Raw genomic sequence first — 561,423 nt, 5'->3', positions numbered from 1 at the left:
TAAAGGCCTATAATTTCTACAGTTCTGCTTCGATTGAAAATTTGACACAACATTCTTGCAATTTTTGAAAGTGCTCGACCATACTCCCCCCTTCAAAACGTTAGTTGTTGTAGGCCGGAAACAACTTCACCATTTAGAAGTGCACGTGTGTTCTGCTTTTGTTCATTATTTTCAGTGTTTGACAGCTCCGTGTTCCACAGGGTATCTCTAATAGCCTCTAATGAAGTTTGCACTACTTTATAAGGAAATAAGTAAGATTTAAGGGGGGCCCACTTTACCAACTCTGTCCACTTTACCCACAAGATTGGGGGTGAGAGCTAGGTTCAAGGGAGTTGGGAATAAAGGCTGCCCTTATACACATCATAAGCTTTTCGTGACATTTTGCGATTCAAAATTTAAAAAGCTTAATTTGAGCTCTTGTAGCCAAATTTTGCAAATAATGTGCACAAATTTGGGCAATATCTGGACGTTCATTCGTGGAAAACCTAGGACGCATCGGACTTTTCCCCAAATTTTGCAATATGCAGCCTTAAACCAGGCAATCTGGAATGCTTATTCTAAGTACTTGCACCTCTGTCTCAAAGGTTCTCATTTTCTTTTTGTGTGGCCATGTATATCAAAAAGTAGGTTCAAGCCTTGTTGAGTAAAAAATTTCAATTATAAATAGAAACTAAACCACTGCGTGTGATCATCATTGATTTAGGTTCTTACACAATTGCTCCTATAACCTTATGAAAAGAAAGAAGATTCACCGACGTTGTTTTGATTAGTCCAATCCGTTACTTAATGCTCGATGCAATCATGTTATGGGCTTGACGATTGACACATTAGCCCAATAAAGAGTTACATCAACTGATGCGTCTCTATCGTATTGTATTATCATGCGAATGGTGGAAAAGATGCCAATCAGCTAGTAAGCCATAGAAAGTGAAGATAACCAGATTAGTAGTGGCTTAATCAGTTCGACTAACTCGTTGCTTACAGCATCGAATATGTGTTACCTATATTATATTGCAATAATCTCTATAGAGAGCCGATTCTCCGATCATCATCAGCCATTGTCCGAAGAGATGCAAAAATATGTTGACATGCAAATAAAACGTCGAAAGCTTGTTTTTCTCTTTCGGGATTACCAAACCGATCGACTTCTGTCTGTCGGTCTGGCTGCTTGTTTGACTTTCTTAAAACCACCCGGTCTGGGACAAGATCATAAAACGGCACCCAGACAATGCAACAAGTATCTATCTTGCTAAGATTCTCCCGAGGCTTGCAGCAGGAGAGCTGTTTGTTATTGACTGCGAAATATTCGCCTACCAATGTTCGCTTGACTTACATTTTAAGTGACTTCAGTCAGTAGGTATATTGAAGCTGCCTTGCGATTTGGCCCACTTGCCTGGGACCTGATAGGCATATTAGTTTTACTTTTTTTCTTCTTTCGCCAACCCACGATGCCTGGCAGCTGTCAGCCTATGTTTTATGTTTCTTTCTGATTTTGTAGCAATCTCTCTTTGTGGGTCTGTTTCTCGATGGATGAGTGGAAAATGTGTGTGACTGTTGCTGTTGTTTTTGTTTGATTGTAACAAGCCAAAACATTGAAAGCTCATGTGGTTTCGAAATTCTGTTTGTATACCTAGCAGAAGTAGAAGCAGAAAAAACCGACAGGTGAATTGGTCGGAAAATTGTTATGGATTCCGATCTATCTGGGAGGCTGCTGCTGGGTGAAATCGAGATGCCAACATCATTGATTCTTGGTGCGGGTGGAATTGAGCCGGCTTAAGCTCAAAGAATGCCTCATAGCTGGTGGCTCTGAAAACTGGTTCGATGAAGAAATTGAAGCAATTTACTCGTTTCTATACTCCTACCGAGATGGCTGAGAACATTAATAGCCGTTGATGCTCTTAAGATGGAGATCGCGGAATGTTCTCTATCTACTTCATATGTTTGTTTCACACACGCGGTGTTTCTCATAAAAAAAACTCTTTGTGATTTAATTGGGCTTTTGGATTCTTTAAACAGCAATATAACATCTTGTAGATAATTGTTCAACATGGCTGTTCGACAAGCTGAGAGAATGAACATAAGTTCACGTAGAACCTTGTAAAAACTGCAAGCTTCATATGATGTTGAAATCGATCAATTACTTATAAATAAAATTATGTTAACTTTATGAAAACTGTCAAACCATAAAAAAACACTTGTTCACTCAATCAATAGATCTTATATTCAAAAACGAATATTCTAATCGGTTCGAATGATCAACACGATTGAAAAAAAAACATAAAACGAGCTTTTTGTTTATTGTTTTTGATGAACAGATAGAAACAATATATGTACTATATATTTATTTTTTTGTTATTCATAAAAGAAATGCTTCAGATCAGCATTCAAATGTTAAAAAAATCCTCAAATGCACAAGATAGCTAGGGAAAGAAGCTTTTTATTATCATATAATTATTTATTCAACAAGTTGCAAAAAGAAAATTCAGCACGAGCAGAAATTTATAATAATTTACGTCAAGAACTGAAAAAAAATAACATTTTCCTACGAGTTGCATACGCAATTTTTGCAATACCGCAAAATATCCTTTAGAAGCAAATCAGTACACTATTAAACCATTCTTCATATTTCTAACTATATTTGGTAATTTTTCAGATATAAAAAATTTAAATTTACATACTTTTACGTTTGAAAATGAAATCAAAATTTAAGATATATATATTCATGCGATTTACTTTTGGCGAGCTACGGGTTCTGTTGGCTATCGTTATTTGTGACTCGGAAGAGTTGTTCGAAGTGCTCAGTCCATCGTTTGTGCTGATCTGTTCGATCGGTCAATAACTGACCTGCTCGGTCTTTCAGCGGCATTCAAGCATTAGTCCTTGCACCACTGAGGTGGCAAGAAATGTCATAAAGTAATCGGATATCTCCATTGGCGGCGGCTCTTTCTCCCTCTTTGGCTAGGGAGTTTGTCCAGGCTCTCTTGTCTCGTCTACAAGCCCGTTTAACTGCCTTTTCCAGCTCCGCATAACGTAAGCGGGCGGCTGCTTTGACTGACCCGGTACATGCCTGCTCAATTCCGACTTTCGCCTTTCTCCGATCATCGACCATCCTCCAAGTTTCATCTGACATCCATTCACTTCTTCTTCCACAAACTTTAACGAGAGTACCATGGCTCTTCGTAATAAAGGCATTCTTGATTCCACACCACTGTTTTTCGACTGTTCCGTCTGTAGGCAACTCCGAGGCTCGGGATTCTAGCTGTTCAACGTATGCCCTTTTCACCTCTGGATTCTCCAACCGGCGGACGTCGTATCGACACCCAACTTTCTCCTCGCGCCGTTGAACACGCGCAACTCTCAGTCATATCTCACCAAGGACGAGGTGATGGTCAGATGCAATGTCTGCGCTTCGTTTGTTGCGGACATCAAGGAGGCTCCTTCTCCATTTTCGGCTGATGCAGATGTGATCAATTTGATTTTCTGTTCGGCCATCTTGGGATACCCAAGTGACCTTATGTCACAGAGTGTGCTTTTGTGCAAGTCGATTGGGGAAGAGCAATCCCGCGATCTCTATGTTGTTGTTGCCACAAAATTCTACAAACAGCTCTCCGTTTTCGCTCATCTGTCCTAGGCCATGGCGCCCCATGATGCGCTCAAGGTCCTGATTGTCGGAGCCAATCTTTGCGTTGAAGTCGCACAAATGGATTTGAATGTCACCCTTCGAAATTTTCTCTACCACGCTGTTCAGTTGACTGTAAAACTGCTCTTTCTCCTGCAAATCGGCAACGTCAGTTGGTGCATAACACTGGAGCATTGTAAGGTTTCTAACTCGTGTTCTAAATCTGGGTACGATTATTCTTTCGTTTATCGATTCCCACCTTATGAGGGCCGAAACCAACTCCTCGTTCCCGAGTAGCGTGTACTCCTCGTATGCCAGAGTAAAGCAGGACTATCCCGGACTGTGTCTTTCGTTCTCCAGTGTTAGGCCAACCGAATTCGCTCAGTCCCAGAACTTCAAGCTTCAGGCGGCTAGCTTCTCTAGCAAGTTCAGCCAGCTTGGCTTGTTGGGCAAGGGTTAAAACCAAGTCCCAATTCGTTTCCGTGTTTTCATGCTAAAAGTCGTTGCCAAAGTTCCAATTCAGGCATTTCTTCTCTCAGTTTCTATATCAATTCAATAGATCGGGAGCAGTAGGTTGTTAGCCTAAGGTCCCTATCCCGCGATAGGGCTGCCATCTTGGACTTAGCTGGCGGGAGCCGCATTTCATAAATTCAGCCGCTCGCTGCGAGACAAACGCTGTTTGAGCCGTCCCTGACCTGGAGAACAAACACTCGGTTGTTGTTGCACGCCGCCTTTGACCTGGGGAACAGACGCGTCCGGCTACCTTCTCAGTCTGTATGCGACCAAAGCATTCACCGGGGTTGGGTACCCGATCGACGCTCAGGTTACTCGCATCCCAGTCGGCACCACGAAGAGGTTGAGATAGGAGTTCACGCTCATTTTTATTTAACCATTTATGGTTTTTGCTCCAGAACTATCAATACGATTATTTTTTAAGAATTTATCTATGAAAAAAATCAAGTAGTTCTGGCGTATTAAAACGATTGGAAAATATGACATTTTTTCTTCGCCATTTTGAAAGCTACCGTGAAGCAAACCGAACGCGTTTCATACAATTTTATTTTTTCGCACCGATATAGAATAATTTTCAAAGTAAATTTGATCCGTGATTCGGTGCGCGTGAAAAGATTCTGAAAGGTAAGGTTAAACATAAATTTCTTCCAATAATAACCCAATCTAACAATAAACACAAAATTAAAAATGCAGTGCTTCAGTTGGGTGACTCCTTAACAGTCCTGATTCGGATCCGGTGAAACAAAGGAACGACTAGCCCGGGAATACTTACTCTCGGAACGAGAGAACCTATTGTAAAAAAACTATCTATACCAATCATTCTCCGTAGCATCCGGATGGATGGAGCTGGGGCGGATCGGATTGGTTGAAAAGCTTCACCCATCGGCCGTAGTGATATTGCGGTCAAAATACATTCTGTGCTGCAGCTGTCTTAACAGAAACTTCCCAGGTGCTTTAAGCGCTAAGAAGCAGAAAAAACGATAATTTTTTGCAAACATTTTCTTGTACTTTATTTTATGAAATATTTCAGCCTGTCGAAATGCCCATGTTGAAAATAATTCCTGGTCCGCGAGCAGACGGTATAGTGGAACAGAAACTGGCCATCCCTCTGAGGTTATAGCCTATAGGGCTCTACAAAATGTTACAAAGCCCATTAGGTGCATGGGTCCATCGCTTCCGGTGCTGACCTGTGGATAGATTCGTTTTCTTATTTGAATTCGGTGGCTATCGTGGGAGAATTTCACTTCTGTATTTATTACTGCTAGCAGGTGGTGCTTGCCCTCAGCTCGTCTATTCACAATAAACAAAACGTGCGAATTCAATTTTGGCCTCATCCGCCAGTGAAAAGCTCCTGTCAGAGTCGGAACGAAGTTTTGCAAACAGTTAACTTTTATTGTCGATTACCGGAAACCGAGCGGAACCAGATGTACATCAAACGGAACTTCGTGAAGACGGGAGTGTCGTTGATAAACGAGAAAGTGGAACAACTTTCTTTCGCAATAATTTCTTGCGGTTAAAAAGTAACCATATTTTCACTTCTCAAGAGAAGTCAAAAAATGACTTCTGTGGAAGAAACCAAAAAATCACTTAACGCGGAAAGGTGTGAAAATGGTTACTTTTTAACGATAAATGGGTAATGAATTTCGAGCGTGTTGTGAATAAGAGGTGATATGACTACCATGAGGCCACATTATCCATCAATTACCAGCCATCCCGACCACAGGAAAAAGATTAAGTGTGTACCTCGGGAGTACCGGTGACGAAAAACATGAATACTACGCGCAACTGGAACGTGAATACGACCGCTGCCCAAAACATGACATCAAGATCGTCATCAGGGAATTTTTACGCTCAGGTCGACCAGGAGGAAGAATTCAAACCGACAATTGTAAGGTTCAGTGCACACCAGCTGACCAACCAAAACGGCCTAAGATCATCACAGATCGACAACGTTTTGATAGACAGCCGGCACTTCTCGGACATCGTTGACGTCAGATCTTGTCAAGACGCCAACATCGAGTCAGACACTAGCTGGTGAAGAAGCGCCTTAAATTCTCTGTAGTGAACAACAACGAAACCGACGCCCACTTCGGTTAAATATCGCACGCGCACGACTGAAGCAACCTGAGGTGTCGCGACAGACTGCGCGCAACCGCTTGAAGCAGCGCTGACCTTCGGCCGAATCGCTTTCGGTGGAACCACACTAATATTTCTTATATTTATGTTGGGGCATCGAACAGTTTTAGTTTGTTGAAAAGATAACACCAACGGCATATCGCCGCACCCTGTTACGTATGACGAATGAATGCTTCGATTTTATTTCTCGCAAAAGACTTATATACTATGTTAACGTTACCTGCAGTCAGGCGTAGTGCAGTATCTGTTTGTATACTGTTTGTATAATAAACCATTCTGGCGACGACCGGTCTGCTGGCAAAGCACAGCAGACCTTTGCGAGGGTCGCTCAAAAGAAAGCAACCAATATTTATCTCTGCGTGCCGGTAAAGGTCGCGCATGAAGCAAAACACAATGCATGTTTATGGCTGGGCATTCCGTTAGGCGGATTGCCGGTTTTAGCTAATTAGTGATAACAGACAAATTTGGGATTTTTGGGAAAATCCCTTGGGAGGTAGCACAGATGCCACACCACTCCCATCGATGAGCAAAGTTAAGGAATCCATTTACCAGCTGAATAGCAACAAGTCGGCTGGGAAGGACAGCATCGCAGCTGAACTCATCAAAATGGGCTCGGACAAGTTGGCCGATTGCTTACACTGGTTGATGTAGGCAAACAGCTACCGGAGGAGTAGAAGGAGGCGATAATATGAACCAGCCAAGCAATCACTGTTCTAAATGCTTGCAAAGTGTTGTCTCATATCCTACTCCGCCGCTTAACGCTACTAGCAAACAAATTCATGGGAAGTCATCAGGCCGGCTTCATAAAGGGACGGTCTACGACGGACCAGATCTTCAGATTACGGCAAATCCTCCAAAAATGACGTGAACACCAGGTCCCTACGCACCATCTTTTCATCTAATTCAAAGCCGCATACAACACGACTGACTGTGGCGAGCTATGGAAAATCATGGACAAGAACGACTTTTCCGGGAAACTGATCAGACTGATCAAGGCGACGATGGATCGCAGTTCTGTCTGTGGATTTCGGGTGAATTGTCGAGTTCTTTCGAATCGCGCAGGGGGCTTCGACAAGGTGATGGTCTATCCTGCAAGATGTTCAACATGGCGCTAGAAGGTGTTATTCTACGAGTGGTGGGCGAAATGTGGGGCGCGATTTTCAACAGATCCAGCCAACTTATTTGCTTTGCCGATGACATTGAAATTGAGTCGGCAGATCATCTGTGGCGGTGGAGGAGATCTACCGCAAACAGAAACGCGAAGCAGGAAGCGGGTTAATGATTAATACGTCCAAGACGAAGTATATGCCGGCCTGCAGATCCGAGACGGACCGAACGGCTAGTCCAGCAATAACAAGGTAACAGTCGACGACTACGAGCTGGAGATAGTCGAAGACTTTGTCTATATTGGCTCACTGGTGACCGCAGATAATGACACCAGCCGTGAGATCCGGCGGCGAGTTATCAGCGGAAGTCGTGTCTACACCCATAGAAGAGGTTGCAAAAATCCAATGCCTATTTAGCAAATCTCTGTGCCGATAATGCGCTGAAATGTGCACTGTGCCGAAGATGATATGTTTGAAAAACCGTAACTGGCATAAGGACTCGGCTCCCAACTAAAATTATGCATGACCACTACATTGAAGCGGAACAAGAAAAACATTTTATGGGATTTCCTTCCTATTGGAAAATTCATCCCAGAAACAAGAAAATAAAAATATAAAATACAGCGCCCGTAGGGAGAGACGAACTCAAATCACCAACTAGATCGTCTTGCCAGTCCGTCATCCTTACCAGTGTACTATTTGAGCTTCATACAGGATGAAGGATATTTGTCATAGGCTTTCTGCCGCCGAACAATCACAAAAAAAACGCACGACGGTGGCTTCCCGGCGTTTGGCCGCCTTTCAAGGTAGTCCTTTGTCTTGCGATGGTAACGGGAAAGGGAACGGGAGTGAAGGCAAAGGGAAACCCATTGAATGAGAACTGTGCTTTGCTTACTGCCTGCTATTACATACACACGCTACATATAGGGGAAAGGTTTCCTAAATGGGCCTATCGGGTTAAATGACCCTACGGCTGTTTGATGAAATGGCTGACTAGACAGCTTATCTGACTAATGCATTTTGAGGGTAATACGCTTAGAACATAAGGCAAGAAAGAATTTTATGAATTTATAAACTCAAAAAAATTTAAAAAATCATACAAGGTTTTGATACATTTTGATGTAATATTTCGACTTTTAAAAATTATACGTAAAGGAGCTTAAAACAAAAACTAAGATGGTTTTTTTTTCTTACTCAAATGAACTTAAGAAATTAAACATATTTCAGCTTTTGTGGAGGTTTAATAATGATTATATAGTGGAATAATAGAGTGTTTTTGTATGCCCCCATCATGTTTGTAAAATGCCTCCATCCTAAAATAACAGGTTAAATAGAATAAATAAATGATGTTTATCATTGAAACTTCAAATCTAAGCTCTGAATAACAACTTAAGAGAGAATTGACGATCTAAAAACAGATTTGATAAAGATTTTCTCATGGATGAACTGCCTCCATAGTATGGGAACCCTAACTTTTGTTTCATTCCATAAAATTATAATATACATAGATTTTTATGAAACTTCAGCTTTGTCGTAAGGAAATTATTACTTTCTAGCAGTTTCAATGAAATTATACGGAAATATTGCCCAAAAAACAGAAATTTTGTTCAAAACATAAATAGGCGCATTTAGCCCGCACAGTTTGAGGTTCGGCATTTTAGACAACATTCATAATAAAATCATTTTCTTGAAAACAGAAGGAAAATTTAAACATAAAAATTACTCCATTGTATAGAAAACAGATGCCTGCACACGTGTATATAGTTTTTGTACACATATTCGATGTGATATTTTATTAAATCAGTGTTCTGCTTAATAGGCGCATATAGCCCGCTCCTCCCCTACACAGCTGCTAAAGCCGGGCAGCTTGGCCGATGGTTGTTTGCCGGTGAATTGCAGGAATGTTTTTGTTGTTGCTTTTGCTACATACAAACGCACAGCTTAGCCGTGGTTGTTTGCCGGTTGATTGAATTGAAGCAATGTTTTTTTTGTTGCTTTTACTGCATACACACGCACAGCTTGGCCGTAATTGTTTGCCGGTGGATTGAAGGGATTGAATTAGAAGGATGTTTTTGTTGTTGCTTTTGCTACATTCACACGCACAGTGCTCGGTTCGCTGGCTGCCTGGTGTTGGCCGGTATTTGTTTCCATCCTTCTTCGTCTTATGATGCGATAGGGAGGGACGTAAAATCGTTTTTATTTTGTTTCTTTCAGACATACGCAATTCGGTTGACTTGGGAGGTTAATGCCGGTGGGAGCAAATCGAATCAGCACCGGTCGCGTTATCTTCTTGTACCAATGATGCTATGTAATTGACTACACGCCATTGGCACAGAGGCTGAATTTTGGGTGTACTATGGACTGCACAAGCAACTGCGGTCGAGGAGACTTAGCCCTCGCACGAAGTTTAACCTGTATATGACGCTCATTAGATCGGTTGTCCTCTACGGGCACGAGACATGGATATTGCTCGAGGAGGACCTGCGTACACTCGGAGTATTCGAGCGACGAGTGTTAAGAACCATCTTTGGCGGCGTACAGGAGAACGGAGTGTGGAGGCGAAGGATGAACCACGAGCTCGCGCGACTCTACGGCGAACCCAGTATCCAGAAGGTGGTGAAGGCTGGCCGGATACGCTGGGCGGGACATGTTGCAAGAATGCCGGACGACTGTCCTGCAAAACAGGTGTTCGCTACGAATCCGGTAGGAACAAGACGAGCGGGGGCGCAACAAGGGAGGTGGTTAGACCAAGTGGAGCGTGATCTGGAGAATATGGGATGTCCGAGAAATTGGAAAACGGTTGCCATGAACCAAGTGATTTTAGGAATTATGGTCATCAAGTTATGTCGTGAGACGGAATACTATGTTAATAAATAATGCATTCAGGGTATCATTCTTTATCCTCTCTATAAATTTATATTTTAACGTTGTTTTTATATCACAGAAAGTAAAGAATATATTTTGTGTGAATATTGTCTGCATGAAGGAATAAAAATGATTTCAATAATCCTGCTGTTGAACCTAAACCTTTTTCGAAATAAGAATGCTCTAACATTTTTATTTCAAACAAGTGGGAATTGCATCAACTCATTAAAAATAAATTAAGTATTTTTAATTTTACCCTGAAATTATTTGCTAACGAAACTTTTATACGGTTTCACTTATTGACTGTTTTAGGTGAGTCACCATGATCTCATCGAAAAATGTCAATATGTAAATGCAGTTTAATAAGTATCGGTGATAAACTTTTATTCAAACTAAACTTGTATCAAACTTTTAAATTTAAAGATCTTCATTCAAGCTTTTCCATAAAGTTTTTAAGCAGTTCAGCTGATATTGTTAAATGGTGCAGTAAGTATGTAGTAAGAATCAATCCAAATACAAACGTATTCCGGAATGGACACCCTTTATAGTTCTGGTATCGATCTCATAGAAATATTCCGTAAAATTTCTATCTTCTCAACATTTCTTGGCATCTTTCAGTCAGGTCTAAATGGTTTTATTACCATGTAGTGGTACCTACCGGTATGTAGATAAGTATGTAGATAGAAGTTTATTGCAGTGCCTGAGCACGGCTTCCAACAGCTGAACTGAGTTAAGCTGAATTGATGTAATCAACCACTTCTTCGGTGCTTGTTCCGCGGATTTCCCCTTCGTTTGCAAGATCTTACTTACCAGCTAACTAACTTGCCCACGAGCCGAGGGAAGGCTCATAAATAAAAAAAACAAAAACAAAAATTGCAATGAGTAGCTCCGATCGTTAACTATTCGACTCTCGGGCCAGTGACTGCTGGAGGATTGAACCTCCTCTTCTTGGCTTCGATATGGTGGAGGTAGTGGTTTGTGAGGGGCCGAGAAACGTAATGTTAATGTGGGTCAGTCCAATAGAAACATGTTACACTTCTTTTTTTTCTAGCTAAGACTTGCCCACACTTCGCTTCAGTTTCCCATGATTTGTAGGCTCGGTAACGTGCAGACAACGAGAAAGACTGGCGTGGTGCTAGGGCAGGTGTTGATGAGAGGAAGTTGGAGCACGCGCGATGTTTCAATTATTTCCGCAAATTGCTTCAGCCAGCTGTAGGGTGGCTACAGAAGAAAATATTCCGTGTGGAAAATCTAAAATCAGTGATTTTTTTTCTCAATTCTTTAATAAGTCCTATCTATAAAAAAAATCTTATATAAACTTAAAAGTCATTTAGCTCATGGACCGACAAAAAGAAGCATAGCATAGAATTGATTTTACTGCTTTCAAATAGTTTATTCGTGCTTAAACAAAAGTTAAGTATGTGATTGAAATGCTTCTTAAAAATCGCTTCTCGCTCATTCTCAATAGCTGTTCTTTTCTTATTTTTCTAAATTTGTTATAAAAACTACAAAAACTGTTCCAAAGTGGCCCATTTTTCCGTTATTTTAATTGACTACAATAAGGCTGGAACAAATTTCAAATCCTTCTTTTGTCACTTGGAGTTGGAACATCTCGAGGGGATAGGATGACAAAAATAATGCGAAAAACTAATAAATTGGAATAAATTGTACGAACGCTTGTATGCAACAAAATTGTATACTATATCGATGCATAAATTTTAATTTAATTAAGATTACAAAATGCGATAAATACTCATCTTCCACAATTTGTTTTTAGCTCTTGTAATCTTTCAGATACCGACAAGCATCATGCAACAGCGGGGTTAGATGCAACATTTGTATACCACAACACTCATTCAATTTTTATTTCAACATACTGTAATAAAGTTATCATTGAATGATAACAAATTGATGATGACATAGTTTTTAACATCGTAAGAGAGTTTTTTTTTTTAAATTTTGATTCTCATAAAAAATTAAAAAAATCGAGCAATAAATATTAAAATTTCTACATTTTTCGATGCCGCAAAAAACTTTACCTCGTTTGACGGATAGGCCTAATGATATCACCTACAAACTTTATATTGATTTCATTATCCAAAACCAACACTGATGGTGTAGAAATATTTTTCGGACAATCACCAAATTTCTCTAAATAAATATTTTTATAATTTAATTAGCTGATTGGGGCAAAATGCAACCAAATGCAAATCAGAACAAAATATTATAAATCACGTTTTCATATGCTGGGAAATGATTGTTTTGCATTATGCGTTTGTAAACATTAAAATTTCACCCATCCGAAGATTTATTTACATGATTTAAGACAAAAGAAAGTTTTGTAGTATTTTTTTACCCCTAAATGTATGCAGCACAGTAACACTTTTTTCTTAAAAACTTTTTTGACAGAAAAAATGTAAAATTTATTTCGAACAAAACCAAAAATTACTACAATTGGTGCTTTATGGATTATGACATCACAAATGTACCAAATACTTTGAATTTTCAAACGTTTCCATTTGATTTTTCATGAATTAGGGAATTCTTTTTCTAAGTATGGTGAAAATCACGTGTTTTTGTAAATTTACAAATAACCGGTCAAACCAATAATTTTTCTGACTACGTCAGTTTGGTGTCCCATCAACCTTAAAACTTTTGATGTGCAAGAGGTATGATTATCTGTAAGCATTAAGATTTTAGAAGCCATTTAAGTTGAAAAGTGTTGCATGTTGCTCCAGTTGACGGTAATAAAATTAAATTTTTATGATTACAAAATGGTGATGACATAATTTGTAGCATCTTAAGCTAAAATTTGAAAAATCGAGCAATAAATGAACAAATTTTGTATGACGGATATGACGGATTGGCTTAAAAATTACCTACAAACTTTTGACTGATTTCCTCATGCTATACTAAGGTTGCCAGAAAAAAACCTGGCAAAAACAGGGCATTTTATTTCTCAATCGAGACCGAAAATGCAGGCAATATCCGGGCAAATTTTGTCAAAACCCAGAAATAACTCAACAAAAATCAAGATAGAAGAATTGAAAAAAAAAATAACTTTTTCATAAAAATTCAAAAACAAATATGAAATCGTATTTTAGTCTTCGAAAAATTTCTTCATGATTATTTTTGCAAAATCTGCTCAAAAAGTTTTGTTTTGGTGGCTAACTAAAAAAAATTTGCAACACAATTTTTTTTTTGTTTTAATTGCCAAATAAAACATTTCCGGCCATTTCTCAATGATATCCGGGCATCCGGGCCGGGCCGGACTGTTCTAAAATTGTGTATCAAATATCCGGGCAAACACGGATAAAACCGGGCAATCTGGCAACCTTATGCTATACCAACACTGTTGGTTTAAAAATATTTTTCGAACAATCACCCAATTTTTTTTAATAAATATTTTTATAATTCAGTTAGGTGTCTGGGGTAAAATGCAACAAAAATACAAATCAAAGAAACACCTTGTAAATCTCGTTTCCATGTGCTGGAATATGAATGTTTTGAATCACGCGTTTGAAAATATTAAAATTTCACCCATCCAAACATTTATTTTTATGATTTCAGCTTGTAGAATTTTTCGTAGTAATATTCAGAGCTTAAAACTGTCGACAGCCTTGCGTGAATGTGAAATTTCTCTCCATTCAGAGTCTTCCGTTTTCGTTTCCTTCATTGCCTTCTCTCACTCAAAAAGCTCTCTCTGACTGACAGCGTTTACAATTTTCTTTCGCTTATCTTCCCATTCGTTTAGGCAGGTTTTGGCCTACGGTCACAGTCACTTCGAGGACATGACTGTGAGCTTCAATGCAAATTAAGTCATTTCGATTTTGAATGAATGGAATCCGTTTGAGAAAAGTTGAACTTACGCGTTATTCCCGGCGCAAAACTATCAAATTTATAGCGGCTAAACGGTAAACGATAGAACCTTGATGTCTTTGAGAGAAATTATTAACGCAACTAGATCTTTCATATTCTATTTAAAAATAAATGATTGATTCACATAGAAGGGAGATCAAAAATATTAAAAAAAAACACTTCGTGTATGCACCTGATTCATTTAATAGATCTGTGGATCGTGCAATTAAAAAAAAAATGTCGAGGACATCACTGAAATCGAATGAAAAAAACAGAAATAGGGTTAGTTGCCCTACTTTGGACCCTTTAAGCGGTGGTTTTTAAATAATCATTATTTTCTCATAAATGGACGGGAAATTTATATTTCTTAGAAATTTCATTTATAAGTTCTGATCTTATCTGCAAGTTTCAATGAAAATTTTCAACATAGGTTTCGCCGTTATTGAGAGATTTGTAAGGATATGGATGATCGAAATTTCCAACATTGAACCTACTGTTCCTGTTTTGGTACTGAACCTGTTCCTTTCATTGGACCTAGAACTAAAATCCTATGAAAAGTATGATTTTTCGAAAATAAATAAGCAAATTTATTGAAAATATAATTTTCGATCAACTATCATCATAAAAAAGTATTACAGTTTTTTAACATTAAAAAAACTTAAATTTCTGTTATGAAAATCACAAACACTTTCGTTCCCCGTCAGCTCCATCAGCAGAAAAATAGCTGAAACTTGTTTGTGTTTACTAACTTGTAGTTTATTTGCATTAAGCTAGCAAAAAATGTTAGAAATATTGAATATTGATTCTGAGTTAAGTCCCAGTTAAAAATTCGCACATATGTTGATTTCTTGGTATTGATACAAAGTTTTGGTGATGTCAGGTCTAAACATGGAACATCCAAGTCGAAAGTTTCCTATATTTGGACCCATTGCAAATTTTCCGAGTTTTCCATTGGTTTTCATAAATTTTAAGAAAAATAGGTAGTATGGTTCATATTATTCACAGTGAAAGTAATTTTCCTTTAAACTTTAACTTGTACTGTAATAATCGTGATTTCTCCTTAAACACTCTAATTTCTTAAAACGCGCCCCACTAATTGAGCTGTCTGATTTACCACTGATGAGGAGGTACATTTTTAAAAACGTTAAAAATTTTATCAGAAAGACTTTGAATGGCAAAAAACTATATGGTAGGATTCAGGAAGAATAAGAGTTCATTGTGTGCATGGGAATATCCTAATTCCATGTCAGCAAAATGAATTGTTTACAATTTTTTGCATTTTAGGACTAAAGTAGGCTCTAGGTCCAAAGTAGGAGCACTCACCCTAGTTATAAGCAATTTAAAAAATAAAATGAGAATTTTTCAGTTTTTGTTAATCCTCTAGAACCCTTTTTTTTCGCTGAAAAATTCACAAAAGCCTAGTTTTATGATTACAAACAAGGTTTATTCTACGAAAAACTTTTAAGATGAGACAGAAATTTTGACAATTGCATAGGAGCTAAAGAAATTCACTTTCAGTACTTTTTCGATTGTAGTTTCTATACATTCAACCAATTTCTCCTTAATTTTGAAATATATTAATCCTGACCAATATTAACAAGACGAGCGGGGGCGCAACGAGCGAGGTGGTTAGACCAAGTGGAGCGTGATCTGGCGAACGTGGGGTGCCCGAGAAATTGGAGAACGGTTGCTATGAACCGAGTGAATTTTAGGAATTATGTTCGTCAAGTTATGTCGTGAGACGGAATACTATGTAAATAAAATAAATAATCCTGACCAATAGTTATATTTTAAAGTAATTTTTGTTGAAATTTTTCCACAAATAACTGAGATACTTCAACTTATACTAAAAGTAAATATTGTACATATTTTTCGAATTGTTGTCATACTTTTCCAACCCCACCTTTAAGCAGGGTTCCCAAGTAACCATAAGCACTAAAACTTAGCCCTTAACCAACACTATATTCCCATATATAACTCTGAATTAATGCTTGTTTTGCACTATATGCGTATATAATGCAGATTTAATGCTAAAAAGGCGAAATAGCGGGCTGTTTAAATGCTATCACAACATAGCCTTTAATAAGCATTGAAATTACTGAATTAGAGCACCATCCAAACGTCATTTTTCGCCAGCCGTATAAAAGCATTAACAATGCATACTTAGAACACCTTTTAATTGATTGATCATGATTGATGTGAAACGGAAATTCAAAATAGGAAATTATTTTTTGATTTATTAAAATGAACAAAAATTAAAAAATAAAATCATTATCTACAACATCAATCAACCTGCCGAATGAAGGATTATGCTCGCTTAATGAAGTGTTCTATGAAATGAGAAGTGATTATAATTGATTTATGAATTAACTTTGAAGAGTCTCGAACCGAGGATCCCTCAGCAGCCTTTATCTTTCCTTGAGCCTTTACCATTTCGACCACTCTTGATGCTGATAAGGTAGGTGAAAATACCCGTACTTCAAATACTGTTCGGGTCACACAACTTCATAGACAATGTATGCATGAGAAGGTTTGGAAATGTATTGTAAAACTTTGGGAGAAGACAACTGCAACTGCCCACTCTGATTGTTTTCGTTTGCTGTCTTGCTTACTCACACGCAACAAATGAAAAAATCATTCTTGTTGACATTCGCGGGTTTGACGTTTCTGCGCTTTATAAAAGCTTTATATAAGCATTAACAGGAAGTTCTAGTGCTACAGTCTTAATGCTTGTTAGCTTTATATAGTTGCTCTATATGTGCATATAGTGCTATCATTAGTGCTAATTTTTGTTATTGCTTCTATGCATTAATAATGCTTATATAAAGCTAAAAGGCATTATGAATGTTGATATAATTCTAACTTGCATTAGAAATGTTGATTTAATGCTAATTAAGGGTTATGGCTTATTGCTTATGGTTACTTGGGTTTATCTCTCCTACCTAACTGTTTCATCTCTACTACCTAACTTAGGAATTTGTCTTCTAAAAAAATCAATCCAGAATGGCGGTAACTTTTTAACCTTACTGTCAATATTTTTTTAAATCGTAAAACTCATTGATCAGGAATTTCTGAGGCTACCAAATTGATAATTTTTCGAAAAATAGGTCAATTTTTGGTTTTCTCATATTTTTTAACTTTTCTTAGCTGTTGCTTTTGGCAACTGCTTGTCAAACCATTTGCATTAGTATGGTTTGCTTACCATATTTAGCAAGATTCTGCGAAAAAAGTTAATAAAAATTACTGTAGTAAAAAAAAAATTATGGTGATTTTAGTAGACCCCGTTTTAAAGCGGATTTGGCACTAGAGGGTTAAATTTTTTTTTTTGAATAAGTTTCAGAAAATCAGTGAATTTATCAATACACATCAATGTTCAAATTGCTAAAACACCCAACTATGTTGAACATTATAGAGACCAGAAGAATTTATACCAATTCAATGCCCCCAATTATTACTTCAAGAGTATTTTTTTTTATTATTTGATTCAATTATTCAAGTTATAAGCTTTTCAATTATGTAAAAACGAAACATTAGATTGCATTAGTTTATTTGTACACATTCAATCACTATTGAGTTATTTCTGTTGATGTGATTTATCATTCATTTATTGACTTTTTCTAGGTGAAAACGCCTCAGTTTGCAATTCATCTAATGAAAATTAATGTTTCGTGCGCTTACATCGTCTGAAAGCTGATAACTTTGAAAAATGAATCCATTAATAAAAATGTAACCTTTAAATGTATGCAGCATCCTTATTTCCAGAAAAAATGTGAAAATTAGTTTTTACACACTAAAAACTTACTGCAATTGGTGTTTTCATGCTTCATGGTCTTTAAGGCATTGCAAATATACTAAACTATAAATTTTAATACGTTTTCATAAGATTTTTCATTAAAAACAAAGTTTGGTGCAAGATACCCCGTTTTGTAAGGAGGGGGAAAATTGCATGTTTTTAGAAAATTAAGAATAACTTAACAAACCAATAATTTCTCTAAGTACGCAGATTTGATGTCTCATCATCCTTAAAACTTTTGATGTAGAAGGGGTAGGATTAACTGTGAACATAAGTTTTTTAGAAGCCATTGGAGTTGAAATTTTTGCATGTTCCCCAGTTGACGGTATTTGGTATTTTTTTCGAAATTTCTATAAAATACTTCAAACATTATTTATTCCCCTCTTCGTGTTATTTTTTGGAAATTTTGAAGGGGGGGGGGGGTGACAAATGAAGAAATTGATATCAATACTGATGTTATGAAATCGCTTGGTACATCTTTGTACCTGAAAATGATCACATTTTCATATGTGATGAAAGAAATTAGAGAAACATGAACTATCAAAGAACGAAAGAACATAAGCCGTAAATATCATGAAAATTTCGAAAAAGATACAACGGCTCACCGACAGGACTTGAACCTGCAATCTCCGCTTCGGTACAACGGCGCGTTAGCCAATTCCACCACGGTGAACGTGATGGAACCGGCGAACACGAGCAACACGATTTCAACAGAGCAACACCTCCCTGTGTAACTGGTCTGCTCGGAACCTTGAGCGGCACTGATTGCTTCTTCATCTGACCGTAAGTTGCGGCAAACCCGAAGCAATCGACCATGTGCTCGCTCGGCTAAAATCCCGAGTCGATGGGTGGGGTTAGAGAAACAAGAGAGATCAATAGAGGGAAAGATCACATGCGGGATATACATGGTGTTTCGATAGAAGGTCCAGCAGTTGATCGGCAGAGCTCGATTGCTCGTGTTCGCCGGTTCCATCACGTTCACCGTGGTGGAATTGGCTAACGCGCCGTTGTACCGAAGCGGAGATTGCAGGTTCAAGTCCTGTCGGTGAGCCGTTGTATCTTTTTCGAAATTTTCATGATATTTACGGCTTATGTTCTTTCGTTCTTTGATAGTTCATGTTTCTCTAATTTCTTTCATCACATATGAAAAAAAAAGAAATTGATATTTGTTCCGGCCTAATCATTAACATTTATTGGATGTTTTGAATTAGGTGCAGATTATTAGTTGCAAGTTCAACACTATTACAATGAAGACAAATGAATTTTTTTTTAACGTTATAGATAGGCGTCTTTTCTTCTTTTTTCAACATCGGGCTTTTAATTGTGTTAGTCGAATAAATATCATGCAAATTTTTGATCGTCGAACGTACAACTTAATATCCCTTTAAAACTATTTCAAGATTATATTTTTATCAGATTACCAGTATCCAAGGCAAAATTAAGGGGGGGGAGCAATAGAGGCAATCTCTTTGCCCCCCCCCCCCGGCTCCAGGTGGGGGGCGAGCGAAAACAAGTTTTAAAATTACTATAATCATACTATTTTAATTTCTACAAATCTATGAAAAGAAATCAAAACTAGAAAATCGGAATGAAAACTTGAAATATAACAACTTAAGGGGCTCCCGTGAAATAAGATCTATAAAAGTTTTTCTTCTACATTAGTTAAGGAGGCCCCTAGAGTAAGCAGTGAAGGAGTTCTCCCGCATTTTTCGAGCTGAGAATATCAAAATATTGGTAGTGAATTTAAAAATTTTCAACCCAAAATCTGGACTAAAATAATCAAAACCGAATTTGAAAAAAATTAAGATGAATTTGAGGAAAAAATCTCAAATTTTAATTTTTTTTTTATCGATACATGTCAGCCAGGATATTCTGCATAGAACAGGAAAAATAAAGAAAAACAACTCCTCATGTTTCATTACATACAAACGTCTTGCACAATAATAATGTTTATTATTACGTTAACTTTTCAAGTAATGGTTACTGCACTAAGATAGCAGCTAATTTCACCAAAACTAGCTCACAGTGCTAAGAGAGAACAGAAAAGCTTTATAATAAACATTTCACAATTTCACCCGGGCAGTATCCGGGTAAATACCGGGTATTATTATAACTTTTCTTTTTTCAATCATTATTATTTAAATATCAATTAGGCGTTAGTTTATAAATTTTAAACCCTTTTCCCTCTCAATTTTCATAAATTGGACCAATCGACAGTATTGAATTCCTTTATTGTATTTCCATCCTAATTGCTGTCTTAGATTTGAAATTCCAATTGAAAAATTTTCAATTAATTAAACCAAAATTTTATCACTAAAGTAAATTTGCTGAATTCAGCTTTTTATTTTCAAATTGATTATTCTCAAATTATCATTAAAACGAACTCATAGCTGAGTTGCTAATACCATTGAGTGAATCTCTTAACATTAATTTATCTATGTTTTTAATCTTATCTTGACAATTGAGTTTTTCAAGTCTTGCATTGTTTCTTCAGTTACTGAAGTTCAGTTTCATGTTTTTATTCTGAATTTTGAGAACACAGAATCTTTGTTAAAGGTACAAAACTCATTTGGATTCCTTATTTGACCTTTTCAATGATAAATGATTCTGTGTTTTGAACATTTAATCTCTATTCTGATTTTTTTCTTATACCCCTATATATTTTTTGAACTTATACCCCTTTGACTTTGAGGGCATCGAATGACAATTTTGTCACATTTTAATAATCAATTTGATAAAAAGAAATTTATCTTATGAGGATCATATTATAAATAACATGAAAAAGATTTTTTGTGTTTCAAAGATATAAAATTGAAATTCACATTCGGTGCAATCTCTGATTTTGCTCTGATTTAAACTTTTTTTTAAATTTAGTTCTTAATTTGTTTCTCAAAACTAGATTTGAAGTTATGATTAAGATTTGAGACACTGAATTGTGGTTCTGAATATTACCTGATTTTAAGTTTTGAATTCCTAAACTCTTATATCTGTATATCTGAGAAACTTGAATTTAATTATTTTGTTCATTTTTTTTTGCATTTTGAATTCTATGTTTCAAATCTTCATGGTACTTTTTAATTGTCATTAGGTAAATATATCTCAATGAAGTACAAACCAGACGATCAATGATGAAATGAAAATCATTTTAAATATCTATCCGGGAATTTTCTTAAATCAGCGAATTTTAGCTGGTGATTAGGGTATCAAAAAAAATGAGAATCAAGTTTTGCACTTTGCAGCTCAAATCAGAGCTTTCATTTCGGAAACATTTCTAAGCTCTTCGGCAATGCTTGCACGTGATTAATTGACAGTTTTTAATTTGATGATACCAGAAACTAATTTGAAGATACCAGATACTACGCAGACAAAATGGCAATTTGAAGACAGTATACTGATCTCATTTCCAGTCCTTTTACACGTTGAAAATGTTTTGTATTCTCTGTGATAGCTTTTGAAAAAAAAAAATCGAATCTTAAGGGCCCCCAAGAAAAATTGCCCCGATGGCTAAGTTCGGCCCTGCCAGAATCTAATTAAGAACGAAAAAAGTCCCGAAAACGAGCTCTTTTTAAAATGCTTATAATTTCTGATAGTTTTAATATATTACGTTGATTTCATAGCACTTTTTATTAACAAGAATAAATCTGTCCATAGGTGTATAAATATTTGGGAGTCCAAAGGAAGATTTGGCCACTATTTCGGAACCCAATTTTTGGGTCATATTGACCCGAATAGCCTAATTCCAGCATGGCCCATGGTTACATGAGATTGCCTGTATTTTATGATTCCCTTCCCTTCCCCCCTCCCTTATTGATTCGTATAGTTTGTATCATTTTTTTTTTTTTGAAAAATATCACATATCAATTTATCTAAATTTCCAATATTATATTGAACATTTTGATGTTTTGGAATTCAATTGTTAAGCTATAAATATAATCTTGTTCTATCACTAAACATTAAAATTTCCCATAATTTTCCAAAATTAGAACGAATGAATTGAAAAAGGAACGTCTTGTTTTATCTACAAACAATTCAATTATAATTTCAGTTGCTTACTTTTCCCAAGTTTCACAAACTTCAATAGAAATTATTTCACACGAGCTCTTAATTTACAAACTGTAGGTATTGTTCAGTAAACTTGGTAGAACGCGTTGTGCGTTTCAGCTTGATTTTGTTTTTTACTGTTTTGTTCTAGACTTTCATCCGTTAATGTTTTTGATTTGACACATTTTTTTAGTATCCGCAAATTTTTAACAATTTACACTAGGAAAAAGAATGTTATTGCCAATTAAATTAAATTGATTTCTATGAAACTCAATGGTCTGCATTCAAATCTGAGGTAAGATTATATCTTTGACCTCTAGTTTTGTTTATGTAGCGCTTCAAAGAATGAAATTCGTCAGTTCTCAATTTTTATGAACGAAAAGTGAAACATTAAAAATTAAAAATAAAACAGATTTTTATGTTAAACTCAAAGAAACAGACCTTCAAAAATATATTTGCATAAATATTTCCAGTGATACCGGTCCAGAATCAATGTTTGTTAGTTTATCATTCATCAGAAGAACATACAGGTTTATTTTGTGAAAATTGTAATATCTGTTCAGGATTTTTTTAAATTTTATTGGTAAGCCAGTTGACATGACATTTTAATAATACTTATTTGAATCAATCACAAAATTAACACTTACTTGATTTCGAAACCTTTACTTTCCGCATCTATGCCTGTGAGTTGAAAACTAAATTACTGGAACAGTGCAATAAAAAAAAAACTCATCAAACTTTTGTGACAAAAATGCTACGATTATGTTGATTATACTGATTTCTGATGTTGTTGGTTCTTTTGAAAAAGAGTAACGTCTAACGGTAATATTAAATTATTCATACTTGGCAAAATAGAGCTATCCGTTCACGAGCTCGGGGCACACAAATCGTTTTTTGTATTTGTGTTGTTTTTAATTATCAACATTTATCTCCAAAAAACAAGAGTACTAAAATTATTTCAAATTACTTAAAATTAATTCATTTTCAACAAGTAACGCAAAATCTTTGTTCTACATTACTTAATTTGTGAATCATAAGCAACACAATTCATCTAGTTTTCGGCATCTCTTCATGAAATGTATTGTGAATAATGTATAAAATGTTCTGTTGGATTTTATTCTTAACTGTAAAATAATTCCTCATCCAAACAATAAAAAAAAAACTGTGAAATTTAAACTCTTTTCCAGTCAGTATGGATAGCGTTACCAAAAGCTTCCAACAAAAGCCCCTGGATGTATGCTTCAAATTTCGGATACCCATACCTACTGCCAACCGGACGCATTCATCTGTTTCGAACATCGAAAGCTTTCGAAATAAAATCAAACGACTTCAACGCTGCTCGAATTTTCAAGCGGTGAACCTGAAACTTATTATTGCTGTGCAGATAGGCATCAGTCAAATTGTCCGCAATAGGATGAGAAAAACGAAATGGAATTCAGGGCCTGAACAATGTATTGCAAATATCTTCAAATTTTAATTCGTTCTATCTATAAAGTAGTTTCAATGTTTGGTGTTCCGAGAATAAATTCTAATGAGTTTTCGGAATGCATGCTGAACTCCATAATTCGATGAACAAAAAACTAGCTTCATTTTGGTATAAAAAATATAATAATTACGTTGAAGTTATTATGTTTTTGTTTCCTTGCAATTTGAGAAGAGGAATATCCTTTTAAAAAATCATTTGCTTCATAGGAATGAGATGAGTTTGAACAGGAAGCTCAAGAAATAAACAGCATTCCGGGATCATCGATAAGCGAACTAAATATTTAGTCTGCTGGATACGCAAAGGTGTGCGCGATTGTCATCACCCTTGAACTTTGTCAATGCAATTGCTTTGTTGGGATTGTGCGATTATGTTTATGATTGCAGGATATTGAAAGTGAGAAGTGGATTGAACTCATTAATGCAGGCTCAATGAGGCTCATTAATGCAAAGGAATTTACGACTACAAACAGGTTACCGTGCAAACAAAATTGAGAATTTCAATTTTTTACGAAATTGAACTTCAACGAGGAATAACATTGCTTGGTGAGAATGATCATTTTTGCTTCAGCAGCTTTTTCAAGTATTCCAATCTTACACTGGTGAGAGTTTTGTTATTCCGAAGAAAACACGCGTCCTTCTCCCCCTCCGGAGATTTTCCATGTAAAATTTGAAGATCAAGAAATTAATTTTAATTTTAGTAACCTGAAATTTATTGATCCCAAAAGATGTGCAAAATTAAGTGTAAACAATCGTGCCAGAAAATTGGCTCACCGGATTTTAGTCCTGAATCACTCTAGGCCAAAGACATTTCATTGTACGACACTATATGACCTTCACGAGTTAAATCTTATTTTTTTAATTGGTAGCTTAGAATTGCAGTTTATTAAGTCATTTGTATTGAAACTGAAATCTTGACACACAAAAACCGTATCTAAAGAATGGGGTTTCATTAAGAAATGTAAATGTATAATTTCAAATTTTCAAACGAACCTTTTTTACTTAGAACTTATTATGAATAATTTGGAAGCCCTGAATACAATTAAGTAATTTGTTTCAATTTCCTATCAGCTGATATTTTTAAAATAATGTTTGAAATAAGATTAAAAATCATTTGAGAAACGTCTGCTTTTTTGAAAACATCCAAATAATTTCAAAATACAGTTTTTTAACCAGTTATGAACTTTTCTTGAGATCGCAGGTTTTTTCAACTTCTGCGAAAAAAGATTTCCATTATTTATTTTTATTTTTGTTATTTAAGAATCTTATCCGGGTAAACGCCTATTCATTTTTCGATCATCATTTTTTAAATTTGCGTTAGTTTATAAATTCTTAAACGTTTTCTTTCCCTTTTTCATATAAAAAAATCCAAAATTAAAAAAGCTGTAGTTGTTTAAATTGGAATAATCGGCAATGCTGAGTGTGCTTTTTTTTCAATTTCCATTCCAATTTCTGGCTTAGATATAATATATGAATGGTAATATAAAGTACTTATGTTTTACAGTTATTCTCTTCTGAAATAAATATCCTGAATTCGGCTTATCATTTTCCCATTCATGATTAATTTTTTTCATCATAAAATCGATCTCATAGTTGAATTTCTAATTTAATTAAGTGATGCTCTTATCATGAATATTTCAATGATTTCAATCTTGTCTGTATCCAGATTTATTTAACTGAGTTCTTCAAGTCTTGTGTTGTTTCTACGGCAACAGAAATTCAGTTTCTTTGAGTTCATTTTTTGAGAACTCGAGATCTTTTTTAAGGACAAAAGGATTAAAGATCATAAAAGCTAATTTTGAGAAAATGCGCAATTTTTCCATTTTCCATACAATTTAAAAAAAAATTCTTCAAGAGTAAAATGTATCTCTTGTAGTTTAAAAAAAAACAATTTTACCAAATTATTTGTTTTTGAACTGATTACAATTATTGAAATTGAAAAAAAAATTTGAACTATGATTTATAAGTTTTGAAAATTCCTGCTTCTGATTGTAACTTTGTTTATCAATTTTGTACAAGAATTTGATATTTCATCTGTTTTTAGTTCATCGAAACTTGATTGGAAATTATGATTTAAATTTGAGTCATCGAATCGTTGTTCTGAATAAAATTTTATTTTAGGTTCTGAATTCTTCAACTCTCACATTTAACTGTACCTCCATTGTATTTGACTTTATTTATTTTGTTTTATTTTCTTATTTTGTTTTCTAAGGCTGAAATCGTTATGTAACTTATACATTGTTAAAATGAGAAATTTTATTTCTGCTCTCGATGAAGCACACACCTGTTGATCTATGATGAAAGTAAAAACTTTTTTAAAATCTATCTTTGAATGTTTCTAAACCAGATATTTGCAGTTTATAATAGATGTTTTTTGTTTTGTCTAGGATTTTAACGCTCTCGCTTTATTTATAAAAGTAAAATAATTTAATATTGCATTAAACAGCTCTAATTAGAGCTTTTATTTGTGATAAGTTTTTTGACTATTCAGCATTGTTTGCATGTGATGGATAATGTTTATTCGAAGATACCAGAAACAACCTTCTATGCAGTTGGCGCATAAAAGAAAAAATCGAATCATACGGGCCCCAAGAAATATTGCCCCCCAAAACAATTAATCATGCCCTGAAAATTTCTGATTTTCAATCATGTAGGTATTTTTGTGTATTAAGTGCTTAAAATTTAAAACTACTACCGGCGATCGATAATTAATTTTTTTTAATTATTTCCATTATTTAAAAGAAATTTCTTCAATTGATCATAATTTTTTTTAAATTATTGAATGAAATTTTCGAAGAAAATATTTTGCGCAATGTTTACTAAATAGTATTTGATTCACTGCACTGTACTGCACTGCATGCTTTGTATGGAAATTAGAAATTCTTAAATGTTGAAAAAAAAGTTACTAGGAACAGCAATAAAAATTTTGGATGCGATCCATTCAGTCCTGAATTAGCACAACGAGTTTAAATTTTGTATGTAAATTTGTATGGGAAAACAAAGTATTTCATTCAAAAATCGCCAGAGAAGTACTGAAAGTTTTAAAAAATATTACTTTGGATAAAAAATATTCCTTGATTCTTGCAGTACAATTCATGTGAACAAAGCACAAATCTAACTTGAGCTTAAGAGAAGATATTCGATATTATACAAAATTGTTTTTAAATTTTTTTTTTATTTTTGCGTATTTGACTGCTCATTTCAAAGCTGATTAACCGTAGGATGAGGATAAAAAATTTCAAAAAAAATCTCAAAGATATCTTATTCATTTATATAACCTTTGCAAAAACATTTCATGAAACCCTAAAAAATTCTAGCAAGCAAAGTCCGCCATTTTTAAATACTTTTCAATGAATTCACATTTTTTATTTTGAATTGGTTAGACCTTTTTTCATGAAACGCTTAGCTGCTTGTCATGTTAGCAAAGAATAAATCTTTAGAATAGTCAAACCCAAAAATCAAAGACCAACTTCATTTCAGACATTTTTTTAAATTCCTGGATGATTGAATGTGTAAAAATTTCTTCTTCCATACAAATCAACTCAGGAATCAACCAAATCATCTCAAATTTTACAATGAGGCTTAAAGACCCAAAAGACATCGAACAAACATATGAGAGTAAACATTCATTTTCGGCAGCGGTCCAATGCTTTATGATTTCCATATTTACTATGAAACTGGGAATTCCTTATTTTAATTTCTATCAGTTTCTAATTGATCATTCAAGAAATACATTGTCTACATTTCAAATTTGAATTGAACATATTGCTTTATAAACATTTTAATTTAATTTAATTTCCTTCAAAACTAAAATAATTTGGTCAATGAAAAGTTAAAGTGCTGTGATCGAATTCTTTTGTGACATGAATTCACGCTAGAATTGACCATTTTTGACTTCAGTACTTACCACTTTGATGTTCTGTTCTCTCTGTGGAAATAGAATATCGGTATCTTCGAATGACTTGTAGAAAAAACAATTACCCACAATTTGATGCACGTAGCTTTTCGATTGAACAACAACGAACGAAGTTATGCTTATTTGAAGTTGTGACATGAATTCACTCAGTTAAAACAGAACAGGGTAGTGTAGGGGAGAGTAGGGATACTTGATCCCCTTTTCTCATTTTCACCAAGGCCGTGCGAACGGGGGGGGGGGGGGGGGTTTAGGGGTTTAACCTCCCTCCCCATGAAGATTTTTCTGAAGTAAAATTTTCACTGAAGTAACGAAAAATAACATGATGTTAAAATGTATTTGAAAATAAGTGTTAACAAGCAAGTCAGAATTTTTTCTCGCCTCCGGCGGAATTTAGTCTCAAAACACCCTTGATTTGAGACATTTCGATCTACGATACTATTCGACGTTTACGAATTGAAACCAACTTTGGTTCTAAATTGCAATTCAATTAATCTTTTGTATAGGAACTCAAAACATGACATACAAAACCCCTATCTCGTCTTCAGAATTATATTTATTAAGAAGTGTAACTAACTAACAACAGAGTTTGAAACGAACAGTTTTTTTTATTTGAGAAAAAAATTTTTATTTCATTACAAATGTTTAGCTAATATGAAATATTCTTCAAGAAATTATTTATTGCGTGTTTGTTGTTTTTCTAATTGCTCAACACAACACATAATTTACACAAGGCCACAAAATTTAAATTTTTTTGAGGTGCAATGAATTAAAAAGGAAATTTCGACTTATTTGGGTACCCTGAATCTGAGTATGTAATATTTCTATAAATTTTGTTATTAAATTGACTTTTGAAAATAATCAAAAAGTATTTGAGAAATTTCTGCATTGTTTATACAAATGAAATCAAGTTTTTTTTACACTTTCTACAGTTATGTCAAAAGCACTTGGAAAGTGATATCTTTCCTTTTTTTAATTGTTGAATTCTACATTTTTTGGATCGTGCATCATTTTCATCATAATAATATCCCTTAATTGGATGAAGATGGATGGATAAACAGAATCAGATTTTTTTGTGTATGTAGGTTTGTTAGTTATCAATATTTGATAATACTTAAAACTGTTGCATTTTAAAACTCCTTATCACTAAAACTCAAAGTGTTCGATCAAATTTGATAAAAAAAATCGAGTTCAGAACGCCAATATCTACCAAATCAATTATTAAAAAAAATTAGCACCAAAATGCTGTTGACTTGAGTCATCAATTAAATTATGTAAATTCTTATGGTGAAACGTGTTTATAAAAAAACTTCCTGAAATGTTTTTAAAAACTCATTTTCATTTTCATATTTTGTTTAAATTTTTCAAATAATTTTACTGAATTTTAAAGTACATTTTTTCCAATTCTTTTATTAAATCGTCGAATTCTTTAGTCGAATATTTATATTTTAGAAATAATTTTAACAAATTTGTTTTTTTGACTTCTGAATTTTTGTGTACTTTACACATTAGTCCTTAAATCTTATTTTTAATAAGAAAAACAACCTTCTGTTCTTTCCAGAACCCAATATTTCAATCGAAAGTGACAAAATATTTAGAGCTTGTAATTTAAAACTATAAAATATGTGATTGAAAATTAAATAAACTTTTCATTAATTTTCTTTAGATAAAATCGTCTTTTATGAATCAATCATGATTTTTAAATAAGCAACTTTAAACTTAATTTTAATGCGAAATGTTAACTAATTTTATATTTGCTTTGTCCTACCAATATTTGTTGTAACATGGAACTCCTTATTTTTCAATATTTAACAGTTTTCATTGATTATTCACGAAATTAACCATTTCCCAACATTTCCTTGTATGTATAATTGAACATGAACTTATTATTTTGAACTTAAAAAATGCCGCTTATTTTTCTATAAATAGGTTTTTTCTCTGGTTTCTTTCATTGGCACTTTTCAAATATTAATAAATTTAGTTTTTTTTATCTGTTTGGATATTTATTTTAGAATCCAGATTTCTTTTAAGCTCTGTGTTTTTGGAACGTTTATTTTAAATGAGCATTGAAAATCTTTTGAAACAAATTTCTAGTTCAGAACAAAGAACATCATTTTAAAAAAATTATCAATAATTTACCGAAATTTTTAAATTTTCATTGTGATATGATTTGAAAGTTTTTTTTTTTTATCAGTTCAATTTATTTTTAGTTTGTGTCGTAATCATGAGTGAAATACGGTTTTAGAAATTCCTTTGCTTCTTTTGTTGTTTATTTTTGGTATTGCTATTATTTTAGCTAAATTTAAACCCCCCCCCCCCCATGGACAGGTTCTTCGCACGGGCCTGATTTTCACCATATCTTTTTGAAAAAAAATTAGCAACTCGCACCCTTATATATTTTCTGACAGCGTGTAACTTCAAGTTTCCATGCTCCAAAAAATAGAACGGTACTTGAACCCGTAGTTGAACTAGAGGCATTTTCGTGAGAGTAGAGAAATTGCGACATTTTTGAAGTTAAGGCAGACTTGATCTTCTTTTGAAGAAGATTGGATTCTTTATTCAGAAAGGTTTTATTCTTGGAAAAAAAAATCAAACGAAACTCCAAGATAGATGGTCAATTGACTATTCTGGTCATGTTTGTTCTCATTTCTCAATTTATAACTGACAGAAGAAGAAAATTCTATAACTTTATCTTTAAAGACATTGCATACTCAAAGGCGCTATTTTCTATAATTTAGGAAAAATAAATTATTTCAACCCTTTTCTTCGGACAGTGTTGGATAAATAATAGTTATTGGATATATATTAGTAATCTCGTAATCAGCAATGATCACGATCCATTCAGAAGGAGAATATACTGTTTTGAACTCTAGGGATCAAATGTACTCATAATCAGCATTTTAGAAAACTTTTTCTGAAAAAAATGAGAGTTTTCCATTGCTTTGAAAATATTACATAATGAAGTTCATATTGTATTCTAATGATTGAGAAATTGGAATAAATATTTTTGTTATAACTTTTTCATGTAAGGAACATTTGAAAGTGATGAAAAATGATCTTCAAGTCACATTTTCTGAAATTTTTCAAACAAAGTACAATAACTCAAACCATTATTTTGTCAAAAAAATATGAGCTTTTAGCATTGTTGTTTTGCTCCGTTTAGTACATTTTTCTAAACATTAGATTGTTGTAAGACATTCCAGTTACGAGATACAGCTCAGGAACCAAGTATCCCCAGGGATCAAGAATCCTCTTTTTCCCTTACTGAATTCACGTCACGAAATTTCAAGTTATTCTGAAAAATTCTTTAGAGCCTTCAAATTTTAGGAACACTTTTAAAGTGATATTTTGTTATTCCAACTTGAAGATTCATAAATTTTCAGTATTTTTTCCTAACTTTTTCCTTATTTTGACTGGCACTTGAATAGCAACATATTGAGGAATCATATGTTAAAATTACAGTTTCTCACAGTATGTATTAGAAAATAAACAAAAATTTTTTTTCAGATTTGTTATTTGAAAATGACGAGCAAATTAAAAAAATCAATCAAATTTTGTTCAAATTGTAAAAATCCGACCATCTGGAGGGTCAAAGCAGCTTTCAGAGCATATTTCTCTTATAAAATTTTACAAAAAATTATATTTAGTAATGTGAATTCACACATTCGCGCTGTTGTCATTCAGCTGGATCAGACCCGTGCGAAGAACCCGTCCATGGGGGGTGGGGGGGGGGGGGGTTTCGAAACTCAAATTAAGTCAAAAATACACAATAAATAAAGAAATTGATTTCTAAATCATGTTCGTACATTTGATTATCACAAAAACTCAAAAAATAATAAATTTTCCTGATAAAATAAATCAAAATTTTCAAAACCACTCGGAACGAATGTTTCAAATCAATGCTTTTTCCGGTAAATCATGATTCTGAACTAGAAATTAGCTTGAAGATAAATTTGAAGCAGTCAAGAATACATAAAATACAACATTAAATTTAAAAAAAAAATGAATTCTCAAATAAATGTCAAATCAGGTTAGAAATAAACCATGATGCAAAATTGTTAGAAAAATTTTAATAAGTGTTATAATTTATCCTCTTATTTAACATTTCTTTCCTTTTTTCATTAGAAGAATTCATTAAAAAAAATGTAATATCTTGAATAAGTAAAAAATCACTATTTAAAAAGTGAATTCTCGATTGGAGAAAAAACCATTTTGAATTATATTTCAAGAGTGCCAGTAATCAAAGTCACAGTTAAAACCCATTTCCATATTAAAATTCTTCCAGTTATCAAAATGAAAGGATATAAAAGTGAATGGAAATCATGATCGATTAAAATACATGATTATATGAAATGAAAGTTAATTGAACGTTTGTAAATTTTCAATCGAAGGTTTTAATGTTTAAAATTTCAAGCTCTGAATATTGGTCGCTTTCAATTATGGTTTTAGAAAGAACATAAGGTAGGAACTATGTTTTTCGCATGAAAAAATTAGCTTCAGAAAATCATGTTTTCAAAACACAAAAATTCTGAATTAAAAAAAACAAACTTACAAAAATAGTTCATAAAATTTAAATTGTTTTTGAAAAGTTTGACTTTAAAATTTGATCAATTAAACAAAATATGAAGATGAAGAAGTTTGGTTTTTTAACATTTTAGAAGGATTTTTTTCAATAATATAACCATTTTAAAAACTTATTAATAGAATTTAATTGTTAACTCAAAGAACCTGCCTTTTGGTGACTAAGATTAAATTATTGATTTGCTAGATTTAAGCGTCCTGAACTTGAATCTATTATTAAATTTTGTCCATCACCTTGCCCATAGAATTTCAAAGCTTTAAAATGTAGATATCAGTTAAATCTACGTTTAAGAAAAAATCTGATTCTGAATTTCTTTATTATACATACCTTTAATTCAATTAAGGAATCATATTTTAGAGATGATACTGCATGATTTGAAGAAGTTAACAGTTTTTTTTTAATTTAAAATCGATATCACTACAAGTATTTCTGACATAACTAAATGAAGTTAAAAAATGAATTCATTTAACAAAATTTGTTCAAACCTGCCAAACTATCCTATTTGTGCTTTTAAAAATATCAAAAACTTCATTTGGTTCAAAACACCATTAAAACTGGGGAAAAGTAAACGAAAAGAAAACATTTATATTATTTTTCACAGAACTCAAAATTGCATGAAGCTCAAAATTTTTTGTTTTAATTTTAAAGTTTTTTTTAAAAAAAGGCAAAAATTTCTTAAATGATTTCAAAAGTTATTTTTAAATTTGATACATAGATCCAGGGCCCTCAAATGAGTCAAAACAGTTTGGAATGTGATGTTGAGCATTTAGTAGAACAAGAAACACATTATAAAATTGGGACTGACATTGATTTATTGATGAATATTTCATATCAGTACGATTTTTTTGTAAATCACAATTTTTAGTAATAAAGCAAAGAATACTAGGTTTAAGATTTTGTTTTTCTTATTCTTATGACCACCATGAGTTATGATGCATGGCTTTCATCATATTGATGTAAAAAATCAGAATTCGATGAAGTAATTTTGAAGTCAAAATGGTCTCTTTAATATTCTGGATCTGTTTGATTAAACTTCTTAAAAATAATCATTCCAAAGACGAAGGAGGGTATTTGTATGTAAAATTCGAGTTTCAAAACAAAAGGTTGATTGAACTGCAAATCGAAATTTACAGCAGTTAAAGATTTGTATCAATTTGTGAACGTCATATTTGCAATGTTATAAAATGAAATATCTCAAGCCTAAAGTGATTCAAGACTTATTACCGTCGGAGGCAAGAAAAAATGATGACTTTTTCTGAACAGTTATTTAACACCATTTAAAATCAAGTAATTTCCCTTCACTACGTTGAAAATTTTACTTGGAAAAAGCACGTTCGCACAGCCTCGAGCTGGATTCTAACAGTTTTCTATAAAATTTAGTGTTTCAAAATCCTTTCATCATTTTCAAAGAAGATCTTATTTTTATTGTTTTACAATGTTAAAGTTTACACGTAAAATTAAAAAGTTTCCTTTTTGTGACGAGAATTTAATTCATTTACAACTGTTTTTGTTCGATTTTAAAAACAAACTCATAGGTTATTATAAAAATCTTTTTTCTACACAATGATGCAGTATTTGTTGGCTTCAAAGCGTTTTTGAAAAATTATAGAAAAAACTATCCAGAGATGGCATACCATATACCATGGCCGTAGGAACGGGGGGGGGGGGGGGGGGGTTAAACTCCCCCCATGAAGGGCCAAAAATACCAAGTGAATTTTTTTTTACTGAACATAAAATTTGAAATTTCTAATCAAATTTTGATGAATAACTAAAATCAATCAAAAGTAGCAATAGTGCAACAACCTCGACTCCAAAACCTCGAAATCTCATTCCAAGACCACAATTTACAACATTTTTTTTGAAAAAAATTCTCTTTTGTTGATAGTAATTGAGTCCGAAATATTGAATCGCAAGAAAGTTAGACTAAGCTTACCAAATTGTCCGGATTTGGACCAGATTTTCTCACTCTATTTGCAAAATCAAACGAAAATTTCAGTTAAGTTATTAGAATTGTGTATTTTGCGTCCAAATAGTTTCTAAAACAATTTTGTCAAATTAAATATAACCGAATTTTTGACAACCTTAAATCTGGTTCTGAATAAGTTGATATATTTTGATTAAATAATAACCATTTTCCACGTGTTTTTATTTGTCGGATTTTGGGGAAATTTGTCCTAGGGAAAATTTGTACTAAGGCAATTCTGTCCTAAGGTTTTAGGAAAAATTTGCCAGAATTTACTCAACCCTAATACTTTCGGAAAAATATCTATTAGGAAGTATCCAGTTTATTGTTCTTGATTTTCGGTTTGGATCATCATTGGTATAGAATCATCAAAAATCATAATGAAATCCATAAATTCAGAATCAAGTAAAAGATTTCTGGTTAGGGTTCTGATACAAATTTCGCTTTTTGGTTTCAAATTTAAAAAATTAAGTATCTGGAATATAGATCAAGGTTTTGAATATGAGTTCAAAATGCAGAGTTAAGATTTGGAACTTAAATCCAAACTTTGTATTCGGTTTAAGGTAAAATCTAAGTTTTATATTCAATTTTAAAATATCAATATTTAAATTAAATTAAGGATTCAAATTGAACGAGATCGCAGTTTCATAACATTGATTCTTGATTCAAAATAAAAACTTTAAAATCAATCAAAGTCATTTCAGAAATACAAACCTGGTGAAAATCACATTTAAAAAATAAGATCTGGATTCAATTCAAAGAATTTGTTTTTTGAATAATCTAGATTAAAATTTTGAAAACGTTCATCACAGCCTGTGATTTACAGGATTACAATTATGAAGTATGAAATAATAATTGATAACTTTTTAAATTGATTTTTATCTTCAAGTGAAACTTAAGCTGGAATTTTTATTTAACATTTTTTTTACATATATTGCAGATTCTTCAAAATCAAAGGTTCTATCTAAAACCCTAAACTTCATTCGGTTTACAAGAGTATAGAATAAACCTTATTTGAACAGTAAACCTTATTTTTTACATTTATTTCTGAATATTTGATACATTTTCACACATGCTTAAAATAGTTACGCTTCTGGTTCAAAAGAAATAGCTTCTTAATGTGAGTGCAAAAGATTTTTTTCTAAATAAAGCGTTCGAAATCCTTTTTTTTGGTTTCGATTAAAGTCGTTTCCACATCATTGTTCACCTCGCGACTTTTCTTAATGATGCAGTTTGCACACCAATAATTGGAAAAGTATCTGGAACAACTGCGTTCGATGTTTACTCTTGGGCTCAAACTTACGGACATTCACCTCAGAAGGCAACTGACTTACCAACTGAACTATATAACAAATCCCCATATTTTTTAAAGCTTCATAAAAAAGTTGCCATCTCCTAGGACTTATTTATAAAATAAATAACTTTTAATGCAAAACAACTTTGACTTGAATACTTTGTACCTTGTACATGTAAATTTTTTTCACTTCTGTGTACATTGTTCAAGTAAAAATGTTATGGGAAAAAAATTGTCATCAAAACCCCCCCATGAACCGGTTCTTCCTACGGCCCTGCCATATACTATAGCTCATCAACTTTTGACTATTCAAGATATTATTACACGGGCACCTTATATTAAACGTTTTAAATTCGATTTCCTTGCTCAGTTTTCCTTTAAAAGGTTTCTTTTTCTTAAAGGAGTGTGATTATAATAATGCAAAACTTTTTTTTTTCTTTCGGGGGCTCCATGAGCTGGGGGCGCACAGTGGTCCAATTCCCAAAAAAGCTGGCAAAAAGTCTGTTTTCAACCATTTTTGCTCTGAAACCTTTCGAAATTGTTCAATAATCACAATTTCACAAAAAATAACATATTATTTTCATATTTTCTTTTAAATTTCTTTTTTTATTGTATGAACTCGAAGAATTTAATTTATTTTAATATCTCAGTAAGTAAATTCTTGTATTAAAATTTTCCAACAGATTGCTGCAAAATCTATCACTTCCTAGAAAGGCTAATTGAATCTGAAATTATCTCAAAATTACAATACATATGAAATTAAATCAATACAGATTGACCTGACAACGCTCAAGTACCGACCACTTTTTTTAATTTTTCATTAATTAACGAGTTAATATAGAAATTTTATTATAGATGAGAATTGTTCAACAATTTCACCACTACTGATCAAAATTTTTAAATTAAGGTTTGTAGGCTTTTTAAGTGATCATTTATGATATCAATGGTTGTTTTAACACAAAACACCTAATTTATATTTAACACTAAACATACCGACACTTTGTATATACCTATTCATACCGCGAGCGGTCAAATGACGGCAAACACCGTTTTCGCTAAAACTCCCTTGTTTCTCAACCGATTTCTACCAAATTTATAGTTTTGAAAAGCTTATAATTCGACTCAAATATGTTTCTCAGACAATTTTCAGCTACAATCAATAACTTTAAAGTTATTTACAGTACAAAAAAAATTTTATGAAAAAACATGCTTCAGGACAAAGGTTGTAAATCAGTTATTAAGTGCTCGAAAAAAATTTCACTTAGTGCCTGAGAAAGCTGAAGTTAGAAGCTATATGTTGCACATATGGAATTTTTTTTTAAAAATTTTCTAAGATTATGGCCACAAAAAATGTAAAAAAGTTGTGTAAAACTCGTACTTTTCAATCAATCAACTGCCAAAGCTGTTCCTGTTACAGTAGAAAATTTTGAAAAAGTGATTTGGAAAGTAGACGTAATTTGTCACATTTTGGCATCTTTAGATTTTTAAAATACTAAATACATAATTTTTGACGGCTTTTCAAAGGTAGTTGTTTTGCGAACTTTTTATGAATCTGGATTTTCTGAGACAATCCCTACACCCAAATTCAGCTTTGCACTGGATTTTGAGTACGTTAACGTAAGGTTTAGGCAATAAAACTATATGCAAAAGAAAGCAAATTTCATGCCGGTTCTAGTGATGTAACTGCATTGGCGGTGCAATGCTTTACAAAAATATAATAAATTTATTTCTGAAAGTAAAACTAGAAAATTTGAGCTAATGCTTGTTTGTTTTTTCGTTTCTTTTCATCCGTCTTCGTGTGCAAAATAGCTTTGAAATATTACCACCCACTGCGCCCGTCTGCCAAGCAAGAATTTGTGCTGACTTCTCAAAATTCAGAAACTAGTTCACTGTTTTATTTATCATATTTTTGCCAAGCATTGCACCGCCAATGCAGTTACACCACTAGAACCGGTATGAAATAAGCTTTCTTTTGCATATAGTTTTATTGCTTAAACCTTACGTTAACGTACTCAAAATCCAGTGCAAAGCTGAGCTTAGGTGTAGGAATTGTCTTAGAAAATCCAAATTGATAAAAAGTTCGAAAAACAGCTACCTTTGAAAAGTCGTCATAAACTATGTACTTCGTATTCCAAAAAATCTAAAGATGCCAAAATGTGACAAATTACGTCTACTTTTCAATTCACTTTTTCAAAATTTTCTACTGTTACGAGAACAGCTTTGGTGGTTGATTGATTGAAAAGTACGGGTTTTACACAACTTTTTCACATTTTTTGTGGCCATGATCTTAGAAAATTTTCAAAAATTTTTTCCATATGTGCAACATATAGCTTCTAACTTCAGCTTTCTCAGGCACTAAGTGAAATTTTTTTCGAGCACTTAATAACTGATTTACAACCTTTTCCCTGAAGCATGTTTTTTCATAAAATTTTTCTTGTATTGTAAATAACTTTAAAGTTATTGATTGTAGCTGAAAATTGTCTGAGAAACATATTTGAGTCGAATTATAAGCTTTTCAAAACTATAAATTTGGTAGAAATCGGTTGAGAAACAAGGGAGTTTTAGCGAAAACGGTGTTTGCCGTCATTTGACCGCTCGCGGTATGAATAGGTATACCACATACGTTATTCGAAAACCGTAACACTTAAAAAAAATTTAAAAACGCAAAAATACTTGCATTTCAAAAACAAAAATAGTCCTGTCGTTACATTTGCGAAAAAACAATTATATAAAGCGTAATCATCGTTTAAAGTTCAAAAACCGTCATTTGACCGCCTCCGGTACGTTTAGTGTTAAATCGAGAAATACAAACTTTTTGCTTCATATTTTCTAAATTTTTTAATTTAACTTTTAAAATTTGATTTTTAAATTTATTTCATATTTCATATTTTTAAAATAATACCATAAAAGTTTCTAACAATTTTAAAAGTTTCAATTGGTTCTCATGAATATTGAACAGCAAAAAAGGTTCTATGATTTGAACAATAATCTGAAAAATATTTGAGAAACCATAATTTAATTATGTTTTGGGAGTTTTCCTAATAGTAAAAATAACACAGAAATTCATACTGATAGTGCTTCAAAATATGAAAAGGATATTTTATGAATGGATTTTTTAGAAAAATCAACCTAGAGATCCAATTAAATATCAATTTAGTTCGTGATCCAGGAGGTTATTGGCTTAGAACTCAAATTTGATTAAAAAAGTGGTTCAACTTTTTGACGTCATTCTCGAAAAATGGCAAAAAAGGCAGCCCAATTTGCCATATTTTGTAGCCCAGAAATGTGGGAATCTATCCTACTTAAAATTAGAGTGGAGTTATGTGGAGTTTTTTTTAAATCTCTAATTGAAGTTATAAACTTTAAAATATTTATCGTTTTTAGCCACTAAATTCCATATAAAATATTTCAACTTTATTCCAAGTCACAAATTTTTATTAGATAAAGTGTAAAATATGCCTAACAAAAATATAAAAATAAATGCAAAGCAATATATATTCGCGATTTGAATATCTATTCGTTTTTTCAATGTAAGAAAATCTTTGCGAATTTTTCAAAAATTATTCAATCTTTTCTTAGCATTAATTTGAGAACTCCGAAACGGGTAAACTTAAGACTATCATTTTCATGGTTTCATTTAGCTTGAAAATGCCGGAACTCGATGAAATATTTGGATAGGTAATTATGAGCGCTTCAAAAATCGACTTTCTGCCAGCTTTTCTGGGTTTTGGACCATTGCGGGGCGGGGCAGTAACCCCCATGAATCCGGTCTTGTATACAACTTTATCTTTGCTGCAAACGAAACAAAACCACATGAATTAAATTATAAAAGTACGCTTCAAACATAGATATATTTCGTAAGTAAATTCTTAATATTAAACCACGCACTCCATATGGTAGAGTTTTTGGATAAGCCGAAGGAATGTGTCCAAATTAGTGTCACTAGAAGAAAGTGCGCCGGCAATCGACCTAGTTGTTGCATAATGTTGTAGGTAGGTGGAGGGTAACTAAATGTATGTTGTGTCTAGCGTAAAGTTAGATCTCTTAGGCTCGATCCCAGCAGATTGACATGCTGTAATGCGTGATAGGGCGCGTAAAGCTCACGACGAACGTAAACTTCAAACTGGCCAGAAAAGCCAGACATTATTGAGACTGTAGAGGAGAGCCAGCTTGTTTTTTGCTTCGTCTACTTTGCTTATAATTTGGTCTGCGTTTTTTTAGTGGAGAAGTCTTCAGAGCACCCTTAATGGTTTTTGTAGTGGTAGATTGTGGCAATTGGGCTTTGGGAACGCGTCGATTTGGAGTTGTGGGTTTAACTCCGATAGGGACTAAGATTTATTGGTACTTTGCACGAATGCGATAGGCTGTGTGTTCCAGATCGGCTGAACAGGTTGGGACCTTCTGCCACTGTAGATGTTGTACTGCGATGAGCTCCCTGTTGATAGAAAGCGAAGAACGATCGTTAATTAATTGATTTCGACCATTGATTGAAGGTGTTACCTGGCGCTGTAGTTTTTATCACCGTTCGAAATCCGCTGTTCCCTTCAACTTCGTAATGGACAGTTCGGACAAATCCTCCCGGGTCCAGCACTCCGTACCCACCATGGACGTGATCTCCCCTTCGATTCTCCCAGTGGTCCATCGAAACGCCACTTTGAGGATTGTCTATGTAATACCGGAAGGAGTAATCTATCTGAAAATAAGGAAAAAACAACAGACATTGAAACGGTCAAATTCATCATTCATTAAAGTGCAACGTGGAACCAAAAACCCAGACATATCGGATTAGAGATCTATCCAAACCCAGCGGGAGCAAACGAGTAATTTCAGATAGCAGCAGCCCGGAGATGAAACACAAAGACTGCACCTGGACTTGGATTGCATCAAATGCGCTCGCGCTTTCTGTCTGCCTAGCTCAAAGTTCAATTCCGCACAACTGCAAAAGGTGGATTAAAATTTGAATTGACATTCAATATCAATCCAGACGATTAAAGTTTGTCCCCCGGGGCGATGCACTTGCTGCTGCTGTCTGAAAAGGTGATGGCAATACGTATGTTTGCTAGCATGAATGGATATCAGTGCTCTGTTCAGGTCGCAAGGAATGCTATCCATTTGCAAAGATCAAGGTCGGTTTTTGTTGGCAATCACACTTGGGAATCAAAGTTTTTAATACTATCAGCTGTCAGATTGACAATCTTTGAAAAATGTGTCTGTCTGATGAATAAAAGCTCAATATTCGAATTCAACTACTTATAATTTCTGAAAAATCAAATCATCCTTACTAGTTACAGCTCTCTTAGTAATCCAACAGTGAAAACGAAATGTTCTTCACCAAAAATGTGCAATAAACTATTTTAATACATTGCGTACTTAATTCAAGATATTTCGTATTTCGCTTTCCACTTGATGCTTGCACTTAGAAGAATAATTCGAAATTCGTAAGTTTTTTTCAAAAGCAATAATCGACAAATCTACTGCAATGGGTTGTATAAAGCATAGTTCATCTTATTATACCATAGCGCTCCTAGTGGTCCGATCTAAAATTTTATGTCAGTGTTATGTTTTGGAATGTTTTCTTTATTATTTACTAAAGAGTGATGGAGGAGGGAAAGATGCTGTCACTTTTCCTCCAATTTGATCTCTAGTACTAAATTTGAGGTACTTAATCATAAAGGAGAGTGAGGAATCATGGGCCACTTTTTTCCGTTGTTCCATAATTTCTTTATCATAAAGATAACATGAAAATAAAAAATGGTATGGTTTTCAACATTTTCAAGGTATCATAAGGTGTTTTTTTTTTAATTTTAATAAGTTATTTTCCCCCAATTTTGACTGTTTGAAAAAAAGTTTTATTTTTTGGATTTTGAAAAATGGTGGGGAATCGTGGGCCACCAAATCCAAATTGACCTAATATCATGCAAAGTTTATGAGTTGACCCAAAACTGTGATTTCCTAATTCATTTCGTTATTTTAAAGCAATTTCAGATGATGAATTAAGGAAAGAGAGCTGTGTATGATCGCATAGATTCCAAAACCTGACTCGCGAACGTTTTGGCAAAATTTCTTATATAGGATGGACAAAATATTTTTCATAACTCTTCATTTGGCATAAGAAAACTTTAAAGATAGGTAAAACGTATTTATAGTTCTGAATTTGTATCAAAACATAAAAATATAGGTGATTCAAGATGTGTGGCACAAGCTACGATTTTCAAATTGGTTACGTTTGTGTGACTTATTGATGTTGCATCAAAAATTCCTTTTCCACGTGAAAGATCATGACAAAACTAGGATCATAAGCGTATGAGCATATTTTTGTTTGGCACTTTAGGTTCCCCATCGATGAAATTAGCAAGTGTTTTTTTAATTATGTAAGTAAATTTTTCTAACTTTTTTTTAGCTTGATAAATAACAGAAGCATATGATGCGTATTTAAGTCAACAACATATAGGAATATATGCTCACGAAAAACGACGACGATGACAGTTGGTTTGAGATTTTTATCTCAACACACATCTGAGATATTCAAATTCGCCCACGTTTCCCCATGGCCCACGATACCCCACACTCTCTTACATATATTAATAACTTTAAAATAAGAGAATTAATTTAAACTATCTTAACCAATTTTCTGATGAAGCTTTTTTCGATTTTGTTGGATATAATTTCAATCTGCAAATCCATAAATTTCCAATAAAAGCGCCCAGGCATTAAAAATTTACATCGGATGTTCTAAGCAACATTGCTCAGTTTAACATGGATCATATTTTGGTATAAAAATGTTTGCCAAGGGGTCCACCGATAGCGAGATAAAAATGCTAACTTTTATGTTATTCAAATAAGGGTTTCAATGTCTTAGACTATGTTGTTTATCTGATCAAAATACATTAATTTGTTGAATATATCAAAGTTATTTTACATCACCCTCAGTAGTTACAGTCAAAGTAAATAAAAAACCATGAAAAAAAACAGTTATTTGAAACTGCACGTTGAAGATAAGATAAAAAGGTTCGCTGTCTTCAAAACAACCTTGAAGCAAGCTAAGTTCTACAATTGTCTGATACATGATGATGGTTTTAGAAGTTGCTAAAGCTCTATAGTATTTATGTTGGTTTATTATTTCATTCAGCTGCAATCAGTAAAAAATAACTTTATTTTAAAATTATGCGAGCCATAGCACCAAATCGAAAGGTGATTGAAAAAATCTGATGGAATATTCTAACTCATGACGCCAAAATATTTCAAAACAGTTATTAAAACATTTAGACCAAAACAGGTCTTTTGAAAGAAGGTGATATAATTCTTTAATGTAGAGTCACAATAAATTTCAACTGTTTTTATCAAATTTGAAACTGAGCTATAATTTTTAACTTCAATTATCAATGTGTAAATAATCTGGTAACAATATCGACGATATTATTGGTGTGGATCTTGACACTCTGACACAGCTGAATTCGGAAACAAAATTAAAAAATTTGTTTTTTTTTTCAAAGTTATGATCAGTGGTATTATGATATTTAAAATCAAAATGATCACACGCATATAATTTTCATGATATGATTCATTTTCTAATTTCAGAAATATTTGTTCAACAGTGGCTGATAATGATTTCAAAATCTGAGTTATTAATCTAAAATTACAATTTGTGTATTCAATGGTTTAGCAACGAGGTTTCTAGTTTGGAAATGAGATACCGTTTTTTTTATTTCTGTTCGTCAAGTCCTGACAAGCAAACTTAGACCTATAGCGATCACAATCTTGTCGTTTATCCTAAATAATTCTAAACTCTGAATCCTTCCTTAAATACTATCATATTCTGTGCTAACCACCCAGAATACACTGCCAACACTGCAGGGTAACTCATAATCACAAGCTGTGTTTAGCGTGCATGATGACAACATTTGTATTATGGTTATCATCATTGATTATCATCACCTGTGAACCGCTATTCTTCTCAATAATACGAAAGAGAATGAAACCAAAACAATCGGTTTTGTTCAAATGTTCAATTCAATTCAACAAAATTTTATTCTTTTTTTTAAATTCATTTATTTAATTGTATTCTGAAATCAAGAATTTGTTACAATATTTGGATTTGGGGTTTGGATTCATGATTTACCTTCGACTATGAAAATAATTAAAACTACAGAAAACCTTCCATGCAATTTTCAAAAAAAAAGCAACTACATGTTATATATGTCGATTTCAAATTTGTTACTTCATAATAAAACTAGCTGACCCGGTAAACTTCGTTTTACCCATTACTTAATAAATCGTTGGAAAATGTTTAAAGTTTTTTAACTTCTTCGTGCTCGTGAATCAGTTTTCATGGAAATCGTCTTCAAGTTGTTCGAGTTTTGTCCCGTTTCTAGTTGATTTTGTATAGAGCCCCCCTTCCATAAAAAGTAATAATCTCGAAACTATTATACAAACCATCTCTGACCCGAAAAACCCTCGGATACCAAATTTCTCATTATTTCGACCGACCATTCATACGTGATGGTGTTACAAAGAAAACGCCTCCATTTTTATATATAAGATAATTAAAAATTGAATTTCATTAGCCCTCTAAACACGCTTAGACGGTGTTTACTACAATCGGCTTTTAGAATAAAGCAAATGTCATTTACTAACAGTATGAAAAGGAGAGGTTATAAATGAGGCCGCTAAGGTACATCAGAGATCACAACTACAGATTTAGATAATTCGTTTGGCTAAAGTCGGTATGAATAGCCTCAACATGAAAGCCTTTGCTCAATTGATAACGTATGTAACGAATTCGAGAAGATTTGATGCTGTAGAGCGTCCTTTGAAGAAACCATGTTGTTTAATCGTTATAATATTTTTTACTTGTTGATAATTTTTTTCATTTAAAATTATTGATTCAAAGAGTTTGGGATGCAATCAAAAATAGCTATTCCTCTATAATTTCGCACATCTTGACTTGAAATTGGGATTCAAAAAGATTTTTTCCAAAATTTGGGTACTTTTCTATAATTACGACATAATAGAAAGAATCAGAAGAGGTTCGGTTAATTCGGCCGCCAAGTTTATAAGGAAACATGGGGGAAGCCCATCAGGCCCTGCTCCTTTAGAAGCATCAAGTTTTCTAAGCACTTCGAAAACATTATTGTAATCAATTTCATTGACTTGAATGCTACACGCTAAATCTGGAATGACTGAAAAGTGTTTTCTATCTCGGTCAATCTCAGTAAAAGAAGTGTATACTTCTTGAAAAAAAAAATTAGTTAGAAATGTCCAGTGGATTATTTTCAATACTTCCGTCAAGTGCCAACTGAGTAGGAAAGTTTGAATTGTTCATCTACGTTTTAGTATAGCCAAAGAACGCTTTTGGGTTTTGTTTTATTTTTTTTTCAATTTTTCGATTGTGTTTTTCAAAAGAACTTTTTATACGTGAATTGAGCTGGTTACAGAAATTTATATAATTTTGATGTTTTGTAACACTTCTATCGATTCTGTAAACTTTATGAGTTTTTTTGCTTCCTATTTTGTAAGTTTTTCAAATCTTTGTTATTCCAGACGGGGTGTTTAGAGCTGTAGGACCGTCTTTTAAATTTTGCAGGCACATAACTGTTTATGAGATGTATCATTATGTTATAAAAGGTTTCTACTATTGTATTAACATTTCCTTCATTCTTCTGTACACTTGACCACTCTATATTAATGAGTTCTAGTTTCAATAGTCCGAAGTTTGAATTCTGATAGTCTGGCATTTCCTTGACATTGAAATTTTCTTTACTAGTTGCAACTATGATCAGTAATCCAACAGTGAAAATGTAATGTTCTTCGATAAAAATGCGCAATAAACTTTTGAAGCTCATTGCGAATTTAATACAAGTTTTTTCGTGTTCCGACTTAGAAGACTAACACGAAGTTCGTATTTTTTATTCAAAACGAATCATCGACAAAACAATTACACATATTTTCTACAGTAGTTCCAGAAATAGTTATGAGTTGAACTAAAAAAAATTGTGAAATGCGAATGGACAATTAAGTTTCCGGATGTACAATCCTTCCGAGAAATGAAAAAGTTACTATTAGGAAACGGCGATTTCTTGTTTATTGTTTATTGTTTATTGTTTATTGTTTATTGTTTATTGTTTATTGTTTATTGTTTATTGTTTATTGTTTATTGTTTATTGTTTATTGTTTATTGTTTATTGTTTATTGTTTATTGTTTATTGTTTATTGTTTATTGTTTATTGTTTATTGTTTATTGTTTATTGTTTATTGTTTATTGTTTATTGTTTATTGTTTATTGTTTATTGTTTATTGTTTATTGTTTATTGTTTATTGTTTATTGTTTATTGTTTATTGTTTATTGTTTATTGTTTATTGTTTATTGTTTATTGTTTATTGTTTATTGTTTATTGTTTATTGTTTATTGTTTATTGTTTATTGTTTATTGTTTATTGTTTATTGTTTATTGTTTATTGTTTATTGTTTATTGTTTATTGTTTATTGTTTATTGTTTATTGTTTATTGTTTATTGTTTATTGTTTATTGTTTATTGTTTATTGTTTATTGTTTATTGTTTATTGTTTATTGTTTATTGTTTATTGTTTATTGTTTATTGTTTATTGTTTATTGTTTATTGTTTATTGTTTATTGTTTATTGTTTATTGTTTATTGTTTATTGTTTATTGTTTATTGTTTATTGTTTATTGTTTATTGTTTATTGTTTATTGTTTATTGTTTATTGTTTATTGTTTATTGTTTATTGTTTATTGTTTATTGTTTATTGTTTATTGTTTATTGTTTATTGTTTATTGTTTATTGTTTATTGTTTATTGTTTATTGTTTATTGTTTATTGTTTATTGTTTATTGTTTATTGTTTATTGTTTATTGTTTATTGTTTATTGTTTATTGTTTATTGTTTATTGTTTATTGTTTATTGTTTATTGTTTATTGTTTATTGTTTATTGTTTATTGTTTATTGTTTATTGTTTATTGTTTATTGTTTATTGTTTATTGTTTATTGTTTATTGTTTATTGTTTATTGTTTATTGTTTATTGTTTATTGTTTATTGTTTATTGTTTATTGTTTATTGTTTATTGTTTATTGTTTATTGTTTATTGTTTATTGTTTATTGTTTATTGTTTATTGTTTATTGTTTATTGTTTATTGTTTATTGTTTATTGTTTATTGTTTATTGTTTATTGTTTATTGTTTACACACGCACAGCTTAGCCGGTGGTTGTTTGCCGGCGGATTGAATTGAAGCAATGTTTTTTTGTTGCTTTTACTACATACACACGCACAGCTTGGCCTTGGTTGTTTGCCGGCGGATTGAATTGAAGGAATATTTTTGTTGTTGCCTTTGCTACACACGCACAGTGCTCGGTTCGCTGGCTGCCTGGTGTTGGCCGGTATTTATTTCTATCCTTCTTCGTTTTGTGATGCGATAGGGAGGGACGTGAATTCGTTTTTATTTTGTTTCTTTCAGACATACGCAATTCGGTTAACTTGGGAGGTTAATGCCGGTGGGAGCAAACCGAATCAGCACCGGTCGCGTTATCTTCTTGTACCAATGATGCCTTGTACCGATGATGCCGCCATTGGCACAGAGGCTGAATTGTGGGTGCATTGATACAGGTCGGGGTTTTTTTTTTTTTTTTTTTGTATGAGAAGATCCACTGCGACCAACTTTTTGTGATCTATTGTGGAATAACCCAATTTATTATTTGTCTGATTACGCAATACTGTCATCATTGATAGAGATGCCAGTTGTAGTCGGAATCGAGACATTATTCCAGTTTGGGATGGTATTTCTTATGAATCCCACCACCTTACTGGCTTTCATCTTCCAAATATCATCGGGCGTCAAGATTCGCTTACCAAGAACTTTCAGTCGATGTGTCATAAGATATCCACAGTCACACATTAAGTGCTCTGCAGTCGGGGTTGATGATTTATCCGTGCATCGCATTTTAATTTGAATTTCTTGCGTTATACAACAATATTGCCAATATTTCCAAAAATATTCGGTGTTCAATTATGAGGATTTTAGTAACTTTTCATGGATGATAACATTCTCAAGCATATTCCCCACAGTCCTGTTGGTATAACAAGGATACTCTTTGTTAGAGAATGTTTCTGTATTGCAATGAAAACAGTTTTTCAACAAAATAAATCTATTCAGCTCAGAATTGAATCGGTAACAGACATTGATGCTTTGTTGAGATTTCATAAGATTATCAATTAGTTCCTACCTGTGAATTGGGTTGATAATTGGACACAAATTCGACCAGATGATTACACATCACTTCGACAGTCAGCAGAATCCCAGCCAGGAAAAGCCGTATCATATTCATCTGTAAAGCACAAAGAAAAACAAAGAAAAGGAGTTCAAATGGCTGTAAATAATCCATAATTTAAATAAATAATTCCAAGACTCCAACGCTGCAGTGATTAAGAAGTGATTAAGGCAATCAAAAAGATTCAACTGGAATCAAGTTCTTGAAGTTGAAAACCCGCACGGATGGATGGCATTTGGATAATGTTTCAGGAAGTCTTACGTGTCTGGATGAGACACAAAAGAATATCGGGAATCATTAATCGGCAATTGGGACGTCCCCTCCATCCATATACAAACCCACGTTGTGATGTGCCCCACTGAAGCTGGACTGAAAATAAAGTCCCGGGCAAACGAGTTTGCGAAAAGTCACTCAATCGACCTTGATATTCAAGCGTTTTTTTTCTTTCATTTATTTCTTACTGGAACCCTAAAACAATTTTGATTGATGATTTATATATTTCGGGTAGGGGACGCTCGTGGAAGAGGTTTTAAAGTTGTTGATGTTTTTTTCGTTAAAACAATTTCGTTGCTGCCCATCTCAGTAAGTAAGTGATCTTTATAGGAGCTGGTTCGATGAACTTTAGCGACTCGTGTGGTTGGACTTAAACAGCAGAACTGGTTGTACCCGAGCCAATGATCATGTGAATAAATTATTGGTGCGTGTTTTGTTTACTGTCTACAAATATTTCGCCTAAGATGGGATCGGAAATGAATTGCTCAGCCAATATCTGATTCACATCAAATTCTTAATGAGTTCAATCGCGTGAAGACATCGAGAGTTATTTTTTTATTTGGTTATGGCTGCTATTCAGAATATTTTACGCCGCAAAATTTAAAAAAAAAGTTTGGGTAGGACTATTCCATGAAATTTCAATTAACACCGTTGGATTCATTTCTCCACAAAAAAAAGGTTTCGCTGACTGAATGTTTGAGTCAAGACCCATCTCTGAGTCACAATTTAAAAAAAGGGTACCGTCAACTGGGGCAACATGCAACAATTTTCAACTTCAATGGCTTCTTAAATACTTATGTTCACAGTTGCGAGCATGCGATTTTCACCCTCCTAAGAAAATGGGGTAACTTGCAACAAACTTTGTTTTTAATGAAAAATCTTATGAACACGTATGAATATTTCTAGTTTTTAATATATTTGCGATGCCTTAAAGACCATTATGCATGAAAACACCAATTGCAGTAATTTTTTCGTCTGTAAAAACTAACTGTCACAATTTTTCTGAAAATAAGGATGCTGCATACATTTAGGGGTTAAAACGAAAAATTCTACAAACTGAAATCATCAAAATAAATGTTTGGATGAATGAAATTTCAATGTTTACAAACGCGTGATGCAAAACATTCATATTCCAACACATGGAAACGAGATTTTCATGGTGTTTCTTTGATTTGCATTTTGTTGCATTTTACTCCAGACACCATACTGAATTTTTAAAATATTTATTTAAAAAAATTGAGTGATTGTTTGAAAAATATATTTACACCAACAGTGGTGTTATAGCATGAGGAAACCAGTTAAAATTTTGTAGGTAATATTATTAAGCCAATCCGTCATACTGGGTAATGTTTTTTACGGCATCGAAAAATGATGAAATTTGTACATTTATTGCACGATTTTTCAAATTTTATATAAAAATAAAAACTGAAAAAAACTGGCTTAAGATGCGAGGAATTATGTCATCATCATATTATTATCATTAAAAGATAACTTAATTACAATACATAAAATTAAAAATTGATTCAGTGTGGTGTTATATAAATGTTGCATCGAACCCCGCTGTTGCACGATGCCCCGTTTGACGGTATATTTATTTTTCATGAGTTAAGCTTAATCAAGCCCGGTTTGGAGGAGGTACCAAAATCGGAGTCAATTTTTTAGTGATATTTTGTCTATATCATATTCATGAAATTTCTTTATTTACAATCATTATAAAGTGAATTTTTATTCACGTTCGGCTTAACTAAAATAGTCTATGGATCTTGTCTGTTAATAAACAACATACATTAAAATTTGGAGGAAAACCGAAAACTTTTGCCCAAAATTACCTGGCAAATCCTATCATTTTCAAAAGATATCCTAAATGATTCTTAATTTTCATTGCAAAACGCTCTGAGTATGGGCCTAATTGAAAATTGTAATTGTCTATAAATTCCTTAAAGAAGTCTGTACTTCAAGTTTGTGGTTTATTATTTATTGAAGACTATAGCTGACCTGGTGTGCGTTTCAACACCTTCCAAAAACAAATGAAATTTTAAGAAATTTGTTTCCATTTGCTGGATAAGTTCTTGAGGGATGTAAAAAATTGTATGTGTGCACCCTCCCACCTTAAAATTACACCCACAGAAAGAACAGGGGGTTTTCAAAATATCATAGAGACATTTCTCGTATTCAAATACCTTACCATGCCAAATTTAGATCCATAAGATTTATAATTTTTCCAATTATGCTAGAAAATTTAATAATGTGCTAAATTATTTATTCAAACATCGACTCAACAAACAATAGACCAATCTTATAACTAAATGATAAAAATTCGACTTTTCTACGAGAAATGCGGATGTTTTCTTTGAAAAAAGGTCTTTAAATATGTGAATTTGTATTGAAAATAAACCACCTTTATTAAATCATTTGGCAAAGAACCCACGAGAACCCACCGACATTTTTTAACATGCATTTAGATCATAATCACAATATTGCAATTTGAAAATTGTATAATTTTAACCTATTTTTTGCGATTACGACAAAAAAAATCTGCGAATAGAATAAGTTTTCCACTAGAATATCTCATTTAAGTCTATTCCAATCAAAATCTGTGGAAATTCGAGGTATTGTAAAGCTAAAAACAAAAAAAAAAAAAAAAGGTGAAAAAACTATCTTCTTCCAAGGTTCTCTTAAATTATTATTTTTGCATGGTAAGTACACAACATAGAGCTTAACAATGTTCCACAAACTTGATGTGAAAGGTACAATAAACAACTTTGTAGAAGAAACCATGCTTGTATCTTGCTTCCGTAAAAAGTTAGATTTTTGCGCCACCTTGCTCGTAGAAATAGAACTAATTCAAATCCATTAATAGAATTCACAAATATAGTCGAGTAACTTTGTCAGAGACACCGATAAGCTACAACGAAGCCTCTTGCCTGCAGTCAATTTTGACCACATAAGCGTGCCCACTGTGTGCCGCCTATTCCCAATTATCAAAAAAAAAAAAAAAAAACAAAAAGTTGCCTCCAAAAGAGACTGTATTCCCTGCAAAGCACTTCAATAGGTCCCACAAAGTTTATATTTTTTTTATTAGATCTGAATTCGTGTTATTACGCGAAAACTGTGGTGGAGTGATAAAAAGTCAAATATGTTGTTCATTAGCCGAAGCAGGACAATTCGCTAAATTTGTCATAACTTCGACCAAATTGTAAATTTTGAGTAATTTTTAAAATGAAGCCTCGGGAAATAGAAAACGTAATTGAAAATATCTTTGATTAGGGAAAAGGGTAGATCAGAGTTACGTTAAAGATGACGCATGTGGTGCAAAAACGTTAAAACCGCAAAACTTCTTCATTGGACGCTATCTCATAAACCACTTGACAGAATATCACAATAATTTAAACATATAAGCATTACATTACTAGACAGCTTCGCAGAAAATTTCATCAATTTCCATGCATGCATTCAATAGTTATTCACAATACAAAGTGTTTCATTTTTTTCGAATACTCACCTTAAGACTTTCTGTATTTAAAACTAGCTGACCCGGTGTGCATTGCTACACCTTGCAAAAATAAATGTAATTTGTAAAAACTTATTCAAATTTAGATTTTTGTAAGCATTTTTTTTTAAATCAAACCTTATCATGGGAGTTACGAATTGCAATTCAAAGATGGTATATAATATTTTCTGAAGCTTGATCTCAAAACTTGTTTTTCAAGATCTGAAATTTGTACTCTGTTTTTAAAGCTTCATAATAACTTGAATAATGTCAAAATTTATTGATATTCCACCATTTTTTTCCCAAAGTGGGAAGTTACGAACTTTCATAAAAAGATTTGTCACACCTATTTTTGAGTTATGAAAAAAAAAACGTACGCTAAAACCCCTCTTTTAAAATATGGTCCCTTCTTTGAAAAGCTGTTTATCTAATACTTACATGCGAGCTTCCCCATCTTTTCCAATTTTTTCCCTCACTGCTTGAAGAGAATATTCCTGAAATTCTGTATAATGAGTACTTCCAGCCACTGTTTAGCTTTAGATGATGTATTTTTAGAGTTTAAAACATAAGCTATCGAAATTTGAAAAAAAAAACGATGAAAAGGATTTTTAATAAACATTTTCAAACAGCTTTTCTCACCATCCTCGCCCTTCGAAACAGCTTGAATATCTATACTTTTTGCGCCAAAATTATGTTAAAAAATGTTTCGCCGTATGCCAAACTCGAGACATTATAGCTTGAATTTTTCCCAAACAGCACTTATCATGGTATGAAAATTATCGATTTTATACAGTGTAAATTTCTTTGTTTAATAAATTTACTAAAACCAAAAATATCAGTTGCAGTAAATAAATTCTCAGTGTTTTTTATTTCCTCTTTGAAAGTCAAATATTTAAAAATGTTGGCAAAAACAAATTTCTAAGTTAACATTTTTCCCGTATATTGAAGCAAGTGTAAATGCAAAGCTTATTTTCAGATGCTTCAGATTAATGGCTTCAAAATGGATTTAATACGTATATCTGTTTGTTTGTTTTATCGAGTTTCATTGATAAACCTGCAGTATTCCAACAGTATAAATTTAAGTTTGTTATTTCATTTTTAACGAATGCTGTTCAAAGCAAATGACCTTCATTTACAAAGAAATTTAGAATTTTAAATATCTGCATCAGTTTCAACTTTCGGAATACCCCGTTTGGGCTTTCTAACATATTGAATCATTTTGAAGATGAATTTCTTAAAATTTCGACGTTTGCCCTTGTCCAACCGTGTAAGTTGACAGGAAGGAATATTGTTTTGAACACTTTAAAAGTATGCTAAAAATTTCTCTTAAAAATTTTGCTCCCTGTTGAATATCAGTTCTAAAGTCTCACTTTTCAAAAAAGAAGCGGATCAAAAGTCTTTTTTATGCAGCAATGTAACACAAAAACACTTTTCATGTTAAGTACGTACTTGAATTGGTATGTAAGCAAAAAGTGCGATGATTTTTTTCAAAATTATTAAAAATAAAAAGCTCCCATTTTCATTTCTAAATTCGTTTCAATTGTGTATTGGGCCTATGTAACAATTTTTTTTTGTATTAGAGAAAAGTTGAACGTTTGAACATGCTCTAATGTTCCTTGAATGAAAATTCTCCCGGAAAATGAATTCTCTCACTTTTGGTCAATAAAAATCAGTTATTTCACTGATACATTTCACTTTTGAACACGTCAGTCCTATCTTATCTTATTTAAAGAAAAGGCTCTTGATCAGTTCATGTGTCGGATCAGATTTTTTGATCTTCTTTTTCAGTTAAGTACATTTTAACATGTTCAACTAAATGTTTTCGATCTACCTCCATATTCATATTTCTGTTATAAATATGATTCAAAAATAACCTTGAAGGCAATATGGGTTAAAAAATTGTATGTAAATTCTTTCTTCTTCAGTATTTTTTTGTAAATATCCGCAAAGTATCATACCATTATTTCATTAGCATCAGAACTAAATTTAAATTTTTTAGACAACAAATGCTATATGAACAACAAATATGGAAGTATTTTTGCAAATCTTTCAATTGCTTTTGATTTGATTGATAAAATACCAATCCGTGTCACATCTAGGCGTCATTTATTTCTACGTGCTGTGTACGATTAAGCAAGAAAAAACATATCTAGGTTGCATATCGCCCCCACGTTCATAAGAAATATCGGTAGGTACTTGGTTGAGAAACAGGCACCTGTTTATTAAATTTGTCCAACGATCAATGAACAGTATGTTTTGGTTACTATCCACTTGCGACGACGTTTGCTTGACCATAGAGACGGAAAACAAACTTTTCAATTTCAGATTTTGGAAAAAATAATATATATGTTTTATTTGATCGGCAAAATGTCAATCTGGATCATACGCGCCAAAACATTCCCACTGATCAGTATGCATTGCCATGGTTACTATCCTCTCGCGACGTATGTTCGCGAGGCCTCGACCATGGAGACGAAAAACAAACCGCCCAAAGGAAAAAAATCTCGAGAAAATGGATGTCATGACATTAATTTGTTTCGAAAAACTACAAATTTTGTATGAGAGCCTCCCCTCCCTTAAGTCGGATGGGATTGTAACTATTATAGAAACCATCTCCGGTCCCAAAAACCCTCTGATGCCAATTTTGACGATGATCGATTCAGTAGTTTCCGAGTCTAAAGAGAACAGACAGACAGACAATCATTCATTTTTATTTATATAGATTTAAAAGACGTCTTCAGATGTTTCACCCAACTGAAGAATGAAATTATTGCAAATATGTCGATAAATGAATGAATGAATGAATGAATGAATGAATGAATGAATGAATGAATGAATGAATGAATGAATGAATGAATGAATGAATGAATGAATGAATGAATGAATGAATGAATGAATGAATGAATGAATGAATGAATGAATGAATGAATGAATGAATGAATGAATGAATGAATGAATGAATGAATGAATGAATGAATGAATGAATGAATGAATGAATGAATGAATGAATGAATGAATGAATGAATGAATGAATGAATGAATGAATGAATGAATGAATGAATGAATGAATGAATGAATGAATGAATGAATGAATGAATGAATGAATGAATGAATGAATGAATGAATGAATGAATGAATGAATGAATGAATGAATGAATGAATGAATGAATGAATGAATGAATGAATGAATGAATGAATGAATGAATGAATGAATGAATGAATGAATGAATGAATGAATGAATGAATGAATGAATGAATGAATGAATGAATGAATGAATGAATGAATGAATGAATGAATGAATGAATGAATGAATGAATGAATGAATGAATGAATGAATGCATGAATGAATGCATGAATGAATGAATGAATAAATGAACTTAGTCTTGCTTTTAAAAAAGGTTTGTCTTGCCATTGAAGTTTTTTTTATAGATGGATAGAAGGTAAGATGAAATGAAAGATGGTGAAAATGAGCGGGTAGAATTTATTTAGAAGCATTATCATCGCATTAGACTGGGTCGATTTGTGATCATTTTTGAATTTCTCAAACCCTGGGGTCTAAAAAATTTCGTTTTGGTTCAAAACTCATCCATGATTTATTGCATAATTTTTAAGTATCGTCTACATGAGTAAATTTGAACTAAGAGGTTTGTATGGGAAAATTTAATATTTTGTACTGAAATATCAACATCCCTTATGTTTCTTCTGTGGAATCGAGCTTGCTTATGGTTTTTGTGCCAATTCATAAATTCTTCAAAGGGAATTTTCCGCTGAACAGCTTTGTCGAAGACCGTAGCTTCGTTTCTTATTACACAAAAAAGTTATTAGGTGTTTAATGGGAGCATGTTTTTTTTTTCAATGACGAAAAGTAAATTCAATTGACATCACTGCTGAGTGCTTAGCGAGGTATTGCATGTCTACTTTTCATGCAATGCTTAGCAAGGCACCAGCAGTGATGTCGATTGAATTTATTGTTTGTCAATGCCAAAAGACATGCTCCCATTAAACACCTAATAACTTTTTTAGATGTACCTACTAAAAAAGGACATCACTTTTCTACGATAAGGCCGATAAATTAAAGTAACAAACATAAATTACGGTGATGAATCTCTTCATAGAATACACCAACATATAATGAATGCATGGATCTCTTCAAAGATGTCTTCCTCTACTAGGACAGTTCTAGTAATTGATTTTAAATTGCTCGTAAACATGTCACATCCAATTGAATGATTCAGTGTGCATATTGGAATCTATCAAATCATTAGGGTGAAATGATAAAAATTCAACTACTGGTTGCGATATTATATCAAAACATATTTTGATATATTTAAAAAAAAAATTAACTTTCAATTGTTTTAGATTTTCAGTATTTTCAAACTTTTGGTGGTTTCAATGAGTAACTTAGATGACTTTCAATATAAGTCCATAATAAAAAGTTATATTTTTAAAGTATGTTTCTAACTTTTGGTTTAGTTTTTTGTTTTTCAATAAGCTTCAAAGTTGGAACACCATCTCCAATTAAGGTTCAACTATCGAATGGATCCTCCATAACTCCTTTGTATGAGAGCAAAACAGTAAAAACTGACAACAATCATTAGCAGATCAGTCGAGCACAAAGTACAAGATTGTCACGATTCGCAAGCCTTCTGGTGGCTTCACGAAACACCAATAGGAAGACGATCAAGTTTTGTATTAGGTTTCTAGCTGAGCGCGCCAAGTATGGTTGTTTATTTCGAGCCCCAACAAGGGCGATGAATGACGTGATTGGCAGACAGCCGGCAGTCAGTGACACTTGGCAATTTTCGGCCAGACTCATCCAATTGGCAGCAATCCAATCGAGGAAAGATGAGACAATTATGGTAGAACTAGAGACGTTCTATGTATGTACTATGTAGCTCTGGGATCAATCGGAAGAGGACGATCTTGATAATGGGATCCGATCCAATGTTTAATACCTGAATAACACAATATGGGAGAGTCTTCCTTCGTAAAGGAAAGACGACCACAAATGATTTGAAGCGCTTTGATAAATTTTAGAGTAATGAACTGTAATTGCTTCCTGGTTCATCCGGTGGGACAAGGTCTGTTGGTTGAAGATTTGTTCCGATTTGTTAGAGTTGAAGGCCGGGAAAAAAGGTTTTTCTAAGACAAATTTACAATATTAACGTTATCTATAAGTTTTCTTAACTTTGAAGATCAAACGAAGGTTTCAACATTCCAATTTATGATATAACGACTGCTACATAATTTTTGTATGAAACATGAAAAAGTCTCATCCGGCAATGGTGAATCATATGCGAGGCAACCATGAACTCAACCTTCAAGGTGCCATTTAGAATGGACTCGAGAGAATCTGCCTGTTAGTGGTTTCCTGTCTTTCGCAGATTTCGCTTAACCTTCTCCCTGATCTAGTTGAAGATTACAGCACCATTTCGTTCGTCCCGTACCGTGGATAGAACGCGGAAACTGGTTCTTCTGTGAGGCTCTCCATTCCAAAATAAAGTCTCAAAGTGAAGGCATACAGACGTATTGTATATAATCAATTGGTTCTTGGCATACAAACTCGAGCAAAAGTGCACTGGTAATCCTTGAGGATGGGTCGAATGTTGATATTGGAGCTTTGGGAAATGATGATCTCTGCTCGTTGTCCTCTGAGAAGAAACATTACAACTGCTAATTGATTGCCGTACTGTTAACAAAAACTGTGTTGACCTAGTTCTGAAATGATGATTACTGGAGAAGGTTAAAAAATCGTTATTTGAATTGATGATTCACTCTTATTTTCATGTTTTTTTTAAGCCATTCATAAATCTTCAATGCTTTAAAGAATAAGAAATCAAACCTCAACATAAGATGGAAGCCATAAAAAAATACAATTGTTTTTAGATCCCATATAGTTTGCCCTTGGCCTCGACCTGTGAAGTCAGTCTGAAAAGAAGTCCGTAGCAAACAACATCGATGGACCTTTCAGATCAGATTTTCGATTCGTTCGCCTGTTGAATGGATGGATATCATCTTCATGCAGTTCAGATCATCACTCATTCATTCGCCCATTCGCCTCGCGCACACACGAGAAGTGTTAAGGTCGCGTAGTGATGAATGCAAAATAGAGACGGGGTTGTGAACCGTTACAAAAAAATTTAATCCGGCCGATCTTGACAGATGGATTAGGGTGTGGAATTAATCGTTTCACAAATGGGATCGTAGAGCCATTATTGATAGAAAAAAATTAAATCAAATCAAATCTGGGCGTCGGCTTAAAGGTCATACAAGGAATTCAAACGGATTTTTTCAAAAATCAAATGTCAATAAGCATTTATTTTTTTCTGATCAATAAAAAATTTCCCTCTTGAAAATTTATTCAACTTAAACTAAATTTATATGAAAACAGTGAAAACCGATTTAATACATTTAACACTGGATTGTAGCCTTTCTTAATGATTTTAGCAAGAAATAATAACCATATAAAAATGCACAACAAAGAGGGAAATTGATTTCTAAACTATTTTGTCATGACCATCATACATATTCGAAAAAAAAAAATACTAAAACGATTCAAAATAAATCAGTATCAAATTTTCAAATCAATGTTGGTTCCAGTATGTGATAAAAAAAAAATTCAAAATGATGATGCTTATTCTGAACTAGAAATTCTAAGTCAATATTTTTGCTGCACCAGAGAACGAATACGAATGAAAATTTCGAATAAAATCAGAACTTTAAACTTTGGACATGAGATTCAGTGCACAGAAATGAAATACATAAAGTATATCTTGACAAGAATGCCAACGTTTGTAAAGCATCACAAATCAACTAAAAAAATAAAAATAAGTCATATCATTAGATTTGAGAGAAGTTTAATTCGAATTCAAAAATAAATTTTAGATAAGCTCTAAAATTAATGTTATTAATAAATTTTTTTAATAACTAATTTTTTTAAGCAAAATTATAAAAATTGTTGATTATTTATCATTTAAAATTAATCTTGTTTCTTTATTTTCAATTGAAGAGTTGATTTAAATTTTTTCTGTATCAATTTGGCTAGTGAAGTAGACAATGTGCAACTCGAGACCCCATACACCCAACCTTCGGGTAGTGGTCATATCACCTCTTGTCTGCAACTCCGATTCTCTACCTCCCCGTGGTACTAGCTGGGGTGCGAGCAACCTTAGCGGAGATCGGGTACCCAACCCCGGTGGATGCTTTGGTCGCATGCAGAATGAGTTAGGGGGCTTCGCACGCGTCTGTTCTCCATGTTAGGGGCGGCGTGCGGAGCGCAACAACGTCCTGGTGGTGTTCGGGACCCAAAACAGCAACATCACGACGGTCCTCCTGCGAGATAGTGGGGTTAGCTGCGGGCCTTGCGAGCCTGTGACTACAAAAAAACATAAGCAACGAACAACGAACAACAAATTTCGGATGGAAATCGGCAAAGACCCATGCGACGAAAAGGGACTAGCGATTGGAAACTTGGAACATGGAACTGCCGATCTCTAAATTTTGTGGGCAGTACCCACGTGCTCTCCAACGAATTGAAGAGCCGCAAATTCGACATCGTAGCGCTGCAGGAGGTATGCTGGAAGGGCTCCACGGCACGAACGTACCCAGATGGTCGTGCCATCTACCAGAGCTGCGGCAACACACACGAGCTTGGAACAGCTTTTATAGTGATGGGAAAGATGCAAAAGCGCGTGATCGGGTGGTGGCCGATCAACTCACGAATGTGCCGGTTGAGAATCAAGGGCCGGTTCTTCAACATCAGCATCATCAACGTGCACAGCCCTCACCTCGGAAGTACCGGTGACGACAAAGACGAATTCTACGCGCAGCTGGAGCGTGAATACGACCGTTGCCCAAAACATGATATCAAGATCGTCATCGGGGATTTCAATGCTCAGGTCGGCCAGGAGGAGGAATTCAAACCGACAATTGGAAGGTTCAGTGCACACCAGCTGACCAACGAAAACGGCCTCAGACTAATAGATTTCGCCGCCTCCAAACGAATGGCCGTACGTAGTACCTTTATTCAGCACCGCCTCCCACACAAGTACACCTGGAGATCACCGTACCAAACGCAATCACAGATCGACCACGTTTTGATCGACAGCCGGCACTTCTCGGACATCATCGACGTCAGATCTTGTCGGGGCGCCAACATCGAGTCGGACCATTATCTGGTGATGGTGAAGATGCGCCCAAAACTCTCCGTAGTGAACAACACGCGAAACCGGCGCCCGCCTCGGTTAAATATCGCGCGACTGAAGCAACCTGTGGTCGCGGCAGACTACGCGCAATCGGTCGAAGCAGCGCTGCCGGCAGAGGGCGAGCTTGACGAAGCCCCTCTCGAGGACTGTTGGGATACCATCAAAACAGCCATCAACAGTGCTGCGGAGAACGTCATCGGTTATGTGGAGCGATCTCGACGGAACGACTGGTTCGACGAGGAGTGTAGGAGGGTGATGGACGAAGAGAATGCCGCGCGGGCGGCAGTAGTGCAGAGAGGCACCCGTCGAAATGTGGAAAATCACCGACAGCGGAAGAGGCAGCGAGTCCGACTTTTCCAGGAGAAAAAGCGCCGCCTGGAGGAGGAGGAGCTCGAGGAGCTGGAGCAGCTGCATCGTTCCCAAGAAACACGAAAGTTCTATCAGAAACTCAACGCATCCCGCAAAGGCTTCGTGCCGCAAGCCGAAATGTGCCGGGATAAGGACGGGGGTATCCTGACGGACAATCGTGAGGTGATCAAAAGGTGGAAGCAGCACTTCGATGAACACCTGAACGGCGCACATGCAGGAGATCAAGACGGTGGGGGAAGGTACATCGCCGGCGTAGCCAACGACGAAGACGAGCCACTCCCAACGATGAGTGAAGTTAAGGAAGCCATTCGCCAGCTGAATAGAAACAAGTCGGCTGGGAAGGATGGCATCGCAGCTGAACTCATCAAAATGGGCCCGGATAGGTTGGCCGATTGCCTACACCGGTTGATAATCCGGATCTGGGACATAGAACAGCTACCGGAGGAGTGGAAGGAGGGGGTAATATACCCCATCTACAAGAAGGGCGACAAATTGGACTGTGAGAACTACCGAGCGATCACTGTCCTCAATGCCGCCTACAAAGTGTTGTCCCGAATCTTACTTCGCCGCCTAACGCCACAAGCAAACAGATTCGTGGGAAGTCATCAGGCCGGCTTCATGGAGGGACGGTCTACGACGGACCAAATCTTCACATTACGGCAAATCCTCCAAAAATGCCGTGAACACCAAGTCCCTACGCACCATCTATTCATCGACTTCAAAGCCGCATACGACACGATCGACCGTAACGAGCTACGGAAAATCATGGACGAGAACGGCTTTTCCGGGAAGCTGATCAGACTGATCAAGGCGACGATGGATGGAACGCAGTGCTGTGTGCGGATTTCGGGTGAATTGTCGAGTTCATTCGAATCGCGCAGGGGGCTTCGACAAGGTGATGGTCTATCCTGCATGATGTTCAACGTGGCGCTAGAAGGTGTTATTCGACGAGCGGTGGGCGAAATGCGGGGCACGATTTTCAACAGATCCAGTCAACTTATCTGCTCTGCCGATGACATTGATATAGTCGGCAGATCATCTGCGGCGGTGGAGGAGATCTACCGCAAACTGAAACGCGAAGCAGGAAGGATTGGGTTGATGATTAATACGTCCAAGACGAAGTACATGCTGGCCTGCGGATCCGAGACCGACCGAACCCGCTTGTCCAGTAATAACAAGGTCACGATCGACGGCGACGAGCTGGAGATAGTCGAAGACTTTGTCTATCTCGGCTCACTGGTGACCGCAGACAATGACACCAGCCGTGAGATCCGGAGGCGAATTATCAGCGGAAGTCGTGCCTACTATGGACTCCACAAGCAACTGCGGTCGAGAAGACTTAGCCCTCGCACGAAGTGTAACCTGTATATGACGCTCATTAGACCGGTTGTTCTCTACGGGCACGAGACATGGATATTGCTCGAGGAGGACCTACGTACACTCGGAGTATTCGAGCGACGAGTGTTAAGAACCATCTTTGGCGGCGTACAGGAGAACGGAGTGTGGAGGCGAAGGATGAACCACGAGCTCGCGCGCCTCTACGGCGAATCCAGTATCCAGAAGGTGGTGAAGGCTGGCCGGATACGCTGTGCAGGACATGTTGCGAGAATGCCGGACGACTGTCCTGCAAAACAGGTGTTCGCTACGAATCCGGTAGGAACAAGACGAGCGGGGGCGCAACGAGCGAGGTGGTTAGACCAAGTGGAGCGTGATCTGGCGAACGTGGGGTGCCCGAGAAATTGGAGAACGGTTGCCATGGACCGAGTGAATTTTAGGAATTATGTTCGTCAAGTTATGTCGTAAGACGGAATACTATGTAAATAAATAAAATAAATAACTGTATCAATTTGAATTTGCAACAATCATCGATCACGATTTGAAATGTGAATTTTCGATAAGGAAAAAAAACATTTTAGACTTAAACGACTTTATTCAAAATAAAAATAGATGAAGATTGAGTTCAATAGGATAAAAAGAAAAAAAAATTTTATTTCATATCAAAAGTACCAGGGATCAAAGTGAGCGATAAAATCCTTTATAATATTCAAATTCTTCCAGTTATCAAAGTAAAATGCTTCAAAAGATCATGATTGATTGAAGTTTACAACAATAACTTTATATATTTAAAACACAACATAGTCAATTTGTAATGACTGAAAAAATACAGGTTCTTATTGGGTGATTTCTTGAATGATCAAATACGATACTTATGAAATAAAAACATGGAATTCCAAGTTTTGATGTAAATATTGAAAGCAATTAGCAAGTACTAATTTAGCTAACATTTTACATACAAATTTAGCTTAAAATGGATACTTCTAATCATTTTTTAAACTTTTTATAAATATATTAAAAAAATTTAAACGATGCAAAAAATAAAATTAAAAAAAGTAAAAAATCAAGAAACGTTTATTAATTTCCAGTATGAAATGACTAGTTCTTATAGAAATTTTAGATTTCTAGGATTCCAAGATTATGTATTCAAAACACAAAAACTCAGAATAGAAAAACAAAGACAAACTTATGGAAAGAATTTCAATTTTGTTTTATTAGTGTGACTTTAAAATTAAGAATATAAAAAAAAAAACTAAACAATAAATTTTTCCAAATTTATTTGAAAAAAGGGTTATTAAATTTATCGTCCTTAACGGTTAACGTTATGTTCTTTTAGAAGGAACATTTCAAGATTATGAAAATGAAAATTTGTTCCATGAGGACTCGCTCATTTTCAATATCTATTCAATTCTTCTTACTTTCTATTCTTTGTTTTAATACCTAACGCTGGTTTAACTTTTTTAAAAATTTCAACATAATATAAAGATAAAAACGATGAGCTTTAACATTTTAGAAATAATTTTTGTACCTCATTAAAAACTTTTTTATGGAACTTATTTTAGTACTCAAGTGACAATATTTTGATGCCTATGATAGATTTTTGCGTCCTGAACTCAATTTTTTCCTGATTTTGTCTAACATCTCTTTTTTGGTGATATGAAGAATATAAAATGAATCAGTTTTGAGTGAAATCAATCATTACTAAAAAGGTTTCGTTCAAATGAAGAATGTTATTTTGATGATGGTGATGACGCTGAATTATCTAAAAAGAGGAATTATACGGTTTTTTAAAATTTGGGGTAGTTTTTTCTGACATTATTGTCAATATTGTCAATTTGGTCAGTTTTGTCTATTTTGCCAATTAAGTCAATTATGTGTATTTTGTTAATTTTGTAAATTTTGTAAATTTTGTAAATTTTGTAAATTTTGTAAATTTTGTAAATTTTGTAAATTTTGTAAATTTTGTCAATTTTGTCTATTTTGTCAATTTTGCCAATTTTGTCAATTTTGTCAATTTTGTCAATTTTGTCAATTTTGTCAATTTTGTCAATTTTGTCACTTTTGTCAATTTTGTCAATTTTGTCAATTTTGTCAATTTTGTCAATTGTGTCAATTTTGTCAATTTTGTCAATTTTGTCAATTTTGTCAATTTTGTCAATTTTGTCAATTTTGTAAATTTTGTCAATTTTGTCAATTTTGTCAATTTCGTCAATTTCGTCAATTTTGTCAATTTTGTCAATTTTGTCAATTATGTCAATTTTGTCAATTTTGTCAATTTTGTCAATTTTGTCAATTTTGTCAAATTTGTCAATTTTGTCAATTTTGTCTTTTTTGTCTTTTTTGTCTTTTTTGTCTTTTTTGTCTTTTTTGTCTTTTTTGTCTTTTTTGTCTTTTTTGTCTTTTTTGTCTTTTTTGTCTTTTTTGTCTTTTTTGTCTTTTTTGTCTTTTTTGTCTTTTTTGTCTTTTTTGTCTTTTTTGTCTTTTTTGTCTTTTTTGTCTTTTTTGTCTTTTTTGTCTTTTTTGTCTTTTTTGTCTTTTTTGTCTTTTTTGTCTTTTTTGTCTTTTTTGTCTTTTTTGTCTTTTTTGTCTTTTTTGTCTTTTTTGTCTTTTTTGTCTTTTTTGTCTTTTTTGTCTTTTTTGTCTTTTTTGTCTTTTTTGTCTTTTTTGTCTTTTTTGTCTTTTTTGTCTTTTTTGTCTTTTTTGTCTTTTTTGTCTTTTTTGTCTTTTTTGTCTTTTTTGTCTTTTTTGTCTTTTTTGTCTTTTTTGTCTTTTTTGTCTTTTTTGTCTTTTTTGTCTTTTTTGTCTTTTTTGTCTTTTTTGTCTTTTTTGTCTTTTTTGTCTTTTTTGTCTTTTTTGTCTTTTTTGTCTTTTTTGTCTTTTTTGTCTTTTTTGTCTTTTTTGTCTTTTTTGTCTTTTTTGTCTTTTTTGTCTTTTTTGTCTTTTTTGTCTTTTTTGTCTTTTTTGTCTTTTTTGTCTTTTTTGTCTTTTTTGTCTTTTTTGTCTTTTTTGTCTTTTTTGTCTTTTTTGTCTTTTTTGTCTTTTTTGTCTTTTTTGTCTTTTTTGTCTTTTTTGTCTTTTTTGTCTTTTTTGTCTTTTTTGTCTTTTTTGTCTTTTTTGTCTTTTTTGTCTTTTTTGTCTTTTTTGTCTTTTTTGTCTTTTTTGTCTTTTTTGTCTTTTTTGTCTTTTTTGTCTTTTTTGTCTTTTTTGTCTTTTTTGTCTTTTTTGTCTTTTTTGTCTTTTTTGTCTTTTTTGTCTTTTTTGTCTTTTTTGTCTTTTTTGTCTTTTTTGTCTTTTTTGTCTTTTTTGTCTTTTTTGTCTTTTTTGTCTTTTTTGTCTTTTTTGTCTTTTTTGTCTTTTTTGTCTTTTTTGTCTTTTTTGTCTTTTTTGTCTTTTTTGTCTTTTTTGTCTTTTTTGTCTTTTTTGTCTTTTTTGTCTTTTTTGTCTTTTTTGTCTTTTTTGTCTTTTTTGTCTTTTTTGTCTTTTTTGTCTTTTTTGTCTTTTTTGTCTTTTTTGTCTTTTTTGTCTTTTTTGTCTTTTTTGTCTTTTTTGTCTTTTTTGTCTTTTTTGTCTTTTTTGTCTTTTTTGTCTTTTTTGTCTTTTTTGTCTTTTTTGTCTTTTTTGTCTTTTTTGTCTTTTTTGTCTTTTTTGTCTTTTTTGTCTTTTTTGTCTTTTTTGTCTTTTTTGTCTTTTTTGTCTTTTTTGTCTTTTTTGTCTTTTTTGTCTTTTTTGTCTTTTTTGTCTTTTTTGTCTTTTTTGTCTTTTTTGTCTTTTTTGTCTTTTTTGTCTTTTTTGTCTTTTTTGTCTTTTTTGTCTTTTTTGTCTTTTTTGTCTTTTTTGTCTTTTTTGTCTTTTTTGTCTTTTTTGTCTTTTTTGTCTTTTTTGTCTTTTTTGTCTTTTTTGTCTTTTTTGTCTTTTTTGTCTTTTTTGTCTTTTTTGTCTTTTTTGTCTTTTTTGTCTTTTTTGTCTTTTTTGTCTTTTTTGTCGTTTTTGTCTTTTTTGTCTTTTTTGTCATTTTTGTCTTCTTTGTCATTTTTGTCATTTTTGTCATTTTTGTCATTTTTGTCATTTTTGTCATTTTTGTCATTTTTGTCATTTTTGTCATTTTTGTCATTTTTGTCATTTTTGTCATTTTTGTCATTTTTGTCATTTTTGTCTTTTTTATTATTTTTATCATATTTATCATTTTTGTCATTTTTGTCATTTTTGTCATTTTTGTCATTTTTGTCATTTTTGTCATTTTTGTCATTTTTGTCATTTTTGTCATTTTTGTCATTTTTGTCATTTTTGTCATTTTTGTCATTTTTGTCATTTTTGTCATTTTTGTCATTTTTGTCATTTTTGTCATTTTTTAATTTTGACATTTTTTGTCATTTTCGTTGATTTTGATGATTTTTGTCTTTTTTTTTCAAAACTATCAAGGAACTCAAGAATATTTTTATTTATTCAAATTAGCTTATTTTGACAAACACGATCCCATCCTGTTAACTTTATTCCAAACTTCGTTCAGACGATCTAATCGGTTTTCGAGAAAAAAGAGGTAGGTATGATAGCTTCTGTAATGCACTCAATTTGCATACCAATGAAGTAGCTAATTAGGTTCGGTCGTGTGAAGATCGTTTGAATGTAGCAAATGAACCTTCCCACTCATGTCGCCTAGCTTTTCTAGCTAGGCGGAGTTAGAAAAAAAAGATCAGGCCTAACTATTCAAACGATTTCAAGGATTATGATCATCTTGTCGCTTTTGCTGCCTATTAGTTTGCGCGCTTAGATAAACACGTTTTTGACTTACTTTCAAACCTGTGAATGACACGACTTTGGTGGACTATAAAATGCAATCTTGGTGACGAGTTGAGGCGATCGTTACGGTTATTTGATGGGAAGATATTTTGTTGCAAAATCAAACGATGTTAGGCAGCTGCTGGCTGAGCCAGCAAAGTGGAAAAACTTTTGATTTTTAGTACCATTTCACGAATGATTTAACAGAGCTGTGGCTTCATGATTGTAGAAGATATCAAGCCTAGTCTTTATTGTACAATATCTATACCATGGATAAATCAGTGCTCTCAGGATCGATGCAGGACGTGAGAAAGTAAAGTTGTTCAAGGACCCATTAAAATAAATGAAGGGAATCTCTTTTCACGTGAAACCAATGAAACTTAATTTGGTTTATGATGCACTCACGAAAAAATGCTTTCAGGCGATTTAACACATTTTACTTCTCTGACAACATACAATTTAAAAAAAATAAAAAATCCCATTTCTAGTACATTTTGAGAGTATCGAAAAGTTTATCAAAGTACCTATCCTCTTTGTTTTGTAAAGAGGATCTGAAATTGCGTCGAAAAAAAAAATAATTACAGGAAGGTGAACTTAGAAAAAGTAAGGTAAGAAGCCGATGTTCAAACATTTAAATTAGCACCTAATGTTTCATCATCGATAACCCTTCGGTTCAGCGATGCTCGAAAATAACGGATAAAATAATAACCAGCAGTAACTCAGCTTAGAGAAACTCTTAAACGGATGACGGTCTGGTGGGTAATTGAAAAGTTGATTAATTAACCGTTAAATTAAAAACGAGCATAAAGAGCATCTTCAGAAAAAACTGCAACGGCGGAATGCATTTAGTTTGTGTTTGCCGGCTGTCAAGGTTTCAACTTAGTTGGGGCTCATTTGAATTCGATAAACCGTTTGATTGATGACAGCCGTCAGCTTTTAGCCGTCAGCTTTTCGGTCATTAAATTTGTGTTTTCCATCAACACCACCTCTAAAACATTCCGATAGATGGAAGATTAGTTTCAAAAGAAATCACCGGAAATTAAATAAATAATAGTGTTTCACTTTAAGCATTGAATATGTTCAAATTTTCCAAAATCACGTAAAATGCACATAAGAATTCTGAAATGGCCATTCAAAACGCTCATAAAAAAGATCAAGATCAAATCAGTTTTATGTCTAAACTTCACACCTTCTCAGACGTAGGGTGGGCATCCATTTCTTAGTTTAACATCGAAGTGTTTTATGCAAAACCATTTCGGAAACCCCTTGGGCATTTTCTTCCTCCCGTTCGTGCGATAGTTGTATATTTTGACTTAAATTTCCATTGATCCCCCGTCGAGAGATTTGTATTCAGCATTGCATTTGCCAGAAATGGGTGAGGCCGGCCGCCATCAAACGTCTTCTAATCACCTAACGCACCCAAGTTGCTTAGGATGTTGGTAGATAAAGGAAAAAAAAAGTTAAATCAAACTGCCGTTCATTCTTGCGATAGTTGTTGGAAACTGCGAAAGGTAAGTACAATATAGAACCTCACGCAGCCGTCAGTCACAATCAGACGTAGATCGCTAGTACTCACTAAAGTACAATTCTGCAGAAAAGTGCGAATAACTAATTTACGGAGACTCTTGGAAGCTACTGACTTTATGAGGGACCGAGATGTGGAGCATCGATAGAACAAATGGGTACTGCACCATCATAAAACACTTAAAGCTGCTGATGTCTCTTGGAAAGGTTTTAGGTACTAAATTACCTAAGTCGCAATTATTGTTTCGTTCATTGATTGCTCCGGCTTACAAAATGAGAAATGAACCTGTCCCAGCGAAGGGGTGGGCCAAAAGTCAACCGATGACCTTGGGATTGCTAAGCCGTCAAAATGTCTCAATGGAAAATAGTTACTTCTCTAGTTTAACAGTCCCTACCCACATTCTGTCGTATTTCTTTGTTCAGAAGAGAAAACAATGCAATTGAAATGTCATCTTTGTAATTATTTTGACTAATTGATTCGAACTATGTGGGTAATTTGGTACAGAGTCTTACAACTGTCGTCATTGACCCATATCCCTTGAAAGTTGTTATGCGATTTCTCTGAAAAAATAATGATGAAGGGTTGAAAAAAAAGCACATCAAAACCGTTTATCCAAAAACAATAAGTATATCAATCATTTATAATAAATAATAATAATATACATTCTAGTTAATTAATCAAAAACTTCATCAGTTTATGACAAAAAATCAGGCCTGTACTAGGGAAAAAGCCTAAAAATTGTAATAAAAATCGCAGAGACCTTCCATACCACTGATTTATATTTAACCTGCCGTTTTGCTTGATCTACATAGAAACCTCCGTACAAATACCTATACCGTCAACTGGGGCAACATGCAACAATTTTCAACTTCAATGGCTTCTAAAAAACTTATGTTCACAGTTAATCCTATGTCCTTATGCATCAAAAGTTGTAAGGATGATGGGACATCTAGTTGGCGTAGTTAGAAAAAATATGTTTTTCTTTTGTTATTTTTAATTTTCTAAAAACCTGCGATTCTCACCCTCCATAGAAAATGAGGTAACTTGCAACAAACTTAGTTTTTAATGAAAAATCTTATGAACACGTATGAAAATTTATAGTTTTTAATATATTTGCGATGCCTTAAAGACCATTACGTATTAAAACACCAATTGCAGTAATTTTTAGGTGTGTGGAATCTAATTTTCACATTTTTTTTCTGAAAATAAGGATGCTGCATACATTTAGGGGTTAAATAATACTACGAAAAATTCTAAAAGCTGAAATCATAAAAATAAATGCTTGGATGAATGAAAATTCTATGCATACAAACGTGTGATGCAAAACATTCATATTCTGGCACATGGAAACGAGATTTACAAGGTTTTTCTTTGATTTGCATTTTGTTGCATTTAACCCCAGACACCTAACTGAATATTAAAAATATTCATTTAAAAAAATTGGGTGATTGTTTGAAAAATATTCTTACACCAACAGTGTTGGTGTAGCATTAGGAAACCAGTAAAAATTTGTAGGTAATATTATCAAGCCAATCCGTCATACTGGGTAAAGTTTTTTTCGGCATCAAAAAATGTCAAAATTTGTAAATTTATTGCTCGATTTTTCAAACTTTAGATAAAAATAAAAAACTTAAAAAAAACTAGCTTAAGATGCGAGAAATTTTGTCATCATCATTTTGTTATCATTAAAAGATAACTTTATTACAATATATTAAATTAAAAATTGATTCAGTGTCTTGTTATATAAATGTTGTATCTCACCCCGCTGTTGCATGATGCCCCGTTTGATGGTATGCGTTTGTTAAATTATTTCGCTCTAGAAGATTTGTCAACTGCTAATCGCTAATACAGACCCCGTTGGATTCCGGCAACATTCGATTTCGGCAACATCCGATTACGTCAGCATTCGATTTTGGCACCCAGAGTAACACAGATTAAGCGGATCTGCATTAGAAAGTTTTATTATGGATTCATTGTGTCATTTTATATGCAGCTAGTTTTATACCTGTTTCATTTTGGTCTTGAAAAATGCATAGAGTCTTGATTCAACTCCCAATTTTAAACATTTTTAATAAGTCACGTGTGTTATTTTTGAGTTAAATAAAAAAATACATAATAATCTTTGAAATACTTCAAATCACCGAAAGTTATATGAATTTCTATAAAATTAAGTGAAAGGGTTCAACTTGCAGTAAAAAAATAAGTGGCTTGACGCCATCATTTATCCAAGATGGCAGCTTCCACATTTTTTGAAGACTTGAAGTGACTGACAATCTCATGAAAAATTCACAATATGGGTATTGGGTGAAAGGGCTAAACAAGTAGAAGTCAAATTTCTGCTTTCGAAAAATGGTGTAAATGGCTGATTAAACGCACTAAACCCCCGGAATATGGGTAGGGGAGATGAGGGCATAACGAGAACCCAGGGCATAATGAGCACTCCTTTTTTCTACATAAGTACGTATTTTCTTAAACAAATTTTCATAAGGACTTGTTTCGTACTACCCATAGTATTAATTTTTCACAAAAAAAAATATCCTTTTCATCTTTACAGAAATATTAAATAATAACCAGCTAGGTTCTCAAGTGACGAAAATATTATAATTTTTGAGCACCACCAAATAAGCTTTTATGACCTTTAAATCATTTTGATCTGAAATTTACGCACTGCAACATGATCTACACATTGTTTCTCAATTTTCAACATCATAAAATTTTTGATTTTTCACCTTCATCAATTTTAAAACGCTTTTTTACTTTAATTTGTTCACTAGAGGCGAACAGAGCACTATCAATGAAGGCATAATGAGCATTTTCTGCCGGGGAATCTAGCAGCGAATTCAATTCGATGAAATCAACTGAACAATAGAGCTACAAATTGTCTTGTTTCGTCTGTCGATTTGGCCTATTGGTAAGGTGTCGGAGAGGTAATCAGTAGACTCGAGTTCGATTCCTGTTCGAGGGGATTTTTTTTTGCACATACCGTTTATGATTGATTTTTTATTGTTACACTAGCAAACCCGGTAAACTTCGTATTACCATGTTCAACTTGGCGTTCATTTTCCATTTTTCCTGGTTTTGTTTAACATTTCCCTCCTTTCCCTTTACTCGAATTGTCCCGCTTAATTCTATAAAAAAAAACTTAACTCAATTCAACGGGTCTTTTAAAATCCTTTTTTTTTGTTACTTGTTCCATAAAAAACTGTATGTTGATAATATGTATGTTTCATTTGTTGTATTCCATTTAGTAGATTTATTCCGTTTTGTTCGAGTTCAAATAAAGGTTTAAACCAAAATAAAAAGTATCTTATTTATTGGAATATATTGCGTATGAATCTTTTTTTAAAATATAATTTTGAACATCCGGACAATTTTTGGAGTATTTGCCGAATATTTTGCCTAACGCAGCGCTTTCTACTCCCAATTAGCTTTGGATGGTGTATTTTTTTTTAGAGCTGAAGAAATAAAAAACATAAGAAAAGATTTTTTACTAACCATTTTCAAATAGCTTTTTTTCACCGTCCTCATCCTCCTAAGCAGTTTGAAATAAAATCCATATTTTCATCAAAATGAGGAGCGTGATCTGGCGAACGTGGGGTGCCCGAGAAATTGGAGAACGGTTGCCATGGACCGAGTGAATTTTAGGAATTATGTTCGTCAAGTTATGTCGTGAGACGGAATATTATGTAAATAAATAAATAAATTTTCATCAAAATCATGTTCAAAAAAATTTCGCCTGATACTAAACTTATAGACGTTACACATTTCAACTAAAAGTGTTCCCAAACAGCACATGTCATGGCATTAAATCTGTATATTGCAAATTCATTTTTTTTATTTATTCAAGAAAAAAATTCAAATTAATTCCTTTGAACTTTAACTCAATGAATCAACGAAACGATTGGTTTTGGAAAGAGGAAAAAATATGCTTAGATATGTACACCAATTATTTTAAAATTTCTAATTGAAGCATTGGGATGATCTGAATTCAAAATTTCCTGAACATTATTGGTGATGATCTGGGATTTTATTTAGGATTATGTCATATTTTAAAGATTTAATAACATTTAATTGAAAAGCAGATTTTTTTTAAATTTTATAGATCGAAAGGAAATAATCTGTTCAGGATTCTACGGTTTCATGAGTTCATTTTGTTTCCTGGAAATTATCATATAAACAAAACTTTAATAAATGTAAGGTGTCTGTTTTACTGTAAATCTTAATGTTCATAAATGAAACACCGGGACAAATGCAAACGAATATCACCACAGTTCAACTTTCATATTCTCTGAAAAAATTAATATTTTCAATAAAAATAGTAGTTATGTTGACAAAAATAAATATCGAAGAATACGTTGTCCCATTTATTGGGGCAAGTGAAAACACATACGTTTTTTTCAGATGCGTCAGTGAAAAGACTTTAAAATGAATTTAATACTTGTTCTTGTTTGTCTGTTTTATAAACTTTCAGTAATATACACATCCTAAGTTATTCTCCGGAATAAATTAATGTTTGGTACTTCAATTTTACTGAATGCTGTTCAACCAAAAGACCTTGATTTACAAAGACTTTTATAATAATTCTGAATATCCGCTTCAGATTCAACACTCGGGATATCCTTTCTCTCCATTTTTGGTGAATGATTAAAAAAAAAAGTTGAGTTTATTTAACCAGATTGTTTTTTTTTGGGCCCATCAATTCTTAGATGAAGAAATAATGTATACATTTTTTGTTAAAGTTGAAAGTTTGCGCTTGCTATAGTCTACTTTCTTAATTAAAAATTCTTCCGGAAAATGCATATAACCACTTTTTCTTATTAAAAAGTAGATTATTTTATTGATAATTTCAACTTCCGTTCTCAAAAAATCGAAAAGTTCATTCGGCCTTTAAAAACTTCAATCCTTTCTAATCTATTTCAAAGGACAGACTCTTGTTCAGTTAATGTGTCTAGCGTTTTAGGCGTATTGGATTATACGAAATTGAATGTAAAGCTTTCCAATTTCTATTTTTCAAACGTCCGCAAAACACGAATTAAAAATGGTATTAATATTTAAAATTATTTACACTGGATTCTTTTTTTAAACGATCTTATTTTACACGGTTTTATTTTAAACGACTTTTTTTAAACGATTTTCTCGAAATAAGACGATTATTGAACATTTTAAAAACAGGTTCTACACATTCCCGCTTTTTGTCCGAACTACTCTTGGGTGGTAAATGGATTCGGACGTTGCTTCCCGACGAAAACATTTTCCGGAATGGCCACTTAGAGACTCTGCGGAAGTTCCGGAACATCGATCGATAAAATATCAATCCGTTTCACATCTAGGCGTCATTATTACCATGTGCTGTGCACAAATAAGCAAGGAAAAAAACACATCTAGGTTGCATATCGCCCCCACGTGCATAAGAAATATAGGTACTTGGTTGAGTAACAGGCGCCAAATATTTGAATTTTTCCAGCGATCAATGAACAGTATGCTTTGGTTACTATTATCTTGCAACGACGCACAGTGGGCCAGGAACCACACTTTTGCGGTCAAAATTGACTGCAGGCCAGAGGCTTCGTTGTAGCTCATCGGTGTCTTCGACAAAGTTTATCGAATATATTTGCGCTATACATTGATGGATTTGAATTAGTTCTATTTTTTCCGCAAGGTGGCGCCAAAATCTAACTTTTTACAGGAGCAAGATACAGGCATGGTTTCTTCAACAAAGTTGTTTATTATACCTTTAACGTCAACTTTGTAGAACATTGTTAAGCTCTATGTTGTGTACTTACCTTGCAAAATTGATAATTTAAGAAAACCTTGCAAAAAATGGTTTTTATCGCCTATTTTTGTTTTTAGCTATACAATACCTCAAATTTCCACAGTATTGGATTGGAATAGACTCAAATAAGATATTCTAGTGGAGAACTTTTTCGGTTCGCAGATTTTTTCTGTTAAAATCGCAAAAAATAGGTTAAAATTATACATTTTTCAGATTGCAATAACTTGCTTGCGAGCAATTTGGCGCACCTCATTTTTCGAGAAATGACAGTTGTGATTATGATCTAAATGTATGTAAAAAATGTCAGTGGGTTCTCATGGGTTCCTTGTCAAATGATTATATAAAGTTGGTTAATTTTCAATACAAATTCACATATTAAAAGACCTTTTTCAAAGAAAATATCCGCTTTTCTCGTAGAAAAGTCGTTTTTTTTCGTTCAGTTATTGGATGAATCTATTGCTTGTTGAGTCGATGCTTGAATAAATAATTCAGCACATTTTTTGCACTTTTAGTCAAATTTGTAAAAATCAAAATTTTTGAACATAATTTTAAAAAACAGTTTTAAATTTTTTTTTATTTTTTAATAAATTTGTCCAAATGTGCTTAATCGCTTAATTAAGCATCGCAATGGACTAAAGCAATAATAAATCAACGAAAATTCGACTTTTCTACGAGAAATGCGGATGTTTTCTTTGAAAAAGGTCTGTTAATATGTGAATTTGTATTGAAAATTAACCAACTTTATAAAATCATTTGGCAAGGAACCCATGAGAACCCGCCGACATTTTTTACATACATTTAGATCATAATCACAACTGTCACTTCTCAAAAAATGAGGTGCGCCAAATTGCTCGCAAGCAAGTTATTACAATTCGAAAAATGTATAATTCTAACCTATTTTTTGCGATTTTGACAGAAAAAATCTGTGAAAGGAAAAAGTTTTCCACTAGAATATCTTGTTTGAGTCTATTCCAATCGAATACTGTGAAAATTTGTGGTATTGTATAGCTAAAAACAAAAATAGGCGAAAAAAACAATTTTTTTGCAAGGTTTTCTTAAATTATCATTTTTGCAAGGTAAGTACCCAACATAGAGCTTAACAATGTTCTACAAAGTTGATGTTAAAGGTATAATAAACAACTTTGTTGAAGAAACCATGCCTGTATCTTGCTCCTGTAAAAAGTTAGATTTTGGCGCCACCTTGCGGAGAAAAATAGAACTAATTCAAATCCATCAATGTATAGCGCAAATATATTCGATAAACTTTGTCGAAGACACCGATGAGCTACAACAAAGCCTCTGGCCTGCAGTCAATTTTGACCGCAAAAGTGTGGTTCCTGGCCCACTGTGCGACGTTTGCTCGCGACGCCTCGCTCATGGAGATGAAAAACAAACCCTTCAAAAAAAAGAAAGTCTCTAAAAATGAATGCCTGACTCAATTTCAGATTTCGGCAAAACAAAATTTATATGTTTTATTGGATCGGCAAAATGTCAATCTGAGTCACATCAAGGCGTCATTCATAACATGTGCTGTACAAATGAGCTAGGAATCAAGAAGAAAAAAAATCACATAAAGGTTCATATCCCAAGTAACAATTTTAGCTTTATTATGGTCAGCAAAATGTCGTTTGGACCATAGCATTAATCTTCATAAAAAGCTAAAGTACATTCTATAACATCACCTGGACTCTAATAAAGCCAAAATTAGGCTATTTGGCCCTATCCTAGGAACGTCATCATGACCAATCATTGTTAGTCATCAATATTGGTCACCAAAGCTTTTAAAAAGCTATTATAAAACATGTTAGAAATTTTAGTTTTTTTCGGTTCTGTCAGTTCTCGGAGTTTTTTTTTATTTTTTCCAGCAACCGTAATGGTTGATGAATGATGATTGCATTATTCAGATATGAATCTGGTAAAATTAATAGCTAAAAAAACTAATGTTTTACCCATATAATGAGCGTCTTTTCTACTGCCAGTCAAGATTTTAGGTAAAATGTATATGAAATAGTATCTTAAAATAAATGCGCCTCGTCAAATCTGATGGTCAATCATGATGGGATTGATGGAAAAAAGGCCTGAAAAAAAATTTTCCAATGCTGGCATTGTGAATCCATCAACATGGCGTCATTTTGTACCCTTCGATTTTGCAATCAACATGGCGTGAGTCAATTCATAGTTTTATTATGGTTTAATGATGACCCCAAAAAAAGCTACGATTTGACGTTTCTCTCGCAAGCAAACCAATTACACGCTAAGGTTGAGTTCCTCATTTCGAGTTGTTAATCATTAGTACAGTAAATGAGGACAGACTTTTTGAATGAAAAGGGATTGGTTTTCAATGACCCGTGGAATAAATCATGAGTTGAAGTTAAATTTCGTTGTCTGACGCCATCTTGAAATCCAAGATGGCGGCTTCCGCTGAACTTTAAAATGGTGTAAATGACTTGAAATCGCATGAAACCCCAACAAAATGGGTATCGGGTGAAAGTGCTAAACGAGTAGAAGTCTAATTTCGCTATCCGACGCCATCTTGAAATCCAAGATGGCGGCATCCGCTCAACTTTTGCTGACAAAAAGTCGCATTAAACCACCGCTATACGAGTATTGAATGAAAAGGCTAAGCTAGAAGATGTCGATTTTTTTTCTATCCGACGCCATCTTGGAATCCAAGATGGCAGCTTCCACTGAATTTAAAATGCTGTTAATCAATGAAAATCGCTTGAACACAACTTTTTTTCACGTAATACTACATTTAAACTACTATTTTAAAACAATTTAGACAATTTTAAATCACTTTTATTATTTTATCATTATGTTTCTAATGCATTTAGAACTTTTCTTGTTTTGTTTATAGTTTTTGATTTTTTTGCCATTTATGTAATTCTTTTATTCCTATCATGCTATTATGTCTAAATTGTATTGGTCTTATTCTAGCGAAAACTATAAGGTTATGTTGTTTCTGTTAACCGTCTGATTTTGGCACATGTGCCAAATTCGATGTTTCCAAAATCGAATGTTGCCAAAAACGAACGGGGTCTTTATTGTGGTGGTTTTTGTGGGATTTTCAGTCACTTACAGATTTTCAGAGAAACGCGAAAAGAGATATTTGACTTCTATCATTTAGCCTTAGCACCCAATACAATATATTTGGGAGTTTAAAGCTATTTTCATTCATTTAGAGTATTTTTAAGTTCAGCTGAAGCCACCATCCTGAATTTCAAGATAGCGTCAGAATGCAAAAATAAACTTTTTATAGCTTATCCCAATTGACAAATATCCATATTTTGGAGGTTTCATTCAATGATTTAGAGCATTTTTTAAGTTTATAGAAAGCTGCCATCTTGGATTTCAAGATGGCGTAAGATAGCAATATTCGACTTCTACTCGTAAACCCCTTCACCCACTACCAATTTGGGTTTCATGTCATTTTAAGTCATTCACTACATTTTAAAGTTTAGCGGAAGCCGCCATCTTGGATTTCAAGATGGCGTAACATAGCGTAATTCAACTTCTACCGGTTGATTTCTTTTAACTTATACCCCTATAATATAGATTTTATGCGATTTTCAGTCATTTACAGTATTTTTTAGTTGAGTGGTAGCCGCCATCTTGGATTTAAGATGGCGACGGGCAACGAAATTTGACTTCTACTCGTTTATTACTTTCACCTTATATTGTGAAGGTTTCACGATATTTTCAGTAATTTACAGCTTTGAAAATAAAAGAGGAAGCCGCCATCTTGAATTAATGATGGTGTCAAGCTTTTTTTCCTACTATTTGGGCCCTTTCACTCAATACTCATATTGTAAAGATATTCATACCACTTTCGGTGATTTCAAGTTTTCAAAGATGTATTTTTTAAATTTAAACTCAAAACCAACACGCATAACTTACCAAAAATGTGTAAAAATGGGAGTTCCAATTCAAATATGTGCTATCTAATCTGAGCGTGTCCTGTTTTGACATTTTGATCGAGAACTGTCACTAAGTTTTATGGCGGTTTAATAATCAGGCACTGAGTGCTATTATAGAACATGCAAAAGAAAGCTTGAAGCAAACGTCTAAGTTTGTGTTTTATTATAGTTTTAAAAAAGCATTCATAACTCTTTCAAAATAACTAAAACAGTATGTTTAATAAAAGTTTTATTAGCGTTTTCAAAACCATCTGCAAACATATGGTCGAAAAAAAATATAAGCATTCTGCATGACCATAATAAAGCCGTCATAAAACGAGCTGCACAAAAAAATGCCATAATTAAACCATAATAAAACTTCCTAATGCTAGTTGGCATAATCTGTGTTACTTGGGATCGCCACCACTTGCATTGAAAATATGCTTAGTTGAAAAATACGCGCCAAAATATTCTCACTGATCAGTATGCTATGCCATAGTAACTATCCTCTCACGACGTTGGCCCGCGACGCCTTGACCTTGGAGACGAAAAACAAACCGCCCAAAGGAAAAAAAATCTCGAAAAAATGGAAGCCATGACTTTAATTTGATTGAAAAAACTACAAATTGAATTAAAACGGACAATTGATACGATTTTTGGTTATTTTTATTCGATATAAACCGATTCGCATGTCTACAGAATATTCTAAAAATAATTTCATTTGAATCGTTTGTGCCATTTCGGAGGAGTAGTACTACAAACACCGTTACAAGAGAATTTTATATAATAGAAGATTATACGGCTAATAGCATCAAAGCATCATCCGTCAAACATAACACCAGAAACATAATGTATGAGCATGTGTTAATTCTTTGAATTCTACAAACAGACCTAGATTATTTTGTTATTCCTTATTTGATGAATCTACGCCTCACCGTTTAGTGCAATCATAATCATGAAAAAAAGAAATAAATGAAAAAAAATCACCTCGACCCGGATTCGAACTCGAGCCTACTGATTACCTCTCCGACATCTTACCAATAGACCAAATCGTCAGACGATAAAAGTTAAGCTGTAGCACTATTACTCAGTTGACTTCATCGAGTCGAATTCGCTGCTAGAATCCCCGGCAGAAAACGCTCATTATGCCTTCATTAATGGTGCTCATACTGCCTCGGGGGGTTTCTCATTATGCATCTATAGTGACTGGTTTTCAGCTTTCGGCAAAAATTTTTAAAATGCATTTTTAAACGTTTTGATCTACTTTTTCAAGTTTCATCCAATAAGGCATTAGACTATTTGAGTGTCTAAACACGAAACAATGATGTAATTCATCAATGATCAAAAAAAGATTTTAACATAATTTTTTTTAACGTTTTACAAAACGGAATTTATATCTTTCCAAATCGCTTCTTAGTACTCAATGATGATAACTTTTTGATAAAATAAATTGATTGTCTTAATCCGAGTTGCTCTGTACTTGTTCACTGATGATCTACCTTGTTTACTTTAGTTTGTTAAAGGAGTATAACTTGTTATGCAAAATATATTCCACTTAGTAGTATTCGTCGGAATAATCAAAATTGCATTTTTTTTTTAAATCAATTGAGAAAAAAATAGTAAGATTTCCGTCTTAAGGTTTGTAACGATCGACTAGCTCAGGCGGCTCGAACACTCAGGGTCGGCGCTGCAAAGGGATGGCTCAACAAAAGGTCACTAGGGAGAGGGACCGCGCCCCAGAAAATTCCCCCCCAGAACCCTTCCGAGGTATATCGGCTCGAAAGAAGTAAATTTTATATATTTTAGATTTTACATTATTTTATTTTTAAGTTTTTTTTTTTAAACAAACAAAAAACATAAATTGAAAAGGGATTACGGTGCGGCCGATCTGCTGCAGATGATCCCCCGGGCAAGTTGAGTTAGCCACATGATGGGCTTCATGGGTTTGAGGTTAGGTTGCTGGGTCTGGGCTTGGTCGACAGCCAAAGCCGGAGGCCACTTAATAAAAAAAGGAAGGTGTTTGTTACCTTGGTTGGTGGGTGGACCCCCCGGCTTGTCTGGACAGTGTACCCGGATGGCTTGGATAGATGGCGTCCCCGGATGGAGTGAAGCAGCGGGCCGCCTGGTTCGGCTGGACGGCGTGCTGCTCGGTTCCGCTGGAAAGGGAGCTCCCCGGTTCGGTTCGTCGGCGTTTCCGGATAGTAGGACCAAACGGCGCGCCGCCTGTTTCGGCTTGACGACGTATCGCCGGGTTCGGCTGGACGATTGGCCGCTTGGTTCGGCTGGACGAAGAGAGTCGCTCGGATTTTCGGGACCACGTGGTTGTTCGATCTGGCTGGACGGCGTGCTATCTGGTTCGGCTAGACAGCGTGCCGCTCGGTTTGACAAGGCGGCTTGCCGTATGGTTACGGACGGCGTGCCGCTCAGTTTGGCTATACGGCTGGCCGTATGGTTACGGACGGCGTGCCGCTGGGATCTGCAGGACGGTGCGCAGTTTGGATTTTGCTGGATGGCGTGGTTCGGCTTGATGGTGCTCTTCGGGTTCGGACCGCTTGACAAGGTCGTCTCTCTGGGCCACTTGACCGGAATCCGATTAATGGGGGCAATTGGCGACCCTCCCAAAAACGGTTTGTCTGATGGATTTCGGCCAACACAGTTTAATGCTCCACGCGGTCACCGAACTTGCACTACTCTTGATCTTGGACAACGACGCACCGTCCTCGATCGTAGCCAAACTTAGAATGACCAACGGATCTCATCTTCGCCGCTTTCTCTCCTTCCTTCTTCTTCTCCGGAACTTCAGCTGTCATCTCCACGTCATCTTCATTTTGAGCGCACGAGTTATGGTGCGTTACGCTTATTTATCGTGCGCTCAGTGTTGAGGGGTAGGAGTTAGAATTAGGGATGGACAACGGACATAATCAAATAACCTTCCTACCAGACAACCAACAACTGTTTAACAATGTACCTAACTTGTCAAAAAAGGAGCCTTAAAAATACAATATTTATTTAAATTAATTAAATATATACATGGGATGGGTTCTACAAATTTACAACGATTGCTACCAGTACGTGTGTACGGTAACAGGTTGAACTGAGTTCTTGGGAGTAATTGAACCTAATATTCGGTTTTCCAACGGTTATTTCACGGATATTCAATCCGCATTTGTCGGAGTCTATCTCAGAATCTTTAATTGGGAACGGTTACAAACCAGTTTCAATCATGTTGAAGCCTACACATTTTAAGCAGATTTTGGTATGTTTATCATTCTGCGAAAATGGCATGACATCAAAATAGCTGCGATTAGGTAAACTGAAAATTTTAAGGAAAAAATCGTTACGTAACGATGAGCATACCTCCCCCCCTCCCCTGTGTCACAATTAGTAACGCTCGAGCTTACTCCCTCCCCCCCCTAGGAGGGTTACGTAATTTATGGATGCCCCCTATCTGATACAATCTTGAATTTTTATCTTCTCAAACCTGAATATAACTGATAATAGCTTGTAACCTCCGTAATCAAGAGCCGAAAACAAAATTCTGCGCCTTTGATAAAAACATTCTCCAATTCTGTGATTTAAACCTCAAATTCTGCGTCGGTTTTCTATGACTCTATGTTTATGAAGTTCGTTGAGAAATCATGAGAAACGTCAACAAACTTGGAACTTTCTTTTTTCATGAATTAAAGTCATGCAGTGTCTTAAGTGAACTTTTTTTTTATTATTTTGGAATTCTGTAAAAGATGTAAAAAATGTTTGAAAATTCTAATGCGAAATTTTGTTCAAAATTCTGTAATATTACTGATTTTTCTGTGTATTCAGCAACCTTGCCCATAATTTGGGTATTGGGTGAAAGAGCAAAACAAGAAGAAGTCGAATTGGCGGCTTCTGCTTAAGTTTGAAATGCTGTAAATCGCTGAAAATCAAATAAAAGCCCTACAATATTGGTATTGACTGAAAAGGCTATACATGTAGAAATTGATGTTGGTACTCTGACGCTATCTAGAAATTCAAGATGGCGGCTTCGGCTATTCTTTTCAAACCTGCATGTTATTGATTTATAACACTAGTTTATAATTTAAAAAAAAATCGTGAACTTTTTTATCGACCAACATTTTTAATGTGAAATCGGGGGCTGAATCCGAAAACGAAATTTAAAAAAATTCTCTGTAGAGCAGTTTTTGAGTAACGCTCCAAATATGAAAATTTGAAAAAATAAAAAAAAGTACTTTTACTTAGATTAAAATATCTCGGACTGGATAGCAGTAGTTTGAAATCTTTTTTTTGCTTATTATAGGCGATTAAATTTTTTATCGATCATTTCAACTTCATTTTTGCCTATAGTCAACAGTATTGTTGATATTCTTGACTTTATGATAAAAAAAATTATGAAAAACGCTTTTTTAGAGAAAATTTTGTTTCACCGGAAGTTCTAGACTCGATGGTAACATTTTAATAATCTAATTTTCTATTGACCATAAATGTCATTTCAAAACAAAAATTTCAAGTAGTTATTTATCAAAATCGGTTGAAAATTGAAGAAGTTATGATTACTTTACCGCAATAGTAATTTTTGCGTTTTTTATAATTTTTCCTATCATAAAGTCAAGAATATCAACAATACTGTTGATTATACGCAAAAATTAAGTTGAAATGATCGATAGAAAATTCATTCACCTTTAATATGCAAAAAAGATATTTCAAATTACTGCTATCCAGTCCGAGATATTTTAATCTATGTAAAAGTACTTTTTTATTTTTTTTTCAAATTTTCGGGAAGAAGTAGGCGATGGTTTGTCGCATTTTTCGTTCCGTCGCGGTGAAAATTAAATTTTCGAAGTTTAAGTAGTGTTTTATTGCAAAATGGTGATCTTTTCTGGGATAAGTGGATAATGCATAGCGATCAATATTTGCATGTTTAATTGATTGTGCCCGACCCGATTCTTCGTTGATTTCGTCCACCTCGTGACATCGTTAAATGATTCGCTACAAGAGGAAACACACATGCTACTTCAACAATTGGTGAGTTCGTTCCATTATCCTTCTCACTCATTTGTTTTGAACTGATGCTGAAATCAAGGAGTATCTGCCTGAGAATTTTCAGGAGCCTACAATATTAAAAATTCTGAAATACCGCTTATTAATTTATAAAGAGATTGTGATCCCCAGCAATTTGCAAGGTATGCTGAAGAGTTTGTTTTTCTATTTCAACCTTCTTTTTCAATTGAGGAAGTACAATGTTGGAATCATTTTTGGGCTTCGTGTATAAAGTTGTGTTAGAATTACCATTATGATTTGATAACAAATGGCTGGTGAAAAGTGAGATACACTTAATAATTACGTCAGAAATCGTCGTAAAACTAGGGAATTCTTCGATTTTTCTGTGCCTTGGAACCCGAAAATTTATCTATGTGTTTTATAATTCATATTCCAGGTTTAAAATTTCCGTTAATTACTTAAGCTTTCACTGCTAGAGTAAATTGGCGGTAAGTTATTGAATGATATGAATTTCTTCGTTATGATTCATATCTATGGCGACACATTGAAATTGTTCAGATACACAGTCAGTCATGGATGTGTATTTTCACAATTATTCCGCAAAATCTTTTGGAAGAGTTGATTTCAAAAGATTTTGTAGTGGTACTAATTTTTTCATTGTTCTTCCAATATTCATTAATTCATATTCATCCATAATATTATGGATTTCCGTGCAGAAAAACCTCATTTCCACCCACAGAAGGACGAATCCACATGGACCACCATCAAGGAGCACAATAAATTTTAGCGAATGTGCTTCCAACATGAATATTTCGAAGATTTTATAATCATGGAAACGTATGGTACTGTTGTTCATGTTTCTTCCTCCCTGTGTTCCAGTTGTCTCTGCGTCCAATACTGCACAGTGGGCCCGGCCGTCTTAAGATGAGTAGTAAATGTACTTTTACTACTCGCCGGGATGCTGACAACATTTGGCTGTGTATGTATCCTAAGCATAAGCATAAGCATTTTTTTTTTTAATTTTCATATTTAGAGCATAACTCAAAAACTGTTCTCCTGATAATTTTTTGAGTTTAATTTTCGCATTAGGCGCCCGATTTCACATTGATACCTAATGACCTTTAGTTTACTAAGTTCAAAAAAAAGTGTAAACTAGTGTAATCTCTTGAAACCCCTCTGTTGTGTCCGGAGGATTTGTCGCTTCACTTTTTTCTGTTTTTTCTTCTTCGAAACTGGCGTCCAAATTTTCGACAAACCGTCCAATACAACTTTACTTTATCAACTGACTTTATTCGTCGTTATTGTTAGGAAAGCGAGAGCAAGTCTGCTAGCACTACACACATACGTTCATACGATTTGAATTAGTTCGCTCTTGACTCTCGCACGATGTTGGAGCGAACGAATTTCCCAAAACTAGTGTTTATGTATCCAAAGTAGTATTTTGTGTCAGAAACTCAAGAAACTTCGCGAATTCGTTCAAGGCACGTTAGTTCACAGACAACATACGACTAATGCAATAATGAATGTTCTTTTAATAGCATACAAGCTTTCAAGATACTTAAATGATCAAAAAGGCTACTTTTGTTTCACTTTGTTCTTACATAAGTTCCTATATCCCATAATATGGAAATAAGTCGAAAGGGCTAAACTAGAAGATGTCGAATTTCGCTATATTTGTCGCTATGAATTCCAATATGGCGGCTTCCACTGCACTTCAAAATGCTGTAAATCGTTAACAATCGTATGGAGCTTCCTCAACATGGGTATTGGATGAAATGGCTAAACGATTAAAGGTTGAATTTTATCTTCTCACGTAATCTTGTGAATCATTGAAAATCGAATGAAATTTTCGACCATTTACAGCATGTTAAAGATCAGCGCAATTCAACATCATGAGTGGCGTCAATTAGCGAAATTTTACTTAAATTTGTTTAGCCATTGCACCCATATTGTGTGAGTTTCATTTTTAGCCGTTTACAGCATTTTAGAGTTCATCGGGAGCCACGTGAACGTGAATGACAAATGTTTATGTCGGAAGTAGAAAATGAAAAGAATATTGTATTCTTACTCTACTGGAACAATTAAGAAACAAACAAACAAACATCTTAGATTTCATGATGGCCATTCATTCCGTTTTCATTACGCGTACAAAAAGCAAAAATTCCTCTGACATCATTCTCGGTAATGTTGAATTTCCCCAAGTTCTAGAAAGTTTAAATTTTAATGTGAGGCCCAAAAAACCTTCGTTCTCAATATTTCCTGGTCCTTCCACATGCTTCAAAATCCACCACTTGTTAGAATATTTAGAACGTTCAATCGCGTATCGTCAGCTTTTGATTTTCATTTATCCCGCAACACATTAAAACGTAAATTTCACATAGAGCTTCACATAGAGTTACGAAAACTTAGGCTTATACTTAAATGTACAAATATTTCTCGATTGTATTGTGTGAATTTCAAGTACTCGATGTATCATTTGGATTTAAATTGTAATCTGTTGATGCAAAAGATAAGGGTTTTTATGCGCATATGAGAGGGATCCAATCCAACTTATATGGGCTTTTTCCCCTCCAACAAAGAAATAAAGAAATAAAGTATTGCTCTTTCTATTGAAATAAAAAAGTTAGACTTTAAAATTTTTTTATAGTGGACTTTGACTTATTTTTAATTCTTTCAAGTTTGGAAGCATGCTCAAAGAAGAAATTGTTCTGAAGACACGGAAGCAAGGCGGGAGCAATTCATGGGAGCTTTTCATCTACATGCCCTCTAGCCTAAAATTTCAACACCTTTCAAGCTTTCTCCTATTGGCGCACTAATGCCTGTCTATCCACCTTACTTTCAAATTTCTATAAAATAAATTCTCTCTAGTTTTCATTCCGCCGCACATGCCATTAAAATTATAACCACAACCCTATATTTGCATCATCCCGGATGACGATTTTGTTTGTTTATTAAGAAAAAGTTTGCCCCTGTTCCAGTGGAGAAAACGAAAAAGCTTTTAGAGGCTGTACTTGAATAAATATAACGCTTGCTTTCATAAATAACATTTGAATGAATGAATGGCAATTCATTTTGTTTTCAGCGAAACTACTTATTAATTCATTATTATTTCCCTATCCCAATTTTGGCCATTCCTTATCTCAACCAGCAGCGTGATCGGACGTTTCCTCGGATTAATCAGTTGTTTTGAGAAAGTCTTTGTTCTTTGTTCTTAATTTCTTTGCTCGTAAAGAGTTTTCAAGGTTAACGAAAAAACCTAGAAAAAAAGTAGAGTGTGCTTTGAACGTTTAAAACCAGCCTCGTCGCTATGGCGACAGAGGGGTTTCGTAGAGGAGACGATTTCCCAGCACTGGGATCGTTAATGGCAAATCGTGGTGAAGTTTGCTACATAGTTGTGGAGTTCGATAAAGAGAAAGCGGAAAGTGATAAGAAAAATTTTTCCCTGGCCGATGTATCACCATTCCTAATTCATCGATCCATCATAAATTCAATTGGAGATGTGGAGGATTCACGTGCAGAACAAAATGGCGCGCGTATTGTTCTCAAAATAAGAGGCAGATCAAAACGTGAGAAACTACTTCAACTATCTCAACTGGCTGATGGTACTAGGATCAAAACCTTCGAGCATCCGTCGCTGAATTTCTGCAAGGTAGTAATTTTTGCCCCGGAGGTGAAGAGTGTTGATGATAAAATCATTTTGGAAGAGTTACGAGATCAACACGTGGTACAGGTGGACCGTATAAAAAAGAAGGTGGGTGAAAAGCTTGTCAACACTGATAGCATCGTGCTGACTATTAGACAGCAAACGGCTCCGGCTTTTATCAAATTCGGATTTACAAAAAAACCAACACGAACATATTATCCCCGTCCTATTCGCTGCTCAAAATGCCTTGAGTATGGTCATGTCGCACACAAATGCGAAAAAGGAAAAAAATGTAAAAACTGTGGAAAAGATTTTCATGGCGATGAATGTGCACTTCCTCCTGAATGTATTAATTGCTCTGGTCCCCATCCCGTTACATCTTCCTCTTGCCCTGTTTTCAAATCTGAAGCAGCCATCGTTAAAATAAAAATTGATAACGACATCCCCTACCCCTCAGCTCGCCGTATTTATGCTGAACGAAATGCACATAAATCATATTTAGATGCTTCAAGAAATATCTCAAATCGATTAAACGTTTCTCAAGTTATCCCACTTCCTATCCGCCAATGTGGTTGCAAATGCTCTTGTCAATCTCAATCTCTTACTTTCGCAAGTTCAACTGACACACCAATAGTTACATACAAATCTCCAATTGCTCTCTCGAAAGCTCAACCAAAAAGCTCTGAAAACACTCAACCCAAATCTCAATCTATTCCACACGCAAGTTCAACTGACTCATCAATAATTACTAACAAATCTCCAATTACTCTCTCAAAAGATATTGTCCCTCTCACTCAACCAAAAAGCTCTGAAAATACTCAAACTAAATCAAATACCAATATTGTGATAACCGAAACTAAACAAAACCCTAAAACTAGAAGAAACGATCAATACTCTCAGAACATAAATCGATCAACAAAATCACGCTCTCCTGTGAAAAACCCTCTTTCACCTAATAGTAAAGAACCACCTAGCAAACATATCCGGAAATCTAGTCCAACAATTGATTCTCGCAGTGATGCCGATATGTTCGATGATGATGTTGATGATAAGTTTATAGATAATATTTAAAATGTTTGTTTTATTTGATTTTTTTTTCTCTCATAACTTTCATTTTCAACATTTTACAATGGAATTTGAATGGTATAAACTCTCATCGAAATGAATTAAAGCATCTTATTTCTGATCATAACCCTAATATCATAGTCCTACAAGAAACTCATCATAAGAAATCCTTCGACTTAAAAAACTTTTTTGTTTACGACAAAAAAGGTGTTGACTACAACTCAACTTGGGGTGGAGTCTCTATTGCAGTTTTAGAAAATATCCCACATACTCAATTGCCCTTAGATACACAACTACAAGCTGTTGCAATCCAAATTTTGTATCCTTTTAAATTAAATATAGTATCCCTCTACCTCCGAAATGGACATTGGAACAAATCTGAAATTTCGAATTTAGTTAAATCTTTATCACCACCTTTTTTAATATTAGGAGATTTCAATGCTTGTCATCCTGATTGGGGAAGCTCTGAAGCAAACAGATCTGGAAATATTATTTCAGAAATAATTGACGAAAACGATCTGATTCTATTAAATAATGGCTCTGGAACTCACTTCTGTATAAACTCAGGAAATATTTCTAATATAGACTTGTCAATAGGCAAAGGAGAAAAAATAATTGATTTTTCATGGAAAGTTTTAGACGATCTATATGAAAGTGATCATTTTCCTATAATGATCTCGATTGATAATGAAAATATAAACAGTAAAAATAGACGTACTCATTGGATAACAAAAGCAGCAGATTGGAATACTTTCGAAAGAATAGTTGACGAAAATCTTCCAGCAGGGGGCTCAGCGACAATAGAGGAAATAAGTAGTATTATTTTTGATGCAGCCCAACAGTCTATTCCTCGAACTTCAGAAATCCCTCCTAAGAAAAGAGTTCCTTGGTGGTCAGAAACAGTTTACTCCGCTATTAAACGAAGAAGAAAAGCTCTTCGGGCTCTTAGGAATATTGGGAAAGATCATCCTGAATATGCTAGTTTTCTCGAAGAATTTAAAAAAGCTAGATTCGAGTCCCGTTCTATAGTGTGGAACGCAAAAAAAGAATCATGGGATACTTATACTTCAACTTTCAATTCTGACACATCGCCTTGCGAAATGTGGGGGCGTATTCGAGCGCTTCGGGGAATCAATAAAACATCCAAAATAACGATAATAGAAACCACTGAAGGACTAACTGATGATCCATTAAAAATAGCCAATACACTTGCTGAATGTTTTGCTGAGAACTCTAGCAGTACTTCTTATGATTCCGAATTTTTAGTTTACAAAAATAGTAAAGAGCAACCAATTTTTTGCAATTTTTCTGAAAAAGAATTATATAACAATCCGTTCTCTATTGAAGAATTAATGATAGCTCTTGACAAGGGCAAAGGTAAAAGTTGTGGACCTGACAACATAAATTACTCCATGTTGCAACATCTTCCTTTTCATGCAAAACATACACTCCTTAAAGAATACAACCGTCTTTGGACAGAAAATATTTTTCCTCAAATATGGAGAGAGTCACTCGTTGTACCTATCCCGAAACCAAACAAGACTCATACTGATCCTAAAAATATACGTCCGATTTCTTTGATTGCCTGCCCTTCCAAAGTAATGGAAAGGATGGTTTCTTCCCGACTTGCATCAGAGTTACACAAAAGAAATTTGATAGATCCACGACAAATAGCTTTCCAGAAGGGAAGATCAATGGACGAGCATGTAATAACATTGATAGGTGATATCAAAGAGTCGTTTAGGAGAAAATATATTACCGATGCTGTTTTCCTAGATATTTCGAAAGCCTATGATGTAACTTGGCGTTTTCTGATACTCAAGCAATTAAAAGATTGGAGAATTGGTGGAAATATGTTTCGATTCATTAAAAATTTCCTTCAAGAGCGTACTTTTAAAGTTGTTGTTGGTAATTGCATGTCGGATACCAAATTTTTAGAAAATGGTGTTCCTCAAGGATCGGTTTTAAGTGTTCATCTGTTTTTGATAGCAATCAATTCTGTATTTAGTTACATTCCACGTGATGTTAAGGTTCTAGTTTTTGCAGACGATATCGTTTTGTATGTATCCGGAAAAAAGGAAATTTATTGCGGAATAAATTGCAAAAAGCTCTTACAAAAATAGGAAACTGGTCTTATCGCTCAGGTTTTAGGATTTCTCCAGAAAAAACTGTTGTTATGCGTTTCACAAAGAAAAAAACTACTGTCATTCCAAAAATCTTAGAATTGAACGGATCCCTTCTGAACAATGTAGAAGAAGTTAAATGGCTCGGAGTGGTTTTAGTACCAAATTTGAGCTTTTTACCATTTATAAAACAAACTGTAATGACATGTTCTAAAAGATGCAATATACTGAAAGCAATATCAAATATAAAAACTGGAGGTCAATCTAATGTAATTCTTAACATAGGAAAAAGTATTGTTTTTAGCAGACTTTTTTTTGCCATTCCTGTATTAATTTTCTGTAACAAAAGTCTTTTAAAAAAGCTCGAAGTAATCTACAATAAAGTTGTTAGACTAGCTATAGGAGCCTTTTGCTCTAGCCCAATCAAAAGTATTATGGCTGAATCAGGCCTTCCACCTTTTGAATATGTCATGTTGTTTAACACTGCAAAATTTTTCATTAGGTCTCAAAATGTTGAAAATGAAAATGTCAGAAGGGTTATGAACTACTCTTTTTTTATAACAAAGAAACAAGAATTAGAATTTCAATTAAACTGGGTTTTACCATCTTCGGAAAACTTACAAAAATACTCATACAAATGGAGTTCAGCGCCTGCTAGAATCAATTGGAATATGTTAGCTTACCGTGATAAAAATTTACCAAATATTGTCATCCAGAAAAATTTTCAAAAAATTGTTGATCTAAATTTCCAAAATCATTTAAAGTACTTCACTGATGGTTCAAAAACAAGTAACGCTGTTTCCGCAGGATTTTTTCATCCCCAAAATTGCGTTTCCCAATCCCTTCCACTTCCTAACTTCATCAGTATTTTCTCCGCAGAGGCTTTCGGTTTAATGACAGTATTAAAAAAAATAGAAAATGCCACCTTACCACACGTCGTATTCACTGATTCCGCTAGCGTTTTGCTAGCTGTTGAATCATGTGACAGTCGACACCCCTGGGTCCAAAATATAACAAAAATTGTCCGAGAAAATGACCATATAGATTTGTTTTGGGTCCCTAGTCATAGGGGCATTTTTGGTAATGAACAGGCTGATCTTGCGGCTAGAAACGGATTGACTCTTGAACCTTCCTTAATTCCTACTCCTCAACAAGACATAATTAAAGAAATTAAAAGAAAAGTTGGCATTCTATGGGATGATGAGTGGACAAATACAGCAGACAATAAACTTAGGGAGATAAGATGCACAACACGCCATTGGGAATACAATACCACGTCAAGACGAGAAGAAGTTGCAATTCGACGTTTAAAAATAGGACATTCATGGGAAACTAACAGATCATTGATTGATAAAAGCGACATGAACTGCGAAGTTTGTGGGGTAAGAAGAACCGTAAAACACCTTCTATTGGACTGCAAAAAATACGAAAATCAAAGGCAAGAATGCGAAATTGGAACAACGATAGGCGATATTTTGGCATACACAACAGAAGCCGAACATAAACTAATAAAATTTATAAAATCAAGTGGTCTTATCAAAAAATTATAAAAATCTTAATATTGTGGTAGTTTTAAGGCTTAATGTAATTAATTTTAAGTAGTTCATAAGTTAAGACTCGAATGAACACTAAGTATTTAAAAAGTCTCAAATAAAATTAAAAAAAAAAAAAAAAAATTTTGGCCATTAAACTTCTTCGTTGGACTTGACAAACCCTAACACAATTTTGCACGTGTAAACATAAATTTATTTGCTGTGTAGTTTCAGCAAAAATTTCATCGATTTGTATCTGAAGACAAGCAGAAACTTCTTCTATTTGAATTCCAGAATAACTGTTAATATCATAAACAACGAATCCAAATAAAATTCTTATAAAAGTCAAACGAGCACCTCGAATATTGTGAATAGCCTGGCTGATGAGGCGCGTTATTTAAAAAAATGATTTATCACTGCACTTTATTGCATAAACTTCTAACAAGGCATTTCAATCACTGAGAACAGACTCCATCAGATTGATTGATCATCATCGTCACTCATTTTAGAACCATAATAACGAATGGGTATAGAGAAAACGTTGCAACCGTGACTTTATTTGCAAACTTCTGCTACAATTGACAAAGCACGACGACGGTTGAAGTTTGTGCCAACCGTATTCCGTACGGATTGATCCAGCTTCAATGAATAAAGTAGGGTTTCGATCCTGGGGGTGTAGTTTTTTCTTTTTCAATACAATGGGAAGTTCGTTCGACCTCTAGTTGAATGGTTGAAGACATACCTTGATTTTCAAGAGATGATTAATGAAGCTTGTTGGTTCTAGAACTGTGGTTTAGAAGCTGTAATTTTCCTCAAACAGCATAATCAGAACGCAATATCCAACTGCCTGCTAGGGATTTAAGTTTTCACTGGCTTGAGGTTGACACTTGAATTGCACTAGAATGAATTTGGTTTGGTTGATTAGAGATGGGTCCTCGATGCGAGTTTTCTTCCACTTAATAAGTCACTCTTTGGACACTAATTATGCTTCCCAACAGAAATAATCTTCTTCGACTGGCTATCTGCAGAATCAGAATCCACTTGGTAGAACCATTCCCGAGCACCGTTATTTGCCGACAACAAACGGTGGCATCCGCGTTCGATAGTTCGTTCCAGTGAACGAAATTACTCCGATTGATGTTGAAACCTGACTTGATGATCGAGCGGCAGAAAAATTAGGATTAGGGTGCAGCGATTACAGTGCCAGACCTAGTATAGGTAACTCGGGGCATCATCATCATCAGCAGCAGCATCACCATAATCATCAATGAGATGACGATCACTAGCACCTTCACGGGACAGACAACTGCCGCATCTTCGCCACCCTCCATTCATTCACAGTGAGAGACCCCAAAAGCTGCAGCAGAACCGAAAGGCTTGTTTATAGGGTGTACAAGTGGTTTAAAAGTTTACAAACACTTTGACTGGCTGTGGCTGTGAGGAATCGAAGGACGGATCCGGTAAGTATAGTGTCGGTTCCTTTTAGAATAGGGTTGTTCTCGATGCTGACAGAAGTTGGTTGAGGGTTGGTTCCAAAGGGAATTCCGATACAAGCAGTGGCCGTTAAATTTTAGACCAGCTTCTGAGAGAGGATGCCAGCAGAAGGCGGAAGTATTAGATTTTTCATATTGAACCCTGCTGTGCAACTGCGCCGCGAACGATCGGCCAATGATGATGATTGCTATTAGTCCTCAGTGACGCAAGGCGTACAAACATGAAATTATGAGATGCCATCGATCATGCAGGGGTGTCTTGAGATTCAAAGTTTTGAATTTTATAACAATCACTTTACAGGATTTGAACTACTTTTTTATCTTAGTTTTCATAAGTTCGCATGAGACTTATGCAGTAGATAAGTATTTAACAAAAATGGACGCATTCAGTGAACCTTTTTCTATCAACCGAGGTGCAGAACTGCTTGACCTATAAAGAGATCACATTCTGATCTAATTCTCAGAGATCAGTTCTAATCTCAAATTCATTCATTTAGATTAAAGGGCTACATGTAAGGTTACCGTATCCTGCAACGTTAAAAAAACGTAGAGCAGAATGAGGATACTTGATCCCTGGGAATACTTGATTCCTTCGCTTTATCTCGCAACCGGAATGTGTTACAAATATAAAATGTTCCAGAAGAATGTACCAAATGTAACAAAACAACAATTCTGTTGTCTCAAAAAATTGAAATTTTATTTTTAGAGCTATTGAACTTTGTTTGAAAAATTTAACAAAATGTGATATTATGATATTTTAATTACTTTAAAATGTTTTCCACATGGAAAAGTTATAACACAAATATTTCTCAATATATCAATATTAATAATGTCATATTTTCAATGCAATATTAAACTCTCATTTTTTTTGGAAAAAGTGTTCTAAAACGAATGTTTTGGTTTTAATTGATCCCTAGAGTCCAAAAAGATGTTTTTCTCTTCTGAATGGATCGTGATCATTGGTTATCACAAATGTATTATATTTGCTCAATAACTAATATTTATTAAGCAATTATCTGTTAAATAGGACTGAAAATACTGCATTTATCTAAGAACTAAAATTTGTGCCTTAAAGTCTGCAATGACTATAGCGTAGTAAATAAACTTTTAGAATCCACTTTGACTGATACTTAAAAACTAAGAAATGTGAACCAACATGGCAAAAAATAGTCAACGGACTTTTAGTATCCTGTAACTTAAAAAAATATCACTTTTTTCGACTCACCAATATGCTTCTAGTTCATCAACGGGTTTATGTATAGTTGTAGTTTTAAAAGTATAAAAACTTGAAATTACACAGTGTCAAAAAAATGCAAAAGACTGCTAATTTTATGCTTATTTTATCCAAAAAATAATATGATGAGAATAAGAAAAGGGTATCAAGTATCCCCATTCTCCCCTACTGTGTTTAAATTTTCGAACGTCATACAATAGAGTAAATGGAAATTCAAAATAATATTCATAAACGAATATACAGTACCTACTCCGTTTCCGGATTCTGCTTACAGATTTCAATTTCTGGTTCTTAAAACAGATCAATAGACGAAGGTATAGTAATACAAGTTTACAGTTAATCAGAATTCTAATACTAATAAATTAACCGATTGAAAGACAAGATTCCCTATATTTGAGATCGCGTATGAATTGAAATCGAATATTTCAATACCGTTAACTGGGGGAACATTGATAACCTTTTTAATTCATTTCCGAATATTTTGGAAGGGTTTGCTTTTTTGTAACACTAAAAAATACTTACTGAGGTAAGGGGTATAAAGCATGAGCATTGATAGCAGAATATTCAAACGACATTAGTGGCTATAACTAAATATTTTTTCACGAAACCAGATTTCATGTTTCGGGATAATTTTTATCATTTTGGTTTTAACGTATCTCAACATCATCAAAATTATGGTTTTGATGAAAATTAGCACTGAAGGTTTAAAACATCTATAACAGTATATTTTTAATTGGACTCACTTGAATTTTTGAGCGCTTTCGTTTGAAAACAAATATACTCAAAAGATGGATTATGTTATCGCATACATTTAGGGGCAGAAATCATAAACCTTTCTCAATATTTTTTTGGCCTCAAATACAAATAAAATTATACCATCATGCAATTCTCTTGGTCCTCCCACTGTTTCTCTGTTCTTTTTTTATTCACACTCAACCATTTGATAGGGTTTTTAGCCATTTGTTCTATACAGGCTTTCTCATAGAAAATGTCCGTTTTTTTAATCCAAAAATTATCACAGAATGACCATTAAAATAACTTTAAATCAATACATATCAATATAAAGCAAAAAAGTAAAACTTTCATATAAACAATCCATTTGTTTAAAATACTAACATTTTATCAGGAGATGTGTTTGTTTGTGAGTCTTTGAAAAAAAAAAACAGATATTTTAAAACTTTAAAACTACATTTTAAGTAATATAAAAAAATCTCCAACTACAAACCAAATTTAGCCTCTTATAATCAAAGGTTTGAAGAACCTCTAAGCTGAATGAAACTATGATTTCAAAGTAGTCGATGATTCCTTTGAATTCAGCTACAGTACTGTAGCTACAGTACTGTAGCTGAATTCAAAGGAATCATCGACTACTTTGAAATCAAATTTTGCCTATTTGAAACTCAGTTTAAAGGTTTTCAAACGTAGAAAACAGTTATCAGATTTTTTAACTTCAGACTAAGTTGATCAAAGTTCCCCCAGTTTACGGTACTATATTCAGATGAAACTTTTAAAGATAGCAAATGGTTCTGAAAATTCGTATTTCAAATTAAGTTTTTGTTCATCAGTCACATTTGGACAAAAAATTATTTTCCTTTTTTGAAACTTAGCAGTAATAATGAGGATTTCGACATAATAGCTCGATTAAAAATCGACAGAATCCAAGTTGTCAATATAAAAACAATTAATTTGAATATATGATTAAAAATATTTGAGACTGCTATATGATAAAAAATACAACTATTTTTAACTGATGGATAAGCAGTAAAACCTTTGATCGAAATTAAGATTCAAAATGAAGAAATTAAATGCAAAATAAACTCTCGTATCATACTCTTTCCAAAACAAGATAAAATGATCAGATTAAAAGTTAAGACCCAGAATTCAAAACTCAGAGCTCAAACACAGCATTCTTAACCATAATTCTGAATTAAACATTCAAATGAACATAAAATTTTTAAATCTTGTTTGTTTTTTAAATTTCGAATGAAATTACATCTAGCAAACCTAAGGTTGCCAGAATTTTTTCAGCACATATTCGGGCCGGACAATCCGGGCAATAAAGCTTTCATATCAAGATAATGCTTTCATATCAAAATCTTCGTTATTCTAGTTTAGAAAAAAAATATCTTTCATAAAATTCCTGCCTAATTTTACCTGCTTCGAAAACATTAATTAGAATTATTTTGATATTCAATTTTTTAATATAAAAATTAAATGTAAATTAGTACTCGTAGAATATGAAATATCTAAAATTATTACAAAAAGTTAAAGCAAGGTTAGCTAAATTATACCACTCTAGCTATATATCAAGATTATAACTCAATCTGATAGGATAAAGCCAAAAAAAAAATTGTGTCTGGCATTAAAGTTTTCATGTTTGCATTTTTTTTTATTAGTTGTTAACCCAGGTGGTAAATTCATTTTACGGATTGCATTCCAAGGCACGGCGAGCCACCGCGTCCCCCCAGTTTGTTACTCTGGGTCCATGGGTGCAATTGGACGACGCATGATACAATGCTAAGGAACACTGTACCTGCTACGCCATAAAGTCCACCTGGGACCACTGACCTTTGTTCCCATTTCGAACTGTTTGACACACTATACTTCGAGCTTGATGAAAGCACCCTAGGCGATGAACCGACTGTACGAGCGCTATTGCAGGTCACATCTGTTGAATGCAAGGACTTGGATGAGTTTACCACTGCAGAGGAGCTCGAGAAAGCACTCTCCAGCATACCTGGTATGAGTAATGAACCAGTAGCTACAAAACTGAGAAATGTGTATGGTGGAATGCAGTTTGCGACGATTCGTCTCTCGCCAACAGCGGCCTACATTCTACTGACGGCAGGGAGTGTAAAAGTTGGGTGGTCAGTGGGGCACTTTAGAACCGCACCCTATAGCGAGGTCGCACAGCTTCTGCTGGAGCAAACGGTAGGCGAAAAGAAGTGCGATGTAGCGCTTTTATCAGAACCATACCGTCTGGAAACGGTAATTGGACAGCGGACAGGTCCGGATTAGCTGCTATCTACGCCACGGGACGTTTTCCTATCCAGGAGATAGTGGTAGATTCTCGGCACGGATTTGTGATTGCTAAAATCAACGGCATCTTCTATTGCAGCTGCTACGCTCCACCAAGATGGACGATCGGGGAGTTCAACACAATGTTGGATGAACTCACTCACGAACTGACAGGAAGGGCTCCTGTGATAGCAGTGATAGCAGGAGACTTGAACGCTTGGGCGGTTAATTGGGGTAGTAGGGGCAACAAACAATCCTAGGGGCCTCAGTCTGCTAGAGTCCTTCGCGAGACTGGAGGTTGAGCTGTGCAACACTGGATCTACCAGCACCTATCGCAAGCATGGAATACCAGACAGAACGTCAGTGATAGATATCACCTTTGCGACCCCATCATTAAAAACTGACATGAATTGGAGAGTGTGTGACGATTATACCCACAGCGATCACCAGGCGATACGTTATAGCGTAGAAGACCGAAATCCGGTGGCAGTAAGGCAACTGCCAGTCCATGAGCGGAGATGGAATACCAAAGTTTTCGATAAGGAAGTGTGCACCGAAGCTGTCAACATGCAGGAAGCATCGCAGGTCCATAATGCTGAGCAGCTGACGAAAATGATGGTAGCGGTGTGCGACATGACCATGCCCAGAAGGAATACACCGAAGTAGTGGCGACGACCAGCTTACTGGTGGACCTCAGAAATAGCTGAGCTTCGTACTAGCTGTCTAAAATCCAGGCAACGAGCTCAACGAACAAGAAACGAAGCCGACAGAGAAACGAGAGGTACCGTTTACCGAGCAGCCAGGGTGGCACTTAAGCGAGCTATTAAAACAAGCAAAGAAAACTGCTACAGAGCGTTATGCCAGATCGTAGATGATAACCCGTGGGGCCAAGTCTATAGAGTTGCACTGGCGAGATTTGGGGGTCCAAGGGCGCCAATCGAAAAGTGTCCGGAAAAACTGAGAGAGATCGTTGCACTTACCCCGTATGATGCGGGTGCCCACGACATCGAGCCAGTAACGAACGAAGAACTTGTGAAATTCGCTAAGAAACTGAATAAGGCCCCTGGTCCGGACGGAATCCCAAATGCAGTGCTGAAGGTGGCGGTACAGACCATTCCGGATACTTTCAGAGTGGTGCTACAAAATTGTCTCGACGAGGGTTCGTTTCCAAATTCGTGGAAGACGGCGAAGTTGGTGCTTCTACCGAAACCAGGAAAATCTCCAGGGCATCCATCATCATACAGACCCATTTGACTGCTGGACACCCTTGGTAAGCTACTGGAGAGGATAATATTAAACAGACTTATTTTCTACACAGAAGGCGGAAGTGGACTGTCGGACAGACAGTTTGGTTTTCGGAAAGGGAGATCTACGGTGGACGCAATCCGTATGGTGACAGGGTACGTGAAGCGCGCTTATGAGAAGAAGCGGACAGGTGTTCGTCATTGCGCCATTGTGACGATCGACGTTAAGAATACCTTCAACAATGCCAGCTGGGAAGCGATTGCCAAAGCGCTTCACAGGATGCTTGTTCCCAATACTCTCTGCAGGATAATAGGAAGCTTCTTCGAAAATCGAATCCTGACGTACGAAACCGAAACTGGGTTACGATCTACTGCCCTAACAGCGGGTGTTCCACAGGGTTCCATACTCGGACCTGTGCTTTGGAATGCCATGTATAATGAGGTGTTAACGCTGAAACCACCAGCAGGCGTGCAGATAGTCGAATTTGCTGACGATATCGTGCTCATGATCACCGGCGAAACAATCGAGGAGGTAGAAGACCTTGCATCGGTGTCCGTAGAAAGGGTTGGCATCTGGATGAAGGGAGTTAAGCTTCAGATAGCTCACCATAAAACCGAAGTTCTGCTCGTGACCAATAAAAGAGTTGTGTCGCACATGGAGATTACTGTTGGAGGCCACACAACATCTTCGAAACAGCAGCTGAAATACCTTGGAGTAATGGTCGACCATCGCTTAAGTTTTGGTGCGCAAGTCAAATACTGTTATGAAAGTGCATCGAAAGTCATAGATTCATTGGCCTGGATTATGCCGAACTGCCATGGTCCAAAGAGTAGCAAGAGACGTCTCCTTGCGAGCATAGCACTGTCGAAACTACGATACGGAGGAGTGGCCTGGAGCTCTGCGATAGAGGTAGAGCGCAACAGATCCAAATTACGGAGCACACATTGGTTGATAGCCATGCGAGTTTCCTGTGCGTACAGGACCATATCAGCAAATGCAGCTTTTGTCATCGCGGGCATGATTTCCATCGACATAACTCTGGCGGAGAATATGGAATGTTACAGAGCAAGAGCTGTTAGAGGAGTGCGTAATATTCAACGAGCAGCGTCAATGCTCAAGTGGCAGGAGCAATGGGACGCATCGGACAACGCAAGATGGACGCATAGGCTAATCCCGAGACTTTCAGACTGGGTAAATCGGAAGTATGGAGAGGTCAACTTCTACCTGACGCAGTTCCTTTCGGGTCATGGGTGCTTTAAGCAATACCTTCATCGGTTTAAGCTTATCAGCTCGCCTTATTGCCTGGAATGCGTAGAGATGGATGAATCGGCAGAACATGCTATCTTTGTCTGCCCCAGGTTCAATTCAAGGCGCCAACAACTTCAAAATTTGAACGCTGAAACTATTGTGAGAGAAATGTGTCGCGACGAGCAGTCGTGGCGTGCTATAGTCGACGAAATCTCGCAAATCATGCGCGATCTGATAAGAATCAGGAAAGATGATGAACGGAGAGAGCGAGATAGTAACCAAATTTGACAAGCTAATGGAAGGTCTTGTGCCTCGTATGACACTTCAATTCAAAAGCAACGCGATCTTAGGGCGCGGTATAACCCTAATCTGGACTCTAACGTGTGGTGGGACTTAAAAGGTCTCACGTACTCAGCTACGATCTTCCCTGCAGCAAAAGGAAGCGGAGATACTATTCGGGGTGGTCGTGTCGGGATTCTAGCTTGGTAGTTTCTCAATCGGCCATGCCTTGGTGGTTAGAAATCCTGCGAAAGTGGTTGCTGTGACGGGCGCGACTTACTTTGAAAGCGTTACCTAACCGGCACACGTTTCGAGGTCCCCGGGATAGTGGATGCTGTGACGGGCGTGAGTTATTATGAAAGCGTTACCTAACCGGCACACGTTTCGGGGTCTTCCGTACCAGTCTGAAGTTGGCGATAGAGGAAAAGGAGAAGGAGAAAAAGGATAAAGCAGAATCGATGATCAAGGAAAAATTGAGGAAAAAATTAGAAAGAGGAAAAGGGTGAGATGTATAAGTGCATTAGCACAGCCTACCCCTTGATGTAGTATCATAGGGTAAAACCAAGGGGCACATCTGGCACACGAAGCCCAAGGTGGTTTTAGTAGGACGAACCCACTCACGACAGCAAACACCCGGCAGTTATGGTTTGAAGTCAAATTTCCATCTTGTAAAAAAAATACATTTGTTTTGATTGGTTTTCAGTAAGTAGCAGATATTGGGGCTCATTCTGCGAGTCGAGGGACGAGACTCCTGAAATCAAAACTTCTCTGTCCTGACTTCAGCAATAGCATCAGGGAAAAAACAAAAGCATGGATGAACTCCGAAGACCAATAGTAAGTAGCTTATGGCAGCTAAAATTTCTAGCCTGTGATGGTTATTGGACACAGCACAAAGGAGCAAAATTTCTCATGTTACGTCACGTGACTTGCAGAACAAGCCCCATTGTTTTTAATTAGAAGAGAGTGGAAATAAATTATGATGGATGCTTACCGCTTACTTTAAGACTTTTCATGAAAATACTATACAATAATAAATACACTTTGACCATAAAACCAAAATTGATAAAGAAGTACCGTTTTGTTCAAATAACGGAGGAATTAGAGTATTAATTATTTCCATTTCAAATAGCTGTTAGTTTTCTAATTGTCATGTATAATATTATCAAGTACAATACATGGTCTTATTTAAAGGTAAAATTAGTAGGTATAAAAGTAAAATTCGATTTTTGCTTCTATATTATCAAAAACGTTCTCCATTTAATTCTGGAAACGTGCTTTTCAAAAGACGAGTATTCTGTTGAGTACAACTCTGTCGAAGTAATATAGTTTTATTACCCAAGAGATGAGCAATTGAAGACCTGCGACGGAGCCCCTTGACTAGAAGGTCACATTCACCTGCCGACAAATCACTAACCTGACGCGGATAGTTACCTACTCTCAGAACTTTGTAGTAGTGTGTAATAAGTATCTACTTGAAGGAAGAGAGCGGCACATTCAACTCATCTGCAAAAAGCGTGACCGAAGCTGCAGCCGCGAATGTTAAGCGGTAAAAGTAGTCACAAGAACTCTGGTGGTAATTAGAGGCAAAAACACTCACAGCGATGATCCGAACTGGAGCGACCAGCCAGCCTCTCGTTGACTGAATCATGGTGGGAGCATCCATAATCATGATCATTCATTCGACCGTCTGTCGCCAGATGGTTGTACTTTCAATAGTTTTAGCTTTGCGCAAGGTTAGCAGAAACATTGCAGTTAGATATTACTAATTGATTCATAAAGCGATTAAACTGTCGCAAGTCAAATCTGGTTGGGATGCTCACTAGTGAATGGAAAACAACTTGATCACACGTTTCCTCAATGCTGTTAACTATCTATGAGAAGATGGAATATTCGCATTTTGAAAGTCCGATCCTTTTAAGGAAAACTAATAATTATGTCGTCTGCAGTTGACAATCTGGCATACCTTGAAACATCATTAAAGGTGAAAATGATCTCAAATTTATTTAAATCTCATTCCTGAATTATTAATCATGCTAAAATACAAAATTATGCTCCTTATGAAGACTTAAACATGGATCTGTGATATGTGTGGATTCGGACCATCGCGTTCAACAAACAACAACAGAACTCTTCAATGGTTTATTTGTAACTGTTCAACGTAAAATTATGAAGCAATGTTGCGGTGTTGGAATTCAATAAATTGGCATTCCAGCACGATTCAATCACAATTATTTTTATTTACACGATTCTCTCTATAACGGCTAATAGTTAACACTACCGCTTACATCGCCAATCGTCAGTACGTTTTTCAGTCATTGTTATCATCATCCTCAATGATTGATGATCACCAGTCAGCAGCATCTTCACAGCTCAATTGCCCTGTTCGATCATTACCAATCTATCGCAACCAGTTGATTGGCCCTAGGTCGTATCGTTTCAACGTGCTGTAGCTCTGGCCCGGGAAGAAAAAGTCGCCATTGAAGCCATTGAGACTGTTTTGTAGGCTTGGAAACTCGCTGTAGGCACCGATTGATAGACTTGTTGGGAACTCCTTGAGCACTTGACGTGATTCCGGTACTTTCAGCACTTCCGGCTTGGGATGGCCCACGATTTTGACGGTAGCCTTAAAGCCTTCCTTGTCGTCTGCCTGATACTCGACGATTCGCTGGGTGCCGTCCGGCTCGTCCAGGGTGTATGATCCTTCAAATAAGAACAGAAAAATGTAATTAAAAATTTGAAATAAATTTAGATTTTCTGTCAAAATTTAATAGACATATCAAGGTCTTTCCAATGCATGTCTGTTTGGATTGGCCTTCGAATTGACTTCTAGGGCTTCCACGGCTGATGGTTCGTCGAGAGAGAGCAACTTTAGACGGGGTTAACTTAAATCAGATATACTATCGATTATATTTGCTTAAATTGGCATAAAACAATGTTTCTCTTACAATTCAAATGTATGACAGCTTTTTGATAAGCTGTTTGGAACCTTTTTGGTAGGTACAACAGTAAAAAGGGATTAGATTAGATGTTATAACTGAAGGAGAATAACTTCACTTTAAGAGTAGGGGAGAATGAGGATACTTGATTTCTGGGGATACTTGATTCCTTAGCTATATCTCCAAACTGGAATGTCGTACAAAGATCAAATGTTCTAGAAAAATGTGCCAAATGGAACAAAACAGCAATGGTTGAAGCTCAAAACATTTTAACAAAATAAGTTTTTGGGTTATTGAACTATGTTTGAAAAATTTCACAAAATGTGACTTGAAGATCTTTTTTCATCATTTTAATATGTTCATAACATGGAAATATTATAACAAAAGTATTTATTCCAATACATCAATCTTTCGAGTGTAAAATGAACTTCAAAATACAATATTTTCAAAGCGATGGAAAACACCCAACTTTTTCCAGCAAAAGTTTTCTAAAATGTTGATTTTGGGTACAATTGATTCCGGTATATTCTTCTTCTCAATGATCGTGGTCATTGCTGGTTACGAGATTCCTAATATTTATCCAATAGCTAATATTTATCCATCAATTATCTGAAGAAAAGAGCTAAAATAATTGATTTTCTCTTGTTTATAAAAATTGCGCCCGTAAGTATGCAATGTTATAAGGGTTTAAAACATGGGTGGCCAAACCATGGCCCGGCACGGGCCACATGTGGCCCGCGACCAACTTTTTGTGGCCCGTGAAGCTCTTTTTGGAAAACCATGTTCTAAGAATTAAACGTTTTTCTTGGTCTGGATATACCATTTAGATAAATTTATCTGAATCTACACCAACTAAATTCTAATCGAAGATATTAAAATCTCTTTGAATTGGTGCAAGATGCAAGGGTAAAAGTGTATAAAAATTTATTTCGAGAAAACACGCTTTTAAATTGTTGTGTTTACAATTTTCCATACATTTTCGGACATTCGCTATTTTCTTTCAAACGTAAAATTATGTGAATATAATTTAAAAAATCTGAAAAATTAACAGAATCTAACTTGAAACATGAAGCATTGGTTCGGTACTGATAAATCGCTCAGAAGAACGACTTTTTCACTATAAAAAGGTGCAATGATTATAAACAATCAAATTCGTATGCATCCTGATAGTAGAAGGCTTTCCCAATACACTTGTCGAATCGAGTTACTGTAAAATTTGAAAAGAGTTGGATTGGGTTGAGGTCCGTACTTTGAAAAATCAATTTTGTTTAAAAAAAAATCTTTTAAATGTCAAAAGCTTGTGTACGTTACTTTTTTCAAAAATTCCATTCGGCGTTTTTTTTTTAAATTTGTTTTTAAATTTTTTTTTAAGGAGAACGGTGAACTTGAAAAATTTGGAAAATGGCGATAATTTTGTTGTATTTGGAGACCATACAATTGACTAAATCTCCATTGTAGTAACGCACATTTGACGCATTTTGACATTTCAGGGATGGAAAAACCGAGGAGGATTCCCAAGCAACCAAAAGTCGCGTTTTTACTTAACTCCGAACTCCGAAGTTCACATTTGGCTGAAAAAATGTATTACGGGAACCTCAGGTGACTCTTGTCGCGTAAAAGTTACTCAGGAACTTCCATCGCCCTTTGAAAGTTTAAACTCTCGATAACAGAACTTCTAAGCGCTTTTAATGGAACTTCTTCCAAGAAGGTCGATAACGTTCGCGTAACATTCCAAAACGCACCATTAAGATACTTGAAGGTGTTTTAAAGAACCTTTATGGGAAATCTAAGCGACATGTCAAAAATGTTTTTCAAGAAGGTCGATAACGTTCGCGTAACATTCTAAAGCGCATTATTAAGATATTTGAAGGTGTTTTTAAGAACCTATATGGGAATTCTAAACGACATGTCAAAAATGTCTGTCAATTTCTTGTCATTGTATTTGTTTTGTTTATATCTGTACTGATATCGACAAATGGAATTCAAGATTTTTTCGAATTTTTCTTATAAATCTATATATATAAAAAGCAATTTCTGTATGTTTGTTTGTTTGTTTGTTTGTTTGTTTGTTTGTTTGTTTGTTTGTATGTTTGTTTGTTTGTTTGTTTGTTTGTTTGTCCTCTATAGACTCAGCCGTCTTAAGAGCTAGAGGTCTGAAATTTGGCATGGATGCTCATTAGGACCAGGAATGATGAAAAATGTTTTCAGATTTTCGGATGACCCTTTTTGAAGGGGTTCGTCCATACAAGACAAATATTGTTTTCGCGATATTGACGTCATTTTTCGTCGAATTGTGTTGAAAATTTACACAGTGTTTTGAAAGACGAGCAATCGATTTCAGGTATTAAATTGTGTGAAAGAGGTCGGCCAAAGGGGTCGTCCATATTAACTGTTCGCTGTTTTTACGATATTGACGTTATTATACATCGGATTCAGATGAAAATTGGTACACGATAGTTTTGAGGGAAGGTCTATCGATTTCAAGTACTAAATTCAGTGTAAGGGGCCGGCAAAGGGGGTCGTCCATATTAACTTTTCAATATATTTGCGATATAGTCGTTATTATACATCGGATTGGGATGAAAATTTGCACACGGTAGTTTTCAGGGGCTGGCAATCGATTGTGTCAAATGTTTTGCCAGGGGTCGACGAAAGGGGTCGTCCATATAAATTAATTTTTCACAGTTTTTAGCAATATTTACGTTATTATGCAATGGATTGCTTTGAAAATTTGCACACGGTAGTTTTGAGGTACGGGTAATCGATTTCAAATATCTAAGATTGTATAAGAGGCCACCGAAAGGGGTTTAACTTTTTGGCAATAATAGCGTTGTTATGCAAAGATCGAGTCAAAATTTATACACGGGTTTTTTTTGGCACGGTCAATTAATTCTTGATATAAAATTTAGCAGCAGACGACAGAAAAAGTGATCGTCCAATATTTTTGCAATTATAACTTAACAATGACTTTGGAAGTGTATCTGGAAAATGCTTGACAATTGCCTTTCATGCAAACTGTTCATGAAATATTCAAAGTTGAAAGCGAAACGGAGTTCGTATGGGATCAGCTAGTGTTAAATAAGATATTCGAATAAATTTTTGATGATGCGAATTTTTGTTATGATTCATATTGTGTACTGAAAGTCCTTAACGAAATAAAATACCTTCTATTGACCAACCCACTCAATCATCTCAAATGACATTAAGTTTAAATACTAATCATTACAGTGGCAATTAGCCATTGCTGGATTGGTCGAGAGGCTGGTGAGTTTCATTGCAACCTAGAGAGCAGCGGTTCAATTCTCTAGGCGTGTAAGCAGCTTTTGTAATCAAAACAATATAATTAAAATCAATGAGATAGACCATGATAGACCGGCAACATAGCAATCTGACATGTGGTTGTCAGAGCAATCTGTCAATTGGATTTTTTTTTCGGCGCGTAGAAGTTTCTTGACATTCTCTTAGAAGCTGAATATCGTTCTCTACAGCCACCTAAACGAACTTGAAAGTAGCTTTAAGAACTTAAATTTTGGGCTGATTATCATTCTCTTCAGACACAAACGAGAGCTGATTAAGCTTATATGGAACCTTTTTAAGGGAATTCTGGTTGCTTGGGTTTACATGTCTTGAAAAAAATGACGTGCATACATAATTTGGTAGGGGTAATTCATTTTGTATTGCGCAATATTTCTACTATCTTTAAAATGGAGCAAAAATTGTAAAAACATGCAAGTGACAAAAATGATTTATTAAAATGACTATACTCGCTGTGATCTTGGCAAATGTTCTTAGAACGTTATCAAAAATCTGATATTATTTGTTTTGTTTTTGAAACCCCATTTTTTTTTTGGCCCGCCAGCCAATCTCTTTTTCTGAAATTTGGCCCTCCTGTTGAAAATGTTGGCCACCCATGGTTTAGAATAAGCTATAATTTTTTTTCTGACAATTATAGATTGTGAAATGAGAACAAACATGACCAAAATAGTCAATTAACATTCTATCTTGGGGTTTTGTTTGTTTTTTTCCATGGATTAGAGCTTCCTGAATAAAGGATCAAGTCTCCCTTAACTTCAAAAATATCGCAATTTTTTTAACTCCCACGAAAATGCTTCTAGTTCATCTACGGGTTCAAGTATCGTTCTAATTTTAGGAGCATAGAAACCTGAAGTTACACGCTGTCAGAAAATTTAAAAAAGTGCAAGTTGCTAAATTTTTCCAAAAAGATATGGTGAAAATAAGGAAAAGGGATCAAGTATCCCCACTCTCCCCTATCCTTATTGATTCGAACGAAATAGTTTTCTTGCCGATACCGAGAATCGAACCAAGTATGCCTAGCATACCAATACCAGAATCGCGCAAGGCTATCCACATTTTAAATATTGTCATTTTAATCATGTGCGTGTCATTATTGTAAATTTTATCATTTTTGTCATTTTTTAAATTTTTGTCAAGTTTGTAAATTTTGTCAATTTTGTATATTTTGTCCTTTTTTTTTGTCAATTTAGTCAATTTAGTCGATTTTGTCAATTTTTTTCATTTTTTTTAAATTGTGTCAATTTTGTAAATTTTATAAATTTTATAAATTTTGTTAATTTTGTAAATTTTGTAAATTTTGTAAATTTTGTAAATTTTGTAAGTTTTGTAAGTTTTGTAAATTTTGTAAATTTTGTAAATTTTGTAAATTTTGTAAATTTTGTAAATTTTGTAAATTTTGTAAATTTTGTAAATTTTGTAAATTTTGTAAATTTTGTAAATTTTGTAAATTTTGTAAATTTTGTAAATTTTGTAAATTTTGTAAATTTTGTAAATTTTGTAAAATTTGTAAATTTAGTAAATTTTGTAAATTTTGTAAATTTTGTAAATTTTGTAAATTTTGTAAATTTTGTAAATTTTGTAAATTTTGTAAATTTTGTAAATTTTGTAAATTTTGTAAATTTTGTAAATTTTATAAATTTTGTAAATTTTGTAAATTTTGTAAATTTTGTAAATTTTGTAAATTTTGTAAATTTTGTAAATTTTGTAAATTTTGTAAATTTTGTAAATTTTGTAAATTTTGTAAATTTTGTAAATTTTGTAAGTTTTGTAAATTTTGTAAATTTTGTAAATTTTGTAAATTTTGTAAATTTTGTAAATTTTGTAAATTTTGTAAATTTTGTAAATTTTGTTAAATTTGTAAATTTTGTAAACTTTGTAAATTTTGTAAATTTTGTAAATTTTGTAAATTTTGTAAATTTTGTAAATTTTGTAAATTTTGTAAATTTTTTATATTTTGTAAATTTTGTAAATTTTGTAAATTTTGTAAATTTTGTAAATTTTGTAAATTTTGTAAATTTTGTAAATTTTGTAAATTTTGTAAATTTTGTAAATTTTGTAAATTTTGTAAATTTTGTAAATTTTGTAAATTTTGTAAATTTTGTAAATTTTGTAAATTTTGTAAATTTTGTAAATTTTGTAAATTTTGTAAATTTTGTAAATTTTGTAAATTTTGTAAATTTTGTCGATTTTGTTAATTTTGTCAATTTTGTAAATTTTGTAATTTTGTAAATTTTGTAAATTTTGTAAATTTTGTAAATTTTGTAAATTTTGTAAATTTTGTAAATTTTGTAAATTTTGTAAATTTTGTAAATTTTGTAAATTTTGTAAATTTTGTAAATTTTGTAAATTTTGTAAATTTTGTAAATTTTGTAAATTTTGTAAATTTTGTAAATTTTGTAAATTTTGTAAATTTTGTAAATTTTGTAAATTTTGTAAATTTTGTAAGTTTTGTAAATTTTGTAAATTTTGTAAATTTTGTAAATTTTGTAAATTTTGTAAATTTTGTAAATTTTGTAAATTTTGTAAATTTTGTAAATTTTGTAAATTTTGTAAATTTTGTAAATTTTGTAAATTTTGTAAATTTTGTAAATTTTGTAAATTTTGTAAATTTTGTAAATTTTGTAAATTTTGTAAATTTTGTAAATTTTGTAAATTTTGTAAATTTTGTAAATTTTGTAAATTTTGTAAATTTTGTAAATTTTGTAAATTTTGTAAATTTTGTAAATTTTGTAAATTTTGTAAATTTTGTAAATTTTGTAAATTTTGTAAATTTTGTAAATTTTGTAAATTTTGTAAATTTTGTAAATTTTGTAAATTTTGTAAATTTTGTAAATTTTGTAAATTTTGTAAATTTTGTAAATTTTGTAAATTTTGTAAATTTTGTAAATTTTGTAAATTTTGAAAATTTTGTAAAATTTTGTAAAATTTGTAAATTTTGTAAATTTTGTAAATTTTGTAAATTTTGTAAATTTTGTAAATTTTGTAAATTTTGTAAATTTTGTAAATTTTGTAAATTTTGTAAATTTTGTAAATTTTGTAAATTTTGTAAATTTTGTAAATTTTGTAAATTTTGTAAATTTTGTAAATTTTGTAAATTTTGTAAATTTTGTAAATTTTGTAAATTTTGTAAATTTTGTAAATTTTGTAAATTTTGTAAATTTTGTAAATTTTGTAAATTTTGTAAATTTTGTAAATTTTGTAAATTTTGTAAATTTTGTAAATTTTGTAAATTTTGTAAATTTTGTAAATTTTGTAAATTTTGTAAATTTTGTAAATTTTGTAAATTTTGTAAATTTTGTAAATTTTGTAAATTTTGTAAATTTTGTAAATTTTGTAAATTTTGTAAATTTTGTAAATTTTGTAAATTTTGTAAATTTTGTAAATTTTGTAAATTTTGTAAATTTTGTAAATTTTGTAAATTTTGTAAATTTTGTAAATTTTGTAAATTTTGTAAATTTTGTAAATTTTGTAAATTTTGTAAATTTTGTAAATTTTGTAAATTTTGTAAATTTTGTAAATTTTGTAAATTTTGTAAATTTTGTAAATTTTGTAAATTTTGTAAATTTTGTAAATTTTGTAAATTTTGTAAATTTTGTAAATTTTGTAAATTTTGTAAATTTTGTAAATTTTGTAAATTTTGTAAATTTTGTAAATTTTGTAAATTTTGTAAATTTTGTAAATTATGTAAATCTTGTAAATTTAGTAAATTTTGTAAATTTTGTGAATTTTGTAAATTTTGTCAATTTTGTAAAATTTGTAAAATTTGTAAATTTTGTAAATTTTGTAAATTTTGTAAATTTTGTAAATTTTGTAAATTTTGTAAATTTTGTAAATTTTGTAAATTTTGTAAATTTTGTAAATTTTGTAAATTTTGTTAATTTTGTTAATTCTGTAAATCTTGTAAATTTTGTAAATTTTGTAAATTTTGTAAATTTTGTAAATTTTGTAAATTTTGTAAATTTTGTAAATTTTGTAAATTTTGTAAATTTTGTAAATTTTATTAAATTTTGTAAATTTTGTAAATTTTGTAAATTTTGTAAATTTTGTAAATTTTGTAAATTTTGTAAATTTTGTAAATTTTGTAAATTTTGTAAATTTTGTAAATTTTGTAAATTTTGTAAATTTTGTAAATTTTGTAAATTTTGTAAATTTTGTAAATTTTGTAAATTTTGTAAATTTTGTAAATTTTGTAAATTTTGTAAATTTTGTAAATTTTGTAAATTTTGTAAATTTTGTAAATTTTGTAAATTTTGTAAATTTTGTAAATTTTGTAAATTTTGTAAATTTTGTAAATTTTGTAAATCTTGTAAATTTTGTAAATTTTGTAAATTTTGTAAATTTTGTGATGATTGAGTCATTGTATTTTATATATATATATGTTATTTTGAATAGATTGAATTGCTCGTAACAAATATATTTTACTTGTTAAAGATTCCATTTTTTTCCATAATTAAGTGTCACGAAATTAGGGGCTTTGACCTAATTTGACTAAAAAGAATTATATTTTTCATCAAAATATCTGTTGGGCAGATATGTTTATCATACAGCTTCATCTTTGACGGAAGTGATAAAATAACAAACGCCGGAATGTGCTCATAGCAGTCTTAAGCTTAATTGGCTGTTGTTTTTTTCGAAGTTTGAAATTTTTGAAAAACATTAGGGACAAAATATATTCTTAATTAAAAAACGTCAATAATATTAGTCAAAACTTTTGACTGGTATTTCATGATAGCTGACAATCTATAGTAGGAAAATTTGAAAAAATTATTCATTTAGAGAAAAGCTTTACGGGCCGCACAAGAAGGTCTCGCGGGTCGCGCTTTGCTCATCACTGCTCTATAAGAATATGTTTTATGCGAAATTATCAAATCTTTTGCGAACCGTTAGTGAATCTTGCGAACTATTCACAAAAACTTTTTTTTTTGCTAGTTTTGAAAAATTTCTTCTGAACTCTCCCTGATGAATCTTCCTGAATCTCCCTAAACTGATTCTCATTTATAATTTTTGTAAATTTAAACTATGTGGTACACAACAGTCGCAAATGATAAAAAAAAAAATAACAAATATGACATTTTGGTTTAAGAAATTTAGAAAATAGTACTTAATTACATTTCTTTGACTTGTTTATTTTGATCAGGCGCGTTTTGTGGTTCCTACTTTAACACTTGTAACGATTTGGTCATTTTTATAAAGGAAACTCATTTAATTGATATTAAAGTTGAAGCTTGGTTTGGAATTTTATTCCTTAACAAATACCTAGTGGAGGATTGTGTATTTCTAAAGTATTAGTTTTTGTGAACAACTTTGTATTCCAGTTTGACAGAAATGTTGGGGAATATGTCTACTTTTCATTCCCAGCGTAGAAATTATAATTTCTTTGACAAAAAATGTTTGACGGAGTAAGCCTTAAACTATAAAAATTCAAATTTATTTCAACCAGTCACAAAACATAATGAAAAAATTCAAAATGGTAATCAGGAATCATTTCGTTGTTCCAGTTAATCAGTATGTATTATTTTTCCTTTTATAAGTGATTTCTCTTGAGGCAATTTCAAACCGCTCATTTTTGTGATTTTGAAACATGTTTATGTTGGCTGAGCCTGTTGAATGAAGCCTTCGCTCCATTTTTTACTAATGTTGAACTTCTGAAAAGTTGGTATAAATTTACTAGAAATATAATTTTAGACAATTGCTCAAAATTTCAACAACTTCTGATAAAGTTTCAATGTTTCTGATAAACTTTTGTTACTTTTGTATTCCAAAATTCCTGGGAGATGTGCGTTTGGCTTACCTTTTACTACATCACCATCTCGCGTTTCCCATTGGCTTTTGTGATCCCCGGTGCCACTATCCTTCACGCCATATTCATACTTGTACTTGGGATAGGCGTAATGTTCCAGATGCTCATCGTCCAACTCACTATCCACTGCCCCAAAATCATGCTTCTGAAGCTTTGCACCACTTGCTTCTAACGAATTTTGTACCAGAACCTCTTCTTTTGCACTTTCTTGATACAATCCATCAGTTTTTTCGACTGGCAACGAACCAACAACTGGCAATAAGACAGCTGGCAGCAATAAAATGAAATTGAACATTTTTTATTGGCTTTCTTAAATCTATCTAACTACTTCAGAACAGTTCGGAAACTAACAGCCACTGAGTTAGTTCCGATTGATTTTATAACTTATGAGGTATTTCGTTACTCGGATATCGGAAGTGTTCATTGATTAAGATTACGCACCTCATGTTCTTGTGAAGGTGATTTATACTCAATCAATCGTCAATTCATACACCCACCCTCATTTCGAGACGTTCCGGTTGGTTGGAAGCTCTTAAAGTGGAACTTACACACTGTGGGCTAGTTCTAAGTGGTAGCTCACGCATCGGGGTAATGACTTTTTGAGTGCAAAAGACCCACCAGCTGATGTATCGGAAACAGAGTCAGGCGGCAGACTTGACCTGTTGGTATGGTTCAGAGCTCAATTGTAAGATTATTCTTTCGCACGCACAACTAAATCAGTTTTCTAAGCCGACTTATTATGGACAGTTCTAATACTACAAATTCAATTGAAGCTATTTAATTTAATTTGGTTGACGGATTTTTAAATTCAGACATCGATACCTAAGTAGTATTGAACAGTTCTTATTATTTAAGACTTATTTAACTATTATATCTTGAATAAGACGATTCATTAAAAAACATCAATCCCCTATGAAAACATTATGTGCCTGTGAAAAATAAACAGCAAGTGTGGTGAATGTAATTGCATGAACAATGTCAAACCTGAACAACGATTACCTTTGCAAGACAGCTCGTATCATCATTAGCAACAGAAAAAGTGACGAGCCAATAATGGCTCGGCCGATTTATTTTTTTACAAAAGGTTAAATCATCTGCAAGTACCAGCAGCCCATTACAAGAGATTTGCAGGTTCATCACGTAAAGTGCAAGGTAAACATGACCTACGCCCAGCAAAATGCCGCCGCCGTATCTCGGAACGGAGTCCTCTTGAAAGATATTATTGCGATTGATGCACTGCTCATTGTATCATGTACAATAAGGGCAATTCATGTTTTTGAATGATGCTCAGTACAGTGATGACCTATTTTTATTCAAAATATAAAGATATACACTGTTTGACCAAATACCTCAGTTTGAAACGAAACTATTAGGGAAAAAAACAAATGTTCTAAACAAAAGTAAATATGTTGAGCCCTGTTGATGTTTGAAAAATTTCAATTGAAATTTTATGAATATTTCAAAATTATTTTCTTTAATAAGTCACAACTTGTAAATAAACGAATATTTTCAAAATGACAAAAATGGCAAAACAAAAATGACAAAAAAGACAAAAAAGACAAAAAATGACAAAAATGACAAAAATGACAAAAATGACAAAAATGACAAAAATGACAAAAATGACAAAAATTACAAAAATGACAAAAATTACAAAAATTACAAATACGACAAAAATAACAAAAATGACAAAAATGACAAAAATGACAAAAATGACAAAAATGACAAAAATGACAAAAATGACAAAAATGACAAAAATGACAAAAATGACAAAAATGACAAAAATGACAAAAATGACAAAAATGACAAAAATGACAAAAATGACAAAAATGACAAAAAAGACAAAAAAGACAAAAAATGACAAAAATGACAAAAATGACAAAAATGACAAAAATGACAAAAATGACAAAAATGACAAAAATGACAAAAATGACAAAAATGACAAAAATGACAAAAATGACAAAAATGACAAAAATGACAAAAATGACAAAAATGACAAAAATGACAAAAATGACAAAAATGACAAAAATGACAAAAATGACAAAAATGACAAAAATGACGAAAATGACAAAAATGACAAAAATTACAAAAATTACAAATACGACAAAAATAACAAAAATGACAAAAATGACAAAAATGACAAAAATGACAAAAATGACAAAAATGACAAAAACGACAAAAATGACAAAAATGACAAAAATGACAAAAATGACAAAAATGACAAAAATGACAAAAATGACAAAAATGACAAAAATGACAAAAATGACAAAAATGACAAAAATTACAAAAATGACAAAAATGACAAAAATGACAAAAATGACAAAAATGACAAAAATGACAAAAATGACAAAAATGACAAAAATGACAAAAATGACAAAAATGACAAAAATGACAAAAATGACAAAAATGACAAAAATGACAAAAATGACAAAAATGACAAAAATGACAAAAATGACAAAAATGACAAAAATGACAAAAATGACAAAAATGACAAAAATGAAGAAAATGACAAAAATGACAAAATTGACAAAAATGACAAAAATGACAAAAATGACAAAATTGACAAAAATGATAAAAATGACAAAAATGACAAAAATGACAAAAATGACAAAAATGACAAAAATGACAAAAATGACAAAAATGACAAAAATGTCAAAAATGACAAAAATGACAAAAATGACAAAAATGACAAAAATGACAAAAATGACAAAAATGACAAAAAAGACAAAAATGACAAAAATGACAAAAATGACAAAAATGACAAAAATGACAAAAATGACAAAAATGACAAAAATGACAAAAATGACAAAAATGACAAAAATGACAAAAATGACAAAAATGACAAAAATGACAAAAATGACAAAAATGACAAAAATGACAAAAATGACAAAAATGACAAAAATGACAAAAATGACAAAAATGACAAAAATGACAAAAATGACAAAAATGACAAAAATGACAAAAATGACAAAAATGACAAAAATGACAAAAATGACAAAAATGACAAAAATGACAAAAATGACAAAAATGACAAAAAATGACAAAAAATGACAAAAAATGACAAAATGACAAAAATGACAAAAATGTCAAAAATTACAAAAATGACAAAAATTACAAAAGTTACAAAAATGTCAAAAATGAAAATAAAAGAAAAACTACAAAAATTAAAAATGACAAAAATGACAAAAATTACAAACATTACGGAAATGACAAAAATTACAAAAATTACAATACTGAAAAAAATGACAAAAATGACAAAAAAGACAAAAATGACAAAAATGACTAGAATGACAAAAATGATAAAAATGACAAAAATGACAAAAATGACAAAAATGACAAATATACAAAAATAAATGAAATTACAAAAATGACAAAAATTACAAAAATCACGAAAACTACAAAAATTACAAAAATTTAAAATAACAAAAATTACAAAAATAACAAAAATTACTAAAATTACAAAAATTACAAAAATTACAAAAATTACAAAAATTACAAAAATAACAAAAATTACAAAAATTACAAAAATTACAAAAATTACAAAAATTACAAAAATTACAAAAATTACAAAAATTACAAAAATTACAAAAATTACAAAAATTACAAAAATTACAAAAATTAAAAAAATTACAAAAATTACAAAAATTACAAAAATTACAAAAATTTCAAAAATTTCAAAAATTACAAAAACTACAAAAATTTCAAAAATTACAAAAATTACAAAAATTACAAAAATTACAAAAATTACAAAAATTACAAAAATTACAAAAATTACAAAAATTACAAAAATTACAAAAATTACAAAAATTACAAAAATTACAAAAAATTACAAAAATTACAAAAATTACAAAAATTACAAAAATTACAAAAATTACAAAAATTACAAAAATTACAAAAATTACAAAAATTACAAAAATTACAAAAATTACAAAAATTACAAAAATTACAAAAATTACAAAAATTACAAAAATTACAAAAATTACAAAAATTACAAAAATTACAAAAATTACAAAAATTACAAAAATTACAAAAATTACAAAAATTACAAAAATTACAAAATTACAAAAATTACAAAAATTACAAAAATTACAAAAATTACAAAAATTACAAAAATTACAAAAATTACAAAAATTACAAAAATTACAAAAATTACAAAAATTACAAAAATTACAAAAATTACAAAAATTACAAAAATTACAAAAATTACAAAAATTACAAAAATTACAAAAATTACAAAAATTACAAAAATTACAAAAATTACAAAAATTACAAAAATTACAAAAATTACAAAAATTACAAAAATTACAAAAATTACAAAAATTACAAAAATTACAAAAATTACAAAAATTACAAAAATTACAAAAATTACGAAAATTACAAAAATTACAAAAATTACAAAAATTACAAAAATAACATAAATTACAAAAATAAAAAAATTACAACAATTACATAAATTACAAAAACTACAAAAATAACAAAACTATAAAAATTACAAAAATTACATAAATTACAACAATATAAAAAAATTACAGAATTGATAATAAATAAAAAAAATCGAAAACTTCAAAGATTAAATAAAATAACTTTCAAAAATCACCAAAATATCAAAAATGACAAGAATGACAAAAATGACAAAGATGACAAAAATTACAAATATGTCAAAAATAACAAAAACGACAAAAATGACAAAACTTTGAAAAAGGGCAATATAAATTTGAAAAAAATTATTTCGATGACGAAAATATAATAAAAAAATAAATGAAATTTTATGAAGTGAGACGTAAGAAGTGAGAGTGACTCGAAAACCGGTACGTGAAAAGTGAAATGAGAGAAATGAGAATAGATAAGTTAGAAGTGAGAAGTTAAAATTTAGAAGTGAGAAATTAAAAATGAGAAGTTAGAAGTGAGAAGTGAGAAGTTATAAATGAGAAGCTAGAAGTAAGAAGTTAGAAGAGAGAAGTGTGAAGTTTCAAGTGAGAAATGAAAGTGTGAAATTATAAGCCAGAAGTAAGGAGTGAGATGTGGTAAATGAGTATTGAGAATTAAGCCAAAACGACAATAAATGATTCGACGCAAGGTTCTTAAAGATGAAATGTATTTTATTTGAATAATTTGGAAAATTTCTGAGATCGCCAATGAGCGTAATGACATTATTTTTTTCTTTGAAAGTACCAATTCGTGATGTTAAGTTTCCATAAATTTGTGAGTTTGGTAAAATTTCCAAATTTATTACAACATCAATAAGTATTTTAACACTTATCGTATTGAAGTGGGACCAATGACTTATTTTGAACTTTAAATGAGCTCAAATTGATAAAATTTTCGCAAATTTTATTACAGGATTATTTTAATTTTCTATATGCCCGTATTTTTTCAAAATTATTATTTTTCTTTGGCTTTTAGATTTTGAATAACATATGTGGTATGTCTAAGGTATATACAAAGTGTTGGTATGTTTAGTGTTAAATAAAAAAAAATCTGATAATTCTAATCCTTACTCTTACCTATTTGTGTAGTACACATCTTAAAATGCGACTACCTGAATGAAAAACAACTTACAAACATTTGATAGTTTAAGTGTTGTCAATCATTATTACGAATGAACTAATTGACTACACCCAAAATTCAGCCTCTGTGCCAATGGCGTGTAGTCAATTTCATAGCATCATTGGTACAAGAAGATAACGCGACCGGCACTGATTCGATTTGCGCCCACCGGCATTAACCTCCCAGCGCAACCGAATTGCGTATGTCTGAATGAAACAAAATAAAAACGTTTTCGCGTCCCTCCCCATCGCATCACAAGCCGAAGAAGGATGGAAATAAATACCGGCCAACACCAGGCAGCCAGCGAACCGAGCACTGTGCGTGTGAATGTAGCAAAAGCAACAACAAAAACATCCTTCTAATTCAATCCACCGGCAAACACGGCTAAGCTGTGCGTGTGTATGTAGCAAAAGCAACAACAAACACATTCCTTCAATTCACCGGCAAACAACACCGGCCAAGCTGCCCGGCTTCAGCAGCTGTGTATATGTAGCGTGTGTATGTAATAGCAGGCAGTAAGCAAAGCACAGTTCTCATTCAATGGGTTTCCCGTTCCTTCACTCCCGTTCCCTTTCCCGTTTCCATCTTAAGACAAAGGAATGCATTGAAAGGAGGCCAAACGCCGGGAAGCCGCCGTTGTACGTTTTTTTTGTGATTGATCGGTAACAGAAAGCCTATGACAAATATACCTCAATCTGCATGAAGCTCGAATAGTACACTGGTTAGGATATCGGACTGGCAAGACGATACAATTGGTGATTTGAGTTCGATTCTCACCACACAGGGCTATGGTTTTAATTTTTATTTTCTTGTTTCTGGGATGAATTATCCAATAGGAAGGAAATCCCATAAAACGTTTTTCTTGTTTCGCTTGAATGTAGTGGTCATCATTTTGGTTGGAAGCCGAGTTCTTATGCCAGTTACGGTTTTTCAAACATACCGTCTTCGGCACAGTGCACATTTCAGCGCATTTTCGGCACAGAGATTTGCTAAATAGGCATAGGATTTTTGCAACGTCTTCTATGGGTGTATTAAAAACTTTTTGTAGATAAATTTTCAATTCATGGTGTTACATAAAACATTCGAGTTGTCTGACATTACCATCATCATATTCCTTCCTCGATTGCTCCAACACACTCCTTTCCTGTTACCATATTCATATAATAAACAAAAAAAACTCTCCACTACCGGATGGCGATCTTGACCTTTACCAACATCTGCGTCGAAGAGATGCGAAATAATGCCAACCAGCTTTCCTCGCATCCTTTCTCCCATCAATGATCCTCTCTTCCAGCGTTTCGATCCGATTGGAACTGATCTGCCGGCCCAGACCTGTCAGCAGGGATCTCGATAAGGGAAGATCCAGAGCAAAAAGTCGAAAGAGCAAAACAAAAACACAACAAAAACCAGTATCCAGACTTATTCAGTGTACACTTACCACCTACTCGCGAGCCAAGTGGATCACCGGAGGCTGTTTCTCGGACAAACCAGACAAGATCTTTCGACCTTTTTTTTTCATTCCACCTCGCGGAAACCTTACTCTTAAAGACACGCGCGTAAGCCGCAACGGTTTAATCACACTGGTTCCTCTCGCATTCGATGTCTTGCTGCGTTTCTGGTGCAATTTAATGCACATTTTACGGGATGACATTTAGAGATGTGCTGCAACGAGATTAAGGCTGATGCAGCTCGACGACCTTGCTAGTGTCGAGTAATGAGCAAGCATCCCTGCAAGATTTCTGCGCGCGTTCTGAGCCGGTCATTTTTTACGGTTTTGGTGTGACATTCCACGCGATGGGCAAATAAAAGTGTGTTATTTTTAGAAATTGAATACGGCTATATTACGAGCATGACATCAAACATAAATGACACCCAAAGAAGAGGTTTCAAAATTTCAATGTCGAAATTACATGAAAACCTTTGGGACGATTGGAATACAGATTCGAGCTCTCGAGAAAAATGATGCATTACCACTATACTATATTCAAAAACTGAAGCGAAACAAGAATTTTGTTTAGGATTTTACACCTATTGGAGAATATATCATATAAACAATGCCGACACTTTGCCATATGTCAGCTGGAGAGCGGCGGTTAATTGTAGTAGTGTTTCAGTCACGCCAATACAGAGATAAATCCAAATGTATTTTTGCTTATTTACCGACAAATTGGCCGGTGGTTTGAAACAAGTACAGACCCCGTTCGTTTTTGGCAACATTCGATTTTGGCAACATTCGATTTTGGCAACATCCGATTTTGGCACATGTGCCAAAATCGAACGGTTTTTAGAAACAACATTACAATTTAGTTTTCGTTATAACAGAACCAATTTAAATCAGACAAATACCACTATTACGTTTTTGTGTTCTGAAATGATGAAAAAATGCAACAATTAAAACAAAAGTTTTTTAAAAAATTTATTAAGTACTAAAAAATTACAAAAAGATGAAAAATTCAAAAAGTTAAAAAACAAATTCAAACAAAAGACTGAAAATGACTAAAAACAACTAAAAAATGCTGAAGAACGAAAAAAACAGCAAATATGACAAATGAAAACAAACATTATAAACAAAACAAGATAAGTGAAAAATGCATCAAAAACATGATAAAAAAAATCAAAAATTACAAGAAATGGTCGGAAATTGACTAAAAATAACGTTTTTGATAATAATGTTAGTTATTTTGTAGAAATAACTGATAAAAAAGTGGAGAAAAAAAACCGTTCGATTTTGGCAACATTCGATTTTGGCAACACAAAATGTACGAGCGTGTTGCCAAAATCGAACGGGGTCTGTATATGTTTTTATTTGCTCCATAGAATTTTGTAATGCTGTCTTACATACACACGCACAGGTAGCACTCGGTCAATTCATATGAGTATTGTCTTGCAGGCTGCTTGGCACTAGCAGAGCTTATTATTGCCAATTGTGAGCTAATTCTATGCCAATTACGGGCAAATTCCGCCGAGAGTTGAAAATGAAGCTGCAGGTTCAAGGAGTTCAAATCTGCCGTCCGATTTGACCGGAAACGTCTGAGTGAATTAGTGATATTTTGTGATTTGTGAATTTTCTTATCCATAAAGAAAACAATAATAGCCTCGTAAAATTGAACATGAGCAAAAAAAATTTATTTCGAGAATCAATCTAATGCAATGAAGCGGATCCTTCTAATAAAGACTGTGGCACGTTTTCAAGAATAAACTCTTGTAAAATTAATATCTTTCGCATAGATCGTTCAATAAGTTTTAAATTTTGAGTGGAGATGATCGCATTATAAAGCTTCAATATGATGTTCTTTTAATTGAAATCGATTAACATTCAAGCAAGTTATAATTTCTAGAATAACATATTTTTCATAGAGTTAAAAGTAGTCAAAACAGATCGCTTCTTCTGTAAATGGTATCTTTCAAATGGTTTGAAGTTTCCAAAAACGTTTAAGTTGGTGTTGTCTTTTCACATTGATAAATAATAAGTTCAATAGATCACTGCTTGGTGCCTAGCGAGGTATTGCATGATTAATTTTCAAGCAATGTGATGTCAATTGAATTTATTGTTTATCAATGCGAAATGACATACCCATGTTCAACAGCTAATAACGTTTTTGCCTAAAAAGATATGAAGTAGTGGTCTTGAACGAAGTTGTTAAGCGAAAAATTTCCTTTCAGAAAACATCAAATTGACACAAAAACCATCAACTGGCTCGGTTCTACGGAAGAAATATAAATGATGTTGATTTTTCAGTACAAAATATTAAATTTTCCCATACAAACCTAAAAGTTCAAATTTACTCATGAAAACGTTACTTGAAAATTCTGCAAAAAATCATGGATGAGTTTTGGACCAAAACGAAGCTTTTTAGATCCCAGCGTTTGAGAAATTCAAAAATGACCCCAAATCGACGCAGACTAATGCTTATGGCAAAATTTAACGAAAGATTTGAATTTCTGAGAAAACATCACGTAAAATAAGAATTATTTCAAGTCATTCTGGTGTCATATTTTCCCACTGGGCATTGCAAGAGGATGATGAGTACTTTGTATGCTGTGACCGAGATTTGATCTCATGACCATCGCACACTAGTACAGAACATCAATATAGCGGAACTAAATTAATAGCGCTTAGGGATGAAAAGATAGATTTTGGATGTCTTCAACAACATTGCATTATTTTACAAGGCGCATACTTTGGAATAAAATATAGAGTCGAAGGGTCCACCAATAGCAAAATAAAAAAGCTAACTTTTTTGTTTAGCATTTTAGAGCTTTGGTTTTTTCTACAAAGTTGTTCAGCTTAACAAAATACATAACTTTGCTGAACAAATCAAAGTTCTACAATTTCATGCAAGGAACCAATAAAGTGTCTAAAAAAAGTGATATTTGTGAACAAAATACTGTATTTTCAATCTTAAAATTGCTTCGAGTTCCACCGAGTTTCATGCTAGTTTTATATGGTAATGGTTCCTCTTAACACCAAAAATAAAATCCACATTGGCTGATGTTGCGAAAATTTGCGCAATTCGATAAACTTTCCTTTGAAAATCGTTAATATATTACACTAAACGCTTTCTACAGCGCTTCACCCATTTCAAAACACATCATAATGTACCAAACAATTGTAGATCTTAACTTTTTTCAACTTTGTTTCGAAGACTGAAAATTGTTTTGTCTTGCCTACAACGTTTCAGATTTAAAAAACTGTTTTTTCATGGTTTTTTTTAATTTCATTGTTACTCCTTAGAATGAAATTGTAGAACTTTGACTTGTTCAGCAAAGTTATGTATTTTGTTAAGCTAAACAACTTTGTAGAAGAAACCAAAGCTCTAAAATGCTAAACAAAAAAGTTAGCTTTTTTATCTTACTATTGGTGGACCCTTCGACTCTATATTTTATTCCAAAGTATGCGTCTTTTAAAATTATGCAATGTTGTCGAAGACATCAAAAGTCTATATTTTCATCCCTGGGCGCTATTAATTTACTTCCGCTAGATTGATGTTCTGTACCAGTGTGCATTGGCTAAGATGACTTCAATGCTATTCTCTAGGCCACGGTCGAAGGTGTAACACACACAAATATATTCATGCATACACATGCCGTTAAAAAAAGAACAAATCAAAATGAGTCCGCGTGATATTGAGTTTTCGTAAACTGTAAACAATAAAAAACATAAATAAATAAAATAATTAATATTCATATCTCAGAGGACAATTTGTGAGTTATATCTACTCAAAATATGGAATTCTTCTCAAAACAAAAACATCCATTTCAGATCTATTTTCGTTATTGAAGGTTAATTAACAGGACCTCTTGTTAATATAAGTAATTGTGTTGGTAATTTAACAATAAAAACACATCTTTTGAAACAAATTTTATCGTCGAGTTTTGGATTTAGGTAATTTAAATTTGAACTTAAATTCGGAAACCTTAAAAGTCACTTTTCAGTAAAAATATAAGAGATTTTTATAGGGTGGTCTAACAGGTTTTACCGAAACCGGTAAAACCGTCCATTTTCTCAATACCGAATTCCGGTAAATTTTTCACCATCATTTGGCATTGTAATATATTTTTTTTAATTCGTTTATTTCAATCGGCTCAAACCATTTAGTTTTACGGAGCCGGGAGACTTTTTTTTTGTTCAACAGTTGCTTAAGTTTAATAAAAAAATATTATTTCACATTGTTGTCCATTTATGCGTTTTAAGGATTCAAGTATTGAGTTCATCATTCATTATTCAAAACTAACAGACACATTGTAATAAAATTAACTCAAGCAGATTTTTTTTACCAAATAGGTATGTAAGATTAAAAAACTCAAATTTTCTTCTATCAGCTTCAAAATCGAAGCTCAATAAATTGGTGGTTGGTGATTGGTGTGATAAGCATCTGTATGGACCTGTTTTAGATAATTGACTAAATAAATCAAACCGAAAAAATTAAAAAAATCATAAACTGTCAACTTGTACAGAAAATTTACTTACAAGTTGAGAGCTTAAAATCAGCAGTAAACAGAAAAAAAATATTTTCTATATAAACTTTACATAAAAGATAGACTTATTTATAACCTTTAATTTGATGTTACTATTACACTTAATGATCGCAACAGTACGAGCAAAGACATTCAAACATTCATAAAACATTCTTTGAATCATAATGTTGTCTCCATTGAAGTTTTAACATTATGCAACCTGCAAAACGTGGCATCTAAAATGATTGTTTATTACTCGAAAAAAGCGCGCGCAAGCGGGGAGAAACAAGAAAGTGGGGAGAAAACTTGTAAAATCTTGTATCAAATCAAATTTGTTGCATAGATATTTGAATAACTTAGCTAGCACTGTTGCGAAAATTAAGAATAATTCATGAAATTAAAGGTAATAAATAAGACTATCTTCTATCTATGAAAAGTTTATATCGAAAATATATTTTTCTATTTACTGCTGATTTTAAGCTCTCAACTTGTTTGTTTGTTTATTTGTTTGTTTATTCATTCCAGTAGCGTAAGGTTTACACCTTTTAAAAATACTACATTCGGTGTTTCGATGAGTTTTTATCACTCTTTCTTCTTAATTACTATGTCCTTTACACAAATTCTAATGATTATTCCAAAAAAGTAAGCATTCCCTCTTAAAAATTGCTTCTGATCTATTTGTATCTGATAAGTAAATTTTCTATACAAGTTGGTAGTTTATGAATTTTTCAATTTTTTCAATGTCTGAAAAAAGTACAGCTACCGGAAATTTCAGATAACTTCACAATAATCTCTTTGTTTTTAATTGAAAACAACTGGAATTTGGTCAAAAGATGTAAAAATGATTTATAAAAAACAGGCAAAATTCAATCAAAATCGTTCTCTTGAAAAATGATAAAAAACTTAGAATGTTTCAATAGAGTCTTGTTTGAATGTTTGTTTGAATTTTTTTATCAATATTTTTTGACAATTGATGGAACTACGTTGTTTTTATTTCTATCGCTACTGAAACATTTTGTTTTCCAGACAAAGCAGTAACAAAGTTTTTATAAACTTGGAAAATTCTTATAGCAACAACAGAGCGAACGGGTCAGATTAAAAAAACTATATTTATTGCTGAATTTTGACAGATTTTTTAAAAGATTTTTATTCCTATTTGTTCGTTTCAATTTTGAAAGGCAAACTGAATGCGATCACGACCGGGGAACGCATCCGTATTTTTTATCGTAATATCTCAATCAAGTTTCATATAATTTTCATGAAAGACTTTACAAACTTTTACTAAATCTGTAAAATCTGTTTATATAGGTATCTGAATACTGTGTTACAGAGTATAGGACCAAAATTCGCTTAAATTTATATGAAACTTCTATAATTTCGGAAACAACACAGCAACGTTATGATAATAAAATAATGATGATAAATATAATCATTATCATGAGAATGATGATAGCTTTAAGACCAAGAGAAAATTGAAGCACATTCGCACCATTTTCAATTGAAAACTGCGTTATAATTTTTTAACATTTCATGCCATGACTATTGCCATTGGACGAAGCCTCTTCATGAATTTGATATACTTTGAAAACATACCGGTTATGCCGGTTTTATCGGCTTTGTCTATTACAAATACCGATATACCGGATTTGAAAAAAAAACCGGTAAAACAGACCACCCTAGAATTTATCACAAATTGTGATTCACAATGAACAGTGGAAAAATACACCCTTAATTAAGGGGGGAATAAGGGGGGAGGAGGTCTAACACTTTCAAAAAATCGATTTTTATTTTTTTTTATTTTCGTATTGTAAAACATTTCAAGAATGTTGTATTAAATTTTCAAGTCAATCGAAGCAAAACTGTAGAAATTATAGGCTTTTATCTCCTCTTATCTAATGCTGCAAGAATTCTAGAGCAGAAACTTCAAACGCGTTTTTCTCGAAAGAACATTTTTAAAGTCAGTTGACATCGTCATTTGAAAACTACTTCACCGCAAATTTGGATCATATTTTCTACATATAAAATACCAAACCCCAACGATTTTCTTTTTTTGTTTTTTTACTTTGAGAAGATTTTACAGATAAAAAATGGCGGATTTTTTCTTGAAAAACCGTAGTTTTTACTTCAAACAGCCACAAACATTTAAAAAAAAAAATTTTAGTTAAATAAAATCGTTGGGGTTCAGAAAAATATCTATTAAAAATATTTTGCTCTGATTTTTTGACTTCAGATGATTCTGTGCTGAGATATAGTGTCCACCGCAAATCCTCTTTTCTAAAAGCATCCTCGAAAGTGCTCCGTCGCCGGCTCATTTTTCAATATTTTTCTACAAAAAATTACTAAATGTTCTTTTCACAATGCTTTGTATAATGCAAAAAATTTTAATACATTTTTTTGAACGATAGCTCTAAAAAAATTCGTGAAAATGGTTTTTTTTTTTACCCGTTAGACCCTACTCCCCCCTTAACAAAAAACGATGCCGCAGATTAACAGACTTTCAATAACACTAGTTTTATGTCAATTTTCTCAGAAATTTAAATCAACCATCGATTTCGGTGGATACGAATAATGTAATGATTTTTTTAGATTATTAGATTCATATGAGCATTCAAGAGGCACTAATGAATATCATTAAAAAACTGTTTTATCTCCTTTTACACTTCTTAAGGAAATTTGTCTTTTTATATAACAAAAGCTTTGTTTCTCCCTTGAAGGTTGAAAGATTTACGAAAAAAACATGAAACAAAATCTCAGAAATCATTTATGTACATTAAATGAATGAAATGATTTAATGTACCGTAAACTGGGGGAACTTTGATCACTTTTTTCATTCATTTTTGATTATTTTGGAAGGGGTTGTTTTTTCGTAATACCTAAAATCTTTAGAACCCTTACTGAGGTGAGGAGTATCAAACATGATCATAGATTTTAGTAAATTCAAACGATATTTGTGGTCATAATTAAATGTTTGTTACAAAACCAGATTTCGAGTTTCGGGGTAACTTTGATCACTTTGGTTTAAACGTATCTCAACATCTCCAAATTTATTGTTTTGATGCCATTTAGCATAGAAGGCTCAAAATATCGATAAAAGTATTTTTGTTTGGATTCGTTTGAATTTTTCAACGTTTTCTTTCAAAAACAAATATACTCAAAAGATGGACAATGTTGCTGCATACATTTAGGGGCAAAAATTATAAAAATTTCTTAATATTTTTTGGCCACAAAAACAAATTAAATTTTATCTTCAGGCAATTCCCTGAGTCCTCGCACTATTCCTATTTTCTTTTTTTCTTCAAACTTAACCATTTGATAGGGGTTTTAGCCATTTTTCCTATACGAGCTTTTTCATGGAAAATGACCGATTTTTTTCAATATCCAAAAATTATCATCAAATGACCATGAAAATAACACTTAAACTACACCCAAACCAAGAAAAAAAGTGGAACTTTCACATTAAACAACCCATTTGCTCCTAAATGCTTAAATTTGATCATGAGAGATGTTTGTTTGTGAGCCTTCAAAAACCGAGATATTTTAAGATTTTAAAATGACATTTGAAGTAATATAAAAAATCTTCTAATAAAAACCAAATTTAGCTTATCTGTGGCTTAATTTAGAGGCTTTCAAACGTTATAAACAGTTTTCAGATATTTTAACTTTAAACTTAGTTAATGATGATTATCTGCAAAAATTTCATGTTGATCAAAGTTACCCCGCTGATCAAAGTTCCCCCAGTTTACGGTACATGAAATGAATTATCCAATAGGATGAAAATCCAATGCAATATTTTTCTTGTTTAGATTGAATATAGTGGAGCATAATTTTGCACGGGAGCTCGAATCTTTTTACCAGTAGTGCATATTCAATCATATAATCTTTGGCACAACAGTATTTGACATGCGCACCAAAACTTAAGCGATGGTCGACCATTACTCCAAGGTATTTCAGCTGCTGTTTCGAAGATGTCGTGTGCCCTTCAACAGTAATCTCCATGTGCGGCACAACTCTTTTATTGGTCACGAGCAGAACTTCAGTTTTATGGTGAGCTATCTGAAGCTTAACTCCCTCCATCCAGATGCCAACCCTTTCTACGGACACCGTTGCAAGGTCTTCTACCTCCTCGATTGTTTCACCGGTAATCATGAGCACGATATCGTCAGCAAATCCGACTATCTGCACGCCTGCTGGTAGTTTCAGCGTTAACACCTCATTATACATGGCATTCCAAAGCACAGGACCGAGTATGGAACCCTGTGGAACACCCGCTGTTAGGGCAGTAGATCGTATCCCAGTTTCGGTTTCGTACGTCAGGATTCGATTTTCGAAGAAGCTTCCTATTATCCTGCAGAGAGTATTGGGAACAAGCATCCTGTGAAGCGCTTTGGCAATCGCTTCCCAGCTGGCATTGTTGAAGGCATTCTTAACGTCGATCGTCACAATGGCGCAGTGACGAACACCTGTTCGCTTCTTTTTAAATGCGCGCTTCGCGTACTCTGTCACCATACGGATGGCGTCCACCGTAGATCTCCCTTTCCGAAAACCGAACTGTCTGTCCGACAGTCCACTTCCGCCTTCTGTGTAGATAATAAGTCTGTTTAATATTATCCTCTCCAGTAGCTTACCAAGGGTGTCCAGCAGACAAATGGGTCTATATGATGATGGATGCCCTGGGGGTTTCCCGGGTTTCGGTAGTAGCACCAACTTCGCCGTTTTCCATGAATTGGGAAAAGATCCCTCGTCGAGACACTTTTGTAGCACCACTCTGAAGGTATCCGGAATGGTCTGTACCGCCACCTTCAGCACTGCATTTGGGATTCCGTCCGGACCAGGGGCCTTATTCACCGCAAGTTTCTTAGCGATAGCCACGAGTTCTTCGTTCGTTACTGGCTCGATGTCGTGGGCACCCGCGTCGTACGGGGTAAGCGGCCACTGCGTCGGGCCATGCTGCGGGAAAAGATGTGCAACGATCTCTCTCAGTTTTTCCGGACACTTTTCGGTCGGCGACCTTGGGCCACCGAATCTCGCCAGTGCAACTCTATAGGCTTGGCCCCATGGGTTATCATCTACGCTCTGGCATAACGCTCTGTAGCAGTTTTCTTTGCTTGTTTTAATGGCTCGCTTAAGTGACACCCTGGCTGCTCGGTAAACGGCACCTCTCGTTTCTCTGTCGGCTTCATTTCTCGCCCGTTGAGCTCGTCGTCTCGCTTTTAGACAGCTAGTACGAAGCTCAGCTATTTCTGAAGTCCACCAGTAAGCCGGTCGTCGCCACCACTTCGGTGTATTTCTTCTGGGCATGGTCATGTCGCACACCGCTACCATCATTTTCGTCAGCTGCTCAGCATTATGGACCTGGGATGAGTCCTGCATGTATACAGCTTCGGTGCACACTTCCTTGTCGAACACTTTAGTCTTCCATCTCCGCTCGTGCACTGGCAGCTGCCTTACTGCCACCGGATTTTGGTTTCCTACGCTATAGCGTATCGCCTGGTGATCACTGTGGGTATAATCGTCACACACTCTCCAATTCATATCAGTTTTTAATGATGGACTCGCAAAGGTGATATCGATCACTGATGTTCTGTCTGGTAATCCATGCTTGCGATAGGTGCTGATGGATCCAGTGTTGCACAGCTCAACTTCCAGTCTTGCGAAGGACTCTAGTAGACTGTGGCCCCTAGGGTTGTTGCACCTACTACCCCACTTAAAAGGTCTCACGTACTCAGCTACGATCTTTCCTGCAGCAAAAGGAAGCGGAGATACCATTCGGGGTGGTCGTGTCGGGATTCTAGCTTGGTAGTTTCTCAATCGGCCATGCCTTGGTGGTTAGAAATCCTGCGGAAGTGGTTGCTGTGACGGGCGCGAGTTACTTTGAAAGCGTTACCTAACCGGCACACGTTTCGAGGTCCCCGGGATAGTGGATGCTGTGACGGGCGTGAGTTATTATGAAAGCGTTACCTAACCGGCACACGTTTCGGGGTCTTCCGTACCAGTCTGAAGTTGACGATAGAGGAAGAGGAGAAGGAGGAAGAAGGATAAAGCAGAACGATGATCAAGGAGAAATTGAGGAAAAATTGAGAAAGAGGAAAAGGGTGAGATGTATAAGTGCATGAGCACAGCCTACCCCTTGATGTAGTATCATAGGGTGAAACCAAGGGGCACATCTGGCACACGAAGCCCAAGGTGGTTTTAGTGGGACGAACCCACACACGGCAGCAAACACCCGGCTGTTATGGTTTGAAGTCAAATTTCCATCTTGTAAAAAAAAAAAAAAAAAAAAAAAAAAAAAAAAAAAAAAAAAAAAAAAAAATCTTTGGCACAGTACAGGGTCCGGCAATTGAACTGCTACATTACTTCAGCAGTAATTATTTCGTTGCACACGAAACAGTATTGAACGACCCCTCGTCGCTTTGTTTACATTATGTCTTAGCTATCATTGGATGTAAGTGTTACTTTTGTAATCAGGTGTTATCCGGAAAAATGGATCTCTAACAGAAAAGTAGCGCTGTGGTTGCCTTTTTCCTAGCTGGCAAACATAGGACATAGTTCGTGAGCTGTCCGATATATTCAAGTGTGTGCAGGATTTTTGTATACCGTACATTTGAAAGATACCTGGAGACCGGAAGTGCCAAAAAACGGTATGGTGGGGGACGCCAACCTACTCTGGGGACACCTGCCATGGCGAAGATCGTCAAGAAGCGCCTGAAGGGAAATCCTCGTCGTACTGCCACTAAATTGGCAGAGGATCTCAACATATCGTATCGAAGTCTCCATCGGATCCTGAAAGATAAACTTCAGACCAAGCCCTACAAGATCCAAAAGGTTCAAGACCTTACGGTGAAGCAGAAATAAGAACGGGTAGAAAGAGCGAAGGCGCTGCTGAAGAGAGCCGTGGAAGGAAGGTTGAAGAATATCGTGTTTACCGTCGAGAAACTCTCCACCGTACAGCAGTTCGTGAATAAGCATGTAACTAACACTGCTAGGTGGATAGGGTTTCGGAAAGGAACATACTCCGCTTTAGCGCCAAGCAAGACAGGAGGTTGTTCTTGCATGCGAAGTAGCAATGTCGTTCGATGCCCGACGAGACTCTCAAGGCGAGTTTAGATATTAGGAAACGCGATTCCTTCCAACCATAGACAGAGTGGTAAATGGCACAATAAATGAATAAAAAAAGTTTACTGATCGTTAAGACAACATCTGATCCAAAACCAAGAAGAAATGAAGAGTCCCGACCTAAATGCAAACACCGTTCGTTCTCCTCTCAACTTCCAGAAGCGAACTAATTTTATTTCAATTGCACAATATTTATTCACATAGCCTAGTTCAGGGTGCCTATTGATTAATCTTTAGGTACGGATAGTTTCCCTGTTGTGAGTTTTGGTGCCTGTCCAACAAGAGCTAACGGACAGAATACGATCGATCGTGTGTGTTATATGCGTTCATTAAATAATATGGTTTATATGTTCAGATCTGACCTTATTTGTTCAGCTTGATTCTAGCTCGGCGAGTTGCTCCCACGATGACAGCAGCAGCGATGGTGATGAGGACGGGCCGATTCCGGTGGCGGCGTGGGTGGTGGCGATGGTGGTGGTGGTGATGGTGGCGATGGTGGTGGTGGTGATGGTGGCGGTGGCGACGATTTAACTGATGCGTGCACGACTTACTCCAGCTTGCTATTCCGAACCCAAAACGATGGTCCGGCTTGCTCCGAAGTTCGATGTTGAAGATCCTGGCAATTGACGACCAGGAGGTCTTCGGCGAAGGTCGTGGTACCCTTCGCTGGCCCACGATGCGGAAGGAACTACCTCAACCCTGCAGGCGAACACTATGCTCTTACCCCAGGGCCGTAGAATAGTCCAGGCTGAGAAGCCGTAGCTATCAAACCCTGCACCGTTACTAACCCCTTCACTTGAAGGAACGTTAGTCCTGAACTTCGAGCGGGGACTGGCCACGGGGTCACAAGTTTGGCGGTGACCGACAGGAATCACTCACCAGTGATTGCTTCCTAAAAGGCTCACACGGGCCTGATGCACGTTCTCACCACGTTCTAACACTTTTTGTTAGTTTCTCGATGAAATAAGCGTATCGACGGCCAGATATATATATCACTAAGGATCTACTAATGGAGGAACTTCGAACACTTCACGTTTCGCTAACTGTTCCCACATGGAACGCACAAACTATGTACTTGCCGGTCGAATCGAGAAGAAACTCGCAATGCCGCCTTAGGTCGTTCCCCCCCAAGAAAAATTGAAAAAGTTACTCGGATACCACTACTACAGGTAAGTGCCTTTTTGATTTTTTCAATAAGTAAAATTAATAAGCAAACTGCCAGCATTTGATACGAGCGATCAGATGTGCTCTGATCCACGGTTGGAAAGAAATGAGTGGTTCCAGTTTTTTCCACTAGGGGCGCAAGGGACTTAAAAAAGGCGCTCGAATAGACACCGCTATTTCTCCATGCAAAACGGTGTCTTGGCTTACTGGGAACTTAAGCGAGAATATGATAAAGGTTGGGACGGTTTGGATTCGAGCAGTTATGCGATGATAGAAAGCTGATAAAGGCGAGGACGGTTTTGATTCGAGCAGTTATTTGGTATTGAACTTATTATTCTTGTAACTTGTTACAAGCAGAACGACAGAGTTTGGTTGCTAGACAGATCACGAAGTCATGCCGACTTGAGGACGGCCACCCGGCGACAGAAACCAGCATCGGTGATGGTTTGGGCCGGAAACACCCGTGATGACCGGACTCCGCTGGTTTTTGTCCCTGAAGGAGTGAAGATCAACCAAAATACATATCGGGAACTAGTTCTACAGAATATCGTTGAACCGTGGGCACGTCGACATTTTGGTTCCACGGATTGGCTTTTCCAACAGGACTCGGCGCCGGCTCACAAAGCGAAGAAAACCCAACTTTGGATTGCGCAACATTTTCCAGGGTTCATTTCGAGCTCCTAATGGTCGGCGAGTTCGCCACACCTGAACCTTATGGACTTTGCTGTTTGGAGTATGTTGGAGGCCGAAGTCTGCTCTAAGACACATGAAGGTGTGGAGGTCCTGAAGCGACAAGCCTGGGATAAAATACCGCAAGAACACCTGCGTTCCTCGACCGTCTGTGGCGAGTGGTTAAACTCAAGGGCGAACAAGTCGAACTTTACCAGTGAATTTTGAAAAAGTAATTTGTTTTCAAGAGAAATTCAATGAGTTTGAAATAAAAAGTTGTTGTTTTGATCAATTCATATGTTTATTTTAATGTAGCACTTCAATTGCCGGACCCTGTACACTTTTCAACGCATTCTCGGCACAGAGAGCATTGGAATTTTGCAACCTCTCCTATGGGCGTAGAATGCAGATACGATAATTTTTCTCTGGGTTGTTTGGCTAGATAATTCAAAACACAAACTTTCTGGTTAACACGGAATTCATGAGAAAAAAAAATTCTTATAGGAATATGTTTAAAAAAAAAACTGTCAACCTATGGTTTCGTTTTATTTTAAATTCAGGGTTCAAACGTCATTCTTCAGTACGATATAAGTGGGGGAGAGTGGGGTATCGTGGGCCATGGGGAAACGTGGGCCACTATTAATATCTCAGATGTGTGTTGTATCTTCAAATGTTTAAGTCACCGTTGTTGTTATCTTCTCGTTTTTTGGATTGATTTTTTTCGGTGATTCAATGATTTAACTGCCGTGTAGCTTACGTTTCGGTTTACTTATTTTATTTCAACCATCTTCAGAACTAATTTTTGTAAAAAATAAACGGAAAAAAATTTTTTTTTTAATTAAATATTATAAACTTTCTCATCTTTCTTATCTACTATCTTTCGCTTACACTAATAGCTTTTCTACACCCGCTGGGGCGGTCACATTGTTTTTCTCTAGTCACTGTTGATGCTGCTGCTGCTGCGGCTAGCTGTCGACTGAATGTGTTCCGTTTTGCGATGTAGTTCCATTTCCTCTTTTTCCCGCAGTTTTTTCCACAGTCCGTTGTACACGCTCGAGATGCCTTTTGTGTCCTGTTGGATGTTAACTGCACGATTCTCTCGCATCTTTATGTGTAGTTTTTCAGCTATCCGACGGTGTGTTGTGTTTGGGATTCGTTCGAGAATTCTCGTTTTCGGGAAATCAAACATATGACCGGGGCCATTTTCCAACGCATGCTGAGCTAGGCCTGTAGCTTTCTGTTTAAGACGCACGGTGGTTTCATGTTGTTTGATGCGTTTGGCAAGAGTTTGCGATGTTTGCCCGATGTACTTATTTCCGCAAGCGCATGTGATGGCATAAACGACATTTGTTTGTTGCATTATCGGAATTGGGTCCTTAAGTTTCGTAAAGATGTTGGACTTGATTTTGTCGCACGGCTTTGGAGCTGCAATCAAATCATGTTTGCGCAAGATCTTTGCAACTTTCTCGGTCAGACACGGTATGTATGGCAACGACATGAAACGGCTACCGTCGGGTATGTGTTGCTTATTTTCGAGGGTGTTATACAAATTGTGCACTCTTCTTTGTACAACGCTGTCTATCATGTTTTGCGGATAATTGTTTTTTCTTAATATCGACTTGACTGTAGTGATGCTGGTTTTCCTATTTTCGGCATCCGACAGTTTCAAAGCACGATCGATCAGCGCGTAAGCGGTGTTGATTTTGTGTGTGTATGGGCTTTCCGAGAAGTAATCTAGGTAGCGACCATCTGGTTGTTTGGGGTACCAAGTCTTCTCAATTTTTCCATCTCTTCTTAGCAACGTCATATCTAGGAAACGGATTGTTTGCTCATTTTCTCTCTCGATGGTAAATTTGAGACTCGTATGTGCGGAGTTGAATTCGGTGAAAATTAACTCCACGTCCTCTTCGCGGGCGACGATGAAACAATCATCCACATATCGTTTGTAGACAGAGAGGTGTATGTTTTTTTCCTTCAATCTGTCGATGCATTGTTTTTCCAGCTGCTCCATCGCGATGTTTGCTGCAATACAACTAATTGGTGAGCCCATAGGGACCCCGTGGACTTGCTCGTAGAATTTTTTGTTGTATTGGAAAAAAGATGCTCCCAGTACAACTCTCAGTGCTTTGCCGAATGACGCGAGCGGGATGGTCGTGTATTTCCTAAGTATATGCCATTTGTCTTCGACGTATTCGTATGCGCTAGCCGTCGGTACATTCGTGAAAAGAGAGATGACGTCTAAAGATAACATCACGCACCCTTCTGGAACTTGCACTTTCGAAATTTCGTCCGCAAATTCGAAACTGTTTTTCACGTGGTATTCTGTTTTCCCAACAATATTCCCGAGGATTGATGCCAGATATTGTGCCATGCGATATGTTGCAGATCCAATCGTTGAAACCACGGGTCGAAGTGGTCTGTTCTCTTTGTGTATTTTTGGTAGGCCATACATCCTTGGAGGGTAGCAGTGGAAAATTTGTAGTCTATCTTTCGTAGCTGTGTTAATGTGATCTTCTTTCCACCATTCCTCTACAATCGCATTAAGTTGTTTAAGTATTTTGTTGGTTGGGTCCGATCCTATTTCTTTGTATGTGGTAGCGTCGCATACAAGTGATGACATTTTTTGACGATATTCATCAGCTGTTATGATTACCGTCTTGTTACCCTTGTCAGCTTTCGTTATGTAGATGTCTGGGTGATTTTTCAGAAAAATACGTCTGAAAAATCACCCAGACATCTACATAACGAAAGCTGACAAGGGTAACAAGACGGTAATCATAACAGCTGATGAATATCGTCAAAAAATGTCATCACTTGTATGCGACGCTACCACATACAAAGAAATAGGATCGGACCCAACCAACAAAATACTTAAACAACTTAATGCGATTGTAGAGGAATGGTGGAAAGAAGATCACATTAACACAGCTACGAAAGATAGACTACAAATTTTCCACTGCTACCCTCCAAGGATGTATGGCCTACCAAAAATACACAAAGAGAACAGACCACTTCGACCCGTGGTTTCAACGATTGGATCTGCAACATATCGCATGGCACAATATCTGGCATCAATCCTCGGGAATATTGTTGGGAAAACAGAATACCACGTGAAAAACAGTTTCGAATTTGCGGACGAAATTTCGAAAGTGCAAGTTCCAGAAGGGTGCGTGATGTTATCTTTAGACGTCATCTCTCTTTTCACGAATGTACCGACGGCTAGCGCATACGAATACGTCGAAGACAAATGGCATATACTTAGGAAATACACGACCATCCCGCTCGCGTCATTCGGCAAAGCACTGAGAGTTGTACTGGGAGCATCTTTTTTCCAATACAACAAAAAATTCTACGAGCAAGTCCACGGGGTCCCTATGGGCTCACCAATTAGTTGTATTGCAGCAAACATCGCGATGGAGCAGCTGGAAAAACAATGCATCGACAGATTGAAGGAAAAAAACATACACCTCTCTGTCTACAAACGATATGTGGATGATTGTTTCATCGTCGCCCGCGAAGAGGACGTGGAGTTAATTTTCACCGAATTCAACTCCGCACATACGAGTCTCAAATTTACCATCGAGAGAGAAAATGAGCAAACAATCCGTTTCCTAGATATGACGTTGCTAAGAAGAGATGGAAAAATTGAGAAGACTTGGTACCCCAAACAACCAGATGGTCGCTACCTAGATTACTTCTCGGAAAGCCCATACACACACAAAATCAACACCGCTTACGCGCTGATCGATCGTGCTTTGAAACTGTCGGATGCCGAAAATAGGAAAACCAGCATCACTACAGTCAAGTCGATATTAAGAAAAAACAATTATCCGCAAAACATGATAGACAGCGTTGTACAAAGAAGAGTGCACAATTTGTATAACACCCTCGAAAATAAGCAACACATACCCGACGGTAGCCGTTTCATGTCGTTGCCATACATACCGTGTCTGACCGAGAAAGTTGCAAAGATCTTGCGCAAACATGATTTGATTGCAGCTCCAAAGCCGTGCGACAAAATCAAGTCCAACATCTTTACGAAACTTAAGGACCCAATTCCGATAATGCAACAAACAAATGTCGTTTATGCCATCACATGCGCTTGCGGAAATGAGTACATCGGGCAAACATCGCAAACTCTTGCCAAACGCATCAAACAACATGAAACCACCGTGCGTCTTAAACAGAAAGCTACAGGCCTAGCTCAGCATGCGTTGGAAAATGGCCCCGGTCATATGTTTGATTTCCCGAAAACGAGAATTCTCGAACGAATCCCAAACACAACACACCGTCGGATAGCTGAAAAACTACACATAAAGATGCGAGAGAATCGTGCAGTTAACATCCAACAGGACACAAAAGGCATCTCGAGCGTGTACAACGGACTGTGGAAAAAACTGCGGGAAAAAGAGGAAATGGAACTACATCGCAAAACGGAACACATTCAGTCGACAGCTAGCCGCAGCAGCAGCAGCATCAACAGTGACTAGAGAAAAACAATGTGACCGCCCCAGCGGGTGTAGAAAAGCTATTAGTGTAAGCGAAAGATAGTAGATAAGAAAGATGAGAAAGTTTATAATATTTAATTAAAAAAAAAATTTTTTTCCGTTTATTTTTTACAAAAATTAGTTCTGAAGATGGTTGAAATAAAATAAGTAAACCGAAACGTAAACTACACGGCAGTTAAATCATTGAATCACCGAAAAAAATCAATCCAAAAAACGAGAAGATGTGTGTTGAGATAAAAATCTCAAACCAACTGTCATCGTCGTCGCTTTGCGTGAGCATATATTCCTATATGTTGTTGACTGAAATACGCATCATATGCTTCTTTTATTTATCAAGCTAAAAGAAGTTAGAAAAATTTACTTACATAATTTAAAAAATACCCGCTAATTTCATCGATGGGGAACCTAAAGTGCACATATATGCTTATACGCTTATGATCTTAGTTTTGTCATGATCTTTCACGTGGAAAAGGAATTTTTGATGAAACATCAATTAGTCACACAAACGCAACCAATTTGCAAATCATAGCTTGTGGGGAATCGTGGGCCACACATCTTGAATCACCTATATTTTTATGTTTTTATACACATTCAGAACTTTAAATACGTTCTACCTATCTGTAAAGTTTTCTTATGCCAAATGAGGAGCTATGAAAAATATTTAGTCCATTCTATATGAGAAATTTTGCCAAAACGATCGCGAGCCTGGTTTTGGAATCTATTCGATCATACACAGCTCTATTTTTCATTTCATCATCTGAAATTGCTTTTAAATAATGAAATGAATCATGAAATCACAGTTTTGGGTCAACTCACAAACTTTGCATGTTATTTGGTCAATTTGGATTTAGTGGCTCACAATTCGTCACCATTTTTCAAAATCCAAAAAATATTGCTTTTTTTAATACAGTCAGAATTTGGGGAAAACAACTTATTGAAAATTTTAAAAAATACCTTATGATACCTTGAAAATGTAGAAAACCATTCCATTTTTTATTTTCATTTTATCTTTTATAATAAAGGAGTTATGGAACAACGAAAAAAGTGGTACATGATTCCCCACTCTCCCTTATATTTATTTTACGAATGATTTTTAGAATGACGATGAAGCAATGGCTACTAGTAAATAAGAAAATATAGCATAAATTAGAAAAATATATTTCAACCACAAGAATTTTCAACTTTGTACAACTAATAATTTAGTGGACCCTAGCATTCGTATTTTTTCACCTCAATTGTTCTTTTTTTCATTCTTTTTTGGTCCCTCGATTCTTCCAAAAAGTCGAATCGATCTATAACTTCACTAGCATCAGTCTGATCTTCCTCTGTGGTGCCTTGATTCGGAATTGTATCTTCCTCTAAGGAAGAATAATCAGTATTCTGAGAGGACTGCAGGCTTGTCAAGGAATCCCCTCGCTTATCGTTTTCCCTGTTGAAGTGATATTTTAATCAGGTTAGGAATATAATTCAAAATGTTTATTTATCTTACAAACAATCCATTAACTGACGATTTTCTTCTTTCAGTTTTTGCACTTGCTCTTTGAGAATGGTACGAGCTGTCTTGGATTTTGATATATTTCGTCTGAGATGCTGGATAACTAGCTCACTATCTTGGGGTTCACAAAGTTCCACTTCGGAATCCTGGTCGCTTTGAGTTGCGTTTTCTGCCTATTGGAGTAATGTTAAAAAAATTCTATTGATACAATATCTATTTTGTTTCTTATCATACCTGTGCGCTAGCAAATTTCTTCCGGAGGGTCTGATTTTCTGCCCTCAATTCGTCGACCTCTTCGAGCAATTTTTCTACTTGTCGACTCAAATCATTTCTGTCTTGCTGAAGTTCGACAAATCTCGTAGGTAAATCCGGTTCACCTTGATTTTTCTTCAGCAGCTCAATTTCCTTGTCTCTTTTATCGATTTCCTCACACAAACGTTTCATCTCTTGTGGAATTTGATCGACAAATGCTTCCAATTCAGCAATTCGTTGTCGATCTTTCGTACCGAGCTCGAGCTGAGATTTTGATTCATCTTTTAGCCAGGCGATTTCGGCTTCCTGCAACCGCTTTTCTTCCAAGAGGTCCTTAAGAGCCAACTCCAATAATCGGGTTTCGTTCAAATTCATTCTATCTCCACCGCACAACTGCTCGCGAACTTCCAAACCTACCAATTTAAGTGTCGAGCTAATCGAGTCCCGCATATTTTCCACCTGTTTATCGAAGGTGCGTTGTCGTTCGATCAGAGGCTTTGGCTCACTTGGCACCAAAGTTGGAGGTTTTTCGTCCTCTATTTTCGGGTCGCGCGAAACTGCCGCATTTATTTCGGACTTCCGGTTTCTCAAATATGCCGGCCGATAACCGAGGCGTCGTGTACGAGATGGTTCTTCCGGTAGGGAAGGAGCTTTGGTCGATATGACACTTCCAGTTCGGGGACGTCGACCGGGAGTTGCTGATTTTCCCGAATTTGGTTCGTTGCGATTGGGGTTGTTGATTTTACCAACGCTGCTGGCAGATGAGGTACTTCGTGCAATATTGTCTACCGAACCTTGGGATGATTTTCTCGAGAGGCTATTTGAACGATGATCCGGGATGTAGCTCACAGTTTTTGGAATTCCACTGTTTATTTTTGATGTTACTGGCTTGCGGTTCATTATCTGAGCAAGTTCCAAAACTTTCACTAGTTAAAAAGTTTAAGAGATGTTTTTGGACAGCTCAGGAGAAATCGTTAAACAACCATACAGATTCAACTCTCAAAACACCATAGAAAAACAAACTGTCAAATTGTCATTCAATTTGGTTACTTTGTTCAAATTTTGAATAGGAAATTTTATCCTCTGGAATAGGTAGGTATCCTGATTATCAAGTTCACACCACACAGTCGCGACATAAAAATGAGTTTGGGAGAGTGGGATAATGTCTATTGCTGAACCGGAAAATCTTACATATATCAATTTTTAGAAATGTGCCAAATGAAGCAGAACAAATTTTCTGTTGGCTCACAAAGTTTAACCAAATTTAATTTTTTGAGTTGTGACCAACAACTTTGGTAGTTGAATTTAACAAAACATGACTAGAAGAATTTTTCCATCACATTTTTTAGCCGACAATGGAATGGTGGATAATGTGCAACACGAGGCCCTACTAGTGGTCATCAAGGCCGAATTAAGGGGGGGGGGGGCAAAAGGGGCAATTGCCCCCGGGCCCCCGGCTTAGGGGGGCCCCCCGAGGGAAAAAAAGTTTTAACATTACTTTAATCATACCTTCTACAAATCTATGAATAGAAATCAAAAATAGAAAATCGGAATGAAAACTTGAAATAAAACATTTAACACGTTCGTCGCCACGCTCATTTTGGTAGTTTTACCAGCTGGGCCCAAAGAAATTTTCAGAGAGAGAAAGCAAAGAGGGAGATTTCCCATATTTAAAACGTGTGGTGAAACTGAGCGGTAAACTCAAGTAAGAGAGCGTCACACGCTTTTTGATGTGATGGGGCCCCCCAGGAAATACACTCGTCACCCGAATATGGGTGCCGTGGAGACGAACGTGTTAAAGGGGCCCCGTGAAATAATATCTAGAATATTTTTTCTCTTGCATAAGTTAAGGGGGCCACCTAGAATAAGCAGTGAAAAAGTACTGGACAAATATAATGTGAACCGAAATCGAAACAAAAATTAGGAAGAGTATGAGGCAAAACTCCTCAAATGTCTATTTTTTCAATTATCGAAACATGTCAGTCAGGATATTCTGTACAGAACAGGAAAAATAAAGAAAAACATCTCCTCATTTTTCCTACATACAAACGTCGCACACAGGAGTACGTAGAACAAAAAGTTGGCCAAAAGTATTTTTTAAGTTTTGAAATCAATAAAAAAGTTTATTTTGGTGCTAAATTTATTCAAGAATCAAATGAACATTGACATAAAAGTAACCAATGAAATTTAAATTTTGAGTTTTGGCCAGGTTTTTGGGTGAAATACTCCTATGTGCGTCGTGCAAAATAATAATATGTATTATTACGTTAACTTTCCAAGTAATGCTTACTGCACTAAAATAGCAACTAATTTCGCCAAAACTGGCTCACACGACTGAGATAGGACAAAGATGCTTTATGGTAAACATTTTAGAATTTTACCCGGGCAGTATCCGGGTTAATACCGGGAATTAATAGAACTTTTCATTTTTCGATCATTATTTTTTATATTTCCATTGGTTTATATATTCTAAAATCTTTTCCCTCCCTATTTATAAAATTAAATCATAAAGAAAAACTGTAGTGGCCTAAAATGTACCAATCGACAGTACAGAGTGTTTTTATTGTATTTCCATCCCAATTTCTATCTTAGACTTGAAATTCGTATTGGAACATTTTCCACTGATTTGTCCAAAATGTGATCATCTACTGAAGTTAATATTATGAAGTCAGCAAATCATTTTCCTATTGATCATTCTCAAATTATCATAAAAACGATCTTTCAGTAAAGTTTCAATTATCATTAAGCGATTCTCTAAACATGAATATTTTTATGTTTTTAATCTTATCTTTTTCCAAATTCAATTTATTAAGATTTTCTAGTCTTGTGTTGTTTCTTCAATTACTGAAGTTCAGTTTCATGTTTTTTTTTTTTTAAATTTTGAGAACTCATGATCTTTGTTTAAGGTAAATAAAACATTTGGATTCCTTATTTGACTTTTTTCAATGATAAATGATTCTGTGTTTTAAACATTTAATCTCTATTCTGATTTTTTTCAACCATCATTTTTGCACTTATACTCCTGTGGCTTTGAGGGCATCGAAAGAAACTTTTGTCACATTTATCTGATGAGAATCAAAACGTTTTTTTGTATTTCAAAGATTGAAAATTGAAATTCACATTTGAAACTCTTTTTTTTTTAAATGAAATTCATATTTTGTTTCTCAAAACTTTATTTGAAATTATTATTTAGATTTGAGACACTGAATTGTGGTTCTGAAGATAACCTGATTTTCAGTGTTGAATTCTTATCTCTATGGAATTTGAACTAAATTATCTTGGTTATTTTTTTAATTTGAAATCTTCATGGTACTTCCCAATTGTCATTAGGTAAATATTTCTCGATTAAGCACAAACCAGACGATTAATATCTATCTGGTCATTTTACTAAATCAGAAAATTTAAGTTGGTGATAAGGGTATTAAAAATGAAAATTAAATTTAGCATTTTGCAGCTCGAATCAGAGCTTCAATTTAAAAAAAAAATTCTAAACTGTTCCACAATGTTTACACTGTGCTCATATTCAGTTCTTTTACACGTTTAAAATATTGCGTATTCTCTGTGATAGCATGTGAAAAAAAATCGAATCACGGGGGCCCCCTGAGAAAAATTGCCCCGGGCCCCCCTATGGCTTAATCCGGCCCTGGTGGTCATATAACCTCTTATATTCACAACTCCTTTCTCAACCTCTCCACGGTGCCGGCTGGGACGCGAGTAACCTAAGCTGAGATCGATTACCTCGGATTACCCAACCCCAGTGGTTGCTTTGGTCGCATGCAGACTGAGAAGTTTGCCGCACGCGTCTGTTCTCCAGGTCAGGGGTGGCACAAAAAGCGTCTATTTTGCAATGAGCGGCTGAATTTATCAAATGCGGCTCCCGCCAGCTAAGTCCAAGATGGCAGCCCCATCGCGGGATAGGGACCTTAGGCTAACAGGGCTAACAACCTACTAGGGTAACGAACTTATTTTCGACCAGGGGACCTATTTTGGACCACCTTATATAGCTCTCTTATAAAACAACTAATGATGAAAAAAAAAGAACATTAAATGAGGTGCCTGGCCTTCAACAATATTTGCTAAAAAATTTCAGGATAATTTTTTTTATAAGAGAGCTACACAAGGTTGTCCAAAATTGGTCCTCTGGTCCAAAATAAGTCCGTTACCCTACTCCCGATTTATTGAATTGTTACGGAATCATACGGCATACGAGGAGAACACGCTACTCGGGAACGAGGAGTTGGATTACTGTTAAGCCCGCAGCCCTCATTAGGTGGGAACCGATAAATGGAGAGCTGTTTGTAGAATATTGCGGAAACAACAACATGGTGATCGGTGGATCGCCCTTCCCCCATCGGCCAGCCCATAAGGTCACTGGGATCCCGAGATGGCAGAACAGAAAATCAAATTGAACATATCTGCATCAGCCGAAAATGGAGAAGGAGCCTTCTTGATTCTTGATATCTCGTTCTTGGCGAGATACGGCTGAGAGTTGCGTGTGTCCAACGACGCGAGGAGAAAGTCGGGTGTCGATACGACGTCCGCCGGTTGGAGAATCCAGAGGTGAAAAGGGCATATCTTGAATAACTTGAATCCCGAGCCTCGGAACAGCCGACAGACGGAACATTCGAAGAACAATGATGTTTAATCAAGAATGCCTTTATCACGACGAGCCATGGTACTCTCGGTAAAGTTTGTGGAAGAAGGAGTGAATGGATGTCGGATGAAACTTGGAGGATTGTCGATGATCGGAGAAAGGCGAAAGTCGGAATTGAGCAGGCATGTACCGGGTCAGCCAAAGCAGCCGCCCGCTTACGATATGCGGAGCTGGAAAAGGCAGTTAAACAAGCTGCTAGACTAGCTTGGACAAATTCTTTAGCCGAAGAGGGAGAAAGAGCCGCCGCGATTGGAGAATTCTGATTACTTTATGACATTTCTCGCCGCCTTGGTGGTGCACTGACTGAAGGCCGCCGCGCTGTAGCTCGTCGGACGTCGCTTCGTGTCAGCTGTTAACGCCGTAGTTGAGTACTAAAAAGCTGACGCGACGCACCCGACGATTTTTGCATCACAATACAGCGTCATGAATCAGAGCGACCTCAAGTTTGTTTCGATTCGCTTCTTTCGTTCTGTTGTCTAATTTGTTGTCTCGAAACGATACCACACGATACAGAGTTAAATTTCCCCGGAATTTCAGAATTGCGTTGAAAAATTCCATAGGAAAGTATTGCGACGATGACTGAAGACTTGGCAGCATGGATTTACGCCGATCTAATCAAACCTGTGAATGGGAGAAGTGTAACGACAAAATTCTAATACTAATGAGAAAGGAACTTTTGTTTGTTATAGGTGAGGTATCTGTAGTAGTATAGTTCTGAGAATTTTAAACCAAATTAAGTTTAAAAAATGCAGTTTTCTTCTATTTTAAGGTTTGCTATATATCATAGAAGTTAGCCTCCAGCCGATTTGCGAATGTTTAGTGGTCGATCGCGATCAGTGCCGGGGATTGCACGGTGTTGATGTAAAACATGAGGAGGAAGACAGAAAATTTGGCATAAAGGTGAGTTGAGCTGGAGCAGTGAAGTTATAAATAAATGAATTAATTTTAATAACTGTTCCAAGAAAACCTACACATCCAAAAATGCAGGTACACCTCCAGAATTTTGTCATATGATGGTTCCATATCATTATGATTGATCCTTGATATCATCAAAAATTATGCTCAAACTGCAAACAACAAAATTTGAAATTTTTTTCAATCGAGATCATAAAAAATTGGATGACAGTTCGATTTTGGGTCGATTTTTCTTAAATGAAAACATATCATTCAAAACGTTGCTGACGCACGACAATTATGGATATTTTCAAAAACAGGGCGTCAATGCTAGATAACGCTACTGTTTAGAACAGAAGACTGAGATAAACGGAGAATCATCGTCAATGATCAAACCGAGGGATTGCAGTGGAGAGAGAATTCCTTGCATTTGGAATGGTAATGACAGGGGACTGAGATAAACGGAGAATCATCGTCAATGATCAAATAATTTTGCAGCCAATGATTGAATTTGTTATAATTTTTTACAATTTGTTAGAGAGAATTAGAAGGTTTCAGTTAAAATGAAAGAAATCGGTGCTCAGAGAGTTAAATATGCTAATTGTTGCAAATTGTTACGATTTGTTAAGCAGTTATGGAATTTTGATCATTACTTTTCCAAATGCAAAGAATTCCCTCTCCACTGCAATCCCTTGGGTAATGATCAAAATTCCACAACTGCTTAACGAAGCTTAACAAATTGCAACAATTTGCAACAATTAGCACATTTTCACTCTCTCTGAGCACCGGTTTCTCTCATTTTAACTAAAACCTTCTAATTCTCTCTAACAAATTGCCACAAATTACCACAAATTCAATCATTGGCAGCAAAATTTGTTTGATCATTGACGACGATTCTCCGTTTATTTCAGTCCCTTGGATCAAACAAATTTTGCAGACAATGATTGAATTTGTGGTTATTTGTTGCAATTTGTTAGAGAGAATTAGAAGGTTTAAGTTAAAATGAGAGAAACTGGTGCTCAGAGAGAGTGAAAATGTGCTAATTGTTGAAATTTGTTGCAATTTGTTAAGCAGTTGTGGAACTTTGATCATTACCATTCCAAATGCAAAGAATTCTCTCTTTACTGCAATCCCTTGGTTTAGAACAAGTTTTGCGATTCGGTGCAATGCCTCTTAGGAATCGACGCATCTTTGTGGTGACTCAAGCGGAAAATAATATTCCCAAAACAAAATGTCCAGGCGACGCGACGTCTGACGGCCTATTGTGCGGCGACCTTAATCCAAAAATGCCGCTGAAAGACCTAGCAGGTCAGCTGTTGACAGATCGAACAGATAAGCTCAAACGTTGGACTGAGTTTGAACCACTCTTTCAGCTCGAAGCGCCATTAATGGTGTCAACTCGGAAACGAGCTCGCTGGCATAAATTGAAGCGGCAATCAAAGCCATGAAATCCAACAAAGCACATAGGATCGATTGCATCCCTGCTGAAATGCTGAGAGCTGACCCTGCCCTATCAGCACAAATGTTGCACCGTCTTTTCGCTGCCATCGGGGATACTGCAACCTGCAACTCTCCCGGCCGACTGGATGCAGGTTCCAAAAAATGAGGCCTGACCGAGTGCGGTAACTAGCTTGGTGTAACATTGATCTGCACAAGCTGGATACCGATCAGGACGATCACGTGTGGACCACATCACAACGCTACGAATAATGCTAGAAAAAAACAACGAATTCCAGAACTCTAACATTTGAAATTTTATGGCAGGGTACTAGACCTAGTTAAGGTTTAATAAGTGACTTAGAGTCTTACAAAACAATCGGCCTAACTTGGGTCTTCTGCTGGTGTTCGTTGATTTCGAAAAAGCATTCCACCGACTCAACCATAAAATCATCTGGGCTTCTCTTAAATGATGAGGAGTCCCTGAAAAACTTCTCATCGAAGCACAGTACGAAACATTCTCTTGCAAGGTCCTGTACTGACGTACTTGTTTGTCTGATCCGGTAGCTGCTGGAGTGAGACAAGGATGTATAACTCCCAACCCCCCCCCCCCCCCCCCTAAAAGTTTATGTGTTGTGTTGGTTATCCACCATGGGTGCACGGATTCACCGCATTTTCTGCCGAAGTATGTGCTTACATGAATTCTTGGATAATTGAGTTCGACAAATCTCCAATACAGCGCGTACCCCATACCCGAACTCCATGACTTGGTATGAACTGTTGTGGAGTGAATGTATTGCGTGTGTTAATGTAGGTTTATTTCGGAAGAACAAGTCAATCAGATGGATAAGTTTACTTACAGGTATTCTGGCATCCGTGTATATACTTGGCAACTGATTGAACATTCTCATTATATAGTCAATAAGGGTGTATTCAAAAACAAAAAAATGCGACACTTTGTTTTTGAATGATTTTTGAATGCATGGAGGGACATTGTGAAAATTTTCAGTGAAACTACCTAGTAATGTAATGTGTACGTATACGTGTACGTGGCAAAAATTTGAATAAAAGTGAAGATGATTGATTCCATGAAGTCAAGGAATGTGAGAGGTTTTTTCAAGCTCAATGCGAAAATATCAATAGAGGAAATGAAAAATGAGATTATTTTTTTTAACTGGTGAGTCTAGATGACTAAGGCCGGAACAAATTTCAAATCCTTCTTTTGTCACTCGGAGTTGGGACATCGCGAGGGGGGTGGGGGTTAATAAAAAATAACGCGAAAAACAAATAAATTTGAGTAAATTGCACGGAAGCTTGTATGCAACAAAATGTCATATTATATTGTTGCATAAAACCTATAAATCAAGTAATTTTTTATCGAATAATTCAATGAAATCAAGAAAACAAAAGGTAAAATAACTCCCATCTTCTTGAATTAAATTTTTAGTCTTGTAAACTTTCAGATATTGGAATTTTTTATTGGAATTTATATAAATTACTTCAAACTTTATTTATTTCCCCCTTCGGGTTTTTGGAAATTTCGAAGGGGGGGGGGGGGGGGGTGACAAAAGAAGAAATTGATATTTGTTCCAGCCTATTAAACAGGCCTGACTTCATTTCTACATGGTAGGAAAGCTGTCCACCGGTAAAATAAACAAAATACGGTGGTCAAATCAAGCGCAAAATATTTGGACTGCTAGTGGGAGATATTTTGAAAAGGCAGGTTTCCTACTAGAAAAGTCTCGCCTGTATTTCCCGAAGATAAACAAGTAAAAAAAAATTGAAAAATTTTTATGCCTTGTACTTGAGGATACTAACGAACTGTGGAAACTGCAAATCACTCAGTGTTTCATAACGATTGACACGAAGAATGGCTAAAAATACAAAGAAGTCTGCCACCAAATGCGACCGTTTTCTCTGCAAAGAACCTCAATTGGCCCCACAAATTTATACTGTGTTTAAATATGATCTGAAAGCGTACCATTATGCAAAAACTGTGGTGGAGTGATAGAATTTCAAATATGTAGTTTTTGTGCCGAAGGAGGACAATTGGCTAAATTTGGAATACATTATAGATCGCGCACGTGTTGTCCAAATATTAAAGTCGAAAAACTTCTACATGGACGCTTTCTCAAAAACCACTTGACACATTACAAAAAATGTGCAAATATGAACATTACATTACCAACTAGCATCGCTGCAAATTTCATCAATTTACATCCATGCATTCAAAAGCTATTCACAAAACAAAGGGAATACACTCCACTAGAGGAAACAAATCTTACCTGTCGGCTTACCGGTCCACTTATGTGATTCGAACCAAAAAGTTTTCTTGTCGATACCGGGAATCAAACCCAGAACGTCTGGCATACCAAAACTGGACTCGCACCAAACAATCCTTTAGGCCAAATCGGTGCTCCATAACCCCCAAGCCCCACAAACGTGGTAAAAAAATGCGTACGGCATACAAAAAACATAGTACAAACTAAAAACACTTAACGTTTAATATCGCTATCAATACTTAAATCAATTTATGCCAAAATAAACCTGTCAATTTAACCTCAAGGTATAAGTAAAAATCTCAACGTTTTAAGAAAAAAAAAGCCAAGCGGAATATCTCGTGAAAAGAGGAAAGGTATTTACATACCTTAGGGTTGTAAATTTGAACAAAATAACCACTAAATCTTATTTCTGACGTTTGGTTCGATCTTACAGCATGCTTGTTGTAGAACACAATAATTGTGCTTACTTATTTCCAGCTTTTATATTCCCTACTTACCTCTGCATAGCGATTATTTTCAATAATTGAGAACAAATAATTTATTTTATCATTTATTTACATGTCTTCACAGCTTTTATACATTTACAATGTTGACTGTTCCACTTTCCTTCTTTGAAAAAAAAAATTCTAAAAGTATTTTTGTTAAGTTGTTTTTCACCTGTTAGCAACAGTTACGTTCTTGTTGATTTCGAAAGCCTTAAATCTCTAATGAATGGAGGTAAAGGAATCTCTTTTGGGTATGAACCGATTACGGTCGTTGAACTTTCGATAATCTATGTTGTTGTTCGTTTTGTCTTACACAACTTCAAGAAGTCTAGAGTCTGCAAAAGTTCAGTGCATTTACAAAATGGGGTTAACTTTACCAAAAGTGATCTTTCGTTCACGATTGTAAAGTGTGAGCTGGTGTGGTTCGAAATTGGATTATGATTTATGGTTCAGAAAGAAAAACTTGAAATGCACGTCTGACGGGTAACGATCATCGTGGTAAATGGTTTTTGTTTTCTTCCGCTGTCAAAATTTGCTGATCGCTGTTCCTCGACTTCTACCTCGTACATAGTTTACACGATACTAAATGCTACTGACAAAATTAAGGCGCCCCGTGATTTTTCTCGCTCGGACACATCACAGATGATTGTTCGTCGCTTTTGGCGGAAGGTTGGACCAGATGTATTGCTGCTTGGCTGCATCGTAGTACTGTGGGAAAACAAGAGAGAGAAAAAGAGAAAAGGGGATTTTTTTTTATTATCTGACGGGTTTGCGCCGGGGGTCTTCAGATTTTCCCCAAAATTGAAAATTTGGTTCATTTTTGCGACTTAAAAACACATGTATTTTTTCAGATTTCTAACATTTTTATTTTTTGAGTTAGCTTCGGTTAGATTTTTTTGTAAATAAAAAATAACCATTTTTCAAAGCTACATAACTCTGTTGTTTCTCAACGGAAATTATAAAATAGCACATCAAAATGCATTGAAATTTTATCAGCTTTCCAAATAGAATAGTTGAAAAAAATTAAATAATGACCTTCAACATGAAAAGTTGTAAATAAACTTTAAATGGCGCCTAAAAGTACCGTCTGCACCACCGAATATTTTGCAAAAAATACCATTGTATAGCTCGATTTATGATGCAACTTTCATCTGAAGACACCAAAGTGGGCCATTAACACCTGGAAGAGTTATGAAAGAAATAATGACAATAAATCTCTTTTTTTGCATCGAAAACAAACAATGGTCGAACAACTGCACTCACATATGGAGATAGCAAGCACTTCTAACAACATCGAAACAAAAGAACTTATCAAAGCTGGTAAAAAACACTATTTTTTCGTCCTCTTCAGACTGCCCCTACTCGCATAACAGTCCCATATGAATTTTCGTCATTTTAGGTCAACATAAGGCTTCAGCATAAAAGACTAAAAAAAGAGGTTTTATTCTAGAAATTTCAAAAAAAAAATATCAATTCGTGGCTGTCCTATATGAAATATACCTGAATAACAGTTCCATATGTGCAATACAACGGATTTGGTTACTTTTCAATGTTTCTTTCGGCGAAATAGTCTTTGGTTTATTGCTTTGAATCATTTATACATTTTTTTAACTCACTTGATGTCGAATGATGCACACTAGTTTTCGAAGGCAGATCTGACTTTCTTTGGAAAACTATCGGATGCAATCAAAAATCGTAAAAAGATTCAACTTATAATGTGGAATTCATGTTAATTTTTTGCAAAAGTATGTTTCTTTTTCTGACAATTGCATTTAGAATTTCAAAAATGATCAAATTTAAGTCTTAGAAAGAAGCTTGGTGAGAAAAATATATTTTGTATGGGACTGTTATGCTAGTAGATTCGAAAAAGGTTTCAAATGTGGTCGATTAACAGTCCCATAATGGTTAAAAATTGTGCTCTCGACCTTACCAATAACCCAATTTCGAATATTTCAGGCCTAACGATTTATTATGACAACCTTGAAACGATTTTCGTTTATGCTGAAAGTGGTGGTCACAATTTAAAAATATATTCCAAAACAGAAAAAGCTGATAGTCTCGCTTGCTTATTTTTGTATATGGGACTTGTAGGAAATAGGAATGGTTAGAAGAATTGTATATAAATAATACTTTAGATGATTGAGCTGAATTGAGCGTGAGTATGTCAAACGGATTAGGTCAAACGAGTAGCCCGTTAATCTTCGATAGCTGCAAGCGTGTGAGTGAACACAAATGAACTCTTGAGTGTCGTATCCTAAGCGAATAGTATTAGGAAGACGAAGCATGTTGTGTGTGTCTCTGCGTGTCATGCGAATTGATGAATTGGTGTGCGTGAAGCTGATCCTTGGAACGGTAGAGGAAAATGTTGAATAAGGCAGTTAAGAAATGACTTTTGATGACGATAGACGCGTGAGAAAAAATGAACAGATTCGAAAAAATGTGTTCTCCAGAAACCTGTCCGGTCACTACAGGACTGTTATGAAAGAAGGGGCGGTAGATTGTTAACTGACTTCATGTTATATCCAAAAATCTAATAACATATTCGTTTATACCCAGTTTTGTACCAGGTCACAACAAGTTATGCGCATTTTACTGTCATTTTTAGAAGTTTATGCGTTAAGTTTTGCATCCGTAATTCCCCAGATTTGATTTAAAATGGACGATGGAACACTGAAGATTCGTGTGTGAGCGATCGAGGTAGCAAAACACTGACGACGAATTATGTTCGTTCTAGTATGGTATATACTGGGTACTGGGTAAACTGGGCGAATGTAGAAAACGAATACGGTAAAAGTATCATATTTTCATTATTTTACAGCCTGGGCTGGCCATACTGAGCTCTTTAATTATTTCTACAACATTTGTGCCACTTTCTCATACTTTTTTGATCAATCGGAAAGGATTTTGGTGTCCAGTGCTTAGCTCCCGATATAAAAACTATGTAAAGCACGTCTATATTTCATTTTTTTAATCACGTTTTTGTGATCCCAAACACAGGGACTGAACCTTCTACTATTGGCATTGATTATGCTTAAGCAATAAACCAAAGACTATTTCGCCGAAAGAAACATTGAAAAGTAACCAAATCCGTTGTATTGCACATATGGAACTGTTATTCAGGTATATTTCATATAGGACAGCCACGAATTGATATTTTTTTTTTGAAATTTCTAGAATAAAACCTCTTTTTTTAGTCTTTTATGCTGAAGCCTTATGTTGACCTAAAATGACGAAAATTCATATGGGACTGTTATGCGAGTAGGGGCAGTCTGAAGAGGACGAAAAAATAGTGTTTTTTACCTGCTTTGGTAAGTTCTTTTGTTTCCATGTTGTAAGAAGTGCTTGCTATCTCCATATGTGAGCTCAGTTGTTCCACCATTGTTTGTTTTCGATGCAAAAAAAAGAGATTTATTGTCATTATTTCTTTCATAACTCTTCAAGGTGTTAATGGCCCACTTTGGTGTCTTCAGATGAAAGTTGCATCATAAATCGAGCTATACAATGGTATTTTTTGCAAAATATTCGGTGGTGCAGACGGTACTTTTAGGCGCCATTTAAAGTTTATTTACAACTTTTCATGTTGAAGGTCATTATTTAATTTTTTTCAACTATTCTATTTGGAAAGCTGATAAAATTTCAATGCATTTTGATGTGCTATTTTATAATTTTCGTTGAGAAACAACAGAGTTATGTAGCTTTGAAAAATGGTTATTTTTTATTTACAAAAAAATCTAACCGAAGCTAACTCAAAAAATAAAAATGTTAGAAATCTGAAAAAATACATGTGTTTTTAAGTCGCAAAAATGAACCAAATTTTCAATTTTGGGGAAAATCTGAAGACCCCCGGCGCAAATTGTCAGATAATAAAAAAAAATCCCCAAAAACCAATTAAAATCTGTCCAGGGAATGATGAAAAAATGAAGTGATTACATGGCAAGAACATTTTGACCCCTTTTTAAGGGTTCATCGCTTGTGGAGATAAAAAGGCAGTGTTTTGATTTGTATATTGCATGCACATTTGATCTCTCTTACTCAACTGAAAACAGATAGTGAAATACTATGAAACTGGGAAAAATATAGGCGATGATTCCAAAAGAACCTTTTCAAAAATCGCTCTCAACGCGGGTAAACGCTCTGTGCAGAAATACTAAATGACATCAAAGACGTGTAAAATGTCGAAAGCATTTTATTCATTTGCTATTTGGAAACAATTATAGTCATCATTTTTTATGGAGTCGCTTCATAGTTTACGATGATTTTTCTAAGCGCAACATCAATAGGTTAGGGGAGACTTGATCCCCTATTGAAGGAGGCTTGATCTTTTATTCAGGAAGTCCTAATTCTTGTATAAAAATCAAACAAAACCCCAAGATAGAATGTTAATTGACTATTTTGGTCATGTTTGTTCTCATTTCACAATTTATAGCAGAGATAAGAAGAAAATTCTATAACTTTGTCTCAACGCTAACAACATTGCATACCTCAAGGCGCTTTTTTTTTATAATTAAGAGAAAATTAATTATTTTTACTCTTTTCTTCAGACAATTGTTCGATAAATATTAGTTTTTGGATAAATATTAGTAATTTCGTAATCAGCCATCATCACGATCAATTCAGAAGAAGAATATGCCGTTTGGAAGGGGGATCAATTGTACCCAACTCTAGGGGATCAATTGTACCCATAATCAACATTTTAGAAAACTTTTTCTGAAAAAAGTTGAGAGTTTTCCATTACTTTGAAAATATGGCATTATGAAGTTCATTTTACGCTCGAGCGATTGATACATTGGAATAAATATTTTTTTCAAAATTTTCCCAAGTAAGGAACATTTTAAAATAATGAAAAAAGATCTTCAAGTTACATTTTGTGAAATTTTTCAAACAAAGTTCAATTACTCAAACAATTATTTTGTAAAAAAATTTTTAACTACAAACATTGTTATTTCACTCATTTTAGCACATTTTTCTAGAACATTTGATATTTGTAAGACATTCCAGTTTCGAGATATAGCTAAGGAATCAAGTATCCCCAGGGATCAAGTATCCTCATTCTCCCCTACATATTGGGTATATCTAAGAAGCTCCATTTTACTCTCTTTTTTTAAATTAGATTTCATTTGAAAAACTCCTTATTTTTCTCCCTAAATGTAGGCGGCATCATTATACATTTTGAAAATAAAGCGTTGGTGGGTAAATGTGAAAATAAGTTTTTTGCATGAAACAAAAAATGATTGCAACTGATATTTTCAAGCTATGATAGTTGAATTGTTCATGAATTTGATCAAAGTAGCTGTAAATAGTTAGTTGAATTATCATATTTTGTTTCTGAAAATTTTCATTACTCTTCTCTGCTATCATATGAAAAAAGAAGATGAATACTCTAGGTTCTTCACGTTGAAGAAAATGCCCTGTTCTCTTAAATAAATAAGTAGACTTAAAATAACGTTTCCATATCCTGGGAACATTGAGATAATTTCTCAATAGAGTAAGGGTTTTTATTCCAAAAACAGGTCATTATAAGTGTTCAGGATCGCCCCTGATGACATGGACTGATAGCATCAGAAATTTCTTTACCGAATAAATTAGAACACATTCATTCACAAAACATTACATCGATTTAGAGGACTGTGTGATGAACTTAGAAATATTTTACAACTTTGGACTTTTAAAAAATATCTGTTTTAGGATTTTTTTTTTTGAAATAAAAACTCATTTTTATAATTTTTTTTTTAATATGACTGTAAAAAATACCTCTACTCTAATAATTTGTAGTTGCATAGGCTAGTGGCTAACCAAAAATGATTCCTTAACGCTAGCGAGTTAAGCGAGAAAATTATGAACTGCTCCATTTAGATATTTTTTTGCAACTTAATATCAGAATTGCAAACAAGCCAACAAAGGCTTGTTATGTCTGTCGGGATGAATGATTCACATAAATAATAAAAATCCCGTGAAAAAGGAAAAAAATTGTTATGTCTGTATGAAACGCATGGGTCGGTAACTACTGAATTCTGAAAAATAAGTGGGAAGAAGTTTTTGAGGCCGGAAATTGTTCCTACGAAGGTTTGAGCTCTTCCTTCACCTAGGATTGGGGCCACCATACAAACCATGAAGTTTTCAGTGAAGCTACCTAATAATGTAATGTGTACGTGTACAAAATTGGGTGACAATCTGTCAAGTGGTTTTTGAGATAGCGTCCAATACTAAAGTTCATGGACAAAATTTTTTGGGCAGGATCGAGAAAATCCAGAAAAGTCCCATTAGAGACTCAAAAACAGCTATAAATCAACTTTTTGACCAAAGTTCGCATTGTAAATTGCTTAAAAAGTCCTAGAGGATCCAATAGTGAGCCTTAATTTGAATAAAAGTTAAGATGATTGTTTTCATGAAGTTAAGGAATGTGAGATTTATTTTTAAGCTCATTCCGAAAATATCAAAAGAGCAAGTGATAAGGGATTAATTTTTCTGACTAGTGAGTTTAACTTTCTAATAAACAGGCTTGATGTCATTTCTAAAAGGTAGAAAAGCTGCCCACCGGTAAAACAAATAAAATACGGAGGCCAAATCGTGCGCAAAATATTTAGAAGTTTTGTAATGGACAGCCTACCCATGTAACAAATAAAGTTTTATAGCAGGCTACTAAACCAAGATTTGGTTTCATAAGGGGCTTGGGGAGTCTTTTAAAAGAATCGGTGTTACTTGGGTAACGACCTCTTTAGCGGTCATCTGGAAGGTTTCCAACCAGACTCTTTTCGTTGACAAGTCATGCCTGTATTTCTTGGAGATAAACAAGAAGAAAAAATTGAGAAGTTTAATGTCTAGTACTTGAGGACGCTGACGATCTGGGGAAACTGCAAATCACTCAGTGTTTCATAACGATCGACACGATGAATGGCCAAAAATACAAAGAAAACAGCCACCATATTTTCTCAGTGCCAAACCAAAATGAATAAAAAAAGTCGTGGGAGGTTTAAAAATTGATAAATTTAAAATTTCCATACAAAGCTTGCAGCGTTCTTATGTGCATGTCCGTTGTGGAGAGAGAAAAGATTTTCGCCAATCAAGTTATTTGGTTTTATTCATTTCAGTCGCATAATTTACGCCGACCGTGGCCTAGAGGATAGCATTAAAATCTTCTAAGCCAGAAGTCATGAGATCAAGTCTCGGTCATGGCATACATAGTACTCTTTCTGTGGGCTGGTGGTGTTAGCATTAATTAGATGCTTGCCATTATATCCTTGAAGGATGTTTGTTTGTTTGTTGTTTTCATTTATCATTGCAATTTAAGATACAATCTTATAAAACACTGCAATTGGTTATAACTGGGGTTTTTAATGCACAAACTCTCGAACTAAACGAGCTACTCTCTCTTAAACATACCAATGTTGATAACCATTTTGATTTCATCAGGTAATTGGTTCCAGTAGACAATGTCTCGTACGAACAGTGTGCCATTGTAATGGGAAGTAAAGTTTCATGGAATTACAAACTTTCTTACACGATTACTTCGGAAGGGAATAAGTTTCTGGTAGAGATATCCAGGTGTCGCTGTTGTATATATCTTTTGAATCATTATGTTTGAACGGTGTTTGAAGAATTTGTAAAACGAGCTTCCTATGAAACTCCTATGATGGCGGCTCATCCTAGCGTAACGATCTAGCTTGAAAATCCATCTGATGCACTGATTGATTGCAATACGTAATCGATCCACTGCCATAGCTGACGCATTTAACAAAAACTCAGAGCCAAAGGTGAGGTGTGGTAAAATTAGAGTTTAAGCTATTTTTAATTTTAAATGCGGTGGAAGCATGCTTGCCGATAATTTCAAATGGAGTAGGATTGCATAGATTTTGCCACATTGTGCGTTGACTTGGGGTCCCACACCAGATTGCTTTGGAAAATTATTCCAAGACTGCATACTTTATCGACATACAAAACATTAGATGATCCTAGCGTAATGACCGGTAGGTTAGAAGTCATTCTGTTACGAGCGATGACCATCACGTTAGATTTCGAAGCATTGATTGGAAGCATATTCCTATCAGACCAAACTTGTATGCGCATCAAATCGTCATTCAGCTGTCGGGCCATTTCTTCAAGTGAGCTGGTACAGGAGCAGAGGTGAAGTTTGACATCATCAGCGAACATGTGTATTTGACAGTGGTTAATAATTTATGGCAAATAGTTGATAAACAGGCAAAACAGCAAAGGGCCCAAAACTGAACCCTGCGGTACACCCGAAATAACCGGAACAGGATCTGAACAAATTCCATTAATACTCACAACTTGTGTTCTGCCAGACAAATAGGACTGAATCAAATTCACAGCGATGCCAGAAAAGTTAAATTTCGAAGATAGTTTCCGCAGTAGTTTGACATGTGAAACCCGGACGAAAGCTTTGGAGAAGTCGATCATCATCAGAAATGTAGCACTTTTCTTGTCAACAGTAGCATGTATACCGTCGTGTACTTTTAGTAGTGCTGTAGTCGCTCTGCGAAGTAGTTCCACCTCCCCGTGGTGCAGAGTGGAAACGTGTCTGCAAGTCCGGCGTATTGCAGATGTACGGCCAAGAGAACTACACCAAATCCACTAGAGGCTGTCGACGGGTCTGCCAAACCCGCGCGGAAGAAGTGGTGCACCCGGGTACTTAGGTACCAGTACTTGGGTGTGTGCGTGATGGTCCAACACGCTTTCGGGGGGTCATGGCCCTGATATGCGGACGTGACCGGAGGGAGAGCGATAGCCAACTCGTTTTGCGCTTCGGTGGGTATAGACCCGATTCGCAAAATGAGTAGATGCGCAAAGTGGTGGCCAATGGTGGGCCGATCACTTAGGGACGTGTTTACACGTCAGTGTCCTAGAGGCACATTCTGCCGGAGGTGTCAGGGTTTCGGGAATTGATGCGCCCGAACCGCGAGTGTGACCTGATGAGGGCGTTCTATAGCCCGATCTGCGCTTCGGGTGGTCATGCGCCCGACTTGAAGATCGGGTAGTTGCGCTGAGTGGTGACTTAAGTCAACACTATTTGTGAGTTCGGAGGAGTCTGAGTCCTACACGTGGCCTAAGGGGCTTACCCCCCCTACCCGCGTGTTTGAACAGAGAAAGTGTCGTCGACAACTCGCTTTGTGTTTCTGGATCTTGGACTGGATTCACAAAGTTAGTAGTTACGCTGCGTGGGGACCTCATTCACACGATGAGATGTCGGGTCCTAACTCGTCAGAGGAGGGGTTGCGCATCGAGTTGTGTTAGAATGAGGTTATGCTGACAGAGGATTCGGAAACGAGTATTGCCTTGGAGCGCACTAGCGCGAAATGACCTCCCACTATTGAAGCAAAGTGTGTCAAACAGTTCGAGGTGGGAACAAAGGTCAGTGGCCCCAGGTGGACTTTATGGCGTGGGGGTACAGTGTTCCTTAGCATTGTATCATGAGTCGTCCAATTGCACCCATGGACCCAGAGTAGCAAACTGGGGGGACGCGGTGGCTCGCCGTGCCTTGGAATGCAATCCGTAAAATGGATTTACCACCTGGGTTAACAATAATAATAAAAAAGTAGTGCTGTAGTCGTACTATGACCGGATCTAAATCCAGATTGATTGCAGTTGAGTAGATTCTTTGCGTCCAAATAATTGTTGATTTGGCGTTTCAAAACTTTTTCGAACATCTTCGATAATGTACATAAAATGCTGATTGGACGAAGCTTGTTTAAATCCAAACTTTCCCTTTTTTACGAATAGGAAGTATTTTTACCTTTTTCCAGTCTCTAGGGCCTTTTTAAGTTGATATAATTAGGTTGAAGATAATAACGTGATCGGATTGATCAATGATGGTAAAATCAACTTCAAAAATCTGATAGGAATGTTGTCCGATCCAACGGCGTTCGAATTTACAGACGAGATGGCAAGGATGACGTCGTTTTCAGATATCGCTGAAAATCTGAAGCCGTATGGATTCGCAGGAGGGCAAGCAACATTGTGTTCGTCGGTCGTAAAACTCGTGGCAAAGTGGTCATTGATTTCTTTAGCAGTGTTCTAGTGCATTGTTGGAAGGTCTCACGGCTATGTCTATGTGTGTATGCTTGCTTTGTATGTATGTATGTATGTATGCTTTGTATGCTTTAGTCTTAAGTAAAATATAGATCTCTTCAAAGAATCATAAAGTTTCACTAAGATCCTATATGTGTGTGTTCGTTTTTTAAATTCATTAAAAAAACATCTAAATCACTTTCTAGGTATAATTAACATTTTTAAATGGACCAAATGGCTGATGATACCATTATCTGTAAAGGCATGCTTGAGCATGCATGAGCTTCTAAATTTGAAAAAAAATCAGGGCTCCCAAATAGGCAAAATGCATGCAGCATTAGAAACAAGTAAGTTGGAAATGACTCCACGTGGAGTTAATGCTTATATTCTTTGATGGAAATTATGTTGCATACATTCAGGGGTTAAAAAATCAAATAGTTTCATATGCACATTAGATTGTCTCAAATTTGTATGGGAAATTTAAAACCTGTGAAATTTTGAATCCTATACAAACGTCAGGCTCGTTGAGCGAGCCCTTTCCGTGGGCCGATTAGGCCCAAATTTTGCATGGAACCTTGTACTAGGCCTAGGATCAATTTTAGCCTGCAACCCATAAGAAAATTTGTTCATGTTTTGAAAACTTTAACAACGAAATGTGTATCAGGGCATTTGTTTTCGACTAATTTCTAATGAGGTTTTATTGTTAATAACCGTCTTACGACATTACTTGACGAACATAATTCCTAAAATTCACTCGGTTCATAGCAACCGTTCTCCAATTTCTCGGGCACCCCACGTTCGCCAGATCACGCTCCACTTGGTCTAACCACCTCGCTCGTTGCGCCCCCGCTCGTCTTGTTCCTACCGGATTCGTAGCGAACACCTGTTTTGCGGGACAGTCGTCCGGCATTCTCGCAACATGTCCCGCCCAGCGTATCCGGCCAGCCTTCACCACCTTCTGGATACTGGGTTCGCCGTAGAGTCGCGCGAGCTCGTGGTTCATCCTTCGCCTCCACATTCCGTTCTCCTGTACGCCGCCAAAGATGGTTCTTAACACTCGTCGCTCGAATACTCCGAGTGTACGCAGGTCCTCCCCGAGCAATATCCATGTCTCGTGCCCGTAGAGAACAATCGGTCTAATGAGCGTCATATACAGGTTACATTCGTGCGAGGGCTAAGTCTTCTCGACTGCAGTTGCTTGTAGAGTCCATAGTAGGCACGACTTCCGCTGATAATTCGCCTCCGGATCTCACGGCTGGTGTCATTGTCTGCGGTCACCAGTGAGCCGAGATAGACAAAGTCTTCGACTATCTCCAGCTCGTCGCCGTCGATCGTGACCTTGTTATTACTGGACAAGCGGGTTCGGTCGGTCTCGGATCCGCAGGCCAGCATGTACTTCGTCTTGGACGTATTAATCATCAACCCAATCTTTCCTGCTTCGCGTTTCAGTTTGCGGTAGATGTCTTCCACCGCCGCAGATGATCTGCCGACTATATCAATGTCATCGGCAAAACAGATAAGTGATCTGTTGAAAATCGTGCCCCGCATTTCGCCCACCGCTCGTCGAATAACACCTTCTAGCGCCACGTTGAACATCATGCAGGATAGACCATCACCTTGTCGAAGCCCCCTGCGCGATTCGAATGAACTCGACAATTCACCCGAAATCCGCACACAGCACTGCGTTCCATCCATCGTCGCCTTGATCAGTCTGATCAGCTTCCCGGAAAAGCCGTTCTCATCCATGATTTTCCATAGCTCGTTACGGTCGATCGTGTCGTATGCGGCTTTGAAGTCGATGAATAGATGGTGCGTAGGGACTTGGTGTTCCCGGCATTTTTGGAGAATTTCCCGTCGTTGGCTACGCCGGCGATGTACCTTCCCCCACCGTCTTGATCTCCTGCATGTACGCCGTTCAGGTGTTCATCGAAGTGCTGCTTCCACCTTTTTATCACCTCACGATTGTCCGTCAGGATGCCTCCGTCCTTATCCCGGAACATGTAATGTAATAAACAACTAGCTGAACCGGTAAACTTCGTTTTACCTGTTACTTAATGAATCGTTGGAAAAAGGTTTACATTCCTTTAACTTCTTCGTCTTCGTGAATCAGTTTTCATGAAAATCACCTTCAAGTTCTTCGAGTTTATTTTGTATGGGAGCTCCCCTTCCATAAAAAGTTATATTCTTGAACCCATTATACAAACCATCTTTGGCCCGAAAAACCCTCGGATACCAAATTTCACTCCATTCCAATCGTCCGTTTATACGTGTTGGTGTTACAGAGAAAACACCTCAATTTTTATATATAAGAAGATATTTGCATTTCAAATCAAGCCATTAATGGGTTCTTCGAAGATTTTATATCAGAATATGATGTTGTTTGCATATTGCGCTATGTTTTCTTGTTAGATTCTGGAAATTTCAAAATAAATAGGCTAATCATCGTCAAAATATACGGTTTGTAAGACCATTTATCAAACCTTTTTAAAAAATAAATGAAAATTATACACAGCTTGTATCCAACATGAAGGGACAATGGCAAACATTTGTTTTAATGTTCAGGTATAAAAATTCAATGCTTACAAATGGTTTCTGAAGAAAAGAACAAAAGACTAACAATTGTACATTATAGAGGCAAATTTTGATAACATTTTTTAAGGACATTTTTATGTGCAGTCAAGCGCAACCAACTTCTTGTTAATTTCCATGTATTTATTATGGAAATAGTACTTTAAAGTGGATTTGAGAAACCTCAGACATAAGTCTTGAAATCAAAGATGGCGACTTCCACTCAACTTGAAAATGCTGAAAACCACTGAAAATCGCATGAAATTTCAATGAGATTTCCGACCATTTACAGCATTTTAAAGATCAGTGGAAGTCAACATCATGGGTGGCATCATTTAGCAAAATTTGGCTTCTACTCGTTTAGCCCTTTTATCCAATACCCATATTGGGAGGGTTCCTTGTGATTTTTAGTCGTTTACAGCATTTAAAAGTTATTTGAAAGCCACCATTTTGGATTTTAAGAGGGCGCCAGACAAAGAAATTCGATTTCAACTCATAGTATCACTTCACTAGACATTAACAACCAATCCCTTATTTTCTTTCATTTAAAAAGTCTGTCTCAACTGCTGTTCTCAAGATTAACAAATCAGAAATAAGGAACTCTTGTTATTCGTTGGCTTGCGGGGAGACGTCAAATTTTAGCTATTTGTATGGCTCTCATAAAATCGCTATTAAATTATTTAACCATTTATCTGACCATAATATAGCTACTATGGATTAAATTCACTAACGCTATGATGGTTGCAAAATCGAAGGGCACAAAATGATGCCATGTTGATGGATTTCAAATGTCAAGTATTTAAAAATATTTATTCAGGACTATTGTCAATAAATCTCATTATGTTCGCGATGTCATTGTGTCATGTTCTACAATTATATTTATTCAAAAATGTTTTTTGTGAAATATTTATAATTTTTCTCCCATTTAAATAAATATTTCATTAAAATTTCCTTATTCTAAAGATTTGACAAGGGGCATCTTATTAAAAATACTATTTCATACATATTTCACCTAAAATAGTGACTGGCAGTAGAAAAAGGTAATAATTCTTCATGGGGGTCTAGGGAAGGTATTTTGAGCTATTCTTATATTTTATCGGATCCATCTGATAACCAAGATTCAATGACTGTTACTATAGTTTGGTTGATTCGTTTGGGTCGTACCTATAAAAAATCATTGCCATCATCTGCATCATAGCATCATTGTTAGTATTATAAAATAGCACAGAAACTTTATTGTCAATATGTATTCATCTAAAGATGTTGCACTTTGCAACTAGTGGAACTAACAATTTGCGAAGTTTTTTATCCGCTTGATCTTTACAAATTTAGTGAAAACATCATTTCGCGTACATATCCCTATCCTAAAAAATCAGAAATTTATGACAAAACCTATTGAATTGTTCCAGATTACGCTACCTGAGTAAGAAATAATAGAACTTTTCCTTAATGTCGTTACATAATTCATAGCGAGGACAAAGGAAAGTATCCAGAAACCCGATTTTCGAAAAAAAAAGTTCAACCCAAAATTAAATGTCACCAACAAGATGCGATGCACTCTTTTTCAGTGCGTTGACATTTATGAATGGCTCGCAACGTGCCCTGTGTCCACTGCATTCCGTGTCAAAAGTCATGTCAGTGGTCCCAAGTTTCCTTCCCATGATGCATGGCGCAGGCAGTGCCCAAAAAGCATAATTATCGGCGTAGTTACCGGACGAAAACGCCAACGACGATGCCCGGCCCGGCTGAGGAACGTAATTCAGCTCTGTTTTTTTTTTGTTAAATTGTTATGATAGGTAGTTGCTGCTGTTGTTTATCGATGTCGAAAGGCGATTGAATTAAACTTATGTAATTACATTTTTTTTTTATTTAGAGCTGTCGCTCGGCCCGAAACCAGCTAATTGTGAGGCTGTTTTGATGTGTATTATATGGGGTAATGGAGGTATTTAACCAATTTAATGACCCTCTCCGCTAATGGAAGGGGTAAAGGTGTAGGGCAATCGGTTTCACCGGTGGCGGATTGAAAATAGTTGAAGAAAATTGACCACTAGTGAGTATCCATATATGCATGGATATTATTGACCACGAGCTTTAAATCTGTAAGTTTTTAGTTGATTCCGTTATGAGTAATTTTCCAATGGGGTTTTTTTCTGTTCGATCCCAAGGTTTGCCACTAATGAGCCAGAAATGGTGGGCGTCGTCGTCGATTGGGGAAAATGCAAACCAGCCGGCATCGTTCTTATTTGATGTGTTTGGCCCCTTCTATGAATGAACTTGAGATTTGCTTAAGTAGCTGTCAAGTGCACTGAGAATTTCCCAACTGAGTCAATGCATGTTGGAGCGTTTTAATTGTTTTTCTGTTTTCTTTTGGGCAGATTTCAAAATGAATTTCAAACATAACCCGCGGATCGTTAACCAAAATTTGCATCCAAAGATAGACAGCGCCAGATGAAGTATAAAAATTCTTCACTCGAATCGAATTGGCATCAGTGTTTCAATAGCTCTCCCAGTAACAAGTACAGTGTCCAAAAATAATCACCATGTTCAAAGTAAGTTGTACTATTGTAGAAAAATATTTTTGGAAAATTTTAATCCCTTTTTTTCCTAAAAAATAGTTTGTAACCCTGTTTGCCTGTTTGGCTGTTATCGTGGCGGCCTACGAAGAGGAACATCACTCGCATCCCAAATACAAGTTTGAATATGGAGTGAAGGATGAGCACACTCACGATCACAAGAGCCAGTGGGAAAGCCGAGATGGAGATGACGTCAAGGGACAGTACACGATTGATGAAGCCGACGGAACGCACCGTATCGTAGATTATACTTCGGACCACAAGGGAGGATTCCAGCCCCATGTCCAGCGCAAGGGTCATGCCCAGCATCCTCATGGCGAAAGCTATGCCAACATCGAACAGCACTACTGAATCAGCTAGGCGATTGATTGGCGGTTATGCCAAAATGACTGAAACATCAAATAAAGGTTCCTTTCTTTTTTAAAGTTAGTACTCTGAGTAAATAATGATTCTTCGAAAAGGTCTGATACTTTTGATTGCTGTAAATTAGCTTTTTTTTTTGCAAATTTGCAGATATTCAAACCCTTATTATCTGAATTTAGATTGGATTTTATTTCCACCTTTTAGATAAAATTGATGGCAAAGAAGCTGATAATTTCAGCAAATAATGCTTTGATCATTTAGAAATGGGACAGTTATCTTATGAGAAATCATCAAAAAAATTTAAAAAAAAACTTCCCTTTTTTGTGAGAAATATTCGTATTTAACTTTTCATATCTTCCATTGGTCGGCGCACACTTTCATCAGATTGTTATCCATCAATTTTTATTACTTATACCTTGTCTAATTTGCATTTAAGGTGACTGCATCTTTCTTCTTCAACTTGCGCTATTTTTTGCCAATACTTCTCATTTGGCATAAACCTGGGACAATTTAGTGGATCTAGCTGTTACGATTATGAAAAGACTTGAATATTTTCGTGCCACTAAAAATCGTTTTCACTGAAATATCAGCATTCAAAACTTGACAAAAACATACTGAATCATCATAAGATTCAATTAACAGCAAAATCGCTTAGTTCAGATTGTAGGTTACGAAGTTATCAAACATGACTGCTCTTTTAAAGCCTTTATAAACATCGTTTTCGGCCCAAAAGTTTTGTTTGTTATTCACAGCAGCAGACAATTTTATCCACAGTACAATTTACACGCTCCAACGCTTTCAAATCTGTTCATGTAAGAACTTTGCTATCACCAATGGGTCCCATTTCTATATGAACTAAGCTTTGAGTATCACCTATACCATCATTGAGTTAAAAGTTGGTGGGGCAAATAAGAGTGTGAAAAGCACCTTAAAATTTTGAGCGAGCTATTACTTAAGTGAAAACTTGAGACATTAATTGCTGTATGTCAAGAGGAAGATGTGAAACATTTAAAAAATTTCACTACAAAAAAGGTCAAACTGCTACATAAAGGTTTGAGCTGTTCATATTTTTGAGAGATGATTCCCTCCTATTAAAGGTGACATAGAAAGAGGGAGAGGGGCTCCCATATAATTTAAAACATAACTCGAAAACTATTGAAGCAAAGGGGGGTGTTCGGATATGAGCAATAACTCGATGATGTTTTGAAACCCCTCTTTTTTATAAAAGGGTAAAAAGCAAGGAGAAGGGATGATATATTCCCATTTTTATGCATCACTCGGGAGCTTATCGAGCAAATAGAACAAAAATTCTCATGGGAGGGTATTTGGATACGAAAAACATTTCTCTGATGAATTGAGACCCTTCACTTCTTCCAGAGGAGGATAAAAAGGGATGAGGAGGACTCCTATATAATTTTTTACACAGTTCGAGAACTGTTCAAGCAAATCGGACCAAATTTGGCATGGAGAGGTTTTTGGACGCAAGTATCATTTTTATAATGATTTAAAGCCACTTCCTCCTTTGATAGACTCGATAGAAAGCGGAGAGGGAGGGCTTGCTTATCCCAAACGCCATGTTTGGGATTCAGGGAATTTGTGGTTATAAAAATTTAGGGAAGATTTGTTGAATACAATTATGATAGTGTAACTGAAACCTGTTCCACAGCTTCGAATCAATATGATTTTTTTACTCAAATATGCCATTGTCGAATCCGCCAGTTTCCTTTCGATCCTTAGTATTTTCCACTCTAACAACACACATCCGTGTATTCCAATAGTCTTTTTTTTTTTTTTTCCAAAAATGGTTTATTTCCTGCCTGAGCTCATGACAACTGCTTGTCGAACATATGTAAACAGTATGGATTGTTCGATTAATATATTTTGAAAAATTCGGCTCAAGAGGTGAGTTGAAAACAAGACTTTGTTTTCATCCTTTGATTTTAATGAACCCAGCCTTAAGGCAGGGTTGGATTTAAGAGGGTTTAAAATCAGATATGTAATTGAATTTCTTAATCTTAAAAAAAATACGTATCTTATGATAACAAAATACTGTTAACATTACTTCTCACACCTTAAGTTATCGATTTTCATTTTCGGTCCCAATTAAAAAAAAACTGAAAATCAAGTACGGGGAAGTGTTCCAAAATGCGCATACAGCCAACTGACGAAATGGCAGATAAATCAACATATGAGGTTCTCAGAGCCAAATGGGTATAAGAGCGATAATTGTCCATTTGAGTTAATAATACCAACCAATTTCTCACATTTCAAACTATGTATATTCGGTGTTTTTTTCCAATTTTTTTTTAAATTTATTTTCGTACATACTTTCATAATCGAAAATAAAATATGGTTGTTTTTCTGGGTTTTCAATTCTGGAATTTTAATCCCCAAATAGGAAAAAAAAAACAAATTTTCCAAAAATATATGTAAATGACATTAACATCAACTCAAAAGCGTGTGTTCACAGCATTTATGCACCCAGGCTTCATATCTTATCGGTCCAATATGAGGGAAAAAGCTTTGATCAAATTACAGTGAATCTCCAATTTTGTCGCCCTCGTGATGCATTTTGGGACAGTGACAAAATCGGGTAATTTTTTAAAAGCGTTTTGTGTGTGCTTTTAGTTGATGGTTGATAACACTAGTTACAGCATTTTTCAACTGAGTAAGCAGAAGGCCAATTTATATGTGAAATCGGGCATTGAATCCGAAAATAAAAAAAAAATCAGCTGAACGATTTTTGAGTAATGCTCAAAATATAAAATTTTGGTAAAATAAAAAAAACTTGTACTAATATTCAAATATCTCGGACTGCATAACTTTAATCTTTTTTCTTTTTTTTGTATATCGAAGGTAAATAAATTTACTATCGATCATCATTTTGCGTATGATCAACAGTTTTGTTGATATCAGTAAAATAGTGATAGAAAAAAATGCATTTTCAGGAAACATTTTATTTTAATAAAAGTTTTAGACTGGATACTGACATTTAAATTCCCTGATTTTCAATGAAATGTTAATGTCAATTTCAAACAAAGTTTCCAAGTTGTTATTTATCAAAATCGGTTGAAGTTTGAAGAAGTTATGGTTATTTTACTAAAACAGTAATATTTGCATTTTTTAATAATTTAACGAACTGCAGTGTACAATCTTGGTATAGGATCATCATTTAAATGTTTTGTTCTAACGTTAAATTTATAACCTACTAGCTGATCCCGTACGAACTTCGTTTCGCTTTAAATCATTGGTACGTCAAAATGAGTTTAGAAAATGAATTCGAAACATTCTTTCGACGATTTTGAGGAAAGAATTCAACAGTGTTTAAAGTCGCTACTATTACTATTACTTGAAATTCAAATTAAACGGTTGATTGGCTTTTTATTAAAATTTATGTGAGAGTGTTTTCTTCTCGATCGGTTGCAACATCTAGACATTATGGCAGAAACATGTACTATTTGTTTGTGTGCACGACTCTTTTGCTTGACCTTCACACTTAAATTGGTATCAATTAACTGCCTCCAACAAAATTATTGCACAAAACACTGAACTTTCAATGAAACCCTCTATTTCTGTTCCATGGCCCGAAATTCGATAATTGAAACCAATTTTACGTTCCTCAAAACTCACTTGTGCCATTTTTTCTTTTCAAATTATATGTAAAATAACGCCAGAAACTTGAAAACAGTGATCTGTGAATATAGACGCCCATTTCGCCAGCCCTTGACACGGAACATGATACCTGGAGTCTATTGCTCATAGTTTATAACCCTCATCTGAACATTTTCATCTCAATCCGATGCATGATCCGATGCATGATCCGATGCGATATCGCGAAAACAGTGAGCAACTAACATGGACGGCCTTTTTTTGACCACGATTCAAAACTTGACACCTGAAATCAATTATCTTTTCTGTTAAACTCCCATGTGCCAATTTTTTTTACAATTCTATGCTCAATCAAGAGAATATCGTAAAACAGTGAACAGATAATAACCCCTTTTGCCGACCCCTGAGTCAAGATTCGAAACACTCAAAACTCCTATGCGGAAATTTTCATCTCAATCCAATGTAGAATAACTTCAAAATCACAAAAACATTAAAGTTGTGTATGGACGACTCCTTCAGCCGACTTCTGATCCGCAATTCGAAACTTGAAATCGATTGCTCGTCTTTCAAAACACTCATGTGCAAATTTTCATGACAATCCGGTGTATAATAACGCCAATATCGCAAAAACATTAATCGGTTGGTATGGACGACCCCTTTGGCCAACCCCTGACCCTAAATTTGATAACTGTAATCGATTGCTCGTCTCTTAAAACACTCATGTGCAAATTTTCATCACAATCCGATGTATAATAACACCAATATCGCAAAAACATAAATCAGTGGATATGGACGACCCCTTTTGCCGACCTCTGACCCTAAATTTGATAACTGTAACCGTTTGCCCGTCTCTCAAACACTCATGTGCAAATTTTCATCACAATCCAATGTAAAATAAAGCCAATATCGCAAAAGCATTAATCAGTTGATATGGACGACCCCTTTTGCCGACCTCAAACCCTAAATTTGATAACTGTAATCGATTGCTTGTCTCTCAAAACACTCATGTGCAAATTTTCATCACAATCCGGTGTATAATAACGCCAATATCGCAAAAACATAAATCAGTTGATATGGACGACCCCTTTGGCCGACCCCTGACTCTAAATTTGATAACTGTAATCAATTGCTCGTCTCTCAAAACACTCATGTGCAAATTTTCATCACAATCCGGTGTATAATAACGCCAATATCGCAAAAACATTAATCAGTTGATATGGACGACCCCTTTGGCCGACCCCTGACTCTAAATCTGATAACTGTAATCGATTGCTCGTCTCTCAAAACACTCATGTGCCAATTTTCATCACAATCCGATGGAAAATAACGTCAATAACGTGAAAACAATATTTGTCTTGTATGGACGACCCCCTTCAGAAGGGGTCGTCCAAAAATCTAAAAACATTTTTCATCATTCCTGGTCCTAATGGGCATCCATGCCGAATTTCAGATCTCTAGCTCTTAAGACGGCTGAGTCTATAGAGGACAAACAAACAAACAAACAAACAAACAAACAAACATACAGAAATTGCTTTTTATATATATAGATAAAAAACGGACAATTTTCGTATCTTTCATAAGTGATCTTCACTATCACTATCGATGTTATCATGTATAGCAATGTTCCAGAATGATGTGAATAAACACAATATCAATCAATATTCAACAAAAGGAGAAGTTTTAAATCAGAGTATTTTTACATTGAATCATGTATGGTGACAAAATCGAGTCAAAAAGGTCACGAAATCGGGGGTAGACAAAATCGGCTGCAGACATAATCGGTGCGTGACAAAATCGAGGATTCACTGTATAACGGAAACAAAGTCCAAAAGAATTAAAAAAAAAAATCAGACAAGGTTTTGCAACATTTTGATGAAATATATTGAACGTGTACATAACTTGTGTACATAACAAAACTCTTTGTGTTTTATTTTTCTAATTCAGATGAATATGAGGAATCCAAGAAATTGAAACTTTAAGCGAAGTTATGAATGAAAAGATATTGCGAAACCCTAACCTCTCTCTCCGAAATGCCGCAAATAAGCTGAGTGTATCGTCTACAACCGTGCATCGAGCCAAAAAACGAGCCGGACTATCGACTTACAAGAAGGTAGTGATCCCGGAGGATGGACACGACGATGCTGACGATGTTTGACTGCATGGTAATGGACGACGAAACCTACGTCAAAGCCGACTACAAGCAGCTTCCGGGACAGGAGTTTTATACGGCAAAAGGAAGAGGAAAGGTAGCAGATATTTTCAAGCACATGAAACTGTCACAGTTCGCGAAGAAATATCTGTTTTGGCAAGCCATCTGTACCTGTGGATTGAAAAGCAGCATTTTCATAGCTTCCGGGACTGTCAACCAAGAAATTCACGTGAAAGAGTATTTGAATAAACGTATGCTGCCTTTCCTGAAGAAACACGGTTGTTCCGTACTGTTTTGGCCGGATTTGGCATCTTTCCATTACGGTAAAAAGGCCATGGAGTGGTATACCGCCAACAACGTGCAGTTGGTTCCCAAGAACAAGAACCTTCCCAACACGCCAGAGCTCCGCCCAATTGAGAAATACTGGGCTATTGTCAAGCGAAACCTAAAGAAGACCAAAAAACTGCTAGGAACGAGCAGCAGTTCAACGCAAACTGGCTTTCTGCGGCGAAGAAGGTGGACCAGGTGGCTGTACAAAATCTGATGGCAGGGGTTAAGCGTAAGGCCCGGCAATTCGGATTCGGAAAAGCGGAAGCCTAACTGATTATTTTTCCTGGGTTTTATACAAATTAAACTTGAAAAAGAAATTTAATTTAATTTTTCAAATAAACGATTTCAACGATTTACATTAGTTTTCCCATGACCAAATTTTGGCCGTATCACCCTTTAATACTGATTTGATAAAAAAAATCAAACGATTAAAATACTACCACGAAATGGCGTTTTTTTTTAGAAAAGATCGTGTGATAATCAAAATTTTGCCTTAATTACTGCTTTGACGTATGCTCGTTACCAGTTTCTACGGTTTTCATACATACGAGTAGGTATATTGCAAGTGGAACTGAAATATTGCCCAGAGCATAAAATGCGTTTTAGCCCACCTAGTTTCGTAAATCAGCTGTTTTGACTACTTTTACAACACACTCATTTTCTCAAAAACCGCGAGTTCAATGTATAGAAAAACAGATATCTGCTCATGTGCATATAGTTTTGAGACACCTATCTATTGGAATATTGGAGATGATAAGTGTTCTACACAGTATGCCATTTAGCACACCTTTCCCATAACAGAAGAAATCTAATCTCTATTATCTCGATATCAAGTTCATGGCGTTCTGTTCGATTTGACCGAACCCCGGTCATTTGAAGTGCTATTTTTGCATTTCACTGTTAAAAAATATTAAATCGAATCCATAGCCGAAAGAAGAAAATGATTAAAGGGACTATGAAAATTTGGAAATGTCAGAAGATCATAATAATTCACCAAGCCCCTTTTTCACTTTTCCATTAAATAGTTATTTCTCTAATTATGTTCTTCCTAATATTTTGTTCATCATGGCTAGAAAACTTGTTATTTGTGGTTTACCAATAAATGAACATTTCGATATAATCATGAACGGTAGAGTATGTTTTTTTTATTTTATTTTTTTGGCTATTTCTCTAACTCCACGATATTGAAATTCATGAGCAATTATTCACTATAAAAAATCTATAAAGACCATATGATTTTTTGCCTGATTTACCATGTTTGCTCTAAGATTTCTTTGGTTTTTTTGTAACACCAGTTGATTTAATTAGTAACTTCAACTTCACTCCACAAAAACAAAGCCCTGAATAGTGAACGGAATTGGTGAGAGAAAAAAAACCAATCAAGTGCGGATTGATACCAATAACAATTGCATGTTAACACGCTATGAGTGGTTTAGAAAAGGTAGAATTGAAAGCTTAATTCGGAACCACGTATGCAAAACGCTGGTTTGGTATAAAAGTTGTACCAAAACATGAGTTTGGTATCAGTTTCATTGCACACTTCGTCGCTTCAATAGTTCCAAGCTTATCTTTACAGGAAATCCAAGATGTTCAAGGTAATTAACAATTAGTAAAACGAACATTTGACTAGCTGTTAACTGATAAATCTTCAAATTATACTGTAGATCATCGTCCTGGTTGCCTGTTTGGCCGTCATTGCCTCTGCCCAATTTTACGGAGGAGACTACGGTCATCATGGAGAGGATTATCACTCCCATCCGAAATACAAGTACGAGTACGGAGTCAAGGATCATCACACCAAGGATCACAAGAGCCAGTGGGAAAGCCGAGATGGTGATCACGTTAAGGGACAGTACACTTTGGATGAAGCCGATGGAACCCACCGTGTTGTGGACTATTCTTCCGACCATAAGGGAGGATTCCAGCCCCATGTTCAGCGCAAGGGTCATGCCAAGCACCCACACCATGGAGAGAGCTACGCCAACATCCATCAACACTACTAATTGATCGCTGCTTTTTTTTCCTGTTGAGCCAAAGAATGTTTTTGTGAATAAATAAATAATTTCAACGCATTTCATGTTTTTTAATAAAGTTCCGATCCATTCAATTCATGAAATACCAATGCATGAGTAGGGTAAGTGAGCCTAATTTCGCTATATTATGTCAGAGGTTTTTAGCTTTGATGTTAGTAGGCCGAATCATTAATTCATAGATATACAATTTTTTGGTATCTAAGTTCCAATTTTTTTTCTGAACTCTATTATGGTTCAAAATAATCATTTCAAGCTTTAGTTTACGAAGAATATCATGTTTTATAAAGTATGTCGATGTTCCTAATTTGGCAATAATTGTTCCTAATGTTAACATATAGGTGTTCCTAATGTTAACATATGAGAAAAAATGTATTCGCGTACCCAATATTTGTTCCTGATTTTGCATATGGGTCTGTTTTTTAATTCTTTTAATGAAAACAATCTCAAAACTGACCTTTTTATAAATTTTACAGCGTTTTTAGAATATGAATAGATAAATAAGGACTATTTAAATTCCACACAATATTCCTTTATGCTAGTTTTCAAGAAAGTCTTATATATAAAAATGGAGGCATTTTCTTTGTAATAACATCACGTATGAATGGTCGGTCGGAATGAAGTGAAATTTGGTATCCGAGAGTTTTTTAGGTCAGAGATGGTTTGTATAATAGTTTCAAGAATCTCACTTTTTATGAAAGGGGGGTCCCCATACAAATTCAACTTTATTTGTTACGATTTCCATAAGAATCTATTCGCGAACACGATGCAGTTAAGGACGTGTAGATGAAATTAAATATTTATTACGATTTATAAGGTAAAAGGAAGTTTACCGGGTCAGCTAGTAGTTTATAAAATTCAAACTTAACTTTTTGCAATGGGTACATTAATTATATTTCAAAAAGTAGAAAATTCATTGCAATGGATACAAATAAGAAACAGTCAAACAGAGCATCATGCAACAGCATGGTTAGATGCAACATTTGTGTATCACAACACTTATTTAAATTTTATTTCAATCTAATGTAATGCAATTAACATTAATGATAACAAAACGATGATGCCATAGTTTCTCACGTCGTGAGATAGTTTTTTGAAGTTTTTGATTCTCATAGATATTTGAAAAAAATAAATTTTTTTTATATTTTTTGATGCCGTTAAACTTAACAGAGTATGGCGGTTTGGCCTACAAACTTAATATTGATTTCATTATCCTATATCAACACTGTTGGTGTATAAATAATTTTCGGACAATCATTTAATTTTTTTAAATAAATATTTTTAAAATTCCAACAGCAGTCTGGGCTAAAATGCATCGACATGCAGGTGAATGATTTACAGTTTATATCTTGTTTCCATATGCTGGAATATCGTTTTAAATTTTGTTGTAGTATTTCTTATCCCTAAATATATACAGCACCCTTATGCTTTCTTTTTTTTTTAAAATCTTTGATCGAAAAAACATTAAATTTAATTCGAATAAAAACGAAAATAACTGCAGATCGTGCGTTATGCGTAACCAAATCACAAATATATCGAAAACTATAATTTTTTACATTTTTCATTTGATTTTTTATTAAAAACAAAGGTTTTTGCTACTTATCCCTTTTTTTAGTAGGGTGAAAATCGCATGTTGTGTAAATTTAAAAATAATTGGTGAAACCAATTACTTTTCTGACTACGTTTATTTGATGTTCCATTAATCTTAAAACTTTTGATGTACAAGCGGAATAATTATCTGTGGACATTAGGTTTTTAAAAGCCATTGAAATGGTAAAGTGTTGCATGATGCCCCGGGTGGCGGTATATAACGCATTTTATTTAGATTTTTTTTTAATTTTTCCTTTTGGCTTGTTCTCGTTGAGAAGCTCTCTGTAACTTGATAATTTCCTTTGCTGTCGCGTAGGGTGCATTCTTAACAACATGGCGAAAATATTTTTTCAACATTTTTAGCTTTGAGATACACTGAAGTAAAAAAATATCATGTTTTATAAACTCAAAACAGTTTATTTTAACAGATCGTTGAAAGTTAAGTTAAAACACGATTCAACCAACCAAATTTATTTCAAATACATTCTATGACTTTGATATAGTTTGGAAAACTTTGACTATGTCCATAATTAGGAACACATTCAAAATAGTGCTTTGAGCTTTTTTTAGTTTTTACACGAAAAAAACATGGTTTTTACATACTTATCACTTAAATCATGATAGAAAACAACCCGACGAAAAATTTTAAAAAAATCGGATGACAAATTAAGCTTTGATCTTCCATTTCTAAAGATGTGTTTTTTAAGAAATTTGCTAACAATTCCATTCAATTTGGACATACTTTGAAACAATCCGGAATTTATGAAAAATCCTGTGAGTTGGAATACTAATTTGTTTGTAAAATGAAAGTTCACATGATTCGTTACATTATCATTTTTTTATGATTGTGATAAAGTGAAAAATAAGGTCAAAAACAGAAAAAATCGAACGGTATGTTAACATTAGGTACACATGCCAAATTAGGAACACTTACCCTAGTAGACTGCCTCAAATTTGTATAGGGAATTTCAAGCTTGTGAAATGTTATGCGCTGCAGGCTAAAATTTATCCTAGGCCTAGTGCAAGGTCTCATGCCAAATTTGGGCCAGATCGGATCACGGGAAGGGGTCGCTCAACGAGCCTAAAGTTTGTAAGGTATTTTGGGACATTTGGTTCCGGAGGTTTTTCATAAATAACTATGGTCCCCTTTAGTTGATTTCTTTTAAAAACGGTTTTTCTCAAAGCCTTAACTATGACAAATTATTCTTCCGAAGACTGCATTTCAATTCGACTTATGATGAAAAAGTTATTATACTTCAAAAATGGGGTAACTTTCTTCAGGGTGATATTCATCACTGTTAATGCTGCGCCAAAATGTACGAAGCAGCGCCTCTCATTAATTGTGATGAATATCACCTTTAAAAAGGATAGCTATTTTTTAAAGCTGAATAACTTTTTTTATCTAAACTCTAATCCAAATGCTGTCTTTGGATGAAATATTTTTCCTAGCTTAGACTTTAAGAAAACCCGTTCTCAATTGAAATCGGCCGAAAGGAACCAAAGTTATTCATGAAAAACTGGATTTTCAAGTTCTTCCCGAAAAAATGTATCAAAATCCTATATAAACTTTAGGCTCTTTGACCAACCCCTTCCCGAGATCGGATCTGGCCCAAATTTTGCATGAGATTTAAGCCTGCAGCGCTAACTTTTTTCAAATGTCGGATCATTCGGGGCACTCTAATGAGTAGGTATAAAGTTTCATCATTTTAAATTTTTCTGAACTAGTGTTAAACAATTTCAAAGATGACATCAGAGAGCGTATATTGGTCATAAAATCAAATGTAGCTAAAAGCTGTCCATCGAATTCAGTGATATTAAGCACTGCAGTTGACCACGTTTCACTCGAATTTGATCAGATTTCAAAAACAAAATTAGGGAAAGTCCAATCCAAACAATTGGCTGGATATTGTGAAACGAAGCTCGAATTGTCCTGGAATAATCTTCACTATATGTTTGGAACATGAAACAGGAAACCAAATTAAGGTTCTTCAGTTTGCGATCCAAATTTTAAATACCGTAAAATGGGGTAAAGCAGGATAAAAAAAGGGAATAATTAATATGTTTCGGATCCAAGTAATGTAATCAATAAAATTTGTCTTCTGTCGTAGTCTTAAATAAACATTAATTATCTTTAAATTATTTAACACACATTTATTTGAAACATTAAAAATCACCAAATTTCACCACAGTATGTGATGTTTGGACATGTCTACTATACAAACGATGGAAGAATTCTTTCAACATGGTTTTGACCTGAAAAGAAAAATCGAATAATTCAAACTGCTTTGAATGGTGCACATTTTAACAAATTTATTATTTGGTTTTCAATAAGTTAATTGGGACATATAAGTGTGTAAAATCCCTTTCGATCGTAGAAAATCATATAAAACGGAGAAAAAAAAAATCGAAAAAAACATACTTCGGAAAAAAAAAGACTTCGGCATGCTCAAAACAAAATTCACTTGGTGTCAAAGAAAGCTTAATTTATCTAGAAGCTACAGTGAGCGAAATAAGAATAGTACTACTATGTGTTTTGCTCGTTAAAATATGAATGATTGTAAATCACCAAAGTTTTCTCCTACAATTTGATTTGAATTGTTCAATGAATAAATCAAGCATAAGTTAACTTTTTTTGGACGCAGCAATTGGCGTTGAGGATCAAAACTATGAAAAAAGGGTGCGAAATAAGATTAGTACCACTTGTGTTTTTCAACAAAAACAAGATTATTTCTAAAAGTTAACTGTGTTAAAGTGAATAATAATGTTTCTACGAATTATTTAAATATATAACTGTATTTTAAGGAGTTTTCTAGAATTCCAATGGTTTTTAAAGCTAATAAAAGGAGGTTTCAAGAGATGCTCTTCTAGAACTAAGAAGTTTGATATTTGAGCAGTAATTCCTTACAAAACTACTTATTTTCTTCATTAAAAGGGTGAAATGATAGAACAAACATTCTGGGTTTATTTTGAATCAGAAAAAAGTAGGAATTAAAAACAGGCTGGAATTCAAGATTTTTCACAGTAAACACAGTAAACACAGTAAACACAGTAAACACAGTAAATATTGATTTTTCAGGTTTATTTTGGCCCATATTCATCATTTAGAGGTAGTTTTGCAACACAGTTTTGTTGGAGTTCACGCTGCAGAAAGCTTTTCCGGATTTGCAAAAAATCACCATCACAAGAATGTACAACCGTCAAATTCCTGCTGATCTCAACTTCCGATTTAAATCATACCAATAATACCGCTAGCCGTCTGGTCTATCATGCTCCGTCGTAAAGTACAACATTATTCTGAATATCGGTCCAAGAAAACTTTAAGTGTCCTTTATGAAATTCTTATAATTTGATTTTGTAATCTTAGAATTTCCAAGGCGTTCACTTATTTCTTGATCAAAACTATCCAGCACACCTGAATTAATCCCGGATATTCGTAAATGGGCATCAATTCGGATTAACTGCAAGATAGTGCTGCCATATATAAATTAAAACTAGTGAAATGGTGTTGGACTACTTTAAAACTTTATTATTTTTGAATTTGAAGCCTGTTTTTTTGGATTCAAATTCAGCAAAAAATCTATGTTTTTTTTTTCATTTTGCATTATACAAGTGAATGTTAATGAAGAAATCAAGCAGTTTGATAAAGTATTATAGCTCCAATATCAAATTCCTTAGTGCTAGAAGAGCATCTCTTAAAACCCCCTTTTTAAACCTTTGAAAACCTTTGAAATGCTAGAAAACTTCTTAAAATGCAGTTATCTATTCAAATAATTAAATTTAAGTTTTTGAAAATCTGAGAAATGCAAATACAAATACAAATTGACAAAAAGTTTGTAATAACAGCTATCTTTAACAATTCATCAAACAATTTTTGTTTCATATTTTGAAAGCCTTCAAATGCAATAATGTGCCGAAGTACGTCAAATTTTCTATCCTTTGTTCAAAATTTATCTGGCAAGACATAAACAATTCCGACGATTCATTGATTGAAAAATACGGTTTATGCACCACTTTTTTTTACATTTTTCGTCGTCAAGATCTAAAAAAAATTAAAAAAAAAACCCATTTGTGAAACATTTAGTTTCTAACTTCAGACAGAGAGAACAGACGTACAAGCTAGCCCACGAAACTTGTGGAAAAAAACCCTTTTTGAACTTTTTTTTGGCTGGGTCACCAGATGTCTCCAAACACACCAAAGAGAACTGTCTAAACAAAGCTCAGAAATAATGACTAAGTTTCAGTCAGTTTTTTATAGGTCGTATAAGCTGCTAAGCATGCTTCAAGAAAATCGCTGTTCAAGTTTCGCAATACGTTCATCATTTTGCATGAACAAAAAAAAAACATAAAAGTTATTATCTTTTTTCTTCAAATTTATTCAAAATACAAAGTTTAAAACACCTGGATGCTAAAATAATATGTGAAAGTAACCCTGTTCTTGTATTTGACTTGACATAGATGACATAAATTACTGTTCAAGAAGCACGAAAACTTATACCAAAGCTGTTAGTTGTTTTTACTGTCGTAGTAGTGCAAAAATATAGAGAGTGAAATTTCGACCAGAGTAACTCTGATTTCATTTATTTAGCAATAAATTGAAGCCGTCCATTTTAATGAGATATTGGATTGATTTTTTGTGTATGAAACACGATTACGCCTTCTCAAAAACTTGGCACTTTAAAGTTCATTTGTAACTTTTGAACGGCGCAATAGATCCCATTGTTTGTGGTTTATTCCTAACGTATTTTTTGGTGATAGCATTTGCAATTTTACACACTCTTTTGACGATTTTTTGTTCGAGTTGTAATTCTGTTCTCTGTACTTCAGCTTTCTTGGACACCAAGTGAAAAAAATATTGAGCCTTCTGGAGCTGATCTCCAGTCTTTTTTTCCGAAACATGTTTCTTCGGATTTTTTCTTAGACTTTGAATTACGGAAAACTGAAACTGTCTTACAAACATATTTGAGTTATATTACAAGGTTTCCAAAACTGTAAATAATGTATAAATCGGTTGAGAAGCAAGCGAGAAATATTGGATTTAGTCAGCAGTGTCAAATTGAAACTTCAGGGACTGAAACGAGTACGAATTTCAGGGACGGATGAGGGTTAAAAACTTACACACTTGGAGTTAAGCAGCGCACTTTTTCGAATATAAGTGTAAGTGATTAAATTTTTTTCTTTAGATTAAAAAAACACAGCACAGCTCACAACTTTGCAAACGATGGATGCTTTAGTTATCGCATTTTTGTTGTTCTACTTAGATTTTGAAACTTTACGAGTTTTTTCAACTAATCAGCCAATGTCTATATTTACCCCACTGAGGGGGAATGAACAAGCTGTTTAAAAATTAAAAGCACTGATCACACTAGCAGGATATTTAGAACAAAAATTCGATCATTTTCTGGCCCATGTTGTTTGTTAAATTTAGCAGGCGGTAGGTGGCGAACCTACCATTTTTCCGATACAAATGCCCTGTAGGAAAAATGTACCTGTTAGCCCGATTCTATCGTAGGAATTGCCTTTTTTTTTGTTTGGAAGTTGAGTGGCACTTTCTAACTGGGATAGAATTTCTTCAAATCGATCGATGCGCACTCTGGAATCGATATTGCGTACTGTTGGAAAAAGGATACACTTCTTTAGTCGATAACCCACTGAGGATGCTAGCAAATAGCTAGTGAAGTACTAGTATTTGGGTCTTTCAAATACTGTGGCTGAATTCAAAGGAATCATCGACTACTTTGAAATCATCCAACAAACGAAATCGAGTGTCCAGTCAGTATGGTCAGTGTTTAAAGTATCAAATTCTTCTACTTCTTCTTCATCCTTCATTTATCTCTACTACCTACATGGTCAGACTTCCATAAATCCTGGAAAGTCAAAAAAACGTTCTTTATTTTGTTTCCAACATAGTATATTTTGACATTGAAATAAACAATAAAATCAACTGACAGTACTGCTGGTATCTTGTGAAGTAATGCATGACTTCTTTTCAAGCAATACCTCGCTAAGCATCAGCAGTGATGTCAGTCAGTCAGTTTTCCAATGCCAAAGGCATACCCCTATTAAACACTTTTAACTTTTTGCCTTATAGCATACGAAGCAACGGTCTTCAAGAAGGATGTTCAGCAGAAAATTTTCTTAATCAGAATTTATAAATTAGTACAAAAACCATGAGCTCGGTTCAACAGAAGAAACAAAAATGATGTTGTTTTTTTTTCGAACATAATATTAAATTTTCCATACAAACCTAAAAATTCAAATCTACTCATGTTCATGTAAACGTTACTTCTTATGAGTATTTGTTTATATTCTCTATGTACAAAATATGGACTTCGTTTCAAACGATTGTAATAAAAAAATTTAATAAATTAAAGTTAACGCAGGTTCTATTTTAAACCCCAACCGAGGGTTCAATAAAAATCTTTATTTCCAGTATCATGAACAATATTCATTACGGCCAATGCCAAAGGTCATGTTTAGTATTTTTGATCGATTTTCACGTAGCTCTCTCCGTGGTGTGGGTGCTTGGCATGACCCATTCGCTGAACATGGGGCTGAAATCCTCCCTTATGGTCGGAAGTGTAATCCACGACACGGTGAGTTCCATCGGCTTCATCCAAGGTGTATTGTCCCTTGGTATGATCTCCATCTCGGCTTTCCCACTGACTCTTGTGATCCTTGGTGTGATGATCCTTGACTCCGTACTCGTACTTGTATTTCGGATGGCTGTGGTGATCTTCCTCATGATGGCTGTGATCTCCTCCGTAGAACTGGGCAGAGGCAATGACAGCCAGACAGGCAACCAGGACGATGATCTAATATCAAATTTTATAAAAATTAATTGTTATCAGTTGATATGATAACTACTTTTTAGAACCAAACAAACCTTGAACATCTTGGATCTCCTGTGGAAACGATTGATGTGTTAAGCTGCTGATGAAAACTTGGAAACTGATATCAATTTGGATAATCAGCACAACTTTTATAGCAAATCAATCCTATCAACGAAATAAACAAAAATCGGAAAAATGGATTTCTCTATTGCTAGTCGCCCATCCACCAACAAGATAAGTAAGTTGCATGTCAACATGCAATGGTTTGCCTATATGGAAAGGAAAATTGAGATTGGCTTTTCGGAACATCGCAGATCAAATAGTATAAAAGTGTTGTGTTGGATATGTTCAGAGTACAGTTTTCAAACGACTTCCACCCCAAAAGTAGCTGAATAATCGAAGCAGGAGATCCAAGATGTTCAAGGTGATAAGTTTGTTTTGGTTTTTACTTATCAGAAGATGCTTATAATGTTTTCGTTTTCAAGATCATCGTCCTGGTTGCCTGTTTGGCCGTCATTGCCTCTGCCCAGTTTTACGGAGGAGATCACGGCCATCATGAGGAAGATCACCACAGCCATCCGAAATACAAATTCGAGTACGGAGTCAAGGATCATCACACCAAGGATCACAAGAGCCAATGGGAAAGCCGAGATGGTGATCACACCAAGGGACAATACACCCTGGATGAAGCTGATGGAACCCACCGTGTTGTGGACTACACTTCCGACCACAAGGGAGGATTCCAACCCCATGTCCAGCGCAAGGGTCATGCCAAGCACCCACACCATGGAGAGAGCTATGCCAACATTGAGCAACATTATTGAAATGCGTGAAATGTGTTTTCTGTTATCTGAGCAGAAAGGACTGTAATTAAATTTAAATTTTTCTGCAGCATAATTCTTATCATCGAAAATAACTTTCTTCGAATCAACCCTTACACGTCAAGAACCGCATATAGATTAAATCTGAGGAAAATCGATGTTTGGTGTACTTCATCTCGACAAACCACTGCATTTTGAAAAAAATCGTCATTTGAATTTGTCATGTTCTATTTTGAAAAATACTACTACTACTATGCGGAAAGAGAATTACGAGGTATTTCGTATAGTATTCTCAGGGAATCTTTTTTTTATTATAAGGTAGCAAATAGTACATAAATACTAATTCAATTTGTGGAAACAGGACTGCGATTTATCTTTAAAACTAATGATCCCAAGTGTTAAATAAACTGTGACGCTCTCTTACTCATGTAAGCCGCTCAGTTTAGCAACACTTTGCAAATCTTGGAATATCCCTCTTTTCTTACTCACTCCGAGAATTTCTTTGGGTCCGGCTAGTAAAACCACCAAAATGAGCGTGGCGTGTTAACACGCTTGTCGCCACGTTCATTTTAGTAGTTTTAATAGGCGGGCCCAAAAAAATCTCAGAGCAAGATGAAGAACTCTAAGATTTGAAACGTGTGGCTAAACTGAGCGGCTAACCGGAGTATGAGAGCTTCAACCGTTTTGATGTAATGGGCCTTCCAGGAATTACACCCGCCATCTGAATGTGGGTCCCTTGACAAGGATCGTGTTATTATGGGGGCTAGTATAAGAGCCATTTTCATTCCGATATTTTTCAAAAAACCATTCCTGATTATTTGATACATCCGTAACAACGAAGGGTAGATAAGCGAAGAACGAGTACCCAAGGTAAAAAGAGCACTCCTCTTTTTAACGAAAGTACGCATTTCCAAAAACAATTTTTGTTGCGAAACACACCAAAAGTAAACTCAGTATGACCCAACCTCCAGTTGCCCTCAACCTGACTTTTTTCGGGTACACGTTTTTAAAATACAGTTTTGTACTTTACTATAGGGGAGATGAGGGAAAAATGAGTACCTTAAGAAAATGCTCATTTAACCATAGAAAACAGCTATAGCATGTAAATTACATCATTGTTTCGTGTTCGAACACTAAAATAGTCTATTTCCTAGTTGGCTGAAACTTGAAAAACTAGATAAAACGTTTAAAAATGCATTTCAAAAATTTTTGCTGAAAGCTGAAAAGCAGTCACTGTAGGGGCATAATGAGAATTCCCCTGGGGCAGTAAAAGCACCATTAATTGGGGCACAATGAGCGTTTTCTGCCGGAGAATCTGCAGCAAATTCAACTCTATGAAGTCAGGTGAGTCGATTATACGGCAGAAAATACTGTTCGCCCCGAGCCAACAAATTTCAGTATGAACGTGTTTTAAAACTGATTAAAGTGAAAAATCAAAAATTTTATGATTGTGAAAATTGAGAAACAACGTGTAAATCATGTTGCAGTGCGATCATTATAGATCAAGTTGATTTAAAGATCACAAGAGCTTATTTCGTGGTATTGGAGCGCTGATGTGGTCTAGTGGATAGGTTGGTGCGAGTCTGGTAACCCAGGCGTACTGGGTTCGATTCCCGATATCGGCAAGAAAAACTTTTGGGTTCGAATCCCATAAGTTGCCGACAGGTAAGATGTGTTTCATTGTACAAATAATCATATATTTCAGAGGGAAAGCATCTGCAGAAGACTATTGCATGAGGAGTGGATTACCAACCATTGTAGGTCTCTGAAGGTAGGATGCCTTCCCTCGACGAACCATCGGCCGTGGAAGCCTGAGAAGCAATTCGAAGGCCTAGCCACACAGACATAGGCTGGACCTTGCTACCGATGGAGGAACTTTTCATACATACATACATAAGAGCTTATTTTGTGGTACTCAAAAATTTTATTTTTTTCGTCACTTGAGAACTTAGCTCATTTTTTTAAATACCTTTTTTTTGTGAAAAATTAATATTAACAATTAAAACAAATCCTCATGACAATTTATTAAAGAAAATACGTAGTTTTGTAGAAAAGAGGAGTGCTAAGTATTCCCCGGGTGCTCGTTATGTGCTTAGCTCCTCTAATTTTTTTTAAATTTTGAAGCGGACATGACGTAAACTGTTTTAGTGTCAAAATACGATCCAGTGATGCGACGCACATATTAAAAAGTGTATTCGAAATAATGCAACACTTTGATTTGTGAATGACTTTTTATTGCACGAATCGAAATTAATCAAATCTTGAGTTAAGCTACTTATTAATTAATGTTTACATGAACACAATTTGGTGACAATCTGTCAAGAGGTTTTTTGAGATAGCATCCAATACATAAGCTCATTGAACAATTTAAAAAGTCAGGATCAAGAAAAATCTAGGGAAATCTCAGTAGGAGACCCAAACACAGCTGTTAATCAACTATCCAACCAAAACTCATGAGGTAAATTGTCCAAAAGTTCTGAAAGTATCTAACAAAGAGCTAAAATTTGAATAAACGTGAAGATGATTGAATCCTATGTGGTTTATCTATAGGTGGGGACAACCAAGAACTTTAGTATTAGTTCGTTGTATCCATTCAGTTGTTTATGAACGATTGTGACGTAACGCGACGCCATCCCGGAGTCATGAGTTAAGCGTCCAAATCTTACCATGGAAACTTATCAGGAAGAATGTTTGGGACGCAAATAAAGTTGTTTATTGTTCAAAACAAACAGCGTCGCCGTGCTGCGCGTCAGGAAGAAAAAGCGTAAATAAAAGGGTGCTTTGATTGTGATTTTCGAAATTACATGAAACATTGTATACCGTCGGTGAATGGCGATTTCAACGTCGAGACGCTCATGAACGTTTGTGACGTACCAATCAAAACATTGAAAAAACTGATTCTCACACTCGTGCAAGGGTAGTCTTGTCCCCACCTATAGAAAAACCACATAGGATTGAATCCACTTAATTTCTACAAGTCAAAAAATCTGCTCACCTGTAAAATAAACAAAATACGGTGTGTAGTATGGACAAGGAAATAACAAGAAAAAAAAATTATACATCATGTCAATAAAATTCTGTCATGAAAGATAAAATTAATTAATTTAAAAAAAAAAACGCATTTGCAAAATTTGCAACTCATAAATTTTATGGGTGTATTTTCGGTTCTTTGCTTTCGCCGAGAGCACCAGAATGCGTGTGCTAGGGGTAAAAAAAGAGATAAATACCGAGGCGGTTTCGAAAAGTAGTCATTCGTTTACAGATATTGCTAAGTGCAAGAGGTCGGAAGGCGGAGAAATCTTCCTCCTCGAAGCGAATGGAACATTCGGTGAACTCTCACAGTTTTGAAAGAGTTTGCTGTGCTGAGTCACTGAGTGTTCTGATTCGGTTTTGTAGGAAGGAAACAGTAATTAGAAATAACGGAGAAAAGCCAAACTCCTAGGCAAAAAGTGAAGCTGAAAACCCGGACATGGTCAAGGAAAACGACACGGTGGTCAAATTGTAGGCAAAATACTAGGACCGCTATCGGGGAGAGATTTTGAAAAAAGTCGTAATGGGCAGTCAAATGATTTCTTTAGCGGGCACTTCACGCTTATTCCCCTTGACTCAGATTTGAAGGAAAACAATTCAAAATACGCCAAACTTGGGAAAACTCAAATTTTGATTAGAACGGCACAACTCAGAAATGAATGGAAGGGGTTTTCGCGAATTTTGAGTTGTTTCTTATCAGGCATTTTTAAGGAACGTCTTAACGGTCTGAGCCGAAACAACTCAGAATCTTCAAAAATTTGACACGGTTTCGAAAGGGATTATATATTTTTTAAAGAAATTAATTGAAATTTCGGACCAAATTTATTTAAATTAAATGCAAGTTGGTGAGTGACAGCGAACACTTTCTGATGTTCGAAAGTGACCATTTGTTTTCTCCTGCCAACCGAATTTTCCGATTGTGTTCTCGATCCTGGAGGGCGTCTTGATGGTCTGCTGGTCAGCCGGGACTTCCATCGATCCAATAAGTGTAAACCTTTGCCGCATCCGGTGGCATTTTATCTAACAAACTGGAAGACGACCGGAGGAGTCTGCTACTCAGCTGGCACTTCCACCGATCTCAGTGATAAAATACTGCACCGCATCCATTGCAGTGGTAACCAACCTAAAAGTGAACAAAGTTGGTAAATACATAAAAACAAAACAATTTTTACAATCCCACACCGTTGACCTCCCTTTAGCATAAGGAAACTGCCATACCCGGCGGAATAGACCTGGAGAAAAGTAACAAAATTATGAATCGCTGAAAATAAACAAAACTCTTTAATTTATCAATCGTACCTGTCGCATTTTTCGCCGTAGTTGATGATCAGCAACCAGCACTAGATGCTATTCTATGAGCAGCCAAATTATTTCCCTTTGGCCAACAGATAAATTTTCCGATGAAAACATCAGACCGAGAGCGTCCGAAGCGATCTGATGTTCAAACGGACCTTTTACCGATCCCAGTGGTGAAAAGTTGCGCCGCAGCAGGTGAAAACCAACCTATGAAGGAACTAATTAGATAAATACAGAAATATCACAAATTTTAAAATTTTACCTGTCGCTGTCTAACTAACTTTTGTTTTTAAAACGATCACTAACTTTTGTATTCGAGATGCTCTGAGTTGTTTTCATTCATACTCAGTGAAATAGTGTGCGTCTTTGCTAAGTCAACAAATTTCGCTACCGCTGAAGAAAAACAACTCAAAATTTTGATGGATTCCAACTCAGTTGTTTTCATCTTCATACATGGTGCGACTCCTGAACCAAAACAAATCAGTCTCTGAATAATTTAAAATTACCGTGTAGGCAGCTTTCCATTCAGAATTTTTTCGTTGAGAAGTCTCGCCTGGGAGTTCCTGGTATAAACAAGGAAAAAAATGAAAAAAATATGTCTAGCAGTCTTGAGGTGGCTGACGATCTGTGGCCACTGTAAATCAGTCAGTGTTACAAACACAGTGACACAGTAAATTGATAAAAATACAAAGAAGAGTGCCTTCATATTCGACCGTTTTTCCTGCATAGCATTTATATAGGTCCCAAAAAGTTGACACTCTGTTTTATTGGATCACCATAACACAAATTCTGGAGTGGAATGTAAAAAAGACAAATTTTTTTTTGCCGAAGGAGGGCAGTCTGCTAAATTTGCTGTCACTTGGATCAAATTGAAATTTTTAAGTAATTTTGAAGTTATGGAAAAAGGGTGGTTCACAGTATGCATTTTAGATAGCGCACGCGAGGCCCAAAAATTGAAGTCGACGAACGTCTTCATTGGACGCTATATAAAAAATCACTTGACAGAACGTCGTTTGCACATGTTAAAATTACATGACTGGAATCTTATGATTTGAATTCGTCTTGGTACATCTTCGTACCTGAAAATGATCACATTTTCAGAGGTGATGGGAAAGGTGATTCCGCGGTTGTACTGAAACAAAAAATAGCGGGTTAAAGACCGGGTAGTTTATTAATCACTAAAAATTTATTTATTCTACTTAAATTTGCTGAGCGCAATCAAGTATTCAATGTAGGGGAACATCCTGTAATGTCAAAAATATTTTAAACTTAAAACTAAAAACTACCCTAAGATTAAACTAATTATAAAGAGAACGAATCTCTGCGATGGAAGACTGCATCGATTTGCCTCTGAAGTTGGAGATGATGTTGTTGGCCATCTCTTCGATAGTAGAAATTTATGATACTTAAAGCTTATGCTCTTTCTTTCTTTGGTATCTCATGTTTCTCTTATTCTTCCGATAACCTTTGAAAAGACATTACTGGGAAGTTTTACTAAAAACTTCATTCATTTCCATCAATGCTTTTACAAGTTATTCATTCAACAGAGTGATGCAGTTTTTTTCGAATTCACTCCTTATAAGTATTTTGTATGATATAATTAGCGTTTTCCATAAGGTGTCCATTACTCATGCGCTTAATTCCCCCATCTTAACAAAAAATTATTCAAAAACTACTTGTACTAACTTTTTTTATGAAAAAATTCTTTTAAAGTTCTTTCTGGTCTGAATCTCCTGTCAGCTTTAACATTTGACATCTATTCGACAAAATTTAATGAAAATTTAGGAGTTAATAATGGCCTTTTTATAATTTTAACAAAAATTAACATCAGTTAATATCTTATTTGATTTTGTTATTGAATGGATTTTAAATTCCCATCGAAAGGCGTGTGATGCTGAGATGGCAAATCAGTTGCCTCCTGAGCCGATGTCCGTGAGTTCAGGCCCAAGAGCCTAGAGTAAACAGGTGCACAGGATAAGTTCGTTTCATTTAATTTTCCACTGAAAACTTAAGTCCGAAATAAACCAATCTGAAACGCTCAATTTACACCCAAATAAAAGGTTGCATTATTTCAATGTGGATCGGAGCTAACTAAGTGTCGGAAATGCGCTGAAATGTGCATTGCGCCAAAGATGATATGATTTTTTTCTCATCTACTGGCATAAATACCAAAGGATTGAAATCGAGAGAGAATTCTTTGCATTTGGAATGGTAATGATAAAAATTCCACAAATGCTTCACGAATTGCAACAATTAGCACATTTTCACTCTCTCTGAGCACTGGTTTCTCTCATTTTCAATCAAACCTTCTCATTTTCTCTAGCAAATTGCCACAAATTACCACAAATTCAATCACTGGCTGGCAATCATTGCGTGATCATTGGCGTATTTTCTCCCTTTATCTTAGAACTCCGATAAATACTCGAGCTTTCGTGCAAAATAATGCAGGACCACTATTTACAAACATTCAAGCGAAACAAGAAAAACATTCTATGAGATTTTCAACCTATTGTATAATTCATACACCTTACATACACACTCACAGCAGTTTGGAGGATATTTCTATCCTTCTTTCTCCCGAGATGGGATACAGAGGGTCATGAAAACGTTTTTATTTTGTTTCCTTCAGTCATACGCAATGCAGTTGCGCTGGGACGTCAATGCCGGTGGTTTCAAATCGAATCATCACCGCTGACGTTCACTTCTTATGCCAATGACATTGAAATATTGAGAAAAATATGGAGAATGGAAAAAAGGCTGAATATTGATCGTTTCATGGCTTTAATAACGATAGCTTTTTGTCTATTTTCTTATTATTTCTCTTTTCTAACTTACCTATGTCGGATAATCATGAGGGTGTTTTTTATATAGATTTGGTAGCCCAAACCTGTGAGATAGGATATCTATCCAGCGAACATGAAATCGTATCAGAAATGATAATCTAAGTCGTCTAAGTCTGCATAGTATAAGGGTTGTATTAATGTCGCCTGACAATCGGATATGATAGAAAGTCCGCCATGTTTGTAAATTATGAAATTATTTTGCTTCCGCGAGGGCTTCAAGTAAAAAAATCACAGTCATTATTCTCTCTGCAACCAGCAGAGTAATCAGATGGCTAAAAACCAGTTGGCAGTTGACCAATGAGAGAACTGGAAAATATTGTCACAGGCAACGATTTGAAGGCTATCAGAGCAAAATCTAGCGCTCTCTTACTTTCTTCCGAATAAAGTGTCGAATAAAGCAAACTTGGTGTAGTTTTCGTCGCTTTGAAAAGAAATGAAATTAATGAGTGTATTTTGCCTCCACTTTGGTAGGTAAATGCTGTTTATTCAACTTTCATACGATCATCCTACATTGTATATGAAACGTGTAAAAATATAACTATAAAAATGTTTGCTGTGTATCTTGGCTATTTTCCAAAATAGGTCGAAAACAATGTCAACTAACAGGCCAACTCAATAGTTTCGAATATCTCCCCACATCAGAGATGCGTCTCTTTCGGACGCACAATCTCTCATCGGACAGTCATCGTTTAGTCACATCGTGGTCCAATTCCAAGTTACAAAATATGTTAATTCAACAATTCATATTAATGAAAACTGTTTGACAAATGCAACAGCTAAGGAAAGCTTACAAACAAGAGAAAACTGGGCATGGATCTATTTTTCAAAAAAAAAATTAATTTGGTATCCTCAGAAATCCTAGGTTCATGTGTTTTTCGATCTTAACAAATATTGGCAGGTAGGTTCAAGATCCTGAAATGATTTTTCGAAAAAAAATATCTTAAGTTATGTAAGAGATGACCAAATTCCCTGTCTGAAGGCGGGATTGATGAAAAAAAAACGTCATCAATTCGAAAAATCGGTTTTAACATTTACTTTACATATAAGTTTTCATATCTCTTTTATCGTGGTACAATTGTTACAAAAATTATATAAAAGTATTCATAGCTTTGAGTAAGTCTTAATATAATTTAAAATTTAGGAAAAAAAGGATGAAGTGTGTAAAACGACATCCGAAAATGTACAGAAAGTAGAGTTCCTTAGCCTTTGCCATTGTCAAAAATTTTTTCACATCATACAGTATTTCGTAGAACAAAAGTTTTTCGTAAATAACAAACTAAGTTTCTGTGAACTTTTCAGCGAAAATTAAATCAGGGTCCAAGAAGGTTATAAAAATATTGTAAAAATAACTCGAAATCTGTTTTTATCTCTATTTAAAATGCCACTTTTCATAAAATAATTTGTTTACAATAGGGTTTTCATTATTTTTGGATAACTTACAGATGTATCTAACGATTCGAAAATGTCTGCGGCCTTGGTTTAGAGGTTAGAGCGTATGTCTTCTTAGACAGAGATCATGAGATCGAACCTCGGTCATGGCATACATAGTACTTCTTCTGGAGGCTGCATTTAAAGCATGTTAGCTGCCACTTCTGGAACTTTGTATGCTTGAGTACATATGTAGATATGGATTGATCTTTCAAGGAAACATAACGTTGCACTTAGGATATCTTGTGTGAACAAAAATAACATAAGGTTGCAATTAGGACATAACATATGTGAGTGCCTTTCAAATGCTCAACCAGTGTTCATCTGGAACTTATCAGTAGGTGGCAGTGTATCTGGAAGCATCTATGTAGTAGAAGAAATAACGTGGGCTAATGCTACAAAAGATATAACAACTGGTCGGAGTGGTCTCTCCCCGGCAAAAAAAAAGGATTCGAAATAGCTAAATTTGACAAAATTCGCCATTTGATTGAAGACGCTAACTTTCCAGATAGCGATGCCAATCACTGATATTTAACAATTGACTTGTTGTGAAAATTATCTGAAACACATTTAAGATTTAAAAGCATGTAATTTTTTTTCGAAAGTATGAAAAAAAAACAATATCGAATGGTGTCTCGAGACAACAGTGTCAAACAATGAATAATTATCATTCTTCGGGTCTACTTCCACTCAATTAGCGCAGTGGTTCCGAAAACGATTTCATTTTACACGTCCAAATTCGAGCCGAACCTTAAGTTTAAAGAATTGCATGTTCACATGCAACGAGCCGCAGGAAAATGAATGAAAATTTGCATTCGTTTGCCACAGCAGAAAACAGACTTTGATTGGTATAAAAGAATTGCATTTCGATTCGGTTGGTATCAGTTAGCCTTTGATTGTACTCTTAACAACTACTCAAAAAACTCACAGGAGATCCAAGATGTTCAAGGTAAAGTTATTACTAACAAATTTTTTATATGTCTTTTCAATAACATATTTTTCTGGAACAGATCATCGTCCTGGTTGCCTGTTTGGCCGTCATTGCCTCTGCCCAGTTTTATGGAGGAGATCACGGCCATCATGAGGAAGATCACCACAGCCATCCGAAATACAAGTACGAGTACGGAGTCAAGGATCATCACACCAAGGATCACAAGAGCCAGTGGGAAAGCCGAGATGGAGATCACACCAAGGGTCAATACACCCTGGATGAAGCTGATGGAACCCACCGTGTTGTGGACTACACTTCCGACCACAAGGGAGGATTTCAGCCCCATGTCCAGCGCAAGGGTCATGCCAAGCATCCACATCATGGAGAGAGCTACGCCAACATCCATCAACACTATTGAAGACCTATTGCTCAACTAGAAACTTAAACGTTGACAGTTTGATTATGCTTGACAATAAATCAATCTCAACCAAAGATTATAATTTATTATTATGATTTCCAAGAATTCGAAAATTCACAATAGACAAATATGAACAACGCAATTGCTTTGTTCTATCAGATGACATTTGGCATAAAATCCACCCAGCTAACATGAAATTGTAGTGGGAATTGTCCTAATTGAAATTATTTTTAAAAATATTTCAGCATCGTAAAAAATTTCTATTGAGTAATTTTTTACTTATCATTTACGACACGTTTTGCTCCGAAACAAGTAGAATCGGGTGAATAATAAGCTCTTGAATATGTTTGTTGCTTAGAAAGTAGCAAATAATCACGGTCCAAATTTGGTCAAGGGAAAACGCATGTAAATCGGTGAAATCGTTTATTTAAAAAATCAAATTAAATTTCTGTTTTAAGTTTAATTAGTTTTAAATTTAAGAAAAATATTCAGTTAGGCTTCCGCTTTTCCACATCCGAATTGCCGGGCCTTACGGTTAACCCTTGCCATCAGATTTTGTTCAGCCACCTTGTCAACCTTTTTTGTCGCAGAAATCAAGTTTGCCTTGAACTGCTGTTGAGAACCACCTGCACGTTGTTGGCGGCGTACCACTCCATGGCCTTTTTACCGTAATGGCAAGATGCAAATCCGGCCAAAACAGTACGGAACAACCGTGTTTCTTCAGGAAAGGCAGCAGACGTTTATTCAAACACTCTTTCACGTGAATTTCTTGGTTGACAGTCCCGGAAGCTATGAAAATGCTGCTTTTCAAGCCACAGGTACAGATGGCTTGCCAAACCAGATATTTCTTCGCGAACTTTGACAGTTTCATGTGCTTGAAAATATATGCTACCTTTCCCTTTCCTTTTGCCGTATAAAACTCCTGTCCCGGAAGCTGCTTGTAGTCGGCTTTGACATAGGTTTCGTCGTCCATTACCACGCAGTCAAACTTCGTCAGCATCGTCATGTACAGCCTCTGGGATCGCGCTTTGGCCGTCGTATTTTGTTTATCATCGAGATTTGGAGTCACTACCTTCTTGTAAGTCGATAGTCCGGCTCGGTTTTTGGCTCGATGCACGGTTGTAGACGATACACCCAGCTTATTTGCGGCATCTCGGAGAGAGAGGTTAGGCTTTCGCTTGAAACTACCAGCAACTCTATTTGTCGTCTCAGCGGCTTCTGGTTTTCGATATCCCCTGATCCAGACTTCCTGGCTGTCAACAAACGTTCTCCAAACAATTTAATTACATACATTTGTAACGGTTTGTTCGCGATACACGAATTTGGGTGATGTGGCGCTATCTGGTTTTGAGAAATACTAGAAGTGTGAAGTTTGGACGATGAGGCTTGCTGTCATATTGGGGCGCGTTAGCAGCGATCAAAACTGCGAAAGGCAGTTTCCGCCAGGCCGTCTATAAAAGACCCTTTGGGAAGAAACGTGTGACTTTTCTGTTGCTGGCAGTCGAAGACGTCACTTATAAACAAACCAATCTACGTTCTTCTATCGTTGTTATTATTGTGATCAAATCGTTAAAGTTTATTTAATTTAAGTAATATAAGTGTAATCTAAGTTAATATTAGTGTTTCTTTCGTGAAATATATGAAGAATGAGAACTTACCTGTGAATTGATTTACACGCTGAAGAAGAAACTACACTTACCATCCTGGGAATAACCATCGAACCTGAAAAGAAAGAGATACTTACCGTTTTGGACATCATAATTACACCTGAAGGATAGCAATCAGAGGATTTTAGCCGGCAGAAACGAGGTACTTTACCATATGGTCCTTCGAACCGGATGCTCGTCGAACTCCGAGCGTTCGTAACCTTACCATTCCTGCGAGGAGTTTTTGTTTCTTACCACGTTGTCGGAAATCTTTCCTTCATCAATCCTGTTGGAGAAGTTCCTGGAAAAAAAAAAATTTAATACAAGGCACGAAATTGCCTTTAAAAGGTAATTATATTTCCTATATAGCTATACGTGTGACGTTTTGTGCTCCGCTGGGAATCCTTTTTCCAGATAACCCTGCACGATGGCCGCCGAGCGCAGAATCAAGTCGCTCAAGTTAAGATTACGCAGCATTGAAACATCCTTCAGCCTAATAAGGGTGTTCGTCGATAATTTCCGAGAAGATACCCAGTCTATTGAAGTTCCGGTTCGGCTGGAGAATCTCGGAGTCCTATGGGCGGACTTCTGCAAAACTCAGGCTGAGTTGGAGGCCGCTGAAGTTGACGATCCGGAAGTCATCGATCTTCAACTCAAGCAGCGTGCTCAATTTGAAACGGAATATTACCGTGTCAAAGGATTTTTGCTTTCCGTCAATAAAAATAACTCGGCACCATGCATCCAATCTTCTCAGTCCAGTGCGCACTTCCCTGCGTCGTCTCAAATTCGATTACCCGACGTTAAACTGCCCGTATTCAACGGAACGCTCGAGCATTGGCTTAACTTCCACGACCTGTTCATTTCTTTAGTGCATTCTTCCAGTGAATTGTCTAACATACAAAAGTTTTACTATTTGCGATCCTCCCTGGCTGGAGATGCACTAAAGCTCATTCAAACAATCGGGCTCAGCGCTAACAACTATCCTGTTGCCTGGAATCTGCTCGTGGAACACTTCCAAAATCCATCACGTCTCAAGCAAGCGTACATCGATTCCCTTTTTGAGTTTACGCCATTGAAGCGAGAATCAGCAACCGATCTTCATTCCCTAGTAGAAAAATTCGAAGCCAACGTCCGAATTCTGAAGCAACTGGGTGAACGAACTGAGTATTGGGATGTTCTTCTTATTCGCATGCTGAGTATTCGACTTGATGCTAAAACACGAAGAGATTGGGAAGAATTTGCATCAACTCATGAAGCAACCACGTTTCCGGATTTGGTCTTGTTTCTCCAAAGAAGGGTTACGGTTCTGCAGAGCGTCAGCAATGTTAATCTGGACACTCCGTCCATCCCTGCGTCGAAAAAACCAGTATATCGAGCGGCAGTTGTCAGCAATGGGGCCACTCAAGTTTCGTTTCGTCAATGCCATGCCTGTTCTGAACATCATCCTCTCTACCAATGCTCTGTGTTTTCGAAAATGACCACCGAGGACAAGGAGAAGCTCGTGCGTCGCCAGCAGCTGTGTCGTAACTGCCTACGAAAGGGTCATCAAGCCAGAACCTGTCAGTCCAAAAACACCTGCCGTAAATGTAGAGGGAAGCACCATAGCCAACTTTGCAGCCAGGACTCCGTTCAAGCTGAATCTAACCGATCGAAAACTGATCTCAACGCCCCCAAGGATCCCATTCCCACCGGTGACGAATGTTCTTCATCATTGTCCGCGGCAGTTCAACGGTCTCCCAGTGGATTTCGCTCTCACAAGGTACTTCTCGCAACGGCCGTGATTAATCTTGTTGATGATCGTGGCAATACTCATCCAGCTAGAGCACTTCTCGACTCTGGAAGCGAGTGCAGTTTTATCACCGAAGCACTCTCTCAAAAACTCAAGGTTCAACGCAACAAGGTTCATCTAGCGATCTCTGGCATTGGCCAGTCATCCGTTCAAGCTCGCTGTAAACTTCGGGCCACCGTGCATTCCCGAATTACAGAATTCTCTACTGTTGTCGAACTGTTTGTGTTACCAAAACTTACCCTGAACTTACCATCCACGACATTAAATGTTTCCAAATGGAACGTGCCAAAGGGAATTCGATTAGCGGACCCAGTTTTCTACGAAAGCCATCATATCGATGTCGTTCTGGGGGCCGATATCTTTTTCGAACTATTCAAAACTTCCGGAAGAGTACCTCTCGGAGATTCTCTTCCTACTCTAGTGAATTCCGTTCTTGGTTGGGTAGTATCCGGAAAGGTATCGAATTTCAATAATGTTAGCACCGTAGCCTCCAATGTCGCAACTGTCGCAGACGTGTACCGCTTAATGCAACGTTTTTGGGCCATCGAAGAGGACGATTCAGCTTCCTGTTTGTCGGTTGAAGAGGCTGCTTGCGAAAATCACTTCCACCGAACAGTTCGACGTAATTCCGAAGGCCGATACATAGTACGACTTCCTTTGAAAGAGGCCGATTCCAGAATTGGTGACAATCGCAGCATTGCCCTTCGTCGGTTCCACATGCTTGAGGCTCGCTTGCAACAGAGTAGTGATCTACGGTCTCAATATCAGGACTTCATGGCGGAATACCTAGCCCTTGGACACATGCGGCGTGTAGACGAAGTTTTGCACTCCAATCCACAATACTATCTGCCTCATCATGCCGTGATTCGTGCTGACAGCGCCACTACCAAGGTGCGAGTCGTGTTTGACGCGTCTTGCAAGTCCTCGACAGGAAAATCCCTCAATGACGCGCTTATGGTCGGGCCAGTTATACAGGATGATCTACGAGCCATAATATTGAGAACCCGAATCAACCCAGTGTTACTAATCGCTGACATCAAACAAATGTACCGCCAAATCCTGGTTGACGAACGAGATACTCCGCTCCAACGAATTCTCTGGCGTAATTCTCCCGACAAATCCATCGGCACATTCGAGCTAAAAACTGTCACCTATGGCACTGCTAGTGCACCTTTCCTTGCTACCAGAACACTTCAGCAACTTGCCGACGATGAAAAACTGCATTTCCCGGAAGGCTCAAAGGTTTTGAGGAAGGACGTGTACGTGGACGATTTGGTAACCAGCGGAAGCTCTCCTGATGAAGTTACTAAAATTCGAAATCAACTGGATCAACTGTGCAAACGTGGAGGTTTTGAATTCCGGAAATTCGCATCGAATGTCGAAGCAGTTCTTGACGGCATCTCTCCGGAAAGACGTGCTCTTCAATCTTCAGTCGAGTTGGCGGCTGATCAATGTATCAAAACTCTCGGGTTGCACTGGGAACCATCGACGGACAATTTACGTTTTCGAATCCAGGTACCTGATGAACCCCACAACACGGTAATGAGCAAACGAATAGCCCTTTCACAGATCGCTCAGCTATTCGATCCCTTGGGTTTGGTCGGTCCAGTCATCGTCACTGCAAAAATTTTCATGCAGACTCTGTGGAGTCTTAATTCGGATGACGGTAAACCCTGGGGATGGGACCAGCCACTGCCTCCCTCTCTCGCAAGTTATTGGGAGAACTACACTTCGCAACTATCATCCCTTAGCCAGCTACGAATTCCACGTTGTATCGTAGTATCAAATTTCGAAACTGTTCAATTGCACTTGTTCTCTGATGCTTCCGAGCAAGCTTACGGTGCGTGCGCTTATTTTCGGTCGACCGACACAGCAGGCAACATTGCAGTTGGTCTGCTAACCGCAAAATCAAAAGTGGCTCCCTTAAAAAAGCGCAGCATACCCCGACTGGAGCTCTGCGGAGCACTCGAGGCTGCCCAACTGAGCAAAAAGATCTCCTTCGCCTTCGGGAAAACTTTTCCAACCTTTTTCTGGGTCGATTCCACTACCGTTCTAGCCTGGCTAAGGTCAACTCCATCCAATTGGACCACATTCGTTGCTAACCGGGTTTCCAAGATTCAACTCGCAACTGAAGGATCGACCTGGAATCACGTAGCCGGTCAGCAGAATCCAGCTGACCACATATCTCGAGGCATTGATGCAGATACGCTTCTCGCTTGTGACTTGTGGTGGCAAGGTCCTGAATGGCTCCGATCAGACCAAAGTTTTTGGCCAACATCATCATCGAATCACACCTTCGATACCCAATTGGAGTATCGAACAGCAAAATCCACAGTTTTAACAGCCACAATCGAACCTACATTCATTGACGCTTATGTGGCACGGTTTTCCAAATTTCAAACCATGCTGCGCGTAACAGCGTTTTGCCTGCGCTTTTCTCTAACTCGTCGGAGTCCACGGAACTCCCGAACATTCCAGCCATTCCTCACTTCGGACGAAATTCGCGATGCTGAGCATGTCCTCATCCGGTTAGTACAAGCCCAGGAGTTCTCCGACTACGTCGCAGCCCTCGAAGCATCAAAACCAACTCCCGTCAAATCTCGACTGAGATGGTTCACTCCGTTTTTGGATTCCAGCCACCTCATGCGCATAGGAGGGCGCATCGACAGATCATCGTTGACCTACGACGCCAAGCATCAAATTCTACTCCCTTATCAGCATCGCTTCTCCATCTTGCTCGTCGAATGCTACCATGAGAGGCATTTGCATGCAGCACCGCAATTGCTTCTGGGAATCCTGCGCCTCCGGTACTGGATCATAGGGGCCAGGAATCTGGCCAAAACTGTCGTCCACCGCTGCGTTATTTGCGTCCGAGCTCGCCCTAAATTGGTGGAACAATTTATGGCCGAGCTACCAAGGGAGCGCATAACTGCCACCCGACCATTCACGAAAACAGGCGTCGACTACTGGGGCCCGATTCTGCTTAAGCCTCCCCAACGTCGCGCAGCCCCAACCAAAGCGTTCGTAGCAATCTTCGTGTGCTTCAGCACAAAAGCTGTCCACATCGAGCTTGTATTCGATTTGACAACAGCAAAATTTCTTCAAGCCTTGAGACGCTTCGTTTCTCGTCGGGGTCCACCCTCCGACATGTACAGTGATAACGGTAGAAATTTCCTTGGGGCAAGAAATGAGCTAAAACGGTTGCTCAAGAATCCAGAATACACCAACACGGTAGCAGCCGAATGTACTGATTTGAACATCCGCTGGCACTTCAATCCTCCGAGGGCATCCCATTTTGGAGGGCTGTGGGAATCAGCAATTAATTCAGCTCAAAAGCATTTTTTGCGCGTGGTCCGCGATCGTCCGCTAGCGTACGATGACATGGACACCTTATTGTGTCAAATAGAATGCTGTTTGAACTCTCGGCCAATCGTTCCTCTAAGCGATGATCCTACCGACTATGAACCACTTACACCGGGACACTTTTTGGTCGGCACTGCTCTTAAATCTGTTCCGGATGAAAATCATGCTGAAGTTCCGTTCAACTATCTCCGAAAGTGGCAGCAAACACAAAAATTGTTCCAAGATATTTGGCGGAGGTGGCACCTGGAATATTTAGCTACGTTAGAACCAAGGGCTAGATGGTGCAACTCACCTGTGTCGATACAACAAAATCAATTGGTGCTTCTCAAGGACGATGCAACTCCTCCGATTCGCTGGCCGACTGCTAGGGTAGCAGAAATTCATCCGGGAAAAGATGGCATCACCAGGGTGGTCACTCTCCAGACTCCTAAGGGCTACTGCACAAGACCGGTGGCTAAAATTTGTCTGTTGCCGATTGCATCAACGCCTGATGAATCAAAACCAACAGCAGGAGCCGAACAATCAACACCAGACAAAAATTTCGAAGGAATTCAACCTGATCCCGACTGCAGCAGTAAACTATAATTTCCAAGGCCTAGTTTGGCTTGGATCAGGTGAGTTCCTGTCCAATGCAACTTAAACACCAAAAAACCGCTACCGGGTCTTAATTATTCCAGGATTCACGACACAACCGACCGACTTTTCATCGCACAAGCACTTTCTACCACTTACTTGTTTTGTACGTTCCTGCTCAACTGGATTGAGCTGCCGTTCACCGTAGTTCCACCCCACTCGATTCCCGATAGCAACGGTTTCACAAAATTTCAAGGCACTTTATTACAGTGAATACGAACACCTACCTACCAACAATTCAACACGACTTCACGACTGTACGATGCAATGTAAACATTGTCTTCACGCTCAACGAGAAAGGGCCATCGTCAAGTACACGCTCCAACGGACGAACTCATATGGATGCTGTCAGAAAAAGTATTTCTGAAGGGGCCAGTATGTTCGCGATACACGAATTTGGGTGATGTGGCGCTATCTGGTTTTGAGAAATACTAGAAGTGTGAAGTTTGGACGATGAGGCTTGCTGTCATATTGGGGCGCGTTAGCAGCGATCAAAACTGCGAAAGGCAGTTTCCGCCAGGCCGTCTATAAAAGACCCTTTGGGAAGAAACGTGTGACTTTTCTGTTGCTGGCAGTCGAAGACGTCACTTATAAACAAACCAATCTACGTTCTTCTATCGTTGTTATTATTGTGATCAAATCGTTAAAGTTTATTTAATTTAAGTAATATAAGTGTAATCTAAGTTAATATTAGTGTTTCTTTCGTGAAATATATGAAGAATGAGAACTTACCTGTGAATTGATTTACACGCTGAAGAAGAAACTACACTTACCATCCTGGGAATAACCATCGAACCTGAAAAGAAAGAGATACTTACCGTTTTGGACATCATAATTACACCTGAAGGATAGCAATCAGAGGATTTTAGCCGGCAGAAACGAGGTACTTTACCACGGTTGATTTGGCAACTTTTAGCGATTTTGCCAGCTTTGCGTGCGAGTAGCTCGGATTTTCGAAATGCGCGAGCAAAATTTTAATACGCTGCTCTTCTTCCTTGGACGGCATTCTGACAACTGAAGAGTGAATTCCAAAATCAAAATATGAGCAACATTCTACTCACACACACCTTCAAAATGAGGGGTGTTCAGGTGTTTTAAATGCAAAATTGAAAGAAATACGTCAAGTTGATATTGACCAAATTTTGACCGTATCACCCTTTACAAGCCTGAAAGACAGTTTCTCGTATCATCGATTGTAGTTCACAGCAACGATGGGGAGCAATTTCTTCGCTGGAGCAGGGGTAGTGATTTAGATATATGGCTCGCCACACAATTTTCGAGCTAGCAATATAACGCAAAGATTCTGAAGAGCATATATTACCCGCAGGGATCCAACAACGCTGCAAGGAGAAAAGTAAGTTCTTTTTTTACACACTTTTCTGAGATTCTCGGCATTTGGCCACATACTAAAACTACTTCCAATCACATGTGCCACTCTGCAGATGAATCTTGTAATGTAAGGACTTGAGTTCTTTAAGCTAGTAATCAGAAATCCGCGAAGTTTGAGACAAGATAACTAGAGTTATAAGATAAATTATGCCAATATGCAAAATGACGTTTGCACCAAATACTTAAAGCGAAAAGTCGTAAATGCATGTTCACTCGAACAACTTAACGATTTTCTCAAAACACTCGAAGTGGCTCATACGACCTAATTAAAACAAACTCTAGAATTATCTTTAAAACATTAATTTCAAGACCTATGGAAGATTAATGAAAGAAAAAAACATTCAAAGACCAGAAATACTCTCTTGGCATTAAAAAAAGTTTTTTTTTATTGAAATTCTTTGGTTTTCTTTAAGATGAGCAAAACATGTTGAAAAATTTGGAATTGTTGATTGAAAATTCGAAAATAATTTACAAAAATTGAAATCAATGGACGTAAGCAGCGTATCTAATCAATCACACATTTCAATAGTGCTGATGAATGTTGGCGTAGCTCTCTCCGTGATGTGGGTGCTTGGCATGTCCGATTCGCTGCACATGAGGTTGGAATCCTCCCTTATGGTCCGAAGAATAGTCCACGACACGGTGAGTTCCATCAGCTTCATCCAGAGTGTACTGTCCCTTGGTGTGATCTCCATCTCGGCTTTCCCACTGGCTCTTGTGATCCTTGGTGTGATGATCCTTGACTCCGTACTCGTACTTGTATTTCGGATGGCTGTGATGATCCTCATGATGACCATGATCTCCACCGTAATGTTGGGCAGAGGCAATGAGAGCCAAACAGGCAACCAGGATAAGGATTTTGAACATTTTGGTAACGAAAGAATTGTTTGAGTTGAAACCTCTGATTATGAACTGATGATAGAACCAACGATTCTCACCTCTTTTATAGTACCGATTTGATATAGGATAGGTAAATAAATTAAGTTCTATTCTATGTGACCCGACTTTTTACCTCAGTCATATACCGATGCATTTTTTTTCTACGAAAATTTACCAAAAATATAAGCTAAAACACTCTTAGACACCAATCGATAAAATGCAAAATGAATGCATGTAACCTTGAAAGGTAAACAAATTTGCTTTTAATTTGTGTACCGTTTCGTTTTCTTCTCAGCCTAGCCGAGCCCATAGTTCCGTTATGTTCTGCATATCATGAAATTTTCACACTAGCTATGAACGGGCGAATTGTTAATCGATTTTCGCGGTCATTTGCCACCGTCTTAAAAAAAAACCAAGCTTGGTCGCTATTTGCGTTTGCATTGTTGGTGATTGTTATTTTTTGTCGGCTTCTTAGCCCACAATTTTAACTGATCGATGACAAAGGAAATTCTTTCAAATTTGGAAATCTTTACGTGGTTTTACTTTATCTATTCTTGACCTGTTCTACTGTTCGTAAACAAGACTAACGGTATAAATTAAGTAGTGTACAGCTCAATTTTCATCAGTTCCAAGATTGCATTCGATTAAACCACAAGCTCTTAGATTTTATCAATCCAAAATGTTCAAGGTATAAACTTATGATAACAATATCAAGAGGTTTCGTCAGATTTGTTTTTTCTTTTTTCAGATTATTGCCCTTTTTGCCTGTTTGATCGTCGTAGCCTCTGCCTACGGTGGAGATCATGGTCATCATGAGGATCATCACAGCCATCCAAAATACAAGTACGAGTACGGAGTCAAGGATCATCACACCAAGGATCACAAGAGCCAGTGGGAAAGCCGAGATGGAGATCACACCAAGGGTCAATACACTCTGGATGAAGCTGATGGAACCCACCGTGTCGTGGACTATTCTTCGGACCATAAGGGAGGATTCCAACCTCATGTTCAGCGAATCGGCCATGCCAAGCACCCACATCACGGAGAGAGCTACGCCAATATTCATCAACATTATTGAAGAGCGATGAATTACGAATGCGTCGACTGCTGACTGATTCGTTCTAAATGATTAATGTTTTTTTTTTTTCAAATTTCAATTTTACAAATTAGGCTTTTCTTGATCCAAATAAAAAGACATTGAGTTCTCGTTGGTAAAAATAAACAATGTTAAATAAATCTTTTTCATTAAAAAAAACCATCCTTTCAGACCTGGGCTTCGTCGACTTTTGATTCATTACACTCATTCAACTGTTCCTCAAAAAAGTTCCACTCTTTGTGCGGGTCACTTTTCCCCAATCAAACAGTCAAGCTGGAAAGATTTATTTTCTTTCTTTCAAGGTCCATCTTTCTATCTCAAAAAAATGTGAGTGAAAATGAGCGAAATTGTGAGAGGTTTTGAAAATAACAGCTTTGAATCCTATATTCCTCATGCCCATTCATTGGTTTTAGTCGTTCGAGTCAATGTCAATTACCTGTATTTTTCATAACATTAGGAATATCATTTTGAACCATTCTGATGAATTTTAGTGTTTATTTTTCTCTAACAACTGATGTAAAAATTTGAGCAAAATACAGTTGGTAAGCCTGGCGGACTGGCACGTGGTAAATAATGTGCAACTGAATCCCCATACACCCAACCTTTGGTTAGGGGTCATATATCCTCTTTTCTTACAACTCCGGTTCTCTACCTCCCCGTGGTGCTAGCTGGGGTGCGAGCAAGCTTAGCGAGGATCGGGTACCCAGTCCCGGTGGATGCTTTGGTCGCATGTAAACTGAGATAGAGTGCTCCGCGCACGCCTGTTCTCCATGTTAGGAACAGCGTGCTACAACGTCCTGGTGGTGTACGGGACCCAAAACAGCCATATCACGACGGTTCTCCTGTGAGATCGTGGGGATAGCTGCACGCCTAGCGCGCCTAGCGAGCCCGTCATCGAGGACTTTTGAGATAGCCATCAACAGCGTTGCGGAGAACTTCATCGGGCATGTGAAACGAACTCGACAGAACGACAGAACGTCGAGTTGTGTAGAAAGGTGATGGACGAAGAGAAAGCCGCGCGGGCGGCAGTTGTCCAAAGAAGCACTCGCCGAAATGTGGAAAATCACAGACACAGCGGAAGAGGCAGCGAGTCCGAAAAAACGCCGCCTGCAGGGGGAGGAGCTTGAGCCACTGCATCGTTCCCAAGAAACACGAAAGTACTAATAGATGCTCAACGCATCCCACAAAGACTTCGTGCCGCTAGCCGAAATGTGCCGGGATAAGGACGGAGGCATTTTGACGGATAATCGTGAGGTGATCGAAAGATGGAAGCAGCATTTCGATGAACACCTGAACGGTACACATGCAGGAGATCAAGACGGTGGGGGATGGTACATCGTCGGCGTAGCCAACGACGTAGAGGAGCCACTCCCAACGATGAGTGAAGTAAGGGAGCCATTCGCCAGCTGAATAGAAACAAGTCGGCTGGGAAAGATGGCCGATTGCCTACACCGCTTGATAGTCCGGATGTGGGACATAAAAAAGCTACCGGAGTAGTGGAAGAAGGGGGTAATACAAGAAGGGCGACAAATTGGACTGTGAGAAGTGCCTATCGATCACTATCCTCAATACCGCCTCAAAGATATGTTCCGAATCCTTCTCTACCGCCTAACGCCACAAGCAAACAGATTCGTGAGAAATCATCAGGACGGCAAATCATCAAAAAAAAAGCCGCATACGACCCGATCGACAAAGCATGCAGTGAACCAAAACAAACAATGTTTTGGTTTCACCGACGCAGCAGTAGATTTATTCTGCTGATCTGGAAGAATGTTTTTCTCTGGAGGATCCAAAAACCATGAGTTTAACAATCCTAACAGTGTCTTATGTCTCAAATAAGGTAGAATTCCCTGCAAACCTCTTTGGAAGTATGTAAGGATGTATTATTTGTTTATCGTTTTTGAGGCGCGATTGAATCCGACAATGGTGAAAAAGCAATGCTAGATATTAGTAAACTTTAAGCTCAAAACCGTTAAGAAGGTTTTGTTTATACGTAAAATTGATTTAAAATCATTTGAAACAAAAATTGCTTGAAATAAGAAGCAAAAGGCTAGAAACCTTAAGTAAGCGAAAATCTTCAAGCAGAAATAACAGTTGACTTACTCGAGAAATGGATGAACACTACTTTATCTACAACGAATATGTTTCTCAATTTTTTCTCAAAATGCTGATTTTATAGTCTGCTGTCATTATTAATCCTCCTAAGCTGTTCGGTTCAATATGACCCGAAGCGCTCATTTCAAAGAACTTTATCATCATTCCAATATACTGAAGAACTGGGAATTTTGACTGACCAAGAGTGTTCTATGAAAATAATGATCAAATTAACGAAAAAAAAAATTAAAATTTAAGTTTTGAAAATCGGTTAATTGGGAAATGAAATACAGCTAAGCAAAGTCAAAATTGTATGTCGTTTTTTTTAAGTAAGATTTTTTTCTACCGGAAGATCTGAAATAGCGGTCAATACTTTCATTGGACTCCAACATGTCTGTATATTGTAGGATAGATGGATTCTTAACGATTTCAAACATCAATAAAACACTTAAATACAGAAACGCTGTCAGAAGTTATGAGCATTTTAAAAATAAAATTGATTTATCGGACTTTACTTTCTGAACCTGTTTTTGATAACCTGGTAGTACAAACCGACTTTATTTTGAAATGTTGAGTAATAAGAATAAATTACCTACACAATGAATATAATATCATCAAAACCGGTTAACATTTACAGCCAGGAGAACGAAATCAAACTACAACTCGAGTTTCCCCGAAACGGATATTTTGCGAACGGCTTTGGAAGGTTAAAAACTTTTTTTTTTCAAATTATTGATGTTTGGAACAATAGAATGAGTCGATTTGGTGTCATTTTTGAATTTCTTTAACTTTGGGGTCTAAATAGCTTCTTGTTGGTTCAAAACTCATCCATTGTTTTTTTTGCAGAATTTTTAAGTAACGTTTACTTGAGTAAATTTTCAGGTTTGTGTGAGAAAATTAAATATTTTGTACTAAAAAATCATCATCAATTTTGTTTTTTTTTCTGTGCAACCGTGCCTGCTAATGGTTTTTGTGTCAATTTATAACACACATATTTTTATAAACCATTAATGACTGTATCTAACTGTTTTGTGCTTTTTTTTAAATCAACTTCAATAAATATTATTTTTTAACCATTATCAATTGTTGATTTTCAACCATGTCAAAAGTTGTGATCAAAACAAAGAAAATGGTTAAAATTTATTCATAAAAAATGAGAGGTTTGTTTGTTTTGATTTTCAAAACAAATTCAAAGTGTTTTCGTGTTTGGCAGCGCATTTAACTTCAGATTTTCATTGTTTCTTCAATGTTGTGTCCGGGCAAGCTTATATTCGCGAAACTGAAGAGAAGATCCTACAAGCTATCAGCTCCAGTGGAACAGATGAAAGTACCGGTTTACAATTTTACTTCCCTACGATAACATAACCTTAAATTTATAAACGTTCCGTTCTCATTAAAAACCGGACCAGAAATGTTTTCTTGCAAACAGCGTCGAAAACGGATGCTAAACATTATCAGATGTCTGCTCATTAATCAGTGCAATTTGTTGGACGAAAAAGGAATCAATGGTGCGTATGAATTCACCAGTTGGTATTTAGTATCCTTTTTGTCGCCAAATTATAACCCCGTATTTATTCCAGAAAACGCGATTCCATATGAACAAAGTTTAAATTAACATCTGCCTTGGTTGTCCCTGGACCTTCCTGGCACAATTGACGCAGAAGAGATGTTTCGAAATATTTTCGAGATGGTGGATTAAGACACTTGATTTGGCCAAAATCCTGCTCAGAAAAATATACGAATAATAAGGGTGTGCTACGTCTTTGCCTGATCCTAATGATTTAACTGGAACGGAAAGCAAACCACATCTACTAAATTTTTAATCTACTACTGTGATCAATAAGTAAAATATTTAAAGTTTTGCATTTTTCAATGATATATCTTATAGGCTTGATGACATTAAATCAAGCAAGTTCTGCTATAAAATTAAAATTTAATTCAAAAAGTTTCGATTTATTTTGAATAGAATGTCCATCGCTTACCTTTTTTGTGAAAAACGGTTGTTTTTCATCCATTATCCTGATTATCCCCCTTTTGGAATACGGTTGAAAAATAACCATAATCGAAGTTCTCCTTAAAATCTCATTTTATGAGTATTCACGGTAAAGTCATTAAATGAGTTAACCGAGGAAAACTTTGATTAAGGTTATTTTTCAAGCATTGATGGTTTAGCCTGTCTCAGCGTGTATGTCTAAAGCTGAACCGTGCCGATGTACCTGAAAGGCTGGCAGGTCGTTAAGTCACGTCAGTCCCAAACGGTTAGCTGTGGGGCACCAGGACACACCCCACAGTATCCCAGTCCTTGCTGCGCTAAGCAGGTCACTGGCGCAGTGGACCGTACAGTTACCCGCGACTCGTGGGATCATCTATGAATACAATTAATAAAAATAAAATGCAGAAGGAAGATATTGAGGCGGAGAAGGACGATTGTCCCAACCCGTTCGGCAGGGTTGGATTAAGACGCTCGCTGCTTAGGCAATCCGCAATGGCAATGGCGGGCATGCAGTACCTTGTGGATTGTGTTAGAAAGAAGTCTCACATCCACAAGGAGGTCCAGGAAGAACTAGCCAACGTGATGGCGATGTTCGCCAAGGCTAACAGAGTGATGGTGAACCTGCTCACTGCACCGGAGAACGCCTTCAACAGCGTCAGTTGGGCAGCAATTGCGTCGTCGTTTATTCGTATGAGAACTTCGGCATTTATCTGTAGGATGGTGGAGTGTTACTTCCGTAATCGCCAACTACAGTATATGACCAATGCGGGACTGGAAGCAGTGAGTGTTTCGGCAGTAGTTCCACAAGGATCGACACTTGGCCCGGTATTGTAAAACATCGTTTACGACGAGCTGCTCAGACTGCGTCTCCCCACGGGAGTGAGGCTTGTGAGATTCGCCGGTTCTCCTGGCATCGGGCCCATCAACCGGAGAGCTCTAGCTACTCGCCACAGTAGCGATTGAGAAGGTGGAAAGTTGGAGATGGTGCTGATCACCAACCTGATTTCAGTACAATCAGGGACGATTGCAGCTGCATCGTGCGCAATCGAATCCAAGCGTGCGATCAAGTACCTAGGGTTGTTGATCGACGACCGGTTGCGACTACGCCTGCAAAAGAGCGGCATTCGCGACATCATCTCTCTCACGAGCCATGCCAAACCACTCGGCGATCCACTGCAGCAGAACGAGGGTCCTGTCGAGTGTTACCTCGTCCATTTTGCGGTACGGAGCGGCGGCCTGGAAGGTAGTCTTGAGCAGGCAGTGTAATCTGCAAAAGCTCTACAGCGTGCAGCGGCTGATGAACCTGCGAGTTATCAGCGCGTACCGAATGGTGTCCTCCAGTGGGACAGCTCGGAACGCGGCCGGTGGATCCATCGCTTGATCCCTAACGTCGGATTTAGGATGGATCGAAGACATGGAGAGGTGGATTTCTGCATGCCACAGTTCTTGACTGGTCACGGATGCTTCATGCAGTACCATCATCGGTTTGGACACGTGGCATCGCCATTCTGCCAAACCTGCGGTGACACAGTTGAGACACCAGAGCGTAGTGTTCAACTGTCCGAGGTTCGGAGGGGTACGCACTTAAATGCTTGCTGCTTTCGGACAAGACACGACAGCCGACAACATCGTGCGGAGGATGTGTGAGGATGCCAATACTTGGCGCTTGGTCAGCGATGGGTTCCCCCGGATCATGACTGCCCTGCAGAGGAGTCCGCGACCGGTGTAGGGTTACTCCTTCGTCGGGGAGCATCTGAGTATTGTGCGTCCGAACCTGGCAGTGAAGTATACAAAGATAAGACTTTACCTTCTTGGTACGCCGCGCGTCTGTTTGTAGGATATCTCCACCGTTACCGTCGCGGAGTATCCCAGTTAAACGTACTCTCTGCTACGGAGGCTGCGGGGATAAGACATGACCTTCTCCACAGTTTAACTCGTACGGAGAAGAGTTTTCACGTCGTGCAATACTCTCGGGTAGAGTGGTCTCACGTCGCCGTCGGGTGAGCCACTCGAGTCGATGTAGGATGACGTCTTCGTCAAAAATCATCCGAGTAGTTTTCGTGAAGTCTTGGACATGTGTTGTGACAGGCGCGAGTCGACGGTAAGCTGCTCTCGATTTGGCACACGGACGGGCAAAGAGGAGCCAGGATCTCAAGTCGTTAGAGTAGAGGTCATTGGCAGGCTTCCGAAAAGTACTGCTTTGCTATGACAGCTTTTTTCTTGCCAAACAAACTGTCTCGGTTTTCCTTACGACTCGTTTCGCTGCTGTACCGTCGGTAACGAATCGAAACGCTTCGGCTACATCGCACACGTGCGAGAACCCAGGCTGTATCTGAACAATCGGCACAATGCATGCGTTACCGAAAATGTTGTGCTTTAAGCTGTAGCGAACCCAACCGACAGTTCGGTTTTCATCCCTTCATGCCTCCTGTTTCGAAAATAATTTCATCCTAACTGTCGGCTGCAGGGCGTAACAGTTTTGGGCAGGACTGTCACGGGTGACTGTCTTGCCCATACCGTACCCATGCCCGATCGTATGCGCTGCTGCTCGGTTTCGAATAGATCGAACGATCCATCTATTCGCACCGAGCAACAGCATACGATCGGCGCGTAACGCGATGTGTGGTGCCGGTGCAGGTTAGGCGAAAAGGGAAGGGGAGGGTGATTGGGGTGATCACCACCCGCAGTAGCTTCAAGCAAAAGGAAAATTCATACGTTCGTTCGAAATTAACTCGGCCCGAGCGAATCTCGGCTACAGTCGGACGGAGTAAGTAGTCCTGGCATGCGAAATTCAACGCATTGAAAACTGTCACGAAGATATTCCCAAAACTGTCACGAAGCTTAAAAAATTTTCAAATCCACGAACAAACTCTCGCATGAGGTAAAACAAGGCATCTCTGTACATCGCACGACCGCTCCTTTTAAAAACTGTCGGGGAAGAAATATTCGGGAAGCTTTCATCGAGGTGCATGTGCGACGTTCGCAAGAATACTGTCGTTCGCCAGTACTTTTCGGAAACCTGGTCATTGGTCTCTTGCAGTGGTCTCGCACGATAGTCGTGCAAACCAAGCGAGCCTCGAGATACGAGTAAAGGTCGGACCACGAGTCATCAGAGTAGAGGTCCTTAGTCTTGCATTGTAACAATAGACTGAGTCGATTTGGGGTCATTTTTGAATTTCTCAAACCCTGGGGTCTAAAAAGCTTCGTCTTGGTCCAAAACTCATCCATGATTTTTTGCAGAATTTTTAAGTAACGTTTACATGTGTAAATTTGAACTTTTAGGTTTGTATGGGAAAATTGAATATTTTGTACTGAAAAATCAACTAAATGTTTTGTTTGTTTTCTGTGAAACCGAACCAGCTGACAGTTTTTGTGCCAATTTTTAAAATTTCGAAAGGAAATTTTCCGCTGAACAACTTTGTAGAAGACCGTAACTTCGTATCTTATTAGGCAAAAAGTTATTAGCTGTTTAGCAGAGGTATGTCTTTTCGCATTGATAAACAATAAATATAATTGACATCACTGCTGGGTGCCTGGCGAGGTATTGCATGGCTACTTTTCATGCTACACTTCGCGAGACTTCAGGAGTGATGTCAATTGAATTTATTGTTTATCAATGCAAAAGACATACCTCTGCTAAACAGCTTATAAATTTTTTGCCTAATAAGATACGAAGTTATGACAGTCGACAAAGTTGTTCAGCGGAAAACTTCCCTACGGAATTTCAAAAATTGGCACAACAACTCTCAGCTGGCTCGGTTTCACAGAAAAAACAAAAATGATGTTGATTTTTCAGTACAAAATATTCAATTTTCCCATACAAACCTAAAAGTTCAAATTTACTCATGTAAACGTTACTTAAAAATTCTGCAAAAAATCATGGATGAGTTTTGGATCAAGACGAAGCATTTTAGACCCCAGGGTTTGAGAAATTCAAAAATGACCCCAAATCGACTCAGTCTATTGTAACAAGAGACAGGGTATATATGCTGGAGTTACTAAAATTTTCAGCTGACATTTTTTTTATAACAATGAACGAACTATGATGAATTCTTCACTAGACATATTAAAACTTGTAAATTAAAAATCAAACTATTTTTTTTTATATTTCCGTGAAAAGAATCATTTAATCGCCAAACAAAATAACGAACAACAGAGAGTGTTTAAAAAGTTAAAAGGATCTATTAGTAATGTTGATGGATATTGGCGTAGCTCTCTCCGTGATGTGGGTGCTTGGCATGCCCAATTCGCTGAACATGGGGCTGGAATCCTCTCTTGTGGTCCGAAGAATAGTCCACGACACGATGGGTTCCATCAGCTTCATCCAGAGTGTACTGTCCCTTGGTGTGATCTCCGTCTCGGCTTTCCCACTGGCTCTTGTGATCCTTGGTGTGATGATCCTTGACTCCGTACTCGTATTTGTACTTTGGATGCGAGTGATGATCCTCATGATGACCATAATATCCACCGTAATATTGTGCAGAGGCAACGATGGCCAAACAGGCAAACAAGACGATGATCTATTTAAATATACACAGAGGGTTAAAGCGATTTTTTAAAAATGTTTATTGTTGTCAAATTACTTTGAACATGATGGATTTCTTGTTGGGTTGAACTTTAATAAAACAACAGAAGGCAGAATGCAACTGATACCTGGGGATTTTTTTTTTATTATCTGACGGGTTTGCGCCGGGGGTCTTCAGATTTTCCCCAAAATTGAAAATTTGGTTCATTTTTGCGACTTAAAAACACATGTATTTTTTCAGATTTCTAACATTTTTATTTCTTGAGTTAGCTTCGGTTAGATTTTTTTGTCAATAAAAAATAACCATTTTTCAAAGCTACATAACTCTGTTATTTTTCAACGGAAATTATAAAATAGCACATCAAAATGCATTGAAATTTTATCAGCTTTCCAAATAAAATAGCTGGAAAAAAATAAATAAAGACCTTCAACATGAAAAGTTGTAAATAAACTTTAAATGGCGTCTAAAAGTACCGGCTGCACCACCGAATATTTTGCAAAAAATACCATTGAATAGCTCAATTTATGATGCAACTTTCATCCGAAGACACCAAAGTGGGCCATCAACTCCTTGAAGAGTTATGAAAGAAATAATGGCAACAAATCTCTTTTTTTGCGACGAAAACAAACAATGGTCGAACAATTGCACTAACATATGGAGTGAGCGCGTACTTCTAACAACATGGAAACAAAAGAACTTTCCAAAGCAGGTAAAAAACACTATTTTTTTGTGCTTTGTAGACTGCCTCTACTCGCATAACAGTCCCATATGAATTTTCGTCATTTTAGGTCAACATAGGGATTCAAAATAAAACACTAAAAAAAGAGGTTTTGTTCTACAAATTTAGAAAAAAATATCAATTTGTGGCTGTCCTATATGAAATATACCCGAATAACAGTTCTATGAAATACCACGGATTTGGTTACTTTTCAATGCTTCTTTCCGCGAAATAGTCTTTGATTTATTGCGTTGAATCATTTAAAACAAATTTAACTCACTTAATACCGAATGATGCACACGAGTTTTCGAAGGCAGGTATGACTTCCTTAGGAATGACTTCCTGAGCGAAAAACTATCGGATGCAATCAAAAATCGTAAAAAGATTCAAATTACAATGTGGAATTTACGATATTTTGTATGTTTCTTTTTCTGACAATTGCATTTAGAAGTTCAAAAATGATCAAATTTAAGTCTTAGAAAGTAGCTTGGTGAGAAAAAAATATTGTCGATTAACAGTCCCATAATGAATAAAAATGGTGCTCTCGACCTTACCAATAACTTAATTTCGAAAATTTCCGGTCTTACGATTTATTATGACAACCTAGAAACGATTTTCGTTTGTGCTGAAAGTGGTGATCACAATTTAAGAATGTATTCCAAAACAGGAAAAGCTGATTTTCTCGCTTGCTTGTTTTTGCATATGGGACTGTTATGAAAGTAGGGGCGTTAGAGTGTTGCAGCTAAACTGACTTCATGTTATATCCAAAAATCTAATAACGTATTCGTTTATACCCAGTTTTGCACCAGGTCACAACAAGTTTTGCAAATTTTGCTGTCATTTTTAGAAGTATATGCGCTCAGTTTTGCATCCGTAATTCCCCAGATTTGATTTAAAATGGACGGTGGAACACTGAAGATTCGTTTGATCGAGGTAGCAAAACACTGACGACAAATTATGTTCGTTCTAGCATGGTAAACCTCCAAACTGGGCGAATGGAGAAAACGAATACGGTAAAAGTATCATATTTTCAATGTCATATTACCTACAATGGAAATGATGCTTTTTACAGCCTTGGCTGGCCATACTGAGCTCTTCGATTATTTCTACATTTGTGCCACACTCTTTGTTAATGATCAATAGGAAAGGATTTTGGTGTCCCAGTGCTTAGCTCCCGATATACAAACTATGTAAAGCACGTCTATATTTCATTTTTTTAATCACATTTTTGTGATCCCAAACACAGGGATTGAACCTTCTACTATTGGCATTGATTATGCTTCACAATGATCTTTGATCGAAAAGTTAATAAGTTATATATCATACGACCAGGTTGTAAAAGCAACATTCCCATTATTTGTTATATCACATTAACAATACGATACTAAGAATTTTGGATAAAATTTAAAGTCAGTTATGCTGCAAACACTCTACAAAGCACGAAAAAGTAGTGTTTTTTACCTGCTTTGGTAAGTTCTTTTGTTTCCATGTTGTTAGAAGTGCGCGCTAACTTCATATGTGTGTGCAGTTGTTCGACCATTGTTTGTTTTCGTCGCAAAAAAAGAGATTTATCGTCATTATTTCTTTCATAACTCTTCAAGGAGTTGATGGCCCAATTTGGTGTCTTCAGATGAAAGTTGCATCATAAATTGAGCTATTCAATGGTATTTTTTGCAAAATATTCGGTGGTGCAGCCGGTACTTTTAGACACCATTTAAAGTTTATTTACAACTTTTCATGTTGAAGGTCTTTATTTATTTTTTTCCAGCTATTTTATTTGGAAAGCTGGTAAAATTTCAATGCATTTTGATGTGCTATTTTATAATTTCCGTTGAAAAATAACAGAGTTATGTAGCTTTGAAAAACGGTTATTTTTTATTGACAAAAAAATCTAACCGAAGCTAACTCAAAAAATAAAAATGTTAGAAATCTGAAAAAATACATGTGTTTTTAAGTCGCAAAAATGAACCAAATTTTCAATTTTGGGGAAAATCTGAAGACCCCCGGCGCAAATTGTCAGATAATAAAAAAAAATCCCCACCTGGCTGACATTAAGCTAGAACTTTTATACCTCAGTATGCAGCGGTTTACACATTCGGTTCCTAGTTCTAATTCCGTAATTATGCATGTCATGCAAGATTTACATATGATATCTCTTTTCGGTTGTTCTGCCTGCTCTTAGACCAATAACCAAAAGAAAAAAAAACTGAATGTCAGTCTATGAAATTTAAAAACTATGTTGTTTGCTATTACACGACAGATTAAAATATGAGCTGGAAACAAAATAATGTAACAAAAACACGTAAAATCTAGTGTCAATTTTGTTTTCGAAGAAGCTCTCGTCCAAGACATTGTGAATCCAAATGGTTATTGAAGCATAGCGAAAACCGAAGCCAGGGCGCTGATGATCGATTTCGGACACGCGACAAATGCTCATATTTAGCAATGCATCGGTATATTAATCAATTAGTTTGACATTCCACCGGAACACCCAACTGACCGATTTGTGACCAGCCAAGGCTCCAATCATCGGCTTGATGGACTGATGGGTTTCTCAACAAACGGTGGTCAGCCACTGCGCGTTGACCGAATGGTTAGTGAAATCTCCTAATCCATGTCACTTTTCCATTTAGCTTTGGTATAAAAATTCTGCGTCAACTCACCAACTGCATCAGTCGCATACGGTTGTTTGGTAGAAACCACATCAGCTCAATCTCAATCAACAAAATGTTTAAGGTTTGTGAATTTGGTTTGTACTGTTACCATTTATTTCCGAAATCTAAATAAACTTTTTTAAAGGTTATTTTCCTGGTCGCCTGCTTGGCCGTCCTGGCCTCGGCTGATTTCTACGGAGGGGATTATGGACATCATGAGGATTATCATTCGCATCCCAAATACAAGTTTGAGTACGGAGTCAAGGATGGACACACTCACGATCACAAGAGCCAATGGGAAAGCCGAGATGGAGATCACACCAAGGGTCAGTACACTCTGGATGAAGCTGATGGAACTCACCGTGTTGTAGACTATTCCTCGGACCATAAAGGAGGATTCCAACCTCATGTGCAGCGAATTGGCCATGCTAAGCACCCACATCATGGAGAGAGCTACGCCAACATTCATCAGCACTACTGAAATCAAATGAGTTCTAGAAAAAATCCTTAATTCGACTATGATTAGTTCAATTAATAAATTCAATACATAGATTGTAATTATTCTTGTTAAGTTTCTTACGTTGTGAATGTACAAAAATGCTAAATATGGGGCCCAGACGGGTGCAAGTTTTGTGTTCGAAACCTGAAACCTTATCAAGTAGCAGTAAATCGCTCAAATTTAGTGTTTTTGTTTTTTTTTTCTTAAATTCGGTAAGAATAACTGATATTTCAAGATCTTTTCTCGCGATTTTTTCCGTAGCTATTGTCATCAAGTTTGAGATCTAAGAATCGCAAAGTATTATCTATTTCTTTTTCAAGAGTGAATTTTATGCTGCTGCATTGGTTGTTGAATTCAGCCAGCACGTGATCTATGTCACTCTCCTTGCCAATGATCAAGCAGTCATCAACATAACGTTTGTACATCACGAGATTGACATCTTTATCTCGTAGATTTTGGATGGCTCTTTCCTCGAGTTGTTCCATCAGGAGAGACGCTACTACAGGAGATAGAGGAGAGCCCATCGGTGTACCAAACGTTTGTTCAAATATTTTACCATTGTTCTGAAAAAACGACGCTCCTAGAATTGTTTGAAGGGCGCGTTTGAATTCAGTCCATGGTATCGGCGTATATTCGCTAATTTCCCGCCACTTTTGCTCTATTATTTCATACACATTTTGGACGGGCACGTTCGTGTAGAGCGACACGACGTCCAATGAGTAAATGATATAACCTACGGGGACCCGAATGTTGGGGTTTCATTAGAATGGTCTAATCACGTGAAGTACTTGGGACTTACACTTGATTGGAATCTTACTTTAAAAAATCACATAAATCTGTTTATTCTCTCATGAACAGGAAATCGAAGGAAAAAAGCCATCCAGAGGATTCAGAACAAAGTTCTGATAATGATTTTGCGGCTTCCACCTTGGCACAGCTCCGAAGATCTTCATCGGATTGCGGGCATTGAATCGATCGAAGAGATGGCCAACAAAATCATCTCCAACTTCAAAGGCAAATCGATGCAGTCTTCCATAGCAGAGATTCGTTCTCTTTATATCTTACTAGCTGATCCCGTACGAACTTCGTTTCGCTTTAAATCATTGGTCAACGTCAAAATGAGTTTAGAAAATGAATTCTAAACATTCTTTCGACAATTTTGGGGAAAAAATTCAACAGTGTTTAAAGTCGCTACTGTTACTATTACTTGAAATTCAAATTAAACGGTTGATTGGCTTTTTATTAAAATTTATGTGAGAGTGTTTTCTTCTCGATCGGTTGCAAAATCTAGACATTATGGCAGAAACATGTACTATTTGTTTCTGTGCACGACTCTTTTGCTTGACCTTCACACTTAAATTGGTATCAATTAACTGCCTCCAACAAAATTATTGCACAAAACACTGAACTTTCAATGAAACCCTCTTTTTCTGACCCATGGCCCGAAATTCGATAATTGAAACCAATTTTACGTTCCTCAAAACCCCTTTTGCCATATTTTCTTTTCAATTTATATGTAAAGGAATTTGAAAACAGTGAACAGTGAATACAGATGCCCCTTTCGCCGACCCTTGACACGGAACATGCTACCTGGAGTCAATTGCTCATAGTTTATAATCCTCATCTGAACATTTTCATCTCAATCCGATGCATGATCACGACAATATCACGAAAACAGTGAGCAACTAACATGGATGGCCTTTTTTTACCACGATTCAAAACTTGACACCTGAAATCAATTATCTTTTCTGTTAAACTACCATGTGTAAATTTTCATTACAATTCTATGCTCAACCAAGAGAATATCGTAAAATCAGTGAACAGATAATAACCCCTTTTGCCGACCCCTGAGTCAAGATTTGAAACCTGAAAGCAAAATAACGTCCCTCAAAACTCCTATGCGGAATTTTTCATCTCAATCCATTGTAGAATAACGTCAAAATCGCAAAAACATTAAAGTTGGGTATGGACGACTCCTTCAACCAACTTCTGATCCGCAATTCGAAACTTGAAATCGATTGCTGGTCCCTCAAAACACTCATGTGCTAATTTTCATCACAATACGATCTATAATAACGCCAATATCACAAAAAAATTAATCAGTGAATATGGACGACCCCTTTGGCCGACCCCTGACCCTTAATTTGATAACTGTAATCGATTGCTCGTCTCTCAAAACACTCATGTGCAAATTTTCATCACGATCCGATGTATAATAACGCCAATATCGCAAAAACATTAATCAGTGGATATGGACGACCCCTTTGGCCAACCCCTGACCCTAAATTTGATAACTGTAATCGATTGCTCGTCTCTCAAAACACTCATGTGCAAATTTTCATCACAATCCGACGGAAAATAACGTCAATAACGTGAAAACAATATTTGTCTTGTATGGACGACCCCCTTCAGAAGGGGTCGTCCAAAAATCTAAAAACATTTTTCATCATTCCTAGTCCTAATGAGCATCCATGCCAAATTTCAGATCTCTAGCTCTTAAGACGGCTGAGTCTATAGAGGACAAACAAACAAACAAACAAACAAACAAACATACAGATAATTGCTTTTTATAAATATAGATTATTTTAATTTTAGGATAGTTTTTAGTTTAAAGTTTAAAATATTTTTGCCATTAAAGGATGTTCATTAAAAACTTGATTGCGCTCAGCAAATTTAAGTTTTATGAATAAGTGTGTATTATCTAGTTAACTATTAGGGCTCTGAACAGTTCATTATTGAGCTGAACACCTAATTTAATGTATCAATGTTATATAAATGTAATGATGAATTTGTACAAATAAAGACACATTTTGAAAGAAAAACTATGCGCAGCAAAAACCAACACATAGTAAGATTATTATGCAAGACCAAAACGTTATTCTTTCATGGTTGCGTGTTGTTGTTTAAATGTTGATATAACCCGACAACCAGAAGTCCAGACCAGAAGAATTTTATTTTACAGATTATACCGTATAGAATGTTATTAAAACTCATTCCCGTATATCTGCACCTTTAATATGCGGTCCATGCATATTCATTATCGTATTTAAATTCATTGCATGATTTAACATGAATGTTAAAAAAATTCAGCAATAAGGCAAATAATAAATTTACGATATAAACTTGAATTTGACAGAAAAAACACATTCCTTTGATAGAATCTTATTTTTATTCAACTGACTGAAATGAGAGCCCTGCAGTCACTCAAGTCGCAGTAGACGACCAAATAAGTCGTCAAACTTTCCATATTGTTACAAAAAATTTCGTATTTAAAGATATTCCCAATCGCATATTGAGCGAAGACCTACAATACTACAACCTCAATCATCTATATGATGATGTAAATTATCATAGTATACTCCAAAAAGAATCAGGGTAGTCGTAAATGATTCGCAAAACAAATCGTGCAAATCGTAGTTTAATACAATCATGTGAATATGTTTGCTAATGTACCTATATGGCTTCCAAAATGATACGTATATACTGGTTTTGCTGCATCATATAAGATATGTTAACACGTATATTTGAACGTATATATGTGTTGCAAATTCGAAATTCCCACCAAATGGTTGTCTGAGCAGGTGCCCAGATTTGTCTGCCAAATACAGGCTTTTAACTCTTCTTCCAGATAAGGGTCAGACACAGATTTTACCCTGATTTTAGCTAAGAGTGCCCAGATTTTACAGACTTCCAAACCAATCATTCATCAAAACTTATTTTTTTAAATTAGATCGGCACGGTACGTGGTAGAAAACAGTGATTGTTATATAGCTCTTAACTCGAAAATAACCAAATTGCCCAGATTTTTTATTCTTAACATCTGGAATTCTTGGTTACACGATTCGTTTCTTTGCAAATTCTATGCACATAGTAATTTTGCGTCATTGCCATTTGTACTATCAAGAATACTATGCTTATGACAATTTTACCATTGTTTCTGTTAAGTTTCCCACGCCGTTCGCAAAATTTTAAACAAATTTTTATTTTCAATTTTTGGCATTTTAGGATCTAAGTGGGCTCTTAGTCCAAAGTAGGGTTCTTCCTATGTTTTAAATTTTCTGAATAGCCCAGCATATTATGGTTTGAGTTGTGTCGTTTTTTCTTTGAATTTTTGTATTGGATTATTAATCAAATTCTTTTTAAAATTATGCTTCTGAACTTGTTTTGATGAAAATCTCCTGAAAGTTGTTCGAGGTATGTCATATTTTGAGTGAAATTTGTATGTTGCCTCCTTCCATTTAAGTAGACGATCTGGAAACTATCTCAGGCTAAAAAATCCCTCCTAATCCAAACAAAGAAAGTTTATATGTACAATACATATTAAGATATGACCATCCTGTAAGGTACCTTCTTGCTGATCGCCACTATCGAACTGATTTCTACCAGTTGTTGGGTGAGCCTTTTTATTTTGGACAAATACAGTGATTTTACACATTGTCGAGCTCCGTGGAGGTGGACACCTCCTTGCAATCAATGCAATTGAGCGATACGAGCACTTAACTTGAAAACTAGTAAACGCACTTTACATCAGTAAATAGATAAGTGGAAATGTTCCAATAAATTGAACACGATATAGTTGTAGTTGTTATTAACTTCTGAACTAATACTTTTCAGATCGATTTAGCCATTTTAAGGGACCGATTGGCGTTTTCCAACCGAGTAAGTTGTCTTGTATGTCAAGTTTAATGTGCTTTTTGTGCACTTGTTTCGCTAACAGTCACTTAGGGTTAATTAATACTATTCAAGTGTGTTGATACACCAGATACGTCTGTCACTGAACCTACGTACTGTCCAACAAAAAGGTACGATCAAAATTTCAAGTAGCCGGCAGCCAGCAGCAGCGCTATGGGCATGCAAAAATAACAGTTCGATTTGCAACCAAGCATCAAGGTGAGATTTTGTGTGTGATTTCCTAAATAAAAGTGTGTGGAGCATTTATTGGTTGGTTCTTATCCAAATACCAATTCAAACCACACATCTTTTGGGGAATGGAAACGCTTGTCGAACATAATGGTATAAAATATTTGCCATTGATAGGGTTGGGTATCAGTTTCCCATAAGCATTCCTACTCTGCACAAGGTAGAGCCAATCTGAACAGGAGATCCAAGATGTTTAAGGTATGGTTAATTTCAAGAATTCAATTAACACAAGTTTCTTTATTTGATTTCTTCTTTCTTCTAACAGAATATCGTCCTGGTTGCCTGTATGGTCGTTGTTGCCTCGGCTCAGTACTACGGAGGAGATCACGACTATCACCATTCACATCCTAAATATAAGTATGAATATGGCGTCAAGGATCATCACACCCACGATCACAAAAGCCAATGGGAGCAGCGAGATGGGGGTCATTTGAAAGGTCAATACACTCTGGATGAAGCCGATGGAACTCACCGGGTTGTGGATTATCACTCAGATCATACGGGAGGATTCCAACCTCATGTGCAACGGATCGGACATGCCCATCATCCCCATCACGGAGAAAGCTACGCCAATATTCATCAGCACTATTGAATTGATCATTTTCTATAATAAAATAACGTTCCTTAATTCTTTCGTTCCAAAAAAAGATTCTCTTTTGAATTATTGATGCATCACGATTCAAATTTCTATTTTCTTATAATTAATGGCAACTAGGAGCGAAGATGGTAATAATCGCTTCGAAAGAATCATTTGGCTGATTAAGTAGTTGCAAGTTTAATACGTTAAATATGCACAGATTCAGTTTATCTTAGTTCTCATCATTACGTCAATGTGCGTGAAACGAAGCATACAGATCTGAGTTGACGCATTATAAGCATTTTAAGAATAAAACCACGAAAATGTCGTCGCTAAATATTTTGATTTCCATCACATTCAAAATAATCATTGAAAACCTATGGCTTATCAAGTTGTCAGCCTCAGCTAAATAAAGGCAAATCCTGCATGGAAGATGAAGGTTCGGTAGTATCAAATTCTTGCAGTCGCAAATATTTTAAAATAGGGTTAATACTTTTGAGAGTCTGATATGAGCCTGTTATATCTTGATTTTTATTTTGATAAAGTAAATGAAGAAAGGAAGTGCAGTTGCAAAGGAGTCTTAAATATTTGCTGCACCCTGCTACTCTTCAGAGGTAGGGGAGATAAGAGCATAATGGCCACCAGGAAGACGCTTATTTAACCGTAGAAAGCAGCTATAATATGTGACTTACATCATTGTTTCGTATTCAGACACTAAAAAAGTTTATTTCCAAACTGGCTGATACTTGAAAATGTAGATAAAAACGTTTAAAATTGCATTTTAAATTTTTTCGCCGAAAGCTGAAAATCAATCACTCTAGGGGCATAGTGAGAACCCCCACTGGGGCAGTATAAGCAACATTAATCGGGGCTCGATGAGCGTTTTTTGCCGTGCAATCTAGCAGCGAATTTCACTCGATGAAGTCAACTTAATTCATCTTATTTCATCTGACGATTCGGCCTATTGGTTAGATGTCGGAGAGGCAATCAGTAGGCTCGAGTTCGATTCCTGTTCGAGGTGATGCTTTGAATCACTCGCCAATATGCTAATAGTCACATAATGCAATATCAAAATAATTGTATATTACAACTGGTACTCTGAAATACATCTGCGTACCCCCGATGGTCAAGACGACGATGAAGGCATGAAAGAGAAGAGCGTACACGATCGACACCGAGAGATGGGCAACAACATAGCGAGAGATGGTCACCGAGCGATGCACTGTGGTCCAAAAGGGCTAAAAGTGGAACTTTTTTCGTAGCGCCTCTGTCTTTTATCTTATCTCTTAAATGTCTTCAGAACATTTGCTTCTTCAAACATGCTTCATAACTTGAAAGAATCAAAAGTTAGTCAAAGTCCACTATAAAAAAATTAAAAATTCTATCTTTTTTATTTCAATAGATAGAGCTTTAATTTACAGTACAAAGTTGTAGAATACAAGAAAATATGAAACTTTGTTGAATACATCAAAACTCTATCTTTTTTCAGAGCAGAGTCATACATGTTTTATTTTGAAAGTTATTCAAAAGTGAGTTTTTTATACTTAACTATAGTTAGATGAGGATTTATATGAATAAGATGTTCTGAACATTTGTTGAGACATTTAAATCACACTTTTTGCATAAGATTTCAACATTCTACGACGTTTCCTAGCCAACTTATTTCAACATTAAGTTTTATTTTTACTCAACTTCAGGAGCGTTTATTGCAAAAACGTGCTAGTGAATTTTTAAAACTAATGAACCACGTTGAAGCTTGAACTAAGTGCAACAAATTGGTGTTGTTGTCATTTGTCTCCACGCGCTTATATTTGAACACAACAAGCATATATTTGATGTGTTTTACGTGTTTCTATACAAAAATTATTTTCAACTGCCTTCTGCCTTCGTTTTGCATAGCATCTGCGTAGCCTGGAAATCAATTTTTCCATTTTTTGTATGGAAACACGCAAAACACATCAAATATATGCTTGATGTGTTCAAATATAAGCACTTGGAGACAAATTAGTTGGTTGGCTAGCACAAAACGCTCGACGCCATCGATAAATTCAGCACTACATCACATCACAAGTCACCTGCTCACCATTGCGGTCATTATCCAACCATCATCTCACAAAGAAAGTCAGCTATCGTCATTTGGGCACACTCTAAATTGAACGTTTAGAAGCAACTCGCTTTGTGGAGGATTTTTTTTGCGACCATCGCAAAAACAACCGGCGGTAAACATCCTGCGACCCGAAACGTATCTACACTAGTGACGAGCGAAAGCTCTGGTTCTTTCAGGTAATTAACACTAGAATAGTATACGTCTAGCCGTTGCTTGGACTTTTGTAGCTTCTACACAAAACTTTTCCCTTTCCGATGTAAACAAACTTAATGAATGCTTGTGAGAGTCGTGTTCATCATCATCTGTGGCACCAATACCCCGAAGAACATCAGCAAGAGAGAGAGAGAGAGTTCATCGCTTACCACCAGCCGACCGATTCATCCAGCGAGATTCCAGCAGTGAATCTGACCCATCAAAACTGATCCATTCTGGGGAGCCTATCACCGGATGGGCAAACACTTTACACCTGCGAATCACCTATCGGTTACGCGGAACACCTTCGACAACAGCCGGACATATTTCTCTTAAGGTTAGTGAAATTTATGAGCACTACATTTAGTATATGTCCAGTCGAAGCTTTCACGGATTACTACACCTTACCTTGATGTTTCCCAACTGAACACACTACCTAATGAAACAACCGAATGAACAACAATCATCACCATCATTGATATTACTTGAGGGGTGCTAAGAAGTACACCTGCATAAAGACAATTTTTACTTTGGAAGTTCAGAGTTTACCTGGAACTGAAAAATTTAAATTGTGCTCCAGTTAATTTTCGGTCAGGTAAACACTTTGGGTACCGAAGCCTTTATACGGAATATTACACCAATTATTTTCCCATCAATGTACGTAACTGCCGACCACCAAATCTATTGAGTTGAATGTTTGACATAATCATCGGTTTATCGAGCACTGGAGAAATTATTTGAACATACCTGTAGGGGAGCGCAGTTATTTTTTTGCAAAAGTAAGTTAAGGCTACAGTGTATGTTCCTAGCCGAAGCTAGAGGTTTTTAAATACTTACACCCAATCATCCCTATCTATCAACTGGTGAATTCGTAATCGGAGAATGAGTGATACAACAATGCCAGCAGCTTCATCCGCCGCCAAGGAGCCTTCGCTGAAGAGTCTTCAGACTAAAATTCGTGCACATCTGGATCTGTTCAAAACAATTGTTGCGTTTGTGGATACACTTGCTGAGGTTACTTCAATCGAACGTATCCAGGTGCGTTTAGCTAAGCTAGACGAACTGTGGGACAAAATGAATGCTGCCTTGATGGACATTGAAACTCATGGAGAATACACGTTGACACCGGAGAATACCCCCTCCCAGGTTCGCTTAGACTGTGGAGAATCCTATTACGATGCGAAGGCAACAATGCTGCAAAGAATTAAGGAGTTAGAGCAGGAAACAACAATTGCACACCAATCTACGAGACTTCATGATTCTTCGATGCATCCGACTACGGAACACGTCAAGCTACCACAAATCAAACTACAACTTTTCGATGGAAATGTGGACGAGTGGCTTAGCTTCAGGGATTTATATTTGAGGAGAAATTCTAGAAATTCAGAACCACCATCGACGGAAACAGTCGCATCTAATATTGCACGGCGATCAGCTTCAACAGTGCTTCTAGCAACAGCCGTAGTTTTGGTAAAGGACAACAATGGATTCAGCTATCCTGCCCGAGCATTGCTGGACTCCGGATCGGAGTGCAATTTTATGGCAGAGCATTTGTGTCAAAGGTTAGGAGTCAGTAGAAAGCGCTCGAGCGTTTCAGTAATGAGAATCGGCCAATCAACTTCCGAAGTCAAGCATCAAGTCACAGCGATTATCAAGTCTCGAAACCAGGGATTGAAAATTAAGCTCTTTTGAGCGAGCTTCATAGCTCTTTATTTCCATAGCTCCGCTTACAAAGCAATCGACGAAGCTCCTATCGTTTTTGTCTCCGGAGCTTCGCATTGCTAAGCTCTTATTTGGAAGAAACCTTAGCTCATTTTTTGCCTCGTGAGCCAGTTAGCTCATGCCTCCAGAGGAGCTTGAGCTTGTTGGCTCAACCGATTCAAATTCGTTGAGCTTATTTCACTGCTGCTGTTCGAGCCAACGCCTGCATTTTGTGCACAAGTGAAGTAACTAAAAAAAGGACTTGTCGCATGGATTTTTAAAATAAATGTTGGACGGTTTTAGTAACTAGTGAAAGTTACCAGCACTAGTAACTATGAATTAGTAAAATTTACAATTTTTCGGGAAAAACGCCAAATGAAAGAGCTTTTTGCGAAGATTATTAAAATCAATGTAAGAGAGTTCTAGTTACTAGTAAAAGTTACCAGCACTAGTAACTATGAAATAGTAAAATTTACAATTTTTCGGGGAAAACGCCAAATGAAAGGGCTTTTTGCGAGGATTATTAAAATTAATGTTAGAGAGTTCTAGTAACTAGTAAAAGTTACCACCACTAGTAACTATGAATTAGTAAAATTTACAATTTTTCGGGAAAAACGCCAAATGAAAGAGCTTTTTGCGAGGATTATTAAAATCAATGTAAGAGAGTTCTAGTAACTAGTAAAAGTTACCAGCACTAGTAACTATGAAATAGTAAAATTTACAATTTTTCGGGAAAAACGCCAAATGAAAGAGCTTTTTGCGAGGATTATTAAAATCAATGTTAGAGAGTTCTAGTTACTAGTTAAAGTTACCAGCACTAGTAACTATGAAATAGTAAAATTTACAATTTTTCGGGAAAAACGCCAAATGAAAGGGCTTTTTGCGAGGATTATAAAAATCAATGTAAGAGAGTTCTAGTAATTAGTAAAAGTTACCAGCACTTGTAACTATGAAAAAGTAAAATTTACAAATTTTCGAGAAAAACGCCAAATGAAAGGGCTTTTTGCGTGGATTATTAAAATCAATGTTAGAGAGTTCAAGTAACTAGTAAAAGTTACCAGCACTAGTAACTATGAAATAGTAAAATTTACAATTTTTCGGGAAAAACGCCAAATGAAAGGACTTATTGTGAGGAATATTAAAATCAATGTTAGAGAGTTCTAGTAACTAGTAAAAGTTACCAGCACTAGTAACTATGAAATAAGAAAACTTACAAATTTTTAACACATAAACATTGATTTTAATTATCCTCGCAACAAGCCTTCTCATTTGGCTTTTTCCCCGAAAATTTCGAAATTTTACTTTTTCATAGTTACCAGTGCTGGTAACTGTTACTAGTAACTAGAACTCTCTTACATTGATTTTAAAAATCCACGCAAAAAGCCCTGTTATTTGGCGTTTTTCCCGAAAAATTGTAAATTTTACTATTTCATAGTTACTAGTGCTGGTAACTTTAACTAGTAACTAGAACTCTCTAACATTGATTTTATTAATCCTCGCAAAAAGCCCTTTCATTTGGCGTTTTTCCCGAAAAAATGTAAATTTTACTATTTCATAGTTACTAGTGCTGGTAACTTTTACTAGTTACTAGAACTCTCTAACATTGATATTAATAATCCTCGCAAAAAGCCCTTTTATTTAGCGTTTTTCCCGAAAAAATGTAAATTTTACTATTTCATAGTTACTAGTGCTGGTAACTTTTACTAGTTACTAGAACTCTCTAACATTGATTTTAATAATCCTCGCAAAAAGCCCTTTCATTTGGCGTTTTTCCCGAAAAATTGTAAATTTTACTATTTCATAGTTACTAGTGCTGGTAACTTTAACTAGTAGCTAGAACTCTCTAACATTGATTTTAATTATCCTCGCAAAAAGCTCTTTCATTTGGTGTTTTTCCTGAAAAATAGTAAATTTTACTATTCCATGGTTACTGGTGCTGGTAACTTTAACTAGTAACTAGAACTCTCTAACATTGATTTTAATAATCCTCGCAAAAAGCCCTTTTATTTAGCGTTTTTCCCGAAAAAATGTAAATTTTACTATTTCATAGTTACTAGTGCTGGTAACTTTTACTAGTTACTAGAACTCTCTAACATTGATTTTAATAATCCTCGCAAAAAGCCCTTTCATTTGGCGTTTTTCCCGAAAAATTGTAAATTTTACTATTTCATAGTTACTAGTGCTGGTAACTTTAACTAGTAACTAGAACTCTCTAACATTGATTTTAATAATCCACGCAAAAGGCCCTTTCATTTGGCGTTTTTCCCGAAAAATTGTAAATTTTACTATTTCATAGTTACTAGTGCTGGTAACTTTTACCAGTTACAAGAAATCTTTAACAGTGGTTTTATTAATCTCAACAAGCCCTTCCACAGTTCCTGGTGCATAAAAAGCCGTTGGCTCACACAGCACCACAATAGCAAAGTCAATACACATCATTTGGCTCAAGTGTTACAATTTTGCTGAGCCAGCAAGCTCAAGAAATTTCGGCTCCTTGAGCTAACAAACTCAAAGCAAAATGCAAAACCTTGTCTCCTAGAGCCAGAAGAGGTATGAGCTTAATTTGAGCATTTATTGGTGGGCTAGAAATGGCTCCAGCTTTCTTCGCTCTCGAGCTTCAAGAGCTTTGATGCTCAGCCGCTTGAGCAAGAGCATTTCAATCCCTGCTCGAAACGAAAGCTACAAACAACAAATGGATTTCCTGGTTTTACCGAAGGTGACAGCGAATCAACCAACAGCAGACATCATTTTTTCTAAGCTACGTATACCAGCGGAGATCGAATTAGCAGACGCCAACTTCTTCCAATCCAATACAATCGATCTGATCTTAGGCATCCAACATTTCTTTGAATTCTTCCAATCTGGTCAACGGAAATCGCTAGGAGATGGATTACCAGCTATTACAGAATCCGTTTTTGGCTGGGTTATTACTGGTGTAGTACAAAACTGGAGGCAAACTTCAAAAACCATCTGTAATACAGCTAGTTCGATACCTTTGGACGAATATCTAACCCGTTTTTGGTCCTGCGAGGAAATAGGATCCGTTCACAAATATTCACCCGAAGAAATGCGCTTTGAGGAGTTTTTCTTCAAGACGGTTCGCAGAGAAACTGATGGTCGATATAAAGTTTCTCTTCCAAAGGATGGAAATGCCAATTCCAGATTAGGCGAGTCAAGGGACATCGCATTCCGACGTTTGCAATACCTAGAGCGCAGATTGGATCGTGATTCTAGCCTGCGTGAAGACTACAACCAATTCATTCAGGAATAAATATTTACAACTTGGCCACATGCGATTGGTAGAGGAAACTCGACAGGACAGTACGAAACGATGCTATCTCCCACATCATCCTATAATTAAAGAAGCTATGTTTACATGGACGATGTATTGACCGGTACAAACGACGAAGATGAAGCAATCCAGTTGAGAAGGCAGCTCAGCGAACTATCCGAATAATTGAAATGATGACATTTTTTAAAAGCCTTCATTCAATGTTCGAATTAATGTTTCATATTTGTGTAATGTCATGTTTGTGTAGTGTAGAGGAGCCACATTCCATAATCATTCGGTTATGAGCTATAGCTAACCAATCATTGTTATGGCAAAAGGGCTTTTGCTACACACACATACAAGAGGTCTGTTGGGCACACATTAGAGGTTTTTATATGCGGCGAAAGCAAAATTCAACTAAAATGTTGGTTTTTCCTTGAATGAACGCTTCATTTCTCTAAAAAACATTCATAAAGTATATTTCGGATCATTTTCTAACAAGTGGAAACGATGAGGTGATTATTTTATTGGATATAAGTGGGGAATCAAGCAAAACAAAAATGAAAAACAAGCCAAACACCATTGTAAAGCACATTAAACGGTTCTCCCAGATCCTTTGTTCACGTTTTTGGGTCTATCATATCAAATTTAGAACCAGGAAGATGAAGTTAAGAGTTTTCGTAACGAAATTGATTAATAAACTTGAGCAATATTTGTCCTGCTTCCACTAAAAACGCTCATATCCTGTACAAAGTCTTCATTTGTGTTAAAGAACTCCACTAAAAATTAGGAAAAAATCACAAACAAGTCAAAAAATGATCTAGATTTCGAAAAATGCGTCGTTGTTAAGAAACTTTCCAATAGTTTTCATTAATTCTACAAAAAATATCCTTCTTCAGTCGATTTGTATTCATTTAACATAGGGCTGTCACATTTGTTTGGCCAACGGCTTACTTATACTAATGCACTGTGCAAACGCCCTATACTCTCTATACTATTGTTCAAAACGTACACTTCACAATGTGTTTTTTAAATTATTTTTAATCAAATTGATCAAACTGTTTTCAACAATGATAAATTTAAAAACAGCCTAACGAACTATAAAATAGCATGTATAAGTCGATTGAAGAATTCATCAATGCAACAAGAGGTTGATAAAGAAATTATGTTTTTATTTGTTTGATTATTCCAACCATTTTTCGTTTTTCTGAACACTTTACATATTTGCTCTTCATATGAAAAAAAAAACGATGTATTCTTCAATTTCAGGTTTTGAAGTTCACCTGGCTTTCAAAGCCAAAGGGAAACAAGTGCATGAATATTACTTTCGAGAAAACACAATTTTTCTCCCTGATGCGCGATTTTTCAAAAATTATTCGAACTTTTGTGGGTTTTCGTTCAATGAATACGGCGTGGAAATACATATAATCTTTTTAAACTAATCTATTTGAATAAAATAATTGCACCAAATGGCTGCAACATGTCTACTGCTGCAGGAATCTACACTCAGCCGAAATAATAGCGTTAAATTCACCTGGATTTTCACGTAGGCGCTTACAACGTGAATTTTTGCTCGACTTACGTGAATCACTTAGAAGCTAATACAAATTCACTTGATCCGTACGTGAAATTCACATAGCTGTTTGCTGTCAAAACGAAGACACATTCGATTTACGCAAAAATCCAATGATCCACAAAGTACAAAGGATTTTGGTGCATTCTATTTGACGTTCACGTAGCTCTGAATAACTTTTTCACGTAAAATCTATGTGACGGAATACACTACTCAATATGGCGCGGATCCAAGGGTTGGTGCTACCAAAAAGAGAAAATTCTAGGTGATGAAGCTGATTATTCGTGAGTAGTTGAAATTTTGTTGTGTATTCGTTATTTAAATTTTATGTTATTTTAACAGAATTCGGAATTGGGGCAGCTACGACGACCAGGCAATCACTATGGAGACAACCCAAATGCCATCTTCGATGCGGTATTATGTGTCAGGTATGTGAAGTGAAATGTACAAAGTTTCCATTGATAGTGCAAAATACATCGTGTCTAAGAAAAAATCAAATGTCCTGCAAAATCAACACATTTTGTATTTATAAGATCCGATAAACCCAACCCGTCTATTTCAATTAAATCTACGTGAATCGCATGTAGCAGAACGCATCCCTTTTCACATTCGACCTACGTTATTTTCACATACAACTCATATGAAAATTACGTGAATTCTGCTCGCTGCGCTAGCTCTGTTTGCTACCTGAAATTCACGTAGGTTTCACGTGATTTTCATGGTAGCAAAAATCCATGTACATTTTCACGTAGCGTTCATGTGAAGAATTTTTTCGGTGTACATATTCTTAACGAGTATTGTATGACTACGTTTTTAAAAAAACAATAAGCATGATTACGGAGGCTTTCAGGCTTTTCCAGAGAAATAATTTCATACATGTCGGGAATTCCCGAGAATGAAACTATGTGTATCACATCACATGATGAAGTGTAGTGATAGGAAAATGTGAACTGTAGGCTGAAGGAGATTGAAGCAGCACTTTCAAAGAAAGTTACCACAAACATTAACATTTGTTTTTGCCACCTGGATACTTTTCCTAAATGTTGTGGTAGGGAAAAGGTTTCTTAAATGGGCCTATCAGGTTAAATGGACCTATGGCCGTTTGACAAAATGGCTGACAAGAAAAAATGTCTTATCAATGCATTTTGAGGGTGATACGCTTGGAACATAAGGCAAGAAAGAATTTCATGAATATGCCAACTCAAAAAAATTTAAAAATTTATACAAGATTTTGATATGTTTTGATGTAGTATTTTGACTGTTCAAAATTATACGTTAAGAAGCTCAAAACAAAAAGTTGGGTGGTTTTTGTTTCTTATTCAAATAAACCATAGAAGTAAAACAAATTTAAGCTTTTATGATGGTTTCATAATGATGGGAAAGTGGAATAAGAGAGTGTTTTTGTATGCCCCCATCGTGTTTGTAAAATGCCGCTACCCTATAATATCAGGTAAAATAGAATAAATATATGATTTTTAACATTAAAACTTCAAATCTAAGCTCTAATTAACATTTAAAGAGCAGATCGAAGATCTCAAAACAGATTTGATAAAATTTATCTTAGGAATGATTTTCCTCCCTATTATGGCAACCCAAAATTTTATTTATTCCATAAATTTATAAAAAACATAGATTTTTATAAAACTTCAGCTTTGTCGATTGAAAATTATCAGTTTCTAGCATTTCCAATGAAATTGTATGGAAATATTGCCAAAAAACAAAATTTTTATCTTAAACTTAAATAGGCGCATTTAGCCCGCACGTTTTGCGGTTCGGCAATTTTGACAACAGTTATAATAAAATCGATTTCTCAAAAACGGATAGAGACTTAAACAAAAAAATTACTCCAATGTATAGAAAACAGACGTCTGCTCATGTGTATATAGTTTTTGTACACATATTCGATGTAATATTTGATTGAATCAGTATTCTGCTTAATAGGCGCATATAGCCCGCTCCTCCCCTATACAGTTTGCCCAACGAGTTGTTTCCCCTAAAACAAACAACCGCAGCTGAATTTTAATTCCGGCTAAAGGCTTTGATTCATCTAAAAAAGTTTGAAAATAATAGCCACTAAATTATAACGAGATCGCTGTTACCACAGTTTTACCGTTATAGTAAATCCATCAGCAAAACTGTTCATAACATAGGTCTCTGATCCAATCAGTTATTTTTCACCCAATATTGCAACCCATTGAACATGCAAATCGGTTGCAGTGAACCCAATCTAGCAAACAGATGTATCGAGCCCTAGCTTCGAACAAATTTACGCTTCCAAGCCAGACAGACACCCGGCAAGCCATGTTTGGGGTGTGTCTGATTCGAGTGATCTTATCTAGATTTGAGATAGAATCTCGACTCGTATACCTACTCATTGAATCGATTTTAGAGTTTGTGTTTTTTTTATGTTTGTTTGTTGCAACTGTTCGGTCGTTGATCCAGATCACTAGTTTTAGCACCCCATGCTAAGCAGTAGCTAATCGGACGACTTTGTTTGGCTGCTGAGTTTAATCCAATTCAAAGCGATATCAACACTGGGTGACGGAACTTTTTTTTCACTTTTGACATATTTCGACACATTTCGAAACATTCTTTATTTTAGATTGGCTTTTGAAATACAAGAATCAAACAATTGAAATTTTTTTTATCGAGCTTTAAATTTCTACTGTTTTGAGTTTTTAAGCCTATCGTTCGCTGACCAGTGTAATGAATCAACCGGTTCATTAGGAGCGGATATTATCAAAGTGTATTGGCTCTTGGAGCGACCAAGAGAGTCTAGGCGTGACCGGCGATAATCGTTATTTAATTATGTAATTTAGTTGGAGCACAAGCGATAGCATTGAGGTTGGAAAGCAGGAGCCAAGAGGAGGAATAGAACTTTCAGGCCTGAGTGGTTCTATCTTGGATCGGTTGATAGTTACGAGATGTTTATTGCTTCAGGGCATCCCAATTGAACCAGAGCATATTAAAGTTAATGGATGTTGTGATTATAGGGTTGCACTTCGAGCAGCTGGTAATTGGATACTATTCAACACTTTAATGCGTTTGATGTTTGATTCGACATAGATGCTGAAAATATGCAAAGACACTGAAATAATCTGGGCACGAATATTTCTTATCAGTGTGACTAGATGTACTGAACTGGCTAAAGTAAGTGTTAAATAAATAATTCCAAAGGAAAAAATCTTATTGTTTTTTTTTATTAGTTTAGAAGCACCGATGTGGTCTAGCTGGTTTTGGTATGCCAGGCGGAATAGGTTCGATTCCCGGTATCGGCTAGAAAACTTTTGGCTACGAATCCCATAAGTGGCCGACAGGTAAGATATGTTTCCTCGTATATCTGACTATATAATTAGAATATTCAATCAGTTGCCAGCTGACCAGGTATATACACGGATGCCGGAATACCTGTAAGTAAACGAGCCCACTTGATTGACTCGTTCATCCAAAATAAACCTACATCAACACACGCAATACATTCATTCCATGACAATTCATGCAAAGCCAAGGGGTCCGGCTATGGAGTACGCGTTGCATTCAAGATTTGTCGAGCTTAATAATCTAAAGAAAGAATGTGAACACATACTTAGGCAGAAACTGCGGTGAGTCCGTGCACCCATGGTGGATAACCAAAATACATATATACAGGAAATAATCTTATGAGTTTAAATTCACCTTGCAATTAAATGAAAACCGGAGAATGCAAACAAAATTAATTTTTAGTGGGACTCGCTGAAAACTGCTAATTTTTTCTATTGTTAATTTGACCACATACGGAACAGATTTCTAAGCTTGCTTCAGATAGAATTGGAACAAAACCAATTACCTGTAATTCTAGCGTAAATGTAGCGTTTTTTCATACTTTAAGAAAAAATACGGATAAAATTATTCGTATAGGTTTCGAAGGAATTTTCGAATTTTTCCTGTAACATGGCTCATTAGGCAGCACACACTTTTTCGTCCATCGGTTCAGCTACCTTATTTTACCAGGTGATCATCTAATTGATGTCTTTGACAACCTTTCCCTTTGCTTTGAGTCTGATCTTCATGATTACCAAATATTTCTCAATAGGGTGGAAGTGGGGGCAGTTTTGTTGGTCAAGGTTTTTCGGAACACACTTTTTTCCCCTCTTAAATCTAAATAAGAAAGAAAAAATAACAAAATAGTTTGAAAAAAAAATTGTTTACAGTAAGTATCATAAAATCATCACTCCATAAAAACGTATTTATTTGGATTGCTAGTAATATCCAGAAATCACTAATCAAGATGATCAAAAAACATGGCGCGAAGTCAAAATACCGTCAAACGGGGCATCATGCAACAGCGGGGTTCGATGCAACATTTATGTAAAACTACATTGAATCAATTTTTAATTTAATGTATTGTAATAAAGTTATCTTTTAGTGATAACAAAATGATGATGACATAATTTCTCGCATCTTAAGCTAGTTGTCTAAAGTTTTTTATTTTTATGTAAAATTTGAAAAATCGAGCAATAAATGTAAAATTTTTAACATTTTTTGATGCCGAAAAAAACTTTACCAAGTATGACGGATCGGCTTGATAAAATTACCTACAAACTTTTTACAGGTTTCCTCATGTTATACCAACATTGTTGGTGTAAAAATATTTTTCGAACAATCACCCAATTTTTTTAAATGAATATTTTTAAAATTCAGTTAGGTGTCTGGGGTTAAATGCAACAAAATGCAAATCAAAGAAATACCTTGTAAATCTCGTTTCCATGTGCTGGAACATGAATGTTTTGCATCACGCGTTTGTAAACATTTAAATTTCTTTCATCCAAACATTTATTTCTATGATTTCAGCTTGTAGAATTTTTCGTAGTATTATTTAACCCCTAAATGTATGCAGCATCCTTGTTTTAAGAAAAAATGTGACAATTTGTTTTTACAGACCCAAAAACTACTGCAATTGGTGTTGTCATGCGTAAAAGTCTTTAAGGCATCGCAAATATATTAAAAACTATGAATTTTCGTACGTGTTCATAAGATTTTTCATTAAAAACAAAGTTTGTTGCAAGTTACCCCATTTTCTAAGGAGTGTGAAAGTCGCATGTTTTTAGAAAATTAGAATTGACTGAAGAAACCAATAATTTTTTTAACTACGCCAATTTGATGCCCCAGCATCCTTAAAACTTTTGATGCAAAAAGGATACGATTAACTGTGAACATAAGTTTTTTAGAAGCCATTGAAGTTGAAAATTGTTGCATGTTGCCCCAGTTGACGGTAGTATTAGAGCTGAAGTCCCGAACTAAAGTTTGTGAAAAGGGAAGGCCACCCCGAAAGTTAATTACTCAAGCATAAAGAGTTGACTCTCACATCGTATGTTTCGATAGTGATTGTAAGTCCCATGCTTCGCCCAACGATAGATTCTGAAGCACAGATTGCTCTGAGAAGGGGAAAACGACACGGGGATGCGGACGATGTATGCACACCATCTCATCTTCTCACGGGCCGTTCGTGCTCAGGAAATTTTTTTATAAGCACGTGATGCCAACTGTTTTTCAGAAATGTCTGGAAAATTTTGAAAAAAATATCTGGAAAAGTCTGGATTTACAGGTGATGACCTTTTTTTTTTGGTCGCCAGATCGCAAAATTGCTGTCTAGGGATTTACTTACTTACTTATTACTTCATAATAATCATACATTCTATACACCATCAATGTCTGAGACTATTGTGGTGATGTTGGCTGTACTACGTTTTAGGCTGTACTTCCTGTTTTACTACCATTTTCGTGGCATTTCTCACTCTTCAATTAGTCTGGAAGTCTGGAATCCTGAAAAAATGTCTGGCAAAAGTCGAAAAAGTCTGGAAGATCCAGAAAAAAATATGGAAGGTTGACATCACTGAGCACGAACACCAGAAGAGAATTTCGCCTGTGGAAGCAAATTGAATCCAATAAGACAAATGCTACTCAATCCTGTCGAGCTTTAAGCTCTCGGGCTAGTTTTTTTGTTCCCTTTTCTCTTCCTCTTTTGAGATTTTACGTTGCGCGATGAAAGCTTTTCGTTCGCATTGAAAAACCTGTCAAAATTGTTCCGTTGTTGTTGTTGGGATTCTTGTCTAGCAAAGACGATGACTCCTTGAGAGTCAATCCAAACTCTCCCTTGCTGAAGCCAATGGAAGATAATACCTAATAAGCGCCACCAAATTCTCCATAATAGAGTTTAAAGCATTTGGATTTTTTTTGGAACATGCATATAAAGCTAAAAAGCTAATAATAATAGTTTACAAAGTGGAAGAAACAGGGAAAACTGTCCGAATAACCCATTTTGGTCAGGTTGACCCAATACAAAATCAACAAAATTGACAAAATCTACTAAATTGACGATATTGACAAAATTGACACAATAAACAAAATTTAAAAAAATTACAAAATTGACAAAACTGGCAACTTCGAAAAAAAAATTGACAAAATTGACAAAAATGACGAAATTGACAAAATTAACAAAATTGACAAGATTGACATTATTGACCAAATTAACAAAATTGAAAAAATTGAGAGCATTGACAAAATTAACAGAATTGATTAAATTGTCAAAATTGACAAAGTTGAAAAAATTGACAAAATTGATAAAATTGACAAAATTGATAAAATTGACAAAATTGACAAAATTGACAAAATTGACAAGATTAACAAATTTGAAAAAATTGACTAAATTGACTAAATTGACCAAATTTACAAAATTGACAAAATTAACAAAATTGACAAAATTGACAAAATTGACAAAATTGACAAAATTGACAAAATTGACAAAATTGACAAAATTGACAAAATTGACAAAATTGACAAAATTGACAAAATTGACAAAATTGACAAAATTGACAAAATTGACAAAATTGACAAAATTGACAAAATTGACAAAATTGACAAAATTGACAAAATTGACAAAATTGACAAAATCGACAAAATCGACAAAATTGACAAAATTGACAAAATTGACAAAATTGACAAAATTGACAAAATTGACGAAATTGACAAAATTGACAAAATTGACAAAATTGAAAAAATTTACAAAATTGAAAAAATTTACAAAATTGACAAAATTGACAAAATTGACAAAATTGACAAAATTGACAAAATTGACAAAATTGACAAAATGACAAAATTGACAAAATTGACAAAATTGACAAAATTGACAAAATTGACAAAATTGACAAAATTGACCAAATTGACAAAATTGACCATATTGACAAAATTGACAAAATTGACAAAATTGACAAAATTGACAAAATTGACAAAATTGACAAAATTGACAAAATTGACAAAATTGACAAAATTGACAAAATTGACAAAATTGACAAAATTGACAAAATTGACAAAATTGACAAAATTGACAAAATTGACAAAATTGACAAAATTGACAAAATTGACAAAATTGACAAAATTGACAAAATTGACAAAATTGACAAAATTGACAAAATTGACAAAATTGACAAAATTGACAAAATTGACAAAATTGACAAAATTGACAAAATTGACAAAATTGACAAAATTGACAAAATAGACAAAATTGACAAAATTGACAATATGAAAAAAAACAAACTTGATAAAATTTACAATATTTACAAAATGGAGAATATTGACAAAATTGACAAAATTGACAAAATTGACAAAATTGACAAAATTGACAAAATTGACAAAATTGACAAAATTTACAAAATTTACAAAATTTACAAAATTTACAAAATTGACAAAATTGACAAAATTTTTCTAGTATGACTTAAACAATTTTGACTGATCATTTATTGAGAAGCACGGTTTTTACACCACTTTTTTACCCTTTTTGTGGTCACGATCTTGAAAAATTTAAGGTGGGGCTCTGGCTGGTCAAAGTGCGCCAAAGCAAGCTTTGAAAAGAAATACGGTTTTAAGTTTTTGTGATTTGACATTTTCCATATTTATTTTTAAAATTTGTATTATTCTTTCGAACGCATGCAAATTATATTTTATAAATCTAAAAAAAATTACAAAATTTATTTGTAATGTACTTAACCCTTCATTTCATGATTTTTTATTTTTTCTTGAAAAAATTCTCAATAGTGCGCAATGATGAGTACATGAAGGGAAAAATAATGAAAAAATATTATTTTCTCATATTTCGAGGATTTAGCCAAAATATTAATTGTTGCAAATTTGCAACAACATGAAATGGGTATACCTTTTCGTTCCTCATACAAGACAGCTAGAAATAAATGCTTATTCCTAATTTATCAAGAACTTATCGTAGTTAAAGCTCAAGAACTTTGTAAACCTAGTGTCTGGACACAATTTAGCTGGGGTTAGTACCTAAGTATGTTGGTTACCCACCATGGGTGCACGGATTCACCTAAGTTTCTGCCTAAGTATGTGCTTACATGCATTATTTAGATCAATTAGTTCGACAAATTTCCAATGCAGCTTACACTATATCCGAACCCCATGGCTTCGTTTGATCTGTTATCGAGTAAATGTATTACTTATGTTGATGAAAGTATATTTTGGAAGAACAAGTCAATCTGGTGGGCTAGTTTACTATATGCTAGTTTACGGTATCCCTGTATATTTAGCTGACCTGGAAAACTGATTGAACATTCTTATATATGAGAATTTCATGGAAGCACATCTTACCTGTTGGCCATTTATGTGATTTGGACCTAAAAGTTTTCTGTCGATACCCGTAATCGAACCCTTTACGCGTAGCATACCAAAACCAGACTCACGCCAGCGTATTCGCTAGCGGCTAGACCTCCCAGGCACAGTATTATTTTGGGAGCTGGAGGGTAGTTATGCGATAATATTCATTACGTTTGCTTGAAGGTGCTATATGGAAAGCTGAAACGTATTTCCAATACAACTTTTTTGAAAAATAACCTTGTCAAAATCAATATTTTGACGATAACATTCAAGCTTTGGAGTTGTATTCAGTTCTTTTGCAGTAACTTCATTTTTCGTGAAAAGTTTAATGGTATTCTTCGTGCTCATAGTTTTTTAGCGCAATATACAGCAATCTAGAAACAAGTTTATTCTCGGCTGACAACAATGTTTGAATTATAAAACCTTTAAAATTGTGATGAAAAAATGATTTTTATGCATGGTATATGTACTTAGATTCAAAGAATCAAGTAACTTGAAAATCAGGAAATACAAATCGTTGAAGAAACAAATTGCGTTTTTTCTTCAAACACCTACAATAAAAAACCAAAAAATATTTTTATTATTCCTTAATAATAAAAAATCCGATGGATAAAATACATTAAAAATGGTTTTACCCGTATAACATTTGTTGAATATGGTACGCGTTTGGAAGAGTAAATAGAATTTTATGTAGGACTTATGTAAATGGAACTGCTATTTTCGTCTCACCATGATGATTAAATTCGTACTGAAAACATTAAAGCTGTTATCATAAATACTATACAAACGATAAAAAGTATTTGAAGAACATTATGGGACTAATGTTTCAAACTAGGGTATAACATTAGCCGAAAAAAAATGTTAATTATTATCTTCTAAAAATTTGAAAATATTTTCTATGAACAAATACAATCTTTTCCGGGGATCATAAAATTATATTTAAAATCATCGTTGATGGCATTTGAAAAATTTAAGATTCAAATTATTAATATAAACACTTTAACTACTCAAAAGTAACAAATTTGTACTAAATGTGACGCATGGTTGAAGATCTAGGCAAAATAAATTGTTCTCGGTTTTCCCCAATATTTTTACAGTTGTCAGCCATTTTGTTTAGTTAGAGGCTTATTCATCAGCATTATTTCAAAAATATCTCGACAACATGATAATATAACATTAAAAATAATAATACTTTCATCAGGAAACATATGCACTGTTTAAACGATGAAACATTAGAAAGCACACTTTGTAGCCCATAGACCTAACTAAAGGTGCTACCGTTGCATGATGTTGCAAATTTGCAACAATTAATTAAAGGCCGTTATATCAGACAAAAAATCAAAAAAAATCTTCAAATTGTATTCAATTGTGTTAATTGCATTACTGAAAGTGCGAAACTATTTTTTTCAGACAAATTTTTTTTTCGCTGTGTGAATTGGACTAGGTCAAAACTCTGAAAAATAAGCCTTTTTAAATATTTCATATTTTTCAGATTCAAGTTGGTCTAGTTTCTATATGTATACTCAGAAAGTCATTTTTTTCAATTCAACGTAATCTTGAAGTTAGAAATATTATTGCCCTGAAGAAAAAAGTTGACTATTTGGTTTTCTGCTAAAGTTACAACAGCTTTAATTAATTGTTGCAAATTTGTTACTTTATGAAACGAAAGGTTAAAATTGATCATTTTGAGAACCTTATTTTAATGTTTTTTTTTTTTTTATTTTGCGTAATTGTACGGATAATTATTTTTTCTGTGACCGAGAACAATTTCAGGAAAATTCTGAAATTTCAAAATAACTATAAGCAAAGTCTGTCAAAGCTTAAAAAAATATTTTTTCATTTGCTCTTACAATCATGCATTTTTTTTTATTTGATGCTATTACAATTTCGCTAAAACTCCTCATTCTCATAACCTTTTAAAAAAAGTTAAAAAGTTAGTAGAAGAACTATCGTTATGTCATCTGCTGCTGTCTACTGACTTTCCACCATGGGCTGTAACCTTTCTTTTTTACATTCTTTTTTTCTATCCTTTTTAGTGCACGAGGCAGATCAATGAAAATTGAAACTTCTTAACGGGCATGCAGTTGCTTGTAGTCATGTTTCTGCTGCTGTCGCATTTATAAAGCCGTTATGCGAGAATGGTGCACAAATTATAAACTATGCCTTCTTTACAGCCGGTAGCCGAAACGTGCTTCAATGCTGTAGGACGTGTTTATTGTGGGAAAAATAGTTTGAATACAAGTTATTGATTCAAAGTTCGCGTGCACAAAAATGAAACCATTAAAAACAAATTCAATACACATTTCCAATTTAAACCTGAATTCTAGTTTGACAAACATAAGTATTCACTTGACAAGTCCTAATAAATGTGTCGAATCTGACACCGGCTTGCAGTGGCGTTAGAGAGTCACACTATAGGCGTACGGTGAGGCGCAACACACGTGCTCCAGGTGGGCTTTCACCTAATAAAATGATCGGGCAGGTGAATTGTTGTGTGTACATGTGCATAATCTGTCGTTTCCTTTTCGAGTTGACTCTCCTAGCTTTTGGCGCTGCTAGACATTCGACAATCGACATTCACTTCGAATTAGAGCATGAATTGGAAGCCCTTCATCAAAATGTGGACAACCAATAACTGAGAACTGGTGCACTTTTATACTGTCTCGGTAATTGAATTTGTTTTTTTTTATTTCCAATGCATGAAGACATGAAGGAAAACTGGATCGAGGTATAGAAAGGAAATAGCGATTGTTTTGCAAAGATGAGATCGTGAGCTCAAACTCAAAGTTTCAGACATTAGAAAAAGTATCCTAGATTATTTCCGGTGTCATTGATCATCTACATATGGCAAGAAGTTACAAGTTACATATAAGTATACTTTGATGTGTTAAGTGAAAAGCGCGGGATAGTGCGAAAATGTATATGATCTATAAAAACAATATTGAAATCAACGAGGAAAATCCTTAATTTGAGTATGGATCACCGAAAAGAAATACAGCGTGGAAAAAGCAAAACTGGATGGCTTTTTTGAAGTAAGATTTTTTTATCGGAAATTTCTTGATGGCGGTTAAAATTTCCATTTGATCTCCACATTCATATTTATTCTTCGATGAATAAATTTAAAAAAAAAATTATCACCTAAATACAGCACAGTTGTGAAAATCCTCAGCACTTTAGAATCTTTATTTTGAAACATTTAAATAAAAAGAAATTTTACTTCGAGCTCTATTAATTTTACTGAGTGATTTATAATGTAAAAGGCCCATTTCAGCATTGTGTCCATCATTTGCAAAACCTTTTAAATTATTTTTGTAGTAACTTTTAGGTGTTCAAATTTTACCAGAGAAAGTAACTATCACTGCACAGTGGTCCAGAAATGAAATTTAGCGGGAAACAATTATTTGCGTCTTTCCCTTAAGTTTGATGCAATTGATGTCTTGGACAAACTTTCACAACAACTAAAAGTGGTAATTATGAATGAAATAACTTTAGGATGGTTCAATAAGTTTCTGAGATGTGAATACTGTTTTCTAACTGTGATAAGATAGAGGCCTACATTGTTCTGTAATATTGTAGAACATAATAATTTATGAAACTTTGTCGAAGACATCAAACATCTATCTTCTGAAATAAAAGTTTTATGGCAATTTGTTTTTATAAGGTTAGGGTGGTCCTACCAGCAAGATTTTAGATACTCATCATGCGCATCTTTTGTGGAAACTTATTACCAGAATTTGTTTCTGTTATAAAGTTATCTGATCATTTGTGTTGAAAAATGATTTTTTTCTCTAGGATATCTACGATCTACAATAACTCCAAATGAAGCAAGTCGAGCATTTCACCATTGATTGCATTTAAAAGTTCATGTTATAGTTGTCACAATGCAATGGCAGGAAATTTAGAGGTATATTTTTTAAAGCGTTTTATCGTTGTTTGAAGTTCAGTTAAAATCTCTCAAATCTCTTGAAGAAATGGAGAATTGTATCTGAGTTCATCAAGAACTCAAAAACTACTGGACCGATTGATGTGGAATTTGACATAAAATGGGTTTTTGAGTATACAATTGTTCCAGCGAAGTTTTGAATCCTTTCCCCCAATATTAAAATGGGAGGTTCCATTAAATGTAATAAATAATCAAATATTCTTGATTGACTTGTCGATGCAAATAACCCTGAGTGTTTCCTGGCGAATTTTAGTCCATGTTATCTTTATATTTAATGGGGATCTTCCTTCTTTGATCGGAGGGCTTTTGTGTGCCACAGATTATCCCACATTTTCACAAAAACTTGATGAGAACCACTTTTCAACTGATTGAATTAAAATGAATTCATTTGTATTTTCCGAATATTTTGTGTGGGATCCCTTTCTCTAATTGATAAGAAGGACTCAAAACTTCCCTGAAATAATTGTATACTCGAAAAACCACTTCATGTCAAATAACACATCAATCGGTTCAGTATTTTCTGAGTTCTTGTTGAACACAGATACAGTTTCCATCTATTTTTCCAGAGATTTTAGCGATTTTTACTAAACTTCAAACAACGATAAAACGCTTTAAACAATAAAACATCCCTCCAGATTTCTTAATATTGTGACGACTATAGTATAACTTTTTAAATGCAATCAACGGTAAAATTTTCAACTTGCTCCATTTGGAGTTATCGTAGGTCAAAAGAGTCATTTTTCAACATAAATTGTGTTGTGTTGCATAAATTTAATTTGCAACTACCTAATTAGTTTTTTCTATGCAGTAGTTTACAAGAGAAAAACTTTTTCCTTCGTTGCATCACATCAGATTAGGTATTCGAAGTTCTTTACGGTATTGAAGGATTCTGCTCTTTTTAACGGCGGAATTTAACGAAACTTTGTGAAAACGTTCAATTTGAAGCAACTTATTTCAAAGGTGATCATTCGTTTTCGAATGTGAGTTTCGTCAAAGCTTGAACCATGACAAACATTTCACCAGAAACTGCACCTCGATTAGAGTTATAATAAAAAAAAAGTTACAATGGGTGAAAGTTGCCTTTAATTCTGGGTGTTAATCATCAAAATTACACACTAAGATTGCATTTATCTCGCTCGGGACCATGAATCTCCGTGTCACGGGAAAACTGCTCAATTTAAACGACGTTCGAAAGGGAACTCACCCGAATCTCAGGACGCTTCATCTCTCCTGAAATACGAAACAAACTTGCTACGAGAGCACAGAAACCTAACGTGTCCCCGTGACTGCCAGACAGTGTTCTCCTGAATCACGGGAGATCCTATTCTTGTCAAATTTTCTGTCTCTTGCTCTCCTGTATGAAAAAAACGACAGGTTTTTATCTCTCTCTCCCACATGTACATGAAAATTTAAACCGCCAAACGTTTCAACTCGTCACTTTTTGCGGTTACCGTACGTTTGATGTTAAAGATTAGAAGTTTTAATTTTGTTTGAGTTCATATTGTTGACATAAAATTTTGTTGTGGCCTGCCGGTGAACTTTCCACCTTTAGAATCGCAGAACTGCTTCGAGAAACTCTACGGCTGGTGCAGTATTCTATCGCCCCGTTTTAGGAGCTTTGGTCGATCCATTAAGATACCTGACTTGGACATGGACCCGAAGCGCAAGAATTTTAATTCCATGGGTCGCTAGGCGCATCGGTAAGTTTCTTTGCCACTCAGCGTTTGGGCAATGAAAATAATGGAAATATTTTCTTTTTTACTTACAGAAAAAATTTTTGTCTGTGTGTTATGATTGTGAAGAATGGTGAAATGTTTAAAAAAGGTGAAATGTACAAAAGAAGAAAAAGTTACTTGAAATATACTGAACTTGTTTAAACAACAACTGTGTTTCATTTTTGAAACATTGCATAGAAATTTATTAAAGAAAAAAATCAAACCAGGGGAAAGGGTAGCTGAATTCACCACAAATCACAGAAGGAAACAGTTTCGAGCTCACAGGAAAATTTCAAAAGTTCCTACAAGTCACAGGGGAAACCGTTTCGAACATTCAGGCGAATTTGACAGTTGTTTTCCTGAGCTGTTTTGTTGTCCTGAAATCGTCCTGTAATTTCAGCTGTTGAAAATACAGGACGAAATCGTCCCGACCACAGGAGAAAAAATTAAGTGTGTATGCAATGTGTGTTATGCATAACTGAGCGCCTGAAAGATGTAACAAAATATTTTTTTTGGTTTCTATTATAGCCGTTTTGACATTTTTATATCATTCACGACTTATATCAACGATGTAGTTGGCCGACAGTCATTGAAAAACTTATCCGGTACAGCTGTGATCGATGTTCACTCTTGGGCTCGAACTCATGGACATCGGTCCAGGAAGCAACTGACTTGTCAGCTGAGCTTTATCACAAGCCTTCAACTATAAAATACAAATACGTTAAACGAACAAACAATTTGTTCAACAATAGGGGAGAATGGGGATACTTGATGCCTTTTTTTTATAATCATCATATCTTTTTGGAAATTTATGCAGATCGCTGTTTTTTGCATTTTATGACGGCGTATAGTTTCAAGTTTATATGCTGCAAAAGTTAGATCAATAAATGAACACGTAGATGAACTAGAAACGTTTTCGTGAGACTGAAAAAATGTGTTCTATGAGACTTGATATTTTATTAACGGTGACTCGATCCTTTGATCGACCCCTTAGCTTTGGCAATAATCAAACAAAATCTAAAGACAAATGTTCCATTGACTTTTTTTGTCCATATTAGTTTTCATTTCACAGTCTTTAAGTGTCAGACAAAAAGAACTCTAAAAATATGTCTACTAATATAAAGTCATTGCATACTTAAAGGCGCTATTTTCTAATTTTCAGATTCAGAGAGCACTTCATTGAGTCCTTTTTTATCAGGAAACTAAATGATATAAGTCATTGATCAGCATTCAATCAGAAGAAAAATATATCAAATATCAATACGACTCGAGAGATCAAGTAAACCCGTTATAGTTTCGAGATATAGCTGAGGAATCAAGTATCCCCAGAGATCAAGTATCCTCATTCTTCCCTACAGTTTTCGTTGCATCACATCATTTCATTTGCCCTGTAGTAACTTGTTTACTTCTAAACCGATTTTAATTCTGCAAAAAGCAGTGAACGGAGTTTCAAAAGTTTAAAAGACCACAAAGTGCTTTGTAAACCTAAAAAATGCTCTAAATTTCGTTGCGTCACATAATCGAAAATAACCCCTTTTTCATCCTCTATAGATAAAAAACTATTAAAAGTAGTTCTAAACGCCTTGATATCCTGAAAATTGTAGTCATTCACCATGTTTTTAGGGTGAAGAGCGTCAATTTTTTTTTGACTATAACCTAGGGTTGCCACCCGTCCCGCAAAAGCGGGACATGTCCCGCTTTTTTGTTGATTGTCCCGCTGTCCCGCTTTTTCCTCAAAATGTCCCGCTTTTGTTTATGGAAAACTTTTGCAAAATTCTCTGACTTACACTAGAAAAAATCAAACTTTATCTTCAATTTAAATTCATACATTAACTCTTTCAACAACAAAAAAAAACTTTCGAATACTCTTTTTTATAATAAGCAACACAGCATAACAAATTTTCGAACACGTCTTTTTTCTTAAAATGAGCATCAATTCTTCACAGTTGATATAAGACAATAATGTATAGCCCTAAAAGTTACAATAAGATTCTGATTCAGCTTAGTACGCCTAACCAACGCAATGTAATTAACTTTGGTATTAAGAAAATATTGTTTAAGTTGCTTCCAAATTATTATAGATCTTATTTTTTCGACAGAATCTTAGGTCAATTGCCTTTTAAACACCATCTTTTTCGACTTAATGGTCCAAAGTGGTGGAAGTGTTTTTTTTTTCGAATTTTCCAATTTATAAAACAAATTTGAAATAATTTTTTTACAGCACATGGGATTTATACCTACGCGTATATTAAATCTGCCGTTTATATGTAAGACTTGAAATATTTTTCTCAAATTACTTAATAATTTGCGAGAACCGTGGGAAATAACCGTGTTTATGGCGAAAATCGTGTAAATATAAATAATGTAAGAAAAATTAAGCAAAATCAATTCGCGATAAAAAAAACTTTATTATTTTTTCTATAAATTACTTTGGCGAATGGAATACGTATAAGTTTGGCAATACAATTAAGCTTTTTCAAGAGTTTCTCAAATGTCCCGCTTTTTTCGGCTGTGTTGCGCATTTTTGTCGTGAAATGTCCCGCTTTTTTCTAAAAATTATCTGGCAAGCCTACTATAACCTGTGTAGTGAGAAAAATTTCAAGCATTGATCATAAAGTGCTCTCATATTTGATGAGTTGTAGGAATTTGATTTTTTAACATGAATAATAAAGCTGAGGAATTCATCTTTCAAATGGGTTATATGAATTTTTACGAATATCAGGCGCGTGAAATATGTCAAAATTATGTTATTACCAAAAATATTAAAGCTCATGCACTGCTTTAGGAATCAACCGAATCATCTCATGTTTCATATATGAAGTCGTTTTGTGGACTTGCCTAACCGTCTTCAAGGCAAATTTCACCAAAAATGCTTTATTTATTACAGCGAAAGTATAACAAGCAACCATAGGACGCCGTGTTGCCGCCAATCCCCAAAATTTAACATGCGTTTGATTTTTTCCATCTATATTTTGGGATGATACATGAAATTTGTTCAGATTTCCTGGATATTGCTCGGTTTTTGGTTAGAATTTTGAAATCAAAACCCCGGTTTAGCCAGGTTTTGAAAAAAAAAAAATCGTAAACGGAGTCAAAGCCAGGGTTTGATTTTTTTAAATTAAAAATACTTTGAGTTTCTCGAACAAATCTGTTAACTATGAATTCTTTTTAGGAACAAGAGTTCTATTTAGTTTTTTTCTTGCTTATAAAGGATTCACTGCTGGCCGAAAGTTCAAGATCGCCCCTTCAAAAACATGACAATTTTGTTCGGCCATATCTCAGCCTTCTTCTGACATAATGCCTTTTGTGAAATCATATTCGAAAGAACGTGAGCAAAAATTTCTTCGTATATTTTTAGCAAAATGTATGCTAAATGATTTGACTTAACCTTTGCTTAATGTTATCATATTTTCCAAACACTGCACTGATTATTCAAACCCGATCATCTCAAGGTGAGGTAAAAAAAAATCAAAAATTGAAACTGCACTTGAAACCTTATTTCATACTGATAAAAACACATTTGTTGAATTTTGTGTAAAAAATTAACAATTTAATTCAAAAAATAAAATATCTACTAAATTTATCATCCAAGTTTTGGATCATCCAACAGTATGGTGTATCGGTCAAATGTTTTGGATCAATTTTTAAACCACACCCATAGAAGAGGTTGCAAAAATCCAATGCCTATTTAGCAAATCTCTGTGCCGATAATGCGCTGAAATGTGCACTGTGCCGAAGACGGTATGTTTGAAAAACCGTAATTGGCATAAGGACTCGGCTCCCAACCAAAATGATGACCACTACATTCAAGCGAAACAAGAAAAACATTTTATGGGATTTCCTTCCTATTGGATAATTTATCCCAGAAACAAGAAAATAAAAATTAAAACCACAGCGCTGTAGTGAGAATCGAACTCAAATCACCAATTGTATCGTCTTGCCAGTCCGACATTCTAACCAGTGTACTATTCGAGCTTCATGCAGGACGAGGTATATTTGTCATAGGCTTTCTGTTACCGATCAATCACCAAAAAAACGTACAACGGCGGCTTCTCGACGTTTGGCCTCCTTTCAATGCATGCATTCCTTTGTCTTAAGATGGAAACGGGAAAGGGAACGGGAGTGAAGGAACGGGAAACCCATTGAATGAGAACTGTGCTTTGCTTACTGCCTGCTATTACATACACACGCTACATATACACAGCTGCTAAAGCCGGGCAGCTTGGCCGGTGAATTGATGGAATGTTTTTGTTGTTGCTTTTGCTACATACACACGCACAGCTTAGCCGTGTTTGCCGGTGGATTGAATTAGAAGGATGTTTTTGTTGTTGCTTCACACGCACAGTGCTCGGTTCGCTGGCTGCCTGGTGTTGGCCGGTATTTACTTCCATCCTTCTTCGGCTTGTGATGCGATGGGGAGGGACGCGAAAAAGTTTTTATTTTGTCTCATTAAGACATACGCAATTCGGTTGCGCTGGGAGGTTAATGCCGGTGGGCGCAAATCGAATCAGTGCCGGTCGCGTTATCTTCTTGTACCAATGATGCTATGAAATTGACTACACGCCATTGGCACAGAGGCTGAATTTTGGGTGCATGCAGTTTTATAACATGTGCATCTCTGTTATTCAACAATAAATTGCTTATCTCGTAAGGTGATTAGGAAACTCATGAGTTAAACTTGCTTTTTTCGTGAAGCTTTAACAAAAGTTCGATCATTTTCTGATAATTTTCATCTAGCAGTCCGACCGGTTAATAAAAACGTCCAAATTTGTTTTGACCATAGCTAAGTTATCTTATAAGACAAGAAATTGCAAATCTGTTGGGCTTATTGGAAAGCTTTACTTTTACTTTTAAGAAGGTAATTGAAAATATGAGTCCTAAAATCATGTGATTTATGGCGTTAATACTTTATTTTTTTTCAAACTCGTTTTCTTATCTTAGTTAAAGTTGTGTTGATAATCATCATTTATAGAAATTTATGTTCATTTTGAAATTTAACAAAATAGTTTTTAAACACAAAATTTAAAAGTTTTCAAAGAGTTATTTGAATTGTTTAATTGATTAAGCCAATAATTCGAATAAACCCCGGCAAAATCCGGGGAGTTCTGAACAATATCTGTGAATCTGGTCGAAATTTGACTAATTTTGAATTCTTTTTTGGATTTATGGGCTAGCCTGGAAGTATCAAGAAAATCGGGAATGAAAAATAATTAAAGTGTATAGCTATCTACAGAGAAAGATACACGTATACATCTAAGATGTTTTACTGAAATCATAAGTTATTGATGATTATGTCGCCTAGCTTAAATATTGGTGAGCACGGTTAACGGGTTTTTGGTGGTATTCGGAACCAAATATTCAGCCGATCGAATATTCGGTACACCCCTAGCTAATTGCCAGCTCAGGTATAAGCTGGAAAAAAATTGAATTCTTAATTTATAATACAGATGTGTTGAAGATTGTCAAAATAAAATAGAATACTTATAAATGAAAGCCTTGCCTTGTACGTCTCGGTGGTCGAGTGGTTAGCGTGGTAAGACGGTAATCGCTGGTCCACTGATGGCATGGGTTCGATTCCCATCTCGGTACTGGGTGTTAAATGTTATTCTTAAGTTGTCCGCGTCATTTATTCAGTCTGTAAAGCCTAAATCGGCTAAGACGGTGTATGTCTTCAATAAACTCAACATATAATTTAACATCACAATTAACAATTATCCAATCACAATAAGGCCATGGGTCATGGTTCAAATTTGGAAATTTGAGACCAAATCATCATAATTATTTAGATCAAAGCTCATATAATTGTTCTGCAGCCTTCATAAAAATTTATAAGTGAATTGATTTTTTTGTGGAATCGGCCGGTTATTAAATATTTTTATGTTTTAATTTAAAACAGTGAAAATCATTTTTTTTTCTTGCTCCTTTCGTACAAAATGTCTCAAAATCTAGAAGAAATTTTCCGGCTTGTTGCGTGACCCTATCCCGTTATTCAATCGGCCTCAAATGTTCAAATTAATGATCTTCTGTTAGGCCAGTGATAAATTTAAATTCATAGTGAAAAAAAATTACACACTATAGGTAGTATGTAATCGATTGACACATGTCAAAAAAGTAAGAATGAAAGTTTCTTTAAAGATAACAACTCAATACAGTTCATATTATTCAACAATCTTGTTTTATCACGATACAATATCTTGAAAGTAACTAAAAGCAATTATTTAGAAGATAATTTCAAATTTTGTTCAGTAATTCAATTGAAAATGATATTGAAGTCTTTTGTTTTACAAGCGACGAACCCTTCAAAATCATGTAGGTGGATAAAAATTTCACATTTAACTGTACTCACCATCACGAAGGGTAGATACTTCATCTTCTCGTACGCCTTGTACTTCTTCAGCTTGGCATTGTATCGGCCGTTCATTTTGTCAAATCGCTGCTGCTCGTACTTGCCCTCCAGTACGTCGTTCGATTTCAGATAGGCGCTCTTGCTTGGAGCTGCCGGTCGATTTACGGGAACAACGGCAAAGTATCGGAATCCCTGGTTCGGTACGTATTGAACCGCCAGGCTAGGAACTGTTTGAATTTGATTCTGTTGGTTGTTGCTGACATTGTTATTGTACTGTTGTTGCTGGTTCGGTTGTTGTTGTTGACTGTTGTACTGGTTCTGTGGCTGTTGGGCGTTGCCATTGAATTGATTTGGTTGTTGGTTACTGACATTGTTTTGATAAGTTTGCTGTTGATTATAAGTGGATTGTTGAATTGGTCGGGCAGTATTTTGTTCAGGTGAAGCTATTATTCGACTAGCAGGAGCGAGAGTTGTCGTTGAAGACGTCGTTGGAACTCCGATTGGTCTAGCGGTGCTTTCTTGGTTTTGTTTCTGTTGCCGTTGTTCCAGCGTAATATCGTTATACTTTGGGCGTGATGGAGGCGGCAGGATGTACCTGAAATTTGTCAAATAAAAACGGGAATGATTAATTTGGGTATAAAAAAAATTGATACTTAAACAAGTCGTTTGTAAATTGATTGCTTTCGGTGATACATCAGGTGGTCATTTAAATTTTGTTTTTCGGTAAAAGGCGAACCTTTTAAAGCTTCCGATTTTCATTGAGGGAAGATAAGGACAAAACCAGCACCCGGGGCATAGTAAGCACTCCTCTTTACCACGAAAGTTCGAATTTTATCAAATAAATTTTCATGAGGATAGTTTTGTAGTTCCTATAGTAGGGGAAAGTGAGGTAACGTGGGCCACTTTTAATATCTCAGCTGTGTGTTGAGATCAAAATCCCAATCCAACTGTCTTCGCCGTCGCTTTGCGTAAGCATGTTTTTGTATATGTTGTTGACTTATGTACGTATCAATGCTTCTTTTATTTAACTAGCCTAGAAAAATATACCTACATACATAATTAAACAAGCACCCACAAAATTGCATCTGTGGGAGACCTAAAGTACATAACAAAAATATGCTCATTAGACCGCTGCAAAAAATTACTTTTTGCTCCCATATGTTCTTTCGATGCATTTTGGGTCACCAAGCATCAGTGTAAAATTTGAGATTAGTTGGTTGATTCCTGAGTTAGCGCAACGCGTTTCAATTTTGTATGGAAATTTGTATGGAAGAAGAAATTTTTGTCTTTGATTTTTTTTAAACTGTTCTCAAGTTTCATTTTTTGCTAACATGACAAGCAGCAAAGAATTTCATGAAAAAATTTATAACCATTTCGAAATTAAAAATCTGAATCCATTGGAAAGCATGAAAAAATAGCGGATTTTGCTTGGTAGAGCTGTTAATGATAGCATGAAATGTTTTTTCAAAGGTTATATGAATCAATAAATTCTTTGGCAATGTAATGCAGTTTTTTGAGATTTTTTATTTCCATCCTACGGTAACACAGCTTGCAAACAAGCAGAGAAAAAACGCAAAAATTTTAAAAAAATATTTTGAAAAATATTTTTTATAACATCGAACAACTTTTCTGGGATATAAGTTAGGTTTTTGCTTTGTTCACATGAATAGTCATGCAAGAATCAAGGAATATTTTTTATCCAAAGTTAATTTTTTTTGGAACTCTTAGTACATATCTGGCGATTTTTTAATGAAAAATTTTGTTTTCCCATACAAATTTCCATACAAAATTAATAATGGTTGCACTAATTCATGACTGAATTGATCGCTTTCAAAATTCTTAATGCTATTTCTGGCAGCAAAAACAAACAAAAAAAGTTATGGGAGGTGTAAAAATTTAAGAAATTGAAATTTCCATTCAAAGCTTGCAGCGGTCTGATGCCCTTTACGCTTATGATCTAAGTTTTGTCATGTTCTTTCACGTAGAAATGGATTTTTTGATAAAACACCAATAAGTCACACAAACGCAACCAATTTATAAATCATTGCTTGTGGGGAATTATGGGCCACATTTTGTGGGGTATCTTGGGACACCTATATTATGGTGTTTTTATACACATTCAGAACTTAAAATACGTCATTACTATCTGTAAAGTTCTCTTATGCCAAATGAAGAGTAATGAAAAATGTTCTGCCCATCTTTTCTAATTCGATAGAGACGAACATAAATCCTATCTAAGGCATTTTGCCGAAACGTTCGCGAACGAGGTTTAAGGAACTATTCCATAATACAGAACTATCTTTTTTATTTCCTAATCTGAAATTGCTTTAAAATAACTAAATGAATTATAAATTTTTTTGAGTCAACTCATAAACTTTGCACGTTATATAGTCAATGTGGATTAGGTGGCTCACGTTTACCCACAGTTTTTCAAAATCAAAAAAAAATTATTTTTATTAAACAATCGGAACTCGGGAAATTAATGTATTTTAAAAATAAAAAAATGCCAAATGAAACCTTAAAAATGTAGAGAACCTTTCCGTTTATTTTTTTTTCTTTTATAATAAAGAAGTTATGCAGCAAAGAATAAAAGTGGCCCATGATACCCCATTCTCTCCTATTAATTTTTCAGCAAAAAAAAAAATCTCCTCATTATCTTTAAAGAAATATTAAAAAAAAACAGCAAGGTTCTCAAGTGAAGAAAATATTATAGTTTTAGAGCACCGAAACATAAGCTCTTATGATCGTTAAATCATCTTGATCAGTAAAATACGCATCGCAACATGATTAACACATTCTTCCTCAATTTTCACCATCATTATTTTTTTTTTAAATTTTTCATTATTATAAACTTTCGAAAGCGTTTTCACTTTAACTCGTTGACTCGGGACGTATAAAGCACTTTTGATCGTGGCACGGTGAGCATTTTCTGCCATAGAATCTAGCAGCGAACTTAACTCGATGAATTCAAGTAATTTATAGGGCCACAGCTTAACTAGTTTACATCTGATGATTTAGCTTTTTCTTTAGGTTTTAGAGAGGTAATCAGAAGATTCGAGTTTGATCCCTGGCCGAGGTGATTTTTTTTTTCATTTACCATTCATGATCCATTCTCTTGATTGTTGCATTATACGGCTAGTAGCATCAACTGCCAAACAAAGCTCCAGAGATTTAACGTATGAGTGTATATGAATTGTTCGTAATCTACAAACAGACACACATTATTTTGTTATTGCTTTGTTTGATGGATCTGCGATCCACCGTTCAGTGCAAAATGCATCAATCATGAATCGTGAATAAAAAAATCAGCTTGACTTGGAATCGAACTCGAGTCTTCTGATTACTTCTCCGACACCTAATCAATAGGCCAAACTGTCAGATGAAACAAGTTTGCTCTATAATTCAGTTGACATTATCAAGTTTAATTCGATGCAAGATTCTACGGCAGAAAATGTTCATCGTGCCCCGTTTTATGGTGTTTATATTGCCCCAGTGGGAGTTCTCATTATGCCCCTAGAGTGACTGATTTACAACTTTTAACTTTTGGCAAAAAATTAAAATTCATTTTTAAGCGTTGTAATCTACTCTTTCAAGTTTAAGCCCGATAGAAAGTTGACGTTGGTATGTCTAAACACGAAACAATGAAGCAAATCACATATTTATTATAGCTGTTTTCAGCGTCCGTCTAAAGGTGGCCACTGGCCATTATGTTCTTACCTCACCTATCATCAGAGCTTAAAAAGGAATTCAAATTCGATAACAAATTTTCAATCAGGTCAGAAAGTAATCATGATTAATTTTTTATAGCAAAATGATAAAAATACATTTCGTTTCTTTATTTTCGATTGAAGATGTTATCAAAAATTCCTCTGTATAATTTTGATTTAGAAATAATTTTTTATCAGGATTTGAATTGTGAATTTTCAAAAATGAAAAAAAAAATCTTTTTCAACTTTGGCAAATTTATTCAAAAAACATAGATACCAGTCAAGTGAACATTAAAAAGGGTGGAAAATCCATCAAAACATCATCCGACTCATTCCAAGCATCCCTAAATTGCCGAACCGATTTTTATTTTTCATAATTTAAATATAAATTACACACAATTAGAAAAGCTGTTTCTTGAACTTTATTTTCCATCAACAAATTTTCAGCTACTTTTTTCTTAAATTTAGTATGTTGTCGTTGAATTTTAAAAATTTAAGTACGAACATAAACTGATTTTAACAATTATTCTTTTTTATTTGAAACATAACCCTGATAAAAGATGTTTTTAACAACTGCGTGCAGGATGGCAAATTCCCCGAGTTCCTCAAAATAGCTAGAGTTCTACCCATCTATAAAGCGGGAAAAAGGACGGATTGCTGCATTTATCGCCCAATCTCCATACTATCGGTGTTCAGTAAGATCCTGGAGCAGTGAATAGCAGATCGTATCTCGCAATTCCTGAAGCACCATAACCTGCTATACAGCTATCAATACGGTTTTCGCGAAGGATCCAGTACTCAAACAATTGAACTGGCAGATGCCATACACAATGCTCTTGATAATCGAAAGTGTATGGGAGTGTTATTCTAAGACCTAAAGAAAGCTTTCGACACGATTGACCGCAAGATACTTCTCCAAAAATTGGATGCCCATGGAATCAGGGGTAATGCGAACCTTCTTCTTGCCAGCTACCTTGCCAACAGAAAGCAGTACGTCCAGATAAATCAGGTTTCTAGTGACCTTGGAGACCTGCCTGTTGGAGTCCCTCAGGGTAGCAACCTAGGGCCTCTCCTCTTCGTCTTATATGTGAATGATTTGCACAAGCTACAATTACAAGGTAAACCCAGGCTGTTTGCGGACGATACATCGTTGTCATACGAATATAATGACGTCGGGACTATTATTTCCCAGATGTCAAATGATTTGATAGAACTGAAATCATATTTCGACAAAAACCTTTTTTCACTGAACCTGGATAAGACCAAGTATGTAATCTTTAGTGCAAACCATCGGCTTCCTAGCAACTATGGTCAGCTACTAGTTGATACGACTATCATAGAACAGGTCAAAACTTTTAGATACCTGGGTCTGAACTTCGATGAACGTCTAAGATGGGACGCACACATAGATTATCTTAGAAGAGATCTAAGTGCTATTCACAGTATAATGTGGAAGCTTTCGAGGTTTGTACCGACCAAACAACTAGCGTGCCTGTATCATGCATTTGTGCAATCCAAGCTGCAGTACATGGTCTTGATCTGGGGCGCAGCTAGGAAGAAGGATATTAAACCGCTCCAAACAATGCAGAACCGATGCCTAAAAGCTGTTTATAAACGGCCCAGACTTTTCTCCACCTACAATCTTTTCCACGAAGCTCCACTATCTGTATTACCAATAGCTGCACTAAGGAAACTCCAAAGCGTTACTCAAGTAAATACACCACCAGCTACACAACCCAGTCTTCCACCACAATCAACAAAACGTGGAAACGTGATGCTCAGAAGAGTAAATGCAGAGAAAATGAAAAAGTCCCCTGAATACTTCAGCAAGATGAAGTACAACGCTCTTCCAGGATATCTGAAAATCACAACCAACAAAGCCAGCTTCAAACGTTCAGTTAAAACATACATGATGTGGGAAAGAAACAACTGAATTGTGAACTAAGCAGCTAACTAGTTCGTTAAGACCCCCTTAACAGAGAGTAATCTCACTGGGGGCCTTGGAAAAATCAATTTCCTCACCCAAAATTATCAAACCTGCCACTAATCGCCACAATACGACTTTTCTTTATATCCCCTCTCTGCTAGCCACCGCCGCCCACCACACCACAAAACCGCCCACCACATGCCGCAACAGCAGAACCGCTAATTAGTTCAGTTGGCAAGTCTGTTGTCTCCTGAGCCGATGTCCGTGAGTTCGAGCCCAAGAGTAAATATCGAACACAGTTGTACTGGATGAGTTTTTCAATAACGATCCGCCAACTGCAACGCTGATAAAGTCGCGAATGCCATAAAAATGGTAAAACGACTATAATCGAAACAAAAAAAAATGTTAGCAATCTGGCTATATTGAAAAATTATTGGAAAATGATTGTTAGAAAGCCATTTTTATGCATGATATTAAATTAAGAATAATCACTGCAATTTTTCGATCTAGAATTGGTCATAATGGTATCTATTTTTAAGCGTTGTGACGTCAAAAAAATTGTACAATTTTTCAGTTTATAAATCCTTTAAACATCAAACATCGTCAAAAGTTGGTGGTCTCTTCAAACTTTTTGAGAGGAATTCATTGCAATTTTCAAAATGAAAAACGGTTCAAAAGGTTGTGAGTTTTACCCGGGTAAAGAACGCGTTGTGATGCCACGAAAAATGATTTCCTTGGTGCAAAATGGTCATGTTTCTCATATATCTGTTTAGAATGAAAAAAAAAACCGCTCATAGCTTCTTTCACTTGCTGGCATTATGTTCAAAAAAAAAAAGTATCCATTAGTATAGTATGCTTTTTTGCAACGAGTTTAAAAAAATATTAGAACATGCTAAACTTTAAAGATAATCATTTTATATCAAACAAATCCATAAGACATTCATAAAAAATAAATTTCTTGTAAAATTATAAAAAAGGTACTGAAATGTCCACTTCTAAAAAGGTTACTAAAAAATACAAATCGAACCCCATATTCAAATAAAACCCTCTAAAATAGACTTTTAACTTAGTTACAAATTAAAACAAATTAAAATATGAACTAGTACAAGGTACCATACATTATTTGGCCCAGATCAACGGAAAGAGGCCGCACAACAAACCTGAACTTTAAATGGAATAATGTGGATTTTATTTCATTTGAAGAACACGTTTTGATAAAAGTTATCAGGAAACAGTTATTAAGCTTCAAAACCGGTTTCTAAGCGTTGGTTAACAATCATTCAGATATTTTTTGTTAATTGATCCTTCATAAGCTTTTTTTTGAAACTCATTTTTTATCGTACCCTTATCGAAATGGGTCATTGGGATGTAATATTTGTCGTAATAAACACTTCATGAAAAATTATAGATAATGGAAAGAAATCGGCCAATAGAGACTTAAGAACTTGTTGCAAAACTGGGTTTTCATGTTCCTTCCAAACAAAATTTCTAATAATTCCATACAAATTTCAGGTTCATTGACCCATCTCTTTTCGTGATCCGATCCTTCAAATTCAGAATTGGACTTTGTGCTAGGCCAAGGATCAATGTTAGCTTGCAACTTTTGAGATTTTCATGAGTCCACTCAATTGTTCATTAACAAACATTTTATAGACCGGAGGATTTGAAATTTTGATTTTTTTTTCCTAATATCAAATACTAAAAAGATTCAGAAACACATTCAAACGCTTTCTCGAATTAGTTTTTACTTGTATTGGGTTTTTGGTTGACGTCACAAAACTTAATTATTCTTAAATAAATTGATATCGAAAATTAGAAAAATCAAAAACAGCTCATTGTTTATTGTAATGAAATGATACTTTTCTGAAATTTTCATATCGTTTAGTTGAATAGAAAAGCAGAAATGTTTGGTTTTGAAGAAAAATCAGAATAGAAGAAAAAGGGGCGCGTTGTGACGTCACGATATTTATTGTTTATATTTTGATAACTTTTCGTTCAATAAAAATACTTTTGATTCAAAATTGTAGCGATTTAAATTCTGAACTTAGTGATATATTTTCTTGAATGTGTTCAATAAACCGTAAAAATTAAATTAAATATAGGGGAGAGTGTGGTATCGTGGGCCATGGGGAAACGTAGGCCACTTTTAATATCTCAGATGTGTGTTGAGATAAAAATCTCAACCCAACTGTCATCGTTGTCGCTTTGCGTGAGCATATACTTCTATATGTTGTTGACGGAAATACGCATCATATGCTTCTTTTATATATCAAACTAAAAAATGGTAGAAAAATTTACTTACGTAATTAAAAAAACACCCGATAATTTCATCGATTGGAAAAATAAATAAAGTGCATAACAAAAATATGCTCATACGTTTATGATCTTAGTTTTTTCATGATCTTTCACGTGGAAAAGGAATTCTTGATGAATCATCAATATGTCACACAAACGCAACCAATTTGCAAATCATAGCTTGTGGGAAATCGTGGGTCACACATCTTGAACCACCTTTATTTTTATCTTTTTATACACATTCAGAACTTAAAATACGTTTTTCTTATCTGTAAAGTTTTCTTTTGCCAAATGAAGAGTTATGGAAAATATTTTGTCCATCCATATAAGAAATTTTGCCAGAACGTTCGCAAGCCAGGTTTTGGAATCTATTCGATCATAGACAGCTCTCTTTATTATTTCATCATCTAAAATTGCTTTAAAATAACTAAATGAATTAGGAAATCACAGTTTTGGGTCAACTTATAAACTTTACATGTTATTTGGTCAATTTGGATTTGGTGGCCCACGATTCCCCACCATTTTTCAAAATCCAAAAATATTGCCTTTTTTCAAACAGTCAGAATTTGGGGAAAATAATTTATTAAAAATTTTGAAAAATACCTTAAAAATGTAGAAAACCATACCATTTTTTATTTCCATTTTATCTTTTATAATAAAGAAGTTATGGAACAGCGAAAAAAAGTGGCCCATGATTCCCCACTCTCCCATACCAGAAATTATATTTTCTTGAAGACCCAAATATATAAATTGCGTGTTTTCTCTACGAAATAACCAGAACATTAATAAAAGCTATCACAACACAGCAAAAAAGCTACTTATACCGTTTATCGGCTGAACCAAGAAAAGTATATTTTAACGGGAAACACCGAAATTCACTAAAATGTATCAAACTGCGATATATTGAAGTTGGCTTATAATAATAATCGATAAACACCTTGAGAAACATGGTACAAGAGCCAACACTATGGAAAACTCGAGTAAATTTAGTCCTAAATGGCACTAAAGGTCACAATCAAAATTAAGAAAAGTTTTACAAATCTATTAAAAAAAACCGTGAACGCTCTTAAAGCTAGGCGTATGGCTCTGAATTCTCATACATCTGTTAAAATGTACACTTTTTATCGATATTTCAAACTGAATTTTTGATTTTTCAAAAACATAACTTTTATAATAAAAAACAGGTGTTCACTTACTTTCGTAAATACTCCTTATTCGAAAAGCAGAATAAAACCCCTACAAAAACATATTTTTACCAATTTTGTGCGTTATTTCCTAATGAAGAAATAGAAAATCGTATGCTACCCTATTCTAAGTGGTACAAGTTTTAAATAACTGTTTCCACCGGTTTTTTTTTTCGATCATGTCATAAATCATAGCTCAAAGCTTTTTCGAGGCCATAAAACCTACCTATTGAGGATATTTATTTTTATAGAAACGTAACCATAACTTACATGTACGGATTAGGGTTCGGTATGTCATCCGATTGGTCCTCCCAAACTGGTGCCGGATCGCGGAAAGGAGGTTTGGGTACGGGAGCTGGTGTGCTCGTTGGAGGCACTATGGGACCCTCATTGGTGTTCCAATAGACCCTTATCGCATGCGTTGGATGATACCCATTGAGCATCACTATCACAGCTATTAGACCCTGGAAAGGTAGAAATAAGAAATAATGGTCAGGCATTGTTTTCACTCGTGTTGGCTTATGTGAATGGCGTGAACATTTAGACTGAATGTTAGAAATTGGTTAAGAAAGAATCTTCAAAAGTTCAATTGTTATTTCATAAGTCTAGCACACAAGCATTGATACATTTTCCCAAGTCAAGTGAACGGTGATTATTGTTTGCTATCAATTCTTTTGTCAGTTTACATTACATTTTTGGAAGATTTACAATTTCGTCGTAAGCGAAAGTAAGACGTCTCATCATCTGCCCTTCTTTATTACAAACAACGATTTTTTTCCCAGAACATCTAACGCGAATCGCTTATAATTCGCATTGTTCATCGCCCGATGGCACCGGCTCAATAATTTCTTAACATGGGCGGCACTAATGAAATCATTCTGCTCACACACTCCTAGCCTAGTGGCAGCATATAGTTAGTAGTTGAATCTCGCATGGCTGTATTTATCTTCACAGGTGAGGCATGGCAAAAATACATACCTTCTTTTATGAAAAACAATCACTCAAATTGGCCAACAACAGTGTGTTCTTTTCCGACCACACCGAAAGGCTTCTGCCGCCCAAGCCGGGTGGGCTCGAGAGATGTATTTATTGCTGCTGTTTTGGTGGAAAAAATAATGGCGACTCGCAACCGGCGTCTTCAGTAGCTGCTATTGCATTATGCTTTTGGCTGGTTACACACTTTTGATACGACGACGGGCGACCAGACGTCTATTTTAGCCGTTTTATTATTTTTTTTGTTCGTTCTGATGCAGTGGTGCTCAAGTTCAAATCGCACCATGTAAGATTAATGGTTCAGTTATTTGTGTACTACTAATTCTTTGAAATTCTGATTGACAGGAAAATGTAAGAGCATACCTCTTCCTCGAATCCAATTAAAATTCAGATAATTTTTAACTGTTCTCGAATAAAAAAATGTCAAAGTCGTCGATATTTTCTGTAATTGAAATAACAGGAAATCATCGGAAAAAAACGAAAAAACATGTTTTTAACAAGTTCTATAAAGTTTTGAATGTGAAATTGTTTGATAGATGAAGTGTAAACTTTGACAATATTAACAAAATAATAAATAACAAATAAATGGATTGATTTTTTTTGTTATTTGCATACATTGCACAGTGGGGATTTTCGAGCCAAAAAAGGTATTCAATTCAGGCAAGAACGCCTTGCATGAAAAAACAACCATTCTTTATGTAAAAAAACACGAGAAATCGAATGGTCTACACCGCTTTCTGATAAAATGACTCTTAACGTCGCATTTTGCCCGATTTCCCCTATTTTTTAGTGTAAAGTTATAATTCCGATTGTAGCCATCTACCTTGCAACCAAAAAGTCATACAAACCATACTTATTTATGTAAAAATGTCAGCTGAATCGATTGGTGTACTCCAATTTTTGTTTCTACTATGACAAGTGGCTCCAATTTTTCATCATGAATGATCATTTTTGGTAGATTTATTAATATTCTAGCTAATTGCGTCATTTTTGTACTAGAATGAATATAAATGGCTAAATATCCCCAACCTCCCCTAGCTTTTTTAAATTTATGCATAAATTTCACTGTAACAATCGAGCGATTCACATACCAAATGCAAAAACCAAGTGATTTAGTGTAAAATTTGTCGCTGAATCGAGTGGTGTACATCGCTTAGTGCTCAGCTTACGAGAATGGCGGCAATCACCCCGATTTCCCCTAAAATCGAGCGATATGTGTAAAAAAATCATTATAACAAATGACAATGTATCATAAAATGCACAAAAATGATTGAAACAGGTGTAAAACTTATTGCTGAATCGAATGATGTACACCGCTTAGCGTTCAGTTGACGAGAAGAGCTTCAATCACCCCGATTTCCCGTAAGTTCATTAAATTTCTTTGAAAATTACATTGTTACAAACGAGAGTTTTATTTAACAGATACAAAAAACATTGGTTTATTTATTTTATTTACATAGTATTCCGTCTCACGACATAACTTGACGAACATAATTCCTAAAATTCACTCGGTTCATAGCAACCGTTCTCCAATTTCTCGGGCACCACACGTTCGCCAGATCACGCTCCACTTGGTCTAACCACCTCGCTCGTTGCGCCCCCGCTCGTCTTGTTCCTACCGGATTCGTAGCGAACACCTGTTTTGCAGGACAGTCGTCCGGCATTCTCGCAACATGTCCCGCCCAGCGTATCCGGCCAGCCTTCACCACCTTCTGGGTACTGGGTTCGCCGTAGAGTCGCGCGAGCTCGTGGTTCATCCTTCGCCTCCACATTCCGTTCTCCTGTACGCCGCCAAAGATGGTTCTTAACACTCGTCGCTCGAATACTCCGAGTGTACGCAGGTCCTCCTCGAGCAATATCCATGTCTCGTGCCCGTAGAGAACAACCGGTCTAATAAGCGTCATATACAGGTTACGGCTGGTGTCATTGTCTGCGGTCACCAGTGAGCCGAGATAGACAAAGTCTTCTACTATCTCCAGCTCGTCGCCGTCGATCGTGACCTTGTTATTACTGGACAAGCTGGTTCGGTCGGTCTCGGATCCGCAGGCCAGCATGTACTTCGTCTTGGACGTATTAATCATCAACCCAATCCTTCCTGCTTCGCGTTTCAGTTTGCGATAGATCTCCTCCACCGCCGCAGATGATCTGCCGACTATATCAATGTCATCGGCAAAGCAGATAAGTTGACTGGATCTGTTGAAAATCGTGCCCCGCATTTCGCCCACCGCTCGTCGAATAACACCTTCTAGCGCCACGTTGAACATCATGCAGGATAGACCATCACCTTGTCGAAGCCCCCTGCGCGATTCGAATGAACTCGACAATTCACCCGAAATCCGCACACAGCACTGCGTTCCATCCATCGTCGCCTTGATCAGTCTGATCAGCTTCCCGGAAAAGCCGTTCTCGTCCATGATTTTCCATAGCTCGTTACGGTCGATCGTGTCGTATGCGGCTTTGAAGTTGTTCACGGCATTTTTGGAGGATTTGCCGTAATGTGAATATCTGGTCCGTCGTAGACCGTCCCTCCATGAAGCCGGCCCGATGACTTCCCACGAATCTGTTTGCTTGTGGCGTTAGGCGGCGGAGTAGGTTTCGGGACAACACTTTGTTGGCGGCATTGAGGACAGTGATCGCTCGGTAGTTCTCACAGTCCAATTTGTCGCCCTTCTTGTAGATGGGGCATATTACCCCCTCCTTCAACTCCTCCAGTAGCTGTTCTATGTCCCAGATCCGGATTATCAACCGGTGTAGGCAATCGGCCAACCTGTCCGGGCCCATTTTGATGAGTTCAGCTGCGATGCCATCCTTCCCAGCCAACTTGTTTCTATTCAGCTGGCGAATGGCTTCCTTAACTTCACTCATCGTTGGGAGTGGCTCCTCTTCGTCGTTGGCTACGCCGGCGATGTACCTTCCCTCGCCGTCTTGATCTCCTGCATGTGCGCCGTTCTGGTGTTCATCGAAGTGCTGCTTCCACCTTTTGATCACCTCACGATTGTCCGTCAGGATACCCCCGTCCTTATCCCGTCACATTTCGGCTTGCGGCACGAAGCCTTTACGGGATGCGTTGAGTTTCTGATAGAACTTCGTGTTTCTTGGGAACGATGCAGCTGCTCCAGCTCCTCGAGCTCTTCCTCCTCCAGGCGGCGCTTTTTCTCCTGGAAAAGTCGGACTCGCTGCCTCTTCCGCTGTCGATGATTTTCCACATTTCGACGGGTGCCTCTCTGCACTACTGCCGCCCGCGCGGCATTCTCTTCGTTAATCACCCTCCTACACTCTTCGTCGAACCACTCGTTCCGTCGAGATCGCTCCACATAACCGATGACGTTCTCCGCAGCATGGCTGTTTTGATGGTATCTCAATAGTCCTCGAGAGGGGCTTCGTCAAGCTCGCCCTCTGCCGGCAGCGCTGCTTCGACCGATTGCGCGTAGTCTACCGCTACCTTAGGTTGCTTCAGTCGCGCGATATTTAACCGAGGCGGGCGCCGGTTTCACGTGTTGTTTAGTACGGAGAGTTTTGGGCGCATATTCACCATCACCAGATAATGGTCTGACTCGATGTTGGCGCCCCGACAGGATCTGACGTCGATGATGTCCGAGAAGTGCCGGCTGTCGATCAAAACGTGGTCGATCTGTGATTGAGTTTGGTACGGTGATCTCCAGGTGTACTTGTGTGGGAGGCGGTGCTGAAAAAAGGTACTACGTACGGCCATTCGTTTGGAGGTGGCGAAATCGATAAGTCTGAGACCGTTTTCGTTGGTCAGCTGGTGCGCACTGAACCCTCCAATTGTCGGTTTGAATTCCTCCTCCTGGCCGACCTGAGCATTGAAATCCCCGATGACGATCTTAATATCATGTTTTGGGCAACGGTCGTCACCGGTACTTCCGAGGTGAGGGCTGTGCACGTTGATGATGCTGATGTTGAAGAACCGACCCTTGATTCTCAACCGGCACATTCGTGAGTTGATCGGCCACCACCCGATCACGCGTTTTTTTCATTTTCCTTATCACTATAAAAGCTGTTCCAAGCTCGTGTGTGTTGCCGCAGCTCTGGTAGATGGCACGACCATCTGGATACGTTCGTACCGTGGAGCCCTTCCAGCAAACCTCCTGCAGCGCTACGATGTTGAATTTGCGGCTCTTCAATTCGTTGGAGAGCACGTGGGTACTGCCCACAAAATTTAGAGATCGGCAGTTCCATGTTCCAAGTTTCCAATCGCTAGTCCCTTTTCGTCGCGTGGGTCTTTGCCGATTTCCATCCGCAATTTGTTGTTCGTTGTTCGTTGCTTATGTTTTTTGTAGTCACGGGCTCGCAAGGCCCGCAGCTAACCCCACTATCTCGCAGGAGGACCGTCGTGATGTTGCTGTTTTGGGTCCCGAACACCACCAGGACCTTGTTGCACTCCGCACGCCGCCCCTGACATGGAAAACAGACGCGTACGAAGCCCCCTGACTCAGTCTGCATGCGACCAAAGCATCCACCGGGGTTGGGTACCCGATCTCCGCTAAGGTTGCTCGCACCCCAGCTAGCACCACGGGGAGGTAGAGAATCGGAGTTGCAGACAAGAGGTGATATGACCACTACCCGAAGGTTGGGTGTATGGGGTCTCGAGTTGCACATTGTCTACCGTTCACTAGCCAAAAAAACATTGAATCGGGTGTAAAACTCATTGCTGAATCAAATGATGTATACCGCTAAGCGTGAAGTTGACGAGAAGAGTCACAACTCACAACCACCCCAATTTCCCCAATTAATTCAGAAAAAAGCAACTTCTGACTTGAAATTTTTGAATTAAATGAGATTCATCTTCTGTGGTTATTTTTTCCAAAAAATCAAATAAATGCTATTTGAGCCAACGCACGCATCGTGAACTGTAGTTTTGGCTATTTTATCCTCAATCTCAATCCCAATATGTTTTCAATTAATTCAGATAAAAGCTTGTTCGCACACGAGTATTTTGGAACAATGAGTACTATCTCTTGTGATTTTTTCTGAGGAATCGAATGAAGGCTTTTTGAGCCTTCGCACGCATTGGAAAATGACGTAATGGATTAAAAATTTCAAAAATGGAGAGAAATTGAGGGTACAAATGGCCATTATTCCATTTTATCGATGCATGCGGTGGCTCAAACAGACTTCATTCGATTTCTCGATAAAAAAAACTCACTAGATAAGTCTCATTTATTTAAATTTAAGGTCTGAACATGAATTTTGGTGAAATATTTGAAAACTGTTGGGTAATTGAGGGTAAAACAGTCATTATTCCAATATCCGCACGTGCGGTGGCTCAAATAGCCTTCATTAGATTGCTCATAAATAATGACACAAGATAGGTCTCATTTGGTTTGAAACTATATTAAAAATGTTGGGAAATCGATTTTAAAACGGCCATACCTCCACTTTCCGATTCTTGCGGTGGCTCAAACAGCCTACATTTGATTTTTTGGGCAAATCACACTAGACAGGTATTTTTTGTTCAAAATTTTCTAGTCCAAATCAGTGTTTTCTGGATTGTCTAAGAAATGTAGGGCAATTAGGGATTAAAAGGCACTAAATCTCCGTTCGTAACCTCGTGTGGCGTCTGAAATTACACATGGCCCATCGATTCTCCGGACAGTTTTACTTAGGGATAGTATATTTTCATAGATGTGGTTCATGTAGGAGAAAAGATATTGAATTTCATCGCAGTTTATACACTTTTTCCTCATTGTGCATCGGTAGAGATCCACCCAAGCTACAACAGCGCGATTAGTGAATTTATGTCACAAAATTTGATTTTTTGTAAAAATTTATAAGAGACCACTATGGTTTTAACCAAGGATGGAAAAATTCGTTCACCAGCATGAACGCTAATGATTCTCAATCACCGCTCCGTTCACGATGAAAGCATCGGCGATGCGAGCGTGAACAGACGACCGCTGATTGGTCGGATTGGCAATCCGAATGAATGAACTTTTAAAAACGTTCGGGTGAACGAACCGATGGCCGAAACGTTCGCCGCAGTTAACTGGATCGTTTTTTATTTTCACCACGACGTTCGTTGGGTGAATTGATTCGCAAATGATTGTTGAAACACAATCGCCAAACGATTGCACGATTGCATTCGCGAATGTTTCTGTAACCGGTAAAGGATTGCACCATCAGGTGCTTGTTTTTCGGCTAATTTTGTGCGTGTTTTAGCCCCCGCGCTCGCTGGCGGTTTGTTTTCTCATGATTTTATTATAATTTACTAGCTGACCCGGTGTGCTTTGCTACACCTTTCAATAATAAATGTAATTGGTAAAAATTTATTCAAATTTAGATTTTTGTAAGCAATTTTTAGATCAAACCTCATCATAGTTCAAATCCAACAACATTGAAATGACAGCTGCAGCTTGAGTTCCGAATTGCATTTCAAAGATGGTATATATCATTTACTGAAACTTGATCTCTAAATTTGTTTTTCAAGATCTGAAGTTTATACTCTGTATTTGAAGCTTCATAATGACTTGAATAATGTCAAAATTTATGGGTTTTCCACCTTTTTTTCGCAAAGTGGGAAGTTACAAACTTTCATAAAAACATTTGTCAAATCTTTTTTTGAGTTATGCCAAATATCCGTACGCAAAAAAAGACCTGTTATAAAATATGGTCCCTTCTTTGAAAAGCTCTTTATCTTAAACTTACATGGGAGCTCCCCCATCTTTTCCAATTTGGTCCCCCACTGCTTGAAGAAGGTAGGCTGAAATATTTAAAAAAAAAATATCAGTTGCATCACTGAATAAATTTTGAGCATTTTTTATTTTCTCTTTGACATTTGAACATGCTCTAGTGTTCCTTGAATGAAAATTGTTTCGGAAAATGAATTCCCTCACTTTTGGTCAATAAAAATCAGTTTATTTCACTGATACCTTTCACTTATGCACACGTCAGTCCTATCTTATCTGATTTAAAGAAAAGGCTCTTGATCAGTTCATGTGTTGGATCGGATTTTTTATCTTCTTTAAATTTAAATGGCGCTTGATAAAACTTCAGTTGAGTATATTTTTACATGTTCAACAAAATGTTTCCGATCTACCTCTGTAGAAAAAATCTTATTCATATTTCTGTTATCAATATGATTCAAAAATAACCTTTTAGGCGAAATGGGTTGAAAAATTGTGTGTATATTTTTTACTTTCTGTTTTTTTTTCTATTGTCCGCATAGTGTCATACCACTATTTCATTAGCATCAGAACTAAATTTATATTTTTAGATAACAAATGCTACCTACATTAACACGAATTAAATATGGAAGTATTTTTGCAAATCTTTCAATTGGTTTTGATTCGATTGATAAAATACCAATCCGTGTCACATGTAGGCGTCATTTATTTCCACGCGCTGTGTACAATTGAGCAAGAAAAACCCATCTAGGTTGCGTATCGCCGCCACGTGCATTAGAAATATAGATACTTGGGTACAGGCGTCTGATTGTTAAATTTTTCCAGCGATCAAAGTACAGTATGTTTTGGTTACTATCCACTTGCGACGACGTTTGCTTGACCATAGAGACAAAAAACAAACCCCTCAAAGAAAAAAAAATCTCTTAAAATGGATGACATGACTTTTCAATTTCAGATTTTGGCATAAATTATGTAAACCTATGTTTTATTCGATCGGCAAAATGTCAATCAGGATCACATCTAGGCGTCATTCATACTCATGTGCTGTACAAATGAGCTAGAAATCAAGTAGAAAAAAATCACATCAAGGCTTCATATCTCCACTCCTTGCATCGAAAATATGCTTGGTTGAGAATTACGCGCCAAAATATTCCCACTGATCAGTATGCTATGCCATGGTTACTATCCTCTCGCGACGTTGGCTCACGACCGACGCCTCGACCATGGAGACGAAAAACAAATCGCTCAAAGGAAAAAAAATCTCGAGAAAATGGATGTCATGACTTTAATTTGTTTCGAAAAACTACAAATTTTGTATGGGAGCACCCCCTTCCTTAAGTCGCATGGGGTTTAAATTATTATAGAAACCAACTCCGGCCCCAAAAACCCTCAGATGCCCATTTTGACGATGATCGGTTCAGTAGTTTCCGAGTCTATAGGGAACAGACAGACAGACAAACATTCATTTTTATATATATAGATAAGATGTTCGAATAAGAACATTCAGCACTTTTGCACATTGCGAAGATAACTAAACTGACAAAGGGGGGTTTGAAAATGTCCACTCTTGTTTACGAAGCCTAGGGATTTAGCTTTTGGCTACTGGGACATTTTTTTTAACCAAAATTGCCAAATAATCATTTAATTATGTTGAGATTGCAAGAATACAGAATATAAAATTATTACTTTTATATGCGTCACATAAAAGTTATAAAATCCGCAACATAAATATTGTAAGCCAACATAGCACTCAAATATCTGCCTAAATCTGGACGATTACGTGCTTGCCTACTTGAAGCCGTTTTGTTTTGTTCGAATTGGTTTTCGGAAGGAAATAAAAAATTGTGAGGTATTGGCTCGAATTTTTTTTAAATTTTTATTGTTAATTGAAATAACTATAAAAATGCTAAGCCTAATACGTGCGTATGTTTCGCGTTCGTATCCCATTGGGACATAAAAGCGAATTCCGCACCGTAAAATCAGCAGCTATGACGACGTTTATTCGACTGAAACAATATCGACGGCTTTGATCGACTCCAGGCCGACGTCCTTGCCTCCTATTTTCAAACCCCCCATTGTCAGTTTAGTTTTCTACGCAATGTGCAAAAGTCCACACTTTTACTAATTATATGTTGAATGTTCCTATTCGAACATAAATTAAAATAACATCATGAGAAAACAAACCATCAGCGAGCGCGGGGGCTAAAACACGCACAAAATTAGCCGAAAAACAAGCACCTGATGGCGCAATCCTTTACCGGTTACGGAAACATTCGCGAATGCAATCTTACAATCGTTTGGCGATTGTGTTTCGACAATCATTTGCGAACGTCGTGGTGAAAATAAAAAAACGATACAATTGAACGCGGCGAATGTTTCGGGCTTCGTTTCGTTCTCCCGAACTTATTAAAAGTTCATTCATTCGGGATTGCAATCGTTAGTGTTCATTGTGGTGTGTTAACTTTTTCTTTTCCCGATTGCTTCGATTGGCAGTTAGAATTGAATGAGTTCACCACGGATTGCAGATTGAATGTACTTCGATCCGATTTTTTCCATGCTTGGTTTTAACGTATCTCAACATCTTCAAAATTATTGTTTTGATGCCAATTTGCACAGCTGGATAAAAACATCAATAACAGTAATTTTTGTTTTGGACTCAATTAAAATTTTCAACGTTTTCTTTCAAAAACAAATATACTCAAAAGATTTACAATGTTGGTGCATACATTTAGGGATAACAATTATAAACATTTCTCAATACTTTTTGGATTTAAAAACAAATGAAATTTTATCTTCATGCCACTCTATTAGTCCTGCCACTGTTTCCATCATCTTTTCTTAATTCAAACTTAACCATTTGATAGGGTTTTTAGCCATTTGTTCTATACAGACTGTTTAGGCACCGGAACACTTTTCGGACGCGATAAGAAACCCGGAAATCACTTTTGATTTTACTTAATCAAAACACTTTATTTTTCGGTTTGAGATTGGGGGGTTTTATTTCGGCGAAGTGTATAGCACGGCGGATTGGTTTGAACTGTCTTCACAATTGTGTTGTACAAAAAGTGTCGAAACCGAGAAATGTATATAATGCTAAAATTGTCTACAACAAATACATGTAAATTATTCTAGTATTGAATACTGAGAGGAAAGCATAACTTTAGGTAAACATTCTCTTTCGCTCTGCAATGAACAGAGCTTATCTCTCCTAAGAGATATTTTAGATGTGTTTCAGATGGTCTAAACTCCCGTCTCCGTCTGTCATTTTTCTCTTACTACCACAGAGGCCAGGCAAGGCAATGCTTATACTACAACATAAGCCGCCCGCCTTGAAATCCCATTTCAACACTAGGATAGCTAGATTCTCGATTACCTTATTGGTTTCAACACTACTCTAACTCCTAACGGGACATGTTTAGTGATAAGTTTTGTGTAGCAATCTAACGGTAAATTCCTTCTCGACAAATTGATCTTGTGTTTTGTTTTGCTCCTTATTTCGTTTCTATTTTTCTTCTCCTGTGTAGTGTAGTGCGGGTGTGGGTAGTGTAGTGTGGTAAATGCTGAACTGGAACCGCTTGCTGGAGCTCAAAGATGTTCTCGCGATTTGGAGGACCTTGGAGTTGCTGCTGGATGCTGGTTAGATGCTGCTACGATGATGATTTGCCATGGTAAGTAACAGTTGCAGATTATCTACAAAGTTCCGTGAAATTGCATCGAAAATGTGACGATTCTGTTGGCGTTCTTGTTTTCGATTGTGGCGATAGACTGTGACGTTTTTGTTTTTGTTTTTTGCAGCTCAGTTAGCCGCGCGAAGTGGATCGTGGAAACGGAGTACACCGGGCACTCTTTCGATGGACCTGCAGTAGAGCCTTGTCCTATGGTATTTCTCAACCTGATGGTTAGCTGATTCCTTCTTCCAGGGTTGTTGTGTGACGAAGATGCTAGGGTAAGTATCATCAACACTTCATGTAGATTAGTTTTAATGGCAGTGTAATTTGCATGATTTTTTTTTTTTTTATTCCAGAAATGCTTCTGGCCGGCGATATGTAGCTGACGTTAACGATATTTGGTGCACCGGTACAACGATATATTAGGTGCACCAAATTAGCTCTGGAACTATGCGAGGATGGCAGAGGGTTGGGTGCTCGCAGGAACTCATGCAAACAGGTAAGTTTCGAAAACTTCTTTGGTTTACGTTGTTGTAACTACCTTTTTTGTCCCACCGTAGGTTCTGCTGCTGATTGGACCAATTCATGGGATGTTGTTACTTCTCGATGAACTGGCTAGCTTGTCGCGGGCCGATGTGAATCCGAATCTGCCCAGTGGAACGTCGTGTGATGGTGGGTTGATCGGCGAATTGACACAGCAATACTTGGGCCACCAAGGATGGGTACTTCTGTTGACGGGCGATGAATCTGCCAGATTACTTGTTCTGGCCGGCAGGAGATTTTTCCATGTCGTGTGGCTCAGCATGAAAATAACTACACGCAGCTGTAGTGGCGCTCTGGCCTGACCTGATCTTCAGATGAAATGTGGACCATGGAATAGATTCGCACAATTTGGAGCCTCACGAATGTGCGATGGTTGTTTTGTCGATAGATGGAGGCATACCTGAATGCGGAGGCGCAGGGCCTCCGCCCACGCTCCAACGAACGTCTGATGACCGTTGTTTCAATGATGACATCCTCTTAACTTCTTTGGGGATCTTCTTAGGTGGAGGTTCTCAAAAACCATGATTCTACAATTTTTATGGGTAAATGCAAGCGAAGTTTTTTTTTTTTCTCAACCGGTAGGGTTTCTCAAAAAGGTTCGATAACTTTAAGCGATAAGGTAACTCCAAACGATAGGACTTTTCAAAGGGAGGTAAAGATTCTTCAAGCGATACGAATGCCTTCTTGATTTTGTTAGAGTTCTTCGAAAGATTTGGCGGAGAAAGCGATTCAGTTAATTAAAACGGCAAGGTGAAACTTCAACAATATGATTCGGAGTGATTATGCGGGCTTAACTTAAACATGTGAGATTAGAATCAAATTTTGCTTCACTTCAATATTGATTGATTACTTGACAATGTTAGGGTTCTTAAACTGCTTGCAATTCATCTTGCATTCTTGTTATATTCAACAATTTCAGGAAAAAGAAGGGAAAATGACTTGGTTCTTCAGTGAGCATTTCAGTGACGAGAATTCTGACTCAATCATACACAAAATCTTTTTGAATGACATTCAACCGAATTCATTCTCTCTGACTTATCATATCTGACGCAAACTGATTTATTCTTGGGTTGGGCAACGACGAAACGTTCCACTTCATTTCTGACTGTGGGTTCATGAGGAAATCTTGGGCGGGGCGCGGAGATTCGACCACTCGACCTGACACAATCCAACCAAAAACAGAGTTGTGAAGCATGTGACCATTCTTCGTGACTTTTCTTCGTTCATTCTTCAACAACTCCAAGTAATACTCGGCACCAATGACGACATCGATCCGCTTTGATTCGTGGAAGTAAGGATCAGCTAGCAAAGAGGAATCGGGAATCGACATGGGCGGAGGATGAAACGATGACGAAGGTAGCTGCAGCGTGAGTTTGGGCAACACAAAGAATTGCATAGTTTCGCGGAAACCAGATATTTTTGGTGAACGTGAGCAGACTTCAGAACGTATGGTTTTCGTTGACACTGACTCAGACGACCCAATACCCTGAACTGACAAAAACGTGGGTGTTTCTTCGAGCTTCAGCTTTCTCGAAAACTCTTCAGTCATCAAACAATGTTGCGAACAAGAGTCTAGCAGGGCTCTAGCCGTCAGAGCGTTACCGTAGCGGTCTTTGATCTTGATAAGAGCGGTAGGAAGCAGGGTATTCGATGCAGGCTTGACAGATAGTGCTACGTAGCTTTGGCTTGTGCTTGGCATAGGTGAATTGACTTGTGTGGTTGTGTTTGGTAAATTGTGTGTTGCATTTAGTGGTTGAGTGTGTGTTTCCGTAACTATTGGCATGGTTTGTTGTCTTTGCTGTTGATAAGCTTGCTGTGAATAAATATGGGTGCTTTCTAGAGTTGGTTGTGCGTTTGACAGTTGACTGAGTCTCGGATTCGACGGACTTGGAACGGAGGATCGCGTAGCATGCAGCATAGTGTGATGCTTTTGTTGACACAACCGACAACTGCTACGAGTGCAGTTCGTCGCAAAATGACCATGCTGCAAGCAATTTCTGCAGACTCGACTTCGATTGGCGGCTTCAACACGTTCTGATATCTTCAATCGAAGGAATCTCTGACAGTGAAACGGTGAGTGCCACGTTTCACTACAGAAGGGACACTGGTTTGACGACTTAAACGTGGTATAGCTTGCTGATTGGGCTCTTGGCTGATGATGATCTGCGACATTGTAGCGGGGTTCTGTGGATGGAACAACTGACTGCAGAACGGAACAGTAGCTGCGCAGAAACTTCTTCATGTCCTCGTATTTGGGTACTTCTTTGCAGTTGTGTTGTGTTTCCCAGCTTCTTAAAGTGACAGAGTCCAGTCGCGAGCAAAGCATGTGAGCTAGAATGGTGCTCCACCCATCGGTGTCCTCGCCAACCTTCTGCAGCATCAACAAGTTCTTCTCGAACTCACTAATGAGATTGTTGATGCTCTCAAAACTTTCTTTCCGAATCGGTTCAAGTGAAAACAATGCGTCTAGGTACGCCTTCACTATAAGCTTCTTATTCTCGTATCGTTCTGTCAGAATCTCCCAGGCGACAGCGTAATTGACGTCGGACAGTTCGATAGAGAGAACCTCCTTAAGCGCCTCGCCGGAAAGAGATGACTTCAGGTATGTAAACTTCTCCATGGGAGCGAGTTGTCCGTTATTATGGATAAGACTTCGAAAACTATCACGAAATGAAACCCATTCACTGAGGTTTCCACTGAAGCTAGGCAGTCGAATTTCTGGCAGCTTAACTCTCGACCCCATGGAGGAATGTTCTTGACGATGAAAGGAATTGTCGTAGTTTGGAGCTTGTTCACGTTTGTGTTGAAGTTTCGTCAGCGCACCCTTCAACTGGAAGAAACGGTCCTCGAAACTCAGCAGCAGCATGTCGTTTTCTTCCTCACGTTGGGCTTCTGCTTCATCCTTAGCATCGCCGTAGAGCTCCTTGGCCTTCTTCTCTTCGCTTTCATAAAAGATTAGCTCGATTTTACTGCGCACTTCATGAAACTCATCAAACACAGGCTCCAAGGCTCCGAGCCTTGAAGCAATCTGACACTCATCACGTTCTGACTCGTAATTCTGTATGAATCGGTCGACACTGTCCATGAGAAGCACTATTTGCCGTTCTCTTTTCTGCAACAACTTCAACTGAACATTTTTCGCCATTCTGACCGGAAAATTTGTCCACTTCTAACTTAAATTCAAACACTCTGACGTTTCAGAGCTGAAAAAGCAGCGATTCAACCCAAATTGGGGAAAACGAGAAACCAATTTCCAATTTCCAAAATATCTGACAAACTTGGACCAAATTTGTCCAAAACTGACGAATTTCTGACTCAAATGCTGACGTAGGCGAATTTATCGGTGAAGTTCAGGAGTTTGTTCTTAATTTCTGACAAAATATCGAACGATTTTCAATTTCTGACAAATCAGATACCCTTGGACCCGATTCGTCCAATACAGAATTACTAATAACTGACTCAGGCTTCCAATTTCTGACGAATTCAAACTTGTACCTTCAGACAAGTTCTTAAACTGAAACGTTGTTTCTGACACAGGCTTAATATTTGACAATTTTTCAGGCGACTTGTAAACTGACTCAATTTCTAACAAGTTTCAGACCAAATTTCACTGACTCAATTTCTGCCAATATTTCAGAAAGAGATTTCCGACAATATTCAGACAAGATTTCTGACAAAAACTTAAATTTTGACTCAGACTCAATTCTAACAAGTTTCAAACAAGATTCCAACAATATTCACTTAAGAATTCCGACACAAACTGATTCAGACTTAATTTTGATAAGATCTCTGACTCAAACTTAATTTCTGACCATTCAGACTTAATTCTGATAAGTTTCCGACTTAAACTTAAATTCTTCAACAAACTTGTATTTTCTGACAAACTCAAACACCTTGGACCCAATCCGTCCAGTACTGAATAGTTCTGACCAAAAAATCTGACTTGCACCTTCTGTGCTTCTGACTTGCACCTTATGTGCTTCCGACTTAGGGTATTTGCACTTAGTTTTGATCAACTCGACGTTCCATCCGATCGCGACGCGAATTATGAGACTTAGCAACCCGATATTGACAGCAGCGAGTGGGCACAACCAGTGTAGAATGCAAAGTTAAAATGCCAATTAATATCAAGACCAATATTTTTTACGGAGAGGGCACACACTTCATGCAACTTAAAACAGCAATTCAATTTCAATTCTTTATTTTTATTTGCACCATTTTGGCCTCATGCACCAAGCCTTCTTCAATACTTCCTGCTTTTAAGATTCCAAAAAAGTGCTCCTTCAGACGTTGCGTCTTGTTGCTGATATGGTTGTAGGAATCTGCTCGTTGTGGAATCAGCTGTCCTCTGTTGCGCTGCTAGTCAATCAGCTGTCCTCTGCTTCGTTGCTGGCCAGTATTTCCCAAGGATTCTTTGCGCACTTATTGTCCAAAATTGCAATGGCTGACACACTGGAGTCCGATGCACTTAATTGCATCCAAGCCAAGCGTTCTTAACAAAAGTTCAATAGGAGATGCACTTGGTTTGTTAGCGGTTACAATTGCTTCACTTCAACAAAGTCCGAATTGTCTATGGCGATTTCGTTAGCACAAAATGGTTCACTCTTTTGCTGCTGAGCGATCGGCGGTCTTCACTTAATGTCCGATTTTTTTGTGTCCCAGAACCACTTTTCCGGACGGTCATCCGGTTCGAAGGACCAAATGTTTAGGCACCGGAACACTTTTCGGACGCGATAAGAAACCCGGAAATCACTTTTGATTTTACTTAATCAAAACACTTTATTTTTCGGTTTGAGATTGGGGGGTTTTATTTCGGCGAAGTGTATAGCACGGCGGATTGGTTTGAACTGTCTTCACAATTGTGTTGTACAAAAAGTGTCGAAACCGAGAAATGTATATAATGCTAAAATTGTCTACAACAAATACATGTAAATTATTCTAGTATTGAATACTGAGAGGAAAGCATAACTTTAGGTAAACATTCTCTTTCGCTCTGCAATGAACAGAGCTTATCTCTCCTAAGAGATATTTTAGATGTGTTTCAGATGGTCTAAACTCCCGTCTCCGTCTGTCATTTTTCTCTTACTACCACAGAGGCCAGGCAAGGCAATGCTTATACTACAACACAGACTTTCTCATAGAAAATGTTTTTTTAACCCTTTAATGCATAGTGTTGTTTTAAAAAAAACACTAATCAAAATCTAAATATCTCGAAAACGCGTTAATATTTTTGAGTTATCTTCTCACAAAAAATACTCTATAGATTAAAAGGGATTAGTCTTTGGTATTTTTATTACGATATTCTAATGTATGTGTGAGATATCAGTCAATCAAGCTTAGCTTAGCTTAGCTTGATTGACTACTCACATCCACCTTTAATCATTGAATCCGAAATGTTTCATCACCATTTTCATTCGTATAAATTAACCAACGCAAGTATGAGTTATTTTAAAATGTTTTCAATTTGGAAAATATCATTTTAAAAAATAAAAACATTTCGAATTCCACGATCTCAGGAGTGGCTCAGTATGTGTGAGATATCAAACAAAGTATGTGCAAAAACTGCAAAAATCAAATTTGCTTATTTTTTTTGAGAAAAGTAGTTGTTGGAAAATCGCTGTTATTTTTTCAGATTTATTAATTTAAAAAAAAATTCAACTAAATCAATCATAAACACCTTCCTGCACCAAATTAACAAACCTTGGAAGAAATTTGCAAAATCGTATTGAAATGAATTAGGAATTTCAAAAATTTATTTTTCAACTTTGATGGGTCATAACTTTTATAATACTCAAATTAAGGCCTTCAAACCTGTACAGTTGTTTTATTCGAATTAAAATGTTATTATCTCACTGAATCAATAACTGATATTCTCATTTAAAAAAAGTCATGCATTAAAGGGTATCCAAAAATTACCATAGAAGAATCACCATAAAAAAAACTCTAAAACTATACCTATAGAAATGAAAAAAACTTTCATAGAGAACAACTCATTTGCTTATTAATGCTTTCATTTTAATCATTTTATCAGGAGAGGTGTTTGTTTATGATTCTTCGAAAAAAACAGATATTTTAAAACTTTAAAACGCTAAACGCAGCATTATCGAACCATGCGTTGATCGAACTATTGTATAAATATTTTACAGAAAACTCAATTTTCCCTGAGTGGAAATTACTGGGTTAAAAAACGAAGATTAGAAAATTTGCAATTTCTCTTTCACATATTGTATCAGAAGGCTGAATCGATTTGGGGGTGGAATTTCCCAAACCCTGGGGTGCAAAAAGCTTCGTTTTGGTTTAAAAGTCATGCATGATTTTTTGCCGAATTTTAAAGTAACGTTTACATGAGTAAATTTGGAGCATTTAGGTTTGTAGGCGAAAATTAAATATTTTGTACTGAAAAATCAACACCATTTTTGTTTTTACTGTAGAACCGAGCCGGCTCATGGCTTTTGCACCAATGTTTAAATTCTCTAAAGGAATTTTTCCCTTTGACAACTTTTTTGAAGATCGTAACTTCGTATCTTTTTAGGCAAAAAAGATATAAGCTGTTCAACAGGAGTATGTCTTTTGGCATTGAAAACCAATAAATTCAACTATTGCATGAAATGTAGTCATGCAAAACCTCGCTAGGTACGCAGCAGTGATGTTAATTGAATATATTACTTTTCATTGCCAAAAGACATGCCTCCATTTAACAGGTCATAACTTTTTTGTCTAGTAAGATACGATAATATGTTACGGTCTTGTACAAAGTTGTTCAGCGGAAAAAATCCTTAAAGAAAATTTTAAAATTGGCACAGAAACCATTAACAGGTTCTACATTAGAAACAAACAAGATGTTGATTTTTCAGTCCAAAAATGTCAATTTAAATTTTTTTTTTAAATTTACTCATGTAAACGTTAGTTAAAAGTTCTGCAAAAAATCACAGATGAGTTTTGGATTAAAACGAAATTTTAAGACCCCAGGGTTTGAGAAATTCAAAATGGCCTCTAATCAACGAAGTGTATTTTATAATATCATATTACTTGTTGGGAACTTGAAAGCATTGTTTTCCTTTCACACATATAGCCTTTTTTATTGTTGCATCAAAAAACGAAGATTCATTTTTTGCAATTTCCATCAAAATAATATCAGTTTTTTTTATTCTTAAAATAACATTCGAAAACAGCTGTAATGCTGCAACAGAAATAATTGTTTCAAACGTTTTTTCTAAAGATGTACCGAATATTGCCCTTTTCAGCTATTCGGACAAACGAATATTCTTTTGAGTTCTCGCTAACAATATAAAATCGATAATTTTTTTTTTTCATCTTAATTCCCTCATTTTTTGAGTCGATCATTTTCAACCAGATGTAGATAACTGTAGATAAGATCATTTTCAACCAAATCTTCTTTAAGTAGGGGTCTTTTTGATTTTCAAAATGTCACTAATAACTGAAAGGACATCAGATGACTGGTCGCTTCTAGGACGTTTATTACCAAAAAGATTATGTTCCAGTAAAATCTGGGACAAAACACGTCAAAATAGGTGCCATGCTATTTGAATATGCTTATTTGATATCGAATTAGGTGAATGTCGAATTTTGGATCGATGTCTTCAAAGTAGTTGTTAAACAGAACGATGATCTTTTACCTTATGCATACCATACTTTCTACCACACGTGACCACACGGCAGGGTCTGGACGATTTTTTGAATAATTTGTAAAAAAAAGAGAAAATCTGAACAGAATCTAGGAATTTTTCTCGAACAAACAAGAGAAAAAAGGAAGAAAACTAGGGTAGGTATTCCTAATTTGGCATGTGTACCTAATGTTACGTTCAATTTTGACTGTTTTTGACGTTATTTTTCAGTTATCACAATTGTAAACAAATATGATAATGTAACGGAACATGTAAACTTTCATTTTACAAACAAATTAGTTTTATAACTCACAGGATTTTTCGTATAATCCGGATTATTTCAAAGTATGCCCAAATTGAATGGAGCTGTTAGCAAATTTCTTAAAAAACACCTGTTTAGAAATGGAAGATTAGAGCTGAATTTGTCAACCGATTTTATTGAAATTTTTCGTCGGATTGTTTTTTATCATGATTTAAGTAATAAGTATGTTAGAACCATATTTTTTTCGTGTAAAAACTAAAAAAAGCATATGTCCACAATAAGGAACACTATTTTCAAGGTGTTCCTAATTATGGACATAGTCAAAGTTTTCCAAACTATATCAAAGTGTTAAATAAATTTGATTGATTAAATTGTGTTTTAACTTAATTTTCAACGATCTGTTAAAATAAACTGTTTTGAGCTAATCAGTAATTTTTTTTTTCTTCAGTGTATCTCAAAGGTAAAAATGTTGAAAAAATATTTTCGCCAGGTTTTAAAGAACGCACCCTTCGCGACAGAGAAGGAAACCATCAAGTTACAGAGAGCTTCTCAACGGGAACAGAATCGAAAGGAAAAATTTAAAAAAAAACTCAATGAAATACGCTGTATACCGTCATCTGGAGCATAATGCAACACTTTTCATCTTCAATGGCTTCTTAAAAACTAATGTCCACAGATAATCCTACCGTTTGTACATTAAAAGTTTTAAGGTTAAGGGGGGGGGGTAGGGTCTAACGGGTGAAAAAAAACACCATTTTCACGATTTTTTTCTAAAGTTATCGTTCAAACAAATGTATTCAAATTTTTTGCATTATACAAAGCATTGTTAAAAGAACATTTAGTAATTTTTTCGTAGAAAAATATTGAAAAATGAGCCGGTGACGGAGCACTTTCGAGGATGCCTTTTAGAAAACAGGATTTGCGGTGGACACTGTATCTCAGCACAGAATCATCTGAAGTCAAAAAATCAGAGCAAAATATTTTTAAAAGATGTTTTTCTGGACCCCAACGTTTTTATTTAACTTAAAAATATTTTTATGAAATTTTTGTGGCTGTTTGAAGTAAAAACTACGATTTTTTACTTAAAAATCCGCCATTTTTCACCTGTAAAAGCTCCCCAAAGTAAAAAAATCAAAAAAGAAAAACGTTGGGGTCTGGTATTTTATATGTAGAAAATATGTTCCAAATTTGAAAAGAATCGGATAAGTAGTTTTCAAATGACGATGTCCACGGACTTTAAAAATGTGCTTTCGAGAAAAACGCGTTTGAAGTTTCTGCTCTTGCTTTCTTGCAGTATTAGATAGGAGGAGATAAAGGCCTATAATTTCTACAGTTTTGCTTCAATTGACTTGAAAATTTGACACAACATTCTTGAAATGTTTTACAATAAGAAAATAAAAAAATAAAAAAATCGATTTTTTGAAAGTGTTAGACCCTACCCCCCCCCCCCCCCTTAATGGGACATCAAATTAACGTAGTAAGAAAAATAATTGGTTCCAGCAGTTACGTTTAAATTTACAAAACATGCGATTTTTACTCTACTAAGCAAAAACCTTTGATTTCAATGAAAAATCAAAAAAAAAGTTTGAATAGTTGTAGTCTTCGACATATTTGTGATGTCGTTACGCATAAAGCACGATCTGCAGTTATTTATGATTTTGTTAGAATTAAAGTTTATATTTTTTCTGTTAAAGATTTTTTTTTTTGAAGAAAGCATAAGGGTGCTGTATACATTTAAGGATAAAAAATACTACAAAAAAAATTTACATCATATTCCAGCATATGAAAACAAGATTTAAACTGTGAAGCATTGATTTGCATGTCGATGCATTTTAGCCCAGACTGGTAACGGAATTTTAAAAATATTTATTTAAAAAAATTAAATGAATGTCTGAAAAATATAGTGTTGATAGAGGATAATATAATCAATATAAAATTTGTAGGTAATATCATTAAGCCAATCTGTCATATTGTGTAAAATTTTTAAGGCATCAACAAATGTAAAAAAATCATTTTTTCTAATTTTCTATGATAATCAAAAACTTCAAAAAACTATCTCACGATGTGAGAAACTATGGCATCATCGTTTTGTTATCATTAAATGATAATTTTATTACATTATATTAAAATGAAAGTTAAATAAGTGTTGTGATACACAAATGTCGCATCGAACCATGCTATTGCATAATATGCTCTCTGACTTTAGTTATTTGTATCCATTACAATGAATTTTGTGTATCCATTGGACAAATAAAAGTTTGATTTTAATAAGCTCAACATCCACTACTTTCTTCAAAACTAGCGTAAAGGAATATTGTGTAGGATTTAAATAGTCCTTAGTTCTGTATTCATATTCCAAAAACGTTGTAAAATTTATAAAAAAATGAGTTTTGAGATTTTTCTCATTAAAGTATTTAAAAAACAGACCCATAGGCAAAATCAGGAAAGAATAGTGTAACATTGGGTACGCTGATAATTTTTTTCCGCATATGTTAACATTAGGAACACCCTTATGTTAACATTAGGATCAATTAGTGCGAAATAAAGAACATCGACACACTTTAAAAAACATGATATTTTTCGTAAATTAAGGCTTGAAATGATTATTTCAAACCAAAACAGAGTTCAGAAAAAAATTTGGAACTTAGTTACCAAAAAAATGTATATCTAAGTATTAAAGATTCGGCGTAATAATATCAAATCTAAAACCTCTGACAAAATATAGCGAAATTCGGCTCACTTACCCTACCTATATAAAGTTTTCATTGAATCACAGCAGAAGTGTCAAAATCGTAGCTTAGGACTAAACAATAATTTGTCTTTAATTTTTTTAAATTACTCAAAAAATCTTTTTTGAATGCGAAATCTTAACTTTTACAAAGAACAATTTGAGTATTTTATTTGATTTAGAAAATAATCTGAATAAACCCGGGTAAAATCCGAGAAGTTATAAGCAATATCTGGCCATACCGATCAGCTTTGACTTTTCTCAAATTCTTTATTGGATCTATGTACAAGCCTGAATATGTCAAGACAATCTGGAATAACAAATAATCAAGTGAAATATACACAGATACACCTATTCGGCCGAATACTTAGCTCAACTATGCAGGAAGCCCTCGGCTTAACGGCTTTTGGCGGTATTCGGTGCCGAATATTCGGTACATCTCTAGTTTTAACACTTACCTCACTATATTGACATTATTATTCTGTAGATTTTGCTCTGAAATTGTCCGAACTGATAGTAAACAATTTTTTAATAATGTTTTAAGATAAAATTGTCTGAGCAGATGACAGAATGCTCAAGTATTGTATTTGGGTTGAGAGTACCTAGATATGCCTACATAATTTTCACACCACCAGCTGAGCACCACCGGACTCAAAATAGACGCGATGCTCCCCCATGGCATCCCCGGCCGCGCCGAACAAGTGCACTAGGTAGCTGGGTATACCTTTAGTGTTGGGCTAAAATTTCATTCGGTTATGCTGGGTTGAAGTTATGTTTATGGAATGCCGGTATAAAACTTGGGCCCCAAATGGCTGCCCCAATCAGTTTGCGATAGTTGCGGTTCTAGCTAAGTTATACGATTAGTGAAAGCGCATTTGCAAAATGCTGAAAGTGAGTGATGGGTTTTGGTTTGATTGGACTGAAATCGAAATAAGAACGCATGCAATAAAGCTGGGGAGGGGAAAGAACGTTCTAAACACGAATGTTGTGACAGCGTAGTGATTGTGTTGTTGTTTTTTTTGTTTGGTTCTTCGTAGATCGTTCTGCTGGCCGCAGTGGGCGTGTCCGCTGTGTCGGCTCAGATCTTCGGTGCCGAATCGTATGGATCGGGGCTGAGTGATGGCGGATATTCCGGGTACAACTTCGGGGGAGGCGATTCACATCACAAGCAGTATCACTACGCGTATCCCAAGTACAAGTACGAGTACGCGGTTCAGGATCACAAAACCGGCGATCACAAAAGCCACTGGGAGACACGCGATGGCGATGTTGTTTTGGGCCAGTACAGACTTTTTGAGCCGGACGGTTCGGAACGCATCGTGGATTACAAGGCCGATAAGCATTCCGGGTTTGAAGCAAAGGTGAAGCGTGTTAACCACTTGGCCTCACATCCGCAACTTTACGGCTCGAGTGGCTCAAGCGGTGGCCATGAAGAGAGCTTCGGATTTGGCAACTTCGACGGAAGCCCTTCCTTCAACTTTCTCTAGAGCAACCCTTGGCAGCACCTCCACCTTCCCTTGAGAAGGTCCAGGTTTGGTATGCTGCCAGGTTGATCTGCTGAGGCCATATGTGTTCTGTTTACTTTTAATTGCTCCCTAAAGACTGATCGTTACGCTGCTCATGTGCCTGAAGACTTTGCGCCATGCGGAGAGTCGTCTTAAGCTATCGTTTTAACTTACCGACTATCGTTAACTGTTTTCGACTATCCTTATAATCCCTCAATAAAATGTGCGAATTGTAAAAAACCAAAAGAAATGTGTTTGAAGTGGAAGCCATGATTAAGGTACTCATCAATAGAAATAATCAACTGATCTTTTCTTGATTTTTATTTGTGATGTTTAAGATAAAAAATCGCTTCTTTCAACAGTTATGTCTACTTATATTAAACTATCCTAAAAAATGAAATTTTTCGCTTGCTAGGGTCGTCTCTATAGATATTCAAATCATCGTAAGAAACCCCAGGTCTAGACGTTGGTCACTTTTAGTAAGGTTGCCACTTTTTTCAAGCTGGTAACTCACCAGTTAAGTTTATTTTAAATTTAGTCACTTAAGTTTCTTTTTTAAATAATTTCATTAAAAATAACTACATTTAACTTTCAAACTGCTTTGGGGCATATTTGTTAGAAATTCTATATACAGGTTGGACTCGATTATCCAATGACGCGATTATAACGTGAGTCACGCACAGAGAACAGACTTAAAAGCTAGTCCACGAAACTTGTGTAAAGTATCAAACGACCGTTTTGACCCAATTTTTGTTTTTTGGCTGGGCCTCCAGATGTCTTCAAACACACCAAAGGGTACTGTCAAAACCAAACAGAGAAAAAAAAATTTGGTCAGTTTTGTACTGGTTGTATGAACTGTTTGGCATGTTTCAAGCAAATCGTTTTGAAGTTTCGTAAAATCGTTGCATGATGAAAAAATATCTTAAAATTTTATCCCTCTTTCCTTCAAACTAGAAAGTACTCAATTTTGAACAATGGGATGCAAAAGTGATTCTCGAAAGAAATCCGCTTCGAAATGTCTAGAATTGGTTCTAATGAGTAAGATAGATCGTAGAAAATATACCTAATAGACTGGATACAGTCGATTCGTCCTCTGGAGATAAACGTCCAAGAAATGCAATAATTTATTCCAAAACTGTTATTTTGACTTCTTAAGTAGTGCAAAAATAAAGGGAGTGAAATTCTATTTAATCAAAAGTAACGCTTATTGCATTTATCTAGCAAAACATTGAACCCCTTCTATTTAAGAGCTGCATTTGTTTAATTATTAATTTGTTCATAAACGACAAGCCTTCTCGAAAACTGGCACTTGAAAATTTTAATTTTAACTTTTGAATGGCGCAATAGATGGCACTGTTTCAAGTCAATTTTCAACGTGTTTTGTGGATGTCAGCATTTGAAATTTTACACACTTTCTTGAAGATTTTTTGTTCGAGCTTGTATGTCTGCTCTCTGTGTTATTTATACTTTTAAGGTTCAATTATTCATGAAGAAAATATTTTTTTTTAACATTTGTATTATATTTCGACTGATTATTTAAAGCATTATTTCATTTGCTTTAGTTTTAATATAATGTTTCTTAAAGTGACGTTGAGTTTTTAATATCTTTATCTTCAAGAAAATATCGTTTTCCTCGGATTTGAATAAAGACTTTTTCTCCGAAACAACATTTGAAAACCTTTTTAATAATAATTTTTTTAAAGTTTTTTTTTTTCAAAATCTCATAAACATTTGTTTCATAAATTTTTCTTTTACAAGAATTGAGCGTTTAAATACTAGTCTGAAATTATTATATTTCCACATTTTCATGTATTTGAAGCTTGAATTTGCTAAATTCATTACTCTCTATCCAATTTAAATAAAATCAACTCAAATTTCAAATGTTACGTTAATTTATTTGAGTTTTTATATCTATTTTTCAATATTTTTCGTTCAAAACATTTACTAAGCTGAGTTGATTTTGTTTTTATTAGAATTTTTAGAACCTGGGGTCTTAAAATGTTTCTTTTAGTTTAAAATGCATTCACTGTCTCGTAACTAGGTCTTTAAAGATACCAAGTTGAGGTCTTGGGCAAAGTTATTCGGCAGAAAATATTATATTTAATCTTATAAATTAACAAAATGAAACATAACATTAGATAGCTGGATTCCAGTATTAATAGAAAAAATCATGTTTCTTTCTCAGAAAAAAATACATCGATTTTCCTAAACAAACCTTATAATTATGATTTGCTCATATAATTCTCATTTTAACTTCTTCAAATACATGGATGAGTTTTGAACCTAAACAAGGTTTTTTGGATCTCAGAACCTGTTCAATTGGAAAATAATCCAAAATTGACTTAGGCTGATGCCATGTGCCATGCAATAAATGGTATTGTCTTGGTCGCTAGGAGCATATGAACCCTTGTAAAAAGCGTTTCTTAGTAATGAGAATCAACGAAATGATCGTTTAATCTTTTAATAGGATTTTTATGTCCCTTTTGATAAAATTGGTGATTTAATGTATTCAATAACTTTACCTTGATTTAATTAAAAACTATAGGGGAGAATGAGGATACTTGATCCCTGGGGATACTTGATTCCTTAGCCATATCTCGGAACTGGAATGTCTTACAAAGATCAAATGTTCTAGAAAAATGTGCCAAAATGAGCAAAATAACAATGCTTGTAGTTTAAAATTTTTTAACAAAATAATTGTTTGAGTAATGGAACTTTGGTTGAAAAATTTCACAAAATATAACTTGAAGATCTTTTTTCATCACTTTAAAATGTTCCTTATATGTGAAAATTATGAAAAAAGTATTTGTTCCAATGTATCAATCGTTCGAGCGTAATATGAACTGCATAATGCCATATTTTCAAAGCAATTTTTTCAGAAAAAGTTTTCTAAAATGTTGATTATGACCTAGAGTTGGGTACAATTGATCCCCCTTCCAAACGGCATATTCTTCTTCTGAATGGATCGTTATGATTGCTGATTACGAAATTACTAATATTTATCCAAAAACTATTATTTATCAAACAATTATCTGAAGAAAAGAGCAAAAATAATTATTTTTTTCTTAATCATAAAAAATAGCGCCTTTAAGTATGCAATGTTATTAGCGTTGAGACAAAGTTATTGAATTTTCTTCTTATGTCTGCTATAGATTGTGAAATGAGAACAAACATGACCAAAATAGTCAATTAATATTCTATCTTGGGGTTTTGTTAGATTTTCATACACGGATTAGGACTTCCTAAATAAAAGATCAAGTCTCCTTCAATAGGGGATCAAGTCTCCCCTAACTTCAGAAAAATCGCAATTTTTTTACTCCCACGAAAATGCTTCTAGTTCATCAACGGGTTCAAGTATCGATCTAATTTTTGGAGCATATGCTTCATAACTTGAAAGCAGAAGAAATTTTTTAAAATTTTACTTTAAAAATTAGAAAATTCTAACTTTTTTGTTTCAATAGATAAAGCTTTACTTTTTACTACAAAGTTGTAGAATACTTAATAATATGAAACTTTGTTGAAAACATCAAATCTTTATCTCTTTCTAAAACTAAGAAATAGAGGTTTTGTTTTGAAAATTAGTTAAAAGTTTCTTCAAAATAGTTTTTAAACCTTAATCATAAATAGATGAGGATAAACACATGAATCACACGTTTTGCACAAGATTTCAACATTCTAAAACGTTTCCTAGCAACTTATTGCATCTTTTCAAATTCAAGAGCGTTTATTGCAAAAACGTGCGACGTGTATTTTTAAAACTAAAACGTAGATTATATCGAAGCTAGAACTTAGTGCATTGGTCGCCATTGGTCTCCACGCACTCATATTTTAACAAGCATATATTTGTATAAGCATGTTGTGTTAAAATATGAGCCCGTGGAGACAAATGGCGCTCGAACAAATTTCTTGCACTTAGTTTAAGCTTCAACGTGATTTATTAGTTTTTCAATTCCACTTGCGCGTTTTTTCATAAACTCTCGAGAAGTTGGAAAAAGAATAAAATTTAAGACGCAACAAGTTTGCTGGGAAACGTCGTAGAGTGTTGAAACGTGTAATTTGAATGCTCCAACAAATGTATACAACATCTTATTCATGTAAATCCTCATCTAACTATAGTTAAGTTTTAAAAACTACTTTATAGAACCTTTTAAATTACTTTCAAAACTAAACCTCTATAGCTCTGTTCTGAAAAGAGATAGAATTTCTATGTTTTCAACAAAGTTTCATATTTTTGAGTATTCTACAAATTTGTAGAGTAAAGTAAAGCTCTATCTATTGAAACAAAGAAAGTTAGATTTCTCAATTGTTCCATAGTGGACTTTGACTTATTTTTGATGTTTCTAACATATGAAGCATGTTTTAAGGAGCAAATGTTCTGAAGACACTTGAGAGTTGAATTCAAGAACAAAGACTCTAGGAATAAAAGATCCACTTTTAGCCTTTTCGGATCACTGTGCAGAGGACAGTGTTTAAAATACAAGAAAAATTTTCCTAAAGTGGTAAATTGGAGAAAGTACTGATCAGAAGCTGTTGAGTAGTTTCATGAAAAATGTAAGAGAACTACCCTACCCTACAAAAATGAGTTATAAATTGAAAGAAAACACATTTTGTAGAATGTTTGAGAATATTTTTTTTTAAATCATTGTTTCTTTAATTTATGAAACATAGTGTATTAATAATTTTCATAACAGTCTATAATCAGGATGTTCGAAATATTTAGAATCAACGATGAGGCTTAAAACTACTTACTGCAGTTAGGAAAATTTCAAGTGTTACGGAAAAGAAACTCCTTTAAAAAAACTAAAAATAAATGAAAAAGTGATCAGAAATCCTGCAGTGTTACATAATTTGTCTGTATAAATTTTGTAGGGGAGAGTGGGGTATCTTGGGCCACTTTTTATCTTTGCCTAATTTTTTTTAAATAAGATAAAACAAAAAATAAATGCTATGGTAATCTACATTTCCAACGTATGATTCGTCATGAAAATATGAATTAGTTTCCCCGAGTTCTGACTGTTTCAATAGAAACCGATTTTTTAACGGATTTTGAAATTTTTTGTAAAAGTGTGGGCCACTAAATCCAAAATAAGCAAATAACATGCAATATTTATGAGTTGACCCAAATCTGTAAGTTCATTATTTATTTAGTTATATCTAAAGAATTTCAGGTGCCGTTTTAAAAAAGCGAGTCGTGTATGAACGAATAGTTTCAAAACCTGGCTCGCTAACATTTCGGCTAAATTTCTTATCAAAAATCTATATTTGTCTCTATCGCAATCAATGAAATTGATAGAATGTTTTTCATAACTTTTCATTTGGCATAAGGGTACTGCATAGCTACGAAACATGTTTTTTAAGCTATGAATGTGTATGAAAATACAGAAATATTTGTGGCCCAAGATACCTCACGTTATATAGCCCATGATTTTCCACCAGCACTGATTTACAAATTGGTTGCGTTTGAGTGCCTTATTTATATTTTGAAATGTTCGATTTCCATGTAAAAGAGCAAGACAAAACTAAGATCATAAGCATATGAAAATAAATTTGTGTTATGATTTTTGGTGCAATTTTCAGGTGCTTGCTTTATAATGTCAAACGGGGCTTCATGCAGCAGCAAGGTTAAATGCAACATTTGTATACCACAGCCCTGTTATAATTTTTATTTTATATGATGTAATCAAGTTATCTTTTAATGAATACAAAATGATGATGACATAATTTCTCACATCTTAAATTAGTATTTCAAAGTTCAAGACTAGTTCAAGACTAGTTCAAGACCTCCTAGTAGAAGTTCCGGTAAAATGAGCACTCAAAAGAAGATGCAAATCCCAAGGATTGTTAATTTTGCACCCTTTCTCACAGATCAAAGCTGGACACATATGGGTAGTCCATATGCATTTCCAAGAATTTCTGTCAAATCTTAGATCTTGTTCTGCGCAATGAGTCTTTTTTTTTTGAGAATTCTTGTATATATATTCTGGTAAACCGCTGTCTGCTTTAGATAATCATTCTATTAAAACCAACAAAATTCAATAACTTACAAACAACCAAGTTATACAAAAAATGTACTTACAAATTTAATGTTAAAAATAAGTAGTTTATCTGAAAAAAAAAATACTTTTCATAAAATCTTTTTTTGTAAAGATAGTCTTATTTTAAATCATTCATTTGTTGTTTGAAATGTAACTATCGATAGAGCAGGAAAAAAGTTGTGAAAAAGTTATGTAACTGGCAAGTGCAAAAATTTTCCCAATCGTATTTGATCGAAGGATTCCTTAAAAAATCAGCACAAAAGGAGTCCGGGAAAATCGTAATTTTAATTTTGACGTCAAATGACTAATAGCCCAAAAACCATCTTTTTGGGACAAAATCTTCACCATTTGAATATTTATAAGTAGAGATGCACTGAATAGTGGTATTCGGCGAACGACCGAATACCGAAAACTGGCCTTTTCAACTATTTGGCCAAACGAATATTCGGCCGAATATTCGATCAAATATTCTATTGAGTTTTAAATGAAAAATACAAAAGTGATTATTTCAATTTCCTTCAATTTCTTCCATTTTAATGCCCCTCGTGTTTTAAAGTCGATTATTTTCATTCAGATGATATTATCAGGATTTATTACAAGATCTTTTTGAAGAAGAGGTATTTCTGATTTTTAAAATGTCACCAATAACTGAAAGAAAGTCAGATAACTTGCCACTCTAGAGCAAAGAGATTGTGTTCCTGTGAAATCTGAGGCAGAACATGGCGAAACAGGTGCCAATTAGGAATTGCTTATTTTATCGCGAGTTATATGAAGGTCAAATTCCAGCGAAACAACTTCAAAATAGTTGTTAAAAAGATAATCTAACGTAAATCATATCATACTTTCAACCACACTTATCCACATAGTCAGGCGTTCAGGACGACTTTTGAAAAAAAAAAAAAGAAATAAAAAAAGGCAAGATTTGTGATCATTTTGAAAATTTTTAAAAACCGTTTTTGAACACCAAAGTTTCAAAATTTTTAAGAGAAGTTTATTATTTGACTAAGATAATAATCTGAATAAAACCGAGCAAAACGCGGAAAATTTTTAAGAAACATCTGAACATCCCAGCCAGATTTGACTTACCCGAACTATTATTGGATTCATGGACAAGCCTGGATTATTTATTTTCGTAGTATTCGTCTCACGGCATAGCTTGACTAACAAAATTCCTAAAATTCACTGCCTGAATATTTCAAGCCAAGATTTATCAAAAAATCTGGAAGAAACGATAATCAAAGCACAAAGCGATACTTGTCAGCATTCTCCTGTACGATATACAGAGGCAGATACACGTATACACCTAAGATGTTTAGATAAAACCAAAATTTTTGGATGATTGTGCAGCTTTTCAACATTACTTTTGAATATTTTAGAAATTATCCAAAATTATTCGAAAAACTTTACAAGTCTGTTATTTCATAAATTAAAATAACGAATATTCGGCCAAATCGGCCTATTCGGCCGAATACTTAGCTCAACTATTCGGTTTGCTGAATATTCGGCTTAGCGGTTTTTGGGCGGTATTCGGCCAACCGAATATACGGTACATCTCTATTTATAAGGCATCTTAAACACAATTTTTTGTAGAATGATTCAAAAATTCTTGAATGGATTTTGTTCAAAATTTAAATTTAAATGACGAGTAAAATTACAATAAATGACAAAAATAACAAATATGAAAAAAAAAACTAAAATGTATATACTTCATTTCTGTCATTTTTTACAGCTTACAGTGGTCTTAAGGTTTATTTTTAGTTTTATTTTATTTAGGCATATCGCATTGAAGCTTTCAGATGCTCAATTGTTCTTCGAATTATTTTTTTTTCTCTTATGCATCACCCTTGCTTTTTCTCAGTGAAAATATTACTCAGTAATCAATTTATCAAAAAAAAAAAAAACTAACTTCGGTACATCTTCCATGAAATTGCACTCATTGCTGCGCAAGTTGACCAGTAAATTTTCTACCTCTTCCCCATGAAAGGTGTTTGCGTTCGTCAATGAATGAAGTTACCTCATGGTGATGTTTTTATTTATAGAAACGAAAAATAACACCGCAATGAAGCCGACCTTTGATGTCGTCGTCGGTTTTGCGGAACTCCGATTGAATCGGATAAGCCTAAAAAGTTGACGAAGGTGGTTGTGATCATGATGATGCGACTTTTGCCGCCACGTCGTCGTTGTTTTAGCCGTTGTTGTTGATGATGATGATGATAATGAAGCGGCGTATCCAAAGCGTTGATTACCGGCATCAGGTGCCAACTTATTCCGACAAATAAATGCTCCAAAGATGGGCTCGAGACGCGACATCAATCGCGGAGGTCGTTCAATTATTGCACGATGATGGGTCGCTTAATTAATCGCAAATTGATCGATTCCTACATCCATTTACTTATGTCAAGTCTGATTTGTCCGCATCGAGAACGTGCCATGCTGGGCAGCTGAATGAGGCGCATGTTGCAAGCAAGCAACCCAGCTTGAGCAAGAGAGCGGCCTGAAAGACGTCATTCCTAGAAGTTGGACTAGGCTTCGAGCGAGGAAAATCAGATACGGTCCTTCGTCTAGCGTAGGGTTACCATATCCCGTGACACCAAAAAGAGTACATTGAGATCATTTATCCAAAAAGTCAAGAAAAACGTCCATATATTATCAATGCTCCGCAACCGAATGGTATGCCATATGATGCAAAGTAGTACCCTGTTTACCCGAGGTCGTTGGGGGAGGGACCACCTCGAATTAAACGAAATACATCGACAAACCTTTTTGCTCTGGTATTGCATACCATCCAGGCGCATAGCTCGGTTCTTACTTGGATTTTATTTTTCTATTTATTCAACGTTTCTGGCAAGTTTAGATGTTAAACTTGCCAGAGACATCAATTTCATAGATTAATAATATATCGCTATGATAAAACACATTTTAACGTGGATTTAAAATAAAAATTCTGGCCCGGATAACCGGAGCTGGGATGAGCAGAGTTCTACTGTACATACATATTTCGTGCTCTCTGATATGGTACCGAGATATTTCAATTCAATTAAATACTGCTTAAGTCTTGGAGGTTATGTGACTTACATGACAATTTAAAACTTTCTTTTAAAATATTCCTGCATTATACCTAAATTTTGTGCATATTGATTACTATTTGCATACTCAAAGGCGCTTATCGCCTGCAATGCATCGTTATTTTAAAAAAAAATTTGAAGTAATTTTCCGTAAGCTGTATTTTTTCTTAGTATTTGAATAAGATGTGAAACAACTTCATGGAATGGATGATATTCGATGGATTTTCTGGTCAAATGTCTTTCAACAAAAAAAAGAGTACATTTGGTCAAATTTCACAAAAAGAAGAGTACGCACTTTTTTCGATCGAAAAAGAGTACATGTACTCTTAAAAGAGTACGTATGGTATCCCTAGTCTAGCGACCGGTGATGATTCTAAGCTAGCGATTTGCCACGTGCCCCGAGATGACCTTTGGCACAGCGCAGATACCTAGTTCTGACCCAGTAGTAGATTGATTTTTACAAAATGTGATTCAAACTTGTTATGATTTAAAATGTTGCAAGTTTAATTAAAGATTTGTGATGTCGTACGTCTTTGATAGAGACTTTGAATTGTTTCTTAAATTAGTCACTCGATTGATACACGGGATTTGAACTCGAAATCTTTGCTTTATGCTCCGTCGCTTAGTAGTAGTACCTTTTTAGAGAAATTCATGATATTTACGATTTGCACTTCTCATCTTGGATTGCTTATATCTCGCTTAAAATTTTTCCATCGCCTTTGGAAAATTGAATATTTTTAAGATACGAAATTCATCAAAAACGTCATCATCTATTGATTTTGAAAAAAGGAAATCCAATGAAGCATTATGAAACAACGGATAAACATTGAATTTTCGCTGAGTTTATTTTTCTAATAATTTTTTTTCTTCATATCATCATTAGAATATCGATTGAACCATTAGAATAGTCTTATAACATCGATTGAATCTTTTTGATTTTGTAAATTTTGTCTTGATGCGCTGGGGATACTTCAAATTAATTTAAGTAGGTACCAATTTAATGTCAAACATTGCTCGCAAAAAAGTCGCACTTCGTGGCTACGTAATAAATTAAATATTTTTTATGCAATTGATTTTCGCTTGAATTGTACACCCACAAATTAGAATCTACTCCAGTAATGAACTTCCTTGAAGGTGGAATTATCGGTATAAGATTCTATGCCAGACCGGCATTAACAAGCTTTCTTATAACTGGTATAATCCTCCCACCCAGCGCAACCGCATTACATATGTCTAAAAGAAACCAAATAAAACATATCCCATATCCTCTCACAAGACAAACTCATTTACTTAATTGTCCCGCGTCGATTTTTCGGCGCATAGGGCCATGGTGAAAGACTTCCACTGTTGTCCTTCTGGATTCCATTCAAGCGCCTCTCTGCAAATCTTGTTCTCGTCTTTTCGCAGCTGTGCTCAATCCATCTCCACTTACGTTCTTTTTTTTCTCAAGGGATTTTAAGCATCACTGGCTTATTCATCCCGAACCCTCCACTTACGTTCCTGAATCTCGATTTCTAGCGCACTTTGATGACACCGGCGATGTAGTTCCTCATTTGAGATCCAGTTGCCAGGTCACCACGCGCGGACGATGTTCCGCAGGCAGCGATTCATAAATGCTTGCAGTTTTCGCGTCATCACCGCATATGTGCACCTAGTTTCACACCCGTACAACAATACGGATTTGACGTTTGAGTTGAAGATTCGAACTTTTGTTCGTAGAGAGATCTGGCGTGACCACCAGTTGTTTCGGATACTCGCAAACGTAAATCGGGTCTTTCTGATCCGGGATTCGATGTCTTTTTTGGTACCACGTTCAGGAGTTATCTAGTTATCAAGATAATGGAAGCACTCCACTTTCTCAACTTGTTGCCCAGCTACCACGAAATTGGAAGGGTTTGTTTTGTTGATTATCATCGACTTGGTCTTTCCGACATTGATTTTGAGACCTGCTGCCTTGTAGCTTCCGGTGAGGTCGTCGAGTTTGCTCTGCGTTTCTTGTTGTCTTCGGGCGAGTAAAACTATATCGTCAGCCAGGTTTAGGTCGTTCAGCTGCTCCATCGTCGGCAATCCTCGGTTTGGTCTACAGTCAATCGATCCAGACAAGATCTCATCCACTCCAGCAGTTACCGGAATTGGATCAGACAAGACATCGTAGGATCGGAATCCAGCTTATTGCTGTCAGAGTGTAGGGTCGATTTTCTCCTGGATCCTGTTCAGGATCACTTTACAGAGTACTTTGAGGGTTGAACAGATCAACGTTATGCCTCGCCAGATACCGCACTCTGTCTGGTCTCCTTTCTTAGGGACCTTTACGAGGATACCCTGCATCCAGTCGGCCGGGAATGTTGCTGTATCCCAGATGTCAGCGAAAAGACGATGCCACATTTGTGCAAACAAGGTAGTCGGCTTTCAGCATTTCAGCAGGGATGCAATCAATCCCAGGTGCTTTGTTGGATCTCATATCTTTTATTGGCGCTTCTATTTCAGCCAGCGAGGGCGCTTCCGATTTGATGTTATTAATGCGACTTACTGTGGGCACTTTGAGCTGCAGGTTCTGTTGGCCATCGCTATTTATGACTCGGAAGAGTTGTTCGAAGTGCTCAGTCCATCGTTCGAGCTGATCTGTTTGATCGGTCAATAACTGACCTGCTCGGTCTTTCAGCGGCATTCTAGCATTAGTCCTTGCACCACTAAGGCGGCGATAAATGTCATAAAGTAATCGGATATCTTCATTTATGGCGGCTCTTTCTCCCTCTTTGGCTAGGGAGTTTGTTCAGGCTCTCTTGTCTCGTCTACAAGAACGCCTCTGGATGGCCTCGAAAAAACGCCTCTGGATGGCCTCGATACGCTCCGAGCCAGTTTGGTAGTAGGGGCACCATACAGCCGAGGCATATTCGAGGGACGATCGAACCAAGCTGCAGTAAAGACTCTTGAGACAATAAATATCCTTAAAGTCTTTTGTCATGCGGAATAAAAGACGCAGGCATCTGAAAGCATTATCGACGATGTAGTTTGTGTGGATCTTGTGTTAAGTAATTCATAGGATAAGTAGTGCATTGATTATTATCGCCAATTAATTTCGACCAGTTAGATCAAACCGATTCAATAAGTGAAAATGTGACCCTCCCAACCAATACTACTTCGGCAATATGATGCTAAAATTTGGCGCAAATAGTTTTCGTCAGAACAGGAAAAAATTAAATAAAGGATTAGATAGTCGACCATAGAATAGTAAAGTTGTCCCTTAATAAATCGCGCAATAAAAATTGTTGATTTTGATTTCACCATTGCGAGTATTCATTATAAAACATTTTGGTGCCGTGACCAGGATACAAATATCCGCCCGTTCTATGTCAAGTGAATACAACTCGGACGTTGATTTTTTTCTGTGACCCACCATTCCTGTTTAGTTCATCAAAAACGGACGCTCAAAACTTCATACCTACCACCATTGCGATTTCCGGCTGGTGGGTTGAATACGTTCCATCCCTTGTCAAGAAGCTTCAAACGGAATCTGCAGCGCTAAACGATATACAAGGCCTCCTGATTAAACAGGAATCAGGAGCGTTATTAACTTGGACAAAATTTGCTGAAGTTTTGGGAGTGTGCTGAATCAGTTCCGATCAAGGAGCTTTGATAACAGTCATCGTCAGATCCTTTTACGAGAACACACAGAAAGAATCATTACCGTGACCCGAAGAGCATTTGAACCACTAGCAGTTTATGATATTAAACACAAGGCATTGAACTGCCTTGGTCAGGTGAGCACCTTTCCAAGTGATTCATTTTTTGTTGTCCGGCCTACCTGGTGTTTTTTTGCAGACTCCGACTTCCTGTTAGTTAGTTTGGATCAAATTTGTTTTTGGAGACACAACCGACAGCTGACATATTGTATTTATACAAGGCACTAAATTGCCTTGGTCAGATCCCAGCAACCGATAAAACATGTCAACGGCAGACATGGATCAGGATCGTTATAAGCAGCAACTCTGCTCTAGAAGGACTACCCTGCTGGCGTCGTTAAGCCGTGCCAACATGTTCATTCAGGACTACGAAGCTGAACGGGACATGCTCGAGGTTGCCCTGCGATTGGAGAACCTGGACGTGCTACAACAGAATCTCGAGGAAGTGCAGACGAAATTGGAAGACATAGAAGAAAGCGACGAAGGCCGGGTGAGAAACTTGGGGTATCGTTCAAAATTTGAACCTCTCTTCTTTCGAATTAAAGCATTTCTCCTATCCAAACTTCCGCCAACAAATAATTTGATTAATAATCTGCCTCAACCCTCTGGCGGATCCTCCACTCTGTCGGGACTTAAACTTCCAACCATATCCTTGCCAACGTTTTCCGGGGACTATCAAGACTGGTTAGCCTTCCATGATACGTTTTATGCGCTTATTCACGTCAACCCAGAGGTTTCAATTATTCAGAAATTTCATTACCTCAAATCTGCGCTCCAAGGGGAAGCTGGTCAACTTATTGAATCCATCGGAATAAGCGCTGGAAATTACAACCTAGCTTGGGACTGCCTGGTAAAACGATATGCAAATGAGTACCTTCTGAAGAAGCGTCACATACAGGCGTTAATAGAGTGTCCAACAATGAAAATTGAATCGGCAGCTACTTTACACAACGTCGTTGACAACTTTGATAGACACGTCAGTGTCCTAGGGCAGCTAGGCGAACCGGTATTAGAATGGAGCAGCATATTAGAACATCTGTTATGTAGCCGTCTTCATGGTGAAACGTTGAAAGCGTGGGAAGATTATGCTTCTACTCTGGAAATACCTACCTACGCGTCTCTTATTGAGTTTCTCCATCGTCGAATGCGAGTTTTGGAATCTATTTCTGTAAACCAATGCCACACCCAACCTCCTCGTCCATTTTCCACTAACGATCATGACCGCAATCTACCAATAAACATGTCGTCTAATGCTGCTCTTGAAATGTACCAGTTCAAATGTTACGCCTGTGAAGAACGCCACCCACTAATGAAATGTTTTACGTTCCAAAGAAAACCTATCGCTGAAAAAATGAGAATCGTCAATGACAAACGCTTGTGCCTAAACTGTTTCCGATCAGACCACTTGGCTAGGAATTGTAACTCAAAATTTAGCTGTCGGATTTGTGGGAGTCGTCACCATACCTTCATTCACGAAGCATTCCCCAACAACCCAACCCATATCAGTTATATTTCCCGAAATAATTCTAACCATCAAAGCAATGCTGCTGTACATGTTTCACAAACTTCTGCTCAAAGTACCACTAGCCAGATTCCCACCGATAGCACACATACAACTGATACAGCCCCTTCCTCCATCCAATTGAGCCTCCCTCTTCATAGTCGTGATAAAAACGTGTTTATGCTGACAGCAGTTGTGTTGGTTGTTGACCGTTATGGTAGAGAACATTACTGTAGAGCGCTCCTAGATTCCGCTTCTCAGCCCAACATAATCACTGAACGAATGGCCCAAATACTCCGTCTGCAACGCAAAAAAGTAAATGTCATGATACATGGCGTAGGAGAGAACCCGCAGTGTGCCAGTGATACGGTTTTTACCCAAATTAGATCACGTCGAGAAAATTTTGAAATGGATGTGGAGTTTTTGGTGTTGGAGAAAATCACGTCTAAGCTACCTGCTCGTGATATTCAGATAACTGATTGGAATTTACCTAAAGATATTTTTATGGCTGATCCATATTTCCATAAAAGTTCTGGCATCGATATGATTGTCGGAAATGAGCATTTTTTCTCATGCTTCAAAACTGGTGCGAAAATATTCTTGTCTGATTCACTACCACTATTGGTGGACAGCGCATTCGGGTGGCTAGTATCTGGAGCAGCCAATATTCAGCATAAGGTACAACCGTTGGAACAATTTTCCGTAACGATGGCATCTTTAGTCAGCTTGGAGGAATCACTAGAGCGTTTTTGGGCAATAGAAGAGCTACCCAGCCGTAAAATTTATTCTGAAGAAGAACTCGCTTGTGAGAAATACTTTGTGGAAACTACATCCAGAGCTCCCGATGGTCGATATGTTGTTCGTTTGCCTCGTAGTACGCACTTTGAGGAGATGGTGGGACAATCTGAGGACACCGCATTTCGTCGGTTCAAAGCCCTTGAACATCGGTTGAATAGCGACCCAGAGCTGAAAAAAGAATACCATCAGTTCATGAAGGAATACATCGATCTGGGTCATATGCGTGAGATTACCCGAAAAGAAGCCTCCGAAATTAAAGGTTATTTCCTTCCTCATCATCACGTTACTAAGGATTCCAGTACTACCACAAAGATTCGGGTTGTGTTCGATGCTTCAGCGAAAACTTCCTACGGATACTCTTTGAACGATGCACTGTTAGTTGGTCCAGTCATCCAAGACGAGCTCATAGCTTCTATTTTACGTTTTCGTACCTACCCGGTAGCAATTGTAGCTGATATTGAAAAAATGTATCGGCAAGTTCTTCTACATCCTCATGACTCACGTTTTCAGCGAATATTTTGGCGTTTTAGTACCCAGGACCCCATTTCCATTTTTGAGCTCAACACTGTGACCTATGGAATGGGTCCATCCTCCTTCCTTGCAACACGTTGTCTGTCGCAGCTCATCGAAGACGAGGGTCATAAATATCCTCTAGCAGCTCTCGTTGCCAAAAAAGGTTTTTACATGGATGATTTCATGGGAGGAGCTCAAACTGTCGAATCCGCAATCAAACTCACGAAACAACTGAACGCTTTGATGTTAGAAGGTGGCTTTGTCTTGCGTAAATATGCATCGAATAAACTTGAGGTTCTACAAGTGCTCAACGATGATCAGATTGGGGTAAGTTCCAGGCTACGGTTCGACAAAAACGAGAGAATCAAAACTTTAGGCATTTCTTGGGAGCCTCAAACTGATATGTTTGCTAGCGATATAAAGCTGAGTTGTAAACATGACCGCATCACTAAACGACTCATTCTATCTGGAATCGCTCAGCTATTCGATCCCTTGGGTCTGATTGCCCCTATCGTAATCCGTGGGAAGATGCTTCTTCAGAACTTGTGGTTGCAATCATGTGGTTGGGATGATGAAGTTTCGAATGACGTACAATTAGTGTGGAGAAATTTCGTCGATGAACTAAAACTGCTATCTGATTACAAAATTCCACGATACGCGTTCCTTCCAGATTCCATTGTGCAACTTCACACTTTTGCAGACGCCTCTGAGTCGGCTTACGGAGCATGCATTTATGCTCGATCGACGAATGCAAAGGGAGAAATTTCCGTCCATCTCTTAGCTGCGAAGTCACGTGTGGCTCCGCTCAAAACAGTTACTTTGCCAAGGCTAGAACTTTGCTCGGCCTAACTCGGTGCTAAATTGCACGCCAAAGTAGCTGAATCACTCCAGACAACAATAAGTTCCTCGTACTTTTGGTCTGACTCAACAGTCACCTTGCAGTGGATCAGTTCACCGCCAAGCTCGTTAAAAACATTTGTGGGCAATAGAGTTTCAGCAATACAAAATATGACGAAACCCTCCCAGTGGCATCACGTAGCAGGATCTCAAAACCCAGCTGATTATGTGTCTCGAGGGATGGATGTTCCAAGATTCCTGTCCAGCACTGTATGGAGACAAGGTCCTGAATGGTTATCAAAGCCGGAGGAATTTTGGCCGCATGAGAGGATTCCCGCATACCCTGAAGGTGGAGAAGAACGTCGAAAACTATTAGTAGCTGTTGCTTCAACTGAACTTAAAAATTCTCAAATTTTTTCGTTGTACTATTCATACACTCACCTCAAACGCATCACAGCTTTGTGTTTGCGATTCATTCGAAACTGTCGTTCTAAAGCTAGGACACAACCATCAGGGTACGCATTGGATGTGCACCTGAGTCCCACTGTTAAGGAACTTGATATCGCTGAAATGGTACTCGTTAAATTGGCACAGTCGGAAGGTTTTGAAAAAGAAATTACCCTGTTAAAAAAAGGCTCTTATGTCCCAAAGCAGTCACCAATTCGTCTTTTGAATCCACTTGTCGACGAAAAAGGCATTCTAAGAGTGGGGGGGAGGTTGAAATTGGCAGATCAACCGTATGTTACCAGGCATCCTATCCTACTTCCAAATTTCCATCCCCTTGCCCGTATGCTTGCCATTCATTACCATCTCAAACTCATTCATGGTGGTGGCCGGCTCACTTTGTCCAACATGAGAGAACTATTCTGGCCTATAAATGGACGACGCTTAGTACGGAGTGTCATACGAGGATGTTGGAGATGCACCCGAGCAAGTCCCGTTCCAGCATGTCAGCAAGTCGGTCAGCTTCCGGAGCCACGTGTGAGACCTGCCCGTCCATTCACGGTTACCGGGGTGGATTACGCCGGACCATTGTACCTGAGACCTGTTCACAAGCGAGCCGGACCATCGAAGGCCTACATCAGCGTGTTCGTGTGCTTTGCCACCAAGGCAGTGCATTTGGAGTTGGTTAGTGACCTGTCGACTCAAAGGTTCCTGTGTGCATTTCGACGTTTCATTTCGCGACGTGGGCGCCCAACTGATATGTATTCGGATAACGGCAAGAATTTTGAAGGCGCAAATAACGAGCTTATCCAAATGCTTTCTTGGTATCAGGACGAAACGCAGGGTGGTATCATTCAATCAGCAGCAGCAGACGAGGGTATTTCCTGGCATTGGAGTCCTCCTAGAGCTCCTCATTTCGGGGGGCTGTGGGAGGCTGCGGTGAAAGTAGCAAAGCGACATCTCTATAGGCAACTAGGAAACATCCGGTTATCTTTTGAGGATATGGTGACGGTGTTAACTGAAATCGAAGCAGCCATGAATTCACGTCCTCTGGTACCAATGTCAGAAGACCCAAATGACTTGTCCTGTTTGACACCAGCGCATTTTCTGATCGGTTCTACAATGCATGCACTCCCAGAACCGGATCTGATGTCTTTCCCTGACAACAATTTGGACCACTATCAATCTCTGCAAAAGGCTGTGCAGCAATTCTGGCATCACTGGCGACTGGAGTACCTGCAAGAATTGCAACGTTCTACAAAATATAATGCACCGAACAAGGAAATTGTACCTGGACGTCTTGTGGTAATTGTTGACGAATTTCAGCATCCAACCAAATGGCAGTTAGGAAGAATCACCAGCATCCACCCGGGTCCGGACCAGTTGACTCGGGTTGTGTCTCTGAAAACCGCCCGGGGGTTCACAAAACGTGCTATCAACCAGATTTGTTTACTGCCCTGTGATCCGATGGAATATCCCGATTCAACAACGTCAGCGAAGAACACTACTCAAGAAGGAGAACGCAGCAATCTGTGATTGATCATTTGAATGTAAACAAAGGAGGAGACTCACGGCGATCACAACGTAGGATTATTTTGAAAAAAAATGTGTAGAGTTAAGCTATGACAATTGTCAAATATTCGTAGTACTAGAATCGTATCCCTTTATGTCCGAGTTTTTGATATTTGAAAGTATTTCAAGGTGGTGGCGATGTTAAGTAATTCATAGGATAAGTAGTGCATTGATTATTATCGCCAATTAATTTCGACCAGTTAGATCAAACCGATTCAATAAGTGAAAATGTGACCCTCCCAACCAATACTACTTCGGCAATATGATGCTAAAATTTGGCGCAAATAGTTTTCGTCAGAACAGGAAAAAATTAAATAAAGGATTAGATAGTCGACCATAGAATAGTAAAGTTGTCCCTTAATAAATCGCGCAATAAAAATTGTTGATTTTGATTTCACCATTGCGAGTATTCATTATAAAACATCTTGAATCCATCCGTTTGTCCAGGATCACACCAAGGTCTTTCACATGCTGAACTCGTGCAACTGCCTCATGTCCCAGAAAATAATCAGCCGATAGCGAGAGCGGAGATTGCAGGTTCAAGTCCTGCCGGTGAGCCGTTGTATCTTTTTCGAAAATTGCATGATATTTACGGCTTATGTTCTTTCATTCTTTGATACCTCATGTTTCTCTAATTCTTTCCACCACCTACGAAAATGAAAATAAAAAGGTTTTTAAAGCTCAAAGTGCGTACAGTATCTGAATATTTTTTTTTTGCCGTCACTTATCCTCAATTATAACATTCTAAAATTCATTCAAATTATTCTCTTCAAAATTTGTTGCTAAGTCACCTCTAAAATCTGTAATTACACATGTTGAACTGTGACGCAATTTTGATACGGTTTGTTGTAAAGTTCTTTTTAACGAATAGTCACCGTGTGACGGCAATAAAACCACCAGCCAAGATTACCTGTGCGTGTGTATGGGCAAATGGCCCATGTAGTGCGTTTTTTAGAATTCGGCGGTGGCAGAATGACTATGACAATAAACTTTCATTTGATAACCGACTCAGATGGTGCACAGATATCTGACTGGCAAGACGAGATGAGGTGTTGAAGTGAGTTCGATTCTCACTATTTTTTGATGAAATATCCAAAAGTATGAAAATCTCATGAAATATTTTTCTTCTTTCGCTTGATGGAGTGGTCATGAGGTGATTTTTTTTCGCGTCCCGGGAAAATAAATAAAAATTAATGGTTTATTCGTGAAGTTGTTAATTTGAGTTGATAAGTGATATCAATATTAACCCGGAGAAGATTGATTGTGTTCTGTTTTCTGTGATCTGTGTTTCTAAAAGTCCGCCAATCGTTGGCCAAAAAGAAAATAGGTTGAAAACTGAGGGGGGAACTGGGTATAAAATGCGCAGTCGGGACAAGATGCGCCACCATCAGTATTTCACTAAACAAACATTGTTCAACATTTCTGTAAATGCCAGTTTGTTCTATTTACACTTTTATGCGTTTATAAACATTTGTGGACCTTCTAAGTTTTCAATGTTGCGTAGATTTGACGAAAAACGAAAACCAAATTTTTCAGGAGCTTTTTTTTGCAATTTTTCAACTTTTCTCGTAAGGAATTACGGCATCTATCAGCAAAACATTTACCTGGCATCTGTTCCAATGATGAGCATTGGTCCATTTATATTTAAGCATGTTTCATGATTGTTTCAATTTATATGCAGTTTTCATCACAACAATTTTAAGGATATTTTTATTTTGAATTGGAAAACATAACTTGAATATAAACGAATGAAATAAGAACGTCAGTATATCTGGCAGCACTGCGCGTAGCAATACATTTTTCCATCTGTGAAGTAGAAAAGAAGTGTTTTTACCTGGCAAATACTTTCGGAGGTCCTTGAATTCATAAACACTTATTAATCGTTAAACGGCGCGTTTGGGTACACACATATGCGCACTTAGCCCCAAACGAAATGGAAATCATACTTTTGAAAGCCTTTCAAAATTTAACGATTAAAACGTAAATAATTAGTAAATGTGTTCCTGTTTGTATATTTCTGGTGGAGAACATTCCCCCTTTCAAAACTATTGTCGAATTTACTGGATTCCATTCCTCATTTACGAGTAATGAAAGATTCTTCTTAACGTGGGCGTCTTATAGAAAATGTGTTTTTCGTTTTCTCCCCACCCAAAGTGATTTCCTCCGATTGTATTCGCTTGTCAAAGACATCTGTTTTCTGGATTGCTATGATGATTCCACGTATAGAATTATATTTTAACGTTACTTGGAGTTCAGCGCTTATTAAAGGGAATGGTAAAATTAACTTTTTTAAGCAGTTCCATTTATCAAGCCAGCCGGAGTACCTCAATAAGTGTAATGTATGTCTTCGAGACAAACATTTCGTTTACAAGTCCTTACAGCCAAAACGCTTTATAAAGGCAATCTGCGCAATGATAACTATCCTTCATATTTTTCACTCGTGTAATGAGGTGTTTTTTCATAAAAGGGATTTAAAAAATCCGTTATGCTTATGTTTTCAATAAGTTCAATCTTGCAAACTTTTTTTTGTCAAACCATATCTTTCAATTCGGTATCGACTTTTTAAAACGATCAACGTCAGCGTCAACGTCAGCTTCTCAAAGTTTGACAGCTCCATTAGCTCTCAGCAAAAATATTATTATGTTTTCCTTATTTCTCTAAAACAAAATATACTTTAGATAACTTTGTAGCATCACAATGTAGGTCTCGGAACGGACCTCTTTACCTATCTCATAACTCCATATGTTTACATTTGGCGCATTCACCTTTTTCGAAATTCATTAACGAATTGCTATTAAAATAAATTTAATAAAAATCGAATCATATGTTGAATGTATGAGGGAAGCCATACATTGTAGATTACAATGTTTTTTGTTAAAAATTTGAATTGAATATAATTTAATTAAGAACTGAAAAATTATTGCTTGTGGAAAGCTTTCGGGGTTATTCAATAAGTAAAATTCGATTCCACGATTTTTTTTTTTTTTTTTTTTTTTTTTTGGTTTTAAATTAGTTTATTTGCCATAGAAGTTTAAGTAACAGTAACATACGTGTGCATTATTCAGTCATATCCAACATCTAGGTAAAAATTCAATTCTTGCAAGTCTACATTATTATCACAATCATTGATAAAAGTTATATAATTCAAAAGTAGGCTAAAGATTTTCTTCTTATTGCACTTATTGATTCCATCAAGCGAAGCGATCAGATCTCCGCTGCTGAGTAGTCGTCCTCCAGTGATGATTCCAAGTCTTCTTTGTAGTAAGTTGAAACCAGCCTGCACACGCTGGCAGGAAAAAAATTTGTGTTCCACTGTTTCCACTAGACTGCCACAGTGCACGCATGCCTCGTCGTCGGTCCGTTGCATTGTGTGTAGGATTTGCCTGTGCGAGATTTTGTTGTTGGTCCAAATGTACAGAAGGCTACGCTGGCTCGAAGTCAATTCAGGCGAAGAAATATTCCTCCAAATGCGTGTCCAATTTTCGTTAGGTCGATCTCGTTGTACTTTCGGGTGTTCGGTTTGAGCAACAAAGTAATTTGCGATTTCTTTGGCGCTACAATTTTGTCTCAGGTTACCAGGTAGTCCTGGGAAGTTTTCAAGAATCACCTTTAAACATGGTAGACTTGTTGGGTGGTTTATGCTTGGAAGGCCAGCCTGTTGTATGTAGCTTTTGAAGTAGGGCATGCTGTTGATTTCGCGAATGTGGCGGTTTATCAGGAGAGATTTCGTTTTTACTGCTGGAATATGAAGGTTTAGTCCTCCTTGATTTTTGTTTAGAGCTAGCTGCTGGATCGGCACTCGGGCGCAATGTCCACGCCAAATGAAAGTGCCCATCAAGGCAGTTATTTTGCCCACATGTACGCTATACGGAGCAAGTATAGACGAGATGTACCACATTTTGGAGCAAATGTAAGTGTTTAGTAAAATACATTTTTGAATTATCGTTATATCTCGCAACGAGTGTAGAAAAATTTGCCTACTTACGCTGGACACTATTTTGTCCCAATTTGTTTTCGTCATTTCGCGTATCGAATTAAAAAAGTGCACACCCAAGATTTTCAGACTATTCTCGCATCTCAGCCACGGCACGTGAATGGGTTCTCTATCAATTAAACCCACATTCATAGACATTGTTTTCATCTCGTTCAGTCGAGCTCCTGACACTAGCGCAAAACTTTCAAATACATTTTTCATGTTATTGATTTGGTCTGCGCTTGTGACAATTGCACTTATGTCGTCTGCGTAAGCCACAATCAAATTGGTGTCGTTTAGTCTTTCCAAATGTTGGAGAAGTGGATGAAGATAAAGCACAAAAAGATGCATGGACAGTGGGTCCCCTTGGCGCACCGACCGTTGGATTGGGAACGATGTAGATAGGTGTCCATTCACCATGAGTCGGGACGTTGCATTTTCGGCTATCCTGGTGAGAAGAGCTACCAGCTCTTGATTTATTCCTAGGTCCAAGAGTGTGCGGAACAGAAAGCTGTGGGCCACGCGATCAAACGCATAGTCAAGGTCGAAGGATATCAGCTTTGCTTTTCTCCTAGTGGCGATCAGCTGAGCTATCCGATCTTTAATGGCAAGTGTGGCTTGAAAAATGTTTCGGTTTGAGTTTGAGCATTTTTGGTTTTCGCTAAGTATACCGTGGGTTCGGATCACGTTTTCAAGTCTCATTTTCAATATACGTGACAACAGTTTGTAGTCAACATTTAACAAGCTGATTGGTCGATATGAGTGTGCCGTGTCGCCACCATCTCGCTTTTTGACCAGCACAATCACACCTTCGACAAACTCTGACGGGAAATCGGATGTTAAGGCTTCGTTAAGAACCAAATTTAGTTCTCTGTGAATCACATCGAAAGCTCGCAAGAAAAACTCTTGGGGCAACCCATCGGGTCCGGGGGACTTCTTAGCTGCACTTGTTTTTATGGCGTTGTATATTTCTAGGGAGGTAATATCACTCATGCATGCATCATTTATCGGGTCGTTTTGGGGCACTTTTCGGGAGCAACGGAAGGAATCATTTTCTGCGACAGGGGCACGGGCGTATAGTGAAGAAAAATATTGGACCATGTGTTGTTGGATGGATCTAGAATCGTCGATCAGCACATTCCGTTCGTCTCGTATGACTTCGAAATTCATTAACGAATTGCTATTAAAATAAATTTAATAAAAATCGAATCATATGTTGAATGTATGAGGGAAGCCATACATTGTAGATTACAATGTTTTTTGTTAAAAATTTGAATTGAATATAATTTAATTAAGAACTGAAAAATTATTGCTTGTGGAAAGCTTTCGGGGTTATTCAATAAGTAAAATTCGATTCCACGATTAGGATATTTAAAAAAAAAAAAACCTTTCAATCTCTAAACAGACCTTGAAGGGTTTTTGTGCTACTAATGTTTTCCGTTTTTTTTTTTATTTTCAAGAGCGAGTAAAGGCGCTTTATCCTTGGTCAATGACCAGAAATGATTGTACTTTGAAATCCAAAACAGTTAAAAAATAAAGCTAAGATTTTAAAAATCCTTATGTTTATCAAATTCTTTAAAATGAATCCACTCTTAGGTTTTGTGATTTTGGTGTACCAAATAAATCATTTCCAACCACTGAAGAATTGTCCTAGTAATTAGCGAAGTTACTTCACATCACCCATGGTTTGTTCATCAAGGAGCATTTTTCTTAGCATGCTTCCAACGATACTGCCCATTTGAACCGTATGGTACTGGTGATCCACGTTTCTTCTGTTCCAGATGTCTCTGTGTTCTCTGCTCCACAGTGGGTCCGGCCTTTTTATGATTTCTATTATTTCAATATTTTTATGTTAACAGAATGGAAAACATGAACAAAGAAAAAAAAAATTATAATAATCTTTTATTATTCTCCGGGATCGGACATTAGTTCTGGCTGTGGAAGTACGATTAGTGATTAGTGATTTCGCTTGATGTAGTGGTCATGAATCATTTTGCTTGGGAGCTCGAGTCTGTATGCCAGTAGTGCTTTTCCAACCATACCAACTTTGGTACAGTACACTTTTCAGCGCATTTTGGTCACAAATAATAGCTAAATAGGCATTGGATTTTTGCAATCTCTTCTATTGGTGGAGAAACCAAAAAAAAATGACACCGTTTCGTAGATTGTTTACTTACAACAAATATTTTGCCAATAGAATAAAACCAAATAATCTAATAAAAGTAGGACATAAGGTCCAAAGTACGACAGTAGAGAAAAGGTTCAAAAAGTAAGACGTGTACTATCAGAGTAGGACGTCCGATAAGTTTACCTAGGAATCATACACCTAGGAGCATAACACCCGATGCGTGATGAAGTGATCAAGACGAATAATGATATACCTAGGTTTAAATGGCCCTAATGGGCTGATTATCATGTTTAAATCTTGAAAGAAGGATTTAGTTAAAATAACCAAAAATGTGTTATGTACATTCAATCTATCCATTAGGAATTTTATAAAAGATCCTGCATATACTAATATTCAAAATTTTTCCAACATCTGAAATGAGTTCGGTGTAATTCTTATCAGTGTGCTGCCAGATTATTCAAATTCGGACAACTTAATTTATTATGCTTGTTTTATGCGTTTTCCCTCTCGATACGAGAATCAAAGCCGGTTTCGCTAGGGGAAGGCACGCAATCGCCCATCGGCCGACACCGTAAGAAATTCACTTTCCGGAATATAAAGTGACCGTTAACGACGGAGCGACCATCTGAAGCGCCCACCATTCCATCCGTTTCCCCACTCAATCACCCTTTTCAACCACTCATCGAAACCAGTTGATGGCTCTCTTACATAGCCGAACGACGAACGACGACTTGGCGATGCCTAACCGAGCGAGTTGGCCGACCTTGATCTTGGTCAGAGTTTTAACGCCACCTCAACCATGGCTTGGCTTGATCTCTTGGTGGGCTCTTTTTTCTGTGTTGCTTTTTCCTTTGCCTCGGACGTGGACCTACGACAACGTACATACCTTCAACGAGTTGTGGGCCTACAATAGTAAGAGTGGTCTTTTTTTTCTCTGCCATATCGCCACAGGAAGGGAACTTCGCTGAGTAACTTCCAACACTTAACTGCGATGAAGTCGTGAGAATTGCTTGCGTTGATGGGTAATTGGAGGAAGTGCCCGAGTAGTGGAATCGGATGGATATTGGATCGTGATTCGACTTCTGAGGCGTGTGGCTAATTATAGGATAATTGATGAGCACTACATTTTCGAACGTTCATAACTTTTAAAGGAACGAATGGCACCGACTCGGAAGTTGGAACTTCCGATTTGTAACCCCGGATAAATCTTCTTCAGGAAAACGATGATTTTTGTTTTCAAATTTTTCATCTCAGATGCTTTCGAAAATTGAAGTTCAATTTTATTGCTTCTTGCTTATCGACTAAGAATGAATCAAGTTGCTTGCATCGATTCCGTTTCAATAATAAAGTGCATCAAATCTTCCAGGAAATCCATTTGTTTTAATTTTAGAACTCACGAGCTGATGCAATTAAAGGTATTATCTTCATCGGTTCGTTCGCATCTATTTATTAAGTATGTACCTTCTGCTATCTAATTCCACATCTAAAATGGCTTTATATTGCCTTTGTAAAACGATGAGATTTATGGGTGATCATGAACCACGGAAAGCAAGGTAGCGTTGAGGATGCGCCTGGGTAAGTTATAATCTTACAACTTTATTTTGTTAGTGCGTTTTATGACTAAGCCGAATTTTAGCGCCTGAGAACTGCTTTTAGTCTTTTTTGTGTGGGCTTTCAAAGCATAGTGGTTTTCGATGCTTAAGTTTAGTAAGTTTAACACGACAGTTTATCCAGTAAAAAGAATTAAGTGGAATTTTTATTCCGAAACCATGCACTAGGATGGCCCAACATTGCTTTATGTCTGGGACTCTGGGGGCTTAGATGATAGCTTAGGGTTTATGGAGCAAACATTTATATGGCGGTGACTCAGAAAAATTACATTTAGAGGTCGCACTAACTGGATTTTTGGAAAAAGGCCATTTATCAACAATAAAATTTTCAGATCTTGAAAACGTATCTATAACAGGAATGAGCAACCCGAGGCTCTCGTGCCGCGAAACTTTTCTAAAATTAAATTAATTTCCTCACTTTTCCCGCGAAAGATTGTTGATCATCAAAAAATACAAGAGCAAAGTTAACTTGCGACTTATCTAGAAAAAGCTCTTCAATTTTATGCATATGCATAAAATATGCATGCTTATCTCCTCTATCGAAGAACTTAAAAAAATGTGAATTTTTAGTTTGAGTTTGAGTGGGATACATACACTTTTTTCACAAATGAACTCAAAAAAGAATCTATATTGATAAAAACAAATTTCTGTCCAATCCGATTTGCGTGAAACTTGGCATATGGGGGTATTGGAGGCCGGGGAAGGTTCCAATAAAAGTTTGGGACTCCTCCCTCTTCTTGGAAGGGGGGAAGGGGTCTCTCATATAAAAACTAGAAAGTCTTCATGACTCGAGACCTGATCAAGCAAATTGTACAAAACTTTGCATGGGTGGGTACTTGGGTACGAAGAATGTTTTCAAGAATATTTGGTACTCCTTCCTCCTTCCAGTGGGAAGATAGGAAGGAGGTAAGGGGCTACTTCACATTTTTTTACATAACTGGAGAACTAATCAAGCAAATGGACCAAATTTGACATGGGAGGGTAGTGGAATACGAGAAATGAATCAATGATTATTTCAAATCCCACCCGCTTTCCATTGTAGAAACAGGGAGAAGGGGGCTCTTAAACCCCTTTTTTATGACATAACTTGAAAACTATTCGAGCAAATGAAACCAAATTTGGATTGGAAAGGTATTTGGGTACGATAAATAGTTCTATGAATATTTGGTACCCCTCCCACTTCCAGCGAAGAGATAGAAAGAAAGGAGGGGGCTTCTTTACAATTTTCAACATTACTGGAAAAATATTCAAGCAAATAGAACCAAATTTGGCGTGGGAAGCTATTTGATTACGAGAAATGTTTCTATGATTCGTTGAGAACCCTCCGTTCTTCCAGGTGAAAAATTTTAAGGGAGAGGGGGTGCTCCCTTACAATTTTTTACATCACTCGGGAACTTACTCAGCAAATGGAACGAAATTTGGCTTGAGAGGGTATTTGAGCACAAGGAATATTTCTGTGAATATTTGGTACTACTGTCTCCTTCCAGTTTGGTGATAGGATGGAGAAAGAGAGAGGAGCTCCTTTAATTTTTTTCGCGTAACTCGAGAAACAATCGAGCAAATGGAAACAGCTTTGGCATGAGAAGGCATTTGGATACGTAAAATGTTTATATGCTTATTTGAGACTTCTTTCTCCTTCAATTGAAAATACAGTAAGGGAAGGCGGGAGGTCACATACGATTGTTTTGCATAACCCAAGAACTTTTAAAAAAATGGAACCAAATGGAGACAATCATATAATCGAGCAAAGGGAACAGAATTGGTCGTGGAAGTGCATTTGAATACACGGAATGTTTGGTATTATCTCCTGCTTCCAAGTAGGTGATAGGTAGAAAGAGGAGCTCTGATACTAATATTATAGCATACCGTCAACTGGGGCAACATGCAACAATTTTCAACTTCAATAGCTTCTAAAAAACTTATGTTCACAGTTAATCGTATCCTTTATGCATCAAAAGTTTTAAGGATGCTGGGACATCAAATTCGCGTAGTTAAAAAAAGTTCATTTTTCTTCAGTTATTTTTAATTTTCTAAAAACATGCGATTTTCACCCTTCTTAGAAAATGGGGTAACTTGCAACAAACTTTGTTTTTAATGAAAAATTCACGTACGAAAATTCATAATTTTTAATATATTTGCGATGTCTAAAAGACCATTACGAATGACAACACCAATTGCAGTAGTTTTTGGGTCTGTCAAAACAAATTTTCACATTTTTTCTGAAATTAAGGATGCTGCATACATTTAGGGGTTAAATAATACTACGAAAAATTCTAAAAGCTGAAATCATAAAAATAAATGTTTGGATGAATGAAATTTCAATGTTTACAAACGCGTGATTCAAAACATTCATATTCTAACACTTGGAAACGAGATTTACAAGGTATTTCTTTGATTTGCATTTTGTTGCATTTAACCCCAGACACCTAACTGAATATTAAAAATTGGGTGATTGTTCGAAAAATATTTTTACACCAACAATGTTGGTATAATATGAGGAAACCTGTAAAAAGTTTGAAGGTAATTTTATCAAGGCGATCCGTCATACTGGGTAAAGATTTTTTCAGCAACAAAAAATGTTAAAATTTGTACATTTATTGTTCGATTTTTCAAATTTTACATAAAAATAAAAAACTTAAGACAACTAGCTTAAGATGCGAGAAATTATGTCATCATCATTTTGTTATCAATAAGAGATAACTTAATTACAATACATTAAATTAAAAATTGATTCAATGTAGTGTTATATAAATGTTGTATCGAACCCCGTTGTTGCACGATGCCCCGTTTGACGGTAACTCGACAACTTAAAAAGCAAATAAACCAAATTTGGCATGAGAGGGTATTCAAGCACAAGAAATGTTTTTACGGTGATTAAGCACCCCTCCCTCCATTCAGGGGAACGATAAAAGTGGGAAGACGGTCACTCATACAATTTTTTGATTATTTCGATAACTAATCGAGAAAATGGAACCAAATTTGCATGAGAGCATATTTGTGCACGGGCAATGTTTCTTTGATGGTTTAAGAACCCCGTTTTTTTGAATAACTCGAGAACTTATCGAGAATGAAGTCAATTATGACGTAGGATCGTGTTTGTATACAATAAGTGTTTTTCTGATGTTATGAGACCCCCTTTTCTTCCATTAAGGATAAAGGAATGGGGGGAGGTCACTTTCATAATTTGTTTAATAATTCGAGACGAATAGGTAAAATAAGTGTCCCGTGCCGTTATTTTGTTACAAGAAATGTTTCTAAGCACAGAAATCCTGAGCCATAAAAGGATTAAAACACGGATTAAAAAAATATATAAGATTTCAAATAACAAAAAAATTGCAATTTTATTTTGAAAAAGCATTTAAATGATTTTGAAACTGAATTTAAAATTTTGTGCAAATAAATAAAAAGTTAAATAACTAGGTACCTCAAATTTCAATTATTTTTGGAAGGTGATGCAAACCCAGTGAACATTTTTGTCTGTACATTTCAGTTGTTTCTGAGATATACACACTTTTGTACAATCTGGAAAAGTTGTATAGAATATTCTATATTAGCCTGTACCAGGGCCGTAGGAAGAACCGGCTCATGGGGGGGGTTTTGATGACAAATTTTTCTCAATAACATTTTTGCAAACAATGCCAAGTGAAAAATTATATATGTACTTAGTGCAAATTATTCAAATTAAAGTTATTTTGCATTAAAAGTTGTTTATTTTTTAAATTAAGTCCTAGGAGAAGCCAATTTTGTTCATGAAGCTTTCAGAAATATAGGTACTTGTGATATAGCTCAGTTGGTAAGCTCAGTTGTTCCAGATAGGTTTTTTAATACCTGGTGCGCCAACTGCATCGAAAATCGAGACAAAAAAATGGATTTCGAACCTTCATTCAGAATTTTTTTTGTTGTAAACTCACTTACTTTAGCAAGTTTCTGAACCATAAGCATAACCATTTTAAGCATTGGATGAAAAATGTATCAAATATTCAGAAATAAAAGTAAAAAATAAGATTTGTGGTTCAAATAAGGTTTTTTACTACTCTTGTAAACTCTATTAAAATTTAAGACTAAGTTAGAACCTTTGATTTTGAAGAATCTGCAATATATGTAAATTTTGTAAATAAAATTTCCAGCTAAATTTTTACATAAGGATAAAAAACAAGTTCAAAAATTATCATTTAATATTTAATATTTCATAATTTAAATCCTGTTATTAAAGTTTTCAAAATCAAAATCTAGATTTTTCAAAAAACCAATTCTTTGAAATGCATTCAGATCTTATTTTTTTATGTGATTTTCACCAGGTTTGTGTTTCTAATCTAACTTTGATAAATTTAAAATTTTGATTTTGAAACAAGAATCAAAGTTATCAAACTCCAATCTCCTTCAATTTGAATCCCTGATGAAATTTTAACATCGATATTTTAACATTGATCATAAAACTTAAATTTGAGCTTAATCTGAATACAAACCTTGAATTTTAGTTCCAAGTCTGAATTCTGCATTTTGAACCCAAGTTCTAAGCCTGAATCTAAATTCCGGATAAGAAATCCTATGAATTTGAAAACAAAAAGCGAAATTTGTATCAGAACGCTTGACCAGAAATCTTTTATTTGAATTTGAACTTATGGTTTTCAATATGATTTTTTTCAATTATTTATTCGTAATTGAACTTGAAATTTTTTAATAAAATTGTGAATAAGTCTTTCTTCTTGACTCTAATTTTTTGACTCATGAAACTTTTTTTATGACTCGACTCTGCAAATTGAGAATAAAAATTTCAGTTCCAAATCTTAAAAGTGGTTTGAATTACATATATTTTTTTTTCATGTTCCGAAATTCAGAGTTTTGAATATGGTAAACTCATCACATTTAAGATTGAAATGCAACACTTATGTTGGATCAAGTATCTGGGCTTGGCAAATCCAGGCAATTTTATCCTGAAACCTTGCGAAATAAGGGCATATTGTTTTAAGTTTTTCTTGAAAACCCGTCCAATACGCAGGCAAATTTCAGAATTATTCCTCTAAAATAAAGAAGAAAAACACATGGATTATTGTTTTTAATTTTTTCGAAACACATCAGGCGATTCAGAATCATTAGAAAATTCAATCTTCCAAAAAATCGTTTATGTTTTTTGATAAAATTTGATTAAAAAAAATTATTTGGAGACAAGATACATGATTCTAAAGACACAATTGAAATTTTCGTTTGATTTTGCAAATAGAGTGAGAAAATCTGGTCCAAATCCGTATAATCTGTTAAACTAAGTCTAACTTTATTGGGATTCAATATTTGGGACACAATTACTATCAACAAGTGAGAAATTTTTTGAAAAACTGTTGTAGAATTGTGGTCCTGGAATGAGATTTCGAGGTTTTGGAGTCAAGATTGTTACACTATTGTTACTCTTGAATCATTTACGCAGTTCATCAAAATTTGATTAGAAAATTCAAATTTTATGTTTAGTACAACATTTCACTTGGCATCTTCGGACCTTCATGGGGGGGGGTTTAACCCCCGAAACCCCCCCCCCCCCCCCCCCCCCGTTCCTACGGCCATGGCCTGTACGTACTAAAGTGGAGGCAATATACGGACCAAACTTTGCTCACCTTGAAAATATAAAACCTTTTATTGTGTTTTCAACAATTTGATAGCAACTTTGCTTTGCACAAAATCTTAGAATTGTACAACTTACAGCTTTCAATTGCCTGTCTAACAATTTGATTACAATTTCCATTTTTAGGTAGCCTGAGGTTTGTACAACTTTCTTCACCATTTGATATAATTTATTGTTACTGTATCGCAAAGCAATTATATTTTTCCCTTATTACTATTTTACTATGAATCACTGTGAACATAAATACATTAGAATTTAATGTTTACTCTAAAAAAATTGAACCATATACAATTTCATCTATACCTTCCCTCAGTCTCGAACTCACAACGTTCCGATCCCTGTCCTTCGATACTTCCTCGGCGCCATTTCATGTTGATACATTCAAGCAAATTTTTTCATGTACAGTTGAGAGTGCCGTTTAGAATTCAGTTGATCGTATAAAACCACTGGCTGCATCATTTCATCAAATCTATTTATAGATGCCGTTTTTTGATTTACAACTTTAACCTATCTCATAGACGATTCTATTACAATCAATAATTGTATTCAGTGCTGTGCGATCTTAGCTAGCTATTTACTGTACTGTTAAACAATTCGACAATCTGAATATTGTTTAAATTTCATTATACGATGTTCCTACTATTACTGTACGACCTTTCATAGAAATAATATGTCATCATAGATCGCAAGCATGAAAGGTTGCTTAATTGTACAGTGGGATTAAATATTAAGCTTTACACAATTCTACTGCGATTCAAACAAACTGTATTGATCATTCTATACGATTAACAAAATGTTATCGTATATAATGAACTATACAAACCATAAAAGATAAAATATAACTTGGTTTAGCTTTAACATGATGTTTATACAATTCCAATCTAAACTGGATGCTAAGTACGTCTCGGTGGTCGAGTGGTTAGCGTGGTTAGACGGTAACCGCTGGTTCACTGATGGCATGGGTTCGATTCCCAACTCGGTACTGGGTGTTAAATGTTAATCTTAAGTTGTCCACGTCATTTATTCAGTCTGTAAAGCCTAAATCGGCTAAGACGGTGTATGTTGTTTTTTATACAATCTACAATGAACACTACTTTACGATTTCTGGTTATCTGAGAAGCACACCGGGTCAGCTAGTTATCAGTAAAAATTCACTCATACTACAGCTTAATCAGTATACATAAAAATTGATGTCTGTCTGGAATGATGGATGATTCTATGACTCGTTTATACCTCTCCTTCCAGTGAGGATATCGAAAGAGGGGAGGGGGCTACCTTAAAATTTTTACATAACTCGAGATATAATGAAGCTTATGGAATCAAATTTGGCATGGAATACAAGAAATGTTTCTACGATATGTTGAGAATCCTCTGTTCTTTCTATGGGAAAACCTCAAGGGGGAGGGTGCTCCCATACAATTATTTATTTAAATAACTCGGGAACCTATCCAGCCAATCAATGGAACCAAATTTGAAATGCGAGGGTATTTGAGTACGAAGAATGTTTCTTTGAATATTTGATGCTGATGCTACCGAGGGTTGATAAGAAGGAGAGAAGGCGGGGAGGAGGGGGGGGGGGGGAATGCTTTACAAGTTCTCGCAAAATTCGGGAACCAATCGAGATGAATTAGAGAAGTGTTCATTTGAAACTCCTTCCTCCTTCATTTGGGGACAAAGTTAGGGAAGAGGGAAGCTCCTATACAATTGGTTTGCATAAACCAAGAATTAAGCTAACAAATGAGACCAAATATTACATGGAAAATTATTTGGGTACGAGAAATAGTTCTATGACTATTTAAAACACCATCCGCCCTCCGAAGGTATTTGACTACGAGATATGATTTTAAGAACCCGATCAGGAGAGCATATCAAAATAATAACTCAAAAATATCTCACCAAGATATTTACATCTGATTCAGTTATGATTAAGTACTGAAAAATTTAGATTTTAAGTTTCTCCAATCTGAATTATATCTTATTCTGATTGACAGACTTGAATGGGGTTGAGATAATTTTCAATGATAAAGAATTTTTTCGGGTTGTCCCAAAATAAAATGGTTATATCTTATTTTGATATATGTACAACTTTTTCTGAAACACGGACATCGAAGTCAACGACCCAAACCGTACATTAATGAGTTTCACTTAACAGATCCTTAAAATTGGATATAATAGCATATAATAATAGTAATTTTTCTCGAAGCACTCATATCTTGATAAGTTATAATATTGATAGGTTTTGTTCTGTCCAATATCAAACTATGCTATCTGAATGAGATATAATCTTGAAAGGAGCATATCTAAAATTGATATAATTTAGCTATGACCGCATAGATTTTTTGATATAATTTGAGATATTTTAACATCCTACGAGTACTGAATAATAACTCATTTAGATAGGAAAAATATTAGTATCAAAATATCTCATCTTGATATAACTTAGTTTTTCCCTCCTGATCGGGTTGCTTAAGAATTTATCAACCAATGGACCCTAATTTGATATGAGAGGATTTTTGATTGCAAAAAAAATAAAGTGCTTACATCTTTCCAGCAGTTGCAGTTTTTTTTTTTGCATAAATCGAGTTCTTATCAAGCAATACTGACCATATTACGTAAGAGAGGTTGTAATTTGAGACCCTTCCTTTAAACTCGAAAACTTATCAGACAAACGGAGCGAAATGTGACGCATTTTACATATTAAAATATATCAATTGTAGTACGTGAACCCTTTCCGCTTTGAAAGGGGAAAAGGGTAACGAATCTATAACATTAAAACATATTTACATTTTGGCATAATTCAATAATTATTGAAGCTTAAAAAACAGACCAAAAACTCCAGATCTATAAAAACTAATGAAGAGATCAAATTTCAGGAAATTAGATTAATTACACTAGTTTACAGCATTTTTGAACTCAGTAAACTGAAGGTCATTTCTAATGTGAAATCGGGCGCTGAATCCGAAAATGAAAATCAAAAAAATCTCAGTAGAACCGTTTTTGAGTTATGCTCTAAATATGAAATTTCGGAAAAATTAAAAAAGTTCTTGTGCTTAGATTAAAATATTTGTCTCAACTTAGGCTTAAAAAAATCAACCATAAAAAACAATCGGCTAGTGATGAAAAAAGTTATTGATGAAAAACCAATATTTTTTGTTCCTCCCGGGCAGAAAACCTCAAAATTTTATTCACGTTTGAGACTCATGCAACCCCTCCCTATGGTCTGATCTTCCTGGAACTTGGCATGTGGCCTTCTGGTAAGCTAATAAATAATTTTGACTTGGAGCGAGTGAGATTTATCATGTTTCATTCTTCCTATACTATGATAAGTGTACTGCGGTTCGTTAAATTATTAAAATCTGCAAAAATTACAGTTATGGTAAGGTAGCCATAACTTCTTCCATTTTCAACCGATTTTGATAAAAAACCACTTGAAATCTTTGTTTTAAATTGACATTTAAGGGCAAAAGAAAATCAGATTTTTTAAATGCTACCATTGAGTCTAAAACTTTCGTTGATACAAAATTTTCTCTAAAAAAATGCGTTTTAATAATTTTTTCTCTCATAAAGTCAATAATATCAACAATACTGTTGGTCAAACGCAAAAACAGTGTTCAGATAATCGATAGAAAATTTATTCACCTTCAATATGCAAAAGAGAGATTTCAAGTTACTGTTGTGCCGTCCGAGATATTTTAATCTAAGTACAAGAACTTTTTTAAATTTTTCGAAATTCCATATTTGGAGCATAACTCAAAAACGGTTCTACTGAGATTTTTTTGATTTTCATTTTCGGATTCAGCGCCCGATTTTACATTAAAAATGTTGGTCGGTTAATCAAGTTCACGATTTTTTTTTAAATTTTGTAAACTAGTGTTATTTTTTGTAGTGCATTTCCAAAAATTTCATTTATTTTTGGAAGCTGTAACAGCTAGTGTTTCAAAATTTATCAGAATTTATATGAATCCAACCAGCCAACAGAGAAAACAATTAAACAGTACCCTACAATCAACAATCAATCAAAAGAACTCTACCAATTTGTCTATCCGAGCTAGAAATCTTGACACGCGATATCAAAATAACATCATCCATGACATGAACTGTACATTGTAAGGTAGCCGAAATAGCTAGCTAGCTAGCAAGAGTAGCTGAATTCAAAGATCTTTTGGCACGATCTCTGCCAAATTACCACCAATTTTGAATTCTTCTGTTCGATGACTTAACTCCTGCCGAATGATGCTCGAAGTTTTTCATTTGTCGGTAGCATAAGCTCAACAACAATTGGCATCGTTCGACTGACAGATCGTGACGATGTTGGGCCACCCATCTACCAAAATAATCGCTAGGGCTAAGGTGAACGAAAAAACCACGTTCATTTGAGGGGATGTTCTCTCCGGTTAGCTGTCTCATTTGGAACTCCCCCTACTTTTTACTCCAAAGTTGAGGCCGTCGATGAAAAGTTGATTCGATCCGCTCAATCTTAGCGGCTCAAAACAATGATGATGAATGAGTGGAGGTCTGAACCTTTCCTGACCCTACGTAGCGGTCATTCGGGTCACTGAACATTGACGTCTAATACTTGAATTATGTCTTTGAAAAATGTTGTGATTCTTATAGTTATGAATTTTTTTTTTCAAATTGAATATTAACTTACAAATTCCGATTGCTCATCAAAAATTTGTTCTTGGGATCATGAAATTCGAAAAAAAATATTAAAAAATCCAAAGACAGATTTTTAGATTTATTTTATTCAAACGACAGAAAAAAGTGTACTATGTTTGCCTTGACTGGGATTTGATCTCATGACCGTAGATTTATAAGGCTTGAACACTATCCTCTACGCCACGGGCGGAGGCTTTAATATTCGTCTGTGTTCTGTTGGACAGTTAAATAGTAGAGTCTGTCATTCGTTATTTAAATTGAATAATATATTCTCAATGAACTTGGTATACTATTAAATACAAGTTTCAGGCTATGAGGCGTTTGCTTTTAATAATTTTTAAAGTCCTCATCTGCAAAACCTCCAAGATTCCTATTTAGGTGCAAAGCCTATGACAGTGCCGTTCTGGACTTCAGCACATTGTAAATTCAATAAAACTTAAAAAAAAAAATACTCTCTGTTATTACCGATGCAACATGAAGTGGAATTTCTATCATTTAACATAACTAAAAAAAATGTGGGTTATTCCTTATTATTTATCATTGGTAGCAATTCCAAAATTTAAAAAAAAACATGAGCTCCCAGAATTAATCCATTTAAAAAAAATAAAGAGCTGACCTAGTTCGGTACATTTAGTATCAAACCAAGACTATTATGCAGTACCGCTGTCTATTTGAATGGTCCACACTTGAAAAGAGAAAAAACAAATTGAGGGAGTTATTGTCTGATGGCAGCCTCATTTTCGACATATCACGAACTTACTTTGGGAAAGCATTATTAATGAATTCTGAGGAGAAGGCAACCCAAATACTCTCCAGGTATGATTTGGAACGTTATGCAAGTGAGAGTCGAACGAAATCATTTGCTTTCTATTTTTTTAATGTCTATATTCGTGCCATTTTTGAAACATAATTTCAATCAATTAGCTGTTCAGTTCAATAATGATCTGTTCAGAGCCCTATAGTTTACTAAATGCCCAAACTGATTTATAAGATTCAGATTTGCTGAGCAAAATTAAGTATTTTAATGTTGGGAACATTCTGTGATACAAAATACTGTCTACAAGTTTTTAAATAATTTACTTTTTTAGTCAAATGTATTGTTTGGTGATTGTCCGTATTACGTATTGTGTCTTATATTCTACAAAAAAAATAAAGAAAATGATAGCACAATTATCATTGCTAAAAGACATACCCTGTTAACTATTAATAACTGTTTTGTCTTATAAAATACGAAGTTACGGTCTTGGACAAAGTTGTTCAGCGGAAAATTTACTAAAGAAAATTTATAAATCGGCACTAAAACCATAATCAGATTCCAAAGAAGAAATAAAAATGATGCTGATTTTCAGTACAAAATATTCAATTTTCCCATACAAACCTTAAAGTCAAAATTTACTCATGTAAACGCAACTGAAAAATCCTGCTAAAAACTATGTATGAGTTTTGAACCAAAATGAAACTTTTTAGACCCCAGAGTTTGAGAAATTCAAAACTGACCTCAAATGGACTCAGACTAATAAAAGAGTGAATTGCTGTTTGTTAACTCTTTTTTTCTCTATTATAGTATGTTATGTAAGCGATAGTATTGAAATTAGGTTCGAATGAATTTTTGATTGTGTATTTAAGCAAAATAAGGAAGTAATATACTAATTTCAACATATGCACAACTTGATGAATATTTTACAAGTGGTTTTTAGGAAAGCTACTAAACAAAAAGAATGTAGACGACATGTTTTACTTACTACTATCGCTTTCTTTATCACTTACAGTAAGTCACAGATGTTTCTAATTCCGGGAAAAGAAATCATTTCATTTCTCCTGGAATCTGCTCTTTAAAAAGAACTGAACATTTTTTTCCCTTTTGAATGCAGTTTTGCCAGTTATGGAAGATGAACAACTTTGTCGAAGATTGTAATTTTGTATCTTATTAGGCAAAAAAGTTATTCGCTGTTCAAAAGAAGTATGTCTTTTGGCATTGATAGACAATAAATTCAATTGACATCACTTTTCGTTATGTATCAGGTGAGACTAGCCAAAAAGCATATTTGTATTTAGAACAATTAGCTGTCGCAGGGTTTTACTTACGAATTGGCCAGTGTATTCCTTTTAACCATGGTAATAATAGTCAAACAGTAGAATACTAGCAATTTCAGCCAGCATGTCTCAGATTATTCGATAGCATCTTTATCTCCTATGCCTAGTTGTGGGTTTAAAATTTAGGAACCAAGATAAGTGCACAATCTTGTTAAATAGCACAAGTTTACAAAATTAAAAAAAAACCTATGTTTTTGTAATAACTTTTGCTGGTAAAAATTCTTTAAAAAATATGTGCGCTTTTTGGCAAAGCTTTGAAACATTCCAAATATTTTGAAAATATCCACACAATAATTAACATTCTCGAAGACCACGAGTAATTTTGATTTTAAGAAAAAAAGGAATGGAAGTTTTCAATTCGTTATTCTTTTCTAAACCACAAAAAACGGGAATATTGACGAAATTTTAAACGAAATTGAATATTTGATATTTAAAAACACAAAAAGTCAAATCGTTTCGCAGTCTTCAACAAAGTTGTTCAATGAGTAATGATCTTTAATATCAAATACTCAATGGCTATCTTGAATGATGTCGTTAAAAGTTGTTATCTTATTTATTTTAATTTTAAAAAATTGTAGAAATTAATTTTTTCTCAACGTTGTATTTCTGAAACAAGATCATCCAGACAAGATCTGGATTCATGAATGTAGTAGTATTCAGTGTAAAGATTTGAAGAGCATAAAAATACTAAATGATAAAAGTGTTTATAGTGAATAACACAATAAAAACGCAGTGGGCAGAAAATATCATGTTTAAAAATTACGATATCAGCAAAATAGTAATTTTTTAATATTCTTTCAATAAAAATAGTATTAAGGGAGGGGCAGGGTCTAACACTTTCAAAAAATCGTTTTTTTTTATATTTCATTATTGTAAAACATTTTAAGAATGTTGTGTCGAATTTTCAAGTCAATTGAAGCAAAACTGTAGAAACTATAGGCCTTCATCTCATCCTATCTAATACTGCAAGAAAGCTAGAGCAGAAACTTCAAACGCGTTTTTCTCGAAAGCACATTTTTAAAGTCCGTGGACATCGTCATTTGAAAACTACTTATACAATTCTTTTCAAATTTGGAACATATTTTCTACACCTCAAATACCAGACCCCAACGTTTTTCTTTTTTTTACTTTGGGGAGATTTTACAGATAAAAAATGGCGGATTTTTTCGTGAAAATCGTAGTTTTTACTTCAAACAGCCATAAAAATTCCATAATTTTTTTTTTAAGTTAAATAAAAACGTTGGGGTCCAGAAAACCATCTATTGAAAGTATTTTGCTCTTATTTTTTGACTTCAGATGATTCTGTGCTGAGATACAGAGTCCAACGCAAATCCTGTTTTCTAAAAGGTATCCTCGAAAGTGTCATTTTTCAATATTTTTCTACGAATAAAATACTAAATGTTCTTTTAACAATGCTTTGTATAATGAAAAAATTTGAAAACATTTGTTTGAACGATAGCTTTAGAAAAAAATCGTGAAAATGCTGTTTTTTTCACCCGTTAGACCCTAGCCCTCCCTCCCCTTAAAAGCTTCGAAGAAAAATCGGTATTTATACCGATTTTTGGAATTTTCATACCGAATACCGATTTTTTCCTACTCAAAAATACCGATTTTAATGTGGCATCACTGATTGTAGGTTGCTGATTTCCCGATCTCCGTTTGTTGATTGGCTGTTCTCTCCTTTCTCTTAATCTGTATGTGTAGAAGTGTAGATTCTCTGCGGCTTCTCTAGTTTCCCGAGACTTTAGGTTTCTCTGGAGAACGCGGGGTTTCAGAAAGTCGAAACAGTGTTGCGCTTCTATAGCATGTTGCGCTAAGCCAGACATTGGTTAGTTCATTTCAATTAACTTTTTGTGTTCTTGAAGACTTTTTCCAAGCATTCTTCCAGTTTGCCCAGAAGCTGCAGAGAATCTACACATACAGATTAGGGGAAAGGAGAGAACAGCCAATCAACAAACGGCGATCGGGATATTGGCAACCTACAATGCAATGGTCTTATATCTAAACTGAGAGGAGAGACAGTTAAAAGTCTATCAGAAGATGATTGGGAGGAAAATTGTGCTGCTTTCTATTTTTGTAAGTGAATGTTTAAAAAAAGTATTGACATTTTTCAATTTAGTACTTTCGAAAACTTTTTATTAAAATAAATATTTTTTTAGACGGCTGATGATGGGTGAAGCAAAGTAACCCGAAACGTCACGTGAAAACTAATTTTCTAAAAAAATAATTTACCGAAAAATATCAATAACTGTAAAAAATGTAGAAAGATTGCTGCATACAATCAGGGGAGAAATTATTTAAAAACAATTCTAATATTGAAATAAGAAATACAAAAAAATGGATCAATGAAAAATTTATTGACATCAAACGTGTGATGCAAAACAATTATATTCCAGTATGTGGAAACAATGTTTACAATGTGTTTATTCGCATTTGCATTTTGTTGCATCTTACCTCGAGAAGTGAGGCCAGACCAAATTTGAAATTTTTCATTTGTCATTTAGATTTGTCATACATAACAAAGGGGGCAAATATGATGAAATAATAAAATTTTCACTAAAATGGAATTAATTAGTCAAAAGCTTCCATGCAACAAAATTGAATGCAATCTAAAGAACACAAACTCGAGAAATCATGCTATTTAATATAAAAAATTGATTAACAACCTCGAATTCCACTGATGAGAGAATTCTCAGCTTTTACTGATTCCTTTCTACTTCAAATCATTCGAAAATTTAAAAAAGTTGTGTTTGAATTCATGAATAATTTATCAAACTTTTAAATGAAATTCTTACACTATATTTATTCTTTCTGCCAGGATTCTTTCCAAAACTACAATTTTTACGGATTACTTGAAAAATAAATGTAAAATAGCAATTTTAAACAGGTGTTGGGTAAAGATATGGGATAAGGGTGTTAATTAATCTAACTTCAAAGTTTTCCTCCAATTAGCTGTAAAACATGCAGAAGGGAATACATTTTTTAATTTTAAATTTTAAATATTTTAAACATACCGTTCGACCCATGGCCACGTCTCCTCAAGTTTTTTATCACCCGCACTCAAGAATTGTTTAAGTTTGTGCTTAACTTCAGGAGCAAAAAAAATCAAAAAAAAATTATTTCTTGATTTCATTCAAGAGGTGAATGCCTTTTTCTTCTAAAATCATCCACTAAATAAATTTTCTTCAGATCTACATTTTTTCCATACTTTTAAGGGGGTTCAAACACTTTTATAGACATGCCCTCACGGTGTGTTTCGTAGAAAGACTTAAAGAAAAAAAATACAGTATCGCTAATTTTTGCATGGACACAAAGAAAAACTTTTCTCGGATAATTTCCACCAAATATTAAAATATTTGGTCGGTGACCCCCATACAATTTTTTTTTTTTTGAAAATTTTCTATTTGAAATCCTTAAAAAATAAACATATATTTTAAGTATTTTTTTCAAAGGTGCTAATTCTCTTAGTTCCTACTTTCAATATTTTTAAGTTGAACTGGTAGCTCAACAATTATATCACAAACTTTGAAAATTTTTGAAAATTAATGCAAACTAGTTACAAAGCTATTGAAATAAATAAAACTGCATAAAATATCTTTTAATCGTAAAATTTAAAAATTAGCTTCTGTCAGCAGCCTCAGAAGATAAAATTATCTGAAATTATTAGAATTATCTGGAATAATTTTAATCCATTGGCTTTAGATTTCCTGATTCCGCTATAACTTTTTTGTGATAACGCTTATCGTGATGCGTTCTAGAGTAGAAAAAAATGTCTTAATTTAAGCTCTTCAAAAATTAAGAGAACAATATTCAAAAGTAAACGATCCGTTAAAAACAGTTTTTGATGAGAATTATGTTTTTATACTTCTCCTGAGTCAAATGTCTTAAAATCCCATTCGCACTTAAAAATCAATGAAAGTCTCTACAGTAGTTTTATCTTGCTTAAATTTTGCATGTTACTTTCTCTAGATGAAGTGATCATTATAAGCCTGGAGTGTTTTATTTCTTTTTTTAAGCCCAATTTAAAAAAGCACTTCTGTACACTGTGAATCTCCAATTTTATTCAAAAAGCAAGCATTACTTTCAAAGTTAAATAATCCTACCTTCTACAGTTTTCAACCCACTATACTTTTGTAATAATCTCGTGAATTCTTTGTTTTAAAATGAATTTTTAAATTTGTAGGATTTTTAGGTGAATCGAGTCTAAAACTGCAATAAATTTGAAATTATTCAAAAAAAAAATGCGATCTAAAATTTACAAAAATCAACAGTATTATATAGTTGGCAAATGTGAATTGCAAATAATCGATAGTAAAATCGCCATAAACGTTTTATATTCATCATGTTTTGTTCTTCCCTTACTTATTTTAGAAATTCTATTGAACACTGCCGTTCTTCTTTATAAATTAGTAGAAAATTAATGATGCAATAATAAAACAATAGGAAAGGATGGGGAAACTTGATCCCCTTTTCTTACTTTCATTATATTTTTTTGAGAGAATTTTGCAACTCGCCTTGTTTTGTATTTTCTGATAGCGTGTAATTTCAAGTTTATATGCTCCAAAAGTTGGAACAACACATGGACTCGTAGATGAACTAGAAGCATTTTCATGAGACTAAAAAGTTGTGATATTTGTTAAGTTACAGGAGACTTGATTCTTTACTAAAAAAGACTTGATCCCTAATTCAGGGTGCCCTGACTCTAGAAAAAATCTAGTAAAATCCGATGATAAATGGTTCGGTGATTGTTTTTTGCCATATAAGTTCTCATTTCATAGTTTGTGAGTATCAGACAAAGTGAACTCTAAAAGTTTGCATACTTAATGGTGCAATTTTCGAGTTTTTAAATAAATTCAGTATTTTTAGTCTTGTTTAACAGATGTTGACATTAGTTTTAGAACAAACAGAAGAACATTAGTTTTAGAACAAATATCAGTAATTTCATGATAACCAATGATCAGGGTCCATTCAAAAGAAAAATATATCATTTAGGGCTATAGGGATCAATTATACCCATAACATACATTTTGGAAAACTTCTACCTGAAAAAATTGAGAGTTAACTATAGCTTTGGAAATATGGAATTATGAAGTTCATATTATACTCTAACGATTGACATATTTAAATTAATATTTTATACTATTTTTTCATGTGAGAAAAATTTAAAGTAATATAAAAGATCTTCAAATCACATTTTGGAAATTTTTTCGAACAAAGTTCGCTCGAAAAATAAAATTATTAAAATTTGTTGAGATAACAACATTGTTGTTTTGTTTAAATTGGAACATTTTTCTACAACAATTGATATTAGTGAGACATTTCTGTTTCGAGATATAGCGAAGGAATCAAGTATCCTCACTCTGCCCTAAAAAAATCATAATTTCTACAATTTTATACTAGTTGTGGTAAAAATCTCTACGAATCATTTTTTTCATATCATTGGTTTAAATCAACCATAGAAATCCATAAAATCTAAAAATTTAAGATGCAAAAATCTGGTCTAAAACCGTCGATGAAATTGAAACTTTTCCTAAATAAACAGTTTTTATCTATGATTCATCAATTCAAAAATATCAACAGTATTTAAGTTCTTTTACAACAATGAAGTTCAAATGATGGATGGAAAATTTATTCACCTTCAATATGAGAGAAAGTAATTTGAAATTGATATTATAAAGCCGAAGGTATGCAGATTTCAGTGCAATTACTTTAACTTTAAACAAAGTTTTATATTTTAAATTGTATTGAAAACTGGTTTGTTGAGATTTGTTGAAATTTTAATCTGAGGTGAAAGAAATTGAAAAAATACCTTAAACGAGTGGTATCATGAAAATTTTTATTTTTTTTATAAAATGCGTATTCACATGCATCTCAGCATACAAATATTGTGGAACTTATTCAAAGATCAAGTTTCGAAAAAAAAAATTTATATTTCGTTGGAAAAAATCAAAGGATGTTGGACTGATGTTATTTATGTATCTTTAAATTTCATTGAACCAGGATTAGCTTTCCAAGATATACACAACTGAATAAAGGCTTAGGTTACATTTGGATAACACCAAGGATATTGCAAATGATAAATTTCAAATCAAATTTTCATATAAAATAAGTTTTTCAATCCAAATTACTAATCTTTCCAGGCGATGAATTTTTTTATGTTTCAAAATGACCAGTAATTTTCAGATTGAAAATTAATAAATATAGACTATAAATCTTCAAAAAACAAATCGTATGGGGACTCCACCGACCAAATATTTTAATTTTGCCTGGAAATGACTAAGAAAAGGCTAAACTTTTAATTTCTGAAAAAATAGAATTACTCTTTGTTCTTTCTTTTAATCATCTTCTAGAAACACACCGTGTCCCGTTTAATCCGACGATTAGTGGGCAAGGAATGATTTGTTAAAATGTGTTATTATTTGAAGCAGCTTGAATTTAAAGGATTTCTGTTTTCACCAAAATCATGTTGAATGAGTTCTCCAGAATATATGAAACTCGTAGACATTATGCATCACTATTTAACGTGATGTCAAACAACATTTGTCATGATATGAAATTTTGTGATTTTTTATTCTTGAAACCCCTTTATTTGAATTTCGTCATGAAACATGATATAAGTTGAATTAATATTTGCCATTACGCTATAAATTTAGAAACATTTTGGTCCTGAAAGGGGACAAAAATATTGTGTTTTATTTTTGGATCACAAAAAATTTTCCCCATTTCTGTTCCGATTTTCCTCATTTTGGTATTCTACTTATTGAATCATATCTGAGCTGTAAGGAACAATAATTAAATCAAATTTTGGAACTCTTCCAATCATTGTTTTTTTTTAATGATCCTGAAGAGTCATTTATAATTAAAGGTTACATGTTCAAACTAGTAGAATAATGTAGGTGGATGTAGAATTCATGCAACGGCTCTTTTTTGATCACCCACCTTTGAACCCATCCAATCAGCTTCACATGGTCTCGATTAATGATCCATGAAAACGTTTCGGTCGGCCTTTGAATGGCCAGAATAAAGTGATTGGCACCATTTATCAATCTCAACTGCAGCTAGCGGCAATTTTTGATCCTCCGATGTCTGACAGAAGGAAACTTAAACGCGACGATGCTTCTTGGTCACACCCTGTAACGTGGTTACATTTATGTATATATAAATAGTAATTAAAATCGAAAATAAGACATTTCTGTACATATAGAGATAAGTTCACGTTAATTATTTATTGTTATTGTTTATCAATATTGTGCCGTTCTAATGAAACGATCAGTCGACATGCTTTCCGTCACATGTTCTATGCCATACAATCTTTCATGCAAGCCTTTATTATACTTTCGCATACAACATCCGCTTTCATGACTCAAGTGATCGAGTGTCACCTCTCGAGATTCTTCTCAGAGATCCGAATAGGTTCGGTAATGAAAGGGGGAGATGGCTTGTTGTGGAAGACACAAGGAGATTCCCAATGTCATGCCGAGAGCATAGCTGGAGTACACGAACTCAGGTTCGAAAGTTCGTTGACCGGATTCGTAGGTCATCGGATTTCCCCTCCAAAGGTCAAAGGATTTTCCTACTTGCGACCTAACTGAGGATTCACGGAACGAAGCTCGATCACTTTGATCCAGACCGTGGTTTAGGCAATAGCGAGGATTGTTTCCATTTTTGTTTTGTTTCGCGAATTGTCTAGTAAAAGTAAAAGTCCACGTGAAGTATCTTGAGAGTTAGGTGTTAATTGTTCTGTTCCTTTTCCCATTATAGCTAGACTAATTAGGCTAGGAATTAGTGTTGTGCGTAATTACTTCCGTTGTGCGTAAACGAAAATCAAAAAAGGTAAAAATTCAACTGAATTCGGTGTGTGAACTGTGTGTGTTAATTTGTTAATTTGTTAATGTGTTCGACATTTCAATATATAGGGAGCCAACACCACAACCGTCCTAGCGATTGCTAAGCCCAATCGGAACCTCGTTCATCCAGCCACGGGAGGCTTCAAAGTTTGCCCGACGAGGCCACGTCGGAAGCGGAACCGTCCGTCAGCACACGGTTTTCGTCTGCCGGTACACCAAACATCCGGCACATTGACATTCGCCCCTGATTCACCGGATCAACAGCATCACCATCAACATGTAAGGTCCAACAGCAGCTAACAACAACAACAGCAGTAAGTTTTTCCCGGACAAAGAGCCAGATCGCTCTGCTTTAACGGCATTGAGCCAATACGGTACCGTAAGTAACGAAACCCGAAACACATGCGCATGTAAATATTCTGGCCCCTTGAATCGTTAAAAACACCCACAGTTTGGAAACTTTTACCCCGATACAGTTTCCCATTTGAGAAGCTCCGCCAATTGAGCTTATTCTCAAACATAAACCGCACAACAGATAGGGAAAGCAAAAGAAAGGAACAAATATTTAGAAACAAACATGTAAATCTAAAAATAGAAACCAACAACGAAATACATTTATAAAAATAGAAACGAAATACGAAATGTAGTCATTAATTAAAAATCTGCTTGATGTAAATAGTTCTTCTCGTTCGAATAAATGTATTAAGTATTCTATTCCGTAATCTAATGTTGTTGTAAATTAAATTAGCTTTCCCCTGAACAGTTGCGTCTGATTTGAAAGGTATTTCACGTGTTTTGTCCGCTTAGTATCTAGAGTTTTCTTTATTGGTTCTTGTTCTTTATTTTACTCCGGGTTGAACTGCTCGGGAAATCAGTTCCCTCGCTTACGCCTCTATTATGGAATGGAAAAAGGTAGGAAAGTAAGTTCCACCCATGACGAGATGCGCAAGCGAGTGCTTTTCGAGCGGATAGAACAACGGTTTGCGTCCCAGCTATCCTCTTGGCACGACGGTGCAACTGCTGGTCCTTTTTCCTGGCATCCCCATTCCCCTAATTATTCCGTGTCCTTTTTCGGATCCATTTGGACAACCCGCCCTGAGGTCGGGAGTCTAGCCGGGCAATCAACCTCGACGAGTGGTCCTCATATGAGGTGGCGCGTAAATCACTCGTTTGATGAAAGCGGAAGTTGTATGGGAGAGGCTGAATCCTCACGCGCGAAATCGCACGTGTTACAACCCATGCATATCGGTCATGGCACGTTTCAAATTTAATGTTATTAATTTGCATAATTTGCATAATTTCAAATCAGCTTTAAACAGGCGCACTCGCATCTATCAAAAAACCTCTCTATTTTGGTTGACATTGAAACCATAAAGCCTAAAAGGTTGTTAATAGTTTGAGTAGCAATGCTAATAAATTTGTCAACGCGGCAGCTGCTGTTTTCCATATGCCACATTGTCATGCTTACAATGTAACTTAATGGTCCTGCTAATTGATAAAGTAGCACTTAGTGATTGATGGTGATTAAAGTTTGTGTAAATTTAGCATTAAATACATTGTTGTTATGACTTTGATACTTCTCAAACATCCGTTAAATTAAAGGTTTTCGTTTTGAAAATTTGAAGGTTTTTTGCGTGTTTTGCAGATTTATTAAAAAAGTACTATCGAAAAATATGCAAGATATTGTTCACGAATAGTTTCATTCTCAATGATCAAAACGTCATACTTTCAAACGAATCAAACTGGTAACAACTCGTCAATTACGGTTTCTGCTCTGATTATAAATTACGGTTGGCCCTCTGCATGCCACGGCATTCTCTCAAACAGAATGGGGGGCTTGCAAGGGTCAAAGTCACTGACTGGCAGACTGACTGGTTTGAACTTCCAGAGATCAACATCGGAAGAGAGAGGCATGCAATTATCGTTTCGAACTTCGTAAGATACACATTATCAAGACCGAAGTGCAGCATGTTGCATCTGATCGTGGTGAAGCAACAATACCATATTTCCATATTTTATGCTCACTTGATTTTAATCCATTTAAGCTGCAGCCAGTAATGTGCAATGGCTGGAAGGAATAGAGGAAAAACTGCTAGAATCACTCAAATAAACAAGATCGAATTGTCGACCACTTGTGCAGAATAAAAGGGTGTTTAGAGAACCATTCTTTTGCTAAGGTCCAAAGATTTATGATTTGACTGTCATGATAATAACCGACAATAATTCTGAAAGCTGAACATGTGTAATGAAAAGTGCAACAATCAAAGTGTTGGTTTTTATCTACACAGCAAGTAGATTTGGCTCAGGGGGATCATTTAGTGGTGTTATAGTGCATTGAATGGGAATAAAATGAACTAGGATCTTTTCAATAAATTTGTTTAACGACTGGTTGATTTCCGTAGATTTTTCGATTGGCATTTTCAGTCAAAAATAATATTGATCAAAAACAGTGTGTTTACATATTATCCGACGTTTCGGCCTTTGGTCTTGGCCTTCTTCTAAGGAGAATTAGGTATTGTACTGTAGATCTGGCTTTGGGTGTGGGACTAGATGGGAGCTTTTGCAAAAGCTCCCATCTAGTCCCACACCCAAAGCCAGATCTACAGTACAATACCTAATTCTCCTTAGAAGAAGGCCAAGACCAAAGGCCGAAACGTCGGATAATATGTAAACACACTGTTTTTGATCAATATTATTTTTGAACTAGGATTAGCATTTGAATTGTGGGCATTTCATTATTGAGCAACACAATGTAGGCATTTGCCAAAGATAATCGCACCCCGATAATGAAATGTTTGTTCAGTGTGATATAATAATATGTAATTATCATTGAAATGAAGGGTTGAAGGCAGTATTCGATCGATTTGGGTTTTCATGATTTTGACCTAACGGGTTCTTTAAGATAATGCAAGTTAGGGGCGAGTAGGGTATCGTAGGGCATGGGAAAACGTGGGTCATCCTTAAACCCTAAAATTTGTGTAGAGATAAAAATCTTAATCTAACCGTCATCGTCGTCACTCTGCGTAAGCATATATTTCCATATATTGTTAACATGTGCACGAATCATATGCTTCCTTTATTTAACTTGCTAGAAAAGTTTACCCGCATAATTGAACAACCACCAGCAAATTACATTGGGACGAAATTTAAAATTCATTTTGTCTTATTGTCTTAGTTTTTTTCTGCTCTTTCACATGGAAATGCAATTTTTCATGAAATAGCAAAAAATTGCTCAAACGCAATCAGTTTTTAAATCCTACTTTGTGCGGAATCATGAGCCATATAACGCGTAAAGAAATCATGGAGCAAAGAAAAAAGTGGCCCACAACACCCCATTCTCCTCTATATCTTGTTTATCTTGTTTATTATCTTGATATCATCTGACAAAGGTGGGTGTCTGAATGAATAAAACTTAAATCTAGGTTTACATAAATCGTTTGCTAGTTTCTTAATCGTTCACTCATGCTATGCTCAATCCGTTGTTTGAAAGTTACAACGGACACATTAAAATCGAATAGGGTATAATAACGGAGGAAGCATATTTTTGCGGAACGAAGGGGGTCGTTACTGCCATAGCGCGTACTTCTCGGTTCCAATGAGAGCCAGCCTCGATTACGAAGGGTTCGTTCTGGAGCATAAATGTTACAACGGGAAAGCAGCCAACAGCAGTCAATTTCATTTCTCAAGATCTTTGCCACGAACAGCGATTGACCAATGGAATGACGATCCGCCAGCGTATGGAGTCCAAGCAGAGCACATCGTTGTGGATAAGGCGGTAGATTTAACGGGTTTTCCCAAGGTAGTTCACGGAGAGCATACCGCACAAATCGCCGTTGAATTGCTTCGAAACGCGCAACCCACAAAGCCTCAAACGGCCACCATACCAGATTCGCAGATTCCAATATTGATCGAACCAGGCAGCAATATAAAGCGCGCAGGCAGACGGGATCAGTGAATTCTGTACTCAGGCGTATAATAAATCCCAGCATCCTGTTGGCCTTCTCGAGTACCACAGAGTAATGGGGCTTGAAAGTCATATGACGGTCCAATAAAACTCCAAGATCCTTTATCTGATCCACACGTTGCAGAGACTCACCAAGTATGCTGTATTCATATGTGAATGGATGTTTCCTCCGACCGAATGTAATGACACAACACTTAGCAACGCTTAAAACAAGTAAATTATCAGCACACCAGTTCACAACCATGTCCAGGAAGCCTTGTAACTCGTAACAATCAGCTATACTGTTTATGACCAAAAATATTTTTAGATCGTCTGCATACAGGAGAACTCCACAGCCAATAAGAAGCAAATTAATGTCATTACAGAACATTGTAAACAACAGAGGGCCCAAGTTGCTGCCTTGTGGAACCCCAGACTTTGGAGTAAAATCGGGAGATTCTGCAGAACCTATTCTAACAGCTAAACGGCGATTCGTAAGATAACTTTTTATCCAAGCACATAGTCGTTCGGAACATCCCAAACGTTGTAATTTTTTCAGGAGAATATCGTGATTCACTGAATCGAATGCAGCCGAAATATCAGTATAAATTGCATCAATTTGCTTTCCACCATCCATTTGTGATATGCAATATGATGTAAAAACTGTCAAATTCGTGGTTACCGAACGTTTCGGGAAAAATCCGTGCTGATTTTCGGAGATCCAATTCCGACAAGCTGAGAAAATAACATCGTTTACGATCCTCTCTAATACCTTCGAACAGGCAGCTAGCGATGTGACACCACGATAGTTGAGAATATTTTGCTTATCACCTTTTTTATAAACTGGGCTCATACACGATCTTTTCCAGAGGTCGGGGAATTTTTGCTGTTCAAGGGACCGGTTAAAGATGTGAGTAAGTGGTTTCACTAACAGAGCACGACACTTCTTAAGAACGCACGCCGGAATTCCGTCCTGTCCGGCTGATGTAGTATATTTCAGTTTACCGATGGCTTCAAGAACCATTTCCTCGCTTATAGAAAAAACATCCAGATTCAGCACATCTATGGGCAACCGTGTGACGGCTGCGAAAATTTGATCAGCAGTTGGCGATAGATCAGAGAAAACGCTGGAGAAGTGCATCGCGAAGAGGTTAAATTTTCGGCAGGAGACGTGGCAATTCTATCATTGAGTTGGAGTACCGCAGGCAGACCGGATTCCTTCCGTTTTGAGTTGACAAATTTCCAGAACTTTTTCGGATTGCGGCGAAGCTCCCTTTGCGTACGAGCAACATAACGTCGATAGCAAAAACGGTTATAACTGCGATATCTTCTTGTAGCAGCGTTCAATTTCATTTTAGTGAAAGGGCACCTGGAGCTAGTGAACTTTCTAAGTAATTTAGAACGTAACTGTTTTAACCGCTTTCCGTTCCGCGTCCGTTACTCCAGGAAGGTCGAAGAGGAGGTCGCACCAAGGGTACCGAGTTGTTAGAAACATCGTCCAAAATTGAGCAAAAAACTCTCACGGCAATATCAACGTCCGTACAATTGAGGAAATCCGTCCAATCGATTTCAGAAAGGACTCGATTCATTGTGTCAAAATCTGCCCGATTGAAGTTGCGAGCTGAAGTATCGAACGCCTCATCAAAAACGATAGGGTTTGGAAAAGAGATATCAAAATTGAACGGAGGATGGTACATGTCAATCGGAACAACGGTGTCGATGGCCTCAGTGACTGAGCTAATTGAGATAGATTCGTCCGTAAAAACCAAATCCAGCGTTCGGTTTTGATAATTGCGTAGAGAGTTTCTTTGATTCATTCCATTCAGTTGCATTCCATCCAAAAGTGATGCACTAGCCGATGTTAAAACTGAAGTAGAGTCTATCACCATATTGTTACTGTCACCACGAATCCACATCAATTGCGGTTGGTTGAAGTCACCGAGAAGAATAACGCTGCACGAAGGATGTTGCAATCTAACTTCAGATAAGCTATCAACATGCAGATCGATAATTGATTCATCCTGACTTTTTTCCGGTGGAATATATGCTGTACCAACTAAAAACGAGCTATCAGCATGAGAAACTTTCACCCACAAAGCCTCTATGCAATTGGTATTAGTCAAAGAAACCAATGATGCGCTAAGCTTGTTTAACACCGCTATGAGAACTCCGCCACCCCTGCTACGACGACTATTGACACTACTTCTGTCGCAACGAAATACATTATAATCAGAGCCGAATAGCTGACTAGACGGTACTGAAGAATCGAGCCAGGTTTCGGTGAATGAGTAGATTTCGTAGCCGAGCTCTGATGCAGCAACGAAGCACTCACAAATCTTCGATTTCAAACCACGCACGTTCTGGTAATACAGGCGCAGCGCGTCAGATGAATTGGATGCGTCAATTGAGCATATTTTGCGATGGTCGATAGAACGAGAGCTGCAAATTGAGGGGCAGTCATTGAACGCAGCGGAAGAAGAAGAAGGGTACTTGCCTGACAGCACAGGCTGGAGATAACTTGATCTGGTTTCCATAATCACTTTTTCCAAAAATACGAATGTTTTAAACATTAGTGTTTGCTGGCAATAAAGCTAAGAAAGATCATTTAGAAATGGGACTACCACGAATGCGTTTTTTGGCTAGTGAACAGTAGACAATGTGCAACTCGAGACCCCACACACCCAACCTTCGGGTAGTGGTCATATCACCTCTTGTCTGCAACTCCAATTCTCTACCTCCCCGTGGTGCTAGCTGGGGTGCGAGCAACCTTAGCGGAGATCGGGTACCCAACCCCGGTGGATGCTTTGGTCGCATGCAGAATGAGTTAGGGGGCTTCGTACGCGTCTGTTCTCCATGTCAGGGGCAGCGTGCGGAGTGCAACAACGTCCTGGTGGTGTTCGGGACCCAAAACAGCAGCATCACGACGGTCCTCCTGCGAGATAGTGGGGTTAGCTGCGGGCCTTGCGAGCCTGTGACTACAAAAAGCATAAGCAACGAACAACGAACAACAAATTTCGGATGGAAATCGGCAAAGACCCACGCGACGAAAAGGGACTAGCGATTGGAAACTTGGAACATGGAACTGCCGATCTCTAAATTTTGTGGGTAGTACCCACGTGCTCTCCAACGAATTGAAGAGCCGCAAATTCGACATCGTAGCGCTGCAGGAGGTATGCTGGAAGGGCTCCACGGCACGAACGTACCCAGATGGTCGTGCCATCTACCAGAGCTGCGGCAACACACACGAGCTTGGAACAGCTTTTATAGTGATGGGAAAGATGCAAAAGCGCGTGATCGGGTGGTGGCCGATCAACTCACGAATGTGCCGGTTGAGAATCAAGGGCCGGTTCTTCAACATCAGCATTATCAACGTGCACAGCCCTCACCTCGGAAGTACCGGTGACGACAAAGACGAATTCTACGCGCAGCTGGAGCGTGAATACGACCGTTGCCCAAAACATGATATCAAGATCGTCATCGGGGATTTCAATGCTCAGGTCGGCCAGGAGGAGGAATTCAAACCGACAATTGGAAGGTTCAGTGCGCACCAGCTGACCAACGAAAACGGCCTCAGACTGATAGATTTCGCCACCTCCAAACGAATGGCCGTACGTAGTAACTTTTTCCAGCACCGCCTCCCACACAAGTACACCTGGAGATCACCGTACCAAACTCAATCACAGATCGACCACGTTTTGATCGACAGCCGGCACTTCTCGGACATCATCGACGTCAGATCCTGTCGGGGCGCCAACATCGAGTCGGACCATTATCTGGTGATGGTGAAGATGCGCCCAAAACTCTCCGTAGTGAAAAACACGCAAAACCGGCGCTCGCCTCGGTTAAATATCGCGCGACTGAAGCAACCTGAGGTCGCGGCAGACTACGCGCAATCGGTCAAAGCAGCGCTGCCGGCAGAGGGCGAGCTTGATGAAGCCCCTCTCGAGGACTGTTGGGATACCATCAAAACAGCCATCAACAGTGCTGCGGAGAACGTCATCGGTTATGTGGAGCGATCTCGACGGAACGACTGGTTCGACGAGGAGTGTAGGAGGTGGACGAAGAAAATGCTGCGCGGGCGGCAGTAGTGCAAAGAAGCACCCGTCGAAATGTGGAAAACCACCGACAGCGGAAGAGGCAGCGAGTCCGAATTTTCTAGGAGAAAAAGCGCCGCCTGGAGGAGGAGGAGCTCGAGGAGCTGGAGCAGCTGCATCGTTCCCAAGAAACACGAAAGTTCTATCAGAAACTCAACGCATCCCGCAAAAGCTTCGTGCCGCAAGCCAAAAAGTGCCAGGTTAAGGACGGGGGTATACTGACGGACAATCGTGAGGTGATCGAAAGGTGGAAGCAGCACTTCGATGAACACCTGAACGGCGCACATGTAGGAGATCAAGAAGGTCGGGGAAGGTGCATCACCGGCGTAGCCAACGACGAAGAGGAGCCACTCCCAACGATGAGTGAAGTTAAGGAAGCCATTCGCCAGCTGAATAGAAACAAGTCGGCTGGGAAGGATGGCATCGCAGCTGAACTTATCAAAATGGGCCCGGACAAGTTGGCCGATTGCCTGCACCGGTTGATAGTCCGGATCTGGGACATAGAACAGCTACCGGAGGAGTGGAAGGAGGGGGTAATATGCCCCATCTACAAGAAGGGCGACAAATTGGACTGTGAGAACTACCGAGCGATCACTGTCCTCAATGCCGCCTACAAAGTGTTGTCCCGAATCCTACTCCGCCGCCTCACGCCACAAGCAAACAGATTCGTGGGAAGTCATCAGGCCGGCTTCATGGAGGGACGGTCAACGATGGAACAAATCTTCGCATTACGGCAAATCCTCCAAAAATGCCGTGATTACCGAGTCCTTACGCACCATCTATCCATCGACTTCAAAGCCGCATACGACACGATCGAGCGTAACGAGCTATGGAAAATCATGGACGCTGATGGCTTTTCCGGGAAGCTGATCAGACTGATCAAGGCGACGATGGATGGAACGCAGTGCTGTGTGCGGATTTCGGATGAATTGTCTAGTTCATTCGAATCGCGCAGGGGGCTTCGACAAGGTGATGGTCTATCCTGCATGATGTTCAACGTGGCGCTAGAAGGTGTAATTCGACGAGCGGTGGGCGAAATGCGGGGCACGATTTTCAACAGATCCAGTCAACTTATCTGCTTTGCCGATGACATTGATATAGTCGGCAGATCATCTGCGGCGGTGGAGGAGATCTACCGCAAACTGAAACGCGAAGCAGGAAGGATTGGGTTGATGATTAATACGTCCAAGACGAAGTACATGCTGGCCTGCGGATCCGAGACCGACCGAACCCGCTTGTCCAGTAATAACAAGGTCACGATCGTTGGCGACGAGCTGGAGATAGTCGAAGACTTTGTCTATCTCGGCTCACTGGTGACCGCAGACAATGACACCAGCCGTGAGATCCGGAGGCGAATTATCAGCGGAAGTCGTGCCTTCTATGGACTCCACAAGCAACTGCGGTCGAGAAGACTTAGCCCTCGCACGAAGTGTAACCTGTATATGACGCTCATTAGACCGGTTGTTCTCTACGGACACGAGACATGGATATTGCTCGAGGAGGACCTGCGTACACTCGGAGTATTCGAGCGACGAATGTTAAAAACCATCTTTGGCGGCGTACAGGAGAACGGAGTGTGGAGGCGAAGGATGAACCACGAGCTCGCGCGACTCTACGGCGAACCCAGTATCCAGAAGGTGGTGAAAGCTGGCCGGATACGCTGGGCGGGACATGTTGCGAGAATGCCGGACGACTGTCCTGCAAAACAGGTGTTCGCTACGAATCCGGTAGGAACAAGACGAGCGGGGGCGCAACGAGCGAGGTGGTTAGACCAAGTGGAGCGTGATCTGGCGAACGTGGGGTGCCCGAGAAATTGGAGAACGGTTGCTATGAACCGAGTGAATTTTAGGAATTATGTTTTTCAAGTAATGTCGTGAGACGGAATACTATGTAAATAAATAAATGACGACTATACACACAACGATCACCAGGCGATACGCTATAGCGTAGGAGACCGAAATCCGGTAGCAGTAAGGCAACTGCCAGTGCACGAGCGGAGATGGAAGACTAAAGTTTTTGATAAGGAAGTGTACACCGAAGCTGTATATATGCAGGAGGCATCCCAGGTCCATATTGCTGGGCAGCTGACGAAAATGATGGTAGCGGTGTGCGACATGACCATGCCCAGACGAAATACACCGAAGTGGTGGCGACGACCGGCTTACTGGTGGACCTCAGAAATAGCTGAGCTTCGTACTAGCTGTCTAAAAGCCAGACGACGAGCTCAACGGGCGAGAAACGAAGCCGATAGAGAAACGAGAGGTGCCGTTTATCGAGCAGCCCGGGTGGCACTTAAGCGAGCTATTAAATCAAGCAAAGAGAACTGCTACAGAGCGTTATGCCAGAGCGTAGATGATAACCCATGAAGCAAAGCCTATAAAGTTGCATTGGCGAGATTCGGTGGCCCAAGGTCGCCGACCGAAAAGTGTCCGGAAAAACTGGGAAAGATCGTTGCACATCTTTTCCCGCAGCATGGCCCGACGCAGTGGCCACTTACCCCGTATGACGCGGGTGCCCACGACATCGAGCCAATAACGAACGAAGAACTTGTGGAAATCGCTAAGAAACTTGCGGTGAATAAGGCCCCTGGTCCGGACGGAATCCCAAATGCAGTGCTGAAGGTGGCGGTACAGACCATTCCGGATACTTTCAGAGTGGTGCTACAAAAGTGTCTCGACGAGGGATCGTTTCCCAATTCGTGGAAAACGGCGAAGCTGGTGCTACTACCGAAACCTGGGAAACCCCCAGGGCACCCGTCATCATACAGACCCATTTGTCTGCTGGACACCCTTGGTAAGCTACTGGAGAGGATAATATTCAACAGACTTATTATCAACTCAGAAGACGAAAGTGGACTGTGTCGGACAGACAATTCGGTTTTCGAAAAGGGAGATCTACAGTGGACGCCATCCGAATGGTGACAGAGTACGCGAAGCGCGCATTTAAAAAGAAGCGGACAGGTGTTCGTCACTGCGCCATTGTGACAATCGTCGTTAAGAATGCCTTCAACAATGCCAGCTGGGAAGCGATTGCCAAAGCGCTTCACAGAATGCGTGTTCCCAATACCCTCTGCAGGATAATAGGAAGCTTCTTCGAAAATCGAATCCTGACATACGAAACCGAAACTGGGTTACGATCTACTGCCATAACAGCGGGTGTTCCACAGGGTTCCATACTCGGACCTGTGCTTTGGAATGCCATGTATAATGAGGTGTTAACGCTGAAACTACCAGCAGGCGTGCAGATAGTCGGATTTGCTGACGATATCGTGCTCATGATCACTGGCGAAACAATTGAGGCGGTAGAAGACCTTGCAACGGTGTCCGTAGAAAGGGTTGGCATCTGGATGGAGGGAGTTAAGCTTCAAATAGCTCACCAAAAAACCGAAGTTCTGCTTGTGACCAATAAAAGAGTTGTGCCGCACATGGAGATTACTGTTGGGGGGCACACGACATCTTCAAAACAGCAGCTGAAATACCTTGGAGTAATGGTCGACAATCGCTTAAGTGCATCGAAAGTCATCGATCCATTGGCCTGGATTATGCCGAACTGCCATGGTCCAATGTGAAGCAAGAGACGTCTCCTTGCGAGCGTAGCACTGTCGAAACTACGATACGGAGGAGCGGCCTAGAGCACCGCGATAGAGGTAGAGCGCAACAGATCCAAATTACGGAACATACATCGGTTGATAGCCATGCGAGTTTCCTGTGCGTACAGGACCATACCAGCAGATGCAGCTTTTGTCATCGCGGGCATGATTCCCATCGACATAACTCTGGCGGAGAATATGGAATGTTACAAAGCAAGAGCTGTTAGAGGAGTGCGTAAAATTCAACGAGCAGCGTCAATGCTCAAGTAGCAGGAGCAATGGGACGTATCGAACAACGCAAGATGGACGCATAGGCTAATCCCGCGACATTCAGACTGGGTAAATCGGAAGTATGGAGAGGTTAACTTCTACCTGACGCAGTTCCTTTCGGGTCATGGGTGCTTTAAGCAATACCTTCATCGGTTTAAGCTTATCAGCTCGTCTTATTGTCCGGAATGCGTAGACTCGGAAGAATCGGCATAACATGCTATCTTTGTCTGCCCCAGGTTCAATTCAAGGCGTTAACAACATCAAAATTCGAACGCTGAAAATATTGTGAGTGAAATGTGTAGCGACGAAAAGTTGTGGCGTGCTATAGTCGACGAAATCTCACAAATCATGCGCGATCTGATAAGAATCAGGAAAGATGATGAACGGAGAGAGGGAAATAGTCAACCAAATTTGACAAGCTTACGGAAGGTCTTGGGCCTCGCATGACACCACAATTCAAAAGCTACGCGATCTTAGGGCGCGGTATAACCCTAATCTGAACTCATACGTGTGGTGGGACTTTAAAGGTCCCACGTACTCAGCTAGGATCTTTCCTGCAGCAAAAGGAAGCGGAGATACCATTCGGGGTGGCCGTGACGAGATTCTAGCTTGGTAGTTTCTCAATCGGCCATGCCTTGGTGGTTAGAAATCCTGCGGGAGTGGATGCTGTGACGGGCGCGAGTTACTTTGAAAGCGTTACCTAACCGGCACACGTCTCGGGGTTTTCCGTACCAGTCTGAAGTTGGCGATAGAGAAAAGGAAAAAGACCAAAATTGAGAAAGTGGAAAAGGGTGAGATGTATAAGTGCAGCCTACCCCTTGATGTAGTATTATAGGGTAAAACCAAGGGGCAAGATTATTCTGTTCTACTGTGGACAACCAGAAAAAAACATTAAGCAAACACCGACATTTTGATAAACTTCTACATGATATTTTTAAATATAGTTCAATCGTTTTGCTATATACAGTAGTTTTTCGATTTAATCACGGTCAAAAAAAATCTCACCGTGAATATGGCGAAACCGTGAATTTTGGTGAAACTAAAAATTGAAGTAGAAAAAAGTATTTTTACTGTCTTTAATCAATAATTTATAATGTTTTCAGAAGTGGAAACGTTTTATATCAATAAATTTTGATCATAAGGCGTAATTTTCAAAGATTACTAAACAAAAAGGATCGTTTTCAGTTCAAATTATTCTTCTCTAAAGCAAATTTTTAGGTTTTTTCCTAAAATAAAACCATGTTGTAGGGTGAGTGCTCCTACTTTGGACCTAGAGCCTACTTTAGTCCTAAAATGCCGAAAATTGAAAATAATTCATTTTGCTGACATAAAATAAAGATATTCCTATGCACACAATGAACTCTTATTCTTCCTGAACCCTACCATACCGTTTTTTGCCATTAAAAGTCTTTCTGGTAAAATTTTCAACGTTTTTAAAAATGTACCTCTTCATCAGTGGTAAATCAGACAGCTCATTTAGTGGGGCGCGTATTGAGAAATTCGAGTGTTTAAGGAAAAATCACGATTTTTTACTTTCCAATCCAAAGTTTAAAGGGAAATTACTTTCCTTGTGAAGAATATGAACCATACTACCCATTTTTCCATACTACCCATTTTTTCCAAATATAGGAAACTTTCGACTTTGATGTTCCATGTTTAGACCTGACATCACAAAATCTTTGTATCAAAACCAACAAATCAACAATGTTGCGAATTTTTAATTGGAGCATAATTCAGAGCCAATATTGAATATTTCCAACATTTTTGCCAGATTTACCCAAATAAACTATAAGTAAGTAAACACAATCAAGTTTTAGCTATCGTTTTGCTGATAGAGCTGACGGGGAATAAAAGTGTTTGTGATATTCATTACAGAAATTTTAGTTTTTTAAATATTAAAAAGCTGTAATGCTATTTTATGATAGTAATTGATTTAAGTTTACATTTACAATAAATTTGTTTATTTATTTTCGAAAAATCAAACATTTTAAAGGAGTTTTAGTTCTAGGTCCAATGAAAGGAACCGGTCCAGTACCGAAATAGGAACAGTAGGTTCAAAGTTGGAAATTTAAATCATCCATATTTTTGCAAATCTTTCAATAATGGCGAAACCCATGTTGAAAATTTTCATTGAAACTTGCAGATAAGATCATGACTTATAAATGAACTTCTTGAAGGATATAAATTTCCCGCCCATTCGTGAGAAAACCTTGATTATTTAAAAACCACCGCTTAATGGGTCCAAAGTAGGGCAACTAACCCTATATCCATTTGATAGTCTACATTTAATTAAAGTGAATTATTTTGTTTTGATGGAAATTTTACAGTCGTTATTTCTTATTTCGATTTTGAAAAAAAGTTCCAAAGAATAAGCATCAAAAATTTTTATTCTGCTAATTTCAAATTTCAACATTTTAATCTTAACACCATTGATGAACTAAAAAGTATATTTATTCGAAAAATATTTTAAAATTTGCTCAACTTAGACTTTTACAGCGTGTTTCTCGAAATTTGCTTTATGGGCAATCCTTTGTCCGTGATAAAATCGAGCGTGAATTTGGCGAGTATTGATAAAAACGAATAGTGATAAAATTGAGAAACTACTGTATCAGCTAATCAGTCATTTGTACTACCGGAAAAGACATATTTATTTCGAATTTCGTACTTGCACATGTTTCGGCCAGTTTATAGATCAAACCCTGTTACGAATCAGTAACCAAGAAACTATGTTCATACTTTTTACGCATATATTTCTCATAAAGTTTAATCACAATTAAAAAAGAAGAAGTCCTTTTTTGTAACTTATGTTATTTTTTGTTAAAAGCTACTTATCAATGCTTCAAACTTACCAAAACATTCTGCAGCGTTGCCCACGCCATTCCAAGTATCGATTGGCTCAAATCTGCTTCTGAAGAATAAGTTTATTCCCTGTCTCCAAATAAAACCAGCCAGCGATATTTCTCACTTCACTTCAAACCAAATTAAATTCACTTATAATTTTTCTCACAATAAACACTATTTTCACCACTTGATTGGTATATCAATCTCGGCCGTATGCGGGTGAGATGCTCTTGCACTCTAAGATGAGACACAACCTGCAAAATCTGCGAAGAGAGAAGATGTAAAACATTAATTAGTGCTGACTTCAAACTCGACCGCTTTTAATGAAAGTCATGCTGGTTTATATTTATGGAAGCTGTGTTAAAGGCAGATTATGGCTTTCTGGGAACCACCATCGAGAGTTCATGCAATTCACCAAAATTTGACCAAGCAATTAAATTGGGAGTGCCAAAAGTCAGCCAAATCACTCTCGAAGCTTGCAAACATCACTCGGCAAAATTCACTAGATTGCAATCACCTAGAGTAAAGTTTAAAATTTTTCCAATAATTTAATGATTTTTTCTGTGTGTTCAGTTTACTGGAACCTTTCAAACAAACTCATGTATTTGGCACATTACTGTTGAAATAAACATGATCTCATAGTTTAAAGTTAAATTATGACGTAGTCAAATTCAATTATTTTTTACCTGAAAAATAGAGCAAAAACTTAATTTTTCTGTTCTATTAAACATTCAGTCGCTTTTAAAGATAAAATCTTTCAAGCCGACTTGAATAAACGAGATGTGGAAAACAATAATTTGAATCTTGGAAATGAGGTAAATATTTATGAAAAAAAACCTTTAAAAGGTTTTCAATCAATGAAATATCAACGACCATAATCTTTCAATCAAACACACTGGTTCGAATTTGGTAGTCATTCATAATGCTCGCGAGCTATCGATATGAACGAATTTTGTGCAAATAAACGCTTCCCCCCGCGAAGCACAATGTAGTGAATGCATGTTATCATAGTGAAAAAAAAACCGAAAAGCATGCAATTGCGGAAAGCAAAAAGAGGTGCGGAGATGTGTGGAATGCTGCTTTTGATAATTGGGCGAATCGACACCGACGGAATCGATTATGCAATGTTTCACTTTCCTTGGCTCTCTTTCGCGGATTGTCTTTCACCCGACTTGATTTCATTCATTCGTTCATTCATTTTTCTGCCATGGTGTAGGATCAGTCGGTGGGCAAGTAAGTGAAATTATCAGCTGTTTGTTTTGTACCCTGTCGATAACATCGGTAGTGTGAGATAATTTTAAAGCGACTGTTGTAGGTCAAAACAAACATGGTTGAAAAAAAAAGCGAATTGCATTTGTAGTATTTTTGGATAGGGGAAAAGCGGGCTATATGCGCATTAGACTGCCTCAAATGACCCGACTTTTCAAAAAGTTATACGCTGCAGGCTAAAATTGATCCTGGGCCTAGTACAAGATCTCATGCAAAATTTAAGCTAGATCGGACCACGGGAAGGGGTCGCTCAACGAGCCTGAAGTTTGTATGGAATTTTGAGACATTTTGTTCGAGAGGAACATGAAAAACAAGATTTTCTTTGGGCTTGTGATATAGCTCAGTTGGCAAGTCTGTTGTCTCCTGAGCCGATGTCCGTGAGTTCGAGCCCAAGAGTAAACATCGAACACAGTTGTACCGGATAGTTTTTCAATAACGATCCACCAACTGCAACGTTGATAAAGTCGCGAATGCCATAAAGATGGTAAAACGACTATAATCGAAACAAAAAAAAAAAAAAAAAAAAAAGATTTTCTTTGTCTCCTTTTGTCTCCTTCAACCGATGTCTTTCAAAAACGGGTTTTCTTGAAGCCTTAATTATGACAAATATTTCATCAGAAGGTTGCATTTCAATTAATGTTAAGATAAAAAGTTATACAGCTTCAAAAATTGGCTAACTTTTTTAAGGGTGACATTCATCACTGTTTAAATGAGGCGACTAAATGTCCGACCAGGACACTCAATGTGAAATGCATGCCGTTTCGTCAAATAAAGATCGATTTTAACCATTGTTATTGCGCTCGATTGAAATATTTAATGTTTTTCTAATATTTGAGTTTGGATGATATTCACTTGATAGTTCGGAAAGAAGTAAGGGCGGAAAATTGCTTGACAATGGAAAAAAAATTGCATAAGCACAGGGGCTTAGGTACACGACTGGACGATTTGTGATGCCAATAAAAAAAGCCAGTTTTCATCAATAACTTTGGTTCCCGCCGGCTGATTTTCAAAAACATTTTTTTCTAAAAGCTTTAATTATGAAATATATTTCATCCGAAGACTGCATTTCGATAAGAGGTCAGATAAATAAAGTTATTAGGCTTCAAAAATGGGCTAATCTTTTTACGGTGGTGTTCATTACATATTATTACAGCGACCAAAGTTATTGATGAAAAACTGTTTTTTCATGTTTCTTCCGAGCAAAATGTCTCAAAATCCCATACAAATTTCAAGCTCGTTGAGCGACCCCTTCCCGTGGTCCGATCTGGCCCAAATTTGGCATGAGATCTTGTACTAGGTCTAGGATCAATTTTAGTCTGCAGCGTATGACATTTCACAGGTTTTTATTTTTCCCATACAAATTTGGGGCAGTCTAATGCACATATTAAGGAAAGTTCTCATTTTCTCCCATATTTCTATAGATATGAGTCTGAAAACTATAGGCTCATGAGCGGACATCTGTTTTATATGCGTTAGAGCAATTTTTCTGTTTAAATCTCTTACAGTTTTTGAGAAAATTATTTTATAATAAAAGTAGTCAAAATAGCCGATTTCTGAAATTGTCGGACAAAATTTTTTGTTTTTTTTTTTTGTTTCGATTATAGTAAGGTTACCATCTTTATGGCATTCGCAACTTTATCAACGTTGCAGTTGGCGGATCGTTATTGAAAAACTTATCCGGTACAACTGTGTTCGATGTTTACTCTTGGGCTCGAACTCGCGGACATCGGCTCAGGAGACAACAGACTTGCCAACTGAGCTATATCACAATAGACTGAGTCGATTTGGGGTCATTTTGGAATTTCGCAAACCCTGGGGTCTAAAAAGCTTTACCTTGGTCCAAAACTCATCCATGATTTTTAGCAAAATTTTTAAGTAACGTTTACATGAGTAAATTTGAACTTTTAGGTTTGTATGGGAAAATTGAATATTTTGTACTGAAAAATCAACATCATTTTTGTTTCGTCTGTGAAACCGAGCCAGCTGATGATTTTTGTGCCAATTTATAAAATTCTTCAAGGAAATTTTCCATTGAACAACTTTGTCGCAGACCGTAACTTTGTATCTTATTAGGAAAAAAAGTTATAAGTTGTTTAACAGGAGTATATCTTTTCGCTCTGATAAACAATAAATTCAATTAACATCCCTGCAGAGTGCCTAGCGAGGTATTGCGTGACTACTTTCCATGCAACACTTCGCGAGGCTCAAGCAGTGATGTCAATTGAATTTACTGTTAATCAATGCGAAAAGACATACCCCTGATAAATAGCAGATAACTTTTTTCCTAATTGAATACAAAGTTACGGTCTTGGACAAAATTGTTCAGCGGAAAATTTCTTTTAGGAATTTTATAAATTGGCATAAATACCATCAGCTGACTCGGTTCCACAGACGAAACAAAAATGATGTTGATTTTTCAGTACAAAATATTCAATTTTCCCATACAAACCTAAAAGTCCAAATTTACTCATGTGAACGTTACTTAAAAATTTTGCAAAAAATCATGGAAGAGTTTTGGACCAAGGTAAAGCTTTTTAGACCCCAGGGTTTGAGAAATTCCAAAATGACCCCAAATCGACTTAGTCTAATATCACAAGCCCCAAACGGACTAAATGTGCATATTTATGTTTATATGTATATTTTATTTACACTTGCAATATTTTGATATTATTTAATTGCAAATGGTAGAAACGGGTGTTAAGCACACGTCAAGGTTGAAATTTTGGCGAAATTTTAGACATCACTAGTTCTTTTGCATGAAACATAGTTAGGGATGCCATATGGCCATATTTCATGGTAATATTTTGTTCAGATCGTCTTTATATTGGATCAGTTTAAGCCCTTCTTTTTTCACTGTAAGATTGTGATGGGAGTGTAGATTTAATGTTACAATGATAAAATGTAAAAAATTTGTTAGACTAATCTATTTTTTCTTGATATAGGCATTTAACCTGCCTGATATGGGCATTCAAAACCTGTCTCTTATTCCAATATCTTATCATTTACAACTTTGCCAAAAACTTCAATTTGTTGAATTTCTAATTTCCAGATGAATAATAAAGAAAAACTTTTAACATTCAAGCGAAACTAGAAAAACATTTTATGAGACTTTCATCCTTTTGGATAATTCATCTCAGAAACAAGAAAATTAAAAAAAAAAAAACACAGTGCCATTGGGAAGTGAGAATCGAGCTCACAACATAATTTTATATCGTCTTGCCATTCCGACACCTTAACCAGTGTACTACAGCTTACAGGCTTCCTGGTGTTTGGCCTCCTTTCAAGGTAGTCCTTTGTCTTGTAAAGGACAGCTTAGCCGATGGTTTTTTGCCGGTGGTTTGAATTAAGGGAATGTTTTGTTTTACTTTTGCTACATACACTCGCACAGTGCTCGATTCGCTGGATGTGGCTGGTGTTGGCCGGTATTTATTTCCATCCTTCTTCGTCTTGTGAAGGGATAGGGAGGGGCGTGAAAACATTTTTATTTTGTCTCTTTCAGACATACGCAATCCGGTTGCGCTGGGAGGTTAATGCCGGTGGATGCAAATCGAATCAGCACCGGTCGCGTTCTGTTCTTATGCCAATGATGCTATAACATTGATTATTCACGAGTGGCATAGAGGCTTATTTTTGGGTGTAGTTATTTCCCTTTCGTCGATATTCTTCCCTAAAGCATTGAGCGTCAGCTATTTTGATATCGTTCGACTAGACTAGGCAAATCGATATCGCTGGACTGTTTTTTATTTGACGGCTGGACTATCATAAAAACTCGGTAATCTTGAATGTTATGTGTAAGCAACTTTTCGTCAAAAAAAAAAGTTGTGACCTGCGTGCGTCCTCGGCAGAAACCGAGATCTATGTACATACATAAATATATGAGTCGTCTTGAAATACAACAGAAAAAAATTGAACGCAAGTACTAAGTTCGTGATTTTATTACTTAAAGACGTTATTGAAATTGATTCTGAACAGAAACAAAAACTGGTTTGAGTTTTGTCTACCATAGGTGCACGGATTTACCGCCGTTTCTGCCTCAGCTCACCCATGCATTCTTAGATTATTGAGTTTGACCAATCTTCAATGCAGCGCGTACCTACACCATACCCGGACCCCATAGCTTCGTGTTAAGTGAATTATAAACTGATTTCATGTGGGGATGTAGGTATATTTTTGAAAGAACGAGTCGATCATGTGACTAGTTTACGTACAGGTGATCCGGTATGCGTGTATATATATACCTGGCCAGCTAGTAACTGAATGAACATTCTTACTACACAGCCATTTATAAGAGGAAACACATCTTACCTGTTGACAACTTATGGGATTCGAACCCAAAAGTTTTCATGAAAATACCGGAAATCGAACCCAGTACGCCTGGCATACTAAAACCAGACTCGCGCCAGCCTATCCGCTAGACCATAGGTCGGCAACCTGCGGCTCGCGAGCCGCATGCGGCTCTTTGGATGTATAACTGCGGCTCTTTAGCTCAATGTGTGAAAAATTCGAAAATTCTAGAAATTTTCTAGAGTAAACGGACGCAACATAAGTTTCTTCAGTTCAGAACATCAAACCAAACCAAAAACTACTATAATAGAAATTAACAGCATCTTGTCAGTTTGCAACAAAGTTGAGATTTAGAAATCAGTTAATATTCTTCATAAAAGTTTGATATAGCATTTGGAAGCCTGGAGAAATTTTCTTCGCTGGCAAAGAAAATTTATGATTTTCTGATTAAATCGGATAAAAACTGAGCATTTTTTTAACCGTCAAATAGATGTTTAGATTATGAAAATAAGTTTGTTTTTCTTGAATTGAATTTTTCAAAAATAAATTTGCTTTACCACCGTTCTGATAAAATATGAACATCAGATGATGATTTTAATAATGCTTTGAATACTGATAATAATTGTTTTGTGCATTAAAATTTCTTCCTTAAATCATTTTGTTTTTAAATTTTTCAAATATTGAATTCCATCTCTCAATGTTCCTTTTCAAATCCATGATAAAAATAGAGTTCTTCGTTCTAGTTTTGAACATGAGTTAATGTGAAAAAAAACTTTCAAGTTTGTTTAAAAAATATTTAGTGAACCGGGAGCTGAGTGCTGGTCAAATTTTAGAATTTCATATATAGTATGATTATTTTTAGGTATTCAATCGAAGGATTTTAGAATTTCATATATAATATGATTATTTATAGGTATTCAATCGAAGGAGAAACTTTATTTGGTAAAGAAGCATTTTCTTCAATAAACTTTAATATATCTTCTAACAACTTTTACATTTTTTTTTATTCTCAACCCTATTCCTAATTCTGCAATTATATTTAAAACATCATGGCTGTTCTAAAAGTTGATTTTGATTTCAAAGTCTTTATCAGAATTTTGGTTTTGGTTTGTTCTATGAAGTGATGACCAAAATAACGTCAAAAAAAACTTAAATTTGAGTTTAAAAAATCGATTCGTTGAAAAATGGAAAACAGCTATGCAAAGCAAAAGTTAGATGTTTATCATTATGTTAGATTTATTATTGTTATGTAATATCCGAGATAGCTATCAAAACTTTCATTGGACTCCAGCATATTTCTACAAAATCGGTAGAATCTATTCATGACGATTCCTAAAATTCAAGATACACTGGAAGACAGCAAATCTGTTAAGAATTGAAATTTTTAGTAATTTTTTTTTGTTGGGATTTTAAACCAATTGGTTTATTCATCCCCAATAAGAATTAAAAGTATTTTAAAAATATTTTTGACTGTCTGAAATATTTGTTTGAATTGTTGCATTGGTTAACATTTTCGGCCAGGAAACCGCCAACAAACTACTATAATGTTTAACATTACAAATTCGCAAGTGAAAACTGAGAATTCATTCAACAAATTCAAATATCTGTTTAAAAAAATCAAATAAATTATATTCCAAATCACTAATTGTTTAAAAATTCGAAAGCTGAATTTGTGATTAGATTTCATAGAAACTTTGACAGAAGGATCAATCTAAATCCATGATATATTTGAGACTCAGAGGTTTAGACATTATTTTTATGATCTCACTAGTTTGGAGAAAAAACAACTTGGAAGGGTTACGATTTTAAACAGAATTGAGAATTGAAACTTGAATTTTCGATAAAAAAAATATGATTCTTGAAACCTTTTTTTTAATTTTTATTAGAAATCAAAATGAGAACTAGAGAGCTGATTCGGAATGATTGTTATGAAAAAAATTTGAAAGAATTTTATAACCACATTTTATAGACCACATCTCGCGACCGATTGTTAAATTTTGTCAAATTTTGACTGATTTTTTTCAATCCAGAAAATGAGTATTTATGAATTAAAATTTGTTGGTTTATTTATTCTAAGGCCCGGAAAGTATTTATTGATTTAAAATGATAGTTTTATGCGCATAACAACAAAAACAATTAAGCCTTTTTGTAGAATTTGAAGAAATAAGTATTGTGACAAACCCTCGTATAGTTTTTTTTATATTAATTTTCATCTTGTAGTATGCATTTTCATGATATAAAATTTCACAGACCACATAGAAAGTTAATTTTTATCTGGGAAAAGGTGTTAGGAAAAAATTACATCAAAGTTTAAAATGATAAATTTTCTCAGGTCACAACGGTAAATCGCCAAAATTTCAACGTTACTAAGCTGTACCCGTTATGAAAATGTATTGATTCAGAAGAAAGAAAATCGCTTCCGTTTGCCAATAAAACAACGAAAATCTGTGGAGTTGTGAAAAAGGATAATACAACTGAGTTAACATCAGGATGCAATGTATCTTAGCGATCACCATCATTTGTAGTAAGGATAAAATGAATTGCGGCTCTTTGAAACTTGGACATTTCCTTAATTTGCAATTTTTGGCTCTTCTGTCTCAAAAGGTTGCCGACCGCTGCGCTAGACCATATATGTGCTTATAAAAACTGGTTTGAGTTTTATGGAATAAAGGTACAAAGTCCACCCTGCTTAGTATCTGTTTTTGTAATGAAAACGTTAACTGTTCTTTCAATACAAGAAATTATATTTAATCCCCATATTGGTTCTTAAGGGATGAAAAAATTAAAAATTTTAATTCCTACAAATATAGCCTATTAGATGCCACAAACAACTAAATTTTCAATATGCGATTTGCAACTTGATGAATATATGTTTTTTTTTCTCATTCAAGTTCTGATTGTTCATTTAAATTAGTGTACAACCCTTACTTTAAATTACAAGTGAAATCGAGCAACTGTAGGTGGGGTAAGAAAAGCACACTTTGCAGCATAGTCTAACATAAGGTTGCCAGAATTGTTACACCTGTACGCAAAGTTGTAAAAAATTGCTGTGTATTGAAGAAAAAGTCCTTTCTTTCTGTGATTTTACCCAAAAACTCTGATGGTTTTGTCAATAATTTGAAAAGTCGTGTCAAGTTGCTAATTTTTTACATTTTACTTGAGAAAAACCAATTAACTTTATCAGTCTTATCATATTTTCCAATTCATGGTTAAAAATCCAACATGTATATTAACGTAAAAAAAATAGTTTTGTAGGAATATATACAGTTTTAAAATTCTGTGAATTTGATGAATATTTTAGAAATCCCAGGTTCAGTGATGAAAATTTGCTTAAAATTCGTTAAATCATAGATTTTCATGTAATTTCGGCAACATTGCGTATATGGGTGGCAAATTCGGGCTATTTTATCTGAAAACCTGGCAAAATCCGAGCACCTAAAAGTGTTTTCTTCAAATTCCAAAGATTTATTGTTACTCAAATTCCTTTAGTTCCTTTAAAAACAAAATTTTTTAAACCATGTTCAAAGCAACAGAAATGTGTTGCAAATACGCGCCTCTGTATATTCAATACACGCCTAGCAGCCGAACACACCCGAAAGCAGCTGAAGACCGAAAACACACTAATACTTTCAAACACTTTGACTTGATAATAAATCTGGAAAGTAAATCCCTTTTGATTCCCTTATCGAAATAAAAAAAAAAAGTTGATTTTTTGGGCTGAATTTACGCTCAAAAAGTGTTTTAAACTTTAATTTCAATGAAAACTGTTCGTTTTGAGAATTTAATGTTATTTCCAGCATATTACGATTGGCGCGTTACAACGAGCTCATCGGCAGTGATAAAACATACCCATAAAATGCATATCTTAGCCAGTTCAGAATGATTTTTAGCATAAAATCATAGGTTAGATGCTCCTCTATCGATGAGTTCGAAAATAATGTCTTATTCATTTTTCTCTGCTTGGTGACATCTTATTGAAAGTGTTTGAAAATTTTACGACACAGGGGTATTTTAAGGAAAAATCCATACTCGCCATGGCCAATCACAGCATTTAAAACAAATTGGTAACATTTTGTATGCATAACCCTCTCCTTCCCACGAGGTTTTTCACGTTTTAAAAATTGAAATATTGATTTACAACTAAAGTTATAGAACAAAAGATGCATAATTTAAGGCTACTTTTATGATCCATTCGATAAATTTGGGTTTTGAGCTGGATCATACATGCTCCATTGGGAAGATAACAACACATAGGGTGCCCAGCAAACATTTATGAAGGTATAACGCAGAAACAACAGAATTATACAAACAAATATACCAGATAAAAAGATTGTATTAAACTTACCAAAATAGCATATAGCTACAAAAGTGGAGGCGATATATCTACAATGACAAGATTCTAACGATTCGTTTTTCCAACAAAAAGCAAAATAAACGAAAAAAAAAATTTCCCCGACCGAGATTTGAACTCCAGTCCTCTGAGTGCGCAGTCCGGTATCTTACCACGATGCCAACTCATCAGTTGATATGGTTAACGCTATAGCTCTATAGGTGAGATTTTCTTTTTACAAACCGTTCAAAGGAAGAGACCGGAGAGAGTGTCAACTGAAGGACCGCCCATTTATCGTAAATCAGTTCACTCAAATCGTAAATGTCAGATGAGCATATTCTCAACTTTTTGGAGACATATTTACGAATTGACTAAACTGCTATCCGATTCATTGTTTATTGGGCAAAGCTTGTCGTAAATGAATGATAGAAAATCACTAAATACCAAATTGTTTACGATAGTTATTGAAAATGTCTAAATATTCGATTTGGATTATCATTTATATTACGATTTCATGTTAGCTGGGTGTAAATGAAAAACAAGAAATAATTGCGAAAAAACATGGAATTTCATCACCTCATTGATCACAAACTAAAACAATCCTATTTTGTAGAAAACTTCATTGGTTTCCCCATCCCTCGATAGTCTATTTATTGAAATATTTAAAATTTTCATTTTTGCTTTGAACAAGGGCCGCCATGACACTTTGCGCCAGGATAACAAAACATGCCGTTTTTCGAAAAAAAAATCATGAACTTTTACAAATATTTCGAGACGTGTGGTCATTTTAGCAGATGAAATAACTATCCCGAAGCGAAATTTTTTTTAACGAAATGATTTTCATGAGTACATATTGATAAAAAGCTTCTCAGGAAGAAAAGTACGTTTCTTTCCCAGTGTATCACCACCCACACAACCAGAAGTCGTATTTTATTTTACAGATTATATCGTATAGAATGTTTTTAAACTCATTTTCGTATATCTGCACCTACAATGTGCGGCCCATGCATATTCTTTATCGTATTTTAATATATTGCATGATTTTAGGCGGCATCCATAAATAACGTAACGCAAAAAAGCACTTTTTTGACCCCCTCCCCCCGTATGTAACAAATCGTAACGCTTCAATGTACCCCCCTATGAAAACTACGTAACGCTGAAAATTACCTACCTCCCCCCTCCCATCTTCTCATATTTCAAATACTGATTTTCAAAGCTAAAAAAATATTTTAATATACAATTTTTTGACGTTCTCCAAAACGGAATAATAATCCATCTAAATTACTTCTTAGTACTCATTGAAGATAAGTCACTGATAAAATAAATACCTCCCTTTCGTAACGCTCGAGCTTACTCCCTCCCCCCCTAGGTGCGTTACGTAATTTATGGATGCCCCCTTATTACGACAATACAATCCAAATCAAGAATATGTGTGCAGTTCTGTTTCAACCGTTGAGCAAGTCACATGTGACAGAGTGAGCAGCTGTTGAACAATTGTTGGTCTTTGAAATAGTGCTATTGAAAAGAGACTTTTTTTTGAGTGGTTACATTTGTGTTAAGACATACGAGTGAGTTCCGTGGTAGTTATGGCCGCGGATCCGGGAGGTGGCGGAACGCCTCCTAGAGTCTTCGGATCCCGTTTCGAGATGTTGTCAAATGAACAAGATAACGTTGGAAGAGGTGTTTCGTCTAAAAAATTTAAAAACGTGAAGAGAACAGCACAACGTGATCGGGAAAACGAGCAAATATTCTCCAAGCAACTTCGACTGTATGGGAAGGATAACGGCGGAAGGTTCTTGATTCTCACTCGTACCGATGAAGGCAAGACGATGGATGATGTCAATCCATTTCTCATTAAAAAATGTATTGATAATATTACATCGGGAGTTGAAATAACCAGATTCAAGGATGGGAAACTTCTACTCAAATCTACTGATCGACACCAAGCGGAGAAACTGTGCAAACAAAAATCGTTATGTGATTCAATACACGTGAATATCGTAGAACACGATTCTTTGAACCGAACGAAAGGCACAATCTACTGTCCGGATCTCAAGCCTATGAAAGATGAGGATATCCAAAAACATTTGGCAGAGTTCCACGTTGTCGAAGTAAGGCGAATGCAACGTATCAGCAGACGAGTAACCTCTACCACAACGCCGCCATCACCACCACCTGTTATCGATCAGCCAAAGGAGAATGAAAAAAAAACTAAACCTAACCTAGAAGACACCGGATCTTTCATATTGACTTTCGATCTGAGTTACTTACCAGATACCATCGATGTAGGTTTCTACAAATGTAAGCTGCGACTCTACGTACCCAACCCAATGCGGTGCAATGTGTGCCTTCGCTACGGTCATAAAAAAGAAAGCTGCAAAGGAAATCGAGTGTGCGCCAAATGTGCCGAGTTATTTCACGACCAACAGCCATGTTTGCACCCAGTCAAATGTGTAAACTGTCGGGGCTCTCACATGGCATTCTCGAAGGAATGTCCAATCTATGTTGATGAGCAAGAAATTCAAAAAATCCGAGTCACCCAGAGAGTAACGATGAAGGAAGCACGACAGAAACGGAGGCAACAGGTACCCCTTGAACTCATCATCACTCAACGTCCCTCTCAAACTTTTGCCGGTGTTCTGAGAACCGGAAGCAATGGATCGATATCACCAACTCAAACGCAGACCTCTCCAGTAGAAAATCCAACGAAGGCTCTGGCAAGCAGCAAACCGACGACACTCACTAGAACATCGAATGTAACACGAGCGACGCAACATGAGAACACGGAACAACAAACGCCGAACCCAGCAAACTGGGTTCCTCCAGGTATGCAGAATGAAAATCACGAAAAACGATGTAATATAAAAAACCAATCAGATTCAGATTTGAATGATGTGACTAGTGTAAACTTTGAAAACGTTGATCCTCCTCAAGTATCAGAATTAAGTATTTTATCACAAGCAATATCCTCTTCCATTTTATTAAATGTTCCAGATTATACGAAAATTAACGACCAAGATATATAAATTATAACAGATATTAAGATTCTTTTCTTTTACCACATTGACACAATTTTGAGATTTCAGAAATCATTTTACTTTTTTTTTCACAATAATTTTCGCAATGGCCATGTTACAATGGAATTGTAATGGATTTCAGCAACACATTCAGGAACTGAAACTTTTGATTAGTCAATACAATCCTTATGCTATTGGTATTCAGGAATCTCATTTTAAGCAAACTAACATTCCAACACTTAAAAATTTCAAATTGTTTTATAAGATTGACGAAATTCACCATCGAGCAAGCGGTGGTGTAGTAATTTGTATTCGCGAAGGCTTCGAAGCACAAGAACTTGATTTAGAAACAGAGCTGCAGGCAGTTGCTGTCAAATTGTTTTACCCTGTAGAGTTTACTCTATGTTGTCTTTATCTTCCACCTGGAGAGACTATTTCTGAAAAGATTTTGTACGAGTTGATTTTGCAACTTCCCAAGCCTTTTTTGATTATGAGTGACTGTAATGCACACAATGTTTGCTGGGGTAGTAGAGAGGATAGTGTGAGAGGTAAAATGTTGGTTGATTTTTTCGAACGTTTTGATTTGAATTGTTTAAACGACGGATCACCCACTCACTTTAGTGTTGCACATAATACTTATTCGTCTATTGATCTTACTTTTGGTTCGCCATCTTTATCTACTGTATTTAGCTGGGTTGTTCATGATGATTTATGTTTCAGTGATCATTATCCTATCGTTATCAATCCTTTGCAAACTAACCTTAACATTTCCAAACGACCTAGGTGGTTAACTAATGAAGCGGACTGGGCTAAGTTTCAGGACTTAGTGACAATAAATATTAATGAAAATATTCCATTAAGTGCTTTAGAACAAGTGACACATTTTTCTAACTCTATCATTGAAGCAGCTACTCAATCTATTAAAAGAACGTCTGATATTATCAAAAAATTCCGTCCCCCTTGGTGGAGCTCTGAAATATCTAATAGTATTAAGGAGAAAAGAAAAGCACTAAGAAAGTTCAATGAACATATGTCTACAGAAAACATGATAGCTTACAAGTTAGCAAAATCAAGATCAAGAAATTTAATAAGACGACAATCCAAGGCTAGCTGGAATAATTTTGTAGAATCTGTGTCAGCTTCAACTTCTAATAATGTTGTATGGAGTAAAATTCAGAATCTCAGAGGAAGAACTAAAAACTGTTTAATTTCTTCGCTGAAAGTAGACAATAATTTGATAATACAGCCAGATAGAATAGCTGAAGAATTAGGAAAACATTTTTCACAAATATCAAGTTGCGAGAATTACTCGAAGGATTTCACACGTTGGTCCGACGAAACTGAAAAAACTAATATTTCTTTCGATGAGGTAGAAAACAGTGTATTGAATACTCCGTTCAAGATGATTGAGTTACAGATGTCTTTAGCAACATGTAAAGGTTCATCTACAGGTGTCGATGATGTTCACTATCACATGCTTCAAAATCTTCCTCCCGATGCAATGTTTTATTTGTTAAGAATGTTTAACCAAATTTGGTCTGAACGAGTTTTTCCTGATCAATGGCGCCGATCGATAGTTATAGCTATACTTAAACAAGGGAAAAGTCCGCTCAATAGTCAAAGCTACCGTCCAATATCTCTTACCTCCTGTTTGTGTAAATTAATGGAAAAATTAGTGAATCGAAGACTCCAATGGTTTCTAGAAAATAGTAAATTTTTTGATCCAACACAGTCCGGCTTTCGTAAATTTCGTAACACTTTGGATAATTTAGTTACATTAGAATCATCGATACAAGAAGCTTTCGAAAACAAGGAACATTTGATTTGCATATTTTTTGACATTGAGAAAGCCTACGATATGACGTGGACAGTACAAATAATTCAAACTCTCTCGGAAATGGGTGTAAGAGGAAATATGTTGCACTTTATCAACAATTTTCTAGAAGATCGTAGCTTCCAAGTTCGAATAGGAAATCATTTATCATCATCTTTCAAACAAAATAATGGATTACCACAAGGATCAGTTTTAAGTGTAACCCTTTTTCTAATTGCGATCAATTCAATGAAAACTAGTTTTCCTCCTCATGTTAGAAGTTTAAAATTTGCAGATGATACAGTAGCTTATGTAGCTGGTAAATCTTTAGAGGTAGTTCAAGAAAAACTTCAGGAAACTTTAGCAAATCTAGAAAAATGGTGTGATCATACTGGCTTCCGTTTTTCCACCACGAAAACGAAGGTAATACATTTTTGTCGACGCTTCAGATGTATTCATAATCCATCGTTAGTATTTAACAATCAAAATCTAGAGTATGTTGAATCCCATAAGTTTTTAGGTATTATCTTTGACAAAAAACTAAAATGGGACATTCACATAAAAAATCTAAGAAAAAGCTCAGAAAATTCTTTACGGATAATCAGGACATTAGCACATACCACATTTGGTTCTAATAGGAAAACTTTACTCACCCTTCTTAAATCGTTGGTAATTTCTAAACTAGATTATGGAAGTATTGTATATGGCACTGCTAATGAGAAACTACTAAAATCACTGGGAACAATACAAAATACAGGAATTCGATTGGCAACTGGTGCATTTAGGACGAGTCCAGTGTTGAGTTTACATGCAGAGTCTGGGATTTTACCAATGGATTACCGTCGAGATTTACAAATAATCAAAACAGGAATTAAAATATGTTCTTTAGAAGACCATCCATTAAGGAAAAAATTTGTGCTTTTGAGAAATCAGACTAGGTGTGAAAATACTAACGAATGTTCGAAATCTTTCATTCATCGTTGTTTGCACAAATTTGATAAATATGAATTAGTTTTCCAGTTCCCGATGCCTAGGTCAATTTTTCCTACCCCTTTTTGGACTCAAGATTCTCAGCTACAATTTGATATATCTTTAAATAAATTTAAAAAAACAAATACAAGCCCAATGACTTTTAAGGCCCACTACTTAAAAATACTTAAAGAACATGAAAATTATTTGAAATTTTTCACAGATGGATCAAAGACAGATTCAACAGTTGGTTTTGCAGTTTACGATGGGTTTAATAATATAAAGAAAAGAATTTCTTCAGCATCGTCAATATTTACCGCTGAACTTCTTGCAATTCAAGAAGCAGTTGAAATTGCTCTTTTAAAAGAAATGCAATATCAATTCGTGATATTCTCGGATTCTCTCAGTTCTATTTTAGCACTGAAAAATCCTTCCAGTGACAACCCAATTGTTCAAAAAATATACCAAATTATTAAAACTAAACCTTTAGTAACAATAAAAATAATATGGATTCCAAGCCATATAGGAATAGATGGCAATGAAAAAGCCGATAATCTAGCTAAATCTTCTCACTTGGAAACATTGACGCCAATTTCTCTTCCTATATTTGATTTCATAAATTTAGCTAAAAGTAATATTATTAAATCATGGCAAAATTTTTGGACTAATCTTGAAAATAATAAATTAAGAATGTGTCATAACGTGGTAAAAGAATGGCATAAAATGCATACCCTTTCAAGAAAAGACTCAGTAATTTTGACAAGAATTAGAATCGGTCATTCCAGATTAACTCATTCGTATTTATTTGAAAAACAATCTCCCCCACTATGTGAATTTTGCAACTGCCAACTAACAATCAACCATCTTTTTGTGGATTGCAATAAAGTAGTCGATAGTCGAAGAAAGTTTAATATTAATGAGGAAAGCTTGAAATTAAATGGAGATTATAAAAACGTGATAAATTTTTTAAAGGAGATCAACGTTTACAAAGATTTATGATAGGATTAAAAAATGTAGAAGTAAGAATTCGATGTAAAATATTTATTCTGATGTGTACACATTTATTTTTTTTTTAATAAAAAATAGTGCCAATAGCCTGTTAAGAGCTGGGCACTTTATTGTTCAAAAAAAAAAAAAAAAAAGAATATGTGTGCTAATGTACCTATATGGCCTTCAAAATTATACGTACAGTACCGTTCATAATTGTATAGAAATTGGAAGCACGTGAATTGTCACTTCGACTTTGAACTTCTATAACTTTTTACTTTAATGATATTTTTTGATCAATTTTTTGCGTTAAAAAGAACATGTATCACACAATTATACCACAATATTTGAGCTTTCTGGAGTTTGTGTGGCTTGAGATACAGTAATTCTACGAAAATCGGACTTATTGGACTTTTTTTATTCAAACTGCAATATCTCAGAAACTACGCTACATTTTTCATTGATATTTTGCAGAGTGATTGTTGAAACATAAAGCATGTCTGAAAATTTCGAAAAGTTCTATCGATGATATCAAAAGTTACGCGAGGTGCAATATTTCAGGCATGAACCTAGAAATGCGATTTCTACAGAATTATGGACGAATGTTTCCATAGGAAAATCATATTCTCTGTTTAACAACCAGTAAATCTATTTTAACCAAAAAATCAAAACAATATCGTCAGATTCTGATTTCAAAACACAAATGGATAATTTATTCCATTTTTTTCTTTTCTTCATTGCTTTTGCCAGACACTTTTTGTCTGATTGTTTGATGGAAACGATATTGTTCTCATGAATCGTCCAAAATTCTATAGAAATCGCATTTCTAGGTTCATGCCTGAAATATTGCACCTCGCGTAACTTTTGATCTCATCGATAGAACTTTTCGAAATTTTCAGACATGCTAGCTTTATGTTTCAACAATCACTCTGCAAAATTTCAATGAAAAATGTAGCGTAGTTTCTGAGTTATTGCAGTTTGAATGAAAAAAGTCCAAAAAGTCCGATTTTCGTAGAATTACTGTATCTCAGGCCATACAAACTCCAGAAAGCTCAATTTTTGTGGTATAATAGTGTGATATTTGATCTATCTAACGCAAAAAATTTGATCAAAAATTATCATCAGAGTAAAAAGTTATGGAAGGTCAAAGTCGAAGTGATAGTGCGCGTGCTTCCAATTTCTATACAATTATGAACGGTACTGTATATACTGGTTTTGCTACATGTTTACACGTTTATTTGCACGTATATTTGTGTTGCAAATTCGAAATACCCATCAAATGGTTGTCTGGGCAGTGATCAACTTTACATACTCGAAAATATATCCCCTTTATTCTGCGCCGCGTGTGAGGGGACGATAGTCGAATCACCCTGGTCACCCGATTCCTGTAGTCGCTTTAGGTGAAAAACGTCTTTTAGAATGAACTTTTTGAGTTCTTATCCTAATCTAGTAGTCAGCTGGGCATGAACCTCTGTCACATCGGCACATTCGACTATCGTCACTCCACGCGCGGCGCAGAATAAGGGGGTATATATTTAAGTTGAAATCTATGTAAACCATAATTTAATTCTGCTTGCATAAGCAATCTTCAGCACGACAGTATTTTTATTTGAGGGAATTTATAAAAACTTGTCATGTTATTGAACTACAAATGACGACTTGATGTAAATTCGAAAAAAGTCCGACTTGTTTGCAGCTTTTGATCTGCTAACTTTTGATCTGTTAACTGATCAGCTGTTTTTTTCCGTAGCTTGTTTTGTCGTTTTTTTCTTGGAGTTTGTACATCGTAAACATTATTTTTTGTACGAGCTAGATATTGTCATATTGTCAAATTGATGCTCCAAGAACCTAAGTCCAACGGATAAAAAATCTGAAACAGATTTGGTTTAATGCAAGACAGTGATTTTGAATGTTTGTGACAATATTTTTCCACTACATCGAAAAACAAACTTACCTCAGGCATCAGAGAAAGGGTAGGCTTAACCCTCATCCGCATTAGAGTGTCATTTTGACACTATTGCAAGTTTGAAGGCTTGTAACTTTTTTCAGAAGCTTCAAAAACCCAAAAATTCTTCGGGGACTCTAAATGAATTCAAAAGTTCTTTAATATTGCATCTTTACTTTTTTTTATGGACGAATCCTGGAAGCCTAGGCAAAAAAACTCCCTTTTCCGACTTAGAATGTCAATTTGACATTCCAAAATTAAAATCTATCTAAGTCGTTTGAATTATAATTAATTTCATATAAATCATATATCTAAAGCTAAAGCATATTCAGCATGAAAGAAAAATATCCAAAAAAACATGCCTCAGAAAAACTGCTGTAGTTCATACATATATTACACGTCCAAAAAAAATATTTGCCTTATACTTATGAATGCTGAAGTTAACGTCTACATCATGAAGCCAAGAAATATTTTTTCAATTTTTTTTAATAAAGGGTCATAAAAAGTTCAAAAAAGTGGTCTGAAAAACCTACTTTTCATTCGATTGCTAGTAAAAATTGTTTGAGCGATAGTAGAGTTTTTGAAAAAAATATGACTACATACATAATTTATTCTGAATCTAATATTTTTTTGTCTTTTTTGATTCAACAAAAATTTAATTTACTGAAATTTTTCAAAATTGACTACTTTGCACGATTTTTTTTTATAAATTGAAATTTCATCCATTTTTGTGGTCCATCAACAGGTTGTACCCGGATTTTCAGTGCCTTTACTTTGGTTGAACCAATAAGAAGTATACTCATTAGAAAGTAAATTTAATCTACATTCTAGTGAGGTACAACAACTCACGCTGTGAGATTTCACAAAAAATATGAAAATTATAAACGTAAAATCATTCCTGAATTTCTAGAACCACAAGCAGCGCGTCCAGCAGAACGTGTTTGTTTGCTTTCTGAGTAGGTACAATGGGTGGTGATTTGGGCAGGGAGCCAAACCGAGAGACGAAATAATAATGATGTGAGATGTGATGATTAGATCGGTTGAACACGCCAAAAGTTATAACGATTTGAGCTTGTAACTAGTGTCAAATTGACACTCCTAGTGCCGGTAAGGGTAACGAAATCTAATGCGGATGAGGATTAATAGCTGCAAAGACAGAAGGCAGAAGGCAGAAAAAAAATAATACCAGAACTAAAATTTACATTTAGAATTTTTCTGAGTTCATGTTCGTCGTCAATATTGAAAAATTAGTCATTGGAAAAAAAAAATCATATTTTCTATTGTGAGGCATCGTTGTTAAATATAACTGTGTCTATGTAAAACAATCAAATTGTTTTGAAAATGAGGCTTATCAATTCTATGTTTACCAGACACCAAGCATCAATTGCAACCCACCCCGATAATCGTTCAACCTTGTAAATGGTATGTGTTTTATATTGAATAAGCGATATACAATTAATATTCAATTCATGTGGTTACTGCCCAAATACAGCCAAAATAATTTGAAACACGGTCCCCCATCATTCGTATCGTGTGCAAATGCATTCAGTTACGAATTATGAACTAATCGGTACGCCTGTTTGCAACTTATGCTCCCCACCATCTTGTTGGTCGATATCAGAATACAGTGCTCCAAAATTGGATTTCTTTTTATACATTTTACAACCAGATTTTTTTTTCATTCAAAGCCGATGGGTATCGATTTGCAAATAAGCCCAGCGCCTTGGAAGCTTGTGGCGAAGCAATTGCATGCAAATAAAGATGCAAATATGCAAAGAACCATTGCACTCTTGGGCTACCTTTAGGCCTCAATGTCCACAAAGCAGCGTCGACTTCTTTCAAGGCAGCAAACATCACCTACATACATTGAAAACGCAGAATTAAGTCCTCAGTTTGGACTTTCCTAGGCACGTCGTCGTTTCGATTGCGTCATATTTGGGGCTGGATCAAGCAACGCGCAAAACCCCCGGGTCGTTGCTCAGATAACTGGCCAGAACTTGCCTTTCAACTTTGCTATGAACTTTTACGCACGAATCTCGAAATTAAACCAGTAGCTGACTCTAGGCGGACTTTAATGGCTACGCAAGCACAAGAATCTAACGCCTGGGGCTGTGAAATGCGTTCTGATTTGACCATAAAAAATTACTAGATTGTGCAAACCAACTGTTAATCATCAGTACGCGATTTGAATCGTGAGGAAATTTCGCAAACACTAAGAAGGACATCTGCTCTTCTGGAGTTGATTCAGAAATTTACAGTAATGGCATCTAATTTTTAAGTCAAATCAAATGTTTGATTCTGTAACAACACGGTACTGTCTGAGATTCAGTTTTCTTTTTTTTATTTCTCAGTATTAAGAAGTTTATTTGTTCAAAGGATTATCTCACCAAATATGTAAGTCTTCGTTGTTTTCGACTAGGAAGCTTTTCCTCCAGTCCGGACCGGCTGTCTTTTAGGTTTCTTCTGTACTCCCCTAAACAAGTGTCAACACTTTGAATCAAAGCAAAAACCACTTCGGGAGCTTACGACGGGCACTTATTCATTCATTTTTCACTGCTTTGTTTAAAAAATTATTGTTAGACCTTAATTTAATGAAAATTGCTGATGGCCGAAACAAAAACACGTACGTCGCCCAAAAGTCATAGCTTACTTCTAATCTTAGCTTATATATTGGTTTCGATGATTTTCTTTCTCTTCTTTAGCGCTGCAAGCTTATGATATTTAATATGATAATCAAATCATCATAACCTTATTTGAATAATAAGCTCCCATTAACAAATTGTCATAGCTTGTGCCGCAGTACCATGTCTAGCATGAATAAACAACATGTAATTATAATGCATCGCTATGTGACGTACCATACAGAAAAAAAAGCTCTATAGAACTGGGTACGCATGAGGTGGAGTGAATTCATTAAAATTACATTACATTAATTACATTAAAAATTTAGCATAAACACTTGTAATGATGCGGGACAAGTGATGACTACTTACACATTTACATAGATCCGGTTATGTACCGCGTAGATCTCATGGTCATTAGATTAGGCAAGTTGTCGTTGATGTAATCATGCCTATTATAGCAATTTTTATATGCAATGATAGGGTACCCTTTAGTATATGTATTAGACCGCTGCAAGCTTTGTATGAAAACTTCAAATTCTTAACACTAGAAAGACCGCACCAGTCAAAATGACTGGTGGGACGCTTTGTTTGTTGAATATCTTTTAAACACTACGCTCTAAAAATTCGCAAAAAATACGACTTTTCATGAATTTTGAATCTTTACAAAACTGTGTATTTTTTATTTTTCTAGCTCTTTTAATAAGCGAGAAAAATTTCGCCATGGACACTCGGACCGTGAATAGTCAAAATGACTGGTAAAATTCATAAACCTATAACTCAAACAAGATAAATTTTTTTCGCTTGCTTTTGGTTTTATTTGCAATCTACATTCAAGACAAAGAGCCTTAGTTGATTTATGGTGGGCAGGAGTGTGTCATTCGCTATGAAATTATTGATTTTCGATGCGAAGTCATGAAAATTTGTAGAAAAAGTTCTCAGATCGACCGCTGTGTGGCGCTTCAAGCACTTGACTCCCAATTTTTTTGGTCTGTTTTGTTGCTCAACTATAATCGAACTTTCTGTCAAAATTTGGCGAAATTTCATCAAGATTTGTAAAAGTTATGTTAGTTTTAATACATGTCCATTCGAGTAATCGAGTAATTTTAGGTGATAAATATGTTTTATACTGAACTAGTATGAGTAAAATAATTATGAATTGTGTACTAATTCATTCAAATTTGAAGACCTTATGCAAAAATAGTTTATATAAAGATTCCCAACTCTTATGAAAACCGGGAGACAAAAAAAATAAGCGCCACCGTCAAATATGACGGCAGAAATGCAACTAAAACACAGTGAACACTGTTAGCAGAAAAAACTCATGTAAAGCTATGTAAAGCATTTTTTATCACACTGTGGGACACATGTACTCAATTGAGAGTTTTAAAGCACAGCAATCAAAAGTCCCATTAACAATAACTAATTTTTGCACTCAAAAATCTTTAGTGTCAGAAATGAGGGTGTGGATTATTTTATGCGCAGCGCACAAAAAGGGACAGCAAACTTTAGATCAGTGGATTGGTACATTTCTGCCATATTTTAAATCAGTACCTATTTAAATCAGTTTTCTTTATTTTTCTACACGCTAACCGCTTTTTGTGACAGCAAAAGATTGCACAATATCCAAATTTTTCAAAAAAAAATATATATCAGCCTGATTGTTTAAATTTGAAGAAGACTCAAAATTTGCAAAACTAATAATAAAATAATATTCTTCAAAATTTAACACGACACTTAAGGTAAAGTAAAAATCCACAGTTTTATAAGTTGATCCAGCTGTTTCTATCATACAGCACTTTGAGTATTGGATTTCCTTGCAGGCCATTTAGCTAAATTTAGTTCTGTCTACAAAATTAACAGAGTAAATGAAGGTAGCGGTACATCTCAGGTGAAAATGAAAAATCTTCTCTAGCTAGTAACTAAAAATAGTTGAAAGATGAATTTTGAACTGGTCTCAGAGTTTAAAACCTCCTAAGATGTTTTAATTTCGATTCCTCTGATTTAACCGTAGGGATGTTATCACATTGAGGGAATCAAAAATTAAAATCACTGAGGCTGGCTTGAAATTCAACATTTCACTATGTTCTTAAATTATACATAGTTAAATATTCCTCAATTATTATTTTCTTTATTCACTTTTTCATTCATTGTTGATTTAAATAATCAAAATAAAAACATTGTGAACGTTAATGTTTTCATTCTTATTTTAACTGTTTAAGTTTAAGTTTTTCAATTCAATCGATGAATCTGAATGCGGTTATCTCAATTTTACTGAGTCAGTAGCATTTGTTTCTGCAAAATTTAATCAAATTACTTCAGAGTGCATTTTGAATAATTTTAAATTGATTGAAAACATATCAGAGTGCATCATGATCTGCACGCTCGGATCTTCAAACACAATTTGTGAGAAATGTTGACCTTTTCCGTCAGCAGGTGGTGCTGATGTTTGTAGAAAGAATGTCTGTTAGGATTTATATGAAAAATTCCAAGAGCTGGGTATCTTTATATCTACTATCTTTGCCTTATGTCTATTAAACTGAACAATTAAAATGATTTTTTTTATATTTGATTATTCTCAATATGTTGGTTATCCACCATGGGTGCACGGATTCACCGCAGTTTCTGCCCAAGTATGTATTCACATGCATTTTTAGATTATTAGGTTCGACAAATTTCCAATTCAAGTTCCCTTACAGGTATTCCGGCACCCGTGTATAATACTGGCAACTGATTGAACATTCTTATTGAACATTCTTATTATAAGAGGAAACACATCTTACCTGTCGGCAACTTACGGGGTTTGAACCCTAGAGTTTCTTGCCGATACCGGGAATCGAACCCAGTACACCTGGCATACCTAGACTAGACTCACGCCAGTCTATCTGATATACCACATTGGCGCTAAGATTTTTCAACATGGGTGCACGGAATGGCTGTAAATTCGCCGTTGTTAATTATATAGAAATAAATAGTTTTAAACTTGCTTCAGAACACAAAATATTTTTGAGTTAGATATGATAAGCATTTGAAATGCAACATTAGTCAATCGAAAATCTTTTAAGGAAAAACCAATCGTTGTGTACATTTGACAATGTTGATTTATTATTTTTATTTCCACTGTTTTCCGTCGCACGACATAACTTGATGCATATAATTCCTTAAAATTCACTCGATCCATGATAACCGTTTTCCAATTTCTTGGATGTTGATCAGATCTTATCAGATGAATATACGATGGCAAAAACCTGTTTTTTAATAATAGATATATAAATTTATTATTTCAAGATATAATTGAAATATTCTTTTCCAGGAATGAGAAAACGGAGCTTAAAATAAAAATCATTATTTAAATAATTATGTCTCAGCATGAAAGACATGATTTCGACTTTGGTTTAGTTAAGATTTGTAATAATGCTTTTTAAAAACCATGTATATAACACAATTTTTCATTTAAATCTTTAAAAGTCTTTATTCTTCACCTTAAACATGCAAAAAAATGATTTTGTATAAATGGTGGTGAATCCGTGCACCCATGGTAAGTTGCTCTACTCATATAAAAAATATGCTTCAAAACCTACAATATCAGGTATAATTTATAGGCATTGGGTTGAAAAACTTCAGAGCGATGGATGGTAGAAAGTATCTACTAAAACAAAACTGAAGTGAAACCGTGCACCCATGGTCAGTAACCATAACCATCTAACATGTTTTTATTATTAGATTGATAATGTGTTTCAATTTTTTGATAATCATTTGACATATTCATTTTATGACATACACGCATTCGTCAACTATGCCAAACTGAGGTGATTCCGGGCACCCATGGTGAAAAAATATTTCAATTTTATAACAAAAATGATATCGAATTAATAACAAAATAATTTCAAAAGAAAAAAATTAAAAATATTTTGAAAGAAAAAATTTCCCCTTTACCAGTCATTTTGACTGGTCACGGTCCGAATAGGTATATTCAATTTGCCGGTCCTTCTAGTGTTAAATTCTCACCTCCCATAACTTTTTTGGTTGTTTTTGCTGCCAGAAATAGCAATAAATTTTTTTAAGCGATTCATCCAGTCCTGAATTAGCGCAACGAGTTTTAATTTTGTATGGAAATTTGTATGGGACAACAAAATTATTCATTCAAAAATCGCCAGAGATTTTCTGAAAGTTCCAAAAAATATATGGATGAAAAATGTTCATTGATTCTTGCAGTACATTTCTTGTGAACAAAGCACAAACCCAAATTGTGCCCCAGAAAAGATATTCAATGTCACATAAAATTTTTGTTTTTAAAATTCATTTTTTTTAATTATATCGTTTTTTACTGCTTGTTTGAAAGCTGTGTATCAGTATAAATTTTAAAAAAATCTCAAAAAACTGCTTTGCATTTCCAGAGAATTTATTGATTAATATAACCTTTGCAATAACATTTCATGAAATTATTAACAGCTCTAGCAAGCAAAGTCTGCCATTTTTGAATACTTTTCAATGGATTCAGATTTTTTATTTTGAAATGGTTATAACTTTTTTCATGAAACTCTTAGCTGCTTGTCATGTCAGCAAAAAATGAAGCTTAATAATAGTCAAAACCAAAAATTAAAGACCGACTTCATTTCAAGCTTATTTGAATTTTCTGGATGATTTTATGTGCAAAATTTCTTCTTCAATACAAATTTCCATACAAAATTGAAACGCGTTGCGCTAACTCAGGAATCAACCAAATCATCTCAAATTTTACCTAGCCTAGCTAGCTACTAGCCTAGTGTATTTATAAAGGAACAAAATAAGTGAAATTTTTAGCACTGGGTAACTCAAATTAAAATTTTAAAATTGTTCTTCAAAGTTGAAGCTGCAATTTCAGCTTCGAACAGCAATACTTAGAAGATTTATTCTAATTTTCGTGAATGATTTTTTATGTTATAAAAACCTTTTCAAAAGCATGTTTTTTCAAACATGGTTCAAATTCTCAAATTAGTAATCTGCCTTTTTTTGCTTCAACAGCACTTAAGTTATGCAAAAATTTATGTTTCACGTGTATGGAATTCCCCTACTCTTCCCCGTCAATTAAAGAGCAGGTTTCAAATAAACATTAAAACTTTTTTTTTTAAATACTTTGCATCACACGCATGATTTTGGATTATTTGATTTATTAGTTTCCAAGTTCAGCGCAGAAATATGTTAAAAAGCCTCTCTAATTCTCTAGTCTCCTCTCTGAAAGAAGGGATAGATTTCTGGTATGATTATAAGAGAGAGTCTGTGAGAGCCTTTCTTCTTCTCTTTATGAAATGAAGGGGTCTTAAATTATCATAGAAATATTTCTTGTATCCTATCCTCCCATGAAAAACTAACTTACTTTTGCTGATAACGTACAGTTATCTTAATAAAAATGATTGGAGCCTCTCCCCTCCTTTCTCATCTTCCCACTATATGGAATGAGGGCTCTCAAACAATAACTCTCCCATGCCAAATGTATTTCAAGTAAGTAATCCAAATCATCATACAAATATATCTCCTACTCAAATACCCTCCCATGCCAATTATGGTTCCATTTGATAGATCAGCTCTCGAGTTATGTAAAAAAATTGTAAGATAGCCCCCCTCCCCCTTTCTATTCCTTCTATCGAAGAATGAAAAGGGGAAGGGGCTTAACAAATATGAATTGAATCATTTCTCGTTTTCAAGTACCTGTTTAGGGGAACATGCCCTATTATGCGCCACCTAAGCGATTCGCTGATTTTCTATGTATTCCACGTACAAATTGTGTTAAAAATGGTTGTAATCGTTGAAGAAAAGTGTTATCTACAAATTCCTATGATTTTTCATTACTAAAATTGCTATAGTTTCTTAAAAAACATGATTTTTAAAAACCATATTCAAAGCCACAGAACAAAACTGTGTTGCGAATACGCGACGCTGTGTATTCAATACGCGCCTAGCAGCCGAACACACCCGAGAGCAGCCGAAGACCGAAAACACACCAATACTTACAGACACTTTGACTGAAAAGAATATCAAAATGGACTAATAGAAATTTAACAAAAAATGAAAAATAGATTTTTTGGGCTGAATTAACGCTCAAAATATGGTTTAAGACTTTTTGTTCATTTTCAATGAAAATTGGCCTTTTTGAAAAATTAATGCTATTTTCAGCCTACTACGATTGGCGCGTTTGAACGAGCGCATGGGCCGTGATAGAACATACCCATAAAAAGCATACCTTAGCGAGTTCACTTCCATCTGTACCGTTGAGCCGTCAACACGTACGCCGGAGCATCGTATCGTTGCTGTGTACCTGCAGGAACATTTTACATTATTTATTTTTTCCTTACCTGTATTTCAATCAGCACTTTTCAGTGCTTAAATTATTTTCATTTTCTTTTATTCATATTTTCTCTTTTCTTTCCAGCATGGGGAAGTCTTCGGCCGGCTCAAGGGCCGGAAGAAAACGGATTGCTGAACCTAATCCAGGGCCATCTGCCAAAAAAGTTGAAATTTCCAATTCATTCGATGTCCTTCATAACATTGGTGATGAGGAAATATTCATATTTAATTCTGATAAGAGTACTAAGAAACCTTCTTCTTCTTATACTCTTAAAAACGAAAAGATTCCACCAATAACGGTCACGATTCCTGACTTCAATGCCTTTCGAAAAGAAATCGTCACTTCCGTCAAGGATGTGAAGATTTCTTTTCAGATCGGTCGAAGGGGAACTGCTCGTATATTGGCGGAATCTTTTAATGATTTTCAAAAGGTTTTAAATTATTTGAATAATAAAAAACACCAATTTTTTACGTACGACACTAGAGGTGATCGTCCTTTTAAAGTTGTACTTCGTGGTCTCACCGGCGATCAGACACCGGATGAGATCACAAATGAATTAAATTCTTTGTTAGGTTTTTCTCCAATTCAAGTAATTCAAATGAGGAAAAGAACCAACACGAATAATACCAGTAGTGTTGGTTTTGCTCCTGAACTTTATTTGATCCATTTTAAAAAGGATCAGGTTAATAATCTGCAAATTCTTGAAAAGGCTCGTCTTATGTTTCATTGTCGAGTCAAATTCGAACCTTTTCGTAAATCTTCTACCAATTTTTTACAAAACATTACGCAATGTCGTCGTTGTCAAGCTTTTTGTCATGGCACTAAAAATTGTAGAATGAATGCCAGATGCATGTTTTGCGGCTCATTCGATCATGAAAAATCTAAATGCCTTTTTGGTGGTGATAAGCCAAAAACAGAATTTTTTAAGTGTGCGAATTGCGCAGGTAATCACTCCTCGAATTCGCTAGATTGTCCCATCAGGGCAAAAATTATTGCTTCTAGGAAAAATCCCAAAGTTTCCAGAAAAGTTTCTTCTCCTCCTTCCTCTTTTTCGTCTTCACACGTCGGGCCGGCAAACAACCTGCCTGTTCGCGGTCAGCCTCGGTCGACATTGGAATCACGGCTGGGTAATACCCGAAGTGATTTTAATGTTACCTGGGCTGATTCTGCGCCACAGACTCGTTGTTTATCGTTCTCAGAGGTGGTTGAAAATGGGATTCCCTCTTCAGGTTTAACTAATAAAAATGGGAAAAAACCAAGTCTCAACGTTCATGCGAAGGCTTGGGAAAATCCCCGAAATTCAAATACTTGTTCTTCTCCTTCATTTTCTGATCCTAACAATTTTGTTGATTTGGGTGAGATTACTGAGGAAAAATTAAAATTTTTGCATCAAAATTTAATGGAAATGATGCAACTTATGTTGAAAGCAAATTCAATGTTTGAAGCTTTCCAAACTTCTTTTAATTATGCTAACAAAATTATTATGACTTTACGATTCCCTCATGGATCCAAATAGATGTTTAAACATTATGAATTGGAATGCTAGATCTTTGCTAGCAAACCAAGATGAATTCTTTTTATTTTTGAAAATCCAAAACATAGGTACATATTGCTGCCATCACTGAAACTTTTTTAAAGCCAGACAATAACTTGAAAAGCAATGCTTTCTTTAAAATTTTACGAAATGATCGACTTGATCGGCAAGGTGGGGGTGTAGCTATTGTCATCAATAGTCGTCTCAAATTTAGACTTCTTCCTTCTTTCAATACAAAAGTCTTAGAAACAATTGGAATTGAATTAGAAACTTCTATGGGGAAAATTATAATTGTTGCCGCATATTTGCCTTTTCAATGTAGCGGTGAACAGAAAAATTTTTTGAAGGGAGATTTACAAAAACTCACCAGAAATAAATCTAAATTTTTTATTATTGGTGACTTTAATGCAAAACACCGATCTTGGAATAATATTTCATCAAATTCAAATGGGAATATTTTGTTTAATGACTGCTCTGCAGGTTATTATACTGTTGAATATCCTAATGGGCATACTTGTTTTTCTTCAATTAGAAATCCCTCCACAATTGATTTGGTTCTAACGGATTTAGGCGAGCATTGTAGTCAATTAGTTACTCATGCGGACCTCGATTCAGACCACCTTCCAGTAACATTTTCTATATCTCAAAATCCCATTGAAAACCCTGTAAAATCAACTTTTAATTTTCAAAAGGCTAACTGGGAGCGATATATGAATTTTATTGAACGTAATTTAGATGTAAACGTTCCATTGAATTCAATAGAAGATATTGATTTGGCTGTAGAAAATTTGACAACTTCAATAGTCAATGCTAGAGCCGCTTCAATACCTAAAGTTAAACATAAATTTAATCAACCTTTAATTGATGATGATCTTCAGTTTTTGATACGACTGAAAAACATTCGTCGACGCCAATATCAACGTACTAGGGATCCTCATTTGAAATTAATTTATTGCGACCTTCAAAAAGAGATCAAACGTCGTTTAAATTTCATTCGTAATGAAAATTTTGCTAAAGCAGTAGAGGATATAAAACCCTACTCAAAGCCATTTTGGAAATTAACTAAAATTTTGAAAAAGCCCCAGAAGTCAATTCCTACTTTGAAAGATGGGGATAAACTTCTTTTAACTAATTCAGAAAAGGCTCAAAAATTAGCCCAACAATTTGAGTCTGCTCATGATTTTAATTTAAACGTTGTAAGTCCAATTGATGCTCAAATTTCCCTAGAATTTGATGATATTCTTTCCAAGCAAAATGTGTTTGAAAGTTCTTGTGAGACAAATATTGATGAACTTAAATTGATTTTCAAAAAATTTAAAAATATGAAAGCTCCAGGGGAAGATGGGATTTTCTATATTCTTATTAAAAAGTTGCCTGAAAGCACTTTAAATTTTTTAGTTAAAATCTTCAACAAATGTTTTCATTTGGCTTATTTTCCCAATAAATGGAAAAATGCCAAAATAACTCCAATTTTGAAACCTGGAAAAAGTGCTTCAGAGCCTTCAAGTTATCGACCAATTAGTTTGCTTTCTTCTTTAAGTAAACTATTTGAGAGAATTATTTTGAATAGAATGATGATTCACATTAATCAGAATTCTATTTTCCCTGATGAACAATTTGGTTTTCGTCATGGACATTCTACTACACATCAACTTTTGAGTGTAACTAATATGATTAACGCTAGCAAATCTGAAGGTTATTCAACTGGTGTTGCTCTTCTTGATATTGAAAAAGCTTTTGACAGTGTTTGGCACAAAGGTTTAGTAGCTAAATTAGCTCGATTTGATTTTCCTGTATATCTCACCAAAATTATTCAAAATCATTTGAATAGCCGAACTTTGCAAGTAAGCTATCAAAATTCATGCTCTGAAAGGATACCCATTAGAGCTGGTGTCCCTCAGGGTAGTATACTTGGGCCAATTTTATATAATATTTTTACTTCTGATCTTCCTGATGTACCAGAAGGAAAAGGTAGAAGATTATTTGCTGATGACACTTTGCTTTCAGCCAAAGGTCGAAATTTACGGGTGGTACGCAGTAGATTGCAACAAAATTTAAATTCCTTTTTGAATTACTTGAAAATGTGGAAAATTTCTCCTAACGCTTCCAAAACTCAACTTATTTTATTTCCCCATAAGCCAAGAGCAAATTTTTTAAAACCTAATGAAAATCATTCCATAACTTTTAATGGGGTTTCATTAGAATGGTCTGATCACGTGAAGTACTTGGGACTTACACTTGATCGGAATCTTACTTTTAAAAATCACATTGAAGATATTCAATCTAAATGTAATAAATACACTAAATCTCTTTATTCTCTCATCAACAGGAAATCCCGGTTGTGTCTGCGAAATAAAATGCTCATCTACAAACAAGTTTTCCGACCAGCGATCATGTATGCAGTTCCGATTTGGTCTAGCTGCTGCGCGACGAGGAAGAAAGCCATCCAGAGGATTCAGAACAAAGTTCTGAAAATGATTTTGCGGCTTCCACCTTGGCACAGCACCGAAGATCTTCATCGGATTGCAGGCATTGAGTCTATCGAAGAGATGGCCAACAACATCATCTCCAACTTCAGAGGCAAATCGATGCAGTCTTCCATCGCAGAGATTCGTTCTCTTTATGTTTAGTTTAATTTTAAGATAGTGTTTAGTTTTAAGTATAAAATATTTTTGCTATTACAGGATGTTCTCCTACATTAAAAACTTGATTGCGCTCAGCAAATTTAAATCTTATAAATAAATTTTTATAATCTAGTTACTTATAGGGCTATGAACAGTTCATTATTGAGCTGAACACCTAGTTTAATGCAATAATGTAATATAAGTGTAATGATGATTTGATACAAATAAAGACATATTTAAAAAAAAAAAAAACCTTAGCGAGTTCAGTATGATTTTTTAGTATAAAATCATAATTTAGATTCTCCTCTATCGATGTGTCAGAAAATATTGTCTTATTCGTTTTTCTCTGCTGGGTGACACCTTATTAAAAGAGTTTTAAAATTTAGATCGAAATGAAGAAAAACCTAAATTGTGAAATAATCACGACACAGGGGCATTTTAAGAAAAAAAATCATACTTGCCATGAACGATCACAGCATTTAAAACAAAATGGTAATGTTTTGCAGGCTTAAAATGTTTCAGATTCTTCAAAACAAGGGTGGCGCGTATTAGCCACATGGGGCGTTATATGAACTTTTCCCCTATCTTCCTATTCCAAATTTGGTTTATATGCTCGAAAAGTTCTTTAGTCATGCTCAAAAATGTATGAGAATGAGGGATCTCAAAACAACAAAGAAATATTTATAGTACCCAAAAACCCTCCTACGTTTACTGCAAGTTAATTGATTGAGATGCGAGCCCCTTTTACAATAATTGAAAAGTTTTTTAAAAACTACAAATCATCTAACTATGTCAAAACTCATGTTATACCATTTTTGATGAATATCTCTTTGATATGTTTCGGTTAGTGTTATTCTTAATGTTGGTAGTATATGGTAGCCACTCTCACAAAAAAAAATGGGAGGAATCTGTCGCAGCCCGTGGCGTAGAGGAGAGCCTTCAAGTCTTCTAAGCCAATAGTTATGAGATTGAACCCCGGTCACTGCATACATTGTACACTTTCTGTGAGTTGGTGGTTTTAGCATTTGTATGATGCTAGCCATCATTTCCTAGAAAGATGTTCACTTCGAGGAAACATCAAATTTATTTGAGATCCTTTTATGTTCGATTAAAAAAACAATTTTGAAATAAAATCATCATTACAATAAAACAACAAATTATCTGATCAAATGAAAAAGAAATATTGCCTTGTTTGGAAATCGAAGGAGTCTTTCAATAAAGTAGCTGTTCCACTAAGAAAAAAAAATGTAACAAACTTAAAAAATCACAAACAAATTTGTTTTTGTTGATTACATGTTTGTTACATTTTTTCTTTAAATGTTTGTTACATTTAGCTCTCATTACTTGAAATGAGAAGAGTCTTTCAATAGAACGTACCATTTAATTTCAGCTAAACTTGTTTTGCCATTTCAATAAATCATCTCATGAAAACAAAACGCTTATGTTTATCATTTTTTAGTATTTTTTTCATAAATTAATCGAATTTATCATATTTCAATTTAGTTTGTATAGCCCCCCTGAATTAAAACGATTAGATAAAACTTAAAATAATTTCATGACACCAAAAACTACATTTTTTGCTTAATTTAATCATGATCGTTTGAAAATCATTGGAGTTCTGTAAGGGGGGAGTAAATAAAATTTGAAGTATTTGATGGAAATTTCGAAAAAAATATCAAATTCCCGAAAAATTACAAGAGCAAAAGACAAATTGTGGAAGATGAGAATTTTATCACAATTTTTATTCTTGATTTCATTGAATTTTTCGATTAAAAAATACTTGATTTACAGGATTTGTGCAATGATGTAGTATGTACTTTTGTTGCATACAAAATTTCGTGCAATTTCAGTTTTGCGCTTTTTTTATTATCTCTCCCTCGCGATGTTCTAATACTGAGTGACAAAAGAAGGATTTGAAATTTGTTTTGGTCTTATATGGTTTCTTCGAAAAAAAAACAGATATTCTTTAAAATTAAATTTTAAATAATTCAAAAAACCCTTCAACTACAGACCAAATTTAGCCTATTCGAAACTCAATTTGAAGCCTTTCAAACATGGTTCAAACAGTTTTCACAACAGTTTTCAACAGTTTTTCGTATCGTCACAATCTTTCGTATTAAATATTGTCTATTTTTTTTGATAAGTTCTCATCATGAGCCAAAAACGTTTATTGGAGCGCCTCTTTTTCTTCCAATTTCACAGTGCAGGCTATTTTATCTAAAAACCTAGCAAATCCGGGCTTTTGATTTCAAAATTGTTGACTTAAATTCCGGGCAAATTTAGTCAAGACCCTGAATTAACTCAAAAATATTAAAGATTAAAAAATTGGTCACAATACTTTATCAAAAGTTTTTAAATTAAAAACACATTTTATGATAATTTTTATGACACTTGTTCAAAAGTTTCGGGCCCACAAATAATTTTTTGACAGCATAATTTGTATTTTTAATTTGATTTTAGAATGAAAATGAGAATAAATTTGGACAAAACCCGGGCTCTTTCAATGAAATTCGGGCAACAGGGCCTGACGGATCTTTTGAAAAATTCTATTTTAAATATCAAGGGTTATTTGTTTGGGAGACCCCCTCTTCCTTTCCAATGAGAGGGAGAGGTAACAAACTATAATATGCACTTTTGCCGATCTCAAAAAACTCACCTGCCAAGTTTCAAGCAAGTTCAGTAGTTTTCGAGTCTTCAGGGAACAAACAAATTCAAAAATTATATAATTTTTTATAATTTGTATCATTTGAAATATTCCAGACAATAGAAGACACTTCTCTCTTTTCATTGTACTGATTAAAATAAAATATCCAGAAATCTGGAAAAACATCAATAAGAAATCACTTCAATTAAGTTATGAATGAGTATGTTAAACATTTTTGTTTAAACTCACGGTATCAATTTATCCATGTCACATATTGTTTCAAATTATCAAGTTGATTTTTTTTTTAAATAGAACAGTCAAAGCAATACAATACAATGGTAGGAAGTTGAACAATAATAATTCCCATCATCATCAAATTATCAAATATCCTAGCATGAATCTTACAAAGTTCGTGGAAAAAAAATGACATCTCCTTATACTCTCTCCGAGTTTTTTTTTATTCAATTTTTCTTAAATAACTATTTGGCATTCGATTCGATCAAAGTGAATTAAAATTTTGAATTCTTTTTTAGTTTATGGCAAAGTGAAGGATGAATAAAATATATTTTTAAGATTGTTGACTCAAAAACGTTAACTTTACCATGAAGAGAATCGATTTTACAGTGTTGAAAATTGTTTCATTTTGGACTTTTTTCATTAAATGTATAGGTTTTTCATCGTAATTATATCGGTAATCCATTGTACATATTAATTGAGGAGCTTTCAAAAACACATTCAAGTTTCAGTAAATTGTTGAAATTCATTATGATTATTTTAAGATTTTAGAAATGCCTTGATCCGGTGAAAAAAATCTCGAAAACGATAAGTAAATTGGAGCAAAGTTATAACAGTTGAACTTTTTTTTTAAAATTCCTATCGTTATTTCCGATATTTCGTACGGTAGACATATGAAAAATAAAAGATAAACGAAAATATCTGCTATTTTTTCCCAAACATGATTTACCTATATTGTCACAATGTTTGCTAGGACATAAAATGGTTTAAATAAGAGTTTCTAACATAAACTAATAAAAAATATCATAGTCAATGGTTGGACAATGGCTTGATCAAGTCTTAATGAACTTTTCAATTCAATTAATAAATCAACTTAAAAATTTCAAAAACTACCAAAAAGAGAAGCAATGAAAATTTGGAAATCGAAATTTTTATTATGATGTCGAATAACTAAGAAATGCATGAAACGTCGAAATCTGTTGTTATCTTTATTTTTTTTTTTAATTTTTCTCAAAAAATCGACTTTCTGGATCTTAGTCGATTTTCCGAAAAACGTCCCAAAAAGTCGATGTTTGACCGTACATTTTTTTTAGACAACACCAGACCTCGAAGTTTCATGCATTCTTAAGTCATTTAACATCAGAATTAAAATTTCGATTTCCCGAATTTCCTTTGGTTTCCCTTTTGGTAATTTTTGAAATTTTAAAGCCGATCTTTGACAAAACATTTTTTTTGTAATAACACCAGATTTCGATGTTTTATGCACTTTTGAGTCATTTGGCATAAAAATTAAATTTACGATCTCTCCGATTTCTTTTGGTGATTTTTCCTAAACCAATTCCGATTGATTTGAAACTTGGAAGAGGTCACTAGCAAGGTTGCCGAAAAAAATTCTATGTTTTTGAGAAAAAAAAAATCTGTTTTTCTGTGATTTCACCCAAATATTCTGTGATGGTTTGCTGTGATGCTATTTCCTTTAATTTCATTGAAAATTCATGATAAATTGGGTCTTTTTTACATTTTAATTGGGAAAAATCCATTAACATTACCAATCACATCATTCTTTTCAAATTCAAAGTAAGAAATCTTAACTTTGTGTTGGCCTTGAAAATTATAATATTGGAAATCAATTCATAGTTATAAAATTCTGTGAAATCTGTGAATATTTCAAAATTCTGTGTTCTGTGACACAGATTCTGTGATGAAAATTTGCTCAAAATTCTGTGAAATTACAGATTTTTCTGTGATTTCGGCAACCTTGGCACTAGTTTGAGCCAATCATTAAAATGTATATGGTCAGTTTATGGAATTCGACATGATCCAATTGGCTGCCACTCCAATACACATATTATGGGTACTTATTACCGTGATTCAAACTTCGTATGAAAATATTTTTGAAAAAAAATCAAACATAAATAACTTTTTAAGCGTATTCCAACACGCTTATAAAAGTTAAACACAATTGTTAATTATTTAAATTCAATCTATTACGATACATGAATAACTTGGCCATGCAGTGCTACCATATATTTTTTGATTTGCACTTCTCTGAAGAATGCTCCATACATATAACAAGATCATTGGCTGTTGCCTTAGAGTAAGCATTCCAAATTGCCCAGATTCATCCGGGGTAGCCTGGATTTTCAAAGAAAAATTGAAAAAATCCGGGTCAGGATTTTGCCATGCATCCATAAGATTAATAAAATCTAAACCAAAAACCCATATTTTGTTGCCTATACCTATTATATCTGCCATAAGTATTTATGATGACGTGATATGTGAATTGAACAATCCATCATACGAGTCACGAAATTTGCATTTTCATCAATTCAGCGATGCATACTTAAAAGGATGCCTATTCAAAAAAAATCTTCCCTCGCACCTTGATGGCCTTGAGATGGTCAACACCATCCATGCGCCAGTCGATGATCCTGAGCTGAGCTGAGGACGGCCAGCCAATTGAGTTGTGTGGAGGATGGACCGGGAGAAAAAAAAAAGCAAAACTTAACTGGTTTCATAAAATGTTCCCCGGTCAGTTGGTTTCTTCTTCATTCATTCCTCACACCATGCCATTCAATTGCTCTAGATTGGCGAAACCCGGAAGATTAATCTTGACACCTGAACCAGATGCTGGATTCTCCATAAAAGTGAATTAAAATCGTGGAGGCCGTAAACTGAACCTTCAGTCGGATGAGAGGCTGGTTTCTTGTGTCTTCGGGGATCGTGAATCTTGACAATTCCCCGAAGCCCTTCTAATGGATGTAATTATTTTGGAACACTTCTTGGAGTGTATTGTGTTCTATTCAGAATGCCTTCTTGTCAATTACCTAGTGACTCGAAGCCATTGAAAATTTTGAAAAATAAGAGCATTTTATAAATTATTCTATTCATAACGAGATCGTGAAAACTTATTCTGAAATTCCGGTTAAGAACAGACCGTTAAAATCAATGTTAATATATATTAGTATAAACTGTGAATGTCGTCAAAATCAATCATAAGACTTTGTAATTTTTCTGTTTGGTATTTCTAATGTTTTCAATATATGTAAGCTTGTGATTTATGTGTATTTGTTTTTCTACCAATTAGGCCGGAACAAACATCAATTTCTTCATTTGAAACCCCCCGCCTTTCGAAATTTCTAAAAAACACGAAGAGGGGAGTAAATAAAGTTCAAAGTATTTTATGGATATTTTGAAAAATTTATCAAGTATCCAAAAGGTTATACGTTTTAGAAATAACTAGCTGACCCAGCAAACTTTGTTGAGCCGTTAAACTTCGAAAAAATAATGTAGGTAATTGTAAATAAGAAGAAAGTAGGTAAATAGTAATCTTTGTTCATAAATACTGTAAAATAATGAGAACTGATACAGTTTATGGACTATTTTCGTTATATTTCTGCCATATTATGTTAAGAGAACCTCAACCACATCATCTTGAACGTGGAGTTTTTTTCACTGAGATTTTTGTTTCTATAATATTTTATAGCAATTTAACCCAATAAGGTGTTTCAAAGAAATGTTAATGGCAGTGCCCACCTCCACCACCTCCATTCTATCAACTCCAAGAAAAGTGATCAAGGAATATTTTGTTGTAATGTGTCGCCAGTTTCAGCAGTTTCAATCAATTTTCTTTCTTTTTTCGCTAAAACCATGTAAGAAGTGTTCTATTTGCAGTGTTACCAAACAACACTTTCACGGTATGAAATTTTGCAATTTTTCATGCTACAAATAAATATTAAAAAAAAAATTGAGGAAATTTCGATATTCCATATTGTTTTTCGTTTTCTAATATGCATATGATGTGCACTCTGCATTTTCTTATTTTTATGAACATTCTTTTTATAACAGTTTTATTTTTATCAAATTTATCAAGATATTGATGCTTGAGCACTGAGCAATGAAAATCATTTAAAAGATTTTTTTCACACTGTGATGTTGAATTCAAATCAGAATTGAAATTCAAAAAAATTTCTTTGCAAGACTTGTAATTTTTCATTCTCTTTGTTTTTTATCATTGTTCACATTTTTCGAGACTAAATTTTTAATTTTCCAAGCTTAATGTTTTCGAAGATATTAAAGGCTGTCCATTAATGATGTCACGCAAAATTAGGAAAAAAATAGACCCCCTCTCCCCCTTTGTCACATATTGTTACAACTTCCATCATCCCACCTTTTTGTATTACGTCACGTTTCCATGAACCCTCCCGCCGCCGAGATAAAATTTTTCAACTCTTTAGAAATTTAATTAAAAATGTATCTTTATTTAAAATTCATCAGTTTTATTCAAAGAATTAAAAAAAAGGTTAACAACTATTAAAAAGCCTTCAATAATTGCTTCAAACACATTTCAATTATTAGTCCAAAGATTATGTTGATGATTTTCCATATCAATGACCGGGAAAGTCGAGGCAGTAGCTGCAGCAACAGCGACGATGTCTGAGAAGCCATTCAAATCTAGTTCCTCTTCTCTAATCAATTCGCAATCCAAATCTTCTTCACAGGTTAGAATAGCGAAGCATTCTTGTTCTGTGTTGCAGTGGAAGTGTTCTTGTGAACTCTTTTTTGCTCATAAAGTTTACGTAGGGATAGTTGCCCTACTTTGGACCCTTTAATCGATGGTTTATAAAAAATCATGCTTTTCTCATAAATGGGCGGGATGTTTATATTTTACAGGAAATTAATTTATATTTCATGATCTAATCTGCAAGTATCAATGATAATTTTCGACATAGATTTCACCGTTATTGAAAGATTTGCAAAGATATGAATGACCGAAATTTCCATCTTTGAACCTACTGTTCCTATTTTGGTACTGAACTGGTTCCTTTCATTGGACCTAGATCTAAAATTCCTATAAAAAGTATGATTTTGCGAAAATGAACAAAAAAAAATTATTAAAAATGTAAGCTTTAATCAAATATTATCATAAAAAAGTATTACAGATTTTTAACGACTAAAAAATTTAAATTTCTGTTATGAATATCTCAAACACTTTTACTCCTTGTCAGCTCTATCAGTAGAACAATAGCTGAATTACTTACTTGTAGTTTATTTGTGTAAAGCTGACAAAAAATTTCAGAAATGATCAATGAATATTAGTTTTTAATTACGCTCCAACTAAAAATTCGCACTTTTGTTAAATTGTTGGTATTGAAACAAAGTTTTGGTGATATTAGGTCTTAAAATGGAACACCAAAGTCAAAAGTCTCCTTTATTTGGACCCATTACAAATTTTCCGGGATTTCCATTTATTATCATTTATTTTAGGTAAAATAGGTAGTATGGTTTATGTTTTTCACAAAGAGAGTAATTTGCCTTTAAAATTTGGCTTGGACAGTAAAAATAACGTGATTTTTCCTTATTCACCCTAATTTCTCAAAACGCGCACTATTAATTGAGCTGTCTGATTTACCACTTATGAGGAGGTACATTTTTAAAAACGTTGAAAATTTTATGAGAACAACTTTTTATGGGCTCATTCCATCCCAGTAGCTCGGAGAGTGCGGATGTGTTTTGTTTTTTCGCTGCTTTTCTCGTGCTATCGAGGTTAAAAATCAAACGAAGTTCCCTCAAGTAGTGGTCCTATTCGGTCGTCAATTGCCGAATTCATACAGCAGTGGAGGTTGGCCAACTGTATTCCTCCACCAGCCCAAGAGTGCGGTCCCGACGTCTGGACAAAAGCATCAATTTGTTTTGCCATCACCATCGGCACCAAGACCATCAGCAGAGCATCAATTGTGTCCCCCGATTATTCTGGATTTGGATACCTTACGGAATACTATCCGGGCAATCCGGTTCTGTTTGCCGTACCCGGATAACGGATTCATTGAGCAGCTCCCCTGGGAATCCCTTGTTGACGTTTCAATATCAAGGCCATCTTCAATCAAAGAAGGAAGTCCGGTTGCCGTCGTTTCGCCGAAGCCTACTCCTATCAGGTGTACCACGTGTCTGGACGACTCGAGAAGCTAAAAGTGATTGCAAGTTTGTAAATTTTCTTTTATTCTTTTTTCACTATCCTTTTTCTATATTTTCTCTGTATATAGTTTTCATTCATTGTGTGCTTCGTTTTTATTGCTGGAGCGGGAGACATTTGTCTTTCCGCTTTAAAATATGAACGAAGGCGGGAGGTTAAACCCAGTTGGGGATGATGGGAACATCATCTCCGAAGATGAGGAGCTTCCGGAGGGTTCGGCTGAAGCTGGTCCTTCCAATGCTCATATTTCTTCGATGGAGGGTAAATCCACATCATCACCAACTGAGAGTAGAACAACCCGGCTCCGAACATATCCTGATAGTTCAACTTTTTCTGGGCCTTGGGTGGTTTTTATCCGGCCCAAAGAAAACGGAAAAAGCTTAAATGTGGTTCAGATTACAAAAGATCTGGCGAGGTGGGACTCCGTAACCAGTATCACTAAGGTAAGACCGAACAAATTGCGCATTGTTGTGGCCAATCGGAAGGCTGCAAATGGAATTCTTGCCAGTAATTTTTTCAAATTAGAGTACCAGTTGTACATTCCGTCTCGAGACGTAGAGATCGAGGGTGTTATAACTGAAACGAGCCTGGAGGCGGAATACGTTAAGTCCCACGGCATTGGCAAGTTTAAGAGCCTTGATTCGACTTCGGTCGAAATCTTGGATTGTCGTCAACTCAAAACTGCCAACGTCGTTAATGGAGTTAAAAAGTATTCTCCTTCAGGCTCGTTTCGTGTGACCTTCGCGGGCACCGCTCTCCCTCACTACGTCTTGATTGACGGAATTTTAAGGCTCCCTGTTCGTCTTTATGTGCCTCGCCCAATGCAGTGCAAAAATTGCATCAAATTGGGTCACACTGCGTCTCATTGCTGCAATAAGAAGCGCTGCCCTCTTTGTGGGGAGAGTCATGGGGAAGGAGCATGCTCAGCAATAGAGCAGAAATGCGTCTATTGCGGGGGCTCACCCCATGATATCTCGTTGTGCGAGGCATTTAAGGGCAGCTGGGATAAACAGAAGCGCTCTTTGAAAGAACGTTCCAAACGTTCTTACGCCGCTATACTAAAGAGCGCTTCTCCACCGACCCAGCCTCAATCTAGTAACATATTTTCTGTGTTGTCAGTTGATCATGATGACACGGACACAGCTGATGATGAACACCCTGTCTTCTTTGTAGGAAACTCTCGAAAGCGCGCAAAAGCGACTTCTCCCAAAATACCTAACAAAATTGCAACCGTTATCCCTCCAATCACCATTGGGAAAAGTCCGACTAATGGGGAAAAGGTAAATCAAGTGCCTCCTGGTTTTAGAGGAAATATTTCTCCACAGAATAAACCGACAGCTTCGAGATCTTCAAATCCCGAATCACAGATCCCGAATTCTAATCACTTTTCTAGTGAAACGCCTACACAATCTGGGATTTTCAAACTAACTGAAATTTTAAATGGGATTTTTTCGTTTTTCAACGTTTCTGAATCAATAAGAAGCATTGTCACTGCAATGCTACCTATCGTGAAGTCATTTTTAATACAAATGATGCAAACTTGGCCCCTTCTTTCAGTGTTTGTCTCTCTTGATGGCTAATTCAACCCGAGAGGTCGGAGATATCACTGTATTACAGTGGAATTGCCGTAGTCTAATCCCCAAACTGGATCCGTTCAAATTTCTTCTGCATGAAACTAATTGTGATATTTTTGCTTTGTCCGAAACTTGGCTTTCTTCTCAAAATGATATCTCTTTCCACGATTTTAATATTATCCGCCTGGACCGTGACGATTCTTATGGAGGGGTGCTTTTAGGGATGAATAAGCGCCACTCATTTTATAGAATCCACCTTCCTTCGTCAGGTGGAATTGAAGCTGTTGCATGTCATACAACTATAAGAGGTAGGGACATATGTGTTGTCAGTTTATACTGGCCTCAGAGAGTTACAGTGGATCGAAGTCACCTAGAGAACCTTTGCTCAGTTTTGCCTGAGCCAAGGTTGATCCTGGGTGATTTCAATTCGCATGGAACTGTCTGGGGAGAACAAATTGATGATAGACGTTCTAATCTTATTTATGGCATTTGTGACAGTTTCAATTTAACAGTTTTGAACACGGGTGAAAAAACACGAGTACCTAAACCTCCTGCAAGACCAAGTGCAATTGACCTCTCACTCTGCTCAAACTCACTATCATTGGATTGCCAGTGGAAGGTAATCCCCGATCCCAATGGTAGTGATCACTTACCAATCAAAATTACAATCACCAATGGGGTCAACACTTCAAATTCAACAAATATGGCATATGATCTCACAAGACACATCGACTGGAAAAAGTACTCGGTAGCAATTGATTCAGTCATAAATTCTGCGGAAGTTTTACCTCCGTTGGAGGAATATACCTTTCTTGCTCGCTTGATTTATGATACTGCAGTTCAATCTCAAACGAAACCCATCCCAGATCCATCTGTTCGTAGAAGGCCTCCCAATCCATGGTGGGACAGTCAGTGTACCAAACTTTACGTGAACAAATCGAACGCTTTTAAAGTTTTTCGGAAACACGGAACCTTGGATAACTTCAACGCGGATTTTTCTCTTGAGCAGCAATTCAAAAACCTGATCAAGGGGAAAAAACGTGCGCATTGGCGTAATTTTGTGGGAGGTTTATCGCGGGAAACATCCTTAAGCACTTTGTGGAATGTGGCGCGAAGCATGCGTAATCGTTCTTCCACGAACGAAAGTGAAGAACATTCGCATAAATGGATTTTCAATTTCGCACGGAAAATCTGTCCAGATTCTTCACCTGTGCAAAAAATCATCCGAAGTGTGCCTCCGAATAGAAGTGATTTGGATTCCAGTTTCTCGATGGTAGAATTCTCACTTGCTCTCCTCTCTTGTAACAATTCAGCTCCGGGATTTGATAAAATAAAATTCAACTTGTTGAAAAACCTTCCGGATTCTGCTAAATTTCGCTTGTTGAATTTATTCAATCAATTCTTGGAGCAGAACATTGTTCCCGAAGATTGGAGACAAGTGAGAGTTATTGCCATCCAAAAGCCTGGTAAACCTGCGTCCGATTTTAATTCGTATCGTCCAATAGCGATGTTGTCTTGTATACGGAAATTGATGGAGAAAATGATTTTGTTCCGATTGGATAAATGGATGGAAACAAATGGTCTCCTTTCAGATACTCAGTTTGGGTTTCGCAGGGGCAAAGGGACAAATGATTGTCTTACTTTGCTGTCTTCAGAGATACAAATGGCGTATGCGAAACGTGAACAAATGGCTTCAGTGTTTCTAGACATAAAGGGAGCTTTTGATGCAGTCTCAATTGAGGTTTTGTCAGACAAATTGCACTCCCGGGGTCTGCCTCCTCTTTTGAACAACATCTTATACAGCTTGCTTTGTGAGAAACATTTGAACTTTGCTCACGGAGATATTGCAGTTAGAAGAACCTCTTACATGGGCCTCCCGCAGGGTTCATGTTTGAGTCCACTTTTGTACAACTTTTACGTAAGTGACATCGACAGTTGTCTCTCTGAAGGCTGCACTCTAAGACAACTTGCAGATGACAGCGTAGTATCTGTCACAGGATCTACTGAGTCTCATCTGCACAGACCTTTACAAGATACTCTAGACAGATTATCAACTTGGGCTTTGGGGCTTGGGATTGAGTTTTCTCCACAAAAAACGGAGATGGTTGTTTTCTCTAAGAAACATAGACCTGCTCAACCTAAGCTTCAACTCCTAGGAAGAACGATCACTCAATCGAGGTGTTTCAAGTATCTTGGGGTTTGGTTTGATTCCAAGTGCACCTGGAGAGCCCACATTAAGTATCTGAAAGGAAAATGCCAACAGAGAATAAATTTTCTCCGATCAATCACTGGCACCTGGTGGGGAGCCCATCCAGAAGATCTTTTAAAATTGTATCGAACAACTATTCTCTCAGTTATGGAGTATGGTAGCTTCTGTTTCCAGTCAGCTGCCAAAACTCATCTCATCAAACTCGAGCGTATCCAATATCGTTGTCTCCGCATTGCTTTGGGCTGTATGCACTCAACGCATAACATGAGTCTTGAAGTTTTGGCAGGCATACTCCCACTAAAAGATCGATTCAATTTATTATCACTCCGGTTCCTCATCAGGTGCGAGGTCATGAACCCATTGGTGATTGTAAATTTTGAAAGGCTACTTGAGCAAAATTTTCAAACCAGATTTATGTCTGTATACCATGTCTTCATGTCCATTGAGGTGAATCCTTCTTCGTACTCTCCAACTCGTGTTTTCATCCCAGACTACGACAACTCTTCTGTCCAGTTTGATTTGTCTATGCAGCAGGAAATTCGTGGAATCCCGGTACAACATCGTCCCCTTGTTGTTCCCGGGATTTTCTTTGCAAAGTATGGACACGTCAATGCGGAAAAAATGTACTTCACCGATGGTTCTCTAATAAACGAGTGTACCGGGTTTGGAGTGTTCAACCAAGTATCCAGTGCCTTTTATAGCCTGCAATGTCCATGCTCAGTGTATATCGCTGAATTAGCAGCTATTCATTGGGCTCTGGACAACGTGGCTTCACGACCTGTTGAACACTACTATATTGTAACGGACAGTCTCAGCTCTGTTGAGGCTATTCGTTCAATAAAGCCCGGAAAGAATTCATCGTACTTCCTTGAGAAGATACGAGATATTTTGAGTACTTTATCAAAACGCTGCTTTTCCATCACCTTTGTTTGGGTCCCCTCACATTGTTCGATAGTGGGCAATGAGAAGGCAGATTCACTGGCAAAGGTGGGTGCAATGGAAGGTGACACATACCAACGGGAAATCGTCTTTAACGAATTTTACTCTTTGGTTCGGAGAAACTCTCTTCTCAACTGGCAGCGAAAATGGGACGAGGATGAGTTGGGTCGGTGGCTCTATTCCATTATCCCAAAGGTAAGTCTTAAACCCTGGTTTAATAGATTGAACTTGAGTCGGGATTTTATTCGAATATTTTCCCGTCTCATGTCCAATCATTATTCCTTAGACGCGGTACTCTATCGTGTAAATATTGCTGGCAGCAATTTATGTAGTTGTGGCCAAGGTTACCATGATATTGAGCATATTGTTTGGTCGTGTGAGACCCACCTTGTCGCCAGATCGAATCTTATTGACTCCCTTCGGGCCCGAGGGAAACCACCTAATGTTCCAGTGAGAGATGTGCTAGCTGTGATAGACTTGGATTACATGTTTGAAATCTACCTTTTTCTAAAAGCTATCGATCTCCACCTGTAATTCTTTTTATTTTCATGTTTCCCTTTCTGTCTTCTTTTGCCTTTAAAAAACTGTTAGTTTTAAGCAATCAATTGTAAAAATCAAATCAAGTTTGGCTCCTTCAAACCTACTGGTACGAGCCGTTTCAAATAAATAATTGTTAAAAAAAAAAAAAAAACTTTTTATGGCAAAAGGCAGTATGGTAGGATTCAGGAAGAATAAGAGTTCATTGTGTGCATAGTAATATCTTTATACTATGCTAGCAAAATGAATTATTGACAATTTCCGGCGTTTTAGGACTAAAGTAGGCTCTAGGTCCAAAGTAGGAGCACTCACACTAGTATAAATTTATTGAATCTATATATATAAAAAGCAATTTCTGTATGTTTGTTTGTTTGTTTGTCCTCTATAGACTCAGCCGTCTTAAGAGCTAGAGGTCTGAAAATTGGCATGAATGCTCATTAGGACCAGGAATAATGAAAAATGTTTTTAGATTTTCGGATGACCCCTTCTGAAGGGGGTCGTCCATACAAGACAAATATTGTTTTAACGATATTGACATTACTTTTCGTCGGATTGTGTTGAAAATTTGCACATGAATGTTTTGAAAGACGAGCAATCGATATTAGGTGTCAAATTTTGTGTAAGGGGTCAGCCAAAGGGGTCGTTCATATTAACTGTTTGCTGTTTTTGCGATATTGACGTTATTATACATCGTGTTCAGATCAAAATTTGTACACGAGAGTTTTGAGGGACGAGCAATCGATTCAAGGTATCAAATTTAGTGTAAGAGGTCGGCAAAAGGGGTCGTCCATATTAACTTTTCAATATCTTAGCGATATTGACGTTATTATTCATCGGATTGGGATAAAAATTTGCACATAGGAGTTATTAGGGACAAACAATTGATTTCACTCATCCAAATTACAAACAGGGGTCTACCAAAGGGGTTGTCCATATCAACTATTCACTGTTTATGCGATATTGTCGTCACTATACTTCGGATGCAGATTAAAATTGGTACACAACAGTTTTGAGGGACGAGCAACCGATTTCAGGTATTAATTTCAGTGTAAGGGGCCGGCAAAGGGGGTCGTCCATATTAACCTTTCAGTATTTTTGCAAAATCGTCGTTATTTAACATCGGATTGGGATGAAAATTTGCACACGATAGTTTTCGGGGGCGGACAATCGATTTCAGATGTCAAATGTTTTGCCAGGGGTCGACGAAAGGGGTCGTCCATATTAATAATTTTTTTTTTACTGTTTTTAGCAATATTGACGTTATTATGCAATGGATTGCTTTGAAAATTTGCACATGGAAGTTTTGAGGGAAGGGCAATCAGTTTCAGATATAAAAGATTGTATGATTGTATAAAAGGTAACCAAAAGGGGTATAACTTTTTGGCATTAATTGCGTTGTAATGCAACCATAGAGACGAAAATTATACACGGGGGTTTTTGGCACGGTAAATTGATTCCTGATTTCAAATTTAGTAGCAGACGACAGAAAAAGTGATCGTCCAATATTTTTGCAATTATTACTTAACAATAAATTCGGAAGTGCATCTGGAAAATGCTTGATAATTGACTTTCATACAATCTGTTTATGACATATTCCAAGTTGAAAGCGAAACGGAGTTCGTATGGGATCAGCTAGTTTAGGATATAATTATTTGTTATTGTTTTGCCTTTTTTTGTAACAAAATGTGATGTCACGTTCAAGCTGAACCTCCCCCACCCCCCCCTCCCCCATGTCACAAATTGTCACAAAAATCGAAACTTCCTCTCCCCCGTAACGCGTAACATCATTTATGGACGGCACTTATGGAATCAAATATCAGTTTCTGACTTCTGATACTGAGTTTTGAATCAAATAGTCAGCACAAAGTTAAACTTATTTTTATCCTTAAATTCGTTTCGTTTTTCAGCATTTAAGCATGAAAGGAAGAAGTGGAAATTATATAACGTTTCCTAATTTTTACAATTGGTTTTTTACATTGATTAAACTCTAATAGATTCACAAAGATGATATCATTCTATTCAAACTAACTAAATAAATAAGCAAAAACAAAAAAAATCGTCCTAATCAGAGATTTTTGTTGGATTTTCCAAAACAAAAATAAATAAATTCGGTAAAAATCCGGGCTTTTTTTTATGGAAATCTGGACTACCAGGCCAGACGGCTGGACCGGACCTCAGCGCGAATACGCAAACAATGAAAAAATTGCATGAAAATCGGATTAACCCTGTAAGAGTACCCGCATACTAAAAAAACTGTGTCTAGAACAATCTATACGATACATCTACTGCTCTATAAATAGCTATTGTCGCTGTTAACGTAGATATTATATAAACCTTTAATTCGATACCGATAAAAACGTAACATGAACGTTCATGTGAAAAAGTAATGCTTTCTCAAAAGGTTAATGAATGGTAGGAAGGACTTACGTCAATTTTTCCAATAATCAAACAATTTCAATATTCAATTTCGTTTGTTTTATTTCAGGGGACAAAAATTGAACGTTTATTCACGTGAATCTTAATAATACGAAAGAAGACTCTCTTGAAGAGCCATAGGGCGCTGAAATGTTTGCTTTTAAAGGCACTAAAATCCGAGCCACTAGATCTTGTATCGCCCAAATATTGGCTGAACCTCTGGATTCCGGGGAAAACAACGATCTTTTCGAGGCAGCGGAAGTGGGAATTGCCTGCAAAGAGAAATCGTCCTTGCTATGTGGATTTCGGTATGTGCAAAGTGAAGTCAGTTCACCGACAATTTGCTCATAATTGACAACAAATTTTACAAAGTTTTATTGAAAAGGTGATATTGGTGAGTCTAGCTTTAAAATCTTCTACTTTCAAAAACGTTCTGAAAGCCTTTCAGACTGCATGAGTAATTTTCTATTTCTTTTTTTCACAAATGTACCAAATTGAAGAAAGACGGCCACAAGATCCGGAAGAAAGTGCGTCGTGGTGATTGCATGAACGACCTGAATCAGCTGAAAGAAGAGGCCAACATGGTTCTGGAAACTTATGGTCTGGGCTGCCGATCAATTTTATTTTTTTAAAGAAGTATTTATGAAATAGATACGTGTGGATGATGATAAATAACTAAGAAAAAAGTATTATGTCTTTGGAATTTGAATAAACGAGTGTTGAATAAATAAAAGGATTATGCAAAGTTAAAATTATTTTTTTTCATTATGATAAATTTCAATCTATGTGTGTGGGAGCGCCATATTCACGTACGGTTCTGGACAGCGTTGGAAAAACGTTATTCTGAATCTTTTGAATATCATTACCATTACTGTTCAGTTAAAAGAGTACTTTCCGAAAAACTATAGTAATAATGATTTGAGAGTCTGAATACGTTTTCTAAAAGCGGTTTTTGGAATTTACATGAACTGTTTGTAGAGCAGTTCTTCCATACAAGTGTTTTAACAGTTCTAAACTGTAACATAACTTAACACCATATTCAACAGACCGTCGTTTTGAAATTCACAATTTGTAGAATGTATTTCACGATGTCAGTTATCGTCTTCTAAAAGTTTTTTTACGCTGTTCCAAATTATTATATAAATATCTAACTATCATAGTAACTCAGTATCATAGGCATTTGTACGTACATATTTACGCTTCCATTTTTATATAGCGGAAAGGCGGGTTAAATTCGCATATAAAGGAAAGTACTCATTTTCTACCATGTTCCAATAGATAAGAGTCTAAAAACTATAAATATGCACATGAGCGGACATCTGTGTTTTATACGGTAAAGCAAATTTTCTGTTAAAATCTTTTACAGTTTTACAGTACACAGAAAAAATAATGACTATTACGTGTCATTGAAAACGATGTCCTTTAATTTAAAACCGGCTGTAATTCAAAAAACATTTGATTTTAAATAAGTTTGCCTGAAAGTTCACAGATGATCATTTAATTTTACAGCAAATGTCCTGTAACAAAAGGGAGCATGACATTTGCCGTAGTTTTACAGGTCGAAAAAAAATACGTTTCGTTAAATTTACGTGTCCTCATTTAATTTTCAATTAAACAGAAGAAAAACAGTTTGCCTGGCATCCCAGTTAGGTACGAAAAGAAACGTCAAAATGATCTCGCGGAACTTTTTAATTTTGTTTTATTTGGTTTTGTTTGTTTTGTGCCGACGAAACTCCAGCAGCCTCCACAAGAAGAAAAAAAAGTTTAAGAGGTTGTATATCAGACATAACCACAAAGTTTGCGTAGAATTACGACATATCTTTTTCCATTTCACAACAATTTATTTAATTATTTATAACAAATATGTAGCATTCGATAAATTTTGACTTTTATATTTTTTCTTGTTATCAATAGTGCCGTTTCAAGTCAGCCCTCACCCCTTTACACAGCAACATGTAAACCAAATAAGCACCAGCTCCACCGCCGACTTCCTAAGCATTGCAACACTATCGCAAAAGCGATAGAGCCAAGCCCTTGTTGAACTTGCAAGTGTTTAGTTCAAAAGTTGCCGAGCAACTAATCTAATTCGCTCAAATTTTTATTTTATATTCCGAAAATATCTTAGCGCACGCAAAATGAAGGTAAAGTTCAAAGCATAATAACGAAAAAGGGTTGAAAACACATGCGAGTATCGACGCACAAAAGCTTGCTTTGATCCATTGGGTTTTCTTCCGGATCAATTTAAAGTACACTGCCGGCCAAAAACCATGAAAACATACATACTTTTTAAAGCACATCGTTAAACTTTGAGCAATAAATAGCCTTGTACTTCAATTATCAAAATAGCTACTTAGACTGATGCACATAAACATTCGACACTTTTAGTGTTTTGTTGAAATGTTCGTCCTTTTCGCATAGTCTATCCTTCTTATGGAAGAAAAGTTGAGTATAGAAAATTTTATGCCCTTATATAGAGAACATTTCCCAGAATCTATTCACATCACCAACTTTTCTGAATTAATGTAGTAAGATGCGATGAGTTAGCATGTGTCGAAAACTTTTGTCCATCAGTGTAAGTTATCGATCAAAAGTTTGGAATCACCCCGAAGTATGGTGAATCGGTCAAAAGTTTGCTATCGGTCTTCAAAAATATGCAACTTTATATCATCTTTATCCCTGATATCAAACAACGTATCGCTAATCTATTAAGCTTACTTGTTGGAAATTTGTTAAAATAAATTTGTGCTGAACTCTGAAAAAGCCTGGAGTTTTTATCACCTAAAGCTCTGTCATCTTACGAGTTTATGCGAATCTGTAAAGCTTAGTATAAAATTATTGCCAAATACATACAAAGAAAAGATATGTAATGTGTCATAAATTTGCTTAGATATAGCATCCAAAAATTGTTTCAAACTTTTGGCCGGCAGTGTATCAACTACTCTAGGAAATAATGCCTCTCCGACCACACGGGAGAATGCCCAAAACCAAATGAAACCGTGGAGGCGCAATCTTTGCCCTTTTATAACTTCGGATCTAGTGCAGTTTGGGTCGACGATCGAGGTTTTTTCGCTCGGGTGTTTTGCGCACCAATTTGTATTTGCGCTTTATTAGTATTGGTGTACCAACACACAACCGATTCGAATTATTCTTCGGAAAAGATGTCCTTTAATTGGAACGTTTTCGTGACGCGAGATTTGTTCGCGAATTTCAATTTGTACCCCTATAATGTTCCCGTAAGACGTAATTCTACGTCAAAAAATCGACGGACGTGTCCGTGAGTCGTGCCGATCGGTAAGGTGTTTTTCGAGAATTCGAAAAACAACAAATTTTGCGATCATCAGCTGTAGTGGCAGAACAGTCCCGTGCACTGTTGCTGCGGGCGGATAGTGCAACAATCATCCCGATCGCGACGTTCATGTCCAGGTGCAAATCTAAACGGCTACCTTCGGGACGAAGCAGATTACGATGTCTGCACTAATGTAGTTCAGTAAGTTTTATTCTTTTTTTTTTAATATTTCCTCACAAAATTTTGTTCATCCATCCCACATTAAGCAGCAGCAACGGCCAGAACTGCCACGACGGCCGCCACTGAGACGATGAGTTTGCACAATTCACGGGATCAGCGTAGTATCAGCCAGTCGGGAAAATATTACGCTGTCAATATGCGGTCCCGAACAGCCACGCAATCGACTTACAGGAGCCAGTATTTGAGGCAGTCTTAGAATTTGGCGCAGTTTCGGATCGTCTTCCCGAAGCCGTAGCTTTCAAAGTGAGTATGAAATCCGTTTTGTTTAGTTTACTAGCTGCACACTGTTTCATTTCTCGATCTTTAGGTCTGAGCCAAAACATAGAAACAAACAAGCTACATAATAATACATTTTTTATTCATGGGTTTGGTTCTTCCGTTCTGTTTGAAACTGATAGAATTAGAAACAAATTAACGAAGCAGAAACATCAACTTTTTTTTTAAATAATAATTCAGACGTTATAAAATCTTTGTGTAATATTTCATTCACTTATTTCCAGAATTGATGAAGAACATTCCTCAGCTGCACCAGAGCTTAACAGACCCCGTCGGACTAAGATTGACGTCTATATTCTGGATTACAGGTAGCCTTTTCCGGGTTGGGGATTGCCAGAAATTCGAAATGAAAAATAGGATTGGCAGGTTAAATGATGCACAGAATTAGTGCTAGTGAATTTTGTTTAATAATTCTGAAAGTACAGAATGAAAATTTCCTATTTTAATTTAATTTATAATTAATTGAATGAAATAAACTGTTAGATTCAAAAACTGTTTGTGTGGAAATTTTATTATTATCGAAAAGATCTAATAAGAATCTAAACGAATAAAAAAGACTCAAAATTTGCAGGCCTGTAATTTTCAAGAAGCTTTTAATCAATATGCTCACTGTAAAACAAAGGTCCTGTAATTTTTTGTTTGACCTGTAAAATTACGGTAAATGTCCTGCTCCTTTTTGTTACAGGATATTTGCCGTAATTTTCCAGCAATTAATTTTTGCTGTGTAGTCAAAATAGCCGATTTCCAAAATCGGGCGCGCTAAATGCGCATATTCATGTTTTAAGCTATATTTCAGCTACACTTGCAGTATTTTGATATGATATAGTTGAAAGTGGTAGAAACTGATGTTAAGCTTATACAGTAAACGAAAATTACCGAGTTCGGTAATTTTTTTACCGAAGTCCTAACATGTGTAAATCGTTAAACTGTTCGGTAATTTTTTCGGTAAAAAAAACGAACATCGGTAAATTGATTCTTCATTTACCGATGTTCGTTTATTTTTTACCGAACAGTTTAACGATTTACACATGTTAGGATTTCGGTAAAAAAATTACCGAACTCGGTAATTTTTGTTTACTGTGTACGTCAAGGTTGAAATTTTGGCGAAATTATAAATATCAATAGTTCTTTTGCATAAAACATATTTAGGAATGCCGTATGGGTATATTTCATGGAAATATTTTGTTGTTATCATTTTTTTATCAGAATAGTATTAAGCCCTTCTATTTTTGTTGTAAAATTGTTATTAGAGAGTAATGTGTAAATTATAAAAAGTAAAAACTTTACTAGGATTATCTATTATTGCTTGATATCGGTATTTAACCTGCCTGATATGCGCATTCAAAATTTATACCTTTGCTAAAAGCTTCAATTTGTTGAATTTTTGATTTTCAGATGAATTGGAAAGAAAACCCATTAAAATTTTTGTTTACAGATTCAGTCCCAGCAAACATTTATGTAGGTGTTTTTCTGAACAACTTTGTTATACGTTTCATATAGGGCTAAGTGGGGTAATAATGAACAAGGGGTTATTCCGAACAACTGCCATACGCGCTTCTATGGGGGATGAATGAACACAAGTGGTAGTTTGACATCCGATCAATAGTTTTAAGATGTTTCCGATCAGTTTTCAAACCATAATAATATTATTAAAGTTGTTTTAAATTTTTAAACTGCGACCCAGAGATGGGTCTTGACTTAAACATTCAGTCAGCGAAACTTTTTTTTGTAGAGAAACGAATCCAACTTAGATTAAATTTCAGGGACTAGATAAGAGAAAATCGATATTGAAAAACATTCGAAAAAAATTCGAGTGAGATAAAATTTCTAACTTCTCTGTTATAGGTTTTAGCTCTTTGATGTCCTCGACAAACTTGTTAAAAATTAAATTTTCTTCCAATTTGTCTCAGATGCCAAGTTTCTAAAATAATTACTATCCGAGATATCGGCCAAATAAGAAACTTAACCTCTAAAAATCAGATTTTTAATAATAACTTTTTTTAGTAAATTTTAAGTTAAATAAAATGTTCCACAAAGTTGTTTGTCTTACTAAAATACACCACTTTGTTGAACATTTCAAGTTTGTAAAATGTGATACTGTAGAGCTATGTTAAAAAGATTACAGAAAATAGGGCTTTTCCACGCCTTATTTCACAAACACCGGGCAACATCAGGCAGCCCGCTTTAGATGCAAAATAAAGTCGAAGATTTTGTCTACAAGATCCAAATACAATCGTCAGTATCCACTTGTATCCAAGCGAGATACATAAATTTTACTTTTCCATGTTTGTATTAAAAACAACGATTTCTATGAAAGCACATACAGCGCATTCTACTAGGTACGTATGTTTTCTTCTAGCTTTTCCCTGCGCGATGTCAGAAGCAAAGGTTTAGAAGCGCATATGTTTTTAATGCAAACATGGAAAAGTAAAATTGATGTATCTCGCTTGGATACAAGTGGATACTGACGATTGTACCTGCATCTTGTAGACGAAATCTTCGACTTTATTTTGCATCTAAATGTTCAACAATGTGGTGTATTTTAGTAAGACAAACAACTTTGTGGAACATTTTATTTAACTTAAAATTTAATGAAAAAAGTTATTATCAAAAATCTGATTTTTAGAGATTAAGTTTCTTATTTGGCCGATATCTCGGATAATAATTATTTTAGAAACTTGACATCTGAGACAAAGTTGTAGAAAATTTGATTTTTAACAAGTTTGTCCAAGACATCAAAGAGCTAAAACCTATAACAGAGAAGTTGGAAATTTTATCTCACTTGTAGGGGGATTAATCAGAAAAATAATAGTTTTTTATTATAGAGCTGATTATACTGACAAACTTCTCCGAAGACACCGATATGCTAAAATGTGACCTTAAAAAGTTATAAGCAACGATCACGTTTTTCGCATTTTGGACCACTGTGCTATGGGGTAGTTATGAACACATATTTCTTTGCACTTCCTGGCGTTTCTTATACATTTTAACGGTCAAATGTTCTATTTATCAACTTAAGTGTTCTGGAACGAACGAGGCTCATTGAACCACCCTATCACCAGAAAAGGCTTAGTAGCAGCATCGCCATGCTGCTAGCATTAACGGTTGGCGTTGTGCGCCAAAACATCATCGGTTTTCCTCGAGCCTCGGGTTTTCCAAAAGGGTTGAGACAAATCTAGCCCAAGGTTCGATCTTCTTTCCTAACCAACCACCATCGGAGAAAGTAAGGTTCATCGGAGGCCACAGAGCCAGAGTCAGAGGTCTATATGGTCAGTGTCAGAGGTCCAAAAGGGACCATAGTTTGTGTCATGATTAGTGACATGATTAGTGGCACGATTCAAATGAGCGGAGCGAGCTTTCAAGCATGCTTATATATAAGAGATATCTGTTGTGTCCTTGAAGGTAATTTTTACGATTCTCTCATTTTATCTTGTTGATGTGTTTGATTCCAGGACATTATTTACTAGAGTTAATCTCGCCGAAATGCCATTAAAATATTATAACAAAGTTATGACGGCGATAAAAATCTGGAAACATAAGAATATAGCTACAAAAATCTTTGCTGGGTTTCCAGCGCATTTTTGGTATAGAGTTAGCGCCGAACGGCTTTGAAATTTTGTAACCTTTTCTTTAGGTGTCGAATAGTTTAGGGTTAAGTTAATTAATGTACAGGAGTTCCTCTCTTATCCAGTATCCCCACTGGAAGGGGAGAGGGATAACAATGGTTCAGGGATACATTTATCGTCCTCTATAATAACTCTAATATCATTCCATGCCAAGCTTTTATGATAAAATGTATATAGTCTTCCCTTCCCCATTTACAATTAACTCATTGAAGGAGCAAGGGGTTGTAAATAATCATAAAAACATTTTTCGTATCCAAATACCCTTCCATGCCAAATTTGGTACTGTTTGCTTGATTAGTTTTTGAGTTATGTAAATATTGGGCCCCTCTCTCATTTTTTAATCCCCTTATTGGAATAAGGGAGGAGTCTCAAATAAGCATAGAAATATTTCTCGTACCCAAATACCTTACCATGCCAAATTTAGGACCATTTGTATGATCGGTTCTCGAGTTATGCAAACATTTGTGCTTAATTTGGGAGGCCCCCTTCCTGTGAGGCAAATCGGTTTTGCAGTTCCCGAGTTTTTAAGGAACAGTTAGACAGAAAGAAAGACAGAAACAGCAATAGTCCAATATTACTTCCTTGGGGGACTCCAGTATCCATGTTATAAAAGATAACATATTGTTTCCTTCCTGTTAGAAGCTGCAATTTATATCATTAGGCGTATCCGATAGGAGTCAAGTTTGTGTAACAGGATGTCATGATTCAGTGTATCAAATACTTTCTTTAGATCCAAAAATAATGCTCCTACTAAATTTTTGAGTTGATGTCTATCAAAATCATCACGGTTATATTTTAGAAGAGAAGCTGAAACTTTATCATGACCACAGCTAGTTTATGTATTTGAGGGAGTTAATTATAACAATAACTTCAATTGGAGTTACCAGGTGTAGGAAAGACAGAACATTGACGTCATTTGAAAAGTGTTGATTGAATGCTTCGCATACTTCGTCGTTTATCTCAAGCAGCACGTTGTCAACTTTGAGTATCATTTGAGTGTTGTTGATTAGTGGGGTTCTATTGTGTTATCAACTCAAGTAGTCTAAAACTGATTTTAGAGCTGTGATTTTATATCCGGATTCAATGCACGGAAGAAGCAATTTTTTTTATCTGTTTTTTATGCAGCTTAAAGCAAACATGAAATCTGAATTCAGATTCCATAAAGATTACATCATACCACTAAGTTATAAATCCAGAACTATCTTAGGTCGACTGATGCAAAATGCAATGTTTAACATTACTACAAACCAATTCAAATGTTGTTTCCAAAAAAGAACATGAGTGAAATATTACTTTTTCACTGGGACAAATATGGTGTCCGATTTTATTGGTTTAACAGTTTGATTTGCCGATCATTTTCGAAATTATTTCCGTTGTTATGGGATCAAGTTCCAAAGAGTTAATTTAGATTGCAACAAATGAAACTAACATCCCAGGATGTATTAATCAAAAATAAAACATGATCTTCCATTGTTTCAACCTGTCAGTTGAACAGCAACAACTTTTGCATCTCATTATTCAACTATTCAACAGGCTGATCTGTCTTCCAGCTGGGAGCAGTATAACTAATTGAAATGCAAAATTTAATCTTTTCCTGCCGGTTAAAATTGTTGTTGTTGATGAGCAATCCAGAGTAGGTAGGTACCGCTTCCATCATTACCTAAGCAATCTTCAAAGATGCATCACGTTTCGCAGCGTTCCCGGTGACTGTTTTACAATATACTGGAAGTAACGCGCGCTACCTCTACTGATAGTGACGGTTGCGGTTTATTCTCAATGATAGGCAGATATGGGTTTGGAATTCCATGAATCGTCGTTCGACTTTGTAGTAGATGTCACATGTCGAGTGTGTTACGTGTAGCCCATATTCAAATCCCGTTTTCCTTGAGAATCTCCTCAATCAGGCGGTAATGATCGCAGCGCGTTTTCAATCCACTATTTTTAATGAGCTGCAAATAGTACATAGTAGTTGTGCTCCGATGACACTAAACTTCAAATTAGACCTTCGAACGAAGTCGCACAATCGCAGTCGTGTCGAGTGTTGTGCATCATTCGTTGTTTTTTTTTTTTTGTTTTATGTTTCATTCTTTAATGGAGGGCTTAGAACTTCATTGAGGAACACATACACACACAAGCACTTCATTAATGCAAATTGTTGAGCAAGAAACACTGTCTTTTCTTGAAATTGGTCTCGAACAAAGCGTCGAATTCAATCTGCGACTTAACTGTTCAGCTGCTAGATCAAAAATGTACATGCCGCCATCACAGATGATAATGCACTTTTTGTTATCTGGTTGTGTTTTTTTTTACTAGCATCAACAAGTTTCACCAGCACTCGAATGACTTAAGCCAAACAAGCTGAAGAGCAGCAAAACACAATTGAGTTGTTTGGCAGTCTTAACACGTGGCCGAAGCCTAAACATCCACCCAGCCGTTAAATTGATTTATTTTCCCACATTGACCCTGGTTGGCACTTTAAAGACAAACTACTTGCTTCCATAAATTACCACCACAGCATGACCTTGCCAGAAGCGACGAAGAAAAACTTACAATTTTCAACAACTAAATCAGAGGTTCACTCCCACCATACAGGACGTCGTCAAGTCGGTTGCAAATTTTTGCGGTATCACTTCCGGAAGTCGTAAATTTTACGCACTGAAAACCCACTGAAAACTTTGCCGGCTCGGATATCGACAAAGAGACTTGAACGATCGGTAACGAAACACCAGGCAAGGAACCTACTTCCGAAAACGGAACACAACAAGCGGCAAAACCGAACCAAAAACAACACACGCCCGCACGCGCGATCAAAAACAAAAACGCACTCAAGCGCCACGCGCACTCGAAATCAGCTGCAAAGGGGAAAAGTGTGTTCGCGTGATAAACCCGGTGACGACAAAATTCGTACTAAAAGTTTCAAAACACGGATGAAACGTATTAAAGAAGGTTTGTTGTGGATTCTGTTGTTGTTGTCGTTGCTGTTGCTGTTTGATGATCAACTTTAGAGCGAATTTTTCAACATGCGGCTGCTGCTTGAGCTGCTTCTGACTCCGATTCAAGAGAAAGAGAGTTCGTGCTCCCCGAAAAATTCGACTTGGGGCTGCCTACCGGCTGGCTGCTGGCCGGCGTGCCTCTCGAATGTCGACAACAAGCAGCAACCTAGCCGACTTCGATGATGACGGTGCTACTGCTGATGATGGGGATCGATGATGATGGGGTCGAGTCGGGGGTCTTCATTGCGGGAGAGACTGCTGATAGGCTGTATAGTGGACTGGTCACTCAGCAGAGGCTCTCGTGTCGATTCGAGCAGCTTGGAATCGAACAAGTGAGCAAACAAGTTCGGAAGCTGCTTCTGGACAGTGGCTATGCGATCAGTTTTCAGAGGCGCACCGTCAATTTCTGAAAAGAAAATAAAATGTTGAGAGAATCAAATCTACATATATGGAATTATCTGAAAGACATATGAAGTTTTTAAAAATAAATTCGTGTTAGAAACTCTATTTTAAACGATTTTGACTAAATTTGACACTCCTAAGTTAGTAAGGAATCCTAACTAAACCCTTTGTGGGGGAGATAAGGCATAATGGCCACATTTAGGAGGATGCTTATTTAACAATAGAAAACAGCTATAATATGTAAGTTACATTACTGATTCGTTTTCAGACACTAAAGAAGTCAATTTATAAACCAAGCGCCGATGTGGTCTAGTGGATAGGCTGGCGCGAGTCTGGTTTTTGTATGCCAGGCGTACTGGGTTCGATTCCCGGTATCGGCAAGAAAACTTTTAGTTTCGAATCCCATAAGTGGCCGACAGGTAAGATGTGTTTCCTCTTATAATTGATTATATAATAAGAACGTTCAATCAGTTGCCAGCTGGCCAGGTATATACTCGGATGCCGGAATACCTGTAAGTAAACTAGCCTACCTGATTGACTCGTTCTTCCAAAATAAACCTACATCAACCCAATACATTCATCCATAACAGTTCATACGAAGCGATGGGGTCCGGGTATAATGTACACGTTGCATTGGAGATTTATCGAATTTAATAATCTAAAGAATGCATGTGAGCACATACTTAGGCAGAAACTGCGGTGAATCCGTGCACCCATGGTGGATAACCAACATACATACATACATACTAAAGAAGTCTATTTGTAAACCGACTGAATTTTGAAAAAGTAGAAAAAATGTATAAAAATACAGAATCAATTTTCTTCTGTCGAAAGACGGATTTTACGCCAAAGCGACATGAAGTTGGCACGACTCTCTCAGAATCCAATAAAACTTTGTGGGCATAATGATCTTATCTAGTAAAGCAACTTGGCATTCTTAGTTTTTCCAAAAATTATCTAGACTAACATTTGAAAAGAGCCAAAACTTTGAGACCAATTATTTCTAAACATTTTTAGCTCGAATTTTACAATTCCTACACAAATGTGGTTCATGTGAGAGATTTGGAAAAATAATTGAATTTTTAGGAAAAAGTATTGATTTTTTTTAAATTCTACACTGAGAAAAATGCTTTTAAAAAACTTAAACTTAATTTCCACAAAAATACCGTCCCAGAATTTCATGAAATATTTATTAAGCCAAGTAATAATAAGGCCTAAAAAGTCATCTAAAGGGTGTCCACGATGAAATTTCCACGCTATAATATTGCTCTAACTTTTTAACCCTTGGGTAGAACTTAATTAAAACTTTGGGTGGAGTTTCAAAGCCCTGTGATCAAAACTCGCGGAAATGGAGGCGAAAGAACAGCTCGTGCGTGATAAAATCTTGCACATTTATCACGAGAACAAGTAACTCTCGCATCGTGCCGTCGTTAAAACGTTGGGAATCGCGAATTCCAAGGAGTCGCGTTGTTGAGGTCTTCAACCGAAACCTGAATGCCTTCGTTCGGGATGTGGCTATGAAGCTGCATCTAAGCCGAAGTTTTCCTCAGAAGACCAAAACTAAGGCTGGGATTCGAACGTTCAAGGTACAAAAGTCGAGAAGCAGAACAAGTTCGCCAAAACCTGTGCCAGGAAGTTGTAACTCAACATGCTAACGAAAGTTGACCATTGCATCATGGACGACGAAACGTATGTGAAGGCCGACTTCAAACAGATCCTCGGCAACCTGTTTTTCACGGCCAAGGATTAGTTCAGTGTTCCGCACGTGCACGTGCGGGAAGCGGAGTGCACCTTTCGTAACCCAGAACACGATGAATATGAAAGAGTACATGAAATAGTGCCTCCAGAAGCGGCTGCTTCCTCTCCTGAAGGCTCTCAACATCCCAACAAACTTCTGGCCGGTGTTGGTCTCATGCCTCTACTCCAAGGACGTGCTAAAGTGGTATGCGGACAACAAGGTCAATTTCGTGCCGAAAATGTTCAACCTTCCCAACAGTTCGAAGCTCCACCCCATCGACAAGTACTGGTCGATTTTGAAGCAGCACCTTCATAAACGACCAAAGGTAGTGAAGACAGTCGAGGAATTGAAGAAAGTATGGGTTTACATGCAAATAAACGGTTGTTGTTGTTGTATGTTTTTTGGCTTTCTTACAGAAAGGCATAGGGAACGGTCAGTTGGGGATATCATTAATTAAGGGTCCAAGACCCCACTTTATTGGTACCAATCGACTCAGCTCGACGAGTTACGATGATGTCCGTTTATTTGTATGTTCCATAAAAACGTTCTTAACACATTAACTCCTATACTAGGTTTCACGATTTTGATGAATTTAGTATCGAAAAATTGGATTTTTTTTCCTGTAGGTCGTATCTCAAAACCAAAAAAAAAACAAAATTGTTTAAAAAAATTCTATTCCATAGAACATATCATGCTTACGTTGGCTCCAAAAAAGGTAGCCATTAGCTCAGGCAGCAGTAACCAGCAATCGCTAAATTAATTACAGGGCGATCAAAAATTTGACAAAAAAAGTTCATAAAACAGCCGAGAATCGATTCCACGACATCTATCATGAGAGTTCAGAGAGATAACCCACCACTAGTGAGCGTCGAGAGATGTGGCTCTCAAACTTGAGCACTTTGAAATATGTTGATGGTCAAACTCAGTTGCACCTTTCTGGTGCCTTGGCCGGTTTGCGGTGTGTCGGCCCCGCCGATATTTTCTGGCTCTTTTTTGATTTCTCCTTTTCCATTGCTTTTCAATACAGCAAATGGCGGCTTTGGGCAAGTCAATCATAACCGCAGCTTTCCTTTCAGAGAGCCGGGTGTCGACAAAACAGCGCATCCGCAAAGAAAAAATACATGGAAGGGAAATGATTAGAAGATTTTTTTTGAGCCTCGCTTTTTGTTGTTGTTGTTGGGTTTTGGTTTGATTGGCTCGAGTGTCAAATCCTCATATACGCAACCTCGCTTTTTAAACCTTTTTTAAGTGAGACAGAATTATGTTTGAGAAAAGTTTCAAATCAGGATTTAGGTTCAGAATCCAGATTCATAATTCAGTTTCAGAAATCAGATCTGATATCATTTTTTTCATCAAACTTTGCCGAGGTTGATTTCATACACCATATGGACAGGGGTTGCTTTTAAAAACCATCCAGCGTTCATTTTTACCGGACAAAGCACATGTGCTGATAGTAGAAAAATTGAAATTGTAACCGTTTTTTTTTAAAGCGGCATTATAGAATACATCATTGATATTTTTTAATGAAATGAATTCTACAACTGAATAACTATTAAGAATGAGGATTCAAAACTAATAAATCATTAAAAAAAAAATTAGCTTTCCATTTTAGATTTCTGTGCAGACCTGACATTCAGAATTAACATTAAGTTTCATAGAAAAGGATTTAGATTAAGAATTGAGATTTATAGTTCAGATTTAGATTAAGGAATCAGATTCGAATTCAGATTTCATTTCCAGGATTCAGATTCAGATTAGAATGAGATGAATGTAGATGAAATCTAAATATGAATTCTTAAGATCATTTTTTTAATTTTCGAAAAAAAAAGATTCCGAGTTCAGACTTAGGATTAACATTCAGAATTTAAAATCGGAATACATATCAAAATTTTTCCTTTGCATTCAGAATTAAGATTCAGACATCAAATTAAATAAGATATGATATGACGGTTTAGCAGGATTTGGTGAACATTTTGTATTCCTGTTTGTCATTTAAATGAATATTCCAATAATTTGGTTAAAAATCATTTTGAATAATTTTAAGATTTTATTTGACCTCATTCGGTTGATTTGAATTTATGAAAATTTTTGCAAATAAACATTCTTAAACAATCTTTCAAGGTTCCAAATTTGGACTCAGAATTCAGTTTCAGAATTAAGAACTGACACCCAGAATTTTGAATTTTTAGGCGGTTTTCTTGTTCCTTCTTCTGTTCAAAGAACGCGGCATCGCAACTTTAATCTTGGATGTAACAATGAGCCTACTTTCAGGAGTTAAAAAATGGGTCACGAATGCATTAACGAGAATAAGTAAAGTATGGAATTCATCATTGATTTTTTAATGAAATGACTTTTTCAGTTGAATTTCTATTTGGAATGACGATTCGAAACTAATAAAAACCGATTTTATAAAATTACATATTTTTGGAAGCTTTCGAGTTCAGAGTTCTGTACAGGATAAGCATTCAGAATCAACATTAAGATTCAAAGAAAATCATTCCAACTAAGAATTAAAAAAAGAATTTTGATTCAGATTTCAGATTCAGGATTCAGATTCAGGTGAATGTATGTAAATTGTAAATGTGAATTCTGAATATTTTTGTATCGAAAAAAAAAATCGATCCAGAGTTCAGATTTAAGATTCACATCAAGAATTCAAATCGAAATCCTCGATTCAAATTCTGCGTTCGCATTCAGAATTCAGATTCAGCCAGCAAATTAAAAATTTATACTAGATATGACATTCAGAATCAGCATAAAACAATTGCAAATTGGGTTGGGAAAAACGACAACAAATCGACAAGTGTGTCCATAATTTACTTTTCGCATGAGTTGAAATATCTCACATTATTAACATAAAAATTCTAACACAGTTATATAAAAATAACCCATGAAGCAGTTTTAATATAATTACTGCCAAAAAATTATTTAACAAAAAATGAATATCAAAATTTAGCAATAAAGTTTTTTGTATGACAAATGATGGTTATAGTCATAAAACTTAACTTATGTGATTTTTTCAGCAAGGAAAAAAATCGGTTTGAGGGATTCAGAATTCAGAACCAGAAATTATAATTCATATTTAGAACTCAGATTTAGATTCAGAATTCAGTTCTGAGAATGTAATAAGAGATACAGATTCGGAATTCAAGTTCATACGTCAAATTCAGAACTCATCATCATAATATTAAACTCATGTGATAAAATAAATTTCACAAAACATCGGTTTGCCGTACTAAAGTTACACTAGTACTGATTGACCAGAATACAATTCATTTGAACAACAAACACGAAAATTAGCTTTATCCATTTTCTTTCTTCCAATAGAAAATGAGAATCAATATTTTTTTTTATAAATAACACTGAACAAACCTAGCATTATGCTCAACTCACTTCTCTGAACGTACCCCATTTATCATAATGAATACGGATCAAAACAAAACGAAGAGACAATGCTGTGTGCGACTCGACGGTGTTTTGTGTTTGCTGCCGACGGAGATTCCACCTAGCCACAAGTTCCCGCGACCCGACGGGACGGTGGACTAGGTGGAAAAGCGGTCCGACTAAGCGGATTTATCTTTCAGGTTAGTAAATTGTATCGCTCAAAATGTTGAGTTTTAATTGGACTTCTTTGGGGAGGGTTTGGGTTTTTTTTCGTGTATCTTTTTAGGATCATCGATGGATAAGTTATGATTGTGATGATTTTGAGGCCCTAAGTAGGTTTGCTGCTCAAGAAAAATATGTGGTCCTTCGTCGTAAAACCAACTCCCCCGCATTTGATTTGACCAATTTTGAAGATTTTACCCACACAAACGGATTACGTCTTAGCGGAAAATGAGTGCTGCAGATGAAAACCCTCAGCATAGGAATTTGTTTTTAACGGACAGTAACATACAGCCCAATATGAAAACCGTGAGTAATTACATAAATTAGAAACTAATTTTAATGTTAAGTTAAACTATGAACTGGTCGATTCGACCAGAACGAACTGAACGCCATCAGCATTTTTTCAAGGTACTCGAACTTAATGTGCAAATATTTTCATCAAGAGCCGAAAACCTTGATGTTTATGAACCAAAATCGATAGCTTACAATCCATGGAATGCATTTCAGTAAACTATATCGGCATTTTCGATCTAGAAAATGGATTGTGCGAGATTCAATTACGGTTGTTTTTAGATTTTTTTTCATGGCGCTCATTTCGGTCTGTTCGATGCCCGGCCAACTAATACTAGGATGACCGATAGTGATAGGTGCTTTTTCAGGGATTTTCATCCTATTGGATGATTCATCCCATAAGGTGATAGGTGCAATTTATTTCTTAGCTAATTTAACTAATGTCACAATATTAGTGGTTGGATCATTTTCCAAACCTTTTTTCGAATTCCTTTTACAATGTTTTTGTACATTTATGTTGCCTCTACATTTTGACTCATATCTAGAAGGGGCAATCATTACCCATCTCATAACTTTTAATTAACTGAAATTCAGTTTATTTCAGTTTCATTAGTCGCCATTTAGTTTCGTGAAGTTCAATTTTATGTTGTGGAAAATACAGATTTTTTTGTGATCACAAAATTCGAATTCGAATAATGAATCAAACATTCAGGCCCACCAGAGCTGGAATGATTTTCAATTAGATTTCATGTTCACCATTCAGGTTGCTTAGTTCCGAACCAATTGCTTCAAAGTTGTGGTAAAAAACTTATCTTAATTTAAATAAATAAATAAATTTAAATGAACCACACTCATAATTACAATTCGATATTCCAAAACAGATTTGGTATTAAGGTTAAAATATAAAATTGAGATTACCAATTCACATTGAACGAATCATCGATTTCAACAGATTCATCGATTTCAACAGATTTCACAATCATCGAATTCGGACTCAGAACTCAAATGAGGGACTAGAATTTAAATACGATTTCATATTTAGAATTTAATTTTTTTTTTTTAATTTATCAACAAGCTGTCAATTATTCCTAATATAATTGAGAATTCGGAGTCAGAATCCAGTATCAGAATTCAAATACTGAAATCATCATTAGATAACGCATACAGATTCAAACATTTACACTAGTGTTTTTTTTAATACAGTACTAATTAAAATCCAAATATCTCGTAAATGCGAAGATACTTCCCAGTTAATTTCTCACAAGAAATATTTTCAAAATTAAAAGAAATAAGCCTATGGTATTTAAACGATATTTTATTGTATATGTGAGGTATAGAAGAGAGTATGCAGGAAATTGCAAAAATAAGTTTTATTCATTTTTAATTTTTTTCAAGTAATTATTTCAAAAATACTTTTCTATCTTCAGGTTTAGAAATTCTAACAAACTATTCCTGCATCTAATAAATCTCTTTTCTTTTCAGAGTACTTTTTCATGAAGTCATTTCAGCTGAACTACTGATTTAACTGAAATTTGAATTTTAATCTTAATCTGAGCTCCCAAAACTCAGATTAAAATTCAAATTTCAATCCCAGGAATCAGATTAAGATGGATGTAGGCAAATTCTGAATGTAAATTCTAATTTTTTTTTTATTTTTGGAAAAAAATATTCAGAGTTCAAATTTAGGATTTACACTCCGAATTCAGATCGGAATCCAGATTTGTATTCTGCGCTCGCTTTCAAAATTCAGATTAGAATAGAGATTATATATTCTGATATGATATAAGATTAAATTCAATTTAACTAGACTCTTAGCTAAGATTTGAATTTCTGTTCGAAATTAGATCAACATTCTAAAATCAGATTCACATTCAGAACCCAAATTCAGATTTAGAACTCAGTTCTTTTCATTCTTTAGCCACTGATCTAGATCAATTATTTGGATAGTTTAAACTATCAATATTTTGAACCCCTTTTTTCTTTAACAAAAAGAACAAAATTGCTAATGCTGATAATCTTGGATATCAGTTTGCTTATCCCCCAAAAATGTGCTGGCCATCTTTTTGGCTTTCTTACAGAAAGGCATAGCGAACGGTCAGTTGGGGATATCATTAATTAAGGATCCAAGACCCCACTTTATAGGTACCAATCGACTCAGCTCGACGAGTTACGATGATGTCCGTCAATTTGTATGTTCCATTTAAAACGTTCTTACCACATTAACTCCTATTCTAGGTTTCACGATTTTGAAGAATTTAGTATCTAAAACTTGCATTTTTTCCTGTAGGGCATATTTCAAAACCAAAGAAAAACAAAATTGTTTAAAAAAATTCTATTCCATAGAACATATCATGCTTACGTTGGCTCTAAAAAAGGTAGCCATTTGCTCAGCAGCAGCAGCCAGCAATCGCTAAATTAAATACATAGGCGATCGAAAATTTGACAAAAAGTTCATCAATCAGCCGAGAATCGACCCCACGACATCTATCATGAGAGTTCTGGAGCTTAACCCCTTGACCACTAGTGAGCGTCGAGAAACAAGGTTTTCAAACTTAAACAGTTTGAAATATTTCGAGAGTAAATGAGCTTGTTGATTATCAGTTCGATTATCCCCCAAAAAACGTACTGACCACCTTTTTGCCTTTCTAACAGAAAGGTTTGGTTATCGGTCGATTTGAGAGATCATTAATTATGGGTCTTAGACATACCTTTATAGGTACCTATCGACTCAGCTCGACGAGTTCTGTTGATGTCCGTGGATTTGTATGTGCCATTTTAAAAATGTCTAGAACGTTTTTGCGAAACTGGGCTGCACAATTAAAATGATTTTAGTCTCAAAAGAATGCATTTTTTTTTCTACACAACCCTTTCAAAAACGGGAAAAAAACAAAATAGTTGAAACCGTTTTCTTTACCAAATACATATCATACTTATTATGGCATAAAAAAAAGTTGCTAGTGGCGCCTCGAAGCAGCAGCACCAGCAATCATTTATAAATTGAAGATAATCAAAATAAAAAAATAATATTTTTATTAACTCGAGAATTGAACCAAAACCCTTCAGATCCCAAGTTGCAAGCGCTATCCAATAAACCATCGGCACGCTTGATTGAAAGCGGCTCAAACTCAAATAGGTAAAAGGCATTACTAAGACGCACCGTGGTCTGGGCAGTTTCTCAGTCTGCTGGGGCAAATACGGCAACAGTGTTTATATCTTACACTTCTTGCTTTTCAATGCAGCAAATGGCGGATGGGCGTTTCCTTCAGAGTCCGCCATGCCTATAGACATTATAATTTCATTTATGAAATTATAGTGTCTAAAGCCATGCCGGGTGTCAACAAAATGCAGAGCCGTACAGGAAACTGCGTTGGGGGGGAATTTATATGAAGATCTTATGACCCTCGTTTTTTTTACTCGTGTTGAAGAATGAATTTATGTTTTTTTTTTCATTTCTACATACTCATACATAATTTAGATTCAGAATTCAGATGCAGAATTCAGATTCAGTTTTCAAATTCAGGATACAGGTTTAGGAATCAGAATTCAGGATTCAAAATTCAGAATTCAAAATTCAGATTCAGAACTCATATTCAGATTCAGAATTTAGATTCAGAATTCAGATTCAGAATTCAGATTAAGAATTCAGATTCAGAATTCAGATTCAGAATTCAGATTCAGAATTCAGATTCAGAATTCAGATTCAGAATTCAGATTCAGAATTCAGATTCAGAATTCAGATTCAGAATTCAGATTCAGAATTCAGATTCAGAATTCAGATTCAGAATTCAGATTCAGAATTCAGATTCAGAATTCAGATTCAGAATTCAGATTCAGAATTCAGATTCAGAATTCAGATTCAGAATTCAGATTCAGAATTCAGATTCAGAATTCAGATTCAGAATTCAGATTCAGAATTCAGATTCAGAATTCAGATTCAGAATTCAGATTCAGAATTCAGATTCAGAATTCAGATTCAGAATTCAGATTCAGAATTCAGATTCAGATTCAGAATTCAGATTCAGAATTCAGATTCAGAATTCAGATTCAGAATTCAGATTCAGAATTCAGATTCAGAATTCAGATTCAGAATTCAGAATCAGAATTCAGATTCAGAATTCAGATTCAGAATTCAGATTCAGAATTCAGAATCAGAATTCAGATTCAGAATTCAGATTCAGAATTTTTGTAAATTTATTTTCGGCATATCGGTGAAAAATTTAGATTCATGGAGAAAGAATATCAGAATTAAAAATTGATGAAGCTGGATGTTGCGAGGTAAAGTATGGTGTACGTTAATAAATTTTCCTTGCAAAAATGTTCTTTCGCTCTTTTCATCATCCGTAAAATTTCTCCTCACTTTATCAATTTTCAATTCTGGAATTGTTTCTCCAAGAATACCAATTTGCACAGTTTTTGATAAATTTGCGATGACTTAAAGATCATTACGCATGAAAACACGATTTTGTTTTGTGAAAACTTTTTTTCACAATTTTTCTGAAATTAAGTTTGCTGCATACTTTTAGGGGTAAAACCATACTATTAAAAGTTGTAAAATCCGAAATCATAAAAAAAAATTTGGATGAAAGAAATTTCAATGTTGAAAACCGTGTGATGCAAAACAATCAAAATGAGATTTACAAGATTAAGAATTCAGATTCAGAATTCAGATTCAGAATTCAGATTCAGAATTCAGATTCAGAATTCAGATTCAGAATTCAGATTCAGAATTCAGATTCAGAATTCAGATTCAGAATTCAGATTCAGAATTCAGATTCAGAATTCAGATTCAGAATTCAGATTCAGAATTCAGATTCAGAATTCAGATTCAGAATTCAGATTCAGAATTCAGATCCAGAATTCAGATTCAGAATTCATATTCAGAATTCAGATTCAGAATTCAGATTCAGAATTCCGATTCAGAATTCAGATTCAGAATTCAGATTCAGAATTCAGATTCAGAATTCAGATTCAGAATTCAGATTCAGAATTCAGATTCAGAATTCAGATTCAGAATTCAGATTCAGAATTCAGATTCAGAATTCAGATTCAGAATTTAGATTCAGAATTCAGATTCAGAATTCAGATTCAGAATTCAGATTCAGAATTCAGATTCAGAATTCAGATTCAGAATTCAGATTCAGAATTCAGATTCAGAATTCAGATTCAGAATTAAGATTCAGAATTCAGATTCAGAATTCAGAATTCAGATTCAGAATTCAGATTCAGAATTCAGATTCAGAACTCAGATTCAGAATTCAGATTCAGAATTCAGATTCAGAATTCAGATTCAGAATTCAGATTCAGAATTCAGATTCAGAATTCAGATTCAGAATACAGATTTAGAATTCAAATTCAGAGTTCAGATTCAGAATTCAGATTGAGAATTCAGATTTAGAATTCTGATTAAGAATTTGGATTAAAGATCAACCTGGAATTTGAAATTGGAACTTATATTCAAATATTAGACTAAGTGTTGTAACTCAAAATTCAAACTTTAGAATCAGAATAAGATTTCAGATTTAGTTTACAGAATGAGATTAATCATTTAATAGTCATATTACTTTCCCCTCCTTTTGTGGGAATTTTTCCTCTATGCATGGTTGAGCTCTAAAAAAGGTATCATGCTAGGGCACGCGTCACGGCTATCCATCAATATTGTAGTTGGTTTTACTTATTCAGTAAAAAAAAAGCATAAAAAAACAGTAAGATTCGAACCGTGACCAGCAACGTGAAAGTTCTGGTTGCTACCACGGCACCATTTCAGCGTGTTATAAATCTTGGAAATTCTACTGTTTAAATACCATTCTTTCCATACATAAAATGAGCTCCTTACATACCAGTTCGCTTTTCCCCAAAAAAACGTATCAGGCATCATTTTTGCCTTTCTAACAGAAAGGTTTGGTTATCGGTCGATTTGAGAGATCATTAATTATGGGTCTTAGACATACCTTTATAGGTACCTATCGACTCAGCTCGACGAGTTCTGTTGATGTCCGTGGATTTGTATGTGCCATTTTAAAAATGTCTAGAACGTTTTTGCGAAACTGGGCTGCACAATTAAAATGATTTTAGTCTCAAAAGAATGCATTTTTTTTTCTACACAACCCTTTCAAAAACGGGAAAAAACAAAATAGTTGAAACCGTTTTCTTTACCAAATACATATCATACTTATTATGGCATAAAAAAAAGTTGCTAGTGGCGCCTCGAAGCAGCAGCACCAGCAATCATTTATAAATTGAAGATAATCAAAATAAAAAAATAATATTTTTATTAACTCGAGAATTGAACCAAAACCCTTCAGATCCCAAGTTGCAAGCGCTATCCAATAAACCATCGGCACGCTTGATTGAAAGCGGCTCAAACTCAAATAGGTAAAAGGCATTACTAAGACGCACCGTGGTCTGGGCAGTTTCTCAGTCTGCTGGGGCAAATACGGCAACAGTGTTTATATCTTACACTTCTTGCTTTTCAATGCAGCAAATGGCGGATGGGCGTTTCCTTCAGAGTCCGCCATGCCTATAGACATTATAATTTCATTTATGAAATTATAGTGTCTAAAGCCATGCCGGGTGTCAACAAAATGCAGAGCCGTACAGGAAACTGCGTTGGGGGGGAATTTATATGAAGATCTTATGACCCTCGTTTTTTTTACTCGTGTTGAAGAATGAATTTATGTTTTTTTTTTCATTTCTACATACTCATACATAATTTAGATTCAATTTCAGATGCAGAATTCAGATTCAGTTTTCAAATTCAGGATACAGGTTTAGGAATCAGAATTCAGGATTCAAAATTCAGAATTCAAAATTCAGATTCAGAACTCATATTCAGATTCAGAATTTAGATTCAGAATTCAGATTCAGAATTCAGATTAAGAATTCAGATTCAGAATTCAGATTCAGAATTCAGATTCAGAATTCAGATTCAGAATTCAGATTCAGAATTCAGATTCAGAATTCAGATTCAGAATTCAGATTCAGAATTCAGATTCAGAATTCAGATTCAGAATTCAGATTCAGAATTCAGATTCAGAATTCAGATTCAGAATTCAGATTCAGAATTCAGATTCAGAATTCAGATTCAGAATTCAGATTCAGAATTCAGATTCAGAATTCAGATTCAGAATTCAGATTCAGAATTCAGATTCAGAATTCAGATTCAGAATTCAGATTCAGAATTCAGATTCAGAATTCAGATTCAGAATTCAGATTCAGAATTCAGATTCAGAATTCAGATTCAGAATTCAGATTCAGAATTCAGATTCAGAATTCAGATTCAGAATTCAGATTCAGAATTCAGATTCAGAATTCAGATTCAGAATTCAGATTCAGAATTCAGATTCAGAATTCAGATTCAGAATTCAGATTCAGAATTCAGATTCAGAATTCAGATTCAGAATTCAGATTCAGAATTCAGATTCAGATTCAGAATTCAGATTCAGAATTCAGATTCAGAATTCAGATTCAGAATTCAGATTCAGAATTCAGATTCAGAATTCAGATTCAGAATTCAGATTCAGAATTCAGATTCAGAATTCAGATTCAGAATTCAGATTCAGAATTCAGAATCAGAATTCAGATTCAGAATTCAGATTCAGAATTCAGATTCAGAATTCAGAATCAGAATTCAGATTCAGAATTCAGATTCAGAATTTTTGTAAATTTATTTTCGGCATATCGGTGAAAAATTTAGATTCATGGAGAAAGAATATCAGAATTAAAAATTGATGAAGCTGGATGTTGCGAGGTAAAGTATGGTGTACGTTAATAAATTTTCCTTGCAAAAATGTTCTTTCGCTCTTTTCATCATCCGTAAAATTTCTCCTCACTTTATCAATTTTCAATTCTGGAATTGTTTCTCCAAGAATACCAATTTGCACAGTTTTTGATAAATTTGCGATGACTTAAAGATCATTACGCATGAAAACACGATTTTGTTTTGTGAAAACTTTTTGTCACAATTTTTCTGAAATTAAGTTTGCTGCATACTTTTAGGGGTAAAACCATACTATTAAAAGTTGTAAAATCCGAAATCATAAAAAAAAATTTGGATGAAAGAAATTTCAATGTTGAAAACCGTGTGATGCAAAACAATCAAAATGAGATTTACAAGATTAAGAATTCAGATTCAGAATTCAGATTCAGAATTCAGATTCAGAATTCAGATTCAGAATTCAGATTCAGAATTCAGATTCAGAATTCAGATTCAGAATTCAGATTCAGAATTCAGATTCAGAATTCAGATTCAGAATTCAGATTCAGAATTCAGATTCAGAATTCAGATTCAGAATTCAGATTCAGAATTCAGATTCAGAATTCAGATTCAGAATTCAGATCCAGAATTCAGATTCAGAATTCATATTCAGAATTCAGATTCAGAATTCAGATTCAGAATTCCGATTCAGAATTCAGATTCAGAATTCAGATTCAGAATTCAGATTCAGAATTCATATTCAGAATTCAGATTCAGAATTCAGATTCAGAATTCAGATTCAGAATTCAGATTCAGAATTCAGATTCAGAATTTAGATTCAGAATTCAGATTCAGAATTCAGATTCAGAATTCAGATTCAGAATTCAGATTCAGAATTCAGATTCAGAATTCAGATTCAGAATTAAGATTCAGAATTCAGATTCAGAATTCAGAATTCAGATTCAGAATTCAGATTCAGAATTCAGATTCAGAACTCAGATTCAGAATTCAGATTCAGAATTCAGATTCAGAATTCAGATTCAGAATTCAGATTCAGAATTCAGATTCAGAATACAGATTTAGAATTCAAATTCAGAGTTCAGATTCAGAATTCAGATTGAGAATTCAGATTTAGAATTCTGATTAAGAATTTGGATTAAAGATCAACCTGGAATTTGAAATTGGAACTTATATTCAAATATTAGACTAAGTGTTGTAACTCAAAATTCAAACTTTAGAATCAGAATAAGATTTCAGATTTAGTTTACAGAATGAGATTAATCATTTAATAGTCATATTACTTTCCCCTCCTTTTGTGGGAATTTTTCCTCTATGCATGGTTGAGCTCTAAAAAAGGTATCATGCTAGGGCACGCGTCACGGCTATCCATCAATATTGTAGTTGGTTTTACTTATTCAGTAAAAAAAAAGCATAAAAAAACAGTAAGATTCGAACCGTGACCAGCAACGTGAAAGTTCTGGTTGCTACCACGGCACCATTTCAGCGTGTTATAAATCTTGGAAATTCTACTGTTTAAATACCATTCTTTCCATACATAAAATGAGCTCCTTACATACCAGTTCGCTTTTCCCCAAAAAAACGTATCAGGCATCATTTTTGCCTTTCTAACAGAAAGGTTTGGTTATCGGTCGATTTGAGAGATCATTAATTATGGGTCTTAGACATACCTTTATAGGTACCTATCGACTCAGCTCGACGAGTTCTGTTGATGTCCGTGGATTTGTATGTGCCATTTTAAAAATGTCTAGAACGTTTTTGCGAAACTGGGCTGCACAATTAAAATGATTTTAGTCTCAAAAGAATGCATTTTTTTTTCTACACAACCCTTTCAAAAACGGGAAAAAACAAAATAGTTGAAACCGTTTTCTTTACCAAATACATATCATACTTATTATGGCATAAAAAAAAGTTGCTAGTGGCGCCTCGAAGCAGCAGCACCAGCAATCATTTATAAATTGAAGATAATCAAAATAAAAAAATAATATTTTTATTAACTCGAGAATTGAACCAAAACCCTTCAGATCCCAAGTTGCAAGCGCTATCCAATAAACCATCGGCACGCTTGATTGAAAGCGGCTCAAACTCAAATAGGTAAAAGGCATTACTAAGACGCACCGTGGTCTGGGCAGTTTCTCAGTCTGCTGGGGCAAATACGGCAACAGTGTTTATATCTTACACTTCTTGCTTTTCAATGCAGCAAATGGCGGATGGGCGTTTCCTTCAGAGTCCGCCATGCCTATAGACATTATAATTTCATTTATGAAATTATAGTGTCTAAAGCCATGCCGGGTGTCAACAAAATGCAGAGCCGTACAGGAAACTGCGTTGGGGGGGAATTTATATGAAGATCTTATGACCCTCGTTTTTTTTACTCGTGTTGAAGAATGAATTTATGTTTTTTTTTCATTTCTACATACTCATACATAATTTAGATTCAATTTCAGATGCAGAATTCAGATTCAGTTTTCAAATTCAGGATACAGGTTTAGGAATCAGAATTCAGGATTCAAAATTCAGAATTCAAAATTCAGATTCAGAACTCATATTCAGATTCAGAATTTAGATTCAGAATTCAGATTCAGAATTCAGATTAAGAATTCAGATTCAGAATTCAGATTCAGAATTCAGATTCAGAATTCAGATTCAGAATTCAGATTCAGAATTCAGATTCAGAATTCAGATTCAGAATTCAGATTCAGAATTCAGATTCAGAATTCAGATTCAGAATTCAGATTCAGAATTCAGATTCAGAATTCAGATTCAGAATTCAGATTCAGAATTCAGATTCAGAATTCAGATTCAGAATTCAGATTCAGAATTCAGATTCAGAATTCAGATTCAGAATTCAGATTCAGAATTCAGATTCAGAATTCAGATTCAGAATTCAGATTCAGAATTCAGATTCAGAATTCAGATTCAGAATTCAGATTCAGAATTCAGATTCAGAATTCAGATTCAGAATTCAGATTCAGAATTCAGATTCAGAATTCAGATTCAGAATTCAGATTCAGAATTCAGATTCAGAATTCAGATTCAGAATTCAGATTCAGAATTCAGATTCAGAATTCAGATTCAGATTCAGAATTCAGATTCAGAATTCAGATTCAGAATTCAGATTCAGAATTCAGATTCAGAATTCAGATTCAGAATTCAGATTCAGAATTCAGATTCAGAATTCAGATTCAGAATTCAGATTCAGAATTCAGATTCAGAATTCAGATTCAGAATTCAGATTCAGAATTCAGATTCAGAATTCAGAATCAGAATTCAGATTCAGAATTCAGATTCAGAATTCAGATTCAGAATTCAGAATCAGAATTCAGATTCAGAATTCAGATTCAGAATTTTTGTAAATTTATTTTCGGCATATCGGTGAAAAATTTAGATTCATGGAGAAAGAATATCAGAATTAAAAATTGATGAAGCTGGATGTTGCGAGGTAAAGTATGGTGTACGTTAATAAATTTTCCTTGCAAAAATGTTCTTTCGCTCTTTTCATCATCCGTAAAATTTCTCCTCACTTTATCAATTTTCAATTCTGGAATTGTTTCTCCAAGAATACCAATTTGCACAGTTTTTGATAAATTTGCGATGACTTAAAGATCATTACGCATGAAAACACGATTTTGTTTTGTGAAAACTTTTTGTCACAATTTTTCTGAAATTAAGTTTGCTGCATACTTTTAGGGGTAAAACCATACTATTAAAAGTTGTAAAATCCGAAATCATAAAAAAAAATTTGGATGAAAGAAATTTCAATGTTGAAAACCGTGTGATGCAAAACAATCAAAATGAGATTTACAAGATTAAGAATTCAGATTCAGAATTCAGATTCAGAATTCAGATTCAGAATTCAGATTCAGAATTCAGATTCAGAATTCAGATTCAGAATTCAGATTCAGAATTCAGATTCAGAATTCAGATTCAGAATTCAGATTCAGAATTCAGATTCAGAATTCAGATTCAGAATTCAGATTCAGAATTCAGATTCAGAATTCAGATTCAGAATTCAGATTCAGAATTCAGATCCAGAATTCAGATTCAGAATTCATATTCAGAATTCAGATTCAGAATTCAGATTCAGAATTCCGATTCAGAATTCAGATTCAGAATTCAGATTCAGAATTCAGATTCAGAATTCATATTCAGAATTCAGATTCAGAATTCAGATTCAGAATTCAGATTCAGAATTCAGATTCAGAATTCAGATTCAGAATTTAGATTCAGAATTCAGATTCAGAATTCAGATTCAGAATTCAGATTCAGAATTCAGATTCAGAATTCAGATTCAGAATTCAGATTCAGAATTAAGATTCAGAATTCAGATTCAGAATTCAGAATTCAGATTCAGAATTCAGATTCAGAATTCAGATTCAGAACTCAGATTCAGAATTCAGATTCAGAATTCAGATTCAGAATTCAGATTCAGAATTCAGATTCAGAATTCAGATTCAGAATACAGATTTAGAATTCAAATTCAGAGTTCAGATTCAGAATTCAGATTGAGAATTCAGATTTAGAATTCTGATTAAGAATTTGGATTAAAGATCAACCTGGAATTTGAAATTGGAACTTATATTCAAATATTAGACTAAGTGTTGTAACTCAAAATTCAAACTTTAGAATCAGAATAAGATTTCAGATTTAGTTTACAGAATGAGATTAATCATTTAATAGTCATATTACTTTCCCCTCCTTTTGTGGGAATTTTTCCTCTATGCATGGTTGAGCTCTAAAAAAGGTATCATGCTAGGGCACGCGTCACGGCTATCCATCAATATTGTAGTTGGTTTTACTTATTCAGTAAAAAAAAAGCATAAAAAAACAGTAAGATTCGAACCGTGACCAGCAACGTGAAAGTTCTGGTTGCTACCACGGCACCATTTCAGCGTGTTATAAATCTTGGAAATTCTACTGTTTAAATACCATTCTTTCCATACATAAAATGAGCTCCTTACATACCAGTTCGCTTTTCCCCAAAAAAACGTATCAGGCATCATTTTTTTATATTGAGATTGGAATTTTTCGTGTTTGAATATCTGAAATCATACTTATATGATTCAGAGGGAAGGAATCTATCATGTATATTCTATATTATTTTATATATTTCCAAATATAATTTAAACTCTGTTAGAAAGGCTCCAATCCACTGTTAAGTGTATTAAATCGGGTTTTTAATATTGAGTTTGGTAATTTTTGCTTTCGAATTTCTTTAATCACTATTTTTTTTATAGATAAATCATAAATTCATCATAAATTCAGAAATAAGGAATCCATCATTGTGTCATATGTTTTCAAAGATAATTTACACTCTGTAAGAAAGCCTCCAATCCACTGTTAAGTGTATTAAATCGGGTTTTTTAGAGGGTTTTTAGCCTTCAACTTTTACCCTCGCAAATAAACGGTTGATTCACAGATTGTGCAGAATATTATGGCCGGGGTTAAGGCCAAGATGCGGGCATTTACGTATGGACTGTAAATAAAATAAAAGTAAAATGGTGAAATGAAGCATAATAGTTATTTATCAATCTCTGAAATTTGATGGCAATCGGATGAAAACTCGAATTTTGCGAATCAATTTTGTTTGTGGAAATTTCATCGTGGGCACCCTTGAAACTTGTACATATTTAAAGAAAAAAAATCTAACAAAAACATTTTCATGATTATTTTTGAAAATCATGTATTTTTACAGAGCTTCGATTGTAATAACACTAGTTTACAAAAGTTTAAAAAATCGGGAACTTTATTGGCTGACCTATATTTTTAATGTGAAATCGGGCGCTTAATCGGATTATGAAATTCAAAAAAATCTCAGTAAAACAGTTTTTGAGTTATGCTCCAAACATGAAATTTCGAAAAATTATAAGTATTGAACTCGGATTCAAATATCTCGGAATGCATTCCATTCATTTGAAATTTCTTATTTGCATACAAAAAAAGTGAATTAATTTGCTATACATCATTTGAACTTTCATTTTTGCGTATGTTCAACAGTATTGTTTATATAAGTAACTTTATGATAGAAATAAAATATAGATAACGCATTTTTTTAGAGAAAATTTTGTTTCATCGAATGTTTTAGACGCGAAGGTAATATTAAAAACTCTGATTTTCCATTGGTCTCAAAAATCAATTCAAAACGAAGATGTCAAGTGGTTATGTATCAAAATCGATTGACAATTAGCTTTTCATTAGTTTACCAGAAGGTCGCCATGTCAAATTTCAGAACAATATGATCATGAGGAGGGGTTGCTTGAGTCTCATGCGTGATTGGATTTTTAAGGTATTTTGCTTGAGAAAAGCAAAAAAATATTGGTATTTTATTGATAACTGTTTTTGTTGTTGTCTGATTGCTTTATATCAATAAGTTTCTTAAATTCTAGATTGAGAATAATATTTCACTCGAAAACAAAAAAAAAATATTGCGGTTCAAAAATTGTATTTTGGCCGAAAATTGTCGTCTAACACGCAATGAGTTCTTTTTACACTATGCTTTTTATACGAGTTTTGGATAAAATACAATCTTTGAACCGCAATAACAATTTTGTTCCAATTCCAATTGTGTTGCAATCTTAGAGTGAAATATTTGTCTCAACTTAGGCTTTGAGAAAATTATTCAAACAAAGATATCGGCTTGTGAAGAAAAAAGTAATTATTGAAAAATCAGTATTTTTGCTTCTCTCGAGCGAAATACCTTCAAAATCCCATTCACGCTTAAGACTCAATTAACCCCTCCTCATGGTCATATCGTTCTGAAATTTGACAGTAGGAACGAGTGAGATCTACCATGTTTAATTCTTTTAATACTATGATAAGAACACCGCAGTTTGTTAAATTATTCAAAAATGCAAAAAATACTGTTATGGTGAAGTAACCATAACTTCTTAAATTTTCAACCGATTTTAATAACAAACTTCTTGAACTTTTCATTTTGAATTAATAGAAAATATGATTTTTATAAATGTTACCTTCGAGTTCTCTGGATTTCAATTTTGATAATAAAACTTAAGTTTCCAAACTTTCGATTTCGATAATAAAACTTAAGTTTACTAACTTTTCGTTTTTTTTCAGTAATAAACTTCAAACGGGTTCATTGTTGCATGGCAATTAATCCTATAATATCCCTCATTTTTTAATACAAAAGAATTGCTCTCAGAAAAGTACAGAATTACCATTATTGAATCATCTTTAAACACTTTTTTGTCTTGAAGAATTCAAGATTGTTTTGTACAAATAAAATTAAGTGTTATCAAGTTTTTCAATAAAACATGGGAAAAATTCACCCACTGATTTCACTAAAGTTTCTATATTACAGTGGTCTGTCATAAACCACTGTTTAAAAAATGCCATCTTCTTTCCATATTTTTTTTCAAATACTATCGAAATTTCATTCTCTACCGCATTCCATTGAAACACGTTACAAACACATACTGCTGCTACTTGCGAATATTCCTTGTCACTTGTTGATGGTTTTTGACTTTAAAGAGTTTTCCGTGATAATATCACTTCTCCTGAAAAGCGGGTCATAAATTACACCACATTTGTACAAATGCGATGAAATTCGATGGAATTCTGACGCCACGAATGCGATTGGCAACGTGTATGGCACTGTTTAATGATCGCGCGAACGATTCGAGTAAAATCGGCCGGGATCGAAATTTTTTGTACACTCTGTGGCATGGTGTATGACGCTGTTTGCACAAACTTCAGGCCATTTACTCAGCCGGGTTGGAGGGGTTTTTTGTTGTTGCTGTTGTTGTTTTCGTTTGTGTTTGCGCGAAATTTTTTTTTTATCGTGTGTGGGCGCGCATAGTATCAAACAATCGTCGTGGAATCAACGCATTTTGTACAAAAGTGGTGTAGTCTATGACCCATTAAAAACGTAGACAAATGTATCAATTAAGAGGGAGCTGAACAGCAAAGTCAGTCCATTTATTTTTTTTTAGTTGCAACATATTTCCTTAGCTTGTATATCATCTTCATCAGGATAAATGTTGATGAATCGTCGATACAAGGGTTGGTGCTGTTTTTAATCAAACGAGGTTAGGAGCACTTCTGTTGTACTGTATCGTTGTCAAGCATGACAAACTAATACGAATTGTTTCATCCAGCCCATGATTATATCCAATGGAATGAATTTTCCGATCACTTTCATTGTTAAATTACGAAAATTGTCCCGACGGTACCTTGGATTATTGATGCCTGCACAGCACTTAGACCTCTTAATCTGCGATAATGGTTTATGATCCATGATAATGAATGTTTACGAACTACTTTTCAACACTGTTCACGTTTGACTTTTTCAAGTTGTTATTATAATTGACCAATCATAGTCACAAGTTACAAACAAGGTATTTTTCAATCAATTTTGTGGCTGAATTGGAAATTGAACTTCGATTTTTGCAGTCGCAATTATCCGTAAAAATAAGTTAAACTGATTTTTGTGCTGGGTAACTGTAACTATCAGTAACAGTTTCCCAGAACAGAAAACGAAAACATAAATATCCAATTGATGGACAACTATTCATTCAGTCAATGATTTGTTTTTTTTTTTTAAATTTTCGGTAATATACAAATTTTGCTCAACATTTGTTGTTAGCAATATTTACGTGAGTTAGTAGTTCATCGCTCCATGAATTATTACAATAATCCAGGTTTAGCTTAAATTATCAAATTACAAAAAGTTTAACTGAGTATGATAAATTAATTTTTGACATTGCATGGTTTGAAGAGATATGAAAATGAAACAGTTGTCTTTTTAAGTTTAAACATCTTCATCTAGATTTACAATACTAAGACTATCAGCACAGCCTTTTAACGATACACAAGAATGAAATATCTATGAAAACAACAAAATCATTACAGTTACTTACTCCAAAAGGTGTTTTGGGCATACTTCATTGAATAAAACTCTTCAAAATCAACCGAATTTGGATTAAAAGTAATCTTTCTATTGCTATTTGCATTCATTGCTCAAGTTTTGAACAGTAAAACTTAAGAGCTTAAGTTTGAGTATGACAGGACAATCGCAAAACAAGTTTCTGACAGGCATACTCAAAACTAAGTTCGACAACCAAACACCAATTTGAACTTTTTTTATGTCTTCATTCGTAGCTACCCAAAAGGCAGTTCGGCAAAATGGCACAAATGAAATAAGTTTTGAGTTCGCAGTTTGAACTCCGTTTTGGAGCATCGCATATTTTTGTAAAGTATTGCAGCGCTAATGAAATTACACCACTAGAGTTGGTATCAAATTACTTATCTTGTGAATATAATATTATTACGGAAATTTTGCTTGAAAACACTCAAAACCCAGTGTAAAGTTAAATTTAAGTCTTAGAATATCTGAGAACTTGCAAACTGAGAAAAGCTTCGAAAAACACTTACTTTTGAATATTCGTCAAAATATTTCTGTGAATCGTTTTCTGAGAATCTAAAAACGCAAAAATGTGCAATAATATCGTCAACTTTTCAATCCTTTTAAAAATGTATCTGGCATGACTTCAATTTTGATGATTCATTGATTGAAAAGTACGGTTTTTAAATTTTTTTAATATTTTTTGTGGTCGTGATCTTAACACATTCAAAAATATATATATACTAATATGCAACTTAAAGTTAGCAACTTCAGCTTTTTTGGAAACTCAGTGAAATCTTTTTTGAGCATTCCGTAGCTGATCTATACAGTCTTTGTTCCGAAGCATGTTTTTTCGGATTTATTTAGTCTTTGAATAACGGAAAGCTTAAGAATGGTAGCGGAATATTGTCGGCAAAACATATTTGGTTTACATTACGAGGTATCCAGAACTATAAGTTCTGTAAAAATCGGTTGAGAAACATGAGAGATACATATATTGGTCTTAGTCAGGAGTGTCAAATTGACACTCCAGAGACTCCACAGACTGTAACGGGTTAACATTTCAGGTACGGTTAAGGGTTAAATGAAATCAGTGAAAAGAGTTTGACAGAAAAATTGTTTCTTCATCAAAAAAGCGGTAGTCATAAAAAACTATGCTTCATCACGTTTTTCTATATAAAAATTGCAAAAATTTCAAACAAACTTCGGCATGAATTTGGTTCAACTTTTTAATTCTGATATATTATATTTCTAAATCTGGGAATGCGTCCAGTGTATTTTGTTGTTTTGATATCAGTTTATTTTGTAATTCTATTCTACAATAGCAAACGACGCCCATGTTCAATGCGTATGGAGCACTCACTCTCTAGAAGAAACGAAGAAACATCCAGTTTTGTCCAATCGCAACTCTTCTCTGCGAAGCCACCGAGCGAAGTTTTCTCACAGAGAGTTTAAAGGGAAACTTTGTTCTATCATATTTTGTTTACATTTCGACCGGTGCGGAAATCAGGAACATAGTTGGACATGCAAAACTACTTTGCTTTTGATTCCAGGTATCAATTAGGTAAATCCATTAGAACTGTGCGGATTTATATATTTGCGTGACATTTAAATCAACTAACTTCGGCACTATCCCTCATTATTTATGAAAAGCCCAAGCCCACGATACTGATAGAATAGAGATAAATGTCAACTGTTATTTGTAATTCCACAATTAAAAATGTTTTAAAATTCCTCAAAAAATCAGATTTATATGATTCCATTTGAGTTTTTATTGTTATGAGAAATAATAGATTATATTTATGTTTTTCGACCGGGAAGATGTTTTCGAATAATAATTTTTGGCTTTTTACGGTCTAAGATTTTAATCAAACAACGTTTTATTTGAAATACCCGACGTTTCGACCATTTTTTGTGGTCTTTCTCAAGGGAACTGGAAGTTTATTTTATACAAAATTATTTTGAGCATTGTTTGTGAAACTATTCTAAAATGTGTAAACTCACTTGTCTGTCTGCTGTTATTGTCAATATCGTTTTTTTTCCAACGGTTAGGTGTCCAGTATTTGCAGCTCTGTGGGGGGTATTGTCGTTATTACATTTACAGTTCTAATTTTGAATTTGAAATCTTACAATTTGAACCGGATAGAAAAGATTATTTTTCATCCGATTTCCTATGGTCGCACTTTTAACGTACTTTTTGAATTATGGATATTGTGTTATGTGGAATGTGTGGGTATTGTTGGAGGTTGAGCTTTCTGAGTTGGTAAGTGGGATTTGATCCCACTTGATATTGACTGATAACAGCAGACAGACAAGTGAGTTTACACATTTTAGAATAGTTTCACAAACAATGCTCAAAATAATTTTGTATAAAATAAACTTCCAGTTCCCTTGAGAAAGACCACAAAAAATGGTCGAAACGTCGGGTATTTCAAATAAAACGTTGTTTGATTAAAATCTTAGACCGTAAAAAGCCAAAAATTATTATTCGAAAATAATAGATTATAGTTAAAAAAAAAACAGTTAGCTTAGTTACACACTTTTTTTTTGTAAACATTCAAAACACACTTACATTTAAATTCAAGATTTTATGTATTATATATGTATTTATGAGCACAATATTGTAAAAACAACGGCCTAAATAGCCTTTAGTTGTGCTGATGGCCGACCAAATTAAACAAATAAATAAATAAAAATTAATTCCACAATCTCAAACATTTCTTCTCAAGTAAATAAAGTTTACAATTGAACCTACAATGGAAATGTTTATTTTGGTAAAGACGTCAAAATTTTTGCTCTGTGGATTTTTTTTCAGAAGTAAGAAAATAGTACACAAGAAGTTCAATCGAATATTGAAAGCAGCTGATTCTAACCGCGAGGGTTAACATAATTGTGAAGTACGCTGTAGCAAATAGGAAAATTTCGTGGATATTTCATACACCCGGAAAGAATGATTAGAGGTAAATTGGCTCCAGAAGTTTCGGTTGCAATAGTCCCCAGCATGAAAACATTATCAGGCCAATTCCTGGAGACTAAAGACGCAAAGACCCGAAACAGTGAAAAATGTATCCTCTCGATGACAACTTTTTTGTTGAAATTATTTACATTGCATTATTTAAAAAAATGCATATGATGCGTTTGGCAGAAAACTCCACGCATTATTCCTTCCCTTGTTCCAGTATTTTTTGCTATATTTACCACATGGTTGGCCTGGCCGTAGTAATCTCTGCAATGCATGTAACAGAGATTACGGTAAAAAGAATAGGAAGGACCTGAATCTTTCAATTTCCAGGATGCTAACATGTTATGGCAGTGTGGGTAATAGAAGAAGGAGAAAAAGTAGAAACAGCAATTAAAATGTTTCTTGTGATATCTGAATAGCTTTGTTATCGGAACTGCAATTCAACTTTTAAGAACATGACTCTTTTAGAAAAATCGTGAACAAAATTCGGAGAACGAGCATTTGAGATAACCTATTCCACATGGGATATTGATTGGAATTTTTAGTCCATTCATTCCAATTTTATTGATTCGAGTATTGTAACACACAAGTGATTTTTCTGCTTGTTATTCAAGGTTCTCTAATTTTCTCGAAGTTTTTAAACAAAATCAAACAATGCGCCAACTCCGGGGATTATTTAGAAGGCTCCTCACCGCAACGATCTTCATCATCTTAATAGCCGGTTTCAGCAACTGGCTCCTCTTCAAAGTCAAACCTAACTGAGGTTGTTGAAGTTGGGGGATTTCAAAGGTTTCAAACGCCCAGGCGGTAGTGATAATTCATTCTCCACACCACACCGGTCCATCTTTGGCGGCACGCTTGCTTTTTTTTGTTAATTTTTTGGCCCATTCAAAACGATACGCCACTCCACGTCCGAATTATTGCACAAACCTTCCTAAGTCAAGTCATGGAACCCTTGCGTTGGGCTGGCTTCAGCGTTGGCTGATTAGTATCAGCAAAAACCCTTGAACGAATATGGACGGCGGGGTTCTTCTTCGGGGCGGCAAAAATTTTACAGCCCCATAAATGTGCAGAGCTTTGCCAGGCGCAGCCATAGGTCATTTTGAAATGTGTTGAAAACAAGCTCGCCAAATGGCATACAAATATGGTGGTGTAATTGCTGATCTTAGTCCTACACCGAACGTAGGAAAAGTCACACGTTTAGGAGTCAGTGGTTGGTTGTAAAAAATATGATGTTCGCTGATCTATCCCTAAACGGTTTAATTTATGATTATTCAATCGCTGTTTTTTAAGATTTACCGATGAAGGGTCTCGAGATAATGATAAGCTGTGATCATTGTTGTTTTGAACATATGAAGGGTTAGTAAAGGTTAATTTTGATCGGATCAGATTGCTCGGTAAATCAAAGAACGTGGGTTATGTTGTAACTGCTCAACAATGGGGTTTTCATCAGGATGGTTTACATACATTTGAAGTTATTTCCCAAAATGCAAAAAGTAAATCAAAAATATAGTAAAAGTTGTTTTTTTGTTAAGATAGTTTATGATTTTCCTCTTGAAAATCAAACAATAAAAATTTTTCATGGATTTCTCATAAGGATTTTTTTAAAAAAACAATTTTTGTTAAGTGAATAGATTTTGAATGCATGGATGGAGATTGATAATATTTCCAGTTAAACTATCTAGTAATGCAATTTATTCGTGTAAAAAATTTGATGACAATTTGTCAAGTGGTTTTTGAGGTAGCTTCCAATAGAGAAGATCATTTACAAATTTGGTTTGGGCAGGATCGAGAAAAAACCAGGAAAGTTTTAGGGGGAGACCTAAAAACAGTTGGAAATGAACTGTTCGATCAAAATTCATAAAGTAAATTTGAAAAAAAGTGAAAACAATTGATTCCATGAAGTTGAGGAATGTGACAGGTTTTATCAAGCGCAATTCGAAAATATCTGCTTCGTCTAGTTGACTAATAATTAGGCCTGGCTTAACTTCTACTTAGTAAAAAAGCTGCCCATCGGTAAAATAAACAAAATACGGCGATCGAATTGTGCGCAAAATTCTTGCACCCCTAGCGGGGAGAAATTTTGAAAAATTCGTAACAGAAAGCAAAACTAACTTTTTAGATGGTACCGGGCAGGTTTCTAGCCACAAACTATTCTTTGAAAAGTTTCCCCTGAATGTTCTAATTATCAATTTGAATCCATGTAGGTATTCAAAAGTTTTTCGAATTCACTGCCTATTCACTTTGAAAATGTTTAATATGTATGTCAGTAAAGACTCCGAATTTCTGACTCAATATCATGAAAATGCGATGACATTCGTAATGTCGTTTGAATGTAATGAAAAAAACTACCCGTTTGGTAAATATGTAGCACTCAAAAAGGGGCGTGGCTTTCCAATGAAAATCAAATAATCATCTTAGCAAACCGTCTTCAAATCATAGATTAAAAAAGAACTACAGATTCCTTTGAATCAAAAATATAGTTTTTCCGCAACCTAACTGTGCACAACGTGAAGAAACATTTAATCGTAAATCGCCAAATTTGGCTGAACGAATCACTATAGTTAGTTGTAAAAATCCTTAAATTTTGAAAATGATCCAGCCACCCCTCGTCTACGGACCTTCTCTCTTTATTATGATTTCCAAAAAGTCATCCTTTTTCAAATGCTTCGTATCCGGACTTAGAAACCATAGAAAAATGAAGATCGATTTAAAGATGTCATCAACTATACCCCCAGAATCATCTCGCCATAGTGAAATTTGCTACTTACTGTGTACTGTTTCTTAACGTTATTTTTCGCCGAGTAATTACCGTTTATATCCGTCCCGTGTGTGTCCTTTGTGTTTATTGCCTCCTGGTGCTACCGCGGACTCTGGAATCGCGACCGATACGTTCCGTTCGTGACGAAATTTTACGCGAAAAAACTCAAACTACACAATTGTTGTTGTTGTCTTGTTTTGATCTGGTCCCGTTGGCACAGATATCGTTTGAAACAGACGAGGAACTGCACAAAAAATTTTCGATGCATAAGATTTTTGAAATTTTTTTCGAAATCATTTTCCATCAACCAAATGGCCAATATGAAGGAAAAGAAGCTGTGTGGGGAATGTCAATTGGTAATCAACGATCTTGAGCCGATCGGATGTGGTTTCTGCAATAAACTTTTTCACATCAGCCAACATGTTGTGGGTTTAATATCCGGCTCAATAGAGAACTGTTCACTCAGGGCAAGGTAATATTTATTTTTATCCCCTGTCGTGCTGAGCTCGATGGGCGTATCATTCGTTGCTATATTGACGATTTTGCGTTGAAGAAAGATAATCCCACTTCAATTAGTGATTACCCTGGTAATGTTCTCGATAAGCTTACGCTCCAGCTCGACTTATTATCGAAAAAGGTCGATGCTATAGCCTCTAAGCAAAACCCTCCAAAGAGGATACACTCATTTCCACCACTAAAAGGGACACCACAAGCGCATCTATCGCTGAACTATAAGCGTAGCCGTGGCAATGACGGTCTTTCACTTGTGTCGTCTACAATGACTGGGACCAAGTCCGTCGATCTCAGTGATCTTTCTTTTCTGTTCATGTTACCTCCTCCTCCGACACCGAAGTTTTGACTTTGTTTAGCTGGACTTCACCCCCAGATAAAGGATCAGGATGTCAGCAAAATTATATCCCGCTGCCTGGACCTAACTTCGCCGGTAGATGTAAAGCGATTGGCCCCAAAAGGTGTGGATGACTCCACCAGGAATTTCGTTTCGTTCAAAATCGGATTAGATCCTGCAGTTAAAGATGTCGCGTTAAGTCTATTGACTTGGCCTACGGGGATCCTTTTCCGTGAATTCGTGGACCAGCCAAAAAACTTCAACCGGTGGCCATTCAAGTTATCCAGCCAGCCGTGGAAGCCATCACCCCGAGTTTAATCAACACTGCTCGATCCACGATCGCAACGGTGCCTCCGAATCAAGAATCTTAGTTGGTAGAATCCGCCCAGTTCCCACCTTAGCTGATAACGACCGAAGAGACCGTAGCTCCCTGCCGATTGTTTTGTGATGGTTCATCGATTCCAGAAAGTGCTTCTTGGGTTTCTCCACTGGGACGTAACGAATTTGGCACTTGGGGGGCCTCAAAGCCACTCGATTCAGTCGCGCTGTTTCCAGCCAGCGTCATCAGCCGTCCCAGCCCTGAGTTCGATTTTAGCAATGAGGTCCTCCAGCCTACATATCCAGCACCAGGACGCAGCTACGTTCGCTTTATGAAGACCCCGGAGCCCTTCGACTCAGTCGCGCTGTTTCCTGCCTGCGTTTTCAGTCGTCCTAACTCTGAGTTCGTCTGTGATGAAGGGATTCTCCAGCCTGCGATTTCAGGCAATTACGTTACTTTCAACTGTCCTTCTCCGCGTGCCGGAATTTGCATTTCCCGGGATCTTCGTGCTCGTTCAGCATCCGATACATCTGAGTCTATCAATGTTTACTACCAGAACGTTGGTGGTATCAATTCCTGTCTGATTGATTACCTACTTGTCACGTCATGCTCCTGCTACGGAATCATCGCCTCTACAGAAACATGGCCAAATGACCGCACTTTATCCAGATGAATTATCGGCCCAGATTATGCAGTATTCCGTTGCGATCGAAACCCCCTGAACAGCAAAAAGTCAACTGGAGGCGGAGTTTTACTTGCTGTCAACTCTAGACTCCCGGCTCAGCTTATCGAAGACAGTTCCTGGGACGATTTGGAGCTTCTCTGGGCCCGCATTGATCTCGGTGATCGGAAATTGTAATTATGCGTAGTGTACGTGCTTCCTGATCGCTATTGTGACCTACTTGTAGCTGAGTCTTTCTCGCGGTGCCTATCCAAAGTAAGCTCAATCTAATCTCCCGAAGATGACATACTTGTTATCGGTGATTTCAACATGGCTGGCTTGAAATGGTGCCCTTGCAATGGTGGCTTTTTGTTCCCAGATCCTATGCGCTCCTATTTCTCGGCTCCTTCCAAAATCTTCCTGGACCCTTTGAGCACCGCGACTCTTCGCCAGATCAACAGCTTTGAAAACGAAAACGGCCGTATGCTAGACCTCTGCTTCATAAATGAAGGCTTCAGGAATCCGACTATTGATTTAGCTCCTGCTTCTCTTGTTAAATTTGTTTTCCATCACCCTGCTTTAGTGGTCTCACTCGATGTTACTAGAGTTAACGCTCTCATAGAGGAAACCGCTCCTTTCTACTAGGACTTTCGAAACGTCGACTACGAAGCTATCTCACTCGTCCTGGATTCTATTAAGGTAGAACGAGCTCGATATGTCTAATCCCGATGCAGCCGCTGCGACTTTTTCAAATATACTGAACTATATAATTGACCGCCATGTTCCGAAACGTAGCTCGCTCTGGAAAGAAGGTTACATGTTCTCTTTTCACAAAAAAGGAAATAAGAGAGATGTGAACAACTACCGCGGAATATCAGCTCTGTGTTCGTTAGCCAAACTGTTCGAATTGTTCGAGGCACTCATATATTTTTCAGGAAATTCGATATCATTTCCAGCAAATGAGGTCAAATTTGTAATAGAAAAGTATATGGAAATAAGAATTTTAGACTCCTTCATTGTGTTCTGTGGGGTGCTTGAAAAGGGAGAGGGTGCATCATTACTTTTTTTTAATAACTCGAGAAATGATCGAGCAAATTTGGCATAAAGCATGGAACATCCAAAATCTGGACGCACTGTTACCAAAGCGCTCTTAGTTGTCGGATCTGGAATGTTTTGACAGTACTTTGTTTGGAAATGTTTCCTCTTTCAGTGCTGAAAATTTCATAACGATTCGTTTTGTTTGAATAAAGTTACAAGTAATGGAAGCCGCGAGGCGAAAATTAATTTTGAACACCCTCGTCAAAAATCCGACGTGGTCTGGCTCAAAAGTCGTGAATCTGATTTTGGACGGCTTCCTGGCCAAAAATTTTACATAGCCACTGATCGGGGTGATGTCCACGCCAAGTTCAAATTCGTTTTTGCCGATAAGTTGGCAAGACAGTATTTGATCTGGCAAGGTATTTGCAGCTGCGGACGAAAACCCCGGTTTTTGTGAAAAGCAAGACCATAGACTCCGAAATATACAAATAGGAGTGCCTTAAAAAACGTTTTTTTTTTCGTACATTACATCTCACAAAGGACCAGTAAAGTTTTCGCCAGATTTGGCAAGCTGCCACTACAGCTAGGAGGTACTACAGTGGTATTGGGCCAACGGGTGGATTTTGTCGAAAAGGACATCAACTCACCAAACTGCCCTCAATTCCGCCCTATCGAAAAATTGCGGGTAATTGTCAAGCAGAAGGTGAAGAAGAATGGTAGGACGACTCGGGATGCAACAGAGATGAAGAGATTGTGGGACAAAATGGCCGCTGAGGGCAGTGAATAGGGTGTCCAAACTATAATGAGTGGTACTCGACGAAAAGTTCGAAAATTCATTAAAATAACATAGGAATAATTTTTTTATTATTTTTTCTTTAAAGTGCAATAAAAACCCTACATTTTAAATAAAAAAAAAACATTTTTTGATAGACCCGTTTTAATGCGTCCAAATTTGTCGTGATCCATGCTTTAAGTTAAGAGAGCCCCCTAGAGAAGCAGTGAAGAAGTTCTCCCGCATTTTGCGGGTTGAGAATATCAAATTCTTAGTATTTAATTTCAAAATTTCGAAACCAAAATCTGGACAATAATAATGTGATTCGAATGATGTCGTTATTCAAAAAAAAAATAAGAAAAACATGTGAAAATACACCTCAAATTTTCAACATGTCAGTAAGGATATATTCAGTACAGAACACGTAGAATAAAGGAAAATATCCCCTCATTTTTATTACTTACAAACGTCTTGCACAATAATTACGTTAATTTTCCAAGTAATGATTTCTACACTAATATATCAGCTAATTTTGACAAAACCGGCTCACATTGCTAAAAGAAAACAGATAAGCTCTGAAGCTTTTAATGAATACCATTTTGACAAGTCATTACTTCTTGTGGTTCCTTGTGTAAAACTTTAACATTTTTTGCCAGGAATTTTATAAATATTCAATTTATGAATATATTCTCGTTTACTTTATCCAACTTAAAGTGTCTATGATAAACATTTCCGAATTTTATCCGGGACATTTTGCGGGTTAATACCGGTTATTATTATAACTTGGTACTATTCAGAGATGACTATTAAATTTACCGTTGGCTTATAAATTCTTAACCCTTTCGCTTCCTTTTTTGAAAATAAAATCTATAAAATCTATCTATCTATCTATCTATCTATAAACACAAAATAAAATCTATAAAAATAACAGTAGTTGCTAAAATTGGACCAATCGACATTACTGAGTGCCTATATTAAATTTTCATCCCAATTTCTGTCTCAGACTTGAAATTCGAATTGGAACATTTTCAACAGATTTACCTACCTACCTAAGGGTCCAGCGCCGATTGACCGGCGCATAGGGCTGAGATAAAAGATCTCCACTGCTGGCGATCCGGAGCCAGCGTCTTCACTTGCTGCCAGCCAAGGTTCTCGTCAACTGTGCGGATTTCAGCGGCTAGACTTCGCCGCCACGAGCTTTTGGGCCTGCCTCTTCTTCGATGCCCATCTGGATTCCAGTCAAGCGCCTCTCTGCAAATCTCGTTTTCATCTCTTCGCAGCGTGTGCCCAATCCATCTCCACTTACGTTCCCGAATCTCGATTTCTAGCGCCTTTTGATGACACCGGCGATGAAGTTCAACGTTTGAGATCCAGTTGCCAGGCCACCAAGCGCGGATGATGTTCCGCAGGCACCGATTCACAAAAACTTGCAGTTTTCGCGTCGTCACCGCATATGTGCACCAAGTCTCACACCCGTACAGCAATACGGATTTGACGTTTGAGTTGAAGATTCGGATCTTAGTTCGTAGAGAGATCTGGCGTGACCGCCAGATGTTTCGGAGACTCGCAAACGCAAATCGGGCTTTTCTGATCCGGGTTTCGATGTCCTTCTTGGTACCACCATCAGGCGTAATCTGGCTACCAAGATACTGGAAGCACTCCACTGTCTCAACCTGTTGTCCAGCTACCACGAAATTGGAAATCAAAACAGATTTAGCCAAAATTTTATCCTCTACTGAAGTAAACATTTTGAATTCAGCATATCATTTTCCAAATGATCATTCTCAAATTATTTTTATCAAAGAAGCGATTTCATAGTTGAGTTTCTAACATCATTGAGTGATTCTCTTATCATGAGTATTTCTATGTTTTTAATGTCTTCTGTAGTCTTTTTCCAGATTTCATTGAGATTTCCAAGTCTTGTGTTGTTTCTTCAGTTACTGAAGTTCAGTTTCATGGTTAATCTGAATTTTGAGAACTCAGGATCTTTGTTCAAGGTACTAAACTCATTTGGAACCCATATCTGACTCATCAACGATAACGGATTCTGTGTTTAAACATTTAATCTTTATTCTGATTTTTTTCTTTTTTCAATAGATCATTTTTGCACTTATATCCCTTTGGATTGGGCATCGAATGAAACTTTTGTTACATTTAGAATAGCAATTCGATAACAATTTTTTTCTGATGATAATCATATTGAATCTCTCATGAAAAGGTTTCTTTTAGTTTCATAGATATTGCATCGAAATACCCACTTTGTGTAATTCCTGCTTTCCAATTTTTTTTCATTCAATTTGTATTTTGTTTCTCAAAACTTGATTTGAAATTATAAATAATTTTGATTTGAGACACTGAATTTTGGTTTTGAATATAACCTGGTTTCAAGTTTTTTATTCTTAAATGCTTATATCTGTATTGTCATAGAATTTGAATTTGATTATTTTGTTTTATTTTTTTAATTCTTTATGATACTTCCCAATTGTCATTTGGTAAATATATATCGATGAAACACAAGCCAGACTATCAATGATGAAATGAAAAACCTGTAAAATATCTATCCGGTCATTTTTCTAAATCAGAGAATTTTAGTTGTTGATCAGGGTAGTTGAACAAAATAAAGAATTAAATTTTGCATTTTGCAACACAAATCAGAGCTTTCATTTTTTAGATATTTGTAAACTCTTCCGCAATGTTTACACGTGATTAATTTACCATTTTTATTTGAAGATTCCAGAAACTATCCTCCAGACAAACAAAATGGCTTTTTGAAGACAGTATACTGAACTTATTTCCAGTTCCTTAACACGTTTAACACGTTTTGTATTTTCTGGGATAGCATTAAAAAATATCGAATCATAAAGGTCCCACGAGAAAAATTTCCCCGGCCCTCCGATGCACAGGGGCGGTCCTAGAGTTGGCTCTTGGGGGGGGGGGGGGGGGTGATTTTCCAAATTTTCAAAAATCAGTCAATATGAAGGAACGTGAAAAAACGATCATTTTTAAAAAGCGAAAAAATGGAGGGATGGCGGGGGGAGGAGGGGGGGGGGTTTAGGGTTTCCACTTTCAAATGAGTACAATTTTCACTGAATAAAATCAGATGTTTTTCGAAAAATATGAAATAAGAGAAGAATAATGATATCTTTTAACAAACTTTTTCAATATTTATAGAATAACCAAAAAATCTTTAATATTCACTGCACAAAAAAATTAATAAAAAGAAAATTGTCATAATTTGTTTATCTGGTAGTTTGAAATTGTCACTTTCAAAGATCTTTAAAGAATTTCTTGTTATAAATGTCATTTTACTAATGAAAATTATACACACGTTGATGATTTTTTAGTGCTAGACCAAACAAAAAGTATAGTTTTAGATAACTTTTAGTTAATTATTGCAATGAACTAAAAAATGATTAAAGGTTATTAAATTTTTCATTGGAGTAATTTACTGAATAGTGATTTGGAAATTTCGTAATATTATTTTCAATTTGGAAACACAATCTTCGTTCAAAATTCTGGTTTTGATATTTCAAATTCTCAATATAATAAATCAACACTCCAAATATAATTTTTGTTGAAAATTAGATTATTAAAATCAGATACTGAAGTATGAACCTTCTTGAACTTAATTTTAATTGATTTGCTCTTGAATTTAAGGTAATAATACAAAATTTCAATTTTAATTGTACTGAAACAAATGAAATAGCAATACATAAATTATAAAGAAATTGAAAAATCGTTTTTTTTTCTTCATGGGATACCATTATTCCAAACTATTAAAAAAATATTGGTTTATAAATAAAAAAAACATGGAATGAAGCCATGAAATGTTAATTTAGTGAAGAGTATTTATCAATTCCAATTGAAATAGCCAAACTTTCAGATGTAGAGTTTCAAACCTTAAACTGGATTTACACTTGAAATTTCAAAATAATTTTGTGGATGATCTAAAAGATAAGATAAGATTTCGGCGATATAATTGGTGTAGATCTTGAAATCCAGCAGTATAAGTCAAAATCAGAAAAAGCTCTTTCGAATGTTAGCTTGATGGATTGCCTTGTTGCCGAAAAAATAATCGACTGATAACGGGAAAATTTTAATCCACAAGGGAAAAAAATAAAACATTGTCAAACTGATTTTGGAAACATTTTGTGTCCTTAACTCGATTTTTTTGTCAGATTTGTTTTCAGAAAACTAATTAGTTTAGAGTTCCATCGATCAATGACAACTGATGAAGCAACTGACCTACATGAACAACAAAAAATTATTTTGAGTCTATATATTATTTTTTATTCATTCATCGATGCAGATTTTAGGGAAGAATGCCACTAAATGGTTAATTCTAAAAAAAACGATACTGATTTTGTTCCTAAAAACAACGGTTTAAAAAATGTATTTATTTTTTTTAATTCTTTAATTTTGTCGTCCAGAAGTCACGGTAAATTACTCCCAATCTTCAGAAACATTGATCATGAAGTAAGAATCTTTTTTTTTTTAAATCTTTTTGATACTGTACACTTTTGCTAGAAAGTGCACAAATTTTTTCTATGAATTTTAATCTTGCATTTTCAAAAGTTATACCGAAAAACAAAGCAGATAGAAAAAAAAATGCATTCATTACCCTTAAATAAGTCAAAGCCAGTTTTCAAATTCTCTGCACCTCGGAAAAGGTAAATTTTGTTTCCTTGTGTTATAATTGTGAATGCAGATTTTGAGTTTTGAAGATGGATTTGAATCTCTTTCTCAAAACACCAATTCCTTCGTATTGAAACAGCTTTTATAAATAGTTTTTATTCCTTTTTGGTTCTAAAACTCATATGAAAAGCAAAAATTACAAACACTGCCCACAATTTCTTCTTTTGATTTATTGTTGCTCTGGAAACGCATTAATCTGAATTTATAAATCTTTAAAAAGTTTTTAAATCTTAAATTTTAACTATTAGAATTCAAAATTTTCTACTCATTTGCTGTTTGGTAGTATATACTTGAATTTTATTACGATCATCCATTATATGAATGCTTGGTGTGATAGATTTCAAACCAAATTAAATTAAATTGGATCTTTTTTTTTTGAAATTTTTAATATAGGTTAGTTTGAAGTTTCGTAATTCATATTTGAATGATGTAAAATCGAGGGGAAGATGAATTCGTGCAAGAGTACTGTGCTTCAAAAACTCAATTGTTATTTTGCAATCTAATTATGAATTCCTTGTAAACGCAAGTGAGAATAGTACTGCATTGGATTTTGGAATGAGTTAGACATCACTTTGTAAAGATTTAAAATTGTCAATAAACCAACTATTAACAATAGAAATTTATAAATGAATTTCCGATTCGTCTTAGCTTTTTATCTTGAAGTAGAGTATTATTATAATATTTTGTTCCGATTCCTTCGGTTTTTAAGATATTTTGAACTACAAAGTAAAATCATATTGAAGAACTTTCCGTTGTTGAATCTTCCTTAAAAATAGATTTCACGAGGCCTTAACATGTTGTATATTACGATTGAATTTATTTTGTGAAATATTGGTGTCAAACAGAAAGATTAGAAGGTACCAAAGACTGTCAATTGAAGTCATACGTTTCTTAAGTGTCTACTGGAAAACTGATCACTCCAATGGAGGATGTGACTAGAATTTTAATTTCTTACTTATAAGGTAATTTAATTTCTGAAAATTAAAGGAAATTTCCAATCTTATGATTCCATACATATGTATATAGTTTGAGTATTTTTATTGTTTTCTTCTATCTGACAGAATAAAAAAGAAACTGCATGGTAAAGCCACCCATGTATGACTTCAGAAGAAAAAAATTTCAAGTATTTCAGTGTTATAACAATATTCACCCTCTATTTGACTTTTTCAAATTTGTCATTCCATTAAAATTCAAAACATAATGAAGAATTAAGAAGCTCAGATTTTGAAACCAATACAAAATTTATCACCATTTACTCATATAAATTTAGGCATATGAGGGATATTAGTGACAATTAAAAAAAATGTCACTACATTTCATTACTTTACTAAAATATTAAATAGATAAAAGGTTAGCAAATTCAAAGTCAACACTCAAAGTTATTCCACAGAAGATGATTGGTATATTTCGGTCCAGAGAATTGCAAGTAACAGCTGCTTGAGTTTGGTAGACCGACTCTTCAATTTTGAGCCTTTAAGTTATAAGCAAACTTCTTCGTGGATTAAACACCCCCACGGAGTGGAAAATTTTTGAAAATTCAAAAGCACTTCTAGGAGAAGTTCAAAGTTTTTAAAGAAACTCTAGCATTTACGGGTATTTTGTAACGGTTTTTTGCCGCTTGGGGGGGTAATCACCCCGATCACCCCCCCCCCATAGGACCGCGCCTGCCGATGCACAGTGGGGATTTTTGACTAAAAAAAAAGTTACCTTTTGCAGTGACGATCGCCAAAGCTGTACTGAATTTTGGAAAACTATCATATCTTATGCAAAAAACACGAGGAATCGAATAGTCTTTCTGATTAAAATACTCTGAACGCCTCATTTTTCCGGATTTCCCTTATATTTTTGGGTTTAAAGTAACAACTCCGATTGTAGCAATCTACCTTGCAAGGCCTCATTTTCTTCAATTTCCCCTAAATTCATTCATAAACTCATGCACTATAATTTAAAATATCCAAATGAGAAAGCATCAGCAAAGGTTAAAAAAATTAAATCAGTTGTTAAACTTACTGTTCAATCTTATGATAAGCATCGTTCAAAACTCAGTTAATGAGAGCAATCCCAATCGCCCCAATTTCCCTTAAAATCTTGTCATATAATTAGAAAAAACTTTGTAACAATTGAGAGTGCATCAGAAATCGCACAAAACTAATTGAATCATGCATCAAACTAATTGTTGAATAGAACCGCAAAACCTGGAAGCCTAGAAACCTAGAAATTATATGATGAGTACTGTTCAGCGCTCAGTCGATGAGAAGAGCCACAATCGACCCTATTTCTCCTAAATACATGAAATATAAAAAAAACCTTGTAACAAAAGAGATTGGTTTGAATGTTACAGTTGAAACGATGAAAAGAGCCTCATCATGTTTAAACAAATATCAATTATCAATCCAACAAAATATCGTTAAAATTTAGGGGAAAAGGGGGCCTTCCAGAAATTTTTCGCCAACTAAACGTTTAGCTATGTACATCATTCTGTTCAACAATTAGTTTTTCACATGGTTCAGTTGTTTTTGTTCACTTTTTGATGCATTCTCGAATGTTACGAGAAGTTTTTTTTTTGTAATATATTGCAAGTATTTAAGGGAAATTGAGGCAAAAAGAACTTCATTCATTAACAGAAATTAAGCGGTGTCCATCATTTTATTCATCAATCAGTTTTACACATGTTTCAATGTTTTTACCTTTTCTGATGCTTTCTCATTCGTTACTACGATTTTTTGGTTCATATTTTATGAGTTTATGAATGCATTTATGGAAAATTGGGGAAAATGAAACTTTCCTCGTCAACTCAGTACTAAGCGGTGTTCTTCATTCGATTCAGCAATGAGTTTTCCACCTGATTCAATGTTTTATTTCATCAGTTCAATTGCATTCGTTTGTTACAAATTTTTTTAAAGAAATTTAGGGTGGTTGTGGCTTCCCAAGCAACCAAAAGTCATATACAGTGAGGGGCAAAATAAAGTGTCCAAATTATTTTTTTATCATTTCTTTTATTTTTCTGGTTAAAATTCATCGAAAACACATCGTAATCATTTTTAAAATATTGTTTATTGTGTTCTTTTCAATTTTTGTTAATGTTGCGCTGGTAAAAAAAGAAAGTTTTTCTGATAGAAAAAAAAACAATTAATATTCCAAAAAAAAATGGGCAAAATAAAGTGTCCAACTCAAAAAACAATATAATTTCGATAAGTTTCCATCGCGAGGCCCCTCGAATTTGTTTGTTTTGTGTATTTTGACGTTTCATAAACAACTGGCTTGGCTCTGGAGTATTCAAACAGGTGTCTACATTCAAATTAGTTATAAAATATGGAGAACGCATAAATTTCTGGTTCCATTCCGTTGTCCATCCGGAAACTGGTTGTTCGTGATGTGAATAACGGTCAAACGCACCGGGAAGTGGCCAAGTACTACGAAATCAGCAAGACAGCGGTATAAAAAATCATGAAAAAGATGAAAACGTTCGAATCGGAGATGAATCGCCCAGGAAGAGGACTGAAGCCCAAGACAGATGCCAGAACGGACAAGAAAATCATTCTTCAAGTGAAGAAAAACGCAATAATAACGATCCGGCAGATACAGGAAGGGCTCCAATTTTCGGTATTGCGTTGTACTGTCCGTCGCCGCATCCATGCAAAGGAGTACCATAGAAAGATCGCAGTGAGAAGGCCTTTCATCAGCCAGGTGAACAAGGCTAAGCGGCTCAAGTTCGTCAAGGAACACGCCGATAAACGGCTCGAGTACTGGAAAACATTGTTGTGGGCCGACGAATCCAAATTCGAGCTATTCAACCGGAAGAAGCGGGATCATATATGGCGCAAGTCGGGTGAGGAGCTCCAAGATCGCCATATCCAAGGAACAGTCAAGCACGGAGGAGGTAACGTGATGGTGTGGGGGTGCTTTTCTTGGGGTGGGGTGGGCAATTTGGTAAAAATTGACGGAATCATGACAGCTGAGTCATATTCCAATATCCTGCGGGAAAACCTCGAGGTATCCCTCATCAAGACGGGCCTCGAAGAGCGCTACGTTTTACTGCAGAATAACGATCCGAAGCATACGGCCAATCTGATGAAGTCATTTTCCCGTTCCTGCAGCATCAAACCCCTTGAACGGCCCCCACAAAGTCCTAATCTGAACCCCATCGAAAATCTGTGGGCCATCCTCGATGCTATGATTGATAAGAATGGTGTGACAAATTAAAAATACCTATTTTGATGCCATGGAGCATGCGTGGGAGGAACTCGACCCACAACACTTGCACAACCTTGTTGAAAGTATACCGAAGCACTTGTAGGAGGTGTTGAAGGCCGAAGAAGGCCATACCCATTATTAAATCGTTCTTGTTTGCCTTCAGTTTGAATCAATTTGAAGCTGTACCAATCTGGACACTTTATTTTGCCCCTGTTTTTTTTGGAATATTAACTGTTTTTTTTTTTCTATCAGAAAAACTTTTTTTTTTAACAGCGCAACATTAACAAAAATTGAAAAGAACATAATAAACAATATTTAAAAAATGATTACGATGCATTTTCGTTGAATTTTAACCAGAAAAATCAAAGAAATTGAAAAAAAATAATTTGGACACTTTATTTTGCCCCTCACTGTATTTACTTGAATGAAGGCATTGAAAGTTACATATTGGCTGATAAAGAGAATCAACTGTCCAATTCCCTTTAGTGAACTTTATGTACTCATTAATGAACTTGAAAGTTGCAAAAGTGATTAATATGTACGTTGTATGTGACTTGTTTTGCCCAATTCCCATTAGTGAACTATATGTGCTCATTAACGAACTTGAAAGCTGCAAAAGTGATCTATACGTACGTTATACGGGACTTAAGTCACATAAAGAGCACAAAAGTGCCCAATACGGGATTTGGTAAGTCACATAAAGGGCACAAAAGTGCTCGAACGGGATTTGATAATTCACAAAAAGTGCATTGATGTGCTTTCAAAATCAAATCACCACTTCGAGTTTTAGTTTCAGTTAGAACAACATCTAGGCGTGGTCTTGTGGTAGCGTGTTTGATTCTCACCACGAAGATCGGGGTTCGATCTCCAAGCCGGGCAAGTTTTTTTTCAACAAGTAATTTAGTAATTGAGTGACCATTCTGATGGAATATATGTAGGAAATGTAGGAAAGAAGCAATTGAGCAATTTGTCGAGTTTGAAATCCGGCGCGTTGCATCATGGCGGCACCGGTACAGAACACAGTAAATAATCGAGAGAAGGTTATATGAACCGAAGCCAACGGTTCAGTTGAGATAGAGAGAAATTTTTTAGCTAATTGTGCGATTTTTTTGGAAGCTGAATTAAAAAGCCGCTGGAAGCTGAATAGAAGATCATTAAACTTGTTTTGGAACTTGAAAGTATCAATAAGAACTTAAATTTTGAGCTGCATAGTACTTCATATCAACGATGGGGCTGAGTAAGCATTTTTGTAACTGTTTTATGAGACTTTTGGTTGCTTGGGTTTACTCATCAACTTCACGCGTAGCGGTGTACATCATTTAATGCAGCAATAAATTTTACACCCGATTCAATGTTTTTGCATCTGTTAAAACAAATTCTCGTTTGTAGAGATGTATTTTCCAACGAACTGGTAGAACTTAGGGGAAATCGGGGTGACTAAGGCTCTTCATTTTGTTCCACCATTTCTTCCTCCCTGTTGGATCCCGAGTCATCCTACCATTCTTTTTCATCTTCTGCTTGACAATTGCCCAATATTTTTCGATAGGGCAGTTGAGTCCACCCCGTTATCGCGAAACCTCTTTGTTGTAGTGGCAGCTTGCCAAATCTGGCCAAAACTTTACTGGTCCTTTGTTAGATCCAATGTACGGAAAAATACACAGCAAAATAATGTGTTGTGATATTACATCAAAAACTTGCACATACCTTGAGTCGCAAATGGTACCTAATATTACATTACATTACCCGGCTTGATAATCATTGGATAATTTTTGTACCGCAAATGCAAATCTGCCGAATTTCCTTAAAATGAAAAAAAAAAATCAAAATATATTTGAAGCTATAGAATTGCTTACATTTTTATAAAATTTTGATAATATTTACAAGCCAAACAAATAAAGCTGAGGTCCGTAATCCGTTTCTTACCTTTTGAAATTAATAAAATTGGAACGTCAACTGGGGAAAATATTGACTACTTGATGCGATATCACATAGAAGGTTGTGATATTACCCTAAACGCCTCAACATGTTCGCTTTCGCGTACGTCGTTTAGATTTATTATTACAACAGAAAGCCATAACACTAAATCATCTCCAGAAATTCGTCATGCTTTACATTTTTTTTTTGCTGTGTATTTTTTCTCAGGCACTCCTTTGGAGTCCATGGTCTTGTTTGTCACAAAAACCGGGATTTTTCGTCCGCAGCTGCAAATACCTTGCCAGATCAAACACTTTATTGCAAATTTATCGGCAAAAACGAGTTTGAACTTAGCAGGGGCATCACCCCGACCAGTGACTTTGTAAAATTTTTGGTCAGGAAGCTGCCCAGAATCCATCTTCATGTTCGTTTCGTCATCCATGAGTATGCATCCGTCGTACTTCGTTAGAACTTTGTTGTATAACTTCCGGGCACGGTCTTTGACTTTCTGCTTCAATTTCCGGTTTGGTTGCTTACTGGCCCGATAGGATTGTATTCCTTCGCGTAGACGAATCCTTCTGACGGTCGGCATTGAATTTCTTGACGATATCATAGTCCGACGTCCCTGGGTTTGCCTTGATAGTTCTCAATACCTTCAAATGCAATTTCCGATCCTTATTTCCACTATGACGCTTGGTATGAACCTATCGATCGATATGCATCTCACGGAAACGTTTGAGAACGATGCACGCGGTCGATTTGACCATTTTTAACGATTTCGCGATTTTTGAACCCGACCACGGGTGTTTGACGTGGGTGTCCATAATCAATTTTCGTTTCGCAGCTTCCATTACTTGTAACATTTCTTATACAAAACGAATCGTAATTAAATGTTCAGCACTGATAGAGGACTCCGAAACAAAGTATTTTCAAAACATTCGAAAAAAGTCATCCGAACTTCGTTGAAATTTCTTAGTGTATTGCATATTTCATAACATTGTTAAACTAAATAGGTTAAAGAATGATATCCAATCTAATATTTAATCTTGTTGTAGAAAAATATTTTGTTTCCTAGTTATAGTTGTAGTCAGAATAGAAATAATTTCTACAAATCATACCTCTAAATCTCCTCAAACACTTACCTACTTTCGCAATACACTATTCAACATTCTAAACCGCTCCACAAGTTCATGCAATAGGAAGATGTTATCCTAAACCGGTTCCTTTTACCGGCTTAATTTGTAACTTCAACTTCAACCATCAGCTGATAGATGTACCGACCAAGTATAAAGTATAAAGTAAAAAGTATATGTAGGTGAACAAACGATGTGTGAATAAATGTGTTGGCATACTGTAAGAGGCCTACGGTACGGAACCATATGATCTGTTCAGTTGTTTCAGATCGTGTTTGATCCATGTAAAGCCCGGCAGGGGGTCTTCTCACTTTCAAACGACTGCAAGAGAAAAAATATTGAACTAGGATGGTACCTTTTCACTTTCGTTTGTTGAATTTGGCACTGAGGCTTGATGAATGAATATTTTAGAAGGTTTTTTTTTAAAGTTTTTTAAGGTTCAGATTTGGCTCTACAAATTTTTGATGATTCAAAGGCCCTTTTTCAAATCGAACCCAAAATTACTTTGGACCACCCTACGGCTACAAGGGTAGGGTTATAATTGTAAACGATGAGTTGCCACCCGATGATGGTGATTCGGTCTCAGAAAAAAAGCGGTTTGAAGATTAATCTTACTCTTTCATACGCGCTCGCGAGGGATCGTTCAATGTAAGTCCTAAATACATGCGCCCGGTACCCAAAGCTATCTGAATGGGCCTCAACCGGTAACTTTTGATATTTCTAGATCACCGGCAAGCTGGCAGAAGGCCACGTGCTGCCCGATGGGTGAATCGACTCGACATTCGACTCAATTGTCCTCCGGGTGCCACCGCTTATAAATTAGATTGATCGTCTAGGTGACAGGTTCATAGATGATGATGGTTCCAGGCGAGGTTTGTTGTTGAACATTTGCTACTATTGGAAACGGTTCATACGTTTTTTAGCATTTTTTTTTATCAAACTTTCATTTTTAGTTAAGTTTAAAAAAGCCCAACAATTTATATCATTCAACCTGCGCACTTGAGGTCAGCATTTAAAAGTTTAGTACTTTTTATTGCTGTTTTTTTTTCTCTAAGTACACCTTCACTGTAAACCTTTGAGACCATAAAGCTATAACGACTAGCAGCAGCACGGAAAAAATTGCCTCTAGAAGAGTGACAATTGATCATGTTCTGTGTACTTGAACCTTTCCCAAGTCTACGAGCTAAAAAGTGCTGCTACAGTTAGAGAATCAGGTATGGTCCAATAAACATTGTGATTAATATCGGTTTGCCTCCGGATCTAGAGCTGATCGATGTCTTCTGGTTGTCAAGACACGGAACGGATGAAACTTATTTGTCTAACGTTTTATTAGTTGGGATTTCGGATTTTACCTTTCTGAACGCTGCCATTGTTGATAAGGTCAAGTACAAGCCTTGACAGATGATTGTTTGCATAGTTTGTTATGTGTGAACGCGAACAAAAACAACAAACATCTGTATGCGGGAAAAGGCTGCACTCGTTTCCAATTTATTCCGAACCGTGACGTTCGACTTAAGATCAAGCTGAAGCTTCCTAGAATTTGTCACACTCCGAAACGGTCGCATCAGCTAATCCTCCAAACCAGTCAAACGCTCATAAAAGATTGAAGAATTCCAAGGAGGAAATCTCTTTTCTACGAAACGCGCGGCTGATTGTTGGTCGCGCAAAATAAATTCAAATTAAGACAGAACCCATTCCAGCAGAAGAACATCCGTAGGCAATAAATCTTATCGTCAATCCCCCGAAAAATAACCATAAACAGCTCACTCAAATGTCTTCTCCTCGTTCCAAATGGTAGGAATTGTTTAATTTTTGTTTCTGTTTAGTGCTCACATAAAAAAAAAACAAAACAACAACAATAACGATAGCCCGCTCATTAGTCAAGCATTTGTAAAATCGGTATCAACATGATCTTTAACAAATTTGCCGCAAATGGATCTCAAGCTCCTCAATTTTGAAAAAAACGTCGATGACAGACAACTCCATTCAATGGTAATTATATATTTTCCCAAATCACGTGTCATCTCCTTTAAGTGTTGTATTTTTTATTTGGAAAGACTCAGCGATTTAAGTACCTACCAAGCTAGTTTAATGCCCCTGAAATCATTACAGTTAGTGAGCAACCTTTAACATACAGCTGCTGGCGATGGCGGATTTTTTTTTTCATCTGCATAAATATAAATCTAAATAAACTGCATTGCAAACAATATTATTCACAGGTTCGCTGGATTTTACTGTTTTAATATTAGTTTGCTTACCGTGGGAAACGGAATTTTTAAAAAAATATTTCTTTCAATAAATTTACTGAGATAGCTATGTTAAAGAGGTTAATTGTTCGTTTAATCTTTTCCTTCTCATGGTAGCAAAAGTGATTCACAACTTGGTACAGCCCGCATGTTAGTTCTACTAGCGATCGCCAATATGCGAATTGAACAAACATGGGTTTCAACATTTTTTAAAGTTGATGTGTGAAGGAAGACTTGCCCTAGCAAGTGTAGTTTTTTTTTATTAGTTGATCATCCAGGTGTTGGTCCATGTATCCCTACTTCCAATCCGGACCTATGTATATCGAAGGCTGTACCCGAGATGAGAGACCAAGTCCGCGCTTAAGCGTTACTCAATTTCAAGAGTCAAAAGTCCAGCATACCCTGCCTTATGAAGACTAAGGACCTCTCCTCTGACGACTAGAGGTTCGGCATTTACTCATAAGTCCAGGCTCGCTTGGTTTGCACGACTATCGTGCGCTCCGCATCTGTTCGAGACCACTGCAAGAGACCAATGACCTCTCCTCTAACGAGGCCCTCTCCTCTTTGTTTGTCCGTGTGCCGAATCAAGAGCAGCTTATCCTGGACACGCGCCTGTCAAAGCAAACGTCCGGGGCTTTAGAAAACTACTCGGATGATTCCCGGCGAAGACGTCACCCTAAACCGACTCGAGTGACTCATCCGCCGACGACGTGAAGTCACCTCACCCGAGAGTATTTCGCTGCGTAAATACTCTTCCCCCTACGAGTTCGACTGCGAAGGAGGTCAAGCCTTATCCCCACAGCTTCCGTCGTGGAGCGCGTTCTACTCAGATACTCCGCGGCGACATGCGTAGAAGGTACACACTATTAATTTTTTGGTGTAAATTTATGTCAAAAAGGATGCACAAAAAAGAAGCATCACTTTTGACATAAAATTACACTGGAAAATACAGAAACGCTTGAAGACATAAAATTTCCGGCTATAATTGAATAGCACATTCGACATAATATTACATCATCAATAATGTAAATTTACGTCAAGTAGGACGCACAAAAGCGTAGCATCGTTTTTGACATAAATTTAGATCATTGATGATATAATATTGCATCGTGATAATGTCATCGTCTAGAATGTGGATAATTCTACTGAATCAAAGCAATCGAAAAATTCCTTTTAATTTAACCACAGTATAAGAAAAGTTCAGATATCGGCATTTCGATAGCAACTTACTATCTTCTTCAGTGAGCGTTTTTGATTGAAAACGCTCACGGATAAAAATAGTAAGTTGCTATCGAAATACCGGTATCTGAACTTAGCTTATAACGTTGTTGAATGAAAAAAAAAAATCTTTCGATTGCTTTGATTCAGCGTCGTTTACATTTTTAGTAATAGGAGCTTTCGGAAACACTATTTCAGAGGCATACATTTCATTTTAATATTCATATTCTTATATTGTTTATGCAGCTTATTCCAAAAAACACAATTTAATTTAAAAAAAAATTACGGGAAATAACTAATTTAACATCGAGCGTCATCATCGATTTAAATTTAATCGAGAGGCATGTTTATGTATTGATATCGGACATTGGATTTAAATGTCACAGAAGGGAAAAATTATCACAATTGTTTGCTGTTCACTCTGCTAGCAAGTAACATCACATTATCATCAGTGGCAGTTGGCATGCCTTATTTCAGCCACAGTTTGGCTAATATCGGCTCAGCATTGATGCTTAGAATAAAACATTCTATCAGTGCTTCTGTATTTCGAATCATGCTTTAAAGCTCCTCATCTAAACTTAAAAAAAACTAGAAATTTAAAAAAAAATTATGCTAAAACTAATCAAAGGTTCTGGTGATATTCAAATTCAGGAATGGATAACAAATCCAAGTAGGTAACAAATCAACATGAATTAAATTTTACAAATTTTATTCATTCTTCAATTGTATCATCAATAGTTATTAAACTTATAAAGCTTTAACAAAATATACACATCAATAATTTTGATAATCGTTTTTATACATTAGAATGTTGTGTATCATCTTTTATTATATCTCTTCTTCCAGGCGCCATTTTAATGGCTCGCAGCCTGCTTCACATTTTATCCAACTGATATTTATTTTGGTTGAAAAAACCAAAAACTTTGATACAGTTTTATTTGGTACTTCCTGAATGAATCATGATGCGCAAAACGTAGAACATGTATTACGGAGACCTGCAAGAATGATAGAAGATGTTAGTTTATTGGACATGCTAGTGAATAAGTATAATTAGTATTCGGATAATTTAAAATAACTGTTATTGTTTAAAATATTGTAACGATTATTTTTTAAACATAATTTTTTCAACCTCATTAATTATGAATTACGACGTACGAACAGCTAAATTATCTTGGTGTAATAATTTCGTAATCTAGTAGTAACTAAAATAATTCAAACCACCACGATACATCTGGGTTAGAATCTCAACGTTTCAAGTTGAGAGAGTTTCATTGTCCATTTTTCCACGTCGATTATATTGCTTGGCTCTTTTAATTAAGATTATTCGCTAAACCCTTTCTGCAGGTGATGAAATAATAATGACTCCAATTATGTTAAGTTCGTGTGTTGTAACATCTTTTCTACAGCGGATCCAGAGAAACCTCTGATCAATCTGCGACAAGAGCTATTTTCAGGTGATTCACTAAATTTCCGTACGGGCATTACATTTCCCATTATTAAACAAAATTCCTCGTCTACTCACCGGTTTGTGTAAGAGTCGCTGTGTAACCAGTATAACACATAACATCTCTGCCAAATTGGTACTGCAAAAATCCTCCTGTTTTCGGAAATAGTTTCCGCTTTTCGAACTTTTGGAAGCTATAAAAAAGAAAATAAACTTTTTTAAAATAACTCAAATATAACATTCAGTTTTCCACTTACCTGTTAATCCCAGAACCTAATATAGTGGTTGTCCTAAGGTTTTTCTGTAATACCATTGTTCGATTGCACGGTAGCCCTAAAGAAATACTAAATTTGATTATACGGATTAAGCGGATTTGATTGTAATTTCTTCGCAAATAAACATTTGTAACAGCAGTGCGACACGCATAAACCGTTTACGAATCTCTGGTTTGGAAAAACCTAATGCCCCATTTAGTCATGCTGAAAATTAAAAACTCAAAACCGTGTTTGAACAATCGTTTCAATCAAACTGCGTAGTACTGCGGATAGTAATATCACACAACTAACTCAATAAGAAAGAAAAGTTCAAACGTCGAAATCTTCGTTATAACGCTCATTAAAACGGCAGTTTAGGTTATAAATCTATCTGAACATAATAGGACTCACGCAAAGAATTAAAGATGAGAACTTTCTCTAATTCATTTTGTTATTACTAACTCCAATGTATTCCTGGGAACAAAATCTCCAATCATCGAAGAAACACTGGATTTTTGTGTAAACTGATTAAAATCTAAAAATAGAAAAAATAGAGAAATACTTAATGGGTTTTGATAACAAATAACCAATAGTCATAAACACATACAATACATTGCTTTTCATTTAACTAACAATTTGTCATCATATTACCAATGCACATATTCATCTGCTAGATTATTATACGTAAGAACTAATATATTTACCTATCAACAAACGCCAATCAAATACAGAAATTAAATAATTTCAAAATACAACATTAAATATAAACACAAATTTAAACCAATTAAAACGTTTTCACAAATCAAGGAATATTTAAATATTCCTTGTTCACAATTGTTGTTGTTGTTTGGTTTGGCGGCAAAACTCATATTAGAAACCAGCAGTGACTTATTTGTAACGGTAGGTCGTTTGCTCAAATGTACATCAATAGCAAAAGTTTGAAAGGGTGTAATTTCAAGCAAAACATTCGAAATGAACAGTTTACATGCTCGTACAATGATGATTAAAGTAATTAAATTTAAGATAAAATTTCATCATTACTTAATTGACTCAACTATTGAAATTTTTCAAAATTCACTTTTCAATTATAATTAAATTAATGTGTTTAGTTCAAAAAATGTATTACACTTTTCGGAAAATTTTGTTTTAAGAATTCAAAAATCTTTGCGACCATTTGAAAACGTATTGTATCGAATACATGCAAATTTGAGAATGGCGGTTTAATCGTGTCATGATTTGAGAGCTGCGGGCGCAAAGTATTTCTAATTGCTTTAGGTGTGAGATTCCTTTGCATGTACATGTATTGTTTAAACCTGCTCTGTATGCAAACTCTCATGAGAGTTATAAAAATTTATGATCGATCCTTTTTTGAATAAATAAAATTTGACAATAACAATAATCTTTTCATTTTGTAGAATTGAAAATATAGTTTTAAAAATTCAATACCATTTTTGGACGATTCCATAACAATATTCAGAGCTCTTAACTTGCAAACAAACGGAGAAAAATTGTGTACCTGACTGTTAGGGTTCCGTTGGTTCCATCCAGTTGGGATTGTGTTTTTAATTATAAGCTCGTCAAAATGTTTCAATTGAAAATAATTGTATGTATTGTCCAATTTGAAATACATGAAATATTCAACAAGATGCAGCTATGGCCAAAAAGAATTCAAAAGCATATTCTTGAGGTAAGAAACACAATGACTTCTGTCTTATTTAGGCTTCATCATGTTTTTTGGGATGTTTTATTGCAGTTGGTTAATCTCCAAACATCAACTATTCAGCACGGATCTGGAACGGAAAAGTTTGTCCGGTAAGTTTTAAATTGGTAATTTAACATTTTTCTCAGCTTTATGACTTGCCAAACATTATTTGAGGTTTTTCTTTTGCTTTCTGTTGCTGCACAGGAAGTAGCTCATTTTCCTGTACCCGTAAAGTTTTCGAAGGAAATCGAAGTTCCTTTTTTCCTCTTTTTCAAACTCTGGAATCTGGAACATAAAAAGAACCCAATTTTATAAATTTGTTTATCCTATTGAGAACATACCTTCCTTTTGTTGTTCCAAACGCTGTCGCCATACCTTTCTTCGTTTTAATTGCTTATTTTAAAATCTAATCCATTCTTCGAGCATTTTAAATAATATTTGGCTGGAAGTATTTCAAAAGTTCCAATATCAATAATGTTCTTTAATGCTAATGGCCGGGCTGTCTGAGAAAACATACATAAATCTAAATTGATTTGAAGAACACAAAACTATCTTTGAAAACACATAGCTCCAGTTACGTTTTGGATGTTCTTGAAATATTTCTTCTCCACAGTAATTGATACTGACTTCCAAAATTTTCCAACTTTTTAAGGCATACGGTCAATTTTCCCTGTCCCTTTGAACACACCTCATATTCAGCAGTGTATTTTTAACAGAAGCTTAGAAATAGTTTGCTTTTACAACGCGACAAACTATTCTTTGCTGAACTCAATTGCAAATGTCATACCTTAGTTGCAATGCTACATCTTATGATTTTTAAATTACTTGTTGTTGAATGTGATGATACTGGAATGCTCGTATGTTCTGTATGAGTCATGGAATTTAAAAGGTTTCTCAAGAAATGTTTAAAAGTTGACCAAAAATGTAAAATCACGTGTATTGTTTTATACATTTAACTATTTACACACAAGTTGTACCAACGAATGAAAATATTTTGGCCAGATGCTTCCAATGGGTAGTATCATTCAATCATGCACTTTTCATCTTGCATGACATTCAAAGTTTTTCCGAAAATTAGCCTGGAACTTTGTGTAGTAAAAACTAACTGAATCTGATTCCTCACAAAGGATCCACTACACTTCGAATTCCAGCATAGTTCCCATTTGAATATATCGCTCACGTTTATTTTGATGTTGCTGGATGGAATAGCTTTCTCAAGCATCAATAACAACTAAATAACTTTTTAAAATAAAAACAAGAGTTTCATTTTCTTATCAACATAGCAACACACCATTTTCCATCACTACTTTTTTGCATCTTGATTCAATTGCAAACGTGAACTGTGTTTTTGGTAATTTTTTGGTACGTGACATAAAAATACATCCTTTTGGAACTAAATTTAGATCTTTTCAAGCTTACAGTTCATTTGATAGTGGTGTGTGTGTGCCGTTTAGGTTTAAAGTGTTGTAAATTTAGATTTGTTCTGTATTAGATCATAAATTTATTAGGTAACGAAGCGTTTCTGGCTCGTTTAATTTTATAAAATTTTTGGTGTGTAGAGGTTTATCTTTGTATGCTTTACTGCTAGGATCGGGAACGCCCCCCGCCAAAAGGGCATTCTACTCCGACCGTGGTCCGGTCTTCCTCCTTCCTTTGGCTTGCAACTTTGGGGCTGTCAACCCTAGTTTTTTTGCCCGCCGTATGCCGAATCGAAAACAGCTTACCCTAGACTCGCGCCTGTCACAGCACACGTACGGTTCTTAGACGCTTGCGACTCAGATGAATGTTATCCTACCCGACTCGAGTGGCTCATCGGACGGCGACGTGAGATCACTCTACTCAAGAGTACTCCGCAACGTGTATACTTTTCCCCCTACGAGTTCGACTGCGGAGAAGGTCTTGTCTTATCCCCAAAGACTCCGTCGCAAAAAACGCGTTCGACTCGGTTACTCCGCGACGGTAACGTTGGAGGTGTTCTACACACAGACACGCGACGTATCAGGCATCTCGGCATACGCAGAAGGTAGAGTCTTATCTCTGTATGCTGGTCACGGCCAGGTTCGGAAGCACACTACTGCGATACTACCCGACATGGTTGTCCATTTCTCCCTGAGCGGCTTGAAAAATGCAACTCAGTGAACTTTTCGTTCTGAAACACTTGCCCTGCTCTGTTAAGATGCCGGGCGTACACCCAATCAAAGAGCAGAGAACGGTTTGCCAGGGTGAGAGCAAGAAAAAAAAATCATCACATTAAGTGTAGGGGAGCAGCGCTAAAGCAACTCAGTAGGCTTGGCTCTTTCCCAACATGAAAAGGGAGAAGAAGAAGCAATATCGTATCGTGCTGTTTGTATGCCTATTGCGAACCTGTGAATAATATTGTCTCGATTGTGTCACAGAAGGTTGAGAAGAATGGCGAGGCCATGGCCAAACTGGTCATGCAAAAAATCCACCTCTCCTTGTCTCCGATTCATCCAAAGTCCGACGTTAGGGATCACGCGATGGGTCCACCGGCCACGTTCCAAGCTGTCCCACTGGTGCTGCCAGCTGGACATCGAGGCCTCTTTGGCATGTTTCCGCACATCGGGCATGTGCCTGTGCTTGTAGCAGAAGATATCTTCCTCTAGCAAGACCGAGATGGGTATGACCTCCGCCACAAAATCAGCAGCTACCAAGGACACCGTTCGGTATGCGCTGATTACTCGCAGATTCATCAGTCGCTGCACACTGCAGAGCTTTTGCAGGTTACACTGCCTGTTCAAGGCTGCCGCTTCGTACCGCAAAACGGACGAGGTCACACTAGCCAGGAACCTTCTTCTGTTGTAGCGGATCGCCAAGTTGTTCGACATGGCCCGTGAGAGGGCTGCTGTCGCCATTGCCGTTCTTTTGCAGGCGTAGTCAACGTGGGCCGTAAAGCTCAGCGGGTCGTCGATCATCACCCCCAGGTACTTGATCGCACGCTTGAAGCGCAATCGAAGCGCACGGTTCAGCTGCAGTCGTCCTTGATTGTGCTGAAATCAGGTTGGTGATCAACACCATCTCGGTCTTGTGGTGAGCCAGACGTAAGCTCTGGGAGCGCATCCGACTTTTCACCTCCTCAATCGCTACCCAGCAAACATTTTTGTAGGTATATTTCTCAACAACTTTGTTATACGTTTCATATACATTATAGAATGATCGTATGAAACACGAAAAAACAGCATTTACCTACCAGAGTGGAGGCAATATACATACAAATTTTCAACTTCTGGCTAAAGCGATAAGAGTATACGATTTCGACACCATATTCATACATACTGAAAGAATGCAAGAGAGCACAAGTTTTTTCTCTCAACGCATGCGAACTGTTGCCAACGACAATATTTGCTGCCTCTGTCATTGGGCAATTCTTGCAAATACACCATCTGATTTTTAGCAATCTGGTTGCACTGCTTATCGCAAAGAGAACAACAAAGCTGTTCTCTCTTTTGACCCACGCGGGAGAAAGCACAGGAACGAATTCGTCTTCAAAATCTGCAAACACGGCGGACTTTTTATCATATCCGATTTAATCCATTTAATACGACTTCGAGTAACGATTTTTACGACATTTTACTTGCGTTAGTTGGAATTACGATTCGCAGTAACGTTTTTAATGACTTGAGTTTTAATTTTTAATGCGATTTCATGTTTGCTGGGTACTGTGGCGAGTTGCTGGAACTCTCCGGTTGATGGGCTCGATGCCAGGAGAACCACGTCGTCGGTGAATCCCACAAGTCTCACTTCCGTGGATAGACGCAGTTTCAGCAGTTTGTTTAAGCAGGGTGGCCACTCAAAATCTATTTTTGATTTCCCGCATTTTTCCCGTCTTTTTCCCGCATGGTCTCATGAAATTCCCGATTTTGTGAAACCGAAAACCAAGCAAAATTCCGATTTTTTTTGAATATTTATTTCTTTATTTCTGAATATTTTATTTATAAACTTTTTTTTTTTCAAATTTTTGTCGGTTCGAGCAATAAAGAAACGTATTGAACCAAGAAAACAAAAATTTATTGAAAATTTCCTGGAAAATCAAAAGAGCAATACCGTCCCCACTTAACCCCATAAAGCGGGGTAGAAGACACCTGCAACAATTTACGAGATAACTTTTCTTGCTTTGCGCCTATCAAGCTCATCTCTTCAGCGTTTGTAAACAACATGTTTTGCATCAAATTGAACGTAATTACAAAAAGATTTTCGAGACGGTACTTTTGATCTAGATGATCTTTAAGAACTTCAAGAAGGACTTTAAAAACGTCAAGGCGTTCTTCTAGACGGCCTTCAAAGAAAGCTGAAAACGGTCGTTGAGACGGCCTTAAAAAAATTTCTTAAAGGTCTTCAAGATGTCTCTAAAACAGTTTTCAAGACTATAATGTATGCGACTCTGCGATACGTTTAGGTATTCATTTTTGATAGTTTTCAATATCTCTGGCCGTCGTTTAAGTCGCCAGGACAGCTATGAACATTCGTGGTCTGGAATATCAGGGACACTCGAGCCTTGTCTCAAATAACGTAAGCCTCATCAGTACAGACTATGCTTAAGCATGCAGGCGCATGCATCATGACAGCCCACTCGATGTTTACCATCCACAGTCGCATGTTTTCGTCGACCGTCGTAACAACAGTATGAGCAAAAAAGACCGGTAAGGCTTATTTAGGCACATTTTTTTTGGTGTGTCCATGAAGGTCTTTTAAAAGGACAACTGGAAGGTCTTCGAAAAGATCTTCAAAACGGTCTTCAAGCTGGTCTTCAAAACTGTCTACAAGAAGGTCTCCAAAAACTTCTTCAAGTTTGTTCAAAGTAAAATCTTCAACAAGTTTTAAAAATTGTCTTCAAAACATCCACGATCGACTATCTTCACAAGGTATTTAAAACGATATTGAGGATGGTCTTCAAGACGATCTTAAGGAAAGTATTGAAGGCGGTCTTGTAGATGGTCTTCAAGACGGTCTTCAACAACTTTTTCAAAATAAGTTTCAAAAACCTTCCAAGAAGTTCTCAAAACAGCCTCTAAGCCCATTTTCAAGATGGGTTTTAAGTTAAGGCTGTCTAAAACAAGGTCATCAAGATGGTTTTAAATAGGTTCTTCATAACACCTTTAAGGCAGACTTTAACACTGTTCAAGGTGGCCTTAAATAAATCATTTAAAACAATCTTCAATGCAGTCGACAAACGGTTTTCCAAAACGTCCCTCAGCAAGTTGAACAAGAAGGATTTTTAGGTTGGTCTTCACAAACTTCTTCAAGAAGTCCCATCCAAACAAGGTTTTCAAGAAGTCTTCAAAACGATATTCAAGACTGCCTCAAGACGGTCTTCAACAAGTCTTTAAAACAGTCTTCAAGATGTTTTTCAAGACGACCTCCAAGAGAGTTTTGAAGGCAGTCTTGTAGATGGTCTTCAAGATAATTTTCAAAACCGTCTTCGAGAAGTCTTCTCACAGTTGAAGGCTGTTTTGAAGACTTCTTGAAGATGTTTTTGAAAATTATGATAAAGATCCGAAAACAGCTTTCAAAAAGTTTTACAAGAAGGTTTTCAAGATGGTTTTCTAGAATTGTTGATTGGTTAAAAGTAAATTCTTCAAGAAGTTTTCAAAACTGTCTTCAAGATAGCCTCAATACGATCCTCACCAAGTTTTAAAAGCGGTCTAGAGCTCATCTCTTCAGCGTTTGTAAACAGCGTTTGTTTTGCATAAAATTGAACGTAATTTTATCAAAATTGAACCACTGCTGATTTTTTAAAGGTTTTTTTTTAGTTGAACTATACGAAAAACCGTCCACACTCACCCCAGTGGACCTTATATTAATTGAAATATAGTTTGATAATTGTTTTTTCACTGAATTTGTTTCTCAGATATTTTTAAGTACTTTAATTTTTTCGTCCATCAACCTTGCCTCTCTCTGAGCGTCAGATAACACCTTCAATTTTATCGCCTCCAGTTCCTTTGCCTTATTTTCTGCCCCTCGCTTACGTTTTGCAAAAGTTTCTATCAGATTCTTCTCTATTTTTTGCTTTTAAGGACTCGACATACCTCGAGTGAGAATTGCGAGCATACTGCATTGACGATTTCGTTACAATTATTTACGTTGTTCATTGGAGCAAGTTGAAACTAATACCGTATTTTTTTTCACCTGGAGGCAAACTAGAGGCAACCTAGGTTCGCTCTAACTGCTGTCATCGTGCTCATTTATTGCTCGAGAGGCAACCTAGGTTCGCTCGAAAAAGGGACGGAGTCGCCCTGAGAAAAAAGTCAGTTTTGCGAGAAGTTCACCAATACTCTCAACGTTGTTGTCAAAACATTAAACAGCTGTTTTTGGCTGAAAACAAAACAGTTGAAATAATGAACGGGCAAATGATTATTGCCGCGATTTTGAACCTCTCAGCCAAGCAAAATCGTACTATCTGCAGTCCAGTGCAATCCGGACACGAAAAACGGCAATCCGGATGTGAAGAACCGAATGAAGGAATCCAGAAGGGAGGACAAAATGACAGCTGCATGTAAACATTGCGCTCGTTCTCACGCACACCTACGTATGAAATAACTCGAAACCCGAAACTTGCTTTTTTATTCTGACGGTTCCAGAGCCAAATCCGGAATCAAAAAAAAATACGCCATAAGCAAAACCGATCCAACTCGGCAGGAAGATCCGTTTCGACCTGGTACAATTCATCGAAGTCAATTGTAAAGAAAGAGACTGGTGATCAACTGTCAATCCATTTCTACTTGTTTCGACCTATTTCGACCAACTTCATTCAACAAAAAATTCCCGACTTTTCGAAAGAACTCCCGGCTTTTTCCCGCTATTTTCCTGTTGGATTTCAATTCCCGTCTTTTTCCCGCATTTCCCGAATGAGCTGTTTGAGACAATGTGCCACAAAACCGGGCCAAGTATCGATCCTTATGGAACCCCTGCCGAGACACTCACTGTTTCCAGTCCCTCGCTAGTCATAGTTGGCTAGTAGTTGGCGGTTACGGAACACTCCACCATCCTACAGATATATGGGCTTGTGTATAGCTCAGTTGGCAAGTCTGTTGTCTCCTGAGCCGATGTCCGTGAGGTGGAGTCCAAGAGTAAACATCGAACACAGTTGTACCGGATAAGTTTTTCAATAACGATCCGCCAACTACAACGTTGATAAAGTCGCGAATGTCATAAAAATGGTAAAACGACTATAATCGAAACAAAAAAAAACCCGATTTAATACACTTTACAGTGGATTGTAGCCTTTCTTACAGTCTAAAAATTATATTTGGATACACATGACACAAAATAATAAAATGATCGATTTATAAATTCTGAGTAATGATTAAAGTATTTCGAACGTAGTAAATCCTAAATGAATTTAAGAAATTAGGATTCTAAATTTTTTAAAGGATGAAGGTATTTTGAAATAATTATAATTTTCACATAAATAATAACATAATTGTAAACTAATTGAAAAATTTTGAATATTTATAAAATAGAAGAGGTCTAAAAATGAAGGGTATAATTTTTAAAAAAGATTCCTAACCATGTGTTTCAAATAATTCAACCTCTCAAGAAAAGGAAGCGAATAAATGGAAAAAAAATTAAATAAATTTTCAACTGCTAAACTAAAATACGATGCTTCAATGTAGATTACAATAATCTATCGATTTAACAATAGATATTAAACATTTAGACAACTTTGAAATGTCAATATTTTCAATATTGTCAATTATGTCTATTTTATCATTTTTGTCAATTTTGTCAATTCTATTAGTTTTGTCAATTTTGTCAATTTTATAAATTTCGTAAATTTTGTAAATTTTGTAAATTTTGTGAATTTTGTAAATTTTGAAAATTTTGTAAATTTTGTCCATTTTGTCCACTTGGGTAGTTTTGTCAACATTTAGAATATTTAGAACGGCAAGTGAAATTGAATGATGCAAAAACTTATACTCGATAATATTTAAAATATTTATTTTTGATTTTTGACTTTAACTTGTCAATATACATGCTACTGCTAGATCAGTTGATCCTAGTATCACATTATTTTATTTCCAATAAGATTCTATTTTCCCTAACCAGCATGAGAGCAGCAGTGGTATAAATTATTTTAGCATACCTTTCAGGGGCATTCTTACTAGTATACAAGAAAGAATGCCCCTGATAGGTATGCTAAAAACTTTGATTTCTATGTTGATTCATTTTTGTAAAGGACGAAAGCTGTTTCGAGAAAATCGCGTTGAAAGTAATTAGGTTTAAAATGTAAGTCTTCAAACGGTACTTTTTCACCCCACTGACAATTTGATTGTTAACATTTGGCCGCACGCCCTTTTGAAAAAAATTATACCACTGCTGCTCTCATTCTGGGTAGGGAATATAGAATCTTATTGGAAGAAAATAATGGGATTCTGGGTATGCCAACGAATGATTCACAACGTAAGGTCGATTTTTGAAAAGGGCACATTTTTTGCCATATTTGCAAAATTTGTCAGGTTTGTAAATTTTATCAAGTTTGTGAATGTTGTCATTTTTTTTTTCAATTTTGTCAACTATGCAAGTTTGGTCCAATTTGTAATTTTTGATGATTTTAACAATCATGTCATTTTTGTAATTATAAACTATTTTGAAATGTTTGTAAATTATGTCAGTTTGGTAAATTTGTTTAATTTTTCTCTATATTGATTCTGTCAATTTTGCATATTTTGAAAACTTTTTCAGTTTTATGATTTATATTCATTTTATCTATCCAGTTTTGTCAATTTTGTAAATGTTTTAATTTATGTCAATCCATTCAAAATTGGTCAATTTTGGTCAATTTTTGTCAATTTTTCCCATATTTGCGAAATATGTCAGGCTTGTTAAAACTTGATTAAAGTTTGTAAATGTTGTCTATTTTGTAATTTTTATTAATTTTATCAATTATGTAAATTTGATACACTTTGTAATTTAAGAAAATTTAAACAATTGTCATTTTTGTCCATTATGTCGGTTTTGTAAATTTGTTTTGAAAATCGTCTAGCGCTGGATTGCATCTGAATTTGCGGATTTTAATCTGAATTCTGAAACTCACTATTGGACCCGATTTTTTTTAGTTAAGTTTAAAATCAGAAATACTTTAAAGTCCAGGGAATTCAACATTTTGAAATTAACACGTCTGTACAAAAAATCACTTTAAACTTTAAAACAGTTGATAAAATTAAATTGGGTGAAACTTTTTGTTGATGCATTTTCTTTTGAACGCGAAATTACGCCTATTTAAAATGGGATTTTTTTACCCGGGTAGGGCCAATAGATAGCGTCGATTTTTGAAATAGGATTTGATTAGATGTTCCGAAGTTTCAAAAGCGTTTTTTTTTTCGAGCTAACTGATAGTTTCGCCCTTATGAAATGTTACGCTATGTTTGTTTACATTTGGTGCGTTCGCCCTTTTTCAAACTTACTACAAAATTATCTAACAGATTCACGCTTGCTTCGACGTATCGAAGCCAGCCATCGCTGCAGAAAAATGCGGTGTTGAACCCTACACCCATCGGTTTGATATGACAAGTTCGGGGTTGTACCCCTGTATGAAACTCCATATTATCACAATATGATGTTGAAGCTTCGGCATCAAAATTTTTGCGACCGGTTCGGTTAACACTGAGCTGGTAAAAAAGTTAAAATTGTTAAAATATGAGATTTCTTACTCCCTTTTCTACCGCTTGTTTTGTCGTCATGAAGACATCATGAGTGGGAGTGGAGTGCGCCCATCGTATAGCGAATAGCGTGTAGCGAACGCGCCCATCGTGTATATGACGTCATATACACGATAATCTTCATTTTAGTGATTGCTGGTTGCGGCTAGCAAGCCAAATTGACACGTTGATTGGAGTGATGATTTGATGATAATTACTATGAAATTTTTTTTTTCAAACTATTTTGTTTTTTTTTCTTTCTTTTATACATTGAAGAGGGAAGAAAATCAATTTGTTTAAGACAAAAATTATTTTTATTGTACTTCCCAGTTTCGCAAAAACGTGTTGACAAAGTTTACAAAAAATCACACCAGCACTCACAAATACACTGACATCGTCTGAACTCGTCGAGCTGATTCGATAGGTACCTATAAAGGTATATCTAAGACCCATAATTAATGATTTCCCAAATCGACCGATAACTATACCTTTCTGAAAGAAAGGCAAAAACTAGATATATGCCGGAATCCTTATATGAATGAGCGGCGACGTAATCGCTGCCCAACTAACGCTGTTGAAGGCGTTCTTCACGTCAAGGGTGACAACTGCGCAAAACCGGTCTCCTCTCCTGTTCTTCAGTCTTGCTTCGTCTGCCCCTTCGACGACATTGAGGGACTGAAATCCGATGCACTATTTATTGGGAGCGGAAATTCGATGGTGCATGGAATCGCGCTTGCCGGAGCTGGAGTTATCCTTCTTCGGGAGCCGGAGTCGTGCTTCTTCCGGAGTTGGTCGATCGACTACTGCTAGTGGTGCCCAAGCCAGCTTTGATCATCTGATAACAACATTGGTCGCTGCAAAGTAAAAGTGAAATGTAAGATTATCATGTGGGCTGATCGTGGTCGGTGCCACAAATAAAACAAAAAACAAATTATTGTAATTTTTGCGTGTATTGGGCAACATTTTCTAGAACTCAAACCTCCATCTTTCCCCAGATCGCGTGTACTTACAGGCTTTCACAAATTTGCAATGTGCTTCTTCCTTTCTCGGATGCCTCGGATTCCTCGGATTCGGCGGCTGATCCACTGTACATTCACCACTGGTGCGGCGATCGGATTCGGCCAGATTCAGTCCCTGAACCACAGGATATTCGCCACGGATGAGGTGATTGGATTCCTCCCCCAAAACTTCCAAGATCTTTCGCCACTGGTGCGGCGATCTGCTGTGCACGGATTCGGAACCTGTCCGCCGGATGTTCGCCCCTAATGCGGCGATGGAATTCGGTCTGGGCGGCTATTCCTCCAGATATTCGCCACAGATGAGCTGCTGCGCCGGATATTCGCCACTGATACGGCGATGAATTTCGGCAGCTGCTCCACAGGATATTCGCCCCTGATGCGGCGATGGACTTCGGTCCGATTCGGCGGCTGTGCCAGCAGATGTTCACCACTGATGCGGCGATCGAAATTCGTTCCGAATAGGCGGCTTTTTCACCGGATGTTCTTCGCCGGAATTTTTACGCCACTAGTGCGGCGATGGAACTCGGTCTTGATCGGCAGCGGTACCACCGGGATTCTTTCGCCACTGCGCCACCAGCTGTTCTTCGTGACGGATGCGGCAATGGAAAGCGGTCCGATTCGCACCGGTTCGCCGGGATTTCTTCCCCACTAGTGCGGCGATCGAACGCTCTCGGATTCGTTGGCATTTCCTTCGGATGTTGGCCCCTGCTGCGGCGATGAAATTTGCGGCGATTGGACGAGTAGAGTTGTCGCTTGCCCGCCCTGGGGAAAGGCTCCGACGGAATCAGCGAGATGAGGGTGTAAATAAAAGAAAAAAGGCCGCCTGTGCGTGTTGCACCGGTATTAGTGTTATCGATCAAACTCTACGAAAGTATTCACTTGCCTGAGCGACCTTTTCTTCGATCTTTTTCCTCGCTTCGACCCTTATCAAGCCGATTTTCCCGGCTGAATTTGCCCTAGAGGCGAAAGAAATGTTTGGTTAGAGGGCTGACCGAATGATGCTTGTGCATTAAATACCTTTTGCAGACATAGAGACGAATTTGCTGACGGATGGTCCGCTGCAAAGATGCACGTGGTGCGGTCTGGCTGTTTGCCAAGTTTTGGCTGCAAATTGTTACGGCACATGTTAGCGGACTTCCTCAAATCAAAAGTGGTGTCACGTACCTTTTCTTTCCGGAGCTTTTGGCACGCTTCCGTGTCTTTCTCTCCAGACTTTTCCCCCGGGGGCAGCTCAATTTTCAACTGGCGACGATTTTTTGCGTATGCCGAACTTTCACCTCGCGCACCGGAAACGACTTTGACGTTTCCCATCAATCCTGCACGCTCAGTATAGCTTACTCATTTTTTCTGCATCGTTTACTCATTTTTTGCACACTCAGCATCCTTTATTTATTTTTGCGTTTATTCTTTCTACACGCTTACGCTGCTTAACATGGAGTTGGGTTTTTGGATGAGTTATTGTTGCCAATCGCTTTAATCGTATCAATTTCGAGACTAATGAATAATAATAAATTTAAATGCAACAATATTATGAACAAGTAAATTCTAGCGCTAATCAGAAGAGGAAGTGAAGTAGAAAAAGAAGAAACTGCAGTAAAGTAACAACAAAATCTTCTTTTATGAAAAAATGTGGGCAACTCTGGCTGCATGCTATCGTACCTCTCTTATTGTTTCCATCTTACGAAAAAAGACTGATTATTTTAAGGGGTAATACGGTCAAAATTTGGTCAATACCAACTTGACGTATTTCTTTCAATCGCGAAAATCCGAGCTACTCGCACGCAATGCTGGCAAAATCGCTAAAAGTTGCCAAATCAACCATTACGAATTTCATTAAAGTGTTTGGAGAACGTTTGTCGACAGCCAGGAAGTCTGGATCGGGGGGAAATCGAAAACCGGAAGCCGCTGAGACGACAAAGAGAGTTGCCGTTAATTTCAAGCGGAACCCTAACCTCTCTCTCCGAGATGCCACAAATAAGCTGGGTGTATCGTCTACAACCGTGCATCGAGCCAAAAAACGAGCCGGACTATCAACTTACAAGAAGGTAGTGACTTCAAATCGCGATGATCAACAAAATACGACGGCCAAAGCGCGATCCCGGAGGCTGTACACGACGATGCTGACGAAGATTGACTGCGTGGTAATGGACGACGAAAGCTACGTCAAAGCCGACTACAAGCAGCTTTCGGGATAGGAGTTTTATACGGCAAAAGGAAGGGGAAAGGTAGCAGATATTTTCAAGCACATGAAACTGTTAAAGTTCGCAAAGAAATATCTGGTTTGGCAAGCCATCAGTACCTGTGGCATTTTTATAATAATATATATTATATATAATATATAATATATTATATATAATATTATATATAATATATAATATTATATATAATATATAATATTATATATAATATATAATATATTATGTCACAGACTTATTTGGATAAATGCCCAGAATTTGAATCGAAATTGCTTGATGAAGTTTACAAAACTAGAATTCAAATATTGATTCTAAATAAAAACTATCCTATGGCTATGATTTGTTGATTATATTGAATCAAAATCGGTTGCCTCTTGTAGTACAAGTCTCATGATTAATATAATGAACAACATGTTTCTTGCTCGATAAATTCTTAAACTCCGCTAGCATATCATAACAAGTCTAGACGCAGCACCATGCAACATCGATAGGCGTTAAGTCGATAAGTCGTTAGCGTCGAATCCAGTGTGGCTTTGCAAATTGTATCAATCACATAAATATAATGTAAACACAAACGGAGCATCTCTCGCCAACACCAAAGCGCACTGGTGGCAGTTAAAATTAATTACTAGGGCGAAACAAGTCGATACATTTTTCCACAGATTGGTCACAATCTTTCAGCATAAACAGCAATTCGGTACTTAACTACTGTTATCAACAAAGTTGAGTTTTTCATTGTCGATTGTTGTTAATGTGTGAGAATGCCTTTGTTGTTTGCTACCTACTAAATAGGTAGGTAGGATGCGTAAGAAATTATGGTCAAAAGTGACCAATGATCGATTTATGGCGTTCAAGGAGGAGTTTTTTTTGCACCACGGGCTGTTGGTTGATTCATGCATATAGGCTTTAGGTACGAATGTGAACGATGCTTTCGTTGGGTTTGTCTAGTGGGTGGAAAAATGTGTGTTGATTTTTCGCAGGGCGCTTTTCTTCGCTTGCGGGGGTTCGTTTTGGATGAATTTCCTTAACTTTTGTTGAACTGATTAATGCCGGGTTTATAAATAGTTAAGCAATGGGAAACATGATGGTCAGTTCAACGTTGACCGTGAAGGGTTTGTGAGTTATTAACGGTTTAGTTAAGTATGGGCCAGGTGAGTTTTTGCGTCGAGTGTTGTGGTGAAAGTTGCTTGCGCTTGGTGATAAGTGATATGATGGACGTTTCTGAGTGTTATTGATTGTGTGATTTTTTTTGTTCTCGTTTTTGGCAATAGCGGTTTCATCCAGTGTTAGTGCTGGCAGCACTGCTGGTGGCCACTGGATGTTCAGCTAAGCGGAGTGCTGACTATGCGGTTAATGTGAGGCATGGAGCATTTGAGATTCATCAGAAACATGTGAACGTGAAACCTTTTACAGAGTCGAGCCTCGAGAAGGCGAAAATGATGGGTAGGAATAATTCTCAGATAGGCTACAGGAAGGAGGTTTCTTTTTCGGGAGAAACTTACGAACCACGCAAGGATAATCGTAAGAGCGGTGAAAAAATGATCATGAAGGAGATAAAGACGACCAAAATGAGTGGATTCAGAAGTCCGGGATATTACAGTGGACGAAGCAGTAGAAGTTCAAAAATGGGGAAAAATAACATGAGTTGGAGTTATGTTACGCCATTTGCGTCTAGTGATATGAGTGTTACACTTCCACCAATGCCAAAACCACAAGGGTTTCGAAGCTACGGACAAAAGTACGGAAAAAGGACTCTTTCGTCAAAATTTTCTTCTCAAAAAGAAAACAAAACTACAACAACAACCACTTCACCAACTACTACCTCGACAACGACAACAACAAAGGCGCCCTTTCGTGAAACGCCAAAGCAACCAAAAACGCCCTTTCGTGTCAATGCCAAAATCCCGACGACTCCGGCGCCTCCGCAAGAAAACAAGTGGGTTCCATCGACAGCACGGTACAAAAACTTCGTCACAACACAAGCGCCACACGACTACATCAACGAGAACAAAACGCTTCCCGAGCTCGTCAATCAAATCGATCAAAACCCGATCATCATCCAAATCACAAATTCGCAAAAAGCAGGCATCAAAAAAGAAAAGCAAGAAGAGCCGAGTAGTCCGAGTCCAACGGAAGCGTCCAAAGAAGAACAAAACGATACTGTATTTATCGTAAATACTGCATCGCCAACCGTGAATCCTAACATCCTGATCAACAATCCCCAGCTTCGGATTCCATCCGCAAATGGACAGATCAATGTCGCGTCTACTGCAAGTCCCGTTACGCCAACTTCAGCCAGTTTTGTAACGCAGTCATTCCCGGTTCAGAATGAAATGATGGATGAAATCTATCTGCTGGTCAAGTACGAAAAACCTCGAAATGGAGGAAAGCCTAAGGCTGATGTGGTAGAAATTATCGGAGGACTAACCAATCTGGATCAGACCAAGCTACCCCGCCGAGCTCGCATTGGCTTTGAACTAATGGACGGTTCCAAAGTAGCTGTCCACAATCCTCCGAACGTCAATGTAAATAGAGTTGAGGTTTCAACCGTCGGTTATTCCGTTAGCGAAAATTTAGCTGGGGATACTGTTACTACACCATCTCCTCTGCTCATATCTCCTTCCAGCAATCCAAGCAGTGCCGAAGAAGGCCCTCAACCGCTCCAGAGTGAAGCATACCAACAGGATTCCCTAGCTAAAAAATATTTTCAGCAAAAGAGTGGAATATCAGCGCTTCAACACAATACCCTCGATTACGTGCCTTCAAGCACACCAGCCACCATTCTGGAAATAGAAGAACAAAAGTCTTCTCAGGAAACACAGGATGAGTTCGTCCTCCCCAGCAAAGAATGGGAGTTGAGCCATGACCAAGGAAAACAACCGCAACAGTTCCAGATCACTCACACTCAGGAACTGCAGCCTCAAATCCAGGCAGTTCCGGTTATCCAAGCACCTACACATTTCCCAGTGGCACAAAACGCCTGGTTCCGACCTCAAGCAATGCCAATCCAACAGCATCCAGTATTCTTGCAACAGTACCCATCACTACCCTTGATTCAATATCAACCGATCGTGACCCAGCCACCCCACTGGTTGGTTAGCCAGATACCAACTCGTCTACCCGAACCACCGCAACCTACTCCGCAGCAGTTGGTGGAACAGCAGCAGCAACAGCACGAGCACCTTGTCCAACAACAGCAAATTCTGCAACAGCAGTTCCAACAGCAGCAGCAGCAACAACAGCAACAGCTACAGATTCAGCAGCAGCAACAAGCTCAGCAACAACAGCAAGTTCAGCAGCAAAAGCAACAAGAAGCACAACAGCAGCAGCATCAGCAAAATCAGCAACAGCAGCAGCAACCTCAACCACAACCTCCGAACCCCGCCACCAATGAAATCTTCGATCGAAGCTTCAAAAGCATAGATCACGGTGGCAACTCGTTGCAGCAGGAGTCGCAGGAGCTGGATAGCCCGCTGCTTCGCGATAGCTACGGAAATTTTGTCAGCGACGACTACCAAGACTACGACGAATCGTCTAGCAGCGGTGCCAACGGGAGCAGCAGCAACAACCAGAACAGTGGCGCCCGTCGTCCGGATACGGGTCATTTTGGACCGATCGGAGGAGCATTCGAATCGCTCGAAGATCTGAATTCTACGACTGACCCGCTGGAAATGACAAGTTTTCTGGTTGCACGTAACGGTGGGCTAACGGTCGAACAATTCAATCAACTGTTCAAAGAATATCTTACCAAGGAGCTGACTCAAAGTGAAATTGACGATTACGAGCGACGATTGAGTGCGGCACTGGTACCGAACATACCGGCTGATCCGGAATCCCTCGGTTTGGGAGCGTATCGGCAACAGGAAAGGGCGAATGGAGGGGAATCCGAAATTCTTAGCGAGCTACTCGAAGGAGATGACGACGAGGAAGAAGAGGAAGACGAGACAGACTACGGTGGTTTGAACGAACTGCCTCCGGTTTCACCGGGAGCGCAAGATCAGAGGGACGCTATCAACGTACAAATCAACCGGGCTGAAGGTCATCACGAACCGATAGTTAAGATTGGCTATGGGAGTTCAAAGTCCCACCAAGGGGTGTACAAATCTCAAAAGTTCTACAAAAAGGTCAAAGAGTCTAGTTCTGAGGTCGGGAACAATCAACAGGGTGGATCATCCGCTAAGCGAAAGGAAACCGGAAAACCACAAGAGCAAAACAGTAAGTCGCCAAATCAATCGGAACAAGATAAAAAATCAAGTAAACGGGAGGGAAATAAGCAGCAAGATGCTAGTGCAAGCAGAAGCTATAAGAACGTAAGTGGCCATCGAGAGGAAGGAGGACAAAGTTATATTAAGGTTGCAAAGTTCCACTGAAACAGACTGACAGCTGATCGATAAATTATTGTAGGGATCAGTTTTTGTTATTTTTTTGTAGCGCGATAGTTGCAGTTGTTAAGTGTGTCAATAAATCGAATTTAATAAACGAATCAACGGCTTTTTGGTTTCTTTCACTCCGGCATGCAAGGAATACCAATGAGGAAGCAGCGAAAAACATGCCCCGCTTGTTGCGTGAGCTACTACTTGGATACAGTTATCGCACTTGCGCGCATATTTTTTATCAAACTCAGTCAAGCATTGCACCCACGATAACGCGCTTGGGGATCGGACCGATCAGGAAGAATGAGAAATGGTGGGAAACATGCACATTGTGATAGTTTAGCATTACGCGACTAGGTAAAACAGAAAGTGTACATAAGTCAATAAATCAGGAAAATTTTATTCAACACTGGTCAACAACCGATAAAACATGTGTTTCTTACAACTGTGTTTTTAGTGAACCATTCTCAACTTGCTGTAACTGGTAGCGACACCTTTGCTCTTTTCCTTTCCCGCCTTGGCCTTAGGAACTTCAACGACAACGGCCCGCAGTCCCGTTTTGCCGTCGTCCTCGTACTTGACAATTCGTCGCTTGCCGTTGGGTTGATCGAGAGCATAGAATCCTCTGACGTGGTCACCGATTCGCTTTTCCCACTGATCTTTGTGGTCTCCTGTAGTGGGATCACGAACTCCATAGGCAAACTCGTACTTTGGCTTCTTGGATTCAGATTTCTTGGCTTCCTGGCGACCTTCACCGTTTTGTTGTTCCTGGCGTTGTTCAGCTGCACCTTCCTGCTGATTCTCTTGTTGTCCTTCCTGTTGGCGTTGGTTGTTTCCCGCTTGACGTGCTTCACCTTGCTGATTTCCTCCACGGCGACCTTCGCCCTGACGCAGACTTATCGCTTGTTCTTGCTGACCTTCTTGTTGATTGGCTTGACGTTCTTCTTGCTGATTTGCCCGGCGACCTTCCTGTTGGTTTCCTCGGCGTCCTCCCTGTTGGTTTCCTCGACGTCCTTCTTGCTGATTACCTCGGCGTCCTTCCTGCTGATTTCCTTGGCGACCATCTTGCTCATTTTGTCGGCGTCCTTCTTGCTGATTACCTCGGCGTCCTTCCTGCTGATTTGCTCGGCGGCCTTCCTGTTGATTTTCTTGACGACCTCCTTGCTGATTTGCTCGACGACCTTCCTGTTGTCTCTGTCCTCCAGCCTGTTGGGCATTACCTTGGCGACCTTCTTGTTGACGCTGTTCGCCACCTTCACGTCGACCGCCATTTCTACGAGATTCTTCTTGTTGGTTCTCACGACGGCCTGCTTGCTGATTACCTTTACGGCCCTGCTCTTGTCTTTGATTTCCACCCTCTTGACGAGCACCCTGTTTCTTTCCACGACGGTTTTCTTGCTGTCCTCCCTCTCGTCGACCTCCTTGAGCTCCACGGCGACCTCCTTCTTGCTGTCGTTGACCTCCCTCTTGCTGGCCATTACGGTTTCCTCTTTGACGTTGGTTTTCGCGACGTCCTTCTGCTTGTCCTCGTCGACCTTCTTGTTGATTAGGCTGCTCTCCTCGGCGACCACCGTTTCGACCCTCCATTTCAGTCTCTCCTTCAGCCCCCTCTTCAGCAGCCGCTTCTTCAGCACCTTCTCCTTCATTTTCCATACCCTCTGCCTCATTACCTTCAGCTTCGCCTTCAGCACCTTCCTCACTTCCCTCTTCTTCACCACCTTCAGCTTCTTCACCCTCACCCTCCTCTTCTAAGCCATTATTTTCACCGTTCCATCCCCATCCCAACTGCTCTTGTCCTTCTTCTTCTGCCTCTGCTTCACCTTCCTCAGCCATTTCTTCTTCTCCAGCTTGATCCATCATCTCGCCTTCTTGACCTTCTCCATCCCCTGCTCCCTCTCCTTCTCCCTCACCTTCCCCATCACCTTCTCCTTCTGCTTCTCCTGCTCCTTCCCCTCGGATAGCCCACTGAGGTATGTTCTGCTCCTGCCTTCCTCGGTTACCACCCTCTCCCAACATATTACTCCATCCCCACTGTGTTTCCCACATTCCCTGCCGGGATCCACGGTTCCACCGTCCTTCACTCAATCCCCAGCGATTGCCACCACCACCACCTCGTTGCTGCATTTGGGGAGCAGCCAAACAAACGGTCACCAGCGCCAATCCGGCTAATACTGATGCAAACTGTAATTAATCAATCCGAAAAAGAAAATCATTATTTATCACTCTTTTAATAAACCCCTTTGAACTCCCGTAATAATCACCTTAAACATTGTTATCAGCTAACAAAAACAACCTTTTGGCGAGGATACTCGAAATGTTAGGAACTAGAATGAATGAATGACTGATAAAATTCTCGGCTCCGATCAACGTTTTTATACAAAAGGCTATTTTTCCTCCAAGAGCCTTCCGAATCCTTAGCCCTTCGCAGCCCTTTTTAGATCCGAAACGCACCATGTTTACACTTTCCGGCCCATTGGTTCGTATCATTGAAGGCGCTCGTTTGCCTTAGAACTTTGGCCCCATGAAGAGATTGCGCCAGGGATGTCCGAACAAGCCGCCGGGTTCGTCTAGACGGCCAAAACGTACGTCGGCGGCAATAACATCATCATCATCCTTGGTGTGCGTCTGCCGTTTGTTAGGGAGCGGATCTGGGTGGTTTTGCGTGCCGATACCCTGACTCGGAACGTAGCGATGGAGCTCTTCAACAAACCTCATCGATTCGATCGTTTAGCTAACTCGAAAAAATTAAATTTTCCGTCTGGGCTGTCAGTCAGAAAAGCCTTTGCCCGGGGGTGGCGGCGGAAAACATAAGCAGTATGAAGTCATCAGGTGCCGCTAGCAACATAGCACACTGTTGAACATGCGTGTTAAATAGAGCCATGAGCTATCGTCGATCGGCTGGACAAAAATCCTTCACCGAACAGTTACAAAGTTGTTTCCGAATGAGGTGAATGGACTTTACCATTGATTGAATGATAATCCACGGTACGTGGGTGGGGTTTTCTAGAATAATTTATTATTGTTACGATGCATGATAATTATTATTAATAATTTTTGGCGCTTTCTTCAAAATACTATATATTTATTCTTAAATTCGTTTCTTGATTACATTGAAAAAGAAATAATGAAAAACTGAAGATAAAGTTTGAGAACACGAAACCGACTAAACCATATGCTTGATAAGCGTTCTGGAGATCCTTCATTAAATGTGAACCGCTTCAGATAACCCAAAATGTTTCCGAGTTCCCTTAAGGGATACTATCATTACAAAGATAAAAATCTATCTTCGAGCTACAAACGGCCACATCTCAACCAATTAGCTACATGTAAAAACAATCGATGGCTAATGAATGCTGCCGTACTTCTGAAAGTTCGAATAGTAATAGCAATAATGATTGATTGAAATACTGACTTTACTTTATTGGCTTCATTAGTTCTCGAATTAATTAATTAATTCGTCGTCCCTCTGAAAGAAAGATTTAAAAAACATTTCTTGTCCCCCAAAAGATACTTTTTGTGTGCCTGGTTTGGTTCGCTGTGACACCAATTCAAATAATAATAACAATTTTTGGATCTATTCGAACTTAATTTTCATCTTTTCTGTCCCTAAAGCTGATATAACATGAAAATAAAAAGGTACTGCATACTTTCAGAGTTCAAAACCCCGTCGTGTGAGACATAAGGCATAAGGCAGCGCACCTAGCGGTTTATTTTGGAAGCTAGTAGCTCCGCTCAAAATCAAAGATAATTCCACTCAAGATAATATTTTACTTTTAAAAACTTTTAGCTTACTTGATATTTTGATTGAAAACTTGTTACAAAATCCCGAATAATGCTTTCTTATGAGTTTTTGTACCATTTCATTAATTTTTAATCAGTTGATAACGGTCAAGGGTTACATAAATTGCTGTTCAAAATCAGCAAAGATTGGAGAAAATTTTAGCAGAAATGCGTTTGTTTTTAAAGCTTCTAGTAACCTTATTTAATTTTATAAATTTTAGCAAATATGACAAAGCTTGTTTGTAAAGATCTGAAAAAAGTGTTTTTCAACATTTAAATAAGATTAATAAATAATCATTACCCAAATCTTACGAAATGTAAATGGTTCCGCTCAAGATCATTTACCCTAACACAAAAGTTTCCGAGCTCCCTTAAGTGCCACTGATCATTATAAAGATAGTAATGCATCTTCGAGCTACAAACGGCCACATCTGAGCCAGTTAATGGATGGCTTGATGGTTATTTTGAGTTGGTTTATTTTGGCTGATTGGTGACAGTCAGCTTATAAATAAAAGCATGAATACATGAAAGAAAAAATGGAGAGACTTGATCCCATTTTCTTGTTTTTATCTTATCTTTATGGAAAAACTGAGCAACTTGCCGTCCTTTGCATTTTCTGACAGCATGTACCTTAAAATTATCATTTAATGATAACAAAATGATGATGGCATAGTTTATCACATCGTTAGATAGTTTTTTAAAGTTTTTGATTTTCATATAAAATAAAAAAAAATCGATCCATAGCCGTACAATACTAATACTGTTGGTTTAAGAATATTTTTCAGACAATCATCCATATTTTTAAAATACTTTCACCAGTCTGGGCTAAAATGCATCAATATGCAAATCAAAGATTCGCCTTTTAATCTCATCTCCATGAATATGATTGTAAACGTCACGCAATTTCCAGTTTCAAAATTTCCTCCACCCAAACATCATTTTTTTCATGATTTTAGCTAATAGAATTTTTTGTAGTTTTTTTTTAACCCTAAATGTATACAGCTTCCTTTTGCTATTTCTTTAAAATCATTTTTGACAGAAAAAATGTAAAATTTAATTCGCACAAAACCCAAAATTACTGTGATTGGTGCTTTACGCATTATGACATCACAAATACATCAAAAGCCATAAATTTTCAAACGTTTTATTCGAATCGAATGTTTCGTGGTAACTTTGAGCACTATGGTTTAAGCGTATTTCAACATCTTCAAATTTATTGTTTTGATGCCATTTAGCACAGAAGGCTCAAAACATCGATAACAGTAATTTTTTGTTTGGACTCAATTCAATTTTTCACATTTTCTTACAAAAACAAATATGTAGGGGAGAGTGAGGATACTTGATCCCTGGGGATACTTGATTCCTTAGCTATATCTCGAAACTGGAATGTCTTACAAAATCAAATGTTCTAGAAAAATGTGCCTAAATGAGCAAAATAACAATGCTTGTAGTTTAAAAAATTTTAACCAAATAATTGTTTGAGTAATTGAACTTTGTTTGAAAAATTTCACAAAATGTAACATGAAGATCTTTTTTCATCACTTTAAAATGTCCCTTACATGGGAAAATTATGAAAAAAATATTTGTTCCAATGTATCAATCGTTCGAGCGTAAAATGAAGTTCATAATGCCATATTTTCAAAGCAATGGAAAACTCTCAACTTTTTTTAGAAAAAGTTTTCTAAAATGTTGATTATGGGTACAATTGATCCCCTAGAGTTGGGTACAATTGATCCCCCTTCCAAATGGCATATTCTTCTTCTGAATTGATCGTTATGATTGCTGATAACGAAATTACTAATATTTATCCAAAAACTAATATTTATCAAACAATTGTCTGAAGAAAAGAGCAAAAATAATTAATTTTCTCTTAATTATAAAAAATAGCGCCTTTAAGTATGCAATGTTATTAACGTTGAGACAAAGTTATAGAATTTTCTTCTTATGTCTGCTATAAATTGTGAAATGAGAACAAACATGACCAAAATAGTCAATTAACATTCTATCTTGGGGTTTTGTTTGATTTTTATACAAGGATTAGGGCTTCCTGAATAAAAGATCAAGTCTTCTTCAATAAGGGATCAAGTCTCCCCTAACTTCCGAAAAATCGCAATTTTTTTACTCCCACGAAAATGCTTCTAGTTCATCAACGGGTTCAAGAATCGTTCTTATTTTTGGAGCATAGAAACTTGAAGTTACAAGCTGTCAGAAAATGTTAATGGCGAGTTGCTAAATTTTTCCAATAAGATATGGTAAAAATGAGAAAAGGGGATCAAGTATCCCCACTCTCCCCTATACTCAAAAAATGGACAATGTTACTGCATACATTTAGGGGCAAAAATTATAAACATTTCGGAATATAAAAAACCTCAAAACAAATGAAACTTTACCTTGATGCATTTCCCTAGGTCCTCGCACTGTTCCCAAGTTCTTTTTTTTTCTTCAAACTTAACCATTTTACAGGGTTTTAAGCCATTTTTTTCTATTCTGGCCTTTTCATGGAAACAGACCGCTTTTTTCAATATCTTAAAATTATCGTCAAATGACCATAAAAATTATACTTAAACTAAACCTAAACCAAGAAAAAAGTTGAACTTTCACATTCAACAACCCGTTTTCTCCTAAATGCTTAAATTTGATCAGGAGAGATGTTTGTTTGTGAGCCTTTAAAAAAACAGATATTTTAAGATGTTAAAATTACATTTTAAGTAGTATAAAAAATCTACTAATAAAAACCAAATTTAGCTTATTTGTAACTCAATTTATAGGCTTTCAAACGTAGTAAACGATATTCAGATATTTCAACTTACTACTTAGTTAATGATGATTATCTGCAAAAAAAATCATGTTGATCCAAGTTCACCCGCTGCTCAAAGTTCCATCAGTTTACGCTGAGCTTTGTATTTAAACTTTTCGGACGTTTTGGATCCACATTTAAAAATAAAAATTAAAATTCATTGTTTGTGATCAGATTTCTAATTGTTTATCCTGTTTATTATTCTTGATTTTAAGTCATTATTTGGACCAAATCATGAATTGAATCCTTATTTTTTTTCTACATTTCAAACTAAACAAATATATTGTAATTTTAATGTTCAATAGTCATCGTTTAGAGTTCGTTCATATTAACCATTACAAACCATTTTACAAATTTGGATTTAAAATTTTAACTCTTAAACTTATGCATAATTTTAACATAAGAAAGTTTCAAAACGGTGACATTCAATTGGAAAATCAGTAACAGTTTCATCATTCGGAGTTTTCATTCAGATTCATGAGTTGAATTACAAATAAATTATTGAAGACATAATTCTTATTGGAAATCAAAAATTGGGGTTTCAAATATGCAACTTCTGCTGCGGATTTTGATTAAAAATTTTGTCCTTGGTATTTGGAATTCTCGTTTGAAAATAGGATTCAGAAATCATGAAACACAAATCAGGTGAAAATCGCAAATAATCAATAAGATAAATTTGAAAAAAAATAACAGTATTTTAATTATAAAAAAATATTTTTGGTGATAATTTTATGATGATAAAAGAACTTGTACTTAATCTTCAGCTGGAATTTTCTCGATTCGGTTTGACGCTTAATTTATATTGCAGATTCTTAAACAAGGTCTTAAACATAAATCTTGAATTTTAATCGAGTATACAAGAGTAGAAAATAAGTCTGATTTGAACTGCAAACTTGATATTTAACTTAAACAGCTTTTCCCGCTGATTCACGTAAAAAAATTTCTTTCAAGTGAAGGTTTCGAGATCCTTCATTTATTTTAAAAAGATTTGTAACAGAAACTTTCAGGACTTATTTTAAAAAGTAATTATTATAAATAAATATGTCTTGATGTAAAACAACTGAAACCTTAATAGTGATATGCTAACTAATTACACATTTTTTTAAACTCTCTTTGAAGTGTTCAAGCAAAAATATTACTGAAAAAAATGTCACCAAAACACCCTTTAATTTTAATTCCGAATCTCATTCCTGCATTTTCAACCTGAACTCAAAAACTGAATTCCTAATTTAAGGAAGTTTTTTGAATCTGAATTTCAGATAAAAAGTCTTTAGAATTAAAAACCAAAAGAGAAATTTCTATTAGAACCTTCATCCAGAAAACTTTTATTCGAATTCTGAATTTTAAGTTTTAATATATTTACATGTATCTTCAATTATTCAATCGAAATTCAACTTGTGAGTCTGAATAGAAATGGAAACAAAAGATTGAACTTAATTGATTCCTATTCTGAATAAGAATAAAATTCATAAATTTCAATTAATCTTAAAAATGGTTTATAATTTTGAATATTTTCTTTTCATACTCCGAAATAATGAGTTTAGAATAGAGAAATTGCAATTAATTTAAGTTTGAAATGCAAACCAGGAATGGATTCAGGATTTTGTCCCAACCGGAAAAAAAACCTTTCATTTCAAAATTTACACAAATTCGGCCAATATTCAGACATATTTAGGATTTTTTTTTAAATTAAAATCATGCAGAAAACACTTAAAAAATGTTTTCAAAATTCATAATTAATAAAACTCACTTTAAATTTTTGTTTTGTTGAGCAAACAAAGTTTAACAGAATCGGGGCAATCTATCAAGCGCAGTCAAATCTTATTGAAATTAGATGTTCGGGACTTAATTTTTATAAACAAGTTAGAAATATTTTTGTTTTGGAAAAAAAGTAGCAGGATTGTGTACTTGGGAAAAGATTTCGAGGGTTTGGCTTTAGTGCCGAGTCGTCATTGTTACTCTTGAATACTTTCAGTCGTTTTTTTAAATTTTATTAGGAATTGAAATTATGAGTTTAAAGAAGAAAATTTCGCTTAGCAGTTTTTTTATCCTCAGAAGAAACTCAGCATAATCAGCATCAATGGAAATTGTAATGCTATAATTTTTTTTTATCCGTGATATAATTTTGTTGTCAGATAACGATGTTAATCATTCAAAAATATCGATGTTTCTCAAATAAAATTCTCTTAACGAAATTCACATCTAACATGTTTTCATAATCAAATCCTTAGGGGAGAGTGAGGATACTTGATCTCTGGGAATACTTGATTCCTTAGCTATATCTCGAATCTGGAATGTTCTACAAAGATCAAATGTTCTAGAAAAATATGCCAAATGGAGCAAAACAACAATGCTTTAAAGCTCAAAAATTTTAACAAAATAATTGTATGAGTAATTGAACTTTGTTTGAAAAACTTCATGAAATATGACTTGAAGATCTTTTTTCTTCATTTTATAATATTCCTTACATGGAAAAATTATAACCAAAATATTTGTTCCAATATATCAATCGTTCGAGCGTAATATGAACTTCATAATACCATATTTTCAAAGCAATGCAAAACTCTCAACTTTTTTCAGAAAAAGTTTTCTAAAATGTTGATTATGGGTTCAATTGATCCCTAGAGTTAAAAACTAATCGTGATAATTGCTGATTACGAGATTATTAATATTTATCCAATAACTATTATTTATCCAACAATTGTCTGAATAAAAGTGCTAATATAATTAATTTTCTCCTTATTTTAGAAAATAGCGCCTTTAAGTATGCAATGTCATTAGCCTTGAGACAAAGTTATAGAATTTTCTTCTTCTGTAAGTTATAAATCGTGAAATGAGAACAAACATGACCAAAATAATCAATTGACATTCTATCTTGGGGTTTTTTTGATTTTTTTCCAAGGATTAGGGCTTCCTGAATAAAGGATCAAGTCTCTTTCAATAGAGGATTGAGTCTCCCTTAACTTCACAAATATAGCATTTTTTTTACTCCCACGAAAATGCTTCTAGATCATCAACGGGTTCAAGTATCGTTTTTATTTTTGAAGCATAGAAACTTGAAGTTAAACGCTGTCAGAAAATCTAAACGAGTGCGAGTTGCTAAATTTTTCCAAAAAGATATGGTGAAAATAAGAAAAGGGGATCAAGTATCCGCACTCTCCTCTATATACAAACTGAATAACTGTCTGATTTTTTGTTTGATTGATTTACTCCTACCTTTAACGTTGAGGTCAAAATGAAATGTCTTGCATAGGATATATCATTTATTATTTATTTACACCTTTCCATCTTCATCAAAGTATTTCCTCACGTAGCTATAGCTTCTGGCAAACTTTTTGTCATTGATCGGTTGCTTCATGTAAGGTGCATCCATTGCCTCGTCCTCGTCGAATGCACTTTCTTCGGTAAATTTTCCGATATTCTTGATCCTCGCCAGGAATCCCTTCTTATCATCAGCCTCGTACTCCACGATCCTCTTATTTCCATTTGCTTCGGTCAGCTGATATGCTCCTCGAACTCGACCTCCTCGTCGTTTTTCCCACTGGTTTTTGAAGTCTCCCGTTTTGTGATCCTTAACCCCATAACCGAATTCGTAGTTCTGTTCCTTTTCTTCTTCGACGTCTTTGGGTTTCTCTTCTTTTGGATCCTCCCCCTTCACTTCCGTTTTCGCTTCATCTTCTTCCGTGGGTGGTTCCATCATCACTTCCGTTTTGACTGCTACTTCATCTTTTTTCTCCTTTTGCAACTTTTCCTTTAAAATTTTGCTAAGCACTTCAATTTTTGATTCAAACTCGTCATCCGATTTCTGATCTGGAATTTCGTGGATGATTTTCGTGTTGTATGAACTGAATTTTTGCGGATTGGAGGTTACACAGCTAGTCAGAATCATCAAAAATATTCCTAATTGTATCTATAATGCGAGAAATTTGTTTACAACAAAATTACACTTGAATTTTCAATAGTAAGCATACCTTCATCATATTTTCTAAACAACTAAAGAACTTGTAGTGAGAAAGACTATGCACAGACTAATGATGCTGAACAGATAACTACAAGTTTTATACATATCTCACATAGAAGGTAAAAATAGTTTTTTCCCATCTTCATTTTCTTATTGGAGCTTATAATGCACCTTTCTAGCATAAGCCAGCTTCCGAAGCACTCACATGAGAAAAAAAAAGCTTGAAGCAGCGCCAAGTATTCAAATCTCATTGCATGTTTCCGATACACCAACGATCGAATGAATCTTCATGGAACGCCCCTCGTGCTCGGTCGAGGTTAGGTTTGTTTGTTTTAAGATGAATGCAATGCAAAGGAAATTGAAGGGTGATTATTTCGAGCTACCGACCGTTTCAATGCATTGCGACCCAGATTATGTGGACCGCAATTAATCGAAAGGTTATTATCCATAAATACTACAAAAAAACTAATTTGATAGAATGAAAGAAAATTTACATCGTGAGTAGCGTAAAGTCAACAAATACTTATGAAATTTTAAATGTGGAACGTACGATTCGATGATTCATTTTTATTGTTCCAACAAGCTTTTCTATCATTTCTCATTTCAAAAGTGCACAGCAATGACTTTAATTCTTAGATGCAGAACGATTTATTGAATAAAATATGCATCAGATAAGATGTAAGTTTAATAGCGGCACGTTATCCAAACATACGGGAAACTTGTTCCTAAGAAAACAGTCAGTAAATAAAATTAGTTGTTAAATAAAAAATAAAAACAGTCAGTATCGAAATTTGGGCAGAATGCGCACTACACTACGTAGTTCAGGTTTGATTTTAAAAGGCGGTCAACGTATAAGGAACACCGAATATAAGTTTGAAATGTCACTCATTTTATTAGCTGACCCAGCTCAAATTAAGATAAGAAGACAGAGTTATAACAAATTTCGTCTTGGTTTAAGTAAAAAAGGTGCACTAACATTCTATTCCAACTAAACGTCATATGCCGACAAATTTGCCACGATATCGGCCAACATATTGAAATCTATTGACTTCTTGCAGGCGCTTTACCTAAAATGATTTCGAAGTCTTATTTAGACAGAAAAACTATCAAAACTGGCAAAATCCGAGCATTCTATTTTCAAATTTTCAAAAAAAATCCGAGCATTATCCGTGCAAATTTGACAAAAATCTTGAACTTTACCAACAAATTCAAGAACAAAATCATTTGAATCAAATTTTTTTTCGAAAATCATATCCAGATTTTGAATTGAATTTTAGGCTCCCAAATAATCGTTTATAGTTTTTTTTATTGGCCCGCCACACTCCCCCACACCAAAAAACTCAACTGAGTCCCCTGGTAATGGACACTTCAGTTCTCAACATGTCTGGCAGCAAAAATTTACAAATCAAGTTTAAATTTTTACTAAGCAATTTGAATTTTTTGTTTGATTTTGCAAAAAATATGAATAAATCCGGACAAAGTCAGGATATGAACCTGTTGAAAGGCCGAACATTTCCCAATTAATCCGGATAGTCTGGCTAGCTAAATTTGAATTATTTGACTTGAACTTACAATAAGTTTCTTTTAAGAAAGCCTTCAATTTCTAGAATAAAAAACCTATTCTATGCTCAAAAGATGTTAACCATCAATCAAAATAAATCTTATGTTCAAAGGTAATAGAAAAAGAATAAAATTTAACGGTTATTATCGGGTTCATGCAAATTTGATCTTATTTACTTAGTAAAAGACTTAAGTTTGAAATTTGGCCCTTGGAAACACTGCAGTTTTAAAAGTGCTGATCAATACGCCAAAACATATGGAGTTTACTTAAATTTCTTTTAGAGAAAATACATGTTCCTTTATCATAACCTACTGTTGATAAAAAAATAATTCCTGTGGCTGGTTTTTTTTTCAAATTAGTTTTGCATAAGACCCAACTTGCAAAATAATCTAAAACTCTACTGATTTTTATCATTTTCTGCTGAATTGTGCAAACAAATTGACTATGGATAAAAATTTGAATTTCAAAAATCGAACTAACAATCCCAAGTAACACCGATAGTTTTATTGGACTCCTGAAGCCTCTTAAGAAACCAAAACTTTATCTAGTAGCCTGCTATAATACTTTAAATGTTACTTGGGAATCAATATTGTAAGTCTGCGATCTCTTACCGAAATGGTAATTTTGATAATTTATTATTGATTGTAGAACTCATTTTCGAGCTGAATCTGAATTTGAATTTTGAACCTGGATTCAAAATTTGAATTTTCAATCTGTTTCGGAACTTCAAAACGTTTTCTGAAATGTATAAAAACGGTTTCTGAATGAGGATTCCAGATAAGATTTTCAAATATGAGCCATGAAATGAAATCAGTTTCTGAGCCCTCCATCATGAATCCATAATTAGAATTCTGATGATTTGAATTTCAATGATTATTTTTAGATTCTTTATTCCAATAATGGATTTCTTATCCGCCTTGCAAATCCAGTTAAAATTAAAAGTTTCGAAAGATGTATTTGTTTCATCATTGTTATGATTGAATTTTGCATAAGAATAAACTTAATCTGAATATAAATCAAAAACTTAAGATGATTTCATATGGAAAATTATGAATCAAAATTTGAATGACATGTTAAACCAAATTAAAACGACGATTTCAAATATACCATTTCATTTCCATTTTTATGATAAATCGAACCGAAAATCAAAAATTCTAAACAAGATAAAGATTAATAAACATGAAAATACAAATCCTATTTCGATTGTGGTTATATGGAACCAGACTCTCTGAAATGAGTTAAATCTTTTTGAAAGTTTAATATTCAGAAATAAACAACTATCAACAAGTGAGAAAATATTGAAAAACTGTAGCTGAATTCTGAACTTTGGACTTATCTTAATCAGAACTGATGTCAAAAACTCGTTAAATAATTTTCGAGTTTTTGACATCAGTTCTGATTAAGATTGTTACTACTATCGAATAACCTTACTCCATCATCAAAATTTGATTAAGAATTTAAAATTTTGAGAGTCTAGTCAAGTACCTCGCTTGCTTTTGATGAAGCCTCATGGGGGGGGGGAGGTTAACATTCCCCCCCCCCCCCATCCTGCTGTGTTTTCTAATAGTCGTAGTTGACCATCATATCGTTTTTTTAAGTTAAACAGATCCCTGAATTGCCGTAAATGTTCAATTTGATTTCTTCAATGATTGTTTGAGCTGTAATTAGCGATTAAGCTTAACTGGTGCATTTTGTACAGTCTTCTCTTAAATCGGCAACTCAAAAATGCTTTTTTACGTATGTAGATATTGTAAAATTAGCTTCGAGAGTTAGCAGTTTGTTGCACAGTTTTATCAATAAAAAAAGTATTATAAAAGGAATTCTTTTTCTATTTTCATTGATATTGCATTCTTGGGAAAAATGTTGTGACAATTTAGATAGTTTATGCACACTATATCGATGCAAGCTTTGTGTGAAAATTTGAGATTTGTAAACTTTCACATTTCTTTAGCTTTGTTTGGTTGTTTTACTGCCAAAAAGGCAATTTAAATTCGTGTAGGCCTATGATTCAATCCTGAATAAGCGCAACAAGTTTATATTTTGTATGGAAATTTGTATGAGAATACAAAATGTATCATTCATAATTAGCAAGGAAGTACTGAAAGTCATTAGCCAAGTTTGATCCACGAATCTTGCAGTATATTTGATGTTAACAAACCACAAGGCTAAGATTTTCCTAAGAGAAGATATTTGTTATTATAAAAACATAATTAAACATACCTTTTTGAATATTTGCGTCTTTGACTGTTTATTTAAAAGCTACCTGTAAGACGAAAATAGGAAATAGCCAATGAGTTTGATTATTTATAGAACCTTGGCGAAATTATACCAAAAAGTTATTGAAAGCGCTAGCAAGCAAAACAGCCTTTTTTTGAATACCGTATACTGGGTGAAATTTTAACTCTTTTTTCATTGGTTTTTCGAATATTTTGGGAATGGTTTCATTCTGTAGCACCTTAAGTTTTTAAGATACTTTCTGAGGAAAGGATGCATGAAACTTAAACGACATAATTTGCTTCAATTAAATGATTTTATTTTATTTAATTTTTTTTCACAATTTCATTTTTTTTAAATAAAACTAGATTAGAAAAGTTCGCAATAAAGTTACATTTTACATTTCACTACGAATATTGTTTTTTTTTTGTTTCGATTATAGTCGTTTTACCATCTTTATGGCATTCGCGACTTTATCAACGTTACAGTTGGCGGATCGTTATTGAAAAACTTATCCGGTACAACTGTGTTCGATGTTTGCTCTTGGGCTCGAACTCGTGGACATCGGCTCAGGAGACAATACATCTGCCAACTGAGCTATAGATATCACAAGCCCAACGAATATTGTGTTTCAACTTTATTCAGCATCTTTTTTCAAATCATTTCTCACTAATCTATCTATTTCTAACTTTGTTTATTTCAAAACCAGACTTCATGTTTCGTAGTAATTAAAATTATTATTATTGTTTCGTACCCCAATTTTTTCAAAATTATTGTTCTGTTGCCATTTAATATAGAAGACATAAAAACAGCAATTAAAGTAATTTTTGATTGGGACCAAACTGCTGTTTTATGTTTTCTTTCGAAAACATTTACAATTGAAAGATGGCCAATAAGGCCGGAACAAATTTAAAATCCTTCTTTTCTCACTCGGAGCTGGAACATCGCGAGATAATAAAAAATAATGCGAAAAACAAATTAATTAGAACTAATTGCACGAAAGCTCGCATGCAATGAAATTTCATACTATTTCATTGTACAAAACCTATAAATCAAGTAATTTATCTATCGAAAAATTCAATAAAATCAAGAATACAAAAGGTGAAATATTTCCCATCTTCCTTTGTTTGTTTTTTGATCTTGTGACCTTTCGGATGTGTGAATTGTTTTTTTTTTTGCAAAATTCATATAAAATTCTTCAAATATTATTTATTCCCTCCTTCGGTTTTTATTTTTGGAATTTTCGAAGGGGTGGAGGGGGGTTATCAAAAGAAGAAATTGATAGTTGTTCCAGCCAAATTATACATATAATCAGGGGCAAAAATATTATTTAATTAGCTTCAATAACAAATAAAATTTTACCATCATACCATTCTCTGCTCTCATATTTGAAATGAAAATCAGCAAAATGTATCAGCAAAGCTGTCACAGTACAGTTGTTTAACTAGAAAATTCGTTAGAAAATTAAATATACTGGTTAAATATATCGATTCGGATAGATAATTAAAGCTGACGTTTCGCATAACTACCGTAAAACGGGGCAACATTGATCACCGGGGTAACTTTTTCTCAAAACTTCTTGTATCAAATTTGAAAAAAGTTGGTTTAATTACGAAAATTCTAAATGTAAGTCAAAATGAAATTTCAAAATCATTAAATATCTATTTTTTGGAGGCTCGGAAACAAACACCCTTCCTGATTAAATCGAATTTTTCAAAAGCAGCAGGTTAATGTACGTAAAAGTTCAACTTTTTTTCTTAGAAAATGTATAGTTCTGGTGTAGTTTTTGTCGTTTTCAGAGGTAAATTTTTAATATAAAAAAATATGAACATTTTCCAAGAGTAAGCCTGTCTAGGACGAACGACTAGAAACCCTCTTAAATGGTAAAGTTTGAAGGAAAAAATTAAAATGGAATAGTGCGAGGCCTAGGGAATTCAATGAAGGTAAATTTTCATTTTTTTGGTAGTTAAAACCTTATAAGTAATGTAAAAAATTTAGCCTCTTAGTTTATGCAGCATCAATGTTTATCTTTGCGTTTAATTTTGTAGAGTTTCATGATTAATTTTATATCATTTGAGATTCTTCCGAACTGCCTTAGCAATTTATAAACTAGCATTCGTAAATATTATGAAGGTGTTTTGTATCATTTATGATCAAGAAAACTCGTTAAAACCATCAAAATAGAGACTTATCTATGTAACCCCATATCAACGAATTCTAAACAAAGACGAAATCGATTTTTAAATCACATTTAATGTTGTGCGATAAATTTCTGCAACCATGTTTTACGTTCATAGGAGTCCAGTACTGATATTGAAAATATGAAACATGTCACATTAGACTGAGTCGATTTGGGGTCATTTTTGAATTTCTCAAACCCTGGGGTCTAAAAAGCTTCGCCTTGGTCCAAAACTCATCCATGATTTTTCGTAGAATTTTTAAGTAACGTTTACATGAGTAAATTTGAACTTTTAGGTTTGTATGGGAAAATTGAATATTTTGTACTGAAAAATCAACATCGTTTTTGTTTCTTCTGTGGAACCGAGCCAACTGACAGTTTTTGTGCCAATTTATAAAATTCCTAAGGAAAATTTACCGCTGAACAACTTTGTCGAAGACCGTAACTTCGTATATTATTAGGCAAAAAAGTTATTAGCTGTTTAACAGGGGTATGTCTTTTCGCATTGATAAACAATAAATTCTGGATTGATCTGTTTTGGGTTTTAAGCCACGGTTGTTCCGGAACTTCCGCAGAGTCTCTAAATGGTAATTCCGGCACATGTTTCTGTCGGGAAGCAGTGTCCGAACCGATTTACCACCCAAGAGAGGTTTGGCAAAAAGCGAGAAGGTCTAGAACCTGTTTTTGAAATGTTCGAAAATCGTCTTATTTCATGAAAATCGTTTAAAAAAATCGTTTAAAATAAAACCGTGTAAAATAAGATCGTTTAAAAAAAGAATCCAGTGTATGGAAACATTAATTCATGTTTATTATGAATTGATTTCTTCAGTTAAATAATTATTTGGACTGAAAACTAATGTTCCAGCTTTAAGGAACCATCCATTTTCATTATTTCGGAACTCCTCCTAGGGAAACAATTAATCAAACTGAGGGCTGCGATCTCAACACTTTGATTGTCGTGTAGGAATTTAATATACAATAGGAATAAGACAACTAAACGTTCATTTGATTCAAAAAATTAAAACCAAATTCAACGCAATTCAATTCTGAAGTTTTTAGTTTTTTACAATTCAATTTCATTTGTAAATTTTTTAATTTGAAGTTATTCATCATCGATGTGTTCAATTCTAATTATAAGAAAATTTAAAAAGCCCATTGAAAACATGCAGAGGTTTCAGCGAAAATCTATTTAGAAATTTCTAAGTTCAAAATAAAACTTAAATGGGTATTCCATTCTACGAGAAGATCTTGAAAAGCGGTCGTTAACATTTGTTTACAAGCTAAATACATGGGATTTTCACTAGATAACCCATGGAAAAGATAAAAAAAAATGTAATCATTTTATAAAAAAAAATGGTAATTAAATTCATGCTTCCTAAAAAATGGTAAAATAAGGTTGTCGGAATTGCCGTATCGGGACCGGACAAATCCAGGCGATTTTATCAAAAAACCTGGCCAGCATTTGATTTCAAAATGTTCAAACCGATATCCTGACGATATCCGGGCAAACTTGGTCAAAAACGCGGAATTATTCATTAAAAATAACTAAAAATATACGTGCAATATTTTTTTCAACAAACCACATCAGCATATTTTAAATTGTATATCAAGCTTCCAAAAACGAGTCATGATGATTTCTAAAACTTGCCATTTAAAACTTCTTTTTGAACGTAAAAATGAAAAATTATAATAATTATAAAGTCTCAGTTTATGTTAAGTTTTTAAAATGATGTGAATAGATCCGGGCAAAATCCGGGCTTTTTGCAACAAAATCCGGGAAACCGGGCCAGTTCCGACTTACCTCAAATTTTGATTCAAATGTTCTAGCAACCTTAGATTAAAATGTTTTTCGTGATAGAAAGGATAAGCATTCAATTTCAAATTTTTATTAGCAGACCTAAAAATTATTAGTTATTCAATAATATGAAAACGATAAACTTTGCTTATAATCATTGGGATTATAAGCAAAGTTTATCGTTTTCATATTATTGAATAACTAATAATTTTTAGGTCTGCTAATAAAAATTTATGAAACTTTATGAAGACTAACAAAACTTACAAAGCTCACATGGCCAAACATGGTCCAATTTGTTATAATGATGAACAAAAAGCTATCAAAATTTCAAAAAGTCAAACGACTCACGAACGAACCCGAGCAAGGCCGGGTAAAATCAGCTAGTATTTGATAATCATGGTTTGAAGTGCAATACTAATAAAGTCCTTCTCTAAATTTTCCAATTGAACACTAGGAAGCTTCGCCCGTAGATTCTCTTGAAATATGAGCTGTTGAATCAATTCTTCAGTAACTGGAAGCTGGTTTGTTCCCTCATCTAGTATCGAAACTAAGTTTATTCCACATCAGATACTTCGTAGCTGCTAAAACCGCAAATTCAAACTTGATGGATTTCCCTCAAGTTGTAACAAGGCGCCAGAGCAGTAGAGCAGTAGGTTGTTTGTTGCCTACTGACTACCAGCTGATGACTGCTAAAACCCATCGCATTTGCTTCAATTTCAACTGGCTGGTTAACACGAGCCAACGCCGGCTCTTCGTTTACTAGGTCATTGTCAGGTTTTTTTTGCCTTGCTTTGCTTCTTCGCAGCACTCTAATAGTTAATCTAATCACGCCAGAGCCCGATCGGATCTTTACCAAGTGAAGTTGAAAGCTCTTTGTCGCTTAATTTTATCTTTAAAGAACAAAATTGATCTAGAAAGCGTGGGTGAATGGTTGAGGGACAAGTCTAAAAAAGCAAATGTTGTCTATTGAACTCTTTCATTTTTTGTATTCAATTCGGTTCCCTTAAGGTAGGTATAAGATTCTTAAGTTTTTTTTTTAACAAAATTCACTATAGTAAAAAAAACAAAGAGTATCAAACAGAAATGAGCCGCAATCGACAAAATTTCTAATTTTGTTTCATTTACACAAAACGTCTTTGAAGGATTTAAATTATGAAATTCTGTCTGTATATTATATTCTCAACCTTAAATTCTATCTACGTAGCTGCTGTTGTTTCGATTGAATTTTCCGAGATGGTAACGTATGGTACCGTAAATTAAGGGAACTTTGATCGCTTTTCTCAATCATTTTTGAGTACCGTAATCCGGGGTAAGATTGATCACTTTTTTCAAAATATTTCGATTTTTTTTCTGTTACGAGGAATGTGGCATGTTTTGTATTTTTAAAACCAGTACTGGACTCATATGAACGTAAAACATGGATGCAGAAATTTATTAGACTTCTTTAAATTTGATTTAAAAATATTTTTCGTCTCTGTCCAGAATTTGATGCTTAGGGGTGACATTGATCAGTCTCTATTCTGGCGGTTTTTACGAGTGACTATAAACTATACTGCCGCTCATAGCAAGTCCGTCCCATTTGCGTTTTCATCATTTTTCAGTTTATCGCTGGAAACACTTTAGTTTTATCTGTAGTTTCAAGAGAAAACTTTGTTTTCATTACTTTGTTCTGATGAACATTGAAAAAAACCTCAAGTTATTTTGTCCCATTGAACAAATGATCGCAAGTCGGTCCCATATGGCATAAATCATAGCAAGTCGGTCCCACAGCCATAAGGGCCCAGCAAATGATTTTCAACAAAATCAAAACAAAAAAATAATCCTTATAAAGCGAAAATCTTTCATTAGCCGTAGCAGTGACAGATTCTGTTGATTATTTTAATAAGAAAAGCATACAAGTGCCGAATTACCGTTGGACTTTTTTACAATATTTCAATGCTGTTTTTCTCAATTCAACAAAAATGCAAATGGGACGGACTTGCTATGAGCGGCAGTATAGACTGAGTTATTGATGATAATGTGGTATAGTTTATTGTTGGTCAAATTTACCCCGGTGATCAAAGTTGGAAATGGTTGCGTTTTCGCAACATCTAAAATTGGAAAATCACTATCTCAACGTATAATTTTCAAAATTATTGTTATTGTACCATTTTGAAAAAAAAATGTATAAAAAACTAGATCAGTAATTTTTTGTCAAGATCTATTAGATTTTTTAGATTTTCTTTCAAAAACATTAGAAAATAAAAGATTGACAATGATGATGCATACATTTAGAAGCAAAATAATCAACATGGCTAAATTTTTCTTCGCTAAAAACATATGAAACTTTGCCTTCATAGTATTCCCCAGGCCCTCCCACTTTTTTTTTAAATAATTCACAGATTATTTTTATTTCACAAAAAAAAATTTTTAAGTATCCCGAGCCTATTCAGGAATACTCGTGGAAAATTTCCTTTTTTTTTATTCATTTCAAAATGACTATTAGAATTAAACGAAATTATTTAAAAAAAACGCTAAAAAGATAAACTTTCACAAAAACAACCCGTTTACTTCTAAATGCATCAGGAGAGCTGTTTGTTTGCGATATTTCTAAAAAATAGATTTTCGACAAAAAATTTTTTACTAACAGCACATTTTCCAAAAAACAAATCAAATTTTGTGCTTTTAAAACTCAACTTATAGGCTTCCAAATGCTGAAAAAACTGTTTTCAAATATTTACAGTTCAGACTTCAATATTTATGAAAATGTGAAAAAATTTCGTATGGATTAAAGTTTCCCCAGTTTATGGTACCATTTTTTTCCATTTCCATCATTCCAATTACGGATTTTACAAAGAAATAGATACCGTAAAATGGGGTGAATCAGGGCACTTATTGAACAGTTTTCGATATATTTCAGTGAAATGTTGCTCTTTAAGCACCCGATTTGTTTTAGATGGTGTGATCTGTTTGTCGTAGATACCGTAAAACGGGGTAACTTTGATCACCGGGGTAAATTTGACCAACAATAAACTTTTCCACATTTTCGCCAATAACTCAGTCTATAGTTTGAATTTTTGAAAACTGTTTTCTACGTTCGAAAGCCTTTTGATTGAGTATCAAATGGGCAAAATTTGGTTTGCTTTAGAAATTTTTTTCTGTTAGTAAAAATCTTATTTCAAAATCTTAAAATATCTATTTTTTTCAAGGCTCGCAAACAAACAGCTCTCCTGATAAAACCAAAAAGCATTTAGATTCAAACGGGTTGTTGAATGTGAAAAAACTACTTTTTTTCTTTGTATATGAACAGTTATAGTGCTATTTTTATAGCCATTTAATGATAAATTTTTGATGTTTATAAAATAAAATCATTTTCCAAGAGTAAGCCCGTATTGGACAAATGGATAGGAACCCTATCAATTCGTGAACTTTGAAGAAAAAATGAAAATGGAAATAGTGGAAGGGCCTAGGGGAATGTGTGAAAATAAAATTTCATTATAATTTTGAGGCTCAAACTATTTAGCAATTACAATAATTTTTGCCCCTAAATGTAGGCAGCATCATAGTTCTTTTTTCGGTAATAACTGCTTTTGAAATAAAACGTTAAAAATCAAGGTAAAATTGATAAACTTGCATATGTTCATATTATGAAGGTGTTTTGTATCTTTTATGATCAAGAAAACTAGTTAAAAACGTCAGAATAGAGACTGATCAATGTTACCTCAAAGCATCAAATTCTGAACAGAGACGAAAACCATTTTTAAAGTCTGCTTCATTTAATATTGGAACACAAACAATTGCGTGTAGTTCAGTCATTTATTAACGAATTCATAATAATTTCACACAAATGTAGCATTTTCTTTACTCTTTCATAAAAAAAATTAAAAAAATTATTCATTGCTGTTTCGAGGAAATTCTCGTACTTTTCCCGTAATACGGCACATTAGGCGGCGCACACCCTTTTCGTCCACCGTTTTGGCGATTTGATTCCACCAGTTCTTCATTTGAGTCATGTTCCTAACAAGTTTTCCCTTTGCCTTAAGCCTCCGCTTCGTGATTGCCCAGTATTTTTCTATCGGCCGGAACTGGGGGCAGTTTGGGGGGTTGAGGTCCTTCGGTATTACGCTGACCCCGTTCGTTGCGTACAATTCCATAACCGTTTTGCTGTAATGGCAGCTTGCGAGGTCCGGCCAAAACATTACTGGACGGTCGTGGGCACGAATAAACGGCTGAATCCGTTTCTGTAGGCACTCTTTTTTGTAGACTTCTGATGTCATTGTCTTGTCAGTGAGAAAGACTTTGGTGTTCTGTCCACAACTGCATATTCCCTGCCAAATCATGTACTTGCGGGCGAATTTATCCGCAAACACGAACTTAAATTTTGCAGGTACATCCCCCCGAGCCGTCACCAAATAAAATTTTTGACCTGGGATTTGCCCAAAGTCCGCCTTCACGTAGGTCTCATCGTCCATCAGAATACATCCGTCGAACTTGGTCAGCACTTGGTCGTAGGGGAAAGGTTTCCTAAATGGGCCTATCGGGTTAAATGACCCTACGGATGTTTGATGAAATGGCTGACTAGACAGCTTATCTGACCAATGCATTTTGAGGGTGATACGCTTAGAACATAAGGCAAGAAAGAATTTTATGAATTTACATACTCAAAAAAATTTAAAAAATCATACAAGGTTTTTATACATTTCGATGTAATATTTCGACTTTTAAAAATTATACGTAAAGAAGCTTAAAACAAAAACTAGGATGGTTTTTGTTTCTTACTCAAATGAACTTTAGAAATTAAACATATTTCAGCTTTTGTGGAGGTTTAATAATGATTATTTAGTGGAATAATAGAGTGTTTTTGTATGCCCCCATCATGTTTGTAAAATGCCTCCATCCTAAAATAACAGGTTAAATAGAATAAATAAATGATTTTTATCATTGAACCTTCAAATCTAAGCTCTGAATAACATCTTAAGAGAGAATTGAAGATCTAAAAACAGATTTGATAAAGTTTTTCTCATGGATGAACTGCCTCCATAGTATGGCAACCCTAATTTTTTATTTATTCCATAAAATTTTAATATACATAGATTTTTATAAAACTTCAGCTTTGTCGTATGAAAATTATTACTTTCTAGCAGTTTCAATGAAATTTTACGGAAATATTGCCCAAAAAACAGAAATTTTGTTCAAAACATAAATAGGCGCATTTAGCCCGCACGGTTTGTGGTTCGTCATTTTAGACAACATTTATAATAAAATCATTTTCCTGGAAACAGAAGAAAATTTTAACATAGAAATTACTCCAATGTATAGAAAACAGATGCCTGCACACGTGTATATAGTTTTTGTACACATATTCGATGTGATATTTGATTAAATCAGTGTTCTGCTTAATAGGCGCATATAGCCCGCTCCTCCCCTACAGCTTTCGAGCACGGATTCTGGCCACATTGTTCTGCATCAGCGTCCGATTTGGCTGTTTGCTGGCTCGGAATGACCTTATTCCTTCCCGGAGACGAATTCGTCGCACCGTACTGTGAGCGGCCTGGAACTTATTGGCCAAATCGCGGTCTGAAAGATTGGGATTCCTCTTGACGGCCTTGATGACTTTCCCACGCAGTTTCCGGTCGACAGTTCCACTCCGACGCTTCGAATGCGGCTTCCGAGCCGTCGTCAATGTTTCCTTGTACTGCTTGATAACACGCCATACGGTATTTCTGGGCATTTTAAGCTGTTTAGCTAGCTTCGATGCCGACAACAATGGATTTTCAAGAAAACTGTGCACAATTTGATCTCTCCGTTCGGCTTCCATGGCGGTTGTTTACAAAATGCTATCGTTTGGTGTTATGACATAAATACATGGTGAAAGGTAATGAATTTCCCGACACGTGGGTGAAAAAAGTTTCCAAATCCGTCCACTAGGAGCGCCACAATGAGCAAAAGAATTTCTTCCAATATTAAATGAAGCAGACTTTAAATCTTATTTAAAGTAGTCTAATAAATCTTCTCATCCATGATTTACGTTTATAGGAGTCCAGTACTGGTTTTAAAAATATAAAACATGCCACAATCCCCTCAACAGAAAAAAATAATCGAAATATATTGAAAAAAGTGATCAATCTTACCCCGTATTACGGTACTAATAATTTCTAAAAATTTACTTTCTCGATGCAGAATGGCGTCCTTTGTTTCCAAATTTCGTCGATAGATTCATCAGTGTAATCCAATATTCTTTTCGAATCCCTGTTTTAAGGGTGTATTGGTTTGCCTTTAATCAATGTCATTCCAAATTCGCCACGTCAGCTTCAATTAAATTCAACATGAAAGAGAGTTCATATCATATTTGTTCCAGTTCGTTCACATTACCACAATTGATTATGGTTTTGTGGTATTATATTAGACTAGTGGTTTTCAAAGTGGTCCCTACCGCCCCCTTGGGGGCGTTGAGAACTTCCAGGAGGCGGTGAGCTCAATTTTGAAATTTGGGGGGCGTTGGAAGGGCTCAGGAGGGCGGTGAGATCGTATTTCACATTTTCACAAATCACGAAACAACGTAGATTTGAAATAACAACGAGTAATTTCGATGCAAAACAATGAAATTACGTTACAGAACTTAACATTAGGTTCAAGACTAAAAAATCTATAACTTCACAGAGCTGCAAGCAAATTGTTGTTCCAGTATCTTTATAATATTATTCTAAAAATGTATGTAAAAGATTTTTTCAAATTGTTACATGATGATCTTGTTTTGTATGATTATTTTGGGTTATACTAAAACAGTTAATTTTAAGTGGCAATTCTTGATAATCTTCAAAATGTATTGCCTATCAAAAATCTGCTTAACAGAAAAAACCTTCGAAAAAATCTGCGTAAAAAGACATCATCCGTTCTTCAGTTCTTATTTGTTCATCTTTGTTTCAATCGATTAAAAAAAAATATAACGTAATTATTTTTCGGCATAACAGTCTTTATTATCTTAAAACGATGTTTTGATTAGTCCAACTTTTCGATGCTTGTTGGCATCTTCCTCAGGGAATTCTATGAATTTTATTACTATTAGAATTTATAAATTATATGTGTTAATCTACTCTTCTACTTACAATCTATCGTTCCGTGTGAAATAACTGTGCTTATGTGAAGCTTATTGTCACTTTTCTCTTCTCTAATCGTCTCAATGCTTTTTTAAAAAAACTTACTGTGGAGAATATATATAAATTAAATTAATTGGTTTTAAGCTACACTATTTTATAAGATACACACTTTTGGATTTTTGTATGGTTTTTCGTGATCGAACTTTAAAGCGGTATAAATTTGAAAATGGCTACCAATATGGTTACCAGCCTACTTGGGTTATGATGTTCTCTTTTGGGCTATGTGTTTTGTGATGATTTTTTGTTTGATTGTAAGTAGAAGAGTAGATTAACACATATAATTTAAAAATTCTAATAGTAATAAAATTCAAAGAATTCCCTGAGGAATTCCTTTTTTTCGTTGTTTCATAACTTCTTTATTACAGAAGATAAAAGGAAAATAAAAAGTGATATGGTTTTCTTCATTTTCAAGGTATCACAAGGTATTTTTTTTCTTAAATTTTAATAAGTTATTTTTCCCAAATTCTAACTGTTTTAAAAAAAAAGCAATATTTTTGGATTTTGAAAAATGGTGGGGAATCGTGGGCCACTAAATCCAAATTGACCAAATAACATGCAAAGTTTATGAGTTGACCCAAAACTGTGATTTCATTATTCATTTCGTTATTTTAAAGCAATTTCAGATGATGAAATAAAAAAGAGAGCTGTGTATGATCGAATAGATTCCAAAACCTGGCTCGCGAACGTTTTGGCAAAATTTCTTATATAGATGGACAAAATATATTTCATAACTCTTCATTTGGCATAAGAAAACTTTACAGATAGGGAAAACGTATTTTAAGTTCAGAATGTGTATAAAAACATTAAAATATAGGTGTTTAAAGATGTGTGGCCCACGATTCCCCACAAGCTATGATTTGCAAATTGGTTGCATTTGTGTGACTTATTTATGTTTCATCAAAAATTCCTTTTCCAAGTGAAAGATCATGACAAAACTAAGATCATAAGCGTATGAGGTTATTTTTGTTATGAACTTTAGGTTACCCATCGATGCAATTAGCGGGTGTATTTTGAATTATGAAAGTAATTTTTTCTAACTTTTTTTTAGCTTGATAAATAAATGAAGGTTATGATGCGTATTTAAGTCAACAACATATAGAAATATATGCTCACGCAAAGCGACGACGATGACAGTTGGTTCGAGATTTTTATCACAGCACACATCTGAGATATTAAAAGTGGCCCACGTTTCCCCATGGCCCACGATACCCCACTCTCCCTTACTATTTTTTTCGTTATTTCACCGGCTTGACAGTAATAAATTTGTATTCAATGATGCAAATTAATTGTGATTATAGAATTTCCTTTACAAAAATTTAAGATTTATGATTTGATATCAAAACTCCGTTTAGGTACCTAATGGTCCAGGAAATTTTACATATAATTAGGTGTTTACTGGAGGTTTGAAACAATATGAAACCCTTGGAGCAAGAAGTGTATAAGAACATAAAAGCTGATTTCGTGAAAACATGCATTTAAGTTGTAATGTTTGATCATTTTCTATATATTTTTCAAAAATTTTGCATTTCTCCTTCAAATGAAAGAGTATAAGAATAAAATAAAAAAAACCCTGAAAAATCACGAAATATGGTTTTAAATATGAAGAATCGTTTGACATTATTCAATCTAAATCGACCATTTTCAAACTCATAACATCGCCTACCCCTTTGGCTCTGAGCGCCTCATATCAATTTGAAGGAATTTTGAATTAAGTCTTACGACAACACAAAGCCAAAAGCAAATGGTTTGTCAACGATCCAGATTATCATTTTTTTTTATTTCTAAAAATTTCCCAGGGAGGCGTTGAGCTCGAAAATTTTGTACTGTTTTGTTTTGTTACTGCCCCCTTTAGTAAGTGAAAAAAGTTTGAAAACCACTGCATTAGACTGATCTAACTCGCCATCCTCGCCATGATCAAATTAGTAAATTTGATACAAATGAAAGGAATTTTAGTATACTGAGACAGGTCAATGATTTTTTTTTCTTTTTTAAATACATTAAGGTCCATTTTCCTACACTGTTGACCTGAACCAAACTTAATCAAGAAAAAAAAATGGAAGGGTTTTTGACTATCAATTTTTAAACATTTTTTCCCCCCTATGGGGGTGAATAGAAACAGTTGCTTATTTATTGAGCAACTCGTCTGCTTATAAACTGTTAAAAATTTAAAAAAAAAACATGTTAGCTTCCATTATTTAAAACGCAAATCAGTCGCTCGCTGATATTAATTTTATTCTATCCAGAAATTACTCATTTTTGACCCACACTTAAGATTATGACTTATGAGACTTATTGACCCACACTTATATTCGATGAAATGTTAGTGCCTAACTCCAGGGGCTGAAATAGTCAAGAAAGTTTTTTTTTATTATTTTCCAGCGCAAGTTGACAGCCAAACTCATCTGGGATCAATTTGAAAGTTAACTTTTTTTCTGTTTTACACAACTTTCAATGAATCTAGGAGATGTTTTCTGAAAGTCCCGTAAACCTCACGATTAGTGGACCAAAGGAATATTTTTCTAAATCGTGTTACGATTTGAAGCTGTTTGAATTAATTGGCTTTCTTTTTTCACTGGAATCATGCTGAAAGATTCCTTCTCTTTATACTAAACTTGCAGGCATGATACATCCCAATTCAGAGTGTGTTTGGAAACACTTGTCATGATATGAAATGGGACGATTTGTTATGCTTGAAGAAAACATTTTTTGTTTTTTTTTCAAGCAACATAAAGTACCGTAAACTGGGGGAACATTGATCACTTTTTCAATTCATTTTCGAATATTTTATGGACGACCCTTTTGTCGACCCCTGGTAGAAAATTTTATACAAGAAATCGATTGCCTGGCCCTGAAAAATCCCGTGTGCAAATTTTCATCCCAATCCAATGTATAATAACGTCAATATCGCAAAAACAGTGATTAATCAATATGGACGACCCCTTTGGCTACCCCTGACGCAAAATAAGATAATTGGAATCAATTGTTCGTTCTTAACAACTCCAATGTGAAAATCATTATCTCAATCCGATGTATAATAACGTTAATATCACAAAAATATTAAAAAGTTATTACGTACGGCCCCTTTTGCCAGCCTTTTACACTGAATTTGAAACATGAAATCGATTACCCGTCCCTCAAAACTCTAGTGTGCAAATTTTCATTCCATTGAAAAGGGGTCATCCGGAAATGTTATAACATATTTCATCATGCCTGGTTAGGACCAGAATATAGGTCTTCAGAAGGCTGAGCCTATCGATGACAAACACACAAATGAACGAACAAACAAACTGAAATAGCTTTCCTTAGATTATTAAAGCGAATGGTTTGGTGTAGACACAATTTGTCTATCTCTGAAAGTACCTTCGTAATTAATTTTGTCACGATAAAGATCCATCTTGGACCACTGTGCAATGGTCAGTATTTGGGATAGTAAAAACGTTAAACTACTCATCTAAATGATTAACAACGATGAAGAAAAAAATATCTCAATATCTTTTGCGATTAGTTTAGGGTGCCGTCTTATCAGAGTTTCCTTTTTAGATATTTGTTTATTTATAATTAATGATCCTAGGCTAAGCCTTTGATCCGAGTCTTAACTTAAAAAAAATCGACCACACTTTAATTTGTAGTAAAACACTTCTTAATACTAGCTTTAATTTGGATTCTGGACATATTCAAGTTGATTTCTTCTACATATGCGTTGTAAAGTGCCATCATCCTGTACATTGGTTCGTTTTTTGCGTAATTTTGAATCCTGTTTGATAGCTGGAACGGCCTCATGCTGCGCAAACCATTGCGTCCTTCGTTGGGAATTATCTGTGAAAACAAGTACGGCGAATAATACCTTCCACTTGACAAATCCTTCAAATCCTTTTCAGTATTTTCAAGCGAATACAGTCTGACCATCATGTACAGGGCTCGATGAACCTACATTTCCTCTTGCCATCCAAATTTTCTCAGCGCGTATTTGAGATATTTCTTTTGGACTCTCTCCAGTCTATTGATGTGAACGTTGTAGTACGGTTGTCAAACAATGCTGCCGTACTCAATTGAAGTCCGCACTAACCCAACATAAATTGAGACGATTGGATACGGGTCGCTCAATTCATTACAAATTCTGCTGACCATTCCAAACAATGAATTTGCTTTGGCTACCACTTGCTCTATGTGCTTAGAGAAATTCAGTATTCTGTCTATCTCCACTCCAAGATCTTTTACAGACGTATTTAAAGTAATGATCAAGCTGTTTTCGAGGCCATACTCATAGATTAGGTTCGATGTTTTCCGAGAAAATGAAATAACGCTACATTTCGATACGTAAATTATCAATCCATAGTTTTGCAACATTCTTAAAATCGGTATAATGCGTTTTGCAGAATCGAACAATCCTTCTGGTGACGAACAGGAATAAATATTTTTAGATCATCAGCGTATATCAGCACGAACACGTCGTGCAGAACTTCGGGAAACTCGTTCATAGCAGTGATGAAAAAAAGGGGTCCCAAGTGACTCCCTTGTGGTACACCACTGCTGTTAACCGAGAATGCACCAGATCTGACATTTCCCAACCTCACGTACTGAATTCTTTCAATAAGGTAAGAATGTATCCATTAAAGGCAGTTACCAGCTATTCCAAGATTTGTCACGGTCGACCGCCATCTCAGAAAACCATGTTGAACGTCCGACATTTTTCTCTCCAGCCAAGGGTACATTTGATCGTAAACAATGCTCTCAAAAAGCTTTGGTATGGCAGAAAGGATTGCCACTCCACGATAATTTTCAACTAAAAGCTTAGAAGAACTTTTATATATCGGTACGATGAGCGAAATCTTGCAAAACTTCGAAAAAATACCTTCGTGAATTGAGTTTGAGAACAGGCGGTGTATGGGTGCTTCGAGTCCGTTAACACACTTTCTAAGGACCGAGTCCGGTAAGCCATCGGGACCACTACCTTTGGATTGATCGAGCATTAAAATTATCTTTCTGACATCTAAAATCGCTATTGTTAGCTCAGGAATAACTTGGATTAAATTGATATTCTTGATCACTTGGTAAATCATTCGAGCAGTAAACAATTCGAAAATATATTGCGAATAGTTCTGATGCTTCTTTCAAATTATCTTCTTTATCAGTGTGATATGAAACATTTTTCAGTATTAAGTTTGATTTGAGTTCAGTTTAGATATTTCTATACAGATTTTCAAAGTACAAACAACGCTGGGCTCTGTGCAAGCTTTTGAATGCATTTACCGCAACTCGAAATGCAGTTTTGTAGACAATAGTCGAAAAACTTAATTTTTTTTATTTTTATCAATGGTAGGCTTCAGTTTGCTATATTATACTGTAAAAATGTCTAAGGACGGCGTCTGCTTATGTAATTTGGTCGGATACTAATAAAAACTGGTTGAATTAGTGTCAAACTTTATTCATTGTAGCCTCTGAAATGTAAACGTTTATTGATCATTATCTCACGCGACATCATTCACTGTTTCGGCCGTTTTGTTTTGTTTTGTTTATTGAAACCAACAAAAAAATAAATAACTTACACATACTGTCCTATCTACATCTCAGTGAGGGATTTCACTCTTTTCACTCCTGGTTAAGAATGAAATAAGGTGGTATAGGATAAAAATTTTGTTATGGAAAACTCTATGTAGAATTCATAGTTTTTGGTATCGTTAATTAAAGCAAGGTTTAAGGACAGAATACTGGAGATCGAGTGGAGTTTTCAAAACACAAAGGCACTTCAAATGAACCACGGGAGGCTATCCCTCCTCACAATTGACCCAACCGGAGTCTGAGTTTGTTCAGTAAATCCCGCTGCTGTTGCTGATCTTCACTGTCACCTTCGGCTTGAACTCGCTGCGCAATCCGGGAAACCATTTCGCGGCCTTCCGGAGCACTTAGGTCTACGAGACGCATATTGCCGTTGGCTTCCTCGATCAGCACGATGCTTCGAATGATTTCGGAAACGGCCGGTATCAGACCGTCCACTTCGTTTTGCGACTCATCCTGGATGCCAGCCTGCTGCAAACGATCCAATCTGATCTGAGTAATACGCTCCTGCTCCCGAGCTGGGACACGGCCAGCACGACGGGCTTCCATTTCCTGTTGCCGCTCTGTTTCCTGTTCCTTCGGAGTTCGCTCCATCTCGGCACGGTTCAGTTCGAACTCTCGCTTACGGTCGCTGAGATTTTCGAAATTCAAACTTTCACGCACTGCTGCAATACGCTGCTGACGTTCGTTTCGCCGCCTGAGGAATTCCTTGCGCAGTTCCTGCAAAATCCTCAGAGTTCGCTCGGCTGACTGAACCACATTCTGGACAGGTCCCGTTTCGGTAGTGGCTTCCACAGATTCACTGGACACTTCTGAACTACTGACGATCGCTTCCGTGGTGTTCTTTTCTTGACCCGCAACCGAACCTAACACCACCAACAGACCGATCACCAACGTTAGCTAGAGCGAAGAATAAATCACAAAACCATTAATCACTCATATTGCTCTATTTGTTATTCCAGTTATAAAAAACCTACCTTCAACATGTTTTCACTAGAATGATTCCCCTTTTTCTCGTCCGCGAAAGATCCTTTTTCAAAACTTTAATCCTAAGTTCCAGCTACTTAAGGGACTCACCACCTGTCAAAATTTAAACTAGCCCTGCGCCAGCAACCGATCGATACTGATAGCCATCAGACAATTGCGCAAAACTTTTATACGTCTGCCATCATAATCACTGCACATCGAATGCGATTCAGTGCGATTCATGCAGTCGTAAGTTGTAACAAATAACGATGAAAAAACCTCAGGTATGGATAGTACAGTTTTTTCGGCTCCACTGCAGTGTGCTTCCTTGTTTTGCGTGCTAATCCAAACTAGACCAATCGGAGCTTCTAATGTCGCCGACCCACCCACTATAGTGATTGTTTTTTAATTACTATACCAGCTCCAGTTATGACGACGGCGATCATTACAACCACTTGCAGCCGTGCCAATCATGCCGAACATTGAGAACAAGAACGGCGATCAATCTCCGGCTCAGGCGATCGAAAACCGGGTGACGGTCTTCTTCAATTGATTGCCATCGACCGCCGATAGAATGTTTTACACGCTGTTATGGTCACCCAAGAGGTTTTTGAAAATTTGAACATATCGGCGGCACACTGGGTTCAAATTAAACAATCAATAGTCAAAAATAGAATGTTCCTATCAGTCGGTGCTTGAAATCGATTATTGTGTGTTTGTGTTTGTTATATTTAAAAATGCATTATACTTTTAATGATCACCACCCTTAATTTTACACTGAATTCAATAATTGAATATCGGAATTTTTCTTCTCACTATCCATTCCACTGGGCCCGCGCGCGTCTTGTGTTATCACGCTGATTGCAACTGGTGCGAATACCTGTAGCTTGGTTATGCTCTGACCAAACACCGGCCGGCTAAGGCGACTTGCTTACGTTCGTGATTCAGCTTCGGTCATGGATGCAAGTAATAACACTTGAATTAACTTCTTATGAAGAATGTTCCAGTGCTTTTCGTTTTCGGCCCTTAGGAGAAGATAATGTGTGTATGCAAATTTTGTTCGATTTACTTTACAAATTGATTTGAGAGGTTACATTGTAGGCTAAAAGCATTGCAGCAGTGCATTGTTTCAGAACGAAAGTTTTTTTTATATATAGAGCAGCCTTAATAAATATCGTAAAGAGCGAGGAACAAATTTTGGGCCACCTTGCAAATACAGTGAAAACCCGATTTTATCACCCCCATGATGAACTTTTGAGTGATGAATCGGGGAGAGTGATAAAATCGGGAGATTTTGAAAAAAATGATTTTAATCCGTCATAATCTAATAAATTACTACAAATAACGTATATTATCCCAATAAAACAGTGTAGAGGTTTTGTAGTAGATATTCCCTTTTTTGACATATTACTAGTTATAGGTCTTTTTTACATCTATACATCAAACAATATTTGTTTTACGCATCTTTAAACACCTTGTTTCGACCGGTGTTATCAGAAAAATTAAATAATCTTCAATGGTTCAAATCCCAATGATATAACTATTTCTTTTGGTTATAATGTACTGAAGATAAGATGCATAGCTTCCGTTCAAATAATAAAAAAAAAATTAGTGTCTGTCACATATTTCGCCTCTAAAAATGCCTGGATGACTCGAATGATTTTCCAAAACTGGTTCTTCTAGGACTTCGTACCAGCAGTACGCAAATTTTCAGCCGAAATGTCTATTCCTCTTAAAGCTGTGTTGTTACTGGAAAATTGCTCAGAACATCATATGAATGATGAGCTAAAAAGCGATGATGGTTTGATAACTGTTTTTTATGCCTCCAAATGTGACTGCAGTGATTCAACCCATGGACCAGAATGTAATTCAGAGCTGTAAACTAAAATATCGTCAAAAACTATTGCTACATGTCATGGCTCGCGAAATCTATATCGGTCAAAGCTTGAAGAGCATAACGTTGAGTGATTTATGTTTCTGGATGCACGATGCTTGGAGTAAAATAAAGCATACAGTGATGCAGTAGTCATGGAAGAAAATTGGAATTATTTTAAATAACAAACTCGTTCACGAAGATGGTGTTCTCTTGATCCATTTGATTGATGTAAACAACCGCGATGAAACTATTTCGCCACAGGACCCTGAGGAGAGAAATGCAAGAAAAGCTTTTAAGGATGAAGAAATTCTGAACATGACGCTGGATGATCAGTCAGCATTAACGAGCCCCTCGAATCATTAGAGCCATTTAAAATTTCGGATGTAGCACCAAACTCAGAAGCAGCGGCATCTACCCCAAATGATTCATGTGGAATTTCAAGAAACATAATTGATGTTAAAGCTGTAGGTATGTTGAACAACATAGTTGATTGGGCTGATGCTTCAGATCTCTCTATAGATGATGTCATCTTATTGCAACGTATCAGAGAGATTGCTTTGAAGAAAGCTCAAACAAATAAAACACAGCTTTAAGATTACTTGAATATGTTCTTTCATACCATTATATTTAGTTATAATTGTATTCAACATCTTTGATTAACAAAAAAACCTGTTTAAAACTTGACTTTTTTGTATAAAAATCTTAATACGTCCCTGATCTTCACTTTCAATATAGATGTAATCATCCATCAGTTTTGTCCCTTCAGACTGATTTCAACCTCAAGATGTTCAACGGAAATAAAAAAAGGCGATATTTAGCATTTTTGCGTTGCATAAAAAATGATGACAAAATCGGGTGAAAAAATGAGACAAAATCGGGGGTAGACAAAATCGGGGGCAGACAAAATCGGTGTGTGACTAAATCGGGTTTTCACTGTATATGCAAATTTATTAATGGAAAACATTGAAAAAGGGTAATTCCATGAAAAGTAATCATGCAAATGCAACGACTCTCTTCGTTTTGGCCCATAAGTAAGACAACTTATTGAAATGTAAAAAAAATAATCCAACATTTTGGGTGAATATGACCACACCTCCGATTGTGAGCCTCCCCTTTTAAAAATCACATTTTTTTTTCGAAAAATAGTAAATTTCGTTTTCTATCCTCATCCGCTCTGAAATAATCACCCATTGTCAATTTGACACTTCTAACTGTAACCAATATATCTCTCGTGTTTCGCAACTGCTTTTACAAAACTGAAATTTTTGGAAACCTCGTGATGTTACTCAAATATTTTATTCACACCAAATTCAGCTACAACACTTCAGTTTTCCGTTATTCAAAGTTTAAGGAAAAAAAATCCGGAAAACATTCTTCGGGAAAAAGACTGTTGATAAGCTATGGAATGCTCAAAATAAGTTTTACTCAGTGTCCAAAAAAGGTTCGGCCGGCGCACACTTTTTTCAGTCATGATATTGATCAGTTTTTCCAACTTTGACTTCATCTAATCTGTATTCTAGGTGGCGACATCCTCATCCTTTAATTTCTTCTACTCTACTCTACAGATGAAACTTAAAGTATAATCGGTTAGAATGGATAGCAGGTTGCAAAGGGTACATACAAGATTGCTCTTTTTAGGCTTTTAAAAACAGCAAAAACCAAAGTTTTCGTTTTTTAAATAGTTGGTTTTCTTTTACAGGAGCAGAATCTTGACAAATCATTGTATTTTTTACAAAACAATCAGCAAATCGTAACCTCAATATGCTAAGGACCTTACCATTAGCAGGCATGTTAGGGATTCAAACACTGGAATTTGTTTGATATAGTATAGGGTTTTTCATAAGTTTCGTAAGAAATCATCTGTCTTATAGCCTCGGTACTGGCTATTCAGTATACGAGCTCTGTAACTAGCAAAAATTTGTTGTTTGAGGTTAGGTTTGAATGACTCATAACGAGGCAACACTTTCAGCTTATTGGAGAAAACATTTGCTGAACATTTCAGCGACCTACCTAGTTTTTTTAACTTACTCAAAATTAAAAATTCTGGTATGAGACTTGACTTAAGTGATGACCCTCAACCGTAGTTGCCGATCATGTTATCGACAGTCGATAACCCACTAAGGATGCTAGCAAGTAGCTAGTGAAATACTAGTATTTGGGTCTTTCAAATAAAGCTTAGTTCTTTTAGAAATGGGACACTTTCATTTGCTAATAGCTCGTTAACTAGTAATTGGATATTCAAAATTTTAACAGCATTTTTTTGCCTGTAAAAAGTACTATTCGACCAATTTTTTTCAAAATTTAAAATTTACGCGTTTTTGAGATATGTACGATGTAAGAGAAAAAGAAAAAAATAATTTTGCACAGTTTCCTTTAAAGTTCGTCATTATCAAATTGATAGCTGACAAAACCGGTGGTTATTCAAAGAATTACTGAGTTTTTTGGTGGATAAGTATGCAAACACTGTCAATAATGTCCACAAAGTTCAAATCAAGCATTGGAGTGAAGCACATGATCGGCAACAACGGTTGAGGATCACCAAGGAAGTCAAGTCTCATACCAGCATTTTTATTTTTCAATAAACGAAAAACTAAGGGTAGATCGCTGAAATGTCCAAAACAATTTTCTCCGATAAGCTGAAAGTGTTGCCTAGTGATGACTCATAGAAATCCAACCTCAAAAAACCATTTATTGATAGTTCCAATGCTCTTAAGCTGTAAAACCGGTACCGAAAAAAAACGTTCCAAAATGTGGTCAAAAATAATCAAATTTGTTCATTTCGAAACAACTGTATTCACTTAAATGCTTCCAGTTTCCAGTTTCCAGAGAAGTATTGGACCAAAAAGTATCAGAAATTGAAGAAGGAGGGTGAAGCCACCTAAAATATAGATTTTACGAAGTATAAGTTGGGGAAACTGATCCATACCATGACTGAAAAAAGTGTGCGCCGGCCAATGGGAGATACCAAGAATAAAGTAGAAATTCCTTTAACAAAAAACGGTAAATATTTTTTTTCAAATTTTTTCATGAAAGCTTATAACATTGCCTTCTTTTTCTTCATAGAAAGTATTTGGTTCAAACGAATGGTTTTTGAGATACAGGCATTCGTAACTGTCCCATTTCTAAAAGAACTAAGCTTTACTGTAGCTGAATTCAAAGGAATCATCGACTACTTTGAAATCATAGTTTCATTCAGCTAGGAGATTCTTCAAACCTTTGAATATAAATGAAACAAACATTGTGTATTTATATGAAGGATTAATCACCGTAATTTATATTTGTGGATTTAATTTATCGGCTTAGCGGTGAAAAGTGATGTCCTTTTTAGTAGGGACATCTAAAGATTATGAAGTTTTTATAAAGGTGGATAGAAGGTTAGATGAAAGTGAAAGATGTTGAAAATGAGCGGGTAGAATTTATTTAGAAGCATATCATCACATATCAAATTTTTGTTCCTCACGGGCCTACTACTATGAAGCGGTAGATACAGATAGAGTTGCATCTACCACCACACATTAGTAGGCCAAGCGTGGTCCGCCCCACAAGGGAAAACTTGCAGTGCGGACGAACAAAAAGATGATATGTGATCGCTCAACATCTTTCTTTTTCATCTAACCTAGGCTTGCCAGATAATTTCAGAAAAAAAGCGGGACATAGCCGAAAAAAGCGGGACATTTAGGAAAATCTTAAAGAAGCATAATTGTGTAGCCAAACTCATACGTTTACCATCAGCCGAAATTGTTCATAGAAGGTCCACTAAAGTTTTCATTTTAACGCAAATTGATTTTGCTAAGTTTTTCTAACATGACTTCTATTAACACGGTTTTTTGCCACATCAACTGTTATTTTCCATGGTACTCCATGGTACTTCCATGGTACACGTCATTTAAGAAAAAAAATATTTCAAGTCGTACATGAAAACAGCAGATTTGACAGCGTGTATAAAACCTTTGTGTAATTTGTGTAAAAATTGGTTTCTTTGGAAATTTGTTTAAAAATTTGAAAAATCAATAAAACTTCCATCTTTCTATATTTCGCACAATTGAGTCGAAAAAGGTGGTGTATAATATAAGGCAATTTAACTAAGATTCCGTCGGAAAAAATAATTTCTATATTTCTATAATCTATAATTATTTGGAAGCAACGTAAACAACATTTTCTTCACACATTGGTTGAACGGGCTGCCACAACACTTAACTGTAATGCACTGTACTGTAATCAAATATAATAATAGAAAGAATATTCCTCACTCCCCAGAAACTTGGAGGACACATGAAACGCGCCTCCATGTGAGGAAAGTTCTCACGAACATGAATAAATGCTATCGAGAAGACCTATGTTGCCTTAGACTAAATTTCGAAAGCTTCTGGCGAAAGCTGTTAAGCTCATTATCACCAAAACTTTGTGTCCCGATCTGACAATTATACTAAACTAGCTGACCCGGTAAACTTCGTTTTACCTTCTAAAGTATAAATCGTAATAAATGTTTAATTTCATCTACACGTCCTTAACTGCATTGTGCTCGCCAATAGATTCTTATGGAAATCGTAACAAATAAAGTTTAATTTGTATTAGGACCCTCTATCATCAAAAGTGAGATCCTTGAAACTATTATACCAACCATCTCTGACCCAAAAAACCCTCGGATACCAAATTTCACTTCATTCCGACCGACCATTCATACGTGATGTTATCACAAAGAAAACGCCTCCATTTTTATATATAAGATGTGAAGAGATAATTTTGTATGGGGACCCCCCTTTCATAAAAAGTGAGATTCTTGAAACTATTATACAAACCATCTCTGACCCAAAAAACCCTCGGATACCAAATTTCACTTCATTCCGACCGACCATTCATACGTGATGTTATCACAAAGAAAACGCCTCCATTTTTATATATAAGAAGATGTGAGGAAGAAATAACTTTGTATGGGGACCCCTCTTTCATAAAAAATGAGATTCTTGAAAGTATTATACAAACCATCTCTGACCCAAAAAACCCTCGGATACCAAATTTCACTTCATTCCGACCGACCATTCATACGTGATGTTATCACAAAGAAAACGCCTCCATTTTTATTTATAAGATGTGAAGAAGAGATAACTTTGTATGGGGACCCCCCTTTCATAAAAAGTGAGATTCTTGAAAGTATTATACAAACCATCTCTGACCCCAAAAACCCTCGGATACCAAATTTCACTTCATTCCGACCGACCATTCATACGTGATGTTATCACAAAGAAAACGCCTCCATTTTTATATATAAGATGTGAAGAGATAATTTTGTATGGGGACCCCCCTTTCATAAAAAGTGAGATTCTTGAAAGTATTATACAAACCATCTCTGACCCAAAAAACCCTCGGATACCAAATTTCACTTCATTCCGACCGACCATTCATACGTGATGTTATCACAAAGAAAACGCCTCCATTTTTATATATAAGAAGATGTGAAGAAGAGATAACTTTGTATGGGGACCCCCCTTTCATAAAAAGTGAGATTCTTGAAAGTATTATACAAACCATCTCTGACCCAAAAAACCCTCGGATACCAAATTTCACTTCATTCCGACCGACCATTCATACGTGATGTTATCACAAAGAAAACGCCTCCATTTTTATATATAAGAATGTGAAGAGATAATTTTCTATGGGGACCCCCCTTTCATAAAAAGTGAGATTCTTGAAACTATTATACAAACCATCTCTGACCCAAAAAACCCTCGGATACCAAATTTCATTTCATTCCGACCGACCATTCATACGTGATGTTATCACAAAGAAAACGCCTCCATTTTTATATATAAGATACAACACAAGTATATCTACTATATTTTTTCATAATATTTTCCATGATAAGTAAGTTGACTTCGTTAATAAATTTTATACTCAAAATATGATTTTCATTTATCGGTTCAACATGTTTTGGAGTTTTCAAAAAATCAGATGTGCCTAAATGAAAAGTATTAAAAAGAGCTAATTCTACACGAAGAATGTTTTCCTTTACCAATTTATTCATTTTAGAGAAATGCTGATTTCCATATACCAAACGTGCTCCAGATAATAATAATAATAATAATAATAATAATAATAATAATAATAATAATAATAATAATAATAATAATAATAATAATAATAATAATAATAATAATAATAATAATAATAATAATAATAATAATAATAATAATAATAATAATAATAATAATAATAATAATAATAATAATAATAATAATAATAATAATAATAATAATAATAATAATAATAATAATAATAATAATAATAATAATAATAATAATAATAATAATAATAATAATAATAATAATAATAATAATAATAATAATAATAATAATAATAATAATAATAATAATAATAATAATAATAATAATAATAATAATAATAATAATAATAATAATAATAATAATAATAATAATAATAATAATAATAATAATAATAATAATAATAATAATAATAATAATAATAATAATAATAATAATAATAATAATAATAATAATAATAATAATAATAATAATAATAATAATAATAATAATAATAATAATAATAATAATAATAATAATAATAATAATAATAATAATAATAATAATAATAATAATAATAATAATAATAATAATAATAATAATAATAATAATAATAATAATAATAATAATAATAATAATAATAATAATAATAATAATAATAATAATAATAATAATAATAATAATAATAATAATAATAATAATAATAATAATAATAATAATAATAATAATAATAATAATAATAATAATAATAATAATAATAATAATAATAATAATAATAATAATAATAATAATAATAATAATAATAATAATAATAATAATAATAATAATAATAATAATAATAATAATAATAATAATAATAATAATAATAATAATAATAATAATAATAATAATAATAATAATAATAATAATAATAATAATAATAATAATAATAATAATAATAATAATAATAATAATAATAATAATAATAATAATAATAATAATAATAATAATAATAATAATAATAATAATAATAATAATAATAATAATAATAATAATAATAATAATAATAATAATAATAATAATAATAATAATAATAATAATAATAATAATAATAATAATAATAATAATAATAATAATAATAATAATAATAATAATAATAATAATAATAATAATAATAATAATAATAATAATAATAATAATAATAATAATAATAATAATAATAATAATAATAATAATAATAATAATAATAATAATAATAATAATAATAATAATAATAATAATAATAATAATAATAATAATAATAATAATAATAATAATAATAATAATAATAATAATAATAATAATAATAATAATAATAATAATAATAATAATAATAATAATAATAATAATAATAATAATAATAATAATAATAATAATAATAATAATAATAATAATAATAATAATAATAATAATAATAATAATAATAATAATAATAATAATAATAATAATAATAATAATAATAATAATAATAATAATAATAATAATAATAATAATAATAATAATAATAATAATAATAATAATAATAATAATAATAATAATAATAATAATAATAATAATAATAATAATAATAATAATAATAATAATAATAATAATAATAATAATAATAATAATAATAATAATAATAATAATAATAATAATAATAATAATAATAATAATAATAATAATAATAATAATAATAATAATAATAATAATAATAATAATAATAATAATAATAATAATAATAATAATAATAATAATAATAATAATAATAATAATAATAATAATAATAATAATAATAATAATAATAATAATAATAATAATAATAATAATAATAATAATAATAATAATAATAATAATAATAATAATAATAATAATAATAATAATAATAATAATAATAATAATAATAATAATAATAATAATAATAATAATAATAATAATAATAATAATAATAATAATAATAATAATAATAATAATAATAATAATAATAATAATAATAATAATAATAATAATAATAATAATAATAATAATAATAATAATAATAATAATAATAATAATAATAATAATAATAATAATAATAATAATAATAATAATAATAATAATAATAATAATAATAATAATAATAATAATAATAATAATAATAATAATAATAATAATAATAATAATAATAATAATAATAATAATAATAATAATAATAATAATAATAATAATAATAATAATAATAATAATAATAATAATAATAATAATAATAATAATAATAATAATAATAATAATAATAATAATAATAATAATAATAATAATAATAATAATAATAATAATAATAATAATAATAATAATAATAATAATAATAATAATAATAATAATAATAATAATAATAATAATAATAATAATAATAATAATAATAATAATAATAATAATAATAATAATAATAATAATAATAATAATAATAATAATAATAATAATAATAATAATAATAATAATAATAATAATAATAATAATAATAATAATAATAATAATAATAATAATAATAATAATAATAATAATAATAATAATAATAATAATAATAATAATAATAATAATAATAATAATAATAATAATAATAATAATAATAATAATAATAATAATAATAATAATAATAATAATAATAATAATAATAATAATAATAATAATAATAATAATAATAATAATAATAATAATAATAATAATAATAATAATAATAATAATAATAATAATAATAATAATAATAATAATAATAATAATAATAATAATAATAATAATAATAATAATAATAATAATAATAATAATAATAATAATAATAATAATAATAATAATAATAATAATAATAATAATAATAATAATAATAATAATAATAATAATAATAATAATAATAATAATAATAATAATAATAATAATAATAATAATAATAATAATAATAATAATAATAATAATAATAATAATAATAATAATAATAATAATAATAATAATAATAATAATAATAATAATAATAATAATAATAATAATAATAATAATAATAATAATAATAATAATAATAATAATAATAATAATAATAATAATAATAATAATAATAATAATAATAATAATAATAATAATAATAATAATAATAATAATAATAATAATAATAATAATAATAATAATAATAATAATAATAATAATAATAATAATAATAATAATAATAATAATAATAATAATAATAATAATAATAATAATAATAATAATAATAATAATAATAATAATAATAATAATAATAATAATAATAATAATAATAATAATAATAATAATAATAATAATAATAATAATAATAATAATAATAATAATAATAATAATAATAATAATAATAATAATAATAATAATAATAATAATAATAATAATAATAATAATAATAATAATAATAATAATAATAATAATAATAATAATAATAATAATAATAATAATAATAATAATAATAATAATAATAATAATAATAATAATAATAATAATAATAATAATAATAATAATAATAATAATAATAATAATAATAATAATAATAATAATAATAATAATAATAATAATAATAATAATAATAATAATAATAATAATAATAATAATAATAATAATAATAATAATAATAATAATAATAATAATAATAATAATAATAATAATAATAATAATAATAATAATAATAATAATAATAATAATAATAATAATAATAATAATAATAATAATAATAATAATAATAATAATAATAATAATAATAATAATAATAATAATAATAATAATAATAATAATAATAATAATAATAATAATAATAATAATAATAATAATAATAATAATAATAATAATAATAATAATAATAATAATAATAATAATAATAATAATAATAATAATAATAATAATAATAATAATAATAATAATAATAATAATAATAATAATAATAATAATAATAATAATAATAATAATAATAATAATAATAATAATAATAATAATAATAATAATAATAATAATAATAATAATAATAATAATAATAATAATAATAATAATAATAATAATAATAATAATAATAATAATAATAATAATAATAATAATAATAATAATAATAATAATAATAATAATAATAATAATAATAATAATAATAATAATAATAATAATAATAATAATAATAATAATAATAATAATAATAATAATAATAATAATAATAATAATAATAATAATAATAATAATAATAATAATAATAATAATAATAATAATAATAATAATAATAATAATAATAATAATAATAATAATAATAATAATAATAATAATAATAATAATAATAATAATAATAATAATAATAATAATAATAATAATAATAATAATAATAATAATAATAATAATAATAATAATAATAATAATAATAATAATAATAATAATAATAATAATAATAATAATAATAATAATAATAATAATAATAATAATAATAATAATAATAATAATAATAATAATAATAATAATAATAATAATAATAATAATAATAATAATAATAATAATAATAATAATAATAATAATAATAATAATAATAATAATAATAATAATAATAATAATAATAATAATAATAATAATAATAATAATAATAATAATAATAATAATAATAATAATAATAATAATAATAATAATAATAATAATAATAATAATAATAATAATAATAATAATAATAATAATAATAATAATAATAATAATAATAATAATAATAATAATAATAATAATAATAATAATAATAATAATAATAATAATAATAATAATAATAATAATAATAATAATAATAATAATAATAATAATAATAATAATAATAATAATAATAATAATAATAATAATAATAATAATAATAATAATAATAATAATAATAATAATAATAATAATAATAATAATAATAATAATAATAATAATAATAATAATAATAATAATAATAATAATAATAATAATAATAATAATAATAATAATAATAATAATAATAATAATAATAATAATAATAATAATAATAATAATAATAATAATAATAATAATAATAATAATAATAATAATAATAATAATAATAATAATAATAATAATAATAATAATAATAATAATAATAATAATAATAATAATAATAATAATAATAATAATAATAATAATAATAATAATAATAATAATAATAATAATAATAATAATAATAATAATAATAATAATAATAATAATAATAATAATAATAATAATAATAATAATAATAATAATAATAATAATAATAATAATAATAATAATAATAATAATAATAATAATAATAATAATAATAATAATAATAATAATAATAATAATAATAATAATAATAATAATAATAATAATAATAATAATAATAATAATAATAATAATAATAATAATAATAATAATAATAATAATAATAATAATAATAATAATAATAATAATAATAATAATAATAATAATAATAATAATAATAATAATAATAATAATAATAATAATAATAATAATAATAATAATAATAATAATAATAATAATAATAATAATAATAATAATAATAATAATAATAATAATAATAATAATAATAATAATAATAATAATAATAATAATAATAATAATAATAATAATAATAATAATAATAATAATAATAATAATAATAATAATAATAATAATAATAATAATAATAATAATAATAATAATAATAATAATAATAATAATAATAATAATAATAATAATAATAATAATAATAATAATAATAATAATAATAATAATAATAATAATAATAATAATAATAATAATAATAATAATAATAATAATAATAATAATAATAATAATAATAATAATAATAATAATAATAATAATAATAATAATAATAATAATAATAATAATAATAATAATAATAATAATAATAATAATAATAATAATAATAATAATAATAATAATAATAATAATAATAATAATAATAATAATAATAATAATAATAATAATAATAATAATAATAATAATAATAATAATAATAATAATAATAATAATAATAATAATAATAATAATAATAATAATAATAATAATAATAATAATAATAATAATAATAATAATAATAATAATAATAATAATAATAATAATAATAATAATAATAATAATAATAATAATAATAATAATAATAATAATAATAATAATAATAATAATAATAATAATAATAATAATAATAATAATAATAATAATAATAATAATAATAATAATAATAATAATAATAATAATAATAATAATAATAATAATAATAATAATAATAATAATAATAATAATAATAATAATAATAATAATAATAATAATAATAATAATAATAATAATAATAATAATAATAATAATAATAATAATAATAATAATAATAATAATAATAATAATAATAATAATAATAATAATAATAATAATAATAATAATAATAATAATAATAATAATAATAATAATAATAATAATAATAATAATAATAATAATAATAATAATAATAATAATAATAATAATAATAATAATAATAATAATAATAATAATAATAATAATAATAATAATAATAATAATAATAATAATAATAATAATAATAATAATAATAATAATAATAATAATAATAATAATAATAATAATAATAATAATAATAATAATAATAATAATAATAATAATAATAATAATAATAATAATAATAATAATAATAATAATAATAATAATAATAATAATAATAATAATAATAATAATAATAATAATAATAATAATAATAATAATAATAATAATAATAATAATAATAATAATAATAATAATAATAATAATAATAATAATAATAATAATAATAATAATAATAATAATAATAATAATAATAATAATAATAATAATAATAATAATAATAATAATAATAATAATAATAATAATAATAATAATAATAATAATAATAATAATAATAATAATAATAATAATAATAATAATAATAATAATAATAATAATAATAATAATAATAATAATAATAATAATAATAATAATAATAATAATAATAATAATAATAATAATAATAATAATAATAATAATAATAATAATAATAATAATAATAATAATAATAATAATAATAATAATAATAATAATAATAATAATAATAATAATAATAATAATAATAATAATAATAATAATAATAATAATAATAATAATAATAATAATAATAATAATAATAATAATAATAATAATAATAATAATAATAATAATAATAATAATAATAATAATAATAATAATAATAATAATAATAATAATAATAATAATAATAATAATAATAATAATAATAATAATAATAATAATAATAATAATAATAATAATAATAATAATAATAATAATAATAATAATAATAATAATAATAATAATAATAATAATAATAATAATAATAATAATAATAATAATAATAATAATAATAATAATAATAATAATAATAATAATAATAATAATAATAATAATAATAATAATAATAATAATAATAATAATAATAATAATAATAATAATAATAATAATAATAATAATAATAATAATAATAATAATAATAATAATAATAATAATAATAATAATAATAATAATAATAATAATAATAATAATAATAATAATAATAATAATAATAATAATAATAATAATAATAATAATAATAATAATAATAATAATAATAATAATAATAATAATAATAATAATAATAATAATAATAATAATAATAATAATAATAATAATAATAATAATAATAATAATAATAATAATAATAATAATAATAATAATAATAATAATAATAATAATAATAATAATAATAATAATAATAATAATAATAATAATAATAATAATAATAATAATAATAATAATAATAATAATAATAATAATAATAATAATAATAATAATAATAATAATAATAATAATAATAATAATAATAATAATAATAATAATAATAATAATAATAATAATAATAATAATAATAATAATAATAATAATAATAATAATAATAATAATAATAATAATAATAATAATAATAATAATAATAATAATAATAATAATAATAATAATAATAATAATAATAATAATAATAATAATAATAATAATAATAATAATAATAATAATAATAATAATAATAATAATAATAATAATAATAATAATAATAATAATAATAATAATAATAATAATAATAATAATAATAATAATAATAATAATAATAATAATAATAATAATAATAATAATAATAATAATAATAATAATAATAATAATAATAATAATAATAATAATAATAATAATAATAATAATAATAATAATAATAATAATAATAATAATAATAATAATAATAATAATAATAATAATAATAATAATAATAATAATAATAATAATAATAATAATAATAATAATAATAATAATAATAATAATAATAATAATAATAATAATAATAATAATAATGATGATGTGGTCATCAATAAATCTCAAATCATATTGTAGAGTAGATTTTAAGATCAATTTACTTAGTAAATTGTTGCCTTCTTATGATTTCTTTTATGAAATATTCAGTATTGCCCAAAAAGTGAAATTTCCATCAAAGATTGTTCCAATTCAAATGACACTAGAATCTCAAATTGTAGATTTATTAGCATACTCCGTCAGTCGGGACCTTTTTTCCATTCGGCAGAAAACAACACAAATTGAGAACCATAGCAACATACTTTGCTACACGAAGAAAAGTTGGAGTAGGCTGAAATTCCTATGTTGGATATAAAACATAAACCAAATTTTCTGCGTGGTCATAGAAATGCAAGTTCAAAAACGAAATTTTGTAGTTAAGACGCGAACCAACGGTTGATGGAAAGAATGTTCAGAGTTTCCTCAGTACCTCAATGCTTGAAATTTCCTTCTAGTAAGAACTTTCTCCAGGTGGTGGTGCTGATATACATGTCCTTGCTGAAGTATATGAAGCATGCTGAGAGTTACCAATGTTGATTATAATATGTTTGCTGTAATGCAAATATCTTTTGAGATATTCAGTATTGTCTTTTGTAAACTATGAAAAACGTTGCTTTTTTTTTTGAGAAAAAGACGTATTTGAAAGATTTTCTGTACAGCCCAGAATTTGAATTGAGACTTAAATTTGATTTTTTTAAAATGTTAGTCAGTTAACTTAATGAAAGTTTTCTAAGAAAAAAAGCGGGACATTTTGAGGAAAAAGCGGGACAGCGGTACATTCAACAAAAAAGCGGGACATGTCCCGCTTTTGCGGGACGGATGGCAACCCTAATCTAACCTTCTATCTACCTATATAAAAACTTCATAATCTTAAGATGTCCCTACTAAAAAGGACATCACTTTTCACCGCTGGGCCGATAAATTCATATACAAATTGTGTGTTTATTTTAAATCAGGAAAAAAAAACAAGTTTGGAATTCAAAAACTTTAATTTTTTTTCAGTTGACAACACTTTTTTCCAGTTTCAAGTTAAAGATATTCATCATTTCGAGGTAGAATTCAAACACAGATTTGATGGAGTTCACGCTGCAGGAAGCTTTTCCGGATTTGCAAAAAATCACCAGCACAAGAATATACCACTGCCAAATTCCTGCTCATCCCACCTTCCGATTCAATTGCAAATAATACAGATAAAACTGCTAGCCGTCTGCTCCATCAAGTTGCATCGGAAAGTACAATTATTTGTTTTATTTACATAGTATTCCGTCTCACGACATAACTTGACGAACATAATTCCTAAAATTCACTCGGTCCATGGCAACCGTTCTCCAATTCCTCGGGCACCCCACGTTCGCCAGATCACGCTCCACTTGGTCTAACCACCTCGTTGCGCCCCTGCTCGTCTTGTCCCTGCCGTAGAGTCGCGCGAGCTCGTGATTCATCCTTCGCCTCCACACTCCGTTCTCCTGTACGCCGCCAAAGATGGTTCTTAACACTCGTCGCTCGAATACTCCGAGTGTACGTAGGTCCTCCTCGAGCAATATCCATGTCTCGTGCCCGTAGAGAACCGGTCTTATGAGCGTCATATACAGGTTACACTTCGTGCGAGGGCTAAGTCTTCTCGACCGCAGTTGCTTGTGGAGTCCATAGTAGGCACGACTTCCGCTGATAATTCGCCTCCGGATCTAACGACTGGTGTCATTGTCTGCGGTCACCGGTGAGCCGAGATAGACAAAGTCTTCGACTATCTCCAGCTCGTTGCCGTCGATCGTGACCTTGTTATTACTGGACAAGCGGGTTCGGTCGGTCTCGGATCCGCAGGCCAGCATGTACTTCGTCTAGGACGTATTAATCATCAACCCAATCCTTCCTGCTTCGCGTTTCAGTTTGCGGTAGATCTCCTCCACCGCCGCAGATGATCTGCCGACTATATCAATGTCATCGGCAAAGCAGATAAGTTGACTGGATCTGTAGAAAATCGTGCCCCGCATTTCGACCACCGCTCGTCGAATAACACCTTCTAGCGCCACGTTAAACATCATGCAGGGTAGACCATCACCTTGTCGAAGCCCCTTGCGCGATTTGAATGAACTCGACAATTCACCCGAAATCATTTCGAAATCATTTCATTTCGTCACTTGAGGACCTAGCTGGTTTTTATTGAATATTTCTGTAATAATGAAAAGGATATTTCTTTTTTGGTGAAAAATTAATACTATAGGTAATACGAAACAAAATATCATGAAAATTTGTTTAAGAAAATACGTACTTTTGTAGAAAAAGGGAGTGCTCATTATGCCCTGGGTATGCGTTATGCCTTTTCTCCCCTAATTAAATAATCGCTGCAATATTTTTCAAAAATATGATAATTTTAAATGTGACATACTTTCAGAACATTCACAAGTCAGCGCAAACTACCGCTAGCAGCTGCTTGTTCGTTTCCAAAATTAGGTGGGTAGGTTCAAACTATGAATTTGTTTTTTGAGAAATACATAGCTGGTCTACAGTCTTTTTTCTGAAGCATGTTTTTTCGGATTTTTTTTCTCAAATTTTGAATAACGAAAAGCTGAAATGTTGCAGCTGAATATTGTCTGAGTAACATACACAACGTTACAACGTTACATGGTTTCCAGAACAATAAATTTTGTAAAAATCTATTGAGAAACATGAGAGATGTAGCGATTTTAAACCAGGACTGTCGAGTTGACAATGATTAGGAAGTTTTTTCCCGGAACTTTCAGGATAAAATTGTAATTATTTGGATGCACGCGAATAGTCTTATTTGCAGCTGATAGTGTTCGTGATATTATGCTGGTTGTTTCACAAAGACTTTTCAGTTTTGGGACCATGTGTGTCGACCGGCTGCACGGCTGCCAGTACCGAGAGTTGTTTAGGTTAGTTGTCCCGTCTCATCTGTACACGCTCAGCAAGTGTGCGTAAGAAATGTCAAAAACAACTCTATAAAGTTACAAGCCGCCAAACTTCATATTGACGCTCAAGAGAGAATTAGAGTTAAATATCTCAGAAATTGTAAAAGCTACAAATAAGTAAGACTTTTGTTCGTAAGATAAATTGATTGTCAATCAAATGCCATCATTCAAAATTTTTTGGTGAGTATTAAATTGTGTTTATAATGCCCCTTACCTAACCTCCAGGGGTCTCATACAATATATTGAACATTTAGACACTGATACAAGACAAAGAGTTGCTCATTCATCGGAAATCAAACTCAATGGTAGAATCTGAACACAAATTCATTAAAAAAATCTGTTCATTAATTTTTTTATAAATATTTGCAACTAAATTATTACTTGCGATCTTCGGGAAAGTTAGGTATTTATTTTAACCATTTTAAAATAAAATTTGTAATATTTTACAATTTTGTAAAAAAAGTGCATGAATTTCTTCAACAACTAAACAATACAAAAGGTAGTACCGCAATCCGGGGTAAGATTGATCACCTTTTTCAATATTTTTCGATTATTTTTTCTATTGAGGAGAATGTGGCGTGTTTCATATTTTTAAAACCAGTACTGGACTCCTATGAACGCGAAACATGGTTGCGAAAATTTATGACACTACTTTAAATTTGATTTAAAAATCGATTTCGTCTCTGTTTCTAATTTGATGCTGGGGTATTGATTGGAATTGACGGGTTTAACAATTTTTCTTTATCATAACGGAGACCAAAAACCTTCTGAATTTCTTTATTTCTTGGTTAATATTTCTTCACGGTCTTGATGTTTTAAGGCCGCACAACAGTTAAAATCGAAAGATGGACAACTATGCTGCATAAATATAGGCGCTAAATTTTTCTAACATTACTTTTAAAATATTAATTATAAAAACTAATTAAATTTTGTCTTCAGTCAGTTCCCTAGGTCCTTGCACTATTCCTCTTTTTTTCTCCACACTAGCCTTTTGTCTTAGACTGGCTTACTCTTGGAAAATGTCCCTATGTTTAAAAGCATCATAAATCCAAACGTGGCGTGAAATGGAATTTCTTAGGCCTAGTGATAAAAAACTGAATTCAGCCGTCGGCGAGCCAATTTTCTGACATGCTTGTAAAAAATAATTTTTAATACCTTTTGGGATCAAGTAATATCTTGTTATTACGGTAGATTTATTACTTGAACTAAAAATATTTTATGGAAAAAATCTTCATGGAGAGGTTAAATCCCTAAACTCCTCACCACCCTTTCCCCGTTCACACGGCTTTGATAAGACCTCTTTCAATCGAAATAGTTCGAGAAGATAGGTTAACTTATCAAAAACGTAGAAAGAAATAGCAACATCGAAAATAAACCTAACCAAACGTGTCACTGTACAGAAATATAGCTGGTGGTTATGATACTTATCGGGAGCCTTGGAAAACAACAGAAAAACGGCTCTGGTACAACAAATTCCACGATAGGAAACGCCTTAATTTATTAAAAAATGTTATTTATACAATTATTTACCTGTTAATTTTGGCCGTATTCATAAATAGTGTTACGCAAAAATGTATATTTTTGATCACCTTTCCCCTGTATGTCACAAATCGTGGAAATCATTTGTGATGTTATGATTTTTTTAAACATAAACAAAAGCAACCCTGACAATACTTGTCTCAGGAAAAAAAATCATAAGATAAAATATGAAAACAAAACAGACACAAAATTAGAAACAGTGGTACTTTATTTTTCGTTCAAGAATGTCAGAATGGTTGCCCATTAAAAATGCGTTCATCACCAATTCACAATTTCTTTTTCAACATACTGTAACTAGTAGCTATTCGTCCGTAATGAGCCTTAATTTTCGCAGCAGCCTCGGAATCCGGTCGCCCAATATTGATCACTTTTGCTCTGAACCCATTCTTATCATCTGCTTCGTACTCCACGATCCTTTGCGTCCCGTCGGCTTCCTCGAACATGTAGATGCCCTGCACATGATCCCCGGAACGCTTTTCCCACTGATCTTTGTGATCTCCAGTTATTGGATCCTTAACTCCGTAAGCAAATTCATATTCCGGGTAGGTGTTTATCTCATTGGACTGATGATGTTTGGAATTTATCACTGGTTTTATGTTGTGATTTAATTTTGGACTTTCTCCCTGGTGAGCAAAATTGTTTTCGATAATAGCTACTTGTTTAGGGGGAACAATTGGACTCCCGAATGTGCATGCCACAAAACACAAAACTAACAGTTGCTTAAACATCTTGAATATCCTTTATCCTGTTCGGGGGCTGGACTGACTTTAATTCGATTAACACCTTTGCTTATATATATGCAAACATTATCTGAGCTAAACCATTCAGACATATCCATAATCCATCATGAGACTATCAATGGCTGTCTAACCTAGAGATAAGGTTCTCGCAACCGGAGCGTTACTAACGGCAGGCCTAGGCGTGTGTAAACAAAAAATGTTCTTTGCTGCTAGTCGAACGAGCTTATTGATCTTGGCATCGATAGGAGGTGGTGCTGTTGGATTGGCCTGATGTTTGATATGGACATTAAGGTTCATCATGAGGATTTTGAACAATTAGAATGTTTAATAGGATCAATGCCCAGCAAAACATAAACTGAATTTAGTTCAAATAAAAAAATCAATTGATTCCGTACAATTTACACGATAAACGTGTTAGCTTCTTATTTGATTTTTTTTCCATACATTATCCTTTAAATAACCTAACTTTAACGCTTGGGTTACGCAATTAATAATTAGAGTACGTAATGCCAAGGCAACCAGAAGTTGATTGCCTATGACGTCACTGTCAAGATCAGCCGAATCACAAGGGAAGACTGACACAAAGGCAACTTGATTAATTGACCAAAATATATGGCCAAATTGTAAAAAAATATGGGAACGAAAAAAACAAAGTTGTTACACATGAAAAAAAAATTGTTTTTTATGATCCAAAATGTGTACATTAGACCGCAGCAAGCTTTTTATAAAAAAATCAAATTAATTCATTTTTAAATCTCCTATATCTTTTTTTGGTTGTTTTCATTGCCACAAAAAGCAATAAAATTTCAGGAAGCGATTCATTCAGTCCTGAATTAGCGCAACGAGTTTAAATTTTTTTTGTAAATTTGTATGGGATATCATAATTTTTCTTTAAAAAAAACCAGCGAAGTACTGGAAGAGATTGTAGAAGAAGGAGCTACAAGAGAAAAAAAAAATATTGTTATTTCACTGACCACTTACCTTATTCTCTATGTGTCCCTATTTTCCAAACGTGTTTAACCTGTGCAAAATCGAAGCAATCTTAAAAAGAACCTAAAAGAAAAACAAGGAAATTAAGAAAATTTTACCTCATAAACTACTTACCTTCCAATCACCAATCTTCTCTGTTTACAAAATTGTTGTTGTTTGTAAATACGTTGTCTTTTTTCAATCAACGCCCTCCTTGATGACGAGATATACCGGAACAAAACGAAAAAAATCATCAAACCCGAATCAACTGTGGTAAAGAGTGCTACTGAGAAAAAAGAGCTTGTGTATTTTGAGTGATAGATAACCCATTTAGTTTGCCTGTAGTAGTGCTGTCTGAAGTAACTCATTCGAAGAACATACCAATACATTTGAGAAAAATATTGATGAGGAATAAGAGGAAAAGGAACTTCAACCTTACAACGACTTTTGGTGCGGACGGACTGTTGTACCAAGTGCGGTAAAATTTTCTCGTTCGACATTTTTGAAGATTAGAATCCGGATAGAAATGGACAACGACAGAGATGTACCCAAGAAAAGATACTCAATGTTATGCAAAAAAAATCCAAATTTAATTATTTGATTTTAGCGATTCCGACTACTCATTTTAAAACTGTTCAACGATATGATGAAAATAGAATATCCCAAAAAGCTACTTTGCATATATGACTTGATGAAATTTAATTATTTCAACCGGAATGGTCACGATCATTGTTTAAAAACGCCACCTTTTTTGGCAATTTTGTCTTTCGGTAAAGTTTCAGACACCAACGAAATAACAATACTTTTTTTTCTTCATAAATAGATGAACATGCCACAGAACATGCCACATGAACAGACACATAAATGAACATCCCAAGCAACCAAAAGTCGCATACTTACTTAAACATGAAACTCCGAAGTTCGCATTTGGTTGAACTTAGGTTTTAGGGGACTTTCAGGTACCCATATCGCGTAAAAGTTCCTCAGAAACTTCTATCGCCTTCTAAAGGGCGAAAATAGCGATAACGGAACTTCAAAGCGCTTTCAATGCGACTTCTTTCGAGAAGGATCCTCAGGATTGATAAGTACTTTCCAACGAACCGTCAATGAACCTTCTAGTTACTGCACAGAATATGTTTGAGATTTTTAAGCGACATGTCAAATATTTCTGTCAAATATTGCGTTTTGTTTACATTCGAATTATCCACAATGAAATCCAGCATAAAAATAGCAAAGCCGCCGTAGGTAAGAACGAATATACAAAAAGTTTTTCGGTGTTTTTATCATTTTGTTCTTAAATTTTCAGACATTTTACCAACCATCGCGGAAACAGGCAGTGGATAAAACCGGTCTCGAATGCAGGAAAACCCGCAGAACATAAAAGCCCAGCAGCACCTTCAAACATGGAAAAGTTTGAGGAGGATAGTTATCATCAACACCTTTTCGGACCAGTCCGGCACTTCGATGGAAACCAAAGAGAGCTGCGAATGGTTTGCAGCAAGTATTTCCGCATGTGCAACTTGCCGACCGATTGCCAATTCGAACATCACCCTAAAATTCATTTGTAAGTATAAATTTAGTAAACATAAAAGTCAATGAGATAAACATAGATAGACCGACAACCTTGCAGTCTGTCATCTGGTTGTCAGAGCAATCTGTCAATCGGATTTTTTTTTTCGGCGCGTAGAAGTTCCTTGATATTCTCTTAGAGACTGAATAGCGTTCTCTACAGCCACCTAAACGAACTTCAAAGTAGCTTTAATGACTTAAATTTTGGGCTGATTAGCATTCTCTAGGACCACCTCCAGAAGCTGATTAAGCTTCAATGGTACCTCTTTATGGAACTTTTGGTCGCTTGGGATGTAGACCAGTGGTTTTCAAACTTTTTTTCCGTCACCGTCCCTATAGCTCAATTTTCGAGCACATCACCCCCCTGAGAGAATTTATGAGAAATCTGTAGAAGAATGCTAATTGGCATCGTTGCAAAACCATAAGCTTTTGAAACTTTATTGCTTCTGATATATTTAGAGTGGTCCACGTTTCCCCATAACCCACATTACCCTACTCTCCCCTTGGTGATATCATAATGAAAATCCGTCTTACTTGGCTGGTAAATGGTGGATAATGTGCAACACGAGACCCCATAGTGGTCATATCACCTCTTATTCACAACTACTATCTCTACCTTCCCGTGGTACCGGCTGGGATGCGAGTAACCTAAGCGGAGATCGGGTACCCAACCCCGGTGGATACTTTGGTCGCATGCAGACTGAGAAGGTGGCCGCACGCGTCTGTTCCCCAGGTCCCAGGTTGGCCTAACACTGGAGAACACAAGACACAGTCCGGGCAAGTATTGCTTTACCCTGGCATACGAGGAGAACACGCTACTTGGGAACGAGGAGTTGGTTTCCTATTAAGCCCGCAAGCCCATGCGGCCCTCATAAGATGGGAACCGATAAACGAACGAATAATCGTAGCCAGATTCAGAACACGGGTTAGAAACCTTACAAACCTGACGTTGCCGATTTACAGGAGAAAGAGCAGTTTTACAGTCAATTGAACAGCGTGGTTGGAGAATTCCGAAGGGTGACATTCAAATCCACTTAGAAGACTTCAACGCAAAGATTGGCTCCGATAATCAGGACGTTGAGCGCATCATGGGGCGCCATGGCCTAGGACAGATGAGCGAAAACGGAGAGCTGTTTGTAGAATTTTTGGCAACAACAACATGGTGATCGGTAGATCGCTCTTCCCCCATCGACCAGCACATAAGGTCACTTGGGTATCCCGAGATGGCCGAACAGAAAATCAAATTGACCACATCTGCATCAGCCGAAAATGGAGAAGGGGCCTTCTTGATGTCCGCAACAAACGAAGCGCAGACATTGCATCTGACCATCACCTCGTCCTTGGCGAAATACGACTGAGAGTTGCGCGTGTCCAACGGCGCGAGGAGAAAGTCGGGTGTCGATACGACGTCCGCCGGTTGGAGAATCCAGAGGTAAAAAGGGCATACGTTGAACAGCTAGAATCCCGAGCCTCAGAATTGACGACAGACGGAACAGTCGAAGAACAGTGATATGGAATCAAGAATGCCTTTATCACGACGAGCCATGGTACTATCAGTAAAGTGTATGGAAGAAGAAGTGAATGGATGTCGGATGAAACTTGGAGGATGGTCGGAGGAAGGTGAAAGTCTGAATTGAGCAGGCACGTACCGGGTCAGCCAAAGCAGCCGCCCGCTTACGATATGCGGAGCTGGAAAAGGCAGTTAAACGTACTTGTATACGAGACAAGAGAGCCTGGAAACTCCCTAGCTGAAGAGGGAGAAAGAGCCGCCGCCAATGGAGATATCCGATTACTCTATGACATTTTTCGCCGCCTCAGTGGTGCAAGGACTAATGCAAGAATGCCGCTGAAAGACCGAGCAGGTCAGTTATTGACTGGTCGAACAGATCAGCTCAAACGATGGACTGAGCACTGCGAACAACTCTTACTAGTCACGAATAGCAATAGCCAACAGAACCCGCAGCTCGAAGCGCCAACAGTAAGTCGCATAAATGGCGTCAACTCGGAAGCAATCAAAAACATGAAATCCAACAAAGCTCCTGGGATCGATTGCATCCCTGCTGAAATGCTGAAAGCCGACCCTGCCCTGTCAGCACAAATGTTGCACCGTCTTTTCGCTGACATCTGGGATACTGCAACATTCCCGGCCGACTGGATGCAAGGTATCCTCGTAAAGGTCCCGAAGAAAGGAGACCTGACAGAGTGCGGGAACTGGCGAGGCATAACGTTGATCTGTACAAACTTCAAAGTACTCTACAAAGTGATCCTGAACAGGATCCAGGAGAAAATCGACGCTACACTCCGACAGCAACAAGCTGGATTCCGATCCGGACGATCATGTGTGGACAACATCACAATGCTACGAATCATGCTGGAACAAATCAACGAATACCAGGACTCTCTTCTGCTGGTGTTCGTTGATTTCGAAAAAGCATTCGACCGACTTAACCATGAAAAGATCCTTCAAAAGGCGCTGGTCCAAATAGAATACCTCCCGCTCTTCTGAAACATTGTGCTGCATCTTTATGCGCCCCGATCTGCAGTATCCTCAATCGATCAGTAACCGAAAGATCGTTTCCTAATGCATGGAAGATTGCGGCTATTTCACCGATACACAAATCCGGAAATGCTCACAGCGTGGAAAACTACCGACCAATTTCGATTTTGAATTCGATTTTAAAGATCTTCGAGATTCTGATGCACGAGAGAATGTATGCCGCTGTTAAACCTTTGATCTCGGAATATCAACATGGTTTCGTCAAGAAAAGGTCAACAGTTACAAATTTGATGTGCTTCGTAAGTTCACTGAATAAAAGCATGGAGAAAGGTTGCCAGGTGGATTCAATATATATTGACTTTGCCAAAGCTTTCGACCGTGTGCCGCACAAAATACTGGTCGCAAAGTTGAATCGACTAGGTTTCCCGGCTTGGGCACTCGAGTGGATTACGTCATATCTAACCGACCGTCAGGCTTTCACCAGAATACGAAACACGCGCTCAAGAATGTTCGCCACACCGTCTGGAGTTCCTCAGGGGAGCCACCTAGGACCTCTACTGTTTATAGTCTTCGTGAATGACCTGTGCTCAATACTTCAGTCCGATACACTTCTCTACGCCGATGATCTGAAGATTTTCCGGAAGATCCATAGCACTATTGACTGTCTGGCCCTTCAAGCTGACATCGCTAGACTAGATGAGTGGTGCCGCTTAAACGGTATGCTAGCAAACGTGAAGAAGTGCAAGGTTATAAACTTTTTTCGTGTAAGAAGAACGATCCATTTTGACTATCAACTAACCGGAGTAAGGCTGGAGAACGTGAAGTGAAGATCGACAACAGGCTCACATTTGCTGAACATGTCGCGCTTACTTCTGCAAAAGGATTCGCTGCTCTCGGATTCCTGCGTCGCAACACCAAGGATTTTGATGACGTTTACGCATTGAAAGCCATATACTGTGCATCAGTACGTAGCATCATGGAATACGCCGTCCAGGTGTGGGCTCCAGCTCAGAGGACACAATGCCACCGTCTTGAACGAGTTCAACGCTATTTCTTAAGATACGCTCTACGGCGGCGTCTCCCCTGGAACGACCCGATCCAACTACCGCCGTATGAGGAAAGGTGTGCGCTGATATGCCTAACCTCACTCGAAAAGCGTCGCATCGAACTGCAGCAAGGTTTTATATTTGACACATTGACCAACCGTATTGACTGTGCTTACATTCTACAACGTGTTAACATTTATGTACCAACGAGAACACTCCGACAACGTCAGTTTCTTTCAATACCTCACCACCGTACTGCTTATGGTCAAAACCACCCTATAGACAAGTGTTGTGAACTTTTTAATCTAGTGTATCATTTGTTTAATTTTAATATGTGTAAACGTCGTTTTAAATTAGGTTTAAGCAGAATTACATAGTTTTAAGTCATCAGTCTGTACGGTAATTTAAACCAAAGACGAAATAGAGATTAACTAAAACATCTGGGCGGCTCTAAGGCGACGAGGGGTCCCAGAGAAACTAGACCATCTCATCGAAGCACAATACGAGGCATTTTTGTGCAAGGTCTTGTACGATGGGATCTTGTCCGAACCAATCCCGGTAACTGCTGGAGTGAGAAAGGGATGTTTCTTGTCACCGCTACTTCTTTCGTAATGGATGAGATTCTGACTGGATCGATCAACTGTGCACTGAACCGAGGATTGCCGTGGAATCCTTCATCAATGGAGCAACTGAACGACCTTGACCTGGCTGACGATATTGTTTTGCTTGCCCAAAAAAAACCGAATATGCAGAGCAAACTCGACGACCTCACCGAAAGTTCCAAGGCAGCGGGTCTCAGAGTCAATGTCGGAAAGTCCAAGTCGATGGAGATCAACACTGGAAATCCCTCCAGTTTCATGGTAGCTGGGCAACAAGTTGAGAAAGTGGAGTGCTTCCAGTATCTTGGTAGCCAGATAACGCCTGATGGTGGTACCAGGAAAGACATCGAAACACGGATCAGAAAGGCCCGATTTGCGTTTGCGAGTCTCCGAAACATCTGGCGGTCACGCGAGATCTCTCTACGAACGAAAATCCGAATCTTCAACTCAAACGTCAAATCCGTATTGTTGTACGGGTGCGAAACTTGGTGCACATATGCGGTGACCACGCGAAAATTGCAAGTTTTTATGAATCGCTGCCTGCGGAACATCATCCGCGCTTGGTGGCCTGGCAACTGGATCTCAAACGTTGAACTTCATCGCCGGTGTCATCAAAGGGCGCTAGAAATCGAGATTTGGGAACCTAAGTGGAGATGGATTGGGCACACGCTGCGGAAAGATGAAAACGAGATTTGCAGAGAGACGCTAGATTGGAATCCAGAAGGTCATCGAAGAAGAGGCAGACCCAGAAACTCGTGGCGACGAAGCCTAGCCGCTGAAATCCGAACTGTCGACGAGAATCTTGACTGGGACCAGGTGAAGACGCTGGCTCCGGATCGTCAACAGTGGAGGTCTTTTACCACGGCCCTATGCACCGGAGGATCGGCGCGGGATCATTAAGTATGTAAGTAATCCGTCTTACTGGTTAAAGTATTGAAAAATGTTAAAATTTGCACATCTATTGCTCGTTTTTAAAATTTGCTATGAAAATCTAAACCTTTAAGAAGCAAGTTTAAGATATGAACAAATATGGCTAGAATATCGAGCTGAGCATGATCAGCGAAAAAGGATTACACTTGGAAGCCGAACTGAAAACAATATTGTTTTCTTCCGGCTCTTTGTTATTTGGAAGGAGCCGACCAACCAACAAAGCTCTCTAGGCCTTGAGACAGCTGAGCCTATAACTAGAAGACAAACTAACAAACATACAGAAATTGCTAGTTAAATATATACAGATGTAGGTAAATGAGCAGATTATTGGTAATAGTGAGGGCCAGTACTCGAGGCAGAACTCGAGCAAGGCCGAATAAATCTGCCTACTAACCTAAAACAACAAAGTTATATAAAATATTCTTGGAGGAATCTTATGTGGAAATATCGTTCTGTTATTTTATTTACTCAAAAGGTGGTCGTTTCAAAGTCAAAAAGTTCCCACACCAAATCCAAAAATATAATAAATATCCTTAATGCAGACATTGCGGCAAACGGTAAAACTTCGATTGCAAGAGCAGCCGGCAATTCCGATTCGCAATCTTTAGCAAATCGAGAAGGTCAGCCGTTACTTATTCTCAAAAGTGTGCGAAAATTTGTTACTTTTTCGCACAAGTGCATCAACATCAGCACTGGGCGGCTAACCATAAAAGTGATGTCCCCTTCCTTCGATGGGTACTTCATTTTTAATTCATGAGCCAAACAGCCCCTAAATTCTGCTAACGCCTGACCAAGTTCGAAGACCTGCCACGATCAAGAATATGGGCGAGAGAGAGAGAGGAGGAGTCGCGCTGTGAGGTGCTTGAAATCGAACAGCCCTCCGACTCAGCTTGGAGATCAGTTGTGGATGGTCTAAGAAGAGACGATTTAATTTAGCGCTCGCCATTAGACTTTCAATGAGTCGCCACACCAAATAATTGGCCTCAAGTGCTTTAGGCGGCATTTTAAAAAGTTACTCCCTGTACATGAGAAAAGCTCGATTGAGGGGAGGAAAAAAGCAACACAAAAAAAGGCAAATGATGAGAAAAGACATCAAAAGAAGACTTGAAATAATTTATAGCTGCCTTTACGGTGATTATGAATAGAGAACTTCTGCAAATGATGACAGATTTAATCGATGGGGATGATCTTTGATTAAGTGAAATTGGAAACGGAGTGTATGATGAATCGTGGGAATTCGAGTTGCTGGCTAAGATGCTTATTGAGCTGGTTTAGGGAAGGGGCTAGAGGGGCTTATGAAGCAATTTTAACTTTAAAACAAAAGAAGAAAAAAATTAAATTTCCTTCAAATGTTTCAAACTGCAATGGCCCAAGATACCCCACAAAATATGACCCACGATTCCCCACAAGCTATGATTTGTAAATTGGTTGCGTTTGTGTGACTTATTGATGATTCATCAAAAATTCCTTTTCCACGTGAAGGAACACGACAGAAATAAGATAAGCATATGAGCATATTTTGTTATGAACTTTAGGTTCCCCACAGATCCCGGACACGATACAAGATTTGTCTATGTATCGTGTGACCAACACATCTTTGAAAAAAGTGCTGGTGAATCTCGTTTTTAAGATTGTTTTCCTCAGATTTAAGCTATTTTTGCCTTGAGAGCATAGGAGATGAAAGCATAAATCTGAAGAAAAAAGCTTAAATCTGACAAAAAAAGATTAAATCTGAGAGATGTGCTGCACACGGATTGTGTATCGTTGCCGAGACCTGGTTCCCCAACGTTGCAATTAACGGGTGCTTGTTTAATGATGTAAGTAAAATTTTTAAGCTTGATAAATAAAAGAATCCTATGATGCGTACATAAGTCAACAACATGTAGAAAAATATGCTTACGCAAAGCGACGACTTTGACAGTTGGATTGAGATTTTTATCTCAACACCCATCTGAGATGTTCAGAGTGGCCCACGTTTCCCCATGGCCTACGTTATCCTACTCTTCCCTAATAATAATTATAATAACTTTCTAAAATCAGGTCAAATCCTGATTTATCAGGACACCTGGCACCACTGGCTAGGATTAAAAAACCGTCTTGACACCAGTGCAACTGGCAATTAATAAAATCGCTTTACTGAACACGTCATTTCAACACATTTAAGATTTAATTTTCCAGTATAAAAACCTGGAATTTTTTGATAAAATCCTTTTAAATGATTGATTTTTACTCGGAAGTTTTCGAGTTATATCTTGAATTTTAAGTACACACAATAACATTCACATCATAATATGAAGAGCTGCGGATAGTTTCGTGTTCTTCTAATTGTCGTTGATGAATTCCAATCGATTAATCTTCATCCGCACTAGGTTGCGTTACCCTTATAAGACTTAGGAGTGTCAAGCTAAAGTCGTTATAACTCTTTTCATATCTAACCGTGTACAACGAAACTTATATCACTAGAAACCTTGTAATGTCAGTAAAATATGCTTGAAACATTATATACAGCTAAAGCTACCAGTTGTCATCGTTATTCAGCACGAAAGCAAAAAAAAATCCGAAAAACATGCCTCAGAAAAATTATTGCAGCTCATGCATTACATTCGTCTAGTTCCCAACTCAGCTGATAACGACGACGAGACCATAGCTACTTGGGTTTCTCCACTGGGACGCAACGAACTTCGCACTTGAGAGGCCTCAAAGCCTCTCGACTCAGTCGCGCCGTTTCCAGCCAGCGTCATCAGCCGTCCCAGCCCTGAGTTCGATTTTGGCAATGAGGTCCTCCAGCCTACTTATCCAGGCAAGTATTCATCCCTTACAAGAACTTTATCCCTGTGTGATAATATTTCACCCGAAAACAGACGCTGCGCGAACTATCGCTCATTCCCGCCCGTTAGTTCCTCAAACCCGCAAAATCATCTAGACTCCGCAATATCTACTGGGCCTACGGAGACCTCCGAGCCCTTCGACTCAGTCGCGCTGTTTCCTGCCTGCGTCATCAGTCGTCCTGGCCCTGAGTTCGATGGAGGCGAGGGGGTTCTCCAGACCGCTCTCACAGCACCGGGACGCAACGTATCAGGAGTTACGGAGACCCCTGAGCCCTTCGACTCAGTCGCGCTGTTTCCTGCCCGACGACAGTCGTCCCGGCCCTGAGTTCGTCTGTGGTGAATGGGTTCTCCAGCCTGCGCTTTCAGGCAAGTATGCTGTTATCGATAGTTCTTCTCCGCGTGATGGAATTTGCATTTCCAGGGATCTTCGTTCTTATTCTGCACCCGACACTGCTGAGCCTATCAACGTTTACTATCAGAACGTCGGTGGTGTCAATTCCTGTCTGGTTGACTACCTCCTAGCCACGTCATGTTCCTGCTACGAATTCATTGCCTTTACAGAAACATGGCTAAACGAAAGCACCTTATCCAGTCAAATTATCGGCCCAGACTATGTAGTGTTTCATTGCGATCGAAGCCCCCTGAACAGCAAAAGATCAACTGGAGGCGGAGTTTTACTTGCTGTAAAGTCCAGATTCACGGCTCAGCTGATCGAAGACAGTTCCTGGAACGATTTGGAACTTCTTTGGGCTCGCATTGATCTCGGTGACCGGAAACTGTACCTATGCGTAGTGTACGTGCCTCCTGATCGCTCTACTGACCTTGTTGTAGCTGAGTCTTTCTCACACTGCCTCTCCAAAATAAGCTCAATCTGCTCTCCCGAAGATGACATACTTGTTATCGGTGATTTCAACATGCCTGGCTTGAAATGGTGCCCCTCCCACGGTGCCTTTTTGTTCCAAGATCCTATGCGCTCCTATTTCTCGGCTCCTTCCAACAGCTTTCTGGACTCTTTGAGCACCTCGATTCTTCGCCAGATCAACAGCTTCGAAAACGAAAACGGCCGTACGCTAGACCTCTGCTTCATAAACGAAGGCTTCAGGAATCCGACTATAGATTTAGCTCCCGCCCCTCTCGTCAAAGTTGTTTCCCATCATCCAGCTTTAGTGGTCTCAATCGATGTCACTGACATTAACGCCCCAGTAGAGGAAACTGCTTCTTTCTACCAGTACTTCAAAAACGTCGACTACGAAGCTATCTCACTTGTCCTGGATTCTATCGAATGGGAGAAGGAACTCGATCTTTCTAATCCCAATGCTGCCGCTGCGACTTTCTCAAACATACTGAACTACATAATCGATCGTCATGTTCCGAAACGAAGCTTACCGTCCAACCCACGAGCTCCCTGGGTCACTAATCAACTGCGACAATTGAAGACGGCTAAAAACCGTGCTCTTCGATACTTCAGCAAGCACAAGTCCCTCTGCACAAAAAAAGAATACCGCAAGCTAAACACGCCATACAAAAAAAGCAGCAGGCGTTGCTACCAGAACTATCTTCACCGGCTACAGCGCAATTTTAAGACCAACCCGAGATCTTTCTGGAAGTACGTCAAAAATCAGCGGAAAGAATCCGGGCTTCCGTCTCAAATGTTCTTGAAAGACCACACAGCGAACACCGATCCTGAAATATGTAATCTTTTTGCTGAGAAATTTTCAAGCGTTTTCACAACGGGATCCATTTCCTCAGAACAACTGGATACGGCTGTAAGAAATATTTCACTTCTTGATTCTTCCTTAAGCCGTATTTCATTCGATGACGCAGCCATTCTGGAAGCGACAGCTAAGCTTAAAAATTCATCATCTACGGGTCCGGACGGGATACCAGCTATTTTCTTGAAACGTTTCATGCCACATCTACTGACTCCCATTAGGCATATTTTTCGAGCTTCGCTGGACTTCGCAATCTTTCCCTCGCTTTGGAAAGAAGCTTACATGTTTCCTGTTCACAAAAAGGGAGATAAGAAAGTTATAGACATCTATCGTGGAATTTCAGCTCTCTGTTCGATAGCCAAACTGTTCGAATTGGTTGTTCTGGATCCAATTTTCTCGTCCTCGAAGCAATACTTTTCCAACGATCAACACAGGTTCTTGCCAAAACGATCCACGACAACAAATTTGCTGACTTTCACATCATTCGTGCAAGATAGCTTTGCCATGATGTCCCAAACTGACGCCATCTATACTGATCTGTCTGCTGCTTTCGACAAAGTAAATCACGATATTGCAATCGCAAAACTCGAACGCTTAGGATTCGGTGGATCCCTCCTGGACTGGTTTCGGAGCTATTTAAGAGGACGAAAGTTATCAGTGCAAACTGGAAATTTCTTTTCAAGACAGTTCTCCGCTTGTTCAGGTGTGCCCCAGGGAAGCCACTTGGGACCGATAATTTTTGTCATCTATTTTAACGATGTACTCACTCTCTTGGACGGCCCAAAACTTGCGTATGCCGACGACCTCAAACTTTTCCACACCATCAATGGCCAAGACGATATCGATCTCTTGCAAAGGCAGTTCAACACCTTCGCTCACTGGTGTGACACCAACTGCTTGCCTCTGAACCACAGCAAATGTGCGGTCATTTCATTTTCTCGTAAGCGGAACCCTCTTTGCGCAGAGTACACTCTCGGGAACGAAACCATCGCCCGGGTGGAACACATCAACGATTTGGGAGTTATCCTAGACCATCGGCTGGAGTTTGAGACTCATACGAATTACTTCGTTGATAAAGCATCTAGAAGTCTTGGCTTCTTATTTCGCGTAACAAAGGAGTTTAAAGATGTGTACTGCCTAAAAAGCCTGTATTGCAGCATAGTTCGCTCAACTCTCGAATATGCATCTGCAGTTTGGTGCCCATTTTACCAGAACGGAGCTGAACGAATAGAGGCTATCCAGCGGCGCTTTATACGGTATGCCCTGCGACACTTGAACTGGTTAGATCCGTTTCGTTTACCCAGTTACGAAAACCGTTGTCGCCTAATTGATTTAGACACGCTTCAAAATCGTCGAAACGCTGCACGTTTCGGTGCTTGTTGGCACCATCCTCAGGGAAACTGGGATGTAAATGTAAGTTTTTAAGAATTTGGTGTTATAATTAACAGTGCCTAGTGTGAAATAAGTGGCGAGGTCCTACTTGCAATAATGCAACTGTTGTTTGTTGTGGTTCTTGAGGTAAGGCCATTGTCGAAAAGTTCGACCTTTTTGAATTTTTAACATGAGAGTTAAATGTCGTCCAGTTCTCTATGGTGGTTACTGAGCTAAACTGAGGGTTTCTGTAGTTGATAACGAGTTCATTCCTGTAGGGTATTAACTCTGAGAGATTTTTGATGGTCGGTTTCAGCTGGTTGAATCTATCGAAAATGGAAGCATATGCTGTGTTAAGGATGTTGATGTCTGTGCGTTTGTTAGCACAGAGAGAGAGAGAGAGAGAGAGAGAGAGAGAGAGAGAGAGAGAGAGAGAGAGAGAGAGAGAGAGAGAGAGAGAGAGAAAAAGAGAGAGATTTCTATCAATTGGATATTTCCTATGCTTGTGGTTCTAGATATCCAGGAATAATTTTACGTTTATAACTTTAAATTACCTTTCCAATGCATACATTTTGACTACTTCAATCAAAGTAAAAGCACAGAAAATCCGGGTACAACCTGACGGTGGACCACAACCACAGATGAAATTTCAATTTGTAAAAAAAACCCGCAAAGTAGTCAACTTTGAAAAATTACAGTAAATTTTATTTATGTTGTATGTATGTATGTATGTATGGTTCCCCCATCGGTAGCAAGGTCCTGCCTATGGCTGTGTGGCTTGGCCTTCGAATTTCTTCTAGGGCTTCCACGGTCCGATGGTTCGTCGAAGGAAGGCATCCAACCCTAAAAAACCTACAATGGCCGGCTGCCCGTGCCGCTTGCAATAATTTCTACAGGTTATCCCCAGATGCATTCCTTCTAATATTATTTGTATCTGGAAATGCAAGGAATAATATGATATAGGAATATAAAACAATATAAATATAATAAAATTATGACATATAATGTAATCAAATGAAGAACCAAAAAGACAAATGTTACTGTTATTATTACTTTATTTAAAAGGATTCGGAACGTAACAGTGAAGACAACTATTTACAGTGTCTCACTATCTCACAGTGACACTAGCCTTTAGTGTTGCTGCGTAGGATCATTATGAAGCTGTTTTGCTTTGCATACTAAATAAAAATGGACAATGATTTTAAATAATTAAATGTTCTGAACAAACTAAAAAATGTGAAGGCAAAACCGTTATTTGTTATTTGTGAAGACTCAATATGAACGTCTTTGGACTAACAAACATTTACAAAAAAAAGAGATCGAAATCTACTATCATGAAGAATCTTTTTTGATCTGATGGTCACATTATTTTTTAATATTTAAAAAATATCATCATAATCATAACTAGTACAAATTAAAGGCGTCTGTAAAAAAAATGCAACTAAATAATAGTAATAATAGAATGACATTTTTTTTTAAAATTTTTATTATGTGTTGTTATGTATATTTTTACGGTGAAAAAGCTACAGAAAAGAAGAAATTTCGAAAAAATTTCTACGTAACTACGTAATGAAAACGTTTTTTTATTATTTTCAACGTACTTGTATATTTGAATAATTTAAAAAAAAATATTTGTCATAAGAATTCGGTTATCTGATAAAAAAATGGAAATTTGATAGATAAATATTTTTGCATAATTTAACAATCAATAAATAGTAAGAGTAAATATCGAAAACGTTTATTGGTTTGATGTAATTGTTATTTTTTCTATATAGCTGCAATCGAAAACATGGATAATAAACAATGAGGCAATATTGGAATGGAATTTGTGAAAATTATGTATGCGCTTAATTTAAAGTAGTTTTTTTCCTCACACATGCATGGCAGTTTTGAAAAAAAAACTTTTATACTAAAAATCTTTTTTTCTCATACTATTTCCGGCCAATCCACGAATCGAATCAATTTGAACACAATTGTTCAATTGTTCGCTATAGTTTTTGAATACCAATGGAATTTTTAAAAAATTTCAATCATTTTAACGGTACCGTTATAATATTGAACAGATTTTTTTTCATGAAATGAAGATATTTTTATATTTTAATACCTTAAGATGAAAAATTTCCATTATGAATTATGTTGATAAAATTGTGAAAATATCTGTAATTAATTAAATATGACAAAAATTTAAACGAAAAGATAACCCCGAAAACACAAGCGTCGTTCAATGTACAAAAGAAAAGAGAAACAAAAAGGAACTTCCTCACCGGGTTAGACACAAACGGCACCACCGCCTACTTCGATCGAAACATGTCCAAACACGTTCAAATTGGTTTCGTTTTGAAAATCAAAATCCCTCGTTGGTATTCACTTCTGCCACGCAATCTCTATCACTTAAATCACCAAATCAAACAATCCCAAAGAAAAGCCACAGAAATCTTCACTTGGCTTATCGTTTTGACCAGAGTTTCGAATTAATTTCAGATGATTCCTATTTTTAAACTTTTATCTATTGTCGCGCACCAACTTCCGAATTACTATTGCCATTTGAATCCCCTATTGAAAACACTTTTAAGCAAACTTAAACAAAACATTTTCAACCATCCACGTATAAAAACTAGAAACGGGAGAAAATAAAGCGACACTCGATTGGTACGAATAGAAGCGGAAAAAAAACTCGACCGTTCGACACGGCACCCGAAGCGCGACTGCAGTAAATTTTATTTATGTTGCTTCAAAAATCTAAAGACAACAAAATGTTAGAATTATAATAAACTTTGTATTCATATTTTTTCAAAAACTCTACCATCGCTCAAACAGTTTTCACCAGCAATCGAATATATTTTGAAAATATTTCTTGACTTTATGATGCATTTAGACACTAACTTCAGCTTTCATATGCATAAGGTAAATATTTTTTTGACGTGTAATATATTAAATACAGCATTTTTCCTAAGGCATGTTTTTCGGATTTTGTTTTCTTTCATGCTGAATAATGAGAAAACTAGTAGCTGTATTTGTATTGATACGTCAACCATTTAGTCATGCGTCATCTCCTCTACTCTTTTTGAATTGAATAAACATTTACAAATTAAACTGTAAAATACCCGCCACAGTGTAACATGAAAGACTTAATCTCGAGCTTCCGAAAAAAAGGGCACGGTGTTATGAAGTACAAATTGCATTTGCCAAACAGACCAATTCGCCAAATGGAAACAGCATACCTTCAGGTAACCGACCAATCAATCAATCAAACCACCACCATGCATGATCAAATGCATCCACACGGTTCATATTTATACCGTATTTGTTTATGCCGAGTGTTGCACTAGTGTTGCACTGGTGCACCACTAGGTGCTGTCAAACTGTTTGTTTATTCGGACGGTGTTGCACTGGTTTTGACCTGTCGGAGTTCTGCTTACGGACGGTGGCCCACCGATAATTTTGCCAGTGTTGCGAGAGAGCGTGTGAGTGAGTGAGATAGCAATACACTGGCGACGATTTGTGTTTGTTTTTATCGAGTACGGTGGAACACTCCACGAGTGGAGAAAACAAATACAGTATTAGTATCGGTCCATCAATGAGCATGAGGTTTGGTACTGACTGACTGGCTCTGTGATCTTGGCCATCGGCGACATGTTTGAGCCATAAAAATCTGACCAGTCTGTCTGGCTGTTTGTCTGTCCGGGGGAGGCACGCATGTGAAAATTCTATGTGACCTGAAAATTTTAAATACTACCTACCTACTACTTGTTGACCAAATCTAGACCTGCACGTGATGGGGTTTCAATTCGCATAGGCCGAAGACTTCCAAAATCATTCAGCCTTTAATACCATTCCTAGTAAATATCAAGATGGCATTCGTTGTGAATTACACTCTGATAAAAAAAGGCAGATTGAGAAATAAGCACCTGTTGAAGGAAGTAGCCAAATTCTAAGAAAAGGATATTTAGTTATTGACAAAATTTTCTTGAAAGTTCGCATTTTAAAAGAAAGGCCATTCGCGTATTTGAGACTTCATAATTTATTGATATAATTTTTCTATTCACTAAGACACTCACTAGTGCAAAAAGTGTCACCGGAGAAACTTTTACTTCCATCGACATCCAAGCTGCTGGAAGCAAATTTGGCTGATGTGAACGACTCTAGACTTAAAGAGAAGAATCATTTGCGCAATCAGTGGCACCGTGCCAAATGTTGTTAGATTAACGCTGCCCTGCGAAGATCTTTTTTGCAGTTCGATTCCGATCCGCCACGATGTTTTGCTCAATTCAGTAGCTTGGGTGAGATCCACGTTGTGATTCGTTTCTACGCTTGAAAGAACTCCCCGTGATGATTTAGCGATTGCAGCCATCTTCCATACCAAGCGTGTGTTGTCGTTGGGCTAATGTGTTTGGTGACAAATTGAGATTAATCATTCGAGGGTTGCCTAAGAATGCAAAGAACTTTGATATGCTGATACCAAATCGTTGGGCTGTGTGAAATATAATTTAATAGCAAACGATCAAAGTCAATTCTAAGAAAATTTCTTCACAGTGTTCATTGAAAACCTAAGCTTTAAGGTGTTAGGAGGTCTAGTGCTCCACAATCATTTGATGTAGAAGATCTCAAAATATTATCCTATTAACAAAATTGAAGGGTTTGAAAGAGACACATTAGAGCAGAATGGGAATACTTGATACCTTTTTCAAATTTTCATCATATCTTTTCAAAATAATTTTGCCGATCGTCGTCTTGTGCATTTTTTGTCAATGTCCTAATTTCAAAATTATATGCTGCAAGATTTAGATCGATACATGAACCCGTAGATAAACTAGAGGCGTTGTCGTGGGACTAAAAAAAACTATGATGTTTTGAAAGTTAAAGGAGACTTAATCCTTTATTAAAGAAGACTTAATCCTTTAATCAGGCTGCCCAAAGCATTGGAAAAAATAATGCAAAATCAAAAGATAAAAGGTCCGTTTACTGTTTTGGCTTACTATTTGGTTTTGGTTTTCTATTTACTGTTTATAAGTGTCAGACAACGAAAATTCTGAGAGTTTATCTAATCTTATACCCTTAAATCATTTCATACTTAAAGCAATCATTTTTTTAGGTAAGTTATATGATTTTAATCGCCGTTATTTGTATGATTATAATTTTAATGGCATGTGCGGCGGAATGAAAACTAGAGAGAATTTATTTTATAGAATTTGAAAGAAAGGTGGATAGACAGCCATTAGTGCGCCAATAGGAGAAAGCTTGATAGGTGTTGACATTTTAGGCTAGAGGGCATGTTGATGAAAAGCTCCCATGGATTGCTCCCGCCTTTGCTCTGCATTAGCTAACTTTACATGAGAAACCCAGAAAGAGAATTCCCATGTATAGCGAGCCCAATGGTTAGAGAGCGTGTTTTTACGCACACTTCAAACGAGCTCGTTACCGTTACCGTTACCGTTCACCTCTTTCATCTGAAAGGTTGATTGAGGAAGTCTTTTTAGATTTACCTAAGAGCGTATTTATGTTTCTCCAGAGCTTAGAATGTGGAGAATGATTTAATAAGCGCTCATAATAGAGCCTTTTACATTCTTGTTTTTTTGAACTCACTTTTTTATTTAAATGAATTAACATCTCTTTTAACTTGATATCATTAGGATGCTTTTTTGATCGTTTTAAATAATTATCTTTTATTTTGATGAGTGTCCAAAGGTCAAATGTCATCCACGGACAGCAATTACCTTTAAGTTTTACCCTTTTATTAAGTGTTCGAGTAGAAACTTTCACAAATCGATTGTAAGTTGATGTGATTTCTTGTAGGCCTTCATCAACACTTTCTGGTAGTTGAATACTGTTTAAATAATTCACAAATAAGCTGTTTAGTTTAGCGTTGTCAACTATCTCTTTTCTTAGAATTGTTACATTTTTATCACCTAATAAATTGAAGAATGTGAGTATTTGTAAATGGTCACTAACATCAGAAAAGATTGTATCATTTTTCAATCGATCTAAGTCAATTTGCTTCGATATTACGTGATCTAGAATATTCCGAGTTGTTGGCCTAGTAGGAAAGGTGTTTGTACAAGCGTATCCAAAAGATTCTAAGATAGATCTATATTTTGCCACGGTATTCAGATTAACCAGATTCACAGGGACGTTTAAATCACCTACAATAAAGCAGGAGTGATTATCAGCAACAGACGTTAGAAGAGATTCAATTTGATCACAAAACTTGTTAAACGAAAATGCAGAGGGTCTATATACGCCATGAACACAAATTACTTGACCACTTGTACAAATTTCGACACTAATTCGGTGAAAGCCATCAATAGTTATATTTTCAGTAGTTTTAAAATTCAAATTTGTTTTTATATACATAGCTAGGCCTCCATATGGTTGATCACGGCAAGAGAAAATAGATGTGTATCCCGGAATGTTGTAAATACAACAGTTATCTTTACCAAGCCAAGTTTCACAAATAACAATAACATCGATACAAACATTAAAATGATCAATAGTCTGTAATATGCAATCAAATCTCAGTCTCATCAGTCAAATCATCAGTCTCTATTCTGACGGTTTTAACGAGTTTTCTTGATCATAAAGGATACATAACACCTTCATAATATTTACAAACGTTAGTTTATGAATTCAACCTTGATTTTTAACGTTTATTTTAAAAATAATCGAATAAAGAACTATGGTGCAGCCTGCATTTAGGGGCAAAAATTATAATAACTGCTAATAAGTTTGAACTCAAATTACAAATTAAATTTTACCTTCACTCATTCCCCTAGGCCCTCCCACTATTTCCATTTTCATTTTTTCTTCGAAGTTAACGATTTGATAGGGTTTCTATCCATTTGTCCAATTCGGGCTTACTTTTGGAAAATGTCCTCATTTTTTAAATATCAAAAATTTATCATTAAATGACAATAAAAATAGCACTATAACTTTTCATATACAAAGAAATTAAAAGTTGTTCATTCACATTAAATAGGGCTTGTGATATAGCTCAGTTGGCAAGTCTGTTGTCTCCTGAGCCGAGCCCAAGAGTAAACATCGAACACAGTTGTACCGGATAAGTTTTTCAATAACGATCCGTCAACTGCAACGTTGATAAAGTTGCGAATGCCATAAAGATGGTAAAACGACTATAATCGAAACAAAAAAAATCACATTAAATAACCCGTTTGTTTCTAAATGCTTTTTGGTATCATCAGGAGAGCTGTTTGTTTGCGAGGCTTGGAAAAATAGATATTTTAAGATTTTGAAATTAGGTTTTTTACAATCAGATAAAAATTTCAAATACAATCCAAATTTTGCCTATTTGATACTGTTGATACTTACATTTATTCCGGAGAAACTCCCGGACCCGTTTCCTCGCGACCACGCTACATTCGAACCAAAACCGATTGTTTTGGTTTCATTCTCTTTCGTCAATTCGCATATTGAGAACAATAGCGGTTGACAGTTAATGATGGTCAATGATGATGACAACAATATAAATGTTGTCATCATGCACGCTAAACTCAGCCAACACAGCAAGTGGTTATGAGTTACCCTGCAGTGTTGGCAGTTTATTCTGGGTGGTTAGCCCAGAATATGATAGAAATTAAGGAATGATTCTGAGTTGAGAATCACCTAGGTTAAGCGACAAGATTGTTATCGCTATAGGTCTACGTTAGCTTATAAGGACTTGACGAACAGAAATGAATAAATGGTATCTCATTTCCAAACCAATTCCCTGTTGCTAAATCATTGAATTCAACAGGTTATGGGCCCAGACACGTCTGGTGAGGAAAATAAGAGATAGCGATAGAGGGGTACTCTAGACAAAATCTTCGAAAACTTGCGGTTAGCGAGTCCAGGAGCATTCCAGCCAGCCAGAGGTCCCACGAGGTCATCCAGAGGTCCCACGAGGTCATCCAAAGGTCCCAAGAGGTCAGCCAAGGTCCGAAGAGGTCAGCCGAGGTCATCAAGGAATCAGTCGAGGTCCGAGGTGGTCAGCCAAGATGTCCCAAGCCCAGGTCCCGAAGAAGGAAGCGAGGTCCACCAGGAATCCGGAGGAACCAGCAGCCAAGGAACGAGCCCGGGAATGGTCGGTTTCCGAGAGGGTTACTCTCGACTCCGCCAATTGCCCAGCCCGGGGAGCGCCGTCTTCCGAGAGGGGTACTCTCGATGCCGTCACCAGTCACGCTGCGGGTAGCATGCGCGACTTTCTTTTCGACGGCCGGGAGGAGACCTTCGCAGCATGGAAATGGAGGATTGAGCGCCGATTAGTCGCTAAAAACCTCATCCACACCATGGTGCGAACCCCTGAGGAAGACGACTGCGCCATCCCAATGAAGGAGCCCGCAGAGGAGGAACGGCGCCTGGTAGCCCTCCGGAAGCGCAAAAACGAGGACTCCGAGGCACTGGACGAGATCGTGATGGCCGTCAACAACATCGTCCTTAACCGCATAATCGGGGTACGATATGCGAAGGAGGGCATGGACATCTTGGTGAAGACGTACCAGCGCGTTGGCACCTATTCTTGGATAGCGATGCGCGATAGGCTCCATGACCTCAAACACCGGAGGAACATCAGATCGTTGAGTCAATTGTTTGAGGAATACGATCTGATTGTTCGGGAGCTTGAGCGCATGGGTGCAAACATCCCGGCGGATGAAAAGGTCCACGCGCTGATCTCGGCGGTTCCCAACGATTACAACCATGTCAAAGGGGCTTTGACCGTTCTACCGATTGCGGACCTTTGCGTGAAACCAATACTGGAGCTCAAAAGAATGTTCCTGGACGCAGAGCTAGCATTTCAAAGTCGAGGGGACTTTCCAACAAGGAATGCAGCAGCAAAATCCGCGATGAAGGCCCGAAAGGCGGAGAAAATCATTTGCTTCGGGTGTGGTGAGCCGGGGCACTACAAAAATCGTTGCCCAGCCCAACGTAAAGGCCGACGTGGAAAAATTATGGTGGCCGTTGAAGCTCGACGCTCAACTGCTGGGGTTACCAGCGGACGAAAAGAGCGCAGGGTCAGATTTGTCGTCGATTCCGGCGCCACCCAGCACATGGTCCAGGATGAAGGACTTCTCCAGGACGTCGGAGACCTTGCCGAGCCCGTCATTATTGAAACGGCTAAATCTGGCGAGAGTTTACGTGCAAAGAAAACTGGCAAAGTTGTTTTAAAAAGCGTAGTTGGAAAATCAATAAAGCCCATAATACTCTACAACGTTCTTTTTATACCCGAACTGGAAGAGAATTTACTCTCAGTTCGAAAATGCACCGAGAACGGGAAAAGGGTGATTTTTCTGGGCAACCAAGTTCGGTTCGAATATTCTGGGGAGGTGTTTGCTGAAGGAAAAATCGTTGACAGCTTGTATTGTCTTGATTTTCTGTGGTCTGGTCAGTCTCATCGGAAAGCGCTGCTTGGAAGCCATACGACGACACAAAAATGGCATATGAGGCTAGGTCATCTTGGTCTCGCGTCAGTACAGCAGCTGGTTCGCGACAAAATGGCAGAGGGTATCTGTCATTTACCAGCCAAAACTGAAAACCAAGCTGTCTGCGAAAGCTGCATGGCAGGAAAACAGACAGCCAACAAATTCAACAATGCAAAGCTCCCTCGGTCGGTTAGACCACTCGAGCTTGTGCACTCCGACGTTTGTGGGTACATGGAGGTGCCGACGTTTGACGGATTCCGCTATTTCGTCACCTTCATCGACGACTATACCCACTTCATGGTCGTGTATCTGCTCAAGCACAAGAGCGAGGTCTTCGAGCGGTTTAAACAGTACGAGGCGATGGCTACAGCACACTTCGGTCAGAAGTTGTGCAACCTGCGATGCGACAACGGGCGTGAATACATCAGCAACGACTTTCAACGACATTGTTCTGAGAAAGGAGTTCAGATGGTATTCACGGTCCCATACACTCCGCAACAAAACGGCGTCAGCGAACGAGCCAACCGAACTCTGATGGAAAAGGCAAGGGCGATGCTCCATGGCAGCAAGCAACCGAAGGCTATGTGGGGCGAAGCGGTTTTGTGCGCTGCGTACCTGACGAACCGGTCACCAACACGGGGTCTTGTGGTAAACAAGACTCCTTATGAAATGTGGTTTGGTCGAAAACCCAGGCTGAATAATCTTAGGATTTTCGGGTGCCCAGCGTTCGCAAAGATTCCGAAGGAAAAGCGGCAAAAGCTCGATGCTAAATCCAAACGACTCGTTTTCGTGGGCTATGCTAACAACGGGTTCAGGCTTTGGAACGGGTCGAGTCGATCCATTGAAATCCATCGAAACATAGTCTTCGATGAAACCAGCATGATGGAGCCTGAACAAAACCACGAGGAGCCACTCCCATTATCCATCGAGAAGCCCGAGGTTTCAACAGAGCCAGAATCAACATTTGAGCGATTAGCCAATGTTACAGAACAACAAAACACTGTCGAGCGGTTAACCGAAGTGTCATCACCCGAACCCACATCCGAGCGGTTAGCCGATGTACCTGTTAATCCCATTCAAACTGTGAGCAACAGTGCGATTGAGGATGAACCCGGCGAAAGCGACTATGAAAGTAGTGCAGAATTCCCAGACGATGAGGACGACGATGATGTACAAAATTCCGTCGATCCGGAACCGGCGCTGAGACGAAGTCAGCGAACTCGAGGAGTTACTCAACGGTACGTGGCCAACGTAGCCGCTGTTATTGATGAAGAGCTACCTCAAAACATCTACGAATTGAAGCGCCGAGACGACTGGGAATCCTGGAAGACCGCCATTAACGAGGAGATGGCTGCCTTAGCAGAAAACAAGACTTGGGAAGCGGTCAGCTTACCCACAGGTCATAGAAAACCCATTCTATCGAAGTGGGTGTTCACCATAAAGGATGACGGTCGCTACAAGGCACGATTGGTTGCAAAATGGTGTTCTCAGAGACCAGGACTGGACTACTGGGAAACCTTCGCTTCGGTGGCCAAGATGGAGAGTGTTCGCACAGTCCTGGCGTTGGCAAACGAACTCCACATGGTCGTTCATCAGATGGACGTCAAAACTGCATTTCTTAAAGGAAATTTAGAAGAGGTTATCTTCATGCAGTTGCCAAATGACGACATCGGCAAATCGAAGGTGGTTCGGCTGCAGAAAAGCCTGTACGGCTTGAAACAAGCGGGTCGTGCTTGGAATCAGCGATTCGACGACGAGATAAGAAAACTTGGTTTCGTTCCGTTGAAGAGTGACTGCTGCGTTTACCGATCCTGCAAGCGAGGACTCATTCTCATCCTGTACGTGGATGACATCCTGATTGCCGGCAAAGATTTATCAGAGGTTATCTGGATAAAAACCGAGCTTGGAAGGTTATTCCAAATGAAGGATCTGCTGGAGGTCAAGACTTTCTTGGGAATGACCATCAAGCGAGATTTCAGCAAGAGCATCATCGAGATTTCGCAATCAGGATACGTCGAGAAGGTTTTGCAGCGATTTGGTATGGCCGATTGTAAACCCGTAGGCACACCACTTGACACCAACGTTCGGTGGACAAAGCTGGACGATGGTGAAGTTATCACCGAACAGCCGTTCAAGGAATTGATCGGTTGTCTCCAATATCTGGCGACATCTTCAAGGCCAGATATCTGTGCAGCGGTTAGCGCACTGAGCAAATACCAGGCCAGCCCGGCGGCTAGGCACTGGCAAGGCCTGAAGCGTGTTCTGCGATACCTTCGAGGTACGACCGATACGGCGTTGGTATACCGCAGAAACGCGAAACCGGAAATACTCATCGGATATGCAGACGCAGATTTCGCTAACGATTCCGATGATCGAAGATCTGTATCGGGATATGCGTACATGATTTTCGGGAATTTGATTTCGTGGTCAACGAAACGTCAGCAGACGGTCAGTCTCTCATCGACCGAAGCTGAAATTGGAGCGCTGTGCCATGCGGTGAAGGAAGGTTTGTGGCTAACAAACTTCTTGGATGAATTGGGTGTGGTTAGCACTCCTTTCACATTGATGGAGGACAACATCCCATGCATCCAGTACCTGCAGGAGGCGAGGACCCATCAGCGGATGAAACACTTGGATGTCAAGTACGCGTTCATCAGAGAGATCATAAGAAGCGGTCAGCTTTCTTTGCGACATATCTCAACTGAGGATCAGCCAGCTGATGCGTTCACGAAGGCGTTACCGAGGGCGAGGCATGAGAAGCTGTTCAGCACTCTCAATTTGCGAATTGAGGGAAGGTGTTGGTACTTACATTTATTCCGGAGAAACTCCCGGACCCCAGGGTTCCGAAAATCAATCAAAACAAACACTCAGGATGCGTTTCCTGTTGGAAACATTCTGATTAGTATAATGGGATAGCGCCTCTCGCAACTGATTCGCCTGGCTGGTATGCAATCTCGATCAGCGCTCCTATCAGCTATGCAAACCGAATCGCATCATTCAGAATCATCAGTTCAGCAAACATCGCATATCGGAGATGAGGGAGATACAAACTGATCCATTCTGAATGTAGCTCACTCAGTATCTGCCTGAATTATATGAAATTCAAAATTATTTTTTGCAGGACGAGAAAAATCAAACAGTTGTGCGGGACACCATAAATTATCAGTAGTTTTAACGTGACGGACGACAGTTTAATAAGAGAACTTGTAAACATTGAAAAACACGGCGAAAGTGAACATCTTTCCCTCACAAACACAACTACAATTTGATTTTGATCATACTGATGTTAAAAAACGTTATAACAACAAATAAATTTATTAATTTGCTATGTTTCAAATCAAACAAAATACGCTAATGATCGGCTTCATGTATCACTCACTCACTGCCTGATCCATTCACTCCTGATCGAAGACCAACATGATTCGCCATATACATTGCGCATTGGTGAGATTCCAATTTGATGATGGTGCTGCACTGTTTTGACAGCAAGCATCGTGCGAGGTGATCTGTATTTTAGCGATGAATTGAACGATCGATAATCGGGTAGGTCCAGTAGCAATCAATAACGAAACCCGACCGCTGTACGTTCAGCTGCAAAGTGCAATCAGAAACATTCATTGAAAATGAGTGATATTCGGAACACTGCCGGACCCGTTTCCTCGCGACCACGCTACATTCGAACCAAAACCGATTGTTTTGGTTTCATTCTCTTTCGTCAATTCGCATATTGAGAACAATAGCGGTTGACAGTTAATGATGGTCAATGATGATGACAACAATATAAATGTTGTCATCATGCACGCTAAATTCAGCCAACACAGCAAGTGGTTATGAGTTACCCTGCAGTGTTGGCAGTTTATTCTGGGTGGTTAGCCCAGAATATGATAGAAATTAAGGAATGATTCTGAGTTGAGAATCACCTAGGTTAAGCGACAAGATTGTTATCGCTATAGGTCTACGTTAGCTTATAAGGACTTGACGAACAGAAATGAATAAATGGTATCTCATTTCCAAACCAATTCCCTGTTGCTAAATCATTGAATTCAACAGATACTCATTTAATAGGCTTTCAAACGTAGAAAATAGTTTTCAAAAATTCAAACTATAGTCTGAGTTATTGATGATAATGTGGAAAAGCTAATTGTTGATCAAATTTATCCCGGTGATCAAAGTTACCCCATTTTACGGTACCTACTTATGGTATCCCTAGTGTAGAATGAATCTCTGAATTGAGATTCGTAAAACCACGACAGTTTTCACACACTCCCACAATTTGTTTCTTGATTTTGTAAGATATTGAGACTGACTCATAGCTATATTTTTATATTACTTTTGTTAAAATTATTCCACAAATATCTGAGCTATCAACTTGTATGAAAAGTGAATTTTTTATACAGAGTTATCGGATTGTTGTCGTTGTTTTCCAATCCTGCCTTAAAAAGGGGTTTATATTTCATCTCTTCTACCTAACTTTGGATTATTTTTCTCCAAAGATCAATCCAACATGGTGACAAATCTTAGATCCATTTGCCAATCAGTTTTTTAATATCGAAAAACACATGGTTAAAAGATTTTTGATGATATATAGATGATATTTCTGAAAAAAAAGTCCGTTTCACATTTTTGCGTGTTTTTTATGCTTCTCTGAGCATTAGATTTTAACAACTGCTTGTCAAACAGAATGAAATGTATGGATTGATGGAATAACATATAGGGTAGAAGCACTAGTTATTGAACAGGTAAAAAATATTGAACACTAGTAAAACATTTGCCGATTAAAACAATAATAAACAGTAGAAAAATGAATCAAAATTCGTTGTGCCACTGTTGAAGCATTTTCTACCTATGTTCCAATTTTTATCAAGAATCTCGGACTCTTAAAGCCACAATCCCCGAAACTTGAATAATGTGTTCAAATTCTGGCTTGGTTTTTCGACTGGATGAAGAAAACAGCCTATTTTTGACTGGGGGAAAAATGGGTAAAAGACAAATAAACGTCTAAGATAATGATATAAGTTTTTTCAACTTAGTCTTTTTGAATGATTTCTGGAAGAGTGGCAGCCTTTATTATCCTTATTTTCTTAAAATTTTACAAATTAAAGTTTTCAATCATTGGATCACAGAAAACGCCAATGTTTCAATTATTGAACGTTCAATCTTGCAGTACTCGTTTTGTAAAGAAATGCATGTACCAGTTATTGAACAAACATCGGTTGGTGTTTAGAAATGTAAACAAACTGTTTCTTGGTTGCTAGCTCAACCAAAATCGCCCCTGCAAGGCATACTATCAAGTGAAATACCCCTGAATATATGCAATGATATTCAATGTTTACGCACTCAGAAGAAATTCTATTCTGAATTTCATAAGACACGTCTTATGAGCCTCTTTTTTGTGTCCAAAATCATTTTTCATAAGAGTCTTGTGAATTTCTTTAATTTTCATAAGACGTTCTTTTGAAGAACGGAAGAAACTGCTTTGTGAAAATAAAATGAATACATTCATTCTAAGCGGCGGGAAAAAAACGCACAAGATTGTTTATCATCAGAAGCCATTCAGAAAAAATAATACATTTAAAGTAATCGTGACATTGATCTTATCAATGGTAAGTTTATTCAGCAAATTCTATAAGTTTTGTGAATTTTAAAAATATTTTGGAAATATTCATAGTCCTTGAATTTTGGATTTTTTTTTCTTCACTTTAGCTTACTGGCTGACCAAAACCTAGAGGCCCAGAGACCGGAACCAGTAGCGGATTTTCCCAAGGTTTTTCCGTACATCTGCCAACAACTGACGTGTCTGCTGATTCTGTGGGAAAAATTTCATGTCCCATTACGAGGATAGCGAACAAATAATCTTTTTTGATTTTGTTTTTTTGGACAATTTCAACCGGAATAAAATTGCATCTTCTGTGGCCATCATTGTGAAAAAAAGATTAATAAAAAGTGATTAAATTTAAGAAATAGGACTCAAATTATCAATGTCTCGGAAAAAAAAATCCATTTTCATGACATTTCCTGCTTTTTGAAAACAATCTTATGAAATTCCAAATGTTTTGACAAAATCATAAGATTATCTTATGAAAAACCAAACTTCCTCTTTCAAAAGATGTGTTCATCCAGAAAGTTCATTTCAGTCATAAGATAATCTTATAAATTTCATTAATTTTTCTTATGGCGCCAGTTTATAAGAGAATCTTATGGCATACATAATAGTATTTTTCTGAGTGCGTGTTCAATAATTAGAACATTGCCTGTTCAATATTTGAATCATTGTGTTTAATCATTGGGACAAAAGTGATTATGAATAAAAAGGCTTAAATAATAATTTCAAAACATATTTCCACGAAAAAAATATATCGATTCGAAGCAGAGAAATAAACTCAAGCTACGCTATCAAAATTTTATCAGAAAAACCTTTCGTTATTATTTTTTGGCAACAAATGTGTTGAATCCCAAAAATGGTGTTCAATATATAGTGTTCTTACCCTATTAAAACATTCTCTGCAATAAGGTAGTAAAAACTATGATAGGCATTGGTTTTATGCCAATTTTAGTGGGACCCGTCTAAAACGCTGGAGGAGTTAATGCAAAAAGATTTTGAAGAAATTGAACGCACAGTTTTCAAGTCGATATAAGTTATTATATTTTCATTAATTAATTTTGTAATTTTTTTAACAGTTAAGGCCAAATCAGTTATGCAAATAAATTCTTCATATTTTGTACCATAACTTACAAGCTTTAAATCATTTTGGAATAAATATATTTTTTGTTTGAAAGTTACTGTGACGTTTTGAATCTCATGAACAACCATACATTTCTTTATCAGATTTACTCATTATTCACTTGTTGTTTTATTGATGCATATTGTACAATTGTTAGAATATATCACCGGAATTTATGTTTGTTTCATAATTTATCGGCCTTATCGGTGAAAAGTGATGTCCTTTTTCATAAAGGTATTTTAAGATTATGATTTTTTTTATAAACAGATTGAAAGTTAGAAAAAATGAAAGATGGTGAAAATGAGCGGGAAGAATTTATTTAGAAGCATATTCATCACATTACAAAAACGCCGAACAAATATTTGTTATGTGAATATGTGATTATTATGCTTTGATAGAAATTCTACCCGCTCATTTTCACCGTCTTGCATTTCTTCTGTCATTCTTATCGTCTATAAAAATTTCATAATCTCAAGATGTCCTTACTAAATATATGGATATCACTTTTCACCGATAAGACCGATAAGTACCGTCAACTGGGGCATCAAGCAACATTTTTCAACTTCAATGGTTTCTAAAATCTTAATGTCCACAGATAATCATACAACTTGTACATTAAAAGTTTTAAGGTTGATGGAACACCGAATCCAAACGTTGTCAGAAAGATTATTTGCTTCACCACCAGTTATTTTTAAATTCACAAAAACATGGGATTTTCGCCTTACTAAGAGAACGGAGTAAATTGCAACGAACTAGATTTTAATGAAAAATCAAACATAATTTGTTTGAAAAATTTAAGTTTTTGATAGATTTGTGATTACATACCGCATAAAGCACACATTGCAGTAAGTTTTGATTTGGTTTGATTTTTTTTCTGTCAAAAATTATTTTAAAGATAAAGCAAAAGGGTGATGCATACATTTAGGGGCAAAAAAAAACTACAAATAATTCTACTAGTTAAAATTTTAAATAATAATGTTTGGATAGATGACATTTTGAAATTAACAAACGCGTGATACAAAATAGTTCATAAGTATGAATAAAAGATTTAAAAGGTGAATCTATGATTCGCATTTTGTTGCATTTTTGCCCAGACTGTAATAAAAATATTTAATTAAAAAAAATTTAGTGATTTTCCGAAAAATACTTTTTACACCAACATTGTTGCTGTAGGATGATAAAAACGAGACACGAAAGCCACAACCGTGGTAAAATGTCTATAATAAATATATATTTGAAATTTTTTTATAAAAACAATGTAAAGTTTGTAGGTAATATAATTTAGCCAATCCGTCAAGCTGAGTAAATTTATTAACGGCATCGAAAATTGTGAAAATTTGTTTATGTATTCTCATTTTTTTAAATTTTTTTAACAGAATCAAAAACTTATAAAAACGATGTGAGAAACTATGTCATCTTCATTTTGTTATCATGAAATGATACTTTACTACATTATATAAAAATTAAAATTGAATAAGTGTTATGTCTAAATAACCCCGTTTTGGCATGATGCCCCGTTTGACGGTAACAAATATTAATACAACTTTCGAATTTATTTTGCCTTTCCCAAGCCACGTGGAATCGCCACCAGAGTATGCAACCAAATAACAAAATGTACAGAAAAGCTCTCCAAGAAACATTTCAGTGACACACTCCAGAAGTCAATATATCTGGCTTCCATTTTCTGAAATGTTTCCTCTTCTGAAGCGTATGCGCCTAAAGTATATGCAATCGAATATCATTATCTCTACAACAGGTTTGGATTCAAACTGTTCGAATTCATCATTAGCATGGAAGCGCAAAGCGGGAACAGAGACATCAACTCCGAGTTCAACGATGCTCAAGAAACGCATAGATACCGTCAACTGGGGCATCATTCAACACTTTTCAACTTCAATTTAACAAGTGTTGTGGTATGCACATGTTGCATCTAACCTTGCTGTTGCATGACGTCCCGTTTGTCGGTATTATAAACGTAAATATGTCTTCAAATTAACGTAGAATAATGTATTACGGCAACAAAATAATGGTTCAAACTGAAATTTCCAAGTTAGTTTCATATTTCGAAAACTTTGTTAGGTACTTAAAAAATATCCTAAAAAATCATCATTACGTCTAGCTAAAGTGTCATTATTAGAAGTCGTATCAGTATTTAGGGGACTACGATAAAAAGAATCCACAATGATCCATCAGAAATGCTTGATTAACTTTTTTGCCAGCAATCTCCAACTAAATTTTAAATTGATATAAAGAATAATCCCTTTTTCATCCCAGCATAAACAGCAAAAACTTGCGAAAATAGCCGACCCAAATCGGTAGATTATTAGAGGTTTCTTGAAAAGGTTACCAAATACATAGAATAATATCATGTGTTTGTTTTCGTTTCGAAATATATAACAAGCGGAGACAAATACTACGTGTGGTGGATAGAAGTAGGAAATATTAAAATTAGAGGGTATAGGCTTAAGGTTGAATTATTAAAGACTTTGTATTTGTTAAAAAAAATTTAAAAACTTTGACATTTTATTCTGGATCGTGTAGTTTATTTTCAAGTTTGAATGACTGGGATGAACGAAGCGTGCATTCATTGAAAACGTTAAGCAAATTAATTCTTTCAACGATGTTTGACGATAGCGGTTCGGTTATTTTATATCGTGTGGTGTGTGTGAAAATAAAAGTGGATATGATTGTGAAAGAAAAAAAGTCGTTCACCACACTACGGTGTATTACTTGTTTCCGTGAAACATCAAGTCAAAATCATACATCTCATTCAAAAACTTAATGTCGAAAAGTGCTCTTTAAAATACTACGCTTTCAGAGTAAATATTCCTATATATATATATATATAGTAAGAATAAACAATGATCAGTTGACGTCCAGAAAAAATTACAATTTATGGAATCGGAAGGAAGGAAACGAAACTGAGAAATATATTAGCCTCAAGTATAACGATGAATAGAACTCATCCAAGGAAACGATTTATAATTTGAACGAAAATCATCTCAAGGATATGTGGATAACAGAAACCTGTCTGCAGTTCATAATTTTGAAGTATATATCATCGAAAAACGAAGTTCCACGTTCCGCAAATGAGCAACAGGATATACAAAATATTTTGAGAAACGTCCTAAGATTTCGAAGTATATTAGAAAACGGGGAAATTCCCAAACACAATTGAATACTATGGATGAATCGTATCCTCATGGACCACTTTTTTACGTCGAACATAGAAAAACATTCTAGATACCCTTCATGCAGCGAAAATGAACAGCTGGCTTTAAATATTAATCGAACCTTTCCGCAGTTAGTAAAATTGCGTAAAGCAAACGAGGATCCTCCAGAGTCTTTCTTTTTTTGGATTCACAAGGGTAAAGGCAGTGGGCCACATAGCGGAATTATAGAAACGAGATCGGCCTGCATGAGAAAGGATGTCCCACGAGAGAAAAAAAAATTTTTGAAACAGAGGAAAGAAAAATGTTTTATCTCAGATGAATTATACAGCAAAGCAAAAGATGTAGCGCCTTTGGATGCATTTATAACAAACAAAAGAATAATTGCCGATGGCATGGAACACTGCCAAAATCTTTTAAGAAACATGATTGATAACCGCGAATTTACAACGGATGATATCATAACAACATTCCCTCATCTTTGTTGCTATGGCGGCACTATGGTGCAACTAGCTTTCTCATGGATTTATCCCAATTGTTAAGCAAATCTTGAAGGAACCTTAAAAGCCGGAATTCACCTAGAAGATGATAGTTACAGGATGATCAAGGACGGTAATGTAAGAGCGGCATTACGAATCATAAGGCGTTTTGGGACTAGGGGTATCCAAAGGTCGTTTGCGGTAGATGACACCCAAATGGAGGCTGAAGCTTCCGGTTTCATTAGATGGATAGCGGCACCGCCAAATAGCGATGTAGAAGATATTCTTGAAGGATATATGGTCGACCGTACCAATTTTAAACCGTATCTCGTATGCATTGGCCAAAAATTCCAACCAGGATATTATATTATCATAATGCCAACTTTTGAAATGTGTGTTGGTAGTCCAAACAGCCATCGATATATTTTTGAATCATTCATCATTTTCAAGCAACAAGTGCCAGCTGTCATCAGAAAATTATATGATTATATTCAAAAATGTGCATTTCAAATTGAAAGCTCTAGCAGCTCTACAACCGTCAATAATTTAGTTAAGATTACGAAAGAGTTTTGGCAGGCTAGTTCGAGTACAAAAAGTTGATCATCCAAACAGAAATTTAAATTAAAAAAAAAACGTAATGTATTAAACATTTCAGTTCCGATATTTATTTAAACCAGAGCCGTACGGAGAACCGACTCATGAAAGGGGTTTTGGTGACTGATTTTTACCTATGATTTTTTTCCCAACAATGAACGCATACAAAAAAATTAAAACAAATTATATTTGTAACTATATGATTATTCATTTTCAAGAACTTTTACATTAAAAGTTTTCGTGATAAATTGTTACTTAAGAAAGTTGGTCCTAAACCTAAAAGACGGATTGAATTCGCTTAGTCGATGGTTAAAATCTTTGAATTTGTTCAAGAGTCTTGTAGATCAAACTTAGTTTCAACATTAAATAAGCTTTTTAAGGAGATCAAATCCAATCAAATAATCCCAATTTTTCAAACTATTTTGCAAATTCCAAAATTTTAACCTTTGATGAAAATAAATCAAAATAAAAAAAAAGTCAGAATTAAAAATCATCAGATTTTCGGATCAAATTTGCTTGATGCGAACTTGAACCAAATTAATGATTTTAGAACCTAATTTTCGAGACCAAAGCTATAGATTTCGATGATTTTAAAAGCCAGTAGCCTTGATGGAAAACTGCGCAATTTGCAGTTTTACTCTTTTCGATTTAACTTTTAATTGAGTCTTGTGTTGATTCTGCTATGTTTTTGTCTGATTTTGTCGAATTTCATTTCAGTTAAAACGTGTTTTAATGGAACAAAAAAACTCAAGTTTTGGTAAATTGAAACAGCTGAATCCACCAAATTGTCTCCAGTTTCCCTCACATAAAAGTTTTGGTAAAACAGGAGCGGAATTTGAAGAGGAAGGATTCTATCATCGGACCTTTCCATCAGTTACAGTGCTCGCATCAGTTCACATTTTTTTCACAACTCAATGTACACAAATTCTTCAAACTTTTACTTGACTCTGAATCTTTTCACCCATACTCATCCGCTCTCAGTAATCGTTTCACGCACACAGGCTTAATATTCTGTGATGTTTCTACTAAATGTCGTTCACACCAACAGTTATGTACTAAATTGCCTGTGATATTTTTTCAACGAACGATCGATACAAATACATACTATACAAGCACGCTAATCGAAACTTAGTCATCAAAGAAATTTAACTATTCAGTACTTCCATTATTACTTCTGATCTCTACAGTCACCAAAATCATCGATTATGTGGAGTATAACTAGTATAAAATTTGATCTATAAGATAGCTGAAAAAAGTATGTGTTGACTAATGGGAAATACCAAGAACAAGTTTGATTATGTTTTACAAAAAACGATAAATATTTTTTTTATATTTTTTCTTAACTACTCATAAAATAACCTAAATTTTTCTCTCAGAAAGTTTTCCGATCATACGAATTCTTTTCAAGATACTGTCCCATTTTAACATGAGCTAAGATTTATAGCATTTCGATATGCTTAAAAGAAGCTTTATCGCCGTTTAAAACGGGGTTATGCTCGTTAAAAACATATTGTGTATTTTCGAACTGGTGTGGAGTATCGTACATGAAAGCTAATCTATAGCCGTCTATAGTTGTCCAAGGTTTTTCGTTAGTTATTCTACCTTCTCTGAACATTTTTTGGTTTGTACTACCCTGGTTAGTGGACAAAACGATTGGCATTAGTTCAATGTTCTGAACTTCTCTTAAACATTGTTTGAGGAGTTTGAGTTGAAGCTTACTTCTTAAACCGTTGTATGCTAAAGAAAAGTAAGCAAATGGCAAACCATGAAAGTCTCTGTTGCCAATTTCATATGATTATTCTTTTCTACCCTCCTGGTGATACCAGAATAGGGAAAACCGTTGAAAACTTCAGCTTTCGGGCAGTAAGATAGTTATGCCATGCCTTTATCGAAGTCGCAAATCATCACCACAAGTTTATCTGAGTGAGAACGAAATTTTGCAGCTTTTTACACTGATTACTTTGTAACACTGATAATTCGTTCTTTCGTGGAGAAGAATTAAAAGCTTGCTGTTTTGGATGGTTCTGTATGCTCTTCGATCACTAAGGTAACTTTTGAAGCAAATTTTAAAGTCTTCGGGCGATAACGTCTGGAAGATGGTTTTTGAACTACATTTTCTAATGTGTCAACAATTAAAGGGTTTTTCATAGCTCTAGCTCCCAACGTTTTGTATTTTCTTTGAGCTTTTTTTAAGTAATTCAATTCTTGCTTCAACGCCTTAAACTTTTGTTCCGTTTTTTGTAAAATTTTACTTCTTTTTTCACTCGTTTGTTTTGCCGTGAAAGTTTAATTTAAAATGAAAAGATTTTTTTTCCTTCATTGCATCATAGCTGACTTTGCTACTAAAAAGCTTGCTAAATATAATCTATTAAAAATTGGGTTAAAGTTTTATCTATAGTAATGTTGTGTCTTATCCGATCCATTCCCAGTACAAGGATGTATTTTATTACCGCCGATTTTTTCATCGTAATGGAAGAAATCTTGCTTGCTAATACTTACACCTCCGAGGGCTGTGATACGCACGTGGTGAACGTATCCGTTGAATACTTGTCGAACATCAACACTAACTAGATACATACATAAAAATATACCATTCCTCATCGGGGGCTACCGTTGATATTCGTCACGTGGCTTTTCAAAGGTGATCGACATAGTCCTATTTGCCGTTGGTAGTGTTCGTGATATTATGCTGGTTCTTTCACCAACACTTTTCAGTGTTGGGACAATCAACCTCAAAAACGACCATGTGTGTCGACCGGCTGCCCGATTTTTGTACCGAGAGTTTTTGAGGTTAATTGTCCCATCTTATCTGTACACGCTTAGCAACGGTGCGTAAGAAATGTCAAAAACAACTCTATACTTGATGATAAATTTTGAACGTCGTTACCACAATCATTCACTAACGCCTATCTTCGCATCATTGTTCATAATGTTCATTATTGATAGACTATCATGAATGTCTCAGAAGGAAAATCTGAAGAAATACCAGAACCAAATGTTGAAAAAGCCGTAGCACATGCTGGACAGTTCATTGCGGTTACCGAGTAATGATTTTGTTCTTCTACATAAAGCTTTTCGCTAAAAATCATATTGTAACCTTTACGCATCGCTCAGAACTGATACAGATAATAGAAGGTTGAAAACCATCAAGGGATACAATCCCCACGAGACGTTCATTGCTGATAGTCTGCGTCCTTCTTTACCACATCATGTTTTGGGAGAATGTTTCAAATACAGAAGCGTCGTTGTCACGCATGATTGTTTATATGATTTGTTAAAGAAGGAAAAATTGACTGCTTCGATTTTTTGGCTCTGAATGCAGGAAAGCATGGCTAACCGAAAATGATTGATTTTTGTAACATTTAACTCAAACGTAGAATCTGTATTGTTGTTCGGGTGCGAAACTTGGTACACTTATGCGATGACGAGGCGGAAACTGCAAGTGTGAATCGCTGCCTGCGGAATATCATCCGCGCTTGGTGGCCTGGCAATTCAAACGAGAAACTACTTCGTCGATGTCATCGAAAGGCGCTAGATATCAAGTTCCGGAAACCTAAGTGGAGATGGATTGGGCACACACCGAGAAGAGGTGAGAGCGAGATTTGCAAAGAGGCGCTTTATTAGAGTCCAAAAGGACATCGAAGGAGAGGCATGTCCAGAATATGGGCAGCGAAGCCAAGCAGCCGAAATCAGAACTATCGACGAGAATCTTGACTGGAACCAGGTGAAGACGCTGGCTCCGGATCGTCAACAGTGGAGGTCTTTTACTACGGCCCTATGCACCGGAGGATAGGCACGGGATCATTAAGTAAGTAAGTAAGTAAGCAATATTGGAAAAAAAAAATTTACACGCTTCCACATGGATTCCAACAGCAAATGTTTGTATCTGTTGGATTCTGGAAGGTTCATTATATTTTTTTTGTAGTTAACCATTGTAGGAAAAATCGCTTAAAGGATGTTCGAGGTGTTGACTTTTTATTGAAGCATCGAAAATAAATTGGAAAGCTTCACAGAACTCATTTATGAAGTCCCAATACTCAGAGAGATCTGAAAATTATTTGAAAAAAAGTCTATTTATAAATGCCTTTCTCTTAAAAATAACAAGATACATCGCATTTTGATAAAACTTATTTTCAAAACTTACCCAGTTCAGGATGAGATGTAGCAGTTAAAAAAATGTTCGACCTTTCCGTAAGGTTTCGAACATTAAAATATAGGCGTTCCATCTTGTGGCATTCGGTGTCATTGGGTAGGCCTGGTTATGTAGTTTAAACGTGTCCTTGAATTCAGGTTTCCTGTAGAAGCAAACTATTTCAGTTATTTTCATAATGGTTCGAAGAGTTTCTTGACCCTTTATGCAATCGTGCACCACCAAGTTTAAGGTGTGGGCACCACATCTCACACATGACACCTTATGGGTGGTACTCAATGCTTCTGAATATAATTGTACCTCCTCCATAATATCCGAATCCGATAGTTTAAAGTCTGTATCAGTTGTTTGGGCTGGATTTTCTTCGTTTATAAGGCGGAACAAATCTCAAATTCTTTTTTTGTCACTCGAAGTTGGAACATCGCGAGGGGGCGGGGACAATAAAAAATAAT

The 561,423-nt window shown here is 35.5% G+C and overlaps 22 protein-coding genes and 1 long non-coding RNA gene across 27 annotated transcripts; 11 read left to right on the top strand and 12 right to left on the bottom strand.

Annotated features, from left to right (window-relative positions):
- Nucleotides 1-38,893: 38,893 nt before the first annotated feature.
- LOC129757722 (cuticle protein 8) lies at nucleotides 38,894-91,783 on the bottom strand. Its single transcript, XM_055755010.1, has 4 exons — nucleotides 91,187-91,783; nucleotides 47,400-47,501; nucleotides 39,666-39,858; nucleotides 38,894-39,600 (listed from the first exon to the last, which is right to left on the bottom strand). The coding sequence occupies exons 2-4, from the start codon at nucleotides 47,499-47,501 to the stop codon at nucleotides 39,494-39,496; spliced, it is 402 nt and encodes a 133-aa protein (XP_055610985.1). The 5' UTR covers nucleotides 91,187-91,783; the 3' UTR covers nucleotides 38,894-39,493.
- A 9,393-nt stretch (nucleotides 91,784-101,176) lies between these two features.
- Nucleotides 101,177-111,307, bottom strand: LOC129752733 (uncharacterized). The gene is made up of 2 exons (XM_055748503.1): nucleotides 111,004-111,307; nucleotides 101,177-101,661 (listed from the first exon to the last, which is right to left on the bottom strand). The coding sequence occupies exons 1-2, from the start codon at nucleotides 111,305-111,307 to the stop codon at nucleotides 101,360-101,362; spliced, it is 606 nt and encodes a 201-aa protein (XP_055604478.1). The 3' UTR covers nucleotides 101,177-101,359.
- Nucleotides 111,308-132,394: 21,087 nt separating this feature from the next.
- On the bottom strand, nucleotides 132,395-133,267 carry LOC129752732 (uncharacterized). Its single transcript, XM_055748502.1, has one exon. The coding sequence runs from the start codon at nucleotides 133,265-133,267 to the stop codon at nucleotides 132,395-132,397; it is 873 nt and encodes a 290-aa protein (XP_055604477.1).
- Nucleotides 133,268-135,077: 1,810 nt separating this feature from the next.
- On the top strand, nucleotides 135,078-135,950 carry LOC129752731 (uncharacterized). Its single transcript, XM_055748501.1, has one exon. It carries the CDS (start codon nucleotides 135,078-135,080, stop codon nucleotides 135,948-135,950), a length of 873 nt encoding a protein of 290 aa, XP_055604476.1.
- Nucleotides 135,951-137,141: 1,191 nt separating this feature from the next.
- On the bottom strand, nucleotides 137,142-138,747 carry LOC129757759 (uncharacterized). Its single transcript, XM_055755057.1, has 3 exons — nucleotides 137,698-138,747; nucleotides 137,458-137,636; nucleotides 137,142-137,397 (listed from the first exon to the last, which is right to left on the bottom strand). Exons 1-3 carry the CDS (start codon nucleotides 138,613-138,615, stop codon nucleotides 137,178-137,180), a joined length of 1,317 nt encoding a protein of 438 aa, XP_055611032.1. The 5' UTR covers nucleotides 138,616-138,747; the 3' UTR covers nucleotides 137,142-137,177.
- Nucleotides 138,748-147,516: 8,769 nt separating this feature from the next.
- LOC129758280 (putative mediator of RNA polymerase II transcription subunit 15) lies at nucleotides 147,517-401,348 on the bottom strand. 5 transcript variants are annotated; one of them, XM_055755756.1, is made up of 5 exons: nucleotides 400,980-401,348; nucleotides 342,766-343,020; nucleotides 257,950-258,143; nucleotides 248,567-249,161; nucleotides 147,517-148,175 (listed from the first exon to the last, which is right to left on the bottom strand). In XM_055755756.1, the coding sequence occupies exons 2-5, from the start codon at nucleotides 342,793-342,795 to the stop codon at nucleotides 148,104-148,106; spliced, it is 891 nt and encodes a 296-aa protein (XP_055611731.1). In that variant the 5' UTR covers nucleotides 342,796-343,020; nucleotides 400,980-401,348; the 3' UTR covers nucleotides 147,517-148,103. The 5 variants fall into 5 exon arrangements, with proteins under 5 accessions (XP_055611731.1, XP_055611732.1, XP_055611733.1 ...); XM_055755757.1 differs by having other exon boundaries at nucleotides 342,766-343,011; nucleotides 401,086-401,348; XM_055755758.1 differs by having other exon boundaries at nucleotides 342,766-343,011; nucleotides 401,097-401,348.
- On the top strand, nucleotides 162,478-163,060 carry LOC129758291 (cuticle protein 19-like). Its single transcript, XM_055755772.1, has 2 exons — nucleotides 162,478-162,607; nucleotides 162,674-163,060. Exons 1-2 carry the CDS (start codon nucleotides 162,599-162,601, stop codon nucleotides 162,980-162,982), a joined length of 318 nt encoding a protein of 105 aa, XP_055611747.1. The 5' UTR covers nucleotides 162,478-162,598; the 3' UTR covers nucleotides 162,983-163,060.
- LOC129758282 (cuticle protein 19-like) lies at nucleotides 170,588-171,145 on the top strand. Its single transcript, XM_055755763.1, has 2 exons — nucleotides 170,588-170,677; nucleotides 170,747-171,145. The coding sequence occupies exons 1-2, from the start codon at nucleotides 170,669-170,671 to the stop codon at nucleotides 171,083-171,085; spliced, it is 348 nt and encodes a 115-aa protein (XP_055611738.1). The 5' UTR covers nucleotides 170,588-170,668; the 3' UTR covers nucleotides 171,086-171,145.
- LOC129758285 (cuticle protein 19-like) lies at nucleotides 179,133-179,646 on the bottom strand. The gene is made up of 2 exons (XM_055755766.1): nucleotides 179,586-179,646; nucleotides 179,133-179,514 (listed from the first exon to the last, which is right to left on the bottom strand). The coding sequence occupies exons 1-2, from the start codon at nucleotides 179,592-179,594 to the stop codon at nucleotides 179,176-179,178; spliced, it is 348 nt and encodes a 115-aa protein (XP_055611741.1). The 5' UTR covers nucleotides 179,595-179,646; the 3' UTR covers nucleotides 179,133-179,175.
- LOC129758284 (cuticle protein 19-like) lies at nucleotides 179,897-180,511 on the top strand. The gene is made up of 2 exons (XM_055755765.1): nucleotides 179,897-179,956; nucleotides 180,018-180,511. Exons 1-2 carry the CDS (start codon nucleotides 179,948-179,950, stop codon nucleotides 180,354-180,356), a joined length of 348 nt encoding a protein of 115 aa, XP_055611740.1. The 5' UTR covers nucleotides 179,897-179,947; the 3' UTR covers nucleotides 180,357-180,511.
- On the top strand, nucleotides 189,783-190,344 carry LOC129758283 (cuticle protein 19-like). Its single transcript, XM_055755764.1, has 2 exons — nucleotides 189,783-189,899; nucleotides 189,961-190,344. Exons 1-2 carry the CDS (start codon nucleotides 189,891-189,893, stop codon nucleotides 190,297-190,299), a joined length of 348 nt encoding a protein of 115 aa, XP_055611739.1. The 5' UTR covers nucleotides 189,783-189,890; the 3' UTR covers nucleotides 190,300-190,344.
- On the bottom strand, nucleotides 199,642-199,986 carry LOC129758287 (cuticle protein 19-like). The gene has a single exon (XM_055755768.1). The coding sequence runs from the start codon at nucleotides 199,984-199,986 to the stop codon at nucleotides 199,642-199,644; it is 345 nt and encodes a 114-aa protein (XP_055611743.1).
- Nucleotides 200,644-201,076, top strand: LOC129758288 (cuticle protein 19-like). Its single transcript, XM_055755769.1, has 2 exons — nucleotides 200,644-200,686; nucleotides 200,747-201,076. The coding sequence occupies exons 1-2, from the start codon at nucleotides 200,678-200,680 to the stop codon at nucleotides 201,074-201,076; spliced, it is 339 nt and encodes a 112-aa protein (XP_055611744.1). The 5' UTR covers nucleotides 200,644-200,677.
- LOC129758290 (cuticle protein 19-like) lies at nucleotides 209,366-210,140 on the bottom strand. Its single transcript, XM_055755771.1, has 2 exons — nucleotides 210,132-210,140; nucleotides 209,366-209,701 (listed from the first exon to the last, which is right to left on the bottom strand). The coding sequence occupies exons 1-2, from the start codon at nucleotides 210,138-210,140 to the stop codon at nucleotides 209,366-209,368; spliced, it is 345 nt and encodes a 114-aa protein (XP_055611746.1).
- LOC129758286 (cuticle protein 19-like) lies at nucleotides 213,115-213,560 on the top strand. Its single transcript, XM_055755767.1, has 2 exons — nucleotides 213,115-213,161; nucleotides 213,225-213,560. The coding sequence occupies exons 1-2, from the start codon at nucleotides 213,153-213,155 to the stop codon at nucleotides 213,558-213,560; spliced, it is 345 nt and encodes a 114-aa protein (XP_055611742.1). The 5' UTR covers nucleotides 213,115-213,152.
- LOC129758289 (cuticle protein 19-like) lies at nucleotides 218,634-219,403 on the top strand. The gene is made up of 2 exons (XM_055755770.1): nucleotides 218,634-218,696; nucleotides 218,764-219,403. Exons 1-2 carry the CDS (start codon nucleotides 218,688-218,690, stop codon nucleotides 219,088-219,090), a joined length of 336 nt encoding a protein of 111 aa, XP_055611745.1. The 5' UTR covers nucleotides 218,634-218,687; the 3' UTR covers nucleotides 219,091-219,403.
- Nucleotides 280,916-281,891, top strand: LOC129758281 (adult-specific cuticular protein ACP-20-like). Its single transcript, XM_055755762.1, has 2 exons — nucleotides 280,916-281,033; nucleotides 281,180-281,891. The coding sequence occupies exons 1-2, from the start codon at nucleotides 281,025-281,027 to the stop codon at nucleotides 281,627-281,629; spliced, it is 459 nt and encodes a 152-aa protein (XP_055611737.1). The 5' UTR covers nucleotides 280,916-281,024; the 3' UTR covers nucleotides 281,630-281,891.
- A 48,193-nt stretch (nucleotides 401,349-449,541) lies between the features above and the next one.
- On the bottom strand, nucleotides 449,542-450,625 carry LOC129751051 (uncharacterized). The gene is made up of 3 exons (XR_008738580.1): nucleotides 450,492-450,625; nucleotides 450,313-450,428; nucleotides 449,542-449,785 (listed from the first exon to the last, which is right to left on the bottom strand). It is a non-coding gene; the product is annotated as an uncharacterized LOC129751051 (long non-coding RNA).
- Nucleotides 450,626-466,146: 15,521 nt separating this feature from the next.
- Nucleotides 466,147-469,543, top strand: LOC129751383 (putative mediator of RNA polymerase II transcription subunit 12). The gene is made up of 2 exons (XM_055746865.1): nucleotides 466,147-466,211; nucleotides 466,332-469,543. Exons 1-2 carry the CDS (start codon nucleotides 466,203-466,205, stop codon nucleotides 469,428-469,430), a joined length of 3,108 nt encoding a protein of 1,035 aa, XP_055602840.1. The 5' UTR covers nucleotides 466,147-466,202; the 3' UTR covers nucleotides 469,431-469,543.
- A 343-nt stretch (nucleotides 469,544-469,886) lies between these two features.
- LOC129752730 (uncharacterized protein DDB_G0290685-like) lies at nucleotides 469,887-472,148 on the bottom strand. Its single transcript, XM_055748500.1, has 2 exons — nucleotides 472,020-472,148; nucleotides 469,887-471,614 (listed from the first exon to the last, which is right to left on the bottom strand). Exons 1-2 carry the CDS (start codon nucleotides 472,146-472,148, stop codon nucleotides 469,887-469,889), a joined length of 1,857 nt encoding a protein of 618 aa, XP_055604475.1.
- A 28,110-nt stretch (nucleotides 472,149-500,258) lies between these two features.
- Nucleotides 500,259-501,599, bottom strand: LOC129751384 (uncharacterized). The gene is made up of 2 exons (XM_055746866.1): nucleotides 501,390-501,599; nucleotides 500,259-501,312 (listed from the first exon to the last, which is right to left on the bottom strand). The coding sequence occupies exons 1-2, from the start codon at nucleotides 501,396-501,398 to the stop codon at nucleotides 500,632-500,634; spliced, it is 690 nt and encodes a 229-aa protein (XP_055602841.1). The 5' UTR covers nucleotides 501,399-501,599; the 3' UTR covers nucleotides 500,259-500,631.
- An 8,521-nt stretch (nucleotides 501,600-510,120) lies between these two features.
- LOC129751385 (myb-like protein D) lies at nucleotides 510,121-510,633 on the top strand (the record flags this gene model as incomplete). The annotated part of the gene is made up of 1 exon (XM_055746867.1): nucleotides 510,121-510,633. A coding segment is annotated over one exon (513 nt), but the record flags the coding sequence as incomplete, so codon positions are not given.
- Nucleotides 510,634-522,451: 11,818 nt separating this feature from the next.
- LOC129752729 (larval cuticle protein A2B-like) lies at nucleotides 522,452-523,222 on the bottom strand. The gene is made up of 2 exons (XM_055748499.1): nucleotides 523,145-523,222; nucleotides 522,452-522,748 (listed from the first exon to the last, which is right to left on the bottom strand). Exons 1-2 carry the CDS (start codon nucleotides 523,220-523,222, stop codon nucleotides 522,452-522,454), a joined length of 375 nt encoding a protein of 124 aa, XP_055604474.1.
- Between the last annotated feature and the right edge of the window lie 38,201 nt (nucleotides 523,223-561,423).

The sequence above is a fragment of the Uranotaenia lowii genome, chromosome 3 (assembly GCF_029784155.1).
Source record: "Uranotaenia lowii strain MFRU-FL chromosome 3, ASM2978415v1, whole genome shotgun sequence".
NCBI lineage: Eukaryota > Metazoa > Arthropoda > Insecta > Diptera > Culicidae > Uranotaenia > Uranotaenia lowii.
Note: the sequence above shows the minus strand (reverse complement) of the source record. Positions and strands in the feature narration are given on the sequence as shown.

What these genes read in the sequence shown, in the direction of transcription:
- LOC129757759 (XM_055755057.1), bottom strand. Translation starts at nt 138,615, where the DNA reads ATGAACCGCAAGCCAGTAACATCAAAAATAAACAGTGGAATTCCAAAA. An exon ending in AGAAATTTGCTAGCGCACAG is followed by an intron (nt 137,637 to 137,697) that starts GTATGATAAGAA and finishes TTACTCCAATAG; the next exon opens with GCAGAAAACGCAACTCAAAG. An exon ending in CGTCAGTTAATGGATTGTTT is followed by an intron (nt 137,398 to 137,457) that starts GTAAGATAAATA and finishes TCACTTCAACAG; the next exon opens with GGAAAACGATAAGCGAGGGG.
- LOC129758287 (XM_055755768.1), bottom strand. Translation starts at nt 199,986, where the DNA reads ATGTTCAAAATCCTTATCCTGGTTGCCTGTTTGGCTCTCATTGCCTCT.
- LOC129752729 (XM_055748499.1), bottom strand. Translation starts at nt 523,222, where the DNA reads ATGAACCTTAATGTCCATATCAAACATCAGGCCAATCCAACAGCACCA. An exon ending in ATGCCAAGATCAATAAGCTC is followed by an intron (nt 522,749 to 523,144) that starts GTTCGACTAGCA and finishes AAACATCATCAG; the next exon opens with TCCAATGAGATAAACACCTA.
- LOC129752730 (XM_055748500.1), bottom strand. Translation starts at nt 472,148, where the DNA reads ATGAGGTTTGTTGAAGAGCTCCATCGCTACGTTCCGAGTCAGGGTATC. An exon ending in ATGATGTTATTGCCGCCGAC is followed by an intron (nt 471,615 to 472,019) that starts GTACGTTTTGGC and finishes GATTAATTACAG; the next exon opens with TTTGCATCAGTATTAGCCGG.
- LOC129752731 (XM_055748501.1), top strand. Translation starts at nt 135,078, where the DNA reads ATGACGTTGCTAAGAAGAGATGGAAAAATTGAGAAGACTTGGTACCCC.
- LOC129752733 (XM_055748503.1), bottom strand. Translation starts at nt 111,307, where the DNA reads ATGTTCAATTTCATTTTATTGCTGCCAGCTGTCTTATTGCCAGTTGTT. An exon ending in AGATGGTGATGTAGTAAAAG is followed by an intron (nt 101,662 to 111,003) that starts GTAAGCCAAACG and finishes TCTTATTTGAAG; the next exon opens with GATCATACACCCTGGACGAG.
- LOC129757722 (XM_055755010.1), bottom strand. Translation starts at nt 47,501, where the DNA reads ATGAATATGATACGGCTTTTCCTGGCTGGGATTCTGCTGACTGTCGAA. An exon ending in ATTATCAACCCAATTCACAG is followed by an intron (nt 39,859 to 47,399) that starts GTAGGAACTAAT and finishes CCTTATTTTCAG; the next exon opens with ATAGATTACTCCTTCCGGTA. An exon ending in GATAAAAACTACAGCGCCAG is followed by an intron (nt 39,601 to 39,665) that starts GTAACACCTTCA and finishes TTCTATCAACAG; the next exon opens with GGAGCTCATCGCAGTACAAC.
- LOC129758280 (XM_055755756.1), bottom strand. Translation starts at nt 342,795, where the DNA reads ATGGCGTGGGCAACGCTGCAGAATGTTTTG. An exon ending in CAACGCTGCAGAATGTTTTG is followed by an intron (nt 258,144 to 342,765) that starts GTAAGTTTGAAG and finishes CTACCTTTCCAG; the next exon opens with GGTCTAATAGCTGTGATAGT. An exon ending in AGTATCTACCCTTCGTGATG is followed by an intron (nt 148,176 to 248,566) that starts GTGAGTACAGTT and finishes GTTTTCCCACAG; the next exon opens with TACTACGATGCAGCCAAGCA.
- LOC129752732 (XM_055748502.1), bottom strand. Translation starts at nt 133,267, where the DNA reads ATGACGTTGCTAAGAAGAGATGGAAAAATTGAGAAGACTTGGTACCCC.